The following is a 576,716-nucleotide window of genomic DNA, read 5'->3' on the forward strand; positions in this document are numbered from 1 at the left end:
TCAAAAATCAAAAATAATAAATAATTATTCACGAAATAAACCGCAACTAATTCTCTGCCATATTTTAATAATAATACTAAAATTTTATAAGCATAAGTTTTACAGTTTAATTATTTTCGAATAAATTAGAGACGTGGACGACGGTTCGATGTTAAACGAAACACGGCTTAAGACGTATTCGCGATATAACGAGTGGATAACGTTATTCTCTTTTCTAACAACAGATGGCAGCATATCCGCAACAAATCCGCCATCTTAAGAAATCAAACGGGTTTGAATGATACAATTGGATTGAAGCCAAAAGAGAAAATTACTGGATAAAAGTTATATTATAGTTCAACTTTTAGCGTATTTTGAGATAAAGATGGATAATTGCAGACGATCGGGACGGTAGGATGACATTTCTATCAATGTTCCTATAGCACAATACATAAATATAATTTTCTTGCCATTTTATTTTTAATTTTGTTTAAATTCAACCGAAATTTCCTCCATTTTGTTGCCAGTTTAGCTTATACAAGCATTTTAAAATAGAAAAGACACAACCGAATTCAAATTCATTGTAACCGATGCGGTTTATGTGTAATTTGAACATCTCGGTTGTCATTCTCCAAGAAATTTCCAAAAGTTGATTCCGAATAATCAATTTTGTCTACGTTAGACGATTCGACATCTTAAATCGAAAATTTACAGCAAATTAAAATATTATGCGATCATCCCCAAATCAAATTTCCCTTATCAATTCTATCTGCACCAAATAAAAATATAAAAATGTCTATTTAATTTATTCCAGGTTAAATGAAAATTTTTAAACCATTTAAGAGGTCGTGTGTAGAGATGTCTGCAATACATATTACATACTTATTTATATCTACATGTACATAAGTCTTTTCTTTATAACGTTTACGGTTGGAATCTTGTTCGGAAATTTTATATATGGTGCCGTCCCGCTGATGTCGGTCTTGTAAATACGGTTTTACCTCTCTTATTTTGTTTTGCGAATTTTGGTTTAAAATATCGTTGTATCTAAGCACATGGAAAATATTAAGTTATTGATTTTATTGCTATTTATAAATGGATGTTTAAAGGGTATATATTATGTGAAAGTTTCAGCAAAATTTACATAGGTTATTAAAAAATGTTAACTTTCGATAAACGACGGAGTCGGTATTTTATTACAGCTCAAACTCTGGAGTGTTCGAACGGTTTCGAAGGAAGGCGTTCGTTTTCTTTGGTTCGAATACATGTTCGGGCTTTTATGTGCAGAGGATTTCTTTATTGAACATTTCGTGTGAGTTTTGAGTGTCGCTGTTATCCGTGTCGAACTGCATGAAATTTTGCCGAGACAGTGGTGGAGTTTTGTGCGGTATGACGTAGACTATGGCAATACATAAAATGTAAGTAGAATATTTGATAAAGGAGTCCCACGTTTGCGAAAGCCTGGATAAAAATTCTTTTAAAATTAAAATGACTAATGTACAAGAGATGGTTAGTGGTAAACAAGATTTTTTCCTGAATTTAAATTTTAATCTTAACTATTTGAGAGTCCTTTTTCCTTTCTGAAAAGAAAAGTGGTGTTTCTGCCGTTTAAACCTATTCTTTCGTAATCTTTGTGTCGTTATTCTTTGGTATTTAATTTGGTCATTGACGATCGTGTTTGGCCAACCATAAGATCAAAGTTTCTTTTTGCAATACTTGTGTGAAATGTATTTTCTTCTAGGCCGAAAGTGTAAATGTATTGCATATATGCTGTGTAATATGGAAGAAAAATTTGCTTTTTATATAGCACTTCAAACTGTTTTATTTATATATATTTTTATTATAAATATTTACAACAATAATTGATAATTATTATTTTTATTAATAATCTGAATTGGTAGATAAAAATCCAATTCAGTTAAATCACATGGGAAATTATCTAATTCAATTTTAATTTACACTAGTTATGTTTTTTTTATTAAATTTTTTAATTTTAGTTCTATATTTATCTGGTTGTTTTAATTTATTTATTGTCAGATTTTCTAATTTATTTTATTTGATGTAAAAACCCTCTGCCTTTTTTATGGAAAATAGGTTTAGGTGAAATTGGCTGAAAATGAAATATTATGTATGAGATCCTAATCAAAAGTTTTGGAGGCTGGATGGCTTTTGGCTACTGGCTCTCGGAGTGTACGATTTGCACGATTTTGATTGTTACTGTGGAAATGGCAGATTAAAATACTGCCGTTGGCAGTATTTGATAGTATATGATATTGTGTATGATATAGTATTTGGCAGTAAATGATAAATTGGTGCGTAATATTTTTCGTAAAATAAGTGATTGGCATGCATTATGAATTATTGGAATCTGTTCTCAGCATCACCTGGGATTAATGACGTGGTTGTGGTGGAAGTCTAATCTCTTTGGGGTATTTGTTTAATGTTGGTCCTCTTACCTCTTTTAAGTATTTGTATTTTTGTGTATGTATTAAAGTATGACTGACAGTACATAAGCTATGATTCGTTTTATCCTCTTTTTATCAACTCCAAATTCTGACTATTTGAAAAAAACTTGATAACATTTCACAAATAAAAAATTTCAAACCTCATATCAATTCTGATCTGTATTTTTAATAAAAAGATTTACTAATTTAGAATTTATCAATCTAAATAGACATTGCTCAGAAAATATTGGGTTGTTCGGAAAGTAATTTCATTTTTTTATTACTAGAGGAATTAGATGTATTTTTACCAGTTAATTTTATTTTAAATCCATTTTCATATACTTCAAAAGCTGACATTTTAAGGCTTATTTGTAAAAAATTTTGTTTGATTCTGTACAATTGTTTTTTTTTTTGGCAATCTATCAAATATGGAAAATCGAAAGCATCATTTTTGGCATATTTTGCTTTTTTATAACTAAAAAATCAAAATGCTGTTCAAACAAGAAAAAACTTGTGGTACCATGTTTGGAGAAGATGTGTTGAGAGAAAGACAGTGCCAAAACTGGTTTGCAAAATTGCGTTCTGGCAATTTTAATATTGAAGATACACCACATTCTGGATGGCCATTTGAAGTCAATGAAAACAAAATAAAGGTACTGATTGAAGCAATCTGCCGTATAACAACACATGAAATTACTACGAGATTAAATCTGTTAAATTGAACTGTTTATTATTACTTAAAACGAATTGGTTTCGTTTCAAAGCGCGATATATGGGTTCCACATGTTAAAGGGAGATGCTCTCTATGGTGGGATTTTAAAAAAATTTTTTTTGAGCTTTTACCAGACAAATTAACAATTGATTCAAAAGTGTACTGCTATCAAGTAAACGAATTAAGCAATATCATCAAACAGAAAAGGCCAGAATTGATCAACAAACAAAGTGTAGTGTTTTACTATGATAATGCCAAATTTCACACAAGTTTGGTAACTGGTCAGAAACTGTTATAGCTTAGATGGGATGTGTTATCACACCAACCATATTTGCCAGGTCGGACACACTCAGATTATTACTTGTTCCGGTCTGTACAAATTTTTTTTAACTGTAAGACATTTACTTGAAATGACAATGTCAAAAATCACTTGGATCAGTTTTTTTGTAAGCAACGATCAAAATTTTTATGAATGTGAAATCATGCTACTACCAGAAACAATGACAACAGGTATTTGACCAAAATGGTCAATATATAATTCAATAAAATATTTATTTATTATAAGAATATTGCATTTATTTTTCTATGAAAAAAACGAAATTACTTTCCAAACAACCCAATAAAAATCTTATATTTTTCCCTAATAAAAAAAGAAAAGAAAACATTCAGAAATGTCAATGTCAAGTGACATGATGCTGATGGTATAAGATTTTCCTAACAAACTCCAGCTTTATATCTCTCTTTGACCTTTGTCAATGAGATATATCGTATTTACTTCCATATAAGACAAGGTTTTTATTCTTCTTTCACTGCTTCAAATATTTTGAACTGTTTTCGCCCTGTGGGCACTAACAGGGCCTCTTAGCAAGCCCATTATGGGTTTGGCCAGACCCACAATGGGACGGCTGGGTGGTGAGGGACACCCGACATATCTATCTGGACCACCTCCGAAAAATTCCTGGGAATTTTTCGACTTGTCTTGATTCGATTTCTGGTCCAGAACTGTAGGCTGCCACCTTGACTGCTTGGCCATCCAGCTGTAATATATTTTATGTTGTCATTATAAGTCTACAGTCTATTTATTGCAAATTGGCACCTACTATAAACAAATTAAGACACACTTTCCTTTGTTTATTGGTTTAATCCTACGTCCATCAACTAAAAACCCGTTGCATCTAATTCGTTCGCAGAAAATAGTTTCTAGTTATTTATAAAAACATTAATAAAATACAGGTCACTTAGCAATGATTATAAATGTAGTTATTTTATATTAGTTAAATTGTTATTTTTAATGAATATTAGCACATTCTGAATCATTAAAAATAAACTTTTTCTGGTCATGCGCATTATAATGTTTTGGTTTTGTTTTCCATTCATCATGTATTAAGGCAAACATGGTTGTATGCCTTAATACATGCATTTGATAATATTTTATTTGTGATCAAACGAAATAAAATTAGAATCGTATTAATAAATCTAATTTTCTTTATTTTGATCTCTAAAGTCACACCTCGTCCTGTACGTGAGATTGTCTTATACCCAAGTAATTATAGTATACATATTCAATATTTTAAATAATTTGTATTTTAACCCTTATGCAAGAAATGAGTAATAAAAAATTGACAATATATAAATTATATTGTAGAATTTAAAACACTTATAATAAGATACCTTTACCAATAAATTAACTCTAAATACACCTAAATCCAGTAACGATATTGTATATTGTAGAAATTTAATTCTCAGTAAAACAATCATTCTGAAGTAGAAATACCCTATAGACCAGTAAAATATCACCGTAAACCCTGAATTCGGTATTTTTCTTTCTGTGGACCTCCAGTAATGTTACAAGGATCCTGATTGAGAACCACTGATCTAAACCCATCTTGATTAATTAGAATAGAAAGACATTTGTTAGACATATATTTTGAATTATTTGATTCAGTTATAATGAGTACGATGAATTATGCTTTTCCAGTGTGGAGTGTTTAAGTTATTTTAATCAGAAGTGATTCAAAACCATCTTACAAATATATTTTTAAAATAGAAAAATCTGTCTCAGGATATCTATATTAGGGACAAAATTTAAGTTTTAAATTTTTTATTAAATACCTTAGGCTGATTGTAACCTCTTTGGTTATGCACCTGGTTTCCAGCAGAGGCATTAGAAATATTCTTCTATGAAAAAATCCTTTTCCAAAAGTTCTTGAAAATGGAAGCAGCTAGAAGTGGACAGATTTTATGCTAGATTAATATTTAATTTATTAATGTATGTAAGTATGTATCTAATGTACGTTCAGGCTTTTGAAATTCAAGTTCATCATTTTCTAGTTTTAAAAATTCTGAACCGTATGTTAATAGAAGAATTAAATAGGATTCTAATAGAAAAAGCTAATTCTATCTACTTCCATTTTTGAGAATGTTTTAAAAAGGATTTTATTATAGAAAAAGCATTATATTGTTAATGCCATCTATTGGAGATCACAGGCATATACAAAGAGGTTATAATTAGCCGTAAGATAGTAAAATTTATGAGGAAATTATCTTTTAATCAAGATATAGTGTAGGGAAAAATTTTGTATAAAGTTATTAAATTATTAAAAAGCAATCTCTCATAAAAGAAAAAATAAATTGGTATAGAAACATATTTAATATTTTTAATCAAGTGGGCCTGTCTATAAACTTGATGTTGGAATTGCCAGAATTATTTGATTTTTATTTAGAAACTGCTATGATAGGATGGAATATGAAATATTCTCATATGTAGAATTGTTATAGAATTATGAGATTGGTGATATATTAATTACTGTAAAAAAAACTGAATGTACTGCTAGTAATTAACTTAAAATACACCGAAATCTAGTAACAAAAAACAAATTTAATAACTGAACTAACGTTTTCAATCTTATTTAAATATCATCATTAGATTCTTATGATAGAACAGAAAACAACTTTAAAAAAACAAATGATTGAATGATTCGAAGTTATTACATATCACATGTGCAAGAGTTGAATATATAAAGTTGTTTTTTGTTTTATATAAGAACCCAATGATGATCTTTGAGTAAGATTGAAAACATTAGTTTAGTTATTAAATTTGTTTTCGTTACTGGATTTAGGTGTATTTAGAGTTAATTTATTGGTAAAGGTATCTTATTATAAGTGTTTTAAATTAAGTTGTATTTATTTATCAATTTTGTTACAGTTAAGACTGTAAAATCAAGCTGAGTTGTAAAAAATCAAAAAAAAATTGCTCTTTGTTAAACAATGTTCTTTTTTTGTTGTAGTAGTAAAAATTCTTTTGCACTCCTAATTATTGAGTATAAAAAAACTGAAAGAGACAGAAATAAATGGTGCACATTGTAAAAAATAAGTCTTTAACTTTATTTGCTTTATCATATAAAAAGTTGTTATTGGTGTCAATTAAGAAATAAGTATGTTTTGTAATCTCTTTCTTTAGTAAATTGAATTGTAATTTGATTTAATTGATCTGATGTTTATATTGTTCAAATGTAACCTTAAATTTGCATTTGTTAATAGCTTTGTAGGTTTCTCTTTGTATCCCTGATGATGGGGCTTCTCCTAAATGGTAATAAAAGATTTTTTTGATTGATTGATTCAAACCTATTTTCCATAAGAAAGATATGGGGTCCTTTATATTATTTCTTTAAACATATGGTCATTAATGGCTAGAACATTTAAATTTTTTAAAGTTAAATATATGTAATCTGATATATATTCTGAAAAAGATTTACCTAATCCTCATTCATTTTCTTTATGGTTGGATGACTTAAGTAATAAAGACGGCAGTCTGCTGCTCTAGGGACTCAGGTTCAACTCTAGGTTAGCTATGGGTAGGTTGATTGGGATATGCTATACTTTGTCTCTCGCCACCCAATCATTATGGGTTTGGTTAAACTCACGACAGATTCTCAAAAAAAAAAAAAACTTTATTAATCCATATAGGTCAAAGAAGTTAAAAGTATTTTCTTTTTCAATTTTTGTTATTTTTTTAGCTTTATTTCCTGAAATTTGTTTTGTTAGCAAGGTTTTTATAATCTGTATACAAAGCCCTCAACTTCGACTCAGAATTTTAGGTCTGATTCCAACTTCTGCCTGTAAATAATAATTTAAAATATGCTTTGATTATATTATCTCTAATAGCATTTTATCACTACCAAATGAATCAGGTTATTTTACATGCATGTTTTTAAGTGAATCATCAGGAGTTCCTGTCAAAAGCACTGAAAGTACTTTTCTTTTCTACTACAGTATTTTTCATTATCACCATTATCACTACACACGAAATGATTTTCATCTGAGGTTATAATAAAGTATTCAAAAATACTAATTTAACTTGAGTTTTCTTAGCCATTTTTTATGGGTCTTTCACAATAAAAAATTTAGAATTATCTAACACAGAATTCATGTATAAATTTCTGAAAAGAAAATCATCAGTAATTAGTAATATATAAAGAAATATTATGATGTACAGGAATCACCATAAAATATGATTAAACCACTAAAAAGTATAGTAAGATTAAACTTAAAATCTTTTTAAAAAAGACCTCAGTCAGTTTTTGTATGTATGTAAAAAAATAGGTAGTTAATCGTTAAATACAAACTTCTTTTCTGACTGTTTATCTAAGATAAAACTTTGAAAATAGACACTAAAGAATAGTCAAATAAAAATTAATTTACTTCTCTTCAATGTCTTTATTGTAATAAATGCATTTTGATTCAGTCCTCATCAGTATCACATTTGACAATTGCTAGAACATTAAAGAACTATGTATAAATGCAACATACAATATGCATCATATTTATGATATTACTTTCAAGTTTTGACATTTTGACAGTTGTCATTTTTTATCAACACCATCTACAAGGACGTGTCATTCTGGAGACACATTTATATCTGTGTTCAAGTTTATTACATTTACATTTTTTTTGGAATTTTTTGGTTATGACAAAATGTTCTTTAATTTTTCTTTTTTTAGTGTTTATTTCATATAGTAACGTTTTACAATTATTTTCTGTTTGATATATTGTCTACGTTGACCATCGATGTTTAAATCTTAACGCCATCATGTGTTCTTCTATTCTTGTTTTCAACTATCTTCCTGTTTATCCAATCTATACATCTGTATTTCTATTACAATCATATTTCAATTTGTATAATTCATCTATTTTATTTAATTTTTCTTCTTCACTTAATTTCTCCATTTTATTCCTGTAATGTTTATTTTATTAGTTAATAAAGGAACTAAATTGATGCCTACCTGTTTTAATTTAGTTTTTGTTTTTCAAACTCCTTTTATATGAGGAAAACTAAAATTTATCTTTTAATTTTTTTATTTTTAACTCAAAATTTATTTTCTTCATATTCTGTTTTCCATTTATCTAATAAATATTTTGATAATCATTCACTATAACAAAATTATTTCTTTTACTATATAATGGACCATCTGAATGGTAATTAGTAGTTTTATTTATATTACAGTCTTTTTTATATGTTGTAAACAATATTCTGCTATAACAGCTGGAAAAGTATGGTGATCTGGCAAAAAATGACCTTCCCAGATTTTTATATTTTTGGACTCAGGACACCTCGAAACATCGAGAAATGCAAAAAAATTGGGGATAATTTCTATGTATGTATGTGGATGTTGGTGTGGGTGTGTTGTGGAGGGGGACATGATTTCGTTTGTTCACCCTGTTTAAAGCTTAATAACTCCTGTGCTTTTTGTTGAAAATTTCTGAAATTTTGCAAGATTTGTTTATTAGGGAGATTGATGCTGTTAAGTTTTGGTAGTTAAAGGTCGAGGGGTGGGGGAAACAATGGGGGTTGTCTGTATTTCCAGTTGGCTTAATGACAATTTTACTTGTTATTAGCATTTACAATTTTTTATAAAACCCATCCCTACCCTCAAAATTAAGCTTTTTGCCATTTTATACTTAAAAATATAAAAAGTTCTTTAATAAAATATCATAACAGATGGCGCCACCAAAATTTTAAAAAAGGTTGAGAAAGTTGAGCTGGTTTGCTGGTTTATTTTTTCTTCTTATGTTAAGATTAGAAAAAGAATTAGAAAAAGAAGAAAATAAAAGCAATTTATTCTTTTATTTTCTTTTTTTTCTAATTCAAATTTAATATTACTATTTTATTTACTTTTTCTAATATATCAATGTCTTCTATCAAATTATTATTATATAGTATCAGTGTGTCATCAACGTAACGTGTATAATGCACTATACCTTTTATATTATTAATTTTGTCATCTATATATTTTATTACTATTTCTTTTAATTTCGGTCCAGTAACACTGCCCAAATTTATACCATCTGTCTGCATATAATAATTTTCTTCATTTTGAAAGTAATTTTCAAATACAAATTTTATTAAATCTATTTCTTTTTCTTTATTAAATGCATCAAAAATCCAGACTAATTGGGGTTGGACCCATCTGGATTTTAAAATAGACAAATAAATTAGCATTTTAAGTACAGTAAATTCAAAATACACTATAATTTACATTTAGCTGTTCTAAGTTGAAGTTATTATTTAATAAGGAATGTAGGAATATTAACAAAGATTAAAAATATAATTTATAGAATCACTGTATTTCAACAAAAATTATACTAATCATAATTTGAAAATTAAAAAATTACAAATTCTGAATGAGTGTTAGAATTTCAACAATACAAGGCCAAAAAAATACTAACAATGAAGTTACTGCTGTAAGGCTTACTATCCATTTTTGACAGTTGAATTTGGACTTTTGACATCCAGATTTTCAATGCTTCACTATATATAACAGACATGGGCAAATGCAGCTCTGAGAGCCACATGCAGCTCTTGCTGAAAGTGTTAATTTCTGCTTTTTATTATTATTTTTACAATTTTATTTCCACAATTTTGAAAATATGTAATTATATATATGTAATATTTAGTAATTTATTTCCAAGTTGGTGCAATAAATTAAATTGACATTTCAAATCTATTCTTTTAAAACAAGTTCTTGACCCAGTTGGGAGACACCCTATCCTTCCCTGCCTTACCATACTATCTGCCTTGACAGTACAGAACTGTGGCTCCCATGCATTTTGCAAAACTACATTTTGGCTCCCACTGAACTCTTGTTTGCCCACCTCTGATATATAACCTATATATAAAATGAAAATAGGAGTCAGAGTAGGTTCATTTTTATCAATTCCAACTCATTTAGTAACAAATTTCTTTCCAATTCCAACTCCACAGCTCTGCTAGTCTTAAAAATATTTTTATATAAATAGAAATATGACTTAGTGAAGAATATAAACATGACCAGCTTGAGTTGTTAAAATTGCAAATTTTTAAATTAACTAATTAAGTTAGAAAAGTTTATTACAAGAATTTTCAATTGTACAACTTATCATCATTGGGTAAAAAACAAAATAACATGTCGAAAAGAACAACTTTAAAAATATGCATTTCATCAAATGATTTAAAGTTATATTATAACAACTATTCCTGAAATATTTATTTAACAATATATTGTTTAAATGATTTAGGTTTAATTTCTACCATAGTATTAATTTTTTAAATTTTATGTTTAGTTTAATTCTAACATTTTATAAATATTCCAAGTGTTTTGTAAGTTGCTTAATGTAATCTGTATTTTTAAAAGTTGTTTTATCTTTTATTTGAAGATATTAATCTAGTATCAAAAACATTCGATTCAGCATGACACAGTCTGACTGGAAAGCTTTCGGTTAACCGACATTCGGATAAACGATGCTCTACTGTATTTGTTAATAAACTTTTCAGTTTAATTAATTATTAAAAAATTTTAGTTTCAACATCTTAAGAATATAAAAAAGATATATTTTTTAGTTTTATGATAGTGTTCATTATCTTAGAATGTATTTGGATATTTTGTTTTAATTGAATTAGAAATTAGGGTTAGAATTTTTAGGTTATTTCAGTATTTCAAAGAATTGAGTAAACTTGGCCAGATGGCCAAGATAGCAAGATTTTCTGAGGAACCTGGAATTAAATTCGAAAAAGATCCTGCATTCGTGGTTAGTCTGTTCTGAATATGTTTGATCCCATTCTTCATTTGACAGCACTCATTGTGGTTGGACAAACTTATAGTAGGTATGATTAAAAAGCCCTCTTAGGGCTACACAGGGCAGATGTAAGAAATGAAAAAAAAAGAAAAAGGTTGCATATGCCATGATATCATCTTGATATTCAAATATCTTGAAAGTAAGTAATAATCAAAACTCCACTTTAAAAATGTAAATTTAATGAAAAACAAACATTCTTTATTTGCTTTAAACAATCATCTTCAGGTTACAGAAATGTTCAATAAAAGAACACAAATTTTGAACACACATTAAAAGCCAGAATGGTGCTTGATTGGATATTAGTGTAGGTGTGATCATGAGTGGATGGTATTTAAAATGGACTTCAAATAAGGATGTTTATACAGAAATAACCTGTCCTTGTAATCGTTGGCTAAATTTTCTTTGCTAGTTTTGTAGATTTCCAGTTTTTTTAGAGGTTTCAGTTGGTTTAAGTCCTGTGCAATATGAGGTAAATATCGGCAATTTCATGATACTTTTTAAATTCATTTTCATCAAATAAGTAAAGATGAAATTTGAAATTTTGCTTGCAGATAGTGGGGAATATATTAAATTTGAAAATTTTGTTTGCTTGAGTAAACTGTTATTTTATAACTGTTAGCAAAATGATCTCTATTGTAAGAAGAAGAAAACTGGAAATTTGTAGAAGTGTTTTAGGAGACTAGTTTTATCTTGAACTTAAAAACAAAATATTGATGGTACATGAATTATTCTTTGATATTTGAATAAAATAAAAACTGGAGCTATATTTAAACACATTGTTATTATTTTTTTTATTGTACTTTGCATTTAAATTTCCTTAACTATTTGGACAACATTCTTAACTTTCAGTGTGAAATTCTAGACATATCAAACACAAGTACTATCAATAGTTAATTATTGTCGAGTAGAGAAGTAGAATAATATGTATAACTTACAGATAATGTTAGTTGAATATATCTTCAGTATCTGCCTTACTATTTAGGTCCAGAACGAGGTACGACAAAATAACCAATATATTGCAAAATGACTACCCAAGGTGCCATCAAACTATTGTCAATGTGAAAAGATTAATATAAAGTTGCAAAGATGGAAAATGTTCAATATGTGAGCAATTATTTATTGTGACATGGTCACAATGCCAGGCTGCAATTTTTAATCATATTTTTAATTTATATAACTTAAAACATGTGCTCTCCACCTCAAATTAGTAGTGACTTGCTTTTGTACAGTACATCATACGTTTTCTGTTAACAATTGAGTAGTCTATCTAACTTTATTTTGGGGGGAAAATTTCGAATTGAAATAATGTGACTTCTGTATTATGCATTCTTCGATTCACCAGAATTTCGGCTATATATATATTATTAAAAACTTTGTTAAATTAATATGCCTCAATGTCCTTAATTTATTATAATATTATTTCCATCTACTAGTACATATTTTCTATTAGTAGGACTTAGTAGACTGGGTTTAAGGATACTGCAACACAGTTTCACAGATCAGAAATTTGCTTTATTTGATTTACCTGGACACATACATTTTAATATTGCGTTTCAGACTCATTTGTCCTCCTCAGCAGGTATTTACGTGATACATTCTATATAAATTAAAAACAATAAAATAATTTTTTTAAAAACCACATTTTTGGATTTTCCAACAAAATTTTTTTTATAAGTTCACCGACATTAATATAAAATTCTTACAATTTCCAAATTTTTTCCCTTCATTCCTATTTCCACCAGACCATCAAGTTTAAACATTAATAACAGTAACACTGTAAACCTAATCCTGTATTAAAACAAATTATTATATTAAACTTTAACTTTATCTCAGTTTTTTACATTTAAACACTATTTTTCCAAACTTACATCTCGTCTTGTTCGCTTTGACCTACTCTTTGTCTCCACTTATTTCGATCATTCTTTTTATACTTCAGACACTCCCCTTCCTCTATGATTCTTCGCCCTGATTGGTGTATTTTTCTTCTGGTATTATTATTTATTCTGTTATTTTGTCTAATTATATTAATATGTTCGTATAGTTGTCTTATATAATTATTCTTTTCTTTCTTTCTTATTTTTACTGAATTTAGTACTATTTCACATTCTGTGGAATTACAGTGTTCCGCTACTATTTAATTTGCATAATTCAGTAATAGTGGAGTTGCAATGTGACTTCTGGTTCGCATCAGAAGTTGTTATATAGTTAATTGGGACTTTCTGCCCCTAAGCTTTCCATATCTGGTCTTGTCTTTCATCTATCCAACTCTGATCTTTAGATTAAGGAAGGCCAGACAAATGACAGTGGGCATTTATAGGTTACAATTTTTTCAAATAGCAACCAAATATATAGGCTAAAGAACCTTCTCATGAAATTAACGATGTATTATCATGAAATTACCCATGATATCACAAAATAACCACCTGTATGCAACATAAAAAATATACTCCTAAAAAATATGATATAAATATATTCATAATGACAAAAAGCCATGCTATTATCTTGAGAGTATGGTTCCTTTAATAGTATAGTTAACATGCTCGTTGATGAAATATATATCCAATAATTAAAGAATAATTAATTTTATCGTGAATATACCATCATTTATCTTATAAGTTGGGCCTTGTCTAGATATACTTGAACCTGTTATTCGAATGAAAAGTAGCCATTGATGACCATTTTTAATTGATGATAAATGCTCCTTTAAACTCTTAGTGGTTCCAATGTATCGCAACTAATGGACAACCATGTAGTCCATAATGGGACTAGTGTAAACTCCCAGGAGATGATGATCATGATCATGAGTGTCTTTAGAAGTCTTGATCAAAGATTACACTGTGGGGTTGTGTCTGAAGGCAATAGAGAAGTTATTAGCTCTTGCTATTTTCCAGTATATTTATTTCAGTTGTTCCTTTATTTTGCTCTATTTTCCTTTCCATTTCTGTGTGGCTGTTGATGATTACTTGTTGATAAGCCACTTGATTATTCTGAATAATAATGTAATATAATAATAAGTCATGTTGTACAATGATTTTGCAGATATAGTTCAGTTCCACAATCCTGTCCTTGGTGTTGGAAATGTGTATAAATGCCTTTTTTACAAGAGCTCAAAATGCTACCAACTTAAACAAGAATGGATACTGCAGGTACAAATAGAATGGTATGACAGCATCTTGTAAACTGATGTGGAGAAATGGCCTTCATGCATGGTGAAACTGATATGGAAGAAATGTGCAAAAGAAGTACTTTCCTGCTTCACAAGTAGATGGAGGCCAAATAAGTTTGAATTAACAGATCTCAGGAAATTAAGAAGTTCAGTCTGTAGCACCATATGATAAAAACATTGTTGACATATCTGGAGTACAAAGCAATGTGCTGTTCAAACAAAGGCAGAACTTTATTTTTTAGTTGGCATATTACAAGTTCATGTAATGTTTGAGATACAGGGATGTTATAGAGATCCATCTTCCTCAGAGGTAAGCAACCCTTTCAAACAGAAAAAAAGAGGACTGGTTGACCAGGTCAACAGGTTATAAGCTTTGCTTAATCTGAAACTGTGTCTTCTTTTTTCTGTTTTTACTATCACAACTAGGTGCATATGCACCTAGTTGTGACAGTAAAAACAAGTTCTAAGCTGTTGGAATAGTGTTTGCTTGGGTTAATTAACATGCAATTGAAAATGTTTGTTGTATAATTCATCTAATTCATTATCTAATTATCTCAGATATAAGTAAAAGGTGTTATTTTGTGAATTAGACTAATTATTGGCTGAGCTAGTATCTGCTTTATGTTTGTTGTATATTAAATTTATGTTTTTAAACTGGAGTTGCATGAATTACATTTTTTGAAAGCTGGAACTTATATCTATGTTTAATCAAGTCAACCTATGTATGTTTTTAGCAGTGAAGAAAATGATTTTGAACATTTTTGACCACATTCATAAATCATCTATTTCATTGCTAGAAAAACATGTAGGTTTATTGCAAAGTGTGTGTATGGTAATCGGTGAAACTCTATTGTTCATTTGATTGCTTGATGATATCAGCACTCCTAGTAATGGTTGTGTAGACACTTGTTCATTACCAGGTTATACCCACCATTATTAGTATGATTTTTTGTTTTTTTGTTTAAATTGATAGCATCCTAATGAGGATATATTTATTTAATGTTTGCAGTCTATATAATAATGTCTTTAACATTAGAAAAGTGTTTCCCACACTGTAAGCCTGGAATATGTTAACATAAAAACAGTACATATCCAAACCTTAAAAGAAATTCCAGGATATTTTTATGCAAACACTGTGTTTGCATAAAAATATCCTGGAATTTCTTTTAAGGTTCGGATGTGTATTTTTTTTTAGTAGAAAAGTGATTATATTGCTTTCCAAAACAAAAAGAAAGGCATATCTGCATAGCAAAGTCAAAGATTTCAAAATTTTTATTTCATTTAATAATAAAAGATTCGTTTAATATACTGTAATTATAGCACAATTGCATAATACAATTAATAAAATTAGAATTAAAATTCTGGAATGCCAGATTATTAAACAATGTGTGATTTTTGATGAGACTTAAGTCTCGTCTCTAAAATTGTGCTGCTATCAATGGCTGCATACCTTAGAGTATGAAGGAGTACATGTCAGGAGCTGTAATTTGGCACAGAGTATTTAGTGCCCAAATCATGCATAGGCCTACATAAAATAAACCAGATTTGTAGATAGCCAGGGGACCGAGAACTGGGTCAAAAGAAAATATAGAATGCTGAGACTGTTTCTATAAACAGGCACAAGTGCAAGGTTTACACATGCATTGCTTGTGCTCTCTGGGACATAGTCTCGTTCCAACAATGGCTTTGCCGTTTTACTTGTTTGATACTGTTACCCAAAGTTTAAATCTGTAAGAAATATGTAACAAAAATAACTACATGATTATAGTTTACATAACATATTTATTGATATAATTTTATATCTATATATTATATATTTCTAGCAAATTAATTAGGATAGTAATTTCATATACAGATAAAAAACTATTTTATTTAGGAACAATCAGTTAATATATTTCAAATTATTTTATACACAATTCTCAACGAAATAACACCTAAACACAAATTTCCAGCAAACAAATAAACAATTTTTACTGTTCTTATGTTTTTGGACACAGTTTATTGGCCCTCAGAAATGAATATGAAAAACTGTTCTATCAATCAAATATTGCCACATTCTAATTTTTTAAAAGTTTCAAACATATTTGAACAAGGCTGTGACGTACAGTTTACATCATATATGAAATGAGCAATTTTTTTACATTGTATAATATTAAACATGAAGTTATTAATACAATTAAATTTTATGGGAGTCTAAATAATATTTTCAGGCTTGTGGTACCAGAATGCAATCCTTGTTGATGCATTTATGTCAGCTCTGTAGATTACTAAGGCCTCCAACATTCTTATATTGTGTCGGTCAAAGACCCTGTGTTTCAGGGTAGCCTCATCCCAATGGGGAAACACACAGTTTGGTGGCATAATGGACCAGAGCAAATGGTTCTAAAATGATATTTTATCTTCCTGAACTTAGCCATTATTTTAAAGGTATTTTAATTTCTAACTACATGTTTACAACTTCAGAAACATCACTTAAAAACAAAATTTATTACTATCCTAACTTGTGTTTCTTTATAAAGTTCTTAACTTTATATACTATAATAACCTTATACAGTTGTTATTAAGAATTGCAGATCTATCATCCAATATCCTAAATATCTTTTGCTTTCTACTAAGATTTTTGGCATTAAGATTAGTTTCATCATTTCTCATCATTTAAAAACTTTAATTAATCCGATAAACTTTTCTAAACTTAAATTCTTTTCAAAAAACTTAAATCATAAGATAAATATATAGTGTAAATAGAATTACAGTGTTTATCTTTTATTGTATTCATTCGGTAATGAAAAATGAATTTTTAAATTTTTTTTAACATAGTATATTTCATAGCCAGTATTATTTATATGAAACATCAAAAAAACCTATGAATTGTATAAAACTTCAAATTAATTTTAAAAGAACTTTGAAAATTTTAACTTTAAATACCATAATTTGACTTGTAAGATATTTTTTAAAATCTATTTTTACTTGCTTGAAATACACATGCATCATTTGTAGTTCAAAACCTCAACTAGCAGTCATTAAGTAGAGCACACAGATGTGTTTTGTTCCAGTAATACACATTTCCAGCTATAATATTCCATGATACTTCAAATTATTTTTTTGGCAACAAGTGTTTAATTTAAGCAAAGCAAATTTGGAAATGAATTACATATAACATAAGCAAAGCCCAAATTTTAATCAACTTAATTAAGATATATATATCTATATATATATAAAATTACTTGTCCTGACTGATTGACTGATTGATACATCATTGCCCAGAGCAAACTGCTGAACCTAAAGTGGTGAAATTTGGTACACAGTTAAAGTATGTCATGGAAATGCACATTAAGAAGCGATTTTTCGAAATTCCTCTGCGGGGGGAGAGGGAGAGCATTAAGTCTTAACTGGAAGAACGACTTCTACTGTACTATTTTAGATGCAATTTTTTGTTTCTAATGGTAATAACTTAATTTCCAAACATACAATATTTACTTATTATGATTTTTTAACCAAGTGTTCGAATCGTTTAAATTCGAGTTTGTTATTACATATTTGTTCGATTATAGTGTGGCCATTGGCCATGATCTAACCCTTTTGCCCTTGGGTAGGATTATCTTTTCCATGAAAATAAGTAGAACAAAAGACAGTGTGTGGCCCTGGGGCCAAAGGGACAGAGAAACAGTAACTTTTGGTGAGAACCTCGAAGAAGTAGGGAGGGAAAAACGGTGCTCCAGACCTCGAGAAAGACGATCTGAGACTGAGAGGTGCTGAAGAAGTTAGAAAGAAAACATAGACTACGGACAGAAAACCTTGAGGACAAATGACAAAGTCAGGAATAGACAAAAGGTCTACAACAAGAAGAAGGTCATGAATAAAGGGGAGTTTCAAAGTGGTGTCCTATCTAAGAGCACGTTGCTTTGAAAATTCTCGGGTATTTCTATTCCTTTCCTATCCTTTTTGCTTTTTTTTCCATTTTCCTTAATTGTAAGATAGTTATAAGTTAGTATAAGTTGATACAACCCGTGTTTGATTGTCGTGCGTGTGAGAATTTTATATATTTAGATTGTTATAAATTAAATAATTACTATGGTGTCTGAAATAATGTTGGCCACGATTTTACTTTGTTAATTTTTTAAAAAATATTATTGTGATAGTGGCGAAACACCAGAGGCCGTTTTACCATTTTTGCATGTTTGTTGTGGAGGCAGTAGCCTAAAAGGGAAGGTCGTCTCCATAATTTTTATAATTTCCAATGGACTACTGATGGTGTGCAATGACGAAAAGGAAAAGGAAACGACAAAGGTTTTATCTTTGTGAATGCTCCGTATTTTTACATTTTCTTATTTATTTAAATTTAGGGAGTTTCAGATAACGTCATTTATGTTTTGAAAAAAATTAAACTCAGATTTATCGTATCTCGGAATCCCATAATATTTGAAACTTGAATTTAGGTGCATTAGCAGTCCATAGTTTGAAACAAACAAAAATCAGTAATTTTACCAAATTAGTAACAACTAATGATTGAGAACCTTAGTGAAGTACCGAGGGAGGGTTATTTCAATCAAATTGCAAAATCCGAGCAGGTGAAGCCGCTGGTAACAGCTAATATATTATATACACATACAATATACATGATTTCAAAGCGAGTACAGTATTTTCTCAGTGTACAAGGGAATTGTGTGTCAACAGATACTAGATAAAATGAAATTCCGTGTAAATTTATGTTTTGTCCAAGTACTAGATACAATAAATTCAGACTAGATAAAATGAATTCAGTGAAATTTAATTCAAAATAAAGTTTTTGGACTAACATTTTCAATCTACAAATGGAAATCATCTTCAGACCCATATATTCAATGATGGAAGGTTTGAATTGATGAGATTAGAACAATGATGATTTTTGAAAAATTAAATGAAATAATTGTCAAGTATATAAAAGTTCAAATTCTCCATTTTATATACTGTATGTGCATAATATATGTATGAATGATTTCAGAAAAAGTGTAATAATCTATTCTCTTAACTTTAATATACAATATTTAAACATAAGCAATAATTAATGAGGTCAATGTATTTAAGATCTATTAAATGGGTTGATATTTGAGGCTGAAAATAATTCACTTAATTAGACTTAAGTTGATTAAAATTTGGGCTTTGCTTACATTATATGTAACTCACTTTATTTTACTGTTTACGTGGAACTTTTCTGTTTCCGACCTTTTAATGTTATATGTATGGTAATTTATGAGATTACACAAAAAAGATAACTTTATTATTGCAGATGTGCATATTATTTTACAGCAACACTTTATTTAATCTGCTGTAATAGAATATTCTTTATTGATTTTTTAAACTTTCTAAATCTGCATGTATGCATTTTATTGGTTACAGAAATTAAAAATATGTTTAAAAAAATTAAGTTTAATTTCTAAATAAAAATAATTGTTTACAGTAATTTTATTTATAGATTAAACTCTTTTTAGGACATTTCTGATGTATGACCAAAAATTTGATTTGATGATGCAAAGGTAGCAGACTTTTAGAACATAAACACCCAATGTATCAATTTTGTGCTTTGCATGTAGTTTCAAAAAGATCTACACGAGGGAGGTTCTAGACATGGACTGAAAACGTTAGTAATGTGATAACTTTTAAAACTAAGTGCAAAGCACAGTAAGGTTGGTACATTGTGTGTTTATAATTAACACTTTGTTTAGAGGATTCTTTTAGAACATCTTTCGTTTTTAAAAATTTTTATTTTTAAATTTAATTGGGAAGAGTTTTAATAATATATTACATGTAAAGAGGTGATGAATATTTATGTAATTCAGCAGTAAAACAATTATTTGTTTATTAGTGAATACTCTGATCATTAATTTAAAAATAAAATGAAAATATATTTTAAAATTGTTTCTTTTGATCATTTTATTAGGCATGAATTTTCTCTTCAGTTCTTAGTCAGATAGTTTTTATTTTCAAAGTTTTTACAATACATATTTTTAATGGAATACAAGTTATATTTTAATATGATATATAAATCAAAATGCTTTTTATATAGAGTTAAAAATTTGTTATTTTTTAATTATTCTAAAGTTGAAAATAGAAAATATATGTTCTAAAGATTCTCTACTAAAGGTCAAGATATTATATTATTCTTATTGTAATAAAAAATTGTAATACATAATTTAATTACATATGTTGTATGTAATTTCAGGTAGATTTATAATAAAATCTTCAAATTTAAATATTTCAAAAATTTATCTTTTGTAAAATTTATTGAACTTAAAATTCAAAAATTTAATTTTGTTAAAAACAGTTTTTTTTTTTAATATTGAATTACACAAAGACTTCAAATCACAAGTCCAGAAACATAAATAAATTAAATATAGATACCTTTCAAGCCATTTTAATTTAATAATGAAATATAAATTTTATCACCACTTTAATACTTTATTAAATATTTTATCTAAAATCTAAATAATTTATTAGTTATGTAAAATTAATAGTTGAATTAATAATTATACTTGTTATATAAGAGTTTTTTTCTTATAATAAAGTTAAGTACATTTTTTATATTACAAATTATATATATATATGTATGTATGTTTTGCTGCAATTTATATAATTATAATATTTATAATATTTATAAAATGAAGTCATTGACAAAATTCTTAATATTAATTATTTTTGTTTATAGAAGCAGAAAAACAATCAATTATGCAAAATTTGCAGAAGACAGTGATGATGATGGTAAGTCTATAATATATTTTTTTTTATTTCAACGTATATCATGATTTTGAAGTCAAATTTTAAGATATTTTTTTATAGAAGAAAAAATTTAAAATAATAAATTTTATTAAGTTATGTTAAAAAGTAAAAAATGTTAAAGTTAAAAAAAACAGTATAAATTCCATAAAATTAGACAATATTTGCAAGCTCTGTTTTTATGCTTTTTTTCTGTTAGCACTACATTTTCATGTCATCTTAAAATGAGAATTTTAAACATTAAAAGATGATTTTTAATTAATTACATGTTATTATCAAAAGTCACTTGAACTGATATGACCATTAATCAAAAAAAGGTAAAGAAGTTTATTATTTCTGTATTATTCATCACATGAAGATTCTGACTATTTTGTACTGCAAATGCCATCAGTTTTAAGATTAATTTTTATTTCGGACAAATAACAATGAATAAAAATGTAAATGCCTTAGAATTGAAGAAATAGAATAATTTACTTTTTTTATGTTAACATATTCTTATTTAGTTACATACAAAGTATGTAACTAAATAAAAAAATATATATATGTGTAAGTGTATATATTTTTTAATTATGTCGTCAAAAATAATAATTCAAAAGTATTATGAACAAATAACAATTATAACAATTGCGTGTTATCAGCCACATATTGAGGCTGATAATGTGAAAAGAGAGCTTAGAAAGGTGTGTTTATCTGAATAATGATATTGATAGCAATAACCAAACTCTGATTACAACAAGCAAATTTTTTATAATACTGTATATTTTAATTGTTATGGGGCCTGCTAATTTTGATAACATTAACTGACTGATAGCATTATTTGTGATTTGGATAAGTACAATTGACTACATTTTGTTATTAAGGTCAAGAAAATATGAATATTTACAAGAAACATTGAGTAATATTATTATTGTTGAAAATATCCAAATTTAAATTTGTTTTCTTTCTTTCTTTTCCCATTTAAAAATTCCAGACTTTTTTCATTCCTGGACATAAGTTTGGATATTGCCATGATTCTAGAACTGTCTGTATGGTAATTCTATGAGAATGCATTCAACCGTAATTTTATATTTCAGTCTGTTGGTATTAAAAAAGTTATAAATCAATTTCTCTAAAAATTAATTTGTTCTAATTTTAATAGGCATATGTTGAGATGATATTTTATTTTAAAAAGTTAGAAATTCAGCAATTTTTTATCTATAGTTTAAAAAATTACTCTTTTATCAGTAGTTAATTTATAAATAATGTGTTACTTAACAAATTTTACACATGAGTACTAATTAAAGTTTAAATTTTTTATAAACAAGAAAATTATAAAGAAACAATAAAATTATACATGTTTTGAGTCATTTATATATTTTATAAATCTGTAAAAGTTATAAAGTTATATTCTGCAGTCATTTTTTTACAAAGGGATCAAATATTCAATTGGGAACAAGTCTGGTGTGTTTTCAAATCAGTCCAAGAGCTTTATTTTTTTAGATGTAAATCATTCTTTGTCTTTTTTGTTTGTATGATCTTTAACTCCATCCTATTGAAAGGTTACATCATAATCTTGAAAATAATCTTATATAGGGTACGTTTGCAAAGTCGAACAAGTTAATCGAGAATGACGTCATCGTTATTCTTATTTCGTTAGACTTTTTGAATGATTCGTTTATAACTAAATGGCTGTTTCTAAAATCGAAAATATGAATGTTGCTAGTTCAGCCTTATCCGAAATATTTTTCTTAGATTGCTTCAGGTGGACAGTTATTTCAATCATTTCACCTTTTAATTCGTAATTTAAACACTTGAGTAGATTTAGAAACATTGATATTGTCAGGTGCCATTTTCTTAACGAAGTAAACTAACTTTTTCCTTCGTAAGCTTTGTTAGAGTTTCGTTCGAAATGTCATCACTGCAGAACATGCACACTGAGCGAGACTACTACTTATCGAACGATTTGTTACTAACGCATTTAACTCGTTTGACTTTACAAACGTACCCATAATAATATTACTATTTACTGTCTCATTAAGAAATCACAAAAATCTATTATACTCAAGTAAACCCCATACCATAACTTTAGTGAGAAATTTAATGACTCATAAACAATCTAGATTGTTGATTTCATATTTCAGGCACCAAATTTTCACTCCATGGTTTAAATATACACAAATTATACTTTTGTCACTAAAAATGACTTTTTGCCATTGTATGGGTGTAGAACATATACTTTTTGGCCCAAGTTAATCATTTTTTATTTTGAAGTTTTGTCAGATGAGATTTCTTTTCTTGTTTGATTTCTTTATAAACTATCTCCTTCAAATAATTGTAAACTATTGTTTTTGAAACTGGTTTTCCAATCACAGATTTTAGTTCTTATCACATATGTTGCAAGGTTGCTTATCTGTTTTGTTTTACAGTTTTTCTAAGTGCTGATTTCTGTTGTCTCTGAAGTAAATTTTGACATTTTTTAGCTTTTAAACTTCTAATTTCATTAAATGTTTGAATTACTTTTTGTACTTTAGACTGTGAACAATACACTTTCTTTGCTATTTCTTGTTGCTTAATAGGTAAATTAAATACTTCGAGTGGACATCACGCCAACTATTTTACTAACATAGAGAAATATTCACATGAAGAGGCGTTAAAGAACATTAAAATAAATGTTTTATTTTCCTGCGAGCACTTTCGATCTATTTAAAAACGTCGTCTTCAGGCAGAAATAGAATTCGAACAAACTTTTTTGAAAATTTTTAGAACAAAACAGCATTAGCCACATGGAACATAACAAGTTTAAAATAAGAGAACACAAAACATTATATTTAAAAATGTATGCGTAACAACATTGTGCATGCGTCCTGCTGTGAAAAACCATGAATGGCGATAGCCATTTAGAACATAATGCAAAACTTGAACTTAAACTTGCGTAACATCAACGCACATGCATTTAGAGCACAGAGAACAGGAACAGGAATTGGCTGTTTTTAACAAAAAAGTTAAAAACAGTAAAGTTTACAGAAATAATGTAAATACATGTAACATCTTTGTGCACGTGCCTTACTGACAAGGAAGGCATGGATATTGAAACGGACTTAATACAGGTGTTTTATCCATTTGTACAGATTGATCCATGTGCCGGGCAACTCAAAGGTGGGAGAATTACAAGGAGACAGCAGTGTGATGAAGAGGGCCTCCCAAATGTGCACCAATCTCCTTTCATCACAGCACTTGAGCATTACCGCACGGTCCCAAAGTGGGGTGTGGTGGTGCTGTACAACCAACTTGGACAACTCAGTGGCGCAGCTGCCCCCTGCAACAGACCATTGGTGTTCTGCTATACGCTGGTGGTCGCCCCTATGTAGTGGGTGTGTGCCCCCAACAGTGGGTTTTCCAATGGAATGGAATATACGCCAGACTTTTCTAGGATCGAAATTACATCCCGGTCATTACATAAAAACCTTCTCAGATTAGGGTGAGGGTAATAGCTAATAGTAAATTATTTTGTCTAAAAATACGACAAATCTGGGCTGTAACGTGGCCACAGAACAGCAGGGAGGAGCGGACTGTAGGTCCAGTCACAATTATTTTAAATATGTCGAAAGCGCTTGCAGGAAAATAAAGCGTTTATTTTAATGTTCTTTAATGCCTTTTGTTGCTTAATATTTTCTTCATGTAAATCAATAATTTTGGCTCTTTTGTCTTGACTTAATTGTCATTTTTTGCCCATGTGCTTTTGTGCATAACATGCTTTTGTGACAATTGATGGATTTGTAGTTTATACAACATTATTTGTGATACAATTTACATAACTGCAATAAATTACAATCACTATTACCTATAATTGGACAATATTTTTAAATTTATTTCATATTATTCTAAACTTTTTGAACATCATTCACTTAAGCAAAAAATTATAACTAACACTTTATTTAGAAATCAAAAATCATATTTTTAGATACAAATATAGTTAAAGACCAGATTAAATATCACCTTATTTAGTTTTTTGTAATTTTTTTATTTTACTTAGTTATTGTCATTCAGAGGTTGGCACTTTGTGATGGAGTTAAATTATTCTAAACTTTTTGAACTGACTGTAGTTGACAATGAATCTAAATAGAAAGTAGGAACTTCCAAAAAGTTTAAGAATTAATAATTATAACAAAATTAATAAACTTGAAAGTTTTTAATGAATTACTAACACTAAACTGTTACTTATTTAAGCTTCATTAAAAAATAGTTGTATTTTTTTTTGATGCAGTTTATTTATTTTATTAACAAAAGTATATCAACAAAATCTAGTATTACATATTAATGCTTTTGGGTGATCATTCTCAAATCATCCTCAAATATGTTATGAATTAAAAACAATGAAACATGACACTACACTAAACCATGTAACAGTCTGAATGTGGTGTGAAATCCTACTGGAATTAACAACTTGCTAGTATTATTGGTTTTCAAAACTATATTAAAAACTCTCAAAATTAGTAATTCTTTAAAAACTTTCAAGTTTATTAATTTGTTAAAATTATTAGTTCTTTAACTTTTTGAAAGTCAGCCATTTTATCACTTTGGATAGAGTGTGAGTCTGAGTCTCCATTATTCAGCTGTTGTGGTTTAGACACATTCTAAAAATCCATAAAATCTCAGCTATGATGTGATTGTCATAACAATGTAATTCCCTATAATTTCTATCTCCTCATTTTATTACGAGGTTTCTGTTTACTGTTTTTTGTTTTAAGCTAGTTGTAAATCTTTCCTTCCTGAGGTTGTTTCTGTGTTATAGTCTTTGCTACATAGTTGTCTGTGTGACTCCAGTGTAGTCAGGGTCCATCCCATTTTGATCAGCTAAAAAAATCTTATGCAATAACATCTGTCTAAAGCAGAACCTTAATAAAATGAAAACCTGCCTAAACAGGAAAAATTCTTAAGAACACAGCAGTTTTCTGTGATAAGAAAAAACCTGTTAAAAACAGAAACCTGCCAAACAGAAAAAATATTCAGTATTGTATGAATTGGGTTTACACAGATTTTACTGTATACTCCATTGTTGTCATTCTTTCTTACTTCATTTCTAATTAACTAAAAAAAAGTTATGTTTCATTTGATTAACAGTCCTTTTGAATAATGTAATGAAAAATTCTTATTTGCTATGGGTGGAGATTTTAGAAAGTTTGTTGTTCCTATTATAAATTTTTTGGGCTAACTTTCAAAAGAAGTGATGGTTGAATCCATGTTTAAAAGCCAGAGTTTCTATATATAATAGTTACTACCTTAAGTAGGTTTCATCCATCAATTATTTTGGAAGTTAGTCAAAAAATTTACAATAGGAATGATGAATATTCTAGAACATGCACCCTTAACAATAAGAACTTTTTATTACATTATTCAGAAGCACTGTCTAAAAATATTTCAAGATATTAATGCAGAAACTTAACAGCTCCATAACAATCAAAAGGAGTAAACATTTTTTTTTCAGAGTTTAATTAGAAATGACAAAGTTAGAATAAGAAGGAATGATAACAGTGGAGTATATAAGATTTTTTTTAGTTGATTCAATTAAGATGGACTCTAAATACATTAGGGTTACACAAAAAACTGTGTAACTCAATTTAAACATTTTCTGAAATTTTTAGAGCTATCTGACAATTACAAAAAAATCACAGATTTTCAATTTTTGATTTTTCAAAAGTGTAAACACAAGTGCATAAAATTAGTATGATCATTTTTTTTTATTAATTATTGGTTTAATTAGTTGTCACCAGAAGTAGTATCATTCATTATTACAAATGTGGTACCAATTTTAAACAGTTTTTTTTTTGTGATTTAAAACAATTCTTCATGGAAAAACACTAACAGAGTTGGACATACATGAAATTCACCAACTGAAAGGAGCAGGACAATCTCTAAGACAAATTTCAGCAGCTGTAAATCGATTTAATGTGCTATGAAAAACGTGTTAACTCAGGGTGAAAACTATGGCAGAAATAAACAAAGTAGAAGGCCTAAACGCCTTACACTTAGAAACGAAAGAAAGGTTTTTTGGCTACTGACGGTCAACAAGTTGTCAGTAGCCAAATCAGCATCAACATTGCCAACTGCAGTTTCACCAAGCAACTGTATGCATAATCATAAAAATGCCAAATGTACAAAAATGGCTGCCAAACCAAAATGAACACAATTGCATAAAACAGATAGATTAAAGTAAGCCAAAGACAAGATGGCATGGAAAGAGGAGTGGAAACAAATAGTCTTTTCAGATGAAAAAAAATGGAATTTGGATGGACATGACAGTTATAGTCACTATTGGCATGATTTGAGGAAGAATGAAGAAGTCAGAATGAACAGACAGTGAGGTGGGAGCTCTGTGATGGTGTGGGCAGGATTTGGATAGGTGGTAAAACAGACATAGTATTTATAGAAGGTAGAATGAATTCAGAAAGGTATCACAAACTGTTGTATCAAAATTTAATAACTTTTGGATCACTTATTGGGCAAAAAAACTGGCAATTCCAACAGGATAATGCTGCCATTCATGAATCAAAGTCAACTAAAAATTGTTGATCTAGTAATAGTCACTTTAATCTGAAAAATATATTGACGGTAGACTGTCTCACAGCTTAACAGGTTCAAACTCCTTTATTGCTTTTTTACATATGTACAAAGTGACTATTACTAGATCAACATATAATACAGCTACCAAAGGAAATTTAATAACTAAAAATTGGTTTGCTGACAAAAAATTAATGTAATTGATTGCCATCACGGAGCCCTAATGTGAACCCGATAGAGAATGTTTGGGGCATTATGAATCGTCTTGTTGGCCAAAACAGACAATAAACACTGTAAATGAACTGAAATTAGCTATCATGGATTGTTGGAAAAATATTAAACAATAACTTCAAAAACTAGTAAAATGTATGCCTGATAGAGTATTTGAATTAATTAAATCAATTAGTGGACCTACAAAATATTGAGATGTCACAAATTATTTTTAATGCACTTGTGTTTATACTTTTGAAAAATCAAAAATTGAAAATCTGTGATAATTTTTTTTGTAATTGTCAGATAGCTCTAAAACTTTCAGAAAATGTTTAAATTGATGTTGTAAACAACATACTAATATAATACTGTAAATACATTACTATAGTTAATGTTTTTGTTGTTGAAAAAAGTTGGGCGTGTTTATAATTTTGAAATGGACTATAGGAACAGTAGTTGCATCTGTTAAGTACTAAAAGTTTTTAGCAACTTTTTTCTTATAACTATTATTGTCATTTAGTAATAAAATTAAGATTATAGAATGTGTGTATATGAAATTCATTTCTCTTTTCTATTTTGAATAACATAAAAATAGATATTTTATTTAAGGTTGTAGTCATAAAGCCATTTAAGTTGCATAATATTTCCTTGTTTATTCAAACTTTTAAGTTTATTGCCATAAATAACAATCAATTATAAAAAAAACTGATGAATTTTGGAAATGGATCAATAATTAATTTTTAAAGAATTTTTTTTTTTTTTTTTTGGTATATACAAAATGAAATTGACAAAATGTTCTTATGATCTGAAAAATACGTTTTAAAAAGGGTTAATTATGTTTTTGTAAAAAAATTTGTAATATTTTTCAAAGTAAAGTAAATTCTTGAATAATTTTGAAACAGTCTGTTTTATTTACAATCGTCAGTCTTACAGTTTGTAATAGTTAAATTTCAATAATAAAAACTGAAATTGAAGTAAATTATTTGTTACAAATCAAAATTGGCCTGAATCGTTCTTATGTACTCAATGTTACACTTCACTCCTAGAAGTTATGAATAATGCATAATTTTATTTTGTTATATAATATAGAGTGACTCCAGTTTGCCAGGTTTTTAAAAAATTTTATATTACAAACATTTGGGTCGTGGAACCATTACAAAAAATATATTGGGTTGCATGAGCAAAAGGTTTGAGAAATGCTGTTCTAGTACATCTTGTAAATATATAATCATCTATAAAATTTTTTGATGTGTTTTGGGTGTGACAAAATGTCACTGGTAGTCATATCATGTAAAGCAGTCTTCAGGAAATGAAGATTTACAACCAGCTTAATACAAGTAGTGAACAGAAACACCGTAGTAAAATGAGTACAGACAAAAATTATAGAAGTTTACACCATGATAATTACAGTGGATGCTGTATGGATTTTTGAAAGGAGTCTTGAAAGGAATAAAACAAAAATAAAACCATCCTTTTTGTTTTATTCCTTTTATAAGATGTTTTTAGTTGCAAAGTTTTAATAATAGATTGTATTCAAATTGAACTGGATGTATTTTTGATTATCATATTACATGTTACTTCGAGACATAATGGTATGCCTTTAGTTAACATAATAGAAAACTATGTAATATAAGAAATTTATATGTGTTTTATTGTGTAGCCGACCGAGGAGGGGCTAAGGTCCGAAACACATCTCGGTAAATAAAGTTTTGGAATAAAAAGTTGATGATGAAAATTGCTAAGTGTCTACGAATACACCAATTAGTGATATTGAACTAAACAAAAATGTAAATGGTTTTAAAGCACACAAATAACACCTTATCCTTGCTGAGAAAATATTTATTTCAAAAACAAATGTTTTTGAAATAAATATTTTCTCGGTTTTAAAGCAATTGAAAAATGTATTTTATGAGACTTCCTGGGCTCATAAATTAAAATTAAATAGTGAATTATACACAGATGTTATAGCTTACAGTTTACTTAAAAACATTAGTTTTATTCTTATTATTTCACAAAATTAATTTTATAACAATGATAGAATTTGCTAATATTATAAATTTTTAATAGACTTTAAAGAATCAAATATGCCTGTTTCAAAAAAACAAAAAGCAGATAAAGGGTATAGTCCTGAAGATAATGGTCGCGCTTCCCGTAAATCAAGTGATAAAAAAGAAAAAGCCAAAGTTAAAGATGAAACAAAGAAATCTGAAGGAAAGAAAGAATCATCTCCAAGGTAGATTCATATTATATTCTTATCATAATAGGTTATTATGATCAGTTTGGATTTTCAGGCATATTAATAGTTAATTGAAAATTTAATGTAGTTTTCCAAACAAGAAGCATTTTATACTGCAATTATTTTTTCTGTTAATACAATAAAATTCCATTTACTGTAATTACTTTAGAACTTGCACAAACTGATGATGATAAACTGATAACATTAAGTGGGATAAGTAAGGAGATAATTAGTGAAAATTTTGATTTCATTGGCTCTAATATTAAAACAATAGTTTTTAATGTGGGATACATGCATTAAATTATTAAATAGTGAAATCCATATTTTTGCAAACTCTATAGTGGGCCTATTACACAGCTCCAATTTCTCAATAAATAATGTTTTCCAGATGAATAAACAGTTGTGATCCTCACATTGTATGGGGATGGAAGATTCATTCCACAGGGGTGTAAAGTAATGATTGAGAACCTTTTTAGATAGTTTGGTGGAAATTTTATTTTTACAAATGTCATCTTCATATTCTAATATTTGGCTATGCAATTTTCTACTTGTGGCCCTGATATATATCACTGTTTCATCATACATATATGCTTGGTTTTTCTAATGTAGTTAATTTGTCCCTGTCATTACATAGTATTCTGTGTAAGGGTAACTGTGGTTTTATGGGAAAGTTAAATCCTGATTTTGAAATCTTGTGGCAATGTGTAAGGACAAGATACAGGATGGAAGGGCTTATATAAATGCAATCTTTTTTTATTATTTTTAATTTTGATGGTGGAAAGAGGGATTTTTGCACAATGGTATGAATGTACTTGAATTTTACTTAAGTGTATTCTGCCCTATACATTGCCATATTAATAAATTGTAACTCGTTTCATATCAAATGTTGCGATGATGGTAATATATAAGTTCTACAAATAAGTGCAGCTATGGCATTATTTATGTAGCCAGGTGGTTGGAGCAAAGTGGCTGGTAAAATGTGAGGATATAGATTAAACTTGTGATATACACTGAAACAATCTCCTTTTGGTGTTTCTTGTATTAGGGGATCTAGGAAACTGATGCCACTGTCTTTTCCTTTTTTTACAGTAAAATTGATTGAAGTGTATATCTCAGATAATTGCTGTATAAACTGCAAAAGTTTCAAATCAATTCCATCCCAAGCTAGTAATATAGCATCTATATATCTAATATAGTAGTGGATAATGGACTACTAAAGGTACAGAAAAAATTCTAAATTCAATATTTCTCATGATTAACTCTGCAAGTATTGCTGATAGTGGAAAGCCCATTGGCACTCCCTGTTTTTGAAGATAAATTTGGTTATTAAAACAAAAATAATTGTTTTCTGTTAATAACTGTTATTAGGAGTAGAGCTTCACATATTTCTGAAACCTGTTGCCTAGATAAACTTTTGTTAAGTAGTAGCATTTAAATATGGCACCAATGGATAAAAGCAAACAACATCAATCTTGAAAAACCAATATGCATTTGATGGTAAAGCACCTAGTTTTTTATTGGTTATCATTTTTGCTTTGATGGCTGATGTAACAACTAGATCAGAGTGGGGCATTAGGGATTTTAGAAATTTTGCCATTTTTTTTCTAAGAAATATGTAGGGTTGCGTGTTTATTTACTAAGGGTGCAATGGGCACTCTTGTTTGTATACTTTTGCTTCAAAGAATAATCTCTGAAATGCTATGTTTGTGGGAGGATCTAAATGGCCAGTAAGAGATGAAGTAATTTCTGGCAAGGTGATAACATTTCTTGTTTTATGCAGAACAGTTGGTGCTGGATCTGAAGTCAATAATACAGACCCAGATTGTGAAAATAATTGGTTTGCTGTAAGTAGAAAATCGTCACTTTTGCACAACACAAACTGTTTAACTTTGTCCAAAATGATCAATCTTAATTTCTCTTTTAAAAGGAATTGTTTTACTGCATTACACTCTTTGTTGATTAGCTTAGGTGTTTGATATCACTGGGATAAGTTTATTTCCGAGATGGCAGTGCTTTCTAGATTCATTCTTTGATTTTGTTGAGAACAGTTCCTTACTGCTTCCATAACTGGTGGAATTAGTTGGCTTAGATTCCTTTTTATAGGAGAGATATGCTTGGGACTGCATTGTAGGATTTGGCAGACTTGTTCTGGTACTGTAACATTGGAGTAATTGTGATACTCACATTTTACCGCATATACTTTCTCTTACACTTGTTGGAATACTTAAGCTATTGCAGTTTTTTGTTCATTCTATTTTTTATAAATTTTATTCTATGTGAGCTGATATTATTGATCTTAGCTAGTTGTACATATAACATTACTGGATAACACCCCACAAATTTCATATGTGCAAGATATCATGATAACTCATTTGATGCCAATGTCTTCCCTTTTTCCTTTATGAGTTTTGCCAAGGATTTTTGTCTGATCTTTGGTATTAACATACCTATACACTTTAGGAGCAATTTGTAATCTAACATGATACATTTCAGTGTCTAACCTTGCTGGTGGCACTCCAATAGAAAATTCAATTGTATATGTTCCTTGTGCCAATGTTCTTTTGCATTTAGAAGCACAAAGAAATATCTCCTTGCAATTTCCATGGAGTATGAAAGAAATTATTTTTGTCATGCTAGATTTTTTATCAGATAAAAGTTTAAGATCACTGTCTTTTGGTGTTAATAAAGTTTTGACAAGTAAAGCACAAAAATAAACACAAAATATCAACATGTATAGAATGTTAAAAATAAAATCAAGAACTTTCGACATGTATAGAATGCCTTCTTCAAGCAAAACAAAAATAAATTTTATTTAAATTAAACACAAAAATTGTGTTAAATTTAAATGGTAAATGTTGATATAAATTTAAGTTTATATCAACATTTACACGGTTTACACGGTTACATACACTGTTGTCTGTTGGACAACAGTGAATGTATACCGTGTGTGGTTGTGCAAATGATAATTTTTGCTAATTATCTGAATTAAAGAACAAATCTCTTAATTATTTTAATTTTGATAAGAATAGCAAAATTTTGGCAACTGCGTAATTGTTGGTAAGTCAGAAATAGTACACAGGAATCAATCATAAGACGTCACGTTGAAGCACCTGGCCTAACATCTCATTTTTTATATTTTGAGTTCTGGTCACTTTAGAAAAACAGATAGATATATCTTGCCAGATTTTGTTTTTTAATTAGGAATCTATCTTGTTTCCTGTTAGCTTCTCACCATCTCTTCTTAAAATGAGACATGAAAGATGAAATTTGTTTATGAAGATCGGAAATATGATGACCAGGACAATTTATGTTTCTTGAGAAATTTCTTCAAATAAGAAATTGCATGAAGCCAGATTACCTCATTGTTTCAAATAAGATTGTTATAAGAAAAATATTCATTGAACTTGATCCTGAAAGAAAAATAAAAAGGTAAATAGTATTGGAGAAAATAAATATTTACTGTCCCACTTTGATTATGTGAATTAAATATTGATTAGTTTCAAATGGCACAAATATGCACCCATTTTTTTTTTTTTTTTTGTTTCTTCTAGAACAGTTCATAAAGAAACATTTTCACTTAAAATTATGAAGAAATGTTGCAAAATCTAGTAAATCCATTCAAAGAAATGTTGTACTCTCACAATGGATCATTTTTTGACTTATCATTTTTAAATAAATATTGTTGAATAATTATTACGTGATATACTATAAATGTAATTGAAAATTACTGATTCACATATGGGTAATAAATCCATGTTTAAAGCAAATCAAAATCTATAAGCATCAAAAAATATCTGTAAATAAAAGACACTGTTAATTTCAATATACTTTTAGTCAATACACACAAATGCAAAATCAGACAAGTTTCAATTAGTGGAGGAAGACCTGTTGCCTGCCCCTCTCACATCTCATGCTTGATGGCGCCTTATGCACAAACTGTTCAACTCTTGATTCCAGACATTATTTCACTTACACTTTAGCTTTTTAAGGATTTCTGCCAATTTTCACTATTTTCCAGTGTATGTTGTACATCTCAGGAGTGTAGAAGATATTGATCAAATTCAGTAGGATCTGCAAGACACATACTTTTTTTCTTTTTTGGTTTAGACTCCTTTCTGCTCAGGGAGAACTAGGAGGACAAGACATACTACATCAGAGCCATTAGAAGGCCATTGACATCAAGGATAAAAGAACACAAAGAAAGCTTTTGGAAGGCCAATCCTACTATGGCATTAGCAGCTTATATGATTTCTGATCTTCGTTTCATCTCAGTCAATTGGATTGAAGCTAAAATAAACCAGCAAGTACATGATAGGAAGCAAATCAGATAGACAGGTGGTCTGTGAAAATCATAAACTCTTTGCCTTACAGCATGTGTCTAAAATGCCTGATCAGTAAATAGATGGCATAAAGTTCTCTTTTGAAAGCAGACCATTTTTGTTGAGGTTCTGTTAGTTTAGCAAAAAGAATGCAAAAGCCTGCATTTCCTGTGTACTGCCAGAAGTATCTATTTGGTTTAGCGACTCTCTAATGACTGTCACTTGTGTCCATGAAAGTGCCAACTGCACACTGGGGTTGGGGTATGTCAAGAGTATCAAGTTCATTAATTTCTCTTTATAGTGATGAAAGATGTTGGTTGTCTCTTTTGTCCATTGAATCTTGTGATGGGTTTAAGGTTTGTTTTTTTTAATAGGTCATTTAGTTGAACTTGTGCTTGGGCTGCTTTTCAGATGTTTCTACAGTAGGTCCAGAAATGCCTAAGCTCACAAACAGACACTGGAATCTAGTGATGGCTGTACAGTCACTAGATGTCTAGTGACAGGTGTCTACTGACTGTAGTGACTTGCTAGGATACAGTCTACATGCTTAGGTAAAGGTTTATTACTGTCTTTGCTAACAAGATATTCCAAAAATGGTAGTTCTGAGGCTCCCATTACATATTTCTCCAGATTGATGTCAACACCTTATTTCGATAGGTGGTGGAATATGATCTCCAGATGTCTCTCATGTTGTTCCTTGGATTCTCTGGTGATTAGGATGTCATCGAGGTATGCGAATATGAAATAATATTCCTGGAGTATCTCGTTGATGAAATGTTGGAATGTCTTCACTGCATTAGATAACAATACAAATGCAAACATACTAAAAGAGGTTGTAATCACAGTTTTTGGAACATCTTTCGGATATACCGGTATCTGATTGTAAGCAAGGACTATTTAAATTGACCTTAGGGAATATGGTTTTATCAAATAGGGAACCAGAGAAGTTTTGCAAGTGTGATAGTAGGTAGCAGTCAGGAATTATAATTCAGTTCAGTGCTCAGTAATCATCTGTTGGCCTAAAATCTCTGTTTGCCTTTGGTACCAAATGCAGGGGGCTAGCCCAGTTATAGGTACTGGGTCTCAAATGCTGTGTTCTAACACATATTGAATTTTTTTTTTTTTTGCTGCATGAATTTTGCCAGGTGCAGTCAGTGGAGTTTAGTGAATACAGGCTGATCTCTTGTTAATATGCAATGCACAGTATTGTGCTTGAGCATCTTGTTTGTTCCTGAGAGGTAAGTGCGGAATATGTTGGGATACTTCTCCAAATGCTCCAGTATGCTGATGAGATAGCTATCAGGTTACTTGGATAACTTTCATCTCAGTCTTTTTTCCATTGGTGGATAGGTTGGTGGTTGAATTTCTGAGACTTGCTCTTTTTAGATTGATTAGTAACCTATAATATTGCAAAAAATCAACACCTGTAATCAGTTTACTAACATCTGCTAGAATGAATGGCCACTGGAAATGGCAGCAGAGGCTAAGGTGAAGTGTGACCAATCTAGTACCATGTGTCTGTATGGGTGTACCGTTTGCTGAATACTGTCATCATGCGGGGTTGTTCTTCGTGGTGTTATTTGAGAAAGGCAAGACACAGACATTGCTTCCACTATCAACTAGATATTCTTGCCTAGAAGTGGGATCAAATATGAATAAGGAGCTCCTATTATCATTTCTGAAATCACAATGGGCAACTTCATACAATCCCCTTAGGGGTTTCCTGACTGGTGAAAGGAGCATGGAAAGTGGCAGCCTTTTCCTCACTCCTGTATTTCTGATGGTGCCGACATTGATTGTTAGTGTCTTTTTTTTTGGCATCTTTGAATATTGCCACCAACATGATCTTCTCATCCTAGATTTGTCTTGGGGAGAGGATAGTCATTTGATTTGCTTATTTAAAGAAGTCTGTGCCTGCAGTTCACTTAACTGACTTTGAGTACTATCTGAACCCTTTTGAACCTTGATAATGCTTACATGTGTTATTTCACCTATTTTGTCTCCATTGATAGCTAAGTTTTCTAACTTGTCATTGGAGGCCACCAAGATTGTCTGGGTCTGTTCAACAGTCTCTGTAGCCATAAGGTCTTTAGGAAATTTTCCCCAAATTTATTATTAGCTAATTGCCTTATTTTTTCAATAAAGGAGAATTTGTTTTACATCTCCTAATGTATCTCCGAGAGTAGCACTTTTATTTGCCTCTTTTCCAAATCTAAAAAAATCAGCAAGTAGTCTTGCCTTGAGAATATCATAATGGTTTTCAGCCTGTGGACCAAGGACAACATTGCTCACATAGTTCAATATATCAGGGTTGAGAGCAGAGATGAATGAGTAATATCGAGTAGTCTTTGGTGATGCCAGATATGATGAACTGGTCCTCTCTGTTTGCAAACCATGGGTCTGGGGACTTGTCCAAAAATAGCAGTAATTTGAGGGCCAATCTGTTTACTTCTGCAGTGGTTTCAGTTTCTGATGTTTTAGTTTGATTGCTTGACTGGCATGAAGGAAAAGACAAAGGTCTATCTGAATTCTTGATGATGTAGTCTGAAGTTTGGTTTTTTGAATTGCGTCAACATTGTTGGGATCAAATTGTTCAGATTACTATGTTGTGAGAATCATGTCCAGCTCACCAGTGAGGTGCCTACTAGTGGAAAGTGCACCACAGACTTTGCAAAAATGGTGCTTGAACACAGCTACAAACTGTTGTGGACTCAAACAACACTACTCAGATGCTGTAGCAACCAGAAATGTGTCTTTATTTGGGAATCTTTCCTCAAAACAACCTTGGAACCATGCAACACTTCCACGCTTGACCTGCCCAACATATGGGTTGCTCTATATAAATGGTTAAATAGTGATTTACATTTGCTGTCACACCATTAACATGGATCTATATTCATGCATGCGCTGCATGATGTCAACAATGAGCATAATCTAATTATATAGCATGCTCGTAACAGTTTTTAATTCTTAAATTTCAATTTTAAATAATATGTGTTACGCTCACATTAGAACATTCGTATTTGATTTTAAATTTGGTTTGCCTGACGATGATGAACATGAATTCATTGAAAGTGCTAGCAATATAAAAACTAACACCATGCTCAGTGAGTTTTCCTTTCTCTGATTTATTATTTGGTGTGAGGATCAAGCTGTATTGTGCGTACTAGTGATGGGACAATACCAAAATTTCTCCAGATTCTGATTCTGCTGAAAACTCTCAATTCCGATTCTTTAGAATATTTTCTAAGTTTATTTTAGTTTAGAAAAGTTTATGATTTATATGATAAGCATGTTACATTCATCAATTAATAAACATCCAGCTATCCAGAATCAGTCTTTCAAAAGAAACCAGAAAATTTTGTATTTATATGTGGATATGCATGCTTTTACTGTGTACTACAAAAGTAAATTTGTAATCTTATTTCAGATAAAGTTAATATTGCAACACTACCCTCAAAGAAATTACAGCTAATTTCCTTTTACTCAAAGAACTATCCCATCACATCATCTAAGGTTGTCATCTTTGAAAAATGTTTTGTTGGCTGACACAATGACCAGGGGAAGGGGAAGGTAAATGAGAAGATGCACTTTGTTTTTCATGCTCCTTGCAATCAGCATGCCTCATAAATGTTTTAATTTCGTCTCATTTAACACTAAATTAGGTTCAGCAATTGATGCAATGAGGTAAACAGATATCATCATCGTCATGAGTTAACCAATATTTGAATTTATTCACTTGAGCCAAGTTTATGTGAACTTTTTTCAAGGAAAAGAAAAATCAAACAAATTCTTAGACTGACTTGTCTTGAAAAAACAATTTTTAAAACTCAAAACAGCAGTAAACTTAGCATTAGCAATTATTTTTACTTAGAATTATGCAAATCACATTTGAAAATTTAATATATTACAATATTATCTGTGAATCATAACAAATTTTCATAGTTATAATGAGAAAGCTGTTTTATTATTTAAAAACACTTCTATATATCCTGAAATTAATTTAGCTTGAATAAACACCTGGAAATTACCTTGAACTGTTTAAGAAGACAGTTCTAATCTTCTTGTTAAACTGACACAGACATATGAAAAGGGATCAAAAATGTTTGTTTAAATAAATTAAAAGTGTTGCTGAAAAAAGCTTTTAAGGTGTTGGTTGTTCAAGCATTTTATCATTGTAAGTAAACATACTAAATATTAAAAATAATTTTATATAATATTTTTTAATTAAAATATAATTTTGCTTATATTTTAAACTGTTTTGCCAACACTTAAATATTTTTGTCAACCACTGGCCTTGATTTGAAATTGCATGTCAAGCCAACCCAATACCGGCTGGGTGGCAACCCTAATGTCATCCTATCTTTTCTAAAATGGGGACAATTAGTACTGACCAAGTGCAATCTCTCATCATTCTGACTACATGAAAGAAGAGTCTGCTATGAAAGACATCACCTCATGTAAGTGGAGCATTGCATACTCTCTGCTTTGTCAACATGAAAATCTCCAATTAACTAATGCTTAATTGTTAATATTGTAATTTTAAAATTTTCATAATCTTAGACTGAAACAAATAATTAATTTTCTTACTGAATGTGGAAGAGTTGTTTTAAGACTCGGAAATAATGACAACATTTGCTTGATTCAGATTCCAATTTTGATTAATCATCTCATCACTGATGCCTACTATGACATACCTCTTTTCAAGATCAGTCTTGTGCATGTCGATCAGTCCGATTTCATAAACACATAGTGTCATCATTGTGATAAGTAAACAAAATTAGACAGTATGATATGTTCTCCAGGCAGTTGCCAGGTGTTTATTATCCAAGTTTCTTTGTACAAACTTACAACAACATATCAACATTGGGACAATGTCCAAGGTGCAAGATGGAGAGACAACCAAGCATGGGCATGTCAACCAGAGAAAGTGAAGTTAGGCTCGGTCTGACATTACCAGGCTTGAGAGTGGTGGCCCAGCTTCGTGTTGTCAAATGCCACAGACTTCACTTATTTTAAATTAAACTTTTTAGTTAATTTCATTTTTAAAAAATTTTAAAACTTTGTACCATATCTTAAAATCCTTAATACTTCCTGTAGGATCATGCAATCTCCTTAACTAAGTATAATTAAACTTTGATTACAATAAGCAAGGTTTTATAAATTTAGTTTAACTTGTATGTTACAGGATATAGTAATTCTGGCAACATTACATAATGATATGTGATTACAATAATCAGATTCTATTGTATTATTCTTTATTACCATAATTTTATTTTATCATTGATATATGATATGTTTTTATGCTAATATTTTTCATATTTCAGTTTTTCAATTTAAATTTTTTACTTTTTTTTTCTATTTTACAAAACACATTTATTTTTATTTAAAATTTAATAGAAAATGTATGCATTTCAGGTTACCAGTAACAGAAAAAGTTTTTCAGAGAGATTTACAAACTGCTTTGGAAAGATCAAAGCAGGATGGGGAAGGGAAAGACGGTAATATATTTAAATTATTTTCATATATTAAATTTTTATAAATAAGTAGTTGTATAAAATATTGTACTTTACATTTAAAATTTTATTTTAAATTAAACTTTCTTGTTAATTTATTTTAAAAAATTTTAAACTATAGTACCATATCTTAAAATCTTTAATTTCATTTAAATATTATTTTTTCTAATGTCATATGTTTCATCATTACTCTTAACATTCTTTTAGTTGTATTGTACTACTGTATGATACTCAGACATGAAATTATAAAGTTGAACGTGAACTGAGGAAGAAAACTGCACTATTTTTTAACATTATAATTTTATGCTTATATTGTTGTGTTATCTAACTATAAATTAAAATACATGTATTTGCAAATAATAATCATAAAAGTTTAACATATAATAATATAAAATTATTAAATTTTAAACTTTTTAACTAAATTTAAGTTGAGAACTAGTAGTCATTAAGGTCAATTTGGTTGTATTAAATATAAAACTTATTTCAAAATATCTTTTATTTAATGGAAAAATTATTCAATCCAAATTTCTTGAATTTCTAAAATATTTCATGAATTGACAGATTAATTTAGGAATTATTTCTTGTCAGATAATTCATGTTTTCTCTTAGAAATGAGACTGAGAACAATGTTACATTTTGTTAATAATACAGGTCTGTAAGTAAAAAACTGCATAGGATTTTTATGCATTTTCTTAGACTTTCAACTTGATAAAAATGAAAAAAATACCAATAAACTTCCATCTCGTCAATTTTTTTTTGTTTGTAACTTTGAAATGCAATTGCTGGATTTAAAAAACAAAGAATTATGGAGCTCTAAATTTGAACGTCTTTGTGCTGATGTGGAAATATTGGAGACAAAAAAATGTGAACTTAGTTCACAGCACAAGTGGTCTTCTTTGAAAGACTTGGAGAAGGAAGACATGATGATTTTTAACACCTGGGAATAGTATTCCTGACTCATATGATCAGTTGAAAAACTAGCGTTTGCTGTTCTTTCCTTTTTCAGTTCTACATATTCATGCAAACAATCTTTTTCAAGCATGAACCTTATCAAGAGTAAATTGAGAAGTCGTTTTATTGACGAGAACCTGGAATCGTGCCTAAAATTAAAAACATCATCATACAAACCTGACTTACCCAAACTTTCCAAGGAGATGCAAGGCCATTGTTCACATTAGTGTTTGTCAGTCATTATCATGATTTAATTTTATGGACACCTTACTTGCAATTTAATTTTATCAATAAATAATATCATTATTAAGTATGATATCAAGTTTTCTTCAATGTACAGTACCTATTGTTTAATTAAGACTTAAAATTTTAATTAAAGTTTATTGATTAATTAAAGATTGATTAAAGATTGTATGTATGTATGTATGCATGTATGCATGTATTAAGTTAATAACAATGTATCTACCTATATAGTTTAAGTTTAAGAAATTTGGCTCTCAAAAGGAATCTCAATCGTAATGTTGATATTTGGCTCTTTGACTAATGAGTTTGCCAATCGTGGGTATAGTCGAATTTGAATCAGTCTTTTCTGAAAAGATGCTTATTTGTCAACCTAATGTCATTCAAACTAGAAAATACCAATCAGAGTTCAAAAAAGGAATGTACAAAAGCTATAACAATTAATTATTTACAACAAAGTCACTCCATAGACTAACAATAGGAAAAATTTTTAATTATTACATTGGACCAAGAAAATTAATAGCTGGTATAGAGTCATACAACTAAAAGGAAGTCGATTTCACTAAAAAGTTTTAGATGTAAAAATAATTTCAAATCATGTCAAGTCATAAACTTCCCGTGATTATCAACATTAAACATTACCTGCAGCTAAAGTAATTAGACTCCTTTTGTCAACAAAGAGGTTTGTAAAATGGTCTGGCCCCTTGGTCAGTAAACTTAATCCTAACCCTGACCCTTCTTCAAATAGGTTGTGCATCCCTGATTAAAGCAATCAATTGCTTAGTTATTTTCAAATTGTTTATATAAAATAATTTTGCATTGTTTTAATCTTTTAAAAGCTCTCAGAACTGATATATAAAAGCATAACACTTTATCACCAAAAGCATTTCATTTAAATTAATTTATGAATAATATACACTACTAGATTATACAGTGGTGCCTCGTATAACGTACGCCTCGAATAACGGACGCTGCGAACAACAGACTTTCTTTTTGGCCGTTACATGACTCGAGCAACGGACTGGCTGCGAACAACGGACTTTCTGGTATAATTGGTGACTGCTCCATGGGTGCGTTCTTTAATAGCAATCGCTCTGCTTCTCCGCTGTTATGGGAGTGCGCTGCTGTTTGTAGGCATTTAGGAACGACAGTGAAAGAAAGAAAGATGGCGGCGCCCGCTGCTATCGATAGTATCGTAATGGAGGAATCTATAATTCTAAAATATGAGCTTTAAAAGGCAAAAGAAGGGTCCCAATTGTAAAATTTAACTATAAAATGGATTATTTGTTAAAAGAGCATTCAAAATAGCCTCGAAAAAAAATTCGTAAAGACAGTTACATCACCGCGTGCGCTAACTCGCGCTTTCACAATTTCTAAATTTTCATTCATAAAACCACATAATGGATCCGGAAACGAAACTATCTGAGCCATGGAGGACGCCAAGTTGCTTTCCACAGTAAATTACTGCTACAAGAGGCCGTTTTTGCCGCTAGACGGCGCGCACTCCCACCGGAATTTAGGAACGCGTTCCGCAGGAATTTTTAAACGGATGTCGCTCGCGCAGAGTTACGCGGAGGAATAAAAGAACGCACCCCAAGTTAATTTTTTTATGATACAGCACAGTTATTTTATGCTGCGGAACGAATTAGTTGTTTTAACATGTATTTCTATGGGAAAATGCATTTCATATAACGGACGTCATTACGTGCACCTGGAACGGATTAAGTACGTTATATGAGGCACCACTGTATTATTTATTAAGAAAAATGATTGAAGAGAATTATTATTGAGATTTATATATTAAAAAATTATTTTAAATTTTCACATCTGTGAAAGATATTATTAGCACTTAGAACTTCAGTTAGTAATATTTTGACAAAAAGTAGATGATATACAGTAATTAATAAATACCTTTGGATTTTTTTTAAGCCTAAAATTTTTTGGCTTTTTTTCAGTAACTTAATATAATACAGCTTGATCCTCAAGCCAAATGATAAATAGCAGGAAGGAAAATTCACTAAGAATGGCATTATTAATAGTTTTTTATTGCCAGCACTTTCAACAAACCTATGTTTGTCGTCATCAGGTAAACAAAAATTTTAAAATCAAACACAAATGTTCTAATGAGAATGGAATGCATATTATTTAAATTAAAGAGTTTTGAATTAAAACCATTATGAGCAAGCTACAAATTTTGAATACTTTCAATGTTATACGTATGATGTGATGCCGCGCATGTATGGATGCAGATTCACGTTAAAGATGTGAATTGCTGTTTAACCGTTTAGAGCAATCTATATGTTGGGCAGGTCAAGAGTGGCATTGTTGCATGGTTCTGAGATTGTCTTGAGGAAAGATTCCCATATAAAGACGAGTTTCTGGTCACTACAGCATCTGAGTATTGTTGTTTGGGCCCATAACGGGTTGTAGCTCTGCTCGAGCACCTTTCTTGCAAGCTATGTGGTGCGCTTTCCATTCACCACATCATCCTGGTGCTAAGCTAGGCAGCTAGTGAGCTTTCTTGTTGTAGTCCCAATGTATCTCATATTCATCCCTGTTACAGGATTCTCCAATGGTACAGCATAGACCCCTGATTTCTCATAGGTGAAGAATTTGTCCCAATCATTGCAAATGAGTCTGTGCAAATTTAATAGCAGAGATACTGGCAGAAGGTTGTGTTTCCTGAATATGGGACAAATGCATATGGAAAGGGATCCAAGGTATGGTAATGATAGTTGAACTACTGACATTCCCTCTTGTTACATAGTATGGTACTTGGAAATAGAGATTTCCTGACCATGTTAAGTACATGTGTGAACTTAGCACATGAAAAACAGTTGCAAGTACCACCAAACTACCAAACTAATGATGTTTAACTCAATGTTTACAAGCACTTGCGTTGATGGTAACATGAAGGCTCTTCTAATGAGGGCGGCAATAGCAGTGTTAACGTATCGCAAAGGCTGGAAAATGTTCTGCCGGGATGATATGATGTACCTTATTAAATTTGTGGTAAACCAAGAATAGTAGCCCTTCAAGGGATCTATGTATGCACAAACCCAAGAATTTTATAGCTGCATCACTCTCTTTCCTCCAAGTGAAATTAATAGAGAGATATACACTATAAACTTGTTGTTTGAATGTAAGAAAAGTCTTGTCTGTGTCCTCCCATGCTATGAGGATATCATCAACGTAATGCAAGTACAGCAGCAGGTATGGATGGCAAGTGGAGAATTGAATGTTCTGTGCTTGATTTCTCTCATAATCAGCTCCACTAGAACAGCTGATTGCTCAGTGCTCAAAGATAGTTTTAAGATACTGGATATACGTGATGCATTGAAGATCAGCGCATCATTTATATCCAGTATCTTAAAACTATCTTCTCGAATTGCTGGAGCTAATCAAACAAATCAATAACCTTTAAACATCAGTAACATAAGTTTAATGAAAACTTCAAATGTTTTTGGCCTTATCCAAGGCCTGCTTCAGATTTTTAATGAAACAAATTCCAAAATGGAATGCTTGGAACAAACACATTTGAAAAATTATTTTTTTAAAAATTTCGAACAACATATATTGTATACAAAAATTTATAAAATAAACATCATAAATGCATAACCCTCTCATATATAAGCATTTTTCAAGATGTACTCAGTATCTCATATGAATTAATATACATTAACATTGCCCGATTTTTCATAAATGTTCCTCTACACACGATACTTCGTTACTGTCTTTGAAGTTAATACTTGCTGGTCAGGCCGGCCTTACATATTTCTAAGGCTTTCAGGTTACGAATGTCCTCTGTTTGAAAGGCCTGCCCAATTAACTTGGTATTTTAGAGGTCAGCATGCATGTCGGGCTCAGTGGAGTACAAACAACAGGCATACTACCACCATGTCCACATACGGGGGAAGGATGTAGATGAATGCTGACACAAGGAGGGGTGATCATCTGAGTGTTTGCATATATAAAATAATTCCTTTATTTTGGAATATTTTGTTGTTAATTTACATTTATTGTACAGTACATACATATGATTGTGCAAATGGGGAGGGGAGTGACGAATTGTATACATAAGGGGAGTGGGAGTAAAGAATGAAGCAAAGTCTGTTGTCTGTTACGATGGTATGCAATATGTGCATACCATCGTAAGACTCTATAAATATGAATATGGTTTTATATGCATAAGCAATGACAAAACAATTTAAAGAAATATCAAAAATAATATACTAATATTAATAGATACAAAATAAAGTTTATAAAGATATATAAAACAGACATGAAAAATGAATGGCAGTAAGAGTACAGGAAAATATATTAAATGTTTATTTAAAAAGATACAGACATTAAGAAAAACATTACTAACAATATTTGATAAAGTGGTGGTTAAAAAACGAAAAATATGACACACTTGTCAACTGCTTGCATTTTGAGTGGGCCATCAATGCTTTTATACTCTGTCGACATTTTTTTTTTTTTTTTTCTTAATTGCCCATTTGCCACAAAAGAACTACAATAAAGATTAAAATGATGTGCAAATGAAATTGCAATATTTATCAATATCAATTTTCTGACTTATTTATTTGAAAATTCTAAAAGGTTATGAAATTTTTTAAATTTATGTTATTTTAGTTTATTTTTTTCAAAAAAAAGATTTTAAAATATGTAACTTTTGAAAAATAGAATCTAGTGAAGAAAGTAATGAAGAAGAAGAAGAAAAAGTTTCATCAGGTCCTAAATATGATGTTAAAAGAGGAAATCATACTAACAAGAGTGGTAAGAAAATCATCAGAAAATTTAGTAATAACTTTGTGTTTAAAAATTGTATATGATTGGTTAAAACAAATTGAAATGAAATAGTGTAATTAATATTTAAGTATTTAAATTTAAATATATATATATATATATATATATATGTTTATCATAATAACTGTAAAGAAATATATTTCTTTATAATTCACAATTGTTATGATAAACAGAATTTTAGTTTGAAATATTCATTATATGCTTGAATTAATTTAAGAATTAAAACTTATTTATTAAAAATAATAATTAAAAGTATTACTAAAATAAAACATTCAAAAACAACAATTTACAGTATGTATATTTATAAATGTAAGAGTTAAGAAAAAACTGTATATTTAGAGCTTAAATATTATTATAAATGAATATTTAGTTGTGAATAGAAAAATGGGAAGTATTTCTACATTACACTTATTTACTGTATTTATTTTGAATGTAGCAAGTAAAGTCATTGACTTTAAATTACCACTCTAGTCAGAATGATACAACAAAGCACTTGTTAAAAAAAAAAACAACAATGAATAATAATAGTAAAAATAATTAAAATGAAATTTATAATAAAAAATATTGTTGATTTGTTGTGAAACCGTGTTGTATTGTCTTAGAAGTGTTGAACACAAGATTGTGTTAATAACAATCACATTGCTTTTTCCACCTTTATTTAGTTGACAACTAAATAAAGGTGGAAAAAGCCATGTTATTGTTATTAACACGATCTTGTGTTTGACACTCCTAATAAAAAATATGGCAAAATGAGACATAGAGTACAAAAATTTTAAACGAGTAAAATTACAAATACCCATAGCTTGGACATTGTGTATAAAAATAAGATAAAACAAAAAACATTAAAAATTAGACACTAAAACTAGACATTACAGTATAAAATGTATTTACAGAATTTGTTAAACTGTATAAAATTATAAAATAAACTTACTGAATAGAGAAATATTAAAAACAACACAATAAGAAAAAAGATGTAATAAAATGTATGTACACCATACACACAACCTGCATAAACCTACTTCAGGTTTATAAAATAAACTGAAAACATTTGTTCCACAAACACCACTTGCTGGAAAATTGTGTATGATGTGCATTTTATTACATGTTATTTATTCTAGTTTTAGTTTTGGACTTTAGTAATAATAAAAGATCTATGAGAGATACACATCCTATAACTAGAAGGGCAAACACATGCCTTGTTCTGTGTAGAGCAACTAGGTATGTGTAAAAAACTTTATCTAAGGAAAGAACACTGTAAAAATATTTAAAATATAAAATTTTAAATATTTAAAATTTTATCATTAATTTTTATTCAGTTGATATGCATACTAAATGCTTGTACATGTTTCGGGCTGTTTACGCCCCTCCTCAGCCAACTTGCATTTTGTTCCTGTAGCAGTTGTCTTGATGTTGACTTTGATGCATCTTTTTCTGATGAATAATGCCATTTCTGTTCTGTTCAAGTTGCAGAACAAGTACTGGCACGGTTTCATAAAAACTAGGTAAACTTTGTTTAAAGATGAACTTACTTTTGTTAGCAAAGACAGAGAGACTGCAGGCCATGCCAGTAAATAATAATAATAAGCAATTGAAAGTTAGCAAAAGAAAAAATAGCTCCGAGGTCTCATCAGTTTGAGGTGCAGTGGCAATGTTATTTGAGTATACCTCTTTTGTTGACAAGGTTTTTAATTTTCTCAATGTGATCTGAAAAGGTAAGGTGTCTATCAAATATGACTTCAAGATCACAAATCATCTTGACATAAGTAATTGGATGATTAGATATGGTGAATGGATAAAGAATAGGTTTATGTACCAGTGCATAGCCACTATCTTAGCTATATTAATTTTCAAGTCAACAGACTCAAGAATATTAGTCAATAACTTAATGTTGATTTGGAGACTTGGATTCAAATTAATCATTTTCATATTGTCTGTGTACAGAATAATGTTGGAAGTGATGTCAGCCTTGACATAATCAATAAAACTTATAAACAAAAAACTATTCAGGATGGAATCCCAAGAGATGACACATTGGGGAAAAATGGAAGAAAGGAAAACTTTCCAAGTTTAACACTAAATGATTTTAGCAGAAAATAATTATTGAGCCAATTTATAATCTAAGGGCAAATATCTAAAAAATTTAATAAAATATCCAGCAGCTGAGTTGGTAATATGGAGTTGAAGACTTATTTAATGTCTAGGTAGATGAAATTAGACATAAAAACTGGCACACACAAACTTGGAACTATATACTAAATTAACAACTTGAAACCTAAATGCAATTTAGGTGTCAAGTTGTTGGTTTGATAATGATGATAACTTATGTTAGAAATTATCAAGGATATGGTTTGTGTTTGTAACAAATTAGAAGCATGTGGAATATTGAGGATGGAACAGTGCTGGAAGGTAGAGTGAAGAATCATTACATGAAAGTTCATATAACGAACCTTTGCTCGACCTTCTGGCAATATGGCACATGTTATACAGGAAGTTAGCACAATAATTTTGTTCAAGTTAATTCTAAATTATATATTTTTTGCACCTTTTTATTTCTGTTTTATTTATTTATTTATTTATTATAGTTTTTTCAATATATTGACACATACTATGGAATACATTTTAAATTGTAAGTTCCATTATTCTGTACCTGAAGAAGACAATCCGAAATTTGTTGAAAGTACTTGTAGTAATATTTCAAGTAAAATAATAATGCCAACAGACAGTGTTAATATTTTCTTTTCATACAAATAATTGCTACAAATCCTCTCCAAGACCACAGTATAAAAATATTCAGATTTAAGGCAATGTTTGCCAACTTACTTTATGTAATTTGTTTATTTAAATTGTCTTACTACTATTTTGTTGAATAACAAATTTTATTTTATGTTGATTTTTTTTTTCTTGTATTCTTAGATAGGGGATTTAATTTCTTTGTCAGAGTATTGATTGATTTATAGATAACTGAGTCCGCTTGTGTTAATTTTCCAGGTTTGAAACATAATGACTATGAGTATAGTTGATTTTGAAATTAACCTCCAATTTTTTTTTTTTTTTTTTGGTGACATGTTAGAAACTTATATTAATCAACTTTAAAAAGAGATGAAAAAATGCATAAGATCAAGTGCTTATCTGATTTTTTTAAAATTATGGACTGGTCATTTTTGAAACAATGCTCAATTATAAAAGTGCTAATTGCTGTATCTTAAATTAAAAAAAAGGTATGTAATTATAGAGGGAGGACTGCAACTAACTAGCAGTTGTTTATACAAATTACTCTTCAATTTTAAATTGAAACAAATATTTAAAAACATATAACATAACTAAGAGTAATACCAGTTTATTGTCATTGTTGACCATTTTTATACATTATTGACAATGCTACGAGAGAGTCAAAACTGATATAAAGTTTTTTCTCAATTGTTATATGTTGTCAATCATTTTCTTTGAATTATTTTGCCAAATTCAGAGGATAATTTATATTTTCCTGCTTTTTCTTAATCCCAGTTAATTTTTATAATAATTTAAAAATTTATAATGTGTAAAAATTGTTTAATATAATAAATTTGTAATATAATTATGTATATAAATGTTTTAAAAGATAATGATATAAATTTAAATGATTGATACTTCATTAAATAAAAATTTAAATTTTTTAAAAGAGTAACTTTTTTATATACTATTGCTTAAAAATTTAGAGATTATTTTTATATATGCTTAAATTTTTGCTTTATTTTTATCAAAAAATATATTTCTTTCATTTTTGAAAGTAATAACATTCTTAGTCAGATTCAACTAGCATAATTTTGAAAATTTCTTGATCAAACTTCCATCTGATTAAGGATAATTCTAGATAAAAAATGCATTTGCTAAATTTGCAAAAAAATTTTAACAAATAATTTCTTTGAATATGCTTTGCTGTTAAAAATTTATTTTTTGTCGTTTACCTTCTGCAGATAAAATTCAATTGGAGAAAACAGATATTACAGGAAAATCTCCATGATCAATGCAGTACTAAGAAAATATTAATAAAATTTCTTTTTAACTAAGATCTACTCTTTAGAGTTATTTATATCATTGAAAATTATATGTTTTGTTATACTGAGGATGTCTAAAATATTTCTTAGGCATCATCAGTATATCAATAGGTATTTTAAATCAAATGAATAATCCTTACTTAGAAACATTCAATTTGTATTATTTATTCAGCTGAAGAGTAAATCTTGAAGTTAATTTTTTAGCACAAACTCTTAAAATACCAAATAAATATTATATTTTATATGTATAATATCTTATTACTCAACAGTCTAAAAAATTTTAACTTGAAAAATGTTATCACCTGAAATCTTTAAATGAATAATTGTGTTTTGATATTAATTTAGCATATTATTGAATAGTTTTGTAAATAATATTTTATTTTTGTAAATAAATGATATTGTATAAATTTTTCCAATGTGTTTTAGATTTATCGAAAAAAGTACAGTAGGGTCTTGTTTTATATAGGATTGATATATGCAGATTTGTTTTCATGATGGCAAATAGTTAGGTTAATACTGAATACACAGGGTAATCCTGATCATTGATGCACATCTTGACTAGTTTTTTTTATTAAGAAATTCATTGTGGAGCAAAAGTAAATAATATAAAACTTAGTAGCAATTTTCTAGTCTACCTTTAAGCAAAAATTAAGATGAAATTAATACAGAATGTTCTAAAATGAACATGGAGAAAGCAAGAAATGTGATCTGTATGTATAGTATGCAAGTTGTGTAAAATAAAACTAAAACTATGTAACAAGTTTTTACTACATAACAAAAACAAAATCACAATGGAGGGTGGTGTTCTTTATTTCTTTGTTCAATTGCTAGTGGTTGCATAAGTGTCTAGGGATTCATTTGTAACTATTTGGGACAAAGCCCAAATTTATGTAGAATTTCATTTTACACTGTACCTGCTGACATGTAAACCCCATGTAAAACAAGACCATACTCTATTTTATTATACCTTATTGTCTACACAATAAGGTATAATAAATAAATTGTTTTTATATTAGCACATTCACTGCATCGATAGATAAACAGTTAATGTTACCTTAGGTTCCGAGCTGGCGGCGGTGGGATTTTTTCCCTACGTCGGCGGCCGCAACGGGGAAAAATTTTTTCCCTGAAGTCGTGACGTCGACGCCCTTGAGGATTTTTTTCCCCAGTATCCTGTAACCTCAAAACGGCGACAGTGTGTGTAAATTTGCGACGGTAGAGGGAGCCTTTTTGTGACGTCGTGCAAGAATAATATCGGTGGGAAATTCTTAGTGGTGTTACGCACGAATATGCAAATGCTCGATCTGTGACGTGATTTCTGTTCGTTTCAATGCAATTTTATGCAAATTGTCTACCAGTTGGAAACGTGTACTGCTGTGTTGCGATTTGGATTATTAGTCATGTTTTTTTTTTTTTTTGTGACGATTTTTCATTTTCAATTATTAACTGTTATCGGTTAATAATTGTTAATATTTCTTCTTGCATTAGTAACTATTCTTATATTTTTTTTATATTACAATTTTTAGCTAAACGATAGACAAAGCCTGTAACTAGAAATTAAGGAAAGGCTGTTTTTTTCCCCCCCCCCCATCCCAACCTCTCCTCGTTTAGTTATTCCCGATTGTGTGGAAATGAGTGGTTCGGTCGATTTGATTTGCAACGACGAATTTTGGTCGAAATGCACTTTCCGTGATTTTTACAAGTTGATGGAAGACAACTATTTGGAGTTAGGTGTACCTCCCTTTATCGATAGCGCATTTAAATTTGCTGTGAAATTAGGCATACAGCCGACTGAGTCCGTTTGCATTGATTGTGGTTCCGTATGCAAATTGTTCTACCGTATTAGTAGAGAAAGCTGTTTCCTGCGATGTACGAAGTGCTGGAAGAAGACCTCTGCCTTCAAAGGAACATTTAAAAGTAAATTTGGCCGCATTTCCTGGGGTTGCATTCTATCGTTTATATGGCACTATCTTTGTCTGGAATGTACTGCGACGACCTCCGCGATAACGGCGGGCATATCCAGAAAGACGGCCGTCGATTGGTCCAATCACATACGGTTGGTGATGCTTATAGCTATGAGTAATTTGTCATCTTTTAAAATTGGAGGGCCAAATAAAACGGTGGAGATAGACGAGACCGTCATATGCAAAAGAAAGTACGAGAAAGGGCGTATATTAAAGAGCACGAAATGGGTGGTTGGCGGAATCTGCCGGGAAGACAAGAATTGCTTTGTATGTCAGGTGAACGACAGGTCAGAAAACACTTTGAATTGGATAGTGTATAAATACGTGAATTCAGGCAGTACGATAATAACGGACGAATGGAAAGGATACATGCATATTGACGACATCAAAGGGGTAGAGGTCGAACATAGAACAGTCAACCATTCGAAAAATTTCGTCGATTCCATAACAGGAGATCATACTCAGAATACCGAACGCCTATGGGGCTATTTAAAAAACAAGAAACACCTGCCAAAACACTACACGAGTGATCTTTCCGACTCGTACATGTACTTGTTTATGTATAAAAAGTTCATGAATTGGCCCTCCAGAAAACCAGGTGAGAGATTTCAAATTTTTGCCCAACACTTACGCAACATATATCCGGGCAGCGGAAAAGTGCCGATTTGGCTCGAGCCCGAAACCGTTCCTGCAGCGCCCGCGACGATTACAAAAAAGAAAGCTAACAAGAAACAAGAAGAAGGGAAAGATACCAAAAAGCAGCAAAGTAATACTAATTCAAAAGAAGAAAAACGCCAACCGACCAATAAAAGAGCGGCCGAAGTGAAAACGACAGCGAAGAAAAGAACTGCACCTAACGAAAATCCGGAGTTTAGCGAAACCGGAAAAAAATCAGATCGAAAAGGAAAGAAACAAAGGAAGAAGTAGTCAACATCCATCGAAAAGTGAGTAAAAAATTACTTTTTCCCTGTTTTTTAATTTTTTTAAATTTCGGTTAAACTCCGCGGATTCTGCAGAGCATTTCAAGATGGCGGCCGGTCACGTGGCCATCTTGAATTGCAGGGGAAAAATTTTTTCCCATTGCGGCCGCCGACGTAGGGAAAAAATCCCACCAGCGCCATCTCGGAACCTAGGGTAACATTAACCTAGGCAGCTGCTGAGCATTACAAGTCATGGGTGACTCGTAGTTTATTTTAATACAGGGCAGCACGAGTCACCCGTGCTTCATACTATTAAATTAATATATTTTATTGCACATAATAAAATAATATCAATATATCAAGTATGATGTTTGTAGAATTATGTTATCAAAACATATGCACCGCCCCACAGAAAAACAAGCAATTGTGTCTGTTGCCCTAACTAGACATGTTCATATGAGTCACATGTGCCTTGTAACACTGTGAACGTGTTAATTAAGATTGAAGACAATCTGTCAAAACAATTATCTTTTAATTCACTTTCATGTTTCAGGATTTGTCTTTTAATGATCCCATCTTTCCTTTTATGTTACTTGGTCATTTCAACAAATATTTAAAAATTACCTAAAACATGAAATACCATATTTACTTAAAAAACCCATTCATCCTTATTTAAGATTCTGGTTAAAAACAAAAAAAAAAAAAAACTTGACCAATTTAATTTATTACATATTTAACAAATTTTACTAATTTTGATTGTAATTCAATAGCAACCTTTATTTCTGTTGTTTTGTTGCATTCAGTATGGTGATGGTCAGTTTACATGTCTACATGGTGTTAAAAGATGAATTTACTGAGAAAAAAAACTAAATTGTATCTCTAATACTGATAACTTATGTGCAAACTACAGTAATATATTTTATAATGAATTAACCTACTAATTAAGTAAAAATAATACTTTGTTGTTTAATTCAAATCGAAGGTGAAAAACTGATAATTAAACAAACTTAAACTAAGAGATAAGTATAAAGATTATTTACTGTCAGTCTCAGTTGTATATTTAACTCTCATTTTCATGAAATTAGTTGCACAGAAAGACATAATAATATTGCTCATAAATATTGACTATAGTAAACCATTTTATTAATCAAATTTATCCAGTTGATAAGTGAAATTTACCACTAGAAAAATAAGTGCAATGCTTAATAACTGGAAGCTCCCTGGGCTTTGCCTGTTTCATCACCAAATTTGTTATTAAATAAATCACACATCCAACTTTTGTCAATTTTTTGAAAAAAAGTGTGTGGCTTATTTGAGTAAATATGGTATATATATTTTATTTAAAAGATTAAAACTATTTCTAAAATTGGAATGGAGACAAAATAATATTATCATTTATAAAAGCCATCATCTGGGTGTGTGACTCAAACCCAAATTCCTTATAACTCCTGCAATTTTTGTCCAATCCAGATGAAATTTTGGTTATATTTGTTTTATGTTCTGACAGAAAGTATAGACTACTTATTTTGCAGAAATATTAGCTATAAGATAAATATTTCATCAATTTTGGATTAGTGATCTCACTTATGTTGCAGTAATTTCAGTGACCTTGTTTAATGCATGCCTGACAAGGGAGTTTCTCTTAAGTTGCATTTTTAAATATTTTGCAAATGGTGTATTTTAAACTGTCTTAAATTTAAACTTTAAAAAAAGTTAGCTGCATCATGTCACTTCTACAACAGTTTAAAAAAAAAACATTTTATAGTAACCACATGATGTTCTAATATCCAATCAGAAGTAATGATCTAATGAGCCTGTTATTTAAAATGTATTATCACACATTAGCTACTCTTCTTGAATTTCTTGAAATCTGTACTCTTCTCAATTTTTCAATCTCTATTTTCTCATAGAAAGTAGTTCATCATGCTTGGTGGGGGAATATCTAGTTATCATATAATATTACATTATATGAGTATTTAAATTTGTAAATATTTGCTGAAATGACTAAGTAGCTTAAGGGAAAAGATCAGAGTAATCATAAGATGTATTCCAGAACATGAAAGTGAATTTAAAAAGTGACTAGACTTTGTCTTCAGTCTTAAGTAATATAAAAATTGTCATCTGGGAAAGTTTTTTTTTTTTTTTACATTTTCAACTGTATATTCTGAAGATTTATAGTTTATTAAAAAAATTGATAAATTATTAATATTAATGTATACTTTTAAACATTAATATTAGAGAAGTAAATTTCAAATGAAATACTCAAATGATTTTTTTATTCATAATGTTCATGTATTATGAAAATTGTTTTTATCTTTTAAAACATTCTGTATAATCTGATAATGTAAATACATTACATTTAAGAAATTATACATATAAAATTTATCACTAAGACTATAATTACATTAAATTAAAATAAATAAAATGAAGTTTATGTTGACATTATGTAATATCTTATATTTAATATATTATTAAGATAATTTAAACAAATTAGATAACCAAAAATTTTTATTTTACAGGAACATTTTGATTTTCTTGAAGCCATGTTTAACTATGCAAACAAAACAGTTCAAATATTTGAATATAGAATAAGTCTGACTAAAAATATTTAAAGTGTTACTCAATGGTTTTATGACTGTTTCATTTACGTAGCTAAAGATGACTTCAAAGATGCTGAAAATATTTCTGTAAAATTTGTTTAAATTTTAATTAGAATTAAAAGTAATATTTTTTGAATTTTATAAAGTAAACTCAAATATCACCATTATCCTTTCAATTCAAAACTTGTTTAAGTTTTGAATTGAAAGGATAATGGTGATATTTGAGTTTACTTTATAAAATTCAAAAAATATTACTTTTAATTCTAATTATGATATAAAGTAAAACAAAAATAATAAATGAATGGTATTTAATTATTATGAACAAAATTATCCATATTTCTATTGAGGATCTTATACACAAACTTGCTCTTATATCCAAGCATGAAAGCTTACTCTTATAGACTAGGCAAAATTAGCACTATATTCTGCAAAGTATCTAAAGAAACTCACAATTTAAAAAAGCTTTTATAGTGACAAAAACTTTTTTATTTGGATTTTTACTTTTAGTAATGATTACCACAGAGATGTCACTGAATAGGTACTGTATCAGTACATTTACATTTAATCTATATTTATATTGTAGTGTGATGTTCTTATAAGCCAAAACAAGCTGGCACACACGAGCTTCCTCTTACATATAAAGTAGAACATATATTACAAAAACATCAAAACAAGTGATTTTCACTTATAAGATATTGCTTTTAAATGTGTGGAAATATGGTATATAACAGATATGGGCAAATGCGGCTCCTGCTGAAAGTTCTATCCTTTCCAGCCATACCATACTATCCGTCACGACAGTACAGAACTGCAGCTCTCAGGCATTTTGCAAAACCTAAATTTTGGCTCCCACTGAACTCTTGCTTGCCCACCTCTGGTATATAACATATTAGCAAATTCTCTGAAATAATATATAAAGACACATTTCAAACAATTTAGAAAATATGTCGCAAATCATATAAACATAACATAGCAAAAAATTTTAACGGGACAAACATTTTCAGTTTTTTAAGGGGCCTACCACTCCACTAGCATAAGATGTATGTTTTTCCCCCAATGTGAATTTTGGCAATCTAGCTTTGTTTAGTATGGAATGCAAGTGAAGGCCTGGTTTATGGATTTTTGCAAACAAAGAGCTGCAGGGTGTCTGAGGAGCTTATTACTGTGTTGTTCAGGTGTAAGCAGTGGTGATATTAGAAATATTTAACAAAGGGTTCGCTAGCAAGAAAATTTTTCCCTGACAATCACTGACAAACAAAATAGAAGTTTTGGCTAGAAATAAATACAATACAGTAATACCTCGACTTACGCGAACCCGGAGTTATGCGATTTTCAAATCTCGTCAATTTGTCTTTTGTTTGAGCGCCACGCAACTCTTGATCACTCACTCTCCCCACACTACTGTTCAGCTTACATGTTCGGACATGTCGTGCAGAATCGATGCATAGCTATAATTTATTTTGTGTTATTTATTTCTGTGTTTGTTATATCTACAGAGACTTGAGAGACTCTACTATGTCATCTAAACGAAATAGAACTGATTCTTCTGCATCAAATAAGAAAAGAAAAACTTTATCTTTGGAATGTAAAGTTAACATTATTAAAGACTTCAATACAAAAATGAAAATTTGTGAATTGGAAAGAAGTTTGATCTACCGGAATTGACGATCAGAACATCTATAAAAGGTAAAGAAAAAATTCTCGAAGCTGTGAAAACTTGACAGAAGGCCTCAGTTCAATTGAAAAGGGGTTACAAATTTTAGAAAATATAGACTCCAACAAAGAGCGCATTTCTTCTACAAAACGAGAAATAAAAAGATTATTAGCATGCTACGAGGAAATTTTGCGGGAGAAAAAAAAATCTTTGAGCCATCAGACGAATTTGTTAGATTTTATGAAGCCTTCTACAATATATCAAAATAACTTCGGTTTACGATTTTAATAATATAATTTGTTTTACATTTATATTATCTAAGATTTTATTAAACATTTTTTTCTAAATTATTGTTTTCTTTAGTCTCTGGCCCCAATTAAAAATAACTTGTATGTATTTATATGCGAAATTATATCCCAACTTACGCTAATTCGACTTACGCGGTTATCGCTCGGTCCCACCTATCGCGTAAGTTCGGGGTATTACTGTACCTTTTCTTGCGATATATCTAATAATCAGTGGCGTATTTGGAACGTAAGGGGCGCTGTGCAAAGACTAGGTAACAATAGTATATTAGTGCTGTCGACCTTTCTTTTTTGGGGGGGGCAGAGAAATTTTTTACCCCGAATGGCACTGCTGATAATATACAGATGTCATCATCTCTCATAATACAATAACCTTTTTATTTTGCTGTCCATAGCTCGACACGTGTCCCACGCACATCTTGTATTATCTCGATCTCGGTTTAATCGATCGCGATTAAACCTCGTTTTGGTTGAGATTGAAACAGCCGAGAGAGATCGCACCAAGACATAGTCCCCGATCTTGCTCACAATCTAGATTGAAATGCTCGGTGTGAATGGGGTATAAGGCTCTAGTTTAGTAGTATTACAGAGTATAATACGTATATTTTAATATATTTTTTTTAAAAAAACAAAACCACTGAGGAATGTTCTGTGTGTTTAACAAGATTCGGAAAAAACTGAAAATTGTAACAATGGGTTTGGCCGAACCTGTGTGAACTTGCTGAATATCACCACTGGGTGTTAAGACTTTAGCAAGACATATGCATGTAAATCATAAACCTTATTCTAGAATTTATTTAAATAATCTTTGTAAGAAGGTTGAAATTCTGTGGAGCTAATGTACTGTACTACTCAGTAATGAAATATATGAAGCTCTTTTCAGTAATATCACTGCTCAGCTTTTATCCACTTTATTGTTATTTCATTATTTTTGAGCAATGTTTTGTTTTCATTGATTTAACTTGTAGTCATCAGTTCTCTGAATCTATCTGAGTGTTATTTATGTTGAAGAGTGTCCATTACCTAAAGAATTCTTTGTGTATCCATAGTTCTCACCAGAAGCTTCTCAACATTGGGTATGACTGTCTCTGGATGTAACACCACTGACCTTGGGGCAAACATTGGGCCATGTATAAACACTTGTATTTGGCTCTCTGATGATTTTATACTATCCCAGCAGATTAATGGAACTTCCAGTGTGTTTTTAGTTCTTTTCTTTGATTGTATAATATCCACTTTAGCTTTTTCTTATATTTCGACCATAGGTTTTAGATACCTGTTCTACCCCACCACTTCTAGTTTAATGACTTTAGTGTTTGCACATGATAGGATGTTAAGATCATTGTGTAACATGTTTTCATAGTTGACAAGGCTATAAAGCTTGACGTACATACTTCTTCTGGAGCTTTGTATTGCTTTTCTAAGACAAATGATTCTTAATCTTGGAAGAAGGCAGGTGCATCCATTATCATATACTTTAGTTTTATTTCTAAATTTATGACAGTTTGCAAGATACAGATTCAGATTATAATTTTACGCTAATTTTACAATGGAACTTTACTGTAGTTCTACTTTATAATTTTAATATTTTGCATATCTGGTAAGTAACCATTGCTTTCTCTATTGTCTTAAAAATTTGAATTATCTAAAATATTTTTCCTGTGTATTGCTGTTTTTCTTAATTAAAATATTTAAAGTTGTATAATTTTTTAATTTTCTAATGAAATAGTGTAAAATTTATCTCCCCCCCTTTTTTTTATATTTAAAATCAATATATTGAACTAAAATCAATTATCATCAGATCAATGCCATGTGCATGGCATTGATATCACCTTCTAAAAATGAAATAAAATTAAATAGTATATTATGTATAGGTTATGTTTATTTTTTATTCATTTAGTTCTTTCTTAGTCTTCCATATTGTGTTGCTTTATACATCTATATTGTAAAAATTACTGAACTGCATTATGAAAAAGTATTTTATTTTTACCTGATTCAATCGGCATTAGATCTGATCATCCTGTATACAGACTTGCATCAGATTGTTCAGATCTGATACAGGCCCATGCAGAAGACATGAAAAATTATTGTAAATTAAATTGTGAAGTGTTTTGTTCTAAATCAGGGGTGTCCAAACTTTTTGCCTCAAGTGCCAGATTGAATTTAAATACATTTGTGGCGGGCCAAGTAAATATGTGAATTAAAAAATCTCATTAGGACTAAGGTAGCATCGAATTTTATTTTTTACAGTTAATTGCAGATACACCAATACTAAACAAACATAGCTAAATTACAGTAGAGCGTCGATAAGTGGAACGTCGGTAAGTGGAATGGCCGGAAAGTGGAACGATTTTCAGTCGGACTGTGTCGTGCTGAATCGAATGTTTTTGATACTAAATTTACTTCTAAAGTATAATTTTCATGTTTTTTATATTCTTTAATATATTTAATTTGTTTGTACAAAATGCAGAAATAATTTTTAACGATACGATAGCCTCGATGATTATTATAAAAATTTTTGTTAGGCTTAAAATTGACGAAAATTCAACAGGAAGCGATACGCAACAGAGAAAAATTTGAACATCGGACAGGTTAATGTATTTTTTCGTACAAAGTCGGAAACTGGAACAAATCATTAACTGGAAGGACCCCAATCCCCAATTGGTTCCACTTATCGACGCTCTACTGTATACATAATTAGAAAATTATTTAATGCAACTTTTAATGGGAATGATGGAACTGTGTTTTTTGCTGAAGACTTTCTTTAAAGTTGGGATTAAAATTTGAAACATCAATTATGAGCAATGATTGCAAATGATCATCCGATAAATTTGCCCTGTACTTTGATTTCAGATACTTCACCCTGGAAAAAGTTTGTTCTGACATATAGATAGTCCCAAACATAGAAATAAATTTACAAGCAAATTGCTTTAAATTTGGAAACTCATTTGCATTTTAAATCCTTTTTTTTATCAAATATGATTTTTGCATTTTTTTTTTCAATTTTCAATATACATTTTTGAAAATCAAACGGGTTTGTGCAAAAAAATCAGCATCTTTCAAAAGCCTTCGCGGGTTGGATAAAATAATCTGCCGGGCCAGATCTGGCTTGCGGGCCATAGCTTGGACACCTCTGTTCTAAATATATTTACTTTTATGTGAATAATAATGCTTATTAATTTGAATATTTACAGGAAGATGGAAAAACTTAAAAGAAAAAAAAAAAAATTAAGCCAAACAATTGCTGGATTGTCTTTGGCTATATTAATGCTATTAATTACTAATTAAATGCAAAGTAATTTAGTCTAGAGCACCATCTTTTGCTAAATTTAATAATTATAATTAAATTATATTGTATATGGTTATATTCAAATTAATTATTGAATTGAATATTCAAATTTATAGTTATGGAAACGAAGATCAGATGGAAGTCCAGGTAGCATAACTGGCAATGCATCCACATGGCAGGAAGGAATCATGGGTTTGAGTCTTGCTTTAGGCTGATTCTTTTCTTCCAGAACCTTCTAAATTAATTATCAAATATTAATTTAATTATAATTATTAAATTTATAAAGAGATGATGCCCAATGCCTACCTCTAGGCTTAATTACTTAACTTTTAATTAATTAGTAATTAATAGCATTTATATAGCCCAGTTTAATCAGGCAAGTCATTGGCTTTAAGAATTTGGTTTATAGATTTTTATTTTTGTAAAAAATTAAAGAAAAGTAGTTTTTTTAATATTATATAATGATAACAATTGCATTAGTAAATTATTAATAAAATTTTCTTGAATTTAAAAACTCACAAATACTTTATTAATAAAGTTTGAAATACCTATACACACCAAATATTAATAGAAAAAGATAATGTATATTACAGTCTGTCAATTTTACATAAAAATAATTTATTTTGCATGTACTTTTGACAGTATATAAAGTATTCTACGTAAGGTACTTTGTAATGTAATCCCTTTACAACTGAACAATGTCACCGTGCAACTCTCCCACATTAAATATACTGGATTTGTGGATAACACTGTTTAATTTTCTAAAGTTGTAAATCACATGGCTCCTGATAAAACACTTCATAGTGGCATTGCATTGTTATACATTTATTATTTGTTTACTGACTGTTTAATTTATTATTGGGCTGCAATTTTAAAAATTGTAGATTTATAAATTCCCACTGTTGACTGTCCATCTTTCCCTAATCTTAAGAACAGAGTTATATAGATGAAAAATGAGACCAGATAAGGAAATCTTTGGGGCAGGAGGTCCCGATTAACTATATGCAAACTTCTGAGCAAACTGGAAGTCGCATGATTTCAATTCAAAAATTTTCTCCCAAAAGGATTTAATTTAAATTTTCTGTGTGCATGCAGGACAAGCAATTTGAAAAAAAACATTGGTTGATGTTTGGGCTCTTTTTCTTGAATATCAAATGTTTTCTCTATGAATGATTCTGCCTGAAGAGGACAGTTATATACTGTCAAAAGTACTTGCAAAATTATTTTTATGTAATGCTGACAGACCGTAGTATACATTATCTTTTTCCATAAATACTTTACATGGGCTTTTGTTTATTTTTTCAAATATAGTGAAGGATTTAATTAGTTCTTATGCTAGCTGCTTTCATAACACAATAAGTATATTATGTTTATATTATAAACAGGAATGATACACTGGTTTTGAATTATATAACCATCTTATTTGTTCTGTCTAAAACATTCAGAGTATTTATCACAGTATACTATGTATTAACACCAGATATAATATATCAATAAAAACTGTTGATTGTATTTTTTATATAATGCTGAAAATTTTTGATTTGGGTTTTTAGTAACTAAATATGCATTTATTATTTCATTAAAGAAATAAATGTATCAAAATATATTTTAATATAAAAACCATTTTAGACTAAGGAAATCTGTGAATTTAGATTTTTTGGAAGTATAATCTTAGTAAAAATTACTGTTTCTATTAACATTTGCATTATTATACCATTCCCTTAACTTGTCAATTGCCTATTACATTTTCCTTTGGTAATTTGCTAACATTAGCTTTATGACTAACTTGACATTTAAAGTTTTTATGTTCAACAATAATAATGCTTGTTTAAAATCTAATGAAATTAAAGAAATGTTTCTAAACCAAGAGAAAGAAAATAAAAGCCTTTGCAATCCAGCTTATAATTTTCTGAAAAATTAAATGTCAGACTGTAAAAATTTTTGCTTTTTTTGTTTATATTATCCAGTCTGATATTGCTTTTATTCAATGTTTCTATTTGTTTAGTTTTATTATATAACATTTAATGTTCATAATTTATAAATATTTTTGAAAAAATAAATTAACTGAAGAATGAATATTAGACAAAAGAATTAAGAATTTATTTAACAAACAAGTTTATAATTTTTAAGTTAAAAAGATTGGTATATTGTCATTTCCCACTCTTCACATTTATTCTCTGAAATAAAGAAATGTCAGAAAATCACATTTATAAAACTTTTAATGGAAAAAATGATATTGCAGTACTTTTATTTGAAAGGCTAATGCATACAGTGTATCAATACATCAGAAATCTGGGGGGGAAAATACATATTAATAGTCTTTCACTTGAATTCATTTAAACCATTCTTAACACTGTATTGTTAAGAATATCATAAATATATTTATTTTTTGTAATGTTACTATGTATATGATTGAAGTAAGAATGTAGTTGCCTTAAAATTTTTATTTTATGTTTATATTAATAAATTAATTGAAATATAACATTACAAGTCAAATGAGAGAGATAAGTTAGTCTAATAGACAGTGATAAATGTTATCTATCTTTTAGTTAATGCTCAGTACATAGTTCTGTAGCAGTTAAAAATTATTGCTTATGAAAATAAAAAATATCTTGATAATTTTTTCATGTACAGATGAATTATAAAAAAAAACATTTTCAGAAGATACTTGTTTTTTACTATTATAACCAACAAATGCCTTAAATATCGAGCTATATTTAAGGCGCTTGTTGGTTATCTCTGTATATGCATCGAGCTTTGAGTTGTTTATTTTTTACTATTATTCCTAATATTAAATAAAATATTATTTATTATTTTGAAATTGAATACTCACTCTCTGTTTTAATAGAGAAATAAAGAATCCTAAGTTGATTTATTTGCTGAAATAAAAATAATCTATTTTTCAACGTTTAAAAAAATTCAAAACTATAAATCTTAAAATTATACACATTATATTTTTCATTGCATTTATTTAATTTAAAAAAAAAACTGAATGAATCCAATGAAAAATATATGTTTTTAGACAAATGAAATTACTGAAATTGATGACTTAGGCTTCATTGTGGTAAGTATTAAAATAAAATCATTTTCATGGAATTTATTGTATTTTGCATAAGATAATTGTTCCTTACAGAATCCTATATAAATGCTTTATGAGAACTTGCAGAATAAATTTTTCATAAATATTTATATTTTGTACAGTTTGTGTTTTAAATTTAGGAGCAAAATGTGCAGAATATAAGATAATTAGGAAGTATTTTATTGGGCTTTTTTGATAATGATCTGGAAGAAATTTTTATCTGAGATTTGAATAGGATATTTTAAAGAGTTTTCAAAGAATTCATTAAAAAAAATTCAATAAACTAACCAGTAATATTTGCAATTCTGCTATTAAAGAAAAAGAAAGCATGCACTAATAATGCTGTCAAAATTAATTTTGTTAACATTGTACATAATTAAAAACACATGACAAACTTTGCATTGTGATTAAATGAATAATCCACACATCTGCTAATTGAGGAAAGCAAAGAAATTTTTTAACAGAATGCTCAAATTTTCATTTGTAAGTTTGAATGTTTGAATGCTAAAGATAACTTGTAAATGTTGTAAATGATAACTTGTAAATAAACTCAAAAATGTTTCATTAATAACAAATTCTTTGGTTTCCTCAATTAGCTGATGCATAACTTATTCATGGCTTTTACAAATACAATCTGATTTTTTTTTTTTAAATCAAAATTTATGTTTAATTGCTGTAATAATTTTAAAGTGTTTCTATTTTTGTCATGTGGATAACTTGAATTATTTATTTTATGAGATTGTTTTTCTTAATTTGATAATTAAGATAAAAATTAATTTTAATCTTTTGAGCTTTAAATGCAGTAATGTTTGGTGAAATGAAAATATCAAGTTATTAATCACATATGGTAAAAGTAATTATAAAAAATTTTCTTGCTTAAGTCTGTATAACTTCAAGCATTAAATTAATGATCTGTTAATATAACATAGCATATCAAATCATTACATCTTTGGCAAAACTATTTTTGAATTCAAAAATTCAAATTTTGAAGAAATGAAATTTTATCTGTGTTCAAATCTGTTTAACAAAATTATTCATGAAAATTTCTACAATTAATTGACTATATTTGTAATTAGATGTTTATATTTATATTGCCATGCTACTTTTGATATATCTGTTTACAGGATGATTACGAAATTTGTATACATTTTACAGTGCTTTTGAGCACATTGTCAAGGCAACCCCTTTTGTTCCAGTAAAAATGCCAATAATATTAGTAATAAGATGTGAATGTGAGGTTGTAATGGTGTATTGTTGTATTCAGCATGGAGCCGTAATGTTTATTTTAACCATTTTATTCAAACAGAATATAAAAAAAAGATGAAGATCAAGGACTTATCAGAGTGAAGGGTATGCAAGAAAGTAGGTTCAAGTTAAAAGTAGTATCAACAATTTTAAATCTACAAGAGCATATTGAAGTCTATGAAAAACTCTGGATATTGTGCCTGAGACCTATAGACAGGTTCAAATTAATGCAGTTTGACTTAGCAATGTTTTATTGGGCTGCAATTCAAAAAAATTGTAGACCTGTAAATTCCCACTGTCGGCTGTTCATCTGTTGTTCCTTAATCTCAAGAACAGAACTAAGTAGATGAAAGCTGAGAAACATATGGAAAACTTAGGGGCAGGAGTTTCAATTAACTACAGTATATATGAACTTCTGCTATAAACCGGAAGTCGTGTTATTTCAATTTAAAAAATTTCCCCGTGAAAAGAATTATATAGATGACCAGCACAACTTTATTGCTAACAGGAAAAGGAATATTCCCCCCATAATACCTGCCATGGCCTTCCAGCCACAACAGTACAGTACATTAACATGGCCATAGCTCCCTTAATCAAAAAGGCCTTTTCAGTACCTTTCACACAACACCTTATCATCAACACTGAGCTATAGGCCATCCATACAGCAGTATGTGCAGCAGGATATGGTGCTGCCAAATACAATCATATCCAAAACAGAGTTAAAAAGTCTCTGAATATTCCCCCCATAATACCTGCCATGGCCTTCCAGCCACAACAGTACTCTGTCCTTCTCTTCCGTTTTGTGGCTGCCTCAGCCTGGAGTTGCTAGATATTCAGGCATAATGCATTTCTTTTACCCATTGCCCCACACCCAAGTCTGAGAAGACTCTTATGTAATGACAGGGATGCAGTTTTGATCCTGGAAAAATCCGGCATATATTCCATCCCCTTGGAAAACCCAATGTCAGGGCTATACACCCATTATATAGGCACGACCATCAGATTGCTGGCCAACTGCATATCTGAGCACCAGCATTCTGTTGCACTGGAGAATTGTGATACCGAACTGTTCAAGTTGGTTGTGCAGCACCATCACATTCCACTTTGGAGTCGGGTAGCAATACTCAGACACTGAGGAAGGGGGCCTGGTGTATATTTGGGAGGCCCTCTTCATCACACTGCTCTCTGTGAAACTTCCCCACCCTTGAATTGCCCTGAATTTGGATTAGTTTATACAAATGGTTAAAACATCAACATTAGCTCTGTATCTACCCCTCTGCTTTCTCTGTGAATTAAGGCACATGTGAGTTGATGTTATTACCCATTTTTCAAGTTAATGTTTTACATTTTCTTATTCTTAAAGTTATGTTATGTTCTAAACGGCTAATTCCATTATTGTTTCAATTAAAAAAATCTGTTTGATTCTATACTGCCTGAGGACGACGTACATTACTACATCAAAAGCACTTGCAGGAAAATAAAACACTCCTTAAAATGTTCCCTAACCCCTTTTGTTTGAGTTAGAACAATTGGTGATATGACATCTGCTATACGTATTTAAATTACCTTGATGTTCAGGGGCAAGACAGTACCAATTTGAGGTGGAGAGCATATATTTTAAATTAAATAAATTGAAAATATGATGAAAAATTGCAGCCCTGCATTGTGACTCTGTCACAATGAAAAATAATTACTCGTTACTGTTTAAGAGAGCTAATTTTCTTGAACATAAAAATTTTATGACCAACTATCCTAAGCAATATGTTTTTTCAGTAGTTAATATTTTTCGTCATCTCTATTATAGAATAATTTTGAAAATATTCTTATTTATTATTTGATTGATTTATATTATATTCTGGTAATTTTTTGTGAAGGTAGAATTTTCACATGAAGAAATTTGCTCTGCACATTTCTAATTATTAAATCCCTCACTATAGCTACTGATTATCCTACTAAAAATTTTTCCAGTTGAATTAGAGAGTATGCTAACCAATTTCGTTTTTTGCTTTTTCTATTCAATAGAATTTAGTAAAATATTGTGGAATTTGCTAATCTGTTTTGAGTTTTGTAAGCAACTTTTCATTCAGTAAAGTCTAATTTGTTAATATCAGTTGGTGATTTGTTATTATTTGTGAAATTTTAGTATCATTTAAATACATAACTGCAAAGCACACCGGAATGAATATAAAATACAACTTGCATCAACCATTAACCAGTATGAATATGTTTAGCATTTGAGCATAACTTTTTCCTTTTTTTCGAACTTATCCTAATATTCAACCATATTTAAACATCTCTTGGGGAACACATGCACATATGGTATTCAAAATCTCTTACTGTTCAATTATGCTTGAATTTTAAAATCCAGCCTGTTTTGAATTATTAAAAGAAAAACAAAAATAAAAAAAACCTGAAGAAGAGCCCAGAAGGGGTTACGAAAACGTTCATTGCTCATATGCTAATCATGTTCATGCTGGTTGATGATTGATGTGAGTCGTATTTTATATTATTTGAATCATTGTATAATAGAGATACAAGTAAGTGGGTAGATATGCTGGTAATTGTTATGATGCATTAAAAGGGGTGGTGGTATTAACAAAAACATAATGCTTGGGTGTTTAAACTGACTGGTATTGTTTGTTAAGTTTGTAGGAATTTGGCTATAACTTTTGTCATCTAATTCATCAAAAAACAAATACAAAAGGAAAAATTGTTGGGCAGTAAACCATACTGTTTATGTCACTACTTTATACATTACACATGTAATTAATAAAATAATGTATCTTTTAGTACCCCATGCTATGTATTATTCCATAATACAAGTAAGGGAGTTGATCAAGGATTTGTGTTACATAATTTAGAGGTGGATATATGCAACAGCCTTGTGGAGCATTACAGGAGGGATGGTAGTTGAAAATTATAAAAATAGCATTATATATTTGTGTATATATTGTCTACTTGAATTTTGTTTATTAATAGGACTTATTATACTACTGGTGAAGTTTCTGATTAGCAAGAGAGGAAATCTTAGTCAAAGCAAACTATCTCTTTATTTTGACTTTTGACTAAAATTTCCTTTCTTTGCTAATCAGAAACTTCACCAGTATAATAAGTCTTATTAATAAACAAAGTCTAAGTAGACAATATATATACAGAAATGTAAAAAGTAAGAACAAAGAGCTAAAAAGAATAGTATTGTATAATTTATATCTATAATTACATCTACTGATGTATCTGTGGATTGTTACTTCAGAAATTTCTATATTAAAGCTTTTTCTTGCCACAGTCAATTCTTGTACAGAAGCATGCTTGTCCTTCAATATATACTGCCAATTTCTACCATTTTGGCATCCTGTGAGATTGAAATTATGTACAGAAAAACTTCCCATTTCAGTCACTCTTGGAAAAAATTAAAAGTGGTAACATATGGAGATGAGTGTAATTTATAATCTTTACTTTGACATACAATATTACAGAATTTGTAACAATTTACAATGACAAGAAGGATGTTTATTCAAAATTTAAGATATTTTAAGCAATTAAACTAAAAGCCAAGTTTTAATAGTATGTTGTTAATGATAAAGATACTGTTTTGTTGAAAATTTGAGTGTTATTAATAGTTTGTAGGGTTTTTGGTATGGGTATTCCCAAAATTTCTAGAAAACTGACAAAGGTCAATTCCCAGGAAAAATAAACTCAATTTCCAGGAATTTTTTTAAGCTTTTAAAACTTGACGAAATATTTATACACATATTTACAAATAACAGCTATTTTCATTTTTAACATAATATACTTTTCTATGGTTACAAATTTTTTAAAGCTTACATTACCATAATATTTTTTAAGATATAAGTAAACTCCAAAATATTTCAAAATTTTAGCAATTGTGATTTTAAAACTATAATAACTTAATTATTTTTTTACAGAATAATATCACATAGGTTTCTTGTTCTATAAAATTGAAATTTAATAATAGGCATAATATTAATACACAAAAACCATTTACACTAAAAAATTTTTCATACTGATATATTAAATTCATAATAACTTTACAAAAAATAAACATATTTCAATAATTTTTACTGAGTTTTACTGGCAGACAATGATGTCATTCAAACAAAGACAGACATAGTGGCTACAGTATGCAGAAATATTGTGGGAACAATTTTTTTTGTAGTTTATTTTAGAACTTATCATCATCTTCAAAAATATTTAATTAGATTTAATTTTTTAATTTTTTGCAATAATTTTGAAAATTTTTAACAGATTATGATTTTATATTCACAGTTCATGCTTCATTTACTTGTTCAAAAATTTCATGATTTATCGATTACTAGTGATGTCATTTCTAGTTTTTTCTTTTCAGTGATGGAAAAACATTAGTGGCAATTTTAAGCTAAGTATTTTCTGTATGTAAAGTAGATATTTCAGTTTAAGGATACTTTAAAAAAAAAAAAAAAAAATTCACATTACTGTATTTCCTAGGAAATATTCAAGTGTTTTCTGTTTCCAGGAAATCTAAAATTGGAAAATTTTAAAAACATATTGATTGATTTGATTTGTTAAATCAAACTATTTCAAATATAAAAGATCCTTACAGAATGTCTCTAGATACATTCTATGAGCATCTTTGATATTCAAAGTAGTGTGGCCTGATGGAAGTTTTCATGGGATGACATTCCATGCTTGTAGAACCTGTAGAGTCAGATTAATAATTATTGCTGCTGGCTGCAGATGTGCCTAGATCTGTCATAAAATCATGTTCCATACGTTCTCTATTAGCAAAAGATCTGGAAATCTTGCCAGTCAGCATAACACATTGACATCTTAAATTAACAAGTATGTTGGGTTGCAGATACTGTGTGAGAACAAGCATTATCTTGTTGAAACGGGTTCTTGTTAATATTGTTCATGAATGGCAGAATAGTGGATTTAATCATCATTCTGATGTAAACATTTGCTGTTATGGTATTTGGGATAACCAACCAGTAGTAGTTCTGTTATCGAGTGAAATTCCTCCCTAGGCCATAGTGCTTAGTATTGGACCAGTAAGTGGATGATGGATGCTACTTGCCAACAGACATTCTCCAGGCCTCTTCCTGACCTGAGTAAGTCCATCACTGATATCAAGGCAGAAATTGTTCTTGTTTATGAATACCACAGAATTCCATTCTGCCCTCCAATGGGCACTTGCATGACACTATTGAAGATGCGTCTGATAGTGGACAGCAGTTAGTGTATGAATCAATCTTTTCTCCAGTAATCCAAGAGAGTTCAGATCCTGATCTGGTTGTACTGCCTTACCTTGACCATTGCTGCCAACAGTTGTACATAGTGGACATGTCTCAACCCATTCTGTAATCTCATAATATGAAAATCTGCTCTCTGAAAGGCCTACTATATGGCTATGTTCAAACTGGGTTAATTGTTGATATGCAGTTAATTGTCACTTTTGCAGCATACTGCACGTTGTAGCTAATGTCACCACAGCTTTTCAAAGTGACACTAATACTTATAAACAGTTTCACATATGACTATTGGAAATTTCTATTTTGCATTCACTTTGGCATTGTACAAGGTGATTCAAAAGTCACAGAAATTTTAAAAAATTAATAACTCACAAACTATTTACAATAAGATGATGCAGTTTTCACAGAAATCTTAGAAAGAAGTGGGATATTTTTAGGTGTAATAAAAATTTTAGTACCAAAATAGTTACATTTCTTGCCGTAGATGGTGCTGTAAAAAATTGAAATCATTTGTAAATTTGTTAAAGTAAGAATTAAAAAAATTAAAATGTTCTTAGTGTAAGCTCTAGTAACAACTTCACAAATTATGTAATCTCATCAAGTGCCACCTATGGCAAGAAATGTAACTATTTTGGTACTAAAATTTTTATTACACCTAAAAAAATCCTACTTCTTTCTAAGCATTTCTGTGAAACTGCATCATCTTACTGTAAACAGTTTGCAAGTTATTAATTTTTTAAAATTTCTGTGAGTTTTGAATCACCCTGTACCAGTTTGAAATAAAATAAAGTTTCAAAGTCACAACTTCATCACTTTATTACATTGACACCATTTCAAAGTAATAAATCATACAGTTAAATATTTTGTGTAATTTTTATTCATCTAGTATAACTCCTTGGTGTTGGAATTTGTTTCTGGCAGGGTATATCACAATTTATAAATAATTCTATAGCTACAATTAGACATTATTAGTTTACGATGATGTAAAATTATGTAGAGAACTCCAAACTTTTTGTGCCTAGGGACCTGAGAAGATCTTTATCTGCCACTGCCTGGAACAGGACAAAGAAAACAGCTCCATAACACAAAGAATTACATTTGAAGTAACTGCATGCTTAGACTTGTGCTAGTGATGATATATCAGAGGCTGATTTGTATGGAAAGGACCAAAAATATTTGGTCAGATGTTGAAAATGGGCACAAATGAGAGTTGGGAACAAAATAGAGATGTGATTACAAAGGGAGGTTTTACTTTATATTCTTATACTGAGCAGTGCAAGATTCTCATAGCATCTGAGAATGTGGAGGGAATGAAAAAAAAGAACAATAATGCATATCAAAAGTTATGCTAAGCTTTTTTGTTGGTGCACATGAAGTGCCAATAAAAGTAAAAAGTTTTTTATTGGAACAGCACAAATGACAATGATTGTGAAAGCATTATTGACCTCAAAATATCATATCTTGATTTGAGGCAAAGTTTGCACAAAACAAATGTCAATCAAGGATTTATTCAGAAAAAATTAGTGTTTTAAATATACCATAATGTTATATCGTATATTTCAAAGAGTAATTTTCATTAAATTGTTTTTATCTATAATTTTTAATAGTTTTCTACAACTGTTGTTTTACTCTATCATTTTTACCTCCATTTCCCTAAAAAAATTGCATTCAGGTTTAACTGTATTTTTTGCATCTACAGTTTTCTAAATTTTGGATTTTCAAATATCTAACATATTGTATGTAATAAAGAATGCAATGTAATATAGCATTTTAATTTTTTGCATCATTGTAGTCATCATTTTAAGTTTATAAAATTATAAATTTTATGTAATATTTCAAAGAATTTATAATTATCAATTGCTATTTATTTGAAATTCAGGTTATTCTGATTAAATTGGAAAATATTAATTGAAAAAATATGAGTTGTAGATATTAATGTAGATATTATATACTTAAATTCATACATGCATTCCAATAAAAAAATAGTCTTTTTTAATTATATACTAAATCAATTATTTAGATTAAAAAAAAAGGTTTCAGAAAACTTATCCTGTTTCCTTGCAGGAAAACTTCCGTCTTGCAACTTATCTTGTTTCCAATAAAATACAGAATATACTTTTAAAAATTTATTATATATTTTATTTCAAACTATTCAATTAATGAAGTAGTATCTATCTTTAAGTTTTTTCAAAATTTTAATTCTTATTTTCATAAATGTAAAATTAATAGATTTTACATTTATATGAATGAAAAGAATTTGCCATTCTGGACTGATTATTTACTTCCAGAAATTTTAAATTAAGAATTAATTTATTATAATTATTAAAATTATCACGAGATGGTGGCATAACCATTTACCTCTAAGTCAAATTACTTTATTTCTTATTATTAAATTAGCCTTATTATAGCCTAATACTACATAAGATCAGTTTGCATTACATGAATGAAATTTCCAGAATAATTTGGTAGATGCTATAAAATAATTTTGTAAATTGCTTAATATTTTAATACTGAATATATAAAACTTTACTTTTTAATGACATCTTATATAATAAACCATGTTATTTAATTTTCCAAAAATATTTTCTTTCAACATTTTATGTTTAAATATCCAGCAACTACATATTTGACCATGAATATCTCCTAACTGAGGGTTTGTATAACTAATTGACAAATTCAACTTTGACGCCTTAATTTGATATGAAAGAAGGGTTAAATTCATTTTAAAAATTTTGTTAATTGAGAATTTTGATTTAATAGAATCTGCACCAAACGATGAAGAAGAAGATGACGAAGATGAAGATGAATCTGAAGAAGAAGAAGTTCAAGATTGGGATAGTCAAAGTGAAGAGGAATCTGATTGGTCAAATGATGATGTTAAAGGAAAAAAAGCAAAGACTAAAGAGGAAGGTAAAGAATGAGATTCCATGCTTTTATAATGAAGCAGTAGTTCCCAAAGAGAATGAAAAAAGCCTCTTGGGGACCTGGAAAAATAACAATTGAATTTTTATTATTATTAATATTATTGTGTCTCTGTCATTAAAATATTGGTTATGTACTTTGTACATTTAAATTTAAAACTTTGTGTCCTGCATTTATGGAAGAATAAACCTTTTACTTTAACCATGGTTTCTGCATTTTCAATTTTATAAACTATTCATTTAAATCATTAAATATATATTTAATTGTTATTTTAGGTATAAAATATTTTAATTTCACATTTATCTCCACAATTTTAAAATTGAATCATAATAATATATTGTTTGTACAGAACTTTATAATTATAAGTAAGTTATAATAATGAAACAACAATAATTTTTCTATTCAAATTTAATATTGATAAAGCAAAGCGAAAAAGCAATAAAGCGAAATGTTGATTCTATAATTGATAATTGGTACTTCAATATGATAAAGTAGAACAAGACAGTTTTAAAAAGTAGAGATAAAGATATAATGTTTAGAACAGTGGTTCACAAATGGTGGAAATGGAAAATGTGCTCAGGAAATGGCTAAATGTGCCACAAATATAATGAAAGTATATTTTAAAAATGAGAATAAACCGATTGTACAAAGATCTATTATTGATAAACTAATGGCTAGGTTAGGCATATAAGGGTAACAGTTATAGTACACAGCTATTTATAATTTAAAATATATTAATATATATTTAATTTTGTACACAAAATGCATAAGAAAATTTTTTCACATTTTACAGTGCACCATAAGTCAAAAACATTTGACAACTACTGATTTAGAAAACTATAAATGATATGATTTCTTTATACTACTAAGATTGGAAACTCAAGACTTATCATAGTTTTATAAATTTAATTTATAAATATAAAATATATCATTAATGCTATAAAATACCAGTGGTATTAGACAGAGTTGCATTTGTGTTCACAACCAATGAGTTGAAGTTAACGAGCTACCATTTATTTTACTTTGATTATGTGAATGTTTGCTTATTGGTTAACATTAATTCTAATTCTTGATCTTTAGTTGTGAAGACAGATAATTTGTTTCTTTGCAAAATAGGAAAATATAACATAAATAATAGTTATGAACTTTACAAATTTCTAAAATAAAACTAAAAGCAATAATCTTTGTATGCATTTCTGTGCGCACACACACACACACACACACACACACACACACACTCATTCTGATAAAAATTAGCACACCAAGAAGGAGTTGTTGTAATCAAACAAAATTGTACATGTGTGAGTGTAACAGTTATATAAGTGATTACAAAATGAATGCAAAAGGATCATTTATTTCAGGAAAAACTACAAATGAAAGGAAGTTTTAGTACCCTGTTGGTCCACCTCTAGCATGAATACATGATGTGATATGGGCAGGCATGGAAGCATACAGGTGCCATGTAGTGTCCTGCAGCATTCAGTCCATAGTCACTGCAAGTGATCCTCTAGTTCAGTCAAAATCCTAGGCTGTTCAACATGGCCTCCCAGGTGGTTCCAGATGTGTTTGATTGGTGGCAAATCAAGGAACCAGGCAGTGTGGTAAAGGCAGTTCTGTGGTACCCTCGCTATGTGTGTTCAAGCATTGTCCTGTTGGAAAATGGCTCTTGGGAGCCTTGTCATGAGAGGCAATACAAATGGCTGCATGATGTTACTAACAGTTGGTCTATCATGGTCTCTTGGATCACTGCTATAGGTGACTGGCTGTTGTATGTGATGGCATCTTAGATCATCACACCAGCTGTGAAGGCAGTGTATCTCTCCACAGCATAAGCAGGATTGAGGCATTCACCATGGGGCCTCCAGACAATGTTCCCTCTAATTTTTTTGTAGCTGAGCAGAACATGTACTTCTCTGAGCAAAAAATTTTTTGCTGAACAGATTCTGAGCAAAAACTTTTTCTGAACATATATATATAATCTTATTTTTTCCTATAAAAATTAAAATAATTAATACATAGCAACAATAAACATGTTGCAGGCAGAGTGAAAAATAAGTAAACAACAATTCAAATCAGTATGCATGCTCACCTGCGTGGCACATAAATTCTCGTGCGTGGCAACAATTTGAGCAGTGCACGGCCACACAGCTTAGAGGGAACATTGCCTCCAGACACGAAGACAGCCATCATCAGTGCCTAAATTGAACATGGATTCATTGCTGTAGACAACCAAGTTCCATTCCAGTACATCAAAGTAAATTCATTGTCATGTTCTTGGAACTGTTCCATAGTGATTTGAACTTTGTGTGCATTATACTGCTGAAAGTAACTATGTGACAGAATAAACTGTGAACATGAAAGGATGCACTTAGGTCACAATGGTGTTTAGATGCTTTGTAGCATTCAGACATGAATCTATCGGTGTCAAGCAACCAACTTGTGCTAGGAAAACATTCGCATACCATTACACCACCTGCACCAGCTTGTACAGTTTGTCACCAGACAGGAAGGGCCTATGGATTTGAGTATTATTAAACAAATTCTGAGCAGCATAATGCAACAGGAACTTCAACTCATCAGACCAAGCAACCTTTTTGCAATCCTTGACAATGAATTGCTGATGTCCTTTTTCCTGTTTTTTATTAATGTAACAATGCACATAACTTGATACCACACAGCACAATCAAGTACCATTCTGTTGCAGTCCAATCCTGTCAGGAGCAACACCACTCCAAACAGAGGGGATGTCAAGGGGTTGCAACAGCCATTATATGTGGTGCACATGTAATGGCTGCTGCAATACCAAATGTTCCTCACCCAGGCATCTTGAAATGATGTGGTGGGACACAGGGACCTATAATGATGGTGCCACTGATGCAGACAATGATACAGTTGGCTGTGTGCAATGCTTGTTGGAGGACCGGTGGTCCTTTCAGACTAGTGGTTTGCTCAGGGTGTTCTGAGTCTGGATGCTGTCTGTGCAAGCTCTCTCTTATCCACTGGTCCCAACATTTCTTCACAGTGTTGTCAGAACAGCTTAGATGGTGGGCTATTTGGCGAGATAACCATCAGGCTTTTCTCAACCCGATGATTCTTCCTCTCTCAAATTCAGTTAGTTGTTCATACGGTCTTCAATTGTGACTTATAGGCATCTCTAGTGATACAGCGTCCTTCTGCATACGTTTTTTATAGGCCAAGGGGGACGCACTTTAACTCTCTCTGCCTGGCATTATACAATGAGTCATTATGCTATAACTCTAATCATTTTCATATCTGTTTGAGACTTATCTGCATGCTAAGTTTCGCAGTGATACAACAACTCCTCCTTGGTGTGCTAATTTTTATGGCAATGGGTGTACAGGATGTCCCAAATTAAATTTGACATTTCTCAGCTGGCTGTAGCAAAAATTTTTCATCAAAAAGTCATGCAAGTTTGGGAGGTGTTAATTTTGGGAAACATGTCAAAGTCTGGGAAGATGCCACTGGGAGATGTTAATTTTAATTTGGGACACCCTGTATATTAAACTATGATTTGATATAGTTTTATTTTTTAGATCAAAACATTTTTAATAATTTAATGATTTTATAAATTAGAATTATTAAGAAAGCAATATCTTAAATAATAATTAAAAAAAAATATTCTACTGTTCATGAATAGCTACTATTTTTATGTTTGATATTATTTTGGACACTGCTTATTTAGTATATATTAAAATATATATAATTAAAATTTTTCTACTTTAAATATATTAAACACTGATGTTGTGTACAAGTAGTTACGTTAGCTGTTATGAAAGTTTTCATTTTGTGTAATAATACCCAAATCTTATTTTTACAAATCTGTCCATTTTTAAAACATGAACTTTATTAATACTGCTTTTTAAAATTTATTATTATTATTATTCATTAATTTAAGCATTAAATAGATAGTTCAGTTGCCATATTTAATAATAATTTATATCAATAACAAAAGAAATTTTATTATAATTTTTCATGGTTTTATTAAAGTTTAACTAAAGTCAAACATTGCCTGAATTTGAAAAAATTACAGTTTATCTCAAAAATATTTTTGTATAGAACTGGATCAAATATCCAACTTCCAGAAATTCAGAATTAACAGAAAACTGACCAGCTTTGAATTTAGTGGGCATTAGCACAGCTGTAGTTCATTTTATTTTGGTTTCTTTGGGCTACATGTTTCATGATGCCAGTTCCAGTGTGATTGCTGGTATATGGTGTGTTTTAAATACAGTTTTGTTTTTTACTTTCCATTCTTTATTTTATTTGGCCTGAGTCTGGAAATCCTGACTTGGGCTCCACTTTCAGTCATGAGCTCGCTAGATGATAATATGCTGCTGTTTGGGCTGCAATTTGAAAAAATTGTAGATCTATAAATTTTTACTGTCATTTGTCTGTTTTTCCTTAATCTGGGAACAGTGTTAGATAGATGAAAGTCAAGACCAGATGTGGAAAGCTTAGAGGCAGGAGGCCCCAATTAACTATATATGAACTTGGAAGTCACTTCATTTCATTGAAAAATTTTCTCCTGAACAGAGTTAGATTCATGACTGGCATGACTTCATTGTTAACAGGAAAAGTATGATGTACAGTGGCAAGACACTACTAACCTTAAGTGCATTGTGACAAAAAATTGCAGCCCTGCATTGTGACAATGTTACAGTAAATAATTGCTTGTTAGATGTCATCTGTTTCATTAAATTTATGATCATTGAAAATAAAATATTAATTTCTAATTTTTAAAAGTATTTTTATATGTTTATTTACATTTTGAAATATTTACTATTTAAATATATTCCTGGAATGTTAAATTATAATTTTGAAAATATTTGAAATAAATGTTTATAATAATAATAATAATATCTAGAAACATATAACTTTCAAACGTATTTCTTTTTGATTTATAAAATCATTAGATATACAGAGAAGTAACGAGAGTGAAGAATAATTATTCATTTCTTTTATTATAAATAGTGGAGTAATAATTCAGTTCAGTTTACTTAATTAGATTTATTGCTCATTACTTGTGTTAGTTTTAACTTTGCTGTTAAATTTCTAATTGTTAACACATTGACTGCCAACTACAAGTTGTCTCGTAGTTTGTGAGGTGTTGCTGAGCCCATTGAAGTCGAAGGCATCTGTGAATCAGCAAGAGGGGAATGCTGCGTAGAGGAACCCTTGCATACAGTTCATGCTGCAGCAGATGGTGACTAACTGTGGAGCTAGACAAAACACCTGTGGCCGTGCTCCAACATTGTGCTAACACACAAGAGGATGCTGTATGGTCCATCATAGCCATGCAGATGAGGTGTCTGTTGTTCCATGCCGTTGTGCTATTGCTTGCCCCACTGCCAGGTTTTCGCCTTATTTGGTTCTCCTCTGTCCATTTCTTCCAAACACGCATCACTGTTGTGGCATTACACTGTGTGCGGGCTACGATTTCTCGAAAATCGTAAATACGAAAATCCACCCTCTCGCATACTGATGATGCGGCCTTGTACAAACTCCATTAGTTGTTGGTATGGCTTCCTCTGCTTTTGACGAGGCATAGTGACCACCAATGAAATGTTTACTGCAGACAGAGGAAGATAAATGGATTTCAATGCATCTTTACAGTCCTTTATATACCTGGAACAAGCAGTTGATAAGGAGCCGTTTCTTGTTCCACGCATACGCAATTGCTTTGTAATTCTAATCATTTGCATGTCTTACCTCACTTTACATTTCCTGTAAGTTTGGTTCAATTTGCACAATTCCTTCATGGTGTTGCAGTTTTCACAAACATGAGTGTATAATTAAATTAAGTTGGCGTTTTACACCTGAATCCTGAAAAGTAACATGGCAGTCAATGTGTTAAGGAAAAATTTTTAAAAAATGGCTTCATTTTTTTTACTTATTGTTTTTATCTACTGTATGCAGATTAAACTAATAAATATGCTTAAAATTTAAATTTTTGATCAAATCAAATAATTAAATTGGATTTTTAAATATTTAATATTTAATAAGGTAATTTTGTTTTATTTTTAGTATGGTTAAACCTTTCCTTCATGAAGTTCTGACAAACATATATTGTTAATTCATTTTTAAAACTGTATTTTTTATTTTTAATGATAATTTTCATATCTTTTCATTCTACTCCTTGATTATTTATTGTTTAAAATAAAAATTAATAACAAGACAATGAATTTTACTATACTTACAAATTTAGAAGAAAACAGAAAAAAATAGATATAATAACTACAGAAACTTAATAACAGTTGCATAAAATTTAGGAAATTTTATTTTCAATTTTTGATTAAAATGTATTTTTTTAATTTAACACAGTAATAAAAGTTTTCAAATTGAAAAGATAAAAAATTTAATGATATTAAATTTTAACATTTAAATCTATTAATAAAAGATTTTATCATTTTAATATTAATGAAAGTATAGATAAATTCATCAATCTTGAACTTAAACAAAATCTAATTAGACTCCATTTAATATGTAAATCAGTTTTAAAATACTAACTATATTTTACTTAAAATTGATTACTAAATATAGTTTATTTTATTTACTTTTTTAAATAAATTTATGTGAATTTCTTCAATGATTAATTTTATATTTAGAATTTATAAAAAACCATTATCAAATTTTATCTATATATCACTGATTTGCACAAACAACATTAGCAAGATTTTAATAATTTTTAATTACATTTACAGAAAATTTTATCCATTAATATAGCTTTTGTAAAGTAAACTCACAACAGATGAAATCTAAATTTAATTCCAATTTATTAGTGTATAGAAATTAGAAATTACAAGGTAACTTTCAGTTTTAAAATTGTTTAGATTTAATCTTTATACACAAAAATAATGATTTAAAGAAATTACTTTTGTTAAATATTAAAGAACGAAAATTCTGCTTCTTAGTAAAATATTAAATTAAATGGATAAAATAATAAATGTACACAATAGTAATTTGTATAGAATTTAACTTTGATGAGTTTATTGGAAAAATCCAGTTAAGCTTACACTAACATTTTTATGATAAAAGATATTTATCATTGAACAATGTATTCAATTCTTGTATCACTTTTATTTATTTGGTTTCTGTATTTAATTTTTATGTTAATATATCAATATGAAGATGATTAAACTATTAAGAACATTTTTATTTAAATTTACAAAGCAAATACTTTTCCAAATAAAATTATTTTTTCATAACAACTTCTCATTTAATAATCTACCTGTTTAATGGTCACTGAGATTTATGACCAGCTCACTAGCAGGGAAATTCTCTTCTAATCTTAGTCTAGTTCCCACAGTCAGTCAGTATTCACTACAAGCTTTCACACTGTCCAGGATTGCATATTTTACATATAAATTTGTGCTTCATTGTGCATCCCATTTGAAGGATTCAATGACTAAAATATTAATCTGAATATCTTTTTTATGAATGAACTTCAATTTTTTGGTACACCATTTTTATAATTTTTGCTGATTGTATTTTTGTGTTCTATAATATGTATGAGATACAAATTAAAACAAAGTTATCAAGTTGAAGTTTCCTTTCAATCTTTTATTTATCTAGAGCAAATAAAAATGATTAAGTTCCTCATTTAATGACCAATTAACAACCTAGTTGTAGGAATGGAACTCTGTTGTTAAGTGAGGAGTGGCTGTATATTTTTATTTGTGATAATCATACAATAAGTCTGTTAGTGAGTAAATTTAAATATATATACCCAATTCTCTTTTTACACAAGTTGTTTTGCTCTAACATGGTCCAAGAAATTTGTCTTTATAAAAATCTCCATTTGATTTTAATTTTAAGAAAAACTGTTCACTTCCATTTCTAGAAAATTAAGGTAAATGTACCGGTAGTGGACACTGTGTTAGTAGTGGACACTTTGAACTTCAAATGTGAGTAATAAGGTTGTAGATGGCTTTACTGTTCAAACGTACAAATCATTCAGTAGACAGAACTTTCTAGTAGTGGTAACTCGCACTGACTCTTTTCTAGTGCATCATGGGATGTTTTCCCGCACTCATTAGTGATGGCATTCCTGCTGATGTATGAAGAAAAGTGAGTCTGCTGTCTGTTTCCTTAAGGACTAGGTAAGTGAAATCACGCTTGCTGTATTAACAGTTAGTTTCACAGAAGTTTTTTGGTGATATACTATTAGTATGAGCTTCGTTGGTATGTTTTAAGACCTTCCTGATAGTATTTTTATTTCCCAAGTCAATTTAATGAGATGTCCACTAATGAAACAAAAATATCGTATATTTTTAGTAGTGGACAAGAGGTGGCCACAACTAGTGAAAATGAACTTTTCACTTTTAATCAGTATCAAGTCAAAAATTAAATCACCTAATGTTAAGTAACATACAGTGTTGATTCAGGCATTTTTTGGTTACTCTGTCTAGTCATGGAGGTGTCCACTATTAAACCATGAATGTCCATTTATTGAAATGAGGTGTTTCAATAGTGGACATTCATACCAAAGTCTCCAGTAGAGTTGTACAGTAGAGCGTCGATAACTGGAACCAATTGGGGACTGGGGTCGTTCCAAGTAGTGATTTTTTCCAATTTCCGATTATGTACAAAAAATATATTAACCTGTCCGATGTTCAAATTTTTCTCCGTTGCGTATCACTTCCTGTTGAATTTTTCTCCGTTGCGTGTCGCTTCATGTTGAATTTTCGTCGATTTTAAGCCTAACGAAAATTTTTATAATAATAATCGAGGCTATCGTATCGTTAAAAATTATTTCTTTATTTTGTACAAACAAAATAAATATATTGAAGAATATAAAAAACATGAAAATTATACTTTAGAAGTAAATTTAGTATCAAAAACGTTCGATTCAGCACGACACAGTCCAACTGAAAATCGTTCCAGTTTCCGGCCATTTCAATTACCGACATTCCAATTTTCGACGCTCTACTGTATTTTGATAAAAGGTTGTTTGCATCCTCTTCATTCAGTTCAGTTTTAAAATCATAAGCCTTAGATGCACATCAGTATTTTTTTCCAGATCGAGAAACATGCCATCACAAAAGCGAAAGTGGTGGTCTTATGAAGAAGACAGAATCAAGGATGCAGTAAATGATGTCCATTGTGGAATTCCACTTAACACAGCTGCAAATAAACATGGAGTTCCTTGGTCAACACTCCGGAGGTTCGTGAAAGATGACACTTATAAATTTAAGAAAATGGGACCCGCTCCAACATTATCATATATTCATGATATTCATAATGACTACCACTATCAAAATGAAGGACCTAGTACTTCAAACACTGGCAATGCCATTGTTGGTATGCACAATGCCACAAGTATGCACAATAGCCGCAACAACAGTCAGATCTCTGAAACAGTACCTAGTCCTTTCAAAAGGTCACTTTTCTAGTCAGAACCCAGGGAAATCACTAACAAAAGGAAGAAAAAGGAAATCATACCTTCTGTAGTTACATCAAAAGCTTGGCAGGAATATTATGAAAATAAGGAAAAGAAGAAAATAGCGGAACTAGAACTGAAAAAAGAGAGAGCTTTGGCAAGACAGAGAAAGAAGGAAGAAGAACAGACTGCTGAGAAAAAAAGAAAAGCTGAAGAGAAAGCTATGAAAATGAAGACTACAAGGCAACGAAAGAAGAAAATGAGAAAGGAAGAGACATCATCAGAAGATGAAGGTTCTTGGATTCCATCGGGTGGTAGTAGTACAAACGATGTTACATTAGATGTAGAAAACACTACGGAAGATGAAGATGACGACATTATTCAGTTTCAGGAAAATATTGAACCCCCTTCAAATGAAACTATTGGACCAAGTTCAGCAATTAGGGAATCAAAAGATACAGAAGAAAAGGGAGAAAGTATTGAAGAGACTTTAAATGGGACTCAGAGGAAGGATATGTCCAAAAGTCGCAGTCGGAATACCATTAAAAAGGAAAGGGAATCAAACATCCTGCGTGAGAACAATTTTGTAGTTGCCACCTTGTCTGGTAAGAAAAGAAAGTACAAATGTGTGTGCAAAGTTACCAGTTTAATCAGTGATAATGTCGCAGAAGTGATTGTGTTTAATTCCATAAATAGGATGAAAAGCGTATTTGCTAAAAATGAAAAATATGTACAAATGATAAATATCTCTCATATTGACTCAAGGCTTCCTAAGCTTTAATTTTTGAAAGAGAGGGTCGCTGTCAATTCCCGAAAGGCATTGACATAGATAAGTAGTTCGACACAAATTAACAATGCAACAATATTTCCTTAAACTATGCTGGCATATTATTTGAGTTCTCCTAAATGTAACTTAGAACACAGTTTTATACTATTATTTATGTGTTTAATATTGAGTATAACAATAATCCATTCCAGTATGTTAAAACTGGTTTCTTTTACTTCAACATTTGTATTTGTTAAGAATAATGCAACAATAACAAAATAACAAAGTTTCTTATACTAATTTTGTAATGTTTTATATTTATGTTTCATAACACTTACTAGTTCAATTTTCATATAAACATTACAAACTATACACATGTAATTTACATTTGTACAATTTGATATTTTAATTAATTTAATTTAATTATGAGTTGTCATTATAATTAACACAGTGTTCTTGTTCTTTATAGTAAAGACTGTCAAATTCTGCAAGTTGTGAAAAATAAAAACAATTTCATCTTGAATATAATCATTTCTATATTCCTTGTCCACTAATAGTACAAATGCCTGTCCATTATTAAATATCTCAATTTTTTCAATGCCCACTACTGAAACATTTTCAACCTTACAAAATAAATTAAATTAAAATGTATTCTATGAGACCAACACAATTAAAATCCTTAGAGTGAGTGAAGGAAGATTTTGTCTAACAGACAATATAACTTTTAAGCCATAAGGCTTCCAAATAAGGGTCCAGTTTCAAAAAAATCGAAAAATTTCCCTTAAGGTGTCCACTACCGGTGCATTTACCCTATTATTTTTAAAAGAAATTCTTAGAATTTGTATCTATGGCTGCTATACATTCTCAAATAAATTAGGATTTGGGTATTTTATATGACTTATTTGAATGTTTGAAGCAACCATTGATTTTCATTCCAACTTTATCCTGCAATTGAAGCAGTCTAAAAAACCATAATTCAAAATTTGACAGTTTGTTAGCATGATTACATTTTTTCTGATTTCTTTCAATATAATTTCCATCAATGGCTGAGTGCATAACACCACTGAATATTGATAGCTTGTCCCAGGTTCTTGTCAGATCAACAGGCCATGTATAGAGTTGTATAGAGTGTAGAGTTTGTCATGCTTTATTTGTGGATTTCTCAACTAGCATCTAAATAGTAGCCAGTTTTCCAGGCAAATAGTTTTCCAGAGTCCATGTGTCTGGACTCTGGAAAACTATTTGCCAAAGAGGGAATGTCTCCTGGGAGGACATCTCCCATGGTAGATTGTCTGTGCTGAATTGACTTATCCCATCAATTTAATTCAGTCTTTTCAATATGGAATAGGTTTTATATATATATATACACACCCTTTGGTGTTAAAAGCTAAATGTATTTTAGTGTTTAATTTAAAAATTTGAAAAAATAAAATATGTACACACAAATTTATTAAATTTTACTGATAAGTAAGTTACAATTATTACTTTTTCTCATTTATTAACTAAAATTGAAATATTTTGTTTAAATGCAACCTATTGTATTAATTGCTTTATCAAATTATTTTTACTGGTTTTTAATGTCTGGAACTAGTCTTACATTTTTTATTTACGGACAGTGTCTTTTTTATACAAATTTCTCAGCAACATATTTATCATGTAAAAACAGAATTGCATGTATATATTATTAAATCAAGAGGATCTGATATTTTTTATTTATCTGCTATTATATCACTATTTCTAATATCTACCTAGTCCTTGATATTATATGCTATAATTATTCTGTAACACAAATACAACTTTATACATTTATCATACTTTGATACATAAAAAGCTGTTTGTGGTTCTTAAACTGATGAGTGAGATTATGATAGCAACTTATTAATTTTAAATTTTTACTGAATGATGATATTGTTTGTTTATGTTTATTAGGAAAATATTTATTAAATAATGATAAAAACGACTTTGTTTTTCAACTAGTGATTGTGATATAAATTCAGAAAAAAGGTTATTGATTAAAGATGTGCTTTGTAACAATGAAATTTGTTTTTAAACTCATTTTGCCTTATGGGTGTTAAGAGAGTTCATTTTTATGACCATGATGAGTTCAAATAGATGTGCAGTGAAATGGCTAGTTAGTGAGTGACAGGACCTGAAGTATCTGAGTCAAACCACTCATAAAAAATTCTGTTAAATGAGCTATTACTTTTAACTTGGGTCCTTCAAAGTAATCAGCTGATGTTTGATCATCTCTGCCATCAAACTAAATAAAAATTTACTTTAATATTTTAAACATAATGACTTAAATTTAATAGTAACTACTGTCTAGTACTTTAGATAATTACATAAACACACAAAACTACAGTTTAAAAGTTCAGAAGTATTTAGTATTGATATAAACTATTATTCATGTTTTAGCTTTTGGAAATAATTTATTGATTATGCATTATAATACTGCATATACATAAGAATTGGATCACATATATGTGTATCATGTTCTCATATGGTTGTTATATTATAAATAATAACATTTTCTCTAAGAAAATATACAATAAATATAAAACAAACTCAACAGTAAATAATCAGATCAAATAATCCAGTTGGAAATCTTTTACTTAATTGGTTTTTCAATAAACTCTTCATTTTTGTTGTTAAATTTTCCATTTGATTTGATTAAGATCTTAAAATATAATGATAATAAATTTAAATGAATATGATGCTGAATATAGATGTATGTTTATTATAATGACCAATCAACAACTACATATATGTACATATTTTTTAGCAATGGTTTTTGTATTTCTTATTTTTGATAGAATTAGGAACATTGAAAAATAATTACTCAGTTTATTTAAATGTACACGTTAAATGATATTACATATTTTAATTAAAAATAAATAAATTAGATTGGAAAACACATACACTTTTCTCTGTAAAGTTTGGAAAAGAGAGACTTTAATTCATAATTTAAAGATATAAGATAATTAATTTGTAAATACTTTCAAAATTGAACATTCTAAAAAGATCTTCATAAATCCACTAGAAAAATGCTAACTAAAATTTTCAAAACATCTAGGAAATTTATCTATCACATACTATGTACTCAAGAAGAAAATATTTGAAAAAGTTGAAATGTTTTTTCTTTAAAACTTTAAAAATATATGTTTATTATTACTTGTGTGAATATTTAAGCTCCCCAGATTGATTCTATATTGCCTCATAGCTTACATATATGATTAATAAAAGCATAGATATTTTCTAAATTTAAAAATAAAAAATTTAACTCTGATAAGAATATAAACCCAAAAACAAGCACTTTGTGATTATCAGAGTCAAAAGTATGTACCTTTTGTCTCTGCTTCTGTCTCAAAAAACATTTTATCCATACATACTTTTGACTCCTATACTTTTTCAAGCATTTGTTTTTTGGTTTATATCCTACTTAATATGGAGGGGTATTTATCAAAACAGATTTTAAATCTAATTTTTTTAGCAATATCCTTGTGTTAAAATATTTTTATGTAAGTAATAAAATTTTGTCATGTTTTTTTAAATATATAAATATAATAAATATAACATTTTTGCAAATGAATTATTATTATTTTATAAAATTTTTTGGAAGTTTTCTCTGCAGTTAATATATTACAGAAAAATTTAAATAGTTCTCATTTATATTAAATAAAAGTTTATTAAATTGAAGAAATTATAAGAAAAATTATTAACTATATAATTGGTAATCAGGTTGTGATTACAAAAATAAACATGAAATTTTGAGATTTCAAAAAAACAGAAATGTCAAGATGATCGAAATTATTGTTTCACCATTTCAGAAAACAAAACGAAGAAAACCAATTTGCCTCAGAATCAACAGCCAATTCAAAGGAAGACAGAGAAAACATTTGAATCAAAGAATTCTCATAAACCAAAGGTTAATAATGCTTGTGTGAAAAAGCCATTAAATTTACCTCCATCAAAATTACGATTGGGATTATCTCGCAAAGCAGTTATTAAATCTTTGCATCCTCAAGTTACAGCACAGTTATAAGAAGATAGTGCACAGAATTCCTTATCATTCATTGTAAATTTCATAAAACGCATAAGAAAAAACATAAAAGCAAAAGTGCTTTAATTGGTTTTGAATTTGGAATAATGAAAATTTTGATGTCATTATTGCTGAATTTTAATTAATATTTTTAAATTAAGTGATTGCCCTTATAATAAAAATTTGTTGATTTTAATTGAAATACATTACTAAATAAAATATAAATTAAGGAAACAGTTTATTATTTGAATATAGTGTGTGTACATATTATTGAAATAGTTGATGGTATCAAAATGTATAAATAAGGAAATTACAAGTAGAAAATTACTGTTTTTATACATGTAGTTTAGCAGAATTTTGCCAACTAAAGTTGATACTTCATGAATAATTTTTTTAGTCAAAATTTAAATTTTTAATTTAATTTGATAAAATAAAAATACACACAATTTCCATTTACTGTTTTAAATATTTTTAAAATTCAGTATTTTCTTTGAAATTTATTCAAATATTATTATGAGAAGTATGTTTCATATGCAATCAACAAAATATGTTAATTATTATTTTTTTTTTATTGAATATTGCTTTTTAACATTTAAAACTAGATTTCTGAAATTTAAATACAGCCTTTTCTAATTATTTGAATCCTAATTCTAATTTTCACAATAGCACTACTGTAATATAAATTTAATTTTCATTTCAGAAAAATTATATATTTTAATTGCTACAATATTTTTATTGAACTTTAGAAATGAGTTTTTCAGTTCTTGAAGATGGAAACTAAATATAAATTTTTCAGCTTTTGAATTAATAAATGGTAAGAGAAAGTAAGTTATTTTTTAATTTGAAATTTTTTAAACAGAATAAAATATTTTAATAACAGATAATAAAAATTAGTCATTTACAACTAATGTACTTCAACCCTTTAACAGTTCTATAGTGTATCAGTAATAGAAATTTTTAAGTTTAACAAGTGTGGTTGATAAAGCTAAAAATGATTAATATCTATGTAGCCAAAGAAAATAAAATTTTGTTTTGAAGATTTTGTTTTAGAAATTTGGTTAAAACTAACTACAAATTAAATACAAACTTTTATTTCTAAATACTTATTAGAATCTAAACGATTGATAATACTGTGTAACGTTTTAATAATTTTAAAAGTTTATTGCTATTTTTAAGATTAAATTAATAAATTTTTAAATAGAAGGTTGAAAAAATGGTGTATAAAACAGAAATTTTATGAACAAATATTTTATAAGGAAATTGTTGGAAAGAAGTTGATTTTGAATTAAAAAAATAAGATTTTTTAGTAAGTTAAAAATAGAAAATAACATCTAAGAATAAAATCTTAAATAAGAACAAACTCTATGAATATTTGATTTACAAAAAGATGCATTATTCGAGAATTTTTAATATGAAACAAAAGTCAAATATTCGTAATATTTGAAATAACTTACAAATTATATTGTTTAGATTAATAATAAAAAAACTTACACAGGCATAATTTTAATTAAAAAACAACAATGATGATCATAGAAAGTAACTGGAAGACAAAAACCTAAAAATGTAACTTTTTAAACTTTATATGTAATGCCATTAATGTAAAAAATATTCCTCAGTGTAGAAATAGATTTTATTTTAAAAGCACAATTAGAAAGTAATGTTAAATACAACTGTTTTTTAATTGAAAAACAGTTTTTTTCAATTTCTTAATGCTAATCGCACAGTTTTCATATCTTTTTTAAATACAGATATTGATTAAAAGAAATAATTAACGATAAAAAATAAATAACAAACAATAATCTTCAGTTGTTTATTCATTCAAATAATTAAAAATTGCTCCAATAAAAGTTAAAATGTTTATATTTTAGACTAAATACGTGTGTATATAGATATAATGTCAGTAATGCGTCAATCGACCGCTCTAAAACCACGGCTCGTGATCGTTTTTCAAGGGTGGTGAGATCGTATTTGTAACTATGATACGAAACTGACACAAATCCACTTCCCGCCATTGGCGCTGTTTGCCTTAGCGGCATAATTTAGAACTAATACTCGCTCAGGAGCTAGACTCTTGTATAATAATAGTAATTACATCGGTACTTAAAAATTTATATCTTCATGTCGCTCACGAACTTAAATTTCTGTTACGATATTAATGTCCTAATTTATGTATTTTAAATTGATTTCGATTAGACAATCGAAGATCATAATAAACGAAAATGAATTTAGCGCTCAAGTGGCAGATATTTGAACTGTTAGAAATGTGGCAGCAAATTTTCGTTTTGCATCATATACCTATGTACTGTATATGTTACGAAAAAGATTTAAAAACATTTGATAGCATATAAACTTTATATTTCGATCATTTAAAGTTGTTAATTATATGCATTCTATATTCTGCGTATCGAAGTAGACATGAGTACGCCTGAGGTGGAAAGATCTATCGTTAGATGAAAGGAGACGTGTGGCCATCTTGGGAGTTGATACTTGGATCTGATTTATTTTAGTTGTTTTGTTTTTAGATTTCTATAACGTTTTTATATCATCTTTCTCATAATTTTGTTTTATTTTTAAAGTTTTTTTATTACCTTACAGATAAAAAGTTACAATTCATCTATTTCCCAATTTCCGATATAGTTGAAACTTTACACACGTGTATTCCCAACGACAGTACATTTTTAAAATAGTTTGCGAACATTTTTAACAAATAGCAAAAAATTAGCGAATAATTAAAATTTGTAAATAAAATCTGATAACAGATGGCGCTGCAATACGACCGTTATTTGCTGTCTTGCGTAAGGGAACAAACGTAAATACAAGGAATATGATTATCCCGTAAAATGGCTAAAGTACACTTTTAATCTTTAAGAAAATATTAAAAAATATACGTAAAAGATAGTCTTGACTACTATTATTAACCTCCTTATCAGCAATTTTGTATGCCGTAGAAGTTGTCGTGTTTAAGGTAGCATTCTATCATCAAAGTAATTGAGAGGACTATCTCTCACTACATAAAATTTAAACGACTTAAAGCTTAAAGCTTTTTTTGAATCGAAACCAATCTCACAGAGACAGTTGTTACATATAAAACACTTCAAATCACTATATTACCTATTTGCTGAGCAAAATATTTTTATTACACCAACGTTTTCAATCTTTTTAGTATAGGTCATTCTCAGGCTTTAGAATACAATGTAAATGTTCCAAAATGGAACGTATCGTTTTGCAAATAAAATCGTTACGTTTCATTTTGGAACATTTACATTGTATTCTAAAGCCTGAGAATGACCTATACTAAAAAGATTGAAAACGTTGGTGTAATAAAAACTTTTTGCTTAGCAAACAATAGGTGGTATAGTGATTTCATGTGTTTTAGTCTCTTTGATGAGAACGTTGTGAGCGGTTACATATAGTACGGCTAAAAAGTAGAAAATAAAATATATATTTAAAAACATTTTAAAGTAACTCTTTTTATTCAGATAAATGTATTAAAAAGTAACTAATTTTCTTCAGTTTTCACAGTATTTTTGGTATGCGATCAAAAATAAAAGCACCCCACGCTTTGATACCGACGACGTAAACGTTGCATTTACAAACGACAAATGATTTGATATCTGTTGAAAACGGTAGCGCGAATACCTTTAGAATTATATTGACGTCAGTTCCGTGCTTTGTGAATATTTGCAAATTCTCTTAAACCGGAGTTGACCTACTTTTTAAAATGAATATCTTTTGGTGCAGTGTGTAGTCTTTTCTCTTTTGATTCTTCGTTCCAAAGCCTTTTTAATACGTCACGCGTTCGGCCGACTACCACAGCGGGGGACAGCCAGGTGGCGAGGAGTGCGGACAGCGCAGCCACGAAATATTTCGGACTGAAAGACAGATGGTGCAGAGCAGCCTGGTGAATCTTTATCGCGTCGGCTTCGAGCAAAAATCGTGTTTTCGATTTACTGACGGGAAGCCGATTGATTTTGAATATAAACAAACATTTTGCTCGTTTATTTCCAATGAAATGTGTAATTTATCATCATTGCAATCGCCCATTTTATTTCCTGGCTGTTAGGTATACATAACAAGGGAAAGTATTGGAAAGTGCAGGGGTGGGCAAGCAAGAGTTCAGTGGGAGCCGAAATGTAGGTTTTGCAAAATGCATAGGAGCCGCAGTTCTACTGTCGTGGCTTATAGTATGGTAAGGCACGCGATTTTATTATATAATATAAATATAATATAAAACAAGTATTGAATGTTTTTAATAAACATATTTTCACAAAATTATAAAAATAAAATTGTAAAAATAATAATTTCTGTTTTTTTTTTTATTTAACACTTTCAAAAAGAGCAGCACGCGGCTCTCGGAGCCGCATTTGCCCATGCCTGGAATAGTGTCAAATTTGATCCTCCGATTTTTTTCAAATTACGTTTTGAGACTTCCTGAATCCAAAAAAGTCAAAAATGAAAGCATGGGCGCTTTTCTTTTTTGTCGCATAATGCTAAAAATACTGAAAGCTGAAGTATTTTTTTACTTTTTAGTACATTTATCTGAATAAAAAGCGTTACTTTAAAATGTTTTTTATTTAAGCTAATTTTATTACTTATTCTTAATTCTGTCGTTTCTCGCACGTTAATCACGTGTCATTTCATCTGACACATCAGCTCAGGCTGACTCGTGTCTGCTCTTTCGTTGTGGGACGCTCTCGTATTTTTAACGTGTTTCTCTTCGCAGCAATTTTTCGTTTTGTTCATATAAAGCACAATGTATGCGAACATTTATCTGGAAGAAGAATCAGTGTTTTATCAGTGATGCAAAAGTTAAGTTTTATGTTACTTCGATACCATTAGAATCGATAGTTTGTAGGCGTACGTTTTCAAATTCCTCAGTAGATAGTAATCAGTGTAAAACAAATGGAAGTATTAGTTTAGAGGCAATATGAAGTATAAAACTAAAAACTACATATGTTTATTAACTGATATCTTTTAAATAGGAAAGTTTAGTGAGAAGTATGAATATTGAATGTTTTATGCATTTTTTAAAAATATATGTACTGTACAGTAGAATCTCGTTTTAACTTATCACTCGGACCCCCAAAAATCATCTGTTGTTCCGAGATATCGCGAACAACAGATTTTCATCACACTCGGAAATTTTCCGATTTTTAATCCCCTACATATAAGAAATATCTGTACTTTAAATATTTCAGTCTTGAGATTTCTATTCTTTATTCTATGAAACACGTACGTTACAAATATAATATGCCGTACGTGTGTACGACAAAACTATGTGCTATAAGCACAAAAAGGGGCAAATTACGTATTCTGATCACGTCACTTGATTTTACAATTTGTTAAAGTAAGGCCTTGTAATCAAGATCTGGTCGCTAATCGCTTGTCTCGTGACTTCGAGATGGGGACGTAAATGTGATCTGCATCGTTTGTTCGTGTATATAACGATACCTTTTAAATATGTAATTGCTTCTCATGTGTGTTCGATAAAACATGTTCATTGTGATTCTGTAAGAAATCTTTGACTGACTGTGTATTATAAAACTGACCAATGAAAGGTTTCGTCGATTTCCACGTAACATATACAATAGCGTAAAGAGCCTTGTTGCCATTTGCCACGAGTGGTGATATACCGTACGATTAAAGTTAGATCCTTATCTTCCTTGGAATAGTGCTCCCTTATGCGAACTGCCGCTGTAAAATTCCACTGACACTACACTCCTATAAACAGACCGCTCTGTTACCCGGTGCTCTTATCTGATGCTTTAAGTGGATTCGACCGTATTTTAATTTAGGTCATTTTAGTGCTTTTTATTCGGTGGAAATGAAATCATTGAAATTAGTTAGGCCTAAATGAATTATTCAAAATTTTAAAAAATTACTCGACATTTTATTTGAAGCTGTCATCTGAAATTAAGACAATAGCGAGGTTGCGACCGAAGTTTTGGATGTGATAACGTGAATGTCAGACGTTCACGTTTTCGCGTCGAAAACTTCGGCCGCAACCTCGCTGTTCTCTTTGCAGCTTTTTATTAAAATACTACAGTTAAAATATAATAAGCTATACAGCATTTCCTTTACGTACTATGTATGTGCAGGAAATTAGACGACCACGGTTGAGACGGACGGATAGTGGTGAACGGAACACTCCACCCTTTAAAACTACTGAATTTCCGACCCAAAACAAACAGAGTTTCCCAAGTGCACAGGTAGAAGTGTAACATGTTACCATGACTTTCAAGTACTGTATTTATTTTCAAATTTATCTTTCCATTTATTTCTCCACTCTGGATAATCCACGTGACACTTTTCATCTCACGGTCTTCCACGAATATATATATTGTAGATAAGTGAACTAATGTCACAGTTTATAATAAAGCACACGAAACGAAAAAAGCAATGGTATCTCCAAAAACATACCTATAAGCTTTACAGGTACAGAAACTGCCGTCAAGCATGCGTAGATCAAGCGTTTTCAAATTATTACCATTTTATCTTACTTGTTAGATGTACACGAAACACAATACAGTATGAAACCTTCCTTCAAAGATTACATTTTTACATTCATACTTATTTGGCTATGGTTTTTAAACGCGCACGACGTTTTTACAGATCACAGTTCCTTTCACTTGCTTTAAAGTGTATAATGAAATGATAATTCTTTCACAGTTTATAATCAAATAAATTTTGGAATAATTAGTAATGAAATAAATCTGTAATTGTGCGTTTGAAAACCCAAATATTGGCACCGATACCAAAACTGTATTGAATGAAAATTCTTGACACAACTATTACGGCTTTTAGCGTTGGAACGATTACTTGACGTCCCTGATATCACGATTTTCCATAGCGAAATGATTCTGGATATAAAACAATCATTGAATAAAGGTTTCATGTAAATCTAAGATAAAACGGTAATAATTTGAAAACTATTGATCTATACATGCTTTACGGCATTTCTGTAGCTTTAAAATTTACAAGTATGTTTTTGGATATACTACAATAACGATCAAACAATGAATCAATTTTTCTTTTTTAAATTTTGACTGTGTCGTTGGGCAATAGGCCTTTTTTTTTCTATACTCTTTGTTGGTTCGGTCCTCTACTTCCGAGACGGATCATCCACGCAGAATATGTGGGGCCGGATACGATCCCGGGTCTCCCGAAGCGGTAGGCCAACGACTTAATGGCCTGGGCCGTCCGTCGTCTAAACAATTTGAGATAGTAATATTTCGTAGGAGCTGGATGGGGTTGACGAGGGGACGAAGAATGTTTGACTTGCTAACAATAAATTATAGAGGAGTACGGATTTGTAAACGGAATCCCTGCAACGACGAGATTGCCTTACTAGTGGCAATCTGGACGACTATATCATAGCGTGCCGGATATCACTAGTAAAATACAAATAAATCATTTAATATTTGAAAAATTATTAAATTCGTTTCAGTTTAAAAACTGCATCGTACTAGTTTTATCGCTTCGATAATATCAAGGTGAGTGGAAAGTAATTTGGCATTGTGTAATTGCTACAATTTTTGTAGTAATAATGCAATGGTAACCAGCAATTATTTATTGTGATATCGTCACAATGCTAGGCCGCAATTTTTAATAACATTTTTTAATGTATTTAATTTAAAATATATTGATACGTTCTCCATCTTCAAATTAGTAGTCCTGCCCCTGTACATCATACTTTTCCTTTAGCAATTGAGTCGTGTCGATCATCACTCTTTTCAGAGGAATTTTTGAATTGAAAAAATGTGACTTCTGGTTTGCAACGTGACTCAGAAGTTCGGGGCCTCCCGCTCTTAGTCTTTCCATGTCTGGTCTTTGCTTTCATCTAACTAACTCCGTTCTCGAGATTAAGGAATAACAGACGGGCGACAGTGGCATTTATAGGTCTAGGGTTTTTCAAATTGCAGGCCAATAAAATTTGTGTGCACGTACAGCAATCAATGGAATTTTACAATTCCTGCATCGATGGTGTGCAGTGACCGATAGAGGCTCACGCGTAGTGGTAAAAAGGATGGCCAACTGCTTGTTTGTCGGGAGCGAGTGCAGATTGATCCACGATATGAAGTTGAAGTTGGAAATCAATGGCTGCTGTGAGATGGTGAAAGGATGCCATGTCGCAATCCGTCCGGAAACAATCAAGAATTGTCATTCGAATGACCATAGAGTCGGTTGCTCAGAGAAGTGGCCGTCCATCCGCATCACGATCTGAGAAAAATTGTCGTTGGGGGATGGCACCGACACCTACGTTGAATTTTTCCACTTAAGGTACCTGTAAATGTCAAATAATCATCATCACATTACAAAACGTCGGTTAGCGATCAAAACCTTGTATTTGCATTTCCTAAAATTTTACGGGAGAGCTAAAAAAAAAACGTCGTTTCAAGAGAGCAAAATTTTGAGTACGAGGTGTTGCGAATTTTTGACAATGTCAGAGAGAGTGCTTAAAAGGTACATATCACTTACGAGGTTTTGGCAATATATATAAATTCACTTAAAATCACATTTTTGCGTTAACGTGTTGTAGACTCATTATTAGAGATAAGAGTTCTTGATCGCCAATCGACGAAATATAGAAATTACAGCGATTTCTCAACGCCTAGTTACTTTCCACCCAACTTGTACTTACGAGTAGAATATTATAGTAATTTTTAGAACGTACTGCTTTCGAAATTTATGTTTCCATATTCGTAATTTCATTGAGAGTTAGCGCCCACCAGTGGCCAAGCGGTCTTCGTACCCTGAACACGGAATTCGGTCGTGAGTTCGCGCCTCGTTCGGACGGGCTGGCCGTTGGAGTTTCCCGGGTTTTTTCCACGTCTGTAACACCTAAATAGTTTCCCTTAAAAAGATCTCCCGGAAGGTATCCTCCAAGGCAGATCGCCCAAGTGTTGCGTTGCCATAACTAAACAAACAAACGTCATAGAGAGTTAACTCAATTACGTGGTTTTTTTTATTTAATTTCGAAAGAGACGACGTGAAAATGCATTCTTCTCTTCGACGACGATAAAACGATTTGCATTAATTTACGTATATATGTTTTAACACATATATATAATTGAATGAATGGCTGAGAAAAAATATCGGTTCGAGTGTAGCATGTGCAAGTTTAACGAAGTTCATATTAAGGAATTCCTTAAAGCAGCGGTTCTCAAAGCACCGAAATATACGGACCTGTACAAAAATCAACAAAGCTCGTGTGTCGTTTGTGCATTATGTAATAGACGTAATGCGCAAGGTCGTAAACGATCAGCACTTACTTAATACGTTGTATCAAATATTTGCTTCTCTCTGTAGGCTTCTTTCCATTATCGAGCGTATTTTAAGTAAACGTGAATTGATAGTGGGGATTGACCGCTCTGGGGGTTCGAGATTTCACCCAATCCGATCGAAAAACCAGGAATTTTTCGAGGAGGCTATCTATTCTTCCAACCTTCCTTCGTGAATAGCCTCTAACCCAGGGGTGTCCAACCTTTTGACTTCCTTGGACCACATCTGAAGAAGAAATTTGTCTCGAGCCGCACGTAAGCTATAAAACTACACGTAAAGGTGACACGAGTAGATTTGCTGTTCTAGGCCGATACAAACGACGAAATAATTTAGCCTAGTCAAATTTTTATAGCCCAAAAAGTAGCCATTTCGCCAAATGATTTTTTGTGCACCAAACTAGAGAGTAGCCCATTTTGACTCAGAGTAGCCAAATCTTTTCGTTGGAAGTACAGTACCCCCGCATTTCTTTATGCAGCGCTCGAGAAGCGCTTTACATCGAGCACACTGAAACTGGTTTCTAATTGGCCAACATTGCTCATGACGTCATTTCGCTACACACTCGCTGCATAAAGAAACGCGGCCTACATAATATGCGTATAATTTATGGTGGCAGTCATCTTAATTTGTTTTCAGCGTTTGTGAACCTCTCTGTACTAATCTTACAGCGGCTAACTTAAAGCAGAAATAGCGTAACTGTCTTAACTAGGAAACGCGCCCAATATATATTTTTAAAGACTCGTTATAAGCGTACACAAACGGCATCTTGTAACAATTTTTTAAAAAAGTATTACAACGCCGCACGAATTAAAAAAAATAATAATAAAATAACTACATAAAGATCTAACGTTTTAAGGAAGTTTACGATTTTATGTTGGGCTGCATGCAGCTTGCGGGTTGGATAGCCCTGCTCTAAACAATCTGAAATTCTAAAACCTGAAACAAGTCCTAAATAATTTTGTCCTAGGCAGTACCGGTGCTACCGCATGGGCAAACTGGGCATTTGTCCAGAGTAACAAATTTTCTTAAATTTTCGTGAGTGAAAATAACGAACAATGAAACTATCGTAGTAATGTAATGCAAACGAAATTAACTATTTCAATATTTTAAATAAAATTTACATCAAAAATACATAAATAAAACATCAAAAATTTTTTTCTTACTTTTAATTGGTATGGCATTTTAAAACAAATTACTGTATTTTTCATTTTATGTAGGGGGATAAGCGGCATCAAATACATGTCTTGTCCCAGGCAATAAACTCCAGCACCAGCCCTGGCCCCAGGTAATGTATATAAAAAGATATTAGTCTTTTGACTATCCCACAAAAGATAAATTTTCACTGTAATGGGTAAGATTGCAGATGAGACTGACGCTGTTGGGACCTTAACACAGCTGTAGAGCATACCTCTGAATATGACTCTTTACAACACCCTCCCAAAATTCAAATAAAGCCTACTTCCAGGCGCTATACGGAGTCATGCTGCATGCTCCGCATAAGCCTATTGCATGTTTAACAGTCAGTACAGCATGGTGATCGAACCTTCTAAAGATATTTATCGAGTTAAGGAAATTTAAAAACTCACGCCAAGAGTTGTATAATGTCTTAATAACGACTCTCCCTGGAACACTCTGCATGCTCTTTTCTTTGTATTGGTCTTTTTTGCCTGAGGACGATGAATTTATACTTGTCGAAAGTACTTGCGACATAAGAAATATTGTATTAATAAGGAGCACTGAGTTTGGCGTTAAGACATGATATTTATCGGTAAAGAATAAAAAAAGGGCTGTTGTATAGATTACTCCTGGTGGAATTTTAGGACTGAGTATACGTCTGAACTGAGGGGACAGAGAACAAGTTCAATGGTACCCTACTTTTGGACCAGAGACAAAAAATAACAAAGTTATCATATTTATGATTTCTTGCCTTTAAAATGGCATAGAATGCTTTAATTTTAAAGTTTTGTGATTGCGAGAGTTTTCCATGGTAATGTATTTAATCCAACTGCACGTGGACTTGCAGCCTTGAATATCAATTGAGCTGAAATAAAAGATTTTCTATTAGCCTAACTAGAGTATAGGTAATCCCTGTATAACACAGCACTTCTATAGCACGGATTCACTCTAACACAGTTTGAGAATTGGGAAGTTCTCCCGTATAACACTGCTTTCATAGCACGGGTTCACTCTAACACGGTTCGGGAATTAGGTAAAACCCTCGTACAACATGATATGTAATAAAAACTTACCAGCTGATGATGCTCATGCTGTGATATAGGATGAATAATCCTCTGGTAACATATTTACTTAAATAATAAATAAGTATTTTACCCATGAAAAAAATCTACTATATAAAGCTGAAAAACCAGATTCTATCACGGTATGCCAAAAATGGTCACTGGAGACGCCCTAGCTATTATTTAAATTAATTTAAATTAACAATATAAATTATTTTGTATTTATTTTATATTTTTACAGATAATATTCAATATATTATTATTTTTATTTGTAATTTTGTATGCCCCGATGCCTGCATCAGGCCTTTCGACTTGTGAATAATAAATCCAATTTAAAGAAGGATTTAACAGCATGTTTTTTAATTTTTGGAACTTAATCCCCCTTTTCGCACTGGTTCTTTGTTTTGTATAACATGGATTCTCATAACATGGCAATTTTTTGGAATGTAACTCCAGTGTTATACGGGGGTTACCTGTACTGAACAAGAAAGTGGGGTGAAAAAGACAATGGGGACAAATGAATAAAGAAATGCATATTTGTCAATACTTACTATTTGAGTATTCTGGAGGGAGTTTCTAGAAATAGTATAAACTAACAACTAAAGATAGCAAAAATATATGGACAGCTGATACAGATCAGGTATTTCGTATAGATGAATACATAATTATAATAAATAAACAAAAAATAATTAATGATAATTGACTTTTGAATTGATATTGTTTAGGTTAAATAGAGTAATACAAAATGCATAAATACATTCTTGTGGCAATTTAAACTACAGTATTTATAATAGTTCTACAATGTGGCTGTAATATTAAGAAATATCAATTTTGTTTCAATATATGCTTCACAATATGTTTTAGAAGCAAACAATTTTTTATATTATACTATCATGATTTGTTATTCAAGCAGAAATTGTTTTAACTTGAACAAGAATATTTTTATAACACATATAGCAAATCTTCACTTAATGTTGTCAGACCAATAAAGTTCTGGATGCAGGTTATATGGTCATGGCTCTTCCTCCTGAGGTTATAGAAACTGTAGCATCAGCCATCATGGTATGCATGGTATGTATTTTGACAAAAAGAAAACATTTGAATGTGACCCAACAGTGTCTCCCATCTTGGATCCTAACATTTTAAACAACATAAGATGTTATGAATTTAAGAGCTACCTCCCCACCGAAGAGGCCATACAGAAATTTTGCCATCTTGTGGGGCTTCATTCAGACCTAATTTTTTGACCTTTAACATCAGCAGTTAAAATAAGCAGTAGAAAGAAGCAAGACATCAGTGAATCTATTCATAAGATAGGCATACTCTCACTGTTGAGGTAAGCAGTAAATGAATGTTAAGTTCAGGACAGCTAACTGCGCAAACTATGCACAAGCTAATAGTATTCATTATATTTGTCATAATTTTCAGACTTGATGAACAAAGAACTGGTTTTATCTGACAGTTCAGATTTATCTACCACTGTGAAAACTTACAGCAAAAGAAACAAATGAGAAGACAGACTGGTGGAGCCATTTAGCAGGCTGCTTGCACTGGTAGCTTCGCTTGAAAGTGCTAAGCTCTTCATTCAATGATATTTGAGTTGACTACATAAAAAAAAATACTGAAAGAGTGAAAGATAAAGTACTTACAACCAAAATTCAGAAACACAGAAAATGATTCTTTATCAAGTAGTTGTGATTTTGGAATTTTCTTTCTTACCAAAGCAGACTATGTGGTTGGGATTGTAGCCAGTGTTGGTAAGATTTTGATATATGTCTCTCAACACTAATCACTTGGGACACTTAAAATATGCCTCACCACCTCCTTTTCTGAGTGGAGTATTGATTAAGGGGCAATCTCAGTGTATTAAGGTTCCTTACCTGAGAAATGTAGTACCCTGATGACTAAGAGATTTTTTCGGGTAGAGGCTTTGAGGACTGAAAAGTTTTTCTGGTGACATTTAATAGTGAACAATTGGTTTAGTTATACATGAGAGACAAGAATGAATGTATAATTGTAATTCTGACAAGAAGCTAATTAATGTCTTGGAGAAGATAGGTTGGTTTGTAGCATCGACAATTAGAATTTAATGACAAGTGTACTATCAGTAAATTTAGTATTAATGGGGATGCCTTCTGAGACAAGCATGCAACAGTAGTTGTGCCAAGAAGGGAAAAGAATGGGAGAGTGACCTTAGTCTGGAAACAAAGCTAGAGACCTTTTAGGCTAGCTGCCATTCTCTAAGTGCCAATTCCTGATTGCCCATAAACTGTTTGGATAATCTACCACTTGAGCAAGTTGTGTTGGAAAAACATCCTGACCATCTAATCAACAGAATAATTCTAACTGAAAACTGTCAGTTTTAAAATCAGACCAAGATTTTGTTCACAGTATTTATTTTAGTCTATTGAAATCAAAATATTTTGTTTAATACAGGTTTCTTGAAAGTTAGTTTACAAATTATTTTTTGTCTTCACTTTCACTTTCTTCATTTGTCTCATCATCATCAAACACTTCTTCAGATCCATAAGAAAAGGCTAATTGTTCAGTATCTCCAGGACCTGAAATTTTATTTCATGTAAAGTTATGTCAAATATTAGGGTAGTAAAGAAAATAACTATTATACCAAAAGTCGCCAAACTTTTTTATCGTTGACCCCCTACAAGTCTTCGAAACCTCACATCGACCTCCACCAAAAAGTTTGTTACAAGCAAAACAAAGCACTTACTAGTTTAATACATTTCTTTTCATTATGCATTTGTTTTTCATTTATTGTATATTTGTTAATAATAATTTTTGTAACTGACAATCAGTGAGACAGATAAGCTTGATCCTTAGCTCCCTTATCCTTAGCCTAAGCTTGATAATCGACCCCCTTATATTGTTATATCAACCCCTGGGGGTCGATATTGACCACTTTGGCGACCCCTGTATTATGCTATCTTTTATTTTTGCATTATAAAAAACCATTAAATTTATTCTAAATACTTTATTAAACATATAACTTAAAATGCAAGTATCTCATAGGCTAAAATGTTAAGTTCTGGTGCAATTATAAACATAAGCTTGAATTATATATTAAAAGGTATTGTTACAACAAGCAGGACAGTCAAGAGGAGAGCTTGGGATTTTTCTCTCAGGCCTGGAGGCCGTAGTGGTTCTTACCACTATAAATTAATAAAGATTTTATTTTTTGTTAGTAAAAAATAGTAAGACAGGAATCTGTTTTTATTGATAAAGAAACTTTTTCTTTTACTTTTTTTTTTTTTGAAAAGAGTTACATAAAGGCAAAAAGGCTTCTACCCTGGTAACAAGTATGAGGGTCAGCTGAAAAATAATCCACACACACACACACACACAAAATAATAAAATAAGGCATGAAAGTACATTTTATGTACCTACAAGAACATGCATTTAATTTTTAACATAGACACCATTTACAGCTATATATTTCTCCTGACAGCAGGGCCGGATTTGAGGCGATTGGAGCGATTGGTGCCAATCGGGCCCCACGCTTGAAGGGGCCCACATCACGTCAAAATTTATATATTTAAAAATAGTACATATTACAAAAATAAATATCTAGGTATATTGTTATTGAAATATGTTGTTTTATTTTTAATATGTAAATTAACAGTTAATTAATTTTGCTATTTAAAGTTTGAGGGGCCCTGCAAAAAAAAAAAATTCAATCGGGCCTCGCATCTATTGGATCCAGTGCTGCCTGACAGTGAACCAGTTTTTTCATCCTATCAGTGAATAATTTCAACAGTCTTTCCTTGATCCATGAACTCACTGCACTCTTCACCTTATCATCCATGGTGAAATGAATAAGGGCCTTTAAACTCAGGAAGAAATGAAAATCACAGGATGCCAAATCTGGTGAGTATGGAGGGTGAAAAATAGGTTCAAATTTTAACTTTGCTACACATATTGTGCACTATCACAGAGGCTCTTGCAAAGCATTATCATGTTGCAGGATTATCACTCTGTCATATTTTAAGGTTTATATGCAATGCACCGAATTCAAGGTTGTCCCAGCTTCCAGATACTCTAATGTGTACATTTGTTTGGCATTCCAGAATAATACTGTCAGGAGAATTATTTTTTGAGGGTTGATCAATGTATTCCATGATTTTCTTTTTTTCTTCTGGATCATAATGATGCACTCAGTTTTCTTTTCAATATTGTGATGGGCAATGACGGCTTTAGGGGGTGGTGAGCAGGGCAATCGCCCGGGGCTTCGCTCTTGCAGGGGCCACGTGCAACAACTCAAGTAGAAAAAAGTTGATATAACTAATAGCTAAGGATAAAATAAAAAGTTTTAAATAAGCTGCAAATATCATTTTTAAATTCTTGCATATATCTTTTAAGGCATTTATGTTCAGTACCTTAGTTTATCATCATAACAGTCGTAAAGATGACAAATTAGTAAACTTTTATAAATCTTCTAATATAATATTTTAACACTCTAAATTTATTTATTTATAACTTTTGCATTTCTTGTCAATCATCAGAAATATCTATTTTCAATTCACATACTTTGCACAAAGGACAAGGGCCTCACAAAGATCTGCCGCCCAGGGCCTCACAATCATTAAGTCCGCCGCTGGTGATGGGAGATGAGTCATCATCATAATAGCATTTCATAAGTTGTTTGCAACATTCTTTTCATCGTCATTTGTTCTCTTCTATGAGTTTGCATAGCACCACTCAAACAGATCAATTGCTCAATCATATGACCTATTCATTCTTTCAATAAGCCTAGCTGGCAATGCAACAATCACTTTAAATCAATTAATTTGAGCTTTTGATGCTTCAATCACAACCATTGCAGAATTCACACTCAAGATTCATTTTACTAATTCCTGATGCAAAAATTTTCTTTGCCCACCACAGTACTTTGATCAATAGTTTTATCACACCATAAGCAGCTTGTAAACTACAATGACTGCCACTAGAATTCACTATTTTGGCTATTAAAACTTCAATCATTACATGTTGTTTTAAACACATTGATATAGCATGCACACTTGACTCAATGGCAATAGCTATTAACATAGGGCAAGTGAACAGAATTCAACAAATCCTAGCATGTTTGTAGTGCTACCAGATGGCAACAGACACTGCTCCTTATGACATTTTCTTCTCATGTTATGTGCAACTGTGCATTATTTTTCAGCCGACATTCATAGTTAATTTGAATGTAAGGTAGATAACATGCATTTTAAGTCTTCTTCACTCAGAATACATGTTATCTACCTTGATATAGACTTTCAATCTTGTGTCTCCACTCTTCTATGGCAGTATGAATGCTTTCCATAGAAAAGGCAGCCTATTCTTGCAAAAGGGAGGTTGAGGCTTCTTCAGACTCTCAGCATTTACATAGAATTTAGTTTAAACTTTGACCTTATGAAGTAATCTAATGGGTTCAGGACCAGAAATTTGACCTCTTTCCTTCAAAATGAAATCAGGACTCATTAAAATCAGCATGTTTGGGACTGTGGGCCAGAGCTGAGTCTTACTGAACATTTAAGTTTTGATTTTTGAACAGAATTCTATTCAATTAGATTCTCCAAGCAGTGGTAGAACAATCTTATAGTTTCTCACTTTAACCTGTCAATACAAAACAAAGGTCCGCTTTTCTTTGCTAATTGATCCATGCCCAGATCACCACATTTCTGGCTATTCAGGAGAATATTTTACACTGATTTGGCACTCATATGGTCATTTTACTTGAAAAAATTCTCTCCCCAAGATAAATAACAACATATGATGTGAAAAATATTCTCTTCAGATCTCTGCAAAAGATAGTGATAGCAAATCAGCCTTTTCTTCTTTTCAGCCTGCATCATCATGTGATAAGCTTCCCTTCTATAACCTTCAAGTGTCTCATCTGCTGTCAGTCTTCTAGTTATTATTCTGTGAAAACTCTGCCAAAAGTTTCTCTGACTAGTGTGATCTGTCCTTTATATCCCTTACTTTCTTTATATTTGTGTGGTGTTCTGTCACTAAGACTATACTTGGTTGCAGACTTGATGACATGGAAATAGGGCCAGCACATTAGTATCTGATGTCCCTAGGCAAAGAAAATTTAGGCATCCCTTTACTTTTGGGAATATGATTATATATATATAAAGCACACAAATCTACACATGTGGATATTTATAAAAATATCACCACTATGAACATTTAAAAAACATTTACTAATTAACACTTCATCTTTTCTTTGTTTATGAGTAAGGCTGATGTGAGATGTTCATGAAAGGGTTCCTGTTAGCTGAATAAGACAAACACCCAATAAAAAGGAAACATCTGCGAGATACTTATATACAGGTTCAAACAATGGATCCCAACTCTAGAATGGTTTATCCAGTGATCACCCAAAAACCCAATCGTCGGCAGTGCAATTATAAAATATAACAACACAATCAAATCACGATATCCACAATACTAATCCTTATAAAATTCAAGAGCACTTCTTACGAAAAGAATTCCTTATCTCTAACCTTTAATACTAAATTTACACTGAGAAAGGAAGATTGAAGATAAGGATTAGAAGTAGTAAAGATGGATAGAACAGAACAAAAATATCCAGGTCTTGTGAACGTCTTTCTGTTTTTCTGAGGGCCACATGGAAACTTCTTGCACACAATTCATATTTTCATCTTCTTTACCTTGATCTCAGATGGTTTTTACTTATATCCAAATTGTTTGTTTCTCATTTGACACTCACAACTGGTCAAGTTGAATGCCAACTCCAACACACTGACTTCAGCCTGGGAATTTTGAGGTTCCTGTTCAAAGTTATGTCTTTACCTGTCTATTGAGGCACTGGACACTAGCTCATCATCTCTTTTTGAGCACTGGCCCAAAAAGAGACCTTCCTCTACATCGAATGCTCTCAGGTAATCTCGTATTCATTACTAGGAAGTGGTTCTTGCCTCCAAGGAGGAAGAATTAAGGAGATTAGAAAGTTCTTAAAAACATTTTTCTGTATTCTTTGATCCTTTGTCTTTTTGTTCTTGTTTCAGACAATATGGTGCCAGTTACCAAGGGATTTTATCATTAGATGAACCTAAAAAATCACCAAGGGTGCCAGCCATAGCTGGCACCCTTGGTGATTTTTTAGGTTCATCTAATGATAAAATAACTCCTACATAGAAATGTCCATATACCATTTCCGTGGCCTGGTATAGTACCTGTCAGGAACTTTCTTTGTGTGGGAAGAAACAATAGCCAGTAACAATAAACTCCAATAATGTGAACCTGGTTTTCAAGCATGGCCTTAATTACACTTATCAGTATAATTATAAAATTTGAGTTAAGTTATAGTGTGCAAATGTGTTGGATTTCTTTGTGATATAGCCCTTAATTTACTAAATCTACACTCATTGACAAAGAAGAAGGCATCATATGTACTAAGAAAGGAGCATTAGAATTAAATGAAACTACACTAGTATGAACATAATTGTGATGGTAATAAATTACAATATCATAGCCCTCTTGTCTGATACATGCAGCAATACAGGCACTGTATGACATTCTGTAATAAATTTGCCCACAGATATTGAAATTACTGCTCCAGATTCTTCATATTCCTAAATGGCTGAAGCTAGCAATATGATAGATAGGGTTTTCCAGGAATAACTTCATGTGCAGCTGAGTATTGTCTTGCTGAAAAATGGCTGTTTGAAGTCTTGTCTTGTCTTGAAAATCGGCCATCCCTGGTACAAGGGCAGCAGTAGGTTTAGGAAATCCTGTTATTTATGGTTTTTTGTTAATAAAATCTTTATACATGATAGATATTGTTTTGAAGAGCTGATCTGTTTCCCATTTACTTCTGTCTGGTAGTAACATTATGAGGTGAATAAAAGAATGTAAAATAAGGCTTAAAAACTACATTTTTCACTTTGCTCCATTATTTCTGAATGATTGATTACTGTCAGTAAGTCTCTATTTGACTTATTGATTGTGTTAGCTGAGTAATAAATAACAGAGTCCTGAGAATCGCTCGGCTTTGATAAAAATTAAAAAAAGGTTTATTAATTACAGTTAACACCGATAGTTTCCAAAGAAACAATTGTATGCACTACTAACTAAGAATACAAAGACAAAGACACTTGGGACCACCCGTAACAATATCACCAATTGGTCCCACGTACCGACAAAACAAAGGACTTATTCTAACTTATGTCTAACTTAACTATATTTACAAAGTAAAGGGCCCTAGAGCAAGATAAGGTTGATAAGAATTATACAGGAGTTGTCAGAATGAAAAAGTTCAAAGGGGTGACTGGCAATAATAATAAAAAAAACCTCGGATCCGTTCCTTAATAATTGTCTTTGTTACGTGCTCGTCTTGCTTTCCTCTCTTCCCGCAAAATCTTCCTTCCTTTCGTTCCAATCTCCCTCTCTCCTCTCCCCGTAAATCCCCGACCGATCGGGTGTCACCCCCTTTTGTTTTATTACAGTTCAGACCACATGGGTTAACTAACTGCAGTGTTGTTAAATAAATAGAAGCCAGAAGTACAGTTTTTACCGCAGGAAGATAGTATAAGGAAAGTACAGAAAAGAAAAATAAATAACAAGGCTTAATAAAGCCACAATTGTCATGTTTGAATGGTTCATGTAATAGATAAAATTAAATTATTCTAAAAAAATTTCTAAGTTAGTGTTATGAGAAATTTTTAATTGGTAAAAAACTGAAAAACAAAAGACAAAATAGAAATTTTGATTTAACTACAATCATGAAATGTGGCAGAATTTCATTTTCCTAACTCCAAGTATTTTCAGAATTTAGTACATTGTAAATTTTTAAAAAAGTACAGGTGCACAATAATATGACATTAGTTTAAAAAACTGTCAGAAAAACACTTACTTTCTATATCACAACTGAATGACATCTTATTTGGCAGTACTTCTGGCCACCAATCTCCAGTATCATAACAAGCCCGAAAATCTTTTCGAGAGTTTGCATCACCATCCCTAGCTCTCCAACCAGGTTTGCAAACCATGATGCAAATCCTACCAAGGAAATAGTCTTTAGATGAATTCAACTTGACAATATGCTATGATCTTTGAAACACTTACAGTATCTTTTCTTCAATATTACAACGTTGTTCATAATGTTTGTCAGGAGATGGATTGAAATCAATTCCACAGCGAGTGGCCCAGTCTGAAAAAAATCCATCAGATATTAATTAGAAAATAAATAAACAAAGTTTATTTTCTAATTAATATTTTAATATTATATAAATTATTTTAAAAAATTTACACACACATTTATAATAGACAAATATTTTTAAATATTTAGTATAATGCTTAAAATTGTTTTCTGGCCAGAAATCCTGAAAGGTTTAACTTTCGGAACCAAATAGATTTGTCAAAATAAGTATTTAGAGAAGAAAATTTGACAAAGTTTGAACAAAACTACAAGTGTTACCAAAATGAAATTTGGATTTTTTCTACAAATGTACAGTACATTTGATTTTGTATGCATTTATTGCAATACTTTTCACACATCATTATGCATCATTTAAGTTTCAATATGCTCTTCCTGTCTGCTTCTAAATATCTTATACCAATAAATTCTGGCTGTTTTTGCTGGTACAAGGCAATTAAGAAATCTTTGGAGAATCATAAAAATGAAAATCACAAGTAATAAGATATGGATGAGCATGAAAAATTTTTTCAGTTGAGTCATACTGTTTGACTCTTTCCAATTTATCTTACTAAAATGCACAAGAGAGATTGTATTGTACATCACCACCTTTCCCAATGAAGTGCACTAAAATTTTTAGAAACACTACTACTAAAATCTTTAAAATGTAGTACAATTTTAATTTACAAATGTTTTTGGTCATCTGACCTTCAGGACGGAAAGAAACAAATTTCAATTTAAAAAGAATGAAAGCCAAAACGTCCTCCTGGAAGAAGTTGATTTTGAATATTAACATTTCAGAACAATGAAAATTTAAATGTGCATGTCAGATTTCTATGTGGATTAAAATATAAATATATAAAAGTAAAAACTAAAAGACAGCACTAAAAGAAATAAAAGATAAAATACATAGCTCAAACTTTACTGTATCATTAACAAAAATGTATATAAGAACTAAAGAGCCCCATGCTTGCATAGATGCACATGGACAGTGTCTTGATTAATTGGATCAATACTTTTCCCAGGGTAGGGAGAAGACAGATCAACCAGTATTTCTTGTATTATTGCTAGTGAGTTTGAGGATTAGTTTGATACTAGTCCATTTCCACTGAGTAAGAAAAAGACCAACGTCTAGGCATATGTTGGAAAGAACATCTGCCTAAACACTGAAAATAGTGTCTGGATGACCTTAAATGCACGTTTTATCATCCTAACAGTTATGCTCTCAAGACTATTATTGGTTAGCAACTGGATGGTATCACAGACCTCAATGTAAATAAAATCAGTGCACCTAATTTCAGACATTGGCCACATGTGTTAAATTTCTGATGCTGCTTATGTGCCGTCATCTTCGAGTGGGTCATCAAAAAGGTATAAGCCAGTGAGAATGTGATTAATGATGATATTCATGTAGTGACCATCAGAAGAATTAACTGAGAAATGCATAAACGAAATGTGGAAGAAGTTATGGCTGGAGGTATCCAAGAATTCTCATCGAGAAGAGCCCGTCGCTGTATCGTTAGGTTGACAAAATTGTCAACTGATCGTTTTTTTTTTTTTTTAACTCTTTCCGCCCTGTGGGCACTAAGAGGGCCTCTTTTAGTAGGCCCATTATGGGTTCGGCCAGGCCCACAATGGGGCGACCGGGTGGTGAGGGACGGGGCCCGACATATCCGAACGGACCACGCCCCGAAAAATTCCTGGGGATTATTCGACCCGTTCGGATTCGATCCCGGGTCCCCCAGAGCGGTAGGCTGCCACCTTGACCGCTCGGCCGTTGTATCGTTAGGTTGACAAAATTGTCAACTGATCGTTACAGGAGATGTAGAAAAGCAGGATATTGGGGAGTTACTGCAGATTTCTGGTAAGAGCCTTACCAACGACGACTGCAATAACAGGCAGAACAAGGAATTCGTGTAGAACTGGAAAATAGAGATTCTGAAGACGAAGAACCCAAAAAATATCTACAGTAAAAGGTTGGTAACGATAACCGAAATCGTTGATCAAATTGTAGCAAATGATCCAGATTTTGATAGGAGTGCCAAAGCAAAACGAGGCATTTTGGATGAGATTTCTGCTGCCGACATTTACTTAACAAAAGAAAAAGAAAGCGACCAATGAAACTACACGACTTCATCGCAAAAAAACAAGAATTTCGGAAGAGCCAGGATCTTCGTCATAAAAAATTAACTTTACATTTCTGTGCGCATATGTTTGTGTTATTTAACATATATTACTATGCAAAAATTTATATGAAAATAAATTAAAATTATAGTAAAATTACTTATTTTTTGGTCACATATTCACCTATCCCTATTTACTCTATGTTAAAATAGTCTGGTTTAACGCTGTTTCGCTTAGCGCTTTGTCGTCTAGGAACATATCCCCCGCGTTAAGCGGGGTTTTAGGCCGCGACTCCACTAGCGCAAAAACGGCCCTAAAAGCTTAATCACGTGACCAAGATATTTTACGCCTGAGCAGGTCGTAAAACCAGCGTAAAAGCGAGTTGAGCAGTGTTCAACTTTCGACGCGAATACGGCCGTAAAACGGTACCATCCACCAATCAGAGGTCAGTTAAATCTAGGTCATTGTGAAACGGTGCGAAACTGGCGGAAAACGAGCTTTCGTGTATGTTCTCTCGTGGCTACTCTAGAATAGATCTCGAAAGATTTATCGAAAACAGCCGAAAGTCTTCATGTATCTACGACAAGAGGTATCCCGATTATAATGGCTGCATAAAACACGTGATATGGACGACCAAAGGAAAGTTCTTCAATTTCGAGGAGTATATAGTAAAAAAGCTAAGCTTATAAGTGCTGTATATTATCTTAATAATACGATAATAAAAGTTAATATATGAAAGTACAGATATTATTTTTACTACATTTGTAATTATAGTACAGAAAAAACTCGTAGAATATAATTATTGTCTTTATATCGACATATCACGTATACAACCGTAATAGTGCCGTCGCCGTAAAAAGCTTCGCTAGCCGGACCTCCACCGCAATCCGAGCGCAAACAGGTCACAAGATTAAAAGCTTTTACGGCGAAGGGTTTTACGGCCGTTTTTGCGCTAGTGGAGTCGTGGCCTTACTGTAATAAAATTAAGTAAGACTTTGCAAAAGTTCTGCTGGTTAGCACGAGAATAGTGGAAACTAGGAGAAGGGATGTTACTAGAAATCAGAATATTTATGTACCTCTGGTCACTGGCAGAATCTACGTCTGAGATGTAACAGCAATCAACCCAAGGGATGTGTGGTGTCTGTTTCCTAGCATTAAGTTGATCAAAGTTCCTCTTATGGTGCAGGAGGAAGTCAAAAGGGAGCTTGAATTGAAATGGGTGAGGTTGTGTTGGGTTATGGTTTTGTTGAATTTGATGCTCCAAAGTCATCTGTCAGACTAGACCATGTGGCAGACTTGTCATTAAAGTCATCTCCAATGAGGATAGGTTTGTCTCTGTGTGTTGAGAAGATGGCATAGGTCTTCTTTGGCAATCTCAAGGTGTGTCTGGTATGTAGCTGGAACATGAGTAAAAATAAGCAATTATTTATTGTGACATGGTCACAATTCCAGGCTACAATTTGTAATCATATTTTTATTTTATTTTAATTTAAAATATATGCTCTCCACCTCAAATTAGTACCGTAGTGTCTTGCTCCCATACATCATACTTTGGCAGGACTCCATTGCTAACGGAAGTCATTAACTAACTCCTTTCGGGAATTTTTGAATCGCAATAACACGACTTCTGGTTTGTATAGGAAGTTCATATATAGTTAATTGGAGCCTTCCTGCCCCAAGCCTTCCATATCCAGTCTTGAATTTTTAACACAGTTCTCGAGATAAGGAGAGAGAGAGAGACAGGACAGTGAGAATTTATAGGTCTACAATGTTTTCAAATAGAAGCCCAACGAGTGTTGTTATAGGTATACAGACAGCGTTTGTGTGACGTTTTTATTCTTAATGATTATATCGGCCTCGGCGATTTTTCTTGTTGGTCATGACCCGAGAATGTCCAGTCATCGAATCTGTTCCGTACTCTGAGAACAACGGCAACGGGCAGCTTTACATTTCTGTATTAATCAATATGATATTATAGCTACCTGTGTTAGAGTGGTGTATTACTCATAGCCAGTCCTACCATCTGTTTGTTTTTATGTATTTTGGCAATGGGGTACTTATTAGAAAGGAGAAAACACAAGATTGCCTAGAACACTGTCAGGTAGCAGATTGTTAGCCTTTGCAGTTTATGCAGCATCGTTAACGACAGCTCTTTTCTTTCGAAAATTGCAAGGTCGATGTTTCAGGCCGGTCATTTGCGTCTTGTTCTCTACCTCCGTTTTCTCGTTTTTGCGAATGTAACTTTACACAAGGAGCCACACGGTACCTAGTGTAAAGGTGCCGTGTGGCTCCTTGTTTCGATGGCAGTTGCTGTAGTTTCAAAATTTGTTTTCGGGTCACCCGTGCCGAGGCCCACTTTATTGGAGTTAAGGGCAAGGAAGACAAATAATTTTAAGTTCCGAATATATTTCATCTTTTGAAAGACATCGGACATCGCATAGGCATTTTTTGATTTAGGAACTAAAACGACAAGACTGACTAAAAACAAATAGTAACAATAAACGCTAAAAAGAGAAACTTACCGAGCGCTTTTAGTCACGTGTACTAAATTACAAACCTTCGTTGGCTACGAATAGCAGTATGCATCGACTCACTAAAAAACAACCCGGACCAGTGAAATTAATGCTTTCTGCATTAGTAATAAGCATAACACGTCGGAGTTAATGCTTTTCGCCGTGAAAAAATCTCGGTATTTAATTAATAACCCTATCAAAAAACGGCTACACGGGATGACGTAGAAGTGCCGTTCAATGTCAAAAATCGTAAAAACAGAATTTTTGATAAAAAAAAAAGCTATGAATTAACTCTTTCCGCCCTGTGGGCACTAAGAGGGCCTCTTTTAGAAGGCCCATTATGGGTTCGGCCAGGCCCAGAATGGGGCGACCGGGTGGTGAGGGACGGGGCCCGACATATCCGAACGGACCACCCCCCGAAAAATTTCTGGGGATTATTCGACCCGTTCGGATTCGATCCCGGGTCCCCCAGAGCGGTAGGCTGCCACCTTGACCGCTCGGCCATCCGGCCGTCGATAATTCATAGCTAATGCCTTCCACCTTTTCACGTCACCCATTTTTTCTTAGTCGTCCCGTTTGCTTAGTCGTTTCCTTTTTTAAATACGCGTGCAATTTTCAAAATTCAAACCTTTCAAACGATAAATAATTTTAACTACATTAAAAGTATAAAATATTTTTAAACTATCGAAAAATGTATCGAAGACTTTACCGTGATTTTTTTAAATTCCCCGAGAATAAGCGTCATTCCAAAAATCTCGTTTTTTCACAAATAATTTAAACACACTAAAACTAGCCAAAAACGACATAACGTTTCCTTTTTGTGTTTTAAAAAAGTCAGAAATCTTAACGAGTATTAGAAAAAAGTACTTAAAAAGTATTATTTTGATTAGGAACCGCACTGCGTCATGGGGGGAAAATGCTTCAAATTCGATAATCCGGAAACGAAAAATGTTTCCTTGAAAATTTGATGGTTTCCGGGTACCGGGCGAGTTTTTATGCCCGCCGAGGGCCAAAGTACTCCGTAACCACCGGTACTGTACTGTACATTAGGTACTAAAATATTATACGCTAACGATACGCAAACTGGTAATACGGTAGACACAGGAGTGTCCTCGTCGTACAGTACACTGGCCTACTTTAGTCACCAAAGTCGGATTAATTGGCATGGCGTTATAGTTCGTGACGGGAAAATAAAACCATGTCGACCCAACTCCTTCGGATAAACGATCCTTACTGTCGTCGTGGTTAGTGCGATTATTTTGATTCTATCAATAGTTAGGAGTCTTTCGTAAAAGACATTTTTTGGAGACGACAGCCGTTCTGTTTTTTCCGGCAAGAATTTTGCAGTAATTTACGCGCTTTGTATTATTAAACTTGGATATCGTTTAGGCCTAAGCAGTATTTCGGCCAGAAAATTGTTACGACGCAATAAGACGACTAACGGAAAAGACCCCGATTTACGAAATACGCTGTTTTACGTCGGCATCCGCAGCAAATGCTACTTTTTGAGCGGCCGGATGGCCGAGCGGTCAAAGTTAGCAGCCTGCCGCCCTGGGGGACCCGGGATCGAATCCGGACGGGTCGAAAAATCCCCAGGAATTTTTCGAGGGTGGTCCGTCCGGATATGTCGGTCCCGTCCCTCACCACCCGGCCTCCCCATTGTGGGCTTGGCCGAACCCATAACGGGCTTGCTGTAAGAGGCCCTCTTAGTGCCCACTGGGCGGAAAGAGTTAAGAAAAAATAATGCTACTTTTTGAATTGTTTTTCTTGAGAAACGGGCCGTAAACTTACGGAAAATCCCGTTTCGATCGTTAATCGCCGGCTTAGTCGTAAAAGCGGGAATCTACCGTAATTACTTTTAAATTCAAAAGAAACAATTATATTGGTAAAACGAATTATCGCCGCTACTATTTAAGTAAGAATTAACATCTTTACCTGGAATTTTTTGCTCCCTTTTGGCCAATCTGGAAAAGAGGAGTCGCACATTTTTACGGCCGTATCTTGAAATTTTAAAATCGAGAATTCGAGTTATATAACCGGGCCTACCTGAACGATAAACAGAGGGGAAGACAGGATAAAATGCAAATTGCTAGAAAATGCGGCTTCATCTTCGACTCTTGTCCGAAAACAAATTCTTTTGCGATCTGCAATATCCGATATTTTAATTAAAATTAAAAACCCGATTACCGAAAAGGAAACGGAACCACTTCCCTTGCAGATAAAGACTAACGAAGGCTGGCTATCGGTAGCTTATTAGCTTATCGGCACGCTTATTAAACGATTTCCACTTAACGCCGTTCTCGATAAATCCATTTTAATTTCGACGCAAACAAATGGCTAATTAAAGCCCTTTTAAATTTATCGTCGTTACTTCGGGGGGGGGTCGTTTTCGATTTTTGCAGGAAGCGGTTTCCTCCATTCTTACCAATCTAATTATAATTAAAACCTTAAACCGCGCTTGGCAAGTCGAAAAATGCCTTGACGGAACATTGTTACTTTCTCCCATTATTTTTCACCACGGTGTAAACAAATCAATCTTTATGACAATTAAGTGTCTTAAAAAAGAATATAAATTTGGGTAATAGTCGAGGGAGAAAGTAATTTATATTTTTACTGCGTTAAAAAGCATTCTTTAGAACGTCGATAAAAATTTAATATTAACTTTATAATTCCGATACTAAGTTTCTTTCTACGTTCTAACGCGACTAAAACCATTTTTAAATTTACTTAGAATTTTATATTAATTTCTCTGTGTAATCGAAGCGTGCCTTTAAATCCTCCAAAATTAAAATGTCCTCTCTCGTAATTTCTCCCAGTTTTTCTTTTAATTTGGATAAATTCGTAAACCCGCTTCTGTTTGTTTCACTTTTCGATGTCATACTCTTGCAAAAAAAGGCGAAACATCAAAAAGTGAGTTTATTCGTGGCTTAGGATTTCAATACGATTCTAATCGTCTTGATGGAAGATTAAATTTGCAAAAACGTACATTTACATACGTAGTATTAGAGCAATTAACAAACTGATAACGTACTGTACGTTGTCTGTTCGTTCCCTTAAGGAAGAGTATTTGCACCCAGTCATAGTAGTTATTTATTTGGCTTTAAAAATTTACATAAAATCAAACCAACCGATTTTCCCGTACAGTTATTATACGGTTGGGATCTTTTCCGGGAAGCAACGCTTTGAACCGTATGAATTATTTTAATTAAGGGATAATATTCATTCGTGTGATCAATTAACGAATATTATCGCTGACGGCCCCTGACCAGTTTTCCTTCATTATATATTATTCTAATTCCACTTTTCACTTTTCCGGCTGTTATATATAAGACGGAAAGTATGGCCAGCCAAAAAAATGACCACCCCCGCAAGATTTTTACATTTTTGGACTTGAGACACCTCGAAACATCGAGAAATGCAAAAGAAAAAAAAAACGGGGGTGGGTAATTCTGCACATATTGATGGATATTAGTGTGAATGTGGGCGTGGCATGATTTTGTTCATCATCTTTCAAGCTTAATAACACCCGAGCTTTTTGTCGAAAATTTCTGAAATTTTGCAGGGAGGTTTCTGTTAGGAGATTAGGAGAAGATCGATGCTATTAAATTTTGGTGATTAAAGGTCGAGAGGTGAGAGATAAAGGCAGTCGTATGTATCTGGTAGGGTCGGACTTAATGAAGATTTTACTGGTTATTAGCATTTACAATTTTTTATAATACCCATCCCTACCCTCAAAACTACGTCTTTTGCCATTTTATAATAGTTAAAAGATATATATATATTTTTTAAAAAAAATTTATAAGATAGCGCCACCAAGTGCTTCCGGAAAAGTTAAGCAACTCGCTGCTGGATTTTAGGTAAGTGTTATTAAACTTTTTAAACAGTAGTTATTACTTACCTACGTACGATTACTTCATTTTAAAAAGTGACAAACGAAATACGGCGGTATCTCGGTATTCAAACAAATTTTAGAAAAAAAGTCGCCCTGTACTCGACCGAACAAATGCCACCCGCTAAAACAAATCATCGATTAATAACATGTTTTTCTTTCGTCACCCATAAAAATAAAAAATACGAAAACGTTGCCGATACTTCCGATGGAAATGGACAAAAAAGCCAAGATGACGACGACGACACTTCGTAAAAAGAAAAAGGCTCCGGCTTAAGTAAAATAAATATTAGCGCGTAATACAATATTTTTAATTGCGGATGTTAATTAACTATCGATTGCTTTAATAAACATATTTCTCTTATCAAAAGTATACAATTCTTTTTCGTTGCTAACTTCTGGAACGTAAGCCTAATCTAAATTAGTCGTTTGTTTCGTATGGCACGGATTGGCGTAACACATCACTTTTTCGGAACGTAACTACCCTGTTATACCAGGGATACCGGAAAATATACAAAAACTCTACCGTATATATTAATCTTCTATTATATAAAAACGAATGTACAGTATGTCTGTTTGTCCTTCATGCATTACCACACCATTTATCCGATTGCCGTGAAACTTTGGGAAGTTGTTTAATACACTCCCGCAAAGGTTTGTGGCATATGCGAAGAACACCATTTCCCCCCTTTCAAAAATATATTTATATATGGATTAAGGCTTTTATGTCCAACAGATGGCGCTAACTTCCGACGACCTAAGTTTGCTTTTCTGTGAGGCATTATGCTTTTCTGTGAGAATGGACTAAAGCAGATCATTTTCTACCTATCTATATAATTAAAATATAACGTTTGTTTGTTCCTACCGATTCCTTTGAAATTTTGACACAACGTTGCATTCGAATACGCACGTGTTTTTATATAATATACATGTCGAAATTCCCCTTACTGGGGGGAGATGGACGGGATTAAGGCTTACCGTGAAGAACTTGGCTTCTATTATACTATTTTAGATGCGTTTTTGATTGCGTTTTAATAGGGTACGTCAAGAGAATGTACACTAAGAAGGGATTTTTTGAAATTCCCCCACGGGGAAAGTGTTATACATTTACAATAGATACATTTTGAGCCACAACAACGCGTGACCGGGTCAGCTAGTAATGTATAAAATGGAAAAAAAACGATTTAATTATCCCAGAATTTGCTTCTTATCAGAGATCCTATTTTTATTATCGTTTCTACACGGATGTTATCGAATTCCTCATTCTGAACGTCCGGCATTATTGTTAATTAAACAACCATTAATAAACACTAACGAAGTATGATTATCGCCCTATTTAATCTGAAAGTCAATTTGTATTTATTTTTAACGAGAGAAGAAAAATACGCTTTGAAATCGTCCGACCGGACAAAACCAAAAAAGGCACCGAGCAAGATGACTTTTACGGGTGGGTTTTATTTTAAAACCACCTCACTGGATACGGGTACACACGAGACCTCCTTTATCTCCCTATCCCCTCGACCTTAAACTACCAAAATTTAATAGCATCAATTCCCTAATAAACAAATGTCCCTGCAAAATTTCAGAAATTTTCGACTAAAAGCACGAGTTATTACGCTTCAAAGCTGCTAAACAAAATCGTGCCCACACGCACACAAACATAATTATGAGAAACCGCGAAATTTTTTTGATTTCTCGACGTTTCAAGTTCCGAGTCAAAAATATAAAAATCTGAGAGGGAGTCGTTCTTCCCGTTATATATAACATCCGGGAAAGTAAAAATTGAAAGACTGTCTCAAAGTCGGACAAAACGTTTTAACGTCCAAATAATTTCCCTTATTTAATAATATTCGCGACGTCGAGAGAAAAGTTTTTCAAACTTTGTTAGGTATTGCGATTTTTGTCTTAACACGCCCTTCACGCACGCTCTCCGAGCGTAAGTACGCATTTACAGACAATACTTAAAGTATATACGTACGGTACGCGCGCGTAACGGAGAATAAAAGATTCGATTTATTGTAATTATCGAAATTATGAATATACGGTGTGTACACACAAAATATTACGACTCCGGTCGAATCTGTGTGGATCGAGTTAGGCGGGAAACGTACTGTAAATGCGAACAAGATAATATGCATTCCGCGGGAGTTATAAATACCGCACTTTGAAAAAAGAAAAGAAATTCGACAACATTTAATTTCAATTCTTAACAATCAGCCAAAGTAGGGTTTTGGCTCATATACATATATATGTATGTATATACAATATATACATCTTAAATACAATAAATATATTTTCTTTTATTAAATTAATTTCTAATTTTTTTTCTCTCGAACTGTATTTTTACATACGTCTCTTTACAGCTATGATTTTCGTTTTATATTGTATTTTGAATACAATTACAATGCCGTAAATAACAGTAATTTAAAAAAATTGTCGGCCGAATAAATTAAAAACTTTAACTTATAAGCGCCGTAGACGCATCTACCTTTACACCATAATCTAAATATAACACGTTTTAATTAAACAGAAATCACTAAAATTTGAAGATTCCTTATTTTTAAATGTCTCTTCTGTTAGATTTTTGATTGTCGTACAATTGATGGGATCGATAGACAACAATTTTTAAATGGTTAAATTTTCGTAACACATCCGATCGTTGTATACATTAATCTTTTATCTTTAGCATTTTCCATAAATTTATTTACAATTCTGTAGTCAACATTGCTATACTTAAATTATTTATATATATTTCACAGCAATTCCGAATTTATTAATGCCACCGAAGGGTACTCGACTTTTTATAATTAGAAAGTGGCGGATTACATTTGGCGACGTTTAAAATCCGTTTTTTTTTTTTTTTTTTTTTTTTTTTTTACGGTTTAACACCGGATTATAATCGTCGCGTGAATAATAAATGTACGGAGGAGTAAAATCTTGAGGTTTTAAAAACACACACAAATTTTATCGAAAAAACTTACGCTAAACAAATACCTGGAAGAAGAATAAATCAAACAACGAGTAGGAAAATATAAACATTAAATTAATAAATTTCAATTGTCTTTCACGTGTCAATCGCATTGCAACTTACTTAATATTTTAAGTTAAAAATTTTCAAATTGAAATCGAAAGAGTAAACGCGCGATCGTACATTTTACGGACAGAATGTTCATTATTTTTAGTAGAATTAAAATGTTCGGAGATTTCTTAGAGAAATTTCAATTGGAACCAATTAACAGTCCTTTCTATTTTCGATTACAATTACATTTCAACAAAATAAAATTTGAATCTATTTTCCCAACAAGTAAATTTTCCAGCCAGACTAGAAAAGCCAGAAACACGTTTATTAGTCTGCGGAAATTAGCAAAGCATCTACAAATTGTTCATTTTCGTTTTGAAATCTGCTTTTAATTCTGCCGAAAGTATTTTTTTTTATCGTGTAAGATTACAAAAAAATATCAACTTTCTTTCGGCCGGGATACCAGTCTACGTTCACAACCGTGGCGTGGAATACTAAAAGAGAAAATTGTCTTCAAAAGAATACCGAATAAACATCGTTGTACGCTAAGACAATAATTTCGAGTCTGGCTTACTATCGAAACGCACAAACATTGGTTTAAGAAAGGTCCCTTCAGACGTGAGCAGAATTTAATACACCTCGAATTTAAAAATGAACTAGGATCCGACACGATATTTTGTTAATTCCAAAGTCGGATGTTTAAATACTGTAGTTTAAAATTAGCTAATAACGTCACTGAAAAATCTGTCAAAATGCAACGTATCGTATCGACTTTGAGACATCACAAAACGGAAAATGTTGAATTTTATTTTCGGAATAAAAATTTCTAATTATTTTTAATTCCTAACCACAAAATAAGAAAATTTAATTCCTAATGCGTTATTTATATTAATAGAAATAAAAAAGCAGCAATTAATTAATTAATTTAAATTTTAACTCTTCTCAAATAAATAAATATGCATACGTATTAAATGGAAGTATCACGAAAGTAACGGCTAAAGGTAATCAAAATAGTTTTATATTTGGAAACGTTTTCGGAGTAATTCGGCCATTATCGGCACTCCCGGTAGAATTTTGGGTTAATGTTACCCTAGGTATACAAAATGGCGGCTCGTCCCCGATTCCAGCAATCAGAAGACGGAACAGTGGGGACGCACGTTCTAACCTAACCTATTCTAATAATTTTGTTGGTAATAATTATGGTATTTATGGTATAGGTTAGATTAGGTTAGGTTAGAACGTGCGTTCCCCACTGTTCCCTGTCTTCTGATTGCTGGAATTGGAGACGAGCCGCCATTTTGTATACCTAGGGTAACATCAACCGAATTTTGATACAAACGATTTTGTAAGTTTCGAAATTGCATCAAAATTCCATTTCTAAGTTACTCTAAAAACGTTTTAAATGAGTAAATATTCAAATATCTCGAAAGTTTTAGACAATTCTTTGAATAAATGGAAAACTTTGATTTTTTTTCTTTCCGTATATTAACCTCTTTCTGCTTTATTACATAGATTTAACGTTAAACGAGTACTTGAATTTGATTAACGGAAATAAATTACGAATTAAAGAAATGTTAATCCGAATAACCGTCCATGGTAAATTAACGATTTTTCGAATTTACATACCCTTAATCGAGTGGATTTAAAATATTAATATTTAGCAATACTCACCAAATTGTCCGATGACATTGGTATTGGAACGGTGAAATTTCAATATTCCTAACTTGAAATTTTAAAATATTCATATAAAAAGTATAAAACACGAAATATATTGATGACTTTTGTTAGTAGATTCATAAAAGATTACTATTACGAGATATATATTAAATAAGTAAAACGATTATAAATATAAAAGATAAGACTAGATATTTTTCGTCGGTGGCAAAATAATACATGGATAACACCCGTACGATGCAAAAAACTTACGTTAATTTCATCAATAATATAAAACAGACAAAATGATTAATGTTTTAAATAGATGAGCCAACTCCGTACGTACGCGGCAGAAATTAAACAGAAGAGTAAAACGTTAAGATCGAATATCTAAGCAAATAAGATAAATTTATTGACTAGATTATTTCTACTTTATACCGTAAGAAATTAATTTTAATAATATCGAGGCACTATATTTAATAATTAATAGAATCCTGTTAAAAATGCTTGCGTGATTTAGGTCGAATTCCTTGGCGGTTCTGGATGGAGATTTTCCACTGCTTGAAACGCAGAAGCAGCTGTATTTTTGGCAGTTTTCTTTCTTCTCGAAAATATCAAAATAATGCTTCGAATTTGCTATCGTCACCGTGGAATGTCAATCACCAAGTTGAGTCTCTCACACGATGCAGAGAACACAATTTCTCCTAAATTAGAATGTTAATACTGGTTCTTGTTGAATGTTTAAAAGATCTAAAGAAAAAATTAATGCATCCAATACACTATATGTATAAATATATATTACAAAAATATTCATGTTTTATACAAAGACTATATATTACTTTATTTTTCATTTAGAATTAATTTTACTTATTGAATAAATTTCTTAATATAAGTTAATAATTATCTAAATATATGTGTTACAAAATGGAATTATAACTTAAATTAAAAATTTGAATCATTTTTGGTCAACCGTAAATCGAGACTATCTCGATTTACGGTTGACCAAAAGTTTTACGGTTTTTCGTAGTCTGAAGTAATTTGCTAAGATTTTTGGCCGTTTCGCAATAAAATTTGACTTTTGATGGGGGGGGGGAAGGACAAAATTCCATGAGTTAGTTTCTTTGTTTCTAGTTGATTTAGATAGATGGATTGGTATCTAAGCTGTATTTCAAATGAATTGTTAATTATGTCCTTGAATTTTGAAACCCACTCACTGTGCATGTTAACACACACCAAACAAAATTAAAGATACAAAATTTAAAATTTCCTCCAGTTAAATTAATAGTTCCGCGGCGGAGTCGACCTTTCAGGCTAATCGGCTGCCTTGATATGTAAAACGTTAAAAACGACGGCATAATTAAATAATAATAAACACATTTAATAAAAATTGCCGGGAGGACGAGTAGCCTCAAAGAAAAGATCGACTCTGCCCCGTGAAACTGTTAATTTCCTCACGTGGGTGAAAAGGGACAAAGTTAGAAGAAACTTTTATATATTGTCTATTTTTAAGAATTTTTCTTAAATTTTGTAACTAACTTATTTGTCCTGGCAATTTTTATTAAAATTAAAGCTGTTAGAGTATTTAGTAGTCAAAATTTTCACATTTTCACCTTACACAAACAACAGTTCCAGTCTTGTAAAAAAAAAAAAAAAAACCAGAGTAATGCTCCATTCATATTAAATTTAAAAAATATTTCAATTAACCAGAAATGATAAATCTGAAAATTCCTTCTCTGAGCACAACTGAAGTCCCACTGACATAGTTGAAACTCATTAAACTCTTACGAAAATATTCACTTATATTTTGTAAACTTTTTGCTGGAATTTAATGAAATGTTTGGAACATTGAACATGATTCCACTGACGTTCCAAATGCCACCGTCAAACTTCTAGGCTTACAGGAAGGTGGCACTGAATGCCCAACGTACACATTTTCCTGAAGGAAACCTCTGTCACAACCTCTAGTATTGTTGTTTTGTTATTCTCGCATTGTTTTTTTCATTTTGCTGTGTATTGTTTTTTAATTAATTGGGATTGTTGTAATGGGGATGGCAAATACTGTCCGCAAGACATTGCCAAATTCAATGTAATAAATAAATTAAATTAAATAAATAAAATAAATATACAGAAATAAACCAAATAAACAGAAAAAATTAGCATTATTTTATTTTTAATTTTTTAAAAATTTATTTATTTGGATTATCATTCTTGGATTATTTCAGTACATTTTATTTTATACATATATTTATATTTTTGTTTACTTTTGAGGTTTTGTGTGTTTTTTTTTTTAGTTTATATAATGTATTTTCATAATTTATAAGGTCCAGTGCTAACATTTACATTATTTATTCTAAAATGCTTTAAATTTTTTTGTTCTATTCAAATGCAATGGACATTTATTTTGTAAGTTTATCCTGAAGGTGGTCAATTAAATACAACCAAAAACATTTAAGATTGAAGTAGTTAATGCCATTTTTAAGGTTTCTTTGGAATTTTTTTTACTATTCAGCATTGCATTTCTCAGTAACCTTTACTGTTCAGCTATGTTATCCTTTGATGCTTGTGATCTCTGCCAATGAGATTATAAATACAAATTTTGGAACGCATTCTATTTTCAAATATGTTAATTGACTGTTAAATATGGTCAAAAATATTTGTTGGTCATTAAAGTTTTCTGGCTTAAATAGTTGTTAATAAAATGCCCAATACCTTTTCATAAATGCATGGATAGTCTAAACCTGTAATTTTTTGCTAAAGGATTTTGTTAAGTCAATGTTCCTTGTTTGCCAGATCATGAATGATAAGCTTATTTTAAATATGAACATGTGTACTTTTAGTTTTCAATGAGAATTATTTGAAGAAACAGATTATAGCTAATATAATTTTAGATATTCTGTTTAAATAAATAAAATTAAAAATATTTTACCAGTTATAATATGATGCCAAGGTAAGGTAACATATGTCAAGTAAGCATGAAGTGCTGGGGAACTTGCTCTTCTAGATTCTTTCCAAAAATGATAGGCTTGAGAAAATCCTTTCATCGTCCACAAGCGATTATATGTCGTATCATCCAATTCTAGTAGAAGTTTACATATTAGATTTATTCAGTTTATAATAAAGGTACTCTGAAATTCTTTGACATTTTTGTTGCTTTATTTTTATACACAGTTTTGATATTTTTGATCATTTGACATACAGTAGGTCACAACAATATACAGGGTGTCCTTAAACTCCGTGTGCAATTTAAGAAATTCATAATAACTTTATTAGTATTTGTGATAGGAAAAAAAATCTGTAAAAAATATTATGAAGCTTAATGTACGTAGTTTTAATCAAGTAAAATTATTTAGTAACTCTTCGACACAATAATTTAGCAATTTTTTGAAAACTTTAAACTTCAGAGAACTACAAAATCGTATTACCCTTTGTATTACTAATGATGATGGACATGTTAAAACTTAATAAAATAAAATAATAAAAAAAATATAGATTTTCTTATTTCCAATACATTCTACACAATTTCTCTATCACAAATACTAATAAATTTATAAATTTTTTAAATTGCACACAGACTATGGATACCCTATATATATAGTATGTAGCAGGTCTATATGTAATAAATCACATTTTAGTAAATTTATGACAGATATAACAGCTACTAACAAACGATATCATCTCAAAATTGATCAAATAATTTCAGAGTAATTCAAAATTAATAATAATTAAAATTGAAATACTGGTTTTTATAAAAAAAGCTTTCCTTGTTTTTGTGCATAAGAAAAAACTAAATAATAATAATAATACCACTCATTGACAAACACAATAAAATCACATACATTATAGACATATCCATTCCAAACACTCATTATGTACAAAACAAAAAATCAGCAAGTACACAGAACTTGCCCAGGAAATTAAGGCATTGGTGGAGGATGGATAAGGTTCTTATTGTACCTATTGTCCTCTCTACAGGTGCCATACCTAGCGGGAACATTACAATTGAATAGAAAAACATACATCACACTACAAAAGGCCACTATATTGAATACATGTCATATTGTTAGGAAATTCCTGAATACAGACAGACAAACACACAGACATGCTTATTTAATTTTTGTCTTGTTTTGATTGCTATGCCTTGATTCTGGTCCAGCATAGTACACAGCAACCAGTGTCAATTGAGTATAACTCACTAAACCCAACAGTACAATAATTAATAATAATAACAACAACATATGAAATATATAAAATTTTTAACTTCACATTATTTAGAGTTTTAAATATTACTAGAGTAATAGATGTTAAGTCAAAAAGTAATTTAACTACCACATTCAATTATCCAAAATAATTGGCTCCCAACTTATAAATATACAGTATATAACATTTATTACACAAATATACAGATATGTTATATAGAAGTTTATCATACAATTTAAAACAGATCATAATTCAAATTACAGGAATAATGAAAATGTGTAAGAAAAACTATTAGCATTTCCTTAATGACCAACCAGGTCTTAATACACAGTCAAACTTCGGGTTATGAACAATTTGGTTTACAAACAAAATTTCGAACTTCACATTTGTTCCGGTTACCATACCATATCTCAGTATCCAAACAAGCTACTTGGCAAGAGCTATCCACAAATAGTCAACTCCCTATACTTGCTGTGTTAAAGTCAATGGCCCGACCAATCAATGACAGGATTACCAATTCAGAAGTTAGTGGTGCCTAGATCATCTCGTGTCACATAAATCATTGATAACTATTATAAATCATTGCTATTTAAATTATATTTCAATTTGAATGCGTGAAAGATACTATTTCCATTTTTCGGTACATGCCACAGTTGAACTTAAATCAAATTAATTAATAAAAACTGCGTTAATCGACATGCACGTAATATAAATGGCATTCGAGAATTCGCATTTAAATATGCTTAAATTAAATTAAATGATAAAAATTTATTAATATAATATAATATATATTATAATATTTATTAATATTAGGTAGCCAGTTAATTAAAACTAAAAATAATAATTTAAACTGGCCTTTATACCAAAACTGAAACTAAAAATAAAATTGAAATCAAATCAATTGAAATATAATTTCATGAAGTGTGGATAAAGCACTTGTCAGTCTTGATAGATTTGATTATATTTCATCTTGGCAGTCAGAGTTAAGTCTCTTTTATAGCACACTTCTTTGTAAAGTGTTAGTTTCAGTTTCAGTTGGCAGTGACCAAACATTTTGCTTTTAATATATATGTTACCGGCAAAACCCGATTTTATGCCAAACTAGTTTCGCGTACGCGTGTCAGGCCAAACTAGTTTAGAATTATTATTCAAGTATATTAATGGTTAATTTAAGTTCATCATAAAACACAAATAAGTTAGTTTTTAATTTTAGTTTGATTTTAAAAGTTATTTTTATTATTTCATTTGAATTTTTGAAAATATTTTCGAAAGTTAATTACCTTTAAAAGTGCATGGCTTTAAAAAAATACAAACTGATAAGTATTGATTAGCTTATTCTTATTTTATAGTTTTGTACAAGTGTTGTGTCACTTCTAATCAATACCGTTTTTGGTTAATGTTACCCTAGGTAATGAAGATGGCGGCTCATCTCCGATTCCAGCGATCAGAAGACAGGGAACAGTGGGGATGCATGTTCTAGTGGGGACGCACGTTCTAACCTAACCTATTTTAATAATTTGGTTGCTAATAATTATGGTAATTTATTAGAATAGGTTAGGTTAGGTTAGAACACGCGTCCCCACTGTTCCCTGTCTTCTGATTGCTGAAATTGGAGACGAGCCACCACCTTCGATATCTAGGGTAACATCAACCCCATTTTTTATAATTAAGTAGATTATGTTTGAATAAATATTGTTCATCTAATTGATTGCCTTTTAATTTTATTTTAACTATTAATATATTTAACCATTAATATACTTGAATAATAATTCTAAACTAGTTTGGCCTGACACACTTACACCAAACTAGTTTGGCCTAGGCAAAACTACTTTGGCTTAAAGTCGGGTTTTGCCGGTAACATATATATATAGAATAAATATAGGTATAGATATAAATAAAGTAATATTATATTTCTTTTATAGGCATTTTAGTATTTTATGCATGAAATACAGCTAAAAAGGTAAAAAAAAAAAAAGGTTTTGTTGGGGGGTTGAAAATGGATGAATCCATTTTACATTGTTTCTTATGGGAAAATTTGTTTTGGTTTGAGAACAATTCGGTTTCTGAACAACTTTTAGGAATGAATTAAGTTCATAAACCAAGGTGACTTTATTATAATATTTGGAAATATCATCAATTGAGAAAGTGATGATGCTTTATGTACATTTCACAGAAATGGGAATATGACCGACCAATAAAAAAGAATTCATATACTGAAAGTCCAAAGACAGTGTCATGCATAAACTTGGCTGTATAATGTTTAAAAATAATTATATCATTGTACAACAATAATGTTATTTTATGCATTAATGTTATTAAATACACTAAAAGTATCTAGTCCTGTTGTTTTTCAATTTAAGCAACAAATTTTAGCTGAAAATATTTTATCCATGCCACAGAGATATTTGTTAGAGAAGATTAAATAATGGCTATATATTGAATATGTAAATTCTTCTAAGATTTTTGCAAAAAAACTTTCTACAAGAAAATAAAAGATTCAAATTTGTTAATGAGGATTTCATCTTCAAATGCACATGTTTAGAGCATGTTGATGTTAGCAGAGGCAGCAGAGGCAGCAGATTCATATTACTTTAGGCTAGTCAGATGGTTTGCCATTAGTTTATTTTTAATTCAAGTAGATTAAATATAAATTTTTTTTATATATACGAAAATATTTTTTATTACTATATATGCTGACCTATAGGAATATTACCTGTAATTTAGAATGCTCACCTATACTAACTATAAATAACAAGCATAACACAATTTAAATTTTTATGCATTAAATCTGCTTAGTAATGTGTGATGTTCTAGTAAATGTAATAAAATTTATCAATTAAATTTTATTCAACAAATTCCTAATAATAATTATTTGTAATATAGCCATTAATATTTATATTTTATATGTTTTTTTCTGAATATCTAATTATAATGTGAATAGTATTTTTTATTTTTAGTTTTTTTTAGTCTATAATTACAAAAAGTTAATCTCAGTCAAAAGAAAACAATTAAGCTCACCAGTCTTGCTGTTTTCATTTTCAGTCAATGTATTAACATTTCTATTTTTAACATTTTCATCATCGTTAAAAATTGGCTCTTGTTTACATTGAAACTGTTTAGAAACCTTAAAATCTACTTTCTGGGAAGTGAGCAACTTGTCTAGTAACAAAAACAAAAAATAAAATAATAAAATAAAATAATAATTAATATAAACAAATAAATAAAAAATGATAATATAACTAAGCCTTAACATTAAAATATTCTTCAGTTAACAAGGAAACACCTAAAAAGCTTTATTGGACTGCAATTTTCAAATTGTAGACCCATACATTCCCACTGTTATCCATATGTCTGTCTGTCTTCCATTAATTTTGAGCACAAAATGAGATAGATGAAAATTCAGACCAGATACGGAAAGCGTAGAACCAGAAGTCCCAATTAACTATATACAAACTTCCAGTCTGGTTTGAAAGTCAGGTGAATTCAATTCAAAATTTTCTCAAGAACAAAATTAGATAGATGACTGGTGTAGCTGAGTAATAAATAACTGAATCCGGAGAATTGCTCGGTGTTGATAAAAATTTAATGATTAATTTCAAAATTATTCAAAATCCTGAATATACAAATATTCATGCTTACAAACTATAATATACAAATTAACTGGGACCGGTCGTTACAATACTGTGGCTGTCGGCCATATTATTTGCGTATTTATATTTTTATATGTAATATAAGTTAGTTTTAGTAATTCTTTTGTCTCTTTGTCTTGTCTATCCTCTAAAACTTTCCTTTCCACTTCTTGTCTCTGGGTGGGATTACTGTTTCGAAGAAGTAAACAACTGAAACAATAGAAGAGCAAGACCCCGAGGGCTTCGGAGAGAGTAGGGGAGCCACTTTTGGACTGGACAGCGGAGAGAGAGGGCAGAGAAAAGGATCGAGCTCAAACGGTGTGCATAGGTTAGCAGCAGAAAGAAAAGTAACAAAGACTACGAGCCGAAAAGGTCAGGCTTAAGAAAGAAAGGGAATTTCCGAGGCTATCGTAAGGAGAGCTAAAGCAAACTACGGAAGAACGAGAAGTTCACCGAGAGAACGGAAGGTTCTTAATAATCAGGCAGGACTCAAGAGCGGTGTCCCACCAAAGTACAGACACTAAGAAAAGAAAATCCCGGGTATTTCTTTCTTCTTCTATTTCTACCTCCACCTAATTTCACTTTTCTTCTCTTCTAGTTATAAGTAGGATAAGCTTAGTTTTAAGGTCTTCACACGTCAGACTTTGTCGGGTTCCGTTTCAAATGCGTCCTTTGTTGTATACTGAGGGACAGAACACCTGCACGACGTTTTACTTTGTGAAGTTGGGATCCACAAAGAACCTGTTTTGTTCTTTTCTGGCGAAAATAAAAAATCATATCTTGTTAAAAGTATAATCTGATTCGTTTATTTTGTATCGGTCCGTTCGCGGAACATATTACCTTGCCACAAATCACCACAATACAACCGACGGGTTTCCAAGTACCGACAAATAAAGGGCTTACTAAAGCTTAGGTTTAACTTAACTAAATTATACTAATATCGGGCCCAAATTTAGAGTAAGATATAAGAGTCATAGAATTATACAGGAATTATACAGAATGAAAGGTTCAAAGGGGTGACTGGCAATAATAAAAAAAAACCTTGGATCCGTTCCTTAGTAATTGTCTTCTTTTCATACTCGTCTTCATGTATCCTCCATCGTGCTTTCTTCTCTTAACCCCAAAAAGTGCCTTCTTTGTTCCGTTCGAATCTCCCTCCGTCCTCTGCCAGTAACTCCTCGACCAATCAGGTGTCACCCCTTTTGTTTTATCACAGATCAGACCACACGGGTCAGCCAACTACAGTGTGGTTAGGGAAACAAAAGCCAGAAGTACAGTTTTACCGCAGGAAAATGGTATAAAGAAAATAAAAGAAAAGAAAAATAAATAACAAGGATTAATAAAGCCACACTGGCATGACTTGATCGTTATCAGGAGAAGTATGATGTACAGGAACAAGACACTACCAAATTTCAGATCAGATATGGAAAGCTTAGGGACCAATTAACTTATTAATTTCATAAATTATGAAATATTTAAACTGGTCATTAAAAGTATTGCAAGTGATTAATTCTTTTCATTTTGTCTATAACTATTTTCATCTGTTTATGTAATTGTTTAAAAATTATTTTTTTAATTAGCTATTAAGCATAAATTTTTTGTGGATTTGAATAATCAAACTTGAACAACTATAAAATAACCATAAACTGAACAGCATTGTTCAGTATATGATTATGTTCAGTTCATATACTAAACAACATATGAATTAAAATTAAATATTTTGGGGCTATAAAGTACACTATAATAAGATAGGACAAAGAACCAGTAACAAGTAGTTGATCATCAAATTAAGAAAATCAATAATTTCAAATTACACCACCACTATCCGATTAATCTTTTAGTTTTGTTTGTACATGATTTATATTTTGTATTATGTATTATGAATATGCAAGTAGGACTTGAAAAAAAATGGCATTAATATTCACTAAACCTTTCAGGTAATCCATTTTCATAAATAATAATTTATTATTATTTATTATCAATAATAATTTATTATTGATAAGTATTTATTGATAATTTTACTAACATTTGTGAAATTTTCAGTTTTTCTTCTTCTTTTAGAAAAAATTTCATAATTTAGCTATCTTCAAATTTATTAAATTTTGACACCCTACTATAAAAAGTAGAAAGACACTGCTTTTTGAGGTAGCCAAATCTTTAACTACATGTAAGAAATGTTTTAGAAAAGTTTCTGCTTATGTAGAATACTTGAAATTGAACAGAGATTCTGAACATTTGAAATCTAGAGAATATTTATGTAAATTAAACTGATTAAAACGTTTCTTTTATGTAACTAGAGATTTAGATAACTTAAAAAGCAGTTTCTTAAAAAGCAATTCTATTTCTTAAGTTAAAAACTTAAGAAACAGAATACCAATTTCTTAATTTAGCTATTTTAGACTAGTTTTTCACTGATTTACTGATAATTCTTGTAATTATGATAAAATAAAAATCAAATACTTTAATTCAGTTAAATTTATTATGGAATCACTTTTTGATTCTGGAATTTTAAAATATTCTATCAATATCTTAATAAAAATTAGTTTTAACTTCTGTAAAATTAAAGAATTTACCATCTCTTATATCACCAGCTTCTATTTCATTGATTCCATTTGCATAACTATCTACACCTTCATTTTCTGACTGAGATTTTTTCATTTCTTGTCTTGTTTTCCAACCACGAACAAAATTATTAAGATTAGAACTAGGATCAGACATTCTCCTTTGCATGTATGGATTCTCCTGTAATAAATTATGGAAAATTATATATATTAATTGAAAATTTACAAAGAAAAAGTTTTTACAATTTGATTTATTTGAATAGATTTAGTAATATATTGTGAACAAAAATCTTTTAGTTAATTGTATACTATATCTAAACAAAATAATACTACACAATTGCATAAAACCAAAGTAAATCATGCATTTTATTATAAATTAGTCAAAGTACTGTGTTGCCTAAAGATTAAGATGATTTAATAATTGGATATACAGTAGCCCCGTTATATTGCATTTTGTTGGGAGACAAAGAAAAAACATGATATCTGGTGGTGCAATATAACAGAGTACTAAAAATTCTGGGCTTATACTAAACAGATTATACATGCTGTGATATCTCTATCCTATATTCTTTCATGGGCAAGTGTTTCTGATATAAGCTTAGTTTTTTTTTATTCATGATTATTTTGTATTTAATGATGTTTAAGTAAACATTGATAAAATGAACGCCCATTTAGCATTATTGTTTCTTTAACAATGACATTTAAAGACAAACAGTGTCAATATAAAAACAAAATAGTAGTTGCAATTTTATTATACAGTACTATATTTCATAATAAAATCACTTATTAAATATGTGTAATTTATATTTTTAATGAAAATTATAAAAATACAGTAATTGAAAACAAAAAATAAATATCGAACATAATATAACATCAGAACTTATAAAATTACAGAATAAAAATTCTCTTAAAAGCAAAATAAAGTTACTACTGTACAAAAATGTTAAAACTTTGTTCAAAAGTAAAGAAATTGTTTCCTTACACATTACCAGGTGAATTCAAAATTTCACACCTTTATGTGAATTGACATACCATCAATTCACATAAAGGTGTAAAATTTTGAATTCAAAGAAACTTTTAAATGAGGAGACTTAAAACTAGTAAATAAACATCTTTTAATATCAAAAGGAAACATAAATGATAATTGATCTGGCCACCTGTTTTGCTTATTTATATCTTGACAAATTTATTGTTTCACCTGCAGTGGTAATTTCAAGGACAATGGTATAAATAAAACACAGTGGGTATTTTATCCCTACCATTCCAAGACCATGTTTGCTACCCCGAATTGTTCGTTAACCGATTATCAATTTACCATAGACTTTTATGGAAATTTGATTAATTTGTTCTGGAGACTCACAAAAACAAATAAAAATTATATTCTTTAATTTAAACTTATCTTGTCTACTAGTACTTTATCAATTAACAGGACTTATTATACTGGATTTATGGATGCAGCAATTAGGTCTTACAGATCAGAAATAATATTGTTTATTTAAATCACCTGTAGATTCTAGATAATAGATTCTAATATTAATTATAAAAAGTACAAACTAAAGAAATTACAAAAGAAAAACAAAAGAAACAAAGAAAAAGCAATGTGTGAAAATTCTGGTAAGTTTTTCTTAAATAAATATAATAAATTAGTTTAAAAAATAGGATATCCAACTTTAAAAGAAAAAGAAGACTATGAAAGGAAATTAATATCAAACATGACAGATATGGAAATACCAGACTCTAAAAAAACAGATGATTTAAATAAACATTATTATTTCTGATCTGTAAGACCTAATTGCTGTATCCATAAATCCAGTATAATAAGTCCAGTTAATTGATAAAGTACTAGTAGATGAGATATGTTTAAATTAAGTTAAGGACACAAAGGCATGTTAACTAAAAATTATATACTTTCTTACTATGTTTATTTATATGTAATAACAAACTAAAAGAAATCTCTCCATTTTTTCATGAATGGCACATCTTTGTTTCTCACAATTTTCGTTAATCCTTTATCAGCTTGAGTCTTTTTGATTATATCTTTCTTAGCTAAGATTTATCTACTGTATACCTGTTGAAATCATCTGCCCACTTGGCTATTATCTCTTGCTTAGTTTCTATAGTGAACACAGTTCTTGACACTCCACTCTTTTTAGACCCCATAATAAAATCAGTTTTTTAAATAAAAAGTTCAGAAAAGCACTTACAAAAATTCAGTAAACAGAAATTAACTAGTGCAGAAAAGGTTATGTATAAAACTGTGGACAGTCTCATTCCATAAACCATGTACAGTTTTACAAATCTTAAACACAGCGTCACTTCTTGTGTTTGTTCTGTGAAGTGTTTGTTATCCAAACATAAAAATATTTCGCAAAAGATTTGCAGTCCCATCTGTTTGTTAACTGATGTACTAGAGACTATTGACAATTCAGAGTGAGAATTGACAAAATGGCTAGCAGCACTCAGTCCAGCTGCTCATCCTACATTATTGCCTTCTGGTGCCATAAACTTAAAATTTTTCACTTTTTACTTTTTAATAATGATTTAAATAAAGAATCCAGCATTAATGCACGAAGAATATTAGAAAATGCAATTCAATACTACCAGTAACTTAAAAGAGAGACATTAAATAATTAACAATATCTTCTAGTTTATTAACAGTACCAATGAACACCATTACTTAACTGATTGTAAAAGCCTTACTGTCCTTAAATTCTAATATTATTGTTAATTGTCTACTTGGACTTTACTTATTAATAGGACTTTATACTGGTGTTTAAAGATAGGCACAGTAATGAGAAATTTTGTTCTTTCCTGAACTAACTCTCATTACTGTGCCAATCTTTAAACACCAGTATAAAGTCCTATTAATAAGTAAAGTCCAAGTAGACAATTAACAATAATAACCATTACTTAACCTTTAATTCCAGTAACATAGCATTTAATACAATATTGAACTAATGCCTGGCGGTGCTTGTGAGGACCATGGCAACGCTAACGATTAAACAACTCATATTATTTATGGTTATGTGGGATCCTCAAATAATAAGTACATATGGGTGGCCTTATACATATATATTGAATTCGTGTAAATGCTACCATTAGGTTTAATTTTGATTTATATGTTCCAAATTTTTAAAATTTAATGTATTTAAAAAACATTTGATTCTAAGCAAAGCATTCCATTTTTGGAATTCAATTGGTTTAAGAACCCAAAGCGAACTAATGCTTTCGACCTCAGGTAAGGTCGAAAGCATTAGTTCAATATTGTATTAAATGCTATGTTACTGGAATTAAAGTTGAAGTAATGATGTTCATTAAATAATTTTCTCTTTTAATAAAAAATTTACAAATTTAGTTATAAAATTTGTTTAGTAGCATCTCTTCATTTTATCCTCTAGTAGTTTCTTTTTATGACTTTATAACCTGTTAAATTAGTGCATAAAAATTTTTAAGCAAAACAAAGTCTCTTTTTAAACAAATTGTTTTTCCTATTAAATATATTCCCTGATTATGTGAATCCAATTAGTTCAGTAATTTCCTGGAACATAATAATTGCACTACATGGAATATTCTTGTATTTAATTAAATTTAAAATCATCATATACTTAAACTTTAAATAAAATATTAATTCAAATAAACTCCATTTTTTAGTACATTTTGTTTTTCTTTAAATTAATTAAAATACTAAAACTTACATCTAAATCTTCCCATTCAAATTCTGTCATACAGAATCCAGGCTCAGAAGTAGGAGTTTCAGCCCCAGATCCTTTTGGTTTTGTTACTGCCATTTCTGCATGACCTTTTCCATTAGGTCCTCTCATTCTGACAAATTCCAATCTTTGCTGTCCTTGATACCATCCCATTGAAACACGCTGTGCAACTCTAGTAGATAAACTAGCCTAGGAAATTTAAACAACAAAAATTAATAAATCCATTAACTAAGTAAAATCCTGTTTAAACTCAAATTGTTTAATTTGAAATGTTATTTTGAAGTTCTGTTTAAAGAACTATTGAAATAATACTAATCTATAGAACTTTAGAAAAATTTTATTAACAGAGATGCAACACTGTAATTTACATTAATTTAATCATGCTGTTTCCAAACATGTCATTAGTTTTTCCACAATACACACAGTTCTCAAGTTACTATACACTCAACCACGTAAGTATAACATGAGAAGCTACATATAAGTGAAAGTAAATGCAGTGAAGAATTCACGAATAGTAGTTTATCAACTCAGATACATTGTCTTCTGGCATTTCAGTAGTCAGTTACTTCACAAATTAGTAGATAATGTTGCAGAACAAGTCTTTCTGAGCTTGCACCTACTTTTGTGAGATGTTGAATCTTCCTATTGCTGAAGGGTACAAGGCTGTTTTAAACAGTAAAGAAATTGGTCATTGCCATTTGATTGTAGTGAATTCACCACATATGTAACAAAATATATATGTAAGTGAAACAAGTACATCATTGTTATTTTTTTGTGGATGACATCTACGGTCTAAGTTGCTTCCTTCAGCTTGAGCTAGACACATGCATACTGAGATGCAAACTATTTAAAGATCATACACACTTTGAAATCAACAATCATGTTGCCAATATTGGGAGCTGAGAAAATCATCAGCAACACTGATCAACACTGACACAGGGATATGTTACAAAGATATGCATATTTGGGTAGCCCTTAATTAATGTGTTAATTAATCCCTTGATGCTACTGCACATATCAAAATTGTGTTAATCAAACACAGTGGTACTGCAACACTCGACCAAACAATCACAACCCACTAGAACAAATTTTCAGTAAATAACAAATATTTTTATTTTGTCATCTGTAAAAAAAGGTTGCACAACTCATTGCTGGATCTTTAATGTATGATTTTTCAATAAACAAACAACCTACTGGAAAATAAACTATTAAAAAACAACACACCTTAATATTTCCAGCAATAAATTATTTAATAATAATGTTTTTGACTATTTTAAATAGCCACCTTCAGTTAAATGAACTCAAAACAAAAATGAATGCAGAAAAAATAGAATACAAGCAATACAAATACTTAAAAATTCAAATTAATTCCAATGTAAAAACACAGTTGCATATTAGAAACTAACAAATTGCGCATGCGCTACATATAGTAGTAATATTAAAAATAAAAACACAACAAAAATTACTGCCGCAATAATGCAAAACATGTCTATTACAAGAAAAACATTATGTGCTTTGGTGAAATGATTTCCATGCAGTGGATAAACCATCTGCATCCCTATGGTTAATACAACCTGTGCTAATGTGGGCTTTGTAGATTTCTAGTTTTTCTAGATGTTTCAGCACTTGTTTGTTGTTCGTGGCCCTAATGACAGACGCTTTGTCCCAATGAACGTCAACATCCCAATGCTTAGCAAAATGAGACAGTACTATCCAAGCTCTTGCAATGTTATTTATGTTCTTTAAACCTTTGCTTTAAATGTCTCATAGTGAGACATTTAAAGCCTCTGCCTCTATGAGGTCATTTTGAGTAATGCATCCTCCAAGATGTGTTTTCTGTGTTTTTAGTGTTTATGATCTGACCTTGAATGGCAACCATAAACCTCTCCAAACATTCAGTCCCTAGTCAGCCAGTAGTTTGATGCAATTTTATTAACAGTCCCAAGCTAGGTCATAGGCATAGCTGCCATGAATACTTTTTGGGTTCATAACTGCTTAGTGGTGTCTATGTTATTTGTGTTGAGCTCTGTCCAGGTGCTGTAAGTTTAACAGTGTGTTGTACTGCCTGCTAGAGTTATAGATCTATGTAATCACGATGTTTCTTGTTTTGTAAAAAAATACCACATTGTCAGAATTTGTTTGTAGTTCAGGTTAACTATATTAGTCAGGCCATGGACACCTTTACAAGGAAGAGTTAGTCTTTCTATGAATAATTTCAGATAATATTGTTTATGCCTTAGTAAGTGTTGTTCTTGTTTTCCTTTGGAGTTGCTTGAGATCTGTGCTTGTCCTGTGTATACCTCCTTAAAGGATAATGTGAGTACAGGAACAACATATGTATTAATAGCTTTAATAGTTGTTTTGCATTTAGGTGTGTTCTTACTACTGCATGTAAACTGTTCTGATATTTTGAGTGTTAATCTTTGTTTTATCTATGCATGCTCTGTAAGTTTAGCTTGTTAGAATCCTAAATATTTGTAAAACCTGCCCTCTTCTGTGGATTCAATATCATCTCCACTTCTGAGTACAAAGTCTCCTTTCTTCAGAACTCTTTTTTTCAATATGGAGTGTTTTGCATATGTGTAGACCAAACTCTATTTGTACATCATGATTGATATGTTTGTATGTAGTTTGTAAGAGATGAGGAAGCTGATTCTGTGTGGATGCATAAAGTTTGTTATTGTCCATGTACACAAGATATGATAATGTAAACAGCATTGTTTTGTTGTCTGATATTGTAACCATATTGAAGTTTATTATTATTATTATTATTAATCAGTGCTTTTTTTGTCATAGAACGCAATGGAATGACATTCCACCACCTTTTTTCAATATATTTTAAAAGTTTTAAGAGAATTTTTGAAAATTTGATGTTTGGTCCACATTAAATTGGTCTGTTGAACATAATGCTGTGGCTGGAAAGCTGTAGCAGGGATTAAAGGTGGTAAGCAGCTGAATTTATGGAACACAGAGTACGATACAGCCTCCCTGCTACAGCTTTCCAGCCGCAGCATTATTCTACCATCAGCTTTACCTGGGAAAAAGAAAATGAAGGGGCTATTGCGTCTGTTGAACATAAAAGATCGGCAACAAAATTATTAAGATGGTCCTGCTTGTGTGCCAAATCTTGTGTACGATGCATGCATACTGCAAACTTAGTTTGTAATGACTGTGACATACTGCTCGGCTCATGTTTGGTTGTGTCATGATTTGGCGGCATCAATGCAGGAATCGCAGTACTAATTGTGACCAGTGACTCATTTCAACTGTTTTATATTTCATTGTACAACTGATTTCAACTGTTTTGTATTTTGTTGCACAACTGAATTGTGAGGGTGTGTGTACAATGAATAAATTTGAAAAATTTGAAAATTTGCAAAAGGTAAATAATTTCTTTATGGTCAAAAATCCTTGAAAAAAGGAAAATATTTTGTTTTTTTAATTTTTAGTGTAAACCTGTGACCCCGTATTTAAAAAAAAAAATCACTAATTACTTTTCAACCCCCTGTCCTGCTAATAAAAAGGCCAGAATATCAACAGAGAGAGAAAAAATCACAGTAACACACAGAAATAACGCCGCCTGATTAATGTTTCTGAATATAATGTTGAGAAGCAATGCCAAACTACAAATGACTGGCCGGACTGCTGGACATATGAACAAAAAAATGATTTTTGCTTGAAAAATGAATGGTTCTGTGTTTGCAAAATAAAACTTGGCTGTACAGTACATCTTGTAGAAAAGTTGGAACTCTTGGAGTTGAAGCGAAAATGGGAATGAATGTTAGCAAAGAATGGGCCAACAATGAGATAACATATTCCGGCAAAGATAGAAACCAACAGTTGGCATCATTTTGAAAAAAAATTTTTAATCAAAAAGAATCTGCTTCACATAAAGCAGCATTAAAAATAGTTGCTGAAAGCAAAAAAGTGATGCTTGAGAATGTTTTTGTAAAGTCATTATCTCATGAAATAATAATAACTAAAAAAATTTTTCAACTGCTTATAAAATAGTGTGGCGACTACTTCCGACGCTCACCTGATCGCCACCAGAGGGAGTCCGGAAGGATATAAAAGGACCTTTTCAAACACGTGCCCTTCACCTTTCTCGACTTTTCGTCTTCGAGTGTCAACTACTTTTAACCAGTGCAAACTGTGAACTCTTTGTTTGGCAAACATCACCACATTGGTGACCCGAACATGATCCAATTTCAATCCAATTTCATCTGGATATTCACGCCATCAATTCCAATGATTTTTTTTCTTCTCATAATCGGATTTACTATTTATTTTATTTTATGACATTTTTGGTCAATCACATGGCCACAGAACAATTTTCAAGTAATTCCTGTGTCTATGCTAGGTATGCGTATCACTTTTTCTCACTTATCAGAATTCCGTCCTCTTGTACGCCTGGCTATCGAATAATTCGTGCATTTTACATTTAATCGATTACTGTGCCCTTATCCTTTGTTCTGGAAATCACCATGCTGCTAAATGACCAGCCAGACACAATGGCTGTTTACGTAACTGAGGTCGCTGTAAAGCCTCCGCCGTTTTGGAAGCCAAATCCGACGTTATGGTTCGCACAGTTAGGGGCACAGTTTGCCATCTCCGGAATCTCCGCGGATTCGACCAAATTCAACCATGCGATTTTCGCAATCGAATCTGACGTGCTCAACTCAGCCAGCAACTTAATTTTACAGCCACCAGCCAGCAAAAAGTACAAGGCCCTCAAGAAACGCCTCATAGAGCTACACTCTGAGAGCCAAGAATCAAAGATTCGCACACTCCTGCAAGGCTTGGAGTTAGGAGACCAGCGCCCATCACAGCTGCCACCACTCACCGGCAAGAGCATGTATGCGTGCTCTCGCCGGTGAGACGGTTGGGGAACCACTACTAAAGTTCTTGCGGCTATCGAGATTACCAGTAAACACACAAAGTATTCTTGCCGCGCTAAGCGAGGAGCTACCCAAACTAGCTACAATAGCCAACAAAATCTCAGACCTGACGATCACTCAAAGTGTAAATTTCTGCTTCGAGTCAACAATCAACACACTCTTCCTCGTTAGAACTTCAAATTGAGCAGCTTACTAAGCAAGTAACAGAGTTATCGGCCATAGTGCACTGCGAGTGATCACATGAAAGGAACAATACTCGTCTAACGTATAGCACCAGGAAGCACAGTCAGTCCAGAGGCCATTACCGCCAGTTCAAAGAGTCGACCAATAATCAATGCTTTTACCACACTAACTTTGGCGAGAGAGCCAGGAAATGTACACCTCCCTGCTCTTTTCAGGCTGCGGGAAACTAACAGAGTGGCTGTCTGGGCCAACAGTTGCGACCGCTTAATTGACCGTATTTTCATGGCCAACCTGTTTACGAACTTGAGTTTTTTGGTTGACACTGGTGCGGATGTTTCAGTGATTCCGAAATCTCTCTCCCCGCAAGCGAAAAACCCCAGGAAACTAGTTCTTTTTGCTGCCAATGGCACAAGAATCTCAACGTATGGCACCAAGCTACTAACGCTGGACTTTTAATCTTCTAAGAAGCTTTCAGTGGCCTATCAATATCGCCAACATGTCCAGATGCTCTATTCCGCCCATACTATTCAACCAGCCATATAGCATTATCCTTATATTTCAAATTATACAGGAGTAAATTGTCATATAGCCCATAAAATCCTTTGATCTCATTACCGCAGCTAACTTTGAAGATGTGTCTGGAGACAGTTAACCCAGTGGATAGAGTAATACAATGGCTGAGAACATCCCTTATGGATCAGCAAGGTTGGTCGGATGAAGCAACTCTGGAGGGAAAGATAGAAACGGCCAACAACCACACCTCAGCTCATACACCCCCACACAGTTCTCTGCACCCAGAAAGCCCTTCAGGACCCCAAGGTCCGGCCCCAGTTGCAGTTACCAGGTATTCAGGGAGTCCACTACAGGAGAGTTTAAGCCAGTCAGGCTCCACCCAAAATCTTAAGACATTGACGCCAGTCGAAACAGTCCCGACTGTCGAAGACAGGGAGTATCTCTACCACAGCGGCACCACACTGGCTATGGTGAGCACACATGCAAGCATGGCTCCTGTACAACACAGCATGGCAAACAGCCCTGGATATGGCCACCATGACATCTTCGCATTGACAGTTAAACATGGTAGTCCGAGTCCCATGCCTAATTACAGCCATCACGTGAATCATCTCATCAATTTGGTACCACTGTCGTCCGGGATGGGTATGGCAACGGTATACCCACCGTCCAACACCCTGGCCGTTTTACCAATGTCGTATGTTAGCCCATCATCAGCTCAATTTGTAAATTCTGGAGTTTGGACCACTAATCCTTCGGATCATCAAGTAAGTGCGTCACACGGTATGACCTCAACATCAGCGCTCTCTCAGGGCCCTCATCTGAACGTGGGACACAATGGGCTCTCCCCAGTAGATCCTAACAAACTGTCACATACCAATGGATACTCCAGCTTTATATCTACATATTTACGACAAGATCAACTAAACTGGAGCCTGTACGACAGCCCAACAGTGTTGACAATTCAGCATCCCCCACCTTACTCCTTAGACAGCATGGGCAGAAGGCTAAGTCCAGATCATTCTGATTATTATACACAAGAAGACAGGGAATGTGTCAACTGAGGATCCGTCACCACGCCTTTATGGAGGAGAGATTATGCTGGACACTATTTATGCAATGCTTGTGGCCTTTATAATAAGATGAATGGAATAAATAAACCCATGTCGCAACCCCAGAGACGTATGAATGAAGTAATGCTACCAATACAGGAAAAATTATCACCAGTAGTTGGATCAGACCGCATTCATATGAAAAATACAAGTTCAAGAAGAGCTGGCCTCTCCTGCTCCAACTGTTCAACCACAAATACAACACTATGGCAAAGAAACAACCAAGGCAAACCTGTTTGCAATGCGTGCAGATTATACTTCAAATTACATGGAGTCAACTGGCCTTTAGCCATGAAGAAGGAAGGAATACAGATGAGAAAAAGGAAACCAAAAAACTCTAATCCAGAAGGCAAAATGAAACCTGCTCCGAAGAATTCCACATCAGAATGTCAAGTGATCTATCAACTGTCTCCACATTCAGACCAGGGCATCCTTAGTAGACACGATATGAAAACAATGAGCCCGATCCCTCAAGGAAGATCCTGTCATCGCCCATTACACCCTCCTCGAACGTACTAATTCGACACCTTCACGGCTTGAACATGTCACTATTAGATTAACCTGCAACCATCATGTCGACTTCAATCTATACCTCATCAGTTTTAGCGTCGGCAGGAGTACTAAATTTAGAAAACGAAACAAAAGTTATCACCAATGCACCGTCAGTGGTGGTGCACAACATAGCAAATTAATTGTGCCATTTAAAATGACTGCTCGAGAGGAGAAAATAGTCAAAAATTTCGTGAAATTTGTCTCCAATATTAACTAGAAATTAGGATAAATATTATTTTGATCCCTACTAAATTTAGGAATGAACTTATATAGAAAAACAAAAAATGTATGTACGTTATTTTGTTTGTGTTTTTTATTAATATTGCATTCATAAAGTCATTTCTGTGTAATATATCAGTATTATGACTGTAATTTTACAGTAAAATGTATTTAATTGATTAAAAAAAAAAAAAAAAACTGATTTAATTACCCGCTCAGGACGTCATGTCCGGTTCAACCCACGCTTCCTCTAACTCCTCGTGCCTTCGGCACTTGGGGGGGAGTACTGTGGTGACTATTTCCGAAGCTCACCCGATCGCCACCAGAGGGAGTCCGGAAGGATATAAAAGGACCGTTTCGAAACACGTGCCCTTCACCTTTCTCGACTTTTCGTCTTCGAGTGTCAACTACTTTTAACCAGTGCGAACTTTGAACTCTCTGTTTGGCAAACATCACCACAATAGCAAAGGAAAATCAATCATTCCATCATTTTGAAACTGAAATTGATTTGCAAGAACTCAAAATTGAAATGGGTTGTATTCTTCATTCTACAAATGTGTGTATTAACAATGTTAATACACACAAGTAAAGAAATGAAAAAAAACTGTGGTTAAAAAAATTGTTGAATCCAAGAATAAAATTTCATTGATAACTGATGAATCAACCACAATAAGCAAAAAAGTACCCTCATAGTATATGTCCAAAGTTGTATCAAAGGTGTTCGAATGAATTCACCGATAAATTTGTTTTTGACTCAGTAGAACTTGAAAAAAGTAACAGTAGAAGGAGTATTTGATTCCTTACTTCAATGTCTTCACTCTTATGGGATGACAGAAGATTATTTAATAAATATTTAGTTTCTCTGGCATGCGACAGTGCAGATGTGATGTTAGGTTGTAAAAGTAGAGCGAAAAAATTTGCTATCAGAACATTTTCCTTCTATTATAGTTTGGCATTGCACTAATCACAGACTAGAATTATCAGTAAATGATGCTGTCAAGAAAACTTCAGGAATAAATAGATTCAAATCATTTATTGATAAACTTTACGTCATATACCATGCTTCGGCAAAGAATAGTAGAGAGTTGCATTCATGTGCAGAATTACTGGGGAATGAGCTGCTGAAAATAAGAAGAGTTTTGAGTACCCGATGGATTTCATCTAGTTTGCAGACAGTTTTGGCTGTATGGAATAATTTTCAATCTCTTGTGTTTCATTTTAAAAAAGCAATAAATGACCCTACTAGAGACAAAAATGATAAGTGCACATATGATGACTTGAAAAGAAAAATCACGTCCACAGAATTTTAACTGGATCTAGGATTGATGTGTGATGCTCTCCAAGAATTGTCAGAACTATATACTTGGAACTACTGGACCGCAACACAGACCTATATAGGGCAAACAACAAAATAAAAATGCTAGTACAAGTTTTCGAAGAAAGAAAACAGAACTTTGGGCCCTATTATAGATGCACTGTTGATGTTGTACGTGATCTTCGCTTTCATGGAGTAAAACTCCACGAAAAAGAATCAAGAAAAAATCCTGCCATTGACCCAAGTAAATTTTATACAAAATTGAGAGAGTCAATCGAAAGAAGATTGGGTTAATGTTACCTTAGGTTCCGAGATGGCGGCAGGGGAAATTTTTCCCTATCTTGGCGACTGCGGCGGGGAAAAATTTTTTCCCTAGAGTCGTGACGTCGACGCCATTGAGAATTTTTCCTCGTTCGGTTTCAACCTCGAGTTCGACGTTGCCGAGTATCCTGTAACCTCGAAACGGCGACGGTCGTGTGTAAATTTGCGACGGTAGAGGGAGCCTTTTTGTGACGTCGTGCGAGAGTAATATCGGCGGGAAATTCGTAGTGGTGCTACGAACGAATATGCAAATGCTCGATCTGTGACGTGATTTCTGTTCATTTCAATGCAATTTTATGCAAATCGACTAGTTTCCAGTTGGAATCGTTTACTGCAGTGTTGTGACGAATTGCGTATTGGAATAATTGCTGTGGTTTTTTTTCTGGTTACGATATTTTATTTTTTTTCCACACCACCTCCCCGCGTTTAGTTTATTGGCGATTATTCGATAATGAGTAGTTTTGCCGATTTGAGTTTCAACGACGAATTTCGGTCGAGTTGCACCACCAGTAGTAATAATTCAAACACAAGGAAACGCCAATCGACCAATAAAAGAGCAGCCGAATCGAAAAGAACAGGGAAGAAAAGAGCCGCACCAAGAGAAAAGGAAAGTATCCAAGCTGGCAAAACCGAAAAAAGAATGGATCGGAAAGGAAAAAAAAGTAGGAAGAAGTAGGCAACCACCATCGAAAAGTGAGTAAAAAAATTCTTTTTTTTTTTTTTTTGGTTATTTCGGTTAACGTCCGCGGAGTCTGCAGAGAAAATCAAGATGGCGGCCGGAAACGCGGCCATCTTGAATCGAGGGAAAATTTTTTCCCCGTCGCAGTCTCCAACGTAGGGAAAAATTTCCCCCGCCGCCATCTCGGAACCTAGGGTAACATTAACCTAAGATTGCTTGATAGCAAAGACAATGAGTTGGTGAATTGGTCTCGTGTACTTGATCAAAAACATTGGCCTAAAGATATTAATACTCAACTGACATTCGAAGAAGAAGAAATTAGAAACTTGTCAATCAGATTGCAACTAAATGAAAGGGAAATAATTCATGAAGTCCGTGAATACATTCTCAAAAAGACATATCCAGAAAAACTACTGCATTTGATAAATACTTTGAATACCATTCCAATATCTTCAAGGGAATGTGAATGCGGGTTTTCACAGATGAACCTAATTGCCACCCCAACAAGAGCTTTGTTAAAGACTAAGACAATTTCAGCACTTTTATTCATCAAACTTGTTGGACTGCCTCTGAGACTTTTTGATCCTTCAAAATACGTTGATCTCTGGTTACTCAGAGGATGTCATTCAGCCACAGATGCTAACAGTAAAGAAAAGAAGTCAAGAAGGTTTGTTAGACGAAAACTGGACAAAACTTTAGAATATATTATAAACATTTGTTTTAAATATGATTAATAAAAGTAATGTAATATATTTGTAATATATTTTTAGTAATAAGATGAGCATTCCATCATTTTTTCCCCCAAAAAAGGACTGTTATTAATCAAAATAACTGATTATGTAACTAATAATATTTCTGGAGTAATTTTATTATTAAAAAACACAAACTACACTTTCATACAATCAGCACACACTACTTTAATTGACAGAAGTAAACATTTTCAACCTTTTTAAGATCATCTTCAGACTAAATTAGAGCATTGTTTAAATGCAATGGAATATTAATGCATTAAATCAACCAATAGCAATGCTACACATTCTTTGGATGTACGGTACATGTTCACAACATTTGATGTTCAATATTCCATTTTTTTAGACAATATTTTAAATAAGAAAGGTGTTTCTACATATTATTAAAAAAACTGAATTTAGATATACTTTAAACCAGTGTTTCTCAACCTTTTTAAGCCTAAGGACCAGTAAAATGTCTGTAAATATTCTATCGACCACCAACTTATATAGTCCTAACTTTTTTTAACCTATGTGGATATTACCAATATTTGGAACATACTATGCCATTTATAACATAATAAATCTAAAAGCATGTTTTGAACACATGTGAAAACATAATTTAAATTGAAAGTAAACTATTACAATTGAATCATCATTGAACAAAGTTTTAAGTCTGTCTGTGCACTACCTGTCCCATCACTGCAAACCACAGGTTGAGAAACATTGTTTTAAGCTATTGCTTATTTATGCACCAAATATAAGCAAAATACTGTCAGTTTTACTGATTACTTGTAATTTCAAATTTTATAAATTATTTTAACTCACTCTGGCAGAATTATTAATCTCTAATAAAATTTAATTAGAAATAATTCATAAAATTTGTTGAACAACCAGTTAAACTAGCAATATTTAACTTACATATAATTTACTTTACATTATTAAAATATACATACATATATAAAAACCTAACTTACTCTGGCATCATATACCCTTTTTAATGCTTCATATCTTATAGAACCAAGAAATATAACACCTTGCAATGTGCCTTCCCTATCTGTAGCTAGAAGTTCAACACAAACTATTTCACCATCTCGTACTACAATATCCTGGAAAACCTGAAAAATTAAGTTATTTAAACTTTATAAATTTTTATATTTTTAAAATTTGCATTTCTATTAAAAAGAATGAGAACAGATTTAATTTTTATTTAATTCAATTTTAAATTTGCATATGTGAGAAGCTGGGGAGATCGACTGATATCGTTTTATACCCCTTTGATCAGCAAGATCTATTCAATTGTCAGTGTGTGGTTGTTCATACTGAGAGATAGGAACACCTGCAAACAAACGTTACCAAGAGGGATACATAAAATAGATGTACAAACAAAATATCCTTTATTTCTCTCTGAACCATTCCTTTAGTACAGATCCCAACTTTACAGATATTAATATTACTAATTAACAAAAGGGTGGTCTATTGTCTTCTCATAGCATATAGGTAACGCGCATGTATACATACAGTATAAACCCAAACAACTTACAATTAAGCTTATACCTATCTTAAACCTAAGAAAAAAGAAAAGGAAGAAACAGACACAGACTTAGGGTAGTATTGTCAGATAGATGGACGAAGGTAGAAAATACACAGTTCTTCTTAAGTTGGTAGGTACTAATGTGGAAGGTGTCTCTTCAATATTATGCATTTGGATGCTTCCCTCCTTCGAAAACAAACAAAACAATGCCTCATAGATCTCCAGTCATACTCACTATCCTCATGACCCTTATCTTTCTGCTCTTTTCAACCTCTACAGTTTTCCTTGGCTTTGCAGTCCCCTTTGTTTCTCTTTCAAGTTTGGAGCACTGCCTTGTCCTGCCGTCCACTCAGATCTTGACTAAGAATGACTTTTCCGTTGGCAGTTTTGCCTCCGGTCCTTGCCTTTCTTTTCTTTCCCCCGAAAATTTGGAGAAAAGAATACAGTACTGTATTTATTTTGCACAAAATAAATACAGTACTGTACATTGAAAAATATAAAACAAAAAAATATAAATTCTGGTTACATATTTTACATAAAGTAGGCCTATATATTAGAAAAAGAAGTCCAAAATTTTCTTTTGCTTCACAACTGACACACATTTTTTTTGCCACTAAAGCAAGGAGTAGGAATTTAATGATACCACCATCAGTTAAAATTTCTCAAAACTTCACTAACTCAACAATCCACATAACTTGACATGTTTAACTTTCCCCACAAAGTGTTGTATTATTGGGGTTCCAGTGTATATATCATTACATTACATTTTATATTTAATGTAATATATTATATATCATTTATTCATATAAACATTTTTCATCTTCCAATTAAACATTAAGAGTAATAATGTTTTTGTAAAATTACAATCACCAAATCTAATTATAAATATATTACACACATAAAAACTCCATTACCCACCTCATCATAATTATCTACCATGAAAAATATATTAGGATAACTTATTTCTTCCATTTCACCCTTGCAATCCATACTTCTTCTACTAGGTGAAGCATATACTCTCTGCAATTAATTTATCTTGGTTATGATTTATTAATATTTTCCCATTATTTAAGTCTACAATAACACAATACAAAAACTAAAAAATATTACAAAATGCTCTATGTACTATGTTAACTAAACTAAGTAGAATTATTAAACCATGCTGGCAGAAACATAGATCAATCCCAAATATAAGTTAACTCCCAATTTTGGAATCCTTACTTTTTGGAAAAATTAGGTTCTGAATATAAGTTGCCCTTTTATTATTAATTTTACATATATAAATATCTCAAAGCCCAATCATATTAATCAGAGCCAAATAATCGCCATAATGAATCTTGCTAATTTTCTGCTACTATTAATAATTAAATTTTAAGAAATTTGGTACTAGAAGTAGGCATTAGGCACCATCTCTTATTAAATTTAATAATTATAAATACAGTGGAACCTTGCTTCACGAGCATAATTTGTTCCAGAGTCTTACTTGTAATGCAAAACACTTGTTAAGCAAAACAATTTTTCCCATATAAATTAATGTAAAACACGATAATGCCGAAAAAATACTCAAATATTTTATGTATAACGTTTATTAAAAGACAATTATACAATACATTGTATAATTGTCTTTTAATAAATGTTAATTGTTAAGGAGCTTGAATCGTCGTCATCATCTTTTCTTCTAGAGCAGAATGAACCAATCTGAAATGTGAATTCAATTTGCAGGAAAAAAAATAAAAATCAGATAATTTGTCTGATAAACACACCAAACGACATGCCAAATTCTTGGGCTATGTGAAGGCTATAATTAAATAGTAGAAATTAATTAATTTGACTAGAGATGGGTAGTTATGTTTTCATCTCATTTTAAATTTAATAATTACAAATAGATAATTTTTAATTTAGACATTTCTGGAATTTAATTTGGAATTGGTCATTGAATTTAATACGAGATGGAAGCATAACCGCCTACCTCTAGATAAATTAATTAATTTCTAATATTAATTATAGCCTTTATGTAGCCTAAGAATTTGGAATATTGTTTGGCGTATTTATTATATAACGGGCTATGGTTGTTGATGTTTATATGTAATATGTGTGAACACAAGTTTGGGAAAATGTGTGATTACAAGCAACACTAAGATGCTAGCTGAACGAGTGCTAAACACTGACTGATGGAGCACGAGCACATCCGGGACTTTCCCTTTCCTGGCCACTCGTTATGCGAAACGTCGCTCGTTAAGAGAGTCATTATTCACAATTTATTTTACTCATTATTCAAAACACTTGTTGTATGAGATGCTCGTTAAGCGAGGTTCCACTGTAAATTAATACTTATTAAATAGTATAGAATTCTCTGGAAGAAAAGAATGTGTAAAGATTGAAGTAACACATTAATGTTCTTGAGCGTCATGTTATGCTGCTTTAAAATCCATGTACAATTATTCTACATGTATTATTTTTAGTGGGTTTACAAAATTAGTTCCTAAAAAGTCGACTTCGTGTGGTACATCAAGACAAGACTGAAAGTGCCTTACAACTTTAAAAACTGCCAAAAATTTGAAAAAGTGATTTAATTCTGTAAAATTTTGTTACATATACATGTATTTTCTATTGAATGGTTTAATTTGTCATAAATCTGCATTCCATGTAAATATTTTACATGTAAACTCAAGGTACAATGAATCGATTTGTATAAAGACAGAATAATTTTTTTTTATACTATGGAATTGCATCATCGTCATTTTTTATTGGTTACCATTTTCATCCACTATTTCTCTTATGGTGGCTAGTCCATGTCAAATATCATTGTTATATAGTTTTATTAACAGATTATTTATTATGAACTTAGAAAATTCAGAATCCTAATTTAATATAACTAATATATATTTTTCTTAATTAAAATTTCAAATTACAATTAAAACAATTGATATAAACAGCAATAATTACTTTTGATTCAACATTTAAACATCAGCTTTTTGTCTGATGCCAAAAATGGCAATTTTATGGATGTACATCAATGCATTAGATCAGGCCGGATCATCGCATAGACAAATGAGACAAATGTCTAGGGCCTGGTTTTTTGAAGGGCCCGGTCAAACTGTTTATTTTGAAAAGATTTAAAATTAAGATAGTTTACTTTTCAGTTGGACAACTGTATGTAATAAACAAATAAACCAAAATATTGCTTTTTATATGGTTACTGTGAATTCTAAAAGCTAAAGAAAATGTGTTCTTATGTTTCTTCATATTGAAAGTAATTCTTCCGATAATATTATTCTTATTGCTATAAAAAAAAATTCTAAGTTAACTATATGTATTATTTAATTTTTTTGTGCGCTCTATTTCTTGTGGGAGGGGGCCCGGTAAGAAGAAAATGTCTAGGGCCCCGAAGTGGGTTAATCCAGTCCTGCATTAGATATTATCTTACATCTAGATTTCAACCTTGCACTTAGCATCTGATAAGATGCAAAGCTGTAGCAGATTTTTTTTAAAGTATACCTTTATACAGTGGTAATGTAGTAAATTTTATTTAAAATTTACATTCAAGTTTCCTTCCTTTCATTATGGTCATGCAATTATTTATGAAATGAACCACTAACATTTCTTATTCATACTTGATTAAAGGAAAATAAAAAATAGTTTATCATTATTTTAGCAGTGACTACTGTTCTATTATGCTTATTGCTTCAAGCTGACAAAACTCCTCACTATTTATATATAGACAGGATAAGATTGACAGATACAATTATGCAACATTGTAAATTTTTCTATATTTATATTTAAAAAGTTACAAATTTTATTCATTGTAGAACTATAATACATTGTTTTAATTAAATATAATTTTCTAAATGTTATCTTAAAATAAATGATTACCTGAGAATGTCGTTTCAAAATTTGCAAATCTTTTGAACTTGTTCTGGTACAAATAGCACAAGTTAATGTATATTCCAGCTTTAAAAAAAGAAAAACTTATAATATATATTTATATATTTGAAAATACTCAAATTTTTCAGTAACCATCTTTTTAATTAAACATTCTTTTTAACATTCAGAAGTATATTTAAACTTTCATTTTTTTACATTTTATATACATTTTACAAATGTATATAATATTTTAAAAAATTGTTATTATTTTAGAACATTTAAAATTTCTTTATATCCTATACAAGCTTAAAAATGACAGAAAATACATTATTTAAAATATTATAATAAAAACTTATACTTTATATACTTGATAAAGTAATAAAATTTATTCTTGCTGGAAATTAGTTTAACATGTATTTGTTTAATTACTCTGACAAAATCAATCGTTTTCTAGTAACATTTATTTGGTTGAAGATAGTTTTGACATTAAGTAAAACAAAATGCCTTTAATTCCATATTAATAGATATATATAAATAATTATATCTAGATTTTAACTTTCAGTATGTTATTTCTGCAGACAGAGAAGAAAAATTTCACAAATATTCAATATTCAATTACTGCTTTTTCAGAGTTTAATTTCTCACTATTTTAAGTGCTTTTTGTTTCCTACACTCTATCCCCAGACATTATTTCAACAGTAAATATCAAAAAATATAACTCAAAAATCACATGCAACTGAAGTTAGGGAAATATTTAAAAACTCACGCCAAAGTTGTATAATCTCTTGATAATGAGCACTGAGTATTAATGCTTAACTCAGTGCTTGTTATCAAGAGATTACACATTGCTTTAAAAAGGTTGGAGGTGAGCAAAACAATTTATTCAAAGAGGATGTGACTTGTTAAATGTATCTTTTGATGGTTTTCTAATGTAAAACAATATCTTTTGTGTGATTTTTTTACAGTTGTGTAATGTTTTGATATTTACTGTTAGAATCATGTTTAAGAAAATTTATTTTAATTTGGCTATACAGTAGCATTCCTTTGGAATATATGATTACTGCCCTATTACAACAAAGGGTTATAGGAGTATAAAAGTACTTGAAATAATGAAAAATATGAACTCCAGGTAAAGCACAAAAACATCAACAAAATACTAGAATTGTTTTTGTTTGTGAAGTATTCAATGCCACTTTATAGTAATAATTATCTCAGTAACTATTATTGACCCAGGAAAATAAAGAATAATTAAATGATATTACCTGCTGAAGAATTAAATTTAAATAAACTGTTTCTTCCCAATCAATATCACCATCTCCTATGGGTAATTTTTTTGAGTCTTTGCGAAAAACTTCAATCAACAACTACAAAAGAATATGTTTTATAACATATAAATACTAGACATAAAAGTTTCAATATGTAAAACTGAAAGCAGATAATAAATTTTAGAAAACTATTTACACACATTTTCTAAAATTTATAAGTAAGTAAATTATATATATATATATCTATATATTATATATATATATGCTGTATATTATTATATATACAAGTCAAAGGCCTGATGCAGGTATCAAGGCAAACTAAATTACAAATAAAAATAATAATATACTGAATATTATAGTGTAAAAATATAAAATAATTTATATTGTTATTTTAAATTAATTTAAATAATAGGTAGGGGCACCCCTAGTGGCCATTTTTGGCATACTGTGAAAGAAAAAAAGACTATAAAGCTGAAAAAATGGGCATAGTAGATTGTTATTATATTATATAAGTTTATATGTTATGTATTAGGTCGTCAAGGATGAAATTTGTAGGTAATAATATTGCCAACTGTAACAGCTTATTATTTGACCTTGGCTTAATATTTTACCATTCTGTTTTTTTTTTTTGTTGAAAATTTGCATATCTCGCCTGTTTAAGGAAATCATTGTTGAAAATGGAACAGAACACAGAAACAAAAGCGTTTGGAAGCTTGCTTGGTGTTGCTTTCTTGTCACAAATCTGATTCATTTTTGAATAAATTGTCATTTTTATGAGAAATTGATCCAATATGACAATTGCAAACATTCTGCACAGTGGTTGGACAAGGATGAATCACCAAAACACACTCCAAAGCGCAATATTCATCAAAAGAAGCTGATGGTGAGTGTTTGGTGGTCTAGCGCAGGTATGATCCATTGTGATTTCATGAAACATGGCTCACCGATCACAGCAGAAATATACTGCAACCAACTGGATGATATGATGCAAAAAACTTAAAGAAAAAACAGCCTAGATTGGTCAACAGATCGACTCCTATCTTATTGCATGATAATGCTAGACCACACACTGCACAAACAACTGTGGCAAAAACTACAGGAATTGGAGTTGGAATCATCCTCCATACTCATCTCCATACCATCCTTTGGAGTTGGACTTCATCATCCTCCATACTCACCAGACCTAGCACCCACTGACTACCACTTCTTCCGCAATTTGAACAACTTTTTAATAGGAAAACAATTTAATTCCAACAATGTTGTAAAACTGACCTTCTGGGAATTCATTGACTCATCCGCCAGGGTTTTATACCACCAGCCTGAACAACCTGCCGCTTAAATGGCAAAAGTATATAGACAATATGAATGCATACTTTGATAAATAAAATAATTCCTTATATTTGTAAGTTATCAACCAACTTTGCCCTTTTTCCACAAATTTCATCCTTGACAACCTGATATATTCCCAATACAACATTATTTATAATGTTGTATCGGAAAACACTACTAATAGATTTATAAATGTGCCTAAATAAGCATAATTCAAAGACTTAACATGGTTGATGATATTGCAATAGGTTTCTAAGTTTGTAGTTTTTTTTTTTTTTTTGAATGGTACAGGCACTCATACAGGCAGGGCGCTTGTAACATTCCATTTATAAATCTATTATAAGCCACATAAATTGATGGTGTGTGTGTGTGTGTGTGTGTGTATGAGGGGGTTTCAATAAGTAACGCCTTTTATTTTTTTAAGCAAAAGTGTTAATGCATATGGAAAATACAGAATATACGAAATGAAATTTGTGGATTAGGCTACTTCTTGACATAAGAACCATTCAGGTTCAAGCACTTGTCCCAACAGTGCCTCTGGTTGAAGATGTCTGCATTGTAGAATGCCATTTCCTGGCCACACAACCATCTGCAAACAGTCAATTTAACCTCCTCATCAAAATGGAATTTCTCTCTAGCCAGGAATTTCTTCAAAAAACCAAACAGGACACTGAGCAATTTTTCTGACAGCATCTTCAAGTGAATGTGATGGTTACTTTGAATCATTCGATCAACAGCAGTGACTGACTGAGGCAAAGCTGCACTTACCAGATGCCCTGACCTGTGCTTATCAATCACACACTAACATCCATTTTTAAACATTTCGCACCATCGATGGACGTTTGAATTCCATGCAATCATCACCATACACTTTCTGCATTTCCACATGAATTCGTTCACAGTTTTTGCCCCCCTGCCCATATTTATTTTTGACAAGATTAAGGTTATTAGTAAAACATCTTGAGAAACTAGAAATATAAGGCTTTCACAAAACAGCCATAAATTATAGACTTTGACATCTCTACAGTTTTGAAATTATTATTTGAAATATACTTTGAAAACAATCACAGCATTAATAAAATTTGCCTGTCACCTTTATGTCGACAATGCTGTGCTCATCTCTAATTGATGAACTGTAATTCTTTCTAAAACCGTGTCTTCTATTATGTTTATCTGTATTGCATGATGAAGCACTTTTTTTCAATATACACTAGGCTTTACTTTACATTCATCTTTTTGATTTTTGGGTTTCATTGTATAAAACAAACATAGCATTTTCGCCTCTTTACAAATGCATTAAACATCTAAAAAAAAAAACAGAGTTGACACTAGTATATATATATATATATATATAATATTTTTGATTGTCAGTGTCAAAACAACACTTTACACTCATATGAGCCATACCTCCACCTTGTTTTTTTATCCAATATGTTGTTTTATACAGTGTGTTGGATAAAAAATAAAAAAAGCCAACAGAAGAGGGGCAAGGGCCCAAAACATGCATCAACACGTAAAAATCAAAATACAGTGGTGCCTCATATAACGTACTTAATCCGTTTCAGGTACACATCTATTAAGTGAAAAGTCCGTTATACAAAATGCATTTTCCCATAGAAATACATGTTAAAACATCTAATTCATTCTGCAGCATAAAATAACCATACTGTACCATAAGAAAAATGAAAATGGAGCAGTCACCAATTATGCTGGGTAGTCAGATGTGAGGAGGAGGTGAAGGAACACTTTCTTCACATATTCATATAGACATACACTTTTTACACATTGCAGCAGGTCTCTTTTTATTGTTTTTCAATCAAAGTCAGATTCAGGATAGGCAACTGGGGCTTGTAGGGTCAACTTCTCTTGTTCCATCCTTTGCTTTTTGGCAGCTGTCTTCTTGAAAAACATGTCCAAGGTAGTCTATTTCTCTCTCTTCTTAAACACCTGTTTTCCAAAATACCTACATCAAGAAGCTATTCTGGAAAGCCAAGAAGGAAAAAACATCTAAAAATAGTAGATTGTCAATGGCAATGGCAAAAGAGTGGAAAAATCATTCGCACTTGATCGCCTCACGTAACTACCAAATGGAAAGTCCGTTGCTCGAGTCACGTAACGGCCAAACAAAGTCCATTGTTCGCAACATCCATTATTCGAGGTGTACATTATACGAGGCACCACTGTAATGATGGATGTAAAGCAAAGCCTAGTTTCTATCAGAAAAAAGAACTTCATCGTGCAATACAGATAAAGAGAAACTGTAATTCATTCAAATTCAAAATTTTGTTCTATCTTCCTTTTTCATTCTATTGTAACTTAACTTGATGATGATGGTACAAAACTGTCAAAAATATTAAAGTTTGTTTTTTCTGGATATTTTTGTTTTCAGTGTGTTTATTTTTTCAAAGTTATTCATAAGAGAGTTCAACAGATGAACCTGGCAACTGTCAGCCAATTTTGTTGTTATCTGTAGTTTGGAAGATTTTCACAATAATCTTGGCAAAAAGGTTGAGTAAATGATTGAGAGGGAGGATGCTTATCCACCCAATACAATTTTTTTCAGCTCTGAAGGATACTTTATATAACATCTTGATTCCTCATTATGTAATTTGTAGATAATCATCATAGAAAAAGCAATGCTTATTATCCAACTTCATTAATTAGAAAAAAGCATTTGGCAGTGTTATTCTAGCAGTTTTATTTACTAAATTAAAAGCATTGGGCATTTCTGATAAATAAACTTTGAATGGCATCAATAAATTTACGGTATCAGAAGCTCAGAATGATACTAGTTTAGAAAAATAGAGAAAATAAATTCCAATTATATCAAAACACCTGAATTTTTTGCCGAGCATAAATTATTTTATTTCTTAAACATTTTCAACCTACTTATTATAGGCTGTCTTCAGGCTTACGATTACTGTTCTAAAATGGAATGCAACATTTTTCAAATACATTTCATTTTAAATTTAAGAGATTTACAATAACTGTGTATATTAAATACATAAATACAATAAATAAATAACAGTAAAAATAAAATAGCCTTGTTTACTGTGTTTATTTATTTATGCTATTTTATTTTTACTGTTATTTATTTATTGTATTTATTTATATAATATACACAATTATTGTAAATCTCTTAAATTTAAAATGAAATGTATTCGATAAATGTTGCATTCCATTTTAGAACAGTAATCGTAAGCCTGAAGATGGCCTATAATAAGTAGGTTGAAAACATTTAAGAAATAAAATAGTTTATGCTCAGCAAAAAATTCAGGTGTGTTGATATTAGTTGCATTTGCTGAGAAAAAGGCAGATAGAAAATAAATTCCTTTTTCAGGGGCCTGAATCAAACATTGATCGTTACTAAATACGAGGGCTGTTCGGAAAGTTCGCGGCCTCAAATAGAACAACAAACAAAATAATGTTAAAACTTTATTTTTTAATATAGTTTCCTTTATTAGCAATGCACTTATTCTAGCAATGTTCTAGCTTTTTTATGCCATCACAACAGGTCGATTTGCCAAGGTGAGCAAAATACTGATTCACTTCAGAGATGATTTCGTCATTTGAGTGGAATCTCTTTCCAGCCAAAAATTTTTTTACGTTTGGAAAAAGGTGGAAGTCACTAGGGGCCAAATCAGGTGAGTACAGTGGATGTGGAACTAATTGGAAGCGAAGTCCGTTTATCTTTTGTTCGGAGATTCTGGTGGAATATGCAGGTGCATTATCATGGTGGAACGGAACCCTTTTTCTTCTTCAAGTGTTGCCTCTTTTCTTCGATTTTTTTCTTCAGTTTTTCCAAAAGTTCACAGTAATAGACAGCATTGGTGGTCTTTCCTCTTTCTAGGTAATCAATAAAGATGATGCCTTTAGCATCCCAAAAAACCGAAGCTATCACTTTCCCTGCTGATGGAACTGTCTTTGCCTTCTTTGGTGGTGGCAAACTGTGGTGTTTCCATTGCTTCGACTGTTCTTTTGTTTCAGGAGTGTAGTAATGGATTCACATTTCATCAGTAGTCACAAACTAATGCAAGAAATCCTATGGATTTTTCTGGTAGAAGTCCAAACACTCCTTTGACATCAAAGTGCGAACACAATTTTGCTCGGCGGTCAGCAGATGCAGCAACAACCTTGCTGAGACCTTCGTCATACCCAAATTTTCGGTTAAGACGTGGTGCACTCGGTCGACAGAGATGCCTGTTGTCTCAGCTATCTCACGCCTCTTCAAACAGCGATCTGCTAACACAAAATCGTGAACTTTGTCGATATTTTCTTCAGTGACAGCAGTTGACGGCTGTCCGCTGCGAGGGTCATCTTCCACACTCTCTCTGCCAGATTTAAAAAGGGCTGTCCATTTTTCCACAATGGTGTACGAAGGAGCAGACTCTCCCAAAACTTCATCCATGTCAGCTTTGATTTGAGATGGGGTCAACCCTTTTTTCGTCAGGTATTTTATGACTGCACGAGTCTCCATCTTCTCCATTTTTGACAAAGCACTTGCACACTAACTATCTGCTAAGCGGTCGTGGCAAAACTTTACGACAAATCAAGCGGAAATTGGTATTGTATCTTTAGCAAAGATGTCTGAATAGTTCCCGCCAAAAATTAAATTGATTGCAGCGCCGCATTTAGGCAAGGCCGTGAACTTTCCGAACAGCCCTCGTATTAGCAGAGATTCTAAATTTAAAATGCTTTTACAAGTATTAAATAAACCTCAGAGGAATCATTGTGATTTTACTGCACCTTGAAAATAGTGGGGTTATGTTTATATATTATGTTCATATTATTGCATTTGGCCACTTGTCTGTATATTTTATTCAAGGCAAGGAAATCTTGAGTCTTCTTTTGTACTCAGGATATGGTTGTATAATCTTGGATGACTGGAAGGTGTTGATCAAGCATTATATCAACCATGCCATGTTGTTTCACAATTGTCTTGATATAACTGAGATCACCAATAGTGTCTACTATACTCAGAATAGAGGATCCACAGTTTAACGGGATAATAGTACAGGTCAGGCTACAAAACACAATCTACAACAAAGTCTTAAGGAACACAAGTATACCATTGATAAGAAATTTGCAACATGACATTAGTGGCATATGCTACTCAATAGAAAGTACAGGTTGTGTGTGAAGATGCTACAATCATCAGAATAGCTAAGAATTTCAATACAGTTAGGCATTTAGAGACCTTAGAAATATATAAGGCCAATAAAACTTCCACATGTATTAATAACAGAGATACAGGGACTTACTATATACTACTTGGAGGTCTCTGTATAAGCTCTAACTTGACTGTCCATTACAGGAGGAACTTCTACATAATAATAAATGTTTAACAAAATAATAAATTTTTATGTTATACTAGCTGCTACCCACAACTACGCCCACGTGGATTTTGCAAGCAAACACCATTTATATTCAGTATTTCAACAATAATAGTAATTGTTATAATACATCTTCTGCTGAGAATCAAATGAACTGTTTTTAATTTAATCAATTTTCTGGAACGTTTACAATCATTCTATAATCAAACCAATATGCAGTAACAAATTCGAATTTAAAACAGTTTGAACATTTGATTAAAAAAATCAAAATATATAAAAATATTTATAACAATGTCTGAAATGTTATCAATTTAATACACCTAAGTACTCAATAAAGACTAAACGTAGTTGAAAACAAAAAAAATCACATCTAAAATAGTACAGTAGAAGCCGTTCTTCAGGTTAAGCCTTAATGCTCTTCCCCCGCAGGGAAATTTCCAAAAATCCCTTCTTAGTGTGCGTTTTCATGACGTTCCCTAACTGTGTACCAAATTTTACCTCCTTAGGTTCAGTGGTTTGCTCTGGGCAATGATGAATCAATCAGTCACCCAGTCAGTCAGTCAGTCCAAGTAATTTTATATATTTATATTATTTTTGTTAGTTTATTTTACTTTTTGTTATATTTACATTTTGTTCTATTCTATTGGTATTTGTTGAATGTTCTTTTTATTCAAATATGTTCTACTTTGGAATGTTCAACTGATGAAGAACTATTAAATTAAGTTGAAAATGTTTTTGTTTCATTTTGTTGTGGTTGATATTTTGGTGTGGTTGATTTCTAAAATTGAATTTATTTTCTGACATTTCTTCCAGTTTCTGTATTTTGTTACATTGATACTGGTTTAACTTATCTATCATAAAACTAACAGTTTTCTGTTAGAAAAGCTTACCACAGAATGATTCCCTTAATGAAGTGATTTTGAAACTTTTTCGATCTACCACCTCCTTTGTTCCATAAAATTAAACTCAACACTCCCTAACCCATTTTCCTTCATGTGAGAAAGGAATGAAAATATTCTTAAGAAAACTTTTTCTATGAACCTCAAACTTTGTGTCCTTACTATACATTGTTCTCAACATCTGGAAATCATTAGATGCAATGTTTCTCCTTATTTGTTTAACAGAGGAAAGGAAAAGGTTATTAGTGACCTCAACCTTTACGGTCGCTGTTCAATACCCTGCTGCCCTCTTGCTTTTTTTGCCCCTAGATTTACTCACCACCCACAGGGAATTAACCACCCAAAGCATTAAGGCAGTGGTAGCACCCAAAGTGGGTGCTACCACTGCCTTAATGCTTTGCTGTTTGTTGTCAATGACATCATTCATGTGTCAAATGATTTAAGAGATGACACCATCAGTTGGGTGCTTTTGATGTTCAACTATTTCAATTTGCAGACAACACAGTTTTGTCACACCACTTTATTTTCAGAGGAAGTTGGAATAACTGTATTTCTCTATTTTAAGTTTACTGATCAACATCCTTAAGTCTAAAATAATTATTTTTAAACAGAGAGAGCATCTAAGAAATTCTGATAGGTTTTTATAAATGGCAAAAATATAAGCATTGTTAATGAAGTGGTCTACCTGGGAATTTATCAATTACTGGTTCTTTTGCTAATTATGTTTCCTTTGTTAAGGATAAAGCTCTCTAAAGTTAATGTAGTAATTGACATTTCACATTTTGAGTGTAGTGTTTTTGAGAAAGCTGAGTGTCACGTGGTTTTTATTAAGAAGCTAGCTGCTTCTTTATTTACATGGTTTATCCGTTCGGGAACCTTTTTGTTATCCGTTTGGGAACCTTATTAGAAGAAGACGGCGTCGTTTACAGAATAGAATGCACATGTAACAACCCCAGTTTTTATACTGGTGAAACAAAAAGAAGATTAAAGATCAGATTGTCGGAACATTTAGCTGCTGTAAGGTTAAAAATTAGTAATTCTCCTATCTTCCAACATTGTAATATTAATAATTGTAATATAAATGTTAATAAGTTAAAAATTGTATTTAGAGAGAAAAATAATGTAAAACAAAAAGTAAAAGAACACTTTGCTATTTTTATGCAAAGTAACAATGTAAATTTGAATACGGGAGTGATAACAGTGGAATTCTGGGAAGTCTTTGTAAATCATTTAAGTGGCTCTCTCCATTGAGTTACTGTCGAAGAATGAGCTTTGTAAACGTAATGTTAAACCTACTGAGGAGGCCTTGTGAAGGCGAAATGCATACAGGAGCGTTGTCAAAGTAAATAAATAATATTTTTTCTCTGTGAATTGATTTCGTTTTACCTTTTTATTAACTTTAAGATTTTTTAAGTTCATTTTTAATAAATGTTTTGAGAAAAATTTTTTAGTTATATTTGAGATCCATAAGTCAGAACAGAAAGGAAAAATAATTTTCCGTATACTTTAAGAAGTAAACTAAAGAATAGAATCTGACTCCATCGTTTTGATAATTATTTTGAACCTTTTTGTATTGGAGATTGATTCAATTGAGTTGCTGTTATTTTGTCATCTTTTTTGTTTTAAAAGACCAATTCCAACATATACAATTATACCTGAACTGGATTTAAGAGTTTTCCCATAAATGCTTTATTAAACTAAAACTTGAATTTTTGTCAAATATCATCTCTGACTCTTCCTATCTTGAATATGCAGTATATCCAATTTTGAAAGGATTGTCAATGAACAGATCACCAAAAAACAGTTGATAAACAGATTTGGATAGTCTGCTGAATTGAATTATCTTTTCTTTATCTTTAATTGACTCATCTTCTGATGATAAAATGTTATATTAAGACAATTTTTTTTCAAATTTGATAACCTTTTCTTGAGAAAAAAGGAGGAAAAGATAGCCAATGCTAAATTCCATTACTGGTATCCAGATATATTAGATACCCATTGGGGCCATCATCACTTATCTTTTGTTGTTAAGAAAATGATTGCCCAGTTGAGTTTAAACAAATGTTGTCTAATCTAAAACAATTTTTATATTGATTTATGTTCATCAAACAAGTGTTTTTATTGTACATGGGGCAATTTGACACAGAATCGTCATTTATATGATTGTGTAAAACTTGCAACTTTTTGTTTAAGTTATAATTGTAATCTTGTTTGTATGTATCAGAGGACAAAATACATGGACTGTTTTCTAATGTTGACTCTGTTGAAAAAAATTTGAAAAATATAACTTTATTGTTAAAACCATTAATTATATTAACTCTTTACCCCAGAGATTTTCTGTAAGGAGCATTCAAAATAAAATAAAAAATATAAAAAAAAGATAGTAAAATTTATTATATATTTTTGTTCTAATTTCTCATATTTTGCAATTTTATTCCTTTTACATTTTATCTTAATTTATTGTTATTTATTATTGTATTTTTTATGGGTTTTATTACTATTGTTATATATGGGAAGAGATTATCTCTTAGATCTTGGTTGCTTGCTGTTCTCTTTACTATATGTATTTTCTTAGCGTAAGGTTGCAGTTGAGAACAAATACCACAGGAACACTTAGTAGAAAAAGGTTGGTTTATTGATAGGAATGGATGTGCATTTTGGGCTTAATGCTCCCTCTTCAGAACTGAGATTATAGTGACAGTTAAAATAACAAGACTTGAGAGAAGTCTTAGGCAAAAAGAGGGAAGACTTAGGCAAAATGGTTTTAACAATAAAGATGTGAGTATCTGTATCATAGACTGAGTGTTTTTTAACATCACTTTAACCTCTCCTATCTGGTCTAAGTTTTTTCTCTGTACATTTCATTGGAATTATTTCGCACCCTACAGCACATGTTATACTGTTCTAATGTGTATAAGGGTAGAGCTAAAAAATTTTAGCTCCATTTTCCTCCCCTTTTTTGCCTATGTCTTCTCACAAGTCATGTTGTTTTAACTGTCACTATAATTTCAGAAACTAAGCCTGGAGATAAAGCTTAAAATACTACACTGCTACATATGGTCTATCTTGATGTACAGGTGCGAGACGTGGACCCTGAATAAGGGCACAAAGAAAAGACTGGCAGCATTTGAGATGTGGTGCTATTGCTGCATGCTACGGATCAGCTGAACAGAGGGGGACCAACACGCATGCTGGAACAGACTGGAGTGGGAGAGCAACTGCTGCTTCCTATTGTAACAGAATGCAAAACAAGGTACTGTGGCCATGCCATCCGGGACACTAACTCACTGCTTCCCATTACTGCAGAGCAGGATCCAAGGAATCTGTTCCTGAAGAAGACAGAGGAGGACCTACCTGCAAGATATAGCGGAGTGGACTCAAATGAATAAGAAATCAACTAATTCACACTGCAAGGGATTGGGAGGAATGGTGATTGGTTGTTAGCAACCTCCGGCACGGAGAGGCTACATAGAAGATAATCTCAGGACTGAAGAGGGGCATTAAGCCCGAAATGCACATCAGTTCCTATCAATAAACCAACCTTTTCTCACTAAAAGTGTTCCTGTGTGATTTGTTCTCAACAGCAACCTTATGCTAAGGTTCTCTCTTGTTTTCTGGATTTTACTTCTATGTATATAAATAAATGAATTTTTGCACAGAGGATCTTAAAAATAAATAAAATAAATCCTAATAATAACAGTATATGCTATTACTTTAAGTTTAGAATAACTAAAGATATCAAAAATATAAATTAAAACTAATTATCTTTAGTAAAGGAAGCAACAAAGAATTTTGAGAATACAATTGATTCCACATAAGTCGACACTTGGATAACTCGTCACCATAGGTTAATTAGTCAGCTTTCTGTGGTCCCGGCCGACTTACATAGGCAATAATGTTATTAATGTTAAAAAACTCTGTTTACTCGACATCGTTTAACTCGTCACCACTGGATAAATCAACACACTTTTTCTGTTTCACACTTTTTTGATGTCTGATAAGTCGACTCCCCTCCTGAAAAAATGAGTTCACACTGTACAATAAGCAGTGTGGTGTGAACTCATTTTTCAGGGGGGAGTCGACTTATCAGAATTCTAAAAAGTGTGAAACAGAAAAAATATGTTGATTTATCCAGTGGTGACGAGTTAAACAATGTCAAGTAAACAGTGGCGTAGCGTGGGTGTCAGCTGCCCGGGGCGGAGGAAAATTTCGCCGCCCCTTATTTAGGTACTTTTACAAGATATTATTATTTATTGTGAAATTTTGCCGCCCCCTATAAGTGCCGCCCGGGGCGGGCCGCCCCTGCCGCCCCACTACACTATGCCACTGCGAGTAAACCGAGTTTTTTAAGGTTAATAACATTAATGCCTATGTAAGTCAGCCAAGACCACAAAAAGTTGACTACGTAACCAACAAGTGAAGAGTTATCCGGGTGTTGACTTATGTGGAGTCAACTGTATATATTTATAGTGCTAACTGATAAAAATACAGATAATCTGAATATAAATAGACAGTCTGAAGTATTATGAATTTCAAAAAAAAATGTCAAATTTTGGCTATATACACTGGACGACGAAAAAAATAATGCACCATGAAGGACTTGTCGAATTTGAATAAAAATTGGTATGTGACATTGTTATAGCTAGACAGGTATATGATTGCAACCATACAGCAAAAATATACTTTATTGTGTAGTAATGTTCAATACAGTGCAGGCACTAATATCCCGTTGGGCAGCCTCTAGCGTGGATACAAGCTGTGATACGCCTTGGCATGAAGACATAAAGGTTGTGTATAATGTTCTGTGGCATATCTACGTGTGATGCAACTGGGACTCAAGATGCGTCAGATCCTGCGGCTGTTGCAGCTGGCGTCCCAGATAGTCCCACACATGTTCGATTAACGATAAATCTGGAGACCGTGCAGGCCAAGGAAGTGTGGCAATGTTACGTAGGCATGCTTGGGAGACTGCAGCGGTGTGTGGCTGGGCATTATCCTGCTGGAATATGCCTGTCGGAAGCCCTGCCATGAGGGACAACACATGTGGCCAGAGGTTGTATTGCACATATCGTTGGGCTGTGAGGGTAGTACGCATGACAACTAGAGGTGTCCTACTGTCATATGTTACACTCCCCACACCATAACACTGGGGGTTGGTGCCGCTCCACAGTATAGGCTGGGTTGACGCCTTGACTAGCGGGCCGCCATACCCTCACACAGCCATCGTGAGCCCCCAAACAAAAGTGGGATTCGTCGCTGAAGACAATACGCTGCCAGTCGGTAGCTGTCCATGATTGTTGTGCAAGACACCACTGCAGACGGAGGCGTTGGTGGGTGGCTGTTAATTGTAGAACACATACTGGGCGTCAGGAGACCAATCCGCCTTCTACTAAGCACCTGGAAATAGTGCAGCTGGATACACGGTTTTGTAACGCAGGTGCCACTGCTGCATGAATGGTAGACGACGAAGCTGTAGGCGCTATCCGTGCTTGACATACAATGAGAATCCTCCTGCCTGGTGGTCTGTCGATAGCGTCTGGAGCCTGTTTGCCATTCATGCGTACCCCTACATACCCACTGCTCATAACACATCCTAACAGTTTCATCAGAATGGTTCAGATAGCGGCCAATCCGGCGGTGTGACCATTCTCCTTCTCTCAATCCAACGATGCGACCTCTCTCAAACTCACTTAACTGAGTGTAAGGCCGTCAAATGTGTCGTAGAGGTATGTCTGTCACTCAACAAAGTCACAGCCATCAACACAAGCGCAGGACATATGCACAAGTCGTCACAGTGTGCACGTTTATACCAGACAGAGGAAGCACTTTTCTACCCTCTGGTGGCGATACAACACAAGAACCTGATCCCAAAAGCTAATCATTTACATATCTAGCTATGACAATGCAACATACCAATTTTTATTCAAATCTAACAAGTCTTTCATGATGCATTATTCTTTTTGTCGTCCAGTGTAAATGAATTTTGACATAAAATATGCCACAAGATATTGAAGATCTGATGTAAACAGAAAAAATGAAACTAGAATATTTTTAAACATATTAAAATCATTGTTAATAGATTTTAATTATATTAAATTAATAATGAAATAAATGAACTACTTAAATAAATTAGATGATTAAATAATTTCATATTAGTATGAAAACATCATATTATCTCAGAGTTTGATTATCCTTCAAATTATGCTAATGTAAACTGATTTAAAAAATTTAACTTTTGAATTCAATAATAAAATTAATATTTTCATTTTTCTTTTTCCATATTTGAATACAAGTAATTACCATGATTTTGTGTGGATAACCGACGGATTATCTGTGTTCGAAAGATAATTTGAAAGGAAATGCAAGTTATGTGGTGGAATGGGTTATATGCTAATTTTAAATTCCAATCACAAGTTAAAACAAAAGAACATTAATGGTTAAAACAAATATTAAAATCATTGACTTTCAATAAAAATTACAAAATTATTAAAACAAGCAAAAGTTACAATGAGATTGAGTTTAAAAGGTACAACATTTTAAAAAAATTAAACAGAAAATAATTTTAATATCGATAATAAAATTGTTTTTGCTTTATTTATTTTTTTTCTGAGTTTATTTTATTATTATTACTGGATTAAGGAAATTAGTCTTAAAATAAAAGCAATAAATCATTTATTTTTACATTTAATTTGCATAATTGGGATAATTCAAACACCTGCAATTGAATTAAGAGGACAGTCAGTGAGTACAGTTTGCTAATGCATGTTCAGATTGAAAAGTTATTTAATATCCCATCAAGGATAAGAAATTCCACAAAAGATAGGAATATATTGGCATCAATACCCACTCTCTCAACTTGCAACTCAGATACAACTTACCACACATCATCCTTAAAAAAGGATGTAGCCACCACCACCCTAGCAGCCTTTGCAATGGAGTATTTTAGATGGAAGACAGCTTTCATAATTAGAAGCAGTCTCAATAACACCACCTCCAACCCAATATGGGCCTCCACAAAAGAAAAAGCAATATTTTAATGCTTGAGACGGCAACTTCTAAACTACAAACAGTCAAACCTGTTTTTATGCGGTCTTTTTTTATGCGATTTTTTATATGTGCGGTATAGTTGGAGACTAGTCTCATGCGTTTTGTCATGTCTGACATTGACTTATTATAGCTAAATAAACTTATTATAGCATAAATGAACTTATTATAGTAATCTTATTGCACGAATATGCGAAAAATGAAATAATTTACTTTTTAAGTCAACAAAACACCACCTGGACAAAAATATGTAAAACAGACGATAGACAAGACGATGCAGTCAAGTGCTGACATCTGTTGTCAATAAATTCTACGTGTGTTTTAATTACGTTAATTAAACATTCAAAGTCCTTTCACATTCCTGGACCATTAAGATAAGATTCATTTCAAAGCGTAAATTGAACATAAATCTACTGTATTATTTTTTCTATTTAGATATAAAATTTTAGGATTTTTATTTTATGTTTAGACAATCCCTGAAAATGAATAAGGGCAAAAACAAAGCGAAGAGGAAGATAATTTCCTTAGAAACTAAGACTACGATTTTAAAACAAGTTATTTTCTATGTGAGACTTTTTTTATGTGGTCCTATTCACCGCATAAAAAAAATATCTTTTTAATTGTGTTGTGAAAACTATTTTTTTATAGCCACTCGTGAAGTTTCGTGCGATTTTTTTTATGCATATTTTTTATGCGGTCCCTATCTACCGCATAAAAACAGGTTTGACTGTATAAGTAATTATGTAGTTTTCAATGACTGCCTGGAAGCTTAAGGTATAGAGTAGGGTTGGTTATATGAAAGTTTTAATTTTCATTTTTGCAATTTTCTGCAGTGCCATTGCAAGTTATATACTACCATAGGTTATCCACATAAAATTACAGTATACTTATTTGTAATTTTGTATAGATTTCATAACTAATTTTTTTTCTTTTGTTTAATAAAAAAGAACTTTAGAAACTTCATGTAATTCTATTATTAAAATACAAATGTATAAACTTTAGCAAGAAATATCAAACTTACCTCATATTGAGGAATAATTCTAGTATTACATCTTTTTGCTTGTTTTCGAACAAAAAATAGTAAATCATCTCTGATTTGATCATCTTCATGATGTAAAAAAAAGCGCACAAATAAATCCGTCCAAAAGGTAGATGGATTTAACAATACAAAACCACTATCTTCAAATAAAAAAAAATATTTAGTGTAATTTTTAACTTATATGGAACAATGTTTAAAACACACACACAATATATTTGTATATCAATATTATCTTACAAGTTAGTATAAATACATATATGTATCATGATTAATATCAAAAAATATTTTAGTCAATTTTGACTCTTAGTCATTAGCACATAGTGATATTAATGCAGGAAATACAATATCATAAAAATATTTAATAAGATCATCCCTAGATTATAGAATCAATGTTTCATGAACGGAAAAACAGATGAATGCTTAGAGACACATTAATATTCAGCCATTCCCAGGTGACAAAATGTAGGTAATGTCCCATGTGTATCATTTCATCATTACAAAAGCCTTCAGCTTGAAGTACCAATAGTTTATTCTATTCTTTTTGACAATGGCTAAAATCATATTTTAATATTTGGCCACTACAGAGACGTGGAAATTGTGGCTAGTTTTTCATGTTGATATGCAAATCAACATCACTGTGTTACATCACTTCTCATGCTGCTATTTGAGAATTTACATTAACAGGATTAGAGAAGTGCAATGCTTCAAATGGGGAGAAAAGGTCACAAAACAATGTTTGAGCAGCATCAGCTAGTAATCTTACACCATGAAAAGGTATCCTTGCACAGGATGATTGCTCATATATTAAATATACCACACACTACAGTTGGTGATAACATAAAACTATTCCAAAAAGAAAATAGAATAGAAAATATACTGCAGAAAGATAAACCATGTAAACTGTAATACATGGTTGATCTTTCTGCATGGTTGACCTTTCTCATGGTCATGGATCATGAGAAAGGTGAAGAAAAATCATAAAATTATACCTAAAATTACAGCAGAGCTGTTGCAAGAATATAGAAAGCAAGTACACTCAGAGATAGTGTGGAGGGTCCTGTGAAGTGAGGGCTACAATGGAAGAGTAAGAAGGGGGGAAAACCCTACGTCAGCAAAATGAATAGAAAGAAAATGTTAGACTGCAAACTTCCATGTGAGCAAGTAGTCTGACTAGAGGACAGATGTCACCTTTGCAGAGAAAAGTAAATTCAACGTTTTTCAGTCTGATGGCAGAGTTCTAGTGTAGCAGAAAGCAAATGAAGAACTGGAAAAAACAAAATTTACAGGCAACTGTAAAACACAGCGGTGGCAACATAATGATGTGTGAGTGATTATCTACAGCTGGTAAGGGCAAATTGAAATTCATTGAGGAAACCATGACAAAAGAACATTACCTGACAATTCTCAACAAATGCTTGCACAAAAATGCAGAAAAGCTGAAGATAACAAAGACATTCAGATTTTACAAAGAACAATCCCAAACATAAGGCATATATAATGCACATTGGCTTCTCTATAACTGCCCCAAAGTTATCAAAAAATCCCCAGTTGCCCAACCTCAATTCCATTGAGAATTTATGGGATGAACTCAGTTCTAGAGTTCAAAGAATGCTAATTCATCAAAGGAAGAACTGAAGAGGAGGCTGACAGAGGAATGGACCCACATTGAGCTTACAAACATCAAGAAAATTTTTGCAATATGCAAAATCATTTGAAAGCAATGATGATAGAGGAAACCTAACTAAATATTATGATCTATCAATATTCATTGTGTTACAAGGAGATATGACATTTTCATCATCATATAGTGACCAAATATTAAAGTGGCTATTACTTTGGCTATTGAAAAGTTAGCCTTGATTTTGTGTAAATTTATTTTGAACTTTATATATTTATATAACTTTGTAGAGATAATAAAGACACTTCATGTATCAAATATATTTGGAATAAAAATAAATCTAACAAACACATTAAAAACATCATCGTCATGAAGTGGCCAATATTAAAAAGAGTCTCCACATTTAAATTAAGCAGGTGTTTATTTAAGATCATCCCTACACATTAATTTAGGGGAGAATATCACTATGATGCATGGAAGCCTGCATTGAAAATTCCAGCAATTATCAAAATCTGAATCTACACCGTATTGGCTGACAGATACTGCAGTCATCATTTCTTCCTAGAAACCTGAAAATTAACTATTGCATGTTAACAAGACTTAAAAATCAAATATCTGTTTATTTAAAATTCAAGTACTTTGTGATATTTTTTCCTTTGCATAAACTTTAAATTTGGTTAAAGGGAAAAAAAAACACACACACACAGTGTTGGGACTTCATACTTTAGACAAGTAACTTTAAACAACTAACTTCAAACACCTCAGGATTAAAATACTGAATTTAATGCTTTCATGTTACTATTGTATGTTTTTAGCATTTTTTTCCCTTCATTTTTGGTGTGTTTTGTTATATATATTTTTTATGTATAACCAAACACATTAAATACGATAATTTGTCAATTTTTAACATTTTCTTCCTGCAACGTTTCTTCATCGACAGCTTTTTGGCACTCCCTACATTTTGTATCCTTTGGTTCGAAATTTCTCAAACAAAACTTTTTAAACTACATTTAACACATTCAAAGTTTAGCAGCATCTTCTCTATAAACATTACAAATTTTTTTTTACAGTTTATACATTATATCCTTTCCAAAACTCACAAATCATAATATGCCCAAAATGCTTTTTATCCAAAGACATTTCAACTTCATTTTATTCGAGCAAAGTGCGAAGTAAAAAATTCCGTCCGACCATCTCCCGACGGAACCAACAAACAATGTTATAACCAGCAATTACAATTGCTACTTAGAACATGCAAATGCAGGAGGCAATCACACACCATATTAATCGGGTTTTTGTGCAAAAAATTTATTTTTTATTGTTTTTGGGACAATTTAATTTAGACTCAAGTTTTGCATTTGAAGTATTTTCTTGCATAAAGAACACAATGTTCTAGTCACACGTTCCATGCCATTCCATTTAGGCAAATTTAACAGTTACACTTATTTTTTTGGACTGGAATGTATATTTAATTGTAATAAAGCAATTTCTCTGAAGTTTCTAAGGTTTGTTTTAGTTTATATCTAAAGAACTGGAAATTTAAGACTTTTTAAATTGTTTAAAATTTTTTACTCATTTTTAAAAAAATCAGTTTTACTCTATAGGGACAGTCAAAAAACAGAAGAGAACCATAAAATTTATCCAGTATTGATTTTACCTAATACATGGATTAGAAAAATTAAATTAATTAAAATTTGTAATTTAAAATAATATGCCAATACAACTCTACAATTTCATTTACATTAATGTAAGTTTAAGTGTCATTATAAGTTTTTTTTTCTAGTGACCTAAAAATCTAATATGATACTTGAGCCAATAAAAAAAAAATGATTTATTAGCTTATTTAAATTAAAATAAAGTTAAATTCATTCTCAATTTTGATTTTATTTCTATTGTAGTGCTGAATACTTATGAAAATTTATATGTACAATGAATAATATCAAAGGAAATTAAACATTTCAAAATACAGCAATAAAATGACTCATGTAACTTATTGACATTTACCTTTCAACTAATGTTAATTGATTTCTATTACAGTTTTAATACATGTATGTACTTGAAGAATTGATATTTTATATTTACATATAAAATTTTGCATTTAATCTTATTTTAAATCATTTCTTTACAATAAACATTTAAATTTTAAGGTATTTAAAACTTGTAAAGACAATATTTATATTTATAAATTAACATATTGAATATTACTAACCTTCTTTATAATATTGTTTAATTTCTCTATTTCTGTGATGAGAAATCTCAGAAATCATTTGTTTCAAAACGGACAACTCATCCTGACAACTACACGCCATCCCACGAACTTGTAAGCAGCCGCCGCGAAATCTGCCCCACTAGGCTGCTGTTTCAGTCTCCTAGCAACAATCGTGCCGATGACATCATCGTTCCCTAAATTCATTGGTTCTTAACCGAATATTACATCATCGTAGAATAAACTCGTGAATTATTACGTTTTAATATCTTAATATTACATTTATTTTAATTAATTTAATTAACATATTTTCTGTATCATAAAAAATTGATAACGTATTTGTTACATTAAAAGTTTGTAAACTAAAGATCTCGTGCTAGTGACGTAATTATATTCGTCATCGTAAAATTTTCTTCTATCTTACTATCGTTGCATATATGAATTATGTTACATTATATATAAAATTTATAGTGGGTGGCATATGCTATATATTAGTACCGTACATGTAGGGTTTAACAGTAATAATATACAAAAATATAAGTATAGTGATATATCTTGTTGTATAAGATATACAACATATAAGTATACTGATATAGTAATGTAGTATAGTACACTATTATAATAATGTAGTATAGTAGAGTGTATATATTATTATACTACATTATCTTTTACTGCAGTTGATAAAAGAAACTATGCATCTACATTGTATTGTTTGTAATCTAAAAGCCCGATAACTTTTTGATGTTACACTTGTATGTTGTATATAATTATGTATTATGCTATATATAATTTCACTACATTATATAATATCGTAATGATTACGTAGATTTTTTCCCGCTCAACGATACCCAACTAGATTCGACCACAATGTTGGGTTTCTAGAGAGAGGAACCGTAACGGCGCTAGGATTTTTATTCTGGGAGAGCGGAATATTGTTTATTATCGACACATTTTATCAAACAATCTAATTTTTAAAATTTAAAGATCGATTTTCGATAAGACATATGATTTAAAAAAAGTTTAATGAAAACGTGTAATTATTGGGTAACAACCAATTCAAATTAAAGAAAACTCCAATAACGATCAGTATAGGTATACGCGAATAAAGTATTTTAGGGTAGGTGGACGGATGTGCGAGATTTTAGGGTGGACTGGCGCCGATGACACTCGCAGACTATAGAAAAGGGGGCACAAACTATATTAAAAATAGGCATCATACATTATGCAAGAAGCTTCAAACTATGATTTAACGTCGAATCAGCGCTCCCACATGGTGGCACCGGTTGCAATTGGGGTCAACTTGGCCTCGAAAAGAAAAAACGTTCCTTGTTTTAAGGGCAAGTTTTTGTCGACGTACGACGAAGTTACATACTGAAAAGACGTAGAAGGCCCAACCATACGGCATAGCCTTTGAAAAGGAAGAATGAAGAGTTTTAGAGAAAGTGAGGAGGAGAAAGAAAAGAGAAGACTACGAGGAAAATGTGAAACATGAGACCTTAGAGCGCTTAGTCTGTTCAATTTATTGAAATTAACAAAATGTACAAAACATGGGGCGTAGCCCATAAGCAAACAGTGAATATAAATGAAATACAGAAAAGGTGTGGACGTCCAAACTACGAAGTTACATGGGACAATGGGCAAATATCGTTGATTAGTTTCTTTTATATTTGCGGAATAGGGCAGAAGTCATGAATTTTTCTGTTGTTTGTTAATAATGGGATTTGGGTACCTGTTGGGGTTAGGAAAACGGCAAGGGGTCACGTACCCCAATCTAAGACGCTCCCATTCTTACCACCCTAGCACCGTCCATGGCGAGGAAACGACGCCTTATTATCGCTTTGGCTATACTGCTATCAATGAAAGGTTATGCCACATACCCAGGGGCGGCCCAGAGTTTTTGCCGCCCTAAACTTTTGTGTCCTAGACCTGTATTTCGGACCGACGCTGCGTATAATTTTAATACATACTATTTGACAGCTGGATGGCCAAGCGGTTATGGTGACGACCTAGAGCAGGGCACGATACGCGTGCCCAAAGTGGCAGGGCAGGAGAAATTATCTGGCATGTAACGTATCAAACGATTTCGGTTTATCACTTGTGTTTTTCAATTATACTTTCGGTTTATCACCCTATCACCGTTTTTTCAATCAGTCCCTCTACATTCATTCTAATTAAAGCCACATTCGTTTCATTTCTATAAATATCGTTATTCAAAGTTTAAAACTTCGGCGCGCATAAACATTTTTAAAGATAAATATTATAACTATACGGCACTTGAACTCAAAAAGGTTCGCCATCCCTGGCCTACGGCTCTAGGGGACCCGGGACGGAATCCGGACGAATCGAAAAAATTCCTGATGTTCGGTCAAACACAATAGCATTAATTAAAGGTTCTCTTAGTACTCAGGGGGGCAAAAAAAGAATTTTAAAAAACTATAATGCACTACTATACTAATATAATAGGACATAAACTGTTTTTCATTCGATAACAATCATATTAGAATCGTAAGTATTTTTGTTGAGTTTTATGGATTTTATTACTTATGTTTTCTACAGTAGCGAAATTTGTATTTTATATTCACGGCTTTATACATGGATACATAGTATAAAATAGCAGGTCAAGACCTAATATTAAAATATTTTAACATTCCAAATTGCATCGAATAATCATTTTTGCGTAGTTACAACAGAATCTTTATATTTTTGCAATTTATGTAAAAAAAAAGCAGATTCATTTTCGCGTAAGATAAAGAATATAAATAGCAATAAATATAGTATCGCAATCCATTAGAACATTTTTTAACGTGACAATTCAAAACAAGATACGCTAATGGCATTAAGTAATTGATGTTTTAAATATCAGTTATTATTTAGACTGTTTATAATTTTATCTTTTCAGCAATACGTAATAAAACAATTATCATTAGATTAGAGGAATTAATACAAAAATAAATAAAAATGTAATTTTAATTTATATAGAAACTGCCGACTATTTTGTATAACACAAGATGCTTATAGAGCTATTAGAACACAAAAAACTTAAAGTATGGGCAATATTGATACATACACAGTGCTATTATTTTGATTTTAATTTAGTATTTGTTCAAGATTCAAAATTACTGTTGTGATTTTATTGTACGCGAATGTCGTCTCTTCGAAAGCAGAAATTAATTTTAGCGAATTTAGAACGTTTATACTATCCACTCCATTATTTAGTAGGTCTATCCAGCTTTTGTTTGGATCTGTATCGATCGATTTTCTCTCAATATTTTATTTTCTTGTTTTACCTAACAACACATATTTAGGAAGAGTATGTATCACTCTATTTATTACATTTATAAAGCATTATCTATTACTACTGTATATGGAGTGATGTGAAAACAAATCCTTGAGACCTAGACCAAGACAAAAGATCGAGACTTGAAATTCAATCCAGGCCCAAGATCCTGATCCCTGATACTTTCTATAGAGCTAGTGGAACTGCGTTGAGCGCCACCTGTACGCAGGCAAAGGAAACTTTTTCGGGAAAACACGAGCGTCTTTGGGTTAGATACGTACTGAGACGCGGTGCTTGTTTTCTGCCTGTGATAATGAAAAACAGCTTTCTGCCAACAAAACTTCAAAAAATAACTGTTGTGTGGTCTGTTGTAGTGTTACCTATATTACTGAGCCGCCAAGTACAAAGTTTTATTCGTTCCCGCATGAATAATAGGCCTACCCTGGGACGAAAGAGAAATGGCTGACTGCAATTTAATTCCTGAGGTTAATTACATAATGATGTGTTGCATTCTAACCAATCTCCAATCTCCTGTTAACCTTAGTTGGCTCTATTTTAAATTTAGTTCTCTAATGTAAAGTTTAGTAATTTTCTTTTTTTATGTTATTTTGTTAATCTGACAGATATTAATTAGCATATGATATGATATTTGAATTTACGAGATCTGTGGAAGAAAGGAGTAAGAAGCAAAATTAGTATTTTGAGGAAATGAGGATAAGAATTTCCCTATTAATACTATTATTAGCTTTGCTATGGTCTTTATTGAAGTTCCTTTATATATATGGTTAGTTACAAATTTCATTATTTACCATGAAATAGATATATAGTTTACTTCTTCCACACCACCCTTTAAATTGTACAAAATTAAGAGTATAATAAATATAAGAATATTAATACTGCTCAGTCCCAATGATCTACAGTCACTTCTCGAGTTACGACCATTCGCACTTATGACGAAAAAGTTCATTAAAAAATTTTTAAAATGTATCAATTTTTTATAGGTTTCGTGGAATATATATCATATACATATATATCTTGCACGCTTTTGGCGATTGATTGCGTCATCTTTAGTTTTGTTGTGTAGTTAGTTACCCTTCGCGTGTGCTTGTGTAAGATGGCTAACTGTTTTGTTGAAGTACAGTCACTTCTTGACTTACGACCATTTCGACTTACGTCCGAAGTTGCGGAACCGAACCCCGTCGTAAGTCGAGAAGTGACTGTATTGACTAATGCAGGCATTACTTTGACCTTAAACTGCAAAATGTATGTATATATTATATATTATTAAATATATACTTATAAATAATATATAAATTTAGAATTTATCAAATTTCTATTTATTAAAATATAAATAGTTTTACATGTAACATACAAAATTCATACAGGATAAATTCATATGTTGCGAGAATGCTATTATTCCTCAACAACAATCAAATGAACAAAATGATGAAACGAAAGTAATGAACACGAAGTACTGAACTTTAAAATTATCACATTGAAAAATCACTGTTAAGATCGTCATCATCAGAATCTTTCTCACTAGAATGTTTTTGTATGGTTGAAGCAGATGATGGTTTCCAAGTGTAACATTTTATCATTGTTGCAATTAAGAACTCGATTTTGTAGTTTAATTTTTATTAAATTTAATTGCAAAAAAATACGTTCAACTGCTGCACTTGAATGAGGAAGCAATAAAAACATCTATTTACTGCCAAAGTAGAAAAATATAGAAATATAGAATTAAAATGAATGTTTTGAAAGGTACTAAATTGAAAGGAAATATATTAGGATTTCATAAATAGTACTAGGAAAATGATGTTGGGTATCTTGGTACTGGAACAAGTAAAAAGGTATTAGATTAGTACAAAAGTACTAGGTGAAACAACACTGGTGCTGCCTTTGTAGCCCCGATTCTGTTACCCGGCGTCGCCGTTAGAGGCGCCTCAATGTAGTTTCGCCGTTCCTTCCACTAGCTCTCTAGTGGCGGAAAATTTTCGGTTTATTTCGGGAAAGTAACTTGTGTGTGAAAATTCAGAACTTAGCTTTGATGAAGCTGCCAGTATGTCTAGTATGCATTCTGGAATTCAAGCAAGGATTCGGTACAGTACATCCAAAGGCTAGGCACATTATATTCGTTGTGCAGCCCAAGACTTAAACCTAGTCATAAACAATTCTCTAAAAGCAAAAGAAATATGAATGTTCTACGAGATGCTTGAGCAACTTTACTGCTATGGGCATAAAAAAACAAACGATGGAGAACTTAAATCAGAATGCTCTCGACCTATTTCCAGTGGCGTAGCGTAGTGGGGGCGGCACTTATAGGGGGCGGCAAAATTTCCCAATAAATAATATCATCTTGTAAAAATACCTAAATAAGGGGGCGGCGGAATTTTTCTGCGCCCCGGGCGGTTGACACCCACGCTACGCCACTGCCTATTTCCCTAAACAAATTTTGTCCTACCCGTTGGAAAAAGGCTCTTTAAGCCCGGGCTAACTTACGCGTCACTTTTAGGCCAAATCAGTGTACCACCACAACCAGTGGTGATATTCGAAATATTTAACAAGGGGTTCGCTAGCAGAAAATTTTTCACTGACAATCACCGACAAATGAAATGTAAGTTTTGGCTAGAAATAAATACAATACCTTTTCTTGCAACCATATATCTAACAATCAGTAGCGTATTTAGAACGTAACGAGCCGTGGGAGAAGGCCAGGTAACAATAGTATTTTAGAGCTGTCGACCTTTTTTTTTTTTTTTTTTAAGGCAGAGAAATTCTTTACCGCAATATGGCGCTTCTAGAAATACGCACATGTCATCATCTCTCGAGATACATTATTCTTTTTCTTTCGCTGTCCATAGCCCGACACGTGTTCCACAGCCATCTTGTATTGTCTCGCGCGCGTGGCATTCTGGGATCTCTCTTATGACTGGATCTACTTTCAAGAACACTCTTGAATCGATCGCGATTAAACCTCGATTGAAACGGTCGAGAGAGATCGCACCAAGACATACTCCCTGACCTTGCTCACAATCTAGATTGAAATGCTCGGTGCAAACGGGGTATAAGGCCCTAGTTTAGTAGTATTACAGAGTATAATACGCATATTTTAATATATTTTTTTAAAAAAACAAACCCACTGAAAAATGTTCCGTGTGTTTAACAAGGTTCGGGAAACTGAAAATTTTAACAACGGGTTCGGCCGAACCTGTGCGAACCCGCCGAATATCACCACTGACCACAACCAACTACAACAGGCCCACCAACGGAATTTTAACATGGATTTTGGATAATTTGAATCTGTGAAAAGATGGTCGTAACTTGAGAACTTATTTAATCGTCGTAAAAACTCGACTTTTCCTGTTTTGCGGTTTTACATTTTTGCAGTGCTTGACAAGGAGCATCTCAGTCAGTGGCGTAGCGTGGGTGTCAGCCGCCCGGGGCGGAGGAAAATTTCGCCGCCCCCTTATTTAGGTATTTTTACAAGATATTATTATTTATTGTGAAATTTTGCCGCCCCCACTACGCTACGCCACTGATCTCAGTGTGATAGCGTACAGTTCGGAATTTTAAAGTTCATCGAACAGCTTATTCTCAATGTTCCAGCTAATCTTCAAAGTATAGGGAAATATTTTAAAGAATGACAACCAGAAGTCATTATTATATGCAATACTACGAAAACTTGTTACAAATGAAGGTGTGTCCGTGTGGTGTAAGGAAAGCCGATACATTTTATAAAGCTATTCCTATTCTATGCAATATTTTCGTTAATAACCATATGAAAATTTGCAACGAGACTCTGAAAACCCAGAGTTTTAATACGCGAAAATTGGATATATTGCATTAAAATAAGTCATTTGGAATTTATGTTAAGAATTGATATTCTATGTGGTTATATAAAATAAAACTTATTACATGTGGAAAAGACTTCTCATATATGTTTAATCGTAATAATTAAAATTTATTGTGTAACTAATCGCTTATTTTAGGTCTACTGTTCTAAGCAGAAATAAAGATTTAGAATAATAAACTAATATTACGCTAATTTTTGATTTAACTAATGTATTATTCTATCATCATTAGAAATCATTGGTTATATCCACTTTGTTTTTGTAAGACAAATTAGTAAATATCTGAATTCTAATTTTGATTTATATTATGCCTGCTCAAGATTGTTATGTTATTTATTTGTGGCTTATTAACGATGAGAGAAATAATTAATGTTTGATAATTAAGAATCGGTTCATTTTAATTATATTTCTGTTAAAATTAAATGAAAAACTAAACTATGCGTAAAAATAGCTGGAAAGTTTAACGATATTTGTAAACACACTCTACTTAAATAGGAATCACAGGTCATCAATGTCGGCCATTTTACAATATGGCGGCGTTTGTGCTAGGCCTGTTGTAGTTGACTGTGGAACTAGTCTGTTATGTGTTTGCTGTAATTTTAGTGTTGAATTTTAAATCGAAATGGGTAGTTGTTATGCAGTTAATTGCACGAACCATTCGAAGTAGTTATTGGGTTTATTATTTAATGTGTATGTACAGTACCTTGTTCGTAATGTTCACAAATTTAGTAGCGAAATAGTTAGGATTCATGGTACTTATGGGTTAACAGGGCGCCAGTCGAAATCAAAAGAGAGGAAACAGTGGAGACGCACGTTTTCTAAACCTAACCTATTCTAATAAATTACCATAATTATTAGCAATCAAACTAATAGATTAGGTTAGGTTTAGAAAACGTGCGTCCCCACTGTTTCCTTTATTCTGTATACTGGAATCAGATACGAGCCGCCATCTTCGATAACGGTAACATTAACTGTAAGGTTGCCGAAACGGGGGGTGTGGAGAAGTACTCGATCTTTAGAGTATTCCCCGTGCAGGAACAAAACAAAAAGAAACTTCAAAGAAATAAATCACACGCTCTATGACTCCAATGCAAGGAACTTAAAGTTTATTTTAGTCCTTCCAATCACTACTCTGTCCCTTCGCTATAACAGACACTAAAACAAAAGAAACAACGCGCACAAAAAAAGAATCTCGCGACTCTATCGTCTACGCGTCCTCTCTCTATTCTTTCTTTCGAAAAAAAAATCCTACTTCCGTTGAGCATGCGCGATCTCCCTCCCTTCTCCGGGTTTTTTTTTTCGTTGTCATCGAAAACGCGGCCCACCCAAGGATCACGCAATAGAACACGTGATCTTTGGACCACATATCTCCCCTTCTCCCATTAACTTTTACAACAGGAAGCTTTTACGCTATGAGGGCCTGTCCCTCCTTTACACCGTGAACCACCCAAGGGGTTGGTTACGAGCCGGTTAGGTAACAGAACACGTGGTCTTCAGACCACAGGGGAGTTTTTATTCCCAACCGTCGGGATAGCTAAGGGCTACACATTTGGGTCGTGACAGAGGAGGCAAATGATGACAAGTGTTTTCACACGAAAACCGTTTATTTGTAACATAAATGCTTACATCGTCGATCGACAGTCCTTCACTGATCCAGACTAGAACCTTGGCGTCGGTCGCACCCCGGAGCGGAGGAGAAGGATCGCTGGGTGTTAGGGATGATCGGAGATTCACAGAGATGTCTCGGGCGATGGCACAATACACTATGAAGCACACGGTGTGTGGTGTGATGGGTTAATGAAAACCACCTTATATAAATAATACACCACGGATTAACACGTATTTCAAATAAATGATAGTGATAATTTATTTTCAGTCAACTTAGATTACAAAATTTAAACCGTTTATTTCTTCCCGTTCACAATGCTCGTAGATCTGGTTACACGTGCGAGTCCCGAAAACGGCCAGTTCACGATCAGTTGGAATCGTCTTATAATACTAATTAAAACTTACTTAAATTAAACTAAAACTACTGTTACTTAGATTAAAAAGGAATATAGGACAGTTATATTAGAAGGGGATCCCTTTTCTTCGTTTGGCGAGTTGGGCGATTTGCGAAGTCTATTACAATTAATTGAGAATACAACCAGACCACGTGGAAACCTTTCGGCGGGACGAAATATCCAATGACGAAACCTCATTTATATCTTGATCGTTCTAGTCCTTTGACAACTCCTCTGAACCTCCGTTCGCTGAACCTATCTCTCTCGTTCCTTTCTCGTCGGCACTCGTCTCTTTCTCACCACGTGTTCCTCGTCTCGCAGTCCTTTTTCGAAACGTAAAAATCGTCCTTATGCCCTTTGACACGGGGTAGGTGACCCCGCACTAGCCCAAAACTCGCCATGAGGAAAATATTTTTGTAATTGAGTAAATTAATTAGAAACGATAGGGTTAGTAGAATTAATGTTAGACGTTAACTTATAAAAATATAATAATAATATACATAATTACATGGGGGGTTTACCCACCACAGGTGAGCTTAATCTAGAGGAGACAGTTCTGATTTCGGAAGAGACTGTTTTTCGACCTTGAAGTCCCAGTTTTTATACTTTTTCTCGTGCACTATCCATCTTTCGGATTGGTCCCTCGTCCCTTTTCTCGCTTCCCGATTGATCTCTCCTTTGTTTCCAAGCGCAAAACGAGACAATCTCGGGTCGCGGGAAAGGTCCGATTTGAGGTGTCCATCTGATACCTCTTTGTCGACTCTGCTCGGGATTGTTTATAATACTATAACACCTGCACTCATAATTCAGGCCATTGTAATTTCCTTGACGTTAAAACTTTAACGATCTTTTTCGTCTGTCAAAAATTTCCCTTTTTTCAAGAAAGTTTATCCCGTCAAAAATTTATAAATACTGGAGTCAAAGATCTATCTGTTTGACCGCTCGTGCTAGAGTATAAATCGCGAAATTCTTGCGAAAGAAAAATGATAACGATAAATTGTATTACGAAAGGAAAAAACCCTTGATCTAAACAACGCGACACAAAAATGTAAACGAAAGAAAAGAAACCTTTGATCTAGACAACGCGACACAAAAATGTAAACGACGAGACTCGGAATTGGTCGAACACGTATCAAATAATCTTCGCTTTCGAACTCGTCTGGGGACTTACATAACCGTAAGGGGTAAGCAGTTTTGGAAATTTGTTAAATATTAAAACTATGCCTTTTATAAATCATTAATTTATTGTTTGATTTAACAATTGTCTTAAATTTGAAAAATAAAAACATCATTCGGAAAAATCGCGATTTCCGACTGGCGTCCCGTTAACCCATAAGTACCGGATTGATTAACGAGAAACTTAAAATTTCGTTTGAACATAACAAATAATCAGCTTGAAGTTTCGGAACTACTTTCTAAAGATAAATATTTTTGAAACCGAATGAAACCTAAGACTCGTTTTTGAATATTTTAAAGAGATCCCCAGGGACACACGAAGATTGGGATGTTCCCTTTTTCACCTGACTTACCCTTTTCCTAATCACAAGGAAGCCCCAAATTTCATTATCCCTAAACAACAAAATCCACGACTTTGAGCTAGCCTCATCTGCAAATATAAAAGAAAATAATGAACGATATTTGTCCATTGTCCCCTGCAACTATTTTTATGCAGTTACTTATTCCACATATGTCAATCAAAACCACATTCCTTGTTTTCGAAGCCAAATTAGCCCAGAGAGCAACCAGCCATTGTGGGTGTGCCAATCCAACATTGTATGAGTTGTAGCTTCTTGAAAAATGTACGATGCCCTTTTTTCATAGTTTGTGCCAACTCTTTTCTAGTCTGCAGGCACCACTGGAACCTCCATGTGTTTTATGAAGAAGATTCCCTCCTACACTTTTGTAAAGCATAATGAATTAATTTTATTCTTTAAAAACTAAAAGAAAAATAAAGTCCGAAATGTTCTTATAATTGTATAATTTATCTAAAACCATTTCAAATAAAACTAAATGAAAATAGAACCGCTAAATGAAATTTTCTATGTAATTTTATTATTAGTATTAAAGTTGCCAGTGTTTTTAATGTTATGTAGTATCAAAACTTGCAGATGGAATACGGAATACATGGGGGGAAATTACATTCTAAAATAATGTCCATCGTTTTCTTTTCACGGTCTTGTGGTTACATCTCTCTTTTTCTGGGCACACTCCAGTAAAGTGTCTCGTTCTCCATGCCTTGACAACCATTGGCCTGAAACTTTCATTTATATTATTTCTCATTTTAAAAAATTTATACTTGTTACATATAAATATGTCATTATACGTAACACTGTACACAAGTATTTATTTTTTGTTTATGTTGATTAATTGTAAGTTTCAAAATTATAATTAAAATTCTTTGGAAATTGATTTATTTACAAATTTGTTATTTTTAGCATCAACAATAAATTAAAACTCTGAAAAAATATGCTTTATTTTATTATTTAAATTTACCTATTTACAAAATACTCATTATTAAATCTCCTAATCACAGTAAATGAAATCAGCAGAATACAATTTTATAAAAAGGCACTGAGAATTTTTATTGACTTAAGAATTTTGTTGTAAATGCTTTACACAAGGAAAATTTTTATACCATTTCATGCCTGTTACTTCATAATATATTAGCAATGTAAAAATTTTATATAAATTTATACATTTATATAAGTAATACAATTAAACAACACATTTGATAATTAAACAAAAATATTGTATACAGCATGAACAATATAAATTTATATTGTTTTAATAAAATTTAATTTTTCTTCATTCTATGATAAGAAAATTTAATTGAATATGAATGCAATCTATAAGTAAATAATACATATTAACATTAACTACCTCGTTATTAAACAAATAAGTTATTAATCTGTCCGTAAAATTTTAGTTGAATCACCAAGCGACCCAGCTTAAGTTGGCAGAATAATAATGTATTTGTTATTTATACACTGTATATATTTAACTTAAACTAATAAATATACAAATAAATAATATCATATATATCAATTAAAAAATAAAGCAGATATAGAAGGCAACATATATTGTGCTTTTAAAGAGGTTCTACATTTATTTGTAATTATTTGAAATAAATATCGCAATGGAGAATCACTATTACATTGGTTGCTTTGAATGGTCTTCAATTATTTCTAAATATACTTAAGAATATGAAGATTCATTTATTTAAACTAATTAGTTAGATTAGAATTAATAATACAGATGATGTTAATTAAATAGAAAAAATTATTTAATTTTTATAATTTATCATAAAAAAGTGTTTTGTTAAATACCTTTATTATATGTTTCACAGAAGATTTTGCTAATAGTTTAAAATATTTTAATTAAATTATATTTGATATAAATAATTAAATTAAAAGCATCACATTAATTCAATACAATGTACTTCATTAAATAAAAATTTTTTTAACTTAAAAAACTTCTTATTAAATCTCAAAATCATAGTATATATTACTATTGAACTGATACATAAAACTTTAAAAAATATTGTAATTTTAAATGTAAATTAAAAATTTACCTAACTTAATATACTGTAATTAAACAAAGTTCTTCGTTAATAAATTAATGATAATCTATAAAAATATGTAAAGTCAGAGTATTTTCAAATTTGTTATAATATTTATTTAGTTTTAACTGTAATTCAATCTATAAATTCATAATTAAAACAATCCCACTAGAATTTAAAGATAATCGTTAATATTAACATACACCTAAAACTTTTCCAACTTGTCCTAAACTTTCTATATAATAATCTGGAATCATTAATTCACTATCTGGTAAATTTTCTTCTTTTCTACTTTCAACTTCTTTCAGGTCACTAATACCAGTAAGTACAAGCAATGTTTGCATCCCATTTTTTCTTCCAAGCATTATATCAGTATTTAATCTGAAAGAATAAGTATATACATAAGTAAATATAATAATGATAAAACATTTATACTGGAATGATATACAGGGTGTTTCAAAAAGAATCATCTGATTTAAAAAAATCATAACTATTCAGCTTTTAATCTGTTTTGATTGAACGATGTACTGTTAGAAAGAGGAAATTCTAGTGTTTTATGCAGTTGCTGACTGGCAGCACCCGCATAAGCATGACAGATGAACCATGCTTTGTTCATCTGTCACTACCGTATTTTCAAAATGGCAACTGGACAACATAAATCATTTTGCATTCTATGCTTTGCAAAGTGTGGGTCCATAACAACTGTTCAGTGTTATTTTCATCAACACTATGGTGTTGAACCACCTACTGCCTAGAGCAGGGGTGGCCAACATATGGCCTGCGGGCTGGATCTGGCTCGCGTAATGGGTTTATGCGGCCCGCAATTAATTTTTCAATATTAGCTACTTAACTTCCAATTGGTCGAATGGATGATTTGCGATATTTCTTCATTTTTAAAAAAATTCTATTGTAAAGATTTACAACTTTTGTATTCATTTGTTATAATTTACACTATTTGAAGAACGAAAGACCCCACTCTCACTGAAACTCATCTGCCATTCCACCATGTCACTCTATTTTTTTTTGCTTGTACGTTTCTTTGCATTGTAAAATGACATTGCGCATGCATCAGGAACTTCTGTTCGAACAAACTTGACCTGCCGTCCGGGTCAGCGTATTTGTATTTAACATGATTAAACTTTAATATTTGGTTTGGCCCGTGAAAAATTTTTCTTCCAATTCGGCCCGGGGGAAAATAAACTGTTGGCCACCCTGGCCTAGAGCATTAGGCGATGGTATGAACAATTCCGAAACACAGGTTTTCTGTGTAAATGAAAATCCACTGGTTCTCCCCGTGTGTCAGACGAAGACGTCAAACAAGAAGGCTTTTCTCTGAACTAGAAAATCTTTGACTATACAGACCATACATGCTTTTTGTTACAAATTAATTTCTAGCTTCCCTGTGGAAGCTGACATAATTCCAAATTGTGGAGTGCATCTGGCTGAGTTTTGCATGTAGCCCACAAAAATCAACTCACCATGCCAGTAGAGAACTAAACATTTCCACAATGTCTGTCTGGTGTGCTTTGCGGCAACATTTGATTATGAAACTGCATAGGATTCAATTAATGCAAGTTCTTCAAGCAGGTGACAAACACAGCCATGTCGACTTTTGGGAATTCATCTTCAACAAAGAGGCAGATTACGACAATTTTGTAAGACATTTAGTGTTTACTGATGAGGCTACTTTCATTTAAGTGGGAAGGTAAACCACCATAATGTTAGAATACAGAGTATGGAGCAGCCACATCAAACTGTACAGCATGAGAGAGACTCACCCAAATTTAATCTTTTTGTGCAATTTCTCGGGAAAAGATGTATGGTCCCTTTTTCTTCTTAGAGAACACTGTTACAGGAATCACGTATGCTTGAAAACTGGCTTTTCCCACTGTTAAAGACTGATTCAGATGACTTCATTTTCCAGCAGGATGGGGCACCACCATACTGGCGCCTGGAAGTTTGAGAATTTTTGAATACACAGATTCCCCAACGATGGATCAGCTGTATGGAACTTAATGATTCAGCTTTATGTAACTGGCCTCCTAGGTCACCGAACCTCACTGTTTGCAATTTTTTTTCTTATGGGTGTTTATAAAAGACTCCATTTATGTGCCTCCTCTTCCAGCTACAGTGGTCGAACTGTGAAACTGCATAACAGCAGCAGTGGCAGCAGTGGATCCAAACATAATAGCGAAAGTTTGGGATGAATTTCACTACTGTTTGGACATATGCATCCAAAGGAGGGGGCATATTGAGCACTTATGCTTTAGTATGTAAAAAGCTTGAAGATTAGCCCTGTAATATAAAACTGATCTTAATTTAAGTGTGTATCCTCATTACTTTTCATGATATAATCATTTTAAATTGGATGATTCTTTTTGAAACACCCTGTACTGTATAAAACAAATTATTCTTCTATGATAATGAATTAATTAAATGATAGCCTACATATAAATTGAATTTGCTAATATACTGGGTAATTGTAATTAATTAAAGTATCCTTATTATTCAACATTGTCTAGAGAGACACGGTATTTACCAGTCCAATGCAACCAATTTAATAATGTGGCATTTTGAAGCATGCAAAAACAAAAGTATTTTTCGCATGCATCAAAATGCCACATTATTAAATTGATTGCATTGCCACCTTATAAAATTTTTTCTGAAACTGCTTTATGAAAACAATAGCAGTGCTGCAACTGCACTTTGTGAATTTCACTGTCATGACGTTTGCTAAGGACAGTAGACACAGTACACTTTTGGGAGAATGATTACTTACTTGATTTGAGAAAATTGGATGTCTGAGAGTTTGACCCGACATGGAGGGTGCAAACCTATCAATTTACAAGTCATTGTAAATTTTATCACAGCCATTGTTGAACAATAATATTGCAAGTTCCAATAGTGCATGTGCAGTGTCATGGTAATTACATATAACTTATGACACAATATGAAAGGTACTGAGAAAGTTGCTGCATTGTTATCCATATAAGATTGGCGACAACCAACAATTGTTTGCTGCTGACAGAGAAACTCACCTTAGACTTACTTTTGCATTGACCTTTCTTACCAGAATGGAATTAGGTGTGTTGTGGTCATGAAAGATCACATAGAGTGACAAGGCACAATTTTACCTTAGTGAAACCATGAACACCTATAACAGTCACATTTGGGCTATGAAAAATCCTTATGTTTTCCAGCTGATTCTACAGCTCTCATCTGAAGGTATAGTCTAGTGTGAATTCACAACTACATTTATCCTTGGGCTATTCACGAAAGAAGCTAGTTCCAATGGGCCAGTGACATGCTCTGTGACAGTCCAGATATTCCGAGATATTTAATGCTTTGTCACTGTTGAAGTTGGGGTATGACAAATGTTCAAGACACTTGTCATACCCCAACCACTTTTGTGTAAGATGGTACACCTTCATATATCTAATGCTATGTATAGCAGTTTCTGTGACATTTCACCAGTAATAGTGATTAGTTGTGTGTTTCCTACCTCTCTGGATCTAGTTACGAAGACACTTAAATAGTCTGGTTTATCAAGGACATGGTGTAAAATTTTATAGCCTCAAAAGGCAGTACCACAATGAAAACCATTAGAAATCAATTATGAGTAAGCATAAAATGCATTGTTCATCACCTTCACATTTGAAATCATAATGGGGACCACATTGAGCATTATTCTCTGCATTGCTAAGGTCTCTGTATAGCATGGACTTATTGTACAAGCAAAGTGTTTGTTGCTTGCAGCATTAAAAGTGCCATAGTGGTAAGTTTTGATTTTTTTTTATAGACATGCCTTCCGTGTGTTCTGAAACATGTCAATACAGTGTAAAAAAGGGCATTTGCAATACCGTACTATCCCAGATGTCACAAACTGGACGCTACAGTAAAATGGAATAAGGCAGAGATAGTTATAACTTTACACTCCCCAACGTTGATGCTGAAAAAATGGTTAAATTTTAGCTACATGCACCATCATGGTCATGGCCATGGTTGCAACTGTTTGTGCTCCTGACAGACTCCTCCCAGAGGGGAGCCGCTGGCAGGCCTCCGATTGTTTATCATCACTAGTTATTGATACGTGTATTCAAGAACTACCATGAATCAATAACTAGTAATGTTAGACACTCGGTGGCTCCCTCTGGGAGGAGTCAGTCTGGAGCACAAACAGTCATGACCACAGCCATGATGGGGCACGTAGGTAAAATTTGACTGAAAAAATTAAAACGCGTAAGAGCAGGTTAGAGGATAAATGTATTAAGGCAAGTGATGCAGCCAGTTTATCATTAGCATGGAAGTTCATTGTAAAAATGAAACTACTTTATAGAAACTTCTAGTTACCACATTTTTAAGATATGTTTTTGTATTTAAAAATTTATAATTCTAGTTTTATTTTTTACTTCACTTTTATGTTATAATTTTAATTTTTATGTTACTTTTATGAGTTACTGGATGTTAGAATATTAAATATTCAAATATAAATGTAATATTCTAGTTTTATTGTGTTCTATTTTGGAACAGGTTATAACAGACGTTCCAAAAGTATGAAAACATTAGTGTGTAGCAAATGTCTCTCAGTAGCCAAAGGTATTTAGTGATGATTTTAGTAATTATTCTTTCTGCTGAGTGTGGGTTCAGTGACTAATTTAATTATAAAATGAGTTTAAACTCTTCATGATCAGTACTTTCAATGAAGAATAAATATATGCTAGTCCTATGATGATAAAGTAAATTTTAAATATAAAAATTTAGTAATTATTTTTAGTAGTTTGCATTTTATTGAGTTTACTTAATATGAAATTGAATGAGAAAAATATTTAATAATAAAAAGGCACAATTGTAAATTCTTAACATTTGCAGAAAATATAATGCATAAATAAAAAAAAATAAGGTGAAAAATCAAGCTTTCTTAATGAACCATCAATACACCTTCTGTTGCTGAAAAATGTTTATTAAACAAAAAACAAACATTTCCAGCCTAATACAATAGGCCATCTCCAGGTGTAACTGAATTCTAATGCCTTTTCAAAAATTTAACATTTTAACAATAGAACATCCAAACATTTTACATTTAAATTTAAAACAAAAATATTAGATAAATTAGCAAATAAATAATTAAATAATAAATAAAATATGTTAAATAAACTAAATAAAATAAAACTAAAATAAAATACACAAAAATGCATCCAAATAAGGGCAGGTGTGGACTAAGAATTTTTATATTTAAAATTTTTCTTTTATACAGAAGTTAGTTTATCCACATCCCTGGCATTAATACAACCATCCCTTAATTTACTTTTACAGATTTCAATTTTTTCTTTGTTCATTTTATTTTTTGAAATGTTCTGTCACCTCAAGCAGAAGTTTGTTCAGATGCTCAAGAAGCTTTAGAACACATTAATAATGTTCATGTTTCATTTTTTGTTTCTGATGATAAAATTTGTCCCAAAAACAATTTAAATCTGAACTATAAAAGTGGATTCCTTAACTGTTCTCGCATTATAATTTCTTCTTAAAATAATAATCATTAATTATATACTTATAAATGCATTTATTAGAATAACTGCAATATAATGTAAGTAATTATAATCTTTGATATGATTTTTAATTGAATAAAACATATATCAATGTTTCATGCTTAAATATGTATTTTTTTAAATGTATTTATTACCTGAACTAAACAATTTCTTGAAAAAATAAATATCTCAATTCATTTATCTTATATAATATATACATAATTATCTCCATTTATCCAGAAAACTAATTACAGAAAAATTTCATTATTTTAATAATTATTTAACTTACCTATCACCAATCATTAGACATCTGCTAGGATTAATATTAGGATGTTGTATTTTTATTGTTTCAAACATATATTTATTTGGTTTTCCTAATACAATTGGATTTCTTCCAGAAACAGTTTTAATTGCTGTCACAAAAGTACCAGTACCTTAAAAATATTTTTAAAAAAATTATTCTATTAATAAACTTAAGTGAACATACAATGTTACTCAAATCAAATAAGAACAAAGTATTAATTTAATTATTATATTTATGATATAAACATGTTTGTATAAAAACTGATTAACACATTGATAAGTAGCTTCCAAAGTTTATAAATTGAGTATTTTATAATTATCCACATTTAGCAATTGCAACTTAAGAATTTCTTTACACAGATTTTTTACTTTTTAGGAAATCTAATAAAACACATAAATTAAAATATCAATGTTTTTCAGAGAGACTATATATTTACTTTTAAAAAGTTTTGAATTTCATTGAGAAGTAAATTTATATGAAGTAATATTACAGTAGTGTCTTGTTTTACCTGGGATTGATATTCATGGATTTAGGTTTTTGCAAACAACAAATGATAAATGATAAGTCAAAGGTGGGAAATGTTTTTTAAATCAGAAGGCCACATCCTCTTTCAGAAAGAATTTATAAGGCTGAAGAATGTACTGCAGGTTGCATAAGTATACACATTTTAGTATACAGGCATCAACAATATATATAAACTAGCAGGTAGGCCCGGCATTGCTTGGGCAAAAGTAACGATAGCGAAGATTAAGATTATTACATTATAGTCAACCTTACCTGTTTTCACAGAATGCAAGAATTGGGACCCTGTTTCCAGACTAATTAGAGAACTTTTAGATGGGTCTAAAAATATGTTCGATTTCCCACAAAAACGAAAAAACTGCATATGCGTCTTGCACATCGCTTTCTCTAAACACTTCCATTGTTGACACTTCCATTGTTGATGGAAGTGTTAAGCCTTAATCCTGTCTCTCTCTCCCGTGGGGAGGAATTTCGAAAAATCCCTTCTTAGTGTGCGTTTTCGTGACGTACCCTAACTATGTACCAAATTTCAACTTTCAACTCCTAACCATTTGGGCACGTCTCAATAACGTATATAGAAGCTTTAATCCTGTCCCTCTCCCCGTGGGGAGGAATTTCGAAAAATCCCTTCTTAGTGAGCGTCCTCGTTACCTACCCTAACTGTGTACCAAATTTCAACTTTCAACTCCTAACTGTTTGGGCTCTGGATGTTGTATGATTATTATTATTATTATCATCATTATCAACTCGTCTCGATTATATATATAGATTGTACTTAAATAAAGATCTTTAATGAAAAAGAGAATGGAAAACATAGCTTTATAACTAATAAGATTAATTCTGTTGTCATTTTATTTTTTTATTGTTTTATCAAGCTGCACTACAAGCAACAAACTGTTGCAGGTTCCCCATACATGGGTTGGGTTAACATTCTCCAAGTGTCACTGAATCTGACTCTTAGTTCAGCAACTGTATGTTCTGGCTTCCAACAGTTGATGGCCAGATGGCCAAGGCAGTTCAAGCATCAGTCTACTGCTCTGGGGACCTGGGGCTGAATCAGGTGAGCAAATTTAGAAATTTTCACAGGACAACCTTTCCCAGACACTTTGGGCTACAGTCCTTACTGCTCACTAGTGACCAAATGGATAAAACCTCTAAACACTAGTAGTTGGTTGCAGGTTTGTGCCTCTACAATAGGCTGCCACTTGCAGTTTCCCAGATTTTGTTCACATATCTAATATCTAAATAGGGGTTAGTTTCCAGTAGACATCCTCCTTGGCAACTTTTATGCCTTTGTGTCCTTATTTATTTATGCTTAAATTGTCAACTAGGACTTATTATACTGGATAACTGGTTCTGCAAGTTAAATAATCAAATCAGAAAAAAGTCTTATGTATCACCTGAACACACACAATATCTGTGTTTCGGACCTTTTGGCCCCTCATCAGCAGGTTTCCAACAGACATTCTCTAAAAAATCAATTATAAAATTGTTACAAATTTATATAAAACAATATAAAATTCCCAATAATAAAATAAACAATGTAAAACTTACAATATCATGGTTTATAAATACATCCTTGAATCCAACAATATTTAAGACAATAAACAACACACATTCAATCCTATTCCTGCATTTAAAACAATAAAATCTATTAAATTGATAAAATTGGATTAAACCCTTTATTAAAAAACTTACATCACTTATCATTCACTTTCAATTAAACATTGTCAATGTTCAATTCAGTTGGAAACTTGTTGATGAGGGGCCAAAAGGTCCGAAACACAAAGATATCATGTGTGTGTGTCAGGTGATAAATAAGAGACTGTTTTTTCAGATTTGATTATTTAACTTGCAGAATCAGTTATCCAGTATAATATGTACTAGTAATAATTAAATCCTAGTTGACTATTAAGCATAAATCCTCCTTGGCAGATTACTCAAATGTTATGTTGCCTTATTCCATCAATCCAATCTAAATCAGTTCCTCAAAACCTAGTCACTTCCATTATAAACCTGGCCAAACTCATAATGGTAAGGAAAAAATCTTAGTGCCCACTAGGCAGAAGAGTTAAAAAAAAATTTTGATATTTGAAGTATAGTAAACTACTGAATGCTACTTGATGTGACAAATAATTATCCTGGTTTTCATGTATTCTTCTCACAGTGTACTTGATACAGAATAGTAAATTTAGTTCTGTATATTCAGAAATATCAAACTGAAATATTATTCATTATAGTAAAAACAGAAATAAAACATTGAAAGTAATATCTAAAAAAAATTCAATGGTAGAGATAATAGACTTACTGGTAACGCTAAAATGACACTTCTATCATCAGAATGCAACTTTATTACTGGTATGCATTTTGGTACAAAAGACCCTCATCAGCCATACATAAAAATATTTAGTTATCTACAACAAAATATATTTTGTTCATAATTAAAATAATACAAAAATTGTACAAACAAAATATATTTTGTTGTAGATACCTAAATATTTTTATGAATTACTGTTGAATTACTGTTTAATATTACTGTTGAATTTTTTGAGATATTACTTTCAACAATTTTCAAGGCTAGCAGCTCTTTTAAGAAATAAAACATTTTAAACATATTTCAACATTTTTCTGTTAATTGCCTAGATGCTTATACAACCATTTACAATCACCTGGGACTATTTGGAGTGGAGAACAAACTTAAGTAGAATTTAATTTTATGCAAATACCTGCTGACATGCAACCCTCAAATAAAACAAGAGCACACTGTATTTGATGTAAATTGCATATCATTAAAAAAGATTACCTAATAAATTTGTAATTCTGATATACTGTACCAATAAGATTTTATCATCATCTGTTGAATATTTATAATCTTAAATAAAATATCTACTGATGTGAGGTAGATAATAAGAAGGGTTTATCACACCTGTGATAAAAGGCACAAACACACATGAATCAATGTGGATCTTTTAATTAGACATAAAAGGGTGTACAGTACAAAACAACTACATGAGTATGCAATATAAATATAAACCAAATATGCCTACCTCCTTTGCATCACTTAATGTTTATTGCTCATACTGTTACAGCATGTTTTTTGTTTACTTTAGCACAGTTTTATGTATAATAATTTTCTATATTAATACCAACAGAAATAACCAAAATGCATTTTGGACTATTTCCAATAGTCCAAAATGCATTTTGGTTATTTCTGTTGATTACTCATACTCATGTAGTTGTTTTTTTACTGTACACCCTTTTTGTTTAAAGGATCTACATTTATTCCTGAGTGTTTGTGCTTATTATCACTGGTGTGATAAGCCCTTATTATCATCTACCTCACATTAGTAGATATTTAATTTAATTTAATTTAATTATACCAAGGGCTAAAAGCAATCTTTGTAGTACAGTAGAGAGTCATTAATCCAAACCCGGTAATCCGAACGATTTTCAGTCGGACTGTGTCGTGCTGAATCGAACATTTTTGATACTAGATTTACTTCTAATATATAATTTTCATGTTTTTATATTCTTCAATATATTTATTTTGTTTGTACAAAATGCAGAAATAATTTTTAACGATACAATAGCCTCGATTATTATTATAAAAATTTTCGTTAGGCTTAAAATCGACGAAAATTCAACACGAGGACACGCAACGAGAAAATTCAACACACAGCGACACGCACAGAGAAAAATTTGAACATCAGACAGGTTAATATATTTTTTCGTACATAATCGGTAATCCGAACAAATCACTAATCTGAACAACCCCAGTCTCCAATTGATTCAGATTAATGACTCTACTGTAATTTCATTTATAATCTTCTTTCTGAAATGTGATGTATATGCATAATTCAAAAATATGAAACTAACATAAAAGAAACATTGAACATACAGTCACAGATGGCTTCAAATAATTTGTTGCTTAGATTGATTCAAATTTGAATCATTTCCATTATGCATTTCTCAATGCATTTTCATTATGAACTTGTCATACAAGTTAGGAAATCTATTTCTGTACAAACAGTAAAATTCGTTATACAATAATTTTAATATAAAACGATTGGTGTAGGTAATCTAAATTACCAAACTGTGTCATTCCAGAAATGCATAAATTTTAAATTATCTGTTTTACTCTATATTATCAAGATATTTAGAGATGTAAATGAAAATGTACAATATTTTTATGCATTACTTAATAAAGTGATTTTTGCAAAATTTTTTGTTGATATCAGTAAATTCATTGTCACAAATAAACTTTTAATTTCATTGTTTTAAATTTTTAAAGTGTTTTCATAAACAAGTTTAGTTTTGCTTTATTAAATCCAAAATTGTATTACAGTCACACATACACAAAGTACTTCTCATAGAAAATACGGTTGAAATAAATAAAAAGTAATAGTATTCTGACAGTTAGATTAACATAGCATCAATTAATGCATAAGACAATTAAATATTTTGCGTAATTGTAATTAATTTGTGACAAGATAAGAAGCAGACTAGATTCTGAATGCATGTGATTCTTGTTTTAAGTAATAATCTGCAGTAGGTGGAGGAGGAAGAGTATAATTATTGCTTAATCTACATGGTAGGCACCAAAATTTTTTGGCCTAACTATGTTTTAGATATAAAACAATGATATCATTTTTCAATATTGTTTCCTTGCAGTTCAAAACACTTATTACATCTTAAAATTAGCATTTCAATAGCCTTGGAAAAAAGTTGACAGTTTTGTCTGCAAAATGCTCAAACTGCCTCCTGTAACTTCTCATCACTTTTTCAAAGGACTTTTTTGAGTTTTGGAAACATGATAATCACTAGAAACCAGGTTCAGGCTGTAGGGTGGATGGTCAAGCTCCTTGAACCCACACTCCTTCACAACAGCCTTGGCAATGGCAGCTGTGTGCACTGGCACATTGTCCTGCAAGAGGCAAACATGCAAATTAATGAACAAATCAAACTAAAATAAATGTTTCCAAGCAACTTATGCAAATTGACAGGAAAAACTGTTTTATTAATCCACATACAGAGTTGCTATCTGATACTATCACTATTTTATTCCTATCATGTCTAAAATATAGTTAGGCCAGAAACTTTTGGCTCCTACCTCACATTGTAATTGAGATAAGAATACCGTAAAAAAAGTTATTATAAAACTCAAAGTCAAAACAGAAAATTTGAAGTTTCATTTCTTTAAGAATTTAAGAAATTGTCTTTGTTTTATTTTTTATTTTACTTTACTAATTTATTTAATATACTGAAATAAAGAAAATAAGTTTAATAATCTCATTTTATATATATTATTTATTGGAGTGAGAGAGAAAATCTAGACCAAGTTTAAAGCATAACTTTTGAACTCAAAAAAATAATTTTAAAATCTTTGTGCCAAAAATTACATCATTACACACTCAATTACAGAGTGCAAAGTTTTCTAACATTTATGAGTCAGTTTGGAAAAATAGCTTCAAATGAGAAAATGAAAACATATTGAGAGAGAGAGAGAGAGAGACAAAAATGTATGAAAATAAAACAAACCACTCAAAAAAAAAAAAATTGGTAGTGGAGCATTTGTTTTTTTAGCTGAAGGCCACAGCAAATCAACTGTATATAATATTTTGTAGTAGTATGAAATATCTGGAACATAGAAAAGAAAGCCAGGAAGTGAAATAAAGCCAGTTGTTATGAATGCTAAAAACCAAAGAGCATTGTGACAAATGTTTGATGACAAAAATGCAGTTAGCCAGATGAAGGAAGCTAAAGGTTCTATTGTCATTGAACATATGTAAGTAAGACACTTAAGATTGGCCTAAAGAAAAGGATGAACAAGAAGGTCCCAGAATACACTGCTGAAAAAAATTGCTGAAATCAGAATGTAATGCAGATAGTTCATAAGAAATTTTGAAAACAAAATATTCATTTTGGATGACAAGAAGTACTTTTGTCTCTCTGGCACACAAATGCCAAGAAATTAAACTTACTAACGAAGCAATAAAAATCAAGCACCTCTTGAAGTAAAGTACAAATTTAAGAAAAAATTAAAAGCAAAAATCATGTTGTGTATTGTCATTTCATCAGCAGATATTTTGAAGCCATTTTTTAAAAAGGGATCTCTTGCAATTGATGCTATCACATACCCAAATGAATCTAAAGAAAATTCTAATCCTTTTTCTTAACAAGCATCATCACAATGATAGTTTCATATTTGGCCTGACAAAGCTTTCTCTCACTACACAAATTCAACCGTGGAGTTCTTCAAAGCCAAAAACATTCCTTTTGTACCAAAGAACATAATCTGTTAAATCTGCCTCAATGCTGGTTAATTGAGGATTTCTTTTGATACTTGGCACAAATAATATAAAAGAAAGGTTGCTAAGCAAAAAATATCATACAACTGGTCTGAATAATCAGACTTTCACTTTAAAAAAATTGACACAAAGGAGTTGTGAGTCTATCAAAACAAACTTATGACATGCTGCTGACCATGGACCATATGATAGTGTTCATTAATTCTGTACTATTGTAAATGAAATTTATTTTAAAATGATATATAATATTTAATAGTTACTTCTATTTTTCGATAAAATATTATGTTTTAAAAACAGTCTACATCTTTTAGTCTCACTCCATTAATAAGTTATATAAGATAATTACATTCACTCACTGTTTGAAAAACCTTTTTTTAGATGATAAGCCTCTGCAAAATTATAGAAATACTGTTTTTAAATACCAGGAATCAAAACAGTTGCTTCACAGAGAATATTTTTGTTTAAAAGATTCTCTCTGTAAAACCAAGGCTGGTGGATATGTGAAGACACTTTAGTATTTTTCAAATGTATATATATTTTTAAAGATAGGTACTATATTTATAAAAATCACACTTTTATAAATAAATATTTAAATATTTTATTAATAATACACTTCAAATTGGTAAGTGCAAAGGAAGTAATTACCAAATAATAGTAACTGCAGAGAAAATATGCAGTCAAAAATAATAGTTGTGGCTATTATTCAATAAAACCAGTAAGCAACAAATATATAATTTACAGGCTTCTGTAACAATATCATGCTTATTGTTCCTCTATCAAGAAATTACTTAATCCAAGTGTTCTTGCTGAAATTATTGGACTACATTTTAGGTAATGTTGATAATTAATTAATTAATTAATTTGACTACAGGTATTATAATATAATTAATTTAATTTAAAAATTTCTGGAAGAAAAGAATTGACCCTGAGTGGAGCTCAAAACATGTGCAGTAAGCAGAAGTTGCAGGTTTGAGTACCACTCCAGTCCTGAATTAAATTAATTTATAATAATTATTAAAATTAATACGAGATGATGACTTAACCACCTACCTCTAGTTGAATTAATAAATAATTAACATAACCCAATAATTTTGGCAAGATTCTTTGGCTTAATCAATTAAAATTGGATTGCTGTTTATACAGAAAATTACTTATTTTATTACTTACAGTAGTAAAAACAAATGTTGCTTATACATATCTCAAAATAAATTTAATATTAGACAGATGATAATCTTAAAATATTCCTATTAACAGTAAATAAATGCTATTTGTTATTAACGAATTGAATCTGATAAAAAGACAGTATTATTTTATAAAAATTATATGTAAAAACATCTTTTAAAAAAAATTTTATTAAATACAATCTAAAATAATAAAAAAATTATTATTATTGTTTATTTACCTGGTATAATCAAGTCAGTACTTGTAGGAAATTGTTCATCAGTATTAGTGGCTATAAATAAACAATCAGGATTTTTTAAATAACTTGCTGCTTTTATCATTTTTGGATAACTGATATGTTCATCAAAACCAACAACAACTGCTCCAACCTATTTATAAATTAATCATACATTTTATTAATACTGTGCTTATTTTATAATTTATGGCTTCAAATAAAATTTGATAGTTAACAAAATTTCAATAGTATCTAAATTATATTTTCAGAAAATTAAAACAAAAAAAAAAAAAACTTGTTTTAATCAAATATAATTTTCCAAGATGAGATCAGAAAGATCAAACTAATGATTCAGTAATATCTTTGTATTCATGGAAAATAATGAAAAATGTGAGTGATCCTCTAGATCAATCATCTGTGTTGGGGTGATGACTATCATATCACTTTAGATATTTTTTTAATATTGATTTATGCTTATTATCATGCTGTTTATGTTACTTGTAAACTCACAAAAATTATAACTGACAACTTATGTATTCAGGTAAATTATCTTTGTTCATATTCTACAGTATTGGAGATTGCTAGACCATCTATTCTTTTCTATTCTCAATATAAAAGTGCTAAAGCAAAAATTTCTACCCTCAATAATTCTTCATCATGTCTACATGCTGAAGAATTCTTCAGCAATTGAATCTATTAGAGATCATAAGTATGACAGTTCATGCTAAAGAATCTTTAGTTATCTATCCATTTTTTTTTTTTTTTTTTGCTAAAATACATTTCTGATTTAAATAAAAGTTTTACAAAGTTTTACACAATAAAAAATTTTTAACCACGTATTAATTTATGATATAGTGAAAAATAAACCATAAAATTGCATAATTGGTTATTAGTTGGTATGATAAGTCCTCATTATAGATATTTATTATTTTTAATTTCGTGAATTGTGATAAAAGGGCTAAAGGCTTTACACTTAATTTAAATATTTCATGTTTAAATATGTATGTGAAATTAAACCTGTATGTAATAATATAAAATAAAAATAACTTTCTTAATTCTAGCAATGTATTTATTAAAATTAATAATTATTTTTTTATTTTATAGTAACACTTTTCCTAGTTTAATACCATCATTTTGGATATATGTAATAGTCAAAAATCATTGACACTAAGCAGTCAAGAAAATTTTCACTTTCAATTTTAATCTTTTGGTTTTATTTGCTCTTGTGCAAACATATTCTTAATCGTGGATGATTTAGTGGTTACATTCTTCCCAACAACTGTTTATTGGAGGTGGGTACTTCCAGGATTGAATCCATTCCAGTCTCAGTACTACTAGGAACAGTTCCACACCAAGTGTCGTGACAGTTTTGGTCAGAACTACCAATGCATTCTTCATTTTGTACTTTTATGAATACAGTTTTTCATATGCACTCTATCTGGATTTGTACTTGAGTAAATGGAAATGTTGCACAAATTTTTAAGAATAATCAAATTTAGACAGTAGATAGGGACAGTGCCTCATCATCTAATTAGTGACATTTAGTGACACGCATGAATGGAATAATCAAATTTGTTTACAGTATCTTAAATTTATAAAAATATTTTAAAAATTTATATTTTTATTACAGTTCATAATTATTTGTTTTATTAGAAACTAACAGATATGTTCAGCATTGCCCAGCCAAACAGTAAGATGGCTAAATATTAAAATGAAAACCATATTACAAATTTGGTTATTCTAGTCTACCATTATGTTTTTCACGAAGTATTAAGAAGATCAAATTGGGGGAAGAGGAGTATTTTGTGCAAAAATTTGGTGCAGATCAGACAAAGGGTTTAGGAGTTAATTAATAGGGGAGGATGAAATCAGGAAGGTTAAGGTGTCCAGGTTTCATGATACTCTATATTCTCCTGAGTCTGAGTTAAGCAATAATAATTTGGAGCAGATTGTCTCTTTCTGTTCTTAGATTTTTGGTGAAACATTCTAATTATATATATATATATAAAACTGATAAGAGACATTTAATAAATGTACAAAAAATATAAATACAATGTTTTTCATAAAGAGTAAAAACCTTTGCCATTGTTTGTCTTCTGTTGTTCAAACCATCAGCAGTCCATTAAAATTTACAAACAGTACAGAGACAACGTTCCTTTTTAGGCTACTGCCTCTGCAATAAAATATGCAAAGTATGGTAAAGAGTCTTCTGGTGCTCTTGCCACCGGAGGATACTTTCTACACTTTGGTTTTTACTCTTTGTGAAAAGCATTGTATTTATATTTTTTGTATATTTATTAAATGTAAATTACCATCGGCCATGTTTTATTTATACTATTTTTTACTGATAAAAGACAGTCTAGTCCAACAGACTAAGAAATTCTGACTGAACTGTCTAGCCCAGCATTTCTCAAAGTGGACAACAATGCCCCCTTGTGGGTGGTGAGTAAATCTAGGGAGTGCTGGAGGCAGGGTACCGAACAGTGACCAAATGCAAAAGTTGGGGTCACTGACAGCCATTCCCTTTCCTCTGTTAAACGGATAAGAGGAAGCATTGTGTTTAATGGTTTCCAGATGTTGAGAACAATGTAAGGTAAGGGCACAAAGTGTGAGATTAATAGAAACATTTTCCTAAGAATATTACCAATCCTTTCTCACACAAGAGAAAATGGGTTAGGGGGGTTGGGTATAACTTTATGGAACAAAGGGGGTGGTGGATCAAAAAAGTTTGGAATCACTGGTCTAGCCAAATGCTTTTATCAGAACAGTTCCTCACTCAGATCTGCTTCTGGAACTGGAATTGTTGGAACTGAACTGAATTTCTCACCTCTATGGAATAAGCACTATCTATCCCATAGCTGTTTGATGAGTTCAAATCTCAATTTTTTAAAAAGAATTTTTTAAAATTTTATTTTCATTTCTGAAAGGAAGGCAAGTGCATTTTTCCATCATCAAATTATTTTGGCTTTTTTTACTAATTTACTTATGAAATAAAAATTAGTAAATACATATTTCTATACCCACAATTGAATTTAGTAGTAGTTGTACACATTGATTATCCATTTTCAAAGAAAACTCGAATTTGTCTGCAGACAACACTAGCTAGCAACTTGAAATGAAATATTTGTGATTACCTCACACTCAAATGAAAATTGCAAGGAGTAGGCCTATATCTGATTTCCATTTACAAGTCAGTAAGTTTTAACACAACTGCAACATCTACAACTCCCAATTAAATATGTAAGATCCGCAGATTAAGGGATTAATTATTGTTAAAAATAGTATAACAAAACATTTTATTTTTTTGATAAAAACTTTAACAAAAAGGATGTACATTTTTCGTTTCCAAGAAATGAAGGAAACGAACTTCCTTTCTAGGCTGACTAATAACTACTCACTGTCCTATGACGCTGAGTCAGTTATCCAGCTGTCCCTATAAAAAGGGGTAGATTTCCCGCCTTTTCGTGCGGTTCGTCAGAGGTTCAACAAGACCCGAACTGGCCACATAAGCGCAGTTCTTATAAGACAGAGTTCACCGCCGATCCTCAAGAAAAGAAGATCCATTCCAAAACCAGAAGTCATCACTCCAGTCCGCCGTTGAAGTGATCTGCCATTTCTCTAAGGAACTCCAACTGAAATTCCATCGTTTCTAATCCATAAGAACATACTTCATAATCATCAGAATTTGATGAGGTAGTATGTAACTTCAGAATTATTGTAAACTCTCTCTTTCTCCCCGTGAGATAGGTTTTTGAATAGATTACTTTGTAATTCATTTAAATTTTGTTTTTATTAAATCCTTGTTATTGTTCTAACGTGGTCTCATTCTTGACTTGAATCTGAGCAAACAGCATTTCCACTTGCTCACAAACGAATATTAGCATAACTAACACTATAATTAGGCTGGTGTCAGGAAAAACAACTTACAGGGGATCCTCACGGACTCCTGTTTCTCATTAAAATGTTAGGAAGCCATCCTTCGACTCTGAGGGTCAGTTTTCCCAACTAGACAGCCAATTAAGTGGTATAAGAGTCACAACCGCACTCTATATCCCCTGCTAGCCCCTTACAAATGGAATGTTTTCAGTTCCCTTTAATTTGTTTGTTAGTGTTTATTTACTCTATTGAAAACTTCTATCATATTTTTGGGAAGTATACTGTAAGTCAAATGACAGAGCAATTAAAATAGAACATCAAGAGAATAAAAATACATGAGTGAATTATTTAAAAAAAGTGAAAATAAAGAATTCAGTAATGAAAAATCATAATCTTTCCCAAAAATTAATATAAATAAAATTTTTAAAATTTTTCAAAACATTCAGGATTTTAACCCAAAATAGCCATAGGATACACACTTGTAGGGTGGAACATAACCACTATGCCATCTACTCTCATGACTAGAACGTATAAATTGATAGCTTAATGTTGGTTCCTTTTCTCTCTAAACTGCTTGGATCAGTATTTTAGTATGTTTCCTCTTCCTTAAATCTTTTGGTATGTCTTGTTATAAAGAACAGTCATGACCAACTTTTTTTTATTAAAAGTGAAATCTGATAATGGAAGAAAGACAGTCAATATAATTTTAAATTATACAATAGCCCCTCGTTATATTTATTTGGTTATATCATGTTTTTGTCTTCAAATACAAAAGATGTTATGAATGGAAGATTCAAAATGTTTTTCTTATTAAACATTAAATTCTAAAACAAGCTGTAATTTTTTTTTTACTGTGTACTTATTAAGAATGTCTTAAATAATTTAGATCTTAAGATCTTACAATTTCATATTTAAAATCCATTTCTAATAAACTGAAAAACTTACCTTAGGATCAATTCTAAGATTTTTCACCCATTCTATCCAATCATTAGATATCGGATCTGGCTAGAAAAAAGAATAAAATTTAAAAATTAATTCTGATTAAATTTGCTAAAGTTTGTTACATTAAGTAGTAATTTATTAACTAAATAGTTTCAATTCATTCTATTGAACTCATTATTTTATTAAATCATTACAGAATAAATTTATGATAATGATAATTAAAAATGCACATTATTTTTTTATTGTAAAGTATACATTTAATACAGATGACAATTTTTTGATAAAGATTTCTCTTAGCATATCTTTTGTTTTGCATATTTTGGTTAATGTTACCTTAGGTAGCGGCTCGTCTCTAATTCCAGCAAGGAAACAGTGGGACGCACGTTCTAACCTAACCTATTCTAATAAATTACCATAATTATTAGCAACCAAATTATTAGAATAGGTTAGGTTAGGTTAGGTTAGAACATACGTCCCGCTGTTTCCTTGCTGGAATTAGAGACGAGCCGCCATCTTGGCTGCCTAAGGTAACATTAACCCATATTTTTGATTTTGGAATTATTTTTCAATTTCAATAATCAGTGACACACTTGCATCAAAATAAAAAGAATTTTGCAGTCAAAAATAGAAACTAAAAACAAAATGTAGATCCAAACACAATGCATATTCTTTATTAACATAATAATTTCATTAAAAGATGTGTATTGTTCTCAATCTATTCATTTTAAGGCAAACAAAAAGTAATATTTTTAAATCAGAAGTCTGTCTTTTTATTCACACACATTTTTATACATTTGCTCTTCTCCATTGTCAGATTTTTGAAAATTTTTCAATTTTTTTATTTTAATTAAAACAAAACATAATTTTGCAGTCTAATCTTTATTAATAACATTTTTTACTGTTTGATTATACTTTCCTCCAAAATTATTTAAATCAAATCCATCAGAACACTTAAGTAACCATACATTTTGTTCTTAATAAATCAAATGCAAAACAAATTTAAATACAGTCAAACCTGTTTTTATGCGCTCTTTTTATGTGCGATTTTTATTTGTGCGATTTTTTTAATGCAAATTTTTAATTTGTGCGGTATAGTTGGCGACTAGTCTCGTGCGATTCGTCATGTCTTACGTTGACTTATTATAGCTAAATAAACTTATTATAGCATAAATGCACTTATTATAGTAATATTATTGCATGAATATGCGAAAAATGAAATAATTTACTTTTTAAGTCAACAAAACACCACCTGGACAAAAATATGTAAAACAGACGATAGACCAGACGATGCAGTCAAGTGCTGACATCTGTTGTCAATAAATTCTATTTCGTACGGTTTTGAGTTATTTTCTATGTGAGACTTTTTTTATGCGGTCCCTGTTGACCGCATAAAAAAATATTTTTTAATTGTGTCGCGAAAACTATTATTTACAGCCATTCGTGAAGTTCCGTGAGATTTTTTTTAATGCGTTTTTTTTAATGCGGTCCCTATCCCCCGCATAAAAACAGGTTTGACTGTATATTATTTAAATCAAGTTAATTTAACTTTTTAAAAATTTATGTTAATATGGAAAATTTAAAATAATTCTTTCACACAAATACAATTTAAGATATTTAGTTTATGCTGTATTTACACTATTTAATATTAAATTCAGTCTAGATAATTAGATAAATAAAATTTATTCTGTTGTTCTTTGAAACACTCCTCATCAAAATTCAATCATGCTAATTTTGAAACATTAAACTTTCTAATAATTTATCATTTAGTCCTGTTCATTTTTTGATAAAATAATGAAAATACAAAAAAATCAAATTAAAATTTGGCATGATTTATTTCAAGTACATCAATAAGTCATTTTCCTAGAATTTTTTAAATTTTCTATCAACCACCTTTTCTGCAGTTATTTATTTGTACTTTTACATCTTTGGATACTGCACTTGTATTAAATAACCACAGCATAAAATACTTAATGTAATGACAGTTTTAATCTTCTAACATTTTCAGTCATTTTTATGAAATAGGATAAAAAAAAAATTACCCTTGTAAGTTTTCATTCAAAACAAACAGAACATAAAAATGTATTTCTGAAGCACATATTTACATATTAACATTCTAGAATAAAAAATTCAAATGAAAATAGTATATTAATGAAAAAATATGAAACAACTGAAAATACAGATACACCCCAGGTTACAATCATCTCAAGATAAAACAAACCACAGGTATGACAATCATATATTTCTACTCTTAACTTGATCCAACTACCCCAGCAATATGATGCTTTGTCCATTCAGAGTGTTGGTTGTTTGGTTTTTGCATCGTGTATATCAAGACAGACCAAAAATATCTGGGTTTTAAGAAACTTAATTAATGACAATTTGCCAAATTATTTTTTAACAATATAGGTGGTTTTATAACTGACAAACAGAAACAGTCTGATAGTTTAATAAGCAAGTCCTTACAACAATACAGTAGAACCTCGATTATCCGGATTGTTCAAAATAAACAAAAATTTTACAAATTTTCTGATTTGCACTTGGCGATTGCGACACTGTTTATGTACGTGATGGAATGCATAACTTTTTTTGTCCCAACAACGTCTCACCCGGCACAGTGGTCTTAAACTTTTTAGTACATTTTGCGTCGTAATAAAAATATAACTTGACATACATATTTATAAATAATTTATATTCAAATTATCATCATTTCTATGGCCAAGGGCAGTGTAAGGCATGGGCAACGTGGGCCACCGCCTACGGCCACGCGGTCTGAGGGGCCTCGCGCCTCGAAGGTTTATGCATTACTTAAAAGCTGTGAACACGACGAAAAAATTTTAATCATCATAAAATGATAAATAGTTTGTATTCTTATGAATAAAAATTTGACAGTTTCAACTGCTTTTTATTTTATAAAATCCGTCTTCTTGTGCCACTAGAGGGCCTTTAAACAATGGGCAGTGTTAGTGCTGGTCATTAGTAGTCTAAATTCAAAACGAATGTTTGTTTCTTGAAAATTTGATTACGGTTTAAATACAGTACAGCAGTGTTTTTCAACCTGTGGGTCTGCAAGGCCCAACGCCTTACATGGGGGGATCGCGAGTAAAAGAAAAAGACAAGTGTTTGTAGGTTCTACACTACAATAAAAAAAAAGTTACTATTTGCAGGGCTCTTGCGACTTCTTTGCACAGTACAATTGGTTTTTCGATTGATATTTAGGTCTCAACAGAAAGAAAATTAAATACGTAGTTTTTAAAATTACTGACATAGTTTTAATATGGTCCTGGGGGGGTCGCTAGAATTTTTTAACTTGTAAAGGGGTCGTGTATTCAAGAAGGTTGAAAAACACTGCAGTACAGTATTATTTTTCGATTATCCAGATTTTTCCTTATCCGGACTACCTTCATCCCCAATTAGTCCGGATAATCGAGGTTCTACTGTATTTTAAAATAGAAGTCCAGATACTGAGCCTTGAGAACAGCCTTTATTTAGGGAACAGGTTTTTTTTTTAACAAAGCTCAATTTAAGTTCAGCTATTCTGTCTTTTAAGAAACCCTTGAGCAAAGTACAAAATATTTTGAGGTACTTTTGTTTCTCTGATAAGTTTTAAAACTGAGGGCCATAATGCATTGTAAAATGTGCCTTTGATATAGAAATATTAACAGAGACATCAATCTCTTCTTTCCTTTCAATAGAGTATCAAACAATTTAACAAGAGCATCGTCTGCAGAACACTGTGATGTGAAACCATATTGGTCATTGCTCAAAAACTTTCCACGAGATGAAACTTTAAATTAAAAAAAAAAATGTATGGGAAATGGAAATTCACAATATAACTACCATTTGATGGAACACATTATGCACATAACCTGGGATATGCCTTTACCAGAAATGCATAAATGGACTAAATAGTTAACAGAAAAAAATGTAGAATAAATACCAAAACAACAAATACAAAATCCAAATTTAAAACTGAAAGAGATAACTTATAAACAGAGGACCATTCACACTTTTCCAGTAAGGGTTTAAAGAACAAGTGTTTCCATTTATTTTATAAAACTGCTGAGTTTCAAACTTCAAAATTCTGACATTCCAATTTGGAATTTATGTTTGAAACTCAAGGCAGATTTATAAATCAAAAACACTTGTTCTGTAAACCCTTTTGCTGGAAAAGTGTGAATACTTTTCATTTTAAAAAATTACAAAAAATTAAAAATATATACAAAATAGGTGAATGTATGTGTGGTAACTTCTATCATCCATTTAGAATTCAAATCTAGGAACACTTTCCAAGCTTCTTGAATAAGTGTAAGTACTTCTTCAAAAAAAATTATTTGAAATATAAATTCAGAAAAAAGAATTTAACAAAAATTACATGTTCAATTTTTATTGAATCTGCTATTTGCTGAACTTATCTTTTGAAATAAAATAAACAATTGAAAGCTAAAATTAGTAATTTATGTAAATCAAAGATTTACATTCAATATAGATAAACTCATAACTCCTGTATTTACAATAATGTATGTATGAAGCACAATAGATATTCTATTATATAAATAAATATATCTATCAAATTATTCAAATTCTTTCAAAATGTCATGCATTTCACGATACTAAATATTACTCATAAGTGATAATGCCAAATGATCTGCTGCATTTCATAAATAAAAATATATTGCCTGAAAAAGACATCAATGTAATGTCCAAAGTACTTGCAAATTTTTGTTGTTAAACTGTTAATTTTGTTTTCATTAAAGTGCTACTTTTACAGTCATTACAGAATTTTAACATGGAAAGTCAGTATTGTTTATTTTATATGATCTGCTGTATTATCACACTGTAATAAGGCTAATTTAATAATTACAGAAGAATCTTGTTTAATGGATCTCTCAAGCTACTGAAAAACATCCATTGTTCTGAAAATCTGTTATATCATGAACAACTGATTTCCCGTACATCAAGGAAAATATCCATTATTAGAAAAAATTTCCATTTTTTAACTTCTACATGTGAGAATTTCCAGCACTTAAATTATTTAGTCTGTTGAGATCTCTATTCTTTATTCTATAGAAACACCTATGTTATAAATGCCTTATACAAAAAAGCTAATGGAAACTGAATATACAGTAAGCACAAAAAGAGGTAAATTACATATGATCATTAGTATTTTACTTGACTTCACAATTTGTTAAAAAAAATTCATTCATCTTGGATTGATTTGATGCCACTTTTTTGCCTATTGAATACAACAATGGCTTGACATTAGCAACATCACATACAACCTGTTTGTTTATGGTGAAACTTGTCAGGAAAGTTTCAGGACTTGGAAGACTCAATGGCTTCACTAAATTTTGGCACTTACACTTGAACTGGCATCAATGTTTACTAGGTGGCTCCTCAATCATATCAGCCTGTAGACTCTGTACTGTACATATCCCAGATGTAACAAGTACATCATTGAACTCTACAAGTTTCTGGAAACACCCAAACATTAATGTTGAAAAAACAGGAAGTTCACAATAAATGGGATAGAAAAAAAATCCATTATTCCACAATCCATTAAAACAAGATTCTACTGTATTTATAAAGTAATTTAACAGGTGCCTACCAGTTAGGCTGCCATCTCATAATAATTAAAATTATTAATAAATTAATTTTTAAATTATAAATGCCAATTACATTACAGGATTTCCATCTGATCTTCATTTCCAGAACTATTAATTTAGATATAACAATACTGGTGACTCACAGTGCCAACTGGAGATGACTTTAGCAGCCATGGTCATCCATGGCTCTCAGTCACCCAATGCCAAATATATATACCATCTTATCATGATGTATATATTTCTTCTAATTTAGAATTTCTTCCAGAAATTTAAATTTATTGTAATTAAAATTATCATGAGATAGCAGCTTAACCACTTACTACTAGTCAAATTACTTCATAACTAATTATTAACTCAACCTTATTATTGTCTGTTAATAAAGCAGATCATTTGGGATTACTTAAAAATCAGGTTTCTTGATTGATTACTTATGAAGTGATAAAATAGCAACAAAAGTTATGATTGTATTTATGTATAATGATGAAACCTATTACCATTCAAGTTATGTCATGTTAAATTTCTCCTCTCAATTTAAAAAAAATAAATATAACATAATGTGGATGATTTGATCACAGAATATTTACAAAATAAGTTTGAAATTGTTCAAAAACTAGTATAAAATAATAAGCATAAGAAGAAATAATTTAAAAATTGTTAAGGAAATATAGATCATAATTTCACATATTTTTCTGATTTTAGATTCATTAATTGGAAGCAGATATTTAATATTCATAAAATAATTGCAATCTGTTTAATGTAGTGCAAAATATTTCATATTTCATTTAACAGATTAGATTTTAACATAAATACATAAATTTATGATCAGCATTAGGAATATACATTCTATACATTTAGGCAAAAATAAGATTCAGGAAATTCTCTAATAAACTTGAGTTCATTAGAGAATTTTGAATATTTAATGTAAGAAAAATTCTGTATGTGGAGAGTAACAAAAAATAATGAGCAATTTTTTATTGTGACATCGTCATAATGCTGGGCTGCAATTTTTAATCTATTTAATTTCAATTATACGCTCTCCATCTCAAATTAGTACTGGCTTGGCCCAGTACATCATACTTTTCCTTTAACAATAGGGTCATGCCAGTCATCTATCTAACATCTTTCAAATAAATTTTTGAATTAAAATAATGTGACTTCCAGTTTGTACTGAAAGTTCATATATAGATAATTGGGGTCTCCTGCCCCCAAGCTTTCCATATCTGGTCTAGACTTCATCTATCTAACTCTGTTTGTGATTAAGAAGGAACACACAAATGACAATGGAAATTTATAGATCTACAATTTTTTCAAATTGCAGCCCAATCAGTTATAACTTTACAAAAATAAAATGCATTTATTCGTAACTTTTGTTAACGTGAAACATATGGGACAAATCATGTAAAATATAATATTGCACATGATCTGCTACAGTGTGCAGTATTACAGAGAACAACACACAGTATAAAGTAAGACAAATTTTTCCCAAAAGTCTTAGTACATTGTTGTGACTGTCAAAAATGAATTCCAACATTCAGAAAGCACTTGCTATTAATGCAGCTGTTAACATTATCTGATAAACAAAAATTATCAATCTAAATCAATGTGATTAGTCAAATACCCATGGATTTTTTTATTGTAACAGCGAAGTTGAGATGAAGTAGACTAAACAGTGACTACATTTTTTCCATTACAGGATGCATTGGGTAAGTTAGTAGCAATATCAGCATATTTTCTGCTGAAATCTGCAAAAGTGAAAACTCACCCTTACAGTATACACTTCAAAATATACTCACCTAATAACATGTGGGAAAAACTAAAAACAACACTTGTTTAATTTCACATTTCCATTATAAACTGTATAATATAATTGCAGCTATCAAACTTTTAAAATGTTGCCAAAATCAGTCAATACTCATGCAAATGATTATCAAAAAATTTCAAAAAAAAGCTATTGTTTTTCCACAAAGAAAAGCTAAACATAAAATTTTGACTTTTAATTAACTTGTATTTTAATGGCAGAAATCTATAGTTAGGAGATAAAAACTGCCTCTGATTTTCTTCAAAAATAGCACAATTACAGAGAAATTAGAGGATTTTGCTAGTTGCCCCACAGGTATTGAACACCATCCATAATTGTTAAAGACAGTAATGCTTGTAGTTGTCCTCAATCTTTCCTCAAATGGATATTTTTGACAGTCTACCACAACATCCGCAAGGTGGAGTTCATCGACTGTAAGTTGGGTTATTTTCAGCTCATGTTTTGCGCGTAATTACTCTTTGGGTTTAACTGGTTTTGTGGGGTGAGTTGCATCTTTCGCTTCGGGTTGTCCTAAGGATCACTTTGGTGTCACTTTTGTGGGGTGGACCAATTCTTTCGGTGGCTACGGGCACTTGGAGACTTGGGCTTCGGGACCGGCAACCGGACCGTCAGACTTGATTATCTGAGGTTTCTACCGGTTCTAAGTCGGGCTTTGGCGGGCTCTATCGGGCCGCTGGTTTTCCATCCGCCAACTAAAGTGGTGTCGTTGGAAAGCAGACGGCTTCAGCAATCTTGGCTGCAAAATTGGCTACTGGAACCATAATACTTTTTAAATTAGGCCAAGTTGGAAACTTTGGCAAATTTGCTGCTTCTTTCCACTTAACGGACATTCGCTCGGCCGTTACAACGGTTCCAACGGTTTTCGTTTAATTAGTCATCGGATTTAAAATTGGTTTTATTATTTGCTCTGAATTATATTATTTACTGGTGGGGTCAAATGGAAGTCCCAGGAGGCATACAGCCTATGGTGGTCTCAACTCCACTGAAGGTAACACATAAGGAATCACACAAGGAAATGCCTAGGCCAAAAGAAATGGGTTCCTCAATCGAAAATCAGATTATCGTAGAAGCAGCATCTCTGCTTGATAGAATTATGAAGTTATGTCCTCCGCTCAAGTCGGGTCCGAACACCCTTCAAAGGGCTGAAATTAGGGAGAGGGTTACGCAGCTACACGGGTGTGTCCACCAGTTAGTTGGAGTCCTTAAAGAAATAAGGGGGAAGACCCAAGTCACTGACACTGGCATGCAGAAAAGCTTCGCCGATGTTGTAAAGGCTAACATAAACCACAGTGTTACCACAAAAAACAATAAGTAAGGCTATTACCGGGAAGATTAATAGGGAGGGCCCAGGAGGGGGAGTGGCACTACTCTTGTACCCCAAACCGGGCGAAGAAGGCGACGGACAAAATTCGCAAGAGATTTCTAAAACTCTGAGGACCAAGATAGAGCCTCAGAAACTGGGAGTGAACATTAAATCAATCAGAAATGTCAGGGGAAATGGAGTTTGTGTAAGGGTTGGCTCGGATAGAGATGGGGCCAAGCTTCTGAAAGCAGTCCAGGAAGTCCCGGAACTTTCAAATAAACTGAACACCAAACTCTCTCAGAGACGGCAACCTAAATTAATTATGCTAAATGTACCTGAATACATTGGAGACAATGAAGTCCTTCCTACTCTCTACAGCCAAAATAAAATATGGGGGAACTTGGCACAGGAAAACTTTCTAGAGCAGTGCAAAATAACATCCTTCCTAAAGAGAGGAAACGTTAAGGAGAAGTGCAGGCATATTATTGTAACGACCACACCAGAAATTAGGAAAATAATGATCAACGAAAAATATGTCGCGTTATCATGGAGCAACATAAGGGTAGATGATTTCGTGTATATATTGAGGTGCTTCAGATGCTGCGGCTACGGCCACTATGCCAGAGAGTGTGACCAGCTGGTGACTTGCAGTCACTGTGGGGAGGAACATAGGTTCCACGAATGCCCTCACAGGGAGGAGGCGCCCAGGTGTATAAACTGCAACGAAGCTAACGACATGGTTAATAAGGGGAAAAAGATTAACACAGCACACAATGCATTTGACCAGAAATGCCCAACACTGCAGAAAATGAAATCAAGGGCCATCATGCAAACCAACTATGGACAATAATATCATTACAACAGCAAGTACAGCTAGCAATCCTATAACTGCAAACACCTGTATCACCCCTCCCCAGCACAATCTTCACATCCTCCAGGCCAATTTACAGAAAAGTAAGGCCGCAACTTCCCAGCTTGCCTTGGATGTCACTACCCTAAATATTGATGTCGCCCTTCTCCAGGAACCCTACACTTTTAAAAACAGGGTTGCCCTCTTGGGTAAATGCAGGGTTTTCGAGGCCATTTCTCAAGGACCTACCTTGGCTGCGGTGGCTGTTTACAACCCCCACTTAATTGTTCAGTTCCATCCGCAATTAAGCGGTACTTACCATGCCACGATTAGTATTCAGCAAAGCAACCTCAACTGCTACATCATCTCAGCATACTTTCCTCCCTCTGTCCCCATCCTCGGACCCCTTCAGGAAGTCCGAGACACTATACGAGCCTTAGGGACTGACCAGATCCTTTTGGCAGGCGATCTCAACTCTAAATCCCCTCTGTGGTTCGCTAAAAAGGAAGACCCACGGGGGACAATCGTCAGGGAATTTCTGGAGGAGAACCACTTCCACTCTCTCAACACCTCCCCCCTTCCTACTTTCTCTTCGGCCCAGGGTGAGAGTTGGATAGATGTCTGCATAGGGAACAATAGGATACTGGGGTCTGTTCACTCCTGCAAGACTCTGGACTACATGGTCCCTAGTGACCACAACTACATCCTCACAATACTTGCCTGCACCATTCCTCCTGCCATCTGCACCATCAGTAAGCACACAAACTGGGACCTCTACGAAGACTTGGTCAAAACTCTCTGGAAGCCTGACCCTCTTATCAACATCCAAACCACTGGGGAGCTGGACCACGCTATTGAAGAATTAACCCATACCTTACACATGGCATATCGGCTAGCCACTAAGGAGAGACTTCATACCACAAAAACAGCCTGGTGGAACTCGCACCTCCAGGATCTGAGGAAGAAAACAAGAAAAGCAAAAAGAGGCTACAGGAAGGCTAACGGAAACAGTAAGGAGGACCTACGTCAGGAATACTTAAAAATCAAAAAAGTGTACAAACAGGCCATAAATGAGGCGAGAACACAATCTTGGAAACAGTTTTGCAACAGGGTGGGTGAGAAAGGGCCATGGACTATACCGTACTATATAGCCTTTAACAAAACAAAAGCTGCACACACTCCCTGCTCGGTCAAAAAGGAAGACGGGAATTATACCAAAAGCATCGAGGAAACTTACAGTTATGTTCTTAATGCTCTCTTTCCTGACGATAACCCCAGCGAAGACACTCAGTACCACGATCACATCAGGACGTGCAGCATGACAGAGGATAAACAAATCACTGACAAAAATTTTTCAATGACAGAAATTGCCACCCTTTTCAGGAAAATAAACAACAGGAAGGCGCCGGGTCCAGACGAAATTACCGGACAAATGGCGAAAGGGGCTCTTAGGGCAATCCCAGCCCACCTCCTGGTAATTTATAACAAATGCCTACAAATGAAACACTTCCCGGACAGGTGGAAGGTGGCAAAAATTAGGCTGATACCGAAATGCGACAAGCCAAACACCCCGAATGACTACCGACCCATTTCGCTTTTATCGATAATGGGGAAAATTTTGGATTCCCTTATGGCTAGGAGGCTCCAACATCATTCAGAACTCAACAACACCCTTCACCCTCTGCAGTATGGGTTTAGAAAAAAGAAAGGTACAAATTTGGCCCTCCAGGAACTAATCAACAGCATAAAGGAGGCTAAGAAGAAAGACCAACATACTCTGGCTGTAGCCATAGACTTTAAGGGGGCATTTAACCATGCCTGGTGGCCGGCCATCATTCTGGCCTTGAAAAACATAAATTGCCCTTCTAACATCCTTGGGCTTTATAGAAGCTTTCTCACGCACCGGCAAGCACAGTTGGGCCCAACTGGCAAGATGGTCATCAAGCAGATTACTAGGGGATGCCCCCAAGGGTCGAGTTCGGGCCCCCTACTTTGGATAATACTATACAATGGTCTTCTTCACATCCAGGATAAGGCTCACTCCAACTTGAAAGCCAAAATCATAGGGTTTGCAGATGATACCCTTATCCTGATGAACCACAGGAATCAAGAAGTTATTCAAAGCGGAATGAATTCCCTGCTGGACAACATCCAGGACTGGACTGTCAAAAACAAATTAATCATCAACACCAATAAGTGTGCTTGTATCGTATTCCCAAGGAAGAAACCGCTCAATAAAAAGCCATCAATAAAAATTCGGAATGAGAGAATCAGGTGTACAGACATAATCAAATATCTTGGAATACAAGTCGACAGCCAATTGACCTGGTCGCCCCACATGGACTATGTAAAGCAAAAAGCGGTGACCATGTCGCACGCTCTTAGGTCCATTAGCAGGAACCTTTGGGGCCTCAGCCACAAAAGTTCTTCTCTTATTTACCATTGTGCGATCGAGCCGGCTGTCTTGTATGGCGCCGAGGTTTGGGGATATGCTACCCGTAGGCAACAAATCAGTAAAAAACTCCAAACAATTCAACGCTGCTGTCTCATTACTGTGTGTCGGGCCTATCGGACGGCCCCGACCAGTGGGCTGCAAGTGATAGCCAACACCGTCCCTCTCGACCTCAAGGCGGCTGGTAGATACTGGTTATTCCAACTCAAGCACTTCCCTTCTCACCTGGTCACCTGCAATACTACTCCGCCTCAGATTAAAACCATAGCTGAAAACATTCTCAAAAATGGTATCGATAAATATAATGATTACAGTCTAGTGCACCCCGCCACCGTGCCCCCAGTGGTGGACATTAACTCTGGGATTCGTGAGAAGACTTGCACCACTATCTACACGGATGGGTCGAAAGGCCCAATGGGTGTAGGGGCTGCCTTTGTGCACCTCAACAACAACAGTAGGGTGATCCATCAGGCGTATTTCAAATTAAGTCCATTCTGTACGATCAATCAAGCCGAGAGCCTGGCAATCTCCAACGCATTGAAATACGTCCAGAGGACAGTTAAACAAGGAGCCAAGGAAAAGATAGCCTTGGTTAGCGACAGTAAGGTGGCGCTCCATCAGATCCAGGCACTAAACACAAATCTAAAACTTATTAAGGACATCACGCTTATGACCAACTTGCTGGAAAAGAAAAACATTAACATCTCTTTCCATTGGACCAAGGGACATTCCGGAGTACTAGGAAACGACAAAGCGGACTTCTTAGCAAAGAAGGCCATCTGTAATATAGCGGAACCTACCTTCTCCTTCGTCCCACTCAGCTGGGTCAAAGCTCAGCTCCACGAATTCACTATCAGTAGGTGGCAAGAAAGGTGGGCCACTGGTTCTACGGGAAGGAGCACTTTTGACTTTTTCCCAACCATCGAAGAGAGGAACAAAGCGAACCACTACACTCCTGACTTCCATACAACGCAGTTCATCACTGGGCATGGCGGCTTTAAACACTACCTTAAACGTTTCTTGAACAAAGGCAACGGAATGTGTGATTGCAAGAAGGGGAAAGAAACACCAGAACATATACTGTTCCACTGCCCAGTGTACTCTACCCACCGTGTCCAGCTGAAAAGTGTCATGTACTCCCAAGGGTTCCATTGGCCCTGTCAGAATAAGGACTTTCTCTTCAACAAGAAAACAACAACTGCCTTCAAGACCTTCATCTACAACACAGGGATCACATCTCCGAACTTTCATCCTAGTACTAACCAGCGCTCCAGTAGGCGTCCCTCCTCTGATCCTGCCACATAGATCTACACGCGGCTTTTTGTAATCCTGTGCCGGTTGTAAGTCCGATATGGCACCCAGGACCTTCCCAAGATGGGAACTTGTCAGCAAAGGTTGTCGCGAATGCTTGCTTTTCGTGTATTGTCGTGGTATTGTTCTGTTATGTCGAGCCCTGGGGCTCTCACCGGGTGTTCGTCTTTGCACCCACGTTCGGCTTCTTAAAGGCTATCTCATTGTGTTCGGTTTATCGGGACCGAGTGTTCTGTCGGGCGCCTCTTCACTATCGGGCTCTGTTCTCCCACTTTGGGGATGTTATGTTCTCATCTGGGGAATGTTCATCACGCGACCTTTCTTGTACCCCTGAACCTGTAGTAAGTCCTACATAGTACTCAGGGTCCCCCAAGACAGTGGTTCGTCAGTTTATGTTCATCTGCCACCTGTGCTTTACTCGGAATTCCATGTAACGGCGTTTGCTTCGTGGTGTTTTTCGTCCATTCCGAGTTGGTGTTTGTGTGCTACCTCTCCTTCGAAGGAGCATTTTGTTCTTGTTTTAGTTAAGTGTACTGTAATTGTCGGGTTTCATCTGTCACCTCCAATTTGGAGCACCCACACTGTTCTCTGTGGGCCTAGGCCCACATTTTGTAAAAGCTTATCTTGGCATTCTTATCTCTGCCCGGTACTTACCGCTCACGGCCCTCTCTTCACACTTTTCTATCATCCTTGCCCCATCTTCCCCCCCCTCTTCCTCTTCTCACTTCTCTTCTAAGGCTAAGCCATAGGTACGGCCTTCTAAACTTTTATAGTAGTAGTAGTCTACCACAACATGAATGACCAGAGTTTACCAGAAGATTTTGAAATTTGTTTATTATACAGAATCCCATATGTTTGTATACTGCAATTTCCAAGGGTTGCCAGTTGTTTGATACAGGGAGAGGTTCATTACAGGAAGAATTTAGAATTAGAAAATTTCCTGTATTTGTTTATCTGCTTAGAATTATTAAACTACATCTATAATAAATGTATTAAATATCACATACACAATTTTTAAAAGTATATTTAAAATCTGCATTAAAATATAAAACTGTTAAATATGCAATACTTACACCAATAGGAAGACAAGAAATTCCTACAGCTTCAAGTTCTTTGACAATCCCTGCACTGCCAATTAGATAAACTAATTTATCAAAATTAAGAGATTTTAAATAAATTGCAACACACAAGGATGTGGGAAACATTTCATCCTATAACAAAAATTATTGTGAATATTTCAACAACAAAAGTGCATTAAAAACATGAAAAGAAAAAAAATTCCTATTTCATAACTACAAGTATTAAATATAGAGAAATTATAAAACTTTTTAAATTCCAACAAAAATATTTATGCAGCAAAATTATTGAGATGCTTTTAAGCATTACTGATCATTTACCAAAAAAGATTTTTTAACAAAAAAATTAAAAATACATGTTATTCATGGTTATGCTAATTGTAACATTTTTTTTTTTCAAAACATTCAAATGAATTCTAAAAATATACATTCGATTTTTTCTTTTCTCTGGAAAAAGAATGAATGAATGACTCCAGGAATTAATTATAATGAAAACATTTCTAAAAATAATTCTGGTATCCTAAACTAAACATTCATATTATTTATTATCTAATTGGAATGGTTCAGAAAAAAATAAAGATTTCTCTTTCTTCATATTTATGTATACAGTATTAATTTTTTAGTTAAAGAAAAATCCCCTGAATTTCCCTGAAAATCCATAGTTACACTCAAAACATTTGGAACAATATTTACTTTAAGTGTAAATTTGACTCTTCTAGCCTTTTACCTAGATAAAATAATAATGCATTACCTTCAAAATTAACTAGAATAATTTATCAAAATATTTTTAAATTATGTTTAATAATGTCACAAAAAGTGTTGGAATTGAATTCTTTGTTTACAGAATGTGGAAATTACACAGAAGAGAAACAAAAACTAGAACAACTAAAATTAACAAACAGATTACCACTAAAGACAAGAAATAGAAATTTCTGCTTTGGACTATTTGAACCAGAAAAATTCCAAAATCAAATTGCATCACAAGTACATTCACTGTTTTAATATGTATATATTTTTGTAAATAAAAAAAATCTAAAAACTGTATTAGTGTTACTGTTAAGTAAATTTAATTAACAAGTACTTTTGACCTTATGTAACCATATTATTCAGGTAACATGATGAATGGTACATTATGAATGTAGAGATAGGACACTTTCAAAATTGCTCTTTGCACAGGAGCATGAAACAAAAATACAAAATTATATGCCATTACAAAATTAAACATGATATATGATGGCAATGGCTAACAAAATTAATAGAATTAATATACACAGAAATAATAAGAATATAAATGCACAGGTGCCGCCTTTATGTATATGCCAAGATTTTAGGAAATTTGGATATATACTGCCACTGGCTCCCAATCCCATATTGAATAGGATACTTTTCAATGATAGAGATGGGGTTACACTTTTTGAGAAGTCTAAGTTTACACTAAATCTTTATAAAATCTACTAACTGGCTCAAATTTATTATATATAGGTGCCAGAATGCTCAGTGTTCATCTAGCAGAGCATCACAAAGATATTAAACATGAGAGATGCTCAACAGAGCTAGCCAAAAGATTGATGGAATATAACTTTGATCCTCTTTGGTCACATGTTTTGCTGGTAAAACACTGCCAGGATAGAACAATCTTTATCATACGGGAGTCTCTGTTTATTACATCAATGTTTCCATGCAACTCTCACACATTTGATATTCCAGAGTTATGGGTTGCACTGTTCAACTTGCTAAAATTGTAGGTCACAAAGTTGTGACAAAAACATACTGGCTCCAGTGTTTACATTCTGTTTAAATTTTCTTTATATTCTTATCAATTATTTCTGTGTATATTAATTCTATTAATTTTGTTAGCCATTGCCATCATATGTCATGTTTAATTTTGTAATGTCGTATAATTTTGTATTTTTGTTTCATGCTCCTGTGTAAAGAGCAATTTTGAAAATGTGTCCTATCTCTACATTTATAACGTCCCATCCGTCATGTGACCTAAAGATGATTACATAAAGTCAAAAGTACTCATTAATTAAATGTACTTACCAGTAACACAAATATAATTTTTAAATTTTCTTTTATTTTTAATAAGTGTTGTTTTTATCTCATATTTTTATTTTTTAAGTTTTTGCTATAGTCATCTAATTAGTCAAAGGCCACAGCAGCAAAAATCCATTTCAATATAATTTTTAACCTTTAATATTTCTTATTTCCTTTATGATTAAGATAAATTTATTTATGTTCATGTAATCAATTTATGTAATTTTACATTATTATTATATTAACTTTCATTCACTAAAGTATTGTTCAATTACTCCAACTGTTCCTCAAATAGGTCTTATAAGAACTACTTTATTACTAAAGAACTGTAAATGTAATTATAATGACATGACATTGTAATTAGTATACATACTGAGAGTATTGTCTGCATGAAGAACAAAAATTATCAAAGTTTTAAAGCCAAGCAACTGTCGGATGACATTGAGCTAAATTTCCACAATTTTATTTAATTACTAAATTACGGCCAGCTGAGTGCCATGGATAGAAGTTTATAGGACAAGGGTGCCAAAGGTGTCTCCAGTCAGCACTGTATGAAACTGAGGATGGTTATATCACATTTAAATAGGTTGGAAAGAAGAGATCGGACTGTAGGCTTGGGTAGCATAACTCGCAATGCATCTGCATAGCAAGAGGGAGTTGTGGGTTTGAGTCCCACTCTGGGCCAATTCTTTTCTTCCAGAATATTCTAAATTACTTAATAAATATTAATTCAATAATAATTATTAAATTTAATAAATGATGATGCCTAATGCCTCCCTCTAGTGACAAATTATTTAGTAATTAGTTAAATATAAATCACAGAAAAGTAGCCTGACATAATCTGAAGGTTGTTTGGCTTTATAAATTTATCGGGTTTCATGATGTATGTTTATCAAAGTTTTATTAGTGAACATATATTTATCAAACTTATTCAAGTAAGGGGTCATTCAAATGTCTTCATCAATTTTAAATGCTTTTTGACTAACTATTGCCTCCCTTTCGTATTTTGTCATCAATTTTTAAACACTACCTCTGTGCTGATGTCACACTTAATCTGATGTCATCTCCTAATATTAAAATCAAGCATTTCTATAAAACAGATCTACAGTACATTAATTTATTCCTAACAAGGCAAGATTAATTTTAAAAAATAAGTCAATAAAAAAATTCACTGATTTATCAGAGAGTCTGACAACATTGCACTAACTCAGATATTTGTTATATGTTATAAACTTGTATATCTTTCAGTGGTATCTTTATCTATATTCTGTATCAATAAAGGATAAATTGTTGTATTATCCTTTTACATTAAAAGTTCTACTAGAGCACATCCAACAGTATATTTAGTACAGCACTTCTATAAAGTACAACTATTTAAATAAGCAAGAACTTGGCATATGATCATTAATCAACTATCTACATAATGATTTTGGTAAAAAAAATTATTTCAAATAGGAAATGTTTTAAGAATCTTTAAGATATCCTTATTCTACTGAAACCCACCCCACCTATCAGAATGTGTTACAAAACATTTTACATTGTACTGGGGAGGGGGCTGATATAATATTTGAATGACAAAAATCTCAATAATTAAATAAATACCTAACAAAATTTTTATTAAGTATTTATTTAATTTAATTGCTTAAGTGATTTATATTTAAGAGTTACTTAAGTAATAATGTCATTGAAAATAAATTAATAAAATGATAATTAAGTGAATAGCAATTAAATTTGATTTTTAAGCTTTAAAATTTGCTCGCCAGATGGTTAAGACAATAAAGACACCAGTCTACCACTCTGGGGACTCATGGGTTCTCCATCTGGATTTAATCTTAGAATTTGTTTTGTGATTGTCCATCCCAGATATGTCAAACCCTGTGCCTCACCACCTTGACATTCCATTGTAAGCCTAGCTGAACTCACAATGAGTCTGGAAAAAATGGCCCTTAGTGTTCACAGGGTGGAAAAAACCAAAAATAAAAGAAAGGTTTAAAACTAATATATTTATATCATAAATTTTATAAATTTAAAACTAATCTTTATATCTATCTATCTGTTGTTAATTTAATAAAACTATTAACTCAATGATACAGTTATTTCTTATGTAAAAAATAAATTTGAAAATTTAGTATTTTATAAATAATTCAAAATTAAATTACAAGTACTTTTGTTAAAAAATAATAAAACTTTAATAATCAATTTGATATCTTACCACAGAAGCAATAAAACCTAATTTTTCACATTTTTTTACATAATCTTCTTTAGTCTTAGTGCTGTTATTTGTAACATATAGTATTTTCTTTCCCTTTAAAATAATATAAAAGCTATGTTTTAATAATTTAACACAACCAAATAAAACAAGGAAAATTTAGCATTTATATTATTAATATATTTTTAAAGTTTTATAAATTTATTTTAAATAAAATTTATATGTTAAACAGTTTATTAAAAATGGATAAATGAGCTAGTTTAAAATAATTTAAAATTTGACAATTTTTATAAATACATTGCTCATCAAAAGTTAAGGATGGATCACAAAAAGTTAAATAAAAGCCTATATAGCATAACAGCTTAATGAAAACTGGTGTATAGGTATAATTTAGTATGAAAATTAACATTTACCTCTTAAAATAATGCAAAACATACATAAATATGTAAATGAAATACTGGCATCTTCCCAGAGTGATATTTTTGCTGAAAGAATACTGTAGATAACAAAGAACAGAAAACAGAATTGTTACAGTGCAAACAGTACATAATCATGTCCCAAAGATGATGTTTACCGGATTCAATAAGATAGAGAGCCATTGGAAAATTGGAGGCCAGTCAATCAATTACCGAAGTACAGTAGTCACCACTGAACTTAGACCAGGCTGCAGATAACATGCTATCCAATAGATGGGTTTAAAAAAAAGTAGCTTTGATTCATCGCATGAATGTTTTACATAATTTAAAGCAAATTTACAGTAATTAATCTTTATATTTGCTAAATATCAACTTGATATCTTGCAAGTTTAACAAAATTGAGCCAGTCAAACTTGAGTCACAGGCTTAAGAAAACAGACTGCTGCATCACCCCCATTGATGGGTGATGCAGCAGTATGTTTTCCTGCATAGACCCCTGCATATTTAATATTTTTGTTGCATCACTTTTTGCTGCTAAAACACGTTTCGTACATTTCGGCTGTTGATTAGGTGTTCACATTCATCTGCCGTCATGGAATACCAGATAGTTAGGGTGGAAGCTTTTAGACCTTCAATTGTCCGAGAGCATGTTTATTGCAAACGTCTTTTCATAATGTTCCATACATTCTCAATTGGTGAAAGATCTGAGCTGTTGGATGGCCAAGAAAGAACTTTATGTTCTTTTCTGCAAATTACTGTTTTGTTTTTCTGTTTGTATGACACGTGGCCCCATCCTACTGGAAAATGCAAGTTCTATTTGGATATAGCTTTGCTATGGATGGAAGTAAACACTTTTGTGGAATGTGAATGTATTGCTCTGAAGCAAGTGTTCCATCAGCAAATGTCAATTGATCATACTACAGGCACTCATATACCCCCCAAACCTGACAGGAAACATCACTTAGTGATTTAACAACAATGGATCATTAGCTTCATTGGCAGATCAAATGACACATTTGCTTTTCTCTGTTGCTGATAATTAAAATTTTGATTCATCAGACCACAGAATTTCATGCCACTTTTGTTGAGATCAGGAAAGATGTTCTTTGGCCCACTGTACTCATTTCTTATTTGATATGCTGTTAGCAAAGTTTTTCACATGCTGTAAAAATCCAGAAATGCATTTCTTGCAGTCATTGCATATTGTCAAAACAGTTACATTCTTTCTAGTTGTATCATTTCATTCCATATTGTAGTTACGTCCAATGCTGTGGAACAGCAGTTGTTTTTTACGATTCTTTTCAAATTCCCACCATCAGTTTTTGAAGTTTTTTGCTGATGTCCAGCAGCTCTGTTAGGTATAACATGGCTGTGGTTAGCCATCGTTGATCAAATTGTATAGAATGATCCAGATTTTGATAGGAGTCCAAAGCAAAACGAGGTGTTTTGGATGCAATCTTCTGCTACTGACATTTGCTTAAGAAAAAGAAATCGACCAATGAAACTACACGACTTCATCGCAAAAAACAAGAATTTCAGAAGAGCTAGGTCCTTTGTCACAAAAAATTAACTTTACATTTCTGTGTGCATATGTTTGTGTGTTATTTAACATATATTATTATGCAAATTGATATAAAAATAACTTAAAATCATAGTAAAATTTGCTTATTTTTTGGTTGCGTGTTCCCCTATCCCTATTTACTCTATGTTAAAATGGTCTCGTTTAATGCTGTTTCGCTTAGCGCTTTGTCGTCTAAGAACACATCCCCCATGTTAAGTAGGATCTTACAGTATTTGATAACTTACATTTAATACAATATCAATGAAACATGGTTATAACTTTGATATAGTTATTACATCAACAAAATTGAGTTTGCCTCGGGGGACGGTGACGTAAACACCTCATAACGGAATGGTCTTAAAAAAGAAATGTAACACCTGATGAGGGGTGCAAAATAAACGGAAAAGATTGCACCCGAAATGCATAGTGAAATAGAGAATAATGTGAATAAAACCCAATAGTCTTTGTCTCTGATGAAATGCGGTACAGACGAAATAACTACGGTTAAACCAACTGTGAAGTTAAATCAATTAATCTATTGAAAAAAAGAAAATTTTCAAGGGAAATTGATACTTAAGCAATATATACAAAAAAACCGCACCATTAAGTCTAATACTTATAGAAAAAAAATTGAGTTTATTTAGCAGTAATTATCTGTATATTATTTTACTTTGTTTTACTCAAAATATAATTGTGTCAGTGGCGTGCTGTGACATTTGATGACAGGGTAGCTGTGTTTCTGTAAGAAGCCGACTTCCAGGGGCAATCAGTTAATTGCGCATCAGTGATGGTCTAGAGCAGGAAGGGGCAACCTGCGACCTGCATTCATATATTTTACAGCCCGCGACACATAAAATGTGAATAAATATATCAATTTCCTAGCTTAAGGAAGTATGCAGCAAAAATTCAAACACTATTTTTTTATGTATGTACAACTTATGTACGTGAATTGTTTTTCCTGCAACGAATTTAGTAAAAATTAAAACAAGAAACCGGCTAACAGACACATCAAAAATAATTTAAAACTAGCAGTGACGAATATTTAACCAAATATTTCAAATATATTACGTTTATATCAGTTCCAGAAGCTAAATTAAGTATACCTATAATAATTTATAATTATCTATATATATAAAAATGAATGTATGTCTGTCTGTCTGTGTGTGTTTTTGTCCTTCGTGCATTACCACACCATTTATCCGATTGCCATGAAACTTCAGGAAGTTGTTTAATACACTCCCGCAAAGGTTTGTGGCATATGTGAAGACCACCATTTTCCCCTTTCAAAAATATATTTATATATGGATTAAGGCTTTTATGTCCAACAGATGGCGCTAACTTCCAACGACCTAAGTTTGCTTTTCTGTGAGGCATTATGCTTTTCTGTGAGAATGGACTGAAGCAGATCATTTTCTATCTATCTATATAAATAAAATATAACGTTCGTTTGTTCCTACCGATTCCTTTGAAATTTTGACACAACGTTGCATTCGAATACGCACATGTTTTTATATAATATACATGTCGATAATTCCTCCCCACTGTATAATTCCTCCCACTGGGGGGAAGATGGACAGGATTATGGCTTACCATGAACAACTTGGCTTCTATTATACTATTTTATATGCGGTTTTTTGCGTTTTAATTGCGTTTTAATAGGTTACGTCAACAGAATATATACTAAAAAGGGATTTTTCGATATTTCCTTGTAAGGAGAAGAACAGGATTAAGGCTTACTGTGAAGAACTCTGCTTTTATTATACTATTTTAGATGCGTTTTTGATTGCGTTTTAATAGGGTACGTCAAGAGAATGTACTGTACACTAAGAAGGGATTTTTTGAAATTCACCCCATGGAGGTAATGTTATAATTTATAATAGATACATTTTGAGCCACAACAACGCGTGGCCGGTGTAAGGAACTGAGTCCGAACATTATTTTTATTTTATTATTATTTCCGTTTTATTATCTTTTGTTTGGGGTTTATGTTTATTTAGGACGAAGGTTCCCCACCACTCTCTTGTTAGTAATGAAAAATGAAGATAAAACAACTCACGGAGAAATAAGCGCCATAGGAAACATCTTGCGCACTTGCGCTGCCTGGCGGAAGTAACAGTCCGCAGAAAAAAAAATGGAGGGGGAGTCCCCACAATCACTAGTAGAGAAATACTTGATAAACCGTCTTAAACATCCCAGAAAATTATGATAAATATTTTGTAAACGGTTTATAAGCTTTGTCGGAAACTTAAAGCTGCCAGAACAGAAAGTTAATGTTAGCAACTAAGTATGTAAATAAGAGGAGTAACCCAGCTCAAGTGTGACGTCACCTCACAGTATAAAACCCGTACGTTAACCAAAGAAAGAGGCGAGTTCCAAACCGAGGTGAATTCCAAATCGAGGCGACTTTGAGAGAGAGGTAGATTCGAAAGCGAAGTATTTTCTGATAGAAGTCCAGATTGATAATTGGACGATCCAAGGTGTTAAAGAGGAGTTCGATTGACGATTTGACGATATCGAAAGGATTGAGGAAATAGTTTTCTTCGTATAGTGAGGTGACGGATAGACGTTTAATTAGTAAGAGATTTTGTTCATAGTTTCTAAGTATTTGATTTGTCGAATTTCAAAGGGGAATTACTATTAAGTTAAGCTAAGTAGCTAAGTTTATTGTCGGGTTGACTTGTTGATTTTCGTTAATAAATTTTGTTTGGAATTATTGACATTTGTACGTAGTACGTTCTAGTTATTAATTAAATATATTTGAACTTTTGATTTGACTTGGTATTTATCGTTATTATTACTAATCTTTCGGTGCACGCTTAAAAGCCCAGGCCTGGCAAACTAATCTCGAATCCGCGTAAAGTACCCGTTAGGTTAACGGAAGTTTCACCGACCGTAATTATAGTCGGTTTCCTAAGATACTAAAATTAAGTACTTTACACCGGGTCAGCTAGTATATGAATAAATAATTCTGATTTACCAACATTTTTTTTTCTCTTTCTCTTGTATGCGGCCCGCATCAGTTCAAAAGTCTTAAAATGCGGTCCTTACATAGAAAAAGGTTGCCCAACCCTGGTCTAGGGTCCATTCGTATTCATTCGTTCGATAAGCCAGTAAAAACTGTAGACTTCTCTAAATGTATTTTTAATATCACAATTACATTCCAAATCACTAGCCACGATACAAGGGCTAAAATTAAAAATAAATTATAAAAACTTACTCGGTGAAATAAAATGTGCAGTGGTTGTAGTACATACATGGTACAATATATTGTTCCATTGTATTAATATATTTTTAAAGAAAATTATAATTAAATGTAGCTTTGTAAAGAAACATACATAAAATTAACATAAAATAGTCTTTACTTTTTAAATTTTAAAACAATCCACTTAGTCAAATAGCTCGATACAAGTGGCTAATGGATGAAATTAGAGACGGTCCAGGTAGGTGTGCAGTGCATGCGTGCCAAATCCTGAGGGTGCCGATACTGGTCAATGTCAAATGCTTCCTGTCGCATCACTAATGTACCTCAAAGAATGCGACATGGTTGTTGTAAATTTTAAACATTTCTCAGCTGTTAAAACCTAAATATGTTAAACTTAATACTAAGTAGATTGTCCGTCATTTGTTTTCTAACTAATTCATTTTAGGACCAGGGGCCACAAAAATTTCCAAAATTTACAACTTTTTACTCACTCTCATTGAACTAGAAAAATTTCTGTTTTTATTATCTAATATTACGAAGAAATCAGTCCCCACCGTATTCGACTAGAGATTGGTTCGGTTAAGCTTTTGTTTAAGTAAAATTCTGGCTCTTTCGGCAGGGTTTTATTTATTTCTCCAATTCCCTAATCCCTTAATTATTTAATTACTTCTTAAGTAGAAATAAGTCAAAATTGGTTACTTTGTACTTGAATATTTGTCGTCTTGGAAAAAAGTGGAAAGACAAATATTTATGACAACGGATATATAAATCATAAATTTAAGGAAAATAAATTCTGAAGCTTTTTTGTACCTTGTGCATCTCATTCATTAAATTTGGTTGTAAATGATGCTGCCAAAGTAACAGTTAATTTTTTAACATTGTACAAAAATTGTACACGTTTTTTCCTACATACACTTATAGATGGGACATACGAAATCATAATATCACTGGTTTAACATTGAAATCCATAAGTAATATAAGATGGGAGAGCAGAATAAAAATATCAAATATTTTAATGGATTTTTTAAAACTTTTGTCAACTATACAGAACTATCATAAAAACATACCAGTAAATTCCTATTGGTTGGGTTAAGTTATAAATGTACTTATGATTCACAAAATCGGGCGAGGGCGACCAAATATCTAGCAGGCAGGTGGCTAACAGCCCAGAACCGGTCCGGGATAGAATCATTGGAAGCGTTATACATGTGTAGCTTCCACCAACTAAACCATGAGGTTGGTGCTCTGTAAAGCGCATGTGCTAATGCCTATAATCTGACTGCTTGGAAGCTGACTTGGTTTTGACAATACAGCACTTCCATTCCGCCACTGATATTCGAATATACAACAGCAATGTTATCGTTTATTTCACATGTAGTATAGAAATTTGTAATAAGATACATAATGCAATTATAATAAAATATTAATTTTAATTAATTCAAACTACATTCAAAAATGAAAATTTATATTTTAGAAAATACAAGGGAAGCGGCACTTCCACCGCTTCCAATGATGGCACGCCACTGAATTGTGTACTATTAGAAAACTTTTTTCGTTAGAATAAAATACATCTAAGAAAATTACAGGTCAGTAGGGTCAGAATGCTTTTACAAAAAGTGCAAAAAGCACAAAGTATTTTACAGAAAGAAAAAACAAAAAATATCAAGAACTACTGAGCTAAATGGAAAATAAAAATGCCACCTACAACAAAAGATATATTGTGAATGTATACTTGTTATTATGAACTTATTCATCAAATCTAAAAAAAAAAATGCGTTTTTAATATTAATTTTTTTAACTTTTAAAGTAATTTTCCTTTAAAGATTAAAAAACAGTTATGGTAAACAACGAAGAAAAATTTCTAGTGCACAATACAATAGAAAACCAAATTTGATTATGTTTATAAATTCTTAAATTAAAAAAAGAAAAATGGAATTTAAAAAATTTGTCTTAAAGATGCAGTAAAATATTATATTGGAATTTTATTCTTAAATGACACATTTTAGCTAATAATTGTAAACTTTTTAAAAATTTAATTGTAAGAAATATTTTAAATGCTTAAATTTTGAATTTGTTCTTTTGATACTTAAGATAACAAATACTATCTTAATTTTAAAATGTTATTTATTGCAACATTTCTGATTAATTCTTCTGAAAACAAAAATATACTTAAAGAGAATACTTCTCAATTTCTTTTAAAAAATCAATAACGACTTCTTAAAAGAAATTGAGAATCATTGAAGAAGTTAAAATTGATTAAAAATGCTTAGTTATCTGTTTTAGTTATTTCTAAATATTTTTTGTGATATAATTCATGAAATTTTAAAATTTGTTATTTACATGTATTCAAAGTGCTCTATTTAAATTTATATAATTCCAGAATATTTTTGTTTTCTTCAAAATTATATCTGTACATCATAAAGGCAGTAAGGGACCACTAAAAATATGTATTAAAAGAATATCATTTTAGAAAATCTGATTATATATTCACACACATGAAAACATATTTTAATATTCTGTAGATGTAATAATGTGATGCTACTATTTAAGACATAAAAATCAATGTACTTACTTTGCTTCTTAATGCATTAACTGTTTCAGCTGATCCTGGTAAAGCATCATTTCCATCCCATAAAACACCTGAAACATTTCATTAAGTAGCTATTCAAACTATAACAGTTAAAAACATCTTAAAATGTACAGTTTCTTGCTCTATGTTCAATTATATAAATAAGGATTCATTATTTATTAAATAAACAACAACTTATATGTAATGATTTGTTAAATGTCATTGTAAGCAAATATATCAAAACAAACTGTCTCGTTTGTTTAACAGAACATTCTGTAACTACAATGACCCCGAAAGGTTTTTAACATTTTATAACAGACATGATACTCGAATTGTAAATAAATGCATCTGATTTAAATAAATTGTAATTTTAAGTCTTCACCCATTTGAATATCGAAATTGGAACATTTAAAGCAAATTTTAAGTATTTAATTTTGTTATTTTTGCTCCAAGTAATTAATTAATGAATAATTTTGTTGATTCATACCATTTACAACATTTGTCAAAGGAATGATATCCATTTTTATCTAAACTTTTCCACCAACAAAACTACCACTCGAATTAAAAAGCCCTCTTAACCTGCTGTCGAGTGAGTCTAGAAAGTAAGTCAAATAACTTGTTTCTAATCACTGTCTACATTGTGGCAAGCAAGAAACGCTGCAATGAAATTTTTCTGAACTGCGGTCTACCCAATCTGTAAACCGCCGTCGGCCTCTAAACGTTGTCTCTGCAATCGGCTGTAGAACTTTATACAACACATATTGACCAAAACCCCTGGTCATCAAGGATGCATGTGGGAAGCTGTTAGCCAATGAACAGGAAGTTTCCAAAAGATGGACAGAATATTTCTAGGATCTTCTGAACTGTCCAGACCCCATTCCTCCCAAAACACACTGTCCAACCAGAAGTTAAAGAACCTACTCAGAGTGAAGTTCAGGTCATCATACAAAATCTCCATAATCACAAAGCTGCAAGGACTTACAATATCAAACCCAAGCTCATCAAATATGGTGGACAGCAGCTTGCAAAGACAATCCATAATCTGATTCTGCAAATCTAGAGACAGGAAAGAATGCCAGTGGAATGGAAGGAAGCAGGCATAATCCCCATCCATAAGAAAGGAAATAAAATGGACTATAAAAACTACAGGGGGATCTCCTTACTCCAGCTGTCAAAGATCCTGTAATCTCTAGTTATAAGAAGATTGATTCCATGCATGGAAGGAATTGTGGGTGAATATCAAACTGGTTTCAAAAAAATAGAGCCACAACCAATCAAATCTTCCGAAGATGAGTTGTTTAACTTGAATATATTAAGGTATTTTTGAATTTTTCTGTACTCCTAAAGCAGTGTAGAATCATTTGCTTGCAAATCCATAGGAGTTTTATGTACGTTAACTATTTGCTTGTAAATTGTACTTGTTAAAGAATGTGTTTTGATAACATTCTTTTTGCTTCCTATTGCAATATAGATGAAATAAGTTACTTTTACCATAATTAAACAAGAGTGATGTATTATTTGTCTTTTTATTGATATATTCATCTTTTAATAAAACTAAACATAAATAATAATAATAGATTTAAACATTTTTTCAGATTTAGGTGAATTTATTTTCATGTAAGCATTTCTAATAGCTTGAGATGACTAATTGAAATATTGAATCTTCTTAATTACATAAATAAGTGCTTAAGTTTCATTAAAAAGAAAAATTGCATTTTCCTGTAATGTTTCATTTTTGCATTGAAAACATTTCTATTAAATATTTGTGAAAGAAGGCAATTTAAAAGTATCACTTTTATTATGAGAATAAAAATAAAATTCAAATAAAAGTTTGGTAGTTCTTTGATGTTTTAATAAAATTTCCTACAATAATATAATAATCTCTATTTAATTTCTCTCAATCAACAATTTCATCCTTATACTTATTTGTAAATATTATGAAATTTTTCATAAGCAAAGCGATGCAGGATAATTTAATCAGATATTCCTCTCACATAATTTTAAACTTTCAAAAATTTATTTAGTACATCAGAACTGCAGATTACAACATAACAATTACATCTAACAATTTTTGTAATCACAATTTCAAACTCTTGAATACAGGCTAGGTCTACCTAATGAAACAGCTTTCCATCATCGATTTATTATTAAATGATGGAAAATAACTTAATGTTTCATTATCTAATTTCATTACAATAGTTAAAAATGGCCTATCTGTTTGAAAAGTAATTTGGAATTACGAAAGATGAAATATATTCATTTTATTTGTTCTTACCATCACCATGTTATTTCATATTATACTAATTATTTAAAAAACAAATTTCACAAGAAAATCATTAAAAATTTACAACAGGTTAATTGAAAAAAAAAAAAATACAGGGATTCTTCATATTTCTTCACCTCATAATATTTTTTTAACAATTATCGTCCAGCTATTTTCTACCTTTGTTACTAGTTTTATTAATCATTATTTGTTTGCCTCCAAGAACAAGAAATTACAACCAGCTTTTCGAGAATGCCACAGGAGGTTAATAGTACTTCGAATCACTCGTTTTCTTTAAGGTAATTTGCCAATAGGTGTTAAATGATCCAAACACCCAGTAAAAGTAGGAATGACATATTTTTGTTTTTATAGACTTTATTACAATGCAATTTTTTTAAAGACCTTTTCCATTTTTTGCACAAAATATACGAGAATGAATAATTTTCTAATCACAGAAATAAGAAATTTAAGAATTAGAAACCATATCAAAATTAATTCAACTACTCAAAACTGAGTAATTGCTTTCTCGTAGTCTCTTCTCGCCAGATATCGGTTATATGTGTGGTGTTTATCGTATCAAAATAATTCTAAACTTCAAATAACACACGACATATTTAAAATTGATAAACCGCGACCACACGAGAAAACATTAGTTTAAATTATTCCCAAACATTCCATATACCAAACAGAAAATTTCTATTTGTGTATAAATAATAAATATACCTTCCAATTATTGAGAATTTTTTTACTATTATTTAATAATGCATTAAAACTTTAGTAAAAGGAAGTGCAAAAGGAAAGACTTAAGTTTTCTAGACTTTGTCCTTGACTTTGTAGTGTTCCTTTTTTGTTTAAATAAAAGCTTGTTAACTAGAGAAGTGTGTGTTAGAGGTTCCGACATCAAATTTCAACACTCTTACTTAAATTTCTGTATAGAAGACTTTCAAAGAGAAAGTCTTCTTTCCTTTACTAAAGTTAGAAGTGTTTTAATTAATAAAGTTTGTTAAGATTATATTAACTTTCCATTAATGAAAATTTTTAAATACCGGAAAAACCTAGGTTATTTATAAAACAAAGTATATAAAATTATTCGGTTAATGTAACCCTTGGTGCCAAGATGGCGGCTCGTCTCTGATTCCAGCAAGGAAACAGTAGGATGCACGTTCTAACCTATTCTAATAAATTACCATAATTATTAACAACCAAATTATTAGAATAGGTTGGGTTAGGATAGGAATGAGAGACGAGCCGCCATCTTGGCACCAAGGGTTACATTATCCAATTATTCCTTTAGTACATTTACAACTTGCATTATATATTTTTATTTAAAGGTAATTAAATGCATTAAAAACTAATGAAACTATTCCAAGATTTAAAAGAAACTTATACTGTTAAAGACTTATACCAGAACCTTATTTACCCTATTAAAGAGGTAAAATTCGTACTTTAGTGTATATATCATAAACGCTTAATCGATTATTTTACGATTAAAATGTTAAAATTTATCAATAAGCACGTTACAGCTACGTAAAGTAAATATACCGTCACAGTCTGTCAGAATATAATCAAATTTATCAAAAAATCCATCTTCTATTAAATTTCTGTCTAGAAGCCGGCAAGCCATGCTCGTGCACCGTCGGTTATCTTTACTCGCACTTTTGCGTATTTCCGGTAGTAGCGGAATGGAAAGAAAAATTTAAGTAAACCGATCCTCCCTACTTTTAACCAACCCACATCCGGTTTATTATTCGACATCGTCTTAAATATTTAACTTGTTATATTATTTATTATAAACATTTTAACAGATTTATAAACAAATTTAATTAATTCAATTTTTTCGTGTACATTATTTAATGTTTAATGTTTCCACGCTCTTTTGTCTTCGTTTCTCGTCGGCAAAATTGAATTAAAATTAACTCGGCGATTATAAGAGTAATCATATTTATAATTACAATTCTTCCACTGAAAATTCGAAAAATTCCGTATTACTATTGACGGAATTAAGAATTTTCTTAGTCAAAATATCTCTACTAGATGGTGCTGAAAACCATAATGCCGTCCAGCTATGGAACCGTAATTTTTAAAATACGATTTCACTTTCGTCATTTATATTTGAATTATTCTTATTATTCGTGTTATTCCGTTTTTGAAATATTATTATTATGTACTAGAAAATTATATTTATTTATTGAAAAAGTTTCATATAAACTCGATCCATTAGCGCCCGCGTCATAAATTTAAATGAATTTTAAGTCGGAATGATTTAAAGAAATCTTTTTCAACTTTTTTGAAAACTCAATTAGGTTTGAATGGCGTAATAAATTATTAAATATTTATTAAAGGCTTGTAGGATTGATGGGATCAGGCGGCGTAACGCATGGCCGAAATGCTAACGGGTTGACTCCCGAGCGACTGTCTACGGAAATTGGAATTTAGTTATTAGACACGTGAAGAAAATCCGGTAAACTCCACCTGGCCGTCCCGTTGATCGGGCCGTAAGCCCATTCTACAATTTGCTAGAGCCAATCCAAATATGGTCGTTTGAGCCGAACCTGTGTTGGGTATAGGAGAATGCTATCTTAGTCCGGAGAGAGGAAAGAGTAAAAACAAAGTACTGTACTGGGCGATGTGCACAAATGAGTCACTAGCGCGAGTGTTACAACCATCAATTAAGTCGGTGTAATAAAAATGCCAAATGTTTAAGTTCTCATTTACAGAATGACAGTACAGTATCGAGAGTCACGGCAGTGATTCCTTGTCAAGAAAAAAGTCATCGACCGACTATATATTTACAGCAGATAAGTCAAACTCATCTAAACAACGAATCAATTAATGCGACTGGTAAGATACACGCGAGCCACATCATGTTTACAAATTTTCTTAAAATTATAATTTGAAGTGAGAATGGTGCAGGAATATAAACAGGGCAATTAAAACACATTACGTAGTTCAGTCAATTCAACTCAATAATATATAATTGCTATAGTATTGCTTTTATTTAAACATTTATTTTATTTAATGTACCGTACATATTTATAAAGCTAAAATTAATTATTTTTACCCGAAACTTGCCAGCGCTTTCTTCCTCCTACTAGTTTTCCAATGTCCGGATTCAAAAACTGAGAACAAACAATCATCATTATAGCAGATAGATGTTTATCGGTTAATCTTCGTAAGTCGTTTTATTTAATTTCATGCATAAAAATAATTGCTCGCATGAGTATATACTAAAGCACAAAATTTGTGCAGCAAACTTTTTAATTTCCTGGTATTTTTTACCTAAATAGGAATATACAGTAGGGCATCGATTATCCGATCCCCGATTAACCGACTTATCGGTTAACCGACCGCGTTCTAGTCGGCAAATTCAAATGTCCGCTAGTGATGTGGCGCTACAATATTTGGTTGTCTTGCTACTTTAATATTATTTTTGTTAAAGTTTTGCATGTTTTAGCTGGCAGCACCGGCTCGACCATGAAAGAGAGGCTAGTATTTAAAGCAGGCCAAATACACTATACTAATAATGTATTTTTTTATACTTTTCGGTTATCCGACTTTTCAGTTATCCGACCAACCCCAGTCCCCAATTAAGTCGGATAATCGATGGTCTACTGTACTTTGGGAGTTCCTAGTTCTCAATATTTGTCTTTTAAAACGATTTAGCGCCACAGTTGTTACAGAAAGCTTACATTTTTTTTTTTTTTTTTTTTTTTTTTAATGCTCCATACGGCATCAAAAATATCTTCACCAGTTGTTCCGTGAAGAGGGATAATTTTCAACAACTTGTGCAACATCTCTTACATCCGCGCTTTCATCAATCGCAATCGAAAAGCATCGGACTTTGATAGATCCTATCTGTAGTTGTGAACTGGCATCATCTGCCATTTCCGTAATTCTGTCTGCCACCGTATTTCTTAATACAGTAATGAGATATCTCGAATTGCCTGTAACTTTTCTGAACAGACAAATTTGGCAGCTCTTATCATACAGTTTGATTAAAGAACCATCGGTGAATGATTTTGAATGTTTTGCTCATTTCGTAACTGGCTCTTGTTACTGATTCATTACTTTTCGTGAATTTTGTAAGCACTCGTTGCTGGCTACTAAATGAATTCTTCATTGTTTTTAAATTTTCTTCTATTTTTCCTTCTGAGGACGAAAATTGTTCTTCGTGATTAGTGCTTTAAATGTCGCTTAATGCTGTATTCTTTAGCAACACTAATTGTTTTTTTTTTTTTTGCAAATTAAGCACGCAATTTTATTGTTCACTTCCGTACAAAAATAGTTCAGCTCCCAGCTTTCTTGAAATTTTCTTCCGTCAACATTAATCTTTCGTTTTTTATTTAGCGTTGAAAGTGATATTTTCTGTATAAAATTAGGGTTTGAATTTAAATTTTAAAAATTTAAATAACTGCAACTATATATATTTATATTTTTAAAAAATAAGTTATACAGTCAAACCTGTTTTTATGCGGGGGATAGGGACCGCATTAAAAAAAACGCATTAAAAAAAATCTCACGAAACTTCACGAATGGCTGTAAATAATAGTTTTCGCGACACAATTAAAAAATATTTTTTTAATGCGGTCAACAGAGACCGCATAAAAAAGTCTCACATAGAAAATAACTCAAAACCGTACGAAATAGAATTTATTGACAACAGATGTCAGCACTTGACTGCATCGTCTGGTCTATCGTCTGTTTTACATATTTTTGTCCAGGTGGTGTTTTGTTGACTTAAAAAGTAAATTATTTCATTTTTCGCATATTCATGCAATAATATTACTATAATAAGTGCATTTATGCTATAATAAGTTTATTTAGCTATAATAAGTCAACGTAAGACATGACGAATCGCACGAGACTAGTCGCCAACTATACCGCACAAATTAAAAATTCGCATTAAAAAAATCGCACAAATAAAAATCGCACATAAAAAGAGCGCATAAAAACAGGTTTGACTGTATAGCAAAACAAACTATAAATCTTTAACATGCCGATTGGGACAAAGAAACTAGCGCAAATGCCTTTTGTTAAAAATTCGAAGAAAATACGGTTACGCATCTCGACTGTGGCGGCTGTGCCTACCCGCCGTATATGGCTCTGCAAGAGAAAAGATGACTTTTTAGCGAGTTTTGAAGCTTGGCATCTCTAGATTGAAATTGACTTTGAATGAGAAGCTTGGCATCTCTAGATTGAAATTGATTTAAGTTACTGATGAGGTGTGTAATCTAGTCCCTCACAGTTGACCAGTGCATCATAGTGTGAGAACCGGAGGGGGTAAAAGCTGCGGGCTTTGACCCCACTTATCGGCACAAATCGGCGAGATCTGTCACGAGGTCAGTGGATGGCTGTAGGAGGGCTGAAGTGAGTGGGGAGGGGGTGAGCAAGTGACCCGATGTCCGGAATAACAGGTTTTAACATAAATAAACATTTAATAAACTAAACTAAGATACAGGAGGTTAAATACAAAATATAAGTTCCGAATAGGAGTTCCAAGATGCACCGCGCGTAACAATCTATGTGCGGGAGGTTCGAACCAGGGCCGGATTATCGAATAGGCAAAGTAGGCAAATGTCTAGGGCCCGTAATTCGGAGGGGGCCCGGCTCCATTAGCCATTGCCTAAAAAAAAAAGGCCAACAGCCATCCGTGCGTCAGAAGTAATTTCTCCCACGAGATCTCTCGCACCATCTACAAATATTCCTAGGGCCGCCTCTCATAGTAATACTGATGTATGATTATGATTCATTTTCTAAATTTATACTTATACGTCGCGACATCGCATATTCGATGTAGCGTTCAAGTTGCTCGAGTGCGAAGTTATTACAATTCAATTGTGTTTTATAAAACAGTTAAAAAGGGTGACACTACGGTGTGACTTGGGGTGACACCACGATATCTGCACCGGGTGTCACCCATGCTAGCTACGCTAATGTCACAATATATAAGATTTGTTTAGAAGCAACTTATTTAAATAGGGCCCGCTAGAGGCTTAATCCGGCGCTGGTTCGAACCGTATACAAAGCACTATAAACTAGGATAACCTACGAGACACGAGACAGGAGGATAAATACTCGTATGTTATCGCTATAAAGCGCGTAACGAGCTAGACTATATTGCGAATCGTTATGTTATGAGACCCTACATCTAGCTTACAACTATTCCCCGAGAGAGAGTTTACACAGTTAAACGAATACCTCTTAAGTCCCGATCTCTTCCTATGGGAAGTTAGTGAGACATCCCCTAGATCGGCTGAGTTGACCGGTGGCGCTTATGGCGGGGTCGTCTGGCGGATCCTGTAGAGTCTGGCGGGAGTTCTGCTTGTGGGTTGGACGCCGCCGTAACATATGACAGTCGACGTCTTCGGTAGCGTCCTCGGTTTCTGTCCGCCTTGTCGATGTTCGCCCTGTCGATGTCCGCCTCGTCGATGTCCGCTCTTTGTTGCCGTCCGCCCGGAGACCGATATCGAACCCCTTTTTATATCCGTTTGGACGGAGGCTGACTCATATATCAGGTGATGGAAGGGGTTAAAAGATCGCTTTGTGACTAGTGATTGTTTGGGTTAGTGAGACGCAATTCGAACGTTTTCTCACGCATTATTACCTTATAAGGTGTTCATTCCTCCTTTTATATCGATTTTGTTTTCGACACTGTTTCACATAAAACACGTAGTTAATTAACAATAAACTTTATTCTCTATCGGATACAACTGACTGGAGTGACGACTGCACAAGAACTCCCCTCCCAGACAACGAAAGTATGTAGGAATTTTCACCCTTGACCTGACACTCAGATCAAGTTACAACACCTCCCAACAAAAGGGAAAAGTTTAGATGACTGATAACTGTTTAGATTTAATTCGATCTCTCACCGACTCATCGATGAAAATCATCGAGTGAGACGTGTATCATTCTCGACCTTTCTGACCTCGGGAAAATAAGTGAAAGCATTTAATAATTAATTCAAATAATTAATAATTTCTCCAAGCCCTGGTATTTTCACAATAGCATATGACATATAACTTCATAACAACGACGCGATGATTATGTGAGGGTATAGAAAGTACGAATGAGTCGACACGGAGAACTTTAGTGATTTCTTCGATGGGAAAAATTGATAACAAGCGTGCTTGATAGGCAGACGCTTAGAAGGGGGAATCCATTTATCTCAATAGGGACTGGATAAAGACACCTATCCAAATTAACAAGATAACTCTTTAATTTTCCTTGGAACATACAATACATCCAGGGAAACACACAGGAACGTACGGAGCCCGACAATCCAATCTACTGAATAGCGTTAACACACAATTCTCCTGACAAATAATATGTTACAAATTCCCGTAACGAGCAGACATAGAACGTACCGACAATGAGTTTAAAGTGTACAGTATCTCTTCTTTTATTTCTCATCGGACAGGAAACAGTTCGAAAACGAAATCGGGTGTACTATAGATTACTCCCTATGGAATTTCAGGACTTTGATTGTATACTTGAACTCAGGGGACCGAGACGAGTTCAACGGTACCCTATTTTTGGACCGGAGACGAAAAATAAAAAAGTGATCACACTTTTTAAGTTACCATACTTTTTTAATGCTCTCATGCAGACGGCACCGTAGTTGCTAGTATTGCCCAAGGTCCTAGAATATTGAGTATTGCCATCTTGCGGTAACGGGTAAAGTCAGCAAACCGTGACGTCGGACTACGGTCATCTCCCGGAGCGTTAAACACGCGATACGAGAGCGGAGAGAGCGACGCGACTTCCGATCATCGCACGATCGCCATTTCGGTTAATGTTACTTATGGCAGCGAACATGGCGGCCCGACTGACCTCTCGTATGGGCGCCACCACACGCCGCCATGTGCTAAACTAGTGATCGATTCACGGTAGTTCTTGAACAAAGTAAAAAAAGGGGGAAACGTCTACTAAAGGCAATTTTAACGGCAAGCGACGGGACTCCCGATTGCGATAGCGAGGCCGACTTAGCGGAGAGCGACGTGACTCCCTATCATCGCGCGATCGCCGGAAAAAAGTATGATAACTTTTGTATTTTTCGTCTCCGGTCCAAAAGTAGAGTATCGTTGAACTCGTCTCGGTCTCCTGAGTTCAGATATATACCCAAACACACGAAATTCCATAGGGAGTAATCTATAGTATACCCACGAAATCTTCCCGCTAACCTGGTTGCACAGTCTTTAATTTCTCGCTTCCCGACTAATTCCACACGCACTTTCACACACCACCACTACTTCGTTTCTCTGTCTTCGTCTTCTCTCTATTTCCATTCTAACTTCTCCCCGAGACACACCCTCCAATAAATCTCCCACCCTCGGTTACACACCCAGATTTACACAACTCCTCTCCACCGAGTCGGACCTACCACGTGGCGAAGGGGGAAACTGGAAAAGACGTAAGGCACAATTACTTGCTCTTTTCAAGTGTACTATAGATTACCATCATGGAATTTTGGGACTTTGAGTATATATTTGAACTCGGGGGACCGAGACGAGTTCAACGGTACCCTACTTTTGGTCCGGAAGCAAAAAATAAGAAAGTTATCATAATTTTTTCGGCGATCGCGCATTGATCGGGAGTCGCGTCGGCTCTCTCCGCTGCCACCTTTTCCGCCCTCGGCCTACGGCCTCTTATAGCCGTATGGTTTAACAGGCAGTCCGGCAAGTCGGCCATATACTACTTCCATATATACTACCTTCAACAAAGGCAGATGTTGATCCACGAGCACACCAATCGTCTACAGTTCGAGTTAAGTCCTTTTTGCACACCCTCGCGCTCGTCGACCTCGGAGGCTACGGCTCCTCAATCTCGCTATCGCTCGCGGTCGGCTCGTAGTACTAGCCGACTGCGCTATCGCGATCGGGAGTCGCGATGCTTGAACAAAAGGAAAAAAAAGGAACTGGCGTTCGACTGTTCGTGTTTCCGTCGGACTCCCCCCGAGAGGGGAGCCGCCGGCAAGCCGCCGATTGTTTAACGTCACTAGTTATTGATTCACGGTAGTTCTTGAACAAAAGAAAAAAAAGGAAGTGGCATTCGACTGTTCGTGCAATTTCTTGCATTTCAGAGTGCTTTTTTAAAATTTGTTTGCAGACTTTACCGCGAGATGGCAGCACTAGCAACTACGGCGCCGTCTGCATGAGAGCATTAAAAAAGTATAACTTAAAAACTATGATAACTTTCTTATTTTTCGTCTCCGGTCCAAAAGTAGGGTATCGTTGAACTCGTCTCGGTCCCCTCAGTTCAGATGTATACTCAAAGTCCCAAAATTTCATAGGTGGTAATCTATAGCATCCCCCTATTTTTTCGTAACACGTTGTTCTATATTTCATTTTATTGCAGAGCATCGTGGCCCACGGCCACGAAAAATCACATCGGGGGCCGCTAGCTTTTTTTTTTTTTCTTTTTTTTTAACTCTTTCCGCCCTGTGGGCACTAAGAGGGCCTCTTTTAGTAGGCCCATTATGGGTTCGGCCAGGCCCACAATGGGGCGACCGGGTGGTGAGGGACGGGGCCCGACATATCCGAACGGACCACCCCCGAAAAATTCCTGGGGATTATTCGACCCGTTCGGATTCGATCCCGGGTCCCCCAGAGCGGTAGGCTACCAACTTTAACGCTCGGCCATCCGGCCGTCGGGGCCGCTAGTTTGACACCCCACCAACAAAACAATGATTTTGTTGCCAGAATAAGTATGTACTGTACACGAAAATACAGAAAACGTTTTGTTTTTAAATATTGTTATATAGAATTTGTTAATTGTTTTTGACATTGACTTGTTACTTGAAACATGAATTTTATTGTCTTTTACCCCGTTTATTGCGCATTTGTAGTTTTCCAAAAATATACAAGTTTTTCTCTCCGACGATATAAATTTAAAAGTACCAAGAAGAAAGTGAAAATTATAGTTTACAGAAAAAAAATTCACATTGATACTACCAGGATTCGAATCACCAACCTCACCACTAACAAACCGACAAGCCACCACGAAGCCATAAGCTCTGCAAACGATGGCAATTCTAAAAGTTTTAAGAAATTTGCAATTTTCTCCTTTACTTTTGAGTATTGCGCCTTACTACTCGGCACATGTCAGTCGTTGGGAATGCACTATAAGCTCACCGAGTTGACGGCCGGATGGCCGAGCGGTCAAGGTGGCAGCCTACCGCTCTGGGGGACCCGGGATCGAATCCGAACGGGTCGAATAATCCCCAGGAATTTTTCGGGGGGTGGTCCGTTCGGATATGTCGGGTCCCGTCCCTCACCACCCGGTCGCCCCATTGTGGGCCTGGCCGAACCCATAATGGGCCTTCTAAAAGAGGCCCTCTTAGTGCCCACAGGGCGGAAAGAGTTAAAAAAAAAAAAAAAAAAAGCTCACCGAGTTTATCAGAATCGGTGACCCCAACGTCATGCCGTTCCCTTCTTAGTAAATTTGTTCGTAATTATTTTTGATGCCTTTTTTTTGTAACTCTTTCCGCCCAGTGGGCACTAAGAGGGCCTCTTATAGCAAGCCCATTATGGGTTCGGCCAGGCCCACAATGGGGCGGCCGGGTGGTGAGGGACGGGGACCGACATATCCGGACGGACCACCCCCCGAAAAATTCCTGGGGATTATTCGACCCGTTCGGATTCGATCCCGGGTCCCCCAGAGCGGTAGGCTACTAACCTTGACCGCTCGGCCATCCGGCCGCACTATTTTTGATGCTACTAGTAGCTCGGATCAATATATCATTAATTGAAGATAATTACCATAGTGTGATTTAGTCTCGGAAAAAACAACCAACTAGTTTCGCCGGACAATTTTTATATCGACTGTACTGTACATAACGCAATCACGCGCTTTTTCTGGAGGAAAAAATACGCAGTGAAGTCAAAATCATGAGTTAACTACACCAATTTTCAAAATGCCGTTTACGACTGAGGCGACACTTACAGTGAATGTGAAAAAGAAAAATACTTACTTAACCGAACCGCAATTCTAATATTTCTATTTGATGATGACAACGAAAAATAAATTAAGGTCGTATTTCCTAAAATTATCACAAAACGTGATATTTCGTACAGGTTGGCAACACGAATTCAGTAATATTTTATTCGTCCAATGAGAACACGGGATATTTATAGTTGTCTGCAAGTTATCCTTATTCTAGACAAATAAATGGTATTTTATTTATACGAATAATTGGAAAATGACAACTTGTCCTAAACTCGTCGATGCTGGAGTAGTTAAAGAAGGATTTTTAAATTTAATAGATTTTGTATTGTGTGATTGCGATGGTAAGAAATTATCGATGAGATAATCATCGGAACGGAACAATAATATGTTTAAAGATTAGTTTATTGTTTCTTTTTTATTTTTTAAAGAATATAAATCAATAAAATTAATAAGAAAATAAGTATTTGAGGTTAAATTTACCTATGGCGGCTCGTCTCTGATTCCAGCAAACAAGAAAGGAAACAATGGAGACCACGTTCTAACCTAACCTATTCTAATAATTTGGTTGGTAGTAATTATGGTAATTTATTAGAATAGGTTAGGTTAGAACGTGCGTTCCCACTGTTTCCTTTCTTCTGTTTGCTTGAATCAGAGACAAGCCGCCAGTTTGTCCACCATGGGTAAATTTAACCGTATTTGATACTTAGACTTGATTTATATTAAGTGAAATTTTCCGAAACGTTTCGTTCTTGCCATTTGTATTTGATAAGGTCAAGACCCATGCTATCGAGTACCTTAGTAAACAAGAGGTTGCATTTGACATACTTTTTATAGACAGCTTTGCCAAATTATTGTCCATACTGGTCTCCAATTCCAATGTAGTTTTTTTATTTTGTTCTGGAGACTAAATTGCTTACGGATAGAGGGATTCAGCTATTCTGGATTTGTACTGCTTCTATAAGATTTATGTACTCTTGTTATGCACTTTGGTACGATCTTTTGAGGCAGTGGTATTAGCTCGTGCCCCGATACTCCAAAATGATATTGGTATGTGGGCCACCTGCTTTGAGTATGCTCCAAAGTTATCGAATTTGTGAAGAAAACGTTTTCTTGCCTGCCGTCCAAAATTTTTGGGAGCTATGGGTGGCTAGACTATTCTATGGGAAAGCTAAATTTGGTGGATTTTCCACTAAGTTGGCAACTTGCTTTTAAGTCGGTATACTGCAGATATAGATGTCTTTGAAATAGGATGTTTGTTTCGTTTTCTTATTACTTAACACCAGTATTACTAAAACAGTTGACAATATTTGTTTTGTTTTATTGTAGTTTTATTTAGTATTAGAACTCAAAATATTTGTATTCTATTAAGTTAAAACCCACAGTTTGGTGAAGATGTTGGATATTTATTTCTAAGGTGAACCCTGGGTTGCATTCTGGGAAAAAGTTGTCGGCGTGCCCCTTTGGTATGTGTACCGACGGTTTCCCGCCTGTCCTAGACGTACGGGAGGCTCTTCTGATAACCGATGATAATTACTTCTGGCTTTATAACCTGTTCTATTTGCAAAAACTCTTGGTTCTCTGTTGTGGCCATTATAGCAGAGCTAATTAAGAAAGATGTAGAGTTTAGGATTTTTACTGTACTTCTTTCTGTCATTATTCTCTCTTATATTTACAGATGTAGATAATACATCATTAGTCAAGGATAGCTCTTGCAAGGAATTGATAGTTTTTGTTAATGTTATCTTTTTACTCAACAATAGGTTTTTCCAAAAAATGGGAAGAGAAGGATAATTTTATAACTTTTTCAGATGTATACATATACTAAACAACTGTGAGGCTTAATTTTGGGGTTTATCACAAATTCAGCTTGCTTCCTACAGTTGTTCCATCGTTTTCATTTCCAACTTCCTTACTATACCATGACTATCAGCATCTTAATATGACATCCCTATTTAAATCTCTCTTTGTATCCCCATTTGATGGATAGACAATTGGAATGTGCTCTGTCTGCAGTTAAGAAAGTGGATTACTCTTTTGCAAAGTTCAAGCATCTCAAATCTATGGTTTCGAGATTACTTTTTCCGATTTTTACTATGGCTGAGGAAGGATATGGTGTCCAACATACCTGTGACATGTTATATTATGCCTTCAAAAATACTATGTTATACCTTTTCTGTCTTTTCAGAAAATATAGATATATCTTTCCTATCAAACTGCAATCTTTGTTACATTGAATATTTTGCAATGATAGGGACTAATATTCCATGCAAGAGAGGTTGAGGATCTACAAAATTCCTTTAAAACATTTGATAGTGTCTAGGTTTTCTTACATAGGAGCTACCTCCAAAATGCAAAATGCAAGTATGTAGATTAGTTGAATACCAAGACTATCTTGCATAGTATATATTCCACAGAACTAGCTGAGAGCATATTGGAGCATAATTGGGAGCCATTATCAGAGGCCACTTACTCCACCAGTACACAGATCAGAACATCTTATTTATGTGAGAGACATTACACATCCTAACTATTGGAACCTATAACCAGCCCATATTTAAGCTGCCTGATTGTTGGGCAATTAAATCTTCCAAAAACATATGGGTCCTGCTTGAGTGAGTCCTAGTAAGCTGTTAGCAACATTATTTTATTAAAAATATTCATTTTTATTCCGAATTTTTTTTAAAGAACAAAAACATAAGATACAAAAACTTTTATAAGTTTTCAAATGTTTTGTATGTTAAAAACTTTAAAATGTGTTCCATTTTCAAATTTCTTTTGAAGTTTATTTTTCCAATGTTCTAATTCAAACTCTTGTCTGAAGATTATAGTTATGCACTGTTGAAAGTACTAGTGTATTTTTATCTAAATAATGTCAAGTTTAATTCCAAAAGACAGTCTTTTAACTTGTCTTATTGGTGTCTGTGCTTTCTTCAGATCTTGATAATATTTTATAAAAACAAATTTGCAAAATATTTTTAAATGTCTACAATTTTCAGTTGCTTTAATTTATAAGAATGTATTATTAAAACGTATTAATAGTAAATAGGCTTGAATAAAATATAAAAGTAATTTATAAAAAGAATGAAAAGAATAAAAGGAATATGCAGAAGAAAATTAAAGAAACATTTAAAATTAACATATATCTCTTGAAAGTATCATACATTATCAGGAGAGAGATCATACATTATTTAACTTTTATTGGTTAATGTAGATAATGTCCAGAAATTATCTGAAAACATAAATTTGATTACATTCTAAGAATAGCTGAAAAGCTGCATATAATAATCACATTACAATTCAAGAATAAGAAAAATAAAATTTGAAAAATTTTTCATTATTAAATTTCATTATAATTAGGTAAATTTAAAGCATTTTGAACAATTACTTAATATCAATCAACATTTCAAGAATATGAACATAATTTATTTCAATAATTTATATATTTTTGTGTTTGGATAGACCTATAATTATATTGTAAATAATAAATAATGCAAATTTTTTGATATTTCATTCACAAATTTATTATTATTGTTTAACGATTAAATAAATTACCGTATATACTCGAATATAAGACGATCTCGCATATAAGACGAAGTGTGACTTTAAAGATCAAAATAAAGAAAATTAGATTTATTAATACAATTCCAATTTTATTTTGTTTAATCACAAGTAAAATATGAAATGCACATAAATGCACACATTGTCTTGTAAAAATTTGTAAAATCAACATCATCATTTGTTCATGTAAAGCTGGACAATCGGGAAGCTTTTTTGCCAATTCTCAACAGTAGAATTCACTCTTTGTCGATTACACTTATGAGTTTCTTCGAATTCTGATTTCTAAATAATCGTTTGATTTCACATGGGAATGAATTAAAACTTATATCAGGCTTCTGTGTAATTTTGGAATTCAATTCAAAAGCTTTGCTTTTCCTATTGCTATTCATCTTTAGTCCTGACAATACACAAGAACGATTCAAATGACCCAGATAAAATACTTTTGTTTTTAAACACCAGAAGGTGAGATCTGGTAAAAAATGTGAATACACAATTTACAAAAATTATACAAAAATTATACAAAAATGAAAAGAATCCCTTGCTCGCATGTATAGGACGACCTAGGTTTTTGAAGCAGTGAAAAATGGACAAAAACCTTGTCTTATATGAGAGTAAATACGGTATATCATTACTGGTAAATGCTTCAACAAATAAATATTTTATTTCGTATTTAGTAATTTTTTCTTCCTCATGTTCTTTATTCATGTAAATTCACTACACAATCATTTATATAAAACATTTATATTCATTATTATTATCTATTTAATATATATTTTCTTAATGTATAAATGAATGAGCATATTTTTATTCATTTTTAGGGGTTTTATGGAATGGAGAAGAGCCTATTCCAGGTTCTGCTGAAACAATTAATATTTTAAAAAATAAGGTAAGTATATTTGTTATATTCAAATTAAGCATATAAAATAATGGTTGCTTCTCCCTCAATACTAAAATATTTATTTATACACCTATCCCTCGATTTACATGGAAGATAGGTTCCTGAGAATAACGTGTAAATCGAATTTGTATCTTTTTGAATGTAAAACCGTGTAAATCGAAAAGTATGCAAAAAACGCATAATTTCGTTGTTTATTAATTATGAATTTTTTTCAATTTTTTAAAGGTACATAAATCAAACAAAAATATTGAAAGGGGAAAAAAATACAGTCAAACCTGTTTTTATGCGCTCTTTTTATGTGCGATTTTTATTTGTGCGATTTTTTTAATGCGAATTTTTAATTTGTGCGGTATAGTTGGCGACTAGTCTCGTGCGATTCGTCATGTCTTACGTTGACTTATTATAGCTAAATAAACTTATTATAGCATAAATGCACTTATTATAGTAATATTATTGCATGAATATGCGAAAAATGAAATAATTTACTTTTTAAGTCAACAAAACACCACCTGGACAAAAATATGTAAAACAGACGATAGACCAGACGATGCAGTCAAGTGCTGACATCTGTTGTCAATAAATTCTATTTCGTACGGTTTTGAGTTATTTTCTATGTGAGACTTTTTTTATGCGGTCTCTGTTGACCGCATAAAAAAATATTTTTTAATTGTGTTGCGAAAACTATTATTTACAGCCATTCGTGAAGTTTCGTGAGATTTTTTTATGCGTTTTTTAATGCGGTCCCTATCCCCCGCATAAAAACAGGTTTGACTGTATATTCTTTTATTAATTAAATACAAAGTACAAAGGAACAAAAAATAAAATCTGAAAGATTCATAAAATGTAATGTAATTGTGTAATGTAATGTAATGTAATTTAAAAAATGTAATTAAAAATAATGTAATCGTTTGTTACTTATGAATATGAAAAATTAAAATTTTCTGGTTTAAAACTATGTGCAATGAATGCAACTTCATGCGTATGGGGGAGTACCCTATATCGGTTTATCGGTTACTATTTGACGGATTGAAATAAAACTGTCACCTAGTATCCTAAATATCAACTATAACATATAATTAAGGTGGATTGGAATATAGATGTAGATTAGAGTTAAAAATTGTTCCTTTTGATTTTAGCCAGTTTATTTTCTACATTTATTTTTTAAACCGTGTAAAAGCGAAAACATGTAAAAGAAGTACCGTGTAAAACGAGGGATAGGTGAATATGCAATTTATCTTTTATACAGAAATATTAAAATTTAATATTTCATTAATAATTACAGATTATAAGCACATAAGCTCATTTCAAAATAGTCTTAACTTAGAAAATTGATTAACTTTCTGAAACATTCTAAAGATTCACTGCAACATTCATTTTATACACTCAACGACAAAAAAGTTATGCACCGAGGTGTTGAGATCAAATGAAACATTATTAGGTGAATGTAATGATGATGGTAATAAGTGTTTATCATAGCAAAAACAGAATTTCTTGTGGAACAACAGTACAATTTAATTAAAGATTTCTAGGTCAGTTTGTTGCAAACAGTTTGATGTGAGCAATTTGACATGAATACAATTTGACAAATGGCCTTTAATAATAATAATTAAAATTTTTATCTGCTGTTTGAATATATAATATAGCAGGAATGTGATAAAATAATCAATTTTATAATGTTTATGGAATACATAAAAATCCAAAATTTTATCATTTGGATGTTTTTAAAATGTATTATCCAAACTGGAAAAATTTCACTATAATGATAAACACACCTTGCTTACTTTTCTAGCAGGTAGTTGTGTGGATTACAAAAGTTTTTGGTTATTTTTAGAAGCTTGCTTCAGGTTGTTCTCTTGTATGAACTTCTTGTTTTGAATCTTTCAAATTGTCAGAGGAGATTCTGTTTTGAACTTCTTATATGTAGCAATGTTTTTAAACAGGAGTATAGCACCTGCCCAGACTGATATCTGAAAACTTAAGATGTTAGTTTTAATAAAAAATCTACATTTTTAATTAAAACTAATACCTTAAGTATATTTTACCTTTACATAGACAGTTAGTTTTTTAAAGTATTTGCTTTGTTTTTTACATGTTATTAAACAATTAACACTAAATATTAGACAGTTTGTATTTTTTGCATTTTTGTTTCCATTTAACAATATTTAAAAGTGTTTCATTTTATACTTTGTTTTAATACTAATTTTTTCTAAATTTCTTTGAGGTAGTTGGACATTTTTCTTTCAAAAAATATAACAGCTTTTTCAATGTTAGATGATTTGTTTCCAAGAGCTTGTCCAATTACATGTCCTTAAGAGCTTGAAACCTACAAAAGTTTTGCAAAATGATATAAGTATGTTAATGGCAAGCATCTATGAAAATCTATATTTTAAAAATTCTGCAACGTATTTCATTTTTTTTACAATTGTCTTTTTGTATAATATTTTTTTCACGTGCTAGAATGTCATTGCTAATCATCACATACAAATCCATTAAGTTTTTTTTTGCTTGTCAGTCTTTTTTAATGGAGTGTTGTACATTTTTTAAAGATTTTTTTAAGCAGAGAAATAATGTTTATGAAAAAGTGTATAATGACCAAACAAGAAGAATTGGTGTTTCCACTTGGGGTTATCCTCTTTAACTTTGAATGAAGTTTTACTGTATTTATATTGTCTTTGGAAAATTGAATTCTTATGTAGCAAATGGAATAACAATTTCAAAGTAAAAATATTATCTAACAATTTTAAATTATATTTTTATTCTATTTAATTTATGAAAATTCAGTTCTACTGTTTACTGACAATCATATAATTATACATATTGAAAATATGTATATTGATGTGAATTTAGAATAAAACATTCAGTTTTTATTTTGTTCTTGTGCATTTTGGTATTTTTAATACAAAAACAGGTTTCTGTAAATATCATTCCAGTTACTTGTTCTTTATGAGAAACATCATTAAATGTATTGCTAAAACCTGGTAACTTTTGTTATAGTTAAATAATTTTAAACTATGTAAAATCCATATTCAATATGAATAAAAAATAAATATAGATTTAAAGTATAGATTATTCTAAATAATTATTTACTCATTTAAAATGTGAGTTGAATAATTTTAAGTTAAATTTTAATTAATTTTTAGAAATTTTAAAACTATATGTTTTTTTAATACAGGGGAAAAAAGTTTTCCTTGTTACCAATAATGGCACAAAGACCAGGGACCAATATGCAAATAAATGTAAAAAATATGGCATTAACATATCTGCAGTAAGTAATTTATTTATTGTTTAAGATATATATTAATTAGTGATGTAACGAATATTCGGTTACTACCCGGTATTCGGCCTATTCGGCCTATTTTTCACTATTCAGCCGAATACCGAATATTTAAATCACTATTCGGCCGAATACCGAATATTTAGTCACTATTTGGCCGAATACCAAATACCTCAAAACAGGAGTAAGAAATAACAAAAACACAGTAAATTAATCATTTTGGTAACTTTTATTAATGCTGAAAATTAAATTATAATTATTAAAGTTAATAAGAAATAGCATCTAACTCTAGTATTAAATTATTTTGTAATTAAATAATATTATAGCGTTTATCTAGCCCGATATCTTATGGCATTGATGGCGTGTAGGTTAGAATGTATCGGGCATTAATGTTATTGTTTAGTTAATTATGTTATATTCGTATTCGTGTATATTTTAATATTTATACGATATTTTAAAATGAGTTACGAAACATTTGATTGAAACTTATCGTATTTAATGAAAGAATTATTTATCTATTTCTAGAAGATGAGTAACTAATATATAATTTATTTTATATATAAAACAAAGAATGAGCATTTTTCATTATATGCAAAAGATAACATTTGAAATCATGTTAATTTTAAAAATATTGACAAAAACGATAGCAACAAAATATCACAAAACTTCACAAATAGAAAACCCCCAATAATATATTTGAACTGTTCCACAACTGGGCAGAAACTAGACCATACGTCCCCACTAAAGTATATCCTTAGGGCACTATTCAGTCTACAAATACGTAGTAAAAACAAAATTTTAGTGCTTAATTAAAGAGTTAAAAAGATCGATTGCAAATAAAATAACTTATAAGTTATAACTTACATCTAAATACCAACAACTGCCGAATCATATCGGGCTATTTACGGCTATTACATAAATTATAAACCAATTTGGCCCTAGAGGTAGACGTTAGGCTCCATCTCATATTAACTTTAATAATTATAATTTAATTAAATTAATTTAAATAATTTAGACCTACTGGAAGAAAAAATCGTAGTGACAGTGGGCAAATAGAGAGCAGGGTGCGCGATCCTTGCCATAATTTTTGCGCGCCAATTTTTGTACGTGCGTTAATCAAGCCGAATAGTTTGGCCGAATATTTGGCCATTCGGCCACGCTCCTGGTCGAATATTTGGTATTCGGCCACTCTCTTAGCCGAATATTCGGTATTCGGCTGAGGTCGAATATACTATTCGTTACATCACTAATATTAATGTTTTGATTTCCAGTTTTAATAATTTTATCATTTGAATTATTTAATTCAGTAATGATTTTTTTGTGGATTTGAATGCATTAAATTTCTGAATTTATACTGTAATTAATTAAAAATGAATCATAATAGTTAATAAACAAAAATAAACATCATAGCACAGCATCAACCAATTTCTACAAAACTTTGTACATATATTCAAGATAGTTCCAGCAATGGCATAGGCTACTAACCACTTACAAAATCCTTTGATTTTACATGCTTTGATAGAGTTATGATATTGTTTACAAGAAAAAAAATAGCACGAATAGAAAGTTTTATCCAGAGCTGGTGGGTTTGAAATGAAATGTAAATTTTGAATATGATACATACAACATTAAGCAAAATGACATATGATAATGAAACCAGCTTTACTGTAGGCTAAATGATATAAATAAAATATAATTTGATTAATATTCTAATTAGGATTATGTTCACAATATCCAGTATTTATTTCCTGCCTCACAGAATCAATATCAGTGTTTATAAAGAAAATTTAAGAATGATAATGTCAATGATCAAAAATTTTTTTTTTCTCAACAATGTTGAAAGAGGTCTTATGGTATTTCAATTTTAATGATTTATACAATAAGGTATTGAAAAGAAAGCAATTTATAGTATAAATGTTTATTATAAAAAGCTTCGAAATAATTGGTTATTCCCTCAATATACACTGGCATGCAAAACTTAAGCAACAATATAATTTTTAAGCAGACAGCCATGAAATTGTAGAAAAGGGCTTGTTGTGATCAATACAATGAACACCCTAATTCAGTAGAAAGATGATTCACATGCAAAAGTCAGGAAGAAGACATTAAAAGTGACATAAGGGTACATAATGCATGCAGTCAGCACATGCAGTGTAAGACTACAATAAAAAGAAGGATGAAAGGTGCTATTAAAGAGTTTGCTGCAAGTTCAAGTGAGTTTGTACATGCAATATGGCTAGAAGAAACCATCTGGATGATTTTACACATGGTAGAATGATTTCCAGGTGATTGATTGCAAAGTTACGGCAAAAAACAATCATTGCTTAAATTTTGCACACCAGTGTATTAGTAAAACAAGCATTAACATCTTACTAAATATGACAGTGTTTATTGAACAGATTATTTAAAATAAGTTTTTTATTTTGGAAAACACATGATATTAAACTATATACAGTGGGTGATCAGTTAACAAACAGTTTGGACTGCAAACAAATTGGACAACAAATACACATTCAGATAATGAACATTTCACAGAATAAACACAAGAACATTCGTTATTTTACATCGAAACGATGTAAAATAATGAATACCAATTGGTCTTTCCTTGTCTCCAGGTGAGAATTTAAAACCTTTCGTAGTACAGGAGATGTTGACATTGATGCTCAACCCAACACCGCTTGGATCGTATTCCTCCGAACTTAGAAACTCTCCCTTGTAATTTCAGTCTTTTTACTTTTCTGACAAAGAATTTTTTATGGTTTTTGCGAGATTGTTGGGCACTAGTTAAGTTATCTGTCAGTTTTTATTTTCAAAAGGCGAGTGCTTTACTGTCCCATCAGAAATTCATTAACATTTTAACATCAAATTTCGAATTCTGTCCAGGCCTCACATTCACATAATTTTTTTGTGCACTAGTGATTCTGATCTCTGAATTTTTGTCAGTGCTTTAATGAACTTTTTATCTAAAAAAGAAACTGATTATATTATGGAGCCTAAAAAGAGTGGAGTGTCAAGAACTGTGCTCACCATAGAAACCAAACGAGATAATAGCCGAGGTAGAGAATGAGCAGAAGTCTGATGTTGCTAGACAGTACAGCTTGAACAGGTCTAGAGTAGGCACAATCTTAGCTAAGAAAGATATAGTCAAAAATACTCAAGCAGCTAAAGGAGTAATGAAAATCACATCTGAAAAACAAAGATGTGCCATCTATGAAAAAGTGGAGAGATTGCTTTTAATTTGGGTAAAAGAATGGGAAATGAAAAGAGATGTAATTTGTATGACTATCAACAAGAGAAAGCTACAGAAATTTTTGAAGAACTGAAGAAACAAACTCCACATTCATCACATGAGGAGATAGAATTCAAAGCTACCAAGTGGCAATTCATGGTGAGTCTGTTAGAGCAGGATGGGAAGATGTCAGAACAATGGTGTTAGAATGGCATGCAAACCAGGTTGAAGTTAATAGGCTTGCAGATAAAGAAGGTGAGAAGTTCTGTTTCAAGTTTAGAAAAATTCATCAAAAAGGAAGGATATTATCCACAACAAATTTTCAATTGTGATGAAACTGGAAGTGCAGGCCAAACCATACCAACATCACAAAAGATGAGGAAAATATTCCTGGGCATAAAGCCACAAAAGATCAATTGACATTACTTTTGGGAGCTAATGCTAATTGTGATATGAAGCTTATCCCACTTCTTGTCTATCACTCTGAGAACCCTAGAGCGTTCAAAAAAATTCCATGATTAAAGAAAGACTGCCAGTGATGTGGAGAATGAATATGGAGCATGAATATGGAGCATGAGGCTCTTTTCAAAGAATGGCTGTTTGAAGTTTGTGCCCCAAGCATCAAGGATTACTTTCAGATCAATGAATTGCCACTGAAAGCACTGTTGCTATTGGATAATCTACCAGGACACCCAAAAGACCTTAAAGATAAATTGCTGGAAGATTTTCCCTGGCTGACAGTTTAGTTTCTGCCTCTGAATACCACTTCATTGATTCAGCCAATGAATCAGGAAGTTATTATGGATTTGAAGAAATTGTACATTTGTGCACTGTTTCATCAGTGTTTTGAAGCCAGTTCTCTTCAACAATGACATTAAAAATGTCTTGGAAAGAAAAATCTGATATTTTTGAAGCTATCTGGCTCATTCAAAAGGCGTGGTCAGAAGTCACTCAATGACAGTTGAATTCTGCTTAGCGAAAGCTGTGTCCCTCCTGCATTCAGAGAGATGGAGATGATGTCCCTGAAATTATGGATGAAACTATGACAACTGTTAGAGATCTCGAATTGACGGTGAATGAAGATGACATTGAAGAGCTCATAATGGTAATTGATCTGATGACAGAAGAAGTCTTGAATGAAGAATACCAAGAAACTTAGCAAAATATGTTTTCTTCTGAAAAAGTGGACAACGAAAGGGGACCAAAGATGATATCTGCTATAAAAAATCTTTTGAAGAAGTGGGAAGATGTCAGTACAACAGTCTTAGAAGGCATGCAAATCAGGTTGAAGTTAATAGGCTTGGGAATCTCTACAATGACAATGCTATTAATTACTTCCGAAAAATCCTGAAGAAAGAAAAGCATTCAACATTGGACAGATTCTTTAATACCCCAAAAATGAAAAAAATGACTGATAAAAATACAAGACTGTGGATGTATGTATTATTATTATTATTACATATAAATAAACATAGTAAGAAAGTATATAATTTTTTATTTATTTTTTGGGGTCTCCAGAAGGAATTAATCAATTCTCATAAAAATCTATGGTAAATTGATAATCGGTTAACAAACAATTCGGGTAGCAAACATAGTCTTGGAACAAATTATGTTTGTTAATTGATCACCCACTGTATTTCTTTTCCATTAATAATAATTGTTTCAATTTTTTATAATCTCTTTTCAGATTATTTATTGTATTTTATAAATTTTTAAATTTTACATTGATTGAAAGTAATGTGATAATTTTTAATAATCCTTATGAAATCTTTTACAGTTTAAAATACTTTACAAAATAATTTATTTAGTTTTTTGTTTTAGGATGAAATATTTACTTCTGGCTATGCTTTATCATTTTATCTTCAATCAAAGAAGTTTGAGAAGAAAGCATATATTTTGGGCTCAGTAGCTCTTCAGGAAGAATTAAACAAAATGGGAATTTCATCTCTTCCTGTTGGGGTAAATGTGATATTTAAATATTAATACAGTAAGACCTTGCTTAACATGGGGGATGTGTTTCTAGACGACAAAGTGCTAAGTGAAACAGCATTAAACGAGGTTATTTTAACACAGAGTAAATAGGGATAGGTGAACACGCGACCAAAAATAAACAAATTTTAGTATAATTTTAAGTTATTTTTATATCAATTTGCATAATAAAATATGTTAAATAACACAAACATATGCACACAGAAGTGTAAAGTTTATTTTTTGTGACTAAGGTTGTGCCCTTCTGAAATTTTGTTTCTTGCGATAAAGTTGTGTAGTTTTATTTGTCTCCTTTTTTCTTTCCTTAAGCAAATGTTGATAGCGGAAGATCACATCCAAAATGCCTCGTTTTGCTTTTGCACACCTTTCAAAATCTGGATCATTCGCTACAATTTGATCAACAATTTCTGTTATTGTTACCAAACTTTTACTAAGGAAATCTGTAGAGAAATTCTTTGGGTGCTTCGTTTTTAGAATCATTATTTTCCAGTTCTATACAAATTTCTTTTTCTGCCAGTTCTTGAAGGTCGTTGTTGGCAAGGCTCATCAGAAACCTGCGGTAACTCCTCAATATCCTGCTCGTCTACATTTCCTAGTCCTACTGTATCGGTTAGGTTGACAATTTTGTCAACCTAACCGATACAGTGATAGGCTCTTCTTGTTGAGGATTCTTGGATTCCTTCAGTCATAACTTCTTCCACATTCTGTTCATGCATTTATCAGTTAATTCTTGCCAAGTGAAGTCGATATTTCCTATGGCATCCATGATATTATATTTTTTTCTAAAATTGCACAAAACAAACATAGATTTAAGGAAAGTATAGTACTACTATGAATTACCATCTTTTGCTGATTGGTTTGTGTTCGTAAATAACCGTATTATATACGAATCAATAAAATGCTGCATTAATTTGAATTTGCATAAATTTTGAGTGTTTTTTAGGCTTCGAGCAGACCATGTTATATCAAATCAGTGTTAATTGAGGCAGCATTAAATGGGGTCTTACTTGTAGGTCTTATTTGTAGTATCTTATATTTAAATATAAGATACTACAAATAATTTAATTTTTATACAAGAACTTTTATTTTATTAAATTTGAGAATAGACTACATTTTATATTTCATTTTTTTTTTTTTTTTTACTTTCTGCTGCACTGAGAGGGATTGTTAATCATGTGTATTGTGTATTTGGCCAAGGTCACAATGAGGTAGCTAAGTGATGAGAGACAGGCACAATGATGTATCCAGGACTGCCATAAAAAGTTTTGGGGTTGTTTACCTGCCCAGATTTGATCTCGGGTCCCCAGAATACCTTTACCACTTCAACCAGTTGGTCATTATATTTTACATTCAGTTTTCCGTATCAGTAATTGAAAATATTTTTTTTTTTTTGCTTATTAAAATCTCTTAAAATTAGAAGAATACTTTTAAAATCTTTAAACAAAACAATGTCTACTGCATTGGCTGTCCTTTTATAAAAGTTAATTTTATTAAGGGACATTTATTTGTCTATTTTCACTTTTTATTGTTTATTTTATTTCTGTAGTTATTTATTTATAAATCTCAACAATGATTTCTGTTATTTATTTATTTATTTTAAAATTCTTCTTATAGGTTTTTAAAAAATTTTTCTTATAGTTTATTTTAAAATTTTTGTATTCATGTTCTATTTTAAGTTCTATTTTATTGTAACTGAAGATCAGTTAAACTGATTGAAAACATTATTTAGTAACGTCATTGCTGGATTTTTTAAAGATGTGTTTGTGTTGTAATTTATATATCCAGTTGATACAAAAAATATATGGATATTTTAAATGTTTGTAATTTATATAAAAAGTATTTTATAATGGAGAGATTTTTCTAATAATTTTTCTTTCTTTTTTTTTTTTTTTGAAGTTCTGTCAGATGTTAAATTTTTAGTTAATGTTAAATGTTAAAAATTAAGACACAGTCGTTCCGGTAAGAAAATAATAATGTAATAAATTTTAAATTTTAGCCCGAACCTATGAGTAGTACTTGGACTGACTATATTGAAAATGTTACCTTGGATCCTGAGGTAATTTTTTTGTTTTTTGATATATTATTAGTTTTTTACATATGAAGAATAATGAGAAATGAATTATATACACCAAGTTCAACTGTGTATGTATGTATGTATATGTATATATATGTATGTATATATATATATATATATATACACACACACAGTATTATTACAGTCCATGTTTATTATAATATACATTTATGATTATAATGAGCAAATGCCATAACAATTTTAATTTATACATATTTCCATACATTTTCTCAGTTATAAAAAGGTACTTCATGGATATACTGAGCAAATTTTGGTAGCTATACAAACATGCAAACATTCTTGATTGTTCAAGTAGTAAGAAATGTGATAAGAATTGTTGGAAGAGATAAAAATGAAAGGGTTGCTTAGTTTTATGACCTGCATCGATTACACACTTATTTCTCATAAAAATTTCTTTTTGGAGACCACCCCTCCTGTTTCTTGCCTAACTTCCAGCACTACTATGCCAATTTACGTAATCATCATCACTACAATTGTAAAATTACCACATACTCAACTTAGAAACAAACCCTTATTTGAGAAAGATGTCTCTAAAGAAAAGAAAATCTCTCTCAGTTTATGAAAAAATAGAAATTATTTGCAACTTAGAACATGGTGCTGAAAACATCCAAGTGTGCAGAAAGTTTTTTTGTCATCTTTGACAATAACATTATTATCAAAAAATAGAGCAATCATCAGTTTTAAGATTTGTAGATGAAGTGACTAACTGAAATTGGACATATTATTAATTAATATTATCTTTAATCACAAAAAATAAATTGTTAAATATTAATTATATTATAGTTTATATAACTATTAATAAAAATACTGTATAATGTAATTACATATATTTTTTTAATCAACTTATTTAGAATTAAAAATTAAAAGATAGATATCGCTTATTATCAGTGACTTTGCTACAAATTTTGCTGCTGTGGGGCACCCCTATGTGTTTGCACTCAAGGCAGCTGTCCATTCTCCCCTAGTTATGTCACTGCTCTTCACAGATATAATGACTAATGGTTATAACAAGGAAATCTTTCTCATTATAACTGAGTTCAACTGTATGTGTGGGTGCATGTGCATATGTTGTAGCCACATACTGAAATTTGCTATTTCAAGAAGTACCTAGACTTTTCTTTCAGAATCTAGTTTTTGTGATCACTTCTTGAAATGCTAACTTGATTTCTGTAAATACTGAAAAGGGTATATGTTTCAACATCTCTCTAATGGAACTAGACATTTCATGTAATGTCCAGTAGCTTATTAGCATATGGTAGAAAACAAAACAAGTAAACATGTTTCTGCACTTTTGTATATTGTAACTTTTGTGAATGTGAATTATTTGATTAAAAAAATATATCTTTTTAATAAATTTGTACTAATTTTAGCAAAAATTTTTTTTGTAAACATAACACAGGAAAAAATATAAAGAGTGGTCTGTTTTAATCAGTCCACTGGAATAACATGAAAAAATGCATTCTACAAAAAAATCATTGAACCAAAAATGTTATTCTTCAAAGGGGCCACATGTTGGGTTGTCAATTATATTATAGATGTTGCTACAATTGATGAAAATAGGATCAACTTCATTTTCTTAAATGAGAACTTCCATGTTTTATTGCATATTATGATTTTACATAAAAAAATACAATTATACCTAAAACAGTTTTTTGAAAGATGCACTTATCAGAAGTTATGAGCATTTAAACTTTTACATAGCCACCACACCAGAGGTGTGTCTCTGGATATGTGTGAAGTTCATTGAATAAAGGAAGAAAAATCTTAAACGATCATTAGGAAACTTATTATTTGGTGGAATTATGATCAATATCATCTCTCTAACAGGCTTTAACATATTGTCATACTAGTTTTGTGTCAGTATATTATTTGAAGAGAAAGAATAATTCCACCAAATAATAAATTCCTAATAATTTTTTAAAGCATTTTTATTCCTTTTTTTCAACAAACTTCAGACCTGAAGATGATTTTATTAATCAAAAATGTTTATCTATTAAATTTTTTTACTGGAATTTTAAGGTTTTTAACGGTGTATAATTAATGTTCAATAAACTTCACAGATATCCATGGCCATGTGTTGTTTGATGTTTGTATATTCCAAATCAGCCTCTTGTTGTTACTGGATACTGAAAATTGATATTATTGAAAATATTAAGACTAGACCCCAGATTGGAAACCCTGATTTAATTTCTCAACTACAGTAGAGCATCGATTATCCGACCCCCGATCAACCATCACATTGGTTAACTGACCGCGTTCTAGTTCGCAAATTCAAATGTCCGCTAATGATATGACACTACAATATTTGGCTATGTCTTGGCTACTTTAATATTATTTTTGTTAAATTTTTGCTTGTTTTAGCTGGCAACACTAGCTTGACTATGAGAGGGAGGCCAGTATTTAAATGAGGTTTAATTTTATTTAACGATGCTATCCAATTGCTGTTTTTAAAACGTGTGCAAGATTTAGCAGCAAAAAAACGAATATCAGCTGTGAAGCAAAAGAAAATTTTGGACTTCTTTTTCTAATGTATAGGCCTACTTTATATAAAATATGTAACCTGAATATATTTTTTTTGTTTTATATTTTTAATGTACAGTACTGTATTTATTTTGTGCAAAATAAAGAAATAATTTTTAACGATACAATAGCAATGATTATTTAAAAAAAAATTTTGTTAGGCTTAACATCGATGAAAATTCAATGCAAAGTAGGTTAATAGCAATATACTAATATACTAATTACATGGGATATACTAATATACTAACGTACTATACTAATAATGTATTTTATCATACTTTTCGGTTATCCGTTTTTTCAGTTATTCGACCAATCCCAGTCCCCAATTGAGTCGGATAATTGATGCTCTACTGTATATTTCAAACTTTGAATTTTACATCTAAAATGAATAATAAGATTATTTAAAATATGTTATCAATATTGTAATTTTTGCATTTATGATGTAATTGGTTCCTAGAAAAACCATCATTAAACAAGTCATCATAAATTAAATTCTAATTTTTCATATATATACTATCATAAAATGAAGTTTCATTTCCAGAATAAAACTTTTCATTGTGTAATATTGCTTCAGAATTATTGATTAATAGAAAATATTTAGTAATTAAATACATTTGTTACATTTGTAAATAATTAACTAACCAACAACTGAATTAATCAGGCAGGAATTATGCTACAAATATTAAATTTGGAAATTATTATATGAATAACAAGGCAGATGTAAGGTGCCATCTCTTAATGGAAAGAGTAACTAAATATATTTTAATTTAGCATTTAGAATAGTCTAGATATAATTCTTTTCTTCCAAAGTTTAAATGTGTCTGGAAGGGAGGAGTTGCTCAGAGGTCCTAGTGGTGTAACTGGTCAGCACGCCTCATGGTAAGTTGAGGTTGCTGGTTTGACTCCCGCTCTGGGCTGATTATTTTCTTTCAGACTATTCTAAATTCTAAATTTAAAATTAAAATATAATTACTTCTTCCATTGAGAGATAGTGCCTAATGTCTACTTTGTTATTCATATAATAATTTCCAAATTTAATTTGGTTGTTGGTTAGTTGATTATTAATATATATTTGGTTATTGAGATGTTTATATAGTTATATTTATTATTTGTACTAATCATAAAAACTGGAGTTGTAATCTAATTCTGTTAAGTGGGAATCTGTATAATAAGGTGATTAGCATATTTCAAATTGAAAGGAAATGGAAAACTATATACAAAATTTTGGATGGAATTAGAGTTTCATCAGGCACCATAATTGTGGGTCTGGCCAAACCCATATTGGGTATGAGAAAAAAGACCTCTTAGTGCCAACAACAAAAATAGCCGAAATTGAAAAAAGTATAAAATATGCAAAAATTTCCACAAGGACATACATGTATCCAGTAATCTGCATGTTACAATATACAGAAGTCTGGAACATTGTTTTGTTTTATGCCATGTGCAAATAAGTTATTGGACATTTCATGAAATGGCTAATTTCATTACACAGGTGCTGAAATATACACCCATTTCAATACATGCAGAAACCAGGTTAACATTTCAAGAAAGTGACCAGAAAAACTAGAAGCTTTCTAGTTTTTCTAGTCACTTCTTGAAATGTAGATAAATGTAGACTTCTTGAAATGAGGATATGCTAGTATTCCAAGAAATGGCTAGGCACTTTTTGAAATGGCAAATTTCTGTATATATAGCTACGTACATATGTATGCATGCACAAGCACACACACACACATATATATATACACTCTTTCATTTAACAATTGTCTGTACAGATTTATTGCCATTAACACTGATGATCACTTAACAATAATACTTTTTCCTAAATCATGATTTTTTTTTGATGTCATTCAAACACCTGTTTAAATCTTTGGTTACAAACATATTTTGGTAGGGACTTCTTTAATTTCACTTTTTTTTTTTTTTTTTTTGCTTTGTTAGTAACAAGTTTTTCTAAATTGTCCACTGAGTAACTATCATCTTTAGCAATTAATAAATTTCTTACATCCTCTTTGTCCACAGTTTTGAAACCTATTGATTGAGCCAACTGGATAACTTGATTTCTAATCTATTGAATGTTATTTTCTTTTTCTAGTACAACTTACTATTTTCTTCATACCTCATTTATTGCAGTACACCACGTTGAAACACAGTGTACAATTTTACTAGATCTTACAAAGTGTAAGCAACAACTAAATTGTTCTGATGATGCGAGAAACTGTTAAAACAGACACACCTAAAACTGGGAGTAGGTGACAAATTGCAGTCATTAGGTAACCAAATAAGTTCTGAGCATGACCTTGATATTTTAATATTTTTCAAATGGACTTGAAATTGTGGACTTCATTATTTCAAGGCTTCGTGACCAAAGGTAACAGGGAGCTGGGGTATGCTTCTATTAGGGATAGACTGAACTGAGTTTTTTTTTAATATCAAATAATCATTCAGATGTTAATGTTGCCAAATATTGAATATTTTGTTTTTCTGACTATCAAAATTTGAATATTTGACTAAATATCATCTGATTTATTTTGAAACTGCCAGAAACACGAGGCTTAGTCTAAGCCTTAGAATAAAGTGGAAGGTAGCATCATCTATTCAATAATAAAGATTATATATGGTTTTATTTTTGAAAAATTATTATGTAATGAAAAGTAAAAAAAGTCTTGCCATTGTGAATGTAAAAGCATTAATTTTTCTTTATTACAATTTATCACTCTTGAATTGTGATTATTAATAAATAATAATTGTTCAAGATCATTTATTAAAGTTATATTTGTTTTGGGAAAGAGTAAATAATAATATTTTTAAATATCTGAGATTTTAAATATTTTCATTCTACTATTGATAACTGCACTATTATTAACCTCAGTGTGACTACTTTAATGGTGTAGTAAAAGTTTGTTTCTTGAATGTTTTCAGTCTTCTTAACTGATCTTCCTTTGGAAATTTATAATTCAAAAATGAATGCAAGCTTTAATTTATTCTAGAATCACTTAACTTGAATACTAATGTTTTTGTTGTCATTCCAAACAATTTTGTGGCAAATATTGCAATTTTATTTTTATAGGATATATCAGTCATAAATTGTTCCTGATGATTGTGCTCGGCAGAAATCACTTCTCATGTCATTCGTGGCTCTGGTAAATTCTTTGACTCTGAAGCCCATTTTTATTTGAATGGTATAGTGGACACTCACAACTGCCATGTTTAGTCTTGAGAAAGCCAACATGTTTATCAATAAATTTCTTTTCATCAATCAAAAATCACAATGTGGTGTGGGCTTGCAGAATTCATCATCATTGGATCATATTTTTTTGAAGAAAACAGTACATCTGGGCACTATGATGAGTTATGTCAATGCAATTAGATGTGGAGATATACTTCAAAACTTTGTTATCACTACAGTTCAACAAATAAATTGTTTGGATAACACAGTCTTTATGCAAGATGGAACACCACCCTTGGTGTCAATGTGCAAAAGTTATTATGTCAGGACTTCATGAGTAAAAGAGTGATTACTTGATCATTTCCAACAGCATGGCCATCGTAATCACCAGTCTTGTCCCCTTGTGATTTTTGGTCATGGGGATACTTGAAGAGCCTTGTTTATTAAAGTGATGTTTCTTCCTTGAAAGACAGAATTTCACTACATTCAAAATAATTGCATCTGAGTCACTTACATTCCACCATTGAGCACATTGTTCATCAAATGCATGCTTTAGAACAGTAAGATAGAGGTAATTGTAACGATGGTGGACTTCACGCTGATCACTAAATAGGCAAGAGATGAGAAAATTAAAAATTTTTGGTTCAAAAAAGGATTTTAACCGTTATTATCTGCCTGATGAAGACGGAAATAGTTTTGTCGAAAGCGCTAGTATTTATAGCAATATTCGTACATAGTTTAACGCCTGAATGTTAATTTTTTAATCTTTTGCCTAGTAAGATAGAGGACACATACATAAGAACCATTAGTCTGATTTAATTGCTACTTGAACATTTCCATGTATGGAATGTAAAATTACCTATGTGACATTATATTGTATTGTGAGTTACAAAAAACTCAATGCACTTTGTGTCTCAATTTCTTTATATTGCACAAATTTTATGACAGCCTATCTAATATGCAAACTGCAGAAACATTAGCTCTAAATTTCCCTCTATTGGAAAATTTTGTAAACATTTTATTTGCAAAGTAAAAATCCCAGGGTTAGGAAGGTATGCATACTAAATTTGATTACATTTTGTCCATTAGCTCTTTCTACACAGAGCTCTGAATACCTCATGTTTAATTATAACCATCCTGTATAACTAGTTTATCAAAACTGAAATAAATTTTAACGAATTAGTTATCAACTTTTGAAAAATTATTTAAAAAATATCATCAGCTGAATCAATGAACTTGACAGTTGCTGATGAATTTGGATTATTTATGATGATAATGATAAAAGCATAAGAGCGTCCCTTGGAAAAATTTGATGGAGATGTAATTTGTAATCTACAATCAGCAGTCAATGCTTTGAGGTTAATCTCATTATTTTATATATAAGCAAATATGATAAAGTTTTTGATCTATTCATTGTGCCATTATTTTAATACTTAATGAGAATATTTATTTTAGGTTGGTGCAGTTATTGCTTGCTTGGATGAACAGTTTAATTTTCTTAAACTTTTAAAAGCTTGCAGTTATTTAAGAAATTCAGATTGCCTTTTCTTGGCAACAAATATTGATGAAGCATTTCCTGTAATAAAAAATTTAATTGTTCCTGGTAAGCAATAATGAAATATTTTTTTAATTATTAGTTCTCTTTTATAAAATTCAATTTTCAATTTATATTGTTTTAATCTATTTATGAATAGGAACTGGACCAGTTGTTGCAGCCATCAATAATGTTACTAAAAGAAATCCCATAATATGTGGTAAACCATATAATCCTATATTTGAAGCAATTCAGTCTAGTCATCCTGATTTAAATCCAAATAAGTGCATTATGATTGGTGACAGGTAAAAATAAATATTTAGCATTAAATAATAAAATAAACAATTGGTTAAAGGTCAGTTGTTGTTTTCATTAATGTATAATATTGAATGTTTTATGAAGACTTTTTTTAAATATTAATGTTTCATTAATATGATGTATTACAATTAATATAATTGTAATATCTTCCTTGACCCATTAGTGCATAAACTTTCCTATCCAAATTATCTGAATTGTTGTATGTTTTCTTAAGTATTTGACTATTAGTTATGGTACATATTTGTATTAAAAGTCAGGAATGTGAAAGCATCTCTGTTTGCTACTTTGCTTGCTAGACAAATTCTCTGGGCTGTTTCAAATCTTAATGTCTGCTCCACTGACACTCTTTTTCTAGTATTAATTCACAAATGTCACATACTAGTCTATCTCTCAGCATATTGTTCAGATCTACAAAATTACAATGTTCACGTAGATGACAAAGTTTTGCGATATACTCTGAAATTGTCTCATTTGATAACTTATTCATCTTATTAAAATAAAATCTCTGTATTATTTTGTTAGGTTCAGTGTTGAAGTGATCTTTTTAACAATCTAGTTATTTCTTCACATTTCAGATTGTTCATTAATTTCAGGCCAGCCAACGACCTAATCAGTCACTAAGTCTGATTCAATTACTGTTCAAGGAATTCTTTTTTCTTTGTTCATCGTTGATACTGTTTGCAGGTAGATAAAATCACAAGCATTCTTCATATATCTTCCAAAAATCCAGTGTATTAGTATCAAATTCTTAAATACTCTTAATAGTTGATATATGTAAGCTTGAATGTAAATTTGAAGTCTTACAGAAAATCAGTACTTACTTGAAAAACAGATAGAATCCTCTTTCTGAAAAACAAAAAGCCAAATATTGTCTTAACTAATATGAATAGAATAACAAGTTCAAAGCTCTTTGCAATAGTTTTATATTGCATTCCATTTTACACATGTGACGCTGACTACACAAAGACAATGGATTACTTTGTTAGCCATTTTTTATATCCCCAAGCCCTGGGGCTATGGTGTTGGCAATGCATAACAGATGACATTACTTTTTTGTTTTATTTTTTAAACTCTATAATGTCGACATTTGTTTTACATTAATTAAAATAAAATTTTATAAAATCTAAAATATTAAATAACTTTCAATCTGAGCATGCATTAGCAAAGACAATACCTTATTATAGTGGACTTCATACAAGCACTGTATTTCTTGGCAGATAAGACAACCTTCAGATAAGACGAGGTATAAATTTTCGTCAAAGTTGTATAGTTTTAGCATATATCTGTTCTATAAGACAACCCCCAAACTATCAATGGCCTATGAATTTAGTTTAGATCAGCGATCATCATCTGAATAATAATACTGTATAGTGTATACGAAATTATGTCCTATTTGTAATTTTTCAAATGAACAAAGTTTATTTTCTTGCATCTGGCAGCACTGCCTTGCAATTGTTGCAAACATTTGCACTGATTCAGCATTTGGGTAATGACCTTGACTATTTACAAAACCTTCTATTTTGTGCACATACCCTACTCTCTACTAGTAAATAATTACAATTTGTCTGTTTTTTTATAATGGTTTTAATTTATATAAATTTCAATCTAATTTTTTTTTGTATCTGTCCTATAAGACGACCCCGGATTTTGGGGGCCTTTTTTTTTATGGTTCAACTATTGTCTTATCTGCCGAGATATATGGTACTTAATCATGCACTTATGTATTATCTTTGCTGATGTGTGTTTGAAGACAACTTGTATGCATGGTAATTAGCCTTAACAGGGAAATGGTTACTGAGAAATTTACTCCTGTACTCATTTTCCTCCCCATAATTCAATTGCAGATGTTATGAACTGTCCCAATTATGTAAATTAAATGCAAAAATAAATGTGATTTATCATTTTTATTTTATGACTAATTTTCTTTATCCAGCAATAATAATAAAATAAACTCAGAATAAATTAAACAGAAAATAATTTTACACAAATAAACATCCACTAAACCTGATAATGTCTAATAAAATATAAATACACACCCACTGCCGTTAACAGCAGTGAGTGTGCATTTATATTTTAGAAAATAATTTTATTGATATTAAAGTATTTCTTAAAGCTTTTTTTTAATTGTAAATAATTATTGAATAAAATTTAATTATTTTTCACTTTTTATATTTTGTATTAGACTGAAGATTAATCTGTATCTTAATTGTAAATATTTGTTAAAAACTTAAATCTTAATTTGTTCAAATAGGTCAGGGTCATAAAAACAGTGGGATATAGAGCTAAATACCTAATGTCATTTCTTATGAATGTATGAATAGATAATTGGTGGGTTCATTGCTTGCCACTGGCTGGTTGTATAGTTGTGAATTAACTTTAATTCATGATTGGAATTTGAAATCAGGATACAACCTGCCCAATTGCATAACTTACATTCCCTTCCAAACACTGATAACCCATGGGTTATCTACATGAAATTATAGTAAATATGGACTTAAGCACAGTCCACTTTTTTGGATTGTATACTATAATGGATTAATTACTAGTCATTACTATCAATTAATAAACTAAATAGGATGTTATGAATTTTTGCTAACTCTGAAATTTAAATTTTAATAACTGTTAACAAAATTTAAATTTTATTTCATTCCTCCATTTTCATATCATTCAAAATTTTTTCAGATGATCATTGTGACACTTTTTTCATATACTCATCATTTCCAAACAACATAAAAAAAATTGAGCATAAATTTTGACTCTTTTAAAACATATAAAGAAAAAGAAAATTAAATGGGTAAATAAAGCTCTTAACACAAACATAACCAGCTATTGTAAGCCCTTACTTTTTTATAGGTTTTGTCTTATTGTTCAATACTAATATTTTTGTTCTGTATCTATATAATGTCTCTAAAAAAATTGAGCCAAAAGTTTCAAAATTGCTTCAAAAACCCTGGTAATACACAAGAATTTAACTTTCAATTGTTGATGCTATAACTAACCAAAAAAGTAAACAATTGAATGGATAGTAAAAGCATTGTGATATGAATGAGCTGCAATTTTTAATCATATTTTTAATTTATTTAATTCAAAATATATACTTTTGACCTTCATCTTTCTAACACCATTCTCAAGATTAAGGAAGGACAGACAATAACAGTGGCAATTTATAGGTCTACAATTTTTTCAAATTGCAGCCCAACTATTGAAAGAATTGCATTCATAACTTACTATGTACACTGCATTACTACAAACAAACTACTTTAAACAACCTTTAGAGTTAGAGTAAAGAATTAATTTTACTGCAGAGTAAAGGTTGTTTGAAGTAGTTTGTTTGCATTCATAACTTTTCTTGATCAAATGGTATTTATAAATGAATGAGCAATTATTTATTGTAACATTGTCATAATGCCAAATTGCTACTTTTAATCATATGTTTAATCCATTTACTTTAAAATATATACTCCCTACCTCAAATTAGTATTGGCTTGCCTCGGTACGTCATACTTTTCCTTTAACAATAGAATCATGTTGATCATCTAACACCTTTTGGGGAAAATTTTTCAATCAAAATAACGTGAGTCGGCAGTTTGCATTGGAAGTTCTTATGTAGTTAATTGGGGTCTCCTGCCCCTAAGCTTTCCATATCTGGTCTCGTCTTTCATCTATCTAACTCCGTTCTCGAGATTAAGTTAAAGACAGATGGACAACAGTGAGAATTTATAGGTCTACAAATTTTTTAAAGTTGCAACCTAGTTATACTGGATTGTACTGTACATGTAATTTATGCATCTAGTCAAAGGTTAAAAGTTCAGTCATTAATAAGAATGACAATTAATTAGAACTATCATGGAATAAAATATTATAACAATGAATATAAACTTTAATATTGTATTAACTTTAATATGTATTGATAGTATGAATATATAAATATTATTAAATTACTTAATTTATTAAATTTTAAAGGTTGGATTCTGACATCTTGCTTGGAAAAAACAATAATTTGAAAACACTTTTGGTATTAACGGGGACTCATAACTTAGAAGATATTGAAGAACTCAAAAAGAGCAAGAAGTTTGAAGAACAGAATTTAGTTCCTGATTATTATATTCAGAGTTTAGGTGAATTAGGAAAATTGCTTAAATTATAATAATAAAATTTAATTTATTTCAGATTGCTAATTTATTCTAAAATATTTATTGTAATGTTGTATTGCAGAGCTTAATAAATTTTAAAATTTAGTCAATTATTTTTAATAGTTCAAAAACTTAAATATTGCAAAACTTGTGATAATCAAAGTAAAGAAACTAAGAGAGTGCTTTATTGCATTTACGTATTGAAAGTGCATTTATCAGGGATTCGCACAGTATTTTAAATACAGTATTAGTCTGTGATGAATATTTGTTATAAAGTATTTTTATGTTGTTGTTGTTCTATTAATTTAGTATATGAAAAAATAAATATATATATATATATATATTAGTTTTATATATTGTATTACTGAATTTTTAGCATCTTAAAATAAATGTATTACATGTAAAAATTTATCAGTACTTTATTGTTCATTTATTATTGAAATATAGAGATGATATACAGATGTCTATAGGAACATAACTCATTCTTTTTTGACTGCTTTCTTGAATCTTCTTATATGAATAAATAACTGACCAGCATATTTTAAGAGGCTATAAAGTATAATTTAAAATAATATAAACATATTCAGACTTTCTTAGGCTCCGTGTTTCGTAACTATGGCTATTGTTACTAATACTAATATCTGAAAATGGAACTTAAATCATACCAAAAATATTCAAATAAATTTTTAAATAGCTTATTCAAAAGTATTCTAACTGTTTGATATTTACAGATGACTATTATTTATAGAGACAAAATTAAAGTAATGAAAAGTATTTGATTTTATATACAAAATAATAATCTAATTGAAAAAGAAAAATTAATATTTAACTCAAGACTAGAATGGAAACCATATTATGTTGCTGATACTGACATTAAGTACAGTACCTACTGCATCAAAATAACATATTAAAATAATAGTCGGTTCCGAGTTCGTGCTTAACCGTCACAGTGCTGCTTGCAGGTTTTAGTGTTTTCGTGTGTTTAACATCTAAATACTGATCAGTTTCCCGTAGAAAGTCCGCAGAGGAGACTGTCCGTGTGTTACACCATTAGCTCATAAACCAACCAAAGTGTTGATCAGTTCAATACTGTTTAATTACTCTAACATCGTATTAAACATAATAGAACCGAAATACGTAACAAGCCATATTTGTTTTTCAGTTTACTTTAGTATAATATATTAAAATCAAAACTTTAAGTGGCTCCCAAAAAATTCAGGGCTCATCAATATAAACGTTGGTAGCTTTATAAGAATTCATGTGACAGTAATATGTGCTATTTTTTGTGTACGGTTTATATAGACACACTTAAAGTTAATTTGTGTAATTTAATGGAGAAGATTTATCAATTATAAGCTGTATCTATATTAATTTATACACCTAAACTTGAACTTTATCTTTAAATTAAAACACATTTTTTAAACTTAATGGGGCTTTGGAGTTGGAAGCAACTTCGTAGCGAAAGGAGTTGAAATCAGTAAAAATGGGGCCGACTCTGGTCACACTATCAGGTAAGTTCAGCGTTGCTCAGACAGAAATAAGAACAATCTTAATTGGTTTAACCTTTCATTTTTATTGGTTTGTAGGCAACTGAAACTAATCTTCCATCTTACTTTCCTGGCTTCTTGTGTATATAACACGGTAAAGTATTGTAATCGTATCAACTTTGACCTTCCGAGATTTTTTGCCAATTTCGACGATTTCAACCCAGAAAAGCCAAAAGAAATTCCTACAATGAGTTGCATGTGTTGTGTGTCTCATGCCATCTTTTATGAGATTTTGTTGTGAAAACAATGTTTTTATATTATGACAAAAAGCTTAATTTTGAGGGTAGTGATTGGTTTTATAAAAATATCGTAAATGCTAATAACGAGTAACCTTCGTTAAGTCCGATCTCTCTCGAGATCGCCCACTATTTCCCACCTCCTCCATCTTTATCATCATCAATGTCCCTCATAATCATGTTACCGTGCCAAATTTCGTGTCATCTTTAATTCATCCTGTGATATTAAATGAAATAGACGCCAACATTCGCGCTCACATGCCACATACATCCACAGATATCTTCCCGTTAATAATATTTTCAATTTGTTTCTTTTATAAAACTCATTCCTACTTTCAAAATTAAGGTTATTGCCATTACAGAAGTATAAAACAAAATTTAAAAAGCTAGGAACAAAGGACTACTGCATAGCAGTGTTTTCCAACCTATTTGGTCATGTGACACACACAATACGGAAGTATTCAAAAATACTTTGCTGGAAAAATCAAAGGTTTGCATATATTATGAAATAATATACATTTGCAATAATACAATTTTAATGACTACGTAAACATTTATTTGAGAATAATAATCCATTTATACTTGTACAATACCTATACTACTTATACGATTTTAAAATTACACGACACCTCTAAGCGATACTGTGGTTGAAAAACATTGCTGTATAGGTTAGTGCAATTTGATCTCCAAACTTTTTTGATGGCGTACCCCTACGACAAAAATAATTATAAGTTGTACCCTATATAATATAATATAAATCATTTTGATTAAGTAACACAAAATAAAAACGTTGTGTTTTGACCGGTGCTGCATACCTGTTATTAGATGTTTAAAAATCTGTCGTTTTGGGGTACTCGCATATATATTAGGACAAGGAATTGGAAGGAATGTCGAGTCTAAATGAATCTCATTCGTCTGTAAAAAAAACTTTTCAAATAAATTAGAAAAATGTACATATAAAATCTGTTTAGGAAATAAATTACTGAGAAAAAGTTGCGAAATTTTCACTATAAATATATAATTTCTGCTAAATTTCCCGCTACCCACAATTTGAATTTTTCCCGTATATGATCGCAAGTGATGTGAGCTTACTTCATCGGGAGGATGACTGTAAGATTAGACAGACCGCAAACAGGACACACACACAATATTTTGAAGGAAAACTTTGACTTAACCCAAGTATCACTTTGATTACCCCTGGGGTACGCGGACCCCACTATGAAGACCATTAGATTAGTGTATACAAAATTAAATGTTTATATTTAAGATTTACAAGAATATTCCAGAAAAATTGTTTTTAGAATTTTCTTGTAAAATTTTGATGTAATTATCGTCCTGGCTATTTACTATTGGTTTTATTAATGGTAATTAAAAGAATTTTGTTTTTTTCTTATCGAAGTTAAATATAAGCAAATTCTTAAACCCGGTAGTTATCCTTATATCAAGTAATCGCACGAGTATTAGAAATGTATGAGCCACTAAAAAGTTATTTATCTATAGAGAAGCCTCCAGTTGTGCTTAAATCATTCTTTGAAACCCATTAAATGAAGCATATCTAATGTTCGTACATTCATTAGCATATAAAACAAAATTATAGTTATATATATAGTTTTCACCAAAGTTTTTTAAAAATGGAAAAAGAATCTAATAGTGTTTAGAGAAACAATGTCTATTTTGGAAGAAGTTTCTGATATTTTAAGCGTTAGGTTTTTTTTTTTTTTAACTCTTTCCGCCCTGTGGGCACTAAGAGGGCCTCTTTTAGTAGGCCCATTATGGGTTCGGCCAGGCCCACAATGGGGCGACCGGGTGGTGAGGGACGGGGCCCGACATATCCGAACGGACCACCTCCCGAGAAATTTTTGGGGATTATTCGACCCGTTCGAATTCGATCCCGGGTCCCCCAGAGCGGTAGGCTGCCACCTTTACCGCTCGGCCATCCGGCCGTCTTAAACGTTAGGTTAGAAACAAATTTTCTCCCATTGACAAGTGCAGAATTTTCTCCAATTCTGTATTTTCCTTCAGAATTTTAATCACTGTCAATACCAAAATATAAACAGAAATTGTTTAATTATGTATCAAACTGGACTTGAATATTTAAATCATTGGACTGTTCAATTTTTGCAATTCAAAGTTTTTATTGGATGTCACATACAAAAATCCCTGTCTGGGAAGATGTTATGGAAAGTACTGTATCGAATATCTAAATGAAAGAAATATTGCAGTTGACTCAGTTGAATTTATGATTATTTTCTTGTCCCTTCTATTGAACTTCTATGAGAGTCGTCTGCTTTCTAAGGACCAACATGGCGGATGAGCATACCTGGGTTATCTAGCGCCTTAGTACAAACTATGGCATAGAAGAGTTTATTGGCGAAATGACGAAAATCGGACATTAAGATGTTTTACTTATAGTTTTGTGCTATCATCACCCGCTGTAATATTTTTATTGGCAACGAATTAGTATCGCTGAGAATATTTTATACATTTTGAGTAAATAATTTAATGTATAATCAATATTATGAAATCACGTCGATTCAAATAGCCCGAGAAGAATTATTCGTATAGTCCCATAGGTTTCGAAATTAATTCAACGCAAATTGTATCGCTAATTTGAAAAGATTTTACTAATTGCTTTGTTGTTTGTCGTAGTAGTTTCTACAGAATTCGCGACAAATAGAGTTTGGGTTATATCTAAAAAGTTATAAGGAGTAAGTACTATAATGCAATCGCTTACTATTATGTGACAATGTTTTTAGAACTAGACATGCTTCGGCTACTTCTAGGAGAATGTATGGAAATCGAAGAATAGATAACGAAGAATAAATTCTCTGGTTCTGTGTGGATATGACTCTACAAATAATCTCATTCATAATAGCGGTCAATCTGCGCAAACCGGATATGCAGTAGACGGTTTTTGATCCAAATGGCCCCTTAATTCAAAAAGTCCTATCTTACTCAACATTTATCCGTTTATATATATATAAATGACGCTGACTGTTACTTTGTCTGAAAGAAGTCCTCATTTTATTTGATTCTTTAAAGTTTTATTTTCATTTGAATAAACTATAAAAATGGAAAGAATCAATTGTCTCTCTGCCATTTGGCACTAAGAGGATTTTTTCGAGCCATCGTGGGTTCGGCCGGGCGGTTAATGATAGATGAGGACATGTCTGTCCTCATCTATCATTAACGGACCACCTCCCGAAAAATTTCTGTGATTTCGACCAGTCCGGATCAGTGCCGTAACTAGGGCGGTGCCAGCGGTGCCCAGGCACAGGGCATAGACCCTCGGGGGGCGTAGAAATGTCCTGGACCAAGTTTTATATCATAGTTTTGGGGCGTAGTTACAGAAGCTCGCACCGGGCGCATAAAAGACTAGTTACGACGCTGGTCCGGATTCAATCCCGGGTTCCTCAGAGCGGTAGTCCGAAATTTTTACGCTTCGGTCTTTTGGTCGGCTAACAATCGATAAATAAAAATTTCGAAAACTTCCTTCGAACATACGATTTCTTTCATCACATTTTTGTTGAAATAATTAAAATTTTCGGATAAATCAAATAAAATTACTGGATCGTTAATATTAGCATTAATATTTGTTGTATAAAAAAAAAATAAATAAATATAATAATGATAGGATATTCTGCAACTTGAACACTAACTATATGGTGTATTTACTCGGACACATGGCAAATTTCATCACTAATTTTTCTTCAGTTGATTTTCTTCGAAGAAAAATTAGTGATGAAATTTGCCATGTGTCCGAGTAAATACACCATATAGTTAGTGTTCAAGTTGCAGAATAAGCACCGGCACGGTTTCATAAATACAGTCAAACCTGTTTTTATGCGCTCCTTTTATGTGCGATTTTTATTTGTGCGATTTTTTTAATGCGAATTTTTAATTTGTGCGGTATAGTTGGCGACTAGTCTCGTGCGATTCGTCATGTCTCACGTTGACTTATTATAGCTAAATAAACTTATTATAGCATAAATGCACTTATTATAGTAATATTATTGCATGAATATGCGAAAAATGAAATAATTTACTTTTTAAGTCAACAAAACACCACTTGGACAAAAATATGTAAAACAGACGATAGACCAGACGATGCAGTCAAGTGCTGACATCTGTTGTCAATAAATTCTATTTCGTACGGTTTTGAGTTATTTTCTATGTGAGACTTTTTTTATGCGGTCCCTGTTGACCGCATAAAAAATTATTTTTTTAATTGTGTTGCGAAAACTATTATTTACAGCCATTCGTGAAGTTTCGTGAGATTTTTTTAATGCGTTTTTTTTAATGCGGTCCCTATCCCCCGCATAAAAACAGGTTTGACTGTACTACAATGATAGGATATGTGAATATGTTTTCTGAAATTATTTTCGCAGTTTATTATTATCATTTTATTTTCCGGATGTTTAAAATACGAATACATTTCTAAATGATTATATCGAATAATTTGTTTATTCATACTAAGAAAATTGTTTTAAAAATTTCAAAAATTTATTATTGAAGTTTATGTATATATATAATTTGAAAATCATGATGATGAATAATTTTTGCAAATAATAATTATAAGTCAAATATTAGGCATGACATTTATTAAATTAATTATATTTAGTATTAATTGCATATACAGTATATATAATCAGCTTAATTGTTTGTCTTAAACATTCTTACATTATTAAATAAAATGAAAACTATTCTTGTTGACTTAGAACTGTCATGGTGGATCAGTAATGAGATCACTGTTAAGAATTCTTCCATTATCACGATAGGATCTATCGTGATAATGGCAGAAACCATGAAATTCAATTAAGAATCTTATGGTTTCTCAAGCGTAAATTATAGATTGTTTCAGTGGCGTAGCTACATATTCAGCGCCCTGGAGCAAGTAGAATCGGTGCGCCTCTTGTCCCTCGGAAGAGGTCTCGCGCAATTTATTTTGAAAATTTAATTTTAAAACATATATTTAATTATTTTGATTTAAAACCTTACTTAACAATTCATTTGAGATTCGAGGCATTTCGACAATAAGATATTCAATTCAATAAATACAAATATAATTCTTTAAGTACAGAGTACCTAATAATATTTACTATATTGTTTTTTTTTTCTTTTAATTCTTTCCGCCCTGTGGACAATAAGACGGCCTCTTTCAGTAATCCAAGTCCACAATGGAACAGCCGAGTGGTGAAGGACAGGGCCCGACATATCCGGACGGATCACCCACCGAAAAATTTCTGGGGATTTTTCGACTCGTCTGGATCCAGAGTTTCCCAAAGCGTTAAGTTGCCACCTTGACCGCTCAGCCATCCGGCCTTTTTATTACATAGTATATAAACTGTATTGACAAAATATATGCAAGTTTAGTTTCGTAACAAATACATATTAATACATAAAAACTTCAGGACTGTTGTTTTCGTGCTTTTTCGTTTGAAAATCGGTCAATCACCTTCTCCAGATCAAGTTGATAAGTTATTGTTTCTTCAATTTCTATAGCAGAGCTAAGACGGTATTGTGACATGCTGCTTTTTAAATAAGTTTTAATTAATTTTAGTTTTGAAAAACTTCGTTTTGCTGTTGCTGTCGTCTCCCATAAAGTTAAAAAAAAAAATGTAGCATGCTACAATAATGTCAGAAAACCTATTGAGGCTGCGATGTGAATTAAAAGTACAGTCAAACCTGTTTTTATGCGCTCTTTTTATTTGTGCGATTTTTTTAATGCGAATTTTTAATTTGTGCGGTATAGTTGGCGACTAGTCTCGTGCGATTCGTCATGTCTTACGTTGACTTATTATAGCTAAATAAACTTATTATAGCATAAATGCACTTATTATAGTAATATTATTGCATGAATATGCGAAAAATGAAATAATTTACTTTTTAAGTCAACAAAACACCACCTGGACAAAAATATGTAAAACAGACGATAGACCAGACGATGCAGTCAAGTGCTGACATCTGTTGTCAATAAATTCTATTTCGTACGGTTTTGAGTTATTTTCTATGTGAGACTTTTTTTATGCGGTCCCTGTTGACCGCATAAAAAAAATATTTTTTAATTGTGTTGCAAAAACTATTATTTACAGCCATTCGTGAAGTTTCGTGAGATTTTTTTTAATGCGTTTTTTTTAATGCGGTCCCTATCCCCCGCATAAAAACAGGTTTGACTGTAGTTCGGCAACTTCGATTATAGAAGTAATTTTTTCTACCTGACTATATAAACACTTGGGTGTCCCTTATTTTTCGAATATTTTTTTTTCTAACGCATAGGGCCTAGTTTTGTTTATTTTACCCTTAAATACTCCCACAATAAATTTCAGCTCATTTTGATTAAATCAATATTATGACCATACAAATAATTTTGGGTCTTTGCAGAATTATCCTTTTTAATTGTCCAATCAGAGACAGATGGTAACAACTTAAAACCGACAAATGACATTAAAAAATACATAGAATACAATTGACGCCGACCTTTTCTTTGATATTTATCAGGTATGGAAACTCTCCATATGTGATAAAGATCCACCAATTTCTTGACACAGTTAGGTATAGATTTTTAGGTATTCTAGCTTTTTCCCAAAATATGATACACTCGCGTATTACAAGATTTACGCTTTCACTCACAGTTAGTTTAACTTCGCGAATGTTAAAAAACAAAACTGCGAGTACTTGCCGATTTGACGGTAATTTTGCACCCGTGATTTGGTGGTTTATCTCTCCGACTAAGAAAATATGTTTTTTAGTGCTTTGTAATTCCACTGACATCTTCGAAAAAACTATATTTGTTAATAGCCCGACAAATTGTGTTACAATGGCAAACAAAGCGAATACGTGCCACTTCTCTAGCACCATATGATGGGCGGCCGGATGGCCGAGCGGTCAAGGTTCGCAGCCTGCCGCCCTGGGGGACCCGGAATCGAATCCGGACGGGTCGAAAAATCCCCAGGAATTTTTCGGGAGGTGGTGCATCCGGATACGTCGGTCCCCGTCCCTCACCACCCGGCCGCCCCATTGTGGGCCTGGCCGAACTCATAATGGGCTTGCTATAAGAGGCCCTCTTAGTGCCCACAGGGCGGAAAGAGTTACAAAAAAAAAAAAAGCACCATATGATAGAAATGATTCGATGCAAGTCGGCACGGGTTCTAGTGATCAAAATGAGCTGAAATTTATTGTGGGAGTATTTAAGGGTGAAATAAACAAAACTAGGCCCTATGCGTTAGAAAAAAAATATTCGAAAAGTAAGGGACATCCTAATAAACACATTTTAAATCGAAGTAGTTGAGGTCCAAAACTAGGTAAAATATCACAGGGATATGCCGATTCTAAAAATTCTGATCCTTCCAGATCATTTTTATCAGATGACGCGACAAGATATGCAGATAATAAGCACTTAAAAAGCGTAAATAATTGTCGAACGGATTCAAATCTAATAGTTAATTGATTAACTATTACATCCAAAATTTTTTTACAAATGTTTTTACAAATTTTTATTTCGCCCTTTCTAATTTGGCGCCCTCATGACGCGTGCGCCTGGAGCATTTTGCTCCAACTGCTCCACGATAGCTACGCCTCTGGATTGTTTTAACACAGCGGTTCCCAACCTTTTTCTGACCAGGGACCACTTTGATTTCGTTGTTAGCAGGGACAACAATGTTTTTTTTTTTTTTTTTTTTTTTTTTTAACTCTTTCCGCCCTGTGGGCACTAAGAGGGCCTCTTTTAGTAGGCCCATTATGGGTTCGGCCAGGCCCACAATGGGGCGACCGGGTGGTGAGGGACGGGGCCCGACATATCCGAACGGACCACCCACCGAAAAATTCCTGGGGATTATTCGACCCGTTCGGATGCGATCCCGGGTCCCCCAGAGCGGTAGGCTGCCACTTTTACCGCTCGGCCATCCGGCCGTCGGGACAACAAGGTTTAAGAAAAATAAACTGTGTCAATCTAAAAATAAACTTTAATCAAAACTTTTAACATAAGTAATCGTTAAACTCAAGAGTAACATGCTTTAGCAGTACTATTATAATACCTCGTAGAAAACATAACATTTTTATTAAAAATTAAATTCAGTTTGTATCAATGTGGGAATAACAATTTAAAATGAATAAAAGTTTTAAATCTTTCGCGGACCATATTTTAGCTCTTGCGGACCACTGGGGGTCCGCGGACCAGTGGTTGGGAACCGCTGTTTTAATAGGATACGGCAATGGAACACGTTGGCGATCTGCCAAGGATGCCTCCCGAGATGACTTTCTATGGGAAATTGGCTCCTACTTAGGTATTATATACGTGAAGAAAACCGGAAAAATTTCACGTGGTTAGCCCGTTGGTCAGGTGCAAACTCATTACTAGTGTTCAGTGGTTTTATTCACCCGCCGATTGTTGTTGGGAGATTATCCAACATTGAGGTGTTAAGTGTTCATTTGTAAGGGTTGACAGGAAGTTAGGGTCTCACTCCTACCACCTGAAGATCCAAATGAATTATCACAGCTGTTTCCATCCAGGTCTAGTAGCCCACGCAATGCAGTGTTATAACCGACAGCGAATGGTAAATCAAGGATTAACAAACACACTTTGTTAATTTACAAAAACTATACTTTTATTCGCTACACTACAGGGTTCTTTTACACTGGATCCCAACGTGTAGGCGGTGAAATTACAAAGTCCAGAATACATAAACTAAAACTACTAATATTACAAGGGGTCCTTATCTATCTTAAACCTACTTACAGACTATAAGAATGGAAGAAAGAGAGAATATACGTACAGAAAAAAGGGGAAGGTGAAAATACCCGGGATTTTTGCTCTGAGTGCTCCGTGACGCTGGGCGGGGTTACTGATGCCTCTTATCATCTGTTTCGGTAGGTACCTCTTGTTCACTGTGTCGATAATCCACTCAAATCCGTCCAATAAGATTGGCAGTTCATCAGGAAGTTCTTTGTCTACTTTAACACTAGATCTTCTCCGTCTCGACCTCACTCGTCGAGCTTCAACCTCTCTCCTATGTCGTTCCAACTTACAACCCGTGCTCCACGACCTTTCTTGTCGAGAGCCGAGATCCCTTCTCACTTTTTTTCTTCTTTTCCTCTCCTCTCTGTTTTTTTATTACGTTGTTTTTAACAACGCTGTTTTTCATCGGAGGCATCACTCCCCATCAGGTGGTAAAACAATTAGATAGTAAAATGATTAAGAAGGAAGTTTTTCTTTTTTTCTTTTCTTTTCTTTTCTTTTTTTTCCTTTTTTTTTCTTTTTTTTGTGTCAACAGGAAAGGGAGAGAAACAAAAAAAATCTTAAACCTAACTTAAATTTATAAATTTATAAAAAACAAAATATACATTAATATGGCCAACGGCCACAGCAGAACCGTATAGGAAATAAGCATTGTATTCCCAGTCAAAATTCTGAAGATCGGCAGCACCCTAACTTCCTATATAGTTTTAACGTGGGTTCAATTCTGTTTTTTCGATCTGAGAAATTTTCCGGAACGGGAACTGAAGTGAAGTCGCGCAGCCATTTGTCGATTTCTCAAGGGGTATTCCGATCGAGTTTAGTTTGGATGCTCTTCTTCATGAACATCAGCTTAATTAGGATTGCACGAGACAAAAAACAGGAAAATAAAATTGTTACCGAAGTACCGAGGACGTCATATTAAGACTTCTGGGACGGAGGGTTGTTCGCGTCTTCTTTCTATTATTAGGGCCTATATATTTGATATTAAACTGCTGTTATCCTGCGAGCTTTGAATAAACCTAAAATTTATATCATTTGTATCCTTAACATTTTTAAACAAATAGAATAGATTTCACTATTTTTTAATAGCCTATATTCAACATCCTAAACAAGAAAATGAATTACAGTAATAGAGTATAATTAATTATTAGATAATAATATAACAAGCACCGTAAAGCCCGACGAGTATATATAAACATCCAACGATCGCCTAAATCAGGGATAGCCAACCTTTTTATACCTATTGCCCACTTTTGTATCTTTGTTGGTAGTAAAATTTTCTAACCTCCCACCAGTTCTGCAATAACTTAATTTAGCGCAACTGCAAAGTACAGTACTTGTAATTTTTGAGAGAAGGTTTAGTAAAAATAGGTAGTTAAATTTATCTTTTTATTCTTTGCTTATGTTTTTAATACACAGACAATTTTTTGCCAGTGCGCCATATGTTTTTATACGCCAAAGTGAAAAAAGTAGCCAAATCTGGCAAGTCTGGGCCCACCCAAGGTCCTAGAACTTTGGGGCCCACTACGAAACAAGCTCAGCTTTAGTGATGGCCGCTGTTACACTCTGCCTTGTTACGCTCACTAGAGTGCAGTAGAACTTGAGTCATGGATGCGCGATGATGACGGAAAGTAGCTTCAGCATCGGACAAAAGCCCTACCGCCCACCACGAAAGCTCGAATCGCCCACTAGTGGGCAGTAGGGACCAGGTTGACCACCACCGGCCTAAATGATCGGGCTACAATTTGGCAATTGCAGCCCGATCATTTAGGCGATCGTTGGATGTTGATAATCATTAATTCACCATTTTTTTTTATTCCGAGAAAGCATATTAAAAAATACACATTTTAAGTTTTTTATCTTAAGATTTATTTCTAATACAGGAAACAAAGAGTTTCTGCAGTTTAATTTATCTTCGTATTCTAAAAAGACAGCCAAAAACTCTTGATTCACTTTACTAAAAATAAAATCTTAAGACAAGTTCAACCGCATAGTTTTAAATCATTCTTTTGATATCGATGTCTCTAAAGTATCTTCAAAAAATAAATTTCGAGTGTCTTAATTTTACAGAAAATTTCTAAATAATATTTTATCGTTCATTTATGATTTATTCATAATTATAATACAATTGTGACAATTTTATAAAAATACGTAATTTAAATTAAACTTAAGACATTTCATTTGATACGTAGTTTATAACGTGAATGTCGTAATGCGATATTTTAAGAAATTCTTAATATATAATTAATATCCCCGTATTAAATTTTGAAATTTTCGTATGAAAAATGATTTAATGGTATTTTTTGAAAAAAACGTATTTAAATTTAATCGAGTTTAGAATTACCTCGTTGCGTACAAAATGCGTCTGTGATCATGTGATCAGATATTAGCGCCAATGCGACTATAGCGGCAAAAAACACAATCTGTCTTTCTCGCTCTCTTAGAGGTGTGCTGGTGTGAATACAGCTTTCCAGGTAAGACCGAAGTTATAAAAAAAAAGATTAGATATTCTATGAAACGCCCGAATATATTTAAATAATGTTAATTCGAATATGTCGTATCCTTATTTTGGAGGATACGTAAGAATTCTTTGTGTCAGAGGTAGCCGATTAAAAAGAATGCTTTTGTTCTGAAGATGCTAGGCCTAACGGTATTGGATTTTTGTGTTGAAGATCAATGCTTTATGTTCCTTTTCAAATTGATAGTTGATTCTCCCAATGAGTTATCTGACTCTGAAGTAATTTATTCCTTTGAAAATGATATTCACCATTATTCATGATTCTATTCGTTAAGTTGAATAAATCTGTGTTCTGTGGTAAGAAAGTGTTGCAGATTTATTCCATTTTGTTATCCTACATATTGCTTCCAGTTGTCTGGTTGTCTCTATTATAAGATTAGGTAAAAAGTTTAATGGTCGTGTTTATACTAATTTAGATATCATTCTAAAGTTTTATAAGAATGTATATGAAAGTCTGGAAAATTTTGAAACTTTTTTTATAGTGAATCATTGAGTTAGAAGTAATATTACATATTATGTAGTAATGCAGAGTTGTCGACAATAGTGTGTGGGCAGTTGCGAGTGAAATGTAAAAGCTTTTCAAGACAACTGTTCAAATCTGTTGTTTTTCTAACTGCTCTTTAGTTTTATAAGTAATTCTATTCTATAAGAAAATAAAGCACAAAAATTGCATGTGTATCTGTTTGGATGGCATAAATATTGTTTGTAAAATGAATTTTTATAAAAATGTGTTTTTTCCTCAATTGCTAGAATTATGAAAATTTTAATAGAGAATCTAAAAGTTTGATGCTTTATGAATACTTTTATAATTTAATATAATTAAAAGTATTTACGGTGTGTATGTGTTAAATGCACACGCATGTATGTAGGGATTGCACTGCATAGTGCCAAAATTGCCACTTGGTGATATTTTTATTAAAGTGGCAATAAAAACATAATACTGGCGATGGCGAGTGGTGACAAAAATCCTAGTCTGCTCATTTTGATGATCAGTGTGAAATTGAATCGCAAAGCACGCTTTGGGAACAACTGCAGAATGTCTAACTCCCATGCACCACGCCTAGTCATTTTGTGATGTCATGCAGCGAATTTGAGCAGAGAAGTGAGAATTGATGTCGAGAACCGAAAGCTGCACCACTGCCCAGGTTTCTGGATTGGACATTTTTTATTGACTGATAGAAAATTTGGGGAGTTTTTTTGGAGTGACCTTTTTTTATTTTAATCGTTTTTTAGGAGACGAAAACAAAAATTTTTATATAACAGAACATGTGAAATACTGTTTAAATGTGTGATCAAACATGTTATTTGGAATTATTCCTTAAAAAGTTATTCAAAAATTATTTCTATTGCTAATGAGGAGAGGGCTGGATGTTTGGATCTCCGATTCAAATGAAACTTGGTGGGCATGTAGCATTAAATGCTCCTTGTAACAGTTGGACCCCAGTTAAGCATTTCCAAAAATTGGGCCTCTGAAAATTGAGTGTTTAGCTTACCTGAGTGGATAAGGCACGAGGCACATGCTAGACGACAGGTTTGAACCTTTGGAACTTTAGTTCAGTTTTTTTATGTATAACTATCATTTTACTTTATCATTAGCATTATTATTTGGTACCATTATTATCCCTCACATTTAAAGCTTATAAAACGAGATTAAAAATTGTGACATTTCCTGTTTAGCGAAAACAAGTCTCTGTATATTTAACTCGTATATAGTTACATACAACTTTTATTTCTTCACATTTTATGGTGTATATGTATATTAGGGTGTCCCTTATTTTGATGTAAATTTTTTTTTGTCAAAAGGTGTGTCCACTTCCTAAATTTTTTGCATTTGGTCAGAATTACTCAAATATGAAGTTTCGTCTTGTTAGGATGAATCCCTGCCGACTTTGTGCAAGAAACTTGAATACAAGGAATAATTGACATGGAGAATATGCGCTTCCTGCCTAAATCAGATGGCACTACGGTAAAGTGCCCTCTTGTAGTGGAAATTTGAAAAATGTAATTACAAACATGCACGTACATAGGTGCAATGAACATGGTTTTAAGAAATAATTTTATTTCCTGTCACTTTTGAGGACCTTTTCTTTTTTTTGTAGAAAATCCATTAGAACAAGGAAAAATTAAAATTAACAGGCTATTTTCATTATGTTACTCAAAATATTTAAAAATATACAACTTTTGGTATGTGTTCCACAAATGCATGTATATAAATCTGCTAACAAATTCCATTACAAGTAAGTTGCCCAGAGGAAAGTTAATCATCTATTATGTTTCTTTTGATCATTTTTTAAAAATGTAATTAAAATTTAATTTTATAAAAATGTATGTTTTATTTTAATAAAAACAATTCAAAAATTTTAAAAATCTCTCTAATGTTTATTGCAAAAGAAAAAGTACTGTACATGCAAGACTTGCTGTTATCAATGTAGGACATAAGAGAACTGATAAAAGAATCAACATAAACATATCAACTTAATGGCAGTGTATTATTTTCAGCTTAATGACCAATGGAAAATGATTAATGCCTTTTGCTCAAACAGGGGAGGACTTCTTAGTAGATGGAAACATGCAGCATGTCCTTTTTTTATTAGTGAAGAATAAAAAAAATAGAATCAAGAACAAATTTACCACAAGCTTGGAATAAACTAGCAACTTTAAAAAAGGAATACATACAAGCAACAGGGCTTAGCCACATTTTGGGAATAAGAAAAGGATACATAAAAACAAACCAACGCAACCGCAGCTGATTCAAATAGAGTATACTGATAGAAAACTTGTCAGATGAAGAGTGCATTGTCCAGATGTGCTGTTCTCTAGATGGAATTATCAGAGATAATGACAGATATTTTTGTTTATTGGAAATAAATTGTCCATCAACACTTAAGGGGGCCATGCACGTTAAGAAAATCCTTTGAGGAATAACTGTGCAGGCCTGGCCTTGAGGAAATTCAGAATTTCCTATCGCCCCCCACACGAGGAGGAAAATCTGTTAGTCAGTCGGCCATGGCATCTGATCACGACATACTGGCTGCTCTTGGATGTTTATTGGCAACAAATTGTATTAAAACTCGCGGGGGAAAACATGTGCGTAGAAGTCTGTGTGTAAAGAGTAGTAGTGGTGGTTTAGGTAGCACTGATCACAAAATTAATTTTTCAAGAGAAATCTTGGGCTATAGATTCTGTTAAAAAGCATCAATTACCAGCAAAAGATCAATGGCAAGTCGATTTTACTATAAAAAAAAATTCATGGGTTAAATTTTATAGACAAAAAACCATTGGATATAACTAGCTGGATCAAACAGTAATTTACAAAACTTATTAAATTATTTCTCAACGTATAAAGAATTATTTTTATTTAAAGGTGGATAGATAGGAAAAAAAAGTCTTTTTAAAAACGAGCTACAGTTATTTAGACATCAAACTTCTTGGGTTTCCAAGATCAGATAATATTAAAAAGAATTGTTATTACCACAAATATTTTAAAAAGCATTGTTCTTTTTGCAATATTCTATCTTACAAACAATTCTTAATTGAACAAAAAATAGATATTTTCAAAATCAATGTCTTGTATAGGTATTAAATAAGTAACAAATATAATTTAAATAATTATTGTATTAAACTATTTCCCTTTTACTTTGTCTTATTGTTAAAATATTTCAAATTGTCATGTTTTAATTTAGTCCAATATTAGAACAAAAAAAAAGAAAAAAAATAGCAAATATATATTAATAATTCTCAACCACATCCAATATTAGTACAAATTGTAAAAATTATTATTGCAAATTAATTTTATAATTTAATAATTAAAAAGAATTTATTAAACTTTGTCTTATTGTTAAAATATTATTTTAAATTGTCATGTTTTAATATACAGTGAGTGGCCAAATTATTATACTCAAACAAAAATTTGTCACTATCTGTGAAAGTGGTGGCTCGTAATCTCAAAGCAATTTTCCCTATTGAAATTAATTGAAATGCCATTAATCCGTTCCAGCTCCCAAAACACCACCTCAGTTGTTTTTGTTAAGTGTTTTTGAATAAGAAAAATGTATTTACAAGAAGAAACATTTGTTTATAAATAACAAATACATATTCTATAAAAACATAATAAAAGAAAAAGTGAAGTGCTTACAGAAGCGCTTAATTTTTGTCACTGGTCTTCACTTTTTTCGTCACGCTTTGCTCATTTTCACCTGCAGATCGTTTAAAAAAACTGTCCAAGGAGGTTTGTTTCTTCCTCTCTTTCAGGATATTGCGGAAATGAGTTAGGCAAGTTTCGTTGAACAACTCCGATGCACGACCAGTTGCAACTTTTTCGGGGTGATTTTTATCCACGAACTCCACAACTTTCTCCCACATTTCCAAGATATCCTTTATATCTCTTGTAGAGATAACCTCCTCCATCTCTGGCTTCTCTTCAGAACTAATTTTTCGTTGAACCATCGTATGCTGCTGCGAATGTAGATCGTGTAACTCCTCGGTTGTCAGCTCCTGAGACTGTTCCTCGACGAGTTCGTTCACATCTCTCTTATCCACCTCCAGACCCATAGATTTTCCCAGAGAAACAATCTCCTCTACCACTGACACTTCAGGTTCCAATCCTTTGAAGGCTCTTTCAGCTACAGCCTCAGGTCACAGCTTCTTCCATGCAGAGGTTAAGGTCCTCGTTGTAACACCCAGCCAGGCCTGATCAATAATTCTTAAGCATATCATGATGTTAAAGTGGTCCTTCCAGAACTCTCGAAGGGTAAGGTTTGTGTTCTCTGTCACCTCAAAGCAGCGCCGAAAAATGTGCTTGGTGTACAACTTCTTAAAATTAGAAATCACCTGCTGATCCATGGGCTGCAGGATAGGAATGGTGTTGGGTGGTAGGTAGAGAACCTTTATAAACTTGAACTCTTCGAGTAAATCATCTTCGAGATTTGGTGGATGAGCAGGGGCATTGTCGAGGACGAGAAGGGCTTGCATGGGTAGGTTGTTTTCCTGTAGATATTTTTTAACAAAGGCCAAACACCAGGTTTATCCACTCCACAAAGAATTTCCTGGTGACCTACGCCTTCGGATTTGCCCTCCACATAACTTGCAGTTTTTCTTTTAAAATCTTATGTGACTTAAAGGCTCTGGGATTTTTCGAATGGTATACTAGCAGAGGCTTAATTTTGCAGTCGCCACTCGCATTGGTGCAAAGTGCTAGAGTTAATCCATCCTTCATGGGTTTGTGACCTGGCATCGTCTTCTCCTCTGCCGTTATGTAAGTCCTATTTGGCATCCTTATCCAGAAAAGCCCTGTCTCGTCACAGTTAAAGACTTGCTGGGGGATGTATCCTTTGGCTTCTATCAGTTCGGAAAACGTTTTGATTTAAACCTCAGCTGCCTTCACATCCGAACTTGCTGCCTCACCATGCTTGACGACGGAGTGAATGCCGGTCCTTTTCCTAAAGTTGTCAAACCAGCCCTGACTGGCTTTAAACGAGTCCTCCGATTCCTCGTTTGTGGAAGTGTGTGGGATCTGCTTCAGCAAATCACCGTAAATCGCTCGTGCCTTCTCACGTATGATGCTTTGTGTTAAGGTTCTCCTTGAAGCTGCTTCTCTGTCACCCACACCATCAGTAGTTTCTCCATCTTTTCATGGAGAGACATCCGGAGCTTAGAAATTATTGTAACACCCTTAGCTGGCATTATACGCTTTATCAACTCCTTCTGTTTAAGAACTTTGATGTGCTACGCCCGTACATCCTCGCCAAGTCAATTACTTGCACACCTTGCTCATGTTTTTCTATGATTTCACGCTTTAATTCAATAGACATCATCATCTTCTTTGGACCCATGGTTATAAAAATAAATGTGATAATGTTTTGTAAATGTACAAAAAGCGTAAAACGCGAACCCAATTTATCAAAAATTCTTCGAAAACGAGGGAAACAAGCACACAGACTGAGGTCTAGTCTGAGGTGGGAGAAACTGTTAGACGCTGCACACGACCCCAACATGCGGGGCGCATGTTGGGGTCGTGCAGTGGTGTAGTGTGCGATTCCTCGTATCTCAAATCTTGCTCTCATCTCAAAGCAAAATATCGCTCGCTCGGCGGCTCGTATCTCAAAACACTCGTATATTAGGGCACTCGTATGTCGAGGTACCACTGTACTTGAATATTAAAACAATAAATTTTTTAAAATGTAAAAGAAAATATTATAGAGTATCAAGATGTTTTATGAAAACTAAAGAAATGAGAAGTTTTCTAAATATTAAAATTATTTTTAATTTTAATTCACTCAAGAAATTTTTGATCTGAAAATAATTTATAAATAATAATAGTTAAAAAGGTTATAAAAAAATAATTCTTCCAAACATTCATGAGACATTGTTCTCACTACTCAGCGACCTCACAACTGAATGACACAACACACACGTTACAGTTGGCCTGTGCAGTCCAAAACTGTGCAGGAAAATCAAATGGTTTTTCGTTTCTATTCTGGTGGCCTGTACAGTTTGCCCCCACGTGCTAACAGGAATTCCTCAAAGCCAGGCCTGCACAGTTATTCCTCAAAGGATTTCCTTAACATGTGTGGCCCCCTTTAGGAATGCTTTTATAATTAATAAAGATGGATAAATAAAAGTAAAGCCTCCGTACAGCATTGATCCATACCTTTCAACTGGGTCTTTTTTCATTTGGAAAAAAGCTACTACTATTGTATAACTATAATTATTACATTTTACCATGCTACAAATATTTTTTCTTTATTCCAGAAGAAAAATTTGCCATGTTAGCTCAGTTATACTCTGTTGTTTGTAACTACAAAGTTCACTATTTTACTGCAAGCGGTTTTCATCAGTATTGCAAAACTTACAGGCAGGAAGCCTATTAAGCAACAGTAAAAAAATCTATAATGAAGAAATATAACATATGTTTCTTTTTTGCAATCTGGATATAACCTTTAATGGTCTCACACAACACAGTACAAACTCCTTTTGTTCTTCATCCACTGTTAATCTGTGAAAATCTTGCAAAAATTTATCAGCCCTTTCATCAGTCATTTACAGCTCATAACATGTTACCTGTCCTTTGAGCTGCTAAATATAAAATATGGTTTTCCACGAAGGATACTCCAGGAGAAAACTTGTACTCATTTGTAACCAAGAAAAGAATCCTGTACTTTGAATTGATAGTTATTGTTTTCTCTAAAATGAGAAACAAATTGATGAGACAAGGTAAAAATTTATTACTACAGTAAAAAGAAATAAAACTTATCAGATAATTTGCTATCGATTTCTTCACTTGAGAATAAATTCTCTTTCCATACATCGATGTTCGCTGCCCAAATTGATCAAAATTTTACTTTTGGCTTGAAAGTCAACATTGTCATCAAAGAGAGACAAAACTGCCAGTTCTTTGCATAAATACCACAAGTGTTGGCTATGCTTCTTTAACTCTTTAAGCTCTGAAAACTCACTCTATCTCTGCTAATAAATAAATTATTTTTACCCCTCAGGCTGCAAGGGGAAGTTGTATAGCGAAACTAGTTTAACAATTTTTCAATCAGTTGATTTTGTTTTTAACAGGTAAGACTGATTTTAGCTGATTTTGTGTTTAAAGAGTTAAACTCAGAATTCAAATAAACCCTGGAGAATAAATATGCTGTTAAAAAATAAACCCTGAGTTGAAAAGCATCTGAAGTATGTTGAAATACTGCAAACTATAGTAGTTTAGAATGACATAAGAAATTTAACTAAGTCTGCCTGTTCAAACTATCTAGAATTGGACAGCACTTCCTATTCCAAGCTTTACAGCAACATTTTTGAAAATAAAATTATAAATATTGTGAAATATTGAGTGTAGAAAAGTCTCTCTTAAATTCATAAGTCAAGAGTTTATCAGCTAAAGGGTAATTAGGAAAACTCTATTGGAGATGGTGAGTGATGATAAACTGACCTTTTGTGCATTTCCAGCAGTGGCAGCATTTTAAACATAAATGCAAACATCTTTGGTCCAAACAAGATTCTGGAACAAAATCTTAAAACAGTCTGTTTTTCATTTCAATATGTCAACATCAAAAATTTTTATTTTTTAACACCAATAATTTCATAAAAAACATAAATTATATGTATTTTCTTAGCACAATGTTGCCTAAGAGAACATATCACACAGGAAACACTTTCAGAGGAAAAAGATTGGTTTATTGGTATGAATGGATATGCATTTTGGGCTTAATGCCCCTCTTCAGTCCTATTATTACATATTTACATGTTTATCAGCAAATTGATCACAGGTTTACAAATTTACAGAATGCATTTAAAAAATTAGGATACACGTACAATGGTTTGTACAATGAAATTACAGGTACTCCCACTTTACGACCTATCTGCTTAACGACCACTCACACTTACGACCAATCAAGTTTCGACCTGCAATTTGGGGAATTCCCTTTCTCAGCTTGAGTGTCGGTCAATGGCGAATGGTGACATGCGCACTAAGCATACTATAATAGGCTTGCGCGTACTATAATATTCTTATAGTACTATAATAGGCTAATAGCATACTATAATAGTCTTTTTACGAATAAATTTGAAGTTTGTTGCATAATTTGTGTAATTTTACAACAATCCTATATTCCTGGCGCAAGTTCCTTGCTTATTGACTAATTTGCTTTATGACGTAGTCGTCGGAACGGAACTCGGTCGTAAAGTGAGGAGTACCTGTAATTACCTGATATAGTGACAGTTAAACCAACCTGACTTGTAAGAAGATATACACATAGTTGAAAAAGGAGCTAAAAATTCTTTTGGCTCCACACATATACACATTAGGATAGTACACGTGCTAAAATAAAAAAGGAATAAACTTAGACCTGGATCTAATTTCAGGAACTCTTTTGAGTTGATTGCAATTGAACCTCATTTCATTCGAGATTGAAACAGTCGAGAGGTCGCACTACGGCACAGTTGCCAACCTTGATCACAATCTAGATTGAAATGCTCAGTGCAAATGGGGTATTAGACTCTTCAAGAAAGTAATCTTTATATTTCATTTTTTATTTAAGGTTACTACTTGCTTGTTATTTATGTTTACAAAACTTTATTCTAGAATCATAAGACATTTTGTGTACATTGACTTAAAATATATTAAATAAAACATTATCTTCAAACTGATAACTTGAGTCCAGTACACTCACTGTGTCAGATGTACATTTTTCTTGTTGAGACAGACAAAAAGCATTGTGCAGACTTTGATTGTTGTTTGATTTTACTTGCTGTTAGTGAAATACTAAATTTTCAAGTTACTTGCTGCAAAATTATGTATCCATTTGAAACATATTTTGAGATAACATGTATCAGTTGTTATAATGTTTTTGCATTGTGTTATGTCTGATCGTAAACTGCAGGAAATTATTCATAACCTCAGTAATAATGAACAGTGTGTCCTTGACAACATTGAGGATGAAAATTGTGAGGAGTGTGATCATCACTGAGTTATCAGATGATATAATCACTGTTGAATCTGAAGAAGATAAACAAGAATTGGGTACATTGGTATTCAAGGATGGAACTACATGATCTTCCATTCCACTTTCACATAAGAAAACTTGGCTGCATATTATAAGAGGTGCTTTACACAAAGTTGTTCTTCCACTTAGAAAAATAAGTTGTCAATATACTAGCCAGTTTTCACTTTCCCAAAATAGAATACATAAACTTAAATACAAAAAGTAACGGAAAATAAGAAAACAAACTTTTTTTTATATTTATACATATAAAGTTGGATATATTAATAAAAATAAAAATTTAGTAATAATACCTTAAACACATTAATAGATATTATTAAAATACATTCATAAAATGTGAAATTGTAAACTAAGGCATAAATTAGGAGTTTGTGGAAAACTTTTTAACTATATATTTCCATGCAAATGGTAAATCTTTAGTGTCCTTTGCATGGATACAAGCCTCTTCCAGTTTGCTTTTATAAATTTCAATTTTCTCAGCACTCATTGCTAATGTTGGGGAGCACAAGGGTTTGACACTATGTACTTCATCCCATTTTACTGTAGAGCCTTGAGTCTACGCCATCTGGGAAAGTACTGTAGTGTTGGATCCTTTTTTGACATTATATTTGTGTTCTTTAAGCCTCACTCCCAAATTTCTTGTAATGCCAATATAATTTTTCTTGATTCCTAGTTGTATGTTTTTGTAAGGTATCTTGTACCGGTACATCCCTGTTTTTTCTTCTTTTTTAATGTTATCTTTGTCATTCCTTAAAATTGTATATAGGTTTGGAGCTCTTTTCAAAACCATTTTTGACATTTGTGATCCACAATTTCTTTCATAATGCCTTTTGTATTTGTTATATGTGAACATTGTGATTTTACTGAGATGTTTTGAAGCCTTTGCTGTGCCCATCTCATATCTTCTAATCATTCCTGTTATTGTGCCTATTTTGTATCCTAGGGCTTCAGCCACCTGCATAATTCTGCTGATCTCCCTTTCTCTGTCCACAACACTATCACAATATAGAAAAGCCCTTCTAATTAGAACTTGGAATGCTGTCAGCTTATATCAGTAAGGATCATTCAATTGCAAGGGGATGTAAAGTGGGCCATGTGTTGGTTTGATGTACACATTGGTGGCTAAGTGTCCTTTTTTGAACTGAATGTTAATGTCAAAAAAATGTATCATTAAGGAACTTTTCTGTTCCATTCTCAATTTTAGACCATCGTCATTATTATTGATCTTATCAATGAATTCATTAATTTTTTCATTTATTCTTCCATAATATAAAGACATCATCTACATATCTTTTCTGAAATCACAAAGAACACTGTTCTTCAGCTTTCTAACCACCAATTCACATAATAATCCTGATAGCAGACTTCCCATTGGGACTCCCCTTTTTTGCCTGTATTGCTTGGTCATTAAAGCTGAAGTAAGATTTGTAACATATCAGGTTAGCCAGTTCTATTACCTCATTGTTATAATGAATCAATTCAGGGTTCTTACTAATCATGAATTCTAAAAGTGCTTCCATGCAAGATTTGATTTTTTATGGAAGGGTATAAGTTTTTATAATCCAGTACCATTCCTACTTCCTTGTCCATTAATATGTCTTGAATCTACATGGAAATCTGTTAGTGCCTTACATTTATGGGAGACATCTTAAAAACCAGTGTTTAACTGCAGATACAGTATGTCAATATAATTATATTAAGAACTAATGAAATTCAAATGGTTAATTCTGATGATAAACTTTTAATCAGAAGTACTTAAATAGAACTTTGGTGAAAGTAATATGGGAGAAAAGTATTAAAAAATTCTTAAGTTGTATCATTCCTTAAACTTTTTTGATTGATATTTGTGTAGTCTGGGTTAAATGAAAAAGCTAGTGAGTAATCTATTCTGTACATGATTTAAAATATACAATAAGTTATTATGTGGATATACGGGATGGTTCCAAACTTTGGAAACAAATTGGAAATAGATTCCTGGTATGAAAAAGAACAAAGCAGTCTTATTAACATGTCAAAAAATGCATCAGTGCCAGATACTTTACTAGTCATCATAAGCTGCACACACAGGATATAAAATTGTGGAATGGTATGGCATATGTACTGTGTCTCTGGCAGAACTACAGTAGCTATTTGAAGTGTTTTCCATGGCCCTTAATGTAAGCTGTTGCGTGCATCGTGGACTGATGCATCGTTTCAAATGTTCCTGTTTATATCCAAACAGCATTACGGGTAGCATTTGTGTGTTGCTCCAATGTCCATCAGAGACTGGTTCAGTATTCATGACACTTTTTGATGTCTTAAGTAAAAATCAAGGGGGTTCAGGTCTAGGGACTGGGCAGGCCTATCTCTGTACCAGTGCATTTTTAGATATACATTAAGACCATTTTTGTTCTTTGACAAAAATCTGCATTTGGAGGTTGTCCCCATAGTTGGAACCATCCCATATTATGTTTTTAATTATTAACCGATGCTGATTTAGTAATTATGATAGAATTTAGTTTCTTTTTCTTATGTATACAGTATTATAAAACTACAAGAATTCAACATTATTATAAATAGTTCTTTTAATAAGCATAAAAGTTGAGTTTTAAAAGGCTTTGTTTAAATTTTATGCTTTTGAATTTAAATATAAATATTTAGACTAACTGGGAGTAGAAACAATACTTAAAATCAGAATTTAAATTTGTATAATTTCTAGAAAACTATAAAGTGAAATACCTAAAAAAATATATTGTATTGGCTAAAGCAAATAAAGCTTGATTTTTAACCTGTACAGTAAGGAAAAATGAGCTTTATAGACCTTTCATATAAATTTTTTTCAATCATTTGATTTCTCTAATATGTCAAAAATGTATAGTTTCAGAAATTCAAAATTTTTGAAGTAAAGAATTGGAGATAAATTGAATTCTAATAAATTTGTTTTGAAAGTGCTCTTATAATTTTTGGTTTAATTTTTCTCCTGATGAACCAATTGCTGATGCCAAGTTGTTAAGTCAATTTGGTTGATGTTAACATTATTGTGTTTCAGTGTAACCATATTATTATTGATTACATTTATTTTCTATAAAATATTGCTCAACTTTTTAAAAACAATCTTAAAGAATTTTCATGGTAAACTTTATAGCATAAAACAAATTTAGTAAAATTTGTTTACTTTTAATTTTGACTAAGGATGACTAGTAAATGTAATTGAAAATGTTAGTTGTTTTCAATAAATGTTACTGGATTTTTTTTGGTATTTTGTGTTTGTTGTATTGTAAATTTTATTGCAAAATTTTCATTTAGGCTATAATCAGTTTTATTAAAAAATTGATTACAAAGGATTTATACTAAACTTCATTTTTGTAGTAGTAACCTAAACTATGTTTAAGTTAAATTATTATATTAAAATGTTTACTATTACTGCAACTTGAAAATAAAATTTCATAAAATATTTAATATTGCAGGTTTCTTCCAGAGCTGTTAGCTATGTCAGATTTAGAAAAGTGAGTATACTATTTCAGTTTTTAAAAAATGCTTTAACTATTTGAAATCAATGTCTGGAATTACAGTAACATAGAAGTAATATAAATTTATTAAAGTTTTTTAATATCATATATGCATGTGGATTCTTTTTATTTCATGAATGATAATTTTACTTAAAATTTCAAAAAGTTGTAGATACAAATTTCCACTGTCGTTTGTCTGTCCTTCCTTAATCTTGAGAACGGTGTTAGATAAATGAAGTTGTGACCAAATATGGAAGGCTTAGGGGCAAGAGGCCCCAATTAATTATATATGAACTTCTGGTTTGCATTGGAAGTCATTCAAAACATTTTCCCTGAACAGAGTTAATGACTGGCATGACTGTTGCAAACAGAAAAAGTATGTTGTACAGTAGCAAGACACTAATAATTTGAGGTGAAGAACATATTTTAAATTAAATAAATTGAAAATATGATTAAAAATTGCAGCCTGACATTCTGATGTCACAATAATTTTTGTTTATTTTGAATGTTCTTTTGTTGGAAACATGAATTTTGTGTCAAGTTTTATGCATTTAAATTGTTAAATGCTTAGTCTTTTAGTTTTATTAATATAAACTTCCTGATACTCTTTAGGATCATATTCAACCTAAATTTTAAGTAATGTTAATAGCACATTTCTTCAATAAATCCAATATATTAAATGAAATATTTTGTATAATTTGAATTTGAGAACAGACATTTAAATTCAAAATTTGTATCTCAGGAATTCTGCATTTTTATTAATAACAGCTTCTCATTCTATACTATAAATTAGTATAGAATGAGAAATTTCTTTGTATTTGAAAATTAAAAATAAATACTATCTATTATGTGTATTTGTAATATACAGAGTTGTCCATATGCAGTAGATAAACAGCCATAAAATTGCTAAAATATTAAATTGTAGTCTCCTCAAAAATGTTTGAACTAATAACACATCACTCAATAAGTCTCTGGTCTGACACTGATCTGGCAACACTGTTGACAGACCCATATGATTTTTGGATAGTACCAACCTTCAAACGATACATGTCAAAATTTTGTGATATTCTGACAATTATTTTACAAGTTACATTGGTTTTAGTGACCCCAGTTTTTTAATTTTCAAAACAATGGATAAAAGAGAGTTTTGTGTGCTGATTAAACATTGTTTTTTAATGGGGAAAAATACTGTTGAAGCCAAACAGTGGTTTGATAAGCACTATGGAGACTCTGCACTAGGAAAATCAATTGTTATTGACTGGTATGCTGAATTTAAGCGTGATCGGACAAACACCGATGATGCTGAACGCTCTGGTCGCCCAAAATCTGCAGTTGTTTCGGAAAACATAAAAAAAAGTCCACAAAATAGTTTTGAAGGACTGTAAAGTGAAGTTGCAAGAGATAGCTGACACCTTAAAGATATCAGAAGGTAGTGTTTTTACAATTTTACACAAAAATTTGAGCCATGTGTAAGTTGCTTTCGAAGTGGGTGCCACGTTTTCTCACATTGGACCAAAAACAACAATGCATCGACGATTCAGAGCGCTGTTTGGAGCTGTTCAAGTGAGATGAAAAGGATTTCTTGCGTCGGTATGTGACAATGGATGAATCATGGATCCATTATTACACACCTGAATCAAAAAGATCGTCAGCTGAGTGGACAGCAGCCGGTGAAAGTTGTCCAAAGCGACCAAAAACTCAAAAGTCAGTGGGCAAGGTTATGGCATCCATATTTTGGGATGCGCATGGTATTTTGTTCATTGACTATCTTGAGAAAGGCTAAACTATCAATAGCAAATATTACATGGCACTATTGGATTGATTGAGTGTAGAAATAAAAAAAAATGCCCTCACATGCAAAAGAAAAAAGTGCTGTTCCACCAAGACAATGCCCTGTGTCACAAGTTGATGAAAACGATGGTTAAATTGAATGAATTATGCTTTGAATTGCTTCCTCACCCGCCGTACTCTCCAGATCTGGCCCCAGCGACTACTGGCTTTTTGCAGACATTAAAAAGATGCTCCAGGAAAAGCAATTTGGCTCAAATGAAGACGTGATTGCCGAAACTGAGGCCTATTTTGAGAGCAAAGAGAAATCATTCTACAAAAAAGGCATCAAAAAGTTAAAGGAGCGTTGGAATGAATATATCACTCATGAAGGAGAGTATGTTGATGAATAAAGTTGAATTTCTAAAAAAAAAATTGTTTTTCTTAGTTAGACTGGAGACTTATTGAGTGATGTGTTATGCTTTGTCTATATCAAGTGACATCAGATGAATACAAAAAATGTTATTAAGCTTAACTTAGTGACTCAGAGTAATAGGTAAAACTCGCACTGTATCTTACTCCAGTTTCCTGGCATTGCTCTACAGGCCCTGCAGTTCTCATGAATTTGTGTACTTTTCTTGAGAAAAATATTTGATATAGCATCTCAAACATGTCAAAGTAGTGAGAGAATTAAGTATTTGAGAAGCTTTAAGGTTGACAATGTTACGAAACATTTTGAATGTTCGAACATATTTCTCCTATGAGTCTCAATGTTTCTATTATGCAAAATTTTGTAATCATTAATTTTCTTTAAGAATATGATCATTTCTTTTGTGTGGTGTGAGACTGTATATATTGGTCAGTTTACTCTCACATTTTTAACCAGTACCGTAGAGCGTTGTTTATCCGAAAGCCAGTCAACTGAAACGTCAGTTAACCGAAAGCTTTCCAGTCAGACTGTGTCATGCTGAATCGAACATTTTTGATACTAGATTAACTTCTAAAGTATAATTTTTATGTTTTTATATTTTTCAATATATTTATTTTGTTTGTACAAAATAAAGAAATAATTTTTAACAATACAATAGCCTCGATTATTATTATAAAAATTTTTGTTAGGCTTAAAATTGATGAAAATTCAACACGAAGCGACACGCAATGGAGAAAAATTTCAACATCGGATAGGTTAATATTTTTTTTGTACATAATCAGTTATCCGAAAAGTCAGTTATCTGAACAACTCCAGTCCTCAATTGATTCAGATAAACGACTCTCTACTGTACTCAAAATTTTAAATATAACATCAAATAACAAGTATTTTGCATGCATTTTCTATACGTCTGAGAGTTCTAATAAAGTTTGCTTATTTTTATTATTAGTGAGGTTGCAGCTGAAGTTTTCATCTGTAAAATGTGAACATTTTAGCACCACTATCTTGTAAGCGATGCTCGATGTTCACATTTTAGAAATGAAAATTTTGGCTGCAACCTCGCTACTCTTTTGAAATTAAATTTAATGTCTTTGATACGAATTAACTAATTTTCAAATGTGAAATCCAAAATCTTTACAATAGTTTCTCTCTATGACATTTTAAAAAATGTTTCTGCTATCATTCCATATTAGTGCAAGAAATAGCAACAATGGCTGAAATTTTATGTAATTTGGATGGAAAATGTGATGTCTGGTAGAAATAATTCCAGTAAAATTACATGCATGAATAAAGAAAAATTATCATATTGCCACATAAGAGCATGTGAAAGTTGCTTGGTTTTGTGTTTTTGAAACATCCTGCTTTGCTTATAAGAGCATACCTTGCATATAAGAGCTTGTTCTTGTGTGTCAGTAGTTCCAGCACTGCACTTTGTGTCAATGTAAATTAAGTGTATTGAGACAGTAACTTCAGTGATATATTTTTGGTAATCTATTATTAAAAATAATCTGAAATAAAAGAAGCTTCTAATTTTATAAAAGTCATCTATGCAGAAATTTGGTAAATGAGAAAATTAAATGCAAATCTGAGGTTTTTAATATATTATAAAAGTCAAATAATGCTTAAAATTGACTAAATGATTTCATTATTATTGAAAATAAATACTTATTTTATCATGAATAAATAAGTTATTCATTTTCTTTGAGTTTATTTGGTGTAAATTAAGAAATGTGAAAATTATTTTTGGATAGTGTATATTATTAATGTAATGAAGTGTCAGATTTAAAATATTTTTGTCATGGAAAATAACTTTTTTCCCTCTTTCAAAAAGAAACTTCATCTTAAATGCAAAGTTAAAATATCAGTTTTAAGATAGCAATTATTGAGATGATAAAAATATCTAAAAATGTGTAAAATTGTCAAGTTAATAGTAATGGTTCATAAAATTGAAAATATTTTATTTTAGTATTTTCATTTGTTTAATATTGAATATGGTGAATATACTCAAATTATTGTACAGCTTGTAAAAATTATATAATTTAAATGATTGTAGAGATTTCAGTGTTTTAAAATAGTTAGTTTGTTGATATTTCTATATTAGTGTAACTAAAATAATTAACTATTAAATCATTGTTTTAATGATTTTAAGATAAAACTAAACAAAATGACTAAATCACACTGTGAAAATGTTAGCTCTTATTTTGTATGCTGGTTTTTGGTTTCGGATGCTGCTGTTAATGAGTGTATTTAGCAAGAGCAGTAATTTTCAACCAGTGTGCTGCAAAAATTTTTGTAGGTTATTAAATAAATTATTTTCAAAAGAAGTTCAAAGAACAATAAGTGTATATGTAATTTGACCAAAAGAAGTTGTTGACGACCTCCTGGAAGAGAGGATGGTCAACAACAATGAATTAATGTTTGTCTACTATTAATATTTGAAAAGTGATCTGTGTTGGACAGGTTGGGATGGCCCTGCATGTGATTGACGTTGCTAACCTTAATGTCCGAAATCTTCTTATAAAAACTTGTTTTAAAAAAAATCTTATAAAAATGCAAGAATAATTGCTTTTATGTGATGATAGTGTGTATATATTTGCAACAGATTGTACAAACTGCATGGTAAGTATCTCCTTATAAATATCACATTTATAGAAAAATTATTAGAATTAATTTGGTTTATTTGGTTATGGCAACACAATACTTGGGCAATCTGCTGAGGGGATGCATCTCAGTAAGATTTTTATGTGATTCTGGTCCCAATTTAGATGCTACTAATGTGAAGAAAACCCAGAAAACTCCATGTAGCTATCTCGTTGGCCATGCCTGATTACCAATGTTTGGTGGCTTTATCCACTCAGCTACTGGAAGGCACTTATTAGAATCAAGAAAGTACTCTTCAGAAATGAAAAAACCTCAAGTTATTAGATGTGGAAAATTAAATACTTTTCACAGGTTCCATTTCACACAGGCAAGTGCTGTGCGCTATCTGTCACATTAATGTAGTAGTATGTCTGTTTCATGCTATATCACTGTTGCACTAATTAAGTGAATATAATGCATATTTCAAAAAATTACATCCGTTTTATATTTTATTATTTTCTTAAATACTTTTGCTAATAGATGGCACTACATGTAAACCTGCAAATGGAATGTAGACAGAAATTAGTTGATATATAGAAATCCAATCAATATTTTAGTATGGAATAAATGACATTATCTAAAGACCGTGTTAACATAACTGCCGTGGAAAAAATTTTTACAAAAAAGATAGACATGTTGTTTTCAGATCATTCAGATATTTCATGGCATTATACTTTCTTCAGTGAATTTATCAATTTTCCCCAACTGTTTATGGCACCCAGAATCATTATGGAGCCCCTCCTTGCTGGCATTTTTATGAGCTCCTACCGTAAATCCTGCAGTCTTCTCAATAAGATTTGGTATTATCTAGACCCTACAAACAAAATTGTTTTTCATCACTAAATATAATTAAATTAAATTAAAATTGGAATGTTCTCTGATATGTTTTTTGTAAATTCAAGACATTGGAATTTATGGTTGTGTCAGTGGTAGGTCATCCTTCATTTTTCATAAGACAAGTTGTTGTCAACCATAAATTGACAAATACATAGAATGTCAAGAAGCACCCAATTTGAGTTTTCTTTGATACTTTGACTGTTGACAACATGGTCTGTCACTATGTTGCAGACATGAGTTTCCTGTATTGCTTTTGGGTACCCAATATGTTTGCCTTTCTTCCAACTTTTGTAATGCAATACATAGTCAAAAAGCAGCTGTATACTGTTTCAATCTGTTTTACCTTTCTTATGAGTGAGTCCTGTAGCAGATATCTGCAGAGAATTCTTTGCTTTATTTCTTAAGTCATTTTGGAACAAAAAAATATTTAATTCAAAGCAATTATATCTTATAACAACAAAACCAAAGAAATTAACATTAAATAGAACAGAATAAAGAGAAAGTTCCCAAGTGTTCTAAAAACTTTCGTCCATTTGATTTTTTTAGACAAATAGAATAAATTTAAATTTGAACACTCCTGACTTTGGAATTTTTCCAACTTACTTATAATAATAATTTAATATGTAGCCCTTAAAAACAAATTTAAAAAAAAAATTTTGAGAAAAACTAAAAACTTTGGACAGCAGTGTACACACACACACACACACATGTTTACATATATCGTATGAATGTTACCAAGATGGGATTAAAATTGTTTATAATCACAATATATGACACATTAAGTGTTCCTTTTATTGTTAAACAGGTGAATAGGGGACAGTTACAGAGAACTGTGATAAGACATCTACACCATGGAAATGAATTTTTACTTCAAATTTTTCTAATGGTTCAAGCCTCAAAAAAGTTCCTATATTAACTACAAAGTTACCAAATCCATTTATTGGGCTACAATTTTCAAATTGCAGACTAGTCCCACTGTCATCCATCCATCCTTAATCTCTAGAATGGAGTTAGATAAATGAAAATTGAGACTTGATATGGAAAGCTTAGGAGCCAGAGGCCCTGATTAACTATACAAACTTCCAGTCTGGCCAGGAAGTCACATGATTTTTTAAATTAAAATGTGATTTAAAATTGCAGCCTAGCATTGTGATTATGTCACAATAAATAATTGGTTATTTTATTTTATATTTTTGACATTACATTTGACTTTCAATTGGTTGTCTTTGATTTATGTTGCAAAAGCAAGCCCCCATTTAAATAGACTGTCTAAAATAGAATGGTCAACTTTATAATATGCTCTAAAAGATTGTAGCTTGAAGACGACTTTTTGGATAAGGCCAAAAATATTTTTGATTAAATTTTTGTTTTTGCTGGAATTTAGAAGATATTGTCATTTCAATTGTGATTGGTATTATAATATACTTTTAAATACAGCATCTGAATACATTTATTATTTCATGACTGTATTTAGATATAATTCTTTTATATCTTTACAGTACATCATCTTTTACTGACACGATGCAACATGATACTTTAATAGATAATAAAGAACAACTGCTGAATTCAGATTTAAATATTGCAGATTGTAATGAAACCACTGATTTTACTAAGACACAATTAATAGAAGACATAGCTGCACAAAAATTGTGAGTACAAAATTTGAGTAATGATGATATATGTTTTATTTATATTGAATTCTACATTGCACAGCAAATTGTTTCAAGATAAGTTTATTTCTTTGGAGTTATATTTAGTTCAAAACTTTAATAACTTGTAGCTTCATTTAATGTAATTTAATAACTTCAACAAAAGAATTTGTCACTTTTGCACTTAGAGTATGACCTATGCACTTGTGCATGCTTGCCTGTATACAATATATGGCTAGTCAATCAAATAGATAAAATTTTATTTATTTCAAAGTTATCTAGTAATGTATGTAAATGTATAATAATCTTTTATGTTAAAAGAAACTAATTTATATCTTAGTTGAAAAATAATAATTATAAAATCATGTGTATCTGAAATAAATATTTGGTATTGTATAGAAAGATTGAAAGAGTTTACAGAATGCATGTAATAATTTGTATTTACTCTTAGTTTTATTTTTGTATAAAAATTAGCTTTATTATGTGAATATACAAATATTTTCTGAAAATTTTTGTAAATTTATTGAAAGCATTTTATAATATGCATAAACTTAACTAAGTCAAATTTTTGTTTTTGAATACCTCTATGTTATAAAATACTGAAATTCTTTCATTTGTAATTAATGAAAACCATTGAAAATTATGAAAAATATGAACTCTAATTCAGATTTAATAAATTTGCATAGGTAAGTCAAAAATCTGAAATTATTTTGGAAACTTTTTGTAAAAATCAACTTGTAAAAATTTTTTTTATAACTTTTGCCTAAATTATAGGGAAAAGTAATTAAGGGAAATATAACAAATATTTAAACTGAATTTTTTTAGTTTGAAGCCAAATGATTGCTGGATTATATCCGGCTATTTAATATGATGATTGAATTTTAGTTCTGAAATTGAAGCATAATCATAATTTTTCTTATAGTAGTATGTAATAAATGAAATTGAAAAGTTAAATTATATTAAATTTAAATTAAAAACAAATTCAACACACACTTGATATTCTTTACAATGGGAATTTGTATTCTTTACCTCAGTTTTAAATGCAACTTCATTATAATTTTGTAGACATAATTTCATTGCAAAAAATCTAATAATAATAATAATGCACACATTAGAAATATTTTGTTTGTGAAACAAACTATCAATACTAGAAAAATTTAAGTAAAATACAGTAATTAAATTAATACCCTTTATGAAATAAATGTATTATTAAAAATTAAGATAATGAAATTTTAACATTGATATACAGTTGTTTTATTAAATTTGTCTTTTAGAAATATTTTCCATTATATTAATATTTAAACTGTTTGCTCAAACATTAGTTATAAGACAAGTGAAATTTTAAAAAGTTAGATCAAATAAAAAACATTGTTTCACTGTTTTATTCATTGGTAACTCTTTATGCATAGTTTAAACATATCTTTGTTATTGTATAGAATGTAAGTTAAACATACAAAAGTTCTTATATTCAGTTTTTTTTAAGTATAAATATTATGTAAAGTTATTTTTAATTCATTATGAAATTTTAAGGTATTAGTGGTTGTCATTTGTAAGTTTATTATATTGTATTGTGACATATTATTTTTGCAGATTTTTATTTTAAATGTTCATTTAAAAATTTTTTTGTCACCAGTGAACATTATTAATTGTATTGAGTTGATAAGTTTGAAGCTTTTAAGTTTTTTCAAGTTTTTATTTGCTAATTATTTGAGATGTACAGAAGACAAACTAATTGGTAATATATTATCCTGCATTATTTATGACTGTCAGCCAATGCTGGAGTAGTTTTTATCAAAGCCTGATGGTCTTCCTGATTGTGGAGAATCACTTAAGTCAAAGTGGTCTCTTTGAAATGACAAAACCATTTTTTTTTTTTGCTGTGCTTTTCCCAGTGGCATTCTTCCCATACATGGCACAAATGGTTTGAGCTATCTTAATTGCCTTTATTCCTCTGTTAAATAGGAGTAGTTGGAAGCATTTGATTTTTTTCATTTGACACTCCATCTTTAGCCCACAAACAGCACTAACTTTCTTCAAATTTGTAAAATATAAGGTATATTCATAAGCACAACATTTTCACTCCAAGGGACAAATGATACTCCCAACATTATAATGTTGCCATGACAAAAAAAAATATACTACAAACTTATGCATCAACCCATTATTTGTGTTTTAAAAATATGCATGCATTTGTTTATTACAAATTTCACATTTGAGAATCATTTCCATTACATCCACACTTAGTAACTAAAAGTCTGTTTAAATTATATTACTTTTAGTTCTACAATTGTACAATTTTTATGAAGTTCACAGATTGATAAAACATTTCTAAAATGAGAAGCTATTATCTCCCATTTCTACGCTTACACATAACTGCAATTTAGTAAATAGTTGTATTATTATTTTTACTATTAATTTTAAAACCATCAAAATATAAAAATTAAACATACAACTGTTTACTAAAAGATTTTAAAGAAAAAATTTAATTAGATTGTTAATCTATTCTAGAAAACTCAATTTACAGGAACCTAAAACTTGTGTAATGAAAGATTAGTGATAAAATTATCAAATGTAAAAAACTTGGTATATGAAAACATAATTTTATAATTTTCGTTGATAACATTCTAAGTAATAAAAAATTTTAAATCTCTAGTCCAAATTTCCTTAGGAATTATTCAGTTTCTTTAGCAATTTTAAAAAGAATATTGGAGTTTGTAAATTCAATGTTATATTATAATAAATAATGTTAAACATAGTTAAAATTTTCAAATGGGAAATTTTAAAAATATCCTGTTATCTAGCCTGATGACATATGGCATTGATTGGCTTGTAGTTTTATAATGTATCAGGTTTTAGTGATGTTTGTTAAACATTGTTAAAACTTTTGAAAATTAAAATTGCAAGATATGATTTGTATGAATAAATATGAAATACAGTTTATTCTGCTAATTTCATCACTACATTTCTGTTTGACTTTTATCTTTAATATAATGCAAACATCATATATAAATCACTAAAGTTTAAATTTTTTTTTAGAGCTACTGAGACTATGGAGAGTAATGATGTTGAAATTGAAGAATTAGATGGTGGTGAAGGTGATGTTAAAAAAAGTAAGTTCTAATAAACTGAAATTACTGGTAACTTATTCTGAAAATGAAATTTTTATCTTAGGATAGACAAAACTAAAGCAGATGTTACACTGTACTGTACATAGTACTGAAGCATTTAACTTATAATTATCTTATGCAGATATATAATTATATTAGAATTACTTGAATATTTGGTTTGTGATATAATTTTAATTATATCTTCTGTCAACATATAATTTTTTAAAATTATTAATCTGAAAATAATTTTTGGCTTGTCTTATTCTTTAATATGGCCAAGCAGTAAGCCAACATCTTAACCATTTTAGATGACTTAAAGTGGTTAAGTTGCTTACTGCTTAGGGTCTGGGATTGAATCTGGGTAGTTGAAAAACTATAAATTTTTTCACGTGTCCCTTGTCCCTCCCCACTCAGCATGTAGGTCTGCAAACCTGCAGTGGATAAGGAGAAAAGGCTTTCTTAGTAGTGTCAATAGGGCAGAAATAGCCAAAAATTAAAAAAGTTTTTAATATACATAATGCATTTTTTAAACTGTTTACTCTAGTAATCCACTCACCTGATTTTTAGTCAATGTGAAATGTTGAAATGATTGTTCAAGCATGAGTTACTATGTTTATGTGTATCATATTACCACTAAATTTAGTAAACATTATAAAGGATCATTTCTAAAATCTTTCTGCTTGAAATACTGATTTGAAATTTTTCTGTATTAGCACAAAATTTGTTTTTGTTTTTAGTAAATAAGTAATTGATTGCAACTTTTATTAATAATTAAAAACAATTTATTTTTTTTATTTTAAATTAAAAATAATTCTGGATTATAAAATATCCTAAAATGCACTTAAAATCTAAGGTATTTTCTGTTAACAAAAATTGCAAGGAATCGAATATAAAACTTATATGGTTAATATTCTTTCTAATTATTTTGGATTTAGTTTAGAAAAAAGAAGAAAGCTTAACCAATTTTTGTATTCTGTAAAACTACTATGCAATTAACATTTAAGTTTGAAAGATGTTTACACAAATTTTAACTAAAAACTTGGATAAAACAGAATGTCTTGGCCATTTCAGATTGAAATTATAAATATAAAAAGATTATATTGGATATTCCTTTTAAATTTCTCTTTATATCTTAGGTAATTTAATCATACATAACAACTTTTACATTATTTACAATACATCCTACACATACAACATAAAATGTAAATGTGTATTGTAATTATATTTTAATATGAATGTTTCTCACTTTGAAGTTAAATGATAAAAGGTAACAGAAACAAATCATTTTCTTATACGTGTTTTAAATTTTTTATGAATTACAGTATAAAGTAGTGTACTTACATTTAGTTTGAGTAATTAAATCTCGGATAATTGACAATCTATTGTATTTTTCTTTAAAATTATACTTAAATTTAAAAAAATGTCTTTTGAAATTAATTTCTATTAAATAATTTCTTAAACTAGTTACTGTTGTTTGTGTATTTCTCACCCAATTATCTGTTAGGCTATAGAAAGGTTAATAACTAATTAGATACAAATCAATTTGGCTAGAGATAGGCTGTTAAGCTATCATTTCTTTATTGACTTGACTGCCTACCTCTATCCAAATTAGATTTGTCTAATTACTTATTAGTCTTAATTAATTACTTACAGCCCAATAGATAATCCAACAGATCATTTGGCAATATGAATATATTGGGTAGTTCACTATATACATAGATTTTTTAAAAATTCAGTTGAGTTATAATTAATTTTCATAAATAATAATTTTAAGATTCTAAAATTTTTTAGTGTGTTTTAACTTCCTAGAATTTTAATATTAAAGGCTAAAATAAATTTAAATATGAAAATTAATATTTGATCTGTTTGTATTAAATATCTATTGTCAATAATATATACCTTTAAAATAATATATTTTAAAGGTCAGCTTACAGCTGAAATGATGAAAAATCCTGAAGTTCTTGCTGCATTACAATCAAAGTTTGGAAGCATTTCTGGGACTCCTTCTGGATATATAGAGAAGTAAGGATTTTAATTTTATTTTAATTTTCATAGTGTCCTTAATGCTAGAGCAATGCATATGGGCTCTTTTTTATTAGTGCCCTAAATGCTACCATTTTATAAATATGGGGATCAATTAGATATTGATGGTATTAAGAAAACATTGTTGATTAGGTTTGCAGTATACATTGGAAAACATGGCCATTCTTGAACTGGATATAGAGATCTAGAAGTGGGTGTCACTATTGCTTTTCTAATTGAGCTTTAATGTAAGGCTGTACTGATTATTTTTTTAATGAAAGACAATGGCTGCACAGTGTTCAGGCAGTGGAAGAAGGGGATGGGAAGGAGGGTGAGAAGATAGAAAGAAGAGGAAAGGAGGATTCCTCTGAGTGGTGTTTGTAAGATTACCACTTCCTATACAAATAATGTTGGCATGCAGTTTTTAGGTTGCAAAGCCTTGGGTCTAAAAGAGAACCTGAATTGTAGCATACAACAATAAGTACTACAGCTACATAAAAGCTAGACAGAATAAAGTATAATGCTTAAAACTAAAGTAAAGGCTTTAAAATAATATGGAAACTAAGCTAGGAAATCCTGTAGGAAGTAGAATAACCTAACTGAAACAACTAGGGGAACAGTGAATATGTTGGTAACTTAAACTTAACTTTACTTAGATTTAAGATAGCCCTAACTTAAAATTAACTTACATCTTAAATCTCTTATTAACTAAACAAGAATACTGACGAGGACAACAACTAGACAGACTAGAGCATCCAATAACAAGACTCCCAATTTTTATTATTATTATAATTACATATAACAATAATAATACTATATATATAAGAAGACTAAAGACAACATGAAGAGCAATGGAAGATAAACAAAGCAGAACCTGATAACTACAAAGGAACAAGAGACATAACACAAAAAATTAGCTATACAGTTTACCTTAACTGGAACTATATAATGTGAACAAGGAAACCTGTGTGTTCTGTAACTTAAATTTAACTTTATTAACTTATTTATTCATTCTTATATATTTATTCATTAACTTTCATTCATGGACCACAAGGGCTTTGCTGTGGGATATGAATGAAAGTAAGCAATGGTATATTGTACATGTTTAGATTTGCTGTGGTGTGCAAGGCCAGTTGTATCCCTCAAAAATTGCCTCTCTAAATAAGCTATCTCTAATGTTCATGTATCTATTTCAGTAGAAAATTAAGTGGATAGGCATTTGGTCCTCATGCAGTTCACCTTTGCAGTCAGGCAGTCCTCAAGATAGTGCTTGAAGTTGCCTTGGCCTGTAAGAAGCTGAGTGAGAGCAAAGCTAGGGGAAAAGTGTGGAAGAGTTGCAATAGTGTCAATGGGGATAAAAGAAGGTCAGCCTACTGGCAGTGTCATGGTCCTAACTGTCTTGCTAGAGAATGGTAATTTGTTGTTTGACATGCATATTAATGTAAGAAGTAGGAATATAACTAAAAGTGCTAATAACTGTAGATTTAGCAGCCGATTTGGCAAGATGGTCAATGGCTTTGTTCCCTAGGACTCCCGCGTAACCTGGGACCCAGTGAAAATCTACTTTAATGTTGTTATTTAAGTGCCTCATAATGTAATGTATGAAATGCATAAGTTTAATGCAGCTATTGGACCTGGCTATCCTGTGTAAAGCTATTCTACTATCTGAGCATATGCAGTAGTGTACAAAGCATCTTTTGTCTTGTCTATGCATAATCATAGACAAAAGAAAAGGTCGTCATCAAGCTCATATAAATAGCTAATGATTCTGCCTGAGTGATTGAACAGTGTGGACCTAATTTGAAGCATGCTTGAGTAAGCTCATGGCATAAATCAGTAAACTACGAATGTAGCACTCACCTCTTTACCCATTTTGGAGACAGTGTAAGTTATAAATGTCGGGTGATCCTTCAGATCATCAAAGTAAATGTCTGGGGCAAGCTGATTAGAGGGATGATAATTGTAAGTAGAGGGTTTTTTTAATCTATGCCAGATTTTCTTAGGTCATCAAGCAGAACTAGACAAGGAGGAATCTTACCTTCCTTTGTAACTTTGGCAACATCTGATTTGTTATAATCTTTCCAGGTGATGTTGGTGAGGTTCTCCTTTCAAATGAATTTTCTTAATTTCTAAATCTGTAGGTGTCAAATCTGACATTACTAATAAAGCCCTAGTGGGTGCAGTTCTGTATGCCTTGCAGATGTGGAGAGTGGCAATTCTCTGGACAGATGACAGTTTACATCTGCTGTCCGACAGTACTTTGGCAGCCACAGGACCCAGACCTGTATGGCATAAAGGAGAGCAGGTTGAAAGGACCTCTTAATAAAGCTACCAGTTTGGTAGTGCTGGGACCTAGGCCAAAGTCTTCCTGGAAATATTAGCAAGAGCATTTGGCCATCATTTTAGCTTTGTGATGTATTTGATATGGTGTGTGAAGTTAATCTTCTCATCAAGAATAACACCCAAATATTTAATTTTCTTTGTTTGCTTTATACTATGTGCTCTTAAATGCTTGGTCAGTTTTATGATTAGATGGTCCCTACCAACAATACTTTCTCATTTGTCTGTGTTAATGCAGCCTATGCACAATGCTCTACTGGTGAATTGTTTTTAGAATGTTGTTGTATATGTCTTGTAAATGATTGCTGTTCCTGTGAGAAGCTAAAATGATAGTGTCATCCACATTGTGCTGGATGCAGCAACCAGGAGACAAGGTGTTGTTAAATATGTTACTTATTACCAGGCTAGGAAAATCAATGAACACACCACTAATCACAACTGACTTTCGACAAGGTGTCTTCGATCACATCTGGTGGCTTTCTATTTTGCATACCTTACACCAGTGGTTCTCAATCTTTTTGAAGTTGGGGAACACTAAACTTTCACATTTTTTTCCATGGAACAGTAAAGTTTGACATTTTTTCCTGTGGAGCAGTTACAATACATCAGCTTTAAAGCAGAGATGATAAACCTTTTTTGAAATCAAGTGCACTCAGTCTAGTAGATGACAACATTGGCTTTTGCTAATTACATTCCCATACAAAAATTATTTTACATTGAATTGATTTTTCTTTTGCAACAATTTTTAATTGTATATTTATTTTTTTGCGGAACACTTGAAGTGGCTTTACAGAGCACCTGTGTTCTGCGGACCATGGATTCAGAACCACTGCCCTCAAAATCTTTATATACTTTTTCAGTCTTATTTTACTGACAGGAGTGCAGGTGTTTATACAATTGAACATAACATTGTCATCCAATCACTCAGAGATATCCACAGTGTTCTAGGTCTGGTCCTGAACTCTGGAACATTGCCTACAACACTATCCACCTTAATGTCATCTACTGTGCCTTTGTTTTTAGAGAAGCTGAACTGATTCTTATGCATGGCCCTACATTTGTGTAGATGCCAAGTGATCCTATTAATCATGATATCATCTAACAATTTTCCAAAAGTAGTTAGAAGGCAGATTGGTCTGTATTTCTTGCAAGTGTTAGCACTGGTGAGTTTGGAGATAAGTTTGATACTATTTTTTTTTCTACTGAGTAGGAAAAAAGGCCAGTGTTCAGGCATGTGTTGAAAATAACAAAAGCTGTTGGAATGGCCTAAAATACATGTTTTATCATCCTAGTAGTTATGCCGTCAAGGACTGGGACTTTGTTGTCATTGAGCGAGAGGATGGCATTACGCCTGCTCAATGACAACAAAGCCCCAGTCTGTACTGAAATTGTTTAATACACAGTTACTGCTGAAAAGTGTGGTTAAAGTGTGATTTTTCTGTGTTGAATGTTAGTTGCAGCTTACAAATTTACGAACTAAATAAGAAATAATTTATTTTAATTTAGAAAATTTTATAAATTATTTTTCTATTTTGTTAGCCAATGTTCTTTGAAGTATCTTAAACATTTAAAATATTTTAGCTTATTTGTAAATGTACTTTGAGCCCTCAAAATTTAAAACTTTAATTTAGTTTGGAAGTGCTTTTCATGTCCATTTATTTATAAATGAACTTCTAAATATTTATAAAATTGTTCAATTGAAAATTACACAATAAAAAAAATGTTTTGGGATATGGCAAATTTATCAATATAAAATACAGTATATTGTCTTAAGTTCATTAATCTGGCATTTGTAGAACCAGAGTGGTGCCAGATTTTAGGATGTTTTTGTAGTTTTTGCAAAATTTAATAAAGTTCTGTGATTTAAATATTGCAGACATTGCTATACAGTTTTTACCAGCTGTATGCTTTAGTGTAAGTCTGTAATGTATTAGGTTTAGTATATAATTGTCAATATTTTCCAGCCATGTACTGTACTGTATATGTACTATTTACAACAGCTACACAAGTTCAGAATATGAGATCTGTTCTTTTAGGTGTTACCCTTGCATTGGTCCATGGGAAGGGAAACATATCTGTCATGAATTTTACTGAATACAAAACATGTGCTAGCTCTAACAAAGAAATGCTCATTCAACACAATACAATGTAGACCATGTGTAGTTTACCAAATTTATACTGCCGAAGGGTACTGGATTAATGAACTATTACTTTATGTTAAAGATCTGTCAAGTAGTAAAAATGCTGGTACATCTACATGATAACCTTATTTATGCTATTAATATTCCATTTTTTATTTTATTTGAGCGAATTGCAGTAACTCTGTTTTTCAGATTACAAAATAAGGTTTTATTAAAATTGTGCTTTATAAGTTCTTAATGTAATTTATTGCTTTCAGCTTACCAAAAGCAGTCAAACGTAGAATAAAAGCTTTAAAGAAGTTACAGTTGGAGTATACAAAACATGAAGCAAAATTTTATGAAGAAGTACATTCACTTGAATGTAAATATGCAAAGATCTATGCACCTTTATTTGAAAAGGTAAGGATGAGCTAACTAGCATAGTTCATGTGCTGAACTAAAAAATTTACTTTTAACTGTGGGTGAGATTGAAGAAATATTAACATTTTTGACCAAGTTAATGGGCCATCTTTGGGTGTAGGCAGATGAAAGTGGAATCTGTGTATCATTTCAGTATACTATACTAACACTAGTGGTACTATATTCCATTTCATGTGCTTGTTTTCAGAACATGGCCTGAAGATGGATTAATTGGGTTGAAAACATTAACATTTCAGCTTCACTTACTGTTAAAGAAGCACTGGTTTCAATCTCAGCCAAACTCTTTCTACAAACAAGGTATTCACTGCTTGGTGCAACAGTGGGACAAGGGCTTGTGTAATTTTGGTGATTACATTTGAAAATAAATAATGGCTACTGTTCTGTTTTTATTTAATCCACCTTTAAACTATTCTTTTTCATTATTAAGAGAAATATGTTTGTTAAAGCAATCAATAATTTATTTTCAATTGATTAGTAATTAATAATCACAATTAAAAGTATTTTATGATGCATTAATAATTTTAGTTAAATGAGAATGTTTTCTTTTTATAAAGTATTGTTATCTCAACTTTTTTGTTGATCTCAATCAGAAGTATCAGCAACATTTTTGTATTTTTTATTTTTATCATTAAAAATTTTTATGGATGACAAAAGAAAAATATGTTAATAATCAAAAATTTGTTTTTAGAGGGTTGCATTTGTTCAGTTGAGTACCAAGCAACTTTTTTCCAGAATTTGTGTTCGAACACTGAATTGTTCAAGTACTGGGATACTGTCATATTTCATTCGTATGTAAGCAATACCTTCCGTTTGATGAAGTTTAATAACACTTATCTAAAAACGTTTAAAGAAACTACACTAAATTCAAAAATTGATCTATAAAAAAGAAAACAATGACTGTCTTAAGGGATAAAGTCTGAAAGCAACAACCACTATACCTGATTGATAGGAAAGTTGCAATTTTTTTTCCTTTTTTGTCCTATCAGTTTTCATTAAAGTACACCTGATTAAAAGCACAAAATAATTTGAAAATTTCAATATTCTAAAATCCATGGGAAAATTTGACAGTGTGTGTGTTTACTTGAATAAAAAAAAGATATTGAGTAAGGAAGTTTACACTTAAAAATTATGAAATTTTGTGCACAGGATTTCTAAAACTATGTTAGAGCCCAGAAGTTGTGTTGTATGGGGGATAGCCCCAATTTTTGAACTGTTAGAGAGAAACAGTATTGTATGAGGGATACCTGTATTAAAATATTGTTGATGTAATATGCATATGATAAAATGCTAGATACAGTGGTAAATAAGTGATTGGTTTTTGAGATGCTTTCTTGCCAATACAATTAATATGAACTAGTGATGGAACAATACCAAAATTTCTCACAATTCAGATTCTGCTGAAAAATACTGATTCCAATTCTTTTGAATACTTTCTAAAGTTCATTTTAATTTAGAAAAATTAATTAATGATTTACATTATGAGCATGGTACTTAAGCTTCCATTATTCCATTCTTGAGCTTGACATCAAGCTTAAGAAGGGAAAATGATTGGGAAATCCAGAATCAGTTTTTCAAAAGAAACCTGAAAATTCTCCATTTATATGTGGATATGCATACTTTTATTGTTTTCTACAAAATAAATTTGTGATCTTATTTCAGATAAAGTTTGATATTGCAACACTACCCTCAAAGAAATTATGGCTAATTCAGTTCAGCTCAAAGAACTATCCCATCATGTCATCTAGGGTTGCCATTTTTGGAAAGTACTTTGTTGGCTGATACAATGACTGGGGGGGGAGGTAAACAAGAAAATGCACTTCTTTTTTTTTTTCATGCTTCTTGCATTTGGCATGCCCTATAAATGTTTTAATTCCATTGTATTTAACTCTAAATGAGGTTTGGAATGAGCTGAACAAATATCATTATCATCACAAGTTAAAAAAGTTCTGAATTCATTTACTTAAACTATGTTTTTCTAAATTACAATTGCGTGAACTTTTTTCCATGAAAGGAAGAATCAAATGAAATTTTTAAAACTGAAAATGGTGGTAAACTTAGTGCAAACAATTATTTTTACTTAGAATCATGCAAACTGCATTTGAAAATTTAATGTACTACAAAGTTATCTGTAAATCATAAAAAGATTTTAGTTATAATGAGTCATTCTGTCATTATAAGTAAACTTACTGAATATTAAAAATAATTTTATGTAACATTTTTTCAATTAATTAAAATATAATTTTGTTTATATTTTAAATTGTTTTGTCGACACTTAAATATATTTGCTGACTGCCAGCCTTGATTTGAAATTGCCAGTCAAGCTGGCCAGGTGCAACCTAATGTCGCCTGATCTCCCATAAAATAGGGACAGTTCGTACTGGCCAAGTGCAATTTCTCATTGCTCTGACTACGCAAAAGAAAAGTTCATCATGATAGACGTCACCTCATGCTTGAAATGTTGCAAATTCTGCTTTGTTAATGTGAAAATTTCCAATAAACTAATACTTAATTGTTAATGTTGTAATTAAAAGTTTTTAATCTTCAACTGACACAAACAAATAATTTTCTTATTAAATGTGGAAGAATTGATTTTAAGAGTCTGAAATCATGATGAGACTTGCTCAGTTCTGATTACTGGAAAATTTCCTACTTTTCCAATTTTGATTGTCCCATCACTGAGATAAGCAGGGGGTTAGGAGTTAATCCCTTTTTGACTACTTAATCTGCACGGGCTGGTAAAGCCCGATCTTGGAGTCGTTGGATGGATAAGAGGGCAAAATGTGAGTGGGGAGGTCATTGGTAAGTCAACAGGCATCCTTAGATTGACAGGAGACAAGTCTTAACATAACAACATTAGCATTTATTCTATAACTAAGAATAGGATATGCAGGTTAAATATGCGATTAAATACAGGTACAAATACTCTTATCGGGAAGAGAGCCAAATAGTTTTATGTAGCTTGCAAAGCATGTGCTTGTTCTATTTCCCTAGTTCTAATGGTTTGCTCACGGAGAGAGTTTACAAGTTTCTAGCCCCCTAAATACCTTTCTTATGCGTAGCAGAGAGTTGATTTGACGAACTTCGTTGTATGGAAGAGACATTGTCGTGGATGTTCTTCCAATGGGTGTCTTCTCCTCTTCTTGGGTCCAGTTCGACATATGGAGGTCCAAGAGATGGGATGTGCATGATGTCCCGATATAACTTCCCATTGAATTGCTCTCCCCAAGTTCCGGTGACTCTTGCTTTTTATTGCCTTAACTGGGAAAGGGAGTCACATGACTGTCAAAAGTTGATACAACAGCATTGAGTTGGCACTTACGTGTCAAATTTCCCGTCAGATTCTCATCAAAATGGTGGTGGTGATCTAATTTCTCACCCAGCGCATTCTTCTGTCGGATTTGTTACAATTTCCGACAAATTGGAAGTTCCGTCAAATGTGTAAATTCATGGCTTTCACACTAATATGAACATAATACTTCAGTTTCATTGATTTAAAAAATTTTGATTTGATTCATTTTTAATTACAGAAAACTGTTTTGTTGTAAATGTAAGATTGAGATTTTGATAAAAATCAACACACCAATCTAAATTCATTGTCATTCCTTATACTAATCATTTCAGGAATTACTAAAGTGACTACAGGAAACTAACTAATTGAATTTCAGCAGTTTTTCTGAAATGTGTGAATTTGTGGTAACTGATAAGGACCATTGTATTTCTTTGGGGTTTTTTTTTTAATAATTAGAAGGGAGAATTTTGATTGTGACAGCTACTTTAAAAGTCATGATAAATGCAGTTTATTAGTATGCATTAATTAATACTAGCAGATAGGCCCGGCGTTGCTCAGTCAAAAGTAACGATAGCGAAGATTAATATTATTATGTTATAGTCAACCTTACCCTTTTCACAGAATGCAAGAATTGGGTCCCCCCTTTTCCAGACTAATTAGAGAACTTTTAGATGGGTCTAAAAATATGATTTCCCGCAGAAACGAAAAAAACTGCATCTGCATCTTGCACGTCGCTTTCTTTTAACACTTCCATTGTTGACACTTCCATTGTTACTTAACACTTCCATTGTCACTTAAGCCTTATTCCTGTCTCTTTCCCCGTGGGGAGGAATTTCGAAAAATCTCTTCTTAGTGTGCATTCTCGTGACGTACCCAAACTGTGTACCAAATTTCAACTTTCAATTCCTAACTGTTTGGACACGTCTCAATAATGTACATAGAAGCTTTAATCCTGTCTCTCCTTCCGTGGAGAGGAATTTTGAAAAATTCCTTCTTAGTTTGCGTTCTCGTAACATACCCTAACTGTGTACCAAATTTCATCTTTCAACTCAACCATTTGGGCTCTGTGATTATTATTATTATTATTATCATCATTATCATTATCACCTCGTCTCGATTATATATATATAGATTAACTTAATTTTTCAAAATTTTTAGAGGAGTCAGATTACATCAGCAGCTGTTGAACCCACAGATGATGAGTGTGATTTCCCTTCTGACACAGAAAAAGATGAAGATGATCTTTGTGTAAGTTTCATTATTAGTTTAGCCATAATTTAACAAAATATTGATAAGAAAATTTTTAGCTGTTTGATTTTTCATATTTTATCAATTAAAAATATTAATATAAAATTTTTTTATTTATCAGTTTAACAATTAAGTATTTTGTTGCAAAAATTTACAATGAAAATTAATTTTCCTGTATTATATCTGGTAAGAATAAATTCACTTTTTATTCAGATTCAAAATTGAAGATGAAAATAACAAATATATTTAAAATTTTTTGTGCTCAAAAAACTTTTTTTTTCATCTTGTTGTTGATTGTTTTTTGTTAAAATTTGTTTGGTCTATCAGAAATTACTTAGATGTTAATAACTCTGCAATATGTAGTTTCAATAGTTGTAAGCTGTGGACTACCAGTATATAATGAATCATATTACAATAGAGCTCTGTTCTGAGATTTCTGTAAGTCAAGCATAAAAAGTGATGGTGCTGATTTACAGTTTAAGACTGTTTTAAATATATAATGCATTGTGTGTGTGTTCTAATCAGTTATTGCATGTACAGTACATACCATAATGCAATGATGCTGTTTGGATTTATTGCATATTCATCTAACAAATTATATTTTAATTGTTATTTTATTAACTAAGTTTATGGACATGCTTGGATAGTCAGATTCAAAGAAACCATAATTAAAAACTTACTGGAGTATATTACTAATTTTTTAACTTATTATCAATTCATTTCAGTTTAATCGTTCTTATCAGCTTTATTATAAACTAGGACTGAGCAGCATTGCATGCAGAAAATTCATTTTATTTTTATTTTGGTACAGTAATGGTCTGACTTTTAGTTAAGTATGAATAAATGTTGTCATATTCAGTATTGTGCAAAGTAATAGACAAATATGAGCGCAGTTTTTTCAACCTCCGATGGTCCATAAAACAAAGACAATTGTAAATAACAAAATTAATTTATTACCAAAAGTTAGGTATAAACATGGTTACTTTTCGACATAATCACTAAGATTGAGGCATTTATCTGTCTGTGAACAAGTTTGCAATCCCATCTTCATAGAATGTTGCCGCGAGTGATTGAGATGGTCTTAACATTATTTTGAAGATCATCATTAGTCTTGAACCTCTGCGCTCCTAGCCACGTTTACAGTTTATGAAAGAGTGAAAGTTGCTCAATGCTAAATTGGGCCTGTATGGTGGGTGTTTAAAAAGTTCCAAGTTAGGTGGAAGTCTGAAAGGTGACTTCCACCTCTTTCCTGAACTGTAAACTTGGCTAGCAGGGCAGAGGTGTGAGACTAATGATGATTTTCAAAACAACGTTAAGGCCCATGGTGGCAACATTCTATGAAGAGGGGGTTTCAAAGCTTGTCCACAGATATAACAAATGCCTTAATCTTTATGGTAATTATGTCGAAAAGTAACCGTGTTTGTACCTAACTTATAAATTTAATAATTTTATTTTGTTGTTTATACCTGTCTGTTTTATGAACCATTGGAGGTTGAAAAAAATGCCTAGGGTAGTTTTCAAGGAACGAATATGTAGTGTTGAAAACAATTGCTTATAAGCAGGTTAGGACTAGAATAAATAGTTGCAATATTCCCTGTGCTGATGAGTGGTTGATCTTGATCAAGTAAAATTGGTTTTGGACACATGCAGAATTTTGACTGTCTACTGTGCCAGTTGAGAGCTTTTTTGATGTAAACGTACATTTTCAGTGTTGCCATAATGCTATTTTATTATATATATTAGCACACAAAACAATCTGAAATTTATAGTATTCAAAAAGAACATTTCTATGACTAAGATAAATTGCTTTAGCAGTTGGTCTTAGAAAATTAAAACCCCTTCGTACCCGCAATCGAACTGAGTTCGATCGGTTTACATAGCGTTACACAGAAAATGGTGTTTTAGACCCTCGGAGAAAAAAAATCGGCGAAAAAAAAATGTTTTTTTGGACTTTCGGATGTATTTTCAGACCCCAAATTTTTTGAAAAATTTTTTCCCGCGCGAAAAAATTTTATTGCGATTTTAATTAACCCTTAATGACGGGCAATTAACGCTTAATTGTTTTTTTATGGGATTTTTTTATAGAACTTTATTTATCCTTCTAAACTTCTAGCGCACCGATTTTACTTCGGTAAAGTTATTTAAAGCTATTTTCTGATGTAAAAAACAACATCCAATAGTTTTTTAATTTTTTTAATTAATAGATTTTTTTATAATTACGTTTAATTAAGTCGGGGGGGTCGGAAATTTCAATAAAAATCGTAATTAAAAAAAAAAGTTTTGAAATATCCAGCCATCTAGTATTCACCCTACTTTTTACCCTTCTCCTCCCGAGAGTTTCATGAGAATGTCCCGCGAAACACGACACCAGCTGTTCTCAAGGTCATCCAGCTGTGTAAACAATGACTCATCAGTGTCAAGTTTCGCGCTAAGGCGAGAAAAAGGAAATTGTACTTTGAAGTGTTTTCTTCAAAATTAACACATTTCTTTCGTTTTTTTTTCGTTTTTAATATTTTTTAATGTAATTAAACATAATTAATTCAAAAAATTAAAAAAAAACGCAGCGGAAGGGGTTAAATTAAGTGATTATTAAAAAATACTGGAAGCATTTAATAAAATATTTTTGCTGGGACATAAGTAAAAAACTGGAAGCATTTTTCCAACATCAAAAGGAAACTATGGTAGAAAAGAAAAAAAAAAATACTTGGATCTGATAGGTGACTGCTAAGAAATGACAGAATATAAGATCATGATTTGTTAGCTTCTGATATTTGCATTAAAGCATCAACTATCAATGTTGACTTCTTGAAGTCAGGAGAAAAGTCAAAGCCAATAAAAAAACAGCTTTTAAGTGTTTAGATGGAGGAAAAGAAGACTGGTACTTTCTTTCCCATAATAGATGTAGTGTTACTTATTGGAAACAGGTCATTTTTTTTTCTGGTGAACCAATTCAAGTTGAACATTGTGTGCAAATAGTTAAACATTCTCCCAAAAATGTTTTTACTTACAGTGGATCTTGAGCCTGGTTTCTGTAAATGAAAGATGTATATTGAGATACTGAATATCAGTTTTCCCATTCATTCAAAACCAATAATGGGGGAGAAAAATTTTCAGATAGGACCATACACTATGCCATACATTACATTCAGTATATAAATTTGTACAAGAAAACAATATTAACATTCATAATTGGCCAAGAAATTCTTTAAAAACTACCACGTTACAAGAGTGTCTTGTTTGTAACGTAATCAAAATGTGGTTTTATGACAATGAAATCAAAGTAGTATAATTAATATAATCAGTGCCAAATTGGTTCAAAAACTAATAGCAGTTACTACAACCATTTCTTCTAACTTTTGAATAATTTTCGTCATTTCCCCTTGGCTAACTCTAATTTCTTGTTTCAGTAGATTGACTTCTGTCTTGATTGTTTGCAGCTTTATATTCAGCTGAGTAAATTTATCCTGTATTAACTTGTAGATTGATTTTAAGGAATATTGAGGTTCTTCTAATACTTGCAATTCTTTCTTGAACAGTTTCAAAGTAATCCTGTATTTTAGTATTTCTCACACCATTTGAATTAAATTTATTGCATTCTTGCTTATCTAAGTAGTAATCATCACCAGGTATTTCTTCTAATTGATTAACTTTGTCAAATACTTTAGGATTATCCTTTTGAGGTCTGCTGTGCCCCTTCTTTGATATCCGACTGACTGAATTGCTGTGGCGAATGAGATAATGGCCCTGAATTTATTTCAATATCGGCAATGATGAGCAAGGACAAAATCAAAACCAAGGTTAACCTGTTAATAAACATCCACTTTCCTAATAGTATCATGCTAAATTTCAATGTTCGTCAAATCCAACAACTCTGAACAAGTACGCTCCTCAAAAAACACGCCAGCACCATCGACAACTGATGCACATCCTCTAGAGCAGTGGTCCCCAACCCTATGCCCGCGGGCACCATGGCGCCCGCCAATCGTTTTACGTGTGCCCGCCAGTGTGCGAACACGATAAAAATAAAAATATTTCGGTTTTCGATAAAATGCTATGTAAAAGTTTTTTCACTTTGAATGATTAACCATTCAAAAGTAAAAATGGCGTCCAACACAGATGAAAGCACAAAGCGAAATGTGACCGATCACTTTTTTTCCTCCGCCAAATCTGCACCAATTCAATTTTCTATACCTGAAATGAAGTAAATTGGTCCGTTCTGAATACCATAAAATCAAAGTAGGGAAACGTGTAGGGCCCGTAACTTGGAGTGACCTAGAAATTTCAGCAGTCGTTGACTTAAAAAAAAAAAAAAAAGGTCAACAGCCATCCGTCTGTCAGAAGTAATCTCCGCCACGATATCTCTCGCACCATCTAGAAATATTCCTGGGTGACACCACGATATCCGCACCGGGTGTCACCCATGCTAATGTCACATTATATAAGATTTGTTTAGAAGCAACTTATTTAAATGGGGCCCCAATTTAAATTTTGTCTAGGGCCCACTAGAGGCTTAATCCGGCACTGTTAACTATGTCCAAATATAAATTCACCTTGAAAAAATAAATGGTGCCCGTCGTCCAGCCGGTATTCTAGAATGTGCTCTTAGGTACAAAAAGGTTGGGGACCCCTGCTCTAGAGAATCAATTGTCTTTCTTTATTCTTAAAACTGTTTCTCTAGTCCTGTTGTTGTTACCTTAAGTAGTGGTGCAGATAAGTAGACAACCAATATTCATCAGATGTTCATAAAAAACAGTTTTCATTCCTCTATCAAAGAAACTCTTTGAAACAAAATGACCAGTTTAGTTCTACTGTATATGTAAATTATTTGATTATATCTTTTTAATGTTAATTTATTTCATAGGATGACATGAAAAAGAAGACTGCTTTGGAAGATAAAGCTGATGAAATTAATGAAGGAAAAGATGAAAATGGTATTTAAATATTTAATGTTATGTAAATAATTTAATTATTAGTTTTATTATTTGAATTCTGGATAACCTAGTTGATAAGATTCAATTTAAATTAGAATAGACTAGTTTTCATCAAAATTTTTTAAAAATAAACTTTTTATGTATTCTAGTAAATACTTGGAATAATTAAATTGATATGTAATTATTAAAAAAACTGGAATGATGTTAATCATTGTATAGTTAGTTTTTTAATAATTACCTATCAATTTAACTAATCAAAGCACTTATAAACAGATATAAACTTAATTTACAGGGTGTTTTCAAAAAGGATGCAAAATAAGAAAGCAAACTTATGTGCATTTTATGCCATAATGTTAGTTGTGTAGTGACATTGTACCTGACATTAACAATCTCTGAAAATGACCTTGTTACACAATAGTCTAACTTAACCAATCATTTGTTTGTGTTGTATCAGTTATGTCATTTTCTAAAGACAAATGTGTATTTATTGTTGAGACTTATTTTGTGAGAGAGGAGTTTACATCTTGGTTTACAGTTCTCAACAAATTGATATTGTTTTATTTGATTGATAAATTTAATGCCTTAGTCTGTATAAGATTGAAAGATTCCAGGCCAGCTGAATGTCTTTTTTTAGTCTACTGACTCAAAAGCTTGGATAATAGTTTAACTGTGCATTACATACATAAACAAAGGGTTCAAAAGTGCCAGGCGTGGACTTGGCATGGGCAATAAAATAAAGGAAAATGGTTATTAATGTCAACCCAAAATAATTACTATATGTAAAGCAAAAAATTCTGTTTATTAGTACAAGCCTGAATATGTACAATCAAGAAATAATGTTAGAGAATAACTTGCAAATAAAGATAATTTATCAAACCAAAACAAATATATAAAAAATTTTCTTGGCAATTGGGGACTTACAAATTAAGCTACGACTATCTTAGAATCGTCTCCACGAAAACCGACATAATATATAATAAAGCACATATATATATAATAATAATATATATATATATATATATATATATAAAACACAACAAATCTTACTAATTTGTCTGTCACCAAAAAAAATTTTACTGGAACTGGAAAGCCTTTCGTCAATCTCACTCAATCCTTAGCATTACCTTGTTCGGTTTTTCGAATTTGTCTTTCTTATAGTGTGGTCGGTGTGATGACGTCCATTAGACCCTATTTACATACATACTCGTTAACACTTTAATCCATGTCATCTCCCTTACAAGTAGTTTATAATTTTTTATTGCATTTCCAATGACAATTTGGAATGGGAGATCATTTTTTTTAACTTCCTGTGGAAGTCTCTCCCAAGAAGTCATTTCTGTGTTGATGATGTCGTAAGTTGCTGCCAGTAGTCATTGTAGTAAGGTGAGTTAATTTTGAATTTTGCCTGGGTGAGGTGTGATAGTCTATTCTTAATGAAATAAAATGCCCCAAAATAAATAGAATAACAAACTAAAAATAATCCCCAAACAAAAATAGAACAGGTCTGAATTGACTCCTTACACAGCCATAAGCTGTTAACTGCCAGTGTTCTTGAAGATGGGAATGAGCATTTAATGTGCTCATCCAGAAATCTGTTAGAAAGTTATCTTCTCAGGTTGGACTTACCAGCTGTTAGGAGTTGTCTGTTTTTTGAAACATCCTGTACAGATTTTCCCAGTATGATGGTAGGTTTTAGCAGATAATAAATCGAAGCAAAAATGAGAATAAGTATTTAAAAAACTTTGATATTTATTTTATAAGTTTTTATAATTATATGGTTTGTTTTACTTTAAAAAAACAATTGTTAAATTAATTTTAGTTTAAAATAAATTCATTTTTTTTCCTTTAACATCAGTGTGAAGATAGTACTAAATGGTATATAAATTCTTCCAAATCATGTTTTTATGGTGTTTTTTAACATGATGGTGTTATAAGTCATGATTTAAAATGCAATAATCAACAGTATCAATATCAATATTAATTAAAAACTTAGGATAATTTATAAAAGTTTTTAATTAATCTTGATATTGATACTAATGATTATTGCATTTTAAATCATGACTTCTTAAAAGATCACAAGTACACAAATTTATAAAATTGGGCTTATCATTGATTATTTAAAATTAATAATAATTATGAAGCTTTAATTTTTATTTTATAATATTTGTTAAAGTATACTATATTTCAAATTAATAGATAATTAAAATGTTTTCTTATTTACAGAAAATATCAACGGGATCCCAGAATTTTGGTTAACAATTTTTAAAAATGTAGAAATGTTAGCTGAAATGATTCAAGTGAGTCAATAAATTGTTTTACTGTTGAATTTTTAATTTATAATGAATAATTATTTATTGTGACATTGTCACAATGCCAGGCTGCAATTTTATCTGTCTAATTCCATTCCTGAGATTAAGGAAAGACAGATGACAGTGGGAAGTTATAGGTCTACAATTTTTTCAAATTGCAGCCCAAAAAATTTGTCATCAATAAATATTAATATTGTTGGCTATCTTGTACTCATTTTATGGCCGTAAAGAAAATGTAAAGCCTGGTGCAAACTAGTTGATGCTATCACTTTTGATGTGACATCAGATAAAATTTATGTAGTCATATGATTTTTCTATAATCTCTCATACCATGACATTTGATATTACTTATGTAGTACTACATAACCAATGAACATTTTTTTTAACTCTCTACAAAACTATTACTTATAATTTTGTTTACAGAATGAAAATCTGTGATATATAAAATATCTTTGATTTTATATATATATATATATGTATGTATTATAGTTATGATAATTCAATGAAATAATTTTGCTGGTGATTGAATGGTTAGGTCTTTTTTTGAATTTGTAAAAGTTAAATAAAATCAAAGTATATTTTTTGATCATAAAATAAATAAATATATATAATTATTACTTTTACAAAATAGGTTTCTTTTTTTATGTAATTGTAAAATTTTACAAATAGTTTTTGAAATAATTTTAATGAATATGTATTCCGAGACCGTGTGTTCTTTTTATTTGTATTTATATTTACTACTAGGTGTATTAAGAGACACAAGGCTTTTTTACATCTTTATTTCTGGTTCTTCCATATGCCGATACGCGTTTTGGGCTTAGGCTCTCTTCTGTTGGCTGTACAATAAAACACTTTATAAGTTTCTTATATTAAAATTGTTTTATCATAATGTTAAAATATCATTACAGTTTAAATATCATTACTCTACAATATATAAAGGAAAACATATTCAATATGGAATATAAAAAAATCATAAGTAGAACGAGTGCAACACAGAATAGAAACAAATACATCAAGGAACTAAAAACAAAGTTTCAGCTAAATGGCTACCCTAACAGAGTAATACAAAAATGGGAAAGAAAAATCAAAATTAAGAATGAGCAAATTAAGCCAAGAAACAGAAACGCAGACACATTCCCTTACATCAAAGGATTCTTCGAAGAAATAAATAAAGATCTTAACAAAGTGAATATAAAACTCGCCCCAACCTATGAAAAATTACAGAAAAGAATGCAAAAAATCAGAAACGAACCAAAGGATAGGATAGCGGAGATATATAGCACGAAAAATGCAGCCTATTCAATACCATGTACCTTCAAGAATCCCAAAAACTACATAAGTGAAACCAAAAGAAAGGTAGAAACACGCCTAAAGGAACACATAGCAGACATGAAGTATAAAAGAATAAACTTCGCCTTTTACGAGCATTGTACAATAAATAACTGTAATATAAACAAAGATGAAGTAAAAATTCTACACAAAGAAACCAATTGGTATAAATGGAAATTCAAAGAAAGTTATGAAATAATGAAAAGTCAAAACAATAACATTAATAAAAGCCTAAGTGTTAAAATTATTATTTAAAAAAAATTATCAACGACAACAATCATGATGAAAATAGTAATAATAATAGTAATAAATAGTAATAATAATTAATGGTTTAATAATAATTAAAAAAAGATTGATTTATATTATAATATAATATAATCATTTAAAACAAATATTGATATGCCAACGAGATTAAAAAAAAGATTCCACTACCACAGGCGTCAAGAGTATTTACCGGAAGATGTACGATATTAAACATGAAGCTCACAACAATAGTAATTTTATTTTATATTTTAAACTGTAATGATATTTTAACAATTTTAACTGTAAATACGCAATTTTAAACGAAGTGTCCATGTATCAATACCACCTGAAAGAAATCTCACATGTCATGGTATGTCGTAACTCGTTATGATAAAACAATTTTAATATAAGAAACTTATAATGTGTTTTATTGTACAGCCGACAGAAGAGGGGCCTAAGCCCAAAATGCATATTGGCATATGGAAGTTCCAGAAATGAAGATGTAAAAAAGCCTTGTCTCTCTTAATACACCTAGTAGTGAATATAAATATAATTTTATTGGTTTTTCATTTTTGACTTCGATTACTTTTATAATCAATGGTACAATTATGGTCGTCTTGTATGTGTGATAATCAGTCAAAAACTTTTCGACTTAAAATTACAGCTTGTAGCTGAAATAAATGACATAAATATTTCACTTTCCAAGAACATCTCACATTTGTCAGATGAAAAATCCAAAAGGTTGGATATGAGAGTTTTTGAAGGAACACCTACTTTTCATTGAAGTGTATAACATAGTGATGTCAAATTGACAATTGTGCAGTCTATGGTTAAATCCATCATACAATCATATTAATTTAGTTTGATATTGTTACCAACCAGTGTACTGTAATATTGACTAGTTTGTGTTAAGCCTAAAAGATATTAAGCATATTTTACTCTAGTTCCATTCAAAAATATTTGCTTGAAAAATTTCAGAGGCACTGACTGAACACAATTTTGTAATTCTGAATTAAAATTCGAAAATTTTTATCAATGAATAAAATAAAATTTTTCTAAGGATTGTTGGTAACATTTTATTTTAAAATATATTTATAAAATTTTGCAGAAAAATTCTAGGTCTCAAATATTGATCTTTTACAGGTGCATGATGAACCAATACTAAAACATTTAACAGATGTAAAAGTGAAATTTTCAGAATCTAATCCAATGGTAAGAATTTCTTTATCTATGCACTGTTTAATTTCAAAGCATTAAATTATTCAGAATATAAGCAATAAAACTTTGATTTTTTGGAGTAATTTGGGTGAGGGGGGTGTTAAAGCCAAAAGTCTGTAATGTAATAAAGGAGGTTTTCCAAATGCATGCGTTAAAGTAACTGATTTGTTGGGTTTTTTTTCTGTTTTTACTTATGTAGCTATGTATGAGTAATTAAAATTATGTATGTATGAGAGGTTAATTTAACAAAGGTTTTCTATATGTATTATTGCTTATGTACTTGTGGTAGTTTTGAGTCTGTAATAAACAAATATATGATATGAACTTGTAACAACTGAGAATGGGGTTAATATCAAAAACACTCACGAAACAAATTTTCTGGTTTGATGAATGTTTTCGGGATAAGATATAAATCTAAACCAGTGGTTTCCAACCGGTGTTCCGTAAGCATCTCCCAAGTGTTCCACAGATTTAGTCGCAAATCAGAAAGTGTACAATCGTATTCGAGCTGTTGAATATCAAAAAATTAAAATCATAAAATTTTCATAAACTTAAATATATTTGTACGACTCATATTTATGGAGTGTACTACTGTTTCGAATAAGATAAAGGCAATGATAAAAACTGAATGAAATATGTAAAACACATCAGGCACAAGTTTCCCATTAAAGTTATTCAGGTATATTTTTTCCTGTCTTAGAATTGGCGTTAATAATATGAGTAGAGATTTTGAATTATAACTGCTCAATTCTAATAAAATAACTGATGACAAGCTTATGTATTTCATATTAACTTAAGTGTTCCACTAAAGAAAATTGCTCACAAAAGTGTTCCGCATCCTAGAAAAGGTTGGGAACCACTGATCTAAACAAACATTTGGAAATTACACTGAATTGTGATTCTTTAATTTGAAAAATAATCTGTTAATTACATATAAAAAGCATTTTAAGATTAATAGGGTGTTAATTTTCACATAAGACATGCAGACCAGAAATTTTGTCCATTAAATTGAGGTTTTACTGTATTCTGTATAACTTCTGTTCTATATTTACTGTATAAATTCTAGAATAAATCTCATGATTAATTTCTGATACTATTGCATAATTGGTGAAATATTTTTATAAGGTACAGTACAGTACAATACATTTAAATTTGAGTATTAAGTAGCAATTAATCCTTATGTTGTGTTACTTTTATTCTTGTTTATATAAATTCTAGAATTTTTTCACTATATAGTGTGATATGTTAAATGAAGATATACAATTTTTTTTGTTAAAAACAGTTATGTATTACATATGTATATATGTAATACTCAACTGTTTTTAAGATGAATGCTTTTCAAATCACGAATTAAAAGATTACAAGTACACGAACATACTTTTAAAAAATTGGGTTGATCATTGACTGACTAAAAATATTTTTTAATTATTACTGATATGGTATAATTCAGCTTTATAGTAGAGGAAAAATGAAGAGTTTTAGATTTGTTTGTAGGTGGTGGTCTAGATACATTGCAGTTTTGTCTCATTTTGTACTGTGATCTCTAAACAAGTATCTAAATGTTGGCAAGTCTTTATTGTAACATGGCAGTCTCTAACCCTTCTATGAAAAGGGCTGTGTGTTCTGATAGAGAGAAGGTTGAGGTCCAGATACCAAAGACATAGGCAATGATGATTTTTTTTATCTGTGTATACTTCTTAATCAACTATGTTTTTATTTACTATTTTATTTTTGTTAATATATAGCCTTATTTACCTTACATTTTAGTTTTATTTATGTGTTTGTTTCTTGCATTTACATGGTTAATATTATATTATTTTTGTATTTATAATTTAAAAATATTTGTTAGTTTGTTTTAAAAAGTTTTTGAATAGAATTTTTGTTGGCTATGTTATTGAAGCAACAAGTTTTTAACTTGTTTGTTTTTCCATATAGTTCATAAAATTTTATTTATAACTGTTAGTTGCAAAATATTGTTTTCTCTATTGTTTTTGTCAACTGGGAAAGCACTTTATTAAAGAGACTCTAGACAGAACAATGAACTATTTTCTCTCTTGTCTGAATTAGAGTCCTAATTAGAGGGTTTTTTATTTATTTTTGACTGTGCTGCCTTATCAGTGAAAAATGTGCTTCCAGTTGCTACTGTACATATAACATTTTACTGTGATTCAAATTTCAGAATCATCAAAGAGCATTCAAATATTCTTTTTTTGTTCTAACAATGTGACCTCTGAACCAGAGTTGGCAGTTTGAATGTTTTCCAAACTTTCAATGTCACACAGCAAAATCCAAAAGAGTCTTTTGGAAGATGACATTTATGTTTCTAAAGGAAGGATCTCTAATGTTCTAAATGATGTCAGAAATGCATGGGAATCACAAAAATAAAACAAACCAATTCCAGAGAATTGATAGAACAAAGTAGTCATCAGAAAAGTAAAGAATTTCTCCACCACATCAAATCCTCTGACCCAAATAGCATTGGCAAAGTAGTGTGTCACTATAGTCCATTAATTTCATTATTCATAATGATCTGAACATGGACACACTGGTAAATATATAATTATCAGATTCTGAAAAAAAGAATCAGAAGACCAATACAAGAAATTTATATGATAGGTGAAAGGCATTTGACTGGTGGAAGAAGCAAATTTGCTGTGACTAGATGAGTGTTGGGTATACTTTTTCAATTGTAAAGGTACCTGCAAAAATTGCCATGCAAATTGTATAGAATATCTGGTAGGGCACTGCAGAGAGAACTATCCTCAAGGATTCATTCTCATGGGCTGTTTGTCAGGAAGAGGTTCCCTTCTGCTTATAAGAGTACCTTTAAGTTTACAGCTGTATTAATAATCAGCATTTTAATTCTTGGTGCTTAGGTACACACTAAGACAGTGCCTAAATATAATGCTAGGAATCTTGAATATGAAGACATTTTGACAACTATCAGAGTTGTCTTCAAGAGAAGACATACCATTTGACAGTGACTCATTTATTGTTGATTCAACATATGATGATAAATCAACATTAAACTCTGATTTGGATGAATATATATCACCCTTAATAAAGAAGGAGGTTTTGTGCCAATCCAATCGTGAAACAGTACAAAAGCACAGACAGCATTATGACTAGTGATATTCTCTCATTTCTTTGTGTATCTCTTATTGTGGTTGACGTATACAGTGGGTGATCGGTTAATGAATATAATCCGTTCCAAGACTTTGTTAACCAATTATCAATTTACCATAGGTTTTTTATGGGAATTTGATTAATTTGTTTTGGAGACTCCAAAAAATAAAAAATATATATTTTCTTACTACATTTATTTATATTTATTTATATAACATACATTATGTAATAATAAAAATTCATATATACAGTCTTGCATTTTTATTAGTCATGTTTTTTGTTTGTGGGGGTTAAAGAATCTGTCTAATGTCAATTGCTTTTCTCTCTTCTTCAGGATTTTCAAAAGTAATTAATAGCATTGTAATTGTAGAGATCCCCAAGCCTATTAACCTTAACCTGGTTTGGATGCCATTCTAAGACTGTTGTTCTGAAATCTTCCCACTTCAAAAGATGTTTAAGAGCAGATATCAGCATTAATCCTTTTTTTCAGAAGAAAACATATTTTGCCAAGTTTCGTGGTGTTCTATCATCAGATCAGTTTCAGGTTCCATTATGAGCTCTTCAATGTTCTTTATTTCTCAGATGTGATTTTTGTTTACTCCTTATTTTGCTCGAGTCTTCTTGATTATACAGTATCTTCATGATAAGTTAACTGTGGCCTACTGTAGACCTGTTCAAGCCATCTCCCGCACTTCAAAAATTTTTGAATTGTTGCCTGAAGACAAGGGAAGACCAATCAGTATTCATTATTTTATGTTGTTTCTTCTTGTGTTTGTTCTGTGGTGTGTTCTCTGTCCAAACATAATCTTTTGTGAAAGTGTTCATTATCCGATTTATACATTAACTGATTACTCACTGTACATGTGTCTCAAGGGTTTTGCACATCAGTTTGCTCATATTCCCTCAAGATGATGTGCAAAACTTAGTATGAAAACAAAGCAAGTATGTACAGACTGGATTCAGTTTGTTGTTCCAATGTGCCTGGGGAAAAACATAACATGTTTTCAAGAGTGTGACCATTAGGTGGTACAGTTGCACATGGTGGTACAAATAATGTACCACTCCAAATTCTTTAAAACTGTTAACATGTGATTTTCTTTTTAATACTTGGTGCAATATAAGCTAAATTATAGTTAATGTATGTGTTCTCATAATTTGATTTTATTTGAAATTCTTTGTGCAACACAGAACTGTTTTACTGAAAAAATCTTGTGCCTGGATAGTACTATGTTGACCACATTCTAAAACCATTGAAGAGCAATTGCCATGTACTGTACAAACTTCAATGAAATGCATAAAGTATTTCTGCATCATGACAAATCAAGCTCAAGCAACTGCCAGTTGACCAAACAATATCTTGAGAACCCTCCACCAGAAAATGGAAATTAGTTACATCAACAAGGACATACTTGTAAAGGATTGCAATGCCAGTCTTTTTGACTTGGATTTGGTTGGCTGAAACAAAAGCTTTAAAGCAACAATATTAGATGGTGTGTGGAAAGTTTTTAAAGTGGAACTTTGAAATTTTTCTTTTTGTTTTAGGAAATGTTATCTTAACCATCTGGCAACACTATGTATAGGTAACTAGCACGATGTCTTGGAGTAAAATGTACAAACACAACTTCATCTAAGATTATTGAAAGTACTGTTCAATGGTACTTCATTATTGAACTGTTCTGAACTTTAACAATTCAATATTTGAATGCTTGTTTGGGGGAAATCTCGGCAATTTTTCGTTAATAACGAATATTCATATTTTAACTTTAATTTTGTTATCCATTGAAAATTTTCTATGATAAAAAAGAGTAACTACAGTCGAGTCTGCATAAGTCGACACCCGGATAACTCGACACCATTGGTTAAGTAGCCAGTTTTCTGTGGTACTGGCCAACTTACATAGGCATTAATGTTAAAAAACTCCGGTTTACTCGACACCATTTAACTCGTCACCACTGGATAAGCCAACATACATTTGCTGTCCCACACTCCGATAAGTTGTCACCCCTCATGAAAAAATGAATTTACTCCACACACTTGGTGCGAACTCATTTTTTTCAGAAGGGGGAGTCGATTTATTTATTAATATATAATTAATATATTTAATAATATATGAATATATATATATACATACATACATGTTAATAAAAATGTCTTAACATTTTATGTATTTTTATGTATAAAATAACAACAGATAAACAAAAAGAAAATATACAATCTACATCAATGTCACACCAGAATCCAATTTAGCATTTTCTCATGCCAGAGGCATTAAGAATCCTTAGATGTTACTTGCCAACAATTGACAATTGCGAATATGATGTTTTCAAGGCGTTCGTGATCGTTGAAAAAGAAAGTTGAGACAGTTAAGTGCTCAAAACAAACAACACTAAACGAATTTTTCAGTTTTTCATCTACAGAGTAATTGTAAATCGAGAACACAATGTATTGTAAGCCTATACTACTGTATTTTATTAATTGTAGTTTTGTGGTTTTTTTTCCAACTTCTCTTTAGTTGTCACATCGGATAACTCAACACATTTCCACTTCCCCTTGGGGTGTCGACTTATGCGGAATCGACTGTGATTTAATAATAAAATGAAACCTTAGACTTGCCTATCTTATACAAAATTATACTTGATTCAGTTTGTTGTTTTTTCACTTAATGTGTGTGGAACTTACTTTGCAGTCATTCCAAGTCAGTGAAGTGTTTCAACAATACATGTCTGTGACACATTAACATTTGTTGCAAGTTCATAAGTTGTTGTTTATCTATTTTTAATAATTTCTTGATGCAATTTTTCTATGTCATCAGGTTTTGAGCGTTCTCCTGTTGAGTATTCTTTTGTTCAAACTTTCCAGACAATTTTTGAACTATATTCGGCATGTTCAAAGTTTAGGTCCCCATACACATTAGGAATATTTTTTACTGTTTGTATAGCATTATATCCTTTCTGAAACTCAAAAAGCATGATATGCCAGATATGCATTTTATCTGCAGGCATTTTGACTTAATTTTACTCAAACAAAACATAAAGTAAAAAGTTCAAAATGAACTTCTAAATAAAGAATACAATTTCACATTATCAATAATGTATTAAATTTTACAATTTTAACTTAACATAGATATGTGATTTAATTATAAATTGCAAAAATTTATTTAATCCAATAAAATTAATAGGTGTATTTTGCCACTCTGTGTTGGATATATGTATTTGTTTTTTTTTTTTTTTGGTATGATTTATGCCTGCTAGACTTGTAAACTTGTAAAATTTGTGTTAAAATGCTTTCATAAATGCATTTTTGGGGGTCTGGAATGAATTAATCTAATTTCCATTATTTTTATGGCCAAACCATTTATTATCAAACAGATCCAAACTCAAACAGCCTTCTGGAATGAATTAAGTTTGAGTACCAAGGTACTACTAGGTACTCAAACTTATATAATTTTTTTCAATCATGCTAGAATGTCTGCATGATGGCAATAGAATTGGAGTGGATTGCTAATAATGTACAAGAGCAATTTACTGCTCTGTACACAGTGGCGTAGCGTAGTGGGGGCGGCAGGGGCGGTCTGCCCCAGGCAGCACTTTTAGGGGGCGGCAAAATTTTCCTCCGCCCCGGGTGGCTGACACCAATGCTATGCCACTGTCTGTACAGAAACTAAAAATTCATTTCAAGAGGCTTTTTCAGAATTTTGTATCAAAAGGAAATGAGAATTGGATACACTTTGAAAAATAAGCTTTGAGGATTTATAGTATATCATAAAATTATGCCTAAATTTATCACATGAAAATGCACAGAGTGAAAGTAGATTCTTGACAAATTAGAGTTTACTGGTTGATAATTTACAAGAGTTAATAAGAGAAAAGTGCTTGATGGGATCACATTTTGTGGGGACTTTGAGAATGTGAATATTGATAAGAAAATGATGTGTATGAAGTGTAAGGCAACAATACATAAACAGTGTGAAATTAAACAGCATCTGATGGTCACAGAGCACAACAGAAAACTGGAGGTGGATATGAAGAAGCTGGAACAGAAAAGAAGTTATTGAGGAGAGAGAGAGAAGCTGAAATTAAAGTGTGTTTACAAGAGTGTAAAAAAAGAATTAGATTGAGTGACATCTAAAGAGGGAAAGTAGTAGTAAGTAGCAGCTCTCTTTTAAAAGATGAGATATTCAAGAGAAGTTAATAATTACTGCCAAAAGATGCATTAAATCTATAGTGTGTTAATGCTAGATGATGACAACTACACCAAATGTGTGTGTGATTATAATTGAGGTTTTCAAAGATCCATTTTTTTCATATATTCAGCAAATATTTTTTTATTGTGTTCTAACTCTTCATCCTGTAAGCTCTAAGGTCTTTTTATCAAGCCTGTTGTGAGTTTGACAGAGTGATGAGGAACAGGGTGTGGCATATTCAGAATAGGCCTCCCAAAAAATTTCTGGAGTTTTCAACTTGCTTGGATTCATTCCCTAGTCCCCAAAGCAATAAGCTGACACATTAATTGCTCGGCCATCTGGCTTTCTGGATATTTTAAATGTTGTCTTTAAGGTAAAAAATGATAAGTATAAAGATAAGTCAATAACTTTTTGAAAAACTTATAGTGGTTTGAGCAGTTAATAGAACTAGGAATCTTTATCCATAAAATTAAATTTTACTGAACAACAAACATTTTAATTTCTTTTGATATTTGATCTTTCAGTTCAGAATTGAAGTGCATATTCCTAAGTTACCATCTACAAAGAAAATATCCGATTAACTTTCAGTTATGCAAATTTTGGCTAAATGATGATCTTATACTGTGTATACTTTTTGCTTATGAATATTATAGAAACATTCACTCTGTGGCTTGCTTTTTGAGTTTTTATGGTTGTTTCAGAAAAAACAAAGTTAAAAAGAACATCTTATAATAATTGCTTACAAATTTTAATAATTAAGAATATAGTTATTGTAAATTTGCATCTGCAGCTTACAACCAAATTAAACAAAACTAAAAATCACTTTATAATATTTTAATGTTAGATTGGTTGTGGTTTTGGAAAATTTGATTAATAGTTTTATAATCATTACAAAAGCTGAGAAATGTGAATTTATAATATGAATTAAAGTAAAAAATGCTAAACTAGAAAGAAGAAAAATAATTTTTAGTTAAGAAAATATGCTGTATTATTTAATTTTTAAAGAAGTTGATTAAATTTTTTTAGGGTTTTACTCTTGAATTTTTCTTTGAACCAAATGAATATTTCACTAATTCAGTACTCACAAAAGAATATGAAATGAAATGTATTCCTGATGAAACAGATCCATTTTCATTTGAAGGACCAGAAATATACAAATGTAAAGGGTAAGTTGGTCATTTTGTTTTAATCTTTAATTTTTAAGCTTTAGATTATTTATAAGGAAAACTTTGCTCTGATAAACCAGATTACTTTTCAATCTAATGTTTTTATTTAATCATCTAATTAACTATCATCAGCTGTCAAGCAATACCTGTTTTTTTTTCTTATTGGTTCTCCTTGAAATATTTTCATTTAGATATAGGAAGCTTCTTAGTAACATTAGGCAAGATAAATAATAACTCTCTTGCCAGTCACCACCTTGCTGTGTTGAGAGCTCAGTAATTCTAATGAACCACAGAACTATGCTGCCTGCAGCAGCATCCTCTCTGAAGGGTCACCCATGCCAGTGAGGTCTGTGGGGAGAAATTGAAGCCAAGGGTAACTGAACTCGCATCTGTGTAGATTTAACCATGGTGGTAATATGATCCACATGTAATACCTGTTCTGGTGTCACCCGGGTTAACAAGGTCTGTGCTAGTGAGTTAGGCAGAGGCTCACATTCAAAAAATGTGTTACTCTCCCTTGGCCACTAGTGCCTGGTCCAAGTATGGCTACTGCAATGCCCACACCAGTAGTGTTGTTTCTGGGGCAATCTAACCACAGACCACTAAGGCAGGTAAACCACACCAATGGACATTGGAAATGAATGAGTTTATCATCTGTACTTATTTCATTACAGAACTCAAAACAGACAGGACAACAGTTACATCACTTGTTTTCACATCATTATCCTCACCTCAATCACTATACAAAGGGTTGTTGATTAAAAGAACAATTATATATAACAATCTTATACCACAAACAACACTAAAACATACCATACAACAAATTGCAGAACAATTACACTAACAAACAAATACTCCCAACATCAACAACAATCATATCCATCAGGATCATCATGGTATGTGGCATTGACAATATTGTTCCCACCACTACTATTTACACTGATGCTGACAATATCAACACTTCTTTACTGTCTGAAATAGATTCAGGTTTAATTCAAACTCTCTCCTTTTTCAAGAAGCACTCATTAAATTTACTAACACTGAATCTGCACAATGGCTATGTCTTCCCAAAATCAACGCTTCTAAACTAGTAGGGAAAACACTACATTATGTGAACACTTACATATTACCAGATTACACTCATTCTATTTCTACACTCTCAGACATCCACACACTAGTCTATGCTGGTGCAGTCACAGTAATGACCTACCATGGACTAAAACTGCATCCACCGTCAGAAACAAACAAATCAAAAACACTTCAGAAGCCTGAATGACAAAAAATAGAAACACAAATAAACAATATTAGACTGGCAGCTAGGCAGGCTGGCACAATATGCTAATAACAAAACAACACTTAATTTAATGAAACAACTAAAAAAAAATTTTCAAGAAAATTAAGACACACACAAAGCACAAAAAATGCAATAATGTCCATATCAAAGAATACATTGGCACACACAAACAAAAACTTGCAGCCAAAGGATGACCACTCAAAAGATATTTCAATTTTTAAAAATATTACAAAAAGCCAATTCCATTGATAATTTTTAACCTTTAATTTGTAAAATGTTTTTTGAATTTTATTTAATTATTGGAAAATAACAAATAACTTACATGTTAAGTTATCATCATAACTTTATTTTATATTAACCATTTAACATTTCTTAATTTTTTAAATCAATTATTATAGTTGCACTATTGATTGGAAGAAAGGGAAAAATGTTACTGTGAAAACTATTAAAAAGAAGCAGAAGCATAAATCTAGAGGATCTGTCAGAACTGTTACGAAGACAGTTCAAAATGATTCATTTTTCAACTTTTTCAATCCACCTACAGGTTAGTTACATTTATATAATAGTGTAGATTTATTGAAATATATGATTTCGTTGCATTGTATAGTGATCATAATAAAAAAAAAGACTAAAAGATTAATTTAAAAATTTCTATAAATGAAATTTTCTATAAATGAATACATTTTCTTTTATTATTTGAAAATATACTAAATAAATATTGTTTGTGGATTGTTGTGAAATCAATAAAATTCAGTAAAGTATCGTGTGATACTTTTAATATCTAATTATTTGCTTAGAAAAGCAAGAGAAACTTATAACCTGGAACAAGAAAAGGATACAATTTTATAAAATGAAGGTAAATCTTAATTGGAAATTGCCAAAATCATTAACTGTTCACAATATGCAGTATCAGATATCAAATGAATTTGGAAATGAAAATCATAAATAATTATCATAAATTGTGGAAGAAAATGCTCATCAATTTTGAGAGATGACTATAAACTAAAGACAAAATAAGAAAACATCATTTTAAATCATCTATCATTCTGTATGGATGTAAATGTGTCCCACAATATAAGTTTGTAGACTTCATGAAATGAGCTTGTTCCAAAATGAAATTCATTTCAGCCTTTGTTTCCTGGAGAGGAGTTCAGTAGTGTAAACATTATATTGATTGGACTGCTAAAGATTGGAATAAGATTATTTTTAGTGATGAATTAATTTTTGCATATCTTATGGTGATCAAGGTGTATTGTACATATGTAGAGAACCAAAGGAGCCTTTCATTCATCTGCACTAAAGCAATGTTTCAAATATTCAGGGAATGTAATGATATGGAGTGCATATCTGCAAGAAGTGTAGGCCATATTACAACTATTAAAGTATCTTAAATTCCTCGGGGTATTAACAGTTGCTAGAATACTTCTTGATTCCTTGAATGGAAGAACTTGATTCAGATGAATGTTATTTTCCAACAAGATCTTGCAGCGAAGTCAATTCAAACTTGATTTACAGATGATATCAATTTACCAGACAAATCCTACAGAGAATATACAGTCAAACCTGTTTTTATGCGCTCTTTTTATGTGCGATTTTTATTTGTGCGATTTTTTTAATGCGAATTTTTAATTTGTGCGGTATAGTTGGCGACTAGTCTCGTGCGATTCGTCATGTCTCACGTTGACTTATTATAGCTAAATAAACTTATTGTAGCATAAATGCACTTATTATAGTAATATTATTGCATGAATATGCGAAAAATGAAATAATTTACTTTTTAAGTCAACAAAACACCACCTGGACAAAAATATGTAAAACAGACGATAGACCAGACGATGCATTCAAGTGCTGACATCTGTTGTCAATAAATTTTATTTCGTACGGTTTTGAGTTATTTTCTACGTGAGACTTCTTTTATGCGGTCCCTATTGACCGCATAAAAAAATTATTTTTTTAATTGTGTTGCGAAAACTATTATTTACAGCCATTCGTGAAGTTTCGTGAGATTTTTTTTAATGCGTTTTTTTAATGCGGTCCCTATCCCCCGCATAAAAACAGGTTTGACTGTATTGGGAATAATGAATTGAAGAGTGTTGAATGAAAAAGCTTCAACATTAGGGGGAGTTAAGTTTAAAAAAATTTCATCCAAAATTACATCTGATTATCAGAAATTGATTCTGTGCGATGAAGAATTTGTGATATAATTAAAAACACAGATATCTTTTATATAAAATATTAATATAATATGAATTATTGTGAAATAAACATGTATTCCAATTTTTTTGAATTATTTAAAACAATAAATATTTAAAAACTACTAAGCATTTTAATATAACTTTATAGTCAAATAACAGGCTAATTAGATATGTGAGAATCCATGGTTGATGATTTAATTTATTAGTAATAGTAAATTAACAAAACTTTAATTTTTATTCAATAAATTTAACTTATTTTTTAAAATGTATGAAATTGAAAAAGGAACTTCCTGTTCAGTTGGAGGAAAATGACATGGTTCCTTCAAAAGCGATAGTTTAGTTTGGTATTTTTCATGTTTTGTTTGCAAAACCATCAAACTTCTGTCACACATTGGAAGAGTGGAGGGCTTATTTTAACTGATTTGATTGGAGTTAGCCTAGCTCAGCTTAGTTTACAGCTGTAACCCCAGTGTTCTTGTCTTCCCATGAGGCAAGTTAAGCTCATCCATTCACACTCCAGAATGGACTAAAGATACCTGTCATCTCGTCTGTCAATTCAATGGAAATAGTTAGTCTTAAAATGTGAAGAAGCCTACAGGTGAAAATAAATGGTTCATCATCTGAAGCAATATAAATCGTAAACCCTCTTTCTCAATAGAAAAGCATTAGTGTTAGTTAATAGGTTGAAAATTTGAGTTCCTTCTTATAAGAGGAGATTTGCAATCTGATAGAAACTTTAATATCTAATTATTTTTATATTGATTTTGATTTTATATTTCACTGTAATTGTATATAAGGATTTTGTCTAATTTTACTTAATAAACATTTTAATTGATTTAATTGATTGTCATGTGCCTCCTTCATCTTACCCATGATAGAAATAATCCCCTCCTTAATTTCAGAAGTTAGTTAAAAATCTCATTTTTGTCTTATTCTGAGTAATTGTCTAAGTAGTGTCAGGAGTCCTGATTTCCCAGATATCCAACTGGTCCTTTGGGATATAAACAGGCATCACAAGCATGTGACAAGGTCATTCAGAACCCTGGAAATTCACAGATATTTAACAAATTATTAGCAGCTATAACTTAAAATTTTATAATTTTAATGTTGAAAGTTAGAAAAGATTAAAATTGTAAGATTGACAATTTTTTGACAGAGTTGTAGATGTTGATAAAAAATAAAAAAGCAAGTTTATTTTTTAGTTTGATAGAAAATAGGAAATTTTTCGTGTGAATCAAAGGTACTAAATAAGTAAGAATAAATAAGAGAAATTACTTGTTTATTAAGATGACATCTTTATTACCAGTAATACTAAGATAGTTGCCATTTATATAGGAAATATTAAAAGCTAAATTAATGTTCTATATATAAAAGTATGTTTAAGTACTTAAAAATGGTTTGACTAGTGTTGTTATATAATTAAATTTCAGATGTTTAAATGTGACACCAATATACTGGCATAAATTAATGTATGTAAATGATATATACATAATTGAAATAAATGATAATGAATATATATATAACTATATTAGAAAATTTAGCAAATTTACACATTCAATTTCTAGAGAATTATTTTAAAGTTGTCAAAAGACCAAATATTAAAACATTCTTATTACTTTATACAAATTAAAAAGTAGTTATGAAAAAATATTCCAAATCAAATAGAAAAATGTGTAAAATTTTGATTACTTTATCATTATGACTATGAATATGTTTAAATTTAAAAAAATGATTGATGAATGACTCTGTTATTAAAGGAAAAGTATGATGTGCCAGGGAAAGACACTACAGTTCTAATTTGAGGTGGAGAGCATATATATTAAATTAAATAAATTTAAAAATATGATTGTCACAAGGCCAGGTTGCAATTTTTAATGAACTCAATAAATAATTGCTTGTTGAATAAGAGTATCTTTCAATGTGCAAATTTATTAAAGTTGAATGTTGATTCATTAGTTTTTATACAAAATTTAATTATTATAATTGTTGATTTTGTCATATTTACAGTAGAGAGTCGAAAATCAGAATCAATTGGGGACTGGGGTTGTTCCGATTAGTCATTTGTTCTGATTACCCATTATGTGCGAAAAAATACATTAACCTGTCCGATGTTCAAATTTTTCTCCGTTGCGTGTCGCTTTGTGTTGAATTTTCGTCGATTTTAAGCCTAACGAAAATTTTTATAATAATAATCAGGCTATTGTATTGTTAAAAATTATTTCTGCATTTTGTACAAACAAAATAAATATATTGAAGAGTATAAAAACATGAAAATTATACTTTAGAAGTAAATTTAGTATCAAAAACGTTTGATTCAGCACGACACAGTCCAACTGAAAATCGTGCCGATTACCGGCAATTCCGATTACCAGTGTTCCGATTAACGACTCTCTACTGTACTTGTAATTAAGTTGAATATAAAATATTTTATCAATTGCAATCATAATCTATCAATGTTTAATTTTTAAGTTGTTATCTGAACATTAGTTTAAATAAATGTTATGCATATACTTTATAATAATCATTTATTTTTTAGTTCCTGAAGATGAAGAATTATTGGTGAGTTTATAAATTTTAATATTTCTGTAAACTTTAAAATTAATCATGTGTGTGTGAATTTTCATAATTTTAAGGATGTTCATTATTAGTCAGAATAACTATTTCGTCATTAACATGCAGTCACACACAATAGTGGTGATTTTCCTCACTACTAGTTTTTTTGAAAGAATTCCTCATCAAATTGACTGACTTAGCTGTATTTTCATGATATTCTCATGCTGTATGTGCTATTCATCTGTGTAAAAATAATAAAACTTAGGTTTATTTCTCTAGTCAGACATTCTATCCAGCTTTTATTGTTACTTTTGTTTAAAATGTTGTCTGTATACTAATATGTATATATGAGTAATCAGTAATTATTCTGTGTAGTGTAGCACTAATTTTGTATGCATGAGTATTAACCTGAATTTTCATTTTTAGGATGATGAAACGCAAACTTTGTTAGCAGTTGATTTTGAGATTGGTCATTTTATAAGGGAAAGAATTGTTCCTAGAGCTGTACTTTTCTTTACGGGAGAAGCTTTAACAGAAGATGATGTAAGTGTATGTATTCCTTACAATGTTTTTGTTTTTATTTATTACACATTCTTTTAGGCATTTGAAATGTGTCTGTGTAATAGTTGCATATGTATACTACACACCTACAAATCTGTAATTTAAATTACCGTGTATGTTACAAATAGTGTTCTATTTATGATTTTCTTTTTATACATTCTATTAAACCACTAAGTGAATTGTTGACTATACATTTTAATAATCTGTAGATAAATTTAGATTAAAATGATTTAAATTAAGCATTATTGGAGATTAGATCAAATTTTTTTACTAAAAAATATGGAGAAAGTGAAATAATTTTTTGAATATTCCAAATTCCATATGCTGTTATTATTCTTTACATAAATCTCCCATATTTTGAATGGAACCAATGTATACTGGAATCTATATTCCATTTTGGAATAAATTTAAGATACAACCTAAACATATGAATTCTGATATTTCTTTACTGATTTTCAGGAAAAATATCAAATTATCCAAAAATATGAATTTTATTAATTTTATCTTTGAGTGACTTTTCTTTATTTGAATTTATTCTTGAACTGAAAAGATAAAGAACAATGCTATTGTATCTAAGATTAATAGATACATTGAAAACATTGATAAAACTTTGGTACTATAATAAATGATGATATTTGTAAAGTTTTCATATATTCTATATAGTGTTCATTGATAAATAAAAATAAATTATTATTGTATTACATCTTCACCTAAACAAAGTAGATATTTTAATGTATAGTGTCATTTATAGTACGATGATGAAGACGACGACGATGATGACGATGAAGGTGAAGCAAACGATCAAGATGACGACGACGATGAAAATGATCCAGACTTTAATCCTCAGGTATAAGTGACCAGGAAAGTATTTGAGAAATAATTTTTAAATATTTGGTTAATTCAAATATTTCATTCCCAAAACATTACTTAACAATAATCTGAAAGCAGATCCATATTGAGATAATTTGAGCTCTGTTACGTTGCTAGCATATCAAGGCTGTAAAGGTGAAATTAGACATTTTGAAAGTAAACTTCATTGACATTTAACTCAACAATGACTACAGTTCTTTCTTGTAGGTAATTTTTATCAATATTAATTGCATCTCTGCTTTTTTTGCAAACTTTCTATCCCACAAACATAGAATGATGATGTTTTTCTTCAAAGAAAGTCTCGAGCATCGTTTTCACACGTGTATCATTGTCAAACTGTATATTGGCAATATGGTTCTGCAGGGTGTGAAATAGATGGTAGTCAGTTGGTAGTTGGTGTCAGGTCTGAACTGCAAGTTGAATGAGGTAGAGCCTTCCAGCCTAGAATGGCCAGCTTCTGTAAGGTCATTTTTGCTCTGTGCTGGCACATTGTCATGGTGGTATCAGATGTTGTCAATGTTTGCAATAAAGTTCTTTCATGATAGTTATGTTGATTGGAAGTAACTTCATCATGGTGATACAGCGTACATTTCACCAAATGCAGATCGTCACCTTCTGCACTATTGGCCCTTTGACATTTGCAACAGCCAGTTGACCTTTCTTCACCCGCAAATGCTTGTGTGTCACGTTTTAGTGTATGACTCACTTCTCCAGTCAGAGTCGATTTGATCCAGTTGAATGTGTGGTGCTTGGTGAACAGTGAATTGCAGATAATGACAAACTAAATTTTGTAAACAGTAATCAATGTGAGACAATCAGTTGCCTAGTTTGTTTGCCTTCAGGTGAACAAAGTAGTGAAGGTGATTGGTGATAGTTGTATGCTATTACTGAAGTTGTGATAATTTTCTGGTAATTAACCATGGATGATGATCTATCAGGAGAACATCATCGGTGGTAGAATCACTCAAAGCAAGAAATATCCATCTCCGAATTTCTTGAACCAGTTACAGCAGATTCTTCCATCAACCACATCCTAGCAAAATGCCTTAGACTAGATTGCGAGCCTTCATTGCATCGCAGCCAGTTTTAAAGTGATAGAGCAACTGCTCGCAAATGTGGTTTTTCAAAAGTTTTGTATCATTGGTAGTTTGTTGGAAATAGATGTATCGGCAACTAAGTATATGACGAAATGTCTCCCGATTACTCTATTCACTCTACTCGTATACCCACATTGAATGTTCTAGAACATTTTTTCAGTCATTTATAGAAGAAAAGTCAATGTCTAAATTTCACCTTTACAATCTGATAGAATTTTTATAATTCTGTAAATATGGTAGTTCTGGGACATTTAGTTGCAAATATTTTTATTATTTTAGCTATTAATGAATTTATTTTGTTTCCATAACATTTTAAACAATAACAAAAACTGTTCTGACGTTAATAATGCATTCAATAATTAATTAATGCGATATTGGTTACAACAAACCATACAACAGATCTCTTAGCTTGAAAAGGATGTGGCATAGGATTTGACAACTTATGCCACATCCTTTTCAAAGCCCACATTATCCATTTTAAAGTGAAATTTATTAAGTAATTTTTCTTAATCATGACAACACTGTATATAGAGTCTCACAAGGCCCCCTTACCACACTTTAGAATGTTGCGTAAAATTAGTTAACTTCCATTTTATAACCTTAATATTTATTATTATTATTAAATTGGAAGTAATAAGGTTTGGTTTTTCAGATTATAAAGAGTGATTCAGTGGATTACTTTCTCTGATTTGATCACTTTTTGAGTTTTAAATATTCATTAATTTGAAATTTTTACTTTGTGTTTATATTGGAGTTAGAAAACTGTTTAGGTTTAAAATTCATTCCGTAGTGCATAATGTTTTGTAAGAAATCAATCTTACGAAATTTATTTTGAAATATGATTTTTAATTTGATAAGTTTAATTTTTATGAAATAAACGTTTTGCTATTAAATATAATTACAACCATTCATATTGTACTAGAGATTCTCCAACGTGCATCAGATTCTGTGAAATGTAGTTCCATGCACTTTAAAGATTAAGGGATAGTTCAAACTAATTTTTCAGTGGTCAACCTACAATTTAGGTCACATTTCGACATGGGTTTGTTCAAAATAAATTACATTTTGACTAAGAAGGAAATGCTGACTTCAGACACAAATCCTCCTTTTGGGGTTTATCGATGAAATCCTTTTCTCGCAACGGATACTTAAGTATCGAACGGTATTGCGCGAATAAAGGTCGAAACGGCCGGCTAAAACGAAAGCGAAGGGAGTATTTAAACGTGTTTTCTTTTACAGGCTGTGAAATCTGGGAAGAAGTCTCAACAGCAACCACCTCCGGAATGTAAGCAACAATAGGTTAATCCCTTCTTAAAGTTAACAGTGGCCGTCAGCTGAGCACCAGTTCCTCTGTGAGCTTTGGTGATGCCTTCTCCGCATAAACAGCTCTGGGGCCTTTAATCGTTTCCACGCTAACTGCGCCGATCCATAGGTCGGTACTCGGTTACAGTGCCATGTGGAAATGTCGAAATGTTGTTTGAAGAACGCATAGTAGCTTTTTCCCAATTCAGAGTTTAATAATAAATTAAAGGAAAAATTTCTCCGAGGAACTTTTTATACTCCGCATGTAGCAAAACGAAAAAAGATTTCTTTTTATCACTGCATGGAAAAATTTCGACCGTTGGACTTCGATGTTAATTGTACAATATAAATTGTTTCCGTTCGAAAGTAACCAAAGGTGTTTGCCGAACTCGTGTATAAACTGTGTCGTTCTACCAAAGTCTTCACGGAATCGATCGGTGCAATGATTCGAAACGAGCGTGCTTATTTTTCATCCGATTATCATATTGTTTTCATTTGTGGCTACTGTTTTATAATTTTTTTACAGTTATTTTCGATGGTTGCATCACTTGTCTAAATAAACAATAAATAGTTACTCCGTTTGTCTAATTTTTATAATTATTATAAACTGTATTAAAATGCATTTGAATTTTAAACCTGGCATTTATTATTCTGGTCCAAGTGTCCGCCGGGTGGACCGCCCGCCTTCCTACGTGTGTCATTTCTCTTATCTTTGCCTAAGTGTGCGCGTATCGATTTTAAAAATGAAGTTTCTACCGGTTTACTTCCATAAACGAAGACGAAAAGTCACGCGATAACTGGTTGCTAAATGTTTAATCGTTTTCGGGCTAACCCTTAAATTTTTACTCGTACTCTTGGAACGGCCGCGGTCCGAATTTGCCATAACATTCATCTATTAATACAGGCCTAATGATTTACAAATAGAGTATAATATAATTTCTCTAAATTTGGCGTATTGTCTATGAGTTATTACCTGGCACCACTTACCGCGAGCCATCGGGTGAGTATAGTTATCGCGAAATCTAGTCTCTTACAAAGTTATCTATGACGAAAATATTTGAAATCCATAGATAGGTTTTCCGACTAGTTCCACCAAAGTAAAGAAAATTTCGAAATGATGGCATAAGAATACGGGAAGTGGATTTGACAATGAGAGAGACTCACGAATATAGTAACATTACAGGGACAACTACGGAAAGTTCTAGATGGGTTCAACTATCGTCTCGTGGGCGGCGAGTAAATCTAGGAAGCAACGGACGGTGATGGATCACCGACGACCTTTTCCTTCGTTAAAACGAGTAAGAAGAAAACCTTGCGTTTAATTGTTTTCGGACGTCGAGAACACTGTACGGCTAGGGAGACAGATATTTCCAAGCATCACACAAGGGAAAAAGTTTGGGAATCGCTGTTCTAGATGAAGAAATGTGCCTCGTGCCGTAAAGTCCTCGCACTTAAAATAATTTGAGCAACATGGGTTTATGGCGTAAAGCTCTCAGCCTTTTTCTGTAACCGTGCTGGTTTTTCCCATTTATTATCGGAGTGACGTCGCTTCGTCCGAAGAGTTTACGCAATTGGGTCGACGTTTCCGACCTCCGGTGGCAAAGGAGTAAATAACTCCTGGCCACTACTGTGAAAAATTTTACGTTCCGACATGTCGAGACCGGCCGACTTTTGTGTTAGTTTATATAATTAAGCGCCGGAAGTACGCGTTTGTTTTCCTCTCGTGCTGGCTCTGCCCGGCGCGATTTCCAAGCGATTCGATTACCTTAGCCATTTCCCTGCACGCGCAGGAAAATCTCGAGTACTTCGGAACGACATTTTCGTCCTGCCATTCCATCGTGGCCGATTGACGTGCCGCATCCTTAATTCACAGCTTAAGTGACGTATTGTTACCCATCGTCCTTAGCATTACGTACGGCACGGTGTGGAAATTTTGAAAAGGTGCAAAAATAGCAAATATTAGATTTTAAAAATAAAATAGTTTAAATACAAAATTAAATTTAAAAACAAAACTTAAGTTTTGCCGCCATTTAAAAAAATTCCCACAATTCATTGGAAATCCCTTTCGTTTGGCGTAATGCCGGCTCCCCACTTAGCGCTGTCACCCCACGATTCTCATACCCTGTTCGCACAGAGCATTTCAACCTAGATTGTGACCAAGGTCGGCGACCTCCCTCGACCGTTTCAATCTCGACTGAAACGAGGTTCAATCGCGATCGACTCGAAAGAGTTCTAGAAACTAGATCCAGTCGTAAGAGAGATCCCACAAGCCCACGCGCGCGAGAAAATACGAGATGACTACGGAACATCTGTCGGGCTATCGATAGAGAAAAAAGTTACTGTATTTGGAGAGACGATGACATTTGTCTATTATTATATATATGACAAGAAAAAGTACGGTATTTCTAACCAAAACTTCCATTTTGTTTGTTGGTGTTTGTGACTTACCGAGTAGTTATGCCAGTTTTATCGCGTGTAATAGCCGGGTTCTTCTCAAGCGGACTGCCTGTGCGAACAGCACGACGTTCGACTGGCGACAGTCACAATCCAGATTGTAGGTAAATCGAGATCGAAGTGAGTCGTGGACTGTGTGCGAACGTAGTATTAGTCAGGCAATCGCTGCCCTACGTGCCTACACACTAAGCGAAATGGAAGATTTCCAACGAGTCAGGACGAACTTAATGAAGATTTTACTCTTTATTAGCATTTACAATTTCTTGTAAAACTCACCCCTACCCTGTAAATTTACATTTTTAATTATTATAAAATGGAAAAAAGCCTAACAGTTTTTAAATGAAATATCGTAACAGATGGTGCCACCAGAATTTTAAATATTACCGAAAAGTTAAGCAATGCGTTGCTGAATCTGATAATTGTACAGATGTTGCTATCTGTACGACAATTATACGTGTACGATTATTTCAGCGCCGTACGATATACGATAATGCCTATGCGATAATTTCAAAAATACTCCTTACTCCCGAAACAACCATTAATTATTGAAAAATTCCAATTCGCAATCACCATTTTTATACGTATCGCCTCGTTGATATTTTTTCCCTCTCTGCTAGAGGGCTACTAAATTTTGGGACTTTTTGGCTACTATTGTATATTCTCGATTATAAGGCACAATTTTCCATACTTTTCGAAACTAACTGCTATACGGTAATTTTAGACCAACTGATAAAATGCTGAAATTGATGCGCAAAGAAAATTTGTATAAATAAACGTTCTGTCGAAATGCCATTATGATTATACTTGTACGAAATATAGGTAATGCATTAGTTAATATATTGGGCTGCAAATTGAAAAATTTGTACTGTCGTCCGTCCGTCTGTCATTCCTTAATCTCGAGAACGGAGTTAGATGAGATTTTAGACCAGATATGGAAACCTAAGGTGCATAAGACCCCGATTAACTATATACGAAACGATGCAAACCGGGTCACGTTATTTCAATTAAACTGTTTTTCCCCCGAAAGCAGTTTTAGATGACTGGCACGACTTTATTTGTTAAAGGAAAAGTATGATGTACGGGGGCAAGCCACTAGGAAAGATCGGACACAGAGGTTCGCTTAAGCCAGCGTTTCTCAAAGTGAGCGATAACGCCCCCTTGTGGGTACTGGAGGCTTTCAGGGGGGCAGTAGAAGGCTCAAAGAAAATTAGGGGGCATTAAGGAAATCTAGAGGGGCGATGGCAGACAAATTCTATCTATAAAAATCTGACTATAATATATATAAAATGCTGACATTCTATATTTTTTTAATTTTTTATTGAAGATCACAACCTGAATATTTCTAACACGTTGACTTATATTATAGCATGAATGAACTTATTATAGTAACATTATTGCATAAATATGCTAAAAATGAAATAAAAAATTATCAGAAAAAAATTAATTAAGGGGAAAAAAAGCATTAATTAAAAATTTTTAAGTCGACACCATCCGAACGAAAATATATGAAACAGACGATAAACAAGATTATTTAGGCCTAAACAACGCGATTTCTACAACCTTGCGTGAACTGACATGATTATATTACCTGTTCTAACTTGCTCAGTACGAATTCGGTTACTCACACGAGGTAAGCAAGTGGTTGCAAGTTTATCTTGTTCCTGTCGGTGGGTGTTATATTTCCAATCTATATAAAGGCAGTGATTGTTCATTTTATTTTCATTAGCATTTTAGCGCGTATCGCAGCATCATATCGGTAGCAGGTTTTCAAGCGAATATTTTACTCACGTCTAAACTATGTCGGAAGCAAAGAAGAAGAGGCGACAATACAGTGTGGACTATATTAAATACGGACTTATCCAAAATCCTACAAATCCATTATCGCCAATGTGCCTTATTTGCCAAAAAACGTTTTCGAACGAAGCGATGAAGCCATCTAGGCTACAAGATCATTTAAATAAAGTGCACTCGGATAAGAAAGACAAAGATGCGACCTATTTTCAAGACCTGGAAAAGAAGCACACAGTTCAGCCAACTATATCGAAACTTTTTTCAGCAGCTTATAAACATGAGCAAGACAATGACGGATTTCGTGCTTCGTACATCTCATTGTTAATTGCTAAAAGCGGAAAACCACATACTATAGGGGAGGATTTAATTTTACCGGCAGTAAAAGAAGTATTAACTACTATGCTCCATAAACCAGCGGCAGATATTATCCGAAAAATTCTTTTAAGCAATAGTTCTGTGCAAAAACGAATTGATGAGATGGCTAAAAACATTGAAGAATCATTGTGCAGTCATCTTAAGACTTGTCAATTTTCAATTCAGTTGGATGAGTCCACATTATCAACTAATGAAGCATTGTTATTGTCATACGTGAGGTTTATCAAAGATGAAAAAATATGTCAAGAACTATTATTTGCTAGAAATTTAGAAACAGACACAAAGGGAGAAACCATATTTAATACATTGGAAAAGTTTTTTGATGAAAAGGAAATTCCTTTCAATAATATTATGTCAGCTGCTACAGATGGTGCTCCGGCTATGACAGGGCGTTATAAAGGCTTCATAGCGTACTTAAAAAATAAAGTTCCAGACGTGCTTGCTGTACATTGTGTCATTCATCGCCAGCATTTGGTTGCGAAAAATCTGAGTGAACGCTTGCATACATCACTACAATATGTTATCAGAGCAGTTAATAAAATCAAAAGCAGCTCATTAAATGACAGATTATTTAGTCAGCTTTGTATTGCCAATGATGAAGATTTCAACCACTTGCTGCTTCACACTGAAGTGCGCTGGCTATCAAAATGTACATGTACTTGTCTGACTCGATTTTACAATCTGTTTGACTCCGTGATAGAGTTCCTGGAAAACAAAGATACAGAATTGCGTAGCAACCTCATCACATCAAAGAATGACATTGCGTAAGTAATGTTCAAAATAACCTCTCTCTGCCGGTTTGACGAAAAACACAAATTTTATATTTACAGTAAATGTACAAAATAATCCAAATTAGAGTTACGATTAATCAGGCACAAACACTAGTCTGAACAACAACCGACTATTCCCGTACAAATTCGTCGAAAGAACTCCTTACGAACAAACAGACTTGTAATTAACAAAACCTCCGAGTCAGGAACAAGTTCGTACACAAACACGTAACTTCCAACGAGAGAGTTAGTTAGCACCTCGATAACGACGATCTCCCTTGATCCGATCCGATCCGATCACCTCCGATACGATCACACGATCCCGTTACGAACTTTGATCCGAGCTTAAATAGTCGACGGTGTTCGAACCCTGCTCCAATCAAATTTGAATGTTCCCGCAACGGCTGCCAACGGTCACTTCCCGCCGGCCAATCGTCCGATGGTCGACGATTTGAAACTTAACGGTTCTTCCCACGGAAGTTCCCAACGGTCGTTTCTACCGGCCGATCCTAACGACTTTTCCGTTATGACAGTTCGTTATAACAAACAGGTGGAAATCGCGCGTCTTGGCGATTCCATACCTTACAGCGTACTTGACAGACCTGTATAAATTGTTTAATGATGTGAATCTCCAGCTTCAAGGCGACGACTTAAACTTAATTAAAACAAAAAATATCGTTGCTGCTTTCGTAGCCAAACTGCTACTCTACAAAAGGAATATCGGCAGACATGAATTTAATAACTTCTGCAATTTATCAGCAGTATCCTCCAGTAACGATGACTTGCTCATTTACTGTCAGCATTTGGAGAACCTCTACGATGATTTTAAGGAACGATTCCAAGACATTTTAAACATGGACATACCAGACTGGGTGTTGGATCCTTTTTCAAATGTCAACACAGCAGGATCATCCCAGTTAGAAGAACAACTTATAAGCCTGGTACCCACATGCGGCAACGGACGACGGAAACGGTCGACGGAACGGCAAAATGACGTCACTTTTGCCGTCGACGTCGACGGAATACGAAGTTGAAAATTTTCAACTTTTGCCGCGACGGAAAACGGCACGGTAAAAATTAGACCAATAGGAAAACCGTTTAGCAATGTCGTCATAGAGATCACATGGTCGTTCAAACTATGGCGGTCAGTACGAAGAGACAGCGTGTCATGTTTAATAACGAATATTTTATTGAAACAGTTCGAAAATATCCGTGTCTGTATGACAAAAAATGTACAGATTTCAAAGATACAACATTAAAAAAAACAATATGGACTGCAATTGGTGAGCAGTTCGGAATTAGCGGTGAGTACTGATTTAACATTAGTTCGAAACTATAACACGTTTTATAATTTTTATATTTTAAATTTACTAATGTAATTACTAATTTTATTAAATTTACCGAATGTTGTTAGGGGATGATGCCGAAAAAAGGTGGAAAAACCTTAGAGATAGATATACAAAGGAGAGGAGAAAAATGCGCGAGAGCCACGTGAGTGGCGCAAGTACTTCGGAAGTATACTTCACGAATTGGAGTTTATTTAAGTACATTGATGGATTTCTCGGATCTGTTGTACTACAGGCAGACAGGTATGATGATTATAAGTTACAATTAATTTATAATTTATTTAAGATATTAATAAAACTGATAATAGTAGTAGTTTGCAATGGTTAGTATTTTAATTTCTTAGTTCAAACATAGATTTGAATAATCAGTGATTTTTTTAAAATATTAAAATAGTGCATTACTTAAAAAAACCATTAAATAAAATTTTAGTGTAGTAATCATTTATCAAGAAATAATGATGTCAAATTATTTTAACAGCACTATAGGAAATGACGAACCAATCAGCCAACAGATTGAGAGTGCAGGTATCAACATTTCTGATACAACAGAATCTTTTTGTGAAATGTAAGTGAAATTGTACAATATTTTAAATTTATAACAAATAATTGTAATAGATAATAACAACTGCTGAGATTATATTATATTATATTATAGAGATGAGACATCTGAGATGCCTGAAAGCCCCTGTAAAAAAAAGCAGAAAACATCGAAAAAAAGTGAAGACATGTTGGATGTTGCATTGAAAACCTTCAATGAAACATCCAAACTTCTAACCGAAACTAAAGAAGAAGACAGAATAGACTTTTTTTGTAAAAGTCTAAATGTCAGACTTCGGAATTTAAACAAAAAAGACAGGCATCATGTAATAAAAAATATTGAATTTATGATGCTGGAAATAGAAGAAAAAGAAGAATATTTGAAAGAATAAAAAATTTTATATATACAAAATGTTATCATTTATTTTTCATTTTTACACTATAAATTTTCTTAACAGGAATATAACCCTTGATATAAACAGCCAGTCCACAGCATCTTCAGAATATATTCAGGAAATTTGTTACATGCTTTTTCAATATTTTTGTACATATTTGTATTATGTCTACTTATTTTGTACAAATGTAATAGACAAGGAGGAATAATTCAAATGTGAGAAAAATATGGAAAAATTACCTCAGATAAAAGAACCTTTTTGTAAAATTATCAATATCACTAATTGACCTGTATGTTTCACACTTACTTTTGGTACAAATGAAACTTACTTTTTGACTCACCTTCATACAATTTAAAAAAGTATTAATTAAAATTCTTGAAACAAATATAATTATACTTTTGGTTATTTAAACTAAAAGAATTGCAGAATGATCATGAAAAAACATTCTTCAAAGGATAACTATCCTGAAAAAAAGCATACCTAAAGTTGCCATAAACTACTCAATTACATCCATAAGATCTGGATTAATTGAGAGCTCATATTTTCATCAAACTCACTAGAATTAAACTTACTTCAAACTTACATCAAACTTACTAGAATTAGTTTGCATTTTTTAATATAACATTTTAAACAAATCTGATGGTAACAAATCAGTCTCTATCTTTAAAAAAGTTAAAAATTCTTATAAAATGCACATGATCTACATCTATTTAGATTTAGATAACCATTGAGTAGCTCCTTGCTGGAACACCAAACCAAACAATAAATATGTTTTTTTTGTCTGCTCGATATTTAGTAAGCTTGTAAATTAGAATAACTGAATTATAGGCTTTATTAAACTTCTAATTTGATATGATTTCATTATTATTATTGGATACTTAGACCATATTAATTAATTTAAACTATACAGAAATATTTAGCAATATATCAAAGGAACTGATGAAAGTTCCTATAAAAAAGAACAGATTTTGTGATAACCTTCATATAATATTACAGGAATTGTCAAATAAAGATAGACATGAGGTATTGAAAACACTGAATTATTTATGTTTGAAAAAAGAAATACATGAACAACACAATAAGTAAATCATTTAGCATACTTTTAAAATAAATCATGTTTATAAACCATTACTTTTATATATACAAAATTTTTACAAATATTTTTACATTATAAAAATTTAACAAAGGCCTCGATATATGCAGCTATCTTGCCATGCTACGACACCTTCAGTACATAAATATTGGGCAAGTTTGTCACGTAACACTTTTGCGTCACAGCTATATGTGTTAGATCCTTGCCTACCACATTTATGTAAATGTTTTTGCTCATCACGCCATTGTCCCAGGTTGACCGAATGACCCGAATCCTCTGTGTCGACAAAACCCGTCGGACAGTATGTTGTGCTGCTTTCGGTTAATAAAAAATTATGTAACACAAGGGAAGCAGCAACAATCTTTGGCAATGTTACATTTTCATCAAAATTCAATGATCGTAAAAATATTCTAAAGCGTGATGCCAAAATTCCAAATGCATTTTCAACAACACGCCGAGCTCGACTTAAACGATAATTAAAAATACGCTCTGCGTGATGAAAATGAGATTTACGAGGGTAAGGTCTCATTATATTTCTCCGTAAGGGGAATGCTTCATCAGCCACAAAGTAATAAGGAAAAGATACATCAGAATTTGGCAAATTAGCATCTTTGGGAAGATTAATCGTCTGATTTATTATTTTTTTGCCAAATGTACATTTCTGAAAAACTCCTCCATCACTCTCACTTCCATAATGTCCAAAATCTATATAAATGAATTTGTAGTGGGCATCTGCAACAGCCATTAATATTTTACTAAATCTCCCTTTATAATTGTAATTTAGAGATCCAGTATTTGCAGGACACTGCAAAACAATATGTTTACCATCAATACTGCCACAGCAATTGGGCAGTTGCCAACGTTCGAAGAATCCCTCAGCAATGTTTTGCCATTCCTCTTCTGTCTGAGGAACTTTCATGTATGTTCCTTTCAATCTTTTCCAAATAGCAAAACAGGTCTCTCTCACTATTTTAGTTACTGTAGTTCTTCCAACTCGAAAAGTATAACTCAAACTTCGAAAAGTTTCTCCAGTAGCAAGAAACCTAGAATTTTAAGTAAAGTTTAAATATGATGAAAGGTATACAAAATTCATCATATTATCATCTCCATTTTGTCACATTCAATTAACTTGTTGTATTTAGAAATAAATAACCATTTATATTGCTGTACATGATAAAATTTAAATGTTATTATTTTATCCATTTCCTTTTTTATTATAAATTATAATTCGTATTTTGTTTTTTTAATACAAAATATTAGAATATATAAAACTAATAGGCTGTAAATGTCAATAATAATGCATTTTCTCCATAAAAATGTTTTTAAATATTCTTCCAAAACTAAAAGTCCAGCTTTAAAATATGAAGGTGACAACATCGAGATGATTATAATAGGATTGATTACTACTTGTAGTCTGAAATAATTCATTTTACCTTAATGTTAAACAAAGTCGATCGTGAGCTGATATAGCATCACGCCATCGGGTATTTTGTTTGGTTATATCAGGTTCAATTAATCCCAATAACTTCGCGAATGTCTCGATGGGCATTCGGAGAAACCTACATTTAAATAAAATATATTTCATTTATTCGCTATATAGTATTACTATCCGAATTAAATATCATGTCAAATAGATGTACTGTACTTACTGCATGAAGTATTCGGGATCGTTAAATCTTAACTCGGGTACCAAAGTATTCGAAATTCCTAATTTCGAACGATATCGAAATATTTTTCGTACCCAAAATCTTCGCTTCTGTGGCTTTTTTATCTGGGATAAGACTGTCAGTAAACTTAAAAAGTTTAACTGGTATAACAACAAAGTTTTCGTCGGCGCCATTTTCGTCTACTCTCGGTAGCTATTTATATTTACAGCGGGCAGAGGGCGCGCGTTTCAATTGTAGAGTATTTGCCGCATGTGAGTACACGCGATACGGATAGACGACGGAACGGCAACCGTTTCCGTTGACGGTTTCCGTCGTCCGTTGCCGCATGTGGGTACCAGGCTAAGAGAAAACTTTGTTTTTCGACAATCGTTACCGACCGAACGTCAAAATTAAGTTCAAGAATGGCTACCAAGAATTTTGGCTGCAGAAGCAAATCTCTCAACTGTATCCTGAGTTATGGTCAGTTGTTCAACGATTTCTGATAGCATTCCCATCGTCGTATTTGTGTGAACGTGGATTTGGTGCTGTAGCAACGTTGCTAACTAAAAACAGAAATCGGCTGCAAGTTACTGAACTTACGGCTGATTTTAAATGAATTCGACCATGATATTAACAAACTGGTCGAAATACATCAGATTCATCCTTCACATTAGATACGTTTTAAATTCAAAGCCTTCTTTTAATGTTAATAAAAATACTTCTAAATATGATTAAGTATGAGTTTTATTTCCTCTCATTGAAACATTCTTTGATCTCAGAAATAGGCTATAGATCACACCCTATCTATCCTATCCTAATGTTTAAACATGCATATAATAATGCATGTTTAAACATTATATTTGCAACTGTTTTTAAGATACGCAACAGATGGTAATGTAAAAAGGCAAGTTAAAAAATATGGGGGCACTAGGAATTTTTTTAATCTCAAAGTGGGCGGTGGTCGAAATAAGTTTGAGAACCAGTGGCTTAAGCTATTAAGGCCGCTCTTTACTATTTATGTAGCTTAAAATCAGATTGCATGTAACCAATACATAATACGTTTATTTGCTTACAAAATAGTTCTGCCAAATCTTATCTATTAAGTTAGGTCTTTTTAATTTAATTACAATCTTATTCCCTCCAGCATTCGGGCGAAAGGGACAAATAGGAGGATAAAAAGGATCGGTAGTTCGATTTCCACAATAGAGAAGGAAAGACTCCCAAATAAGAGAGGGAAATTTGTCTTATGTCTTTTTCCGTCTTTTAATGGATGTTACAAATAAAGGACGGTCTCAATTAATCGCAATGTACCGTATATCTTTTAATCCGACCTAGGTTAACCTAGTTTGGTAACTAGGTTAACTAGAAAGGGGGCGGAAAAGGCCCGGATTATCCTCATCTTTCTAAATAAATAAACGAAGATATAATCAAATAATGGGGGAAAAGATTGGAACGCGACACGAGCATGGGTACAGATGTTCGAAATGTTTTCGGGCAGGGCCGACGCCCTAGAAGTGTCGTCGTTATAATGATTAGCAATAATTGATTATTTCTAGCCGTAATTAAGAATAAATAAAATTAAAATAAACGAGACATAGAAATACCGGTGCTTAGGCGCATTTATTTTTATTATAATTCTTACAATAAAACTTTTTGCGCTTTCTTACTGATAGACTGGAATAAGTTGGTGAATATTTCATTTTTCACGAACAGCGGCCCTTTGAAATCCGCTCCTTGCGCACAATCGGTCGTAAATTATTAAGTTAAAAATTATGTTCCTTTCGTCCCCGTGGTCGGCATCCGGCGCCATCCACTCCTGGCCTCGGCTGCTTAATGCGTTCTGCCGAATTTTCCTCCCACGTGTAGGAAATTTCCCCGGAAATTATCGCGCGCAAAATAAATCAACGATTTGTCAACAGATTACTACGTACAGTCGAGTCCGCATAAGTCGACACCCGCATAAGTCGACACCATCGGTTAAGTAGTCACTTTTCTGTGGTCCCAGCAGACTTACATAGGCATTAATGTTAAAAAACTCCGGTTTACTCGACACAGTTTAACTCGTCACCACTGGATAAGTCGACATATCGGAGTGTGGGACAGCAAAAGTAAGTCGTCACCCCCTCTTGAAAAAATGAATTCACTCCGCAAGTGTGGTGCAAACTCATTTTTTTCAGGAGGGGGAGTCGATTTATTTATTAATATATAATTAATATACAGTAGATCCCCCTATAACACGGTAGATACGTTTCGTGTTATATGAATCCGTGTTGTACGAGTCCCTTAAATATATGAGCCAATCACAGCCCGGCACATGTGCAGTTTAGGGGCTACGGCTGTTTGAAAGGTTTTCTTCCATAAAATTAATAGATTCTAGAATAAAATGACTCAACATTTCCAAATCACGTATAATTTTTTGGGAATAATCCATATAAATTATGCTATAAACAAAAAATTGTTTGATTATTTACCGAGTGTGCACTGTTCGAAGACGCCATTGCCTAAGCTTGTTTTCGTCGCGGAGCGACTCATCGAATAGCAGATGCGTTTCCTGATAACTTATTCTTTCTGCGAAGAATTCGCTGAAGTTTGGAGACATCATTAATAGAAATATAATTTTTATGGCCGTTGAATAATACTGTAAATGTTTTTTTCACAAGAACTATAAAAATTTATCAATACTTTCCCGCCTAAACTCTCTGTAGATACGCCTGGCGCTGGACAGCGGCAAGTAGTTCGGCTGCTCGTCCACTATTGGTCCAGAATCGACCAAATCCTGTCTCGACACGAGTCGGCGATGACGTTTTACCGTGTTATACGAACCCGATCGCAATTTTTTCGCCGTGTTATAGGAAACCGTGTTATATGAACCCGTGTTATTGGGGGGTCTACTGTATTTAATAATATACAGGTCAAATCTGTTTTTATGCGGTCTTTTTTGTGCGATTTTTTTAATGCGATTTTTTATTTGTGCGGTATAGTTGGCGACTAGTCTCATGCGTTTTGTCATGTCTCACATTGACTTATTATAGCTAAATAAACTTATTATAGCTAAATAAACTTATTATAGCATAAATGAACTTATTATAGTAATATTATTGCATGAATATGAGAAAAATGAAATAATTTATTTTTTAAGTCAACAAAACACCACCTGGACAAAAATATGTAAAACAGACGATAGACAAGACGATGCAGTCAAGTGCTGACATCTGTTGTCAATAAATTCTACGTGTGTTTTAATTACGTTAATTAAACCTTCAAAGTGCTTTCACATTCCTGGACCATTAAGATAAGATTCATTTCAAAGCGTAAATTGAAGGTAAATGTACTGTATTATTTTTTCTATTTAGATATAAAATTTTAGGATTTTTATTTTATGTTTAGACATAATCCTTGAAAATGAATAAGGGCAAAAACAAAGCGAAGAGGAAGGTAATTTCCTTAGAAACTAAAATCACGATTTTAAAACGAGTTATTTTCTATGTGAGACTTTTTTATGCGGTCCCTATTCACCGCATAATAAATTTTTTTTAATTGTGCTGCGAAAACTATTTTTTATAGCCACTGGTGAAGTTTTATGCGATTTTTTATGCGTTTTTTTATGCGGTCCCTATCCACCGCATAAAAACAGGTTTGACTGTAATAATATATTATTATTATTAATATATATTATATATATACATATTAATCAAAATGCCTTAACATTTTATGTATAAAATAATAACAGATAAACAAAAAGAAAATATACAATCTACATCAGACCTGGCTAACCCGCGGGCCGCATGTGGCCAGTCACGTTAAATTGTGTGGCCCACTAAGCGATATTATATATTTATTTAAAAACTTTTGTTTGCCGTTATGTGTATACCAAAACAAGTAAATAAATGAAAATTTGCCTGTGTCATTGTTATAATGCGCAAGTGCGAGTACGAACTCTTGGTATAACAATAAAATCTTGCTCAGTTTGTATTTGTTTTACTATTTTAAAAGCGTGTTTGCCTAAATTGCCACCCACCGTAATGTTACGCGTGATCAAAGTGGCCCGCGAAACAATTTGGGTTGGCCAGGCCTGATCTACATCAACGTCACACCAGAATCTAATTTTGCATTTTCTCATGCCAGAGGCATTATGAATCCTTAGACCAGTGGTTCCCAACCTTTTCTAAGATGGGGAACACTATTGTGAGCAATTTTCTTTAGTGGAACACTTACCTAAGTTAATACGAAATACATAAGCTTGTCATCAGTTATTTTATTAGAATTGAGCAGTTATAATTCAAAATCTTTACTCATATTATTAACGCCAATTCTAAGACAGGAAAAAATATACCTAAATAACTTTAATGGGAAACTTGTGCCTGATGTTTTTTACATATTTCATTCAGTTTTTATCATTGCCTTTATCTTATTCGAAACAGTAGTACACTCCATAAGTACGAGTCGTACAAATATATTTAAGTTTATGAAAATTTTATGATTTTAATTTTTTGATATTCGGCGGCTTGAATACGATTGTACACTTTCCGATTTGCGACTAAATCTGCGGAACACTTGGGAGATGCTTACGGAACACCAGTGTTCCGCGGAACACCGGTTGGGAACCACTGCCTTAGACGTTAATTACCAACAATTGACAATTGCGAAGATGATGATTTAAAGGCGTTTGTGATCGTTGAAAAAGAAAGTCGAGACAGTTAAGAGCTCAAAACAAAGAATACTCAACGAATTTTTTAGTTTTTCATCTACAGAGTAATTGTAAATGGAGGACACAATGTATTGTAAGCCTATACTACTGTTTAACGCACTACTGTATTTTCCTAATTGTAGTTTTGTGGATTTTTCCAACTTCGCTTTAGTCGTCACATCGGATAACTCGACACATTTCCACTTCCTCTTGGGGTGTCGACTTATGAGGAGTCGACTGTATTTCATTACATCAAATTATCGATATACTCTAACAAATAAATTCTTTCAATAATATTTTGTTGAAAAGAAGGACATTAGCTATCATAAACAACACATCAGATGCTAGGATAATTAAAACATATATCTAAATTAATCATAATTTGACAAAAATTATTCATCTAAATGGAACTACTGATGTCGACAGTGTGGATTATTGCACACCGACTAAAACCTATTGGACTTGAAGCGTAAGAGTAGGATCGCTTCAAAACTCTGCCGCGATTTCTCGACACGGGTATGTAAATTTATCATCGAATATCGGTTTAATATATATTCAAGTAAGAATTATCAGTAAGAAAAGCAAACTTAGAGAACCTTACCTATTGAGAATCGCCCTCTTCTTTTCTTTGGGCATACATATTTGATATTGTTCCTCTCACCTCGAGGCCGATGCACCCAAACAGCTCCACTCTCGTTACTGGAAAAACTTTTTTCGTCCGAAAACCTGACACTTTCCCTTTCCTTGGTCCAATGAATTGGTAGGCAAAGCCTGAATGGTCGATCATATTGCTATTCGATAATATTTGTTTCTGGGCAGCCCTTCTTCCCGGTAAATTGAATTCACTTAATCTAATAATATAATAAAATATTCTTAATAAAGTTTTATTTATATGAATGCATTTTAAGTAAAAATTAATTACAGAAATATGGCCGGCGTTATTACATTTAATAAATATAAAAAATATAAATACGACATTACAAAGTTGGAATTTTCTAAGGAATCTACCGATGGCAAGCAAATCAGCGTCGCAACATTGCTATACGGTCGATAATGGCGTTTGCTACGTCTAGAATGGCGAGTAGACGATCGGCTTAAACTTCTTCTTTTTCTGTGTTTGTGGTTAAAATTATGACGTATTTTATTAAAATAATGATTATTTAAGCATTTACGAATAACATTGTAAAGAAACACGATTTTAATCCAGAAATTATTTAATTATTTAATTTTTTAGCGAGTGATGCGAAGTGCCTATTCGCGTTTTTCATGAACTATAGAGGGCGCTGAATTTTTACAAAATGGCTACTTTATCTGGTTCGCTTGTAACTAGTAATGTAAAATTAATAATATATTACTGCCCGATATAATGATATATGCTGCTTGTAGCTGTTTATCGAGAAATTTTATAGTAGCAGAACAATTATTGCTAGCGGGATACGTCATTATGTGGTATCGAAGCAAGTGAGCGAGATCGTTCTATACATATTTGTGCCCTTTGTGTTAAAAACATCAGCTTTGACATTGTCCTATCAGGGCCAGATTTACAAGTAAAAAGCTATGTAAATTGTTGCTTAGGCTTCGACTTTCAAGAAGCCTCAAACATTTGTACAAACAAAAAAATTAAAGTCGAATTTTGTAATAAAACATTTTTTTGCAAACCAACAAGACATACTTTACTTTTTATTTTGTGTAGTATTTCGTTAATTTTTTTCTAAGAATTAACGTAAGGTCTTTTTTTAAAAAAATGATAAAACGAATTTTAAAAAAGATTTTTAAAGGAATGGGTATGAAAATTTAATTAAATTCAGTTATAAAACAGAAGACTAGTGAAACCTCATATTTTTTTTCCAATAACCGTATTGAATCAGAGAGATAGTCCGATTTAATTTTTTTCTTTTTATGATTGACTTCTAAAATTGTGAAGGGTTGGTAAGGGGACTTACATTCAGCTTAAGGCTTCGAAATGCTTAAATCCGACCCTGTGTCCCACACAAAATAACTGGCATTTTAACTTTAAGAAAATATCTTTTAAAATTGACAGCATAACTTGTTCGTGTAAAGTTGAACAATCGGGAAACTGCCAATTCTTAAGTCTAATTCACTCTTTCACAATTCGGAGCAGCTCATAAATATAACCGACCGATTTCCGAATAATCATCTGTTTTTCATGTGGGAATAGACGAAAACTTATATTAGGCTCCCGTAAATCTTTGAAATTACAATTTGGAACGCAACAGAAACCTTTGCTTTTTCTATTGTTATTCATATTTACTGCTGATAATACACAAGAATTAATCAAACGACCCAGATAGAATAGTTTTGTTTTTAAACACCAGAGGGCGAGCATCCGGTGAAAAATGCGAATAGAATTTACATATATTTGTCTTCGTAATAGCTGATCTTAAGGTAGGTTTGTTCTTCCACGGCATCTTCTACCATCAGCAGCATAATACGTTTGTAAATTTTCTAAAAATTAATTTTTCGAGTGCTTTTGAATTTACATAAGCCACTACTTCCCTCGACAAAAGTATGAGGTAGTCCTATCGTCCGATCGTACGGTAAGAGACAGCGCTATTTAAAAATAATTATCTAGTGTTATTAAACATCCTATAAATACTTTCAAACAGTTTAATTTGTTTATTTAATTTTGCTGGTAACCCTCGATGTTAAATGTATCCGCCATTTTTTAAACAAATTTCCCGTGAGTAAATGCGCGACGTTCACTGAGTCACGTAATGTGAACGAGCGCCACAACGTCTTTTACTTGGACTTAAAACGTCAAACGTGTACTTCTGCTTGCCGTACAAGTTTAATGTTTGTACTTGCGCCTCAACCTCTCTATTAATTTGCGAATTTTCCGCGCGGAAGGGAACGAGCAAATATTTCGTTTTAATTCCAGCCGAGGCGATATTTCACCCACAGAAATGAGTCGAAAAGAGTTTCGAAATCGAAATGGATTTTACTCATTTGTTCTTCTTCGAGTTCTCTTTCGGTTTCGGTTTTTCTTAAAATCAAGCTGTCATTGGGTAAGGGAGACTCCTCCCACGCTGGCACGTAACCAGTTCAAGGGGACAGCCATCTGGCGGTTTCGCTTTTAAAACGCCAGGTTACTGGCGATTGATTAATTACATGTAGTGCGGGGGTGAAATAGGTTTGTGCCTTCATCCCCGTACTACTGTTTCGGGCCTCTCCTAATATCGCTTCTGATTACTGTACTCGGGCGTTCACTTTTCAATCGTAAATATTAAAAATAACACAATTCTTTTTCCTTCCCGATAAAATTTTTTAAATGAAAAACCGTTGGCTTTTATTTTCCGTATTTTCCCTTACAAACGTTTACATTCTTCTTATCCGGACCACTTTTCAAAAAATCATTTAATTATATTAATATTGTTATTTATTGTTTATTTGTTTTTGTTTTCAACTGTTTTGTTAACTTGTTACTAACCGTCTATTACATACTCGGAAAAGGTCTAAGGCCGTAGTATATTTCAAAATAAAAATAAAATAAAAAACTATTATTAAATCACAACGCGGATTGTTGCGTATGAAGACAAATGTTTTAATCGTAAGACATCGTCACATTTTAAAATATAGGTAATATTTATTCCTTCTCGTAAATGGCGGATAAATAGACGCTTATCTAAAATTTTAAATATCTACATGAGATACTAAGAATAGCGCCTATATCATCTTTACGTGAAAATTATTATAAGTGCTTATTCTTCCGCGTGGACATTTTCTGGTATCGACAATTTTACGTGTGCGCATTTACCACAGTGAGTTTTTTCGTGAGCGTTTTTTTCGTACGACCGAGTGATGTATGCATAGGATATGTAATATATATATACATATACATACATGGAGGCATATAAATGGGTGTGATTCTAAGTATAACCTCTGCGAATAATTTCGGAGGCTGATTCTTCGAATAATTTCGACCATAAAAGTAAGGACCGACGTACAGTACGTTCAAAATAGCATAGTTTTAAAGTTACGGGACATTTAATACTTCCCTTGCTGTTAAATATGACAATGGAAAAGTATGGCGGTGAGTCAAAAACTGATCCCCCAAGATTTGTACATGTTTGGACTCGGGGAACTCGAAACATTTGAGAAATGAAAAAAAAAAAATCAGGGGTTTTTTCTATGTGTGTATGGGGACACGATTTTGTGCATCCACTTTGTAGCTTAATAATTCACGTGCTTTTTGTCGAAAATTTCTGAAATGTGTCGTATTAAGAGATCGATACTATTAAATTTTGATGGTGAAAGGTCAATGGAAAAGGAGAAGGGGGTCGCGTGGCGTATCTCGAGAGGAGTCGAACTTAACGAAGATTTTACTGGCTATTAGCATCTACAATTTTTTATAATAATCGACTGTACCCTCAACATTAAACTTTTTGCTAATTTATAATAATTAACGAGCAAATATTTATTGTAACATGGTCACAATACCGGACTGCAATTTTTAATCATATTTTTAATTAATTTATTTTAAAATATATGCTCTCCGCCTCAAATTAGTAATCTTGCCCCTGTATATTATACTTTTCCTTAAAGTCTGGAGTCGTGCCGGTCATCTATCTAACACCTATCCAGGGAAAATTTTCGATTCGAAATAACGTGACTTCCGGTATTCACCGAAAGTTCGTATATTGTTAATCGGGATCTTCCACTCCTATTTGGTCTCGTCTTTCATCTATCTAACTCCCTTCTCGAGATTAAGGAAAGACGAATGGACGTCAGTGGGAATTTATAGGTCTACAATTTTTTAAAATTACAGCCCACTTTCCGTATATAAAAAGTTTTTTGTAAAATATCGTAACAGATGGCATCACCCGCAATTTTAAATACTTTTTCCGAGAAAGCTATACAACTGGTTATGGAAATTTTACGTTGTACAGTACGTACTGTACTGTACATGCAAATTTTCGTAAAGGCTTTTAACCGATTTTATTGGTAAAGTGTTGACTACTGTCGGAAGTGCGCTTTTGTTATATTTTATGAATATCCGCCGATACCACATGTGTATATGAATTTGGACATTTTTAAGTGGATACGTCTAAATTACTTGACCGGTTTGAATCCGAAAAAGTATCCGAACGCTTCAGTTTAACTAATCTGTACGGTAGCTGTTCTTATCTCAATAAATGCATTATTGTTTGTTTGCCATTTTAAAAATAAAATAATATTACTTTAACGTAGAAAATCTTCCAGTCGTAATACAACTAGAAATTGAATACAGTTTAATTTGCGACTGGCAGCGATAATCGTCAATCGATTATACAGTATATACTGTATGTATATATAATGTATATACTTATGTAGAGGGCGTATATCGGCCTGGAGTGGCATAAGCATACGCTCCTCCGGATTCTCGTCGAGAATTAAACAGAAAAATAATTCGGTCTCGGGATAATTTACAATAGTTATAAATGAAATATTTAGAGCAGCCGTGGCTCGAAGGTTTGTTTATAAATGAATTTTAATTTTACGTTTAGTGTAAATTTGTCAGCGTTTTCTTTGGAAATTCGGAGAGGAAAAAACCTAGGGGTGGTTGACAAAAAAGTGTCCTTACTTATCCAGACACAAAAATTAATCGTAACTCGATACACAAATATCTGGTTGAAGATTTTATTTATTTATTTTTTTTCCTCCAGCGATTAGTCCCGGTTTTAACTGTGGAAAACTTGGATTTTAAGTCGGGTCGGTCTCTACTTATAAATATTTACGTTAACAGATGGCGCTAAGGGCGAAGTTATTAGTTGGGACAATTGTTAATACGGTGTCGACAGAGACGTTTAATTTTAATAATTTCGGGAAAACTTTGGCCCTCATCCGTCGACCGAGTCACAGTCAAAGTGATGACGACGCCTCCTACTCGTTCGAAAAGTCGTTCGTGTCGGACGCCACGTTTCAAGAAAAATGTCCGTTGTCTCTTTCGTTTTTCACACGATTTGCGTATTAGCTCTGCGAGAAACGCCGACTCGTTTCTGTTTCGTAAAACTAGAAATAAGGCGGCGCCATTTTCTAGTCTTTAAAACAATACAATTGCAGTCTGTAGCTATCGGTAAACGACCTTGGGATAAATGACGTGGCGCTGGAATGCTCTCCGATTGGCCGGTCTGGCTCGTGCAAATGACGTTTTCCAGCGTGGTAAAAGTCCACCCAAAACCAGAGAAACCTCGTTTACCTCGCTTATTATTTTTAATATTCCACTTCTCCATTTACGAAAATTCGTCGCGCGGGTAAAATTAAAGTCTACATTTTCTATAAATTGAAAGAGATTTCTTCCCTCACTTCCGATGCTTCGTTACTGCTGGAAATGTGGTGATGAGTTTTGGAACGTGTTGCCAGGTAGAAGAATTTGTAAACCCGTAAATAAAGCAAAATATGATAGAAATAAATGGGTAAACCGCGAAAACGTAGCCGAGTTGGCTTTGTCTGTTATCCAATCTAAAGGCATTTCCCAGTCGCAGATCGACGAGTTCTCTCCTTCGAGCGACCTTGGTAGAAACAAACGGTAAACAGGGCAAAATGAATATTTAATAATTATAGATCGTAGGAAAACACCGGCCTTTCGCCCGGCGCGAGCTTTACTTAAATTGGTAATTACCGGAAAATGGGAGCGGAATGTTTACTTTTTCCAATTTATAGTTTGTTCGTTCGAAAAATAGCCAGAAATTTGATAGGACTTCTTAAGAACTATGTTTAAAATGTAAACAAGTTGTCCCGATTCGCGCCGTCACGCTCTTAAAATAACCCGGAGAAAATGTTTATAACGGAATTAATTAATTAACGATGGAAGCGGTTAATAAACGAACGGAGAAAGCTTTCATTTTAAACTCTCGATAAAAGTACTTTCGTAGCGCCGATCGCGGGATGCGGTGAGGCGCTTCTCCTTCCTTTACGTAAACCGGTTCTACAGTGCGCATGTTCAGAAACATCGTCTGGGTGTTACCTGTTCTTGTATTGTCCACTCCACTTTAATTCCGCAAAGGTGTTTGACCAGGTGAGTAGCGTCCTTCTTCCTCCGTAAACCGTCGCGACTCTATATACTTTAATTACTGCAAACGTAACCTTTATTCTTTCGCCCACCCGTCTTGGCGTCCGGTGCGGTCTTAGTCTTTACTTGTCATTTCCAAAGTTTAACGTTTCGTAAAGATTTAATTTGAAAAAAAAAACTTTTAAACATAGTCGTGTATTTTATTTTAAAATTATAAAAAAAACACGTTTGAACGATGTAACATTCGATCGGCATTCGATGGGTAAATTGCGTATTTTTTTTTTCTTTTTTAAATAAAAGGAGGGGAAAACAGAATTAACCGGCTTCTGTTCTTGCAATATTTATGAATATAAATGGAGGTAGAATTTTAAAAAAGTAGAATGGAGAAATTACATATAAAATTGGAAATGACGTCACGAGAAGAAACAATTTTTGACATTTGGTTTCTTCTCTGGGGATCTCTGTTCTATTTTGGTAAACTTAATACCTTTGAAACCACCGTCTTTAATACTGTAGTAACGAAATAATACGGCCGTGGCATCCGTCTTATTATTGCACAGGTTATACCTGAACATTATCTGTATGTTTTCTATGTTCTAAATTTTAATATGAACTATCAATTATGTGTAATAGACTTAATTTGTATATATTACTCTCTATATATGTCGTTAATGTTTCATTATATAATTTATCTATCTAATGATAATTACCTTTAAAGCGGACAGCGCGAGACCGTCCATTATCCAAAGCTAACTAAAGTATATCGACATTTGCTTAAAGGTCAATACTCTTGTTGTCTATAATGCATAAATCGACTATTAAGATTCAAGCCTGAAACATGCACATATCACCTAGATATAAGCTTTCCCATACTACATAAACAAATCATCTTCTTTTTTAAATAAAAGGAGGGGAAAACAGAATTAACCGGCTTCTGTTCTTGCAATATTTATGAATATAAATGGAGGTAGAATTTTAAAAAAGTAGAATGGAGAAATTACATATAAAATTGGAAATGACGTCACGAGAAGAAACAATTTTTGACATTTGGTTTCTTCTCTGGGGATCTCTGTTCTATTTTGGTAAACTTAATACCTTTGAAACCACCGTCTTTAATACTGTAGTAACGAAATAATACGGCCGTGGCATCCGTCTTATTATGTGGTCGGTTCGCGCATTCTTTAACATTTTAATAGCCTACGATTTTCTCCAACTCGTGCATCGAAGATTTATTTATACGCAAATTAATAATCTGCTTACCGAAAATATACTTAATAATCTAGTTTATCGATAGATTTACGAAACGTGTAATAAAATATAAGAAGATTTATTTTTTTAGTTTTTAAAGCCAGGGATTAAATGGCTTTAAAAAATATAATAAAAAACTTCTTATATCTACGCCAAGAGCCAGGAAACCCTTGGCGTAGGTCTTTCGTTATACTTTTCCGGGTTTGCCTGGTACAAGTGAATAAACTAAACTATTATATATCATTTTTCAAAACTTTATACTTTGAACCTCTTTCTAAATTCAGTATTTACCTAGGGCTATAAGTGTGAAAGATATCGAGAAGGGAAGGTGAGACGAAAGGACTGATGAAGAAATTAAGCTGTTTAATATAAATCACTAAGAAAAAGTTTAGTTTTTTTTTCTTAATTTGGGGATTTAGTAAAGGTTTGGATTTAAGTTTCGTAATTTAATTTTTGTAATTTAGATGAGGTTATATGTCTAAAATATATCGAGAAAGGAGATATGGCAAAGGAATGCGGATTGTCGTGTAAATACGATAAATGTTACTAAAAAACTTTGTTTAAGGAGTTTCGATTTAAATATCGTCACGATTTCGTGGAGAAGTGTAGAAAAGTGATGCAGTTCGACGTTACCCCCGGGTTGTCTTTAAAAGTCGTTTAATTAAATTTTCCCTGTATTATATAATTAATGTCCACCTTGGACTACTCCTAAAATATTAATTGATTAAAACACGCAACCGTCGACCGAACAAATATAACATTTTAAAGCATTTCTTCTCCTATTTCCGAGGAGATTTATCGGGTTAACAAAGAGTATTTCGTTAACTTTACAACGTCGATATACGACGTAAAGCTCCTACAGAGCTGCAAATTATACAATATCCCGGTTTATTATTATATTATTTTCATTAAAAAAAAAAAGTCAAATTCCCATTTATGTAACCGACGTCAATAGAGATTTTAACAAATATTTGCTCCCGTTTTCGATATTGTCGGAACAAAACGAGATCTCGTATTGATTACAGAGCTTATTGGGCTGGAAGCATTGGGCGAAAAGGAATGGAAATTTTGTTTTATCCTATTTTTTTCTAGATGTGGAATTTCAAAAATTTAAAAGTTCGAGACGATATCTGTCATACAATGGATAGGATAAAGCGGATGAATTCTATTTACGTATAGAGAGAGAGAGAGAGAGAAAGATTTAGAAGTCGAATTCGATTTGTTGACTCGACTACCGAATAGATCCAATATTTGACTATAAACGCGTACGTATAATACGAGAACGACGAAGATAAAAGTCAATATTTATTACTTTGAAAGTCGAACCTACAAAATGTAACTGTCTGAATGAAGTGCCGCGTCGATAAATCGAATGGCATTAATATTTTTATGAAATTTCTGCTGGAAAAATTTCTTTTTCCATTATTAAATTCATACCCGGGAAACACGCTAAAACTTTTTTGCCGATGCCAAATTGCTTTTCTATTACTATTCATTTTTCGAAAAAATCGAAAACGTCAAATTTGATATTGTACCAACAAAATATGTATGTGTATATGTATATACAAACTCCGATTTACTGCGTCAGAAATCGGCACTAAATCGAGTGCGGTGCTAAACCGAAGTATCAGAAACAATAAGAATTACGCGCGGCAGCCCAGCTTGCTGGCCAGTTTGCAACTGGCGCAATTTGATGGCCGCGACGTCGCTTTTCGTACAAAATGGCGCATTTAATAACTGGCGGGTCCCCAAGGGTTTTCTATTTAACGTTTAGGCGGAAGATCCTATTATGAATATTTCCGGGCGATTTACCAGAGTGGCGCCGTTTAGGAAAGCGCTACATCGAAGTCTGACGTTTTTTAATAATAGTTTTCGTTAGCCATCGGACGGATATTCTAATCGGTTTTACTTTGTGACGTTCTCTGTAATTCGTAACCACCCGCGGGGTCGCGACCTACCAGTTGAAAAACGTCCTTTCCGTTTATTTAGGAGCGCTATCGGCGAGTTATCGCAATTACCGAATGCCGTTTCGTCGCTTATGATTTACGCGAAGGGAGCAAAACAGACGGAAAACATTACTTTCTATAATTACTTTCTGGCTTTTTCCATTCGATTTATGGATTTTTCTGATTAGAATATCATCGAGTGACTTCTTTCGTGTTTTTGTGTAGCCCGTATTTGGGATTGCCGCTTCGTAAACTGGTTCAATTTCGTGCCAGCCACCGTCTTGCGTAATAACCCAGTCGAAACTATATTTAATTTTAAGTGAGAATTTCTCGCTTTCTAACAGTTGTCATTCGAGTGCTACGCGATTTGAGGCAGATTTTTAAACATAAATTTATTTTTATTTTAAATAAATTATAAAGGCGTTTATAGATCTTATTAAATAAACAAACTGTCTGAGGCGTAATTATTATTATTAATATAGTTTCTGTACGATACTGTATCCATTCTAACAATACCTGACATTGTCAGTGCATTGAATTTGAATAATGTCTAACTTGAACAATATCTAAATATATATTTACTTCTATAACATACATGTTACTCTATCTACCGTATGTATATCCTATGTAGGAGGATATATACTAGAGTATACGGTATATACCTAGGTAGTTGCAGATATTGTTCAATAGTTCAGAAAAGGTTTTTAGTAGTTAGAAAATTAATTTACATGTTAGTATAATATTGTTTTATTATTATTATTAATCAGAATATGAAACTAATAATATAAACAATTCGATGAAATTTTTATAGGACTTGTAAGTACAGTACAATAGAGGTCTGATAATTAGTTTATTCCTTAAAGTATTTAGCTTATTTGAATTAGCTCGATTAAAACTGGTTGGAGTCTGACACGTTTAGATTTGATTTCTACACGTGACACGCTACGGTACCACGCGTCTAAGATGCATTGTTTTGTCAGAGTAATATACGCTTCTGCATCAATTTGTCGTTCTGGCTATAAAAGTGCAGAAAATACGTCAAACTGACGTAAAAATGTACGCCATTCGGATAAAACGAAGGCTCCTCTATTTTACACAACAAAAGATAATGCCTAACACTGTAACGACCTACTATAACACGGCACAATGGAGCTAATTGGAGTAGACAGATGGAGAACGGTATAAAATCGAAAAAAGTCTCGCCAGTCCGACCGAATTTCGAACCCGGATCTCTTACGAGTTAGTGTGATAATTGTCGCCCGAACATCATCTGTTTCACTTCTATCTTAAAATAACAAGAGATTTTTACTGCAGAAATGTACTGACGATAATTATTGTATGCGATTAAAGCTCATTTGCCGTAAAGAACTCGGTGGTTCTCGATGTTCTTCGGCATAAATTTTTAATGTAAAATCGTTTTCATTTGCTTAAGTGGTACCAAGCGAAGGTGGGGAGATTTGGGGCTTAACTCCATTTGAGAGAAATCGACCTGGATGTCGTTAGTTGTACTGTACGTCGAGGCCGTGCATGTATTTGCAAATAGGATCGAATACTTAAACATTAAGGAATCGAACTGTAAACTCATATACGTCGTACATTACTTAAAAGTTATTTATTTATCTCAAACAACTATTAAAATGTATTTAAAAATTTTTGTCAAGAAATCGAATACAAAATTTAATCCAAATTTCAACCGAACGACTGCAAAATTCAACCGGTGGAAGGCAAAAATTTCATTTTACAAGCTAGACGTTCGTTTGATTGCGTACGGAATTTTTAATTGGGCTTATCAAATTTATTTTGCGAAAATTTCACCGAGTCTGGTTATTTTAAGTTTCCTCTCGAGTTCTTCGGACACAGACGTTTCTCGGGTGAAGAAGACACCCGACACCCACTCGTGTCGTGTCACGTATCGATTAATTTATTTGTTACGCGACTTATCGATGTTTCGTGTTTGCTTTATATAAAATATGGTTTGTTTAACGATGTCGTACATCAGTTTTGTCTTTTAAATTCTAAATAGATTCACTTATTTGTAAATGTAAGTCTATACAAAGTAATTCATTCGTAAAATGAGTAATCATTAGAATGCGTGCATTTACCAACTTCGTCCATTATGATTTAGAAAAAAATAGTTAAAAAACGTATTAAGCGCTCATTTTATTTGCGGATTATTCGGAAATTAATATTGATATACAAAAGCTATAGACTTAGTAGAGAGAAATATAATTTTGTAATTAATTATCTCGTCCATCGGATTATTAGGCCTATATCTATATAAATAAATAGACTATAATTTATTCAAATTCAGTTAAAATTATTTCGCTTTCGAGACTATATTTTCAATTTGAAACGACTCTCATCCAATATTTATCATTTATAAAGAAAAGAATGAAGAATGCAAAGTGTAAATACATAGAAGTTGTAAGCACGGGCATCCGCAGAACATTTTCCAAGGGGGACAAAGCTTAGAGAGAAACAATTACATTAACAAATTTTTATTTTATTATTTAATTGTTAGGATTTTTCACAAGTAGATTATAGAATAAAGCGTTGCATCCATACAAAACGACAGACAAAGCGTCCCACAGTTGAGGGTATAAGGTTACATATCACGACCACTTTTACGATTATAATTTGTGGAATTTTTTACTCTATCCCAGGGAGGGACAAATGTTCCGTTTCCCCCACCCGCGGACCACAGGGTCGTAAGCGAGCTACTTCTAGGCACGTAGTATCTTACAAGTTTTAGAAAATACCGTTCCTTCCAGAAGTTAGCGTGTTAGACTAATAATTTGTAAATTTAACATATTATAATTAATATAATTTTGCTGGAAAAATTACGCCAATCAACGATAATCTTCTACGTTATAAAGTTATAACACCGAAATTTACAACGTGTCAACGTCGCTACATTAAAAGCCTTTCATAAATTTTCTAGATAAGTGAGGTGTAATGGATTGGCAATGGAAGCGATAAGAAACGAAAAGTTTGTATCGGTCGTACATCAAATCGTATCTTCTATTCGAAAAAATAACGTGGCGATTTCTTCTGGGAAATAAACTGAAAACACGTCGTCGCTACTTCTAAACTAGATTTTATTCGCCCTCCGTTGCCAGCCAAGTCCCGATAGCATATGCAGAGAAGGTTCTCTTAGAGTCCTTCGAGTGGAAAGAGATAATTAATCTATATATGTATATATTAGAGTGGCCCTTATTAACACGGAAAAAATTTGATTTAGACTTTCTTTGGACGCATCCCCAGAATTATTTCAAATCGCATAAAAGTCGCGTACCCGAAATTTTATCCGAATAGAATAATAATAAATGAGGCCCAAGCGAAATATTCGGTGCGTGGAATCCTTTTTCCCCAGGCACCCTGCATTGCTCTATTTCCGGAAATAGTATCACGTAACATTGAAGTAAGGACGGAAGAAATTTAATCACCCGGAAACTGAAATACCATCATGTCCAAGAAAGGGAAGATAGGCATATCAGTGTTGACGAACACGGAACGGTCGAGAGGTTACCGGTAGTGGTATCGTTTGAAGGGGGCGGGCGACTACTTGGTGTTCCTAAAGCTGAAGATGGAACTGGGACAAATGCTTGGTGTAGCCTATTTGAAGAATGGGGTATTACGAAGAAAGTTAAGGCTTTCCGTCGCCACACTACCGCTCCCGAAACTGGTTACCCGAAAGGAGCTTGTGTTTTATTGGGGCGTTTCCTGGAAAGAGACTTGTTCCGTTTGTCTTTTTTTTCGGCACATTTTGGAAACGGCACCGAACCGTGTTTCGGGTAAAATTTGCATCGTAAACTTCCGGTCCAGATGTTTAACTCTTCGATCGATTCGGAGATCAATGACCAATTATAGATGTGTCAAAATTTCAGACTGAAGTTGCGGATGAAATTGTAGAACAATTTATTTGTGACACTCGTGACCAAGTATTGCAGTTCTGTTTGAATTCTTTGCAACAAACGCAGTGTACGGATGACTACAAGAAATTCCTGGATCTCACTGTACTTTTTCTGGGGAATCCACCTGGTGAAACTCCCTTCCTTTATCAAGGTGTTTTCCATCATGCCAGGTCGATGTGTAAAACAACGTATAGCTTTAAAATATTCTTGTTTCGGAAACGATTATTCTGAAAGATGCAGAATAACGAGACATCTGCTTGTTTATTGTAAACTTGTACGTTGAAGCTTGGTTCGAGTGACCAAAGGCAGTGAAAGCGCCGTTCGAGACGTTTTGTTTGTTTCTTAAAGCACTGACGGAATATCCAGATATTTAAGTTTCCCGGGTGGCTTTACTCGAGTTTTGTGGCCATTTCTGTATTTGGCTCCCGAGATAGTAGCGAGGTTGAGGCCGAAGTTTTAAACGCGAAAACGTGTACGTCGGACGTTCAGCGCCGCTTTCCTGTAAGCCTAGAAATTTAACAATGGCGTTTGGAATGTCAGTGGAATCATGCTCGACATTCCAAACGCCATTGTTAAATTTCTAGGCTTACAGGAAAGCGGCGCTGAACGTCCGACGTACACATTTTCGCGTTTAAAACTTCGGCCTCAACCTCGCTATTAGTTGTTTGTTTGTTTGATGCACGTGTTCCCAAGAAAACAAAACTGAAAATCATTGAAACTATGAGGTTTGCTGGTTATACAGAGAACAATAACAATGGATATATCAATGAGAAGAATATACTGTTGCAAGATTTATGTCAATTTGTTACCTCCGAAACAATGAATTTCTTTTAGAGATTTGAAGTTTCATCTCAATATTTGAACTTTGATTCTGATAAGTGGGAATCAGACAAGCATTACAAAAACTTTCCATTTCTCGACTTTACTAGTAACGAACGATACGGCATAGCGTGTTACGAAATTAATACAGGAATATAACTATTTTTACCAATATTTTGTCCTTAATTTTATGAAGGACAAAAGCAGTTTCTGTTACAAGTAGTGAATGACTACCTGTAACAAACTGTTAAAAGTACCCAGACATCAGGGAAGAGCTTTTCATAAATTTAGATGTTATAATTACAAAGTCAATTGCGAATTTCACTTTCAAAGACGTAGTGATTAGTACATTAATGGATTTCGGCGTCTATAATAAAAACGATTATTGATATTATTAGTATTGTTGTTTCAAATTTCAAGACAAAATTATGCCATCACGCCTGCACGTAATGGAATGACTGCTTTAGGTTACGTACAGCAGTATAAGTGTTAGGTTTTGCTCTGAACTCGACGAACTGCATAATTATACATAGAGAATAAAGGGTATATTACTTTCAAAACGTCAATCTTTGGGGCACCATTTACACTCATTTCTCTGGACTGAATTTTGATATACGTTAGTTTCTAACGTGTATCAAAATTCAGCCCAGAGAAATGAGTTGGGCCAGCGTAAATGTAACTGTTCTAGGGTAAAAATAAGGCCACTGTAATATACATAATTTACTTTTAGGCCGAATTCGAGAATGTTACTTATTTCGTCGAATTTGACAATACTCTTTCCAAATTCAGGAAATTGGCAAAATCGCCGGCCGACGCTAGCGCAGCATTGCGTAAATTTATAAACTAACGTATTTTGGAGAGCTTCGTTTACGATTTAAAGTTTATAATTTTGGAGTTTTTACTGTAAGTACTTATATTTTTCTATTATAAATGCTTAAGCACATTTAACGTAACATCTACATAATGCCTAACTAATTTAAAATCAACGTTTAACTCTGCGCCGAATCTTAAGTCTAACTCGGCGTTTATTCCATCCCATACGACGTTAAATAATTAAAAACCGAACAGAATATTTGCTTGATACAAGAAAATTATACCATCGTAATTGTTTATCAGATTACTCAATAACTTATTAATTACACAATAATTAATTATATAAAACAAAAAAGCCATCAATATAAACTGGGTTGTTTTTAATTAATCGACGATTATTTAATTCTTCTTTCCGCCATCTTTCCGACATAACCGGAAGTAAATGCCACGTCATTACCGTCTTCGTTTATTCCATTAGATACATTTTTTAAACTCCAGAATGTATAAATCCGTTTAATGCGAGTATAAATTAATATCATGAAGTAAACTTCGCCTAAACGGAAAATAGTAAAATAAATTCGCGTCTTACGTTTTCTAAGCCGTAATTCGATGATCGAAACAAATATCTATCTTATTGGAAAATATAAAATGGCGATTTCACGAAATAGGCCATTCAAATTTGGCCCGTTTCGCCAATTCGGCAGAAAATTCGTGAAATCGGCAGACCACGTACCGATTTTTTTGTCGAATTGGCGTAAGGTATATAAATTTTACAACAAAAATCAGGAATTTCGCAAAGTTTTGATCACAATGCAATACTTATTGATCTCTTCCCGTTCGTATAACCCCCGTCTTAAATATCGGAGGCAAAATAATTAAGAAAATGTGAATTGTATGGTTTTTTTAAATATTGCACATAAAACTTTGGTTATCATTATTTTAGGAGGTTTATCTTTATTTCACCAATGCAACTTTAAAAGTACAAGTAAAATAGAATCCCAGCAACTGGTACTTCCGCATTGCGAGATTCCGCCGAACTTAGTTACGTCGCTACTCTAGATATTTTAAAATTAATTTAAGAATTAAATATAGCTTACCTATCAATAGCTTGGAATTCGACGCGTGTTTACGAAATCTGCCAGGAATAATTGTAATTAATTCATTTTTAGTCCGTCGAAATCGTAGTAACAATAAGAAGCAACAGATGCCAGGGGTGGTCGATGGATTGTGTGGGACCCGAAATAGAGCGCGACCTTTTCGCCTTTTGTTTTTTAAACAAATAAAATGCGTAGAATGTTTCTTTATTAGCGAAATTATTAAGACTGCTTTCATTTTCTGTTAGTAAAAATAACATTGATTTATAGGAGTAGGAGTCGTTACGGGACCCTAAAATTTCTCCGGGCCGGTGAAAAAGTTCCCGTTCTTCCTCGACTGCTAGACTAAAATTATACAACGCACACTTAGATTCGAATCTTAGAAATATACTCGTGTAAATAGAGATGGAATTATTAATATAATTATTGTCAAATTCCTCAGATACGATCGATTCTTTCTTTACTTTTGAATTCTAAATGGAACGAATTTCCAATTTTGAAACCGTCGTCGTCATCGAAATGAATATTTTGGATTATCTGCCTTCTGTAAAATGAATGGGACCAAAGTATAAATACGAGATTGAATGAGCTTTGCTACATTTATTTCTGAGATTTAAAATGTCAACTGTGTGTTTTAATGCAACATTTGTTTATCAAACCGAAATAGCAAACTTCATACGAAAATGAATAAACTCATAAAAAGATGTTTGATTACTTGCAAACGTTGCAAGCATTGTTAAAAATAACGTCCTTCTTGTTCGATACACAAATTACAAGACTAACAAATGTAATTTAAGATTTATATTTTCGAAAATAGCTTGGACACGCAAAATAAAATACGACTTTCGAGTTGCTTCGTACCTTTATTCTTTTTAGCTTATCATTCTTCGTGGCTAACTTAAAACAGTTTATTATCATCTTAGACAAAATTAGAATTTTTAAAAATAATCTTTGAAATCTCGATATTTCAATATGTTAATCAATGTGCAAATGAGTGAGACTTGAGAATATAATACAGTATCTATAAATAAATTCACATTATATATAGCCTAAGTGCAGACACATTTTTAAAAACTTTTTGGGGGTTTATAGGTCTACAATTTGAAAAAAATTGTAGACCTATAAACCCCCAGTGTCGTCCGTCTATCTGTTTTTCCTTAATCTCGAGAACGGACGCATCGAAACTCACGTTATTTCGATTCAAAAATTTTTTCCCGAAAGGTGTTGGATGGATGACCGGCACGACTCCATTGTTAAAGGAAAAGTATGACGTACGGGGGCAAGACACCACTAATTTGAGTCGGAGAGCATATAATTTAAAATTAAATAATTAAAAAAAACTATGATTAAAAATTGCAGCCCGGCATTTCATAATAAATAATTGCTCCTTTTACTTGAATTACTTGTAATTCATATAAGAATATTAATGGATTAATTAGACATTTTATTTTCTTTAAAATAAGTTTTTAATAATTTTCTGATAAAACGTGTGCCCAAGATAAGTTATTGTGCTAGACAAATTTAAGAAATTATACTGTAGTTTAAATGTTTGATTTCCAATTATACTTCCTTCGTCGGCCGTTTAAATTAAATGGGAATAACATATTTGTTTAACAAGAGCACGATAACAAAAATGGCGGCCTTTTGTTTTGTCATCTACCAACCACGCGTCATCGATCAATCACCTTTTAATTAAATTCCCACCCTTTTCCCGAGTGTCCCTATTGGAGTAAAAAGTTAAAAAGATCTTTGCTCCCCTAACCGAATTGCGAGCGCGTCGTTGGCTCTGTGTGGCACGTGACGGTGGCAATTTATGCGCGTGGCCGACAGATGAGAAAACGAAGGAGCGCTCAAAACTACTACCGCAATTGGAAATGTCGTACCTTATCTCTTCCAAATACTCCGAGCGCAGAATGTTCAGTATCTGAGCGGATGGAACTATTCCAAACCGACACTCGACACTTTTCAATAAATATTTTCGATGGGTTCTCACGTATCGTAACAGAATTTATGACGTTCGACAATTCGATAGCCTTGGAATTATTTACTTATCGTGCTTAACTGTACGAAGTCTGTATTTCACTCTAATCGAGTAATGAGCAAGAGATTTCTAATTGTTCCTAAAAATACATTTTGTTTAGGAAAATTTCGATGCTCCTAACAATTTAATTGTTTGTGTTTACTGCGCTCGCAATTATATTTTGAAAATAAGTTATTGCTGTCTTTGAAACATTTTGTAAACTGCAACTTGATGATAATTACCTCTCGGCATTCTCTGGATTATATGAATCAATACGAAATTACCCGTCGATAACATTGTTTGGTGTCGTCCTTGCTCGAGTCCTTTAAGAAAGTAATCTTTTAAGCGTCTTTTCTCAGAATAGGAGAAAGGACGCTTAATCGAAAAATTTTTGTGTAATTTAAAATTCGATATTGTAATATTTAATCTAGTTATATTGAATATGTTGTTCAGACTCTCATTGTCCACGAATCTTCTATAAAAGATTTTCATTCAATCCATAATCCTATAAAAGGAAATCTTTTAGTTGCTTAAATCTATCTTAAGTCTTATAATTTCTTCGTATAAAATTATATTTAGTCTTCCGATAGACTTTCGAGAATACAATTTTTCTATTCAAACATAAATAATCTGTACCTATAAAGGAAGATGTTTGTTTGTTTGTTCACTACACACACCTAGGCCGCTCGACCAATTGCCATGAAACTCGACAGTTACGCTACCATACTTCTGACTTAGATAACGGCGTAATACAGTCCGAAAATATTGATTGGCTTTTTATATAACAATTAATTTTTGTCCACATTCGATTTGCTGGCTTTACGTATAGCGCCACATATTTGCAAGCTATTTTAAAAATAATAAATATAATTTATGCAAAAAAGGATATAATTAAAAAACAGTTATATTCACTTAATTTATTGTGACAATAATGTAGAGGGAGGTAAAAGGACTATGTCATTACTGCCGCGGGTAGCATAGAGCACTCGCGTGCGTTAGGTCGAAAGTGTTACACTGAAAAGTACACAAATATTTAATTTTACACATGTAACAACTCGGGTTTTTTATTTCACAATGATACTTTTTTAATTTTAATAAGTGTCCTCCATTAGCCGAGTGGATAGAACCACGGAACACCGGTAATCGATGGTAGGTTGGTGCACAGCCAACGGGCCAGCCACGTGAAGTTTTACGGGTTTTCTTCTCATTAGTGACACTTAAATAGGGATCAGTTTCCCATCAAAGTCCTCCCGTGAGGTATCCCCTGGGTAGAATTGAAAATATGATATCTTAAAAAATTTTTATATCATATTTTCAATTCCTGTCTACTTGACCAATGAAATCGCTTTACTTCGTACCGTCTGAGTATCGCGATAAACACGAGAATAGTAGGATCTATATATAGTTTTCGTTTTAATGCTTTGTTGTTTTTATTTTATTTTTGCCCTTGGCAAGGCAGGACTTATCTGCCTAGGTCCTCTAGGCCCTCTGTATAAATCTAAGGCATCTCGCTTCTAGAGGCCTCTGACTCTAACAGATGTACTGTACGTTTATCGATACTCGGTCTGGTCCAGACTCTCGGAATCGACTCGGGTCTAGCATCTGGAATCCAAGATAGACCTTTTATCAAGATACGGGACACTGTAAATCCTAGCTATAAGTGTAATGGCATCCTCTTTATTTTTCACATTATGTCAATACAACGATACAGGGCCGGATTTACATAAGGACATTTGGGGCCGGTGCCCAGGGCCCCACAAAACTATGTTTAAACATAATTTTTTTTTCCTATTACTGCGACAGCCTAGTGTGGCCTAATCATGAGGGCCACAGGCAAAGAAAACCAAACCCAGGAAAAAACCTATGGAACATATGAAAAATTTCGGGAAAAAATTTTACATAGGTATTTTTCAATTAAATTAAAATAATTAGTTTTACACAATAAAATATATGTATGTTTACAATAAAATTATTTTTAAATGAAATTTACAACTTCCTAGTTGAAATCTAGTTGAAAGTACAGTATTTTGTGTAAATTTTCTAAATTATGAAATTTGCCTACTCTTAAAGGGGAGCCCCACCGAATTTGTGCCCAGGGCCCCTGGATTGGTAAATACGGCCCTGCAACGATATTGTTACGTTAAGCAGTACATTAATACGATAATGAAACATAATTATAAGATATAGTATCATAGGTTAAATAGTTTTAAAAATTTCATGTTTTTGATATTGCCTGCTCCCTAAATATAAAATCACTTATTTTATAACCTGCGTACAACAACGGAATAGGGGCTAACGGAAACGCGATAGAAAATTATATAGAACAAGGAGAAAAAGTTGATTCTCGATTGGCACCATCGACTCTGCGAACGATTGTTTGCAAAGCGTCGACAAGGAGGCGGCAGTCTGACTATTTGGGCACTTTCGGCCGGAAGAGAAGAACACCTTTATGGTTTATCGAGCATCGAGTGAATTCTATGGCTTATCAAAAGACGTCGGCAGAGAATATTGCAGCAGCTATATTTTTACAGCCAGATAATGCACCCACGTTCGACCCGAAATTGCCACCGTCCAACTGTTACGACAAATTCATCTGGAATGTTTTTTTGTAGCATGCTGTTACGATTCTCGAAGAGACCGCACAGAACAACTTAATTGGTTATTGAAATCTTTATAATATCTTACATATGTTAATTTATCTTAAAAAGTCTTATTCACTCGTCACCTTAAAAACAATAATTTACTGCAAACCTGGAGAATTGTAACTAACGGAGCGACATAAGACACGCCAGGAAAACTGCCAAGAAACACAAAAATAAAGCATTTTTTCGTGTCTAACGTCGACATTATACGTCTAAATATTATAAATTTTTATCACGGTTAATATATTCAATAGGTTAATAACGGAGGGGAAAAAACTAAAACTTTGGCACTTTGGAGCAAAAAACCAAATTTTTTAATGAAAGTAATGAATTGAAAAAGAAAACAAGTTGTTTTTCCACTATTTTTGCACCATTATTTTCTCCTTTTTTTGTAAAAATGTTGGCCGACGGTCTCATCGCTGACAGCTTAATGATGTTAACAGACTAATGGCATTCGACTTCTTAATTGTCTGAACGGACGAAATAAATAGGCTTAACGGTGCCAATAAGAATTTCTGGGACAATGCAAAGTAATGAGAATTATTTGGCCCTATAATAAATAAATCAATAAATACACACTCAAACGCCATTTAGGGAAGGAAAGATTTTTGAAAAATGTTTAAAAACTCCATTTTAAAGATTCGACCTCGAACGGAATCTAATTTTTTCCTGGAAAAGGCTTACTAACTTCCTGTCTGCTCTACGTAATTAGTTAAATAGGATGCAATTTTCGGTACAAAAAGCCGTTTTAAAATCGAGTAATTTTTGAATAAGAATTAGAAAGAACAATTAATTTACTTTGTTTTATAAATTTTACAAAGTAATTTCCTTAAAGCAAATTTTTATTTATCCACGTTAAATTGACTAAAGCCGGCTTCGATTTCGTGTATCAACAATTTTTATTTCTTTTTATTTTTGCTAAAATAAAATGAAGACAAAAATTATTTAATTAGATTTAACTGTTACCTGGTTTAAAGATCGAAATTAAAAAAAAATGAACTTTTATTATATGCAAAACGTGTAGCCAGGCGTTAAATATGCCAAACTACGTGTAAAAGTAATTTAAAATTCACAGATTATTATATTTAAAATGGTAAATATATTTAAATAAATGCGCGAAATTTAAATATTTAGGTATTGGACCGATGCGTAAACCCAACTCCCGACGATTCTCTCCGCGTAAGTTATTCATCCGTATTGTATTACGTAAACGGATTTTTCACACGTGGCGTAATTAAATTGGACGATACGGAAAGAACCGGAAACACGTCTACACACTAGACTTGATCTAGAAACGTAACGTTTCAGACAATACAAAAATGGGTTTGTTGACTTTACTTTTATATTTATCTTTTAATGTTTGCGTATTTTTATTTGCTAATTGTTCCCCTATTTAAAACTGTAGTGCACGGCCATCTTTTTCCTTTTGGTTCAAGATGCGGTCAAACATACCATGTAATTTAAAAAATCATAGAGAAAACTTGTAGATGAAATTTAATTACGTCATCGATCGGATCCGGATAAAGATCCGTTCAATGATATAATTAAATAAATCGGAATCAATCGAGTCTGTCCTTGGATAAAGGGGTCGGTGGTGGGGAATTCTGACGTAGAGGGTCTCTGAAATTGACTTTTTAATGTAAATACTTGATTATAAATAAAAAATTCTTTTGGTAAGTACAAAAACCTTTATTTTTTCTACAGATTTTAATTGGTATATTTTTTGGATTTCAAAAAGATGTGGTTTCACATTTGTATCTGTTGCGGGTTACATCTTTTCTCTCGACTCTTATCAATTCAGAGATAAATTTATGTAATACATTAATTACTTAATAATAAACATCTACTGTACTTTATTAGCGAGAAATTTAAGACAAGTTTAAAATATTTATAATAATATTTCTATGAAAACTGCATACAAATTTCTTTTATTTTAAATATTTGTATTATCGAATGCAAAACATTCGTTTCGAAATAGCCTATTAATTTTAAAAATATTTATTTCTTTTTAAATTGCATCTTACTAATCCAGGCATTATCAAAGACAATAGCAATACGTCATTTTCGATAGTAATTATTGTAAACGACATCACTCATTCTATACCTTCGTTAAAGTTATTAACGAGATTCGGATTACAAAGTAAAAATATTTTTTATTTGAAAACAAAGTAATATTAACTTTATATATAATAAAATATAACTTTCCATTAGTATTTCTCTGTTTGGATTTTTATATTAAACTTTATTAATATAAATATATATTATAATATAATAGACACAAAAAATTATTTAGTTTAATTTTTAAAATGCAAAATTTATTTAATATCAAATTTAAAATGCTTTGCATTAAAAATATTAACAAATTTGGAAATTGTTTCCATTGTTAACGAGTGATGTTTTGATGATAAATTGTTGCGATAACGTACTTATAACGATAACAATGTTGCACAGTCGCGTAACTAATACGTAACATTCAATGGTTGCGTGCATACAACAATTAAGTATACCCATTTGTTATACGAATTTTAACCATTAAATAATACGGCTATACACAATTTTGTCTGTTACCGTTCGTACGAAGTAAACTGTAATAATATAAAATGCAACTTACAGTAATATACAAAATGCTCAGTTATTTACGTTACGGTTAGGCAAAGTAATTAATAAATAGAATTTAGTTTTGTAAAGGGCAAATTTTAATTTACTTGTTAGTAGAATTGAGAGCAATTGGGCTGCAATTTGAAAAAAATATACACTTATAAATTCCTACTATCGTCCGTCCGTCTGTCCTTCCTTAATCTTGAGAACGGAGTATGATAGATGAAATCCGAGACCGGATACGGAAAGCTTAGGGACAGAAGGTCCCAATTAATTATACACGAACTTTTGATGCGAACAGGAAGTCACGCTATTTCAAAAATTTTCTCCCGAAAGTACTTAGTTAGATCACTGTTTCGCAACCTTTTTCTACTCGCGGCACACCTATGACTCGATACGACTCAACACGGCACACCAAAATGTTATTCCCCTTAAAAACGTATATATTATACTATTAATGGAATTACGTTATGCCACTAACCTATTATTATTATTATTATTAAACAAATGTTGTGTTAACCAATTCGTGCGTTATTAAAATTTATGAACTTTAATTCACTGTAGAGTGTATAGTGTGGAAAATACACTTTTCTACTACTATTAAATTAAATAATTCTACTCATACCTTTTCAATGTGATATTTGCGCCTGCTTAGCTGCACACAGACGGCTGATCCGTGGTGGAATCGTTGACAATGCTACTCTTATTTCTTCATCGACGGATCTGAGTCTCTCCCTCTTTGATGTTTTAATTTCAGTCAACGTCGAGAAGCCCAGTTCACACAAATACGTAGTTGAAAATGGCAATAACATATTAACTGCCATCTCGGATATAGCCGGGTATTCACTTTTTATTGTCAACCAAAATGTATTCAAAGGCACTTCGAGGAGTTTTAATTTCAATGTTCTGTCTGCTTTTAATTCCGCGAGTTCCTCTTGTAAATGAATAGGTAGAGACTCTGAAATCGCAACGAATGGGTTACGAACCCAGTCGATATCTTCAACACTGTCTCCAAAATACTTCTTGAACCTCTGCTGCAGGATTTGTAAATGTTCTTTAATTAGATCCATCATCATTTTATTACCGGAAGCAAGTGACCATACAGTCGAGAACATTTCAAACGAACCATTTTCAATTCTCTGTATCCACAAATTTAGCTTATTCACAAATCCTTGAATCTTATCCATACTAGTAAGAATATTTTCGTTCCTACCTTGCATTTTTCTGTTCAGCTCATTCAATTGTACGAAAATATCAGAAAGATAGGCCAACTTACATACCCATTCATCATCTGCAAATAAATTCGCGTACTCGTGCCCCTCGACAGTCAAAAATACACGTACCTCGTCTTTAAGTTCCAATATTCGCGTTAACACTTTTCCTCTTGATAACCACCGTACTTCTGTATGTAGCAGGAGTGTGGTGTGTTCTGATTCCATTTCCTGACACAAAACGGAAAATAGACGCGAATTTAGGGGTCGCGATTTGACAAGGTTTACGACTTTTACTACTTCGTCCAGCACAGCTTTCAGAGAAGGTGGCAAAGATTTAGCAACAATGGCTTCGCGGTGAATAAGACAATGATCGCATCGTATGTTAGGATTAATTTCACGTACTTGAGCTACAAATCCTTTCACTCGGCCTGTCATAGCTGCGGCTCCGTCTGTACAAACACTAACACAGTCCTTCCATTTTAATTCATTTTGGAGCACATATTCGTTAGTTACACGAAATATTTCTTCACCGGTGGCTCGCTCGGGAAGTTGTTTGCAAAAAAAGAAATTAGTTGCAATTACATTACCATCGATGTACCGAATATAAGCAAGAAGTTGTGCGTGGCCGCTAATATCGGTGGACTCGTCGATCTGAAGTGAGAACTTTCGACTGCTGTTGATTTTCTCCTTCATAATGTCTTCAATGTCACTGGACATCTCAATAACTCGGCGACTGATTGTGTCATCAGAAAGAGGAATTTTTGATATTTCACTAGCAGCTTCTGAACCCAGGACTATTTTCACCATCTCTTTACAAGCAGGCATTAATAACGTTTCAGCTATTGTATGTGGTTTTTTGGCCTTTACGATAAGTTCGGCTACCTTATAGCTAGCTTCCTGTACTTTGTCCGAAACACATACTGTTGTAGTCATGAATGCTGCTTGTTTTCGGTTTTGTTCCAACAACCGACGAAAATAATTGACATCTTTGTTTAACAGAGAAGAATGTTTTGTTGACAAATGTCGTTTCAATTTACTGGGCACCATAGCAGCATTAGTAAGTTTTTCACCACAAACAATACACTCGGGGATTGGGCACGTTTTATCACCACACCAAAAAAACCGCAAGATAAATAATTATCACTATACTGCCGGCGCACTAATTTTTGTTTCTTTTTTGCGGGCTCAATGCTATCACTACTTCTACTCGTCGAAGGAACACTCCGTACAAGGAATTTGTCCATCTTAGAAAAAATTAAATAGTCTAATAATAATAGAAAAAAATAAGACTGACTAGCAATCACAATTTTTGGACTACTACAGAGCACAGCTAAGATAGAACTGAAATATTTGCAAGACGCGGGACCTATATTCTTCAAAGGAAAGCCTAACAATGGGTTGGTGAATCGGTATAGGAATGTAATAAAGTTGAGGAAGCACTAACAAACAGGGACAAGTACCAAAATAAAAGTAATAAAGGACAGGGCTAATCCCAGCACTTTTGGGAGAAGCACGTACACAGAACAATTGGCAAGGGTAACAAAACACCTGTGAGCAAATTTATTTTATATTTAATTTCTTAGAATACATAAAAATGCGTGGCTTGTAATAAAGAATAAACAAACATCATCATATTTCATCAGTGCTGCGTCAGAGAATGAAATACAAGCATAAGAAACACAGCAACTGTGATAAAAATATATAAATAAAACTTGACAATTAATAGAATATGTAAAAGTTCACGTCACACCTTTCACCTTGTGACGGCACACTAGTGTGCCGCGGCACATCGGTTGCGAAACACTGAGTTAGATGACTGGCACGACTTTGTTGTTAAAGGAAAAGTATGATGTACAGGGGCAAGCCATTACTAATTTGAGGTGGAGAGCATATATTTTAAGTTATATAAATTAAAAATATGATTAAAAATTGCAGCCCGGCATTGTGACCACGTCACAATAAATAATCGCTCGTATATTGAACAGTTCAATTATGACTGCTTAAAAAATTTCTTTTTCGCATCGTCGATATTTTGATGGCATATCTGGTAGTAATTTTGCGATATATTGTCGTTGTACCTCATTTTTGAACCTAAAAACTAAGGCAGATACTCAAGATATATTCTACTAACATTATCTGTCAGTTTATATATATTATTAAACTTTTCTAATTGACGATAAATTAATTATTAAGTAGTTCTTGCGTTTGATATGTCTAGAATTTCACAGCCAACGCTAAGAATGTATTCCAAATCGCTAAGGAAATTTAAACGCACAATACAATAAAAAATAATAGCAGCGTGTTAAATATATCTCCGGTTCTTAGTTTATGGAAATATCAAAGAATAATTCACTTGCTATCAATATTTAACACGTAATTTTAAAATGTTCATAACCCAATTAAGAATCTGTACCTGACAAATACAAAGCCATATATTGTATTTTACTTGTTCCGATTTCGTATCATCTAATTTAACTGTAATTTATTAAATAATGCTAAATAGTGAAAAATTTACCTTATATCTTCTATGTTAGATAGATGTAGGGCATTGCTTATATTTTTAAGAAAATGTGCTTAATTTTATTTTAGTATTTTAATTATGAATGAAAAATCATGATTATTCTCATTCCGAGAGAGGTTTTTTAATATAATCCCAAAATAATAAACTATTATGATCTAAAACTATTAGGCCATAATAGTTTATTATTTTGGGAAATAACCCACTGACGATTGTATTTAAGACCACGATAAATGTTCTTTCCGGTGTTTCATTCGAAACAATATTTAACGTTTTCTAATATTAATTTCTATACGAAATTAATTCTATACGGTCTTGCGTTAAATTTCATAGAAGTTTAGAGAATTTAAAATTCATTTGAGAATTGAGACAGAGGAAGTTTTATTTCCCCGATTGGGCAATGATATTAATTTTATTTATAAAATCTCAGAATTTCTTCTCTGCTCTCGGAGAATACCCCATAAACGAGGAGGTCGGAAAACAGCGCGTACTCAAGAGCGCTTACGTCGAAAGAACGTCGATCACTCGAGTACAAATTGAAGATCGATCGGTTGATTATTCTGTAATAAAATATTTTTTTACAGATTTTTCTCGAATACTTTAAACGATTATCAGCAATATTTCACATTTTTCATTCATTGGCCAACATATAAAGTAGAAATAATTTCTTTAATATATTATCAATAAGCCCCAAAGGACCATTTATTACCAATAAATTTATTTACAGTTTCGCATGACATAATACTCATCGTACGTTTGTTATAAGCTTAAATGAAAATAAATAATTATTTAACTTATTTATTTAAACATCGTTTTACAATGTTTATCGTAAACCGATTATACAGAATATAGATTTATTGACAGCGAAACTGTGTCATCGATCAAACTTACGTAAGAGGTTTCTATCAATCAAATATCTAAATATACTATTCATTATAATAAAAAAAAATAATAAATTAATGTCGAAAAGTCCTTACAAATTGTAAATAACAAGTTTATTATTTATTTTGCAAAGCATCCGAAAGAATTTTTAAATAAGTTACGATATTCTTTATTATAAAAAAATGCATTTTTATTTAATTAATTTTAAATAGCAGTATTAACTAATTAACTGTATTAAACAGTCGGTAGAAGAAACCAATAAATGAATCGATTCATTGTATTTCGTCTAACCTATTACAGTATTTTTCAACCACTGGTCCGCGGAAAAATATTTGACCAATACTAAAGCCGGCGCAGACAATTACGAGTAATATTTAAATAGCAATCTAGAGTTATCGAAGCTATTTTGTTGGGTACGCTAACTCCAGATAAGTTATATAAGAGTATAAATAAGCATAATTCGTAGTGGAATACGATTACTTGATTCACTTAAAACTACCCATAATTTTGCCCGTCCGTGTTGAGATAAAGGTCGAGAAACACCGACCTATTGTATTATTCGACGATTAAAAGAATTAGAACGAGCGATTATTTATTGTGACGTCATTACCATGGTAGGCTGCAATTTTAATCATATTTTTTATTTATTTAATTTAAAATATATGCTCTCCACCTCAAATTAGTATTGTAGTGTCTTGTCCCTGTATATCACACCTTCCTTTGGATCGTACTAAATGTCATTTACAGATTTCGATCGTAGACTCTGCAATTTTAATTAGTCTGGCTATCGATATCAAAAACGAATTAATAATTTGTTCATCCTCCTATTAGTAAAATGAAGTAATAATAAATGAACGAAAAGACTAATGGCTGCGTTCTTTCGAATTCGCCCTTTTGGGCTGGAAATAATCCAGAAATGCGTTAAATGACATGCTCCGTAATGTATATATTTTGATAATAAGACTATTATGACAGTTACTCGAACATTATTGGAGTTATGCCCTTCGTATAGAAAATTTTAAACGTTTACATGCGGTAAACTGGAAATATTCGATTTAATTATTATGCCTTTGTGTCCTTTTTAACTCTATTTAAAATTTATTTTGTATACTAGTACTTTCTATATATTAACAGGACTTATTATACTGGAAATTATGGATGCAGATATTTAGTCTTACAGATCAAAAATAATGTTCTTTATTTAGTTCACTTGAACACATACACGTTAAACATGTGTTTCGGACTTGTTCGTCCCTCCTCAGCAGGCCTTTAAACGACACTTTCTACAATTAACAATAAAAACATTTCGTGGTACAATTATAACTAAAATAAGTTAAAAACACAAATATTTCCCGACAATAAATTTAAAAATTCTTACAATTTCTGTATTTCCGATCTTCTCTACATTTCCACTTAAACTCACGATCCACAGCAACCATACAATTTTACACATTCCTAATTTTTATACATTAAAATCAGTTTAGAACGATAAATTTAATTATTATCTAAAATATTACTACTTCAATTAACTTACTTCTTTTTGTTTATTCGTTTCTACTTAATTTCGATTCTAATACGTTTCCATCACATCTTTTATACCTCTTCCTCCCCCTTCTTATAATGCTTAACCATGATTGGTGGATCTCTCTACCATTGTTGTTATTCATTTTATTAGTTTGCCTAATTATATTTAAATGCTCATACAGTTGTCTTTTATAATTGTTTTTTTCTTTTTTTTCTGATTTTTACCGTACTTATATCAATTGCACAACCTTCTGTATTACAATGGTCAGCTACTGCTGAATTTGCGTAGTTTCTTTTGATTGCTCTGATATGTTCACTTAATCTTATTTTTACTTTTCTTTTAGTTTCTCCTATATATGTTTTCTTTGGATTACAGTTACAATCAAATGAATATACTATTCCTTTCTCCTCTGCTATATCATATTTTTCTTCTTTTCTGTAACATAATTGTTTTTTAGTTGAATTTATTTTTGCCGGTATTAAGTTGATTCTATTTTTAATTACATTTTTAATTCTTTCAAATAATTTTGGAACATATCTTAATTTAATAAATTTTTTTCTCTTTATCTATTGATTTTGGTTGTTTGTCATTATCTAGTTTTTCAAGCCATTTTTTTATTATACATTTTGGATAATCGTTTAAAATAAACATTTTAATTATTTCTTCTTGTTTTTGTGTTTCTATTTCGCTTGTTCTCTGCCTTATTTTATTCATATACATTTTAAATATATTATATTTCATACTGACCGGAATCACAGATTTATAGTTAATTATTTTGGGTATTTGTATTGGTTTGACATATTTCTTGTAAATTAATCTATTATTTTTTCTTTCTATTGTTATATCTAAATAATTTATACTATTCTGTTTTTCTTTTTCTCATTCAAATTTGATATTCTCTTTCATCTTATTTATAATTATATTTTCATTTGTTTTCGTTTTATCAAAAATTATTATGCAATCATCCACATACCTGCTGTAAAATTCAATACCTTCTATATTTTTGATCTTTTCATCTACTTGTATCATTATTATTTCGGCCAATTTTAGACCTATACATGTACCCATAGGCATTCCTTCTATTTGGGTGTAGAATTTCTTATCGAACTGAAAGTAGTTATTTTTAATTATCCAGTTTGGTGTATTTATTTTTCTTAAAGAATTTTCTATATCTTCTATTGTTATGCTAGGATACATGTTTACAACATCGAGTGATATTAACTTCATATTTTCATTAATTGTTATATTTTTTAATCTATTTAATAAGTCATCCACATTTTTTATACTGTACTGAGAAACTTCTAATAAATTTAATTTATACTTTAAATATTTTTCTAAATTATAATATATGTAATTTTTAACATCTATTAAAGGTCTATATTTAATAGGATTTTTATGTGTTTTTACCCTTATGTTGAATTTCGGTGTTCTGTTGTCTTCTCTTTTTATGTAGTTGATGTCTTCTTCTGTTACATGCTGTTGTATTTTTAAATTTTTAAATTCCTTTTCTAACGATTAAAAACGAATTAAAAATAAGATTAAGTGAACATATCAGAGCAATCAAAAGAAACTACGCAAATTCAGCAGTAGCTGACCATTGTAATACAGAAGGTTGTGCAATTGATATAAGTACGGTAAAAATCAGAAAAAAAAGAAAAAAACAATTATAAAAGACAACTGTATGAGCATTTAAATATAATTAGGCAAACTAATAAAATGAATAACAACAATGGTAGAGAGATCCACCAATCATGGTTAAGCATTATAAGAAGGGGGAGGAAGAGGTATAAAAGATGTGATGGGAACGTATTAGAATCGAAATTAAGTAGAAACGAATAAACAAAAAGAAGTAAGTTAATTGAAGTAGTAATATTTTAGATAATAATTAAATTTATCGTTCTAAACTGATTTTAATGTATAAAAATTAGGAATGTGTAAAATTGTATGGTTGCTGTGGATCGTGAGTTTAAGTGGAAATGTAGAGAAGATCGGAAATACAGAAATTGTAAGAATTTTTGGGTGTACTATAGATTACTTCCTATGGAATTTCAGGACTTTGATTATATATTTGAACTCAGGGGACCGAGACGAGTTCAACGGTACCCTATTTTTGGACCGGAGACGAAAAATAAAAAAGTTATCACACTTTTTAAGTTACCATACTTTTTTAATGCTCTCATGCAGACGGCACCGTAGTTGCTAGTATTGCCATCTTGCGGTAAAGTCTTCAAACCGTGACGTCGGACTACGGTTATCTCCCGGAGCGTTAAACACGCGATACGAGAGCGGAGAGAGCGACGCGACTTCCGATCATCGCGCGATCGCCATTTCGGTTAATGTTACTTATGGCAGCGAACATGGCGGCCCGACTGACCTCTCGTATGGGAGCCACCACACGCCGCCATGTGCTAAACTAGTGATCGATTCATGGTAGTTCTTGAACAAAGTAAAAAAGGGGGAAACGTCTACTAAAGGCAATTTTAACGGCAAGCACATGACTCCCGATCGCGATAGCGAGGCCGACTTAGCGGAGAGCGACGCGACTCCCTATCATCGCGCGACCGCCGGAAAAAAGTATGATAACTTTTTTATTTTTTGTCTCCGGTCCAAAAGTAGAGTATTTTTGAACTCGTCTCGGTCCCCTGAGTTCAGATATATACTCAAAGTCCCGAAATTCCATAGGGAATAATCTATAGTATACCCGAATTTTTAAATTTATTGTCGGGAAATATTTGTGTTTTTAACTAATTTTAGTTATAATTGTACCAAGAAATGTTTTTATTGTTAATTGTAGAAAGTGTCGTTTAAAGGCCTGCTGAGGAGGGACGAACAAGTCCGAAACACATGTTTAACGTGTATGTGTTCAGGTGAACTAAATAAAGAACATTATTTTTGATCTGTAAGACTAAATATCTGCATCCATAATTTCCAGTATAATAAGTCCTGTTAATATATAGAAAGTACTAGTATACAAAATAAATTTTAAATGGAAATATTCGAATTACATTAAAGTTATCGATTTTTAAATTAAAAGGAAAAAAAATGAATATAGTATAGAACCTAGTATTATATAGTAACCTAGTAATATAATAGGTTATATACTACTATATGATTTTCTGTGTTTTTCGAAAAAGAAACACTCTGACGAATAGTGTGAACTATTTATATCGTCTATTAACTTATATCACGTAAACGTACTGTACGTACACGTACAGAAGCAGATCCAGCGAAAAATAATTTCAGAATCGTAAAGATTCTTCCACCGAAATTGGCAATACAAGACACTAGTCTTCCCCGAAAAATGCAAATTCGCTTCTTCGATACAATACTTGGAGAATGTTTAAAAAAGAGAAATTACTGGCGATACAACATACGCAAAAAAATGATGGTCACAATAAAAAAGAAAGAAAAAGGAACATTAGGGTCGACGGTAGAAGAATAAAGGAGATTTTTGAATTCGATGTTACATTGACAACAGCCGAAGATTAGAAAATAAATTGCTTAGAAACAGAACACGGTGACAGAATTGAACTTGTTGAAATTGTTCGAATATCTGGAACAAAAAGTGACATTTCTCGAATTTCTTAACGTGCCAATGCTGATGATGCGTTTTCGTCAATTTTAAACCATAATCGTTAAGTATTTACTTTTAAAGAAATTCTTTGGTGAAGAATCTTCTTCTAAATCCTTATTACTCGCGAGAATAGTTTAATCTGAAGACTGAAAATTATTATTTTATGTAGTAATGTAAGTGTAAAGCTTAAAGTAACTCCTTGCCTTTTTTAATGCATTGTTTAAATGCTAATATAAACGAAGATAGCAGCTTAATAATAGATCAAACTTAAGTATTGTATAATCCACAAAAAGTCAAAAATACCAATTTTTAATTGATATAATAAAAAGAATATATTCATAAATTTAATGCACTATACATAAATTTTTAATATAGTTCTTAAATACAATAAACACGAGATGAAGATAAAATTACATATCTTCATTTATATGCAAAATTTATTGTATTTGGTGTATTCTATGCACAAATAAATAAATTGTTAAACGAGCCGTTTCAGACATCGACCTGCAGTGGTGTAAGTGGATAGGGCGATGTTATGCCATTTGTTTAAAATGTCGTAACGATGTTCTTGCACCCGTTTTTGTATTGTTCGTTTAGTGGACCCAATGTAAACCAAATCCCTTTGGAATCTGTTGTTCCTCACAGGAACACTACACTCCTGGGCTCTACGTTCGTGGTCTTGTCCTTCCCGTTGCCTAATAATTTATATATTGCGAAGGCCCTCTTGTACGCAAGCTTGGTACCTGTATTGTCAGCAATTTCTTTATATATAGTATGTAAATGCTGGTTATACTCTATCAGCGTGCGCCTGGAGTTAGGGTTGCATGCTCGACTTCTGTTGGAAGTCCCTTGGGAGTTGGAGATGTTGCTGGTTGAAGTAGCGCGGGATAAATCTGTAACGAAGTCGAACGGCACGGTGTTTTTTTTTCTTTTTATTTTAATCGTCTGTCTTCGTACGGAATATGAGAGAAAATAAAGATGATGGAACCGTCAAAGGGCGGAGGATAGGCAGAAAAATAGGTTCGAATTAAAAGTAGCGTGAATTTCGACTTAACCAGATCGTATTACGTAGAAAACTTCTATATACCGTGTAGACAATTTGGAGTTAACGCAAACGGCTTAGCCAGGTTTTATTTGTTTCCGTTATAATTATGCTATTTTCATTTCACTTATATATAGAGTTAATTGTTATTTTTCTGGCATAGATTGATTTAAACGTTAAATAAAGTAAAATTTGTAAGCATTGTTTTTGTTTTTTCTTTTTTTAATTAATTAAATATTTGATCCACGATTTGAAGTTAATAAATTTCCAATTCGATTTTGACTAGCCTTTGGGAAAAGATTTGCCATTATCGATGTAGACTATTCCTTATTTATTAAGTATTTTTAATTCGAAACACGCAGTGGTGACGATCACGGGTCACGTGTGTAGAGGAAAGCGTTACTCGAGCGTAACGCTTTCCGTTACACACGTATTTCCTAGTCTACCGTACGTAAACGTATTATTTATGTTGTCACTTTAATCAAAATATTTATTTATTTCGTGCACAGATACGTTCGCACTCGCTACCAAACATATTTACTTGAAAGATTATTCTTCGATTTCCCGTTTAACAGCCAAAAAGTTATTTTGTCAAACTCGACCGTTTGATAAGTGTTAAATTTTATCCTTTTCACATAGCAAATAAGAAATGGCCACGACGATTTACCATTTTTCCAGGTATTTTCGCAGATGTTTCAAACATTTAATCCAAACAAAAATATGGAAGCCGTTTTGAAAATCTGTAATAATTCAAATTTAATCGATATAAATTAGCGTATTTCTACACAATTTCCGGGGTAAACTCTTCCTTTAATTCTATGGGACTCAAGAATTTAATCAAGAATCATTTACACAAAATAAATGTACTGTATATGGTTAACAATATTTGAAAAAAAAATTAAACTTAGTCGTTTGATATAAAAAGAATCCAGCAAAGAATTGCTTAACTTTCCCCGCGACATTTAAAACTGCGTGTGTAGCGCCGCCTGTTATGCTATTCTATCATTAAAAACTTTTTATATTCTTAATTATTATAATTATAACCATATTATAGCAAAAAGCGTAATTTTGAGGGTAGGAATGGGTTTTATAAAAAATTGTAAATGGTAATAACGAGTAAAAATCGTCGTTAAATCCGACCCTACTCGAGATACTACACACGACCCCCTTCATCTCCCCATCCGTCGACCTTTAGACATCAAAATTTAACATTATTAATCACGTAATAAACAAGCCTTCCTGCAAAATTTCAGAAATTTTCAACAAAAATCACAAGAGTTATTAAGCTTCAAACAGGGTGAACAAAATCGTGCCATGACCTTTTTCACACACACACACACAAAATTTGGTGGATTTTTCTGCATGCATATCCAAACAAAGACAATCCCGATTTTTTTCATTTCTCGATGTTTCAGGGTCCCTTGAGTTCAAAAATGTAAAAATCTTAGAGAGTTATTTTTTGACCGATGGCCACACTTTCCTTCTGTTATATAACGGAACCGGGAAAGTAAAAGCGAATTTACAACTTACATATTTTGTTTAAATTTTGACGTTTCAAAACAATTGTGTAGAAAAACAACTATTGTGTAAATATTTGTATATACGAGAAAACTTTATCCACCAAATTTAAAAGCAATTTTCTCCGCAACGACGGAGTATAACTTACAAGACTTTTCTGACACACTGGAGCTATTGTATAGTACGTACAGTACCTAAAATACTTTAGTGTCACAACGCCATTGGGTTTTAAAATTATACAGAATGGTCCAAAACGTACATATTATGGCTATATTTTTGCCTTTTTTTCAATTATTTGAAGGTTTTTTTTATTTGGTTAGATGACTACCGCGCTATTTTATTTATTTATTTTAGAAAAGTCTTCTTTATTTTCCTATTTTATATTAAAATGCCGTTCGATTTCCGAAGCAAAATGGAATTATTGAAATTATTTAGTTGTAGCGTGAATTATTTAATAATCGAACGACTTCTAAACTTCATTAAATTCGAATTAGTTTTTTTACGTAAAATTTATCGATTAAACATAGACTTATCTAACGTATTTGAATCGTGATATTGCATAATGACTACGATCGAAGACAGATACGCGAAGTTATTGATGATTTCAGATTGTAGAAATTTCTTGATGCGTATAAATGAATAAATTTAATACAAACTGTTAAGGAATATCTGGCGATATTTATTTAAATAAATATAACGGTTAATTCTTTTAACAGATAGTCTATATTTATGCACAAAGAACAATGTCTGTACAAAGTACAATCAAAAATATATTAATTAATATGACGATTTTAGTCTCTGTAATCCAAATTCTTGGTAGACAAATCTCACAGCAATTTAAAACTTATTGGCAAATTAAATTTATTTTGTAAAGACTACATCAAATGCATTTCGGGCTGGTGTAATATCTTCCAGTCCCTCTTCAGTGCTAAAACAATAACAAAGAACGTAAAATGTTTAACTAAAACACGACATGGATGTATAGCTACACTATAACTATAAACTTTGGAGAAAAACTTACAATAACCGTTGGTGGTAGTTACAATGATATTTCCATATGTAAGGGTGGTAAACTTTGCACACATTTATAGGAATTCTAAAATTACAATTATCTTTTTTGTACAAAACAATATAAGACTAATACAAGTAATATCTTAAACAATACTTATACTTACAAGTTTAAGAAACTTTTCACACACGTGTATAATAAACATACTAAAACCATCCAATTATTAAAACAATTTTTTGACAAACAATTGTATAGATAATTCTAAAGCACTACAAATTTTTGACATCCTTAACATCAGTACACCACAATCAACACTTCACAACAGTAATCAAGTGATATCTATTTATTTTATATCAGCGCCATCTATTAGATTATACCAGCTATAGTTTATTTCTATTCCTTTCGACTGATTTATTAAATTATTATTATTTTGTTTTCTAATTTCTATATGTTCTTTAAATTTTCTTTTATATATGTCTTTTTCAATATGTAAAATTTTTACATTGTTTCTATTAATATTACAATTATTACTATGGATGTGGTTAAACCACGGAGAATTCTGATACTTAAGCCGAATGGCTGCTTCGTGTTCTTTAACTCTAGTTTCCAGCACACGCCCGGTTTCTCCTATATATATACATGGATTATGACAATTACATTCTATTCTATAAACCACACCAGCTTTTTTTATAGGGTCTAAATTGTTCTACTATTATTATTAATATGTTTACAAATGTTTTGTGAAATACTATTGGTCAAAGATGGGGCCAAACAAATATTATGATTATTAATACTTTTCCTGCCACTTCTCAAAGATATTTTTAATGTATATAAAGTTTTTATATATTTTATCGGTTTTCAACTTCGTATTATATCTATTCTTTAAATAATATGTTTTCCATTTATTAAGGATAAAGTTTGGGTAATCGTTCAAAAGGAATTTGGCAGTGGCGTGCCGTCATTGGAAGCGATGGAAGTGCCGATTCCACCTTCCAATGACCTTCCCTTGTATTTTATAAAATATAAATTTTCATATTTTAACGTACTTTGCATTAATTAAAATTAATATTTTATTATAACTGCATTATGTATCTTTTACAAATTTCTATATTACATGTGAAAAAAAACGATAAGATTGCTATTGTATATTCGAATAATTCAGTGGCGGAAGGAGTGTCGAAACCGAGTCAATTTCCAATCAGCCAGATTATATAGGCATTGGCACATGCGGTTTACAGAGCACCAACGTCACCCGGTGTAGCTGGTGGATGCTTCACACATAAAGCTTCTAATTTTATATCCCGGACCGGTTGTTGGCTGTTAGCCGCCTGCCTGCCAGATGTTCGGCCGCCCTCGCCCGATTATGTGAATCATGAGTAGACTAGATCAACGGCGGACAACCCCCGGCCCGCGGGCCAGCTACGGCTGGCGAAAAGTTTCTATCCGGCCCGCGAGATCTTTAATAGATTATTAAATTGGAAAAATAACTAATTAATAGTTATTTTTCCAATTCTTTGTAATTTTCGAAAACGATAAGAGAAATAAATGTAGTAATTAACTTTTTATTTATTTATTTCATATTTGCAGACTAAAAAAATTACAAGTTACAAGAAGGCGTCAATTAACTACTACGGCCCGCGGAAAAAACGTAAAATTTATTCTGGCCCATGTTATAAAAAAGGTTGCCCACCCTTGAAATAGATTTATAACTTAACCCAACCGATAGGAGTTTACTGGCATGTTTTTATGATAGTTCTGTATAGTTGACAGGAGTTAAAAAAAAATCCATTAAAATATTTGATATATTTATTCCGCGTTTAATCTGCTCTCCCATCTTATATCACTTACGGATTTCAATGTTAAGCCGGTGATATTACGATTTAGTATGTCTCATCTGTAACGGAATGCAGAAAAAACGTGTACAATTCTAGTACAGTGTTAAAAAAATTAACTGTTACTTTGGCAGCATCATTTACAACCAAATTTAATGAATGAGACGTACAATGGTACAAAAAAAGCTCTAGAATTTATTTTCCTTAAATTTACGATTTACGTATCCGTTGTCATAAAAATTTCTTTCCACTTCTTTCCCAAGACTACAGATATCCAAGTACAAAGTAACTGGTTTCGACTTATTTCTACTTAAGTAGTAGTTAAATAATTAAGCGATTAGGTAATTAGAAACATAAATAAAACCCTGATGAAAGAGCCGAAATTTTACTTAAACAGAAGCTTAACCGAACCAATCTCTTACCGAGTACAGTGGGGTTTGATCTCTTTATAATATTAGATGTAATAAAGACAGAAATTTTTCCAGTTCAATGAGAGTGACCGAAAAGTTGTAAATTTTGAAAATTTCCGTGAACACTTGGTCCTGAAACGAATTAGTTAGAAAACGAACCACGGACAATCTGTTAAGTTTAACATATTTAGATTTTTACAGCTATGGTGAGAAACGTTTAAAATCTACAACAACCCTGTCGCGTTCTTTGATATATACTAGTGATGCGACAAGAGGCATTTGACATTGACCGGTATCGGCACCCTCGGGATTTGGCACGGACACACCTACCTGGACCGTCTCCGATTCCATTCATTAGCCACTAGTAGGGAGCTATTTCACTAAGTGGATTGTTTTAAGATTTAAAAAGTAAAGAATATTTTGTTATTTTTATGTACGTTTCTTCACAAAGTTATATTTAATTATAAGTTTCTTTAAAAGTATATTCGTACAATTGAATAATTTTTTGTACTGGGTATGTATATTCATCACACATTTTGTTTTACCAAGTAAGTTTTTCTGATAATTTTAATTTTACCCCTTATATCGTGGGTAGTGATTCAAAAATTTATTTTAAAAAAGTTTTGGCTCGAGACCATATAATGAAAAAGAAAACATTATTAAAAGAGAAAGACCAATGCTTAAATTAAATATAAATACGTCAACAAAAAATTTCGACATTTTGACGATAAAATTTATGACGAATGACGATTCTTTCATAAAATTGAAGCAATTTGGAAATCAGAATTGAATAGAATTTAACAATGGTAGACAATATAAAATAAATATTGAAAATTATAACGAGATAATTACGATTAATAGGTATATCTAAATTAATAAATGTTATATGTTTTTTCTCAAGCAAGAATTGGCATTTAGAGGGCATAGGAAATTTATTGAATCTAATAACGGAGGTAATTATATTGAACTTTCTTATTTATTAAGTACGTCGGATAATCTATTAAAAATACATTTAAAGAAGTATACAGTTTTTACTGGCTTATCGAACAAACGATTACGAACGGGCCCTGACGCGCAATTAATTGATTGCCCCTGTAAGTCGGCTTCTAACAGAAACACAGCTTCCCTATCATCAAATGTCACGGCACGCCACTGGAATTTGGTATCTAATTCTTTTAATTTAATATTTATGTTATAATTATCAGATATTCTAGTATATATGTTTTTTAATTCGACTATATATGCATTCTTTTTAATGTGATCAGGAATACAAGAGTGGTAATTAATAGTTTTGTTTATAACTTATAAAAAATCTTGTAATGTAAAGTCAAATTTTGTAGGATTATTCACTATGGTAATATCTAAATAATTAATTTTCTTATTTATTTCCTCTTCAATATCAAACTGTATAATCTTGTCTATGTTGTTTATTAAATTATATATAGTTTCTTTATTAATCAGATTTCTATTATATACTATCAAATAGTCATCTACATACCTCATTATTAACTTTATACCCCTAATTTTACTAATATTTTTATCGATGTCAATCATTACTAATTCAGCTAGTTTTGGTCCCATCTTTGACCCCATACTGATACCATTATTTTGTCTATAAAACATACCATCAACTTCAAAATAATTATTCTTATAAGCGAATTCTATTAAATCTAACAAATTTTTTTGGATACCAAGGTCTTTTAAACTGTTTTCTATCATAAACCAGGTTATGCTAGGATACATATTTTTTATATCTAAGCTCATTAAGACGACAGAAATGTTAGAGCATGACATTAATTATTTGAAGTGTTTCCTAAGGGAAGAATGTACACCAAATACCATGAAATTAAAACAGTCGATACGTGATACTATACCTAAACATGCAATTTGGAAGATCGAACGGAAAATTATTAAATCTGTTATTAGATTTAAATATAAAAAATTGAATAACCTAAAATACCAAATACGTAGATTAGTACATAACCTTAATTATAAAGAAAACCCATATAAAGGCTTAGGTGATGAGTATAGATATAAAAAGGAAAACAAACTACAAAAGCTGTTTTCCTATCCGAAGCTAAAAGAGAAAAAAAAATGGATTAATGAACTTATAGTAAATAATGCTAGGATTATGGTACCAAGTTATGTAAAACATGTGTTAGCACTGGGCTTAGACTACAATATACCAAATAAAGATATTACAACAGATATGATAGCAACTATAGATAAAAATATAAAAGATTTACCAATTAAAAAAGAAAATAAAAGTAACTTATTGAATAGTATTGTTCAAGAATTAAAAAAAGGTATTAATTTAAAAGATAAACATAAAATTAAAAAACAAATAAAGTGCATAAAGTGTATTATAGGATTTTTTAATAGAAATAACCTTAAAATAATAAGGGCTGATAAAACTAGACAATTAGTAATAATAGAAAATGATGACCTTAAGACTAAGACTAGTGAACAAATTAATAGCAATATTTATACAAAATTAAATAATGATCCCTATGAGGATATAAAAAAACAAATAACAAAATTAATTAAAAAAAGTTATACTAATAATAATATAAGTAATACAGATAAAAATTTTATTCTGGATCCTAAAAATAATAGAACCCCAAAACTTAATATTAGATTAAAAACACATAAAACAGAGGAAAAATTTAGACCTATTGTAGACTTTAAATTTTCCATCTTGTATAATCTAGAGCAATACATAAAACAACAATTAAAAGATATTGATAATTCTATCTATAGTATAAAAAATGCTGATACTGTTATTAATAAATTATTGAAATTAAATAAGGAGAATTCAGATTGCTTAATGAGCTTAGATATAAAAAATATGTATCCTAGCATAACCTGGTTTATGATAGAAAACAGTTTAAAAGACCTTGGTATCCAAAAAAATTTGTTAGATTTAATAGAATTCGCTTATAAGAATAATTATTTTGAAGTTGATGGTATGTTTTATAGACAAAATAATGGTATCAGTATGGGGTCAAAGATGGGACCAAAACTAGCTGAATTAGTAATGATTGACATCGATAAAAATATTAGTAAAATTAGGGGTATAAAGTTAATAATGAGGTATGTAGATGACTATTTGATAGTAAATAATAGAAATCTGATTAATAAAGAAACTATATATGATTTAATAAACAACATAGACAAGATTACACAGTTTGATATTGAAGAGGAAATAAATAAGAAAATTAATTATTTAGATATTACCATAGTGAATAATCCTACAAAATTTGACTTTACACTTACAAGATTTTTTGTAAGTTATAAACAAAACTATTAATTACCACTCTTGTATTCCTGATCACATTAAAAAGAATGCATATATAGTCGAATTAAAAAACATATATACTAGAATATCTGATAATTATAACATAAATATTAAATTAAAAGAATTAGATACCAAATTCCTTTTGAACGATTACCCAAACTTTATCCTTAATAAATGGAAAACATATTATTTAAAGAATAGATATAATACGAAGTTGAAAACCGATAAAATATATAAAAACTTTATATACATTAAAAATATCTTTGAGAAGTGGCAGGAAAAGTATTAATAATCATAATATTTGTTTGGCCCCATCTTTGACCAATAGTATTTCACAAAACATTTGTAAACATATTAATAATAATAGTAGAACAATTTAGACCCTATAAAAAAAGCTGGTGTGGTTTATAGAATAGAATGTAATTGTCATAATCCATGTATATATATATGGAGAAACCGGGCGTGTGCTGGAAACTAGAGTTAAAGAACACGAAGCAGCCATTCGGCTTAAGTATCAGAATTCTCCGTGGTTTAACCACATCCATAGTAATAATTGTAATATTAATAGAAACAATGTAAAAATTTTACATATTGAAAAAGACATATATAAAAGAAAATTTAAAGAACATATAGAAATTAGAAAACAAAATAATAATAATTTAATAAATCAGTCGAAAGGAATAGAAATAAACTATAGCTGGTATAATCTAATAGATGGCGCTGATATAAAATAAATAGATATCACTTGATTACTGTTGTGAAGTGTTGATTGTGGTGTACTGATGTTAAGGATGTCAAAAATTTGTAGTGCTTTAGAATTATCTATACAATTGTTTGTCAAAAAATTGTTTTAATAATTGGATGGTTTTAGTATGTTTATTATACACGTGTGTGAAAAGTTTCTTAAACTTGTAAGTATAAGTATTGTTTAAGATATTACTTGTATTAGTCTTATATTGTTTTGTACAAAAAAGATAATTGTAATTTTAGAATTCCTATAAATGTGTGCAAAGTTTACCACCCTTACATATGGAAATATCATTGTAACTACCACCAACGGTTATTGTAAGTTTTTCTCCAAAGTTTATAGTTATAGTGTAGCTATACATCCATGTCGTGTTTTAGTTAAACATTTTACGTTCTTTGTTATTGTTTTAGCACTGAAGAGGGACTGGAAGATATTACACCAGCCCGAAATGCATTTGATGTAGTCTTTACAAAATAAATTTAATTTGCCAATAAGTTTTAAATTGCTGTGAGATTTGTCTACCAAGAATTTGGATTACAGAGACTAAAATCGTCATATTAGCTAATATACAGCAAACCATTTATATATATTTTTCAAAAATATATTGAATTACTAAGTTGTCTTCACAGTTCCTTCGTGTCCGATCCCCGGGAACAAAACGTCGGAGGACGATGTTTTTATTAGAGGATACGCCTCTGCAAAATCATGTAAAATTGCGTAAAAATACCGTCAGCCATTCCAGTTGAAATTATACATATATATTTTTTAATTATTTGCTTATCTCGATTGTCTCTGTCAAAAAAGACCGTTTTGTTTCCGATGATCGGACACGAAGACCACTTAGTTTCTTCTATATTTTTAATTGTGTAAAAACACCGTTAGCCATTTCAGCTGAAAACCTAAACCTATGGGATTTTCAGCCCCTCGATTACGTGTGACAATAATTATTATTATTGTCACACGTAGTATAACTTACACGAAAAATCAAGTTTTGGAGGTCGTCGTGTGTAGGTCCTAGTCCCATCGGCATTTCGTTTATCTGATCCTAATAAGTCATTTAAACTTCATAAACATAAATGCAACAAATATATAACGAAAACATTATTTTAATATATTTAGGGTATTTTTTCATATGTAAAGTTTTTCTTACTTAATATATAATATTTAAAATAAGTAAATTACGGCAGAAAATACTTTTTGCTTTCAACAATATAAAGTATAAAGTAGTGATATTTTAAGAGGCCTTAGTTTTTAAAATATTGTATCGACAAAGTTTCCAAAATTATAATTAATTCAAATTTATTTTTTGTTGGATAATAGGAAAAAAGTTCTTGAAATTAATTCTTAAATATAATTTTACATTAGTTTGTTTTCATTATTATAATCTCATTTTATAAACTAAACAGCAGATGAGACCGGTGTTGCTCGGGCAAACAATAACAACAATGATTAACATTATTAGATTATTTTGTACTTCTAATCTTCTCTTATGTCATATTGCAGAATTTGATTTGTATAACTACAAAGGCTATCTTACGTAGGGGTTTTCTCACCGAATGACAAATCGAACACATTTTTAAAATCCATTAAATTGTGTGCAGTAGAGGAATAAAGAATTTTTAAAATGTGTTCGATTGGTCATTCGGTAAGATAACCTTTGTAGTTATATAAATCAATTACTAGTAATGTTTGTTATACGAGTATTCAACGAAAACTGCATAAACAGTTTGGTTATTTTAGCCTACCAATGTCATGTTTATCGCTGAAATCGAATATGTACGAAATGGCACAATTTCATTGGTCAAGTCGATACCAATTGAAAACACGATATCTTAAATTTAAAATATCGAATTTTTTTCTAACGTTAACTCTAAGAAACTACCATTCACAGCCGAATATCGAAAGGTAATCAGCCAACCGATTAAATTTGGCGAAAAATGGATTAAACATTTAAACTCGGCACCCTCGAAAACCACTTAAAACACATTTTCTATTTGTTGGTAACTTTGTATCATGTAATTTTTCTTTTCGAATGCCACCATCCGCCGGTCCGATAGAAAGAAGGGATTGTTACGGAAGGGATTGAAGTAATTTGACCAAAAGTAATCGTTGACCTCCTCCCGGAAGAGAGGATGCTCTACGACTACTACTTAATACTTAATACTCTACGACTACTATTAATATTTGAAAAGTGATCCGTGTTAGACAGGTTGTAATGGTTCCGCACGTGATCGAAGTCGCTAACCGTAACGTCCAAGACTTCAAATTCTTGTAAAAATGTGAAAATATTGCTTTTATGCGATAATAAAATGTTCAAATTTTGGCGATAGATTTTATAAACCACGTGGGAAGTATGTTTCGTAAATATTGCGTTTATAGAAAAATTGTTGGGCTGTAATTTCAAAAAAATTGTAGACCTATAAATTCCGAAGGTGGTCCTTCTGCTGTCTGTCCTTCCATGATCTTGAGTAGGGAGTTAGACGAAAATCGAGACCAAATGTGGAAAACGTGGGGACAGGAGGCCCAGATTAACTATATAAGTAATTCCGGTACAAAACAGAAGTCACGTTACTTCGATTCAAAATTTTTTCCTAAACGGGGTTAGATAACCGGCACGACTCTATTTGTAACAGGAACAGTGTGATTGATGTTCAGGGACAAGACACAACTAAAAAAATTGAGAACATTGTGACGTCAAAATAGATAATTACTGGTTAGAATTAGTTTCGTTTATTTGGTTACGGAAATGCGACACGTGATCGATCTGTCGAGGGCGATGCATCCCAGGAAGACTTTTACGGGAAGCTGGACCCTATTTAGTTGTTACTAACGGGAAGAAAACCCGAAAAACTCAATGTGGCCAGCCCGTTGGCCATGCCCGAATCCACGACTAAATACCGGTGTTCAGTGGTTTTATCCACTCGGCTACTGGAGGGCGCGTATTAAAATTAAGAAAGTACCATTCAGAAATAAAAAGACCCGAGTCATTAGAAGTGGAAAATTAAATACTTATAGACTTTTTACGGGTTAGCACTTTCGATTCCACGCAGGCAAGTGCTATATGCTACCTGTCTCAGTAATAATGTAGACATTATAGAGCATCTATTTCCTGCTATATTATTGTCTCAGTAATTAAGTGAATATAATATATTATTTATAATAGAATTATAATTATATATATATAATATATTATAAATATAATATTATAATTTTATTATAAATATTTATTATAAATATATATAAAATTATAATATAATTTTAAATATATATATATATATTTAAAATTATTTCCTTTTTTGTAAGAAATATATGTAATTTATTATTTTGTTAAATTTTTGCCAAGAGATGGAGCTACGTGTAAATAAGCAAATCGAATATAGGTAAAAATTAATTGATTTATAGAAATGCAGCAGATATTACGGGGGTGAGATGTACGACATTATTTAAGTTAAAAAAATGAACGTATTTGCCGAGTTTAGTAGCAATTGGTCGAACGGCCTAGGAGTGTACAGCGAACAAACAGACAAACATCCTCACATCCTCAGAATAGAAGTCAAAAATAGAAATAAATATTTATGGACATTATAGCATAATTTCTTCAGAGAATTAACTCTTACAGTGTGTAATAATACTTTTGTATCATAGAAAGTATCTTAACACAATTTTTTTAAATTACTGTACTTTGATACTTTAAATGTTTTTTACATTATTTAAATCATTAAAGCCGGGAAAGAGATATGTTTCGGACACGCGGTTTTTTATCGGAGCCTCTCCGATAAAAAACGAAAATTTGTAATTCTTACGGACGGTCCCGCGTATATTATACTTAGAGTGCTATAAATCGTTAAAGTATAATACAGGCCGTTAGAAAATCTATATAATACCGCGAGTGAACAGAAAAATACGGACATTTTTCTTTTAAAAATAAATTTAAATACGAGACGGGCCCTGTTTTCAGACGTGGCTTTATATATCGTGAATTATCATCAAAGTACGAAAACAATGCCCAAATGCGGCAGTATTTTATAGTAGTTTCCTCACGCCGTCCCATACATCAATAATATCGACGCGAGTTATCCTATCGAACCACCTACTGTATATTATAAAAATCATCCGGTGTAATTCAGTTTGCCCTTATAACAAAGTACGCGCCCGAATTTCGGAAAAAATCGGGAATATATTTTGTTAGTAATTACTACGTTTGCGTCTCGTATATAAAAATATCCGGAAATTTGACGCTAGGAAAAAAGGCGTCTCTTATTATTTGTGACTAACGACGGGCATTTGTCAAGCCGGACAAGAATCCAACTTACTGATAAATGTCTTCTGTCAAACCATCCAAATATATTGAAGCTTTATCGTTTACTGGATCCTGTTTCTTGTTACGTCTGTTTCGCCTTTGTAAAAGTAGATTTTTCTCAAGTCTAAAGAACATTTTTTTCCATTTATCAGTCAAAGCCCTGCAAAATTTAGCGCTTCGCTACTTTATTCCATATTTATAGCGATATTTTTTTAAATGCGGATGTAAATTAAATCGTATATTAATATAGGAAAACATAATTATCAAAACTAAATTGTCGTTAAATTATACGGTATATAATCTAACAATTTAACTGGTTTCGAGCGATGGTAACATTACATGATATATATTGATATAATGATACGTCGGGGTCGGATTTGTATGCACGTGTATGTTTTAATGCTACGATTTTGAAACCTCCGTATAAACGCGATTTGGGTCTAAGTGGATCGAATTAAGGTTGTCCGATAATGCGTATTTTGCAGATTTGACCGTTTTGGGTACTAAATAAGTACTTTACAAAATTTATAACGTGTTTGCATTATTGCCAATGCTATATTTTCAAATGATCTAGAGTCCGTTTCTGCTATCTGTGCATTTTCTACACGAAACATTATCCTAATATATATACCTATATATAATAATATATAAACCTAATATAATATATATATATATATATATTTATTTATTTATTTATCACATCGCGATTCTCAAATCCCTCGTGCCACTTATCATCGCGTGTTTATATCTCTCATTTAAAAAGTGTGACGTAATAGAGGTTAGTAAGGTTTGCTGGCAGACGAAAGTATGCATGCATTTCAACCACAAATTTTAGTTTATATTACTAGTTCTTTTAACGCGCATATAACAGTGAACGTATCTGGTATTAGTCTATTACCTGCCTACGTAGCCATAGGCCTATATAGCGATTTTAAACACGTATAAATTTGGGTCTTAATGATACGAATATATTAAGTTTACAACTACTCGAAATCTATGTTTGTTATTCGTAGTTTATAGCTGTGTATCAATATATTCATATTCATCGATTAGTTATATCTTATATTAGTATATCAAGTTCTTAAGCTATTAAGAGGTAAAAATACGGTTACAAAATACTGAAAAATTAAAATATTTGGCTATGAAAAATTTAGTAATGTAGTCTAAGTTTCGATATAAAATTTAATAATTTCTTTTAATATAAAAATTATCAAAAATATTAAACTTAACTGGCTACAGGCTATGTAATTGTAACGAGGTTTCTCGTTGTGTTTAATTTACATTCCTGTAATTCCGTTAATATTTTAAAGCACGAGATTATTACACTGCCAGACACAAACATTTTTATAATATTACGCTTAATACGTCGTTATAATTGTAATAAGTTTCCTCTTACGTTTACATTTAATAAAATAAAGGAAGAGAATAACCTTTCTTTCGTTACAACTTAATTTGTTCCTCCGTAACGAGTTCGGCTTCTTTATACTTCTTTCGGTTGATAGATGCATAAAATAATCATCGGTAACGATAATTACCGCATTTGCGGCGATAAAAGATTTTAAGGATTATTACTAAGATATTTATTCGCAATTTATTTTAAATAGCCAGAGATGACAATAAATGTCCATCCATTTAACGTTAGGAAAAAGAAATTAAATACAATAGGACTAATTGGGAAGATGGGGTGTCCGTTATTGTCGAAATCGAACGTGTTGTAAAGTATATGTTAATAACAAACTGGACGTATTAAAATGTTGTTATAATATACTTTGAGTTATTTACACTCATTTATTCCTTGAGCCAACCTTTTTAGCGTGTTCTATTCGCCAATACAAAAATAGTGGTAAATTTACCTTTAGGACACAAGTTTTTGTTAAATCGTTTTAATATTGATAAATTGTTAAATAATCTAGTTTTGTATTAATTCAGTTGATTTTTATGGCACTAAGATGATGTTTATTTGCGTGACATTATTGCTCGTTTTTACTTTGCCGTCTTTCAGATTTTCCATTCGTAAAGATATCGTATGAATTATTATTTCCCAATATGAAATAAGGGTGAAAAACTGCCTAACAATTGCTTAAACATCTTTATATAAAATTCTTTAATTATAAGCTATTATAATCTATAATTAATTAAATTATCAACAACCGTGAGGCAGATAATAGTGAGGGCTTACCGGACCAATGATGGGCACAAACGCTCAGGGATCAAGTGAAAACAATTTAATAAACACAAAAATTACTACATAAGTATAGAAACGAAAACCCAAAATGCATTTCGGGCTATTTTCCCGATAGGAAATAGTCCCTCATCAGTTGGTATGAACTAAGGGTAATGCTATATTAAAAATTACACAAGGTAACGGTCAACTTAAAAATGTGCCTAAAGCTATACAATATAAAGATGAAAACGCCGTTATAACTGTATGAGCAGTAAGCATATCTGTGTAAACAGGTGTAATAAATCTTCATAACGTAGCATGGTGGTGTAACATACAGGGTGCAAAAACAGTAAGACAACAGGGTTGCAGGTGCCAGCTTACAACAAGGTGCTGTTGTAAGGGAGGTGTGTAACAGTCCACATCTGGTGCACAAGTCACCTTTACCTTGTATAATTTTAAATATACCATTAACTTTAGATAATACCTACTGATGATGCTTACTACTCATACTGTTACAGTGGTGTTTTCATCTTTATATTGTATAGCTTTAGGCATATTTTTAAGTTGACCGTTACCTTGTATAATTTTTAATATAGCATTACCCTTAGTTCATACCAACTGATGAGGGACTATTTCCTATCGGGAAAATAGCCCCAAATGCATTTTGGGTTTTCGTTTCTATACTTATATATAGTAATTTTTGTGTTTATTAAATTGTTTGTGCCCATCATTGGTCTGATAAGCCCTTACTATTATCTGCCTCACGGTTGTTGATAATTTAATTAATTATATATTATACCAAGGGCTAGAAGCAACCTTTGTAATAATTTCACTTATTATAATCTATTTATTATTATTATTTATGAAAATTTTACATCACACAAATTGATACAAATAAAATAAATAAATAACTAATCCCGTCAAACTTAATTTAGTTTTTTAAGTGTTTGGTTGTTTCCAAGCTATAATTGTGCCGATTATTAAATAATTAATATAATTTGGTCTACAGTTAGACAGTAGATCTGTCTTACGCTAATATGAAGAATTAAAGATCGATTCTAAATTAAATAAAGTAATTTTAGACGTTTCCGGTAGAACGGATCCATCAGAACGGGGCTCGAACCCGGAACTTCTGCAAATCGTGCAGATAATGCAAAATTTAAAAAGTATATCGAAATAAATAATGCCGATAATAAATTTTTAAAAATTTTCTTTAAGACATTTTAAATTTTAAAACTATTTTATTTGTTTAGCGATTTCTAAGCTATAAAAGATTTTAGATTTTTTGAACTATTCGATAGGACTAGTTCAATTGTATTGACTTTCGGCAAGATAAACTGAAAGGATAAAAGAAGCTTTCGACTATAGAACGGCGGCAATTTATAAGTAACGTTTCGACATCTTTGAACGTTTCCACCTTCTTCGTACAAAGACACAATGGCTGGATTCACCTTTGCCAAAGTATATAGCCACGACTTTATATATCTATACGGGGACGTATATATAAATCACGTACGCTACATAATACATTCGATATTTATTGACGACTAAATAATAAGGAATAATAAATAGTCAAAGAGTAACGGCGATTTTTATTGCCTTTTTTATTAAAACTTTTAAATGATAAATGTTGCGTAGATTTTTTATTCTTTTTAAATTATACGTTAAAGTACTAAGCGAAGTGTATATAATTTCTAATACAGTATAATTATTGTAAATAATTATACTGTATGTTCCTATTTAATATGTTCCTATTTAATATAATATAGCCTCGGGTTTGAATACAGAAACTTTAGATAAAATGCATTTCTCGAATTTCCGCACTCTTTAGTTATAATTGATTGGAAAATAAGATATAAATATAAAAAGATATTAATAAAAATTCTGTAATATGAAGATTGTTGTAAGAGGAATAACAGTTTACCTAATCAAAACCGGCAAAGGTTAGTTTCTATAGAAGCTGGCTTTATAATAACTGCAACAAAAGGAGTGATAATGATAAAAGCAAAGAGATAAGGACAATATCTATTTACATTTATAATTAAATGGAAAACGTCTACGACAAGGTAGAAAATCATTCTGTATCATTCGAAGGCATTCAATTTTAATATACAACAAATGTTTGATAGTAAAAAATATATATTAACAGGCGAGTAATTATTTAGATTAATTTATTCAAATTTCTTAAAAATATTTCTCATAATAATTTTTTACAAAATAATAATTTAAAATTTATTTATTTATTCGTTCATTTTTTATTAAAAAAGTGTAAATCTCATCCGTTATATTCTCGGAGACAATTTCTTTGTTTCCACGAAATGGCGTTTAATATATTTTATAGTTTAGAAATAAACATTTTGTACTTTCTGGAAAGAAAAAAAAAACGTATTTGCTATTTTTTCACCCGTATTTGAACTTTTCTCTACATAACCATCGCCTTTATCCGAAAAAATAGAACAAATGTTTATATTCTGCCATATCAGTATTTTATTCTTTATGCTTTTGAATAACGTAGAAGAAATATAATAATGTTTTTTTTTCATTCTTTGTTAAAATACATTTTAAAATATTTTAATTAATGTTTTTTTTTTCATTCTTTGTTAAAATACATTTTAAAATATTTTAATTAATGTTTTTTTTTCGTCATTCTTCCAAAATTTCACTTTGTTCTTAGTGCGCTTAGGGTTCTGCTACAGGCGAGAGGGCCAAACGACTCTGCTGGGTATCTGGAGATCCCCGGATATAAAGGATTAAGTCTTTATATAAAAGCAAAACAGTAATACAAATGAAAGTTTCCTTTGATAGGGTGGAAAAAACCTTCAATCTGTTTTATCGATTTTATATGTATTCCCATATTTATAGCTTTCGGAGGGAGATGGAGTCTCACATTTGTGATTGTTCCTCTCCCCTGTTTGACACGGCAAAATACGGTTTCTACGTCAAGTCAATGCTCCATTTTTATTCGTTTTTGAGTTTTCCATCGATTCGACTGGTTTTGAGATGTCTTTCCGGTCTCTGCCGTTAAATCACGTATCTTAACCAAAAAACTGCGTTGAGAGTTTCTTCGTATTTGTATACGGAGAAGACAATTTCTCAGAAGAGTAAAAACCCAGAAATAAAAATAAGAAACATCTTTATCTCTTGTTAGTGTAGCGAATCGTAATATTTCTATTTTTATATAATCCGTCCTCTGTTTCTCCTTCGAATTTCTATTCCAAAAATATTTATTCCATGCATTTTACAATGATATATTTTTCGATATTGCATAAAATAAACATTTATGCGAAACAAAAAGTTAAAAATAAAAACCTTTGTTTCTTCTTTTCCTAATATAGAATTAAATGAATATATTTACCATTTATTGAGCAACTGTTAAGGCCAATGGGGAGTAAAGGTAATAAATATTTCAGAGATTATCAATTCCTGGCTCACTTTTTTTAAACGGGATTCGTTTGCGTATTATATAAAGCCCAAGCTTCTCACGGGTCAAAATAGGACCCGGCTATTTAATTTTTGGACGTCCCAGGTACATTAAAAAGTAAAATTTGACAAAAGTAAAGATTTTGTCAATAAAAATATACAAATAAAATATTTTATTTGCCAACAATTACAGTCCTATATTGAGGCTCTAGCTAAATTATATCATTTAGTTAATAATTTAAAGTATTATTTTATGTGAAATAATTAGTTATAAGTTTTATAAATTTTGTAATTAGTATTAAGTAAAAAATTACAAATTTTGATTAAAATTGTTTAAAAGATTAACGTGTCGCGAAATTACATTTTCATTCTTCGAACAATTGTCGAATTCCTGTAAATAATGGAATTATCTATGAACAATATCCGATTATTTACAGCATTTTATTACATTTTTTAAATAATTATAAAAGCATTAAAATAAGAAGCAACGTTAAATAGGATCCTTTATTAGAAGAAGCTTAATAAGAAAGGGATAACTTGTTAATAAGTTATCCCTTTCTTATTAAGCTTCTAATAAAGGGATAACAAATTATAAGTTATTCGTTATCATAATAAGCTTGGATAAACTTGATAATTTGATATAAAGGTTAATATCGAAGTTTTACTTAAAGGATCGATATTATGCAAAGCCGATATAAAATGCCTCGCCTCATATAAACGAATTCATTCTACTAATTTTTATATTTTTGACTAATAAAAATTACTTTGTAATTACACTAATTGGATAAAAATTAATTTTATGATTTGCGCTCCTAAATCTAATTTCTGATGCGTAATTTTAAAATCAAACGTTTTGTTTATTGTAGAAGAAATCAATCAAAGTCTGGTTTATTTTCTTTCAATCAAGACTTTGACAATCTCTTTAAATGTCGGGATTTTCTTCTCGAATTAAATGACCGTAGATTTGCTGACAGAATTCGATTTTTTCCCTGATAATTTCATCCAGTTTTATTTATTGCTAATACCTTAAGTAAACATTAAAGGTAAAATTTGTATTGATTAAATATTTAACATTTATTTTGAATATATTTATACAATATTACACTGATAATATGACAAAAACATAAATATTTTCTTAGTATACACACACACACTCATACTGTACAGGTAATGTATATGGTATTTGTATAATATCGAAACACAATTGAATTGCAAAATAACATTATAAAACAAGCGAACGAATCTTAAATTCAACTGTGTTTGTTTATTTACATTTGTTCGTCCCAGTAGATTTTTTGTGAAAGATTATTTGTAACGAGCGACAAAGCTAATGTACGATGCAGCCATCACAGGAATACGAAGAAGAATTAGTAAGATTATAAATTTAATTTAATGACAATATAATTATTTTAAATAAAATTGTTACAAATCCATTTAAGTATTGAAATTTTGGAAAAAAATCGATCGAGTGATCCGTAAAAACATATTTAGGTAAGTAACGGATTGTAAAAAATTAAGAAGAAAAAAGAGTTTGCATTATAAAATATGTAAATAATTACGGAAGATTATAATTTACGTAATGTATTCGTACAAATAATCGATATTAAAATTAGAATTATAAGATACGTAAGAATTTTATAAATATATTTTCGGTCGTTTCTCAAATAATGGCGAAGATGTAGTAATTTAGGGAAAATTACGAACGATTAAACGTTTTTATTTATATTTTAAAGTCTACAGGGAATTTTATCGATATAAAACGTAGTCCAACAATATTTTTTTCGACAAATCAGCGAAATAATTCCAAAATTCCTTTATTAAAAAAGGAAGTTTTTAAAAGATGGCGCTTGTTGAAAGTCTCCTGCCAAGTGTTTCGAGTACGAACAAATATGTCTGGACAATAGGTAATTGTTTTGGTAATCCGAGCGAGAATCCAGCCCAAAGCCACTATGCTAATGGGCGCTTTATTCAACCATCAACGACGTCGATGAAGCGAAACAATTACATTTTTTTAACACCGGCGACGACGCCATTTATATTAAGCGCAGAAAACGTACAATTCTCAAATTAGCGTACAGAAAAGAGAATCGGTGTTTGTAATAAGTAATTATTTCAAATAAAATAGTAAAAAAATTTAATTAATCGAATTAAAGATTTCACAAAAATATAACTTATATAATCGTTTCGACTGTATTAATTTTTAATTAAATTAATTAGGCAGAATTTAAAATTCTAATAACTATACACAATTGAATTTTAAAGTAATTGAAATTTACGTAGAAACACTCGAGGAGTAATTAATGTTTTAAACGTATTAAAAAGAGGGCCTGTATTTTCTTCTTTGCCCTTTTCGACGGGCAATAACGTGTGTATAAATGTTAAAAAAAAATGTCTAAAATAACCTGGCCATGTAGCCGTTCGCCCGTATATATTATTTCATAGTATTAGTAATTCTGACATTCCGTAGTACACGTATACGAATCGGCAAATACTACGGAATGCTAGAATTACTAAGCACATTTCGTTGGAAGGTAATATAATTAAGTTTTCTGGAAAATACTAAAGTAACAAATGATAATATAGGAGAAACAAAAGCGCTTCTTAGCCTGTGAGACAGTTTATAAGAGAAAATATTTTCGGTGGCAAGTCTGGCAGGTAAAATGCTTAGGTTTAGGATCTTCGATTACCCGCCGTCTACAATTAAATTGCGATTTTTAATGAATGTTTTTCGTTTTGGTTTGGAACGAGTGACGAGGAATGACTTTCGAATATACGTTGACTCGGCAGATTTAAGAGTGGGGACCTCACACGTCATTTCTGATATTATTTTATCGTATTAGAAGTGGACGGTTATCGAGTGGCGAATAATAATAAATTTAACTGTCTTCAAAACTTAAATTACGTGAGTAAACGCTTTTTAAAATTATTTTATCAAGCTCGAATATTGTAAATACGAGCGAATTACGTAAACGGGAGAGTCCCGCGCGCTTTTAACCACGTAAATTACGATAATTTATCAATTTTACTATAACTGGTGTAGAAACGTAGTGTTACCAATAAAGTTTATATTTACAGCCTTTCGTTAAAGCCATATTGTAATTAACATAGACCTATATTATATTTATATAATGTTATGTGTATAGGCTATAATAACAAAATTTTTTACTAAAAAGTTCATCTTCAGGCTAATTTTCAAATCCTATATATCAGATACAATATATATAGGGCCTATATATTATTTAGTAGGCCTATATAAAATCCCATTGACAATCGATGCTAGTAATTCTCACCTTTATTCGCGGTCGAATTGTCGTCGGTCTTTCCGAATATAAATACGTGGCAACGTGTCGAAAACAAGGTCGGTGCCCGTTTCGATATTTCTTTCTTTGTTTACGTCCGAGAGCAATAGCGCAGTCCCGGAGACGGCCGGATAAAACAGGATTTTTACCGATATTGACTATTTCGATTTGGACGGATTCTCGGGTCACAATATCAGTTTGTAAAGTGCGCGAATAATAATAATAATGGAAAAACATAAAAGAGGTAAAAAAAAAAAAAAAAAAAAAAATAGATTCGACGTATGACTAAAATACAGCAAAATCGCTGGTGGATCTTGGAATGTGATACATCGGAGCGTGCAGTTACTTTTTTCAAACGAGGATTGTAATTACGATGATAATGGGAATGGACGTTCCAATTTGACTGCTATTTTCTCGTTAAAACCAGAAAATAGTGATCGCTCCGAGTGTAGTGAATTGAATTGATCCGCTTCGTCGGATTCGTTCGATGAATAATTTTTATAAAATAGTGCGACGAATTCCGGATAGCTTCCAAGTTAAATAATCAAATCCCGTGGAAATATCTTAGCAGATTAGAATTATCAATTTATAACGTTAAAGTTTCTAAATCACTTCGTTGACATTGTATTTGCTACTGTAGCTTAAATTTTACTGAATAATAAATCTACGTGATAATATCTTAACATTAAACAATAATCCCCACCAGTTTTTTGCTTGAGATAAGTTATAATATCAGAATCGTAGCCAATGATATTTACGATATCAAAGCATTATTATGCATTATCTATGATAACACGGAATAATTTTAAAAATGGAAAACTAATTAATTAATGATGATATTAATATCACTACTTATTTGGCTGCAATTCGAAAAAAATTCTAGATCTATAATTTCCACTATAGTCCGTCTGTCCTTGCTTAATCTCGAGAAGGGTGTTAGATAAACGAAAGAAGAGACTAGATATGAAAAGCTTAGAGACAGGAAGCCCCGATTAACTATATACGAACTTCTAGTACAAACCGGAAGTCACATGATTTCAATTCAGAAAGTTTCCCTGAATGCTGTTACATAGATGACCGGCACGACTCTGTTGCTAACAGGAAAAATATAATATACATGGACAAGATTACTAATTTGAGGCAAAGAGCATATACTTTAAATTTAATAAATTAAGAATATGATTAAAAATGATATATATAGCCTATATATGATTTTTATGCGCCCACTTATTTTAAATATTCAGAACATATTTACAGATTCGAATTTTAATTATAATAGGAATTTTCAAATAACTAATAACGGCAAAACAGTTGAAGATGAGTTTTTTTTTGTGTGTGTGTAATTTCTGAAGTTAAAAATTTCTAATGTCATTTTCACCCGTATAAGATCGTTGGCGTGTCCCGTAAATGTAGGTCCACTTAGTAAAATTAAGTTTGGGAAAAAACTGTTCAAAGAAATGAAGTAATTGATTGTTAGCATAATTATACATTCCAACAAATGTTTATTTTTTAAAATTTAGTAAATAGTTTGAAAAATTTACTGTATAAATTATATAATCTTTTAGTGTCCCATAAATATAGTTCTAGCAACAAAAACATAAAAAGAATTCTTAATGTCCAATGTGACTTACTTGAACCAAAATCAAATTATATACACGGTTAGGCATTGGTTTGATTAAAGTTTGCTGATGTTTTTCTTCGATTTTCTCCCATTTAGCTACTATTGCATTCTCTGGTTCCAGTATTTTGCAGGTAGCTTGTCTCTTGCGCACACGGCTGTAGCGAGCATTCCTCTCAGGTTCTCAGTGGGGTCGAGATCAGTTGGTCAGTCCGAAACCTGCACTCCATTACTCAGACTATTCATAAGTAGACTTGGCACTATGTATCGAATCATTGTTCCGTTAGATAGCATTGTCGGCAAATTATCCTTATTTCCTCTCAAGCAAAATTATCAAGACTTAATAATTTTGTTTGAGAGGAAATAAGGATAATTTTCCGACAATTCCAATTTAATTGTAGTGGTTTACACCTGACGGTAGTTTTTTCAGTTTATAAGAATAATACGTCCGTCGGAATTCGAAAGGTGGTATTAACGCACCGGAAAATTTTATTGGAAAAGGTGGAAAAAATTCTTCTGCACATGTAACCAGGTAGAGAAGGAAATTATTAACCGCAAAACTTCCTTCCTTTTTTCTTCACGTCCGAAACGCGCCTGGATTTTAGGCACCGACAGTGCATTTGCCAAGGGTTTCAAACGCGTACACACGTTTTTCTATACTCGCCCTTTCCTACACTCCCACTGCCCACTAGATAGCATCCTACCACTTATTAACCTCCGCGTTAAACCGGCTTTACGTTACATATACCATAATGGCAAAGAACCCGAAAAGTTGGTATTTGGGGACCCGGCAATATGGCGCCGTAACGGCTTTAAATTATACAAAGGTTGTTCGACTTCCGCCGGAATTTCGATAATGGCAGCGGTAAAAACGTAGTCCCGATTTATGTTCTTCACATTACAACCCAAGTACACTTTACGGTTCCTTTGTCATTACCGAAATTCGGACTAACTTGCAAGTCGAATCGCTCGGCACGTGCTTATACCGCAGGAAGTCGGTGCTGCTTTGACTCAGCACCACCTAAAACCGTCGCGTTAGGAACCCGATGAAAAGAGACGAAAAACGAAATGGAAGAAGAATCTGCATTTGAATAAATAGAAAACGACGGGATGGAGTTTTAATTTTCGCCAAATTGATTGAATTAAAACGAATGGTTTTGCAAATGGAAAAGTAAAGGTGGGCATCGGATAACAAATGTTTGCTCGGTGGACTTAAATAAAAGCGTGGAATAAAATAGAATCGCGTTCCTTTGTGACGTTAATATGATTTGCGAATGCGAAGTTTATTTTTAGGGAGGCCATTCTTCGTGGTGAAAAATGTAAGATGTTGGCCAGACCCGTGAATTTTTTAAGTTCTTAAAGAAGAAAGAAAGAAAGAAAAAAGTCAAATATTTTAAAATTAGAACTGGAATAAAATAGATTGTAATATAGACCAACGACTCTTCCCCTACGAAAAATCGTAATTGAAACATTATTTTCTTAACCAATGGTCCCGTTCGATCTCGCCGCAATAATCATAACCGGCTCTTCTTAATTAAACTCAAAAAATGACCGTTTTACCTTTTAAATTTAAATGCCCACTCCATAAACCGGTGTCGATGAAAATCCTTTTCTATAATCTATCGAATGTCGCATCTCGTGCGAACGCACGAGATGCGACATTCGATAGATTATAGATTATAGATTAATAGATTATAGATTATAGATTAATAGATTATAGATTATAGATTATAGATTAATCCGGCTCTAGGCCAATTATGTGTCGGTGGCCAACGAATTGCCGTAGAAAATCTTTTCTAATCCAACTAAATGCATTTATTCACAACTTAATTCGTTAAAACTGTTTTATTTCCCCTTCTCTCCTCCTCCTTTTCTCTTTCCCTTCATTTTAATATTTGGACTTATTTATTTGTTTTAATTTTCATAAATGATAGTTTATTTATTAAAATCTAGAAAATAAACAAACCTGAAGAATAATTTCGATGCTTTAGGATTATTACCAGCGATTCCCGTTGAATTTGTCCCTGCTTATAACATATTTCCAGTACATTAGTGCGAGACTAATTTTTATTTTAATTATTTAAAAACATTTTTCCGACGAATAAAAAAACCTGTAGAAATTTTCGGTAAACCGTAAAGTGTCGCCATCTGTCAAATTATAACGTAAATAGAAATAAATTTACCAATTACGTTCTACAATTATTTGCATATTTTCCCATCGATTTTCTTAAATATCCGTGTTGAAATTTTTATAATTATAAAGATTTTTCTCTTAAATATTGGATAAAAACATGAAAATAATTAATGTAAAAGTAAAAGAAAGGCAATTTTACCGAGATTGGCGTGTGGATAAACACACGCGAAACCTTATTTTCCACGTAAATACAATTATAATTTTAAATAAAAATGACGCGTAATTTTCTTAATTTGCTTAAAATCGACCGAATATAATTCTTTAAAAATAATTTATTATATAAAATTACGTTTAATTTACATAATGATGGACTCGGATATTTCGGTGTTTTAAAACGTAATTTTATAAATTTTCTTAAAAGAATTTTATTAACAAAATACTGAATTTTCAGCCGTTTCTTCTCCATTCGATTAACCAGAAAAGCCACGATGGACAATTTAGAGGAACCGGAACCCACCATCGCTTACAGGTGAGTCTGATTTTTTTATCAATACGAAAGTGGCGTGATTAGAGGCATTGGACCGACCTAAACGTCGGCAATGGGCGTAATATATTTGGTAACTTCGAAAATAACACAGAAAATCGATTAATCGGGAAAACGTTATTACGTTTAGCAACGTAAATTGCTTTTCGTTGTCGTAAAATTGGGATTTAAAAATGGAAAAATTCACTCCGACCGAATGTCAAGTTATTCTTTATATTTTACCACATATTCTCTATTTTTCCTTAACTATGTCTTTATATTTATAACAATACGAAAAAAAACGAAGCCATGAAAAATCCGATCGACCAAGTACAAGGTGTAAAATAATATAATACAGTATTAAGCTTCGCTCTTTGTGTTTTCGTCTCTTGGTTTTTTCCGAATTCGTTCTTTATTCCTTATATTTTACCAGTACTTTTGGCAGTTTCCCATAATTAAAATTATTCTCTTCTTCGACCTCGGCCAATCGGAACTGATATAAATAAAATTCTCTCTATAAATTCTGTAACTGAAAATATGAGAAGTTTAATTATTTCAGAGTAGTGTCCATTATATAATTGTGTTCAATAACTTATCATCATGTTACATCTATTGATTTCTTAATATAACTTCACACGTTGCGAGATTAGTCTGGTTTGAGAATTTCGATTTGCTTCTTTAAATAAGGAATTTTTTTTTCTTTTTTACTTACTCGGCTGTTATACAGAGGAAAGTATGGCGATCCGGTCAAAAAATGATTTCCCAGATTTTTACATTTTTGGACTCAGGACACTGAAACATCAAGAAATGCAAAAAAATTCGGGGGTAGTTTCTGTATGTATGGATGCTAGTGTATGGGGGCACGATTTTGTTTATCATCTTATAACTCCTGTGCTTTTTGTCGAAAATTTTTGAAGTTTTGCAGGGGGTTTGTTTATTGGGGGATCGATGTTATTAAATTTTGGTGGTTAAAGGTCGAGGAGGTGGGGAGATAAAGAGGGTCGAGCGTCGTATCTCGAGTAGGCTCCGATTTAATGACAATTTTACTAGTTATAAGCACTTACGATTTTTTATAAAACCTAGTCCTACCCTCAAAATTAAGCTTTTTGCCATTTTCTAATAGTTAAAAATATCATACTTTATTTAAAAAGTTTGTTATAACAGATGGCGCCACCAAAATTTTAAATGCTGCCGGGAAAGTCGAGCAACTCGTTGCTGGTTTATTAAAATATAAATTACTACGTACTTCGAGGTAACGAGATACATTAATTTATACGTATTGTACGTACATGTACTCCATTCGAGTTTGTAAGTAAAAGGGGGAGAAACTATTTGGCCCGGATACAGAGCTTTTTATATAGAAACACGATATAATTTAATCAATTATGATAAGCAATAATAGTTTCTATTTGCTCGCTTAATTTACGGGATATTTTAATTACTATGGCCCGGCATTCATAGGGATTATTATTTATAATTCTGAAAATAATTCTACAATCGAATAATTCGAATCTTAATTTTTAATGTTGTGTTTTACATTCGTAATCTACGGGGATAAACGAAACGGATTAAAGAATGTTAATAGTGTATTTGTTTAAAATAACTTGACAAAATAGAAGATAAATTTAATTTAATTTTATTTTTGTATATTTATTAATTAAAGACGAAGGAGATATTTATCTTTAAGTGTTATTTATAACTTTATACTGGAAAGAGAGAATAAATTAAAAATGATTTAAGGGGTAACTTTTTAATTATAATTTCAGTTTACAAAACGGAATTAAAATGTTAAATGATCGGAAGCGGTTTCGGTCGTCCTTCCGGGCCATCGAATACCTCCCGTACATAAATAAGACACTAAAAACACGGTACTTTTTATCTACAAACATAAACAGGCCTTTTGCATCTAAATAAATAAAATAAGAATAGGAATTAATTGGCATTTTATATGAAAATAAATTACCTTGGCAAAGAAATACTTGAACCGGAGACATTTATTTGCACGTTAAACGGGATCCTTCGTTTGCCATATTTCACTTTTTATTTTTCCCGATATTCCATTAACACTTTAGAATTAAAATGTAAATATTTGAGTATTTTCTTCTCCGTCGCCCGATTTTTTTAGGAAGACGAAAGATCAAACCGGTTTAAATATTCGTAAAATTACCGAATTAACAAATTAAATATAAATTAAATCGTAAAATATTTTCACGAACGAAATATAAATATGCAAAATAAGACGGAAAAATATTAATTTTTAAAGCTGGAAGCGTCCTATTTGCCTGTTTAAAGTGTTTCATTAATAATATTTAAAACATTTACCTAATTATTAACAATTCATGAAACATTTATAATTCCTAAAAATGTATTGAAATATTTATATTGGATTAAAATAAAGTATCTCTGGTTACGTAGAAAATTTATATTTTCATTTAATTTAATTTTATTATATTACTTAAAGTATTTTTGCTCGATTTAAAATTCTTAATTTATTAGAATTAACAAAGATAAACTCCCTTTAAGAATGTGAAGTTATCGATTTATCTTCACCCTTTCGCATTTTGTCGCCATCTGTGGAGGAAAATAGAAAATATTTTCCGCTTAACTGAATAAATGTCGTCGTTGCTAAGCGACGGGATTAAATCATCCTTGCTCCAGATTTTTATCTCGATTAGACTAGAAAAATAAACTATTTTAAAATTTATTATTAAAGTTTAGTTTGATGGCATTTAGAAATAAATGTAGCTACGATCAATGTTACGAATGTAGATAAGAAAATTCCAGTTTTCTAAAATGAAGAAGGCTTCGTTTATAGATTTTTCGGTATATAAAATTAACAAATTAACAGGCTGTTGTCATTTATGATTTATTGGGAATTAGAGAAGAGAAGAAATGCATGGAAAACACTCAATCACTGTTTTGCACAAATGTATCGATCCATAACAAAGAAGGGACAACACTATACGATAATTCAATTCTTTCTTAATGCAGTTTCGTTTAATGAAGTAGATGCGCCTTGTAAATTCGGATAAATTAATTCGGTTGCACCAAACATTCTAACCAAATTAATGAAAATATTCGTGGATTTCGCAATTTGTATTTATTGTCGGAGACATTCTCTCATTTAAATATACAAATAATTGAAGTTTGTTATACATTTTAATTGAATATATTTATTTAAATTATTTTCCCGATTCGTTACAATAAGAATTGATGATAATGAAAGGAGGATCATTAAATTTTTTCTTTTTACGTTATTTATCCGGCAAGTTTGCTCGATTAATAAGATTTGGAATTACAAACTTTCGATTTAGTGCCACCGTTTGTTCGTAAATCGAGTGTGGCGCGCTATTTAAGAGGATTTTATACCCAGGATCGACTATATTTAAAAGTTTAGATACGATAAAATCGATAAAAGTTAGTGGCCGGATCCGATCTTCTTCCAATGATAAAATCACATCTCAATGTAAATATAAATTTTCTATTTTATTTATTTATTGTTTAATTGAAATATCATAAGGTAACTAATTTTAAATCTTTTGCAATTTAACTTAAAATATATCAAATAAAAAGTCTTCGATTAATTTTGATGGGTCGACATTCGATAATTTGGTTATATTAATTATTTACGTGGCCAATGCTCGAGGCGTGAATAAAATTGATTAAGTAATGAAGGTGTAACCTGTCAAAACTTTAGTAAAGTACTCGAACGTGAAGGAGGAGAGAAGACAATAGACTAAATGGAAGATATTAAACTTATCGATTCGATTCAATTTTTCTGTCGATTATTATAATAGTTTATCAGAGAATCCATTTTGTTCTGCCATCTGCTTCTAATTGCCTACTCAAAATATGAGAACAAAAGACGAAAGTCTATTATGATCGAGCTGCGACAGATGGATAAAGAATAAATGCCCGATTATATCCTCCGTCGAAGATTATAGTAATGGTAATTAAGAAAGTTTTGCCGTGCTTCCTAACACAATATTAATCCGAAATGAAGTAATCGCAAAACCATTTTTTTTTTCTTAAAGAATTTACTCCGCGAAAACCAAGGATTCCAATCTGGTCGTTATGACCTCGAAAGGTCAATCGATTGATCTGGAAGGGTCGTTTAGTTTAATATTTATGCGGAAAATCGCTGGCAAATATTTATTGGCGTTTTACCAGGGCTTGGATGATATTTAGTAAAGCGCTACGTCGGGGTTCCACTTTACAAATTTCGGTTAAATTAAAACATTTTCTCAATCTTATAAAATCGATAAAGACATCCGAACTTCTTGAAGTAATTTATATAAAATTAAGAATTCTTATTAACGCAAGGGATTGTTTCTTTACGTCACTACAATTTTAAACACAATGTTTAATAATGATACTATTTTCGACTTTTTTATTTAATACAATTAATAATAAATTTTTATTTTTTATGAGTCAAGCAAAGGAGTCAGCAATTTAATCTAAGTTTGGAAAGTGGGCGAGCAAAGGAGATGGCCTTAACGATTTAAATTTACCTGTTTTACAAGATTTACGATAATTGAAAAATTTAATAATCCATATATATTAATGAATCGTCCCGGATCGTTTCTAAGAAAGGCGCGGAGGCGATAAAGGGAGATAGAATTAGCGATAAATTATGTTAACGGTTACAATAATTTATAAGTCGGGGCGAATTTAAGGTTAGAAAAATTGGAATTAATTAATTTATTAAGCCGAAATTGGAAATATTTTCTACGGCTCCTTTCAATTTATTTATTTATTTTTCTCCATTCTGTGTAAGGTATTGTCCGTCCAACTCCCGCTACGAAAATGAAAAATGATCTATTAAAAAAGTAGAGAAAGATTCGGATGATTTATAAAATTAATTAAATCTTTGTAAGATTTATTATTAAAAATATAATAAATATAAATTCATTATAACTTACGAATCGGTTTAATCGCCGTTGAAATCATTCGACTAAAGGAATAAAAATAATAATCGTGTAAATAGTTTATAAATAACATTTTTAAGTTAAATAACTTTATTTTTAATAGAAAACAAACATAATATATTTGGAACATAAAATGCCCAAGGACTGTCAGAGCGCGCTGACAAAAACAAAATACTGTATATTTTGCCTGGCATAAAAATAATAAAATAATTATATATTCGATTATTAAATTAAATTTTCCATTTTAAACGATAAACATTCTCCTTTCTCGTTTATATAATTACGAGTAGGCGCGCGGCGCAATGGCGTCGCTAATATAAACACGGTATTCTTTGTATTAAATTCCTTGGAAGTTGCAATTTAGATTGTATTTGTTTTCGTTACAACTAAATAATTACCGGGCTATTCAGGAATATCGGTATATGCTAATAAAATAAGAATTCTTTTAAATTAAAATTAAAAAATCTGGAAAAAAAAGGATTGTGGATCTTCCAAACTAATCATTTTGTCGTTTGGGCAATAACGGGAAAATATGTGCAAATTACGATGAAATTTGAAATCAAAATGCGCAGTAAGTACTCGAAATTCTTCCAAGACGGAGAAAAATAATGGCGGCACTTCCGGTTTGCCGTTAAACTTGCGCGATTGGTAGAAGGTAGATGGCGCATAAGTATCAAAAAAAAAAAAAAGTTACGCGCGGCCAATCAGAATCAGAGTTTCATCTATGAAACTGATTCTGATTGGCCGCATGTGACAGGCTATAATTTGCATTACTTTAGATTAACAGAACGACAACAGCTAAAGTACTTAATGTTTATTTTAAAAATTCCGGCGAATTAATAATTATTCTACGTAAAACTATGATGAAACTACTTACAAATTTTGGATAAATTAAAACACGTTTTCGAGTTGTAGGTTAAATACGTTAAAATCGATAAAGATTCGAGTTTTTATACGATTTCTATAAACTTAATTTAAATAATTCACGCAGAAATTTATGTAAAATTAATTAAGTAATACACAGTAATTTATACAAAGGTAACGTCAGCAATTTGGCCTTTATAAATGAGTGAAAAAGTTTAAAAAATTATTATTTTTTTTCTAGTTTGTTAAAAGTATTTAATATTTATAAAAAGATATTTTGTTATATCGGAAATATATTAAAATAAAAATAAAAGTGACTTTTGACTCAAAAAAACTTTTCTTCGACGGATCAAAAGTGCAGTACTTTAAGCCGATTTCTTTTTGTTGTTGTTTTTATTTGATCGAATTGATTTACAAGAAAAATATAATAAAGTAAAACACGAAGCGCGGGTTTAAAGACAAACATCGAATCTCGCTCCTTCATTCACATATTTAATATTTTCAATATTTTTCAACTCTTTTCCCTAATTTATTTATACATTTTTTAAAAATATTTCTAACCAAAAGTACTTTTTACTTTAAATAATTATTCGATTTTTCTGTTAAATTTGAAAAATATTTAGGCCTATATTAATTTAGTTTCGTTGTTATCATTTATGTTATGGAAAGAGACCTTTACACTTTTCCTTATTTTAATTAATTAATTAATTAAATTAAACAAAAGTGAAACGTCTTCTTATTGGCGTATAGACATTAATAAATTCTGAATGTTTGTATAGAAAATTTGAAGTTTGTTTTTAAATAGAATATTATTGTTATTCGATTTACCGTTTTATGACCTTAATACATTTCTAATTGAATATAATTATAATAATTGATGGACACCGCGATACGGCCGATACGTAAAGCAGATGTAATTTAAATTGCAAATATATTAACGTCTTATTTACAATATTTTTGCCGGAAATCTGGCAATTCTTCAAATTTTACCACTTTGCCCGAAGGGAAGACTTTTATTATACTCTTTCGTCACGAATTTTATGAACGAGCGCAATCGAATCTTGAAGTTTTGAAAATAATTTAAGATATTGTCTCGTATACAAAGTACGGAATCCGAACAATTTTCGGTATAGGCTATATGCAAAATAAAGAAGTAATTCGAGTAAATTTAGTTCTAGAATATTTTAAATCTGCATAAAAAATGCATTTTCCGGTAGATAGTCAAAATGGAGTGAATTAACGTCGAGGAATTTACACTTCAGAAATGTAAACTAAGAGTAATATCGAAATGTAATTACCGATATGGCCATTGTGTAAATTTGTGGTTTGATGCCGTGCCTACATAAATTTTAATTTAAATTATAAACAGGCGAACACTTACAATTTTTTTTTCTTGTTGAAATTTGACAATTCTTCAAATTTTACCACGCTTACCCCAAGGAAGAATTTCGACTTTTTTGACAGTAAGATAATATAATAATTTCTAAAAATTATTATCAGAGAAATAATAGGTCGATATAAAAACCCAAAGAAAAATAAAGAAGTAATTTAAGTAAATATAATTCTAGAACTAATGTCAATCTACATGAAATGTACGTCGGGCGTCGGAAAAAGCCAAAATCAAGTTACTTAGCGTTGAGAAATTTCCATTAACTGATAGAAAAAGTTCCAAAACTTCTTCGACGAGTGCCATTCATCGAAATTAAATTCCGTCTTCGTTTGCTTCGATTCTTATTCCAAATCAATTTTTCTTTAAATTCGATTGTTACGTTATTTCCTCTTTTATTCCTTTAAATTTAAATACGCGCGTCCAATCCTTTTCTGCGCATTATCGACCCACAATCTACTCGATTTTAAAAGGCAATTTCGAAAATTATATTTGAATATTTCGAAATAAGTTAATTTTGGCATGTTGGTCCGCGTTTATGCTTCCTAATTATATTGTAACGTCCCACCATCTGCGGAGAATTACGCCCGCGTAATGATCTCCACACGTCACGTGTCCATTTAATAGGATTATCAGTTTTCTCTTGTTACTTTAAAATATCTGAAAATTGCGTTTAAGTTAACAATTAAATCACTTTATAAAGATATTTTTAGTATAATTCAGTGTTGTTTATTTACGTAATAATATTTCGAGTTTCTTGAAGGCGTGAATAAAAATCTTTCACGTCGTCTTCTCTCGAACTAGGCAGTCTGTTGTTTATCCGCGACAATTAAATTTATTTACCGGCATTTTCTGGCGCTTTTTCTTTCTTATAAGCTGTAAATTTTTGGTGTTTTTATTTTGAATATCTTTCCTTTTTAAATAAATTTAAAGATTAGGAGCGTAATCGCCGCCTTTCGAATATATTCCCAAAAGAGAATTCGGAATATCCTATCAACTGAATTAGTTTCTATGACAACGAAGATTACAGATACCGATATCACTCATGCTTAACACCTGTTTTCTACCGAGAAAAGACAATTTATGAAAACCATTTACTAAAAATTTCTCTTTTTTTAATTTATTCTAGTTAACTTACGTCGGTCGGTATTACTGGTAATTAAAATAAATTTCTTCTGTTAATTTTAAAATGAAACGTAGTAAAATTTAATATCGTAACTTCTGTATAAACGATTTTGTTTACCAGACCGTTTCCTCAAAAAAATAAAATAAAATAAATTTGGCAATGACGACAAAAAGTCAAGGTCGCTCCAAATTTCAAGTTATAATGCGAATTATTTTGGCCACAAAATTCTTTTATAGGCTTATTCGCATTAAGTGAATAATTCATCAAAATAAAATTCTATTCTTTCCAATTTCATTTATAAGTCGAATAAAAATAGAAAATAAAAATTTGAGTAAGTTATTCTATAAAAGGATTGAATTTTTGTAGAAGGAATCGAGGATTTGAGGCTCCTGACGTCTATATATAGCCTACGTACTGTACAGTTGTATGTGCTTTAATATACAATTTATATATTAGTGTGCATTGAAACGTGACAGAATATGATGACGTAAGTATAAACAGCGTGTCTTACACACAAACAAACACACATTGTGTAGGTTTTGTGTGAATCTTATGTAGGTCAGAATAAACTCATGAATAAAATGCTTTTCTTTTAATCATATTCTATATTAACATTATTACAAAATTTAACTTTCCAATGACTTTTTGTAAATTATTTACTGTCTGTTAAAAGAATTCTCGGCTTTATTTGTCATTTATCACCAGAAGTACACGCTCATCTCCGCTCTTTTCTTGGCTACGCTTTCGAATGTTAGGTCGAATAATTTTATATATTCTGTCTAGAACGTGTCAAACTCGGCGAATTCGGGTTTGACAGATATTTTAGTCAAAGATGAAATCCTATATATTAATATGCAAACCGTCAGCTACAATCACATTTGCATAAATGACAATATTCTAATGTCTAATTACGTTATATTAATCTGGCGAAGAGGCGTCTAAATACCTCGAAAGGTTGGCGCGAAGCGATCGATAATTAAGATCTTAATTAAATTTAAAATAGAATAAAATATACTCTATCGGAAAACTTTTTTTAAATAGAATATAGTGCGAATTAAGCGAATTTTTTATATTTTAAGCGTTATCAAAACAATTTTATTCAGAAAAATAGATGATAATTTATCATTCAGACATAATTAAGGTACAGTTTGTATATTTAAGAATGTTTCCTGGTAGGTGTCGGGTTATACCAGAATATATTGATTATCAAAGTGTTTACAGAAGGCAGGAAGAGAACTTACAATCAAGGTTATTCAGTCTACTTCAGTTTTTTCCAACATTTTTTTTTTTCCATCTACAACTTCAACTTTCTAATAGTTCTTTGTAATCTAAGTAATGTTTATATCGATGCCTATTAAAGTGTAACGCGATCTTACGAGTAATACAATAAGTCTTACGAGTTTAAAGAACGTAAAACATTTAATAATGGTCGGGGCATTTTTAAAGCCGAATTCTTCCTTATAAATCCACGCAGTATATATTTTTAAGAAAATTAACTGCGTAAACAGATTTAAATATTAAGTGATTATAAGCTTATTTACTTTAATCTCGAGAACGTCGGCGTAAAGATAAGGAAAATGAAAAAAAAAAAAAAAACAGTGTAAAATATCGACGGATTATGCTAAATATGAGTCGAGTCGGCAACAAAACCTTGCAAGTAAAATAAAATTACACTAATCAATAGCAGTGCTCTCGCTATTCATTCCGTGATTAAATCGTTGTGTGGAGAGAGATAAATCCAATAAAGATAGCCGCTAGGAGTCATCGAGGAACTCCTTAACACGTGTCTTAATAAAAAGACGGAAACATCGATTTTTAATTAATGACCCAACGATGTTTGTGAAACGAAAACTTGGATAAAAAAAAACTGTGCAAAACGGCCGTTGGAAGAGTATTTATGCGCTCTTTATTACACGAAATTCGCACCACTTGGAATTAAACACCGTTTTATCTCGAGTGGTTTCTAGTTTGTAAATACAAAAAAAAAGAAAAGAAAAATGTGTTATATTCGGTAATTCCTGCCTTTAGGAACAATAGAAAGGAAAAGAGGAAGTTTTGGAGCATTAGGCTAAATTAAGGAAAGAAATTTATTCAATGGATTTTCCTCCTTATTACATAGAACGTGTCGTAAGAATTGTATAAGTAACAAATATTAATTAATTTATTAAAAGACAGGCAATTTTTCACCCTAAATTATAAAAAGAAATATATGGATATTATTTTTAAGAAGTTGCTCGAATGCTTAAAAACGCTTCGTCAGAAAATTAAAAAAATTATTGAAACTTTTAAATTAAATACTTGTAATTTTGTAAGTGGGATCCGTTATTTCCAGTCGTAGAAAAAAGGCGATAAATTTAGTTTTAATTAAAAAAGCAAAAATTATTTTCTCCAGTTGTTATTACTATAAATAGATTTCACAAATGGAGTGGAGAGGGCAAACAACGCTTCCTTTTATAAACCCATGACGAAATTTCTAATTGTTTTGGCTACACCGCCTCGTACGACACGTAATATTTCTCCTTTCTGCACGATCGAACAACATGGATTCAGATTCGGAAGGGAGGTAAGAAGACTTTATTCGCATCGACCTTCTCCTCCATTATTTGCCTGCATAAATTCTTATTTCTTTTCCAACCGAAATGGAATCCACGCGGTATCTAGTTGGTAAAATTCCGTATTAATTAATCGAAATTTCGGTAGCGTTTTTAAATGGTAGATCGGACGGTTCCTACTTAAATGGCAGAAACGGGCGACGGCGGTAAATTCCTTTTATTCTGTACCATAAGCGCTTATTTGGACGGATCCAAACGCTCCGTCGGGAATGGAAAAATTGCCGAAATATTATAGAAAAACGGCGGGTAGACACCGCTTAATTTTATTTGTTTGGCCGGAAATTCCCGTACGTTACGACGGACGAAATGGTAGAGAGCCGATAATTGTTTTTCAAACACGGGGAATTTGTAGTTGTGACAGCTACAGGTCCATTCGGTCGTCATGGTTACGGTCTGGTAGCGGAGCGATTCCCTTCCGCACGGCACTCAGTACGAACCGAGCCGGTTATACATTTGGTCGTCTCCGCTAAAGGTGGGTTCTTTATTAATATAATTATTTCGTACGTCATTCTCATTACGAATAAATGTGCGTGAATGCCCGAATAAATCCTAGAATTACGTATTTAATATTATAAAAAAATATATAATTAATATAAATTTGTAATTTTTTTATTCCGAAAATCGATCTCAGAAACTCGAGTTTTGCCAGGTTGTAATCGATGGTAAAATTTTAACTCTTCTTTTATTGGTAGGAAAATTGATGGATTTTTTATGGTTTTCCACGCGACTTTTCAGTGTTTATACATTTGTTTTTTCTTTTAATTTATTATTTAAAACCCTTAAGATTGCCAGTCAAGAGGCCTCGCTTTCTTCTAAGGATAAAAAAAAAAATCTCCCGCGTGTCTCAAATGGCAAAAATTCATCCTTTTGTGCGGAGAATTCGATCGAAAGCGGTTTAAAATTAAAGTTAAGTGAATTGGCGGGAGATGATGTTTCCGCCACGCATCTTTCTATTTCACCCGACACACAAAAGTTCGAATTCTATTTGAAATATTTATTATCTACACCACGATTCTTGACGGACGGAGACAAAATACAAATTTCCACAGAATAAAACTATAAAAGTTCAAAAATAGATATTCCTTTTAACTTCGGTAAATTATTTTAAAATTTAATCGTTGTTGGGGAAATAATCGTATTTATAAATTATACGCTCAACGTTCTAGAAATATTCGATTATTTTTTTATTCCTCTCCGGTTACAAACACCCCGAGGATGACAAATAAAAAAAGTGGAAATATTTTTAATAAAAAATTTAATAATGTCATAGTCATAAATTCAAAAATAAAAAAAGGGAGAGAATAAATTATTGTTTCTGTGATAAAAAAAGTAATTCCAGTCTATGCAAACGTGATTTATATACGAAAATAAATACGTAGTCCCGGAGAAAATTCTTGTAATTTTTGCTATTTCATTTCAAAAAAGAAAAAGTAACGATTTAGATTCGGTCAGAGAAACCTTTCTAATCATTTACGTAGAAAACGGCGCTTGGGAGAGTTCATCTAATTTTACAGATAGATTTTCGTGTAAAAAAAGAAATAACGATGAAGAAAAAATGGGAAGAATTCACTTCATTATCTGGAACTCTTCCCCGGAAAAATATTCATTACTCGGTAGCGTCAATTATGTTTAATATTAATTGTAACGCCGAAAAATTTACATACGAATAACGCCAGAAGATGATAATCATTTCTCGATTTATTTCTGCCGCCAGATTTTTTTTTCGCTACTATAAATTTAATGAATAGTTTTCTCGTTAAAAAAAGAAACGGCATGGCGCGATAGGAATTTCAAAATCTTCCTCAATTGCGGGCAAAAATATTATAACGGAGTAAGTAGTAACCGATACATCTTCCTTACCGGTTAAGATTAACTTAATTCAGTTACCTTTAAACAAATTATTCTGGTTTAACGGTTCGATTCCCGACGATATTTCACATTTTCGGACGTAATTAAAGCGACGGGACGGGATTTACCCGCCAAACCGGCGCTGCAAATACATTTTATTTGGAATTTTCCGTCGGAAGTGAGTAAACAACGTTGGCATATGCTCTTTTTCCAATTTCTTTAAGAAGCGGTCGGCTGCATGTTTCTTATTGGAGAGGGTACACGTCACTCGTCCGCGTACTGTACGTTTAATGCACGGTATGACGGCGATAATTACGGTTTTCGACACCCTCTCGTGGGTTTCCGGTACACTCGAATGATACTACTCTTACCTTCTACAATCCAAGCCCATTTAAGGCCAAATCGTAAAGGTTAGCGCTTAATTACGGCCTAGACGTTGGCTTTACTTATTTGTAATCTACGATATAATTCGCTTAATGATCCGTTACGTATTTACACATTGAATAATTAAATTTAATTAACACAGAGATAAATTATCCTCCGGTGATAACGCGGGAATAGGGCCCGGTCTTTACTTAAGCGTGGCGTAAAGCGGGTTAAGTAAAACGGGGATTCTTCCTTTTGCCCGTCTGTTAAACGATTTCGAAACGTAATTTTTCGCATAAAAAGAGGACGGAGGGTGGTAAGAATTTGGAGCCGGGCCATAAAATGCGTTGGGCATTCTCGTCAAGGTCGGTTCAGTTGTAAATTCGGTGCCGACAATACGGTTTACTCCATTCGCTACCGTTATAACGCGCTATCACGCTAATAATAAATATCGGTACCGGTCGGTATCACCCGTGTCGTCAAAAATATTTAAGTGCTTCTAGAGTTGGGGCAAAAAACAGATTTTAATTCTGGAATATTCGTTCTACCGGAATTATTTATTTTTGGACGTCTCCCTTCCGCGTTATTCCGTTCGGTAAAGAGATGTAAATAATTCCGTCATAAATATATTTTATTTGTGTATATTTTGGATTAAACATTTGAAATATTTTCGTTTTTAAATCGTCATCGGCATCGACTTCTCGCCGTATTTATTTATTATTTAAGCATTTAACGCGTCTGCAATTTTCTTCAGATTTAAAGTAAAAATAATCTTTTCGTCGTCAATAATAATAATTAGAATGGCTGGAAATATTTTTCTAAGGTTTAAAAGTTATTCCTTTGCAGGTGGAGTCGAGTTATTTAAAAAATTTGACATGGCTTTTCCACGTAAATAAAACATCCATCCAAATAAATTTCCACGAATTCTGACATTGTTTTCCTTTTAGGAATTCTCCTTGCGTAAACTCCAGCAGACGACCAATTTTGGTCCAATATCCGATATTTCGTGTTGTTTCCCTTTTTAAATTTTCCACTTTGAAAAACTTTCTCTGTTTATCGTCGATAATTAATAATCGTATTCGCGTAATTGTCACAGAAAAGCCCGTCCAATGTCCAGAAGTCCATTGGACATTGAACAGGCTTTTCTGTCCACCTTTTTCGGCCTAAAGTATATTAAAACGGCATTAGGAATTGTACCGTATTTTAAAAATAAAGGCTTTTTTACCTCCTTAATACAAAAGAATAAATTATTTTTAAAGAATGTTTGTGGATCTCTAATGCCAGGCCCCAGCTCAATGGTCCTACTGACAGTTCCGTAAAGGAGCCCGGAAAGGACCAATCCGTGTAGATCGTATGTTTTTACATTTAATATAAACATTTCTATTAAATCGACACGTCGAAGTTTTAATTTCGTGCGTTTCGGGGATATTACTTACATTCGTATATTTAAATGTCAATAAAATACAGCTTTTAATAACTTTGCTATTCTCTAATCGATATTCTTCGAAAAATTCTCGACGGTAAAAGATAAAAATCAATCAAAATTTTGACTTAAAGGTCCAACAGTTAAACGTTTACCTATTTTGTTGCGTTCTTGTAATTGTTAATCGATAAACCCAAACTTAAACTCCGTATTTAAAAAAATAATTTAATAAATTTTTAATTAAAGATAAGCATCGACAACGCTTCGATTTCAATAAAACTTTAATAACTATTTTACACGTTTTTATTCGGATATATTTATTAAAAGAAAAAAACAAAATAGTATCTTTATTTATAGGAGCCGCGATACTTAGACATCAAATCTGTGGTGAAATGCCCGATTGTCTGGCAAAATCTCTTTTATTTCATATATTTTGTGCATTTTCCACGTCCGTAATTGGCATTTTGAACCGCGTTGGGCCTCTTGGGTGGCGTTAATAGAGCGTTATTCTTTAAAAATAAAAAAAATAAGGGCACCCGCAGGATTTTTGTTTTAGGAGGCAAGACGTGATTGGCTAAAATCGTCTTCCTTATTCGTACTAAACTCAATTGTTCCTGCCGGAAGGCGCCGCAAGCGCTTATTAAAAACCAGGAACGATCCCACTGTCCAAAAAGTACGCGGGGCCTTTCAAATATTACGGCTCCCTCTTAAGGCGTAAAGGAGAACTACGGGACCCTCTCGTCTCCAGTGTTGCTCAGTTCGGTATAACCACGATTAAAATAAATTTACTCTTTCAGAATTTCTCGCTGTCCGAAATCGTTATTGGAGGGGGAAAAGAGTAAAGCGAGTATTCGGAGGAACTCCCGACGGTTGGGAACGAAGTTACGCATTAATCGTACAAAAAATTCGTTTGGAATGGTAAATGGATGTTAGGATAAGTGTAATCGATAATATAGATAAGTTGTTACCTTGGAAACGATATCGGCGTAACCGGTGTAGAGGACCGAATCTATTGTTACCAATAATCTCTATAGCAACTGTTTATGGTAAACAGAGATGGGGATGCGATGTCATTCGCACGGAAAAAATTCACTGGTACGAGAAAGTTTTCCGGTTTTTTTCGTACGAATCGAAACTTTCTAACCGGAACTGTGGGAAATTTTTTTTTAATAGCTGATAATGGAGAAAAGGTTCGATTCCCCCCGCAAAATGTTTATAAATACGTAAGACCGGGCAAAGGGCGTCACTTAACGAAGATGATCGGGCTTTAAATGGCCGGACGAAAGCAATTTAAATATATTTCGAGCGCCGGCATTAAAGCGTATTTTTATAATCTCTACATAACGTAATTTTCCATTATGTTAAACGACGGCATCCGCTAAATGGCGTGAGGTTATCGAAAGTAGCCGGTCTTTTATCCCAAATCTCTCGATATTCACGCGCCGGTGGAAATAAATGGAATTTTTATCCTAAATGCCCGGGCGAAATCAGATTAGGAGAGAAATGCCAACGCGCCAAAGTAGATTATCCACGGGATATCTACTCGCTTTCCGTTATTTTAGTCGGCTCTAACCTTATTCCTTTTGTAACCAAACGCGTTACGTTGGAACCGGCGCCATATTTCCGAATAATTACACCGATCGCTTAGTTAATTCACGAAATATCCTTTAAGTTTTTTTTCTTTCTTTTGTAGAGTTTCCGTCCTCGGAACTTGCGTTTGTTTTCTTTCGCCGGATAAACATTTTCCGGTTAATTTTGCTTATCGATACTGAAAAACGAAACAATTCGATGTTAATAATAACGAAGGAGAAAAAGTCGAACGGGAATCCCAAGTTAAACTCATAAAGTCCGACTTCATTTTTGTGTAATTAATCGATTGGAAATTTAGTAAATACTACGATGTATCCACGATGAAATACCACCCGTCATGCCGTCGGTTCTATACGTTCAGTATATTTAAGTAAAGTTTAAATATTTTTTAGGTGTTTATTCGAGAAACAAAGAAGTTGTCTAAGCCTCGTCTCGTTCGGTATTTTGTACGGATTCCTTTATTTTCCAACCATTGATTAAATGAATTCACCGTGTTTATTAAGTGCGCCTGTTGATCTGGCTTTCGTATTTTTACTTCTATACTCGAACTTTACCTAAATTTAGCCACAGTTTTCTTCGTTAAATCATGAAATATTTACGTATTTTTTTCGAATGGATTAAATTTTCCGTTTCCAAGCGGTACGAAAGACCGAAAGAATCGGATTTATCGTCAACTAAATCTAGACTGTTCGACTGTCAAGCCCGTTTGTATTTCGATAAATGTATTTTTTTGTTTTACTTTTTGGGCGAAAGCTAAGTTTTCTGGACCTGCGGGCAAACTTGTCTTATCGTTGTCGACGGAGTTATCTAGGGGTTTTAAAATTTATTTCTATTTAAAGCCTATATTTTTACAAAGAATTCGAAGTATTTTGAAAAATAAACCACGGGCTTTACTACTATAAATATTTATCTGTTTCTGGATTTGTATTAAGTCGGTAGGCCGTAGAAACGCGATTAACCGAAATAATGATCGAGGTTTGTGCCCGGATAATCGATAAACGCGGCTAATAGAATTGGTATTTACGGCCGGGTATTTTCGATTATTCGACGAGGCAAAATCGTAATTAACGCGAATAGAAGAGGAAGAAATTGCTTAATAATACAATTACGTATACAGTTTTAAAATAAATCATTTAAGACGTTAAAAAAAAAAAAAAATGTATTTGTATCTTACGCGACTCTGACACCCGGTGGATGAGGATTCCCGGTTAATAGAGTTTCCACCAATATTTACTCGTTAGTTTAGTCGTCGGTTCACTCGTATTCCTTTATTAATATTTCGCTTAGAAAGTATTTTAGAATGAATTTATTCATGATTCGAGAGTATTTTTAATAAAAATTACTCGAAAATAAAACTATTCACCCTTCCAGCAATTATTATTATATTTAGTAGAAAAAAAAACTATTTTAATTAAAAGGAACGTATCGCCCGCCCAACTTATTAAGTTCGGTTCGATGAAATATCGCCGAAAATAATGACTTTTATAAGAAGTTTTTTCTCAAAAGATTTAATAATTACCTAAAAATCTGAAGATTTGTCCAGATTCAAGTGATTCGCAGGAGAAATCGATCCTCTTCTATACATTTATGAAAATTACGTTTAAATTCGAGCGAGAATTCCGTTGATCTCTTGTAATCAAACATTTATTTATTTGTTTATTTATTAACTTTTAAATGAGAGTAAACGTAATTTATATGTTACGAAGACCCCGTAGCAATCTATTTGTAATTTAGATTCGTATATAGGACTACTCCCGCTTAGGGAGTAAACATACGTTAGATAATACATAATAATTATGCCCGGTAAACCTTGGTATAATGTGATAAATATATTATTTGAGACTGTGAATTGTAAAATATAATTTCTGCACATCTAAAAACTTTATTAAATAGGCGAAAAGTTTTAATTTTTTGAATAATTTTATTTTTAATAAGAGAGTAAATGTTAAGGCCGAAAACGTGTATTTCGTATGCAAATATTCACAGAGGCGAGACTCAATGCGTGCGTATTGTGTATCGAGACGCATTACCCTACCGAATCTTGCAGATTTCCTAAGCTCTAGCAAAATCGATAAATATATTATATGTAATGCGTGTTATTGGAAAATGATGGGATACGCTTCTTTCTCCTATTGATACGTAAGCAAAGGGAAGCGATTTTTGTGACATATGACCTTTTATTGTTTCCTTCTCGGCGCGTGGGCGCACCAGAAAGTTTTTTCGAGTCTCCGGGTCTACGGGAAATTTATTAATTAATCTTTAATCATTCTACGTTGTTGTTATTATTATTTACTTAATTTTTTAAAAGGATTTAAAACTTTGAACATATTTAAATTTATAAATGTGTTTTAATGCACTGTACGTGACCTGTTATATGCATCTAGTATGTATAAGTAAATAACGCTTAAATATTCACGTATCGTTAATATTTTATTATTTAAATGTAAACGTCTTATTTGGATAAATAGTAAAAAATGTAATTAAATATTAATAATAATTTAAATATAAAAATAAATAATTTTTTTAAGTTATCCCATTAAAAATTGTTTTACTAAGTAGGCTCATGTAAATTTGATTATAATTAAGTTTAATATTTATAATAATATAATTATATTTTGACGTATTTAAAGAATTTTCCGAATAAACAAAATAATACATATAATGGATTACAGTTGGTTAACAAGCGACGAGCGGAGAAGAGTCAATTAACCGGGCGACAGTCCACTTCACATAAAAGAAGGGACGGAAAAAGGAATTTTCAGTCGAATAATAATAAAATTTTACGTTTCGATTTATTATTATTCAAAAGTTAAGCAATATTTTCATATAAATGTACTTTGTTTGGCGAGGAAGTGAATGAGAATAAGCGCGAGGAGGAATCGATAAGTCCGTCGCGCCTTCCATAAAAGTATTTAAAAATTTTATTATATTCGAATCGAAATGTGTAATTTAAAAATTATTTGTACGAAATTCGAATTAATATTCAATCCATTTGGATATAAAAATGAACGAAGACGTATTCCAGATGATTTTTTCTTCGAGTAGTAAATCGATTTAATGTGTTTCGTGCGGCTCTTTACCTCTGAGTTACGATAAACTTTATTATTCTTTTTATGAAGGATTTTCCAAGTGAATTTTTTAAATCGATATTAAAAAAGTTAATGTTAAATTATTAAGAATATCAAATGTTTCTCGATTTAGATTTCGTTAGGAAATAATAGAATCAATTTATTTCTAACGTAATTAAAGGAATAACGAAAAAAATTCGTTTACTTCGATTCTTCGTAATTAGTCGATATTAAAGAAATTTCTTATAAAATTCGCAAAGGAAAATCTGTATTTACCAACGAACCGGGTCGTTTATTAATTACGTTTGCATTATTCATAACTCTTTGGAATTTCAAAAGAAAATAAAAAGTAGAAATGTGGGAAATTTTCCTATTGGATTGTAAATAGAAGGAGTGGACGAAAGCGTGATTTGGAGAAAAATTCGATTGGATGTCAACGAGTTAACATTGGTTTATATGTTACATTCCTTTCCAGAAAATGAAATATTTCTAATCTTCTTCAGCTGTCAAAATCGAATCGATTGGATGGGGGGAGGAGGAGGATCAACGCGGATCGATTTCGAATCTGCCTAATTCTAGAGAAATTCTAATCCTACATTGTTTCGAAAAATATTATTTAAAAAATCTTCCTACTAAAAGTTTCTTTCGTAAATAATTTTTAAACTGATTAATTTAATTATACAAAATTCGGTTAAAAAAATTTAGCTATTTAATTGGATCGTTCGTTCGAATTTTATGATTTAAACAGTTGTTTCACATTTTCTGAGAAAACATAAGGAAGTTTAACACTATTAATTTAAAAAATATATATATTGTTTTCCCTCTTAGTCGTTTTTAATATTAATAAATATGATCAATTTAAGATTTACACGGAAATTATTTTGAAAATCTTACAATACGCGTCAACCTACAGAAAAATGAAATTCGTTTTTTAAAAAAGAGAATTATCAAAATGTTACAAAATTCCGGACGAAAGGTTGGTCTTTCCCGAACATTTGTGATATTTTATTGTTATTTTGACGAAATATGCGTTGTTGTTCTTAGTGATATAACGTGACATTAACGAAAAGGAAATAGACTTCCCGCTCGATAATAAGCCGGAGAAGGAAATAATGGACACTGGCAACAGAGTGGCATAAGGTACGGTTTGATTTGGAATTAATTGATTTTTCTCTTTTCCATTAGATTATGTAATAAGCTATAATCGATAGGAGCATTTTTAGCATGTAAAGTCGGGCGACTGGATGGTCGGCGAAGGAAATGAATTCGCGGGCAAAAATAATTATTTTAAGTATATAACTGGCGACGCAAATTATAAAATAGAAGAAAAAATGTGGCACTAACCCAAATACATTTATTCGCGTCGCGAGGAAGTTTGTCCAAAGTCGTTTGTTCCGTGCCAACTTTCCAGTCGAAATCTCCTTTCCTACGCAATGTTTGTACTCGTGGATCGAAGCGAAGTTCTGCTGTTAGAAAATACTCGCTAATATTAAAGTTTCCAGTTTCCTGTCATTGAGTTTGTTGTCAAAATTCAACCGTAATTATGAATATTCGTAATGGTTTTGAGGCCTTCTTCTCGAAAACTACGTAAGTTTTTCGATTCGAAAAAATTCAATGGAAAAATATTTTAAACTGTAATCGTTCTCAGTCTAGGAAATATTATAGCTTAAAATATTTTTTTAGATTTAAAAAGAATTAAGATTTATATTAGACACTTACCAACAGTCCGAACTGAAATTTTAGTATAATACTATAGAATTAATACAATAATTAGTATAAAACCGATAGTTTACATTAGATATTATAAAATTAATCAATATAACTAATATAATTACGAAAGAAACCAATAGAAAAACTATCAGCTAATTGATCGTTGTATTGTTAATTGAAGATCGATGCCATTTTTTTCGGATTAGGTTTTCACCTTTACTCCATTAAGCGTAAGTAAATAGCTCGAATTCTATGCCCATTCCAAAATAAACTCCGGTAAAATAAGGAACCGTAATTTTATTCGAATAAAATCATTAATTCTTCATTCTGTTTTCGGGGGTTTTGAGTAAACGCGATTGTTCACGTAATTTATATAACGGATAGGCCGTCATAAGTTTAATTTCGCGAAATTCTTGTCAATACGGTACTTTATAAACGAGGAAAAAATAAACGATCGCCGTTTAATTTCGGCGAGACTAAATATATAATCTCTCAGCTCATTTTATTCCGTTGGAATCCATTCGACGATCTCGGATTGAAATCGGTACGAAATATTTAATAATAATAAAGATGTGACTCAAATATGAAAATTCAAGTTTTTCAGATGAAATCTTCATAAAAACGCATTTAAAAGAGTTTGTTTTATAAAACTGTACTTACATTTTTGGCACTTAAAAAGGTTTACGGAATGTGGAATCGTAAGAAGGACAGTGGTTTTTCAAATTATAGAAAAATAATAGGATAAATCTAAAATTACGGATAGACCGGTATAACCAAGACGTTCTCGTCTTACAACCGTAATCACGAATTACGTTTGGTTTTCCCGTCGCAACGAAGCAAAAAATATACCCTTTCCACGTGTCTACATAATGTAAAAAAAGGGGAATAAACACGTCGTTAATATACAGTAAACAGCGGAAATTTACGCGGCCAGAAAGAAAATAATTTAGCAAAAACGTCACGAAAAAGTCGATACATATTTAAGATTTCTGCGAAAAATATTCGATAAGAAAATCTTTTATGAAAGTAAGAAAATTACAGAATACGAGAATAAATACTGCGGGTAAATGAAAAATATTGATTATCCGTAGAAAAACATCTCCGCGCCGTTTCTTAGTACTGTACGATTTTAACCCGTGGCATTTAGTGTTCAACATTTGGAACTTTGTTTGGCCCATTCCAAAATGCGACCAACTTTTCTATAACGTCGTACGAAACTCGGAACTTTAATGAAATATTTATCCAGAGAGAACCTTTCCCCAGACTAAATTCCGCTAATCGGACCTACCGTTTTGTCCACCAAATGCCGTAGTTTATAAAGACCAATGGTCTCTTTCTACTGCGGTTACCGAGGTAATTTTTAGCAGACGGCAAGACGTCTATCTTGTAATTCGCAGCCTTTTCTAGAGTAACGAACGTTACTTAGCCAGTGCCACTACCTGTTACGCTATCGACATTATCCGTTAATGAAGTTTACATTTATTAAAGGGATTCCGCTCAATGGATAGAAACTGTATGAAATATTATTAGTCTTTTCTTATTATATGTCCAATTTTTAATTACTAAAATTCGCTATATATACTCCCGGTCAAATAACATTGCCGACGTTTTCAGCGGAGTAAACGATCGGTTTCGACCCCTTCCTTTAATGAAAAAGTCAAACAGAATTCCATTTAAATCCAACTGGAAATTTAGGCCGATATTGTAAAATCTAGCAAAAATTTTAAGTAATTAATTTAATTACGATAAATTATACCTCTTAGTAAATAAAAGATAATTGTATATTTGTTAGAATCAAATGTCTGCGTAATTATATATTAGAAAGCAAATAAATTTAAAATAATCGAGGAAATAGAAACCATGCGGCCATTTAACAAGGTACAAATGAAAAATAACAGTAATAAACAATAAAGGAAATAATCTAATTTTAAAGTAATCGTCTTTATTGTTTAAACTAGTGTACGGGCCTCTTACCTCTACCTCGTTATTTATTTAACATTTATACTTGTTGCCTGTACCCTTAACACCACAATTTCTACAGAAAGATTCGTTCGAATCGAGTAATGCGTCTAGAAATTTTCTACTAATTACTTTAAGTTAAATGCATTTAAAATATTTTTGAGCAAAAATTACGGAGCCAAGAGTCATCCGGAATTTAAATATTGCAACAATAAAAATTATTTAGGGAATTTTCTATTTAATAAGCAGAGACGACTAACTTTTTCCCCATTGAATATTTTTTAATAGTAGACGAAGTTAACGGATGCTTTTAAACGCGTTACTTTGATTTCCGGCGCTACTTTTCATTATTGGTTCTTAAGGAATTCCCAGACGCTTTCTGGCCACTGTCCGAGAAACCCATGCTTTTACGCATGCTCGGAACGACTGGCCAGTTATATTTACTAATCTTTTACCAGCGACAAAATGTCGCGGCAGTCTTATCGCGTCCATCTGCCTCTAAACGGGTCCGTATTCGTTTTATTGTATTTTAATATAATTTTAATGGTGGTGCGGCTTTACGTTGCGGTTCGTGCTCTACTGTTGACCGATGACTGCATCGTGCTTATTGTTTCGATTATTAACTGAGTTTTCTTTAATTAATCCAGTTATAAATTGGTAACGCGAAAGAAAACGCGATTAGACTTTTAAAATTTTTAAATGGAGTTACGGATGACTGTAACACTTGTGTAGTGATGACGATTGATACGAATAGATGAGAATAGTTCGAATATTTATAATTAGATTCTGTATTGTTTTGTGTCTAAGTATTACGTTCTACCAACGACAATTTTCTTTTAAAATGTAAAATACAACTCTCCTCTTTATTTCTGTACGTCGAAAATAAGTTGGTGCATCATCTTTTTGTAGGTAAATGTAAAAAGACGTACAAAACTACATCTTTAACGCCGTAAATGTATTTTATTTATTTGTTTTTGGATAAAAAGAGAGAGAGAGAGAGAGACGTGCCCTCTGCCTTCCCGTATCTAACGAACGAACAAACACACCCCGTATAACGTAATAAATTATTAGTTTTAAAATAGAATATTACGTAAAATAATAATGTCAATGTATTATTTAATTTATAATTCTATTTTAAACCTAGTATAAAATTCGTTGGTTATATAATGATTAATAACTCATTACGTCGCTCTGTTTATTAATTTAGATAGTAATTACTGTAAATACGTTGTGATACGATTTAAAATTTATGTTATATATACTTATGCGTAACAATTTAATTATAGACTATGATTTTATGGATAGGATTACTATAAACACGCTGCGATAAGGATACTTCTCTTTGTAGTTTAAATTTAAACCACTTCATTACATTTGACTAGATTAATGTATTTACAATAAGAATAATTTAGGGCTTATTTTGCCCGGAGTAACAAGCTATTCTTTGTAAATAATATATATGAATGGCGATTTGATAGAATGGTTTAAACGTCAAAATTTTTTCGATCACTTTTGAATACATTTACATATCGTTGATTCGTAAAAATTTAATTTATACGTGAATATCTTAAGCTAAATTCAGAATTGTTATTAGAATTATTCAGTTAAACACTGTACAATATATATACAGTGAGAGAAAATTTCATGTAAAAATGATGCTTCCATTATTAAATCTCTAATCAGACATCCCCTATTTTATAAATTGATACGGACCCCTAGCCAGATTAAATTACTGGGGAATTATATTAATAAATGAAGAGAGAGCTGAAAAAATTGTACTGTATATACTATAATAGGCCCGTATTAGTAGGACTGCTTACACGAATATCTTCGACTTTATCCTTGCCGCTTTTTTTCAAACTCGGCGTGGGTGATTATTAATTCAATCTGTAAAAATAGGTTTACATGATTCGATGACACCAGGAACACGAGTTGGAACTACGATAAAAACCTAAGACGTAAACACGACACAAAGGCAAGGAAATTGTGGCGAATGAATGGTATTTTTCTTTTCCAGCCAGCACCATTAGCCCCTGTAGTAGGTTAAGTTCTATGATGAAAGATAGAGCAGCATTATATAATATATGCTTTAAGATGAGACTGTTATATTTTTTAGAGGGCTTAGCTACTTCTTAGCCCACTTTAGCTGCGGTAGTGAATTAGTACAGTCGAAGTTTGACTTAGCATCACCATTCATTTGTCTCTGAAATTAGTAATAAATGGAGTGCAGTGCCGAACTGCATCAGAAAGAATACGAAGTAAGATAACTGTATTCATTATGGCTTACTTAAGATTTTCCATTGTTTCTAATTGTTTGCAAGATTAAAAATTCCAGCAATTAGTTGCGGAACTTTCCCAGCAAAACACTTAAAAATGTGTGAGGTGTAAAGTCCCATCTGTTGTCATATTTTATTTAAAAAAGCTTTTACTTTCCCGACTGTTACGTATACATAAGAATGGAAAGTATTGGAATCGTGTCATATTTCATCCTCCGAGTTTTTTGCAGATCTCCACATTTTGGGACCTCCTGAACTAAAAAGTAAAAAGGAAAAATGGAAAAAATTCCGTGTATGTATGTGTTGGCATCTATTTCGTTTAATATCTCACGATGGGATTAAGATTAAAAAACAAAATTTGGCCCGGTAGCCTGTGTATAACACAGGCTACCGGGGCATCGATACTATTAAAGTTTGGTGGTTAAAGGTGAAAAGCGAGTGAAAATATAGAGGGTGGTCACGTGTTATATCTCGCATGGGTTGGACTTAATGAAGATTTTACTTGTTGTTAGCATTTCGTTATTTTTCTATAAAACTCACCTCTGTCCTGAAAATTAAGATTTTGCCTCTTTATAATAATTAAAAATATAAAAAGCTTTTATAGTAAAATCTTGTAATAGATGGCGCCACACACAATTTTATTTATTTATTTATTAATAATATAAAAGTTATTTTTAAAATAAAATCTCATAACAACCGGAAAAGTTATTCGACTCATTGCTAGATTTTTTATATTATTAATTATTATAAAATAGCAAAAAGCTTAATTTTGAGAGTAGAGACGACTTTAATAAAAAAAATAAGCCTAAATATAAATACTAATGCCTGACGAACTCAAACAGTGCTAGAAGCAGCAAACAATCCATGTTAGGTAAGTTACTTTATATAAGTAACGAGATACGAAAGGATTTAAGTCGAAAATCACATGACGTTGACGACGAAACTGTCGTTTGTAATGCAAAATCATAATTCAGTAATTGAGATACCAAAGGGTTCTTTATTTGATATTTATACGAAATTCGTAAAGTCAATGAATGATCCGTTCTCGAGTAATTATTGACTCTACGAAGACGGCATTATTTCGGAGACCTCTATATCGAAGTTCGGCTTTTTTTTATTTGTTAAAACGCCATCAAAGAGCGTGACAAATAAAGCGTAAATCAGGAATGCGATCTAAATCGATTAACGCGATTAATCGACTCATTGTAAGTTATACGAGGCCTGCGCTACTGGATTCACCAACTTGGCTAAGAGACGGAGAGCTTCGTCCCAACTAGGGGCCCAGTCTTAACTACTATCGATAATATCCAAGTTTCGGTATCCAATAGTAACGGGAGAGTTTCGTTGCATATTCGAAGTAATAGCACGCGTAAATACATTGTATGTTGGTCTCTTAGGCTGTGACGTGCGCTTTGAAGTTCGAATATTCCACGTAAGCCTTCCGTTACTGTTGGATACCGAAACTTGGATATTATCGAAAGTTGCTAAGACTCGGTTCCCTAACTTACTATCCATGATTAGTAATATGTAATTACAGTAGAATCTCGTTTTTAACGGATTGCGGAACAACAGATTTTTTTCCAGGTGTCGCCAAATTATTGTAATTTTACCTCCTTTTAGCGGATCTGTAACTCGGAATAACGATTTTTTTAGTCTCTATCTAGAGTTCAATAATGCACTTGTTAGGCTATATCTGGGAAATGTACTGTAAAATTAAAGAATTGTACGAAGAGCGTCAACAGGTTGATACGATTGAGGAGGAGCCACCTGTTGAACATTCCGACGCCGATCCGAGTGTAGTGATGAAATTTAGCCAGGTTATGGAGTCTTTCCAAGTAGTAAAGACTTTCCTGACGAGTTTCGGCATAAACGAACAAGCCGTACATGATATTGCTAATATCGATCGGTTGCTGTATTCAATAGGCAGGAAAGCGGCATCAAAACAAACGAAAATGGACGAGTTTTTTTTTTTAACAAACCGTGAAGTCAAGTATTCGTATGAGCATACGTAATTTGCCTTTTTGTGTACAGTTTCCGTCAGCTTTGTTGTACACACGTACGGCATAATATACGATCTTGTAGCATGTGTTTATATAGAATAAAGAATAGAGATCTCAAGAGACTGAATAATTTAAAGTACAGGTATTTCTTCTTCTACGTTATTGAAAAATTTCCGTTAGAAATTTTTTCAAATAACGGACGATTTTTGGCGGTTCGAGCGATCTGATAAAACGAGATTCTAGCAGTTATGGAATCTTGAACAGATTCAAACTTGGATCCCTCACGGCGGATATCTTACCGATATAATAAGAAAAACAGTAGAAAAAGAGCTCATATTTTGATAACTATTAAATCCTAAACAATACTGAATATGGATTATGTTAGGGCGTTTTAATTTGTGCAATTCTCTCCCTCGATATAACAAGTTCTAGTTCACAAGAAAGTCCAAAGCGGGCAAAGGAATAATATATAAGTAACTAAGGACAAGAAGCACGTATCAAAATACTGAATATTAATTATTTTGATACGTGCTTCTTATTTAGAACTTCACCCTACAGAAATGAATTTTATAAAACGTAAATTGAGATATTACATTAAATTTTTTTTTCAAATTTAAATCTAAAATTCAATTCTATTTTATTGGAAAAAATAATAATAAATTTCAATAAGACAAACTTACAAGATTTAATCGATGGAAGGAAACATTTCCAACAAGCGAAAGATCTTGCATCCTCCGAGTATAGTAAATTAATATAGTGCCAAACTGTATCTTACTAAAGGTTATCCCCGGAGACGATAATCCGTAAATGAATCAATCTAGAACTTCGGACCACAAATTAGTGACGAAATGATGAATTTGACAAATATTAGGCTTTTGGAAGGGACGATAAAAAGTAAACAAGCATTACTTTTAACTATTAATATCGTTTATATATTATTTATCGGTTGATTTATCGCTCTCTAAGCAAAAGTAAATGAATAAAATACATACTCAGGAAATGAATATATCCCAATTGACCATAAAAAATCAAACGAAAATACGACATTTATTATTCTGAATAATAAACTTGCAGCGATTCTGTTCTTTTACTCTCCCTGCTGTTATGTATACATAACAAGGGAAAATATTGGAATCGTGTCATATTTCACCTTCTGAGTTTTTTGCAAATCTCCACGTTTTTAGACCTCCTGAATCCACCAAAAAAGTAAAAAATCTAGCAACGAGTTGCGAAAATTTCACGGTTGTTATAACATTTTATTTTAAAAATAATTGCCATATTATTAAATAAAATAAATAAAATTGTATGTGGTGTCACGTGTTATGAGGATTTTTATTAAAAACTTTCTATATTTTTAATTATTATACAATGGCAAAAAGCTTAATTTTGAGGTTAGGGATGAGTTTTATAAAAAAAAAAAATTGTAAATGTCTAACCCTACTCGAGTAAAGTCTTCATTAAGTTTAACCCTACTCGCGATCCTCTCTATTTCCCCATTCCCTCGACCTTTAACCGCCAAAATTTACTAGCATTAATGCCTCTTATACACAAGATACCATACCAAATTTCGTTTCTTCATCCCCATGCTGCGATATTAAGCGAAATAGACGCCCAACACACATTTACATCCACGGAATTTTTTTGCCACATTATTTTTTAGTTTTCTGGGTTTAGGGGTTTCAAAACATGGAGATTTGCAAAACACTCGGAGGGTCAAATCTGATACGATTTCCATACTTTCCCGTGTTATATACTCATAACAGCGGGGAAAGTAAAACGGGATAAATTTCCTTGTGTATGGGCATCTATTTCGCTTAATATCTCAGGATGGGATAATGATTAAGAAACGAAATCTGTTTGTTTTGTTAGTTACAGCAACGCGACACTTGGGCCGGAGATGCCTTCCGGGAGGTCTTTTAAGAATAACTGGCCCATACTTAGGCGTTATAGATGTGGAAAAATCCCGGAAAACTCAACGTGGCCAGCCCGTCACCGCCAGGCGCAAACCCACGACCGAACTACCAGTGTTCGGGAAACGGAACTGCATAACCACTGATGGGCCGAAACGAAATTTGACAGGATGGTTTGCGTATTGTGGGGATTGATTCTATTAAATTTTTCAGGTTAAAGTCGGGGAGGTGGGGAGATAGAAGAGTGTCGCGTGTCGTATCTCGAATGTGGTCGGACTTAATGAATATTTAACTCGTTATTAGTACTTACATTTTTCTATAAAACTCATCCCTACCCTCAAAATTAAGCTCTCTTGTCACTTTATAATAATTAATAATACAAAGTTTATTTTTAACAAAATCTCGTAATAGATGGCATCACACAGAATTTTCTTTATTATGAATAATAAAATAAAAGCTATTTCTTCAATAAAATTTCACAATAGCCTGGAAAGTACGCAACTCGTTGCTGGATTTTCTAAAATTATTCCACTAAATACCGTTTGTAAGTTTATTTTATAAATTTTATATGCACTTTAGTTATTAACAAATTTACTCATTAATATTTTTAATATTTTTTCCTGGAAAAAATAAATTCTATTGTATTACTATAGTTAGCGTTTGTTACGGAGACCTCCCTAAATGGCACGACTCCAGTAAAGCGCTAACGAATATTTGTAAACTGATGTTCTCCGTAAATATTAAATAGAGAATCCTTCTTATCTGCGAATTACTAAACATACGATTTCGCATTACGTCTAGCTTCGACTTAGCACCGCACTCGATTTAGTGGCAATTTCGGATGCTATAAAAGTCTGACTGTAATTACAAATAAATAGAAAAAGCTTTTAATTGCAATTAGTAATTATTGTAAATAAATACTGTAAATTCCACTTCGAGGTAATTCGATATAGACGAAGTTGTTTGTAGAACATGGTTAATTAATGATATTTTTTTCAAAATGAATACTTCGTTATTCCGACATTGGTTTATTTTTTGCTAAAAATTAAGTTGTTTCGCAGATATATCGATTTTTGCATCTTTCATCTTTTATTCTCAAAATTGATTTTCTTTGGAATGAAACGAAAGTCACGGAAATAAATTTCGATAAACAGGAAAGATTGAGAAAAGACGGGTAACTATGATAAAATTTCAATATCTTCATCAAATGTAACCGTCGTATACATTTATCGTTTTTAATGGATAAATATCTGATCGTCTTTTAAAGCTGAACTCTTCTTTCAAAAGTAATTATAATATTCTTCATTAGAAATAAAATAATTGCTTTATACTTGTAGTATGACACTTAACATAATGTAATCTATATTAAATTATAGTCAAAACCTCGATGTAGCGTCATTGTAGTAATGGGCTAACGAATACGCGAGATCGGATCTTCTTGCAAATGATTAAGTAGACATCCTTCGATATCCACGATTTACTAAGTGTACGTTGTTGCGTTACAAAGAATATTATCTCCAAATCACGCGACTTTCAAAGACTCGAACTGTAATTTATATAATTCGTATCACTCGGGTATTTCCGTTTAGCACCGCGCTCGATTTTGCGCAAAGTTTAGAGAGAATAAAACGGCGTTTGACCGAATATCGAAATTACGATTTAAGCATTGAAATTTGCATTGAAATCCGCTCTCTCGATGGCATTTATTATTATTATTTTCGTTTTATAATTTAGTAGAGGGTAGCTAAAACAAAACCCGGTGACCGGATCGATACCGAAATACAGTAAATCGTGCAACACAATTATAAACTTACCTAGAATTTAGCCAATAAATAATAAATGCACAAAATGTATTATATATTAAAGCGCAGGGGAAATGTGTCGAGGACGACGTACCCATGTCCGACCTACAATACAGTCGACATCCATTCGTACGCCCGGCTATTTGTCGGTATTAATAACGCCGGTTTGAAATTATTTCCTAATAGGATTGCCTAATCACGTTAGTTGACATTACTTAATATTGTTTTAATTTGTACAATTCTTTATTAAACTACAAATTATTTATTATGTAAGTGCCATTTTGCAAACTAGATGTAAAATTCTAAATGGCATTCGTCGTGGCCAAAATGCAGATGGGTTACTAATTTTTCCGTAAGGTGCGAAAGTACTTGGCAGCGAAGACGATCCGTACGCCGGTATTGGAAAATGGTCAAAATGAATATAAATCTGGCAAATTTACCGCTGGAGCAATAAATATAATTCTTTCAAATATCTAATGAAAAGATATCACGGAATTATATATGGGAATGAAATGCCATCCGTCCGTTAAGAATAGGTGGCCGGTGCAATTCTTTAAAGTAAGTTTTATCAACGAATCTTCTTAAATTAATAGTAGTCCATTCCTTTCTGTCTTCTAATGACAAATCGATTGTTAAACGTAAAATATTTCCCATGGTCAAAAAATAATATTCTTCGTAATGCGCTCGTTACGTAGCTAATAGTTTTCGTTAGAAAGAAGAAAAATAAAGACATTTTTGACGGAATTTACAAAAGTAAACGCAAAAGAAACCGAATTCTTTATATAAAATTTTTCGAAAAAATCCATGTCTGGCAATTTTGCAAAATAAGAATCCTAAACATCCATTTTTCTGAATAAAAAATGAACCGGTAAGATAATCGATGGAAAAATAATGGGAAAAAAACGATATTTGTTGTAGAGATGTGGCTAATAAGCGAAATCAAGTTTACGCAAAAACAGACCCACTATCGATAAATCTCTTTCCGATAAGTTTTTCCAATTTTCTCTACGTACCGCGTTAATTACACAATGCGGCAAAATATGTAAAAAAGTTTTATTATAAGGAAAATTACCCAATGCCATATTATTATTATTATTATTATTATTATTATACAAAATGTATAATAATATTTTGTATTGAATCCCGGTGTGTAAAGATTGATTATTATTATTATTATTATTTTATGAAGACAAACTTTAGGTTTGTTTGAAACGTTTTTCTGTATTTCGGAAGTTTTGTCGCTATCTCTTCTTTTCGCGGAAGTAGAGTATTTAAATTATAAGTTAGATCGAGATAACACAGGGTATTGAGAAAGTCACAGTGCACTTATAATTTATTAACAGATAAGTTTCAATATAGAATACAGGAGATAAATACGAATGACAATTATAAACGTCGAAAATGACTCCCGTTACCCTGAATACAGGTTGGATTCTTCTTACTTTGTTTCTAAACATCGCCATCAGTTGGTTGCTTGAAAGACTGAGTGAATGCTGTTATCGCTGCTTTCGAGTCACTCAGCGTGAGCGGATGATCTCGATACTCTGCAGATTTTGCTGCTTCCGTAGATAAAAGTCTGGTGGATTTAGAACTGGAGAGCCTGGAGGCCACACGTCTTTCGAAATAATGCGGAAATATGATTAGAAAGTCCACAGTGACTTTCCAAACATCCTTATAAAGATATGTTTTAATTATATCGTCAATCTTTAACGTTATAGCTTTCTCTTATTAAAACAATATCGATTTATATTTTTCCATTTGTTAAAATATCGAAAAATTACGTTTTCGAGACTGTTCGTAAGGCACGTTCATTTTCCGTTTCGATTAAAAAATTACTTTTAATAATTAAGCAAAATAAATTTGCGTGTGGTGCCATCTGTTAGTAGATTTTGTTATTAAACATTTTATATTTTTAATTGCTATAAAATGGTAAAAAGCTTAATTTTGAGGGTAGGGACGAGTTTTATAAAAAGTGAATATGAACATTTTATTCGTTATTAAGTCCTATCCTACTCGAAATACGACACACGACACTCCTTTATCTCCTCACCCTCTCGATCTTTATCCACCAAAATTTAATAGCAACAATTCCCCTTATATACAAATAATTGTGCCAAATTTCGTTTCTTAATCTTTATCCGTGCTGAGATATTAAGCAAAATAGCCGCCAACACACACACACACTCCAAGTATCAAATTTGATATGATTCCAACACTTTTCCTTGCTATTGACACATAGCCGGGAAAGTAAAAATAAGAATGCTTTGTATAACAAATTTCCCACCCGGATTTTGTTTGTTTAAGCGAAATTAAGCTAGTAAAATATTAATCAATCTCCGTTTAAACTTTAGAAAATCGCCGGGCAAAACGATAATTGATTAGAGTAAGGAAATTATAAGCGCCGTAATTAAATTTATTCTCTTATCGATTTCGCATTTCTTTCGTCCCAGAGAAATGTCCAAAACCCAAAAACAGATACATTTTCGGGGTAGCGGCGGCGCTTCCCTACTCCCCTCCCGCGGCTAAACGTCACCAGATTACGTCGATTATCTCCGGAACCGGAACTGGTAAAAGCCAGAAGACGTTAATAAAGTATTAAAGTACAATTGCATAAAATCGGAAATCTTCCCTTAGTGCAATTTTAGAATAGGCGCCAGGATTTTCTAGAAAAGCCGTAAAAACAATTGGTGATACGGCCTTTTACTTACGGCACCCGAATAAGATGACGTAGTGGTCTTTGGCGATTTTTCTGCGTACCGAAGAATAACCCGGGGGGATTTTCGGGTTTGGTCGGCGGGCGGATAACTGGAAGGATCCCGGGCGAAGGCGTATTTTAAAAGGACGTGTGGCTGCGTGTGGAATGAGTGAGATCGAATGTTCGCTGCATCATTTTACTGTAAGAGTGACGATTTCTTAAAATGCCGTTGTTTGGTTATTCCATTAAAAGAGAAGGGGCACGGCGCGTGCTTTTTCTTTTGTAGCAGCCGACAGACGGGATGCACTCCAAATACATTTAGTAATTTCTGCCGGCCAGTCTCTAAGCTCGGACGAAATGGAAGAAGAAACGGCCGGGTCGGCTTCGGCCGCCTCCGAAGAAGCCAACCGAGTGTCTCCGATTAAGACTTCTTTAACTCACAGATTTTTTCACCCCCCCAAGTTGGAGAGGTAAGAGAAATTCCTCCTCCTTCCTTACGCTAAAAACAACCAACTTTTCTTCATTTTCCCACCGCCTTTTAAAGCCGACAATAAACGATTCGGCGGTGCCCGGGCTCCATTCTTTCGTTAAATGTCAATAGATATTTATCCCTACGCTTCTTAATTAATACCTTAGGCCGTGACGTAAGACGTATTAGTTATTGCCATTGGCAGGGAGTAATTCGCGGCTGCGCCCGTCGGGTAATTTTTAAATTAGTATAATTAGCCAATTGATTAGTTTAAAAGTAGGTAAAATTTGAAATATTTCCGTAAAAAGCTAAATAATTTTCCGTAGAAGGAGCGGGTCTGGTCTACGATCCGTCTTTTCTATTTATAAAAGACGTGGACGATCCGATTGACGATTTCGTTTCTACCCGAAAATAGAAATGGATTTTCCTACGAATTTACTAAACGACGACGGAAATACTTTCTACATTGGTCGTTAGACTTTCGCGCATCCGATTCTTTACTTCTCTACAAAATTTTACATTAATTACTAATTTCCCATTCGTTCCGATTTAATTGAAATCTTTATTTGATAAACGAATAAAGAATTTAAATCTACGGAATTATATATTCCTGGCGGTCGAATAATATAAATTATAAAATAGCGTAATCGAAAAATATAATTATCAGAAAGAGGAAACGATAAAATATATATTTCGATTTATTTTCATACCGAAAAATTGAATTCCGGAGAGAAAATGAAACGTGCGCGTCACTTTTCCCCGTCCTTTACGGTGGAAAAATATCGTACACCCGAATATTTTACGCAATTCCTTTTATTTAAATCGAACCACACCCGTTTAAATGGCCGAAGGATATTTGTTTCCCGAAGGTACGAATACGGGCATTCCCTAGATTTGTCTTTAAATATACAAAAACGCATTTCGGAAAACCAATTTTATTTGGCTTAAAATTACGAGACGACCAATAACACTGGTTTACTTATAAAATTCCGACTTAGATGTGGCACAGTTTGAGGCTGCCGACTCCAGATACGTAATGGGAAATATAGTACCTGCCAATAGTTCACCAACTTCGTCACACGTAACAAAGTGTCTAAGTACTTAAGCGGGCAAGGACTTTCTCTTTGATTTTCCGAAATAGGTGCAATCGGTAGTGTTAGGCCAAGAAGACACATGTGTAGAATTGTGTGGTAGAAAACTGAATCAGAAATCAGCTTTCGGTTCAGTTTGTTTTACGCTTTTATGCCAGAACATACATACGTAAAAATTCTGGTCGAATAGGAAACACCACTTCCACTAACTGTGCTAATTTTATTAATTTTTTCCTCTCATATTCATTTTTTCTCCGCTTCCTCTGCTATAATTTAGAAAATGCAAATTAATAGACTTGTATTCCGAATTGAAATAAAGAACGTGTGATCTAAATACTATATATCGATTCTACTAGACCTACCTGTTGTTTGAAATTTTGGATCTATAGCCATCCATAAACGTTGTTTAAATACAGTGTCTTTATACATGACACTGATGTGGTCGAACGGATTCCTCTATTTCATTTATTTTTCAGTTTTTCGAGATCGTCACAATTGTAGGATTCACCCTCGTTGCCGCCATTGAGACGTCACAAAAAAGACCTCTTTATTGGAGGAATTTTGGCGTAAAAAGTAAAGACATTCTCTACTCTTTTTTCAGTTATGTTTCAGCCAAAATTTCAGAAAAATTTTTACGTTTTCTGTTTTATGCTAGATCTTACGCCGAATTTTATGCATGTGTGTTCCTGGCATTAACTCTGTAAAAGACCGTAGACAAAGTCTCGACCAGTACCTCGTTACAAACTTTCTTGGCAACTGCATCGGAAAATGCGCACCAATTGGCGTTCGTGTTGTAAAAGTTCGGATGATGATCGGAATGAATTTTTATACCACGAACGGCGTGAGGGATGCTCGGTGTGCATTTTCTGATCAAGTCGGCCGGAGTGAAAGGCTTACACCCGGTTTCGTGGCCCGACAACCTAATCGTCACTACCTGTATTTGTGGGGACATTCGAATCTTCGTTGCTGGAACCTGCAGATTTGCTGAAAATAGGGACAGGTATTTTATTAGCCAGTAATGGGTCTTCCGGCAGAGAGTAAGTTAAGGTATCGGGCGGAATGTCTCGACTCTTTATCCAAGCCTAATTCATTCATGTACAAAAATAGCAGTATCGACACGGCTTTGTTGATCTGGTCACACCATTCAAATTTTTTTGAATCCCAATAGGGTGGTCAGAAATCTCCATCAAGGAGAAACCCGATGCGATGGAAAAAATGGATACGATTTTCAGGTTCGGCACCCCCGAATAATAAGTCCCGAAGTCGGCAAACTCCATGTCGACCAGTGTAATTTGCCATCTTAAAATAGTTTTAAAATCTGCGTTTGGATTTCAAATTTCCATCGTAAATTATTTACAATGGAGAGGCTAAATCATTCAATTATTTATTAGTCATATAGGTGAAAGTAAGTTAAAAATAATTCTTCCGACCGAGAGTCGTATTCAACGTAAAAATAGTAAATAATATAAAGGAAAACTTAATATTTTAGTAGGCAAAAATACCCGTAAAATTATTAAAACCGGTTCATTTAAGTGGACTGGAGAAGACGACGTTGGGATTTACTTAATCCCGCCAAAAAATTTCATTTTAGTGGCAGAAAGAGGAAAACTACACACATTTAATACTTTCGGTAAATTTTCAAATTATCATCTTCCTTCTTAATTTCGATTAACGATTTTGTTCCAAAATTTTTAAGTAAAGGATATTCGGCAGATCTTACGTTGTAAATTTGCTTCATTATCAGCTGCGTACACGTAAATAACGAAAGCAATACAGGTTGAGGCGCACGTTTTCAGCCCGAAAGTGAACGTAGGACGTCGAGCCCCTGCATCTGGCAATTCTAGAAGGTTGATAATGGCGTTCGCTACGTCTAGCATGGCGAGTAAAAGTTCGGCCTAAACTTCATTTTTTGTTTGGGGTTAAAATTATGACGTATTTTTTAAAATAATGATTATTTAAGCATTTACAAACAATAATGTAAAGAAACACAATTTTAATCCAGAAATTATTTAATTATTCAATTTTTTAGCAATTGATGCAAAGTGCCGATAGAATTTACATATATTTGTCTTCGTAATAGCTTATCTTAAGGTAGGTTTGTACTTCCACGGCATCTTCTACTATCAACGGCGTAATACGTTTGTAAATTTTCTAAAAATTAATTTTCCGAGCTGCTTTCGAATTTACATAAGCCACTACTTCTCTCGACAAAAGTATGAGGTAGTCTTATCGTCCGATCGTACAGTAGGAGACACCACGCTAATTAAAAATAATTATTTAGTGTTATTAAACATCCTATAAATACTTTAAACAGTTTAATTTGTTTATTTACCTTTGCTGGCAACTCTCGATGTGAAATGTATCCGCCATTTTTTCAACAAATTTCCCGTGAGTCAATGCGCGACGTTCACTGAGTCACGTGATGTAAACGAGCCCGCGAGGTCTTTTACTTGGACTTAAAACGTCAAACGTGTACTTCTGCTTGCCGTACAAATTTAACGTTTGTACTTGCGCCTCAACCTCTCTAACGACGTAAGCAGGCAACCGCGTACGTAAGATACGAAACGTCGTACGAAATTAATAGCTAATTTGATTTACTAAAAACAAAGTTTATAAAATAATTGGCTTTAAAGCCGTTTAATATTTCGGGCAGAGCCTCAGCCCGTGGTACGTGGCTTTCGTTCTCCAAATTCCATCGACGGATTTGCATTAATTGCCACCGGGAATCCGAAAAAATATGAACGCGGAGGGGTGGAAACCATCGCGCCGACGGAGTTTAAGGGGGAAAAACCGGCAGGGCGCGAGCCTGGCGGAAAATCGGCGCCAGAAACCGACGAGAGACAAAAGAGAAAAGCCATCGAACGTAAGGATGGTCTCTTCCCTGCCGGCAGGTTCCAGGAATCGCCTCTTTCCGGCGAGTATCGGGATGGCCTTCCGCTGTGGCCAGCAACAGTTTTCTTCCCATCGCGCGCGAACGCGTACACACATACACACACACAATCTCCGCGCCTCTGTTTCGCACACGCCAAACACGCAGGTCATTACGTAGGCAACGAAACACGCGTCGACGCTGGGGTTAGAGAGAGCGAGAGATAAATCGTACGCACTAATGTTAATTTAAAAATGTTTAATTACGAAAAGCCGCGCTCCCTTCGATTTTACGGCCGGAGGGCAAAGTGGCGCCACTTCTCTAGCTTTTTAGTAAACGCGGGGACAATCGGGCTACTTTTAACCCGGCGGTAAGGAAAAGCATTTCGCATAACGACGGGAGAAATTTCGCGCCGCCGGGGCCTTAAAACTTCTGTTAGCAGTTTTGAGGCCCGAAGGGCGCGGCCGGAGGCGACCATCCCTGAGTAAACGAACGGGCACGGGCCCGGAAGATCGAAAAATTACTTACCGCGGTAGAAATTTACCTCCGACGGCCGGAGTAAATCCGGGTTATTTATAGCAACAGGTAGGATTAAAAGGGAAGCTTGGCGGGTGGGGTGAAACGATTAGAACAGACTGCGGGCTAAAAAATGGAAATAAAGATTCGGGTGCGGATGCCACGGATAAAGACGACTCATTCTTTTCTTGGCCGGAAACAGAAATAAAATCGGCGGCAGAAAACATGCGCGTTGGAGGCTCGGAGTCACCGGACGGGCGGGAAACCGCCGCCATTAGGCCGACAGGTAGCGGACGAGGTTGTTGCGCGCGGCGCGCCCGGCGTTAAAAGATGCCCGAAAATCCATTTTACGGAAAGGAGGCCATCAACAGCAGCGCCTCGACGCCGACGTAAGTACTTTAGGCCGTAAGTAGACCTCGTCTTTTCGCCGGGAAGGGGGTCGGCAGCTATTTTTGAAGGAATGCGCCTCCGTCGACCGCGGCGGCTTCTTACTTACGTCACCGTTTAAGACCCGGCGGGGTTAACTGCAATTCGACGCTTGGTTTCTACCTGTTAATCGCGGTTAAAATGCGTTTAAGGCTTTAAAAAATACATTTTAACGACGTTTGTGAAAAAGGGAGGGATTTCGGGGGACGAGACCGGACGTTTCTTGGAAGGATATCGATTCAAATTGTCCGGATGCCTTAATTTTTCCCATCCGTCTTTTCCCCTCGTCTTCTCCGCCCGATAACCGAGAACTTATTTAACTGTCGTTAATTTACCCGCCGCGCGGACGAATATTACAAAAAGAATAAGTATTTTTAGCATTTTTCGCGCCGCGGAAGAGGGTCGTTTCGGTAAAGATCGTTCGATAACCTTTGATAAAATGGGAGTTCCTCCCGCTTAATACGATTCGACGCCGTCTTCGCAGGCTTATCACTCGAAAAAAACCCGGCGGAGAGTAATTTTAACGAAAGATTTTTCCGGCGGCGTAAGTACAACACGCGTCTTCCTAACTGCCACCCACCCTTAGGATGTACCCCCTTTCCCCCTCCTCTGCACCGCCAAACGTCTTTACGCTTTCGAATTCGGTGGCGGCCCCCGCCCCAAATTCGAAAGAATAAAGAAATTCCACACGGAGGATTCCCCCCTGGGGTCTGCTATTCTATATTCGGAAATTCTATATTCACGAACTTAAGTGCGTAAATATAGAAATCCGACCGGCGGAAGGGAGGAAAATGCGACTTTTTGCCTCCGCATTAATTTTTTAAAATATATTTCTATTATAAAATATTTGCCATTTGGCCGACGTAATAATCGTCTCGGGTAATTTTTCAGGAAACACAGCAGCGGCGACTTGCACAGTCGACTCAAGACCAGAAAAATACTCGGAGTGGGCGAAACGGATAATGGAGACATTCACAGATCCAAGGTACGATGCGGATTATTTTTTCCCGGTACATTTGCACCTTTTCGTTAAAAAATATCGTCGGTGCGCCGGTCGGAAGCTGGTGGATAAATAAAAGGTCGGGCGTCCGCCGGAAAGTACTTTTTGCCATATTCTTTCGTTACGTTTTTAGAATTTCCTCTTACGTAAATAAATTTTTCTATTTAATAATTTTTTAAGAATGTATTTTTGTTTTTTTCCGGTAGATAACGGAAAGCGGTCTTCACCTCCGCGCGTTAACAACTAATCCGCTTTCGTATAAAACCAGCGTAAAACGAAAAAATCGATAGCCGGGAATTTTCCCACGGTTAGATTTGCAAATATTTTAAAACAAAAAGGTAACGACTACGATAAAGTTAATTGGAAAACCGGTGGTGGGATGAACCGGGTCGATCCACCCGAAGGGATCGATACAGCAATCCTCGCACGATGAAAACGCCGCTTACCCCAACGGGTGGATTTTTCTCCCGTAAACATTATAAAACGTCCAGTTTAAAATTTCTTCGCCCTAATCGACGTAATTAACGCCGAAAGTTTAAAAACCCGATTTTGACTTCTAACGGGAGTTAAACGAGCGTAAAATATTTTTCCGTATATTGTCTTCGTCCCCGGTAAAATTTACGGAAAGCGTTACTTATAAAATTTCCAGTTTTTAAATTAAAATTTCGAAGTAAAGGTAATCCGCGCCGACCTTCCTCCTAAGCCGTCTTAATAACCGTCCCGCACACTTTCCAACATCCCCCCGTAAAATACGCAAGGGCGAAGCGAAACGGTCTCTACCTTCGGTTGGAAACGTGCCGGAAAAAATCTTTTAAAGTTTAATTATCCGCGCTAAAAGATGCGGAAACGGCAATAAATATTAAATCGCGCCTACGAATAATCTAGTATAATGCCCGCCGGTATACAAAAGGGGAAAAATGCACTCTCCCCCTTACACTTTTTCTACGGCGGCCGGAAACTTTGCCGTAACGATGCGAAAAACTTTTTTTCCCGGTTTACGACCCGGAGTAGACAATTTGTGTTTTGTCCGGCGGTCTTAAATAAGTTCGCGGATTTTTTTATTTCGATAAACGGTATAACTTCATCTTTATTATTTTCTTAAATAAATATTTATTCTTTTTCCATTTGGCCTAGCTGATAACCCATTGCCTTTTCAGATCAGCCAACTGCTGGGACATAACGAACATCTTTACGTCAAATTTCCCCGAGGATATTGGGTGTGGCACATAACAGCGGCAGTGGTCTTCACCGCTGCGGGAGTCGCGGTAATTATAAAACTTGCTTTAAATACGTTAATCGAGTTTCTACCGATATCTTCCGTATAATGTTAATCCGGACAGAAAGAACGACCCTTGCGCCTCTTCTTTTCCTCCTCCGGATCCAACTCAACCTTTGAAAAAATTTTCCTTTCCAATAATCATCGCTTAAAATCTGTAGTTTGGTAATCTTAGACTTTTTACAGAATATTTGACCGGAGAAATCGAGGATAGCTGCAAAAATAAAATAATTTTAATACGTTAGGAAGTTCGACCGGGATTCGAAAGAAGCCGAACTACTTTCTACTTCCGGAATCATTTCGTATTTCTTAACATCCGGCCTCCCTGAGCTCTACGGTCGGGGGAATTAAAGTAGCCGGCGCGGGCTACCCCGACTTGGCCCGTTTTCCGTCCGAAATATTTTATTTCGAATAAATCGACTTTTCCGTATAAAATTATTCCTTCCCAAATATTAAATATTAATGCCGCGCCGCGAATCTTCCTTTACTACAGGATTTTTAGAAATTAATTATAAAAACGGCAGGGAAAGAAGGAAAAGCACTTCACGCGTAATCCCCGTCTTATTTTTCGGACTATGGCGGATCGATAAATAAATTCCCGTAGTAATTTCTTTCCCAACCGGATTAACGCATTTCAATTTAATAGGATAACGTTGGAACTACAATATTTAAATACTAACAGAACCGAGATTTTCCCCTCCCAAGACGTCCGTTACGCAGCATGGACTCGTTTAATCTTGTCGTGCGATAAAACGGGCATTTGTTTATAACTAAAAATCGAGTTTTGGATTGGTTTACTACCAATCCAAAACTCGAAAGTTTTCTCCGACAGAGTGCAGACGTACGGACAGCGGCCCGGCAACCCACAAAGTATTAGTAAATTCCCGCCATAAATTTATCCGTATTGGAGAATCGGTTTTCCTTCTTTCGATAAACGCTTCCCGTATTAATTAATTACTTGTAAAAGTCCAGTCCTAAACCAAGATTTTCGGTCCGGCATTATTCCTTCCCAAATATTAAGTATTCATTTTCTATGGAAAAGTCCATTTATTTGAAAGCGCGAAATGAAACATAATTACTACGATTAATTCCTTTCTGGCCGGAACGTACGGCGAAACTATTTCCCCACCGTTTTAACCGAGCAAACGGCCTAATCAGGTTACCGACTTCTTCACAAATTTATTCGTATTTTACGCATTTGTTATTCCGGCGGCGTGGTTATTATTCGTCTTCCTCCTAAGATTCTACGCGAAAGAATAACCGTGCCATTTGACGGCTTTTGCATTTTATATCAATTAAAATCAACGAAAAACTAAAAGTACATTTTACTTTCCCAGTTCTCTTATATATAACAGAGGAAAAAGTATGGCTATCCATCAAAAATGACCCCCCCCCACCAAGACTTTTAGTTTTGGACTCCGGACACCTCGAAACGACAAGTGAATAAATATACATGGGTTACTGTATGTATGGATGTCTGTGCGAGTGCTGCACGATTTTGTTCATCCTGTTTGAAGCTTAGGAACTTCTGTGCTTTTTTGTCGAAAATTTCTGAAATTTTGCCCGAAGGTTTGCTTGTCAGGAGGATCGATGCTATTAAATTTTGACGATTTAAAGTCATGTGTCGTATCTAGAGTAGGGTCGGACTTTAAATGACGGTTTTGTTATTAGCATTTAATTTTTTTTTAAATATAAAACTCGTCCCTACCCTCAAAATAAAGTTTTTTCGCCATTTTATAATTAATACTCATTACAGAAAATCTTTTATTTAAAATATCGTAACAGATAGCACTATATACGCAGTTTTAAACGTTGCTGGGAAAGTTACGCAACTCGTTGCTGGACTTTTTATTTTACTACCAAGCACCGTTTTATACTATAATTTACATGGGTAGAAAATCTTAAATTATAGCCTACGCCGCCCGAATACAATTACTGTATAAAAAAAAAATTCATAAAATGGTAAACTGTATTATCTACGACCGAATCTTCCGTTTTCGTCTTTTCTTCTTTTAAATAAAACTCGATACGCATTTTGACCCTCTTTGGACGTCTGCGTCAAATGTAACCAGTAGCGGACGAAATGAAATTATCTTCCCGTAACGTCCCGACGACGTGAGCGATGGGTGGTAAACCATAAGCCGCGCCCTTCTCCTCCGACTCGATTATTTTCTCGTTAATTACTACGACTTAGTCGACGATATAAACTTTTATATTTTGAGGAAACATGATATTTTCTACGCCAATGTAAATAAAAATACAGTATATTCATTTCTATTTATCTTACAAAATCCAGCAACGATTGCGAAACTTTCCCGGATGTTATGACATTTTATTTCAAAAATTACTTATTTCGGTTAATAATATAAGTTGATTTGTGTGTGGCACCATCTGTTACGTATTTTCTTATAAAAACATTTTAGCCATTTTATAATATAAAATCTCAATTTTCAGGGCAGTGACGAGTTTTACGACACGTGACCCTCCTATCTCCCCACCTCTCGACCTTTCCTCACCAAAATTTAATAGCATCCATGCCACTTACACACAAGCTACCGTACCAAATTTCGTTTCTTAGTCATTAACCTATCCCGAGATACGAAACAAAATAGACGCCAACACGGATTTTTTTTGCCTTTTTTAACATTTGGGTTCAAGAGGTCTCAAAAGACGGGAATTTACAAAAAAACTCGGGGGATAAAATTTGACGCGATTCCATACTTTACCTCTTTATATATACGTAACAGCCGAGAAAGTAAAACGTATTTTTAACGAAAAAATATCGTCATAAATTCAGATGTGTAAGCGCGGCGTTATCAACCGTAACCGACACAAACTAATAAATTATGGATTAGTTTCTGGCTTTATTATTTAGAAATAATTCAAAACGTATGTGAAATGCCTTAGTTTTTGTTTTCTAAACGAGCCGATAAAATATATCATAATAATACGACGTTAACAAATACAGAGTACAGTATCGTTACCTCGTTTTGGAATTAAAAATGCGGTCATGTAACGTCATTCCACCGACATCGAACTATCGTCTTCTAATGGCTTGAGTTAGAAAGGAAAACTGCAATTACCATTTCCAGTCTCGTAGGTCAAAACTTAAATTACATTATCTGGTAACGCGATATATAAAAAAACGAATAAAAGTTCAAAATAAGAATAATAACTATTTTTAAATTTAGCAATAATATCTCCTCGTAATTTTTAATGTTACGTATAAATTTCTTATACTAAAATTTAAAATTTAACGGGATTCCTTTTAATAGAATTATTTGAATTAAAGCTTTGCAAATCAGATATCTGACGTCACCGTAAAAATATTTGAAGAATTTACGGAACGCGAGATTAACTTTTAATGAAAAAAGTAGACAGAGCTTACGAAATCCTTCGGGTAATTCTCATGAAATAGGTTACAATATAAAATAACGTAAGAAGTAAATAATTCATATTTGTTTGTACGTAACAGAAAAGAGTAAGAAAACAAGATTTTATACATTTGTGACCAGTAATATATTAAACTAATATACTTATAAAATAACTTATTAATTAATACCTAACTCAGAAAAAAACCAAACACCTTAAGTTGCTGAGAAAAAATTTAATAAATAACGTAACAAACGTTTTCAGCCAAACCTGTTGGCCATCATCAGGTTAAACATAATCGAATGCAAACAAAATGGAACAAAACTTTAAATACAAATAAAATAACGGATGAAATATACATATAATAAAGTAAAAAATAATTATAAATAACAAAGAAATATAAAAAAATATGTATAGGTTAAATAAATAAATATTAAGCCATTACATAATAATAAATGCAAGATATGCAAGATTTGCATATCTTGCATTTATTACAATTTCAAACGGCTGAAAACGTTTGTTACGCTATTTATTAAATTTTTTCTCAGAAACTTAAGGTGTTTGGTTTTTTCTGATTTACATATTGCTGAGTGAGTTCACTTCAATATATTACCTAACGTCGGTGGAAAGTTATCCGTTGGATGGGTACACCGAAAAGGAGATCGACGAGACACCATATTATTGCATTAAATAAATACCCTCTTTTTAAATTATTTGACTTATTTAGCATAAGATTTCTTCGTTAAAGCGGCAAAGACCGGCATTATTAAGAACTGATTAACGTATTATTGTAGACGTTTCTGTTTCCCGATCAATGGTACAACTTTCCCGTGGGAGAAGCCGCGGATGATTCGCAAACGAAGGCTCTGACAAGATATTTCGGGTCCGTAGTTTTAGGTAAGTGATCGCTGTCCACCGTCCGAGGAACATTTCATGTCGAAATAAGAAAATACTTTCGTTTCAGCCGTGGCCGTATTATTATGGAGTTTCTGGGGAACCATGGACAAACATGTGGTACGTTCTCTTTTAGCGGCGGTAATTCTGCTCCATTTTTTAATTCTACTCGGTAAGTTTTCTCATTTATACATCAAAATTCCGGATCGACTCTTTTGTAACGGTGGTGGTGCGGGTATTATCATTAAATGGCCCGGATTTCACGTTTTGCAAATTTTAACTTTCAGCCTGTTCCATCGGCATGTGGCAGCGAGAGGAGGCAGAACCGGTGGACGTCTTGGTGGTGACGGAATGTCTGGTGGCGGCGACCTCCGGCCTGTACTTCTATTGGGCCATCACCTTCTGTAACGTCCGCATGCGCAAGTCGGCGTCGCACAAGGAGTTGAGGGAGACGATGAGCAGACTCAACTCCTCCGACGGCTCCGCCGTTCAAAACAAAAGCAACTGAAATACCCGCTAGGTGGCCCCAAACTTCTTTTTTACGCCGTATTTTTTTCCCGGAAGATGGGTCCCGGGTGGATGGGATTCCGGAAGGCGCGTCGGCCCCTTACTTTCTTCGACCGGAAAACTCACTGTCACCCGACTCTGGCTTTCGTTATTACCGAAATTGGTTTGGTGGCAGGTGGACGGACGTCCTACTTCGGAGGGTCCTACGTCTCTCCAGGTAAGACGACCGCTCGACAAATACCATTTCGAAAATAATGCTAATTTGACGCGGAGAGGCTCCCGAGTACAAATTCCGCCGGCGGGTTTTCGTTTCGGAAATGTAAATATTGGAAAAGACGCCCCAAAAACCCCAAGAAATTTCTGCCAAACCAAACGTGTCTAAGTGTAGCTTGGTGTAAAGTACAATACGTTTGTCGGTTAAATTAATTGATGGTTTCGTACTTCTGTCGACCGACGTGTGAACGATTCGTCGGGCCTGCTGGATTTGTGTCGTGCGTTAAAACGTCGTCTCTATTATCCGACTCTGTATTTTAATGCCAATTGTAAGTGGATCTTATCAATAAAAACCTGTCCCGTATTCCGTTGTGTTTTTCTTCCCGCCGTTCGATTTATCCGTCAAATTCGGAGCCCCAGGTAAAAAGGACCGCACGGAAACTCTTTTAAACGTCGACTGGGAAATTTACGCCCCAATTTCAAGTAGACACGAGCCGATCGCAAAGCCTCCGATCCGTTTATATCGTTTAAAGAAAAGCCGGAGATAGGCGCCTATCTTTGCGTGGATAAATATGCTCCCTGTCGAATATTTCCTACATAAAGATATTAAAATATACGAAAGTCTACGCAAACCGAAACAACAAGAATTTGAAATCACCGCGAATTACCTTCTTAAATTACGCAAATTTTGTGCCGTTTGGATTTTTTCGCCTTCGATTATATATTTTCTGCCGATCGGAAACTTTTATATTTCACACCGGAAATGTATATTTGGCGAAAATCAAAACGAACGTTAACGCAACCGACGTGTTCGTTCCGACTCTTTGCTGAACAACGTTTAATATTTCCTTCGTTATTAGTTATTATTTTGTTAACGAGTGTTTCCCACGCGGCACGCGTACTTGGTGCCTAGTGTTATGCCTGACCAAAGACCGGGTTTTAAATACAGAAAAAGTGTATTGTTTGCCGACCCCTTGGCGTAAATATCCGTGTTTAAGAATCGTTACGGAAGGTTCCCCTACTAAACGCGCGTGTAGTGTAATGCCCGCGCCAGAAAGGACACGTGACCGCGTGACGCGCCAGAAAGGACCACGGAAGTCCGTTCTCCGCAGACGTCCGTGGTCTATTATGCGCGTGACTGTGTTTCCTTTGTCGACCAACGTCGCGTACCGTCCGCGATACCAATAGCAATAATAATAATAATCATTATTATTTATGAAAAAGGTCGTGAAAATGTAAGAATTTCTATATAAAAAGAAATGTTTGAAGAAACGGATGATTAGGAGTTGGTACAAGAAAATCCCATAACTGTATTGTGTTATTCTAAATTTACCGCATTTAATAAATACACTATCCCGTTTCGCATTAATTTCAAATTGTGATTGTGTATTTTACTCGTACAACATTTAGTAGCTGGCGTGTTCAAAAATAAAGAAGCGGAAAGTGCGCCTTTAAAACAAAAAGTACTGAAAAACATTGAAATTGGAAGTCGGAATTGAGAGAAAAAAACCGAATTTCCTTAAAACAAAGATACACTTCCAAATAGGGGACAAAATAGGAATTTAAGAGATTCGGACTAGAAAACAAATCTACCTCTTTAACCATTTATTATAATTTACAACACAAGACGCCTGCACAAATTTAGTCTAGTTAATGAAAAGAACCATTGGGATCTACCATCCGTCGAGAAGAAAAAATTCCGATGATCGGAAGGATGGCCAATTATTACAAATTTTTATCACCAGAGGAGTGCTCGTATCGAAGTTTGAAATTCTTTACTTTCGGTTACATCAGAGCAATATTTTCTGAAATGTTTTTATCGCACTTTGGATAAAATCGCTATTAACGGGTTTATTTGATAATGAGGTTCGATGTTCGGTAACATCGGAAGATAATAAAGACTGTAATTTTTTTTAAGGCAGATATTTTATCAATTTACAGATTCTGATTATAAGATAGCAAGCATGAAAACATTTCCAAATAGACTAAAAATTCTTATTCAAATTTACTTATTTATTCTGAAAAATATTTATTTTTGGATCGGTGAGATATTTTAGATAATAATTCTCTTTCTATCCAAAATTTACCTGAAAGAAATCGTAATAAACCACCTTTACAACTTCAAAGGAATGCCAATGATAATTTTCTGAAATACAGTAGAGCATCGATTATCCGACCCCAATTAACCGACCGCGTTCTAGTCGGCAAATTCAAATGTCCGCTAGTGATGTGGCGCTACAATATTTGGTTATGTCTTGGCTACTTTAATATCATTTTTGTTAAATTTTTGCATGTTTTAGCTGGCAGCACTGGCTCGACCATGAAAGGGAGGCTAGTATTTAAACCAGGCCTAATATACTATACTAATAATGTATTTATTCATACTTTTCGGTTATTCGACCAACCCCGGTCCCCAATTAAGTCGGATAATCGATGCTCTACTGTATTTCTATAACTAAAATAATACCGAGATGATACTTTAATAAATTATTGCGCATTTTTATTTTATATTAATTACATAAATATTATATTTTCTATTTGAAATATTTGATCTGATTGACGCTGATAGAAAGAAGAGAATTTTGATGTGTAAAGAAACACTTGAAAATCATCCTACTGAGAAATTTTCATCAAAGCACATTTAAATGAAATGTCTTTAGAAACTTTGTGAATGATTTATCAGATATGTTATATGATGCAAAGTTTTCTGATTTAGAAAGAAAGTTCCTCGTATTCTGTAATTTAATTGTTGAAAACTGCTATTTCGACGAAAAGTTCTTGGCTACATTAATATTAAGCCAAGAAAATAAATTTAATTTTAAGTCTGCAAGTCTGCTTACCTTCTTTTTAATTATATTATTATTTAAGTAATGAGACATGAAATAGACATTTCTGAATTCAAATATATTTGTATTACACAAAGAAAAATAACACAAACTTGTTAAAAACAAATAATGTATGCATTCCATAACAATAGAAAACAGTAGAACGAAAGAATGAGAACATTTAACTTAAATTCCTAATTATATTGATTTAAGGAAATTAAAAGTTTTTCTGAATTAAGAATTATTACGTTTCAAAAATATAAGTATAGTTGATAATATTTATCAACTTCCCTTTCCTTACCTATTTTCTATATGTGTAAATTGCAAATTATTTTTTATAACAAATACGCAAACACGCGCACATCCATCTTGGAGTCAGAGATAACTTTTCATCCTACACACGCATTTCATACCGAAGTACTACTAAGCTTTGTCACTCTGAAATGCATAAATTCAGATTCAAAAGCTTTCTTTATGTAGGCACTGAAGAGACCCAAAGCATATAGTGCTTCTGTCTACCGTATTTATAACAATAAAAGTTTCTCTCAGATTCTGAGACGTCTGATGGAAAATAACACGTCCTTTACACTCGTACAGATAATTCTAGTTAATGATAAAATTTCAGACTATTAAAAACTTATTGGCGACGTGTACTCGGCGTTGCTGGGGTTTTTCAGGGGATGTTGAATTGAAAGAGGGTGATAAAAGCAATGGTCCTTGTGTGTGTATAAAAAAAACCTATTTATAACAATGAAAGAAAAAAACAAAAATTGCTCGGGCTTGCGGGACAAAAATAAAAGATCATTCGTGTCCCGTTGAATAACTTTGGTGGGTCCAAATTTCACAAAAGCATTACTGGTGATTCAACCTATAGCTCTAGGTTCTGAAGTGGTAGTCCAGCTGGTTCCAAAGACTAAAAATTTCACCCGGTACATTCCTGTCTGATTTGCCTCGAAAACGGAATCGATGAACTTGAACGAACTGAATTTGCATATCCAAGTAGAACTTGGAAGTTCTGCTTGCATATGCAAATTCAGTTCGATCAACAATCTATTATCAAGAATCCAAGAACCAACAACCTATTATCAACAAATCAACTAACAAACAACATTTATTTATGATTTTTGCCAACAGCTAGCAGCAGCAAGTATGATGCAGAAGATATATATTAAAATATATACTACCCCCAATATTTTGGGGTAGTATATAGCTTAGTATCGCTCCTAGAGTCTAAGTAATACTCATACAAACTTTGATCCAGATCGGTTTAAGAATAAAATGTGTATAAAGGACAAACCGACAAGAATTGATAAAAAAAATAATTCTTTAATTTAACAAACTATTATAGAAACAGAAATACTTGTACATTTAAAAATCTGGGTGATCTTAATGAAAATGGAACGAGCATATAATGATCTGAATAATACGAAGATAAACCATTTCCAAGAGGAGAAAAATATGGTCGGTAACTACCATATATATGGGAACGGATGGGCGAACGGTCTAGGTGGCAGCTTACTGCTCTAGGGAACCGGGATCGAATCCGGACGGGTCAAGAAATCCCCAGGAATTTTTCGGGGTGCTCTGACAGGATATGTCGGGCCCCATCCCTCACCACCCGCTGCCCCATTGTGGACCTGATCGAATGTATAATGGGCTTGCTAGAAAAGACCTCTTAGTGCCCACAGAGCAGAAAGAGTTAAAAAAAAAAACAAAAAAACATATACCGGGTGATGGTAAAGTTTCCGAATTCTAAATTAGAAAATTGAAAAATTTTATTTGCACAAGTACTGTATATTGTTACTTAAAAGAAGGCACCGGAAACGATTTTCACTTTGCAGGTGACAGCACAGGTTATTCGCAATACGTTTCGACACAGACGTATACTTCCGCTATACAAAGAATAACGTTTCCTTTCGAGTCGTACGAATTGTCAGCGTAAATACAATCTTTTAAATTAACCCAGGAGAAAAAGTCTGGAGGTGAAAGATCAGGTAAGTATGGAGGACAAAGTTCCTTAAAAGTTAAGCATTTTTTTTTTTAACTCTTTCCGCCCTGTGGGCACTAAGAGGGCCTCTTTTAGAAGGCCCATTATGGGTTCGGCCAGGCCCACAATGGGGCGACCGGGTGGTGAGGGACGGGGCCCGACATATCCGAACGGACCACCCCCCGAAAAATTCCTGGGGATTATTCGACCCGATCGGAATCGATCCCGGGTCCCCCAGAGCGGTAGGCTGCCACCTTGACCGCTCGGCCATCCGGCCGTCAAAGTTATGCATTTGTCAAAGAAACCTCGTAAAAGTTTCTATTGTGGCAGCAGCCATACAACACGTTGTTCTATCCCATTGAAGCCTTGTGAAACGTATTGGCAAATACGTTTCACAGGGCTTCAATGTTGCTTATAGTGTAAGGAATATATTTAAAAATTCAGGTTTGGGAACTTTATGATCACTCCATTATAAACATATGTTACAGTAAAAACCAGTTTTTAGTTAGAATGCGTTTTAACTAGTTGAAACTAGTTTATACTAGATGCCTTTGTTAAAACCCATTTTGTCTAGTTAAAACTAGTTTTAACTCAAATTCATTTTTGACTAGCAGTAAATTCTAGTTATAACAAAGACATCCAGTTTAAACTAGTTTCAACTAGTTAAAACGCGTCCTAACTAAAAACTGGTTGGCAGGGTTGGCTGTCCCTTTGTGGCATATACCAACAACTTGGAGATTACCTTTCGGCAAAGGCATCTTCAGCATAGCTGCACTGTTTTTCAGGCTGAATTGTCTGTTATCCTCTGTGCTGTCGAATGGTGCAATAATTACTGTCATCGACAATGCATTAACATCTACACTGACTTAGCTACCTCTGTTTTTGCACTAAACGACGACAGGAATACCCATTGCATTGTTAACAGGATAAACTGGTGCACCATTAATTCTAACAATCGGTATTCTTTGACGTGTATCACAGGTCACCAAGAGAATAATGACGGAGCAGATAAACTTGCTAACGAGGCAGTAGGCATGTTTCTGTGTGATTTTATCTAAAATGCTTGGCCACTCAGTTCCACAATATCCCGGATAAATACAATTACTATCTGTAGCAAAGAATGTGGAAAGGTGAGGGCACTGGAGAAATCACTCATCTCCTTTTCCCAACAGTGGACTCGATAAGGCACCTGCAAAAACGCAGCCTCTCTCACAAGGAAATTCAATTTATCACTGGGCATTGTTGTTTTTTCAGCTGTCTGTGCCGGTCTGATATTCAGGGCGATGGGGATTGTCCCATCGCCCTGAATATCAGACCGGCACAGACAGCTGATTGTGTACTATGTGGGGGGAGGATGGTTCTATTCGTTACCTTTATAAGTGCCCTATTATGGAAAAATCCCACCTGAAAATCAGGATGGTGGCAAATTCCGAAGGAGTCAACTGGCCCTGCTCAGCACAGGCACTTATCAGTAATCAGGCTTTGCTTAAGAGCCTCAGAAGCTTCATCAGGGACTACTTCGTACTGTACATGTTGGCAACAGGATGAAAACCAGTCACAGCTCTTTGTCACATTACGCAAACTTTGTACATATATGTTGCAGTCAAACCCAGTTTTTAGTTAGGACGCGTTTTAACTAGTTGCAACTAGTTTATACTGGATGTCTTTGTTAAAACCTGTTTTGACTAGTTAAAACTAGTTTTCACTCAAATTCATTTTTTACTAGCAGTAAATTCTAGTTATAACAAAGGCATCTAGTATAAACTAGTTTCAACTAGTTAAAACGCATTCTAACTAAAAACTGGTTTTTATTGTAACATATGCATTACACAGCATCCCATAAAAATTTTTCAAATCTTCCATTTTTATCATATTGAGATATTTATATTTACGAGATTTAAGAGTGACGGAAAGGTATGGATGTAACGCGAACCTTCACAGTAAAAAAAAAAAAAACTTTTATCACTAAATTAGTGCAGTTGAGATGACACAAACTAAACTGTAATTTTTATTACTACTTTCATTAAAATAAAACTCTCATTTGTTTATGAGATACTGTATAATTATTTTTAGACATATTCCAAAAAGGAAGACAATTAGCATTCAGCTTGAAGTTTGACTGGAAGGCAAGGAGGCGGACAGCCCTAGGATCTGCGCGGTCCTAGGCAAGACGTATTTTTGAGGCCCATTAAAAGATCTATGGAAATAGGTTACATTTATTTAGATCTACAGTAATACGGACATTTTTAATACTGTATAGAAATAAACAGAACACCACACAATGAAGTAATAAAAACGCGTTTTATGATGAATTATAAAATTCAATAGGTATGCAGAAATTCACCTAGAAAACTACTCTCCCACTTTTAGCAATTAATCAATTGATGTTTGTTAAGTTACGGCAACGCAATACTTGGGCGATCTGCCTAGGGGGATGCCTTCCGAGAGGTCTTTTTTATGGATAACTGGCCGCTATTCGGGCGTTACAGACGTGGAGAAAACCCGGAAAACTCCACGTAGCCGCCCGTCCTGGCGAGGCGCGAACCCACCACCGAACTCCCAGTGTTCAGGGAACGGAACCGCTTGGCCACTGGTGGGCCCAATTAATCGATTACGGAGAAGCGTCCGGTTCTACAGCAACATCTCTTTCGATAGACGAGATCAAAAACGAAGAAAGTCTCTCCACACACTGACGATCGCAGGTAGTTCAAAATCTATTTTAATTTTGAAAAGGATCGTTCTGCAGATGCAACAGATACCGGAACAATTATAATTTTAATAATTGACAATTCGATGATTTAAATATTAAAATATACTACCAAATTTGCCATGTCCTAGAAGTTCTTCTTTATCGCTTTTATGTAAAGGGCCACTTCCGAGAATGCTCAAATGCCAGATAACTGGTCATCCTAACTGTACGACGTCGATGTAAATGATAAACATGTTGTTATAAATGTCAGGATTTTAGAAAAAGTAATGTACATTTAAACTGAAATGTCAGAATGTCATATACTCCTACTTTGTTTGGAAAAAGAACGATTACGCTTTCTTGGAATATACGGCAAAAAACGAAAATGAGAGTTCGAGAACGAGGAAGAATTCGAAAAATCTAAATCTGAATCGGAGATTCGAAGGTAGTGACCCGAAAATAAGGTAGCTTTGTGTACACTTATCATATTGTAAATAAACGCGAGTTTCGTTTTATACAAATAATTGTATAAATTTGTCCAAATAATCTGTACTGTACGTGTTCTTCGGAGTCGGAAGTCGACCAAAAGAACATCAAAATGTAACTCGAAATTTTCATATTTAAAATTCATAAATAAATTCCATCTTTCAAATGAAAAACAGGAATGGATGAATTTAACCCTATAAAAAGTAAAATACCGTATACGGGAAATAACAATAAAAGACATAATAGCGAGGTCGCAGCCGAAGTTTTCAAAGCGAAAACGTGTACGTCGGGTGTTCAGCGCCGCCTTCCTGTAAGTCTAGAAGTTTGACAATGGCGTTTGGAACGTCGAGCATGATTGCACTGACGTTCCAAACGCCATTGTCAAACTTCTAGACTTACAGGAAGGCGGCGCTGAACACCCGACGTACACGTTTTCGCATTGAAAACGTCGTCTGCAACCTCGCTAATAATTGGCTTAGAGATCAGAAAACTGAATATAAAGTGTCATAAAACTTCACGATCTTAAACATTTTAACAATGAGGGTGTACTATAGATTACTATCTATGGAATTTCGGGACTTTGAGTATATATCTGAACTGACGGGACCGAGACGAATTCAACGATACCCTACTTTTGGACCGGAGACGAAAAATAAAAAAGTTATCATACTTTTTCACTTACCATACTTTTTTAATGCTCTCACGAAGACGGCACCATAGTTGCTAGTACTGCCATCTTGCGATAAAGTCTGCAAACCATGACGTCGGACTACGGTCATCTCCAGTAGGGTTAAACACGCGATACGAGAGCGGAGAGAGCGACGCGACTTCCGATCATCGCGCGATCGCCATTTCGGTTAATGTTACTTATGGCAGCGAACATGGCGGCCCGACTGACCTCTCGTATGGGCGCCACCACACGCCGCCATGTGCTAAACTAGTGATCGATTCACGGTAGTTCTTGAACAAAGTAAAAAAGGGGGGAAACGTCTACTAAAGGCAATTTTAACGGCAAGCGACGGGACTCCCGATCGCGATAGCGAGGCCGACTTAGCGAGAGAGCGACGCGACTCCCTATCATCGCGCGATCGCCGGAAGAAAGTATGATAACTTTTTTATTTTTCGTCTCTGGTCCAAAAGTAGGGTATCGTTGAACTCGTCTCCGGTCCAAAAGTAGGGTATCGTTGAACTCGTCTCGGTCCCCTCAGTTCAGATATATACTCAAAGTCCCGAAATTCCATAGATAGTAATCTATAGTATCCCCAAAAATGATTTATGTTTGTTAATTTGAAGAATATTTAATTATACGAGAAACAACTCGTATTTTCCAATGGCCAATTGAAAATTAAAAATTAGTTTATTTCTGTTCCACACATGAAAATCATCTTATGATATACAAACATTTTAAAACATTAATTAATTAAGTACAAACAACACCTTGACATAAGGGTAGCTAAATCACTTTACTAAAAGTTTTTCGGCTCTATTGATGAGCCCTCGTCGGGTAAATATTGTTCGAATTCGGAACAACTTAACATCGAATATTTCTTGAAAAATTGGAAGTAACATCCACAACAAGAAAAAGAATAAAAGTATAGTTAATGTTAAAAAAAATCGTTAAGTTAAAAATCCCAATTACTATACTAACAAAATTTTTTTCCTAAACAAATTAATACAACTTAACTAGGTAATATTTAAGATTGACAACTGCCGAGTATTAATGCACATACCACAAGGTGTTTTTACTCGTCCCAAGTCCTTTTGCAAAAGCGTATCTCCATGCCGTTGGAAATCGAGAAGCATGGCGTTAACGTATTCATTTCTAAATTTGTGTTCAAAAATCTTTTTTTTCTTTATTCATGGCTATAGATGTTTGTTTGATTGTTTCATTAAATTACGGCAACGCAACACTTGGGCGATCTGCCTAGGGGGAATGCCGTCCGGAAAGGTCCTTTTAAGGTTAACTGGCCCCTATTCAGGCGTTACAGATGTGCAGAAAACCTGGAAAACTCCACGTGGCTAATCCGTCCTGGCCAGGCGCGAACCCATGACCGAACTACCAGTGTTCAGGGGACGGAACCGCTTGGCCACTGGTGAGCCTCATGGCTGTAGAGGGCGAATGCATTTCATTAATGATTTCAGGGTCCTCCCAAAGTACCAAGCCACGAATTAAAAAAATGCGATATTACAACAGTGACGTAGCGAACATAACTGGCGCCCGGTGCATGTGCAAGTGGCCCCATATACCCCTTGCTACGCCACAGCAATACAACAATTTAATGCGTAGAAGTATCACAAAGCTGTCTTCTTTAATTCTTAACGTCCTTTATATACTTCGGAACAAAGTCCTTACGGCAGAGTCGACCCTTCCTTTATACGTTACTTTGAATTAAAGAAGACACCTTTGTGATACTTCTACTCATTAAATTGTTGTAATATATTAATTTCGTCCTGCCATATTTCAATTATTTTAAATTAATGTTTTAATTGAAATAATTGCGATTTTTGGACACAAATTTAGAAATGAATACGTTAACGCCAGGCTCCTATAACGATTTTCCAACGGTATAGAGATACGCTTTTACAAAAGGACTTGGGACGAGTAAAAACACTCTGTAGTATGTGCATTAATACTCGGCAGTTGTCAATCTTAAATATTACCAGGTTATTATATTAATTTGTTTAGGAAAAAAATTTTGTTAGTATAGTAATTGGAATTTTTAACTTAACGAATTTTTTTTAACATTAACTATACTTTTATTCTTTTTCTTGTTGTGGATGTTACTTCCAATTTTTCAAGAAATATTCGATGTTAAGTCGTTCCGAATTCGAGCAATATTTTACCCGAGGGCTCATCAATACAGTCGAAAAACGTTTAGCCATTTAGTAAAGTGATTTAACGGCCTGTATTAAGATGTTGTTTGTACTTAGTTTAAAATAGGAGCTGGGTTATAATGGATTGTTATATAAATTAATGCTGGCAATAAAACCAATTTTGAACGGGCATTGTTATTGTTCAGTTTGAAATCAGTTATTAAATTTATATACTGTATTTCTTTTCAAACAGTGTAGAAATCTCAGACTATAAAAGGCCACGTATTTTAAAGTTGATAATTCTTTACAATGTATTAATTAAAATTGCTCTAGCTATTAAAATGATGCATAACTTATATTTGGATCTTAAAAAATGAACGAGTGTATAAAAAGTAGCGTACAAAAATATATTAATTCAATATATTATTATTTTTTTATTGTATAGAAATAAGAGTGTATTTACAATTTTTCAACTTTATTAATATTAATAAACTGCAATAATAAAACATCAATTCCCCCGAACTCAACTTTTAAAACCAGTTAATCAATTTTGAAAATTTCTCGTTTTTTGCAGCACTAGTATTAAGATGAATTTTTTTTTTTTTAGTCAAAATGAGATGATCTGTTGAAAAGTATTTATATTACATACATTTGAAACTGAATTTATGTATAATAGCCTTAATTAATATTTAGAAATTTGGAAAAGTTTCTAATTAGTTTCTACCTGTTTCAACCTTTTTTTTCTGTGACTGTTAGATTTATTAGAAATAAATTGAGATTACATGAAAAGAAACTACATTTAAAAGGTACGGAATCCAACTTATTAAATTATGTTATAACAGATTAATCGCCTAGGATTAAACATACGCACATAACTTTAATGGTGACATTTTTCAGATTAATGATGGAAGCCGATTTTTAATAACTGTTTCTAAGGATAGTTGTGATAATATAATTGTAACTAATTCTATCATCATAAGGATTTATTCGTGAGTAAATTTAATGATGATAAGTTATTGTTGCTTAATAGTAGCCTATTCCCGGTCTTACAAATAAGAAAATAGTTTTAGGAATAGAATACATTCTAGAAAAAATCCCAGCAATTTGGTGGAGGACGACTGGGCGAATGGAAAATTAGTTGAACAATTATCTTTAAAAATTACGTAGAAAAGACTAAAATTTCTTGATTTTCATCATGTCCGATCACCAGGAACAACAGTCTTCTATTGCAGAGACGACCTTTCATTACAAATAACGCCTCTGCAAAAATGTGAAAAACAGCCTAAAAAGTTCACAGATGACAAACCAATTAAAAAATACATAATTTCTTTCAAAAAGTGGCTGATGAATTTATACATTAATATCACATGGGAAAAATCAAGACATTTTAGTCTTTCCTACATAATTTGTCAGCCACTTTTTGAAAAAAATTATCTTTAAATTTTCAAAAAATATATATGAAGAATTTGTGGGCATAGGCAAGGGGATCAACGGGCCTGGATTCTTCACAGCTTTTTTTAGGAACTAAGCATGTTGAACTCATTAAATTATTAATACGTATTTAAAGTAGAAACTAAATACAGGTACAAAAGTAACGTTCATTTTCCACTTAAGAAAGATTTACAGTAAAATGTACAACAATATTTTATAACATCTTATGTTATATAAATTCAATAATTTTAATAAGAGAAATTTAGAATGAATATTCGTTTTAAAATATCCATCATATATAGCTATTACAGATTCATTTTGAAAACTGACAAAACTGCAATTATTATTAGATGCATCTTTTAAAGGATGCATTTTGCACAAAATGGATAAAGGATGCACAAAATGATACATTTTGAATTACTTGAAGAGGATAAATAAAAATATGAAAGTTTGAATTTAATATGTTGTTTAATGCTATAACATATGGATAATTTTTCTAAACACATTGATTTTTTAAAAATATAAGGTACAGAGGCTTAATTATAGGGGTTAGCTTTCTAAGCATTTTGATAAATCTAAAATTTAGCTTGAAATGAGCTTTAAATTTATGCTTTATAACAATGAACATTTAAATTATTTATGCCAATAATGGATTTCATCTATTAGTATTAAATGTAGTTTTTCTAATTTATTAAAATTAACTATTATCAGCAATAATGCAAAAATAAATAAATAAATAAATCAATCAATTAATCTTTAAAATGTACAAAGACATTTAACAAATATTTATATTATAATGACTGAATGATCAACATTAAATGTAGAGTTTTTAAAATATTTTAAAAATAAATAAATCTCTGAATAAATCTAAAGCTAAAATTAATGAATGTGTGATAACTTAGAAATGAAATTCAAAGATTTATTATTGCAAAAGATTTCTGAAGAAAAACTACAGGTAAGACATTTTAAATATTAAAAAACTGATCACTGTAAACAAGCTGCCAATTAATGTTTTGATCAAAGTTTTAACAAATAAGTTTCAGAAAGAAAAATACCGTATTTACTCGCATATAGGATGAGGTGTGACTTTAAAGGTCAAAATAAAGAAAATTAGATTTATTAATACAATTATAATTTTATTTCGTTTAATCACAAATAAAATATCAAATGCACACATTGTCCCGCAAAAATTACCGGCATTTTAAACTTTAAGGAGAAAGCTTGTAAAATCGGCAAAATAATTTGTTCATGTAAAGCCGGACAATCGGGAACCTTTTTATCAATTCTTAACAGTTGAATCCACTCTCGAGTTTATTTTGAGTTTCTCTCACCACTTACGAGTTTCTCTGAATTCTGATTTCTGAATAATCATCTGTTTTCACGTGGGAATGGATTAAAACTTATATTGGGTTTTCATGTGATTTTGGAATTCAATTCAAAATCTTTGCTTTTTTCTATTGCTATTCAATGTTACTCTCAAGAATGATTGAAATGACTCAGATAAAATACTTTTGTTTTTAAACACAAGAGGGTGAACATCTGGTAAAAAATGCAAACACACTGTTCACAAAAATTATTGCAAAAATGCAAAGAATTCTTCACTTGCACATATAGAACATCCTAGGTTTTTGAAGCAGTAAAAATCTCGTCTCATATGTGAGTAAATATGGTAATTAATTTGATAGAATTTTCCATTAAATTAGCTTTTAATGATATTTTAAGTTAATCTGAATGCAATTTTCTAGTATTACATAAAGTACTATAATATCTAGTTATTATTTACAATACAAAGTATTATGATTTCTAGTTATTATCTAATACTTATTCATAGATATTAGATTAAAACTAGAAATAAAAACACTTTAATAAAAAAGAAATGAAAATAAATCATAATTTTTACCCAGATGTTAACATTATTTTAAAAATAAATTTACTTATAATCTTGACATGAAATGTTTACATGTTTAAAAAAATTGAAATTAAAAAAGCCTAAAACATTTTACCAATATGTAATATTAAATATTGTTTCTAAAACTAAATCTTTCAATGCTTAAGTTTTACAAACAAATTTCTCAAAAATAATAATTTATGCTGTAACAATTTATTATTTATTTTTATTTTTTCAATTTTATATATTTGATAAAAAGATATTCCAATAAATTATTACTTGAGTAAAAAAAAAAATAAAGTATTGTAGAGTTTAAAGAATAAGAATTTTTAAATATGTTTTTATATAAATGAGCTTACTTTTACATCTTGAAATAAAACTATATTGACTTTTTCTTCTTCCTTTAATAGCCATAATGGTGTTGTGGATAATTGTTCTTTAACATAATTAGATTCCTTGAAACACTTAGCAGAACAGAAATACTACGTAAAAATAATTTATAATAATTACCACAAATTAAATCATGTAATATTTTTAACAGCTATTCAAATCAGATTATCATTTATTTGCATTATTTATACATAATAAAAACAAAAATAAATGTAATTTTTAAAGTTCTTTCCTCTCATTTATATTTATTTATGATAAAATAATAATTTATCTGAATTAATGTAATGAATTGTGTGTAACACTATAATAATTTGATCAGCTTTTATTTTTAAATAAATTTGTTTAAAGCTGCAGCAGTTTATAGATGAAACATATCATAATGATAAGAATACAAAGCTATTTGTATAATTCTGAATATTATGTAAGTTAATATATAAAACTCTCTAAATAAACAAACAAAGATTTCATTATTATTCATACTGTCATATATCATTTTATTAATAATTTTGAAAAAAAAAAATATATATATATATCTCATACTTAAACAACTGTATAAAAATAATATTCATCCAAAGCATTAACCAAAGAAATATATTTTTCACTTATAAAAGTTATTAGAAAATAAATAATAAAGAACTGATTTATTTAGTTAACAGAAAGATCACAGAGTGCTACCAAATTCTACAGTAAAGCTCACAAAGACTCACAGTTGGCACTTTAACAAGTAATGTTGAAGTGCGAACTCTGGACCTTAATATTTCTATGATCAAAGAACTGATTTGGATAAAATTTAAAATATTTATTGTCCATGATGAGTACTATAGATAAATATAAACATCTTACAAAACCTGATACATTACAACAACACTACATCAGCTACTGTATGACATTGGTTTATATATTTGGTGATAACAATTATAAATTACTAATAAATTTGATCCTAGAGAGAGGTGTTAGGTGCCATCTAAGATCAAAATTTATATCATCGATATAAATATAACTATCATTATAACAATAATGTTAAATATACAGGAAGTGGATATCAGACCAGAAGTCTAGGTAGCGTAATTGGCAATGCATCTGCACAGCAAGTGGGAGTTGCAGGTTTGAGTCCTGTTCCGGGCCCATTCTTTTCTTCTAGTTTAATCTAAAATTATTTAATTGAATTATAATTATTAAATTTAATACGAGATGGTGCCTAACACCTCCCTCTAGGGTCAAATTTATCAGTAATTTATAATTATTTTTATCAATAAATAGACCAATGTTATACAGCAGTTGATGTAGTGTTAGAGTACTATGAAAGTCTTAAATTTTGAAAAAATTTGTTGAATCCTTTGGACTTATGTAATTGGCATTTTGTCACCTAGATTTACAACAAAAGAGAATATGCAGACTTCTAAATTTTTCAGTAGCTTGGTGTGGCACCAAGCTACTGAAAAATCTAGAAGTCTGCATACGTTTAATAGCTTGTTTGAGAGCTGACCACCACCTGTTTGCTTTTTGAAGATTTTATTTAAAAATATTGAGTATTTATAAAATAATACAGTAGAGAACTGAAAATCGGAATCAATTGGGGACTGGGGTTGTTCAGATTAGTGATTTGTTCTGATTACCGATTATGTACGAATAAATATATTAACCTGTCTGATGTTCAAATTTTTCTCCGTTGCGTGTCACTTCGTGTTGAATTTTCGTCGATTTTAAGCCTAACGAAAATTTTTATAATAATAATCGAGGCTATCGTATCGTTAAAAATTATTTCTTTATTTTGTACAAACAAAATAAATATATTGAAGAATATAAAAACATGAAAATTATACTTTAGAAGTAAATTTAGTATCAAAAACGTTTGATTCAGCACGACACAGTCCGAGTGAAAATCGTTCCGATTACCGGAGTTCCGATTAACGAGTCTCTACTGTAGTTCATGTTTAAAATTTTAACATACATGGTCTGTTCAAAAGGTTCTGGAACATTTCAAATAGTGTGACAATGCAATTTGGCAACAATATATGGTCATGTGCATTTGGTAGCAGTGATCTTCCTTCATAACCTGCCAGCCATCATCTTATTCTGCTGCAATTACTTTCTGTACTATGGATTTTTGTTTACATGCGTGTAGAGGATGATCTGTGATTTGCAAGAGCAGTGGATCAGCATCAAATTTTGCTGTAAACTTAAGAAAATGTTTACAGAGACCCATCTTAAATTTTGAAATGCTGAAGCAGATTTATGGTGATAAACGTCTTACTCATATGCAATGTTACGAGTGGTTCAAGAGATTTAAGGATGGTTGGTAGTTAGCAGATGATGATGATGATGATGACCATCTACATCATCTGACAACACTTACATTGCACAAGTTCGTGAAGCCATGCATTGTAATCGTCATTTGACAGTTCAGAAACTTGTCAAAGAGTGTAACATCTCAATATGATCATGCTATAGCATCCTCAAAGAAAAATTGCAGGTGCATCATGTCAGTGCAAAGTTTGTGCCATGACTCCTGATACAAAATCAGAGAGACACTCAGGCATCTGTCAGGATCTTTTGGATTGTGCCAATAAGGATGGACCTTCATGAAAAGAATCATTATCAGTGATGAAACTTGGGTGTATGGATTCAATGTAGAAATGAAAAGGCAGTCATCACAGTGGGCTGAGAAAATGTTGCCACGATTGAAGACAGTACAACAGGTCAGGTCAAAGGTGAAAATCATGATGTTTTTATTTTGACATCAGAGGCACTGTGCATCATTCTTACCAGACAGACAAATGATGAATCAAAACTATTATCTGGAAGTGCTAAAATACCAATGAAAAAGTGTCAGAAAGAAAAGGCCTAAACTCTAGAAAAAACTTCTTGCATCATTAGCAGAGACACATGTGCTGGCACATTTGTCTCTGCTAATTTGTGATTTCTTAGCTAAAACAGGAAAACCTGCCCTTCCCCATCCACCCTACTCACCTGACCTTGCTCCTGCACACTTTTTTATATTTTCTATGCTGAAATCCACTTTGAAAGAATATAAATTTCAGACAATTGAAGACATAAAAAAATATTTGCAGGAGCATTCTGAATTTTTCTTCCACAAGTGATTCTGAAAAATGCTTAACAGGTGGTACTTACAGAAATGACAATACTACTGGAAGCAGTGTTTTGATTAAGGAGGAGAGTACTTTGAAGGAGACAAGGACAATTCCATGGTGGTAGATACATCCAAAAAATGAATTAAAAATAGAGTATGGAACTTTTTGAAAAAACCATGCATCATGTGATAAGACATAGTGAAGGCTATCATGTAACTGCATGTGAAAATAAAATTATCATGTGATATCAGATAATTATCACATGACTTCATGTCTTTGATTACTTTTGATCAATAGATCAAATGTTATCAATTCAAATAATTAATATAAACATAATTTAAAAATACACTAAGCACAAGACCAACACCAGCACTATGAAAAGAAAAATTTACTAATGTTTTCATCTATATGAAATAGACATCATCAGGTACAAATGATATAGAACAAAACAGCTAACAAAAATTGTTTTTGTTAACCATTTTGTTCTATATCATTTGTACCTGATGATGTCTATTTCATATAGATGAAAACATTAGTAAATTTTTCTTTTCATAGTGCTAGTGTTGGTCTTGTTGTGGTGTATTTATACAAACCCAATTTTGGAAATATAATGATTTAAAAATAGAGTATTTATAAAATAATATCCCATTTTTTAAAATTTTGGCATATTATTAGTCAATCAGTTATCATGTTACATGACATACTACAGGCTCTCACGTGACTGTCAGGTGAATATAGAATTATCAAAAGGAAAACGGCAAAGCCATTCTTGGGACGAGACTATGTTTCGGAGAGCATGAGCAACTCATACACAAATCTCTCACTCATGCCTGTTTGTAGAAACAGTCTCAGGATTTTGTATTTTATTTTGACCTAGTTCTTGGTCCTCTGACTACCTACAAGTCTGGTTTATTTTATGTGCACATGATTTGGGCATCAAATACTCTGTGCCAAATTGCAACTTCTGACATGTACTCCTTCATACCTCTAAGGTGTGCAGCCATTGACAGCAGTGCAATTTTGGAGATCAGACATAGTCTCGTCAAAAATTATTCTATTATGAAGTGTCTGATGACTGAAAAATATTTGAAATACCATTAAAAAAAACCTGGTATAACCAGGTTGAAAAGTAAAGCTCAGCAAAACATTTAAATAAAGGAAACTTTTGAAGTTGTGGAATAAGAATACTGGAACCAGATATGACAGTAAGACTCAACATATGAACATTACACAGACTATAATTATAGTGTAAGGAGTCAACATTATCTTTTATTTCTGGGGCTTTTATTTAGTTATCATTATTATTTATTTTGGAGATTTTTATTTTGTTTGAAGGACAAAAATTCCACACCACCCTAAATGGAATTCTAAAATAATAAAAATTTGTACTGTTTGCATGACTGACACTTGTAACACAAATTTCACCAATCTAACAAGGCTTCTTGGATTAAGAAATCTCCAAGTGAAGTTAAAGAATTGTTTCTTAAATCATTTTTGCTAATCTTAAAAAACTCAACCTTTTTTTTGGGAAGATTGAAAAGAAAATTATAACCTAAAATGATTGCATAGAAAACAAAATAATTATTAGTGCATAAGTATGTAAATGAGTTAGAATTGCATAGCTAACTGTGACATCACATCAAGGCATATAAAACCCCAGTGACAATGAAGAACACAAGGTGAAGCTTCTGAGCACAAGTGAAGAGAGTTTCAGATCAAGTGATAAAAATGAATTTCCTGGAATTTTTTGGTATCACATTATGTGGTTTAGATCATAAGAATTTTTCTTTTGTTGTGATTAATCAAGTTTTGTTCTACTTGGTCAGTTTTAATGGAGGAATAATTCTAAGAGCCACCGCAAACTAGCACTTTGCAAAAGCAAAATGCTAGCAAACGTGCCTAGCACAACCAATGATGTCAAAGACCCCATCCCTCTCTTCTTGCTCATGTGGTTTTTCCTTTGCTAGAGCAGCGATACGAGAGTACTCTCACTGTTCACAGAATTCAACAATGAGAACAGTTACACTAGCAAGAGAGAGCAGGGGAAAATGGATGACTACATAAACATGACACAAGTCAAAAAAAAAATAATAGAATTTTATCGACGTACATAAATTACATGATTAATACATTCAGTATTGAAAAGAAAATGATATAAACATTGTATATTCAAATAGTAAATAGCTATTTATAAAAAGGCTTAAGCCTAGTTAGGCTTAACTAGTAGGCATATTTTTCCCATGAGGTTTCAAAGTTGAACGAAAACTGGAACGAAAACTGACTGATTACAAGTATAGGTTATAATAAAATCTTTGTTCTATAGCCAGTCCACACCTGTAGAATCCACATCATGTGGACTACGCTACACGAGCAAACATTGTGTAGTTTGTGGCTGCTTCATGCCCAAGTAGCTTATCTAGCAAAAATGGCCCATAGCATCATGGGAAAAAAGGCGGGGCTTGGGAGCGTGACCGAGCGTATGCTAGCTCTCGCTTCCTGTAGTTTGCGGCAGCTCTAAGTAAGAGCTAAGTTGCCCAATTGTTAAGAAAGTTTTGTGAACATTTGTTTTGGTTTCATTTTTGATGTGGATTAATTATAGTCTGAATTTTATACTTTTTGTGTAGTTTATCATCATTAACACATTTTTGTGGTTTTTTTTTACTAATCTCCTGTAAACAGTTCATTGCTCATAACAAATTTTGTTTTTCACTGATGAATAGTAATTTGGAACTTTTGTTATGCTAATCATGTTTCAAACTAACCTGTTTGTATAATTTTTGTCCATTTTAAAAGTCCACACCTAGCAACTGACCAATGCACTTTTTCATTGCTGTTTGTGTAATGCTGTTTCATTAGATTTAACTCCAGGCTGTTGAATGGTGCATTACAATAAAAAGTTTTGGATGATGCAATGTCACTATGATAATAAATTAAGAAAACATGCATCACCACAAAAAAAGGTCTGAGCTTTATTTTGTGCCTTAAAGTCATTACACCTACAATAATTTGGCTGAACATTAGACACCTTTCCACAACATAGTGAAGAAACTTAAGGCACAAAATAAACCTCAAAGCTGTGATGATACTTGTTTTCCTGATTTATTATCACTGATATTGTTTTATTCAAAACTTCCTGTAGTTGTAGTCTGTGTAATGTTAGGTTATTATTCAGATGTTGAGTCTTACTGTCAAATCTGGTTCCAGTATTCTTATGCCACAATTTTCAAAAGTTTTCTGTATTTAGACATTTTTGCTGAGCTTTAATTTTCAACCTGGTTCCCCAAATTTTTCTACAGGATTATAAAAATAGTTAGCATGTAACATATAACATAAAATTTATAAATTAAAGAAATTTTTGTTTTTGTATTAAAACTAAAATTCCTTTACCAAACGAACAGCCATATTCTTTATCAAACTATAAGGCTAAATAATTACTAAGCAATTTGTCACGAGGCAAGCCACCAGCCTTCCATTTATTGTTAAATATAATAATTATTGTGGTGGAGCATTAGTGAAGCCTCTTCTATAAGGCTTTCAGAATTGTGTTCTTTCTCAAAATCTTTTTGATCAATTCTGATTAAACTTTGCTGTTTCCCAATAATTGTAACAAGGAATCCAAAAATGTAATAAAATATGGGGTCCAAGACTTTGTTTTCAAGATATAAGATCATCTCACAAGTGTGTGCAATAAAACAATATCACACAAATCATGCAACTTTGTCATGTGATGTTTCACGGTTACTAGCATGTCTTCTATAGGCTTCGCTATTGAGTCAAGTTCATAAGTGAAATATATAATGTAGATGAGACTTGCCTTAGCACAGTCCATAAGCTGTCTAAAGTGTTGGCTCAAAAAGGTAAATACCCAGTTGGCACTATAACAAGTGGAGAGTGTGGTACAAATACAACTTATATTCGTTGTATGAATTCTGTGAAAGGATTCATACCACCAATACTCATTTTCAAAATAAAAAGAATAACAGATGATTTCAAAAAAGAAAGCCCACCTAATACTAAATAAATCTGTTATGACAATGGATGAATAATGGCCACATTGTTAATGGAATGGTTAGAAGAACATTTTATAAAATACACTAGACTGCAAAAAAGCAAGAAAAAACAAATGCTTCTTATCTTAGATGGCCATACCATGCATGTCAAAAATATACACACAATTAGACTTGTATGAGAATACAGTATCATTATGCTCTCTTTACCAGTTCACATGTCTTATAACCTCCAGCCACTGGATCAATCCTTTTTCAAATCTTTGAAACATCACTTCAGTCAAGTTTGTGAAACATGGATGTGTAATCATGCAGGAAACATGATAAAGCAATCAAATACATCTGAAATTTTGGGAGTTGCCTATCCGTGTGCTGTTTATATGGAAACTGCCACACGTAGGTTTGAATTATGTGGACCATGTTGTCACAAATTCAGAGACAAAAAATTTGTAGTTATGGAAAATATCAGACTCCATAACACTTAAATCTGAAATGGTACATCAAAATATCACTAACAAGGGGAGGGCACGACCTGGGAAATTCACTTTGGGATGAGACTTGGTATATAGGTAGTACTCCTTTAGGATGTTCAATCCTCAAAACAAGAAAGCGCAATGGCCAGCCAATTTTAAGAAAAAGGCCTTTAAAAATTTGAGCTCAGCTTATGTACTAATAAGTTTCGCTAGGTCAGCAGCTGCTGAGCAGCTCAGTCGACATCGTTCTTGGCTACCGCCAAGTCGTTCAGGGTTCAAATCTCGGTCTCAGATTAGTATTTTTTTTTTCTTTCTAAAAATTTTTTAAAATAAGTATTTTGAATATATATAAATATTAAAATTTTATTATAATAAATAATTTCATTTAAAAAAATGTTTAACACATATTACATGTCATTTTAATTATAATAATACAAAATAATTAATAAGTGTATTAATAATCATCATCATCAACTGTTGGTAAATTGATAGTATCTTCATTCACAGACATTTTACTGTAAAATATTGAAACTATTTGTATTATGGTGTGATATATTACGGAACACTATGATCTCTTTCGAAATCCAAAAGTAAACTGACACTCCAAATATCAGGTCAGTCCATAAGTCCATGCGCATTTTTATGACCTTGAGAAAAATCTTGTTTTGCTGTTGAAAATGTCAGTCTAATGTGATACTTTTCACACTGAAGTGTTAAATTGGATCTCATTTATATAATACTGTTGGAATTGGAAACATTTTAGTTGTTTATTTTTGTTAAAATGGAAGTAAAGGATGAATATAAAAGACATGTTTTATACTTTTTATTTTTAAGTGGTGAGAATTAATAAGAGTAGTAACCTTCGAAAAATTTGATACAATAGAATAATAAATGAAAACTGTTGTTTCATAACTAATTATTTATAACTATTATTATAATTATTTTGTATTATTATAATTAAAATGACATGTAATATGTGTTAAACATTTTTTTAAATGAAATTATTTATTATAATAAAATTTTAATATTTATATATATTCAAAATACTTATTTTAAAAAATTTTTAGAAAGAAAAAAAAAATACTAATTGAGACCGAGATTTGAACCCTGAACGACTTGGCGGTAGCCAAGAACGATGTCGACTGAGCTGCTCGGCAGCTGCTGACCTAGCGAAACTTATTAGTACATAAGCTGAGCTCAAATTTTTAAAGGCCTTTTTCTTAAAATTGGCTGGCCATTGCGCTTTCTTGTTTTGAGGATTGAACATCCTAAAGGAGTACTACCTATATACCAAGTCTCATCCCAAAGTGAATTTCCCAGGTCGTGCCCTCCCCTTGTAAGACAACATCGAAAGCATCTCAATCTGCTATCAAGATACTAGCTTTGCAATAAGTTCTGGTGCCGTAGCCACTTGCAAAACCAGAAATGTTTAATCTGCTTTTGAAACTGCAAAATTCAGCTTCTCTTGATTCAACTAGCAATGACAAGGAAACAGCCTTAGTCTTTCACTAGTAAGGGCTGAATTACAAATAGTTTCTCCAATACACTACATTACAGCAGCTTGGAAGAAATTATCCATGGGAACCACTGCATCTCAAATGCTGATGGAGAGATCTTACAAAAATAAGCTAAAAAGAAAGTGGAATGAAATTAAAAACTCTAATGAAACCACTAAAAATATGCTAAAATGAAAAATGAGTGTTGAAATAAAACGTTAAGAAAAGATAAAGAAGAAGAATAACAGTGAAAATGAAAGCTGGTGCTGGTCATGAAAACTGACAGCAAGGCATTGATCCCAATGCATGAAATGCCAAATTTTCGGCACACAAACTGTGCACCGGAACAGATAGCAAGACTTATAAATATATATGTGAAGATTGCTAGTATTAGATCTCAAAGTATAAATTAGCATAAATGTGGTATGATTTAAAGCTAATATTTCTAAATTGTACTGATTATCTTTTCAAAAAATTGTTTTTTCAGAAAAAGTTAATTATTTTTTGTTTTTGAGATTATTACAATGCCGGTTTAATAAATACAGTTGATTATTATATTCGTTATATCCATTAATTTTTATACAATAAGCATGGTTTCTTAAGGGGTATGAATTAAGCATATTTACCTTATATAACAGAGCCAGGAAAGTAAAAATAGGAGTCCATGACTTCATTTTCAATATACAAAAGTATTAAAATGACAATGTCTGTGCTCTCCAATGCAACTGAGCATGCCTAACAGAATTTAGGCCTAGGAGTCAAAAATAAAAACATCATTAGTGCACCAAACAGAAAATAGATGTGAAAACGAACAAAACAGAAAGCAAAATAATTGATAGTGATTGCCTTGTTCTTGGATTGCATCTCCGTGTTGGCAAGTGCAAGGATCATCTCTCCCGTGGCTAGGTTAACATCTTTTTGAGGCAGCAATGCAAAGTTCACCTGTCTGCATCCATCAGGATTGTCTCCTCTAATGCCTAACAGGTGAAGGAATTGCTTCTTTCTTTTCAGCTCCTCCTCAATTCTATCACAATACAGCAAAGTCACATGACATCCTAATTAATAAATAAATTAATTAATATAATTTAATTGTAAAATATTCTGAAAGAAAATGGCAACCTGCTTCTGAAAAATTGCTTAGTAATTATATAGCCTTTTAACCTGATAAAAAATCTGGCTGTTTGTTTGGTATTTGAAATAATTATTAAGTTCGTTGTATTTATTACATAAAATTCCTTTAGTAAGAACCATTATAATGCCAAGATGTGTCAAATTTTCAGAGAAACAAAGTAACACAATTGATTTATTTTATAATTGGCTCCAATTTGAAAAAATTATAGATCTATAAATTTCCACTGTCCATCAATCTGTCTGTCTTTCCTTAATCTTGAGAAATGAGTTAGATAGATGAAAGACTAGACTGGATATGCAAACCTTAGCAGTAGAAGGCTCCAATTAACTAATATGAACTTCCAAAGTAAACTGGAGGTCACGTTCAATTCAAAAATTTTCCCCTGAAAAGTGTTTGATAGATGATCTATTGTTAAAGGAAAAGTATGATGTAGAGGGTCAAGTCACTACTAATTTGAAGTGAAGAGAATATATTTTAAATTAAATAAATTGAAAATTGCAGCCCAGCATTATAACAATGTGACAATAAATAATTGCTCGTTTAATATAAATAGCAACTTTAGTAATAATCTCTTATATAGAATAATGAAATGAAACCAACCTCACCTTTCTTTCTGTGATATCATAAACTTTGTTTGTTTTAGTCGAGATAGCATATTTTTGTCTTGGAACCTAAAATGTTTAAGTAATTAAAAAGGATGAAAAAATCACCAAACTTTACTACTAAATTTTAAAAATGCAAATAAAATCATCAAAATTACTAATTTCTGTTATTTAAATGCTCATTGGTTAAGCTATTAATTTAATTAATACTTTAAAAACTAAGTTATAGACAATTAAGTTATTCACAAAAAATACCTATCTTGATTTTAAAAGCAAAAAAGTTGAACAATTTTAGAACTTACATTTGACACAGAGTTTAAACATAATGGATAACCACATAATTTTGAAATAAACCTTTCAACAATAATATCTTCATAATCATTTCTATGAATATCTTTACACTAAAAATAAAAGAAATACTTTTTGTTACTTATACAAAAATCATGATTAATTCATTATTCTTTGTATAATTATTTTTAAATTGAAGTTATTTATTTTATTCATAGATATCATTATTCAGAGAATTATGTTACCTAAAAAATTAAAGAAACATTAATTTTAAATAAGCATATAGAAATGTTCAAAATTTTATTTCCAATAAGAAGAGAAACAGAAAAAAAATCTATAAATATTCATAAACACTAGAAATTTTAACCAAATGATATAATTTTGTAAAGATAGCAAAATAATAAAATGAAAAGACTGATATTGAATATAATAGTGTTATTGAAGTAAATATAACAGAAATAAAGAATAAAAGAAAATAAATAAATAAATAATTTTAACTTAATTTAAATGTGTTCTATTTTGTTTATGTTTAGTTTAAGTTAATTTTTGAATCAATTTTTTTCATATTTCATTTCTACAGATCTTCATAAATAGGAATGTAAAAGCATTATCCTATCTGAAAAGTTTTGTTAGGTACATAGTTGTATCATTATTAAAAATTATCTCTCTTAATTAAGATATTACCATGCCAATTAATAAAAATTTTTTAACTTTAAAATTAATTTTATCAGTTCAAATCTCAATGTATTGGAGACAGAATTACGACATTGCATGTGCTGCAGTTGGGCCTGCCTACCTTCTGAAAATTTGTCCGAGTAAGATTTGGTACCTTGGGTAATAAAAAATTTTGTAAGGCAGGTTCCTTTCTGCATTTCCTCTAAAGATTTTTGGATTTGCTATTGATGCATGTTAATTTATTATTATAAAACCAGCATTCGTTATGAATTAAGTGCAGGACTAATAATTTAAAAAAAATTAATTTTAATTACATTATCATTTTAAACATAGCAATTATTATAAACATCTAATACATCATAGGAGGTAAACCTTTTTGAGTCAGCATGCCATATAGTAAGCATATTTAGCATTAAAGATGTTTGTGCGCCAAAGTTTCAGACTTTGAATAACAATATTTAAAAAAATTAAACAAATATGCTTTAATTAGAATACATGAGAAAAAAGCTGATTGAAAAAAGGATGATCAAGTGGTAAATTGAAGAGGTGATTGAGAAAGACAATGATGTCAAATGATTTTGGTAACATTTTTTCTTCACTTTAATCTTTTTTCAGTAACCTAAAATAAACATTCTGACATGAAAGAATATGTGAAATATTGTTTAAACATTGTGATCAAATTTGTTATTCAGAATCAGTCATTAAAAACCTTATTCAAAAATGATTCCTATTTCTAACAAGTAACAACTTTTGAAAAGCAAGTTATTTTTGCTTTTCAGGCTCCAAACTGATAAGGTTATTAGCATTAATACTTAATTAAAACTGGCAAAATAAGTTTGTGATTTTTTAAAATTTTTCAAGGCTTCTGGAGAGTAATATTAAAATCTAAAAGGTACCCATTAGTATCACTTTCCTGATCAAGTTTTAAAGTGAAGCTGTATGCAGTACCATTGACACAAGCTAAAAAAATCAGCTGTACTAGGTTTAATCCTCGAAATAATCAAGATATCATCTACATACTTAACACAGACTGTAATACATGGGAAAATATCTTGTAAAACTAGAGTCTTAGGGAATGTATAACTAGTTTGCAGAGGTCTCATGAAACGTGGTTACCCATCAGGTCATCTTGGTTTTGCAAAAAGGTCTGTTTAATGTATTTAAAGAATGAAGTAACATAATAAATGTGTAAGTTCTAAAACCTGTTGCTGTTGATGAAGTACCACTCCTACTTGTTCAAACAAAAAAATCACACAAACCACAGAAGCATTGTTCTATACAGATAGACAGGCATAAACAGACAAAATCAAAAACAGTGAAGAACTTCTCTATTAAGGCCAAATCTTTCAATCTCATAGCTAAGATAGCTTTTTTTTTTTTTTTTTTTTTTTTTTTTTTAACTCTTTCCACCCTGTGGGCACTAAGAGGGCTAGCTAAGATAGCTAGGTCCATTATGATACTCTAATAACCTCTTAAGTATATAGATAGAATATCATGGATAACTTTTCCAAAAGAACATATTACAGACCCACATTCGTTGATCTGTAATTGGGTCTGAATTACATGTCTGGATTTTTAATATTTGCAAAAACAAAGTCTAGGGATGTCAGAGATTTCACAACCACTTTATAACACTAACCTTGCTAAGGTGTTGTAATCTAAAAGGTTTAACCGATCACTCACTGTATCTTTCTATGTGGCAGTACCTTTATCTGACTGATCAGTTCAACTTGATAGGGTAAAAAATATGACGCAAGCATTCACTTTTTACAATTAGCATATTTTCATTTATTTTTGCTTTGTTTACCAAGTTTATTAAAATTCATTTGGGTAAATCCGCCAAAATTAAAATGAAAACACTTATTACATTTAGAATATTTAATTAAATCTTGAGAATATAATATTTTAAAAGAGCGGAGTAATAGAAAGACTTTGAACACTTATACAGGATGTCCATGTTACAAGCTAATATTTCCAAAACTGTAAGATAAACAAAAATTTTTTTCTGTATTACATGTGTGTAAAGAACTTCTCAAATCATGCCTTTCTGTGTTCAGATAATGGCAAGTAAGATTATTTGGAATTTGAAATAGAATCAGGATGCAAAAGTTGCATGATTCTGTTTAACTTACAAAATGCAATTTTTATTGGAAATGTTTCTTTTAAGATCAATCTATCAAACTTTGAAAATTTTCATGCTTCCATTAATGAAACTATTATTTTATCTTCAAATACACTAATCATACTAATACAGTACAGAATACTAATAATAGTACAGAAATTATAATTATTCAAAAGAAGTTGGAATTGAAACAATATTGATTTACTTTACTTGTACCCTAGCAAGTGAGCTGGCATTGCTCAGGCAAACGATTTGGATGATTTGGTAAATATTGTACGTTTGGAAATTAAGTTATTACTATCAAAAACAAAAAAAATCACATCTAAAATAGTGCAGTGGAAGTCGTTCATCAAGTTAAGCCTTAATCTCTCCCCACGAAGGAATTTCCAAAAATCCATTCTTAATGTGCAGTTTCATGATGTACCCTAACTGTGTACCAAATTTCAGCTCTTTAGGTTCAGCAGTTTGCTCTGGGCAATGATGAATCAGTCAGGATGTAATTTTATATATATAGATAAACATTGTTGCATTCATAAAGTACTCATGATTCTGAAACAAAGCATTTACATTTATAATCGAATGAAAAATGAAGCATTGCTTGATTTTAAATGTCATGAGATTTTATTTTTATTGTAAAATTATATATACTGCCTTGTAATTCTATGTATAACTATAAATTATAAATGATTTATAAGAAAGGCTGAAAAAAGAAAAATAAGAATATAAGAAAAAGAAAAATACATATTTTAAATGCATTTTTGAAAAACAGAGGTTTTAATATAGAAAATATTTTCTATTCAACAAAAAAAAGTAGCCTTTGTTATCCAAATAAGTGAAGTATGAAAACTTGTGTGTTAGTTGAAGTGGATTTTTTGATTTAAGGATTACCCTGAAGAACTCAGCTTCAACTGTACTATTTTAGATGGGGTTTTTTGTAGGAAATCAAACATATTTTCAGACCCATTTAAAAATTCTCTAATTAGTCTCGGAAGAGGGTGAACCTGATTCTTGCACCTGGCGAAAACGGGTAAGATTGGCCATAATCTAATAATCTTAATTTTTGCTATCGTTACTTTTTGCTGAGCAATGCCGGGCTCATCTGCTAGTCTTTATATATTATAATAATTCAATATGTTTCAAATAACACTATTTAGCACTGTTGCAATGTAAAAATGCAATTCATTAGCATATCCAAGAACTGTAGAAATTTACATATTTGTTATAAAGTTTTGTTTTTTAGATTTTTAGATAAATGTAACATTTTTTTTATTATAAAACAATAAATCTATAAATTCTGAGTTTTTATACATAAATACATAAAATTATTGAATTTTATATCTGTATTTCATTGAGACAAAATGTATTAATGCAAAAGATTTTTATAAAAATAATAAAAATGTAAAATCATCACTACATTTCTTAGAAAGCTAATACATGTTTTTCAAGTAATTTACAAAATAATTGAATTTTACATTCTACACATCAAGACAGGGAGCAGGAGATCTTTTTCTGGGTTCAGAGAAAATTTAGTGGCTGGCAACCATTCCAAATACTGCCAAATTTACATTATTTTTATTAACAGCAAATAAAATCTTTAAGACTGCCTTTTTACTCCTATGGGCAGGGCGCACTGCTCCGACAAGATCCCAACCATCTCATACGGAGCCGCAACTCATAAACGCATATATCGTACTGTAACTCATAGTTTATCAATTTATCACATTTTATAATATGTAAAAGATACTTTTTTAAAAAAAAACTCAAAAAGTAATTTTATGTCAAATATGTAAAGTTGCAGGAAATTTTTAAGGCAGATTATTGAATGTAATGCTAAATATGACACTTTTTTTGTCTGTTAAAAAAGAACTAAGTTGTTCGAAAATCACAGTATTGGATATTGCCTGAAGATGACAACTGTAAGTTGTTGAAAGTACTTGCATTTATATTTGAAACTTTACAAATAACTGTTAATAACACTGCAACACAAATGTGTTAATTACTCTTTATTTTATGTTGGCATGAAGTGTGTTAATATTATTAAATATGACACTTAAAACCATTCGTGCATACCTTTTACGTCAATTACTTACAGTAATACCTCAGTTTTCATTGACTTCGGTTATCGTCGGTTTCGATTTTCATTGATTTTTTTCAAGAAAAATTTGTCTCAGTTTTCATCAGTGTGCTCAAGTGACCTCGCTGCTAATTTTGCAAAAACAAAGGGTGACCCACGTATTTTCCGGCACAGTGTGGTGTTATTTCTCGTTGTGTGAACATTATTATGATGGCCCACTATTGGTCAATGGTTCTGTTCCCTGAACACTGGGAGTTTGGTTCTGGGTTTGCCAGTTCACCAGCAGCAGGCTGGCCAGGTGAAGTTTTCTGGGTTTTTCCACGCCTGTAAATGTCTGAACAGAGGTTCCCCTTACTCTTAAATGAATTTCTCAGGAAGGCATTATTCCCCTCAATACAACCATCATAAATGCATACAACTACTATTACATGACAATTATGTCACACTTTACCACGGGGCGATATAGGCTAGAAGCTCATGTCCAACTGGCTTCTACAAGACAAGACATTACCCCGCATGCCTAGCCAAACAATTCCATTGTTTTCATCTTAATGCTAATTAGTCTTTTATGTTAATTTCTTATTGCTTTTAGTATTTAACGTTATATTAAGTCTCTATAAAATGTGTTTTTGGAGTGTCTAGAACTAATTAATTGGATTTACATTGATTCATATGGAAATAATTGCCTCCGTTTTCGTTGGTTTCAGATTTTGCCGATTGTTTTCAGACGGATTATCGACAAAAACTGAGGTATTGCTATATTGTGTTTAATTATGTTTTGAATATTTTGCAGGTAAACTTACTTACAGCTTTTAGAAACCAATCTTCAGAAATGGGATTGTCAATCATCTGTTCGACTATCTCCAATGCTTTTCTCTTACATTCTTCTTGTTTCTGTTTTGCCACTTCAACTTCTTCTCTACATTAATGCAAAACATTTTTTATTTAAACAAAATCAATAGGTTTTTAACACAATAATATTTATAATAAGAAGAATGGATTAACTTTACTTATGGTGACTAAAATGGCAGCTCGTCTCTGATTCAAGCAAATAGAAGAAAGGAAACAATGAGGACGCACATTCTAACTTAACCTAACCTAACCTATTCTAATAATTTGTGTTGGTAATAATTATGGTAATTTATTAGAATAGGTTAGGTTACGTTAGGTTAGAACATGTGTCCCCACTGTTTCCTTTCTTCTGTTTGTTGGAATCAGAGACGAGCCGCCATTTTGTCTACCACAGATAAATTCAACAGAAGAATGAATAAAATCATACCCCTTAATTGTGGTTCTTAAATACATTTTAAGAAAAATTAAAGTTTCGTCCCGTAAATCCCTAAAACGTCTACAACATGACAACAAAGTACGGAGAACTCTAGCGGCGATTTACGAAAATAATTTTTTATTTATTTTAATTTTATGTTTATTAAACTTATTCGTTGCGTATTAAAAAATAATAATGTTAATAGAGTTTACATTATTATCATTATTAATTAGAAAACGACAATAACGCTACTTCAACTGCCGTATATCATCAGGCTATAATTTGGCGATAATAATTATAAATTACTAATAAATTTGACTCTAGAGGGAAGCATTAGGCGCCATCTCGTATTAAATTTAATAATTATACTTTTATTGAGATTAATTTTTTCGTCCGATGGTTGTTTAATTTTAATTAATATTTGGAGACAAAGTTTCAAATCTGCTTTTCAAAAGCTTTTTCAAATCTGCATTTTCCAGCGCTACTTCGTTGTGGATAAAAAGCCGAAACACCCCAAGAAGGCAAGATGGTCATTGAGAAGAAGTTCGTATCACCAGTTCCTTTTTTAGAAAAATTTTATATTTTTTAATTGGAAAAAAATTTTTGTGTTTTTTAAAAGGACTTTTTAGCGTTTTTTAACGTTTAGCGTGCAATTTTTTCGACGTGTTATACGAATCCGTGTTATATGAACCCATGTTATAGGGGGCCTACTGTAAGCAGTTTTTGAATATTATACTCTTACAACGGATGGAAAATATTATCAGTGTAAATGCATTGTAGAAAATGATGATGGAAAATGTATGTGAAGCAAAAATTAGCGCGTTTGCTAGTTCTGAGAAAAAAAAATGCGCCTACAAGAGAAGGGTAATCTAAAAAGACATTTGCAACGCCTACATCCTAAAATTTTACAAGAAGTAAATGAAAAAGACAACAGAAGTAGAAACACTTCATCTGTTTTAAAATTATAAATATCCAAAAATTTAGTTTGGTATAAACACAAGTGTGCAAATTCTTTGCTTCGGATAAAGTTACAGTAACAATGACGACTGCAAAATTTAAAAATTTCATAATTGGAATGGTGGTGAAAGATAGTGTGCCCTTAATCTTTTTTTTTTTTTTTTTTTTTTTTTTTTTTTTTTTACGACCGGCCTTTTTAAGCTTAAACGGCAAAATGGCGAGAAAACTTGGAGTTTCGCTAGATAGAGAAAACATCAGAAGGCTTATAATTGAAGAGGCTGTTTTGAAAAAAGATGAACTTTCGAAAAAGCCTGAAGGATCTGCTTGATATTTATTAAAATGGATGCATGCACTCGTCATCGAGTGAATTATTTTGCAATTAATGTTCGATTTATTGATGAGAATAATACAATTGTTACGAAGACATTAGCAGTAAAAGATGATTTTTAAATTAAAAGGAGCACCTTTTATGTATTGTAACAGATAATGCTTCAAATATGTTAAAAATAACTGAAAATATGAATCAAGATAATGAAAATGCATTAGAAACATTGATGAAATATTCGCCAGTGACACACAAATCGAGCCTATAACAGAAAAAGAGGAATATTAGATAATATTGTGGAGGAAGCGTTCAATATGTTTCAAATCCAACATATGCGATATGCTGTTCTTATAATCCATCTCTTATTGCAATTAGCAATAAAAGATGGATTAAAAGACTCTCAGAAAATCATTACAAAATTAAGATAGGTAGCTACTGTAGCTAGAACCCCTAAAATAGATGCTATTCTGAGAAGACGGGCTAGAAAAGAAATTATTTTAGATCAATCTACTCGCTGGGGAAGCACTTATTTAATGGTTAAGCGGTTGCTCGAATTGAAAACCTTCCTTGAAGACCTTGATAATCCAAGTGTTTCATTAACTGAAAACAAATGGAAACAAACAGAAAAATTAGAGAGCGTCTTCTCATACCTTTATACTGTTACCCTAAAGTTACAAGCTGAAGATTTGACACCTGGAAATTTTTCTTACAATGGAAAACTTTGATGCATCAGCTCGACAAAACTGGAGGAACTGTTGCTAATGCGATTTTATCTTCAATGAGAAAAACAGAGATTCAGTTGTTTAGAGCCAGTGATTCTCAAAGTGGGGGTCGTGAAAAATATTTGGGGGGTCGCTGAAATGCCAGATCAATTATTTTTTAAATATTTTATAAATTTACTATGAATTCTTGTTTAGAAATAATAGAAATAAAAAATATATAAAATAATTTTTATTTAAATATATTGCACATATAAACAATAAAAACAATATAAATATTTAAATACAAGCCTAAATATAATATTCATAAATTTATGCGCTATTAGGGAATCCCCGAGTGCCACTCTCCGCCTAAACTATAATAGAACAGCGTTGTCATTTGGAACGGTGTTCGCTAGCAGCGTTGCGTCTGTAGGCAAGTCAAGCTAGAAATACAGTACAGTAGAGCGTCGTTATCCGAAAATCGATCAACCGAGAGTGTTTCAGTCGGCAAATTCTAATTTTCGCCAATGCTGTGGCGCTGCAATATTTGGCTATGTCTTGGGATGCTCCGATATTACTTTAGTTTATATGCGTTTTTAGCTGGCAGCACTGGCGCGACCATGAGAGGGTACTTAAGGACGCGGCAGTATTTGAATGAGACTTTTTTCCCATCGTGAGTGGTAAGGTTTGCTTGTTTTTCTGAGGACTGTGTTGTGCTGAATCGGAACGTTTTGAGACTAGATCTAACTTCCGAAATATAATGTTTTTTGTTTTTATATTTTTCAATATATTTATTTTGTTTGTGAAAAATAAAGAAATAATTTTAAAAAAAATTTCATTAGCCTTAACATTGAAAAAAATTCAACGCAAAGCGACACGCAACAGAGAGAAATTTCAACATGGAATAGATTAATTACACAAAAGAAATTAACTCCTCCTGAATTTAAATTAACCTCTCCCTCCGATATGTTTTTCTACACATACTCATTCTTTGGGGTCCTTTCAAATTTTTAAGTGCAAAAGGGGGTCGCGGACCAAAACGTCTGAGAAACACTGGTTTAGACAATAAAATCTTGTTAGCCGCTATTTACGTTGATCCAATGAATCGAATTTTTACTAAACGACAATCAAATTGCCCCAGGGAAAAAAAATTTTGTGAAATAGCTATTCGCTTGAAAAGGTTGCAGTTACCTTACATTTATGAATCAGAAGATGAAAATAAAAATAATGAATGTAATGACAACTCGGAATCATCATCTCAAAAAAAAAAAAAAAAAAACAAAAAAAGCATCATTTCGAAGCATAGTTTAGAACGTCTCAAAGTGAAGCGAGGACGTTTAAAAATTAAGAAACTAAACCAGCAGATATTGAAAAAATAAAATTTGAACAAAATTTTTTAAATGGGTTAATTGAAATAGAAAAGTATGACCGTTTATCAAAATTGAACGTGGAAGAAGCTATTTCAATTTATTTAGAAATTATTCGTGATGCAACTAGATCTGTCACAGCAATGCCCCAATACAAGTCAGTGAGGAAAGATTATTTTCAGCTTTGAAAATAATTAAAGCTGATTTAAGGGCGTCTATGAAGGAGGATTTAATTGAAGCTACTGTATTTTGTTTCTTAGATCCATTTTATAAAATTCAAAATTATAAATGAAATTTAGTTTTTTTAAATGAAATTATAAAAGAAATTTTCTTATTAATTTTTTAAATGTTTTGTATTTTGTTATAATTCATTTATTTTAAATACAAAATGCAGCAATTTAATTTATTAAATGTGTAGTTTTCGTTGTAGTATTTGTGTTTAGTAGTTAAATTATTTTGATTCAACTAAACTTGAATATTTTTGAATCATTTTTTTTTATTATCCTTGCTCTGAATAAGTACTCTATTTTTCTGAATGAGCCAAACTAATTGATAAAAGTATATATATTTTTCATTTCTGAACAAGGGGCTGAAGTAACTAGATCGCACACTTTTTAGTTGGACTAACTTTCCTGCAAGGGTGAAATTGAAGTGCAAATGCTGTAGAATAAAGATATGTAAATGTAGAATTTTATTGCCCTCTTTCTCCTCTTATTAAATATTTGTTAAAAATTAGTTTTTTTTTATACAAATAAATATTAATGTAATGACGGACATCTGAAAGAATACACGATAGACTTTCTTTAAACTTTTTCCGCCTTGTGGAAACTACAATGGCCCCAGTATTGCCCACAGGAGAAAAGGGTATTTGAATTGCAGTGTAACGGTTGAGTATGCAGGCTTAATGTTTGAAATGTTCATTTTTCTATTTTATAAGTTGACGAATCTATTTTATTTCAATTTCTAATGAATAATGTGTAAATAAATTATATTTCATTTTTCCATTTTCTGTCTGCCAAATTTTGGCAGCGTTCTAGCCGTTCTCACGTAACACCCACCATTAGTTAGTACCAGATGAATACCGGACATTGCACAGTTATCCAGTTCTTTTATGTTTTAGAGGAGAAGACAGGTTATATTTTTTAAATGTCAATACAGTAGCCAACGGATTAGAGTATCAATCGATATTAAAAGATCAGTTTTTCCTAATGCATATCGCTAAAATTTAACTTGTATCCGGGATTCCAGTCTCCCCTATATACACACCTTTAATTAAACAAGAATTTTAATTTAATTTAATTTTTGCTTTACATTATTGATAATGAATGATAATGGATTATCGTTGACCTACAATCAATAATTCATTATTGATTGTAAGCCAATGATAATTTTATAAAAAATTGAAAATTGAACTTATTAAAGAATTATTTATTTATTAGCGATGTGTGCCCGGCGTTGCTCGGGTTTTTGAGGGAGTGTGGAATTGAGAGATGGTGATAAAAAACGATGATCCTTATAACTAAAATATGCATTTATTGAACCGAGTATTTATAATAACGAAACTGCAAAAAGCAAAAAATTGTTCGGGTCTGTGGGACAAAGATAAAAGATTATTCTCGTCCCGTTGCATAACTTTGATGATCCAAATTTCGCAAAAGCATTACTGATACTCCATCCTATAGATCTAGGGTTTTTTCTCTTTTTGCCCTGTGGGCACTAAGAGGGCGTCTTTTAGCAAGCCTATTATGAATTCCGCTAGGCCCACAATGGTGGAGCCGGGTGATGAGGAACGAAAACTTTGGTCCAGATCGGTATAAGAATAAAGATTTGTATAAAAGACAAACCAACAAAATTTATTATTTATATAGATATATATAGATTTTTCTGATCTCATTATTTACAACACTTCGCTTAATATTATGCAAAATAAAAGAAAATAATATAAGCAATACAAAATATTTTGTTAAGAGATTATGGCTGTATTATTTTCGAAATAAGAGCTCGAACAGAAAATAGTTAGTAGGAATAATTATCGTTTCTGAGATTTGTTTAATTTTTTCTTCACCTTTTGTTTAACAATTTTATAAAGCAATAAAAAATCTTTTGTAAGAGTAAATTTATTTGAATAATCATTAGTCAGGAGTAAGTACAGTTAGTTCTCCTTTAAGCTTTACGCAGGAGCTATACTATTAAAAGATTCCAAGTTTTTAAAGATATTTAGAGTTTTCACTTGTTTTTCTCGTACTGTACGTGTTTATTATCCGCTCTCATAAAGATAGACGAAGATTGTGTAAATAAAAGCTATTTAAGGATCACGATTTTAGACAATCGATTGATTATTGGATTTAATATTTTAATATTGGATAATATTTATTTTTAATTTTAGCAACGAACAGAAATAAATATAATTATCCTTTGGTAAAGTAATTCACATCTCATTGGTTTTTGTCCGTTTTCTATTGACTCAAAGAATACATTTTATAAACAGTGCAAAATTGAAAAATGTACTATTTAATGATATCAAATGTAATTATCTGAGAATTTATCATTTATTTGATGCGTTGTCCTAAAGAAATCGGATGATTCTAGATTAATTTTTTTTTTAAATATTTTTTTTTACTCTATCTTTAATACCCGGAGATTAACCTATCACATAGTGGAGCGATTCGTATTTTCTGATCATTTTATATAATTTATTTGTGACATTTTATAATTATAAATTTAATAATGATCATTAATTTTTTCATTAAAATGTTACTTATATTTATGTATGCAATATATCTAAAAGTAAAAAATTTAAAACATTACAGATTTTTTGATGAAAGGAGACATATTTTAGACTTTTTAAATTATATTTTCGACTACAACCAGGCTCTTTTTCTATTCATTAAAATCGAATTAACGTTTTCTATTATTTCTTGTAAGACTTTACATATTTCTCTATACCTTAGAAACAACAATAATAAGTTAAAATTACATAATCTCTGAGATATTAAGTAAATTTATCATTATTAACTAATCAAACTATAATCAAATTTAGCAGTATGATAATGCTATATAATAAGTCAGTAATAAAACGGATGGCAGCGACAGAAATAAAAATATTTATATTATCTGCTTGGTTTGTTATCTTTAACGACCTTAATAAAAAAAAAAAAAAATAGACATTTAATGATTGATTAAAGAAGGAATTCAAAGTCTACACAAAGCAGATTAAGAACTTAATGCTGGCAACTATTAAAAAGTATAGAGAAAAGAAAGGGTTGGCTGCATGACGATGAAGACAACCGATTATGTCGACGAAACGTCCTATCTCCTTCATTCAAACAAGTTTAACGGTAAGTTTATTAATTTATTTTATTTATATTAAAATACGTAATTTACTAATAATTTAGGCATTACAGATCTTTATATCACAATGTATTTTTGTGGAATTTTGAATACGAATTAATATACTCTCTTCGTAAGGTAAACTGACGAAGACGATCGATGGCAAACAGCAAATCGATCGTAACGCAAAAGCGATTATAAATATGCATAAATTTTGTTCTTAAAAGTTTTAAATATAACTTAATAATATACTCATATGAGTTGCAATTTAAATAATCAGTCATAAAATGCTCCCAACATTTCATATATTTTCATATAATAAATTAATGTATAGGCAAACCATGCTTCTACAGTTATATAAAAAGTGTTTAATTGTTAAACTATCGACGAGATGGTTAAATTAATAATTCTTTATCATTATTTTATATCATTTTAATATAAAACAGATAATTTTAAAATTTATCTTGTAATGAATGTCGCGTACTGCAAAAATACTAGGCTATAGTTTAAAGAATTTTGAACTGTTTAATTTCCAAGAGCACAGTTTTAGATTCAATTTTCAAAACAATAAATTTTGATAATTAAATACAAGTTAATTATTAATTTTTCCAGTAATATCGCGTTTTATTAATCAGATCAAACGAACTGAATTCCGTAATCGATAGATTAAAAGAAATTATATTTTATCAAGTCATCGTGTGCTACAGAATTATAGAGACGTGCTTTTTATCTCGAGGAAGATCTGACCCTCGATAGCACGGATTATTTTGATCGGTATATCATCCTAGAGCAAAATGCGAATACTTCTTACACTTAACAAAAGATGAAATTTTATAATTATTACAATTGAAATGGAGGGACGAGATGGAGGATTATTTCATCACGTACGAAATGATCAACTTTTCCTTCAAATTTAAAAAATGAGCCAAAGTACGAACGAACTTTTCCCCTGATCATTTTTACGACTAACAACTAAACACTGTCAGAAGATAAAATGAGAAATTATTAATTACGGGTTAATTAAAAATGTTTGCCATAGCAAAGCTTATAACAACATAATCTTGGGTTATTTTTAATGATTACTCATAATGAATTAAGTTACGAACTTATCTTTTAGTTTCTTTTATAATCAATGTTCATAATATAATTCCTGAAAGAATGTCGACTTGGTAATATTACTATTTTCTAACATAAATGAGTTCGCCACGAAAGTTAATAGTAGACTACAGTAAAATAATTTGTTGTTTATTTACTGTTTTCTATCATTACCTCATTACGGTGAGTAATTTATTCCTTACTTTAATTACTAATTACGATATAAAGTATAATTCGCTCAAAATCGATTAAAAGAAACGTAGAAAAATCCTGACTTTTAAATGTTTTAAACAATTTAAACTGCTTTTAATTCACACGCTTATTTCATTTTTCTGATTTGTTCTGTATTCCATTGGAAATTCTGAAATATTTTTACTAAAAAGTCAACGGCAAGTTGAAATAGAAACCAGGTAAATAATTAATTAAGCAAATGCCTTTTAGTCTACTCTGAAATATAGGCCTAAGAATGATTTTCAGGCAGTCGTAAAATATACAGCATGAAGATTACAGGAAATTGCATTGAATAATCGAAGGTTTTTTTTTCGTTTACAATTGATATAATGCTTTTATCTAAGCAGTAGGCTGTTTAGTTTATTAGGTTAGAAAGCCTACTCTCTTTGCTCCATCCCTTATTGGGTTGCAATTTAAAACAAATTGTAGACCTATAAATTCCCACTGTCCTCCGTTCGTTTGTCTGTCTGTCTTTCCTTTTTTAATCTGATAACGGTTTCAGATAGATGAAATCCGAGACCAGATATGAAAAGATTAGGGGTAGGACGCCCCGATTAACTAAGGTATTAGCTAGATGGCTGGCATGACTCTATTGTTAAATAACAAATATGATGTACAGGGGCAAGCCACTGCTAATTTGAGCTAAAGCGTATATATTTTAAATTAAATAAATTTAAAATATGATTAAAAATTGCAGTCCAGTACTGTAACCATGTCACAATAAATATTTGCTCGTTCCCAATGTAGATTATTCGTAACAAAAATTTCGTGACGATTTTAAGTAAGTGATTAAAGTAGATTTTAATTTGAATTACATCGTCTCGTATACTTGTAGTTATCGAATGCCGATGAATTACCGGTAATTAATTTTAATTAATATAATAATCGACTACTATTTTTATTTTTCAGCCAATCCGAAACTGAAATCGAGTATTGTTTTATGTATTATGAGTTTCTTGGGATATTTTAATATTTACTGCTTACGAGTCAATTTAAGCGTGGCTTTAGTGGCAATGGTAAAGAATACACCGGAGATCAACGCGACAAATTCCAGTTGTCCTTATCCCACCGATAATACTACGTTACAATACGTACAGGTGAGTCCGCAATTAAAAAAACCGATGATAAAAATAAAGAGTAGCATCCTTACATAATTTTATAATCCGATATTTACTGTTTCTTGTAAAATATTTATTTTGAAAGTAGTCCATTATAAATTCGCAACCTAAGTTTCAAAAACTTATATTTATTTTATGACGGGAAGTTTTATTGAAATAGATAAAATCGATTATTTATTTCGGTCGAATACTTTAAAATTTCCATTTTATCTTTGTTTATATCGAATTTACTGAAGTAAATGCCAACTCGAATCTATTTATGTTTAAATACGTTTTTAGGAAGGAGAATTTGATTGGTCAACGACGGTGCAAGGACAGATCTTGGGAGCCTTCTTTTACGGGTTCTTTCTGACTCAATTACCGGGAGGACGTTTGGCGGAATGTTTTGGTGGCAAATTGATTTTCGGCTTAGGAGTTTTCTTCACGGCTTTCTTTACGGTTTTGACACCCGTAATTGCCAGATGGAATGTCGCAGCATTGATCGTGTTAAGAGTTTTGGAAGGGCTTTCGGAGGTAATAACTTTAAATTATAATCTGTATCATATGAATATTACTTATTATACCGAATTAACTTTCTTTTATCTCGAGGAGAATCATAGTTTACATATCCACGATATTAAAACATTGTGTTTAAAAGGTAAATAATACATTACAAAGCACTTTTGCTCGTATACAACTGGAACTCCTTCGGTTGATGCTGTTCTAAAATAAATCAAATTCAAATTCGAATGCTTGGGAGGGACGTCAAATATTAAAGCACGAAATCTCTGCAATGTTTCCACACCTAAAATATCAAATATACAAAATTGCTTTATTGTATCTTTGTATTTAATTAAATGTTATGATCATTTGAACCATCCAAACCAATTATTCGATTTGTTTCGGAACACCGTCAACTGAAGAAACTCCGGTTGCAAACCTATATTTTTCACTAAACTTTTGGTTTGGGATCTTTAATAATTATTTATTATTTTATAAGATATTAAACATATTATGTAAATTACGTATTTTATGCATAAAATTTAAAATAATTCATTAAAACAGAATAGAAAATAGGAATCTGCACTAGCACTTGTTGAACGTTACATTTTCAATTTAATCTCGTAAAAAGTTTAAATTACACTAGGTTGACCGGGGTAATTGGACCTAAATAAAAGAAATGAACATTACGCATCTGATATGCACACGGGGTGTTGGTAGGGATTCACTAGTTAGTAAGCAGTTGTAGAAACCAATTCATTTTATTTCGATTCCAAAGTTGTTTGTTTTATACAAGCAATTTCACATTGAATATACCATGACGAGATTCTTCCTTCCGATTTTAGCTGTGTAATAACTTTGACCAAGTAATTTATAGGCATATATGAGTTCGTGTAGCCAAAAATGTCTATTGACTTCTGTATAGAGGTAGAATGACCACTTGGTGATTGGTAGCTACCGTATTTGTTATTCTCTCGTTCCGGCTTTGTTTACTGCGATTTCCACAGTCGAACTTATCAAACGGGCTATTTGGGTCCAAATTTTGTGACCAACATGAAATTGAGGTAATTAATTTGTTCTCTCAAAAAATGAAGATCGCACCTCCTCTGTTCTAAAACATACGAGGACGAGATCTAAAGAAAACAGTAGTATACGCGAATAATCACTTTTCCAGAAAACATTCATCAATGCAGAGTGCAGACAAAGTTTAAAAGTGAAAAATCACAAAGAAATCATTATCAGAATAAACGAGTGAAAGGAACCAAAGAAGAATCCCCATCAAATCATTCTTGCACTGGTTGCAAACGATCCCGATAACAACTCCGCACCTCTGACGTCGAGTCGTGAGGATTACATAATTTAAAGTATTATTCGAAGCTATCATTAAAAAAGGAGACTGGTTATGCTGTCAAAAATGTAAAGAATGCGTTGGATCCATTGGAAAAAAATAACTGGTCTGTAACAAGTGCTTTGATAATAATTTCTTTGTTATTTAGCAATTCGTGTTTAATTAATAAATTAACGTATTGTAATATTTTCTTATTAATATCCTTAATACAATGTTCTTATCATTTAATTTTATTTTAAAATGTTATTACTTTAATAAAAATAAGAAATACGTGACCCAAATAGTCTCACATTTTTTCAATTGCATGCATCGGGATGTATTTTATTTTCAACACTCTAATATGTTAAGAAACGAAGAATGTAATTTTAGTGGCACGGTTCGTAAAAATTTCCAGTTGCTTATTATTGAAGAAAAAAATTGAAATTTTCCTTGCATGACTGAAATAGCTTTGGTCTACATTATAGCAATTGTTGTTTATACAATGTGAAATATAATGTAAGAACAAGTAGATGAATGCCATATTTATCACATTTATTTGCTTACATGCAATTCGAGCCTATTTGAAATATTCTAATTAATAAATAAATCGATTGTACAATAAAAAACAGAGAAGAATATTTTATTATACGAACTGATACATAATTATTATTACGTAGATTTTGACCTCTTGACTACCGCACTGTACTATACATATGGCTAAAATATCACAGAACGGACATTACTCGATTATTCGAAGTTTGATGATTTTTACAAAAAATATTATAATTCATTATACATTATAAAGTATTTTAATTTAACAAACAATGAACTTTGAATGTTAATATTTACATTTTGTGGACCTACTTTATATCTCTTCTTTCCTAACACAGAAGGCCGATGCGTGATAACTGTTTAGGCTATTTGTTCGATAACAAAATATTTATTTTTCGTTTACGTTATAAATCGTATTGGTGAAAGAGAATTCGCAAGAACACGATGTTGCTATAGCAAAACGATAATGTAATCCGATGGTTCTATGAATATTTAAGATTATTTTAATGTGGGGATATATATATATATTATTATTATTATAAATAATAAATAAATACGATGTCTTCAAAGCTGCCATCGAGTTAAAAACATTTTATAAATCATAGAGTGGTGTATTTTTAACTCGATGGCAGCTTTGAAGACATCGTATTTATTTATTATTTGAAGCGGTATTAAATACTGGAAATAATGCAGGAAAATGAATTTGGCTTGTAAAGAAATAATCTCTGAAACAAATAGAAAAAGATACGAATTAATAATAAATAATTTTTAAAACGAAATAGAAATCTGCTATATGCATATTAATTTTCATTTAAATAATTCGTGTGCTTTTATTTGTAAATTAAGATAAAACGATTTTATATATAGCCTAGACTGAAAATTTTATTTATTGTATTTGTTTTAATGTACGGCAATTATACAGTTTAATTATCAGATATACTATATAAAATATTTGAGAACAATGGAAAATTAGATTCGGTTTTAGATGAAATAGTTCGCCTTTTAGATTCGTACCTCAAAGCACTAGTTTAATAAAGTTTTTCGTCTTACCACAGAAGCATTCGCTTTAAAATATCGTTAAAATTATAAAAGAAGACAGAAGAAATTGCAGAAAATTGGACAATTATTCAAAAAACAAATACAAGAACTTTCTCGATATGTAATACGAATTAACAATAGACGTCATCAGGGGCGTACCCAGAACCTGAACTAGTGGGAGCAACTCAGTGGCTTCAAGGAAGCGAAGAGGGAGAGTGAGATTTCACGATTAGATGGCTCTAGTTTAGTCGCAATATTCATTATTCAAACTGATATTAAATTGATATGTCTGTTCTGTATGTCTGTGTGTCAATTACTACACTTTAATTTTTCTTCTAGGGAGGGGCAGCCGCCCCTTCCTGCCCCTCTCTGGGTACGCTTTTGGATGCCACTGCATTACGTTATCGGCTGTAGGTCTAGTATAAAAAATTCGATCAGCGTTTTATAAGTGAAAATCTTTTTGAAGAATGACAGATAACAGAATATTATTTATAATATTAATGGTAAAAGCATGTACAAATCATGGAGAAGAATATAAGAAACCCTTTTTCCAAATTGTATTTGAGATAAATCACGCTCGTTGGGCATATTTTCGACTTTGGCGAATGAAATATTTTGAAGAAAAGAATTTAAATTCCGAGGAGAGATAAGGCTTTCCAATAAGAATTTCGATTGATATACCGGGTATTTTTTAATTTCTTTCCTTCTTGTTGGTAGTAAGAAGACTTTTTTCCAACCTGGATCCTAAAGAGTCAAGCTAAAGGTATTGGCCCGGGTCATATCGATAAAAGTTTTGTCACAAATTTCAGATAGTTTTTAAATAAGAATGTTTGCCAGTAAATGAATGTAATAATTAAGTATCGATTATTTAATTGCTTACGTCATTTATTTCATAAAACTGTATTTAAAATTTAAAAATAGGGAATTACGTGTCCCGCCATGCATTATTTAATTGGGAGCAGAATACCGAAATTTCAAAGAAGTACCGCATCCACTTTCATTTATAGCGGCGCCTTATTAGGAACCGTCGTCTCTTTACCCGTTTCGGGGATTTTCTGCAGTTCGGAATTTTTGGGAGGATGGCCGGCAGTCTTTTACGTATTCGGTAAAGACATCTAAAATATACTTAGGCCTATGTTAATTATATTCGCTTCTATTTATTAAATTATTCTCGTTAATTTCTATTTTATTTCAGGTGGTTTAGGATGCGTTTGGACGGTATTTTGGTTTATTTTTATTCCTAATAGACCATTCGAATCTGTATATAAAAAGGAGCATATTAAAAGAGTAATATATAACAATGATCATATCGTATTTATAACATTTTAAAAAATGTTTACAATTTCGTATAACACAATTATTTCTTGTATGATTTAATTTTAGATTCCTTGGATACCTATTTTGAAATCTAGAGTGGTCTGGATTTTAGCCATTACACACTTTGGTCAAGGATGGGGGTTTTTAATGCTTCTAACCGAATTACCGACGTATTTGAGTGCTGTGTTACACTACGACATACAGCAGGTTACTTAAAATTATTATACGTATGTGTAAACCTTGTATGTATGCAATATGACCCCAAAATCACTTCATATAAGAGACTAAGGCACAAATAATAAAACCGGTTTGAACAAATGCGTGTTAAGTATTGTTAAAGTAATTTTAAAACTACGGTCTGGGTTAACTGTTTTTTGGGGTCACCTTGTATATATATTGTTATATTTTGTAAGAGAAAATTTTTAAAATGTAAATTTTAAGGTATTCTTAAGATTAAAAATAAAAAACATAAATTTTTTATTAATTAAATAATTTCTTATTCCGAACTGCTCTTGGTGAAATGAATACACAGATTTAGCATTTGAATTTAAGAAAGACAATAATATAAAAATCAGACTCATAAATAATTAAAGTATTTTCTATTTATTACACTAACTGATTTTGCAATGAAAATTACAGTACAATCTTTGTCCAGGAATCCGACACTAGTCGCATATTACTGGCACTGTGCCAAGTCGTAGACAAGATTTCCACTAGATCAAACTGCAATTCCCACTAAATTTTAACATTTTCCCGGTAAATGTGGGATATTATCGGGCTTAAGCGCAATGTTAAAGATTGTTAGACTCGTTAGACAGGATGCTTTAAAAGAGCACAATATCTTATAACACAATATTGTATAAACCTAAAAATCATTTTCCCGAAATTTCCCACCAAAAATACGAGTCTCCCATTAAATTTCCTGCGGTTCCTTCAATCTCCCACTAAATTTAATGAGAAAATACATAAACTTGGCAACCCGATTATTGGCAACGGCAGTCCGTTCGGATGTTTCGATCAGTCGTCTGACTTAATACAACGAAGTAATATCATGCAAATAAAGAAATGTTTTCTTTCCATACTCATTAAATATACCTTACTTCTAATAACCTTAATCCGACAACAAAAAATTCCGCCGAGGATGTATTGTATAAATAAATATAAAACGATGAAATTATACAATTCTTAAGTGTATAATTTAACGACGGAGTAAGTACGAATTGCTCCTAGAAATTATGTAAATTAATATTGACTGGGTCGAAGAAGAAAGAATGGAAAAGCATTAACTATAATTACGGCATTCTGGTTCTGTCTTTATGTAATTAGTGACTAAACTCAACATGTTCTTGTTTTCTTATAAGGTGTATATTGTATTCATTTTAAAAGGAGTTTTTATACTTTACAGAATGCATTGTTTTCTGCTATCCCTTACTTATTTCAATCGGTCACCGGATGGTTTTGTGGATTTGTGGCCGATTACGTGTATAAAAACGGATACGCCAGACTGAATGTCATCAGGAAAACTTGTAATACAATAGGTCTGCATAAATTATATACACGTATTTAGTTTAAAGTTTAAATAATATTATGAAAATATAAGGAAATGTAAACATTTTTATTTTAAGGTTATATCGGTACAGCTCTTTGCTTAATTGGAGTGGTTCAGGCAGGATGCGATCATCTAATCAGTATCTCGTTTTTCACATTAGCCATGACTCTTAACGGATTTATCAACAGTGGATTTTTTGTTTCTATTATAGATATAGCACCAGATTTTGCAGGTAAAAATATAATAAAAACGTCTTAATTAATATATCCTGCACGATTTAAATATTTTATAATATATTTTATTATTAGAATATTACATATTGTCGTTATGTAGATGTCCCACCCAAAATAATTTGCGTGAAGTTCAAATTCGAAATTCGTTTAAGCCTATAGAAAATTAAAAAAAAAAAACGATCTTTTGGTTTAAAGAAAGAATTTAAAAGTTGTGTCAAAAAATCGGACTCTTTTAAATAATACATTTTCTAGTTATTTAAATATTAAAATATTTTTACTGTATTAATGCTATTTGTTAATGTATAAAAGCATTTTTATTTGTTTTAAATATACGCAAGTAAAATATCACGCGTGTTTTTTACTATTGAAACACTAAATTTTTATAAAATTGAATCAATCTAAATTTTAAGAATCTAAATAAATTTACATCTTCTTTTATCGCATAAAACATAAATACTCGTGGAATCAACATAAACGATTTTAAATGTTTAATTTTAATTAGGACTTTAGTTGGAATAACGGCTACGATAGCAGCAATTCCAGGATTTTTAGCTCCTATATTTATTGGATATTTAACAGAGCACGAGGTAAGGTTAAATTAAATTCGATAAAATTTGAAAATTACTTGTGTATGACAATTTTAATTTGAAACTATTTTGGTCTTTTTCAGCAAACGGTTAGAAACTGGAGTATTATTTATTATTTTACTGCGGGTCTTTATATTTTGACAAATACTATTTATGTCCTTTTTGGTACGGCCGAACTTCAGCCTTGGGGAGTTCATTCCTTCGATAATTACAAACAATCCAAAGATAAATTTATTTCGCCACCGACGTCTGCAGATAATAAAGCTCCCATTAATCCAGATTAAATTGATATTACGCTTTTTAATCTTTTTAGTACGGTTTTTAATCATGTTATACGTGATTTTTATTTATTTAAATTGAAATAAACATTTAATAATTTTAATTTTTAAAGTATACGTCTTTATATTATAAAATAGCTAATAAATAATTAATTAAAGCGCCTTCTACAATGAAAAAAAAAACAATTCAGCGTGTATCGTATACAGTACCTATTAAAATTCATCAGATCTTAAATAAAGGAGCCACTGGCTTTGACTTTGTCGAAACTTTCTCGAGTGGATTTAACTTCTCGCCAGCAGCTACCACAAACAACATTTTAATTACAGATAAATATAAATAATTACGGAGCCGTTTTGAATATTGGTAAATAAAATATTGTCTATCGACTATTCGACTGTTTCACGTCGTTCGCTACGATACTAACTTCTAAGTGACTCGAAACACGATAGAACATCCACTTACAAAGTTATTTCGCCATTAAAATACTTAAAGTAACTAATAAATCTGCTTTCGAAAGCTTGTAACTGTAAATAAAGTAAAATTTTGACTTGGTTAATAATGTTTAAACAATCACTTCGCTTTTTGCATCTCCTCACGCAATACCAAACCATTATTAAATTATTAATGGAATTTACGGAGATTTTAAATATTGTCCATACCAATAATTTTTAAAATAAAATTTAGATTTTACAGGTGTAAATTTTGTAGGATAACAAAGAAAACTTATATTTTACATATTTAGATAATTTACTTACAATAAATTTTTATAACACGATGATTCTTATCACTAATAGTCGAGGTATAAAATCAATTTGATCTTTTCCAATTTGAAATATTTCTAAGATTTCCGTGTGCCAAAAATAACCTAGCTAATTAAAAGCGCCATAATGTAGAGTAGAATAAAGATACAGTATGAAAGTGTTTTGGTTGGGATGCTAATATCTATTTAGGCTTCTGGCAAATTAAACAAAATTAAGGCGGAGCAGGAAGGAAAGAAGCGATCCCTGTACCTGTTATGCATAGACGAGGCGATCGGCCATGAAAGACGCGAATCCTTGCACTAGCCGACACAGAGAGGCGATCCAAATACAAAGTAATCGCCATCGATTGCTTTCTTCTTGTGTCTTATTTGTAATTTGTGCCTATTTTCCGTTAGGCGCACGTAATGCTGTTTTTATTTTCGACCCTTAGGCCTAAATTCCGTCAGGCGCGCTCAGTTACATTGGAGAGCTCGGACACTATCTCTTTAATATCTTCGTATATTAAAAACAAAGTCGTGGACTCCTATATTTTACATTTAAATGGACCCCCGTTACATTTTTAGACTTCTTGGCGTAATTAATAGAAAATGGTGAAGTTTTATCAAAATTGATCCATTAAACTTTGAGAAAGAACTCGATTCTATAAGCCCGTAGAAGGTGGAACATTGCACGACAAAGTCGTGCCATTCGTGCGATATCGCTTTGTCGCACGCGCTCATGCTAAGACCTCATATCTCGAAAAGGAAGTGGTAGGCTTCCATTTGTTAATTACATTTCTGGATTCCTGGTCGCAATTAATGGAAATTGGCGAAGTTCAATTAAAATAGATCGAACGGGTTTTGAGAACGAACACAATTCTGTAAGCCTCATAGAAGAGGCTTGGCTAACGCTCCGCCTCAATAATTCAGTGCAAAGAACGATCCGTTTCCGTAAGGAACAAAGCTTTTTTATAGTGTATGAAGCACTGTAAAAAAGTTTGGTTTCTTGCAGATACGGATGCCGCCGTACGCATACGTATTCTTAATGTAAATGGGAGAAAATATCACCGTTTCTGTTGCCAGATCTATTACACTATAATTATGTATTCGTTTATTTTTTATTTGTTTTCTTGCCCCCTTTTTGGAACATTCTTTTTGATAACGTCTTAAGAACGGACTTTGGTTTCAATAGCCGCATCTTCGCTTATGCGGATCATGCGCTCATCATCATTCCTGCGAACTCCAGGCAGACCATCGAGACCGCAGCTTCCAATATTCTTTTAGTGGTGTGTGACTGGAGAAAGTGCAACAAACTTGTTTCTAATACCTCAAAAACAAGAGGTATTGTTTTCTCAAGACCACGCAACACAGACTAATATCGAAGGACTCCTTGTATCAAGATGGAAGGGAGGTCTGTTAAAATCGTTAAAGAGCTCAAATTTCTGTGCATAATTTTGGACAAACGACTTACCTGGCAGGAGCATATTAAGCATGTTACAGATAGAACAAGCGTTATCTTCAACAGTCTACAAAGAGCTGCCAAGAATAAGTGGGATCTGGGTTTTGATGCTCTCAATCCAATTTACAATTCTGTGTTCACACCAATAATCATTTATGCATGTGCCGTTTGGAGTGGGGCCTGCAACCACTCGCTCTACAGGCGTAGAATGTTATCGGCACAGAGGAGGGCCTTGATTCGGCTCAACGTGCATACTGTACTGCTTCCAATCAGTCCCTGCAGATCATTGCTAGAAAGCTTTCCATCCACCTACAGCTTCAGCAGGCTGCTAAGCAATATTTTATCTCCAGAGGATTTGAGATCGATATTGGAGGCTTCTTTTTTCCTACTGGAACGTACAAGGTTAACAGGAAAGTAGACAAACTTCCACACCCTGCCCACAGGAGGGGGCTATATGCAAGACAGGATTATTTGATAGACATGGAAGTTTTCACTGATGGATCGAGGACTGGTAATGGCACTGGGTGTGCCTTTTTTGTGTTTTCGGGAGGAAAAGAAATTTTCTTTGACACATGTGTTCTTCATCCGGAGTGCTCGTTCTTCCAGGTTGAGATCCTTGCCATTCTTTTGGCAGTTGGTGTGAGGAGAACCTTGTTGGAAGGGCGATTAACATCATCACCGACATCTCTGCGGCTGTGCATGCCCTGAAAAACAAGGATAGTCTTTATCTACTGCGCAGGGACATTCTCAACATCATCTCAACTAGTTCCAACAATTTTTCTATTGAGTGGACCAGAGAACTGTGGTACTCCAGGGAACAAAATAGCTGACCAGCTGGCGCGGGCTGCCGCCGACTGTCGTGACATCTTCCCTGACTATTGCATTTTTCCAGCCTCTAGACTTAATCTTCTCCTTCGCAAGAAAATGATTGAGATTTGACAGCACGAGTGGGAATCTATTCCGCTGGATCACATCTCCAGGAGCTTCTTTCCAAGCATCGAGCGACATCTCCACAGTCGGTGGTTTAGTCCGAACTTTCAGGTGACTCAGTTTCTCACGGGGCACGGGCAGTTTAAAACGTATCTCTGTCGATTCCATAAGTCAAGTTCAAAGCTGTGCAGTTATTGTGGAGAAGAGGACGGGGTTCGGCACTATATTTATCCCTGCCCAATAATTCATGACATAAGGCAACTTGTAAAACTTAATTTGCATGCTAAAAATGTGAATTGGCCGTGTGATCTGAGCTGCTTTCTTGAGAACAATAACAACTACCTCCTACTGAAAGATGTTATCAAGCGGTATTTTGAAAGGACTTGCATCTGGTAACATGCTTTTTGTGCCACAATATTTTAATATGCGTCTTGTGAGTGTTTTGTGTCTTCTGTCCTTCTATTCACGTGGGATGTACCAACTGTCAAATTTGCTGTACCTGTTGGGTTATGATTTAACATGGTTCACGTCCCAGGTTCTGTAAGTCGTTTGTTTGCCAAAAGAACGTGACATTATACCTGACTGTTTCTATCTTAATTTCGAAATCTTGCCATTTATAAGCCAAAAGGCCACTCCGTACTTTACCCGACTGTGCCTCGCGGTGTCGGAAAGAAATAAAGATTAAGAAGAAGAAGAAGAGTATATACTTGTGTGTTTGTTGTAGATCAATTAAATAATACCTTATTGGAACATTATATTGCTAGTTAAAATTGAACTAACGAGTCGCTAACGTGTTTACAGTACATTAATATACAGCGTAGAATTTTAAATATTTAATAGTGAACTCTGAAAACCTGCTGTGTTGTACAATGAAATCTTTGGTAAACATACTTAAAAGCAATATTATAACAAAATTAAAAATGGTGAAATTCTTGACATTCTTAAAATAATAATAGGAGCTTCCCGACGACTCGCTCTTTAGTACATATTCCTAAATAGCCTTTCGTAAGCAAAATTTCCAGCAATTTATTGCGGGCCTACGATTTCAGTAACAGCCGAAATTATCTGTAGAAATTCATTTCATTGTCTATTTTCCGTTATCATTCGATAATCCGAAATACTTTAAACATTTTTAAATTTGATTTTTGTGAAACCGTGTTGTATTATTCTTCGAAGTATCAAACACAAATTCGTGTTAATAACAACCACTTGGCTTTTTTCCACCTTTATTTAGTTGATACGGTACACCTTTCGGGCCTTATGCCCCTCATCAGTCAACTAAAATAATATAAAATAATGTATACAGCGTTTTTACCTACAAGTTATATAAACATTTAAACGTATATAACATACCAGTTCTTCTTTCAGTATGGCACTTGTACACGGTAAGTTTGGACATTACAAACTCGAGAATAAAAGTTATAAAATTCTTGTACATCTATTTCGAGTTAAAAAGTACAACTTGTTGAACTTTTTAAAGATATGTAAAAATAAAAAATATCTTTTATCCCCGTTTATTTATCAAACATCAGTTCTATTATTATCTACAAATTCAGGTTAAAAATAAATTTTTTATCTTATTTATTCTAAACATAAGAGAGTGAGTGAATAATCTGTTAATGATAATAAAATTGTTAAATTTATTATATAAATCAATCAAAAGGAAACTAAGAATTTCACTTCTTTCGGATACAAATCAAATTACAACTTCGGTAATGTACTGAATTATTTTATGCTAAAATTACCTATTTCGAATAATTTTTAAATACGCTCTTAACTCTACAAAATTTTAAAGAGACGATATTTTAATTAACGAAAGAATAAAATTAATTATAAAGATACCGCTGATTTTCTGATGTCTATTTTCATTCGGACGGAACACGTCCAGGCATTTAAAATTTTCGCGATTTCCAAATTAGTTGGTCAAATGATTACGAGTAATATGGCGTGTAATACTGTACACCTAAATTGTTGTATATCTATTTAGTGCCACTCTCAGCACGTGTGTACAGGTATTTTTGTAATTACCGAAATTTTACACGCTTATATAAACCTACATCTGATTATAAAATATTTTGAAATATTTGATAAACCTATTAGAAATATTAAAGTCGATATTCGTTAGTAAAAGAAAAATCGATAAAGGATATTTCCTTAATGAAGTACAGTACATCACGTCATCGTCACTATGGCGACTATAGTGTTACAATTGCGACTACGGCTGTGTTAAACTAATGCGTGCAATAAGAGTTATTTAAATGAGAAATCTTTTTCAAAAAGCTGAAAGAGAAATAAGGCTGTTATCAAAAGACTTAATGTTACGAAACATTTTGACAAGTTTAAAATGCACGATATCAAATCTCCAGTGGAATTGCAAATATGGTAATGTAGTTACCGAATAATTTATCGTAGAAAAACCATTTTATGTTTTTGATCTGTTTAAAGTTCAAAATCATTAAATATTTATTTTTAAATTGAACTTAAAACTATATCGACTATAATTAAAGTACTTATAATTTATGTGTAGACAATGAGTGTTTCTTCTGTACCGAGTCTTGAGGATGTAGCGTATCCGTTACTAACGGCATTCAAAGTTTTTGGATTAAATGGCTATGACACAAATCGAGGAAGCAAAAATAATTATTTATGTACTTATTATTCATTAATTATATTATTATGGTTATCGTTCGCAGAGTTTGAATTTTCCTTATATTTTTTATTTCCTGGCAAATACGAAATTTTATACACCGTTTACCTTAAAAGCAGTTGGGGCGATGACACTATATTACTTTGCGCAATTTTTACTACTTGGATATTTTTTATCATGAATGTTTTAATCATATTTTTGTTAGACGACTTGCCGAGTCGTATTAAAAGATATTGTGTTTTATTCGATAAATTTACAATAAATGCCGAAAAGGACAGAAAATTGGTGACCAAATTGATACGTATGTGCGATATTCTTGTAATAACCGTATTTTGTATTGCTTATATTGTTATAACAGTTGCCGCAATAGGAATAGGAATTTGGAGATTACATACTTCTAGAAGTCACGGTTATAGTATTTTATTAACTCACGGAATCGTCCTGGCTCAAACAATTTCAATTATTTATGGATTAGGATTGCTTTTTTCCATTGTGACTTGCGTCGTTATGCTTCTACTTACACTTTCGGTCAAGCTTCAATATATTTTTGATCATTTGGAGGAAGAAAATCGTTTTGAAATCAATAATTTAAAAGATATTTGGAATAAATACATTCAAATGAAAAAGATTATTGTCTGTAACAATCATGTTTTGGCTAAACTCTTTAGTTTAGCAATTGCTTGCTTCTTCGGACTCGTGGTTTATTTGATATACAAAAGTGTTTTCTATTTACAAAACAGCGAAGCCATTTTACTCGTACTTCCCGTTATTGCCGCTATTTTCATCATTTTATTCGGAATTCTGCATTTAATGGCATCGATCTATTCAAAAGTAAGTTGGAATTTATTCATTTTTTCCAATTATTTTTCTCTATCTAAAAATACGAGGATTTGAAATCTGTATTATAAACTCATTACGATATACGAGGAATACATTGTTTACCCACTTGTCATTTAAGCTTTCTTATCCGCATTATGACGCTGTATGAGAATTGTACTGTATGTAAAATTAATTCTTGATAAGGCTAAATTCACATCGATGCAAATAGGCAATAATACACACGGATATATTCATAAGGGTAACCACAATTATGCGCCAAATATTATTTACGTGAGCTTATTAGTATATAACGAGTATATAAGTTATAATTCTTTAATTTACACGACAATAATTTTTATACCAAAAAACTGAATCCCTACTATATAGGCTACACCTAACGCAGGACTTATACTTACAAACGCAATGAAATAAACTGCAAATTCTTATTACGAATTCAAACTGTTCGATGAAAATAATGTTTTAAAACTATCAAACTAATAAATCAATTAAAAATGCTATAAATAACAAAAGAAATTATTCATAAACAATGAAAAACTTTTCTACTGAATATTACAAAGAGAGAACGCCATGCATTCGCAGAACAATGCCACCAAAGAATATACAGTCGGAAAACATCCGGACATATATTTACAATTTCTGACACAAAAGATTTAATTCTATGCACCAAAAACTAGCAAAACAATTTATACACATAATTAAAAATTCTCATTCATACCAAATTTTATTACACAACACATCACATACATAAAATCAAAAATAACAACACTAAGACCCTACAACTATCGACTAATAAATGTAAAAATTATCAAATAATGTTTAAATCAGTATTTTTTATCGACCTAATATTCGAGATCTAGAATACTCTTTAGTATTAGTGTATTCGCCCATCTCTAATTACGATGTTACGTAAGCTAAGCTCAGGATCGCAGAGAAGGGGGAGCAGGAAATTTTTCCCCAGGTACGGAGAAAACTCAATAGTAATTGCTACCTCATAAAAGTAACGTACCTCATAAAAATAACCTACGGCGCTTGATGACCGACATTAACGAAGCCATCAATACAAAAAAAATCAATCTTAATAGTAATTGCTACCTCATAAAAGTAACGTACCTCATAAAAATAACCTACGGCGCTTGATGACCGACATTAACGAAGCCATCAATCCAAAAAATAATCAATTAGAAAGTATTGATTCGCGATTATTGATATTGATATAAGATATTGATCCGGTATTGCTTGTAATGTAAATGCAACGTTACTATTAATGTATCTGGTCTATTCATTTTTACTTTCCTGGCTGTTACACATAACGGAGGGAAAGTATGGCCATCGGTCAAATAATGACCCCCAAGATTTTCACATTTCTGGACATTTTGAAATGTCGAGAAATGCAAAAATACCGAGTATTTTTTCTGTATATGTAGACGTTAGTGTTTGTAGAGGGCACGATTTTGTTCACGCTGTTTGAAACTTAATAACTCCCATAATTTTTGTAAAAAATTTCAGAAATTTTGCTAGATTTGATTATCAGGGGAACGATGCTATTAAATTTTGGTGGTTAAAGGTGAGGTGGGGAGATAAAGGGAGTCGTGTGCATCTCCAATAGGATCGGACGATTTTACTCGTTATTAGATTTTACAAATTTTTTTGTAAAACCCATCCGTATCTTCAAAATTACGCTTTTTGCCGTTTTATAATAGTTAAAAATATAAAAAGTTCTTTTAATAAAATATGATAACAGACGGCGCCACCAAATGTCTCCGGAAAGTTAAGCGTTTTGGATTTTATCGAAAGTATTTCTTTCAGACTCATGTGTAGACTTTTTCGCAAAAGATACGTTCTCTTAATAATTGTTGTTGTGAATGCATTTTATTCTTAGAACGCCTCATATCAATACGCTAACGTCAGACTTGCCGAATAATTCCAACATTTTTTCATAAAATATTCTACTTAATAATCCATTATAATAAAAAACTTCAAAGTTTCTACGTCATTTGTAATATAAAAGAGAACTTCTTAAATTTAAACATTATCCAACGAATGAATGAAAAAAAGAAATTGATACTATTTATTGGCTTAGTCCAATGGTTCTCAAACTGTGGGACGCGAGACCCTTTCCAGGAGGGACAAAGAAATGATCGATATCATTGTTCATTTTCAGAAGACGATTCCTTATAAAGACCTACTCAATATTCTATCCGCTAGTTTTAATACAATACAACAGTTAAAACACTCAATTTGTGTTGGTTTTATCGAAATTAATTACTATTACGATCGACAACATTTGATTTTACTTAGAAAAACTATCTGCGTGTGCTATCTTACTTTTATTTTGTTCGAAATACAATTGTCTACTATCGAAACAAAAGATAAGAAAATTTTAGTTCTATTAGAATAAAATATATTCTAAGTAAATTATAGACTAATAGGTTTTAACAGAAACAGAAACAAAAATCGTCGTCTCTGGAAAAAGTTTGAGAGATAATGACAGAAGATAAGTGTGCAATTACTAAGTAAATGTATATTTCTTTAAGGTATAATAATTATATATGTGTGACGTAGGAGATATGTATGTATGGATCCACAGTATTTCGAAGCAACTTTCATTCTTTTAATTATTATAATTTTTATTAAAATACCTATCGAATAAGCGTATTATTTTCCTTTATAAGTACAAACCCAAAATTTTAACAATAAAAAGTAACGGAATATTAATTAATTTAAATTGTAATGTGTTTACGTAATTTATACAAGGATAACTTAAGTTGATATTTTCAATATACGAATAAAAACGAAAACAATTAGTTTTGTATTAGTATAATAAAATAAATATTTTTGCATTTTATACAGGGAAAAGTCAGTAGCCAATTTCTAATGCGTTCAATTGTAAAAATGAAAACTTACGAAGATTGTGTTTCGGTAAGATTTGTAGTATTTTAACTTTTCGCTTAACATTAATATTACAGAATATCGGAATTAGGAAAACGTGTTTGAATGTATTATTATTTTTTATTCCAATGAAACCGTGTTGTTTATTTTACGTTGCTTTTCATAGACACAATGTAGTGATCCTTTTCAAACACTAGGCAGATTATGTATTATTATTATTTTATATCTATAGATATATCTATGTTTATACATTCATACATACATACATATACAGTATATACCAGGTGGTTACAATTAAAATATCATATATAATATTATATAACACATACACTTTATTGCTGAGAATCATTTTACTGTTTTAAACGAACGTTTTCAACCTGATCAACAGGTTCCGATCAATTCACAGGACCGTTTACAATCGTTCTATATTCGAACGAATCAGTGGCGTGCCGTGACATTTGATGATAGGGAAGCTGTGTTTCTGTAAGAAGCCGACTTACAGGGGCAATCAATTAATTGCGCGTCAGGGCCCGTTCGTATTCGTTTGTTCGATAAGCCAGTAAAAACCGTATGCTTCTTTAAATGTATTTTTAATAGATTATCCGACGTACTTAATAAATAAAAAAGTTCAATATAATTACCTCCGTTATTAGATTCAATAAATTCCCTACGCTCTCTAAATGCCAATTCTCGCTTTGAGAAAAAACATATAACGTCTATTAATTTAGATATATCTATTAATCGTAATTATCTTGTTATAATTTTCAATATTTATTTTATATTGTCTACCAATGTTAAATTCTATTCTATTTTGATTTCCAAATTGCAGTGGCGTGCCGTGACATTTGATGATAGGGAAGCTGTGTTTCTGTAAGAAGCCGACTTTCAGGGGCAATCAGTTAATTGCGCGTCAGTGATGGTCTAGGGTCCATTCGTACGTGCGAATGACAAAAATAAACAATTTATGTACTTTAATTCTAAAATACAAATAATACATACATAATACAATTATAGAAAAACTTGTTTCTTTTTTTATTTTCTATAAATTAACTCTATTCGGCGATGTTTTCCCGCAAAGTCGTTAATTACTTTATCATAAAAGTCACTCGTCGTTGATTCCATCAACGTATTTAAAAGTTCTTTTTCTATAGAAAGCAACGCTAGTGACGACAATCTTTCCTCCGACTGAGTGTTCCTGGCGAATGTATGAATTCGCTTCATTGTTGAAAAACTACGCTCAACAGACGCACTGGTAGATGGTATTGTAAAAATTAATGATATTAAACCATATAATTCTATTAGTACGTCTTTGTTTAGGTCATCATTAATTATAATATTTTTTATGTCTAAGAGTGACTTGCCAATATAGTCCGGACACGAATATAAATATTGCAATTCACTACGTAATTTACATAAATTAAAAAATTCTCCATAAAATTTACGTAAAGCATTAAAACTCTCTTCGGGAAATTGTTTTTCATAATATTTAAAATTATTAAAATCTAAAAGTGATAAAAATTCTAGAGATTTTATGTCGGCAAATCTGTCAATACAATTTTGTATCAATGTATCCATTATTTCATAAAACAGACGTCTATATAAATCCTTTTTAGACTCAATATCAGTATGTCTCATTCCTCTTTTTGGTTGAATTTCTAAAAAAGTTTCATCTTTTTTCAAAGCGTCCCAAATCAAATCAAAATCATTTCTTTTCTGTCGTAAAAAATCAATAAAGTGATTTATTCTAGTAATACAATATGCTATATTAAAATTTTTTTTTGTAATATATCAAAAAGGATATCTGAATGTGCAAATATTTGATGAAAAACTAGTAATAAAAAGTGAAAATCAAAATCTATTAAATAATGGTATAATCCTCTTGCGGCAATTGTAGTATCAGAATCCCATTGTTCTGGACTTTCAACCATATTCAACAACAAAAGTTTTAATTCTTCTTTATACTCCATAACGCAGTTTACAATCCTGCTATTGTAATTCCATCTAATAGGTGTGGCTGAAGGAAAACGCTTATTGACTTCTAGATCTAAGGCGTGAGATCTTTTAGAAGATTTAGAAAAAAATGAAGAAAATCCTGTCATAGTTTGAAAAAATATTTTACATTCTTTTATATATCCAACAGATTGAGAGAAAACTAGGTTCAATCTGTGAGCATAACAGTGTACGAAAATAGCATGTTTGGATATTTCTTTAATTTTAGCTCGGACACCATTATGTTGTCCGGCCATTACGGCAGCACCGTCGTATGTTTGTGCCACTAATTTTTTAGTGCATTGAAATTCGTCTAAGTAACTCTTAATGTGAGTGAATAACGAATTTGCGTCTCTGTTCTCACTCACATCAGTAAAGCCCACAAATCTTTCTTCGACGTTACCGTTTTCTTTCACGTAACGAAATACAGTCGACATCTGGGCTCTGTGGCTAATGTCCGTTGTTTCATCTACAATTATAGCAACAAATTTTGCGTTTTCAATTTCTTTTTTAATTTCTTGCAATAAAACGTTTCCTAACGAATTAACGAGCTCATTTTGAATTTTGTTCGATAAGCCAGTAAAAACTGTAGACTTCTCTGAATGCATTTTTAATTGATTATCTGACGTACTTAATAAAGAAACGAGTTCAATATAATTACCTCTGTTATTAGATTCAATACATTCCCTATGCCCTCTAAATGCCAATTCTTGCTTTGCTAAAAAGCATGTAATATCTATTAATTTAGATACAATATATCTATTAGCCGTAACTATCTTGTTATAATTTTCAATATTAATTTTATATTGTTTACTAATGTTAAATTCTATTCTATTTTGATTTCCAAATTGCTTCAATTTTACGAAAGAATCGATGTGACATTTACGATTTTCGTGTCTTTTTCTAGCTTTACTCAAGTTATTTAAATCGTCAAAGCCATTCTTATTCCACACACTAATTTCATTTGAAAATAATAGGCAAGGCCAACAAAACAGTTTTTGCATTTTTATGCATCCACAAAGCCATTTTACGTCTTGATAAATTTTATCGTGAAAATGTCGAACAAATTTTTTTGTCGAAGTACTTATATTTAATTTAGGCGTTGGTCTTTCTCTTTTAATAATGGCTTCTTTTTCATTATATTGTCTTGAGCCAAAACTTTTTTTAAGTAAATTTTCAATATCACAATTACAGTTTAAATCGCTAGCCATGATATAAGGGCTAAAATTAAAAATAAAATTATTAAAACTTACTTAGTAAAATAAAATTTGTGATGGATATACAATTATACATACCTGGTACAAAATATTCAATTGTATGAATATACTTTTGCGAAGAAACGTATATAAAAATAACATAAAATATTGTTTATTTTTAAATATTTAAACAATCCACTGAGTTAAAATTGCTCCCTGCGAGTGGCTCACGAATGGAAACAGAGACGATTTTGGTAGGTGTACAGTGAATGCATGCATGACAAATCCCGAGGGTGCCGATACCGGTCAATGTCAAATGCCTCTTTTGTCGCATCACTAGTATATCTCAAAGGACGCGACAGGGCCGTTGTAAATTTTAAACGTTTCTCACCATAGATGTAAATATGTTAAACTTAATAGTCATTTGTTTTCTAACTACTGCAATTCGTTTTAGTACCAGGTGTACACGGAAATCAGTTCCCCACTGTACTGAGCTAGTAATTGCTTCGGTTAAGCTTTTGTTTAAGTCAGCAGGGTTTTACTTATGTCACCATTCCCTAATCTCTTAATTATTTAACTACTTCTTAGTAGAAATAACTCGAAACCAGTTACTTTGTACTCGAATATCTGTAGTCTTGGGAAAAAAGTGGAAAGAAATTTTTATGACAACCGATACTTAGATCGTACATTTAAGGAAAATAAATTCTAGAGCTTTTTTGTACCATTGTACGTCTCATTCATTAAATTTGGTTGTAAATAATGATGCCAAAGTAACAGTTAATATTTTAACATTATACAAGAATTGTACACGTTTTTTCTGCATTCCCTTACAGATGGGACATACTATAATCGTAATATCACCGGTTTAACATTGAAACCCGTAAGTAATATAAGGCCGCGACTCCACTAGCCGTAAAAGGGCCGTAAAACCCCTCACCGTAAAAGCTTTTAATCACGTGACATGATATTTTACGCCTGAGCAGGTCGTAAAACCAACGTAAGAGCGAGTTGAACACTGCTCAATCGCTTTTACGTTGGTTTTACGACCTGCTCAGGCGTAAAATATCATGATCACGTGATTAAAAGCTTTTACGGTGAGGGGTTTTATGGCCCTTTTACGGCTAGTGGAGTCGCGGCCTAAGATGGGAGAGCGGAATAAATATATCAAATATTTTAATGGATTTTTTTAAACTCCCGTCAACTATACAGAACTATCATAAAAACATGCCAGTAAACTCCTATCGGTTGGGTTAAGTTATAAATCTAGTCTAGGGTGGGCAACCTTTTTTATAACACGGGCCAGAATAAATTTTACGTTTTTCCGCGGGCCGTAGTAGTTAATTGACGCCTTTTTGTGACTCGTAATTTTTTTAGTCGTCAAATATGAAATAAATAAATAAAAAGTTTATACTACATTTATTTCTCTTATCGTTTTCGAAAATTACAAAGAATTGGAAAATTAACTATTAATTAGTTATTTTTCCAATTTAATAATCTATTAAAGATCTCGCGGGCCGGATAGAAACTTTTCGCGAGCCGTAGCTGGCCCGCGGGCCGGGGTTGCCCGCTGTTGATCTAGTCTACTCGTGATTCACGTAATCGGGCGAGAGCGGCCGAATATCTAGCAGGCAGGCGGCTAAACAGCCCACAACCGGTCCGGGATATAAAGTTAGAAGCTTTATGTGTGAAGCATCCACCAGCTAAACCGAGTGACGTTGGTGCTCTGTAAAGCGCATGCGCCAATGCCTATAATCTGGCTGCTTGGAAGTTGACAGGCAGGTGGCTAACAGCCCACAACCGCTCCGGGATATAAAGCTGTACTCTTTACGAGTGTGTCGCTTACCCGGTTTAGCCGGGTGAGCTAAACCGGGTGAGGTTGGTGCACTGTAAACCGCATGTGCTAATGCCTATATAATCTGGCTGATTGGAGACTGACCCGGTTTCGACATTCCTTCCGCCACCGATTTATTCGAATATACAATAGCAATCTTATCGTTTTTTTTTTCACATGTAGTATAGAAATTTGTAAAAGATACATAATGCAGTTATAATAAAATATTAATTTTAATTAATTCAAAGTACGTTAAAATATGAAAATTTATATTTTATAAAATTCAAGGGAAAGTCATTGGAAGGTGGAATCGGCGCTTCCATCGCTTCCAATGACGGCACGCCAAATTGCTTCAATTTTACGAAAGAATCGCCATTCGTCATAAAGTTTATCGTCAAAATGTCGAAATTTTTTTTGTCGACGTATTTATATTTAATTTAGGCGTTGGTCTTTCTCTTTTAATAATGTTTTCTTTTTCATTATATGGTCTCGAACCAAAACTTTTTTTAAAATAAATTTTTGAATCACTAGCCACGATATAAGGGCTAAAATTAAAATTATCAGAAAAACTTACATGGTAAAACAAAATGTGTGATGAATATACATACCTAATACGAAAAATTCTTTAATTGTACGAATATACTTTTAAAGAAACTTATAATTAAATATAACTTTGTGAAGAAACGTACATAAAAATAACAAAATATTCTTTACTTTTTAAATCTTAAAACAATCCACTTAGTGAAATACTGTAGCTCCCTACGAGTGGCTAATGAATGGAATCGGAGACGGTCCAGGTAGGTGTGTGCGTGCCAAATCCCGAGGGTGCTGATACCGGTCAATGTCAAATGCCTCTTTTGTCGCATCACTAGTATATATCAAAGGACGCGACAGGGTTGTTGTAGATTTTAAACGTTTCTCGCCATAGCTGTAAAAATCTAAATATGTTAAACTTAACAGATAGTTAGAAAACGAAGGATGGACAAATTCGTTTTAGGACCAAGTGTTCACGGAAATTTTCAAAATTTACAATTTTTCGGTCACTCTCATTGAACTGGAAAAATTTCTGTCTTTATTACATCTAATATTACGAAGAGATCAGACCCCACTGTACTCAGCAAGAGATTGGTTCGGTTAAGCTTCTGTTTAAGTAAAATTTCGGCTCTTTCATCAGGGTTTTATTTATGTTTCTAATTCCCTAATCGCTTAATTATTTAACTACTACTTAAGTAGAAATAAGTCGAAACCGGTTACTTTGTACTTGAATATCTGTAGTCTTGGGAAAGAAATGGAAAGAAATTTTTACGACAACCGATACATAAATCGTACATTTAAGGAAAATGAATTCTAGAGCTTTTTTGTATCATTGTACGTCTCATTCATTAAATTTGGTTGTAAATGATGCTGCCAAAGTAACAGTTAATTTTTTAACACTGTACTAAAATTGTACACGTTTTTTCTGCATCTCCTTACAGATGGGACATACTAAATCGTAATATCACCGGTTTAACATTGAAATCCGTAAGTGATATAAGATGGGAGAGCAGAATAAACGCAAAATAAATATATCAAATATTTTAATGGATTTTTTTAAAACTCCTGTCAACTATACGGAACTATCATAAAAACATGCCAGCAAATTCCTATCGGTTGGGTTAAGTTATAAATCTAGTCCAGGGTAGGCAACCTTTTTTATAACATGGGCCAGAATAAATTTTACGTTTTTTCCGCGGGCCGTAGTAGTTAATTGACGTCTTCTTGTGACTTGTAATTTTTTTAGTCTGCAAATATGAAATAAATAAATAAAAAGTTAATTACTACATTTATTTCTCTTATCGTTTTCGAAAATTACAAAGAATTGGAAAAATAACTATTAATTAGTTATTTTTCCAATTTAATAATCTATTAAAGATTGCCCGCCGTTGATCTAGTCTGCTCGTGATTCACATAATCGGGCGAGGGTGGCCGAATATCTAGCAGGCGGCTAACAGCCCACAACCGCTCCGGAATATAAAATCGGATGCTTTATGCGTGCGTTGCTTCTACCAGCTAAACTGGGTGAGGTTGGTGCTCTGTAAACCGCATGTGCCAATGCCTATATAATCTGGCTGATTGGAAACTGACCCAGTTTCGACACTCCTTCCGCCACCGAATTATTCGAATATACAATAGCAATTTTATCGTTTTTCCACATGTAGTACAGAAATTTGTAAAAGATATATAATGCAGTTATAATAAAATATTAATTTTAATTAATGCAAAGTACGTTAAAATATGAAAATTTATATTTTATAAAATACAAGGGAAGGTCATTGGAAGGTGGAATCGGCGCTTCCATCGCTTCCAATGACCGCACGCCACTGGAACGAATATGCAATAACAAATTCGAATTTAAAACCGTTCTAACATTTCGTTAAAAAAATCAAAATATATAAAAACTAGCAGGTAGGCCCGGCGTTGCTCAGGCAAAAGTAACGATAGCGAAGATTAAGATTATTACATTATAGTCACACACACAAAAAAAGTAATTTCATCAACGGACTAACTTTTTCTAAAGAAAGATCGAATTTGAAAATCGAATGTTCTAATATTGTTCGATTTTCACGACGTGTTCTGATTATATTCTTCGATTTTCATCGAATGTTCTAAAGAAGAAAGGTCGAGAAAAACCGAACTAATCTGTTTAAATTTAAAAATCGAATGTGTTCTAACATATTACTCTTTTTCTTTTTTCTTTTTTTTCCAGCGCCCGTAAATCTTGCACATCGCTTTCTCTTGTTCTCCATTGTTACTTAACACTTCCATCGTTACTTAACACTTTGGTACTTAAATCTGGTACCCTAACTGTGCACCAAATTTCAACTTTCAACTAACCGTTTGTGCTCTTAACATTTCCATTGTTACGTAACACTTCCATTGTTGACTCTTCCATTCTTAACGCTTCCATTGTTGACACTTCCATTGTTACTTAACACTTACGTTGTTACTTAACATTTCCATTGTTGATGGAAGTGTTAAGACTTAATCCTGTCCCTCTCCCCCGTGGGGAGGAATTTCGAAAAATCCCTTCTTAGCGAGCGTTCTCGTGACGTACCCTAACTGTGTACCAAATTTCAACTTTCAACTCCTAACCGTTTGTGCTCTGCACTGATTATTATTATTATCAACTCGTCTCGGTTATATATTATTATATAGATATAGCTAATCCCTTAAATACGTACAACTGAACAAATCAAAATAATAGAGTAGAGCAAAATAAAATAAAATAAAAATACAAATATAATAACATAACATTGTGAAATCCGCGAATGTTAACGCAGTTGTCGGAAATTTAATTGTAAACAAATCCGATAGAAAAAAACGTTCCTTGTGAGAATCAGATCGTAGGTCACCGTTGTCCATAACAAACGGATGGGAAAGTTGACACATAGCTGTCAAAAATGCGTCGTCATCGTCAACCTTTGCCGATCACGTGACCCTTTTATCTCCTTGTCGTGAGAAATCAAGTGTCAAGTGTTTAATTAAAACTCAACTTTGGGTTCATAGTCCAACAATCAACAAAACACGGTTTCAAAGAAAAAATAGAAAATTTCAATTACAAAAACGGCGAATTCTATCAAAAAATAATACGGCCATCTCATTGGAGTGACATGATTGAGAAGGAACAAGGTGAGATCCAAAAAATCCTAATTGATTTAGTCAACTAAATAAAGATGGAAATAAAGCCAAGTGTTTAATTAAAACTCAACTTTGGGTTCATAGTCCTCCAATCCACCTGTTGACTTGCTCATCTCCCTCGCCACGCGATAAAAAGCCATCCGAAACGACTACGTAGGCGGTCTTTGGAGACTTGCCGAGTAAGTGGTCAGTAGGGATTAACCCCTGGCCCATGGTTTCTCACAACATGTAAAATTACATCGACCGCGAGCTATGCATCAGATTCTAGGAGCCATTCCCGATCATATATTTCCATGCCAACGATAATACCGTGGCATCTTCGTTCAATTTCCAATGAGGTTGGATCTATAAATTTCAAACTTTTCCAAATTCATTGCCAGAGTCAGTGAACGCAGCGATGTAACAATCCTGGCTCAGCCCATTCAACTACCGAACCATCCGTTTACGCCACTCTTTATAGTGCTGTAGAATAGTCTTCTTTACTTTCGTCGTACATGTGCCCCTTAAGCCTTCTGGTGGTGACACCCACATACACTTTGTTCAAACCTAATTGATTATTTTTATGTGGTATCTTGTATACTCCAGATTGTTGTTCCTTCTTAATCATATCCTTGTCATTCCTAAGCAAGTTATAAACCGTGGGAGCCCTTTTGTATAGTAATCTTGTGTTCTTGTAATCTGTAATTTCTTTCATTATATTTGACATGTTTCTGTTGTATGTGAACTTAGTCACATTGTTGTTCATAGCTTTCTTTGTTTTCTTTTTGCTAGGATCCATGTAGACATTAATCCTTCAATGACTTTTGCTCCAAACCCCAATGTCTTAGCCACGGCCCTAATCATATCGAACTCTTGCAACCTGTAGTACACGTTGGAGCAACAACGGAATGCCCTTCTAACTAGAGCTCTAAACACTGAAAGTTTATAAGTATGCGGACCATTGGAGGTTGAAGAGATGTATAATGGGTCGTGAGTGGGCTTGATGTATACCTTCGTACTTAAGGAACCGTTATTGAATGAAATGTCAATGTCTAAAAATGCACTTCTGTAGTACTAAGTTGTTCCAATTTAAGTTTTAAACCATCTTTGTTAGAATTTATCTCATTCAAAAAATGTTGTATTCTTGTATCATTCCTTTATAAAATGAACACAGCATCCACATATCTTTTGTATATGATAATGTCTTCCCTAAAATTTTCAATAGTGATCTGTTCTAATCTGCGTAACACTGACTCGCAGAGTAAGCCGGACACATGCTACGGTATTACCGTCAGCATGGAAATATATGATCCTAGAATCTAATGCATAGCACGCGGTCGATGTAATTTTATGTTATGTTATTATATTTTTATTTTTATTATATTTTATTTTGTTCTACTCTATTATTTTGATATTATCATATCATAAGCTGAAAACGTTTGTTTTGAATTAAATATTTCTTTCGGCAACTAAAAGGTGTTTTGTATAGCCTATGTCTATTATTTTGATTTGTTCAGTTTTATGTATTTAAGGGATTAGCAATATTTTTATATATTTTGATTTTTTTAACGAAATATTAAAACCGTTTTAAATTCGAATTTGTTATTGCGTATTCGTTCGAATATAGAACGATTGTAAACGGTCTAAAAATTGATAACCTGACGACGGTCTGTTGATCAGATTGAAAACGTTCGTTTAAAACAGTAAAATGATTCTCAGCAATAAGGTGTATGTGTTATATAATATTTAATAAGTGAGTATATGTTGAAGTGAAAAAATTAAAATATATCTATTCAGAGCGCTCTTAGCTTCGAACAGCGTGGCAGCAAAGCCTCCTTAAGGCACGGGGAAAAAATACGAAAAAATTTAGTTCGAAATGTGCCGATAGGGGGGGAATATGTCTCATAAATCTAGTTCTCACTTTTTCCAGCCTCTGGCACCTCAAATAAGAGAGGAACCACAATATCAGCGACATCTTTCGACGTGATGAAGAAATGACTGATTTTCAGGCTGTGACGAGAAAAATTTGAAATTACATTTTAGATTTGTCTTTATTTCTTTTTTGTGTTCTTCCTTACGGCGTTTTATGTAATACACCGACATATTTCCCCATCTGTCAATAAATAAAGAATAGAAGTTCAAAATCCAGAAAGGCAATATCTTTATTTAAGTGCAATGTGTTTTATAAGATGGGAAAAGATCTTACATTTCTTAATAGCCTTTGTATTTTTACTCTAAAGCCCGTCTTTCGTTCTAATTTGCATGCTGTCAACACGTTACTGTCAATTTGCGGAAAGAGTGTGATACCCGTACCACACTTAATTACACTGACTAACTTGTAAGTGTGAATGTCTATCGGACATAATGGAAACGTTTACGTCTCGGAAACTGAACAATTTGCATCTCATTTACGGGGAAGATAAATTCAAAGAACGATTAGGCAAAGACTATAGCAAACCTTATTCTCGGCATTCGACATTAGCCGCATTCTGTAATTAATTGTGAGGAAAGGGATATTCGATTAACACAAAACTAGCCATTGTCAAATTGTTAAAGGTGAACATCGAGAAAGGAAATCACCCACAATAATATGCAAATTGTACAGATAAATACAAATAATACATTAAATAAATGTTCTATATATTATTTATTATCACGAAAAGCTGAGAATTTCTCTGGGATTATTTTATAATCGGACATTAAATATTACGGTATCGACGATAAAATTATTACAAATCGTAAATTTAAAACTAAACCTTAAAAATATTTGTTAAATACGTATAAAACTGTAGCGCAGATTCTTAAATTATTATTAAAATAAAACAATTTAAATTATTATTAATTAGAAATAATATAAATATTACGATTTAAAATAATTCTGTTATTTTTTTCTTAGTTGCATTCATTGACGCTTAAATCGAGTCGTTTATTTGGCCTACGATTATTTCGATTTATTCTAATTACAAAAATAACATTTTTAAGGGTAAGTGTAAAATAAATATTTTAAATATTTTTTTTATTTTAAACAAAAGTTATTTAATCAACTTTTATATTATTTCTATTCGATTCAAAATTTTTCCCACAGCTGAGGTAGATGACCGGCACGACTCCATTGTTAACAGATAAAGTATGATGCACAGGGGCAAAACTACTAAAATCGAGGGCATTAACGAAAAATTGCAGCAGAGCATTGGGACCGTGACAACAAATACTTGCTCGTTTAGTTTAAAATCGAAAAGTTTAAAACCAGTTAAATCTACTTAACAAACAAATAAAAAGAAAAGTATTTAGATTAGTTAATAAAACGAAATCCTGCCCCCAAGGTTTTCAAATCTGTTCTCGTCTTTCACCTATTTAACTCCTTTGCCGATATTAAGGAAAAGCAGACGGACGACATAGGGATATTTATAGGTCTAAAATTTTTCAAATTGCAGCTCAACAAATTTCAAAATACCCAAAAATCTGTTTTATAAGATTCCAATACAACACAGTTTAATCAAAAAGCTAGATTATATACTCAAACACATTAAAATATAAGGATTTTCTTTATTTATTTACTTTTCTTTAAGAAAATTATCACGTAGCTATTATTTAAAATTTAAAATTCCAAACAAAACGTATAAATTAAGAACTGTTTAAAACCTAAAACGTGGAAAAAATTATATGTAGTAAATTCTGACAATTAATAGTACTAAATGGCGCTACCAATCGCCCAGCCGTTACTCTAATGCCTAGGCTGCATAGCCGCCTAGTAGCTCAAGTCTTACCAACCAATCATTAAATATAAATATTTAATAATATTTTTAATAACGACCAAACAGTTTTCTGACAAACGTATTGTTCTTCCGGGGCGAACACGTTAATGTGTTTTAAATATAATATTGCCCCGATCTGCGTGACATCTCTCGATATTATAAGCCTATATCTCAGTGAAGACACTTTATATAGGAAAGCACTGCCCATATACTTAAAATTATCTTTTCTACAAATTATATTGTTCTTATACACTCGATTCGAAGTTACGTGGTCAGAATTTTATCAAATAACTGGTAATAGTGAATGTAAAGAGGTAATCATAATGACAATTGTAAGATTTAGAAATACAGTCAAACCTGTTTTTGTGCGGTCTTTTTCTGTGCGATTTTTATTCGTGCGATTTTTTTTTGTGCGGTATATGAAAATTTCAATCAAATTGGAACATAATTGACTCCTGTAAAATTTTTAAAAACTCTATTGGTTGTTTTCTATGACATCAGCAGGTTTTTTTCATTTTTTATTCAGTAAAATTTTTTTCTCATACGTTTATTTCGGTCCCCTCTTATTTTAATAGCATAAAAACCATAAATATTATGTTATATTTGAACAGATGCGGTAAGTTAGCTCCCCTCCAGCTTTAGACTGCAGGTGTGAAATTTCACGCCTTGTTAAATAAAATAACACTTCCTGCAGCTATATTTATCAAATAAAATCATTATTTAACGATTATTTTTAACTTTTTAATGTTAATTCGTATTTAAGTGGAAATAATTAATTAATATAAAAATTAAAATTCTTAGAGGATTTTTTCCCCATTAGCTGTTGCAGAAAAAGGCCCAAGGAGTTAAAAAAGCAATTCCTAGTTATTTCGTACGGTTTCGAGTTATTTTCTACGTGAGACTTTTTTTATGCGGTCCCTATTCACCGCATAAAAAAATATATTTTTTTAATTGTGTTGCGAAAACTATTTTTTATAGCCACTCGTGAAGTTTCGCGCGATTTTTTTATGCATTTTCTTTTATGCGGTCCCTATCCCCCGCACAAAAACAGGTTTGACTGTATTGCGCAATATTACTTTTGCGAATCTCTATTGGAATCGATCCGTATTGTTTACGACCATAGCGAAATCGTTACGCTAATTCCATTTTTAAACAATCAGTGAAGACACCACGGGAAAGGAGTTTATACGAAAGACAATTCCTTCCAAAACTCGGCAGCAGACAGGAGAAAATGTTTATTGGGATGTGAGGTTTGCCGAACGACTGCGTTAGTCAGAATGTCGCGCGGTCACGATCAACGTGTGGGAGTGAAAGTAACTCTCAGAGACAGACTTTCATTCGTAACCCGTTTATATAACAAAAGGTGCTTACAACTACGATACATTTTTATCAGCGGCGACGTTCGAGTCTTCTGGGCTCCTTTTCGAATGCGAAGGTCCACAAGAAAAGTTCTCCTATGTTTTCGCAGGAGTATGATGGCCCCGGGGAGCACTGTTCAGTTTCTCGAGGGAGAGTTCCGGAAGCAGGGACGATTCAGATAACAGGTGACAAATCCAAGGGAGCAGGTGACATTTTAAAAGAGACGTAACCCAACTGCTATAGATCACGGAAACACAGTCGTAAGATCGCGAGCCAAAGCTCCAAGAACCAATAACCGAGAGAACTGAGAGAGAACGTCACATCTTTTATTTTTTGACGGTTTTTATAACTTTCTTTTGAGTCCCAGATCGGACATTCCGATAGGTCGATGCCGACTTGCCTCCGCTCTCCAATTGGTCCCCCCTTCGTTACGAATTGTAACGAGATCGGAACCCAGGTCGTTGGATGAGTCAACATCGACGGACAATTCGATTCCTATCGAAGATGTTCGATCTAAGTACTCAAATTCATCTATTGTTTCAACCTGAGAAGTCCGACTTTCTCGGAAATTTCTACAGACATGTCCTTTTATGGACATGTAATATTCATTTTTCGTTTTCACTATTTTTTTCTTGTTTGACTGGTTTCTTTTTACAACATTACTTTATAATAATAATAATAATTTTTGTAAAGAAGAAAATAATAATAATAATTATTATTATTATTTTCATAGAATAGTTGTATAGAAGAAAATAATAATAATTATTATTATTAATAATAATTATATTAATTATATTAATTATATTAATAATAATAATTATTATTATTTTCAGAAAACGACCAAAAACCTTAAGTTGCTGAGTTTTCTCAGCAACTTAAGGTGTTTGGTTGTTTTCTGATTTAATTTTGCTGAGTGAGTTCACTTCAATTATTATTTTCTTCTATACAAAAATTAGAAAAAATTTTCTTATCTGCACAAATAGTAGGCCCACTTCCGAAGCTTCACAGGATGTCTGTAAAAATATTGAAAATTTCATTCTGCATCTGTTTTTGTGAAGAAATAGTTCCAACAATCATTTTTTACATGTAGTTTCTATCGTTTTCAATGAATCTTATTCGATTTCCTATCGTTTTTCTGGAACTATGTCTCACAAAATTGGAATACATCATTTGTGCAAAATATCCTGGCTCCGTACATTTCACGCGCAGATTCGAAATATTTCGGGATAAAGCGCGGCAATGGCGTACATCAGAGAATAAATTTTCAATTGACATTCTGGTGACATTTACAGACGTTCTGTAGCTATTACTCTTTTTAAAAATGTCTACCGCGACGATCTCTTGGTAGACTCGACAGATTTCTTTAACGTATATCGGCAAAATCGACCGAGAATAAATATACGTAATTTGCCCTGGATTTTACGGTTCATTCGTCCAGGATAATGCAAAACTTTTATTAGTTTTGCATTAAATAATGCTTCGTCGTTTTCCACGTGCCGCAAACTGAAATGTTCTGCTTTCTCCCTCCAGCTTGTATTAGAGCCAGCCTGTATCTTTAAACAAGGTTCGACGGCTTGATGAAGGATTAATTTTATCGTAATAATCTTTATAAACACGTAAAGTTTGAAACACGAATTTATCTCGACATTAATTACGATCGTATTTTATATTATTTCATTTACAGTTTGACATCCCTTCAACTCTAAATAGAATAATCAACTTTTCGTCGTAATTAGAGTTTACGTAATTGGACTAATCAATTTTTGTTCTAACGGAATTTATATTTGACATTAAAAATGAGTGTATTTTAATCCTTATGTTTATTCTTAACTTTTTAATGTTAGATTCGTATTTAAGTGGAAATAATTAATTAATATAAAAATTAAAATTCTTAGAGAATTTTTTCCCCATTAGGTGTTGCAGAAAAAGGCCCAAGGAGTTAAAAAAGCAATTCCTAGTTATTTCGTACGGTTTCGAGTTATTTTCTACGTGAGACTTTTTTTATGCGGTCCCTATTCACCGTATAAAAAAATATTTTTTTAATTGTGTTGCGAAAACTATTTTTTATAGCCACTCGTGAAGTTTCGCGCGATTTTTTTATGCATTTTCTTTTATGCGGTCCCTATCCCCCGCACAAAAACAGGTTTGACTGTATTGCGCAATATTACTTTTGCGAATCTCTATTGGAATCGATCCGTATTGTTTACGGATGTGGTACAGATTTCCTGGCATCCAATTACGATCCCACCAAAGTGTTGGTTAAAAATTGTCGATATTTGAAAAGTATTCGTTCTATTTTATGATAATTAATTATTGTTATTTTGTCCTGCAGGCAGCAAGTTTCTTCGCAAGCATTTTTATCTTCTTTATTCAAATAAAAAATTTACATCTTCGCTGATTTCGATTTGGGTCGGATTTCAACCAACTACTTTCCCAAGATACGAAGTAACGTTTCCGGTAAAGGTAGAAATAAAATAATATGATAAATGTAGTGATATCGGACCTCCTCGTCCTCCCTCACTTGCGGTTTTGTCGGAACGGGTGCAATTCACCCTCTCGCGGTAATAAAGGGTTGTAAAAAGGAATAAAACCATAAAAAGAAGAGAGAAAAAGGCGGGAAGCGGGACGGAGAGAGGAGTTCGGGACACGGGATAGAAAGGAAGGGCGAAGTGATCCCTGACTGTAGAATAAAGATTTTGTGTAGAAGTATTTGACTGTTTTAGTTTTGTGTGACGAACCGACGGGACGGAATCCGCTGATTCAGATCGGGTTCCCTACATTGGCATTGAACGTGATCGTAACTGGCGAGATCCCCATGCTCCAAAAGATGCTCCACGGGACCGCTGGCGCGACGGCGTTCACGGAAGTAAAAGTGTCTGGAATCACCGAAAAGGTAGTAGACGTTCCGAGTACGGTGAGAATCGGAGCAGGCAAGGTGAACAAAAGACCAATCATCAAGGAAAATATTTAAGAGGTAGAGGTAGGGGGTACGGCTCCAGCGGTCTCCGATCTCGTGATTATCGTCCGTTCGACCGCGATCGAGGAAGCACAAATCGCATCGCAGTGTCAAATAAGTATTCATCTTCTGCTGTTGGTTACGGAGGAAATAACTATAATCTTCAATATAAAGGCGACTATGGTGAAAATTACGATCCCACCAACGACTGGTTGGGTAACAGAACTTTTGTAACACGTTGACGATGAAGGTAGCAGTGGACTTTTTGGTGGAATTCACGATACTTCCGGTTCAACAACATGTTGGTGACATTAAAAGTGACGTTTGTTTCAACGTGTAGTGATGAGAACTATGGACTTTGTGTAAAAAGAAAATTGTGATGTGCTGTGTACCGTCTATATCAGGGGTGGCCAACAAGTCGATCGCGATCGACCGGTCGATCGCCAAGCCAATTTTGGTCGATCGCTCGCGATGACTTGATTTAATGTATTATATTTGTAACCGAACACGACAGTATGCATGCAGTTATGACTCGACTCACAAGCAGTGCACCACGTACTGAAACACAGTGTATAAACATAGTATGTATTTCACACCTCCCCCTCCCCACTTACACTATTCCTATGACAACAAGTCGATCGCGACGCATTTTTAAGATAAAAAGTAGATCTTATGTATACAAAAGTTGGCCACCCCTGGTCTATATGAATCTTTTGTATCCTCTAGAAGCTAAGCTTCTTTTGTTGTAACCTCATTTTTCGGAAGTTTAGTTCAGATTCGTGTTTGGGTTAACACCCTAACACTTATATTGCGGCGGGGGTGTAGTGATATCGGACCTCCTCGTCCTCCAACACTTGCAGTTTTGTCGGAACGATGCAATTCACCCTCACGCGGTAATAAAGGGTTAAAAAGGAATAATAAATATAGACAAAGAACCATAAAAAGTAGAGAGAAAAAGGCAGGAAGAGGAACGGAGAGAGGAGTTCGGGAGAGAAAGGAAGGGCGAAGTGGTGGTTCCTGAGTGTGGAATAAAGTTTTTTGTGTAGAAGTATTTGATTGTTTTAGTTTTGTGTGACGAACCGACGGGGCAGGATCCGCTGATTCAGATCGAGTTCCCTACAACAAATAAAAATTTTTCATTAGGATTCGATCGTGGCAACGAATTTCGTTTTATTCCGAACTGCTGTCAAAGCATCCATTTTTCTTTCTTTGTTAAAATACGAATATTCCGTACTTAAATCGATAAAATGTATTATAAGCGAAACTAAGACCAACGATATTGATTTTTATAGTTGTACTAACCGAAATTTTGGTATCTATAGCAATACGGACAATTTCCACGATAAAGATATGTTGTCTGGTGGTGTTTTAAAACAAATACAAGAATTGGAACTAAATTACACATTACGTTGTGTGTAAATTATATATAATAATTAGTATATATAAGTGTACTGTACCTCTATTATTATAGAAGAAAATGCTCTAGAGATATACGTGGTACAGATTTCCTGAATGTAAAAAGAAGAAAATCTGGCCAGGGCTCTGGCTCGACTTTCTTGGCATTGGAACAGGTTAACGAACCATCAAGAAGTCGATAATTTTCAATTATAGTAGGTTATAATTGTCAGAACGAAGTGACGGCTAATACTTGACTTCATGCATTCCTTGTCAACACTATAACTCTAGAATGAGTTGACCGATCTTAATGAAATTTTCTAGGACGACTCACCATCACTCAAGGATGAACTGATTAAAATTTCAACTCTCAAAAATGGTCCATTTTTGTAGAACTGGAGATAGGGGTCAAAACGAAGATCGCGTTTTTCTTCAGTATGGATCATTTTTGAGAGTTGAAATTTTAAACAGTTCATCCTTGAGTGATGATGAGTCGTCCTAGACAATTTCATCAAGATCGGACAACTCATTCTAGAGTTATTTTGTTGATAAGAAATGCATAAAGTCAAGTGTTAGTCGCTTCCTGCACGCACGTGTAGAAACGTCAACTAGTGGTCGGAAAATATGATAAGCGTTAAAACAGTAATTTTGAAAGGTAAGTGTTATCGCTAACAAGATACACAACAAATATAAAGAATCTTTATAGAATAATAAGTTTAAAAAGGTTTTCTTAAAACGTAAAGTAGCAGTGATCAATATTGATGGCTTTACGATCCATTCTCTCCTTCGTCTTCCTATCGTTAGTACGAAATTTCGATCTCTAAATGGAGAAGCTGCACAGATTCCAGATTGAGATTAGGGTTTCTCAAACGGGATTCCGGGATCCCGGTCGTTTTTTCAACCCGGGAAATATCCCGGGAAACTTTTCTTATCCCGGGAAATCCCGCAAATTTTTTAAGAATTTAATTTTTTCTTATTTTATGTTAAGGTCGAGGAAATTTTGCAAATAGAAAGTATCATTAACTCATAAACTGTCAAAATACAATTGTTTTTATTTATTTTAAACCTACTTATTAGTTTTTTTAACTTTTGTTCGTTATGGCAGGTCACAAATGGTCAATAATCAATACGTAGCTTATTTGTGGCAGAACTCTCAAAATTCTTTACCAGTAATATCTGGAATAAGTGTGCTTATGCTGTCTTAATTTTTAACCATGCTTAGTAGCTTCGATAACTGCGTACAGAACTCTCAAAATTCTTTACCAGTAATATCTGGAATAAGTGTGCTTATGCTGTCTTAATTTTTAACCATGCTTAGTAGCTTCGATAACTGCGTACAGAACTCTCAAAATTCTTTACCAGTAATATCTGGAATAAGTGTGCTTATGCTGTCTTAATTTTTAACCATGCTTAGTAGCTTCGATAACTGCGTACAGAACTCTCAAAATTCTTTACCAGTAATATCTGGAATAAGTGTGCTTATGCTGTCTTAATTTTTAACCATGCTTAGTAGCTTCGATAACTGCGTACAGAACTCTCAAAATTCTTTACCAGTAATATCTGGAATAAGTGTGCTTATGCTGTCTTAATTTTTAACCATGCTTAGTAGCTTCGATAACTGCGTACAGAACTCTCAAAATTCTTTACCAGTAATATCTGGAATAAGTGTGCTTATGCTGTCTTAATTTTTAACCATGCTTAGTAGCTTCGATAACTGCGTACAGAACTCTCAAAATTCTTTACCAGTAATATCTGGAATAAGTGTGCTTATGCTGTCTTAATTTTTAACCATGCTTAGTAGCTTCGATAACTGCGTACAGAACTCTCAAAATTCTTTACCAGTAATATCTGGAATAAGTGTGCTTATGCTGTCTTAATTTTTAACCATGCTTAGTAGCTTCGATAACTGCGTACAGAACTCTCAAAATTCTTTACCAGTAATATCTGGAATAAGTGTGCTTATGCTGTCTTAATTTTTAACCATGCTTAGTAGCTTCGATAACTGCGTACAGAACTCTCAAAATTCTTTACCAGTAATATCTGGAATAAGTGTGCTTATGCTGTCTTAATTTTTAACCATGCTTAGTAGCTTCGATAACTGCGTAATGCCAAGTTGTGCAAATTGGGCAAGGATACAAACGAGTACGAAGTCTGCAAGTATGAAGTTTTTCTTTATAACCTGATTATTAACTAAAACCTGCACTATTCGAAAAGCTCCAAAATGGCTGCTCCATAAGTACAGTACGTAACGTTAAGAACCTTGCTCAAAAGCATCAATTGCGACTGTAACTGTCCATGGATCGATATCGAGATTCGTTCGATGTACCGACTTTGATTTAATGTATGAGTTATAGTCACGAAATTATTAATTTTTAATTATAAACATAAATGTATAATTTATATATTATATAAATTCGACTATATTTATGTAGGACTTTCTTTTCGTCTTGTCTCCTACTTTTGTAACTTCGCTTGTGTTTAGTCCAGTAAAGACACTTAATTGCTTACTAAACTAACATTTAATTGTGACACTAGACATTACAATTAACGACATAAACATTGAACACTAAATTTGAATCGTCTCGTCTTAGTGGAAAAGAAAAATGAAGTCCCGTCTGGACTCGTCTTCCGTCTTCTTCCCGCCTTTCCTCTCAAACGTCGTCTGGCTACACCCAAGTCTCGCCCCGTCCCACTCTCGCCTTCGTCCCTCGCCGTCCGATGGCGCCCCGCCTCCCACAACTCGGCCATCCTGCAATTTTCTCCGTCCTCGGAGAGACGACTGGAAAATTAAGAAAAAGAAAAAAACAACACACACACACACACACACAAAAACATAAGAAAAAGTTCTTGATGTCAGTCAAGGTCAATGGGCCATGGCTTCATGTGGTCAGCTGCAGTAACAGTCGCATTAGGCCCCTCATGATGACCAATTTTCTCAACCGCATATCTATCCCTAGGCATCGTCGAGGTAACCTTGTAAGGCCCAAAAAACTTAGGTCTTAGTTTGAGTCCTGTCCCATACTGAGTTCTTTGAATGGCAACAAGGTCGTTAACCTGATATTTGGGAGCTGGTTTTCTCTTCTTATTGTAAGATTTACGATTTTCCTCCTGTAGTTTCAGGATGTTTTGTTTGGCATCTTCTCGGATCTTGTCTCTATCTTGCATCGTAAAATTTAAAAATTCTTCCTCCAAGATCTCTTTTATTCTTAGGTCTTCTTTATTTTTCATTTTGGTACCGATCAAAATTTCGAAAGGTGTATATCTGGTACTACGCGTTGGTGTACTATTGATGATTCTTTGGACGTCTGAAACATATTTGTACCACTTTGTAGCGTCTTCTTGCGCGAGTTTCGCCAAAACGGGGATCAAGATGCTATGCATACGCTCTATCTGTCCATTTCCTCTAGGGATACCTGTGGCGATCGTAATGTGCTCAATCATCTCGTTGGTGCAATAATCGCTAAATTCTTTGGAGGTAAAAGCAGTTCCACGATCCGTGACAATACGAGACGGGTTTCCAAATACCGCTTGTTGGATCCTCAACTTATCCAAAGCATCTCGTGTAGTTGTTGACTTAACGGGGTAAAACCACACAAACTTAGTAAAACTATCTACTACCGTGAATATGTGCTGGTAGTTTTTGTTCGTTGAGGGTAGTGGTCCGAGAAAATCTACATGGTATGTGCTCAAAGGACTGTCTCCCTTTGGTATAGGATTTAATAAGCCTTCACCTTTCCCCCTTTTCCTATTATATAGTATGCAGTCAACGCAGTTCAGTATGACGTTTTCTATGTGTTTTCTAGCGTTTGGGATATAAAAATTGCATTTTAGAAGATCCTCCGTCTTCGCCGCTGCGAAATGACCTTTCCGATGTACGTGTTTGATTAAGTCAGTCTGCATCGACTTGGGTACAACGTACAGTTCTAGTCCGTTTTCGTATTTGTATAGAACGTCATTTTTCAGCACGTAGTCATTTGTCTCTCCTTTTCCCACTGAATCTTTAAGAACTTTTATATCCTCGTCAGTATCCTGCGCAGACACAATCCTTGTCGTTATTTCGTCGGAAGAGCGCGTAACTAGTAAAACTGTATTGCGGCTTAGTGCATCTACATGTTTCATCTGACTGCCTTTCCTATGGACAACTTCATAGTCAAATTCGTCAAGTAATAAAGACCATCTTGCTAATTTTGGGGTAAGCTCCTTCTTTCCGAGTGTTCGTTGGAACGCAGCACAGTCCGTAATTATTTTAAATTTGGAACCCAACAAATAGTTTCGAAATTTTTTCAAGCCCTCGATTATCGCGAGTACTTCTAACTCGTAACTGTTATATTTTTCTTGCTGAGGTGATGTTTTCCTACTCATATAATTAATCGGGTAATACTTTCCGTTGTCAGCTTGCTGTAGCAAAACTGCTCCGAACCCAAGGCAACTTGCATCTGTATGCAATTCTAATGGAGCACCACGCTTGAAAATATGGAGAACTGGACTTTGTGATAGCATGTCCTTTAATTTTTGGAACGCTTCTAGTTGCTCTGAACCAAATCTGAATTTTACTCCATCCCTAAGTAAATCACTTAAGGGTTTTGCTATCTTCGAATAGTGGGGAATGAATTTCCTAAAATAACCCGTGAGTCCTAGAAAGCTTTGAACATGTTTTACGGTTTTGGGTTGTGGAAACTTTTGAACGGCTGCTGTTTTAGTCGGAGAAGGTCTAATTGTTCCGTCTTTGATGACATAACCGAGAAATTCTACTTCGTTCTTTAAGAATTGACATTTCTCGAAATTAAGTTCCAACCCATATTCTGAAGCTACTTCCAGTACACGCTTCAACTTTTCTAACCCTTCCTGTGCGTTTGATGACGGTATTAGGATATCATCCATATAAATTACTACAGTTCTATCTTGTAACAACGGTCTAAACACATGGTAAATATAACGTTGAAATACGCTTGGGCTATTACACAAGCCAAAAGGAACCTTTAAAAATTCGTACTGGCCCTCGTGTGTAACGAAAGAGGTATACTTTCTACATTTCTCATCAATGTCAACATGGAAAAATCCATTTTTTAAATCGAGCGACGTGAACACTTTTGATTGTTCCAAACGATCTATCACATCCTCAATCAAAGGCAAGGGGAAGTGATCTCTGACCGTTTTCCGATTCAACTTTCTAAAGTCGACGCACAATCTAATTTTTCCGTTTTTCTTCTTGCATAAAACTACTGGCGCAGCGTAATCCGAACAACTAGGTTTGATTATGCCACCGTCTAGCCATTCTTGGATTTGGTCTTCTACTATTTTTTGTTCTTCGAATGACATTCTACGTGGGCGATGACTAATGGGGATTTCGTCAGTTAAAATAATTTGCATCTTCAACCCGGTATCCTTAACCTTATTTGGCTCATAGGTTGTAATTAGTTTCATCAAATCCTGTCGTTGTTCTGTGTCCAGAATGTGACTTAAGTCTATCTGACAATCGGTCGCATCTGCCAATTGACTCAAAAAGCATGTTTTTTCGCTCTCAGCTTCTGAAGGATCAGTTAAATCATACTCCCTGTCGTCGGTGAACGAAACATGGTTAAAACGGTTCAATCTGCCCATATCTGCACTTGATTGTATTTTTTTGCTTCTATCGTAAGGCATCGAAAATGTATCAGATTTGGAAGTCAACTTTTCTTGTTTATTTGCGCCGAAGTCGTTTGTGTCACTGACCACAAGGGGTGGTCGCTCGCCAAGTGATTTAATGTTTTGAAAACCGTTTCCCTCTCCCTTCTCAGAGGAATGCGAAAGGGACATCTGCTCCTTTCTAGGGGCGTCATCTGATCTAACGAGTGTTGATTCAGCTGCAGACTTTCCATCGGGAACAAAAATTCGAGTATAGTTAACACGAATAGTATTTTGACTTCGCTTTCCCATGACTTTGAATCCGTAGTTTGTTATAGAGAAGTTCAGTTTATTCAGAATATCTGTTCCTATTATCATAGAATTACATAGATCACCTTCTACCACGTAAATATTTGCAGGAAGAGAGTATTCGTCGATCTTTATTTCGCTTTCGAAGAAACCTAACGGAGAAACACTATTCCCATCTAATCCAATTAAAGATGCATTATCTGAGTTTAATTTCGGAGTTCCTACTTTTTCATAAAAATGCCTCGATATCATCGTTACTTCCGACCCGGTGTCGACGAGTCCTTTTGTTCTTGCACCTAGGATTTCAGCATCCGTTTCAATCTTGTTGTTACATCCAGAGAAATGGCTTAGTCCCATTTTGTTTACTTCTTTTTGAGGACAAGCGTTAGCTTTATGGCCGAATCTTTGGCACTTAAAACATCTAGTACCTTCAGATTTATACGAGCAATTACTCGAAATGTGACCAATTTCGTTACAATTAAAACATTTGACAGTTTTACCGTCATGCTTACTCCGATAAGGCTGGGGTTTTCGATGCTCTGTAGGTAGATTCGGTTTAGACTGAACCGAACGAGAATACGCAGACCGGATCTTCTCATACACTCTCAACTTTTCACGAAATTCTGTTAAATTATCTGTTCCGTATAGCATCGCTTTGTTGCTGGGTATGTCACGTATACCAGAAATAACATATTCGATCAACCCGTCAGGTTCAATTTTTCCATGACTAGCGAGTTCTTGCATTTTAAAGAAATATTCTTGCACAGATTCATTGGAGAGCATTTGGCGTTTAGCCAACATACCGTGCAATCGCGCTGAGTTATATTTACTACCAAATTCCGCTTTTAATTCCGATTTCAATTTATCCCAGGAATTAATACCGCTTTGACTTTCGACAAATAATTTCGCTAACCCTGTTAAGGATTGTTTTGCAAATATAAATTTATGTAAATCGGACCAAGTCATCATTTTAGCAAAGTCTTCGAATGCAACCAGCCATTTATCGATAGAACAATACTCACTACCATCGAAAGGTTTGATTACGTTTTTCACGTCATGAAAGTTAATGGAAAGTTTGCTCATATCCGAAACGCGCGGACAATTATTGCCAGGTGAATCATCGACAGACTGAACTTCTAATACATCTTCGTCTTCGGTATCAACGTCTGCCAAGATCCGATTTGATTGCAATGATCTTAAGTCAGAAAGAGAAAGAACAAGCCTTTCGACGATTTCGTCTTTAGTACCGTCATATTTAACATTTAACAAGTTGCACAAAACAACCAGATCGTTTAATCGAAAGTTCTCATTAATATATTGCACTTTCTTTTTTAGGTTTTCGTCCTCTTTGGATGGAAAATTGAATCCACCAAAGGTTCTCAATCTTTTTCTGTTATTTCTATCTCCAATCTCTTCGAATACAAGTTGATGCAACAATTTTATCGAATTTGTCGAGGCCGACTTTAGCGTTTCGCCGATAATTTCTACGAGCGTCGCCATCTTAAAATAGAATTTTAGAATTACTCACGGTTTGCCGAAATGTAAGTCGAAGTTCTTCCGGAGGTCTTCGGACTGTCCACCGTCGAAATTTTAACAAAACAGAAATGTCCGTAAATGTCCAGTGTACCTACAAAACCAAAGCACAGTTCGTCGAATCTTCTCGAGTTGAGCCTAATCCACATCCAAGCCTATTCCTATCCCGGACGAGCCCCCACTTTTGTAGGACTTTCTTTTCGTCTTGTCTCCTACTTTTGTAACTTCGCTTGTGTTTAGTCCAGTAAAGACACTTAATTGCTTACTAAACTAACATTTAATTGTGACACTAGACATTACAATTAACGACATAAACATTGAACACTAAATTTGAATCGTCTCGTCTTAGTGGAAAAGAAAAATGAAGTCCCGTCTGGACTCGTCTTCCGTCTTCTTCCCGCCTTTCCTCTCAAACGTCGTCTGGCTACACCCAAGTCTCGCCCCGTCCCACTCTCGCCTTCGTCCCTCGCCGTCCGATGGCGCCCCGCCTCCCACATTTATTTATGTTTTAATAACGTAACATAATTTAATAATTTAAATTATGTTTAAATTTATAATTATATACATTGTAATATATATAATTATAAATAAATTATATATTTAATAATTACGTATTACGGCTTTTTTCCGTTTCGTTTAGTAATATCCCGTATCTCCACATTCTCGTTAACAATTACTACCAGTTTTTGCCATCGCTTTAACGGTGGTTTCCTGTTTGGCGATTTCGCCCCATCTCATTATCAGATCGAAAGTAAATTTGAGGACGTCGCGGTCAACGGGACCAAATTCGGAGACAAACGCTTTATCTACAGGACTCGGACCTCACATATAACTGAAAGGTATTATGGGGAGGAACGAGAAATAGGAACGCATCGTTTGGCTAAACCTACAGCGGAACGAAGGCCACCCGATTTTGTCGGCGGAGAAAGACAATTTCCAATAAAACTGGCCGCCAAACTTCTGGCCGAGTAGAGCGAATGAATACGGCATAATCATACTCTTTACTAAGGTGACCCGGCAGTTACCTCGTCGTAAATTACGGAAGAAATATTACAGTAGTTTATTGTGTTGAATTATCTGCAGTTTAAATAACAACAAGGACTCGTTATTTTTTTTTATAACAACGGTTTTTATGTTTTACTCTTCCCGCCCCTAAAGCTTAGTTCACACTGAACGCGATTCGCTGGCGAAAGCGAAAAACAGAGCGAATAACATATCAGACATTACGTCGTTTCCGGCGAATTTTTCCATTTCGCGAATCGCTTCGAAGTTCGGAACCGTCTAGCTTTTTCGCTAGCGAAAAAATTTCGCCACCAATCGTATTCTCGCTAGTTGTCACGTGGTTCTTGTTGTTTTCAAGATGGCTACAGAAACTTCCTACGCAATAGAGTAAATGTTGTAATTACGGATTTTTAATATTCCTCTCACTCAGCATCGTTTTCTTTTTGACATATAATTCATTCTCAATAAATAAACAAACGTGGTTAACGACGAAATATCGGAAGCGGCCATTTTGTTTTTCGAGATGATGTTTTCTCCTGCTTGCAAATGATTGGCTCCTTAAAATTCGCAATCGCTTTTCGCTTTTGGTTGTAGGGTCAATTTCGCTAAGCGAATAAAAATCGCTTTTCGCATTCACTTTCGCTATTCGCTCAGTTTGAACTAAGCTTAATGCTGTTTTATTTTTTCTTTTTAATTGCGGTTTCGATCGACCCTGCGAATGATCCTGGGATTTGCGAGAACCTATAAAAAAATTTATTTTTGAGACCTATTAAAAGAGCGACGGATGCAGAGGGTAGCTTTATTTAGGTCTACAATAATACGAACATTTTAAATATATAAATAGACAATATATCACGCAACGAAGTAATAAGAATGAATTGGTATAATATTTGATAGGTTTATAGAAATTTATCTGTAAAACTGCTCTCTTGCTTTTTGCATCCATTTTTTCTGATTTTTTACGAATTTTTTTAAGATTCTGAAAAAAAAAATTAGTACTTTCCTAAATTTTGCATTCCCTGAGATAATTTATAGAGAAGTGAAATGTGATATAAATTTATGTTTGTAAAATATTTTTATTTTTACCAGATGAAAATGAAAATATTTTGTTTTGACTTTTGACTAAGATCGCCTCTCTTTGACAATCAGAAACTTCACCAGTATAATAAATCCTATTAATAAACAATGTCCAAGTAGACAAGAATACAAACAGAAATATATAAGAGTAAGGACATAGAGGTAAAAAGAATGAAATGTGATATGTTTCTTTTTAAGATCAAACTACAAAAAATTAAATGTCAAGTACAAAATAAAACAAGGAGAACGGGTGATTATATACAAAATACCCTAAGAAAGCGAACACCTATGAGTGAAGAAGAAATATATAGGGTCACAAAAGGACAATTTTACAGAATATTATCTACGATAGCTCAAAGGGAAAGCTCCATTGTAAATTGGGACGAAGCAAATACAGCATCACAAAACCGGTACTAACGAGGAGTATGCGAAGTTACAAATTTACATAATTAAAATAATGAACAGATGTCCAAATGCTAAAAATGCTACAGAGTTGCCTTGAGGTCGGCTTGAAAAAGATTTGTTGAAAAAAAAAAAAATTAGGATTTGGCAATCACAATGCTCTTACAACCAAGAATTAGCTTTTCATTATTAGTTTTATTTTATTTTAAATTACTCGTATATTTACTTTTATTTATTTATTATTCACTTATTATTTTAAAAATTTTTTGACGTTATTTACTGTGCTTGTTATTTCAATTTCCTGTTTTTGAGTTTATCCAAGTTAAATTATATTTTATTTCAATTTTTGTATTTAAATACGTTGTAATGTAAACATTCGAAAAGTCTAAATTTACGAATGTTCTAAGCATAACTGTATGGTGCACTTGAAGATGACTTATTAAACAGGTCGAAAAAGTTTGTGTTGAATTATCTGCAGTTTAAATAACAACAAGGACTCGTTTTTTAACGTTTTTGTCAGTTTTATCGAGTTAAAACTAGTTTTAACTAGACAAAACGGGTTTTAACAAAGACATCCAGTTTCAACTAGTTAAAACGCGTTCTAACTAAAAACGGCTTTTGACTGTAAATAATGTAATAATGTAATAAAATAATGTAATAAAATACTTTTTATTCATCCATTCAAGTTCAAATACATTTTTTAAACTTGTAGTGGATGACACTTGATGTTAATACAGTTTTTTTCAAATATTAATTAATTAATTAAATTTAATTATTGGTTAATATTACCTGTGGTATCGAAGATGGCGACGGGGGAATTTTTCCGTAGATACTAGACGGCGACGGGAAAATTTTTTTTTCCCTTTGTTCGAGATGGCCGCGTTTCCGGTAAACTCGAATCAGATTATCGAGTGATAATCTGGAAGCAGATTAACAATGGATAATCTCGAAGTAGAATACCGAGTGAGCTGAACGTTAGGGGGCGTACCCTTACTATCTGTCTCATTATGCAAATTAATAAATTTCCCCGTCGCCGTCTAGTATCCAGGGAAAAAAATTTCCCTAGTAGGAATTGACTTTAGAAAAATTGTTTTTATATTACTTGTTACAGTACAGATTTACAGTATTTTTATTTCTTCATATCGAGATCTTGCTGCATACTCGTGAATCTTTCACGGCACACCAGTTGAAAATTGCTGATTTATATGATCGTCTATTAAAAAAATCCAGCAACGAGTTGCTTATCTGTCCCAGCGTCATTTAAAGATACGTGTGACTTTACCTGTAACGATATTTTATTAGTAAAACTTTTTATATTTTTAATTATTATAAAATGCAAAATGCTTAATTTTGAGGGTAGAAACGAGTTTTATAAAAGAAAAATATTGTAAATGCTAGTAACGAGTGAAATCTTCATTAAGTCCACTCTACATACGATCTCCTCTATCTCCCCACCCCATCGACCATCAATAATCAAAATTTAATAGCATTAATCCCTCTAACACAAACCTCCATGCAAAATTTCAGAAATTTTTGAGAAAAATCATGGGAGACATTAAGCCTGAAAAAGGGCGAATAAAATCGTGCCCCCCCCACACAGTAACACCCATATACAGAAAAACCACACTAAAATTCATACGTAAAGAATTTTTTGTTGTTTTTTTTTTTTTGCATTTCTCGATGTTTCAATGTGTCTTGAGTAAAAATAAGTAAAAATCTCGCGGGGTCATTTTCTGACCGGTAGCCATATTTTTCTTCTGTCATATATAACAGCCGGGAAAGTAATGAATAGCTGGTATAAAATCAATTAAATATAAATAATATCTTTCTGTTGCGTAATCCGTTTCCATTTTATTATTTCTTGAATTTCCCTCTCTTATTGCTTATAATAAAATTCAATTTAATTTACATACAGATAAAACCTTCGTTTAATCCATATGTAATAAATTAAATATTAAACTAAATAATCTAATTCTTTTATTTTATATTTCTTTATAATTAATAATCTAGTATTCATCTTTCGACGGCCGAATCCTGGTTTTAGACGCTTTTCTGCAATAACAAACACATAATAGTAATATAAAGAAATTGCTTTTAGCCCTTGGTATAATTAAATTAATTAACAATCTACTAATGTGAGGTAGATTTTTAATTAACATAATAGTAAATTAGGATTTTTAATGGTATAAAATTATTAAATTTAAAATAATGTACCGTACGTAACAGTAAAATAAATTTAAAAGGTAACACAAAAAAGATGTTATTATTATACTAGATATTCCCCCCGCCAAGCATGCCAAACATGACGAATTGTTCAGTCTATACTTTCTATTAGAAGGTAGAAATTGTACAATTGAGAAGAGTAGAGATTTCAAGAAATTCAAGAAGAGCATCTAATATTTCTACAAATTGAATAGTTTAACTGTCTGTCGGAACATAATTAAAGTGCGATAATACATTTTAAATAACAGGATCGTAAGATCGTTACTTCCGATTGGAGAACAGAACGTCACGTGGTCACTATAAAATTTTTCTTTTAAATTGCTGTAGAAGAGACACGATGCGGCTATCTTTTTTGAAGTTTAAATTTCAAATTTAACGAAGTACGTTTAAAATACGCCATTTACCAAAATATTTTAAAATGCAACTAAAGGGAAATTCCCTCGTTACGCACGAACTAAATGACGTCACCGACGTCACTGCAACGTATGTCATATTAGATACACAAAAAACGTTTTATCGATTTCGGATCGGTGATAGATCCAAAATCGATGAACCATTTCTTCCATATCTAATATTTACGCAAAATAAGTAGCCTATACTTTTCGTCAAAACATGAAACGAATATAACCAAAATTTCATCTAAATTGGACAAAAATTATAGGAGTTATTGTATAAGTAATTCATATACAAACACACAAACAACGGCTTTTACATTATTAGTTGTTTATATCTTATACAGAGTAAGTAGTCTGATACAGGAATTAATTGCTTTTGTAAATGTTATCGATATTTACTGTAATCGATTACTACAGTAAACATTTTATCTTATGTAAACTTACGCTAATTAAAGCCTAGAACTGTGGTTCACGTCATGTGTACTCAGTATTACTTGTACATACGTTGGGCTAAATGTCGAACAGAGAATCTTAAATCAAAATTCAGGAAACATATTTGAATTTTCTCCAAATTTTGTAAATATTCTCCAAATAACGAGTCGTTTATCTATACTATAATATGGATAGCGTTTACGAATATAATCTATGCATCGATTTTTTCCGTCCAATAATGAATTTCATGAGGCTCTTCGGAATGACATTAGACACTCCATTTCGTAGTAAATTATTGAAAAATATTTTTATAACTTACAAAATAATAATTACAGTCGCAATGATTTCCGAACTAATCGAATATACACTGTTTGTAACATCGTCGGGCGAACAATCGTACTTATTTACTACCAACTTAAAAGAATATTGGAAAGACGAAACCGACATAATAGCAGTGGTCTACTTTATCTGGTATTTATTTATATGCTCTTGTCTCGTACATAATTTCTTTAGCAAATATAAAATAATAACATTTCTGTCTCGACTTAAAATTTTAAACGAATTATTATATAACAACCCGAAAGAGATAGATAAAATCTTGTTTATTTTCGACAAACTCGTTCCTTTAGTCTTCATTCTGTGTTTTGTATTTGTTTTTGCTTTTGTTGGAGATTTTATAAGATGGAGATTGACCACTGCTAAAATGTTTGGCACCGAACACGGAAAGATTTTATTTCTTCTGTTTGTCGAGCCTTTCATTATCACCTATAGTTTTGGAGTAGCGGTTTCCTTGTTGAGTTCCTTAGTGGCGTGTCTTTGGTATATTTCTGTAACAGTCGATACAATTCTGGATAATACAGAGATGCGTATGAAAACCGCAGATATAAATTTCTCGAGCGCAAACAACAACTTCTTACGAATCTATCTTATTTTCAAAGACTTCATAAATCTTTATAAATTTTATGCGAATATTGCTTACTTTGATTTTTTCTTGCTGTGTATCTATCTAATGTATAAAATGATATTTAAATCTAAGTCTTACGAATCGTTTATATTTTGTTGTGTTATGAATGCGGCAATTATATTGATCCTGTTGATATGTACAGTTATGTTGAACTTGTTAACGGTAAAGGTAAGATTCAATTCTTTTCTTTTAATTGTTTGTATATAAAATAGCTATTTAATGTTACCTTAAGGAAATTACAAAAAAAAAATAGTAAAAATTATTAATGTTGTGAACATTTAATTTTAAAGATTAAGATATATTTTATTACATAAGATAAATAACTGATTCTTCGATACGATTATAGCTTTGATCTTTTCTCGTTGCATCCTACCAAACTACATACACCAACTGTTCTTTCCATATACTGTACTCAGATGTCTTCTTATTTTTCTAATCTAACACGTAATTTTTTAAAATTAAACTATCATTATGCACCAATCTTTTTTTGATATTTAATATAGATGTATTAATTTTACTCAATTTATTATTATCTATAATTTTATCCTTTTATAGTATTTTTCACAGATCTAATGTAATCTGTCACATATCACATTATTAAATATTTACAGGGTGTAAAAGTATATAAGACGTTGTTACACATTATTGTAGACCCGTCTATAAAAGAAAAACACTTAGTAAGTACTTTTTAAAATATTTCGATAGAATTTAAACAATTTATGTTTTTATATAAGCCCCAGACAAAATGTTAAGCAATATTTTATTAATATTAAAATTTTTATTAATTACTTTATATTATTGTGAAAATTAAAAAAAAAGGGAGGAAAACAAACAAATCCAGCGAACGAACGTTTTATAAATAAAATCGAGCTCGAAATGATTGTTTTCTAGTATAAAAGCTTTACGAAAATCTATTTTTATGAAATTTAATATAATTTTATTTAAACAAAGAATGTTTTTCTTTTTCTTCAGAATTAATTTCGTTATAAAACTAAAATTTAATTCTCATTACCAACAATTTTTAAATGATTGTAACTGTAAATTAAATATTGAATTCTACTCACCTTAGTTCCTTTCTTAACTTCATCATGTATAGAAGAGTAATCTTATTGTATATGAAACTAAGACCCAAAATTTAGTATATTAATATTTATTTTTTTTCTTTTTACGAAAAAATATTATAGAAATAAATGTTGTTAATAGGAATTAATATATATACTGTATATTAATTTTTCTTTGATATTTCAAATATATATATATTTAAATTACTGAGTTAAAATTTGAAAGTTTGTATTTTACTTATAAATAAGGTAAAGCGAGGGAAAAGGACTCACATTTCGAAAAATTGTTCTTTGCCCAATAATATGGGACACATCAAAAAGCGAATTATACTGGGACATTCTGTAATCGTTAATCACTTCAGAAAAAGTGTTTATTTTAAACCATGATAATAGAAAATTAATTATAGAAAATACATCGCCATCTCTCCTACTAAAGCCAGTAAAATAGCGCATTATGGGTAAAAGGGTTGTCGTAGGAGAGTTATTCTAAACGTAAACAAAAATATATTCAATATTTTTATATAAAATGCAGTAAATGATAGCGTGTTTAAAACATAAAAATTACTTTAATCTTTATTTCTTCCTTCCTTTCATTGTACTCTCCTTATATTAAAATATATATATGAAATTAGCGTCATCTCTCTTTCCCTCATAAGAAGCCATCTCTCCCAAATAGAGAAGAGAAACGACGCACCTTGACTTTTCGGTACAAACGTGGCGAAACAACACAAACTATATTATTGTAACGTGGCTACCATAGTAATTTCATCCGTCATCAACAAACAATTTTATTATTATTTGCTTTATAAATACTCTTATTAAAAATATTACAAAAACTGCATAAACATTTACACTTGAAAGCATTAGGCATAAAAAGAAAAGCTATATAACTTTCTAAAATGCAGAAAAGTGTGCAAATTTCGAACGAATTTAACTACGCGATCGCTCCTTTGCTGTTCGTTGTCACTGGTACAATACAACCTGCTTCAAAACTTGAAGGAAGCTTTCGTCTTTCCTCGCTTTCTCCTATATCAACGATTATTATTATATTACACTGTCATTTAATTTTTTGTTCTACCACGAAACACACGTAATAATTTAAGGAACGTCCAGATAAATTACTTGGTCAGCATTTATTTACCCATTAAGTACGATAACGAACACTTAGATCGATTATACGAATGGACAACGATCCTCGGCGTTAAACTATTTGTGAGGACCCAAACGAGGTCGGAAATCGCGTAAATTGTGGAATTCTCGTGTTTAAATTATAACCATAGATTATATAAAGTAAAGATAGAAAAACTCTTGATCTAAACAACGTGACACAAAATGTAAGCAACGAGTCTTGGAACGACTCCAACACGTGTTAGGTGACCTGTCACTGTTAAACCGAAAAGAAGAACTCTGACGCAAGCACTTATAAATAGACAATCTAGAAAAACAATTTCGGAAAAGGGGGAAAGATTTGATGGATAGAAAAACATCGCGTATGATCGTTAGAGTTCCAAAATGACAGCAATTACAAACAACGGGCTAAATTATGAGCGCAAGTGTTACGGTTTTCAACAATCTCCTAGCATAGTCGACAAAAAGATGTCAAATAGACACCTCGAATCGGACCTTTCTCGTGGCCTGAGTTCGTCTTGGGTTTCTCGGGAAACAAAATGGAGACCAATCGGGAAGCGAGGAATGAGACGAGGGACCAATCCGAAATGCGGATAGTGAAAGAAAAACTATAAAAATAGGAATTTCAAGGTCGAAGGACAGTCTCCTCTGGATTAAGCTCACCGTGTGCTTTATACAGTGAATTGTGTGGTCGTCCAAGACGTCTCTGCGACTCTCCTATCATCTCCAACACCCTGCGATCTCATCTCATTTGCCCCGGAGCTTCGACGAAAAGGAAAATCCTCGCCATCTCGAAGGACAATAAAGAAGTGGCACTGAACTGTCACATAGATGTAAGCATAAATGTTACCAAATAGACGGCTTTTATTTTGTAAAACACTTGTCATCAATTGCCTCCTATGCAACACCAACATGCAAACTTCCTTTAGGTTCATCCTGACGCAAGATTAACTAATTCCCACCTAAAAGACGGCAACCTCACATTGGTGCCGAGAAGTGGTCTTTAAAGTTCCCTATCTTCACCGTCGGCGACCTTACAATTCGTAATAATCACAACAAAAGTTCTTGATGGAATTCGAATCCAAATCTTCTATGAACGTATAAGAATTTTCTCGTCTTCATTTGGTGATTTCAGTGCCGTTCTATTGTAAAAAAATATATATATTACTAGCTGACCCGGCAAACGTTGTTTTGCCATATAAATTATTTCTAGGTAATTTCTAGTGTAGACAAAAAATAACTAACTTATTGTAAGTGTGTAAGGATGTGGTATATGCGTGAAATAGGCATGGAGCGTTGTGAACGATGAGGGAATATAAAAATAACAAATGCCAAACATTATTATTTTTAAGTTATTATAATTTATTTTTTAAAATTATATATCATTAATTAATTACGACAGCAACACTAACAAACAATATCAATTTCTTAATGCTATAGCGTGAACAATATTTTTTGTTAGCCCATCTTTAGCTAACACAAACAAACTGGATGGTTTACCCACTCGAGAGCATGCCACGTATAATTGTCCGTGTGAAAAACATGGCGTGCTCAAATCTAAGCCACAAATAGACATCGTTTGGCCTTGGGATTTGTTGATAGTCATTGCAAATGCCAATCTAATCGGAAACTGAATACAAAAAAGATGATAATTGATCAGTTATCGAGCGGGATGAAAAATGATTAAATTACTAAAATGGCTATTAAAAAATAGGGGTTGGTGATAAAAGGGTAAAAATTTAGGGTTGTATGTATTTTTTAATGCCACATTATAGAAAAATAAAAACAAAAAATTTTGTCCAAAAATTAAAAAAAAGGTTAAGGGTCAACAACCCTTATCACTTAGGGGTATGAAAAATAGATAGTAGCCGATTCTCAGACCTACTGAATATGCATATAAAATTTGGTAAAAATCGGTAAAGCCGTTTCGGAGGAGTAAGGTAACTAACATTGTGACACGAGAATTTTATATATAAGATATATATTATAACATATATATATGCACAAATTTTACTACTTTACAATTTAATTAAAAATCTCTTATATCGAGTTTTATTAATACCGTATTTTTTCATAGTCTAATTAATATTTCTGTATTTTAACGTATTTATATCACATTTTATTAATTAAAAATATATTATTATAAAAATTTATAATTTTTGAATATATAGGCTAAGCCTATTTTTTTTTAAGAATTTAAAAACTTTATAGTAGAACTTTTAAAGCTTTTATTAATAATAATATAATTACGATTTATTACTAGCTGTTAAACACCATAAAAATATACAAGACACCGATAAACATCAAGATTTGGGGCCATTTTGTCAACAAATTATTACTGTTAAGAGTAAGTAATGTTTTGTTTGTTATTAAAAAGTCGATAAAATATATGCAGAAAAATAAAAACTATTAGCAAATATTATTTAATAAAAAATATTTTTTTGGGCTGCAATTCGAAAAAATTCTAGACCTATAAATTTCCACTGTCGTCCGCTGTCTACCTTTTCTTAATCTCGAGAATGAAGTTAGATAGATATAACACGAGAATGGATTTGAAAACCTCAGCGGCAGAAAGCCCCGATTAGCTTTATAATAACCTCCCATGCAAGCCGGAAGTCACGTTATTTCGATTCAAACTTTTCCCCGAAAGACGTTAGATAGATGATCGGCACGACTTTTATTGTTCAAGAAGTATAATGTACGGAGACAAACCACTATTTATTTGAGGTGGACAACATATATTTTAATATAAATATATTGAAAAATATTGCAGAATTAAAATTGCACGGATGCTTGTAGATTTTACATGTACTTCGTTCATTATACAGAAAGTCATCTAGTACTGAGGGTAGAAAGACTCAGTTAAGGAGCGGGGAAAAGATTTATTCTATGTTCGTCCAACCAAAGAACCACGGGAGTGGTCACGTGGATACCAGTAAGAAAACGATAAGAATGAATCAAATTTCATGGAATTTATCTGTAATATTTATAGAAAATATAAATATATATTTTTTTAGTCAAATATCTTTATCTAGATAAATATTGTGACCGGAGGGTCGGCCCCTCTGTAGTGCCTCGTCAGGATAGACACTACCGTGTCTCGATCGACACGGAAGCCGAGACGGTTGATTCGGTCACGCGAGCGGCCGCGTGCGCGGCCGATCGGGTTCGGGATGGAGTGAGAGACTGAGCTCCGGAAGTGACTCACGCAGAGACTAAGTTAACGAAACAACGTTTATTTGTAAAGGGCGTAAAACATTATATTGCAATACATTAATTTTTGATAGTGAGTGTAATAGCTAAAACAGGGTTAGATAGGCCTAATTTCCCGGTCGTCGAGAGAGAGTTTACATAAGGTTCGCGTGGAGATAAATACCTGTGGTTTGAAGTATCCGTTTTAAACCTGGTACAGGAGAGGATTCGGTCTGTCCCTTAGGAAGGTTGAATAAACGAGGAGGTTGGCACGTTAGAAGAGTTATGGATAATGTTTCGGGTCAGAGTCGATCGTATATCCGTTTCGGAGACACAGAGTTAACGGTAGCGTGCGAAGAATTGGCGACGACTCGGAAGAACGGGTGATGACTTCTCGAGTCGGAGAGGAATGGTCGGCGACTGCAAAAAAATTCGGTCCCGCGATATATTCAACTGATGAACTAGCGACAATTGGTCGGGAGGTTATGAGATATCGTCACTTAACTGCTGAGAACTTACCGAACGATTAACTCCCAGGTGTGAAAGTTGACAGTTATTCGACAAAATAAGAAAGTTACGTTAGAATGTAGTTAAGTGAACACTGAGTCTCACAATATTATTCAAATTACAATGTTACACAATATTACATAAAGTTTGTAAAATATGAATTGATAAGTTTATTGATCAAAGTTTCTTTGATACTTTAATTTACTTGTTAAAAGTATACGGAAAATTATTTTCCCCTTCTATTCCGACTTATGGATCTTAAATATAACTAAATAATTTTCTCAAAACATTTATAAAAACGAACTTAAAAAATCTTAAAGTTAATAAAAAGTTAAAACGAAATCAATTCGCAGAGGAAAATATCATTTATTACTTTGACAACGTTCCTAAATGCAAAGGCGAAATGCATTTAGGAACGTTGTCAAAGTAATAAATGATATTTTCCTCTGCGAATTGATTTCGTTTTAACTTTTTATTAACTTTAAGATTTTTTAAGTTCGTTTTTATAAATGTTTTGAGAAAATTTTTTAGTTATATTTAAGATCCATAAGTCGGAATAGAAGGGGAAAATAATTTTCCGTATACTTTTAACAAGTAAATTAAAGAAAATAAAAATCTGACTCCATCGTTTTGATAATTATTTTGAATTTTCTTTGATACTTTTCATAAATGACAGTTGGTATATAAATATATCATTCATTTCTTGATATAATAAAAAAAATACTTTTTATCAAATAAAAAAAATCACTTATTCAAATAAGATTTAACTTCGATAAAACGTGACTATCAAGGACTATCAAGGATCTGTTGCACTAAAATTGATTGTAAACGTGTATTATGTACAAATTATTAATATGTAAAAGAACTGCTGAAAATAAAATAATCGTAGTAAACTAAATGCGATAATGATGATCCGCAATCATAGAAATATTGATAAATTTCGTTTTTATAATTATAGTCGATAGGGAAATTGATTTGACTCCATTGTGCTCAAATTTATTGTTCGAAACAGTGCGGAAATTACTTTACGTGCGCAAAATATTCATTTACTGTATGTGTTTGTAAATGGTGATATGTAAGCGCAGAATTTGGCACATTTATTTTTATACGTAAACATATTAGGCAACATTGTAATTTTAATAATCCTTAATAAATTTCAAATCTTTCTAAATTGCATTTTTATGTAAGTTTAAAATACAGCTTCTTAAATAATAATACCTATTAATCAGTTGAAAATTATCTATTTACAGATCGTGAGCATATTTTTATCAATGTGCATCTACTTTCTTCAAGTGAAATTGTTGCGAAATGGAACAATCTTTCGACGCTAGTGAAATATCGCTAGATAAAATCCGGTAATTTTAGTACCAAAATGATTCAAACAGATTCAACAGATTCTGACAGATATACTTGAAGAAAGGAATAACTGAAAACATCTAAACTGCTGCATATTATTATCATATTTAAGGAATAATTGTCTGTGAAAGCAAATAACACTACTAAGTCCGGTAAATACTCAGTTCTCCACTTGTCTTTCGTTTTTAATTTTTCAGCTGTTATATATAACAGATGGAAAGAAAGTATAAAGATCGGTCAAAAAATTCACCCTCCCGTTTAGCAGTCTCACAAAGAATCAATTATGGTCGGCCGTCGAAAGTATTGTTCGTGGCCTTCAAATTTTTATACATTCAGAATGTGGAACATAGCTGTAGCCATTTCGGCGTCTGTTTATAGCGATTGTTTGATAAAAATAAAATGTTTGTGGCTTGCAACATCAAAAATATCATAGTAACGAGTTTAGATATAATTTTTTTTTTCTTTTGGAAACAGTGAAAGGAATTGTAATGAACGCACCGCAAAGAGAGAATTTGAAAATCCAAACATTGTTTTATTAAAAATGACATTGGAACCCTTAACACCACTATTACGGCTTTTAACATCGGAACGATTACTTGACGTCCCCGATATCACGACTTTCCGTAGCCAAATAAGTATGAATGTAAAACGTACTCTTTGAATAAAGGTTTCATACTATATTCTGTTTCTTCTACATCTAAGATAAAATAGTAATAATTTGAAAACGCATGCTTGACGGCAGTTTCTGTATCTGTAGCGTTTACAGGTATGTTTTTAGAGATAATTTTCATAAATTGCATTTTTTGTTATTCTGAGTAACATTTGTATAAAATTCATTTGTTTCCATCTAATTGTATTGTTACATTCATAAAATTAACCCATAAAACTGAAATACCTTTATGGGAAATCCCGTGAACTTTGACCTATCGACCCGAAAGTTTCACGAGCCCCACACTGATAACGAGAAAGACTTAAGTTTAAAATTTGAGCTTTCTAGATCCAGTAGATTTTCTCTACGAATGTCTGCAGTGCCGTATGAAGAAGACAAAGAAGAAAATACAGCTTTTCTTTTGGCGATTTTTGCACATTTCATTTACTTACATTTTGGCACCGCTTTACAGAAAATCTTGAAATTTTGCACAGAAAACAATTGCATTTGGAACGATGTATTCGGAATGGCTTTAGACGTTTCCAGAGCCGAGAAATCGGTCCCGAAAATCGGAAACTCCGATTCCTGTGTATTTATGTTATGGACAAAGTGATTAATTAATACGGGAATTATGAATAATGGCCAACAAAATAGGGCATTGTACTAAATTTCAATAATTTATCAGATTGACCGGTCACTATGAATACTGCTATCATCTAGTCGGGCAAAGTGATGATAATACGTTGAGGAGTGATCATCCGACATACGCTTACCAATCAGAACTTACATCTTAGTTGCGCATGCGTATTGCATTTAGTACTGAATTTTAAATTTATGTGACTAGTAGTTAATCTTTTATCTTTGACAAAAGTAACGATCATGGAGGAATCATTAAGTGATACGAATAATCACTTCAACAACCGATTAAACGAGTTAATAGCAGAAAAAAGTGAGAGCAATGAAATTTTTACAAAATCAGCGTATTTGTCAATGTTACAAAAAGTGAGAGTCAAAAATGAAAGTTACTTCTAAGTTACCGGAAGAATATCAGTTAATAGTACTTTGAAATAATTCACAAAAAATAAATATTTCTAAATGAAGTAAGTGAAACTTATTTTACCTAATCAAATTTAAAATTCGTTACTAAACACGATACTCACACGCAACTCAGAGTGCCGATTTGCTAGCGTATGTCAAATGATCACTCCTCAACTTATTACTATCACTTTGCTCGACTACGTGATAGCAGTATTCATAATGAATGGTCAATTTGATAAATTAATCATTATTTATCAGACTGTCCGCTCTTTTTGGTCATTATTCATAATGCCCGATTAATCACTTTTAACATATATATACAGTAGATCCCCTATAATACGGTAGATACGTTTCGTGTTGTACGAGTCACTTAAATACATGAGTCAATCACAGCCGGACACGTGTGCAGTTTAGGGGCTACGGCTGTTTGAAAAGTTTTCTTCCATAAAATTAATCGATTCTAGACTAATTTGACTCAACATTTCCAAATCACATATAATTTTTTGGGAATTATCCATATAAACTATGCTATAAACAAAGAATTGTAGAATTACTTACCGAGTGTGCTTTGTTCAACGACGCCATTGCTTATGCTTATTTTCTTCGCGGAGCGGCTCATCGAACGGTGGACGCGTGTTTCCTGATCAGCGAAATTTTCGCAGAAAAACTTAACTTTAGAGACATCATTAATAAAAATATAATTTTTATTGCCGTTGAATAATAAATGTTTTCTAGTAGGTCCAGTGCTCGTTTAAACTCAATGGTTTGTACAATATCCGCTATTGGTACAGATTCGACCAATCCTGTCGCGACACGAGTCGGCGATGACGTTTTACCGTGTTATACGAGTCTTTTTTTAGCGTGTCATACGAACACGATCGCAATTTTTTCGCCGTGTTATATGAACCCGTGTTATAAAAGGGTCTACTGTATATAGTCAGTCAATGACGTTTTTACTGCCGTGTCTCTTGATAAAATATTACAGAGGTTGCGGCCGAAGTTCAAAAGTTAAACTTGTACAGAAAGCAGAAGTATACGTTTGACGTTTGAACTCCAAGTAAAACACGTTGCTCCACACGTTCTCGTCGCGCACTGACTCATGGGATATTAGAGAGATTGAGGCGCACGTATTCAGCCCAAAACGTGAGCGACAGCCGACGATCGCCGCCATCTGGCAATTCTATGCGGTCGATAATGGCGTTTGCTACCTCTAGAACAGCGAGTAGGCGATCGTCTTAAACTTCTTCATTTTTTTTGTGTTTGTGGTTAAAATTATAGCGTATATTATTAAAATAATGATTATTTAAGCATTTACTAATAATATTGTAAAGAAACAGACGATTTTAATTCAGAAATTATTTAATTATTTAATTTTTTAGCATGTGAGGTGAAGTGCCTATAGAATTTACATATATTTGTGTTCATAATAGCTTATTGTGAGGGCCAGGATGATGAGATTCAATTTGAACACTTTGTTCATTTTCATCTACCGTTCGATACAAACAAAAAAAAAGGTTTTAGAAAGTTTAGGGTTAGTTCAAAAAGGGGAAAACGACCGACAAATTTACTCATACAAAATCGATCATAAAATGTCTGTTCCCATGAAAATAGTACCGTGTAGAAGATGAGTAAACTGTTGTGTTATGATTGTGTCGTTTAATCCATGATTGGTCCAGAGAGACCATCACCCTTGACGTATGTGGGGAAATCTTGAGAAGGGAGCCCCCAAATAAAGAGAGAGCGATGACGCATCTCAGAGAGAGGAGTACTAACATTTGTTTAGTGTGCATATCTTTGGATTATCGCCTCACGCCGCCGTCGCCGTTCGTCCTCCCAAAATGATCCACATCAACTTCTCTCACTTCGGACGAATCAACATATCCTCACCGAACTCTCTTTACTTCGACTTATCCAGAAGTAAACGAACATACGTTCTCCGTCGAGACTGCCGAGAACTTTTTGCTGACGTTGAAAGACTACTAAATTTTATTCCGAGGTATTTATTCTACTCGCGATGATATGTAAGCTCTCTCTCGAGTACTTCCCGTGAAGCGGTCAAGGTCGCGGACCCTTCTTTGTTGTTAATAACTCCTCCAAATACCGAACGAGTTGTTAGATTCCGAGAGATATGCATCTCAATAACTATTAGACTGATAGAGGAATTTACTCCTTGAGTCCAGGACAGAGAAGGTGTTCTCTGTAAAATATATGCGATTATGGATACTAATAAACTAATAAATTGTTAATTAATTTGCTGGTGTACATTTCTTCCTGCGAGACCACATCTCCTCCACTTTGAACCCGGAAGCCTCAACGAGATCGCACGCGCTTAATCGGTCATCTTTTAGCCATTCGTTTGTATCCTAGAGATACAATGACCTTGTTTCGACAAAGTTTCATCTAGATTCCGACCTTTTGATCACGGAGTTACTCACTGAGGCCACTTAAGACGCATATCTATCCGCAGATAAATCGATACATTGATGTCAGATCCTAGATGAAGAGGTGAAGATCTAACGATCGTCATATCACGTCAGGATCTTTTCCGCTAGACTTAAAGCATGCTATAGACAAGCGAGATCAGACCCCAAGGTCGTGTGTTGATTAAGAGGTAGGAAAGTAAAGCACTTTTAAATATCCTGCCCCCAACTAATCCCACACACTCACAGAAATTATTTCATTATTCAAATTTTTAGCAAGTGATGTGAAGTGCCTATAGATTTTACATATATTTTTCTTCATAATAGCTTATCTTAAGGTAAGTTTGTTCTTCCACGGCATCTTCTCCCATCAACGACGTAATACGTTTGTAAATTTTTAAAAATTTAATTTTCCGGGCTACATTCGAATTTACATAAGCCATTACTTCCCTCGACAAAAGTATTAGGTATTCGGACATTTGGCCCGAAGAAAACCCAGAAAACTTTACGTGGCCCAGGCTCCAGTTGATAAAGAGCGAACGGTTTTATCCATTCGGCCACTAGCCAGGCTGCTTGCGTTGGCTTTTATCCTTTAATAACAGGAAGACACACCAACGTTTTTCGATTTTTCCTTTTTTTAAACATAATCAAATTCTATTACAATATAATTGATCATCGAAAGAGAATTTATGTGTATTATGCCGATATATTGAAACTAATGATGCAACGAATATTCGGTTACTATTCGGTAGATTACCGAATATTTAATCACTATTCGGCCGAATACCTGAAAACAGGAGTAAGAAATAACGAAAACACAGTAATCAATCTGGTATTTAGATTTAATGTTATCGGGTTAGTGTTGTCTGCACAAAATAAAAAACAAAATAATATTAGTCACATGTATTCACAATTTATAATTACAAAGATCAGCATACGTACAGTACATACCTATTCGTTCGAGAATCGTCGCACATCTGAGGGTCTTTCTTCTTTTTTTTTTTTTTTTTTTTTTTTTGTAACTCTTTCCGCCCAGTGGGCACTAAGAGGGCCTCTTATAGCAAGCCCATTATGGGTTCGGCCAGGCCCACAATGGGGCGGCCGGGTGGTGAGGGACGGGACCGACATATCTGGACGGACCACCCCCGAAAATTTCCTGGGGATTTCTCGACCCGTCCGGATTCGATCCCGGGTCCCCCAGGGCGGTAGGCTGCTAACCTTGACCGCTCGGCCATCCGGCCGCTGTCACATCTGAGGGTCTGACCCCGCCTATCCTTCTTTTTAAGCGCTCGTCTTTGCTCTTCCCTTTCTCTTTCCTCTATCGCTCTAGTCCACGTATGCCTATGCATACATCATAATGTGAGCGCACGATACTTTCGATTCGTCACTTTTCCGTCGTAGATTTCCCATTTTACAATTACGTGACTCATAGCCTGGTAATAACGGAGAAAAGAGACAAATAGGATGTCGGTATAAGTCACAGCTATTATTTCACAGATTCGAGACAGCTTGGTAGCAGTGGCGTGCCGTGACATTTGATGATAGGGAAGCTGTGTTTCTGTAAGAAGCCGACTTACAGGGGCAATCAATTAATTGCGCGTCAGGGCCCGTTCGTATTCGTTTGTTCGATATGCCAGTAAAAACCGTATACTTTCTTAAATGTATTTTTAATAGATTATCCGACGTACTTAATAAATAAGTAAGTTCAATATAATTACCTCCGTTATTAGATTCAATAAATTCCCTACGCCCTCTAAATGCGAATTCTCGCTTTGAGAAAAAACATATAACAACTATTAATTTAGACATATCTATTAATCGTAATTATCTTGTTATAATTTTCAATATTTATTTTATATTGTCTACCAATGTTAAATTCTATTCTATTTTGATTTCCAAATTGCTTCAATTTTACGAAAGAATCGCCATTGGTCATAAAGTTTATCGTCAAAATGTCGAAATTTTTTTTGTCGACGTATTTATATTTAATTTAGGCGTTGGTCTTTCTCTTTTAATAATGTTTTCTTTTTCATTATATGGTCTCGAGCCAAAACTTTTTTAAAATAAATTTTTGAATCACTAGCCACGATATAAGGGCTAAAATTAAAAGTATAAAAAAAAACTTACTTGGTAAAACAAAATGTGTGATGAATGTACATACCTAGTACAAAAAATTCTTCAATTGTATGAATATACTTTTAAAGAAACTTATAATTAAATATAACTTTGTGAAGAAACGTACATAAAAATAACAAAATATTCTTTACTTTTTAAATCTTAAAACAATCCACTTACAAGTTAGTGAAATAGCTCCCTACGAGTGGCTAATGAATGGAATCGGAGACGGTCCAGGTAGGTGTGTGCGTGCCAAATCCCGAGGGTGCTGATACCGGTCAATGTCAAATGCCTCTTTTGTCGCATCACTAGTATATATCAAAGGACGCGATGGGGCTGTTGTAAATTTTAAACGTTTCTCACGGTAGCTGTAAAAATCTAAATATGTTAAACTTAACAGATTGTCTGTCGTTCGTTTTCTAACTAATTCATTTTAACTACTACATAAGTAGAAATAAGTTGAAACCGGTTACTTTGTACTTGAGTATCTGTAGTCTTGGGAAAGAAATGGAAAGAAATTTTTATGACAACCGATACATAAATCGTAAATTTAAGGAAAATAAATTCTAGAGCTTTTTTTGTACCATTGTACGTCTCATTCATTAAATTTGGTTGTAAATGATGCTGCCAAAGTAACAGTTAACTTTTTAACACTGTACTAGAATTGTACACGTTTTTTCTCCATCCCCTTACAGCTGGGACGTACTAAATCGTAATATCACTGAAATACGTAAGTAATATAAGATGGGAGAGCAGAATAAAAATATCAAATATTTTAATGGATTTTTTTTTAACTCCTGTCAACTACACAGAACTATCATAAAAACATACCAGTAAATTCCTATCGGTTGGGTTAAGTTATAAATCTAGTCTACAGTGGGCAACCTTTTTTATAACATGGGCCAGAATAAATTTTACGTTATTTCCGCTGGTCGTAGTAGTTAATTGATGCCTTCTTGTGACTCGTAATTTTTTGTCTGCAAATATGAACTAAATAAATAAAAAGTTAATTACTACATTTATTTCTCTTATTGTTTTCGAAAATTACAAAGAATTGGAAAAATAACTATTTATTAAATTGGAAAAATAACTAATTATCTATTAAAGATCTCGCGGGCCGGACAGAAAGTTTTCGCGAGCCGTAGCTGGCCCGCGGGCCGGGGGTTGCCCGCCGTTGATCTAGTCTACTTGTGATTCGCATAATCGGGCGAGGGCGGCCGAATATCTAGCAGGCAGGCGGCTAACAGCCCACAACCGGTCCGGGATATAAAATTGTACGCTTTACGCGTGTGTTGCTTCTACCAGCTAAACCGGGTGAGGTTGGTGCTCTGTAAACCGCATGTGCCAATGCCTGTATAATCTGGCTGATTGGAAACAACTGGTTTCGACATTCCTTCCGCCACTGAATTATTCGAATATACAATAGCAATCTTATCGTTTTTTTCACATGTAGTATAGAAATTTGTAATAAGATACATAATGCAGTTATAATAAAATATTAATTTAAATTAATGCAAAGTACGTTAAAATATGAACATTTATATTTTATAAAATACAAGGGAAGGTCATTGGAAGGTGGAATCGGCGCTTCAATCGCTTCCAATGACGGCACGCCACTGCTTGGTAGCCTGAACGGCCCAGGCTTTCGCCCATGCACGCTAAGTGACTTTCATTACACGCATTTCGCTTTCCGAAATCTATGAGAACAATTATTTCGAATTGACGGCCGCGAATTTCGCGCCAATAAGCTTCCTTGACTTGTTCGATTAGGTTATCAACTGAATTTAATATTTATTTTCACATTTTTACTTCGCGGTCCTTCTCTGTTCTTTTCCGTTATTTACACGTGTAGGTGATTTCATTGTTATCCACATTTGATATCATGAATTATCACATACTGCCAGACGCTGTTGTCTGTCCGCTACAACTGTCAAGAATTAACGCGATTGGCGAAGCGTTAGTGGCAGCGAGCCAATAGAGAGCAGAGTCCTTGCCATAATGCGGTTTGCGCGCCAATTTTCGTATATGCGTTAATCAAGTCGAATAGTTTGGCCGAATATTCGATATTCGGCCTAAGTCCAAATATACTATTCGTTGCAACATTAATTGAAACGAAATAGGAAAAGTCGGGTATACCAGATCAGAAAACAACAACGAAAATAGAATTAGTAATTTAAACGTGATTCATAACCGAACATTTTATCTAATTTGAGTTACGTCCGAAAATCCAATAAATATTTTTCAATCATGAAAAATTATACTGAAAAGAATTGGTCATTTCTGAATCATCGAAGACCATACACTTCGAAGAATTGTATCATTATTATTTTCAATTTTAAAGATACAGAAAAAAAGAAAAAATAATATTTATTTATTTAATTTAATTGTATAAAGCCAGAGATGATTTGCTGTACCTGTTGGGTAACTAGCACTAATTTGATTAAAAATTCTTACAAATTCTGTATTTCCGAATGTTCGGAAATACAGAATTTATAAGAATTTTTAATTTATTGTCGGGAAATGATTGTGTTTTAATTAATGTTAGTTATAATTGTACCAAGAAATGTTTTTATTGTTAATTGTAGAAAGTGTAGTTTAAAAGCCTGCTGAGAAGGGACGAACAAGTCCGAAACACAAGTTTAAATTGTATGTGTTCAGGTAAACTAAATAAAAAACATTATATTTGATCTGTAAGACTAAATATCTGCATCCATATTTTCCAGTATAATAAGTCCTGTTAATATATAAAAAGTACTAGTATACAAAATAAACTTAAATTAAGATAAAAAAGGGCACAAAGGCATAATAATTAAGCATTATTTAATAATCTATAGCCGAATTTCTGGAAAATTGGAGAACGCAGAGAATGGGGAATACAGCTGAAGAAATAACAAATTTAAAAACAGAAATATGGTATTTACAGAAATGTAAAATAGAAGCCATAAAATTACCAACCAGTGAGTATCAGCAAAAATTTACAACGACATGATGTAAAAAAAAATAAATTAATTATTAATAAAATCTAATATAAATTATAAAAAATACAAATTAAAGAAATTACAAAGGAAAAACAAAAGAAATAAAGAAGAAACAAGAAGTGAAAATTCTGGCTAGAGAACAGACACACAGAAAGAAGAACAGAAGGACAATTGCGGTAAGCTTTTCTTAAATAAATATAATAAATTGGTTTAAAAAAATAGGATACCTAACCTTAAAAGAAAAAGAAGAATACGAAAGAAAATTAATATTAAAAGTGACAGATGTAAAGATACCAGAACCTGTCAGAAGAACATTAAATCAAGGGTTGGACTATAATGGACCAGAAATATTGAAAACTGAAGATATCGCAGTTTTTACAGAACATTTATTATGGAAGTTTTTGGAAGAAGAGAGAGAGAGCAAATAAGAACAGGTATACAAAACATAATTAAAAATAAGAAATTAAATTTAAAAAAAACGAAAAATAAGATTAAAAATTATAAGAGAAATTTAAGTAATGTTAAATTGTTTTTAACATAATAATTTAGAAATACTTCAAGGGAATACCAAACAAATAATAATTATGGAAAAAGAAAAGAAAAATAAAGTCATTAAGGAATTAATCCAAGAAGGAAGTTATAAACCGCTCAACAAAGATCCAGTAAATGGTCTAATAAAATCGTTAGAAAAGGAATTTAAAAATTTTAAAATACAACAATATGTAACAGAAGAAGACATCAAATACATAAAAAGAGAAGACAACAGAACACCGAAATTTAACATCAGAGTAAAAACACATAAAAATCCTATTAAATATAGACCTTTAATAGATGTTAAAAATTACATATATTATAATTTAGAAAAATATTTAAAGTATAAATTAAATTTATTAGAAGTTTCTCAGTACAGTATAAAAAATGTGGATGACTTATTAAATAGATTAAAAAATATAACAATTAATGAAAATATGAAGTTAATATCACTCGATGTTGTAAACATGTATCCTAGCATAACAATAGAAGATATAGAAAATTTTTTAAGAAAAATAAATACACCAAACTGGATAATTAAATTGTGCCTAATTATAATTAAAAATAACTATTTTCAGTTCGATAGGAAATTCTACACCCAAACAGAAGGAATACCTATGGGTACATGTATAGGTCCAAAATTGGCCGAAATAACAATGATACAAATAGATGAAAAGATCAAAAATATAGAAGGTATTGAATTTTATAGCAGGTATGTGAATGATTGCATAATAATTTTTGACAAAACGAAAACAAATGAAAATATAATCATAAATAAGACCAATAAGATCAAAGAGAATATCAAATTTGAATTGAAAAAAGAAAACAGAATAGCATAAATTATTTAGATATAACCATAGAAAGAAAAAATGGTTAATGTTACCCTAGGATCCAAAATGGCGGCCGGGGAAATTTTTCCCTACTTCGGAGACTGCGACGGGAAAAAATTTTCCCCTGCATTCAAGATGGCCGCGGTTCCGGCCGCCATCTTGAATTTCTCTGCAGACTCCGCGGATTTTTTAACCGAAATAAACAATAAAAAACAACAAAAAGAGGAGTTTTTTACTCACTTTTCGATTGTTCGATATTCTGAGTATGATCTCCTCTTTGGGGGTCGACGAAATTTTTCGAATGGTTGACTGTTCTATGTTCGACCGCTACTCCTTCTATGTCGTCAATGTGCATATATCCTTTCCATTCGTCCGTTATTATCGTACTGCCGGAATTCACGTATTTACAAACGATCCAA

At 32.2% G+C, this 576,716-nt stretch overlaps 9 protein-coding genes, 4 long non-coding RNA genes and 3 pseudogenes across 20 annotated transcripts; 11 read left to right on the forward strand and 5 right to left on the reverse strand.

Annotated features, from left to right (window-relative positions):
- The first annotated feature begins 234 nt into the window (after window positions 1-234).
- Window positions 235-87,686, forward strand: LOC136969893 (RAD51-associated protein 1-like). The gene is made up of 7 exons (XM_067264232.1): window positions 235-390; window positions 21,096-21,148; window positions 29,978-30,143; window positions 39,884-39,966; window positions 45,859-45,951; window positions 73,081-73,230; window positions 87,236-87,686. The coding sequence occupies exons 1-7, from the start codon at window positions 365-367 to the stop codon at window positions 87,448-87,450; spliced, it is 786 nt and encodes a 261-aa protein (XP_067120333.1). The 5' UTR covers window positions 235-364; the 3' UTR covers window positions 87,451-87,686.
- A 13,656-nt stretch (window positions 87,687-101,342) lies between these two features.
- Window positions 101,343-115,330, reverse strand: LOC136970370 (uncharacterized). Its single transcript, XM_067264838.1, has 5 exons — window positions 114,810-115,330; window positions 114,699-114,727; window positions 108,057-108,141; window positions 107,845-107,990; window positions 101,343-101,524 (listed from the first exon to the last, which is right to left on the reverse strand). Exons 1-5 carry the CDS (start codon window positions 114,869-114,871, stop codon window positions 101,424-101,426), a joined length of 423 nt encoding a protein of 140 aa, XP_067120939.1. The 5' UTR covers window positions 114,872-115,330; the 3' UTR covers window positions 101,343-101,423.
- Window positions 115,331-121,214: 5,884 nt separating this feature from the next.
- On the reverse strand, window positions 121,215-233,960 carry LOC136968727 (uncharacterized protein KIAA0930 homolog). 2 transcript variants are annotated; one of them, XM_067262775.1, is made up of 18 exons: window positions 233,849-233,959; window positions 230,047-230,114; window positions 222,299-222,391; window positions 218,047-218,184; window positions 203,639-203,698; window positions 198,824-198,971; window positions 190,577-190,721; window positions 184,968-185,143; window positions 168,231-168,388; window positions 152,602-152,703; window positions 151,349-151,426; window positions 148,394-148,495; window positions 146,919-147,059; window positions 135,407-135,610; window positions 131,724-131,892; window positions 128,540-128,680; window positions 124,251-124,400; window positions 121,215-122,074 (listed from the first exon to the last, which is right to left on the reverse strand). In XM_067262775.1, the coding sequence occupies exons 1-18, from the start codon at window positions 233,928-233,930 to the stop codon at window positions 122,034-122,036; spliced, it is 2,196 nt and encodes a 731-aa protein (XP_067118876.1). In that variant the 5' UTR covers window positions 233,931-233,959; the 3' UTR covers window positions 121,215-122,033. The 2 variants fall into 2 exon arrangements, with proteins under 2 accessions (XP_067118876.1, XP_067118926.1); XM_067262825.1 differs by lacking the exon at window positions 128,540-128,680 and having other exon boundaries at window positions 233,849-233,960.
- Window positions 139,933-140,503, forward strand: LOC136968649 (uncharacterized; annotated as a pseudogene).
- On the forward strand, window positions 141,635-142,906 carry LOC136969817 (GATA-binding factor 5-A-like; annotated as a pseudogene).
- Window positions 233,961-243,415: 9,455 nt separating the features above from the next.
- LOC136970280 (glycerol-3-phosphate phosphatase-like) lies at window positions 243,416-270,240 on the forward strand. The gene is made up of 8 exons (XM_067265007.1): window positions 243,416-243,594; window positions 247,630-247,697; window positions 250,882-250,974; window positions 256,034-256,171; window positions 258,198-258,257; window positions 265,441-265,588; window positions 265,680-265,824; window positions 269,801-270,240. The coding sequence occupies exons 1-8, from the start codon at window positions 243,507-243,509 to the stop codon at window positions 269,982-269,984; spliced, it is 924 nt and encodes a 307-aa protein (XP_067121108.1). The 5' UTR covers window positions 243,416-243,506; the 3' UTR covers window positions 269,985-270,240.
- A 12,601-nt stretch (window positions 270,241-282,841) lies between these two features.
- Window positions 282,842-346,837, forward strand: LOC136968921 (nucleosome assembly protein 1-like 1-B). 3 transcript variants are annotated; one of them, XM_067263024.1, is made up of 16 exons: window positions 282,850-282,961; window positions 295,955-295,993; window positions 303,170-303,319; window positions 306,356-306,429; window positions 308,349-308,448; window positions 313,187-313,328; window positions 317,797-317,886; window positions 322,748-322,817; window positions 325,041-325,114; window positions 327,842-327,910; window positions 336,252-336,391; window positions 338,084-338,229; window positions 342,417-342,439; window positions 342,860-342,982; window positions 343,746-343,841; window positions 346,201-346,837. In XM_067263024.1, exons 2-16 carry the CDS (start codon window positions 295,977-295,979, stop codon window positions 346,258-346,260), a joined length of 1,374 nt encoding a protein of 457 aa, XP_067119125.1. In that variant the 5' UTR covers window positions 282,850-282,961; window positions 295,955-295,976; the 3' UTR covers window positions 346,261-346,837. The 3 variants fall into 3 exon arrangements, with proteins under 3 accessions (XP_067119251.1, XP_067119125.1, XP_067119180.1); XM_067263079.1 differs by having other exon boundaries at window positions 342,860-342,976; XM_067263150.1 differs by lacking the exon at window positions 303,170-303,319 and having other exon boundaries at window positions 282,842-282,961.
- Window positions 297,127-298,176, forward strand: LOC136971163 (protein GVQW3-like; annotated as a pseudogene).
- Window positions 346,838-352,604: 5,767 nt separating the features above from the next.
- On the forward strand, window positions 352,605-353,942 carry LOC136972027 (uncharacterized). Of its 2 annotated transcripts, XM_067266895.1 has the most exons (3): window positions 352,605-353,242; window positions 353,478-353,564; window positions 353,655-353,942. In XM_067266895.1, the coding sequence occupies exons 1-3, from the start codon at window positions 353,058-353,060 to the stop codon at window positions 353,926-353,928; spliced, it is 546 nt and encodes a 181-aa protein (XP_067122996.1). In that variant the 5' UTR covers window positions 352,605-353,057; the 3' UTR covers window positions 353,929-353,942. The 2 variants fall into 2 exon arrangements, 1 of the variants encoding a protein (XP_067122996.1); XR_010880410.1 differs by lacking the exon at window positions 352,605-353,242 and having other exon boundaries at window positions 353,411-353,564; window positions 353,657-353,942.
- A 14,317-nt stretch (window positions 353,943-368,259) lies between these two features.
- Window positions 368,260-469,049, forward strand: LOC136969965 (tumor protein p53-inducible protein 11-like). The gene is made up of 7 exons (XM_067264346.1): window positions 368,260-368,372; window positions 422,417-422,494; window positions 462,315-462,408; window positions 463,581-463,688; window positions 467,866-467,968; window positions 468,036-468,137; window positions 468,253-469,049. Exons 2-7 carry the CDS (start codon window positions 422,454-422,456, stop codon window positions 468,471-468,473), a joined length of 669 nt encoding a protein of 222 aa, XP_067120447.1. The 5' UTR covers window positions 368,260-368,372; window positions 422,417-422,453; the 3' UTR covers window positions 468,474-469,049.
- Window positions 391,337-391,648, reverse strand: LOC136973214 (uncharacterized). The gene is made up of 3 exons (XR_010880510.1): window positions 391,609-391,648; window positions 391,453-391,529; window positions 391,337-391,357 (listed from the first exon to the last, which is right to left on the reverse strand). It is a non-coding gene; the product is annotated as an uncharacterized lncRNA (long non-coding RNA).
- On the forward strand, window positions 393,409-394,414 carry LOC136973808 (uncharacterized). Its single transcript, XR_010880598.1, has 3 exons — window positions 393,409-393,448; window positions 393,528-393,604; window positions 394,394-394,414. It is a non-coding gene; the product is annotated as an uncharacterized lncRNA (long non-coding RNA).
- LOC136974386 (uncharacterized) lies at window positions 459,604-460,017 on the reverse strand. The gene is made up of 2 exons (XR_010880674.1): window positions 459,945-460,017; window positions 459,604-459,871 (listed from the first exon to the last, which is right to left on the reverse strand). It is a non-coding gene; the product is annotated as an uncharacterized lncRNA (long non-coding RNA).
- LOC136970130 (putative RNA polymerase II subunit B1 CTD phosphatase RPAP2 homolog) lies at window positions 463,493-500,532 on the reverse strand. Of its 4 annotated transcripts, XR_010879958.1 has the most exons (7): window positions 500,436-500,532; window positions 499,964-500,075; window positions 494,300-494,398; window positions 493,996-494,066; window positions 483,165-483,287; window positions 466,684-466,753; window positions 463,493-463,913 (listed from the first exon to the last, which is right to left on the reverse strand). XR_010879958.1 is itself a non-coding variant. In XM_067264668.1 (6 exons), exons 1-5 carry the CDS (start codon window positions 500,459-500,461, stop codon window positions 483,209-483,211), a joined length of 387 nt encoding a protein of 128 aa, XP_067120769.1. In that variant the 5' UTR covers window positions 500,462-500,532; the 3' UTR covers window positions 463,846-463,913; window positions 483,165-483,208. The 4 variants fall into 4 exon arrangements, 3 of the variants coding, with proteins under 3 accessions (XP_067120769.1, XP_067120834.1, XP_067120660.1); XM_067264668.1 differs by lacking the exon at window positions 466,684-466,753 and having other exon boundaries at window positions 463,846-463,913; XM_067264733.1 differs by lacking the exons at window positions 463,493-463,913; window positions 466,684-466,753 and adding an exon at window positions 480,992-481,059.
- A 6,520-nt stretch (window positions 500,533-507,052) lies between these two features.
- Window positions 507,053-516,922, forward strand: LOC136978965 (sialin-like). The gene is made up of 11 exons (XM_067274872.1): window positions 507,053-507,111; window positions 509,339-509,526; window positions 509,827-510,060; window positions 513,866-514,049; window positions 514,140-514,231; window positions 514,328-514,468; window positions 515,667-515,820; window positions 515,887-516,042; window positions 516,119-516,134; window positions 516,546-516,630; window positions 516,714-516,922. The coding sequence occupies exons 2-11, from the start codon at window positions 509,377-509,379 to the stop codon at window positions 516,912-516,914; spliced, it is 1,413 nt and encodes a 470-aa protein (XP_067130973.1). The 5' UTR covers window positions 507,053-507,111; window positions 509,339-509,376; the 3' UTR covers window positions 516,915-516,922.
- A 9,452-nt stretch (window positions 516,923-526,374) lies between these two features.
- LOC136974940 (uncharacterized) lies at window positions 526,375-542,681 on the forward strand. Its single transcript, XR_010880768.1, has 3 exons — window positions 526,375-526,443; window positions 537,983-538,069; window positions 542,533-542,681. It is a non-coding gene; the product is annotated as an uncharacterized lncRNA (long non-coding RNA).
- Window positions 542,682-576,716: the final 34,035 nt, after the last annotated feature.

The sequence above is a fragment of the Centruroides vittatus genome, unplaced genomic scaffold (assembly GCF_030686945.1).
Source record: "Centruroides vittatus isolate TY-2023 unplaced genomic scaffold, ASM3068694v2 contig_10, whole genome shotgun sequence".
In the NCBI taxonomy this organism is placed as follows: Eukaryota; Metazoa; Arthropoda; class Arachnida; order Scorpiones; family Buthidae; genus Centruroides; species Centruroides vittatus.

Coding starts and splice junctions, on each gene's coding strand:
- LOC136969893 (XM_067264232.1), top strand. CDS start 365: ATGGATAATTGCAGACGATCGGGACG. Junction 39,967..45,858: donor GGATGGGGAAGGGAAAGACG/GTAATATATTTA, acceptor TTTGAAAAATAG/AATCTAGTGAAGAAAGTAAT. Junction 45,952..73,080: donor AAATCATACTAACAAGAGTG/GTAAGAAAATCA, acceptor TTGATTTAATAG/AATCTGCACCAAACGATGAA.
- LOC136970370 (XM_067264838.1), bottom strand. CDS start 114,871: ATGAAGCCGCATTTTCTAGCAATTTGCATTTTATCCTGTCTTCCCCTC. Junction 108,142..114,698: donor AAGGGAGCAAAAAATTCCAG/GTAAAGATGTTA, acceptor GATTTTTTTCAG/ACTGGGCCACTCGCTGTGGA. Junction 101,525..107,844: donor ATTCAGTTGTGATATAGAAA/GTAAGTGTTTTT, acceptor ATAAAATTTCAG/GTCCTGGAGATACTGAACAA.
- LOC136968727 (XM_067262775.1), bottom strand. CDS start 233,930: ATGGCTTGCCGGCTTCTAGACAGAAATTTAATAGAAGATGGATTTTTT. Junction 203,699..218,046: donor TTTCTTGTCTTCCTATTGGT/GTAAGTATTGCA, acceptor TCTTTTTTCTAG/CCAGATCCGATATCTAATGA. Junction 122,075..124,250: donor TTGGCATCATATTATAACTG/GTAAAATATTTT, acceptor TTTTTTCTTTAG/ATCTTTTAAACATTCAACAA.
- LOC136970280 (XM_067265007.1), top strand. CDS start 243,507: ATGACAACTTGTCCTAAACTCGTCGATGCTGGAGTAGTTAAAGAAGGA. Junction 247,698..250,881: donor TTAATATTTTAAAAAATAAG/GTAAGTATATTT, acceptor TTTTTAATACAG/GGGAAAAAAGTTTTCCTTGT. Junction 258,258..265,440: donor ATGTTACCTTGGATCCTGAG/GTAATTTTTTTG, acceptor TATTTATTTTAG/GTTGGTGCAGTTATTGCTTG.
- LOC136968921 (XM_067263024.1), top strand. Junction 322,818..325,040: donor TGAAGGAAAAGATGAAAATG/GTATTTAAATAT, acceptor TCTTATTTACAG/AAAATATCAACGGGATCCCA. Junction 336,392..338,083: donor GAAATATACAAATGTAAAGG/GTAAGTTGGTCA, acceptor CAATTATTATAG/TTGCACTATTGATTGGAAGA.
- LOC136972027 (XM_067266895.1), top strand. CDS start 353,058: ATGTTGTTAGGGGATGATGCCGAAAAAAGGTGGAAAAACCTTAGAGAT. Junction 353,243..353,477: donor GTTGTACTACAGGCAGACAG/GTATGATGATTA, acceptor TTATTTTAACAG/CACTATAGGAAATGACGAAC. Junction 353,565..353,654: donor ACAGAATCTTTTTGTGAAAT/GTAAGTGAAATT, acceptor ATTATATTATAG/AGATGAGACATCTGAGATGC.
- LOC136969965 (XM_067264346.1), top strand. CDS start 422,454: ATGGACAATTTAGAGGAACCGGAACCCACCATCGCTTACAG. Junction 462,409..463,580: donor GAGACATTCACAGATCCAAG/GTACGATGCGGA, acceptor TTGCCTTTTCAG/ATCAGCCAACTGCTGGGACA. Junction 463,689..467,865: donor TCACCGCTGCGGGAGTCGCG/GTAATTATAAAA, acceptor GTATTATTGTAG/ACGTTTCTGTTTCCCGATCA.
- LOC136970130 (XM_067264559.1), bottom strand. CDS start 500,461: ATGTATTTAAGAACCACAATTAAGGG. Junction 500,076..500,435: donor TTAAGAACCACAATTAAGGG/GTATGATTTTAT, acceptor GCATTAATGTAG/AGAAGAAGTTGAAGTGGCAA. Junction 494,399..499,963: donor AAGATTGGTTTCTAAAAGCT/GTAAGTAAGTTT, acceptor TTTTATTTTTAG/TGTAAAGATATTCATAGAAA.
- LOC136978965 (XM_067274872.1), top strand. CDS start 509,377: ATGAGTTTCTTGGGATATTTTAATATTTACTGCTTACGAGTCAATTTA. Junction 514,050..514,139: donor GGCAGTCTTTTACGTATTCG/GTAAAGACATCT, acceptor ATTTTATTTCAG/GTGGTTTAGGATGCGTTTGG. Junction 516,631..516,713: donor GATATTTAACAGAGCACGAG/GTAAGGTTAAAT, acceptor GGTCTTTTTCAG/CAAACGGTTAGAAACTGGAG.